Source organism: Psittacula echo (genome assembly GCF_963264785.1).
Source record: "Psittacula echo genome assembly, chromosome: 1".
Lineage (NCBI taxonomy): Eukaryota > Metazoa > Chordata > Aves > Psittaciformes > Psittacidae > Psittacula > Psittacula echo.
In genome coordinates this window covers 56994050-57459586 of record NC_137735.1, presented here as the reverse complement: position 1 = coordinate 57459586, position 465537 = coordinate 56994050, and the positions used below count along the sequence as shown (strand labels likewise).

Genomic DNA, 465537 nt, shown 5'->3' with positions numbered 1-465537 from the left:
AGGGAGAAACACACAACCAACACACTGGAAAAATATGGGCATAGATCTCCAGTATAGGGTTTCCTAATTCTGGAGCCATTCCACGCCCAGCTCCTGCTCAAGGCAGGATAATCTGTCATCAGAGAGCAGTAGCATGATGGAAAAGTTCAGCAATTCCCCCTTGCCTGGATACACCACCTGCATCAGGCAGAGCTTCAGCTGGTTTCAGGCTCTGGCCCCTTTTGCACCAGCCTGCCACAGAGATAGAGCTCAAGTCTTTAGCTTGGCACCTGCAGTACTAAAAAGAACTTAGAAAGTGGTTTTCCTCACTCTGGCACTCCTAATAACCTACACCTCTGAGTAACTCACAGCTTAAAATGTGAGAATGTGTAAATTTAATGTCATCAGGGTGGGAAAGGAAGCAATGACTGTTCAGAGCACAGCACGGCACAATCCTTGTGGTTGGGGTCCTCAGTGGAACCTCTGCGTAAGTACTCCATGCTAGTAACAGAGAGTAATAGCTACGTACAGCTCAACACGCTTCACTCAAATACACAAAAGAGACCATGAAAACAACGTGAAAGAGTTGAACTTAAATATATACTTCATAGTCCAAAACCTGCAGATAGCAAAACCAAATGACTCCTCAAATAGGAACAACCATTAATTATACCAGAGGAAGCCACGCACGTCTAGATACAGAGATTCTTTTGTTTGGTTGGTTTTCTTAAGTCATTTCGCATTCAGACACAAATGAACACCAGAGCTGAGCACAAACTGTGAGTCACAGCCGTATCAGTTCTGAAAGTTCTGACATCCCCTGCTATGCAAATATACAGAGACCTGAGCACCTACTCCCACCCCACTCCCATCCCAGGAAATTATACTCCATTCACCTATTCTGCAGAGCACATTTGTGCAAACATTCTTTGTTTGGGTAACAGTTCTCCCTCCCTTTGAGGCGATACCATGTTGTCCTCCCAGCTACTGTTTTTAAGCTAAGAAACAAAGACTGCCAGGAGCATGGCAGCTTGTAGGAGAAAAGGCTGGCTTCTAAGACATGCTACATTTTATTCATGTAAAATTCTTAAGTTAAAGCTGAAGGACATTCCTAGAAGTCTACTATTTCTCCCAGCACAGGAAGCTACAAAACATTCAGCAATTTCCAGAAAGAAGGAAAAAAAAAAAATCAAAAAAAAAAATCACACTTTTCTTCACAGGTGATTAGATTGAATAACTTCTTCTAATGAAAAGTTCTGCAATCTAAGCTCAACAATACTCAGGTATTCCGATGAGCAAAAATGCCAAACAGGTTTGTCATCTCAAGCTGATCTCTAAACATGTAAAGTAGAGATGCAACTGAGAATAGGACAACCTGCACACTAGGGATTTCTCACATTTCACCCCACATCATCTGATGGGTGACATGGTTTGGTGTGAGGTGTCCCTACCCATGGCAGGGGGGTTGGAACTAGATGATCTTAAGGTCCTTTCCAACCCTAACTATTCTATGATTCTATGATACCAGCTACTGTTAAAGGAGATGGGATGCTGGAGCAGTGGACGGGCAACGCCGTTTGAAGATTTAGCTGCAGATGGACATTGGACAGCAGGGAAGCAGCTGACAGACCCCTCCCGTGCTCCTTTTCTCAGCAGCTGCATTCCTCCTGCAGAGCCAATCCATCCACACTGCTAGGGATGCCAGAGCCATGGTTGTGGAAGCAATTTCCACTCTTTCTAGGAATGTAAGTTTCAAAATATGGTTGTTAGGCTGAGAGATTGTGTGCTTGCTGTCCAAGAATAAATTACACTCTTGTAAATATTTTTGTTAGTTAGAAGTAATCGTTTGGATGGGGGGAAAAAGGGAAGCTTGGACACTCTTAATGGCCTTTTATATTGAATAAACTTTGAAGGCTTTTAGAAATGCAGCCATATTACAAGAAACTGCTAAACTTGAACACATGGATAGACAGTAAAAGCAGCAATGTTTTAGAAGCTATGCACATGCTCAGCAAGCTGGATGAAGACATCCAGCACATGTACCAGTGGTTCCAGTTCTACTTCTACTCCTGGTTTCACATAAGCTCCATTTATGATGGAGGTAATGAAGGCAGCGTATTCAGCCGCCGAAGACACAAAGAAAAGCATGAAGAATTCCTCAGCTACAGGTGAACGCTACACATTTTATTCTTTTTTCTTTGCTTCAGCATTAGGTCACCAGGTAATTTTTAGTAACATTTTGTATTCATAGAAGCTGAGGTTTATAGCCTGTAGGACTTTTTGAAAGTATCATATCTACAGAAGTTATTAGGAAAAGAAGTTATTAGCAAAAGACAGTATTTTCCTAAACAGGATTTCTCTTTCAATTGTCAGTGATGTTCTAACATGAGAATATTTTGTTCATTTTTTAAACTTCTTCTCAATTTATGAGAATAACATTTCCTGTGGCTGGCAGATTATCAAGAAGGTTAATTATCATCAACTTCTTCTCATGCTTGAGGATTCTTGTGCCATTGAACAGTTTCACTCAAGAATCCCCCAAAGCCTCAGTGTCTCGCAAGCAGAGACTGTCTACTCATGTTGATAAACACAAAGAAATACTATACTACTTGCTAGCCAAACAGTACTCCCTTCCAACACTCTTGACCTTCTAAAACTGCCACTTTTAATGGTAACATGATTAAGGGTGTAACTGGAGATCTGTATTCTTTGTTGCCTCCAGGGTGGTGTTCTATTAACATCTAAAAAAACCGCAGATACAACCCACATATGTAGCTTTAAGAAAATATAAACCAGAAAAATCATGAACAGGTACAAGAAAATCAAGATTAAAAAATATTATTCTTTTCAGAATCTTTTTTTAAAACAGATTCTGAAATATCTCCAGGAGATCCGCCATCCCCTCTATTTATTTTCCATAGAACTGTGCAACTGCTAAAATTTTGTGCATGATTGATATTCCCAAGTAGGCAGCTCCACCACTTTTGTTAAGAACCTTCAAAGGAAGGTAAGAGGAAATTCTGTATTTGATACTTTCTAGTTATTGGAATTGTAAAGTAAAGACATGAAAGGCCTTGCAAGTAGAAATCAGTAAGAACCCAAGGACTGGAGCATAAAATGAAGAAATACTTGTAGTGTGGTTATTTGAATTTCCATTGCTCTTGTAATAATCACTTTTACATGCCCCTAATCATGTGAGAATTCTTTCTACACTCAAGTAGGATCCCTTTGAATTTTTCATGAACAGGCATCATCAGTAGCTTGTGAAGAAAAAACAAAACATTCTCAAGAAACACTTAAAATCCCAGATATCTGCAACAGTTATAATCACAGTTTCCAGATTCCTGCATTTGAATATGACATGTCAGTTTAAGTAAAGGCCTGAAAGACTGCTAGAAACCTTTTTTTCTTTAATTCCAGGAACTGCTAAGTAAAGAAATTACACCAATAAAATCATTACAGTCTGCCCTCCCCCCTTTAAAGTTCCCACCACAACTGTATCAAACCCACTGTTGTGCCAAATCTCAATTATCTGAGTCCAACAGGCTATTGCATTCTTCTAGTCAGAACTTAACCTTTGTGATTCTGAAAGAGTGATTGCATTCTACCCCTTGATGAAAATCTAAGAAGCAACTATATTTAGATACCCTTCCACCTTTTTAAAGAGTACCAAAGAGTTATAGGAAAAATTTAATATGTATTAAAATCTGAAGAACTCTTAAAAACCCAAAAAACCCCAAACAACAAAAAACCCTGAATGCTAAAGAAATTTTTGACAGAGTAACTGACACGTATTTGGGGTACTCCATAATATCCATCGCCAATTAAGAGCCTCAGACCTCCCAGAACACTAGGTCTGAATATGGCTGCTAAGCTTACAAGCACTGAGACACAATACCCTCTAAAATTGAAATCGAAACAAGATCTTTCAGGACTCTTACATGATTTAATACTTCTATATAGAGAAATCGGTGATTAAGGTTGTAATTCCCCTCACAAACACACTTCTGTCCTGTATCGTGAAAATTTTGCATAAAATTCTTAAAAATGTATTTGCCTGAAAAAACGTAAGACTCCACATTTAAAATTACTGAAGAGCTCCTGACCCTGAGGTTTACTCACAAGTGATTTTAGCTTTTTAAAAACAACAGTAATGACAAAACCATTTTTTTCCAGTATCTGACAAAATGTACAAAAAACCAAAGCCAAACAAAATCACCTGGTTATATTTTCTCCATTGCTATGAAGCTGAACACTGAGAGTAATAAATAGGCATATTTCTAAGAAGCTTAGGAACAAAATACAGAATCAAGCTTAGTAATAATTCTTTGGGAGCTGCATATTGTGTCCTAACATTTTAAGAACTTTCTGAACTATAATTTCTCCAACAGGAACTCCCAAACCTCTTACTTGGTAAAAGAGCTAGAAGATGTTTTAAAAACTAAGACATGGAATGGGATGCCCACTGTCTGCATTTAAAATGCTGAGAATTTGAACTGATCCCCTGAAGACTTGCTTAGCTGGGGCTGGGAAACATCCTACCCAGCAAATCTTTCATTTCTAATGAAACAGTGTTGAAGGCATTTTGGAAAAAGTTCAATCCCTAAAATGGCTAGAGATGTTCTTTGCAGTTCAGCACTTTCTTTAAACAGATATGGAAGCATGTCTCTCACCTCTCCTCCCAAACCTTAGTAGGCAAAAACCATGTTGAGCTTTGCAGTGCATCCCTCAGTAGGGATTAATCTTTCGCTGTGTATCCTCTGGTACAGTGGTGTGATCCAAACCATCTTAAAGAAACCTGTGTTTTAGATACTTCTACCATGCATACAAATACTCTGTTGTTCAAAACACTACAATCGATACCCCAAATCCTGAGATGTTTCCAATTCAAGATATTTCTATGAGACTGTCTTTTAAAAGTTTAAACCAAAGATCAGTCAGAATGGAGACGTGCTCTATGATTGGTAAAAAAATAACTAGATTCTCTGTGCCGTGTAATAATTTTACTGAACAAACAGCTCTCAAGATGTATTTTTCATAATTTTTATATACAAAAACCATAGAAGAATAAAGCTTTAAGTAACGGTTTTACAGAATACGTTGTAATTAATCATGGCATAGTATGTTCCCAGATATTCAATACCAAGCTCGTAAGTCAGAAGTATCTATCATGGGGCATTTAAAATTGTAATATGCCCTTTTCATCTCTGCAATTACAAATGATTTTTAAGATGCCTCACTTCAGCAGCACTAAGCTTTCACCCAATGCAAATTAATCTATAAACAAGTACTGAAATCAAGGAGGTCTGATTTAGGGACAACATTCAGACATCACCTCAGACATTTATTACATGATAAATTAATTTGCTAAATGGAAAGTTTCTCTTAAGTAATCTTTGGGTAACTTAACACATTTAGTTAAGGACAACACACAAATATAACTTATAAAGGTATCTTCTCCAAACAATGACTTTGTGCTAACATGCAGAATAACACCACTCGCAGAATTTAATTAGTGTAGCTTTTAAAGCATTTGCAAACCAAAGCTAGTACATTTTTTTCTTGATTATTTGATTCAGGGGCTATGGCAGTCAAAAATGCAATATTAGCATTTTCAAGGCTACTTTAAGATAAAATGTAATCATACTAATCATCATTTACTTGTTGCACTTAAACAAAGTTCAGAATAGTAAGTATGAGTGATTGTGCATTATGAATTATTTCTAATGTGCCTCAAAAAAAACCCCAAAAAACACAAAAAAAACCCCATTCCAAATTAACAATCAAATTTAAGAATCTGTGATAAATCTATCAAAAAGCCCAAACCATTGAGTTACCAAAACATTACTAAGACCAAGGTTTCAAAGAGATGCAACAGTGTGATTACATTTTGAATTTTGACGTTTTAAAGCCTTTACTTCCATTGATGTAATTAATTTTTACACCCCCTCTTTTTTTTTTCTTTAAAGCAGAAATCAAATCATCAAGTGTGAGTGATTACCCATGCTTACTCTAAATGGCAGACGACACAAATTACAGAAACCCAGACCAAGACTACAGTAGTTTACAAAACATAAAACGAGGCTAACAGATATGCCTTCTTTAAGATAATACTTAAGAAGGGTTTTAGGAACTTCATATCAATAGCTCATTTCAAACTATGCAGTGCTTTCTCCTCCCTTCCAGAGATCTGTGAAATAAAGCAGTAAACATGTTCTCTTTAATATTCAGTTCAGTAAGAGTTTAGTTGCAAAAAGATTATACTTGCATAAATATAAAAAACACATGATAAAGCAAAATATTTTTAATTAGTAAGCCAATCATAAATAAATTTACCTAAAATTAACAGAAGAAGCAGCTGTGTTCCTTCTACATGGACACTTTTTTTAGCATGTCTTAATAGTCAACTTCATTGTCTAGCCTGGCACAGAACAATTCATCGTTGAGCACTCAACACCTCTGCACACTGAGCTAAGTCTTTTTTTTTTAGTTACATTTTTTACATTTTCTTTACAAATGTAATACTTATGTACATTATATATTTTTTTCTACAATTGATGTACTTTACTGAAACTCTACAACTTTCAGAGGGAATCTGCTGAAGTCTTTAGTAAGTATTAATCATTCCTTTTAAAAAGAAATTCATATAAACAACCAACATACATCACTGCCCTTTGACATCTCTGTTAAGAATCTGGATCTGGAAGGGCTTCTATAATAAACGTAAGAAAAAAGGCTTTACCTAATTGTACATTTCATTGAGAAATATCCCACATAGCTACATAAATTCACCAGCTTGCAATAAACAGAGCACCATACCGCTGCACAACTGGAAACGTGTACAAACCAATTTAAAGTTTACTAGTGAAACAGCTTCATCACTCCTACCACTTTTAGACTGAAGTAAAACCGCAAAATTCTTTTGGAAATGTATACTTCTTTAGCTGTAAAGCTTCCAAAACAGTGCTGGTCACTGTATATTGTTTGAAGAACAAGCATCCACTTTTTGTAACTTCTGATATGCTTCTCTGGGCCCATGCTTCTCTCTGAAGTCAGGATTTTTCTTCTTCTTATTCCTTGTTCACTTACAGATCTGCTGTTGAATATTAAGTAAGAATTCATAATATGAAAAAGCTGCTTCTGTCCGATCCTCAATTAAATGCTGAAAAAAATCTGTTTTGGCAGGGTTCTCATCTCTGAAAGAAGAGAGGAAGGTATTTTAGTCCAACCATTGAGCAAAAATTCCAAGGTAAATTCAAGCAGAGGGCTAGGTTCTAATGAAATGCTTACTGTTCCTTGGAGTCTAGATTCAGTCTAAAGATACTACAGCTGCAAATAATCCAAAGTTTGGAAAAAACACTAAAATTTGAAATACACTATCAAACAGCAGCATCTTTTAAAGAAGTATAAAATGGTAGAAAAACGAGTGAAACAGCACGTAAAATACCTTGTAGAAACATTAAAAAGGAAACAAAAGTAATTTGGTTTACAAGTTAACAAATACGCTGGCAGCAACAAATTCTGAAAGGGTTATATTAAATCCTGATAAAGATTAAAAAAATTCAGAATTTACATCTCTGATTATATGTAATCATAGAATAGTTAGGGTTGGAAAGGACCTTAAGATCATCTAGTTCCAACCTCCCTGCCATGGGCAGAGACACCTCACACCAGACCATGTCACCCAAGGCTCTGTCCAACTCAGCCTTGAACACTGCCAGGGGATGGAGCATTCACAACTTCCTTGGGCAGCCCATTCCAGTGCCTCACTACCCTTACAGTAAAGAATATAATCTTAATTCCCTTCCCAGTTTTTCTTATTTGGCAACAGAAGAGAGAAGGTAAACGTGTCAAAGATCTAGTATTCAAAATTATTGCCTCAATAAAAATTTGCTGGGATGCAGCAAGTATTTGCTGGCACACAGTCCCTTGTACTCTGTAGTACAGCATGCAGTAAAGCTCTGCTATTTACTGTGGTCTCTCAGCACTACTTGCAATTTCAGCAGCAGCTACAATGCCAACAGTAGAACAGCTTCAGTCCTATGCTTAAACATTATTTCAGTAAGAAAGTCATCATGCTCTCTAAAATGTGATCTCACATCTGGCTCAGTACTCTAGAGTACACTCTAAAGACAACAAATGAAAAGTAAACTCAATTATAAATATTTTATAAAATTTAAACTTCCTTAAGTGGGTGCTTTCATGGCTTCAAAAGGCTACAGAACTTGCCTCATCTGTCGTAAATCAGCTGCTGTCCTATGGAGGTCAGTAACAAACACACACAATTATTAAAACCACCCAGAGATTACTAGACTTACTTTTTTTTTTTTTTTTAACACATATGGAAATTATTAAAGCTATACCAGAAATTGACTTGGTTAATTGCACTGATCGTAAGGACATCCACTGCTTTAACGTATTCTTACCAATAACACTATGCAACTAATTAATAAAATAGATAAAACTATCAGTTTAATTTGTACTAGATTCTAACATGACCTTTCTTGCTATGAGGTTTCAGATAACAGCACCATATCAAGTGGAAAGAGGATGTTACTCAGCTTTTTTCAGGCCAGCTATTCCCACTTTTCACCGGTGTCAATTCTAATTACAAGTTGCCAATAATTACACAGTATCTAACAGAAATACTTACTTTATTACTTGAAGAACTGGATTTAAAGGTCTACTGTCTCTAAGCCAAGATATAAAAGATCGTGTCCTTTCTGAAGAAAGTGCATCTACTTCAGGAAGTTGTGTCTGGTTTAAAATAATTGAAGGAAGTCATCATCTTTGTTTAAAAACTTGTTTAAAAAATAGATCCTGATAGTCATAACACGATAAAAGGCATAATTTCTGTTAAGAAATTACCAACCATGGATAATATATACACATTTTTTTCTTCAGCTTAAAGTACAAAAGTTCAGTAGTATCTGACCTGTAGGAAGCTGTACATCTTAAACTGCCTTTTAAGTATGAAAGATTTTAGAAAGCAAGCTCATTAAAAAAAAAAATTAGTAATTTTTCAAAATGCTGCTTTCACAGTTTTCTTGCCTTATATCTTTCTCTGTCAACACTATACGTTGCATTTTGCAGTACTGAAAAGATGAACAAAACATGAAGTGAAATCTGAATTGTAAGCAAATTTCCAGAAATGCAAAGATTAGACTGGACTATTTCATCGGGGAATAAGCTGGAAAAAAAAAATAAATAGAATTTAAAAAACTTGAGCCATGCACCGAGCTAAATATACCAACTCTTGGAACAATATAACCTTTTAAGACAATTAATATGACGAAAGAATTGATGCCAAATTTAAAAGCAGTTCCATTGCTACCTTGGTAGTAAATGAATGGAGGACAAAATTTAAAAGTAAAGATCACTTACTTCTGTTAACTTCTTTCAATCGTTATGTAGCATCTATTTATAATGAAAATGAGAGGAAAAAACCAACTATCGTCCTTCCTTTAACCAAGTTCTTCCTGAAAACTGTCAACTAATATCACCAGCTGATCAGAGGGGATAGATTTAAACTAATTCAAGCAAAATACAAAACTCTGAACAAGCAGTCCAGTCTGATAGTAGTCTTAAAGTTCACAGTTCTTAACCTGTTCTTGTACTTATATCTTGTCGTTTACTTTACCCTTCATATTATGCAAGCTTTATAAGCAGAAATATCTTTCAATGTGCTTCTATAACGACTAATAAGTTTTTGGTACTATCTGAATATAACCATTCAATTATGTACTTTTCTGCAGTATCTTAAAAGGGTCCATCATTACCTGCCACTCACTGACATTTCAGAAGCGCTACCCACAGGAGAGGGGTCTTCTTTTTGACTGCTGCTCTGTTTCATGCACAAGGCTATAGGTACAGGTTATAACATAGAATCATAGAATCATAGAATAGTTAGGGTTGGAAAGGACCTTAAGATCATCTAGTTCCAACCCCCCTGCCATGGGCAGGGACACCCCACACTAAACCATGCCACCCAAGGCCTCATCCAACCTGGCCCTGAACATCGCCAAGGATGGAGCATTCACAACCTCCCTGGACAACCCATTCCAGTGCCTCACCACCCTCTCAGTAAAGAATTTCTTCCTTATATCCAATTTAAACTTCCCCTGTTTAAGTTTGAACCCGTTATCCCTTGTCCTGTCACTACAGTCCCTGATGAAGGGCCCATCCCCAGCATCCCCTCTACCAAAACACACATCCAACTGTCTTTGATATCCTAACAGCTAAAAGAGTTTTGTTTTAACATTGACTGAAGGCTTGGAAGCTGAACAAAACCTAAGTCTTACCCTTTACTTACAGGCCTATCACATCACGCCATAGACCTGGTATCTTACACCAGGTACGGAGAACACAAGGCTTCCAAAAAAATCATGATATCAATAAAATAACTGTAATAATTAACATGCATGGATAGTTTTTGTGTATACTCTACGAAATTTCATCCTATTCTTGTGAACCCACATATATATCCATAAAAATAATAAAAACAGTAATGTCATAGAATAATTTACATTCTTTCCTTGAAAGAATTTCACAACTTCTATCTCCCTCTTAAGAAGCTGGGAAGAGGTTAGAAAGTACCCAATTTAAAAAAAAAAATAAAATCCTAATTCAGAGTTACATAATAAAAACCTGAAAATGCAGAGAAAATAGATTAAATATAGATTCCAAATATAAGCACTCTACAGTTCATTAAAACACCTACCATTTTCTGTGGTACTGATGCATAGTTTGGGTATCCAAGGACATCTTTTATGAAGTTGTTATCACAGTTTTTTCCAATCCAAATGTAAAAAATCTGTAAGATGTTAGAAACAGTTTTAGTAAAGGCCTTGCTTATATTTTAGAGAAAGAGACAAGTGGTGACATAATTGGAAGGTAATACCTTTCACGCAAATGAGTCACTTGAAAGCTCCATTTGCAATTCATATATACATCTCTATATTCATTATTTGTTCATTTACTTATTAATACACTGGTAGCATTTGGAATAAGATCATTAAATGTGAAAAATTATAGGTAGAAGGCAAATACTGAAAGAATGAGGATGCAGGACACATCTATATTGAACAGTTAATGTGGTAACTTCCCATGTAACCTCCTAAAATAAAAACCCTTAGATTTCGTGAAATCACACCACTGTGCCAGTTACTGCACACTGACTTACCAATCTAAAAAAGTCATAGTAAAGCATCAGTTACCAAAAACATTAATTATCTCAGACATCTGGAGACAGAAGCTAAGTTTGACATTCACACTCAGCCTTTGAACTCATACAAGATTTAAAGCACTTTCTAGACTGCAATTAGAATAGCATAATGTTTTATCACATTATTCGTGAAGCATAATGCCTTATCCAATTAAGTGTGGTTTAGTGTAATAACTTATTTGTGGAGGGTGGACAATTTCCTCACTCTTGCAACTCTTACATCACACAACCCACAAATCACTTATACTTGTGCATAACTGAGAAGGCTCCTGCATCAGTAGAGAAGTGCTTTCTTAGAATGCAGTGCACAGAATTTAATAACCATTAAGAGAACTTTTAAAAAATGGAAATCCTCTGCTTCAAAAAAAAAAAAAAAAAAAAAAAAAAAAAAAAAAAAAAAATCAAGCCTGAAAAAATTCCAAACAAACCCCCCAAACCCCAAGTTGAATGTGAACCTCTTGGTATATATTCTAATCAGTCTAGCATGAAAATAAAATTAACCTCTGAAGCCTTAATATGCAGCCTAAAAGATACTGCTCTGATCAAAATATGAAAGCCTTCAACTGGGTCACAGATTACTGCAGGTTACCTGGAATGGTGAATCACTACAGTGTTACTGTTAGGAATTGAATGCTTTTAATAATACAGTATGCATCACCTTGATTTTTTTTTTTTAAAGGAATGTGTGAAACTGGTAACTTACTGAGCCACAATCCATCAGAAAAGCTCCTTCTCTTGTCAGCTTCTCTGCAGACAGCTTCTGAAGAGGTGGCTGTGGAACAACTCTGTCATTTACATGTATTGTACTCTGTAACAAAAAACAATACTCAATAACACCAGAATATAAATAACTCCTGTTTATCTTAACCAGGTAAAATAAACAAGTGGAAAAAAAAAAAAGTTTAGCAAAATTTTGAGGAGTCTCATGTAACAAAATGCCATGTTAGGCCTAAAATGATTGTGTACATCAAACAACTGCAGAATGTACTTAAACTAAGGGCTACTTCATTACTGAAAAAAGAATAATGTGATTTCATTTGTGTGTGTAACGCTTCTCATGCTATAGATGCCAAACTCTCAAAAGACCTCTAGTGTTTACACTTAAATTTTCTTCAAACAACCTCCTCAGACTTTTTCATTGTATTCAACTTCACTAGATGTGTTGCAAGAACAGAAAACCATAAAATCCCACTCCCTATAAAGGTTCACTATTTTACTGTATTCAAGTAACAAAGTTCTTCGATTTAACATCCTGCCTGAAGTAATACAAGGGTTTGTCCATAGAGCACTATGACTGATCTGATTAAACAATCTGGCTGTTAGCAATGACATTATTAAAGAAAAACAACCAAAAACAAAACATAAAAAAGCCACAAAACCAAACAAAAAAATCCAATCCAAAACCCACCCCCTTCCTCTTCAGCAATAAAACCAGACAAAAACAATCAGAAAAATTCCAAATCCCCAGTATTTTCAGATTAAAGCTGCTTCTCCCTCCAATACAAAACTAGGCTGAATTGTTTACTAAGAATCTGTGAAGCATTCTGGAAATAATGTAGAGAAAAAATAGTCTGGGGACTCAGCACATCTCCCTGTGGTAAAAGGTTATTTTAAAAAATATCTATTTAAAAAACTCATACATTACCTCATCAATCAACTTGTCTATCCTGTACAAGTTGGGATGTATCATTTTCATCAAATGAACAAGAGGCTGGCTCTTCATCTGGCACATTGCATATACACGATCATCCAAGCGTGTACTTGTGCCTGTTCTAAATGCTTTCTGTAAAAGAACAGTACATTGTTACTCAAATAAGCCCTGTATTTTATGTCACATCTAAACAGTGCATTTCAGATGTTCTGCAAGTGTCAAGAAAGGTGACAAAGCTTTTGTAAAGTATCTTATTGAGATACATTAAAATCAAACACAACTTGAATATAATACCTTTTAAAAGGTAATCCATTCTCCCTCCTTACTGATGAAGGAGAATACATTTCCCCCCTACTTTGTGTAAAATTTGTATGTGATTTCTCGTTTTTATTCTTGCCAAATGTTACTGGCCTGTGAAACTGATTGCTGCAAGATATGCAAAGATACAGGCCTAGCATAGCTCAAAAAAAATATTTCTGTGGATAAGATTAACTGATATTTTACTAGCAAGAATTAAATGTTAAGGAATAGCTTTGGAAGGGAAACATACTTTCATATTCTATAACAGAAACTAGCCTCTCACAGTATTAAATTTATTTTGTAACTCTTCCCTACTGGATTGCTCTGATATCCTTTATAAGCAATCGGTAAATGATCCCTCTGAGAAGCAACACAATGAAGCAAGCACCATATTCTGATTCAGTGGGGAATATTCACAGAATCAAAGTTAATATTCACTTCTACAACAAAGCTAAGTACATCAGTCATCTTCTCCTTCACTGCCGAAAGAATTTTGATTGTGGTTTCTCTATATCCCAGGCTTTTTTAGTTATTGTTAACAAAGACAATAATAATAAAACCCAATCAAGACCTAAACAAGTTATTTTCCCAGCCACTCTTACTTCTGTCTTTCACATGGATCCTCTTGATAGTAAATGGTCTGTTTTTTCCCCATCATTAAAGGTATTATTTATGGAAGTATATTAGAGACTGAAGTAATCACTATGCCAAAGAAAATAAGTTATGATTGGATTTCTTGCCAAACTTACATAAAGGTTGATTCGTGGTAAGAAAAGAAAATCTTTTTGATGATGTGAAAATCTTTTAAGCTATGAGATTTATTCATAACAAAATCCTGCAGTGAGTTCTTTATTTTTAAGTATGATGTTCGCCAATATAAATAAGGATATTAAAAAACCCAAAAACCACCAAGCAGTAACTACTCTTATTTGAACTTTCAACGATATCACTTCAGCTTCTGTAACAGATTTCTCTGTATCTCCATGGAAACTCATTTTCCTTCTTGATGCTTTAAAGTACTGAGTGTATGTGTTGAAAATATTTGAAATGTTTTTCTTCATAAAATAAAATTGAAAAAGTCCTAATAAGAACTTCCAACAATCTTTATGGGCAACACCAATTAGCTGCCAAAATCAGAGAAATACTAATTGTTACTATGCATATATATTTTTAATTGTAAAACAAAATAAGACAAAATATAAAAGGTCCAAAGTCAAGCAAACCATTAAACTTCTCAGGCACTAATTTAAAATAAGCTAACATAGACTTTTATGTGAAAGTCCTGGAAGCTTGAAGAGAATAACGCAATTTTCATAATTTTAGAAAAGTGCACACATTGCTTGACCTAGAGCTGAAGAATTCCTCAAATGGAACAATGAATTACATATCAAACATTAATCCACTAGATTATACATACCTGTTTGAGAAGGGCCAAAACATACAGTGGAAACAACTTGAGGGAATTTGGTGCTATTAGCATGGACTGCTGCAGATTCGAGACAGTTGACATGTATGCTGCCAAGGAATCTACCACAGCATTAACTAAGGCATCTCTTGCATCTGAAAGACTAGATGAAACTGAGCGATCCACAGCTGTTGGGTCAGAAGGATACAAGAAGTTAATACAGGTGGCCTCATTCATTCCCTTGAATTCTGAAAATCTCAGTTGTGCTTTTCGGTGATATTTTAGGATTAAAAACAAAAAAGAAACAACCTGACCCCACAGCAGTGGCCTTCACTTTTTTAGGAGAAAACAGAATGATTGCCCATACCAAAACTCACATTCACAATGCTTAAAAAATACAGTGTGGGTGATCTCTGTTCCCTAGTCTTGGGAAATTTTTAAATAATTGTTTAAAGCTATGGTATATACCTGAGACTGAATATAAATTCTGTTTTAAACCTTATGCAAATAAGTTAGCTATTGATTAAACTCTCTGCTCTCCTATGTCCAAGATAAGATTTGCAGCAACCTTCCCTTTCCCTCTCCCTCCCCACGCCTTCCCCCCCCCCCCCCAAGAAATTTCTTCCATTATTTCAGTGGCATAATTATGATTAGTGCAAATGAAACTTCATCTCTCTCTACTGAGAAAGGGCTGCAAATCATTTGGCTGGAGGAAGCCACCTGCTGGACTAATTGTGCATTCAAGAAGAGATGCTATTTATTTCTTCTAATTTATTTGATCGTTAATACGCAACATAGCAGCTATTAAAATCCTGCACAGAGCCATGCATATTTAATGGCAGAGATCAGTCTATGAAACAGCTACTTATGATCCAGAAGTAGGGGATAAGTAAGAATCCTCCACCCAGCAATGGCAGGATAGAAACATACAAAAGTAATGCATATCTCAGATACCTTGTTGTCAGAGGTTCCCTTTTCGTCTCCAGCAACTCACTAAACTGTATCACTGTTTAAGTAACACCAGAATGGTAAAGTTTGATATAACAGCAGTGACAATGATACAAAAATGAGAGTTTTGATGCAAGTGTGTTATGATTTTTTGTCCTTTAATAAACTCTGGAGAAAAGGCTCCTTTTAAATAATTAAAGTCAACTAAGTATTCAGATTAAGGAATATTTCAGAGTTAACAGTTTTTGTATAAATTTGATTTTGTTATTTTTGGTATTCTCAGGCTTCCATTCCAACCTTTTGCCACAATACTCAGGCTTCATTCACTACTTCATTTAAACCACTGTCAAAAGTAAGAACAGAAAAAGATACTTGAAGTTTGAATCTTCCTGATCTGTACTCACCCATGTTTGCCAAGAGACATACAACTGCTTGTACATCTGCTCCTGCATATACATCAGCCAGTGAACTTACTACAGGTAAGCAAAGTGTGTGTACTCGAATTCGACGTTCACCTAATAAAAATAAGTAGAGATCATTTTGCAGTATTTCCTGGTAGAGGTGTACTAATTCAGTCATTACAGAATACCTCCTCTCATCTAAGATGCATCCATTTTGTAAAAATGCACCAATCAGGAAATTGCTGTAACACAACCTCCTGTTCCTGTCTCTTCACCTGTTCAAATTATGCAGCTCTCTAAGGTATTCAACTTATTAACGAGCACAAGTTTGTAATGCAAACTAGTTTGTAACATCCACAAAGTGTCTTGATCCTACAAATGAAGTACACTGATTTCCAGCCCAAAATTTTGTGGCATCTTTCACAACAGAAATTAGCAGCTATTCTTTATGCCCCCAAAATGTACTAGCAACTAGCTCTAATCTATCACAGGTCTGTGATTTTGAACAAAGCACATGACAAACATGTTATTGCTTATAACAACAGTGTGCCTTCAAAGTACAGGGATCTTGCTGAATCGGCTTTATACAGGATGGAGATAAATTACATTTCCCATCAAAATAGAGTTTATAAAGATTTATGTTATGTGATTAACTGCCAAGTAGGCTCCCTATCCCTAACAAATTTCTTTTAGGGTATAGAGAACAACAAAAGGCTGTGGAATTAGCTATGTGGAACTAACTAACATTATGTTAGAAGAAACAATAAAAAGCTGGGTGGCCAATCATTTGAATTTGTTTACCTTTGCTGGAAGTATACAAAAGAGCTGTTTGAAAACAAACCAAAGATGTGTCAGTCAAACTTTCCTCAATGGACATTTGTACTGCAAATCCAGCATCAGGATTGACATTGGCAAGGGACAATAAATCAGTAGATCGTACAAAAAAGTTCCCATGAAAAGTGTGTATTGAAAGACCTAGAAGCAGATTAAATAATTCAGAGTGAGGCTACAATAGCATGAAAAATTATCAATAATTCAAATCCACAGTCCTCAAGATAAGTTTAAGAAAATAGTAAAAATGCTTATTCTAACTATCATGCAAAATCAATTATTTGACTCATTAGACATTTTAGCATGATCCTGTACAGTTCATATCAGATTCTGGACACTGAACTGAACGATGCTCTTACACTAGACAATGTCAACTTAGCTGAAGCAAGATGGTGCCATTTTAAGTAAAAATAAAAACAAAACAAAAACAAATGGCAAAAATTAACGTAACTTACATAAAAAACTATTTTATTACCCTTCAGTGAAATAGAAATAACCTGAAATTTCATATTGCTAAACAATAAGTACATCAAAATGACAGCTAACATGCTTTCACCAACTTTTCCATACGTACTAGTATTTCAAACATACCTTTTGTGCATCTTATGCGCATAACTGCTTCAAATCCAATCTTTCTCGTAAGGTATCTTTTAAGGTCTTTTTGCAACTTTTCAGCCTGAGCAGGATTATGGTTACGATGGAAAGATGGATAGTAATAGATGCACCCTGCAGAATACTTGGACATGCAAGCTGTGAAGGAGAAAAAGATATAGTTAAGAAGTAAAACCTAAATGTGAAGTCAGGACACAAAAACTCTGTCCAACCTTCTGCAAGTCCCAGCTATGTTAATCTTTTTCTTGGTATGACCCACATCTGTAAGACAACAAGAACTGGCCCAGACTCAGCAATGAGTCATCCCAATATGCAATGATCTAATTATAAACTTACTGCAATAAGCATGCTACTTTTGATGGCTAAGACAGGAGTGCATGCAGAAATAGTTAACAGTGTAGAGGCAAAATTAAGTGTGCATGCAGAGACAAATCTTGGTTTAATACTGAAAGATGAGAAGTCTTTTCTACCCCCATGATTAAACTTTATTACTTTCTTGGCATCTGTTTCCTCTTCCTGAACAGAAGAGTACCTTCTCTTTTAAAACTGTGAAATCCCAGAATTGTCCGATATAAGCAATTCAGTACTTATTCTTTACTGCTACAAACTTTAAAGTCAATTCCTTTGCAGCATTAGCTGCATTTACAAAGTATAAAGACTGACATGATTTAAGAATTCACAACGTAGCCTGTGCTTCTGAAGACAGACAGTGTGGAAAAGTGAATGCGTATGTGAGGTACTCCTTACCAAGAGAAGCTAGATCAGAATATTGTGAACTTAAGAGAAATAAGTCCACAGCAGTCTGCTGGCCTGAACAGTCCAGTGCCAACTTCTTATAAAAATCCGTTGCTGGACCAAGATGCTGTACCACCTTTGGTGAATAAATTATACAGGAAAGAGTTAAGACAACAATTGTACTCTCTTATGACTTCATGTGGCAAAGACATGCTAGTCAGTAGCAAAATATCATAAGGAAGTTTCCTTTAAGTAATAATTTATAGGCATTTCCACCTGCAGAAATTATTTATCTCAAGCTCCTTACTCTCTTAGTTTGCATTTACAAATAGTTATGACACTTATTTTGCAAGTATGTACCCTAATGTAATTGATACAAAGTATCCTAAAATAACTGCTACAAGGTATCATAATGTAACTGCTACAAACTTTCAAAGACATTTAATTCTCATACAAATAAACATTCATGTGCCTATGTAGCACTTACTGAATGCTGTAAACTACAAGGCCATAAATATAGTAAGCAGTCATGTTTGGGGGCTACAATTAAATATATCCATGCTTTGGTCCAAAACCCAGGTTGATATTAACTGAGTCAGAGATATTTGAAGCTTCTTTTGCTTGCCAAGAAAACCTGTTGACCAAAGGCCCAAAAGACAGCTCATGAACTCTAAAACAATACCATACACACATGTATAAACTAGCGATCTTAAATGTACATAGACATCAAATAATTAAAATTTAGTGCATTGCTATGAAACAAAACCCAAGAGTTGATTTGCAGAACTACGCAAGACAGAAAGACACGGCCACTCCCTAGTCTCATGAGATGAACATTTAAGGAAGGTTTTGTACCTTTATGCTTGACCTTTGATTGGGATCTTCTCTGGAATGCAAAAGCCCTGCTCCCAAAGATGGTAACTGAGTCTGAAACACAGATATCCGACCACCGGTTGGAGACATCAATTTAAATGCAGCCTGAAGAGCAGGGCCCAATGCACTGTGTGTTTCTCTTGTATTGGTGAACATATTTGGTAATGCATTCAGTAGATCTTTTATGAGCTGCAGAACAGATTGAAAGTTGTTTATGAGATTTTGCAAGCTTGAAATTTTCTGCTATTTCTAAAAAGCTGAAGTGGAACAATTGGTAGACAAAAAATTCAGTTTAGCTTCAACACACTAAGGAAAACAAAGTAATAAATTTAAAAACTATGATGCATCAAACAAACAACATAATTAAAAAGTAGCATTGAAATTACATATTATGAAGATAGGCATGAACTCAAAGTTTAAAAGGAACTTCTTTATTTAATGTTTTTCTACATTCAATGACATGTTTTCAGTAATCATACCTCTTTGCTTTCATGGAGATTTACAAGTAAACTATCTGGTGTGGGTAGGAAAATATCTGTAGGGAGAATGGAAAAAAGCATCTCATTAAATAAACCCCCAAACATCAAAATAGAATAAAACATTTCACTGCCCACTGCTATATGTACCATAAAATACAGCCTACTTTTCTGATACTTGTATTAGAGAGAATAAGACAGTATATACAAAGCTTGTTTTATTCAAAGCAAAATTAAATTCAAATTTCACTTTTTAAAATGCCACCTACTCTGTAGTTAGTATAAGATTATTTTTTGAAAATATATTCCCTTTACATTCAATAAAATTGACATAATCCCAGAATATTGGAGAGATTCTAATCTTTCTTCTGGGGGAAAAATAAATAAATAAATAAAAATAGTTCTTTAAAAATCTAGTTTCCATCTTCTTTCAACTTACCATCGATATCTGAGACAATCAGCATCTGAGGCTGCGATAAACCTTCTTGCAAGTTGTAGAACTGAACAGTGCTGTCAAATGTTATGAACCCTATCCTTGTTCTCGAGTCTCCAGGCAGCCTGAAGCATTAAAAAAAAAAACCAAACAACCAATTAAACCCTAAATTTATCTCTCAAGATACATATGTAGATATAGCTCCTGCTGATGTTAGCAGAAAACTCAGTTCATGTATCAAGGGTGAACAAAAGAAAGGAGATCTGAAACATGAATACAAGTAATAATTCTTCAGTATTTTCTAAAAAGCTGGGATAGTGATACAGTTTACAGGACTGTTACAGATAAGCACCCACAAATATATTGATGCTTTGTTCCAAGTCAGAACTTAGTAGGTTTGTTTAATCATTACACTGACATGACAGAAGGTAGCCTTTACAGTTTTTAACAGAAAATAGTTTGTTCTACTTTCTCTTAATTAAAACCCCACATTTACTAACATAGTTAAAGAGTACTTACAGCCCTAAACCAAAATCCAGTCTCTCTACAATGCAACATACTTATTTCTCACGTGGCTCATATTCCTATATATGCCATTAGAAATACAGAAAGAAAAACTGAATGAGATTTCTCAGTTAAAACAGCAAACGCTGGAAACCATGACGGTGAACAAAAGCAATAGCAGCTAACACTGGTTTTACCATCTAGATATACAAATTAACTGGATGCATTCCTGTAGACTTTGTATGGAATTTTATGCATTTTCCTAAAATAATTTATCATGTTTCTGAGACTCACTGTACATTTTGATATCTTTATCGGAAATTAAAATCAAGTTTCCTATGAAACACTTGTAGAAAACAATTTTCAGAGTGAGATCTCAACAGAATGCAAATTAGTTTTCAAAAGACATAAACAGTAAAGTTTATTAACCCATGCTCATAAAGCACCACCACCAATCCCATACATGCTGTTCCAGTACGAAAGTAAGTGAGAACAGATAGAAAGCAGCACAGGTACATCTGTGTAGCTGTGATCTGAAAAAGACCAAACTGAAAACCAGACAATTGGTTGTCAGACATTCCAGACAGTCTCATGAGTGGTTACAATATTTCAGGACACAGCACCTCAGCCATTTCAGAGAAAGAATAGGCCAATTTAGTCTCTGTAATTTAGTTATTTTTGTTGGTCTTGTCAAGGGGAAAGACTGTAGTTTATAGAAGTTTGAACAATCACCATGTTGCTAGAATTTACAGCAACATATATTTTGCATATAAATAAGTAAATTATTTGCAGATCCACCTTTAACCACATGCAGGGAAGAAAGCTGTCATCATGTAAACTGCTTCAACAGCAGTTCAGGTTTATTTAGAGATGCAAGTTGCACATCAGAATCTCGGGCAGCAGAACTTCCGTCCTTTAGGGACAGAATATCAGAACACTATATGCAAGTTTTCTACAAAACTGTATGTTAGTATTGTTCATAATAACACATTAGCTAATTTGAAAAGTTTATTTATATTCTTACTTGTCTAGGTTTTCCAGCAATGACTGGCAGACTATTGTCAAATATCCAGCCTCCACTGCATTATGAGACACATCTAAAACAAATAAATATACCGCAGGCTGAGGAGGACGAAGCTACAAAGTAAAAAAAATAAAAATAAAAAAAAAATGTTCAAAATCATATTTAAAGAAATGTTAAAAATGATTAGTCATTACAAAGGGAAGCGGGAAAAGGGAATACTTAGAAAAAAGCAAGGTATACATTATGCAATAAAACTGATTTACTAACTAGAAGTCATGCGGATAGACTTAACTAAAATTCCCAGTGCTCAATAGTTCCTATATGTAATAAGTATATAATGCTATGCTTCCAAACAGAAATTTGGTATTTTAGTCTCTCCTTCCAACAGTCAGCTCAAACATGACTCTGTCATACCAGATATGGAATTCACTCTTCAAAACACAACTGTTCTTTCAGTATGTGCACAATGCAATCCATTAAATGGAATTAAAATATTCTACCTACATACTCCTCCCAACCATGTAACAAGCTGTATTTATTCATTGCCAAATGTCTTGGTCACAGTACTTAAATTCAAAGACAAGAAATCTATTTCTGCTGTTATAAATGTCATTATGAACAGGGCCTTTTCTCAGGCCTTGTTTATCTTTCTTGGAGACAAGACTACTATCACAGTAATTGTAGATTGACTCCTAGTTAGAATAATTTCTACATAATTATCAACAAAAAATTTGAACCCAACTTAATTCCCTCATTATTCCATTGGTCTTTCAAAATGTCTTCAAAATGAGGGAGAAACTCAAAACCCACATTGCATCAAACTTAAATCAGGCTAATGCTACATTAAACTACACTGGACAACTACATGCATTGCAACTGCATCTAACTATCCAAATTTACTAAAACTCAAAATAAGTATTTTAACTATTATATGGTGTTAAGAGGACCTTCACAGGAAAATTAATACACATCACTGGAGCACTAAGCAGCATTAATTGCAAATGCATTTATATTAACATGCATTATTAATAATCGGTGTTGAAGCTACCATGAAAACATTTTTTACCATATAGTCTGAGGAGGCAATGAATTCCACTGTAGAATTTTGGACCTCTGGCCGTTTGTGAGGCTCTCCATAAGATCGCGTCAGGGGATTATACATAAATTCTTCAGGAACTATAAACAACAAAAAAATTTGGGTTTATTTTTTCAAGAAAGTTTATATATCTGTCAGCAAATAAAAAGTATTACGGCAGCCAAAGGAAAGGGAAACTAATGCAGACATTTCAATTATCACTAACAACAGAAAAAGACTTACATTAAGGATACATAAAACAAAGGAACTTTTCAAGTATCTCAAGCAACAGCAAAGTTAAATAACTGGAAACAAAAGAAGGCCTATTTCAAACAACAGTATCTCCCCAGCTTTAAAACACCAATGCAAATAGAGCATTTCACAATAACAATAAGCTTCAACTTCTACTGTTTCTCATAACCTCTGTCCTAGATCACAGACAGTATCAGCTGTCATCATGTTTCCATTTGTATGTTGCAACAACAATCAATGGAGTAAGTTGATTCTATTATAATCAGGATAATATGACTACAATTTCTCTGTCTCCCAGAAAACTGCAAAACCACCTTTTGCTTCAGAAAATGCACAGAACATTTGACTTACGATCCAGAGCTTTTTTAAAAAAACCCAAACCCCACCTTAGGAACACTGTCATTTTAATGTACATTTTAATCTAAAGAATCCCATGGACTGATATAATGCAAATACTTGAAAGAGATTTTATTAATGCAAGCTTCTCTTGCTACAAAGACTCACCATCATTAACTCTATAGCACAGATTGCATTTCCACCTCCTTTGATCAATGAAAGAAACAAAAGGGTTGATATACGTCCTGCAGGATCTGCATCTCACTATGGTACTTGATGTTATTACTGGCAATTGCTAAAAACAAACAATGGAAAACTGTAACAAAAGTACACAATACATTTTGTAGAAAACATTATGGTGCAGTAGTGTGCATAAAAGCCTCATAAGGCTAGATATTCTATCATTATTTCCTTTTTTCTAGCTAATTTTCTTAGAGTAATTATGATGTCCCTTAAAAATACCCCTCACTTTAAAATCCCGAGAAATAATATTTATTATCTTAATTATTTCTTAATTAAAATCAAAAGTTGTAAGATCTTTACTGAAATTACTTTAAATTATACAGTTACAATGACACAGCTACTATAGTAACAGGAATAACGAAAGACAGGACAACTTTGTGTGATTAAACATGACAGAGAGCAAACTTTACACTAAAAGCACACATCATATGAAAAGAAGTCATACCAGACAGTTATTTACCTTTACACATAAATACAAATAAATTAAATGGAGAGAGGCTGCTTAACACTTATGAACAACCTTGCATTGTGTCTACCTTGTATTGACAGCATTTATCATGCCAGTAACACATTCAACATAAGCACTTGTCACCAAGAGGGCACTGTCAATAACTTTGAGAGATAATTGACAGTTGAGCCCAACACAGAGTAGGAATTCAGAGCTTCAGAGAACTATTGGCAAGCAAGGATTTCCAAGAATAAGGAAAGAATTTTGAAGGACTTGTCCAAAGCTTTTCCCTCATGAATTAAAATGAGGTAGCAAATCAAGGCTTTTCTTCTCCTCCTCCTAAGTCCCAAACAACTTAGGCCTTACAGTTCATTATATTTTATTGTCTGAACAAAAATAATACAAATGTGTATATTAAGTACATCTATTAGAAAAAGTAAGCTACTGTACCGTTAGGTCTCTGAAGGGATGTAGCAACAAACCTAAAGGAAGTTTAGCTTTATTTAACAAAGCCTGTGTCTGCGGAATATTTGTCAATGTACATCGAAATGAACTGAAAAGAAAGAAAAACATTGTTGAAAATAGAATTTTAAAAGATGTTTAAAACATTGTGTTAACACCTGATCTTAAAAAACTCTGAAATCTAAGAAATCCTGTATTACAAAGCTGATTAAATAAACAAAACTAACGCATCAAAGAGATTAAAAAAAAAAGCCTTCTAAAGAAATGAAACAAAAATATACTCCCCTGTTCCCCAGTTTAGTAGTTCAGCAATGCAAGTATATCAAACTTGCAATAAAGAGGTAAAACTGCTTTAGATACAATGCTCAATGCAAAATGCTGTATTTTTTATTAATTATAAAGAGTTTTTTAGGGGGATGAAGGAACTAAAGAAGGAATACAGTATTTGCTAGTTCTCAAAAAATAATATTGATAAAACAGTACAAAAGGATCTCAAGTACTGAGAGAGTAACAATATTTTCTTTTGCTTGAAGTGGAAGGTGAGCTTAAAAGATATAAAAAGTCACTAAAAAATCCCAATGCACAAACAGTGCTGTCCAAAGTGTTCCACACATTAGAATCACTTTGAGACCCCGCATTTTCTGATTTCTGTTTTCTGACGGGACATGCATTGCCACTAGGGTAGTAAGCTGAGTTAGTATGGGGCAATGGATAAAATTTATTTTGTAATTAGAATTAAGATTTTTGAGGGACAGCAGTTTCCATTGTATCTAGCTGCACCTGAGTTGGGACAATAAAGCGTACTGCTTAATGCTAACAGGAGGTGAAAGGATAATTGTAATCATGATTACAATTATCACAGTAAAATGTGTTCGGTTTATTCAGTGTACTTAGACGTGATCATTATAATTTTCGGGAAAAAAGTCCTATGCAATATTATAAAAATATTCTATGAGATGTACTGCATGACAATAAGGAGTTTATGAATAAATTTTTTCTTTACATGGATAAAACAAAGCAAAGATTAAGCAGATTTGATGTTGTAATAAGTGAGCCAAACTCAATGCATTCTGATGGCAGCAAATTTCAACATTTATATAGGGATGAAGAGGATAAACTTATTTTCAAGTGAGTTATATTAGCTCATTGCAAAGAGTTAAAGTCAGGAGTCAGTTTAGACTTTTTTGACACTATACATAATTATCAGTCACTGGAAAATGCTGTTCTAGACAAAGTACACTTACTCTGGACTGCAGTTTAATTTCCTAAGATCAGAATTCAAGTTAGGCACAGGGGCTGGAACTGAAGATACAGGCAAAATATTTCTGTCTTGTGTGAGGTTTACTGGTCTCAAGCTTTCTGGCTGCTGACTATGCTGTAAACTTAACCCTCCTATGGAAGAGGACAGCTGGTTCACACCTGGATATTGCTGAAAAAAAGTGAGAGCATTGCAAATAGGTAAACACACAGTCATGTTTAAATAACAACCTTAAATATTCCTGTAATCCCAATTCTTCCAGACATGTATTAAAAAAAAGAGACAGCAGTAATTAGTAGTATACTCAAACAAGAGAAGAGTTGTATGGTAGAAATAAAAAAATGCTAAGACAAAATTGACATAACACTCAAATACGTATCAATGGACAAAATTCAAATTCATTATACAAATCAAGACTGGAGGTCACACATAAAACTTCAAGCTTCCCAGGCATAAGAAAACAAGTTACTAGAAGGCTTACAATATCCCCCCTCTCCTCCCAAAAGGTTACAATGTAACTTTTCCAAGCTACAAAAACTTAAAAATACATTTATTTTTAAATTAAAACCAAAATACTATAGAAGAAGAGAAAAGGTTAGGTTAAGTTGGAATGCACGCTTGACATCTGGCAGTCCAACGCCCAGCTCAAGCAAGGCTAACTTCAAAGTTAGATCATGTTGTTCATAGTCTTGTCCAGCTGAGTTTCAAAAAACATCTAAAGATTGATGATTTCACAGCATGATCTGTTCCCCACTCTTATTCTGAAGAGTTTTCCTTTATAGGTCCAACCAGAATTTAATTTGCTGCAACCTGTAATTACTGGGTTTTGGTTTTTCACTTCGTACTCCTGAAAAGAGCCTAACTTCTCTGCCCTCCTTCCGCATCTGTATTTTTCTTCAGTATCTGCCTCTTCGTCAGATTTCATTGCTCTAGGTGACTCACATGTGCATCAGGAGCCAGGTGACTGTACTTGAGTGCTTGTTCCTCTCTTTACTAGGAAAAAGAACAGATGGGGGGAACCAGCTGCACCATGCACCCAGCACAGACTCTGCAGAGCTATTTCCTCTGAACTCTGTGTCTCGCTTGTAAGGTGATTTAATGCTTGAGATCATAGCCCACACTAGCACTCTGATCAAACATGGTTTTGCTGATGAAGTACTTCATTATGTTTCTTCATGGTTTCCTATCAATAAACTACAGCTCTTTGAAACCCCAAACATTAAAATTGTGGCTGCTGGTAGTAAGTGGTGAAGCAAAATTGTTAAGCATAACTTTTCGGAGATATACTTAAAATTTCAATTCAAAAGCATTCTAATAAGAAGTTAGGATGCAGAACTATGATATCAATATTACACTTAATATTTATTGTCTCAGAAATTATAAAAAAATAAAATACAGACACATGCAAAAAAAAAAAGAAATTAAAAAAATATATCCTGTAGAAAACACTTTTCCCATGCGGTTATTTCATGAAGTAACTTTGACATTAAAAATACAAACCTGTGTATAGTGCTGAAACCCAGGATGGTGTCCTGGATTACTGGGCTGCACAGGAGTAGGTGCTGCATTTTGGTAGCCAGGCTGCAGTGTTGGATATCCATAACCAAAGGGCTTAGAAGCTTTTGGTGTTTGTGGGGCTGATGAAGCAGGAACTGGGCTGCTGGTCACAGAACGTGTCTCTGGAAGAACAAAAAAAAGCAAAACCCACAGGTATTGAATTCTTTTTGAATTGAGGTATTACTACTTCTTTTTTAATTTAAATGTCAAGTCCTAAATGCTTAATCAACAAAACTTCCATTTTAAGTTTTTGCATTATCTATTAAGATGTGTATCTGCACTGACTAAATAAATTATCAGTTACTGCAATTACGCTGTTAAAGAGGATGTACATGGGAAGATGATCATAGAGCTAGGCAGCTACTAACAAAAAACTATCTTATAAAAAAAAAAAAAAAAAAAAAGAAAAATCAATCAAATCAACAGATTGAACTAATTTAAACTTGATTCTGTTATTCTTTATGCCTTCAGGAGAACCAAAATGGTTAGTTATTACCTGAGAAATTAGAATTCATAACCCCACATCCATGCCTCTGCTCTCCACATGCCTCTAGCTTCAGTGTATGGGCTAGACCCTATGTGGATAGCAGTATCGGCATTTTACTTGACATTTCACTTTACACAGAAACCCATCAAACTAAGCAACCTACTGTGACATTCTCAGAGGCCAGAGCAGTATAAAAGAACCAGAGGGGGAGGCCCCCAAATTCATTCAAATCTTAACTGCATTGAACAGCATCTTTTCCACCTGCTCCCATATGGCAGCTCCGCAAACTTCAGGATTGAGGCAGTCTGCTATCAGGTTCGTTTAGAACAGACCTGACATTCCTGGTATTTTTAGAGATGAAAATAAGCAAAATAGCAGGTTGGTTTTGTTTTTTTTTAATCATTTAAAGGAAGAAGAAAATAACCTGATTCAAGCATGTCTGCAAGCTGATATCCTTGATGTCTCAAAACTTCAATGACATATCAACTATTACCAGTTACTAATGTCAACACAATCAGGCATATAGTATAACCTAGAGAAAGATGCCTGCTTTCACATGGAGGATAATTTCAGCATTACCCTCAATATTGCAATGGAAAGTATGACTTATGACGCAGGGAAGTTTTATCAAATGGTTACTCCAACTTCAGTGTAAAAACTGTGAAGAGTGATTTAAAAAGTCAGGTATATTCTCTCTGCTGATTGCCCTCATGCTGTTCATAAGCACTTCCTTCCACCTACTTGTTAATTAACAATAAGCAGCACTCAGAATAGAAAAAAAAAATCATAAACAGTAAATATGTAAGTCTTTAAACAAAAATTTTCATAATGAGTATGTAATAAACTGCTTACCTGGATAGCCACCTCCTTCCAGAGCATCATAATTGTTCAGAACAGGAGAGGCACTGCTTGTAGTAGAGGAACTATCAATTGCTGGGGGGAACAAAATAATTTAAAGTTAGGTGCTTCAGAAATAGCAGATTTTTGAGAAATAGAGACTGAGATTTTTTTCCTAAAAACTTCGGTAAGAAACTGTCAAGAAAGATTGTGGGAAAAAACAGCACTTCAGCCCTAAGACTTGACAGCTGTTTCTACTGCAAAGAGGAGGGGGAGGAAGAGAAACAACTGACATGATACTAAAACAAGCGAGTAAGCAAGCAAGCATATGCCCAAGAAATAGTAAGAGAGAGATCAATGGGAAAAGGACAAAACCAATAAAAAGAGTTGTTTCTTGAGATAAAAAATATTTTCTATTTAAACTGTCTAGGCTACATCAACTGAAGCCTCGCAAAACATTTTTAAAACAATCTCTATCATGACTTCCTTCATAACTGCAACCAACAGAAGATTCCTGTCGTCTTCAGAGTATGCACCATCCCCACCTTCTAGCAAAACTGGCAAGTATATAATTCTTTCCTCCTTTCTGTCCTGTTGTAATTCAGAGCGTGTTTCAACGTAAAGCTTCTGTTTTCCACAGAACTTGATAAGAGGTCCCAGCAAAAAAAGTAACTATGTAAAAAATAACCATGTAAAAGCAAATAATGGAAGTTAACTAGCCAAAAGTAAAAAAGCACATAGGTACATACATAGTTGTTAATACCAAAGAAACACCTAATGCTTAATTTTTAGTTCACTCTATGCATATAACTTGAATGTCTTACTGTAAAAATACTGCAAACAAAAATATATTTAAAAACATTTCTTCCAGTGTGACTTCACATACATTTCCAAAGAAAAAAGGCCAAAAACATTAAAACACCCCAAGCCATGAAGTGCCACAGAAAAGGAATATATTTAAGATTTAAAAAAAAGACAATTATATATATAACTTCTGTGACAGAACACACTTAGAAGAGATTTACTGATACTGTTCTACTCAGAAGGATCAACTGTGACCACACATCCTACTGCGAAGCTGAAAGTATATTAGGGGAGAAATTCAGTGGGGGAACATGAGAGATTTGATCCCACTTCAACTGAGATTTCCAAGTTAAGAGACTCCTGCATACGGAAATGTAAAGCATCCCTGACATCTGGGACACATTAATACCATAGCAACATTATGACTGTATAGATTATTTTTGAGCATTTTACCTTTAAAGTATTCAGCTAAGAAATAGAAAACTACTCCAAAAAACCCAAAACACTAACAATGCATTTTAAATATATTAGCACTGCAAAACTAACACAGTGTTAGTTTTCAGATTGTTCTTCACTGTAAATTTCCCTTTCTTGACCTTCAAGTTTATAAAAAAACATAACTGCAAGATTTATTTTCCTACCAAATTTAATAATTCCTTCTATTCTAGAAGCTTAAGGAAACAGGATTCGCTATTTTTATCCTTAGCAGAAACACAGCTTGTAAAGGTTCGGGAAGTCCTAGTACACAAAAGCCAAAATATACTTTTCATTCTTTCAAGATCAAGATTTAAGAATTTTCAAGAAGTACTTTTTTTTTGTCTGACCAGAAGCTAGTTCTTCATTTCAAAAGACATACCAAGAGATTATAGGCACAGTTGTGAACATATAAAACACTAGTTCAAGCTTTCTGATTTCACCACTGTCACTCTTTTACAGAGTTTTTCCCACAGTAAATTGCATTCATAAACTTACATCCACCTATAATTTGATATAGAATGAGTTTGCTCTTTTCACTAGGAAAACATTAATGATAGTGATTTGGAAAGAACAAATATTATAGACTTCCCAAGCTCTGCCAGAAAAGTTAAAAGAGACCAATTTGACATATATACGAAAGAATATATTTTTAAAGCATGCTGTAAGTAAAAATAATGCAAATTAGTTATGCTTCTACTACTACTACAAAAAAAATAAATCTATGCATCATTTCTGACATACAGAAAAGTTCCAGTCAGAAAATATAATCTCAGATATTTTGAAACACAAAGAAAGTCTGTCTAATTTAAAATAAGAAAGTGAATCCTATTTCTGAATATCTCGCATACTGACTGAAGACCTGTCACTTCAAGTCTTGGCTTCTAAAGAACTTTCAGATTTTTGTAAGATATTCTTGAAAACTGTCAGACCTATAAGAACTACAATGTGTCCTATTCTACTTTCCGCTGGAAAACAAGTAGTTGACCCAAAACTAGTGAGAGTTGTACAGCTTCCTGCAGACCAAATGTGGCTTCAGACTCTACACTGGTCACATGTGTCATGGAGATCTCACAGATTCTCCAACAATAAAAAACCCAAGATGTTCTACAAAATTAAAGAACAGTTTTCCTATGCTTAAACTAAGCTACAACCGCCGTAAAAGTTTATTTGAGTGTAACAAGGACCAGAAAAGAGAACATATTAGGAAGACAGAAAAAATGTGCTGTAAGAATATTAGGAAACACTGCTTAGACAAAAATAATGCTTAGAACATGCTTTTACAGTTAAGTAGTTATTTTACCAATATAAATTTTGCTTTCAGAGTTTTCAAGAACTCTTTGGCAACACAGTCAAAGATCTAACTGGTAGGAGTGATAAAAAAGTGAGAAGCTATACAAACACAAGCAAACAGATGTCCAACACCTATTCTTCATAAAAACAGTGGCAAAGCCTGAGCTAGAAACCTGTCTACAAAATGTAGTTAGGATTTATATTAACTTCAGTGACAGGGCATAAAACAGGATGCTTATTAATCAGGTAGCCTACATACTGAACTTGTGTGTCCTTTCACCCTTTTGCGTAAGATAAATTTAAATACAATGATAGCTCAAAGGTTACAGGCTTTATCAAAGTACAGGACTTGAGAAAGATGGGAGGGAGTACGAAAACTTTGTCTCTGATAGGTTTAGGAAACAAAGTAAGGAGACAAAGGTTGCAATTGCTAAAAAAAAAAAAAAAAGAAAAAGAAAAAGAAAAAAAGAAGAAAATCTGACATTTCCTTTGATAGAAACCTTTGCATAGGATTAGGCAAAAAATTCAGTAAGTAGTTCTGCAATAGAAAAACCACCAAAAGCCAGAACGCTCTCCTGTCTTTTTTAGACTACTCTTTAGAAAGCAGAATTCAAACAGCAGCTGTATCACAACAGCCAAAGCAAACTTTATATCCCAAAGTAGAATTGTTTTCTAGCTGTTACAGTCTAATTAGACTCATAGCTTTAGGAAAAAAAAATAATTACAAAGTATCCTTAGATTTAAAAAGTGGAGTTATTCTAGAGTTACTATCCATAATTTAGTACTAATACTGAAGCCTGTCAAAAGATCAATTGTGTTACCACACAAAGAAACTGAATCAATTATCTGAAATAGCCAGAATTACACACAGTATCACAGTATGTTAGAGATTGGAAGGGACCTCAAAAGATCATCTAGTCTAATCCCCCTGCCAGAGCAGGAACACCTAGATAAGGTCACACAGGAATGTGTCCAGGCGGGTTTTGAATGTCTCCAGAGAAGGAGACTCCACACCCCCCCTGGGCAGCCTGTTCCAGTGTTCTGTCACCCTCACTGAGAAGAAGTTTCTTCTCAAATTTAAGTGGAACCTCTTGTGTTCCAGTTTGAGCCCACTACCCCTTGTTCTACCATTGGTTGTCACCGAGAAGAGCCTGGCTTGATCCTCATGACACTCGCCCTTTATATATTTATAAACATTAATGAGGTCACCCCTCAGTCTCCTCTTTTCCAAACTAAAGAGACCCAGCTCCCTCCACCTCTCCTCATAAGGGAGATGCTCCACTCCCTTAATCATCTTAGTTGGCCTGTGCTGGACTCTCTCCAGCAGGTCCCTGTCCTTCTTGAACTGAGGGGCCCAGAACTGGACACAATATTCCAGATACGGTCTCACAAGGGCAGAGTAGAGGGGGAGGAGTACCTCTCTCTACCTACTAACCACCCCCCTTCTAATACACCCCAGGATGCCATTGGCCTTCTTGGCCACAAGGGCACATTGCTGGCTCATAGTCATCCTGCCGTCCACTAGGACTCCCAGGTCCCTCTCCCCTACACTACTCTCTAACAGGTCGTTCCCCGACCTATACTGGAACCTGGGGTTGTTCCTGCCCAGATGCAGGACTCTACACTTTCCCTTGTTATATTTCATCAAGTTACTCCCTGCCCAACTCTCCAGCCTGTCCAGGTCCCGCTGGATGGCAGCACAGCCTTCTGGCGTGTCAGCCACTCCTCCCAGCTTAGTGTCACCAGCAAACTTGCTGACAGTACACTCAATTCCCTCATCTAAATCATTGATGCATATATTAAATAATACTGGCCGCAGCACTGACCCTTGAGGCACTCCACTAGATACAGGCCTCCAACTAGACTCCGCCCCATAGACTACAACTCTCTGGCTTCTCTCCTTCAGCCAGTTTGCGGTCCACCTCACCACCTGATCATTCAGACCACACTTCCTCGGTTTAGCTATGAGGATGCTGTGGGAGACTGTGTCAAATGCTTTGCTGAAGTCAAGGTAGACCACATCCACCGCTCTGCCATCATCCATCCATCGTGTTACTTCCTCATAAAAGGCTATGAGGTTGGTCAAGCATGACTTCTCCTTGGTAAAGCCATGTTGACTGCCCCTCATAACCCTCTTATCCTTGACATGCCTTAAGATGGCACCAAGGATAAGGTGTTCCATCACTTTCCCAGGGATGGAGGTGAGGCTGACCGGTCCATAGTTACCCAGGTCCTCCTTCTTGCCCTTTTTGAAGACTGGAGTGACATTTGCTTTCCTCCAGTCCTCAGGCACCTCTCCCGTTTCCCAAGACTTGGTAAAGATGATGGAGAGTGGTCTAGCAATGACTTCCGCCAGTTCCCTCAGCACCCGTGGGTGCATCCCATCTGGACCCATGGATTTATGGATGTCCAGATTGCTCAGCTGGTCTCTAATCCATTCCTCATCGACTAAGGCAAACTGCTCCAGTGACCTGGCTTCATCTGAGGTCTCAGGAGTACAGGGCTCTTCAGGACTGCCTCCGGCAGAGTAGGCAGAGACAAAAAAGGCATTCAATAACTCTGCCATCTCTGTATCTTCTGTCACCAGGGCACCCACCCCCTTCACCAGTGGGCCTACCTTGCCTCTGGTGTTAGTTTTATCAGCTATGTATTTGAAAAAGCTCTTTCTGCTGTCCTTGACCCCTCTTGCCAGATTTAATTCTAAGGAGGCCTTAGCCATCCTAGCTGCCTTCCTACATCTTCTAGCAGCAGCCTTATATTCCTCCCAAGTGGCCAGCCCCTCCTTCCATGACCTGTAAACTCTGCTCTTCCACTTGAGCATACCCAGCAGTTCCTTATTTAGCCACGCAGGTCTCTTGGCCCTCTTCCAGGGAATATGGATATGCAAACTATCCTAATACCTGTGCTCCCCTAGGATGGGGGTAATAATATCCCTTATATTGATACTACTGCACCTCCAAATATTGTCTTTCTCTAGCTAGAACAATGACAAGTGTCTTTGGCTGAAAATGCCTTCCTCCAAGGAAAAACAACAATAGCAACTATTTTCTTCTAATGTTCTAATTATTCAACGTAACAGTTGAATCCATATTATCCAAATTGATAACATGAATCCACCACACTGTTTTTAATTATGACTCGGATGTCATCCCTGTTTTGCTCCATTCTTCATGATATCATGTGCGCTAAGCTATTTTCACAGTACTCTAGATTTATAATTATTTAAATACAACTCAGAATTACATGGCACTTTTTTTTTCTGCCTAGCTACAATATGAATTATAAGCTTAAAGTAAAAGTTACAAAAGTTTGCTATCCCCAAACTGCACACACAAATGGGAATAGTATATCAGCACAAGGTACATGCAACTGCAAATACTTCCATCTGTTAACACAGGTAGATGTCTAATGTTTAATCTCAAGAAGCTTTTTACAGTGTTACCATGCATACACAGATTGCAAAGGCTTTTCTTTAAGTTAGAAGAAAATGTTAGCATCCAAAAAACTAAGGTGGTGAGAAACGTCAAACTCAAAGCCAGGCCATTCTGCCACAATACAGGCAGAATCCTTGCAACCACGAATGCCGCAACCAGGACAAACTGCTTCTTAAAAAACCAAAAAAAATAAAAGTAAGCAAAAGATCTTAAGTTCCCTACAGAGCAAAGAGGTTAAAACTGAACCTACACGCTTGACGATAGAGACATACCGCAAGAGAAAAAAAAAAAAGCAGCACAGATTAATTTACTGTCTTAAAAATCACACTTACTATCCTTCTATATTTACTTTACTATCTTAATTGTAAGAGTTCCCTATGCGTAAGATGAGAAACAGGTAAATACAAACTAGTATCTAGTTGTTTAACATAAGCAATTACCAGTCTAAGTTCTAGAGCTAGTTACTTTAAGAGTTTAAAACCTACTGCAAATCAAAACATTAAAAATAAGGGAGACTTGCAAGTTGTGACTATTACTTTGTTAGCTATATAAACCACCTGATATTAATATGAGAAAAGACAATCACCTGCTGACTACTGTTGAACTCCTTTTTGCTACTATACTAAAAACAGCTGAGAAATTTCTAGTTAACTTGATATATGACACGTCAGAGTGACGTTTTATCTTACAGGAAAAAAAGTTTCAGGGGATGGAAATATGGAACATGACTTGAGTAGGAAGAGAACAAGATACTGGTGTAAAGCTAAAGCCAACCTGCTTCCTCATCCTCCTCATCCTCTTCCTCATCATCTGAACTTGATGACAAGGGAGCTGGTGCAGAGCTAGCTTGGTTATTAACATATCCACCATACTGCATGCCTGTGAAGTGGAAAGCACAAACATAAGAATCAGACAGACAGGAAAGATGAGAAATGAAAGTCACAAATCACTGTATTAAAAGCAAGAGAAATTAGCAGTTCTACAGAAAATCCCAACATGCAAAAAGTTAAATCTACAAGCCTAGACTACAGAGCTATAGTTCATATATGAACTATATTAGCAGTACAACAAAAGCAGTTTTTAGTGGGCTAGTTTAGCGAAGTATTAGTACCAGAGGAAACTTTATATATATATATATATATGTGTGTGTATGTGCATGTATATCAGGAAGTTAACAAACAGACTTTTTATATATGCATTTAATATCAGTTTGTCCACTGGAATACTTTCAGAAGTTAATACCTGGAAATAAATTAACTCCCTCCTAGATAAATTTTTATTGTGCTATGAAAACATTACTATTGAACTCTTGCTTGGCACATCTGTCCCTTTTAAGATAAGAATAATTCATGCTGGAATACTGAACAGTGTCAAAAATTAATGAAATATACTGCTGCTGCAATATGCGAGAGTACAAACATGTACCTCTGCAACAGAATCAGTGAAATTTAAGATGGGTAAATATGAAAACTTGGTTAGTCTTATTTTTAAGTTAATTCCTAAATTCAGGCTCATAGACCCATATTTAAGCACCTAAACACATTATTCACTTTAAAGATCTGGTGACAATACAACAATTGTTAACACTCTTACCTCCAAATAATAATCTATAAGGTTTTTTGATAGTCATGTGGGGCTTTTTTGGTTGCTTGGCTGGGTTTGTTTTTTCTTGGTCTGGTTTATATATTTTACTTTTTTCTTTTTTTAATTTGTATGTGTGTGTTTGTTTCATTTTGTGTTTTTATTTGGTTTTGTTTGGTTTTTTAATAATATCTACCTGAACATGTCAACGATACACAAAAGCAACACATACATATAGTATTTTAAAACAGAGTAAAGCATGCAGCATTATTATTGATGCCATTTCAGCACCTTCAAGAAATCTTTTCTTGTCACAAGGTAGGGCTAGCAAGGATTTTAAATGGTCTGTAGTCATATTTAAATACATGCAAATGACTATTGCTTCTCTTAGCAATCCAATGGATTGCTATAAGAAGAAAATATCCTAATTCTTCAAAGCTCTTCAAAATTGTTCAGACTTTAGAGAACTTGGGATTTTTTTCCCCCTGTGCACTGTGGCACCATGAGTATACTTTATTTTAACATTATAAAGCACTACAGAAGTGTCGTATGTTATGCATAATCTGAAACCATCACAGTAATAATCTCCCATCCACAACTTATATCAACTGTATCAACTTGTATTTTACTTAAAATACAGGCTAAAAATGCTGTTAGTTTAATGGATTTTTAAAAAGGCTTAGCAAATGGACCCAAGAGGACCACTTCAATTTCACTTCTGAAAAAACAACAGAACGTAGGCGAAGAATACCTATTCAAACAGTGTAAAAAAAAAAAAAAGAAAAAAGAAAAAGGAACAAAATCGTATCACAATATTCTTGAGAAGCTGAACTTTCATACAGAAGTTAGTGAGACTGACATGATTACATTTACTCTAGTGCACTAATGCTCATTCGATTCCAATCAAGTTTCTTCACAATTCAAGTAGTCACAACGATAAACACAAAACCAAAATCAAGCCAAGTGCGACCTAGGAGGTACAATGCTTCAGTTTCTTTATGCTGCTAAAACATAGGACTAACTCAAGTGATTCATAATCTCATCTTTTATGGAGGTTATTGGATGCACTTCATAAGAGGTTTTAAAAAAACCCCAAACCCAATATGCTCTGTGCAAAACCAGACAACAGCCAAGGAGGCTGTGTCTTTTCCCAGGCCTGGGAGAGCTACTGAGGGAAAAGACAGAACAACTACATCACTATGAAGGAAAACAAAACAACTTAAAATAATTAACATGCAAGTAAAAGGGAAAAAAAAGTCAGGACGATAAGAAGAAACACACTTTAACACAGAAAGCCAAAGTAAAAGAAGATTGGCACAGTGAGAGAGTGCAAAGACAGACCTCTAACAAATACCATGTACACAAATAGGAGAAGAAAGAAAAATCTATCTGCAAAGGGCATGCCAATGCAAAAATTCCAAGCATGGGCAGATGAGACAAGACTGAACTAGTTATTTTACTAATATTACTTTGGAGTCTTTGGAATGCTTTTTGGAAGAGAAAAAAACCCAAAACAACCAACCCAACTTCTGCTAACACTCCCACTTTTTCAGTCACTGGTCACACATGTAACAGATGCACGTGTTCAGAAAGAATACAGAAGGAGATGAAAAAATATGCTGGTGACACAGAAGTTTAGTAATCATGGACTATGTCACTATGAATCCTCTGACTGGTTTGACTCATAACATCCTCATGAGTTTGCATAGATTATTTATTTTCATTGCCAGCAGTACTACAAATTTCTGGCTTTAGGATACTCCTTGCGCTGTGCTAGCACAACTGCCCAGCCGCAAAAAAACTGAGAACTGATCTGACTGAAAAATAACCCAGTTTAAAAGTCATTCTCAGCTGGAGACACATCCCATTCTGGTTCACTGCCAAGCAATGCCTCCTGGAGGTGATCATGGGGGAGAAAGCAACTGAAGGCCAGAAATGGGTGGCTGAAGACAGCAGTTCCAAGCACCACCACGTGCCTAACCGTGATTTCTGTTGTGACAACTCAGTTCTGCTTAGTACCTTATATAGAGTTACTAATAATGTGAACATCTCCCACCCTTAGAAGTGCGAAAGTTTACTTTGATATCATTATTTGAGTGAATTACTTCACAGGTCTGGCTTAAAATGCAACCATGTATTTAAATTGTCACAGATTTCTTGTACTGGAAACTTACAGATACAGCTACGAAAGTACCTGTAATATAATAATAATGCTTTATCCTACTATATTTTACAGACCCTAGAAATATAGGTGGAAGGACACAAAGGGGTAAACTGGCCTAAGAACTCATTTACCTATGAAATAAACTATTTAGGTATGTTTCATACCATGAAAGACTTATAAAACACACAGTTTATGTGGCTTAAATTTCATAATGGAGCCCAACTGATAATTAAATAAGCACATGCAAAAATAAACTATATTCTGAAGATCTTTAACTGGCTCTCTATCCACAACGCACATATATTCAACGAATTTACCATGGCATTAAGATCTTTAATATTACAAACAGTGGTCCTTAAAAAAATGAATCCTACTCCATTCTTAAACTCTAAAACTCCTGACAGCTTATCTTGATATTCCTCACACAGGTATAGAGCTGGTTTTAAAGTGTGTTCATACACATAGTGCATTATTGTTCACTTATATGGAAGTATTTGAATTCAGTGCATTTGGTAGTGACCGCAGTGATTTTTATTTAATGTACTAAGTATTCACACATTATATAGGAATCACTGTAAGAACATATGTACTGCACATTAAGGCAAGCATAGTTAAACAGCTAAAATAACCATGTTTCTAATGAGAAATGTATGTGATTTCTTTGGAAGATGAAGCAACAGTTTTTCCTAACAAGCACATCTACAGTATAAATTCTACCTCACACCGAAGTCAACTATGAAACTGGGCAAGAGCCAAGCACAGTTTCAAAAACTGATTTATCATTTTCCTTAAAATGTCACACTGTCCATAGGACTTTATAGCAATGAAGAATTATCTTTTTGTCTGTAAGATATGCAGAACTGATTCACAGACAAGCTGTTTTTTCACATTCTCCAATCTACCAGGAAAAGATGGAAATTGAGGAAAAGGGGAAATGTAAATGTGTATGTCAGAGGATTTCGAAATTTAAGGATAAAATCCCATACTGTGACAGTCACACACCACACTTTTGAGAATTATTTTTGAACAGTAAATGTATCCAACTGTTTGTGAAAAAATGCCTACTTCCTCACACACTGAATAAGAATTTAAAATTCTGAAATAACTGAGAGAAAACACAGCTTCCCCACCCCCTAAAAACCCAACCAACCAAACCAGCACAGTACATTAGATATAGAATACTAAATACAGAAATGTGTAACAGTCAAGAGACAAGTTGAACCATAAGGGCAGAATTTGCATGGCTGAAGACTCAACTGATTCTTTTGTTACTTTCAAACTTTCCTCCAAGAAGTTAAAATAGCCAGCAGCTTTTTAGAAGAATGAGGGAACTAAAAGAAGAGGTTTTGAGGAAGAGACATGTAAGACCAACAAGACAAAAAAGCTAAAGGAGACATATGACCAAATGAAATCAAACAGAAAAGCTAAGAGAAACTAGAACCAAGGTGGTATAAAACAAGAACACTAAGAGAGCAAGAAGAGATGCAAAAGGTGTACTCCAGTCACAGAAGCACAGAAAAACAGCAATAAAGGTTCCAAGATATGCAGGTGGAACAGGGTAGAAATCTGTACTGTAACTTCCCATTCCCTTTTAGTACCTTCCTGAAGGCCCGGCTCTGGTGACTGTGTAACAGAGGGTGAAGACTGTGGCCTGGAAGAAAGGCTTGGAAGAGGTGTCCTTACTGGTGAGATCACAGGAGATGAAGCAGATGTTCCAGCCCCAGGCTTGGTGAACAGAATGCTCTGGCGCTCAGAATGCACAGGCTGTGAAGAATCAACGCCACCTGAAGACAACAGCAGAAAGCAGGAATGCTTTGAATTTGCACAATTGCACAATAAAAGCAATCACATTTGATTTCACAGTAACTACAAAAATAATACAGTACTTCAAACAAGTTTATACAAAAAAGTTGAGGGTTTTTTTATTAAATATAATGTTAAAACTCCATTAAAATGAACAAACTGCTCTGACAGCTAACCACAAAAAAGGAAAGCATGATATAGTAAGATCAAGATTAAGCAAAACCTAAACTGATCCATTTTTGACCGATCCCCACAACTCCATGTCCTCACAGGTTCCTCTTCCCAGGTAAGAAGAATGCAGTTCATGTAGGATAACTCCCTTTCAGTATTCCTCCCAGAGATAGGAAACTTGAAAGTCAGCTGTGTAGTAGACTTCCTCACAGGGCTGGTACTTTGCAATTTTGATACTCAATTATGAGACCTATATTCCAAGCAGTCTGTTTCAACCAACCCTGAGTATTCCACAAAACTTCTGATATGTTTCAAACATCTGGACCAGATATAATCTCCTTAAAAAAAATGTCAAGATTAGTGCTTTGAGAGATCTGACACAGTTCAGTTGAAATTCCTATCAGATAAGGACAACATAACTTCAATTAAGTTAGCTTTTAATAGGGTCACTCCTTGCTTATGAACTGAAAAAATTCATCATATTGATTCTTTCCAAAATCCTGACAGACAAGCTGTTAAAAATAATAATGAGGAAATTTGACCAATATCACTTCGTAAACAGAAATTAAGCAAGAACAAAATTCACCATTTGTACACATTGAAGTTACAGAATTCACTGAATGATGCACCTGTAATATTAACTTTGCTTCTTTTGCACATATAGCAGCATAGTTCATATATTCACTGACTTTTCCTTAAGTAATGGGGTTGATATCTGGAAGGACTTTATGGGGAAACTGAGTCTTTTAGAAGGAGCAAAAAGACGAGGTGGCTTAAAATTATTCCTCTGCTTTTCAAATTCACTGCCAAAAATAACAGCATACATTTTCACCACCCTAATGGAACTTTCATTTATTATGCAGTTTTCAAATATAAGGTTGAGTATACACACAGCTTTTTCACAAGTGCTATCAAAATCCAAATTAAAATGTGTATTTCTTTGAAGTTCATGGACACAGCATTTTCTATTGAAATGTACTTGCTATAAGCTCTGCTTCCACACATTATGTCTTGTGGACTCCCCATGAAAGCATCAGCACCTGTCAGCAGATATATTCTTGTCAGGGTAGCAACACAGCTCCCTCAAGCAAGATATGCAAGAAGACAAGGGAAGTTCTTTGCAACATTACTGTGCTTACCCCGGTTTTGTAGCAGAGAGAGTTATTTATGGGGTTATGGTATTTTTTTGTACTTCAAGTCAATACAGTGATGCTGGCAGCATCAAGCAAAGCCGTAAAGCATGCCAAATGCTGTAACGTCAGTGTCACATATTCAAAACCAAAACCAATTTTCACCCAGATTAACTGAAAAAGTACTTCCTGCCAAGTACTAGTACCTATTCTCAAAAGTTATCCAAGATATCCTTCAAAAATGTAACTTTTTCTTTGTAAAAAAAAAAAAAAAATCCAACCTGCAAAATTATACATTAAAATTTATTTGGCAGCTGTGGAAAGCTCTTGAAAGCTGTAAATAACCAAGACCAAAGGAAACACTTCAACAAAGTTAATCTTAAAAAAGAACACATTGTTAGTAGCTATCATCACATGAGACAAATATATGGTTATGGTAATTATGCTATCAATTTTTTCCTTCTCCTCTGGCAAGTAAGTAGCTTGGACTCTGTCATGTAAGTACTGATTAATTTAGGATGGCGTATTTCAGCTCAAGACAAAGCTATACTCTGAACTGGTGTTCAGTCCAAGTTTCCCATCAGCTTATCCAGCCCAATCAGGCCATACAACATTCCCACCAAACAATGCCATGAGACGCCAAGAGCTTTGTCAGGCTGCAATAAACATAAATCCCAATCTCACAGACACAGTATTTTCTAGTTTTCACCTTTCACTCCTCTCACCTTTAATGGGCATTGAAGTCTTCCCTTGTGCCATTCAACCATGAACATCTCTTGTACTAAAAATGACCAAGTATACCACTTGGTTACAAAAGCCATGTACTAACAAAGCTCTACAGCTAAAAGGTAAGTTACAGTAAGGATCTGCATACCTGTGCAAATTAGCAGTTTAATTCACCTTTTTCTCTACACACCGTAACTTAAAGTTTTTACTTAATTTCCGATTTGAGACCTACAGGTAGTAGTTTAAAAAGCATACCACCACAGTATCTTCTGAAGTATTCAGAAGAGATGTAAGAGCTATTCCTTTTGAGCTGCTATAGCCCTCCTGGTCTTCCTCCCCCCACACACAGCGCAACACTCAATTTCTACCTTAAGATTTACCATCTCCCTGCAGTTAGGAAGACAATGCTGTTGAAAAACAAACTCTCTGTATCTCAGCTACAGTCCTTCCTCTTTTTCCAGCTACACCTGTATTAGCAGATTTACAGGGTTATAACCTACATTCCTATGGAACTGGGGCAGCAAGGGCTTTAAATCCTGATCTGACATAAGGGGAAGTATGTGAATGAGATCAAGAAATTTAAGCGTCTCCTGCTCAAACAGACGGCCTATGATTACAGGACAGTGGATTAGGAAGCAAAGAAACCCCAACCTATACCCACAGAAGGAATTCTCTATCTCCCCCTTCTCAGGGAAGAGTCCACTAAAATTTAGGCATCCTGGCAGAAATCCACACTGACTGGAAATCACCAAGAAAAATCAGAGTGCACCAACTTCAGTTGAAATAAGCTGAAAAAAACCCCACCCCAAAACCCACTAAGGAAAGCTACTGAGCTAGAAACACAAAAAGCCTAAATAATACAAAGTGTGTTATTTAGACAGCACACCATCATTTCTGGACATACCTATACCAACACTGTTCTGCTGAAATATAGGATTTAAGACTAGAAGAGGGTGTTTTTGCTAGATGAAACTAGTTTAAACCAGCAAGCAGAAATATATTTCTTTTCTACTTTATTTATACTCTCTAAAGCAAAGAAAATTATCCTCACTGGCTGCTATTTATCAAAACAAGTCAATTTCCAGCAAAAGATTCCTCTTAAAATAAATTTCTTTTCTTCTTAAGAAATCTCAGCAAGCTTCACTGAAAATATCTCAGTGATTTTAAATAGTGGCTGCTGAAGTTTTTGAAAAAGATTTCTGTTGCAGTTCTGCACCCTTAGTACAAGACATACACCAGCTCAGGGCTTTGATCTTAATAGTTTCAGCATTTTGGGGGCTTTCTAAGCCCCTACACAAATTTTTTTCTTTAAAAATCCAATTGCAAGTCCAAGGCTTAGAGCTTCTCTGATTCAAGTAGAAAACAATTCAGAAAACATCATACTTTTGAAAAGTTCATGCCAGTCTATAGATTTCTTAATCTTTAATTTCTTAATCTTTAATCTTCCTGATTAAACATAGATTTTATTAAAAACATGGCATTCGTCTATAGAAAAAACACTTCATTTTCATCACAGAGAGCTTTCAGTGTTCACTGACTGCATAAAACTGCTATTGAAAAATACATTAAGACAGTAGTATCTTGAACAACAGTATTTGTAAGATTTGCTTATTTATAATTAGAGGGTTGTAAGGGGTCTTCTTTCACAGCACAGCAGCAATAGCAGGAAACTATTTTATTGGCACTCTGACTAATAGTAGTACACTGTATCAAAATTTCTTTACAGGGAACACTCACAGAAAGCACTCTTAGGAATTTCAGTAAATTTTCTTTTTTCCCCAAGCAGTTTTGCTAAAAACTATATACAGAAAAGACTGAAACAGTTTTCCGTCATTTTCTTCCTGGAGAACAGTCAGGAGGATTAAATATTCAGAAAAATTACTTCTTACAAAGCACTCCTCATTTCTTTAAATTCCTTGCATGTTGGACTCAGACACTTTCCAAGGACATACAAGAGCAGGCAAACAATTTTCAAGATCCAACTCCTTTTCTGAAAAGCTGCAAACAATTAGAATACTATTTAGGAAATTACTCCATCTGAGAACAAGACAACTGCACTGGAAATTTAAAGAGCATATCAGTGTTGCAATAAGTAAATAAATTATGCCAGGACAAAACTATTGCTATTTTAAAAATTGTATTTATTATATATTCATATTATTTTATTAGAAATTATTATACGACAGGTGTTGCAGCAATTGTATTTTTAACATATTCCACCCAAAGACTCAAAAAAAAAGTCAGACATTATAGGATGCAGTCTGTTTAGCCCCAGACTTCAAAAATGGTGTCTTTAGAATTTAGTAATAAAACAGCCCGGCTCTTCCTTCAGCCTACTACTGGCTGCTATCTTTATTTGCTACTTCCTAGTCAGTAAATACAGAATCATTTATGTGCTGAGGTTATACCAGGATTCAGAGGGAAGAGAAAAAAAAGTTATTCTCCAGATAAATCAGTTCCACAATCCAGTCCAAAGCACAGGGCACGCTTATCTCAGCAGCTTTGCAAGCTCAGAAAGAGTTAAATGCGGTTTAAGTAATTATGCCTGCAGTCTGGCAAACAAACCACGTACTGCAATGTTATTCAAGTGTAACAGAAACAGTGGATCAGTGTTTATTTTTGTAACTGCAAAGTGTGTACCTATTACACACCACTACCACAGCCGGTTAAATCATCAGCACATTGAAATTCAAGCATACTATTACTATGTTTTCTTAAGGCCATATATTAACTCGGTCACTTCCTTAAGAAGGGCACTCACTGAATTCAGAAATAAGACTATCCATTGCTCACATTGCTCTTCATAGTCTGGTCAGCTTCACTTTTTACCTTTAAAACAGCTGTTCTTTATAAAAAAATACTGTTATGAACGAATCATAGAATCATAGAATAGTTAGGGTTGGAAAGGACCTTGAGATCATCTAGTTCCAACCCCCCTGCCATGGGCAGGGACACCCCACACTAAACCATATCACCCAAGGCCTCATCCAACCTGGCCTTGAATACCGCTAAGGATGGAGCATTCACAACCTCCCTGGGCAACCCATTCCAGTGCCTCACCACCCTCTCAGTAAAGAATTTCTTCCTTATATCCAATCTAAACTTCCCCTGTTTAAGTTTGAACCCGTTACCCCTTGTCCTGTCACTACAGTCCCTGATGAAGAGTCCATCCCCAGCATCCTTATAAGCCCCCTTCAGATACTGGAAGGCTGCTATGAGGTCTCCACGCAGCCTTCTCTTCTCCAGGCTGAACAGCCCCAACTTTCTCAGCCTGTCACCATATGGGAGGTGTTCCAGTCCCTTGATCATCCTTGTGGCCCTCCTCTGGACTTGTTCCAACAGTTCCATGTCCTTTTTATGTTGAGGACACCAGAACTGCACACAATACTCCAAGTGAGGTTTCACGAGAGCAGAGTAGAGGGGCAGGATCATCTCCTTCGACCTGCTGGTCATGCTCCTTTTGATGCAGCCCAGGATACGGTTGGCTTTCTGGGCTGCGAGCGCACACTGAAGCCGGCTCATGTTCATTTTTTCATTGACCAAAACCCCCAAGTCCTTCTCTGCAGGACTTATCACTTATCTCAAGATAGCTCCAAAGGAAATAAAATTAACAGTCATTCAAATTATAACTTTCTGTTTTCATTTTCATAAGGGTACTGCAAATCTTTCTATTCTGGAATGATACCTGCATTCTGTCTAGTCCAGCTGTAGATTCTGCACTCAGAAACAATTTTTTTGGCCAGCATTTTAAACCTTTAGTCCTTGAAAGAATTCATTTTTACTCTCAACTGCGAAATGCCATCAACTTCAGAAGCTTTTCAAGAAGCTCCCTATTTTAATTTTTTAAACAGTATTTTGTTTCATGTTTTTGAAATATTACAGAAAATTGCACAGAGCACCTCAGAGACAGAATTCAAATCTACTAATATTCAAAGTACTAAAACTGAGCTGAATGAGGACTCTCTACATCCTAGCCTTGGGGTGGAAAAAAGCAGCACTGAACTAAATGCACCGTTGGCATAGATTGGATAAGCTTGATTTAAGCTTAGCTAGTTTTCCCAAACCTTTATCATCATCAAAAAATTAAAACCATGTTCTTTCATAAGTCCTTGGTCTTAGAAAACCTCAGCTACAAGGACTCCTAAAACAATTCCAATATTAAACTATAATCTGAAATACCAAGCATAAAAAATGAAACCTTCTACAGTTCTCTAATCTGTCTTAGCAGAAAAAGAAAACCATTAGTTTAGTACAACTTTCAACTGCATGGTCAAAAAAATTACCAGTTGAGAAAGAAAAACAGAATTTTCCTGCACATGCTATTGATCTCTCAAAGAGAGCGAGCAAGATGCTTCAAGCACTCTCACACTTCTAATCTCTTCCATTCTTCCTACCAAGTACTGCCTACCCTATGAACTTGTATCAGTTTTCCCATGAAGCAGAAGCTGCAGCTACTACCAAGATCTCAGCATACTTGTTCTCAACTTGCCCTTCATAGCTACACCCATACTAAAAGCATCAAGCTGTTGTTTACAAAAAAATCAACTAAAGCTACCAAAATTACTCATTCAAATACTTATAAAAAATATTAAAACAAACAAATGCTCCAAATCCATGCAGGCTTCCACTTTTTCTGAACTTTCTGAAGAGCATATGCATGCTGTCTTAAGCAAAATTTAAAGAATCAACTTAGATCATGACTTCAAAAAATTCTCTAGCCAGAAAAGGAAAGAAATATCTTTGTGATTAATATACATGTTTCAGAAATTACACATTCCTTCAAAAGTGCATGAAGTAAAATGCCCTTGCAAGGCCACACACTTGGAAAAAAAAAAAAAAAAAAAGCCAATAAACTACAACTATCCCCAAAATAGTATCTTTTCTTGTATGTCTCTATAGAAAGATGTCAGTGATGCAATTAGCTGCTATTGTGAGGACTGTGGTACAAACAAAAAAAGCTTCAAGAATTAGTAAGGACAGAATTCAAAATTATGACACTGAATTTCATGTAGTGAATAAGTACAAACCAATAAAATAATGATTTCTGATGTTTCCCAGATAGGTCTGGAAGTTCTCCACCCTTTAAATAACAGCATACCTGTATTTATTTGGTTGTTTACTTTAGAAACTGATCCAGCGAGATTCCTGCAGAGGTTGTCTTGAACGGACTGAGCAGATGAAGTAGTTGATAATGTTGTATTATATCCCATGGGAACATGCTGTTGAAGGGAACGAGGTACTGATGTACTCTGGCTAGAAAACGTATTTGTCTCTTTGAACTGTCCAGGAACAGGTAGGGTCTGAGAGGTAAATGCCTGCCCGTACACACTGCCAGCAGCCACAGGATAGGAAACATTAGGATACATGGCACTAGGAGCCACGGGCATGGTGTAGTGATCAGAATTGAGGGGAAATCCCTGAGATGTAACTGAAGAGCTGACAGAAGTGCTGTAGTGATTACCAAATGCTGCATATGACTGCTGAGCACTTGTATGCAAGTAGGATGCAGATGATATTGCTCCTTGAATAGGTCCTTCAGCTGAGCCCACTGTATGGGGAGGAATACTGTTGTACAGCTGCTGCGATTCCTGTGTATTCAACACATTGGTACCCACAGAAGGCGTCATAACATTTTGTGCTGGTGCTGAATAGTAAGTAGGGTAGTAATTTGCTCTATACTGATTATCCAAATGTGGAGCAGCAGCTTTATTGGGCACTTGGGAATAGTGTCCTGAAGGCGCACTATAGTTTGGAGGATGCGAGTCATAGCCAGAGGGGAACTGCATGTGACTCTGAACAGGACCTGAAACAAAGAGAAAATGTCACAAGTATTAAAGGTGCATCTGATAATAATGCCAACGGACTCTGTACTTATTCTAACTAATAATAAGTTTCTTCTTGGTTTCCATCACTAGTTTTGAGGCCAATTTCCATCAGCAGAAGGAGAACAAACCAAGTATAATGCACACAAAATACAATATTTGAAGTAATTTGCAAACACACACACAAGTAACAAAAACAGATCCTTTCCATTATCGAATGATGTTTCCATGCCAAGACTGTATGCCTCATGTTTGTACTTTGAGTATTTTAGAGTTTTTAGGAGGTTAATATTCAAACAAATAGTGAGCAACAGTAGGCACCAAACTGACGTTTTTAAGTGCCTGAATACAACAGTATGCCTTAAAAACCCTGACTGAATATGGAAAACAAAAAGCTGAAGTCAAACCAATACACCAATATATAAACAAGGAGGTACACTACATATCCTCAATATGGTGATCAAGATATAATGCTGCAGGGCACTTCTTTTTGTCTTCTGTTCTTTCATACTATGATTTCATGAAAACTGACATTTTTATGAAACTACAGAGTATCTGATAAGGCACTTCATTTCTCTTTACTGCCCAATACTTACATCAGGTATAAAAGATGTGATTTTGAAGTCACTGCAACTGGGTTTGCAACATTAGGGATTAACTACATACTAGTCCAGTAAGGGTCAAAGAAGTACTTGTTTGCTAGAGACACAATGTTAACTATGTCCAAACTAGTTTTCTTTTTAATGCCAACAGATCAATGGTAAATCTGAAGGTTTTTCCTCAAGTTGTTTTCCTGAACCCTGTTTTCCTCTTTTTATTTCCTAGTGAACCACAAACACATTTCCCTGGATAACTACCATTCTTAAAATTACCACACCCTCCTGCTCATGTCATGCTGAACAACTACAGCGTTATTTGCCACCCTTAGTGACTAGAAACACAAGCACACTACTGGGCCACTCACAAATTAAACAGCAGCTGTGATAATAATTAATTGTTTATTTCCCCCTCACATTAACAATGACTACAAAATATAAGTTTCACTTTTCTTGTCTTAAAATTCTGAAAAGTCACTGTTCTCCAAGTAACATGATTACCTTGTAAGGCAATTTTAGTAATGAATTCGTTAATGGAATCCTGTAACCAAGGAACGTAATGTCCAAAATAGCTTTCTGATAAAATTAAAAATACCTTTTCATACCTGACAACCCAGAAAGTTGAGTAGAAGAGAAAAAACCTAAGAAGTGAACAACAGTAACTTGGACTTCTGTGTCAAAAGACAGAAAGGCACTTTGGGAGAAAGCATAAGCAGCTTAAAAAAAAAAATAAATTAAATTAGACCCTAAGTTTTGAAAAGAGTATGTAACTAGCTTCTGGTTCACTCTTTCTTTGAAAAAGTGGGAGCTGCTCCATACAGCTCTGCACTTACTGTCCTTTAAAGGAAAATGATTTGGAGTTAGCAAGTCATTAACAGCTACATGAACTTTAGCAGACTTTCAATCTGGTTTTTTTTGTAGTCTGAAAGAGCAAACTCAAAAATACACCAATAACTTAAGTCTGTCAAGACTTATTGCTTTAAGCAGTTCTGCCACTGAAGATGACAAGGAAAGATGTTTCCTGTGAAAAGTCTGTGCATTTGTGTTACCAAAACATGCGGAATAAACGAACTCAGCAGGTATAATTTAGAAACTGGTTTAGAAGCACCTGACTTCTAAATACACAGCTGCATATCAAATCATCTACTGTAAAGTCCTGCAGTGTCTAGCTTTAGTTTAAAAAACCACACCATAAATAAAGACAGAATAAATTACCAATTCAAGATGTCAGTCTCTACATTATATGTCTAAGTCATCTTTGTTTCCATTTTTAAGTAGAAACATCTATAAGGTTTAAACTTCACATGAGCACACGAGTATAAATCCCATGAAGACCTCATTTAAAGAGACACCTGACATTTGAAAAATTGCTTTTTTTATTTTAAACTTCTGGTCCTTTAAAAGCAAGTTTTACAATTACAGATGAAAGATTATTCCCATTATCTGAAGTGAGGTTTTGTCCATTTAAAAATTAAAAAGAAATTAATTTTTGTACTTGCAATTAGTAGTTGAAGCTACTAAGGATGACGAGATAATTGGTCAGTTTTCAACACTGGAAATCTGCATGCATCTTTTCTGTCATTGTGAAATCTTGTTTATTGCAGTCTGTCCTGATGTCTTAGGTACTCTGCCTTCTTCCCAAAACACCTGACAAGTTTCTCAAAAAACAGCTCTACAAGAGGATATAAAAACCTTAGCTACACAGAGTTGTACTGCTAAAACACCATCTCTATAACAGAAGCAGTGAAGCTCTGCTACAGACAAATTAATATTTTATAATGTCATAATGTATAACTACACAGGCATTAACCGGTGAACCCCAAAAGCCTTATCAGTTTTTAAGGAGGGTGGGGGTGAGACGTCACAAAAAAGAAAAAAACAAACAAACAAACAAAACTCCACAGCACTATGGCTATACTACTATGTGTGGTAAGTAAAGTTTTGCTTACTAGTGTCATGTTTGGTTTTTATGTCTATGCAGTCTCTCACCTGAATAACTTAACCATCTGCCACGAACCCCACCTATATATAGTCTGTGTACCCTACAACACAAACTTGCTAGCCAAGAATACCTGTTAGTTTCCTGCAACTTTTAACATCCCCTTACCCACTTCAGAGAAGACTCATCACAGCTCCCCCAGGTATCCCTTAGGGAATGGACAGGTGGCAGCACCACTGTGCCTTGTTAATTGCTGGCAAACGAGGCTGCAAATCAAGCACCGCTGAGCTCTCAAAATATGGCATTAATGTCTAGCTCCTTCAACGACCCATCTTCCTATTTTTGCAATATATTCAGGGATTTTGTCCTTTTCAGGCCTTTATCCCCCTTACGAAATTTAATGAAATTACTCAAAAGATACAAAGCCTGAGGAGGGATGAAAAACAAGGCTAAATATGTAATATCATAATGAAAGTTATGGTTCCAAAATGCTAGTAGAGATACCAATGGTAATCTTACAAACCAATTGTAGACAACACTAGACAAAAGTCTTCTGCAGAACAATGGGGATTCAACACCATTATCCTCTCAGCCTTACATTTAAATGCATTAAATTGTTAGCGAAGTCCTCCATCACCATTGGAAAAAAACCCATCATCTTTAGTACTGATTTAACAAGCAACATTTTATTATGCTGAAACTAGGAAACAGGTAATTTGCCATTTAGATACAAAGCCACTTGTAAGACTACAGCAATAAAAGCTTCTTGAACTTGCAAGATTTTATTCAGAAGACTTGTATTTTAGAGCCCCAGACTTCTGAACAAGAAGCCAAACAAGGGCTTTTTTTTTTTTTTTTTAAACACTTAATTTCATTATTGGATCAAACCAAAAGCACTTTCAGAGAGAAGGAAAAAAAATACAAACAAGAATTAAAAAAAAAATATCCCCAAGTTATACTAAAACTAAAATCTCCAACGGTCTCAAATGAATTTGTCACTGGACCAGCCAAAACTTTTATAAACAAAGCTGAATATCAGTCTATGTGCAACAGGTTTCTTGCTTTCTGCAAAAAAAAATCCTCTCTTCCATCAGATCCAAGTAACTTCAAAGTTCTACCTGAAAAATCCACATTTTATGAAATTACAGCACAGAGCACTCCAAATATCTAAAAGGATGCACTGGTGTTTTCTTTCAGTTAATGAAGAAATAGCTGTACTCATATATCTAACATTTAAACTCCAGTATACTGATGTAAAATTAAATTTCAAAATCAATGACAACCTTTTTTGTGAAATTTAGTTTCTATTGGACAGCATGGAAATTTCCAGTATGGTCTTCTCTGTTATTCCTCTCTATTCTCCCTCCTGTTCTTCTTTTAAACAAACCAAACCAACAAACAAAAACAAAGTAAGCCTTAAATTGTGTGTTATAACTTCAGAAGATTAGTACTAGAAGAAGACAGACACACTAATCTAAAAATTCTGGAATGCTATTGCTAAATGACACAAAACGACAAATTCAGAGTTCTTGTCTACAAATCGTAAAATACACATCACTGTAAGGTATCTTAAGGCACACAGAAGCCCAAGTTGACTATTTAGCAAGTTATACAATAAAAATCCAAAGCTATTTCTGAACAGTGTATAAATTTCTCTGAATTAAAGAAAAAGTGTTTCACAGAAAATAAATGGTCTACTACAAAGTTTTAAAAAAACTGTTTTTAAGAATACTATCAGCAGCAAGGAGTTGATTAAAATAACAAACAGTAATGACGGTTCTTTAAAAATCAGTTTCAGTCAGTTTAAACACAAGGAGAAAGCATGATGTTAGTTTCTATTTCTTTCTGTGAAATGCACTTTCAGGTTATTGATGCTGTAGTAGCTGTGTAGTGATAATGCCATTTTTGTAGTAAAAGCCATGTAAGTAGGCATTTTCTGAATAATTTTGACAAAGCTTAGCATTAGAATACTAATCAACCATTTAATTACATTACTTTTCAGTCACTTCAATGACTTTTGCGCTATGTGCAAACTGACTCAAAACCTACTTTATAGGCATGTAACTGCTTATCACCTAACTACCCCTTTGACATGAGAAAAATTCAGCAGTAAAAATTTTTCCATGTCATTATCCCGCATACTGACCTGAGCAGAAAAACTGCCTGTGTTCCAAAACAGCCTGATTACAAAATAAAGGGTTTAACAGTAAAAGCTAAACCTCTAGGCAAGCAAGAGGCATAATTTAGACACCATACTATCATTAGGTGGGGACAAAGCTCATACAGGCATCCTGAAAAGCTAACTAGGTTAATAAAGAACTGATTTTATAGCGCACCAATTTAAAAATTAGGCAGTGAGCGCTAATTAATTCATAGTACAAGTAGTATCAGCACCTCTCCCTCTGAAAAGGAAGTCAGTATTCTGGGATTTTGAACTATTTTACCTTTGTTTTTCAGTGACCCATATTTCACTGGCCAATCTTGTTTATTCAACTCAAATCCCAACATCCTGTTGCGTGAATGCCTACCGCCTACTATGTTTAAGTTCATACACAGTTGTGAAGTAAGTAAGCGCTCTCATCTACGGTACATGGTTTCCTGCCCATACTCACGCACGACTGCCAGGACCGAGGCCTGGATGTACCTGGGCCTCCAGAGCATTCAAAAAACACCACAAAGCAGGCGCCGCAACACCGAGCAGATCCAATCTCCAGGAAAGACAGAAAAGCACACCCTCTCGCTCGCTCCTTCAGCGAGGCGGCGCCTTCCAACACCTTAAATCCGCACGTAGCGGCGAGGGCCGAGGCGGGACGCGCGGTTCCTAAGCGGCTTCTGCTGCCTTTCAGAGAAGGGCTTCCTTACGTGCCGGCTCCACTGTAGCCCAGAGGACCCGAGCCCTTGCCTCCCCGCACAGACCCCCGCACCTCCCGCCACTGCAGGAGGAGGGAAAAGAGAGCAGCTCCCCGGCATCCCCGGCCCGGGGGGAGGGAACGGAGCCGCGCAGCTCGCCCCAGGGATTCCGCGGGCGGCCTCTCCCCGCCGCCTCGGCCGCCAGCGCCAGGCCCCGCGCAGGCCTCTGGCCCCTCACCGTTCTGATAGCGGGGCGCACCGCTCTGGGGAGCCGCGGCCTCCCGGGAAGCGCCGGGCCCGCTCGGGTAAACGGCGGCGGCACCGGCACCGGCGGGCCGCGGCGGCAGCCCTGCAGGCGCAGACATGGCTTCTCGCAGCGCTTTCTCACTCCGGCCAGCTCCTGTTCCTCCTCCTCCTCCTTCTTCTTCTTCACCCCAACCGCAGCCGGGCCTCAAGGGTCGCCAAGAGACTGGGCCCAACAGGCGGGAGGCCACGGCCGCTCCTCAGGAGCGCAGAAGGAAAAGCACCCAGCCGGGCCCGACCGCCGCTCCCGCCACCGCGGCCTTGCGGCCGTTAACGCCGCCTCCCACAGCGCCCCCTGGTGGCACCTCCGCGACACCGCCCTGCCCTGTGGGGGGGGACCGGACGCCCCACCTCCCGCTGTCCTCACAGGCCCCGGCTCCTGCTCGGGGCGGGTGCCGCTACGTGGCCAGACCCCGCTCACACGGGAAGGGTGTTAGTCTCACCCGCTCCGTGCGGAAGCGGTCTGTACGGCAGGGAGAAACGCGTCTGGCTTCATTTGTGGGTGATAGGGGCTGTATGTCCCATTTGCGTGCTCTGTGCAATGGGAAGAGGCCTCAAGGTGAGATGAGGTGAAGTGACAACTGTAATTATTCTATATGCAGACAGAAAAGCCTTAGTGAGGCAGAATGAGCTGAGGCAAGGCTTTTCATTCTGTATTAGGAATGCACACTGTGTATTCTATCTCTTTATGGTGTATAGATATTATCTGTGTACACAGAAAGGCCTTGACAAGGAAAATCAAGGCATGATAAGGTAAAGCTTTTCAGTCTTTATGCAGAATATATACCATATATTCTCTAAACAGGAAAGAAAGTGTTGGTGAGCCTCTGTCATGGTTTAACCCCAGCTGGCAACTAAGCCCCACACAGCCCCTTGCTCACTCTCACCCCAGTGAGATGGAGGAGAGAATCAGAAGGGTAAAAGTGAGAAAACTTATGGATTCAGATAAAGGCAGTTTAACAAGTAAAGCTGGGTACCCCAGCAAAGCAACACAAGGAATTAATTCCCCACTTCCTATCAGCAGGCAAGTGCTCAGCTATCTCCAGGAAAGCAGAGCTCCACCACACGTAACAATTACTTGGGAAGACAAAACACTGTAACTCCAAACACTCCCCCCCTACTTCCTTCTTCCACCCTAGCATTATATGCTGAGTATGATGACATAAGATACAGAATGTCACTTTGGTTCTCTGAGGTCAGATGTCCCTCCTGTGTCACCTCCCAGATTCTAGTGCACCCCCGGCCTACTTGCTGGTGAGGTGGTGTGAGAACCAGAAAATGCCTTGACTCTGCGTAAGCGCTGCTCAGCAGTAATGAAAACGTCCCTGAATTATCAACACTGTTTCTAGCACAAATCCAAAACATAGCCTATGCCAGTTACTATGAAGAAAATTAACTTTGTCCGAGCCAAAACCAGGACAGCCTCCCCTGTTGGCTCCTGTTGGCAAACTCTCTCCATTCAATTTAGCACTTTCTGCAATAAACTGCACACTACACCATATTAATTTTGACTGTTTGTATGTCTGTCTTTACCACCAATCATCTCTCATTCACTCAGGTGCTATTCAAGACAATTCATTGCTCAGGTTATTTAATTAATTATGTTGAAAACACAGTAGCATGTACTGCTGATCACATTGTCAAGACCGAGTCCAACAACACCAAGTCACCTTTACTTGTTACGTATGTTTGATCAGTTCCTTCCCTGTTCATATGCTGGTGTTCTACTGGTTATTACGTGTGTCTGTTTTTAAATACTTTTAACACTTTCTAAATTACTTTGCCTGTATGCTAAGCATATGGTCCTGCTCTGAATGTTACTGTTATTATGAAGCATACAGGGTGTCTTTAGATATTTGAGAAACTGACTGTGTTTCAAGGTTTCTCAACTTTCACACCTTGTCAAACTACGTAAAGGTATCTTGCATAGGCCTCCATTAGTCCCTTGACAGGCTGCAGATCTGAAATAAGTATTTTCTTCTCCATGTCCTAATAAGCTAGAGTAAGAAATAATGCACTCAAAATGTAACAAATTCAGCTGAGCTAGTGAAAAAAACCCCATTACCTTAAGATACTAAAGGCCTAGGTGACTTGGGAATGGTGTGACGTTGCCATGATTGAACGACTCTTAGCAAGGCTTACACAATCATGTCAGGAGTCAGATTATCATACAACTTTGGTGTAAATGACTTCTTGAAGTACCTCCCAGGGCTAAATTGTAATAGCGTTAAAAAAAAAATCTGCTGTTAAAATTGTTCTTCCTTCTTTATAACCCATCCTTCATCCCACACAAAGTATTTGTTAGAAATGAATGCATGGCAGCAAAATAATTCAGAAATATGGACAATTAGTTGGTTTGTCTTTTCATTCTCCATGCTGTTTTAGAAGGCATGTAGCTGCTTCCGTGTACCACAACTATATTTTGTCACAGCATGCAACACATGTGAATCTGTGTTTTGACAAAGATTTTCCCTTTCCAAAGTTTTTTTTCTCTGTTTGTACTGTGAGACAACAAATATATCCTATATCACAATCTGTGAAGGTTACACATCAATTTATGATCAATGACATACTGTCATTGTGCTAAAAACAAGAAGAGGCAATGGGGAATTTTCCCATTGTTTCGAATGTATTTACAAAACCTTTTACACAGCTTAATTACTCTCTACAAAAAACAATTACACTGTGGTTAAACCCATTCACTCCTAGGAAATCCAGGCAGCTAGAACAGAAGCCCCTAATGAAAATCCACCATAAACTCAAATCTATTTTGTTTTCCTCATTTATAATTAATCTGAACACATTAGCAAAAAATTAGTATTAACAACTGCTGTTTATGCTGTCTTGCAACAAATAGAACAGGAGCTGGCTCACCTAGGCCATTGCTTCCACTTAGGCTAGTAACAAGCTTACTGGAGTAACAAATCCTTTGGCCAGTTGGTGAGACTTAATTGCTAATAGATTTATTTTGACCTTTGGCACAGGAAGTTTTGCAATGACACAGAGTGGTTCCTCTGTCATTTTCGTTTGGGAGAACAAAATATGAAAGTTTATCTCATTACCTGTAATCTGATAAAAGGTGCAATAAATTTCCAAAAAGCAAAAGTTATTTTTGCAAGAAGGAAAGCCTTATTATAAACTGACTTGGAAATGATTTTGAACTTTAACATAGCTAAGCCAAATATCTTCCAATTTGCCATACATTTCAGAAGGACAATGCCAAAATTAGGTACTTTATAATATCCATCAACAAAATACAGCTGTGGGTCACCCTAGCTCACTAATAAATTTTTAATTATTCTCCGCCTTTTTTTACAGGAAGCAGGCCACTTTAGTGCAAAGCAATAAAGCTTCATGTTTACACAATCAAAAGTCCCAAATTGTGTTAATATCATTGTATTTGGATAAGTTCCTTGTAGTCAATGCAGTGTGGTTGCTTTCCAGAATATGAAAGGCAACTCAAGACTCTTCATGTCACTGAAAAGTGTGCCTCTGCTTGTGTGACTTCTGTATCTAACTGGAGGATAAATCCCTGCATCTGCTGGGTAAGATCCGTGCTATACTTCATTTGTAGCTGGCTAATTAGTAGAAGAGGCCTCAGGGTAGTCATGCTCCACTTCAAATAGAAGTCTTTCGAGACTTAAGGGCTACCAGAGAAAGAGAAATCAGTTGTGATTCAGCACAACTTTCTTACACATGTACACTTTTACTTCCCATGCAGTTTATTTTATTTATTATCCATGTAACTCCAGAGGAGTTCTATGACTCAGCTATGAGCAGGGCTTCTGTTTGTCTGCCTGAAGCACTGGATATGTATCCAGGTTGGGTACACAAGACGAAAGTGTGCTTAATTTTCATGGGGTTTTAATTTTTATTTTTTTTTTTTTTTTTTGCCTGGGGTATTTATATCTGTAATGGAAAAGGCTCAGAAAGCAGCAGGATCTGCTTGGCTGTGGTCTCACCAGCTCTAAGGAAAACTTTGTGTGTGCACATGCTATATGGACATCATCTTTACCAGTCCCTGCGCAGATCATAGGGTAAAGGGGACTGTCACTGCCACTACCAACCTAACGGCGGTGATCCAGCCACCTTTGACTTGATGCCTTGGCAACAGCAACAATCTAATTGTTGTCGTCCTAGGATGGCTGTGAGGGATTTAAGAGAATAATTTACCTCTTCTCTGGACCAAGGCAATGAACTCTGCTAACTGCTACAGCTGATAGTTGCTGGATGCTAATCATCATGGTCTCTGTGCCTGAGACTGAAAGTCAGAGTAATTGTTCTATTCTGTAACCCCTAATGGTGGGTGTCATCCCTGTTCACAGTGTAGTCTGTAATTTTTGTGATACCTTTTCAAATCAAGCAATATGACATAAATTCTCACTTAAATTGATACTTCTGATTGGCAATTATGCCTGGTAAGCTTCTTGAGTATGCAGTGTAGATAAACGTATACATCTTTATTTAGGCTTATAATACTCCTGGGTAGTTTTATCAGATGCAACCTTCATTCTACAGCATTAGTACCTAGAAATCACCAGGCAAGCTATGACTAAGGAAGAACCTCAGCTATATTCAGCGATCTAAATATTTTCATGAAATTGTGTTTAAAGGAAAACTCTAGCCACAAGCTTTTGTGTGACCTTGGTGGATAGCTAAACAAAAGCAACAGAATATGGGGAATTTTTGCAGCTGGTGTGCCACATCCCAGCTGTAGAAGCATAGTGATGCTGTGCTCGAAACAGGCCAAGCTTAAGCTCATGAAATCTTTTCAGTTTTCAGCTATTAAAGTTTTATGTTTTTACAGTAATTTTTATAAGATCTGTAAAAATAATAAACCCTGAAAGACCTGTTGCTCTCTGGCAGTTTGATATTTTATAGGTTTTCCATTAAGATGGAACAATGACTCATCTAAACAACAGGAGCTCCCTTCTTCCTTCTGTGGTTCCAAATGTGCCTCTTGCCCCCAAAGCAAAGCTTGCTGTTACTTCTAAAAGAGAAACGTTCTGCAAACATGGGAACTTGTGTCCTAAAATAGTTTCCCAGCTTTTCTGGATGTCTACGAAACTGTTCTGCACTGTATCTTCCCTCTAAGATACAGGGCACTAAGAAATACACAGACCCAAAACAAAAGACACAGTTCCTTCCCTGCAGTACATGACTGTGCAGGCTCCACTATTTATGTACGCCATAGGTGCTGTGGAGCTCAGGCACATGGTAATACTGTTGGCTTCAAAGAGTTTCACGTATGAATGATGGCAATGAGAGGCCCATGTGAACTGTAGATCAAACCATCCAAAACTAAAATAAAAGATAATTAAACCATTGAAGTACAATTAAAACTTAAAAGTACCATGCTGTGGATTAGCAGCTTAATTCCGTAAACATCAAGGGCTTTGCAGTAATGCTTTAGAAACTCTGTGTTTCTGTGTACATTTGAAACAACATAAGAAGCTGAAATTGACTCTATCCTTATCTGAAGAGACTGCTCTCCTCTGAAAGTAATTGAAAAATTCCTCTCACAAGATGTTTTGGCAATATTTGGAACGCTTGTCACACCAGTTAAATGTTATGGACACTGGCTGACCAGGGCCAGATTCTGCACAGGTTGCCTTGCCTTCTTCAGTGAGACTAACCTAGAGCAGGCACATGAAGCTCCATGCTAGTCAGAAAAACATTACTCAAAGTCATTATATAAAGTGGCATATTCTCCCTTTACAGCCATCTAGTCATAGTACCCCATCAACTGCTACTTATTTAAGGTCAGATTTTTTCATGAGTAGCAGTGTGTTGTTTTCAGCTGAGAGAACCCAGAGAGTGCTCTTCACTGTGCAGAAGAATAAATAAATCTAATTAATAAAAAGCTTACAGATTGTTTCGTATAATATTATATGCATGACAAAAATGAAACAGTAATGCTAAGTTTCATTTCCAAGCACAAGCTAAGTAGTAGTACTGATGGAGAAAGACATGTTTATTTAAAATATTTTTAGACATTTAAAATGCCCATCTAAAAAATTCTTTTGTGGTTATAGTTCTGACGGCCTTACCAGTCTCAATCTTACTTTGAGTTTTTTAACTGTAGCTTTTTACTCATCTGTAGCTTCTTTCCAGTAGCTGCCTTGTAATTCAATTTCAGTCTTCCTAGCAAGTGAATTTCACCTTTTACTCCTATACCACTGACTTCTGTTGAAATAGGAGGTTGTGGGAGGTAAAAGCAGTAGGATCTTCATAAGAAACACTCTGGAACTTGAGGAGGTAAGCCAGGATATTGTTGTAACAAAGAATTTCAGTTGAAGGCCAGAGGACATGAGGGATGTGAGAAGAAGTGAAGCAAGAAGGTGAAACTGTCGTCGCGAGAACAGTGCGTGATCAGCATTGTGATTGGACTGTCTACCTGGGGGATTTTTAAAGAAGCAATGAGATTGAATGCGGCATGCTCGTGCAGGTTGGAAAAGTCCCGACCAAGTGGATAAAAGGGCTTGATTGTAATAAAGTTTTGTCTCAGTATCCTCACTGACCTGAGTTTGTGTAGTGATACGCCACAGGTGGTGACACTATAATTTCAAATTCACCTGAACAGGAAGCAGTGGAGCGAACACCTCAGTTTAGCATGTTTTTTTGCTAAGAAATCAACTTTTACTATCCCACAACATGAAATTATAACAATAGAAGTCAGTGACTTTCAGTAATAAAGTGCCTACATCCAAATATTTTTCTAACATAGAATGAAAAATTTTCATACATGAAGATCAACTTACTTTTGGTGTAATGTTTTTGCTTTAAAAAGTGCGAAAATTGGTCTCTGCCATTTTATCTCTTAAGAGCAGCTTGTGCTGCGTGGTTTCACATTGTACTGGAAATAGTGCAGACAGATCACACCTGCAAGCACAAAGGGGAAGTGTTTTGTTTACAAAAGAACAAGTAGCACAATATGTGGCATTATTTTATGAGGTGAACTATTTTTCTGTAGATGCTTGTTATGACTTGGGACAACCAGACATTGCTGCTTCTTAGATCGTAGTAAGCGACATCTCTCTTCCTTTGACCTCTACTTAATTGCTTTCATTGTAACTGAGATACCAGCCTGAGACTGGTTCTAAAAGTTAGATTAACATTTGCTGACAAATTAGTTACTACCTGTAAAGAAAGCAGCTCTGGCTTGACACTTGACACTATTTGGAAGTATGATTGAATATTTTCAGTTTCAAAAGTACTTTCTTTAGCACTTTTGAGTGCTGTAGAATGTAAAATAAGGAAAGACTATGAAAGGACTGGTAGCACTTGAAAAACCACTAAATGATTCATAACAGGTTCAGCTCCCATCATCCTTCTTTTTCTTCATGATGTCAAAAAGTAATTTGTTTTTGTATCAGGGCGACTTAAAAGGTGTTTATTTATTTTAATTTTAGTCAGAAGATAAAACCAGCCAATTTCTTGTATTCTTTTTAGTATTCAAACAAGTCTTCTGTTTCAGCAACATGTGCCCAAAGTTAATAATGTGTTTAAGTGCCTTCTAGGATAAGGATGTTAAGTATATGTCTGAGTATGTTCCTATGTAGTTTCCAAGGGCAAAATATGACCAGAAATCAACTGGACAGGCCCCGTTCTCCCAGTTTGCTTGTTCCTAAGAGTGGATATTATGTTTATAGAAAATAAGCTAACTTGATGTGATCTGAGGTCTCTGAAACTGGGAGCACTCACATGTTCACCCCTGGCAGTCTGGAACAGTTCAGGAAGTGCAAATGTCACCTTGCAAGTGTTTATTCTTTCCAGCAATTTTCTTTCGAGCTCTAGGCTAGACTTGAAAGGGGAGTTCAGGTTAAACTTACTCTTCCTGTTTAAAATTTCATGCTGTTAGCTTCCTATAGCTGTGATGACTTTTGTTGCTCTTGTTGCACAGTGTTTGCTTTTCATACACCAGGTTGTGTCACAGGTATATGTGGGATGTACACGTGTACATGTACATGCATGGATGTACATGTGTACGTGTACGTACATGAATGCACATTTATGTACTTGTGGGGTGGAGAAAGTAGCAAAATGAGAGACCTCTTATCCAATCTCCTTGGAGACCTGGGAGCAGCTGAGGGGCCTGTGCTCAAAGATTTTATTTTACTGTTCCCCAAGTAAACATGTTCATGAAGAGACATGGTCAAGCACAAGGGGGGACCATAAATAAATAGGCTCTTTAGAATAGTCACAGGCATTCACATTTTCCAGCTGCAGGAGCTGTAACCAAGAAGCATTCTGATAGTTTTGGACATGAATCTATCCCCAGGATTCACATTTAATAAGTTGAGGTCATTAGTTCTTAAGGATTTCAACTAGAAAAAGCACTGATTTTCAACAAGTGGCAGGGAATAATACTAAATAATAATTAAAAAATCATTACTATTTTCAGAATTTAAAAAGTAATGTGGGATTTACTGAATTTAAAATTCTTTTTTCTTTTCTTCCACTAGTGTATAGCATGTCAGAAGCAGTATATAAGGCAGCATTACTGGCAATCAAATAACAGGAGAATCAGTAGGTTGTCCCATATTTGAAATAGCATTTGAATAGAAGCAACATCACTGATACTGCTGCTTAGTGTATAGGTGCTATTACTTACCTGGTTTGACAGGTTGCGCGATAGTTCAGAGAAAGCTGAATATCTGCAGCTGCTTCCTCTCACTTCGTAAAGCCCCCAGAGATAATCCTGCTCCCTTTGTGCTATAGCACCTTCTTTGGACTCTGAGGAAAATGCGGTGAATCAGTTTAGGTTTAGATATGATTTTCCTATGTAGGAGAATACAATACAGGTTAAAAGAGGGGTTTTGGCAGGGAGAGAGGTGGAAAGGATGAAGAGGAGAGTGCTGCAGGTTCTGGACTTCAAGATTGCATCAATGCTTAACACATTTCTAATTCTTATTTCAGACTGAAGAGATACGGAGTTATTTTCAGGATTTTTTTTTTTTTAATCCCACCTATGAAAGAGCCTTCTTGCAGATTTGATCCCCTGGTTCTTTAAGCAAACTTAGTATTTCCAGGTGCAATGAAAACAGCATTTTCTCTGCCTTTTCTACTTTGCAGTGGAAACAGCCTACATTCCCTCCCCCCCCAAAATACTGTTCATCTGCTAAGCCTTTCTATATTAATCTGGCAAAAAAAAAAGCAACATTTAAATGAAAATGGTGAATTGTTTGAGGTTTACATGTTTGGATATGATTGTCTGGCCAATGATGTTAAGCTGTGTTGTTTTTCCAGGCTGTGAGACCCTTGAGACAGGGCCTGTGCCTCCCTCAGGGTGTTGTAAATGTCAGTCACACAGAGAGTGTTCAATAAATAAATAATGCTGGTTTTGTTACTGCTCTGTGATGTTTCCCTTGCCAGAGAAATCATTGTGAAGCAGAGATCAAAACCCATATGAAACAAAAAGAAGTACTCTGATTTATCTACGCAGAGGACAGGAAGCTGTATGAGACTGCACTTACTGCTGGAGACTGAATACTTGGTCTATTTTAATGTTTTTCAGCAGGCTTCAGAAAAAACAATACTGAATTTCCAAACAATTGCAGACTGGGGTAATGCAAGCATGGATATAATGACCAGGATTAGGAATGAATTCAGTAGGCAAGTTCCCTTCCAAATAATAGACTTGACTTGATTCAGGAAAGTCCCAAACATGTGCCTGACATTTAATCTTGACTTCAAGAGGAGCTAAACGAGTGCTTAAGCTGCCTTGAATAGCAACCATCTCTCAAAAATGGGCTTTTTGTGTGACAATGGCCAAAGGGAATGCAGTGGGTGTCCAGTGGCTCAGTGGATTATGCCTGTCCTGTGAATGCTGAAAAAACTATACTTGGCTCTGCGCACACTGATGAACCCAGCTCCAGTCTGCTAGCTACAGATTAGAGCGGAAATGTTAACAGTGTCTCTTAATCTGTCTGCTACATTTAGCATACTAAAACCCTATGCATTCCTCTAACTTTTCTGCAGAAAGTACTGAAGCATTCCCCCAATTCTTTGTAAATTGTTCCCTATCTGGAAACTATCTGCAGTACTTCTATAACTTCCTGCAAGCACTTTTATTTTTCCAGATATAGCAGGGAATAAATTCTTCCTTAGGAACTGCTTTGAAAGTAAGGAGACACCTTTCTCATTTAAACTGATAAAAGTCAGGAATTCAGTACCGTTACACTAGTATAAATTAGCTCAAAATTAGGCCTTCTATCTGATTCGAATCTTAAAGAAACTCTTCCCAGAAAGGACCCTTGGGTTCGGCAAAGCCCACCCTGCGTCTTTTGGCAACTGGGAAGAAAGATTCTGACCCTCACATTGCCGGATCCTTCTGTAACTCAGGAGACAGCTCTCTCTTCAACAAAGACAAATACTGCTGTGCAGCAGCAGTACCAATACCTGATCTTAGCTGGTTCCTTTTATTGCAGAAGCCCATGGAAATGTAGTGTGACGGTGGGAAGCAAAAATTCTCTTGTTCCCCGCATTTCCCACTGAGCAGAGACAGAGCAGCCACTAGGAGATGCTGCTGTACGCGGAATACACCCCTCGCCAGGGAAGGCAAAAAAAGAAATACTTCAAACCTGGCTGAATCATAGCACTTTTTTGTAGGCATCTAGAGGGGAAATTTGAGACAGAAATATGTACAAGACTGTTGTGTTGAGTGAAACAGTAACTCACAGTTTGAAGTAATTGGGGAGGACTACTTTAGCACTTAAAAAAAGGCATTGCCTTTAGTTTGATATAAATTACTAACCCATTCAGTTCTCTGATCTAGAATCTCCTGGGATTTGGGTAACAAAAGGATCTGTGTTGCTACATGTGGAAGGGTTTAGCCCACTCAATAATATGACTTAAACGTATATTGAATAAAAAGTTCCAGGATAAAATGAAATTAAAATTCAGAGATGTAATTAAACAGAGAAATTAGAAATACACCTGGGAATTCAAGGAAGGGATTTTCTATGTCTAGGCAGAAACTAGATAGCTTTAATGGTGATTCCAGTTCAAAATTAAGGTGTTGGAAAAGCTTTTGCTGGGGCTATGTTGAAGGACTTCCAAAAATATGAAGATTAACTGAAAACTCCATTTATGTGTTTATATTTGCTTGTTGCTGAAGCAAAACTCCAGCTGCTGTGTAGCTTTATCACCCTTCCCAGTGATTGGGAATGCTGTGAGTGCTTGTGTTGTTCATTTGCCATTAGATAGTATTGTCTTTCACTGGCTTATGATGATTGCTGCCATAAAAAGAAGAATGTGAAAATTAGTGAAACAATGTCAAATTTGTATTGTCCTTTGGCAACATAAACGTCTATTCATCCACAGGGAGTCCTCTTATCACTAGTGATCTTTTCTCTGTGCCTTTCTTGACATGTTCACTCAACCCTGGGAGTTTTTGTGAAGGCTTTTTTTGTTTTGTTTAGTTTAGTTTTGCTCAGGCCTTTTTGAGAGGTGGGTGAGAGAAAGGATACTGTTTAAAAGTATTTTGGACATATAAGTTGCTACAGTTCTCTTGCCCCCATTTTATAGAATAATGCTAACGTCTTCATACTTGTGTGTTTATTTTTAGATACCCTATTTCCATATTTAGTAAATGCAGTTCTCAGCCTTGCATAAAAAGAGGCCATTTGGGTATCTAAATACATAGAATTAAAAGTCCAGAATAGTGTATAAATAAGCAGTTTGATTCCCAGTCCGACTCAACTGTCTGTGCATCTATGTCCCTCCCTCCCTTCCCTTGCTGTTATACTATATTGTGCACCTTAAGCAAAGACACTTCTTTAGGGTGACATTTTAGGGGAAATACACTCCCCAGCCACTGCCCCCACACAGCTTCCATTGCTGCTGCTGCTGCTGCTGTCATTTTTGCAACCAGATCCCACTTGTTGCTGCTGCTGAAGGCAGGCATGGCAGCTACTTCTTGGTGGGTGCAGCAATGGGAAACAAGGCATGGCAAAGCCAGCAGCACAAGAGGTAGGAGTAAGATGTGAAAACTGAGGGTCTGGGGTCCCAAGGAAGGTGAAAATCAATGTGGTAAAGGGGACACATGCACTGTATGATGCATTTGATATTTTTGTGTGGGTCAGCCCTAATTAGGTGTTATGGCACAATTCCAGGTCAGCCTTGCCAATAAACTAAATAATTCTGTAAGGCTTTGCAAGGGAGAAGACAGGGAGATGAATATACAAATATACACTGAAAGGTTAAAGTAACTGTTTAAACTTAATTGTGTAAGCTGTAAAACTTGATCATGATCAGAAAGCCTATGTTGATAAGCCCTAAGCTTCCAGGAAATGATGTCTTGTAGAATTGGGAGCATAATTAGAAATAGTTTAATTTTTGCTATTTCTATTCTATAGAATATTCAAATAGTCCTTGTGTGAGAAGTATACTTGTGAGTCTTCCAAGCATTCCTATGTGCAATAGAAATATTTCCTTTTTTTCTTTCTTTAAGAAGCTGGTTGGAAGATTGTGCTGTTTTCTTCGGCTGTTCCACTGGCAGAACCCAGCCAGATGGTCTGACATCAAAATTTGATCCCAGGTTATATCAGTTTCTTGTTGCTTTTTTGAAGGAAGGAAGGGGATGATTTTAAGGTAACGTGTGCACTTTGCAAACAGATGGAAGACTAGGCCCTGCTACAAGCAGCACAAAGTCTACTTTAGGCAGAAGTCATTGATATTACTTTACCATAAAGTGGGTGCAGATGTTATTGGTGAGCAGAGGAACATTGGAAGCCTTTCAAAGGAAACACATGTAAGGAGGGATTTGAAGGAGGAAGTTGCAGGAGCTTTGCACGTGAGAAGTTCTGATGAAATGTTTAGACTTGATCCATAAATGACAGGACAACATTCAGAACAGTCTCATCAAGCAAATCATAGGATATTTGATCTTCAAGTGTCAAGCCTGAAAAGTCCCTTGGCTGCTTGTGAGCATTTCACAGTGAATTCTTACAAAAGTTAATCTTAAATGTGTGCCCTACTTTGGAAGGAGGATTAACAGTGCTCATAGGAGTAATCAAAATGGGAGACATACTCAGATGGACAAGAATCTTGATTAACCAACAGTCACAGAGGGTGAGAAAGAAACTAAAGATAGTGGTTGAGGCTAATGCTGCCCTTCTTGCGGGCAGGCCCACTGTTATATGAAGCTTTCTGTATTAAATTAATTTCAAAGCTAGCACTGGGGAAATGGAAACCCCTTTAATGTGCAGATGATGGTGTTTTCAGTGCTCATCAGAGCAATCAGGAGCTTCTTGGAACTGAATCTGGATGCTTTTCCTTTGCCTGTTAGGAGAATGTCAGCACCACTTTAACCTTTCTAAAATGTGCATCTTTCCCTAGTGATTAATTTGCCAAAGAAAAGTACACAGACTGATTGAATGAATAAAGTGAAATGTAAAAGGAAGGAAGGAATTAGAACAGTTAACTCGAGGCTCTGGTCAAATCCATTCTTCCCAGCTCTCCCATTCTCCACTGTTTACTTTAACTGCACACCACCGGAAAGTTCAGCCCAGTGTATATGAATTTATAGGTAGGTTTCTTCTTTATTTTTAATACGCAGATATATCTAAACACATTTTCACAGGAAAAGGGGGAATGTGGTCTTACAAATGCTTTTAACATTAATGAAAGCATTCTGTTCTCTCTGTCCTTTAATTGCCTTGAAACTTTCCAGATGGGGGTCAGATCCTTGTCTCCTATCAGTTTTCTACTGACCACTCACCCAAGTGAGTTACTGCAGGCTCACACAAACAGGAGAACCGCGGAACTGGACCTTTTGGTTTTCTGCATGTACCCTGCTGTGTTGCCAATTAGTCTTCTTAAAATCAAGCAAGATGAGATAAGAGCAGTAAGCTCTGCTAACACAGCCAAGTCGTGTATGGACTTTGGGTGATCCACTCCTCTTAAATCACTGCCGGATTCCTTCAAGTACTCGAAAGCCAAACCCAGAAACTAATCTATCTATGGACAAAGTATTTCTGTTCCTAAAAAAGCCAGACATTTTGAGCTCCATATGCAGATTTGGGGTGATTTTTGCAGTTATTATTTTAAGGTGATGTCTTCTGAGTAACTGCCATTTCTCATTGCTGTCAGAGCAGACTAGTAGTTCAGACTGTTGCTGCTGGCACTGTGCCTTGTTGCAGAAATAGTTTATTTGTATAGGTTTCTGATTCTTCATATGTAGAAGACCTAATGCATTTTATTCATTCTTCTTCTGGCTGAAGGTGTCCAGTTCTCATTCTCCTTTTATAGTCTACATGTAGTTAACAGCTACCAACTGCTCTCACGGAATGAGGATGAGGGTTTGTAGTAATTCTCTCCTTTATTACCACAAACAGCTTCCCGGGTCTGTGCCAGCTTCTTCAGCGCTACCCCACTGTGATCCCACCACTTGTGGGATCTCTTGGTTTCTCCTTCACTATCTAATTCTGTGCACTTGCTTTCTGGCAAGGTCCCTCAATAACACAATACTGCAGAGTAAAACTAACATTCTTCATGCTAGGGTTTTTTAGAAGGGTTGAAAGAAGCTTTCCTGTATTGGGATGCTGGCATCTAAAAGGTGGTAATGTTTGCAGCTTGTTCTTGGATTGACCATTCTGGGGAAACTAGCTTCATCTTGCTCTTCACTTTTATGCTTTTTACAGTCTCACGTATACAGTTTTACTTCTTTTCTTGGTGGAATAGATGAAGAACTGTTGATTAGACAGAGACTGCATTGCAGTTGGTTGAAAATCAAAGGTCAAGATTTTCAAAATGTTTAGGAAGATGAATAAGCAGCATGCTTCCTTCATAATTAAATCAGTGGTTGTGCTGCTAGAGCACAGAATGTGTGTAATTTGGGCCATTTATCGCGTTCTCAAATATGACCTTTTGAGCTAGCTTTAGGTACTTCTGAAAAAAGTCTTGGCCAACCATCAACAGTATAATCAACAAGCAGAGAAATTAGTTCTAAGTAGACCACCCTGAAATAGTTCTGCTTTTGCTAGCAATTTATACCATCCCCCCCTGGATCTCTTCCTTGAGTGGAATATCCTGTTGGATTTTTTGTGGCTTCACCACAAATATGGTAGCAAAGTCCCCTCTAAATTTTCTCATGAGCAAGGACTGAATGAAAAAATAAGGTGTTACAGAGAGCACACAGCTTGTTTATAACCTTCTTCTTGAAAGTAAAGATCTTCTACCATCTTTGAGCCCTACTTCTTGGATTCTCAATCCTGCAAAATAGGCAAAGCTCTGCTAGACAAAGCTATTCATAACGAATATTTATTTTGTCCCTGCACAGAGAAGTGGAAAGGCAGTGTATCGCAATTGCAGTGGAAAGAAAAATATGCTTTTAGAGGATATTTAGACTTCTTTGTTACAGCTGGAAGCTGCTCGCCCTCTTTTATGAAAGACAGGGGAGTGCTGAATTCACCTAGCAAACCCACAGGGTGGCTTTTAGCACAGATATTTCTGATGCTTTAGAGGAGGAGCACTCCAATGGGGCATTCTGGCATGGGTGAGGATTTTAAGCAGTCTGCCCAGACCTCACTGAGCGTCATGTGGGAAATCTGTATTCATTGCCAGACCCTACAGGTCTCCCAAGGGGCAGCTGCAGTTCACTGCCTCAGCCCCCAGCTGTGGAGGTGACGTGTGCTTCTTTTCCAGGAACCAAACCTCAGTAAAACTAACCAGCTGGCCTTGTGCTCCTCTGTTTTGGGACTCTTCATGTGGGTCAGTGTTGGGAATGTACTGATAGTAGTTTCCCAGGGGCCATGAAGAGTTTTACCATTTTGTTAAATGGTGCTAAGTTTTGTAGATTAAATCCTGAAATACAAATGTAACTCTGCCTTTCACCAGGTTTAAACCAGCAGTGGACTATTTGCTTTTTGATGAGTATCATGCAGAGGCATTAGCATTAAGTGTTGGGGGGGCTTATGTGGTCTTTCTTTTATTGCTGGATGGGAAGTCTTAAAGAGATCCTGTGATGGAAAGGTTGAGAGTCATATGGCTGGCATTTGGTGCTGACACTGAAGTCATAACTAATGAGAATAAGCAGGTATACAAAGAAACCTATAATAAGCCCTATGATATTGGAGTTTAGCACCAGCATGGTGCATATTCATACATTATACTCCATGAGACTTCAGTGCTGGCATAACCATTCAAAACCAGAAAAAAAATTCACAAGTAGGATGTGAGGAATTAGTTTCAATACTGATAGAAATGGCACCTCAGGTACAAAATGCTTAAAAAATAGATGTGTGTGGGAAAGCAGTGTCATTTGCACTAAATATTTTTACAGTAATGCATATGAAAAATACCAGCTTTGTGCTGTAAAGATAGGTGAGTTTAACAAGAAAATCAAGTAAGATACTGCCTTCAAATAAGTTAGCCTTCCAGACCCATGTACCACTTCTTTTGTTAGTTGCTTTTTATATTTCTTCTAGTTTCTGATTGAGAATCCATTTTGGTGTCTTTTGCATCCACAAATGTCAAATCTGATTTTACTTCACTATTCGCATCTTTCTTTTTCTACCGATGTACACCTCAGTTATGAGTAGCAAACCTTTTTTTTTTCCACTGTTTATTTCAGTTCAGATATTATGCTGCATGTTCCACATTCCTACTACACTTGTTGCTACACATGCAGAAAACAGACAACAATTTTTGTGAGAGTGCACATCCCAGTGCAGAATATATTTTAATGTGATTCAGGTCCATATGCCCATGAGACAAGGAAGGGAAGGTATTTTAAAGGGTGACCTTTTTTGCTGGCTTGGTGAATTGCTGATGGTCTCTCACTTTATTAAATTGTCAGGTGGTGTTTGAGAGAAGCTCATCATTCCAGAGGTTATGGGAGAATAAAAGGAAGTGGTATTGTCTCTTAATGAAGAGCAGTGCAAGCAGCAAGGTGAACTATCAGGGCACAAACTCATGTCATGGCAGCAGTTATGTTGGGCTGAAGAAGTATTTCGAATTCACAGATACAGCTTATTTGAAAACCTTGACCAAAGTCTGAAAATATCAAAAGGATTCTGATTAAAATGTGTCTAGAGAAGAATATTCATAATACTGGCCACTGCTGGGTTGAAGAACACATTATTAATTCATTTTCTGATACAAGCAGTTGCTCTGTTTGAGGCATTTCTGTTCATATTTCATCTAGGACCCCAGTTCCCCTTAAAGAAGGGTTATTGCCTGCAGAGTTTTAAATTTTAGGAAGAGCAAAATACATTGAAGTTGAGTTGCCTATTTCTTATATTCATGGAGCAAGTTTATTAGGGCAGGTCTACATTTGTTTTGTGAAGCTGGAAAAGAGATGGGTTTACAGGTAACTGTGTTTTGCTTCATTTCTTTGTAAGAGATGACTTACCACCTTTAGATATGAATTTAGATGGAATAAATTTAATTTCTATCAAATTTAATTTAGGTTTCAATTTGTTAGCTCATCCTTGCATTGAGAGTAAGTCAGAGAAACACATTAATCAGTATTCATTTTCTGTTTCCTAACACTTCAGGCAGCTGTAACACAACAGTGAGACAATGACTGGTTATTTCCCTGAACTTTCTTGAAATCCCAGGGCTGCACTGTAATCTTCTCAAGGTTTAACGTGCATTTACTACTAGCATAAGTTCTAGCCACAAAGCATATGATTAAGAAGTGCTGAAAGAAATGTTGATATTTAATTTCCTTTACATTAGCAGTGGCATTTCAAAAAGAAATAAAACTTAAGAGTTCAGAAACTGAACAAGAAAATGGGAGACTTGGGGGAAAGCTTCAGTTTTCTATCATGCATTTGAGTTTACTTAAGGAAATGTGATTTACTTATGCATGTGAGGCAGGGAGGCAGCTGTACTTCTCTCTGCAGGATCCTGGAGTAATTGTGCCCAGTTTCTGGCTATGTCGTTGCCAGACAAGTTAGTGGCAAACTCATTGCTTTGCTTTTCTCTGAATTCTCTCCAGTTGAGGTCTAAAGCAAGCTTGGCTAAGCAATAGGCAATATGATATACACATACGTTAGCCAAAGCAGTAAAAGCTGATAGGAATGAGTTAATACAGCGTGAGTGAATAATGTAGGCAAATTTGAGGGCTCTGGTTTGTGATCCCTGTCAGAATTGGCAGTGGCACCTAAATCCTGGCTGCCCCATCTGGCTCTTCTGTCCTTTTTAAGGTTACTGCTCCTGTAGCAGAAGTGATGGACCAGGAGATGTGCCGACTCCTCAGCAGCAGCACACTGCTCAGTGCTTTAAACTAAAGTGGTGATTTAAGTTGATATATTGGGTTGTGCACTGTGGCATCAGTAGAGCTTACTTGTTACTTGCTATGCCATCTCTGCCATCGGGGCAGCAACTTTTAACAGAGACATGGAGGATCTTAGGGGCAGTAAACCTTTTAAATGGCATTGCTATGCATGCTGGGAATTGTGTACCATATTACTAAACTGGGAAAATGTAAACTGGTACAAAAAGGAGCAGTAATAATTGCATGAATTTCTAATAGTTATGTTTTAGAATATTATAGTAGTCTTACGTTTTCACTAGGTTCCCTGTTATCTTCATGAGTTTTGAACTATAGTTTAGCAGGTCACAATTCTACAGTGTAATTCCACCTGAATTTTCATTTCCAAAGGCAATTGGCTATTAATTTATAACACCATTTGCCATTTGCCTGACTTCATCATGAGTGTTCATAGCATTTTGCAAGAAAACCAAAAGCCTGTCGTGTTTTAAACCCAGCCACGCAGCTCGTTCACTCACTCTCCCCCTTCCTCCCCCCACTCCCGAAGAGTTGGGGAGGAGAACTGAAAGAATGTAACTCCCACAGCTTGAGATAAGAAAAATTTAATAACTAAGGTATAACACAAATCACTACTGCAACCACCAATAGTAATAATGATAAAAGAAATAACAAGCGAAGAGAATAGAACACCTCACTGACTGATACCTAGCCCAACCCCAGCAGTGCCAGCCTTTCTGGGCAATTCCCAGTTATATCCTAAGCGTGACATGCTGTGGTATGGAATACTTCTTTGGTCAGTTTGGGCCAGGTGTCCTGTCTCTGCTTCCTCCCGGCTTCCCCTCCTTCCTGGCAGAGCAGGAGGCTCAGAAAGTCCTTGGTCAGACTCAACATTTGAGCAGTAACTAAAACCATCGGTGTTATCAGCACTGTTCCCAGGCCAAAAGTAAAAAACACAGCACTGCACCAGCTACTAAGAAGGAGAAAAAATGACTGCTACTGCTGAACCCAGGACAAGGTCCTAGCTCTGAAAGGCTTGTAATCCAACAGTCAGACCATGACACAGAATTAAATCAAGGGAAGGATGCAAGTATTTTCAACAGCATGGTACACAGCTTGCCACAACCACATTATCTGACAGAGAAATTCTGTAGCTGCAGAGAAGCTCAGTTGAGCTCTGGAGGGAATGAGTTGGCCCTTCTACACTACAGACATTCAGCAATGGATTAAGCATTTTGAGAAATCCATCTGATTACACATTGTCTGAGAGCTGCAGGAAAAGGAGAGGGCCCTAGAGCCAGAGCGGAGACAAAAGACATCCAAAAATATGGCTTGCATTTCTTGTACCCAGGTTTTGCAAAGCTTTAGGGATCCTGTAAGTGAAGACTTTCTTCCATAACAGCATAGGTACATTTCTTCCTTTCAGCCTCAGTGTCTAGGACAGAAAGTGCCTCCTCCTTGAAATCCTTCCCATGAGAGTGAGCCTATGGTTGGGTAGCAGAGGAAGGATGAAACTCACAACTGTATATAATTATAAAGCTCTGAACTACTGTCTAAGTGTGGAATTTATTTTATATTCCTTGGAGGTGTAGAGAGCTTTAGCAGCACCCTTTTCTGCATTTGAAATTGAGCAAAACTAAACTAAATGCAGAATAAGTGACATCAAGTCCAACATACAGACCAAATGGGGTTAGTGTGGGAAAGCTAAATATAGACAGTGTCTAACCAGAGTTGGAAGGCCAGGAACGGAGCAGCATGGCACACAAGATGCAGAAAGATATTCTATTAACCTTAATGCAAGTTCCAAGTTTCATTCTGTGTTGCTTTGCTGGCTAAGAGTGTGCGTCAAAGTACCCATGATATTTTGGTGAGGGCATTGCGATCTGTCGAGATTTTCACAGCCTACGTCTAAAAACTATTTTTAGATTTCAGCTCTTAAAAAAAAAAAAAAAAAAAAAGGCAGGCTAAGCCAATTTTCTAACAAAGTCTAAGAATAATATTCATTGCTGGGCTGACAACCTTAATGGCCGGTTACAGATGAGCTATAAACCCCGGAAAATGAGGCTTATAATGGAAACTGCAATTCAACCATGTAACGATAGCATTGCAGATGGGATATGGTCACACAGAACCATTCCTTGCCTGAGTGAACTGGCTGCCTCGGAGTTCTGAGGAATTCATCCGCTCTGTACCCATCTTCTCTGGGCTGGAAGGGAATCAGCAGACATCCCTTTAGATGCTAAGCATCAGAAAAGCCAGCGTATTGAGTAGTAGCATGGCTAATTTCAGGCCTGGGAGTAAGAGGACATTTGGGATAGACTGTAAATAGTTGGCAAACTGTAGAATAGGCCACTGGGAGAGAGGGGAAAGGAAAGAGTAAAGAATCAGCACTTCAGTGGCTTAAACCATGCCATAAATAAGGGACAGATGTTTCCTATTGGAGCATCCACTTATAAAACAGCTTCATCCCTGCAAAGCAGCACACTGCAGCTTCTATATATAACCGCAGTGTAACATAACATAGCTGAGTGTTTATTGAAGATTGTTTATTTGTAAAACACTAAGGGTAAAATCAGACAGTCAAGATCAGGAGGGGTGTCTTTTGATAATTGCCCAATATTTCCATGTATAGAAGCTCACTTTTTCACCTGTTTTCACAGAAGATGCAGTCATATTCCTGCAGCCAGTGCTGATTGCCAGTCCTGAATGCTACTTTTTGCATTTATGCAAGACATGAAAGCATCCAGAAGGTTGAGATTTAGGCCATCCAAGGCCAGATAATTGAGGGCTAATGTACTCTCCATATCCTTAATTCTGTTTCCATGCACAAGTGCATTATGGTGTTTCATTACCAGATCATGTAACAGCGTGATGTGACAATGTGACTTACTATTTTGCAAAACAGGAAATATTGAAAAACCTTTCTGTGTTATTCACATCAGCAGCTTTCAATAATAAAAGTGACATGCTCTCTGTGATGGAAAGAGTGAGGATGCATTAGTATTCTTCATCGAGCATCACTCTTGTCATTATGGTAATGACAGACTCTGCATGCTTAACCTATAACTTATAAAAGAGTATGTTTGTTTCTATAGAACCAGATTGTTCTCCCCCCACATGCACTCAAGTAAGCGAGACAATTCCAGGATTAAGGGTCTCAGCGATGTCAGTAGGATTAAAGCAAACATTTTTTCAGAACTGACTGGGATTTGTTAAAAGCCTCTTTCTTTAAAGTGTAATTTTTGATGCATTCCAGCAAACATGGTTTTTACTAAGTTCATCATATGCTGCAGTGCCTTAGCTACAAAATCTGGATCCAGATTCATAGTTGGACCAAAGTCTCAGGCATTTCTGCCCTTCACAGAGACAAAAAGTTGTGGTTTATGACATCCAGACACACTAAGAACAGGACTTAGTATCAGATTAGGAGTCCCTTTCCAGATGTGATCTCAGGTGCATCTTTTGACTTGCATTTCAGTTTCACCATTTCCAACAAAGAGGTAAATAAACTCTTGTATCTGGTGAAAGGGAATCATATCTATAAGACACATAAAACATATCAGAATGCATATATTCAAAGAGTTATTTAATAATGTAAAATAGTTCTGGGAGACCTCAAAGAAAAAAAGTTTTTCCTTGAGGGTACCCTCCCAATCTTATCAAAAAGTCCAGACCTATTTGTTTCACAAGCATCCCTGTTCAATCTATGTTAACAATCTCTGTACATGAGGTTGCATAGGCAGCCTAGCATCAGCATTTGGAAATGCTTTCCCTGACTGTAGTTGGCTTGAAGTGCCCCTTGTTGAAAAAGTGCTCCTGTGTAAGCAGCAGGAGCAGGCAGGATGGTGCTCGTCAGGGTGTGAATTTGCAGTACACTAGCAGTACATCAGCTGCTCTACATTAACTCCTGTAGTAAATGTTGTGCTTACAGAAGCATTCTTAGTACAGATTAAGGCTATCCACATAGTGGATATTCTGCTAGTGCAGAGTAGCTAGGGTGTATAAATTCACACCTTAGTGCTAAATTTCCCCTGTAGACAAACCCACCATCTATCCACCTACTTAGCTTCTGTGGCTTCTAATGCTGCTTTTCCTCAATTGCCAAATTTCTGAACATGCTCATGGATGCATATTCCTTTTCGCCACTGAGAGTAATTTGTTACATACTGCCTACTGGGCAAACCTTTAGTTCTTGCAATGGCTTTTACATGTGGTACCAATGGCCTCTACGCTCTCAGCACTAGGTTTTGCTGCTGGAAAATGTGGATGCTATAGGCTGACACCTCACCTTAACACTCGCTGCCATATTTCAACTGCAGCTGGTATTCCCTCTATGGGAGTTCTCCTCCATCCTCCACAACCAGCTTCATCTTCCTCTGCCTCCTCTGCAGCTCTTTGTAGCTGACTTGGATTAGAGTTGTGTGAGAAAAGCAAAGTCTTAATGCAACCAAAGCATAAACTCACTGACTTACCCATATTCAGAGAGCAGTATGCTCAGGGACCATGTGGAACCATGCCTAAGCAGAGTTGTTATCATTTAATTACTTGTTTTACAATAAGCTCAACACTTTTAAATTGTTTGGACACCTTTAGCTGGGTATAAAGCTATCCACTGTAGCCCAGCAATGCTATAAACTTCTCTTTAGCACCTGCTTTGCCTCTCTGCTTGCTTTTATGTTGCTCAGGCTTGTTGCCTGTTGGTTGGATGGTAAGCTGTTCAGGACAGCATTGATGCCTTTTATATTTCATCAAGGACTAGGAGAATGGGGGATCCCTATCCTGTTACACGGGGCACAGCCGCAGTACAAGTGATGGTGATCATGATTACAGCTGACAAGTGAAATAAATGGTGCTCTGCAAACCTCTTCCACTTCAGCTGCATTAACGTGAAGGGCAGAGAATACAGCCATGATCCCAATGTTGAAAGCTGGGATCAAACTGGTAGTGTTACAGTCATATTTCCCCTCCCCTTTTCACGACTGGATTACACACCTTATTAAGAATATTTTCCTGCATGCTTTGTGTTATGCCTTTGCCCTCAACAGTGAAGGAATGCAAGAGCATGCCTATCTTCTCTACACTTTCTCTTTTTCCTCCTTGCTAAAGTATGTGGGACTTGATGTCTAATCCATACATTTTCTAGGGCAGGCTACTCAAAGAGAATACACCATTATTAGTAGAGGACATCGCTGAGATGCTTGAACAATGCCCCATTGTGAGAATGGAGAGAGGCTGTTGATGGTTCAGCTCCAGGCCTTGAATTCCCTCTGCTAACCCCACAGCTGACCCAAGTGAACCTTTTCTCCTTGTCTGTTACTTCTCTCTTTTCCTGAAGAGTCTTTGTTGCCATTCTGTTAATAAGGGTCCTGGGTGTACTCATTTGCATGGCGATTTGCATTGACAGCTCACAGATAATCCATCTCAAGGATGTTGCTTGAGTTCTAGAAATATACAGAAAAAGTCCAGAGACTTTAAATGTTGTATTCGAGGATGTGTTTCGCAGATGAGAAAGAAGACCATTTGCTCTCAGCTTCTGCACTGTACCTCTTTCAAACACAGGGTTATTAATGCAGTAAGTGGGAAATTCTTTTCAAAATCCTATCTGAAAGCTTGATGAGGTGTATGCCCACTTCCCTGTAGCTCAGGCAGGATGCTAACTTTTTATCACAAGGCCATCATAAATAATGGATTTTAGTGGAAGTTGGAACCATTGCTAGGAAACCTTGCTGCTCCATAAGCACAGATGGAAAGCTTTTTAGGATGGACACCTTGTACTGATTTCCTTGCTGAAAACCTTCGCAAATGCAGATTTTGGCTTCCTACCCAGAGCTTTGAAGAAAACGCTCTAATAAAATCTCTCCTCTCCTCCCCAAGAGATTTTTTCCTTCTCAGAGCTCCCAGTGTCTCGATGCATGTGAGTTTAGCCAGGGTGTTTAGCAGAGCAGGTATTTTGAAGAGAGTTCACCTAATTCTCACTTTTGACCCTGTAGGGCTGCACTCAGGCACTAAAATTACAAGCTGCCTTAGTCAAACATGGCTTTTAAATATCTAAGTGAAAAGTGTGTGTGTGATGATGATTCCTAGTTTCTGGTTAGGTCAAAGTAGGTAAGATTTATGATGGTCTTAACTTTTAATTTCCATGTTCCAAGTAAACACCTGTTACTAGATTTGTAAATGACCTGATAAATAATTAAGCTTCTGAGCTTCAGCAACTTTGAGTTCCTTGATAATCCTGGCTTTTTTTTTTTTTTTCTTTTTTAATAAGTATAAGTAGATTAACTACTGCCAATGTGATTGTTTGGATTTATTGATTTGACAGGTTAATATTGACCTCTTGTCTTGGTCAATATTTGCCCAGGAGGATATTAAATCTTAGTGTCTGTTACAAAAGTCAGTACATATATTGTAACTAGAACAAAAGAAAATTGCAATGCTAGAAGTTTTATTAGCCAATAATGAAGGTTTGGTGGAACTAATTATTTTCAGGTTAGATTCAAATTAATCAAACCACTGGGCTGCTTTTTTAAGAGTGGTCAAGCATCTTGACCTGCAATTTGGAGATGCTTAGTCTCAATTTATCCAAGTTTAATAAAGGAAAGTGGGGGTGAGGGAACAGCCAAGATGTTTGATTTACAGTTAAATAAAACATTTTGTTTTACCTGAGATTAATGTATTTGTTTTCATGTGGAAGAAAAGCCTACTGAAGGAACAAACAGAAAACCACAATCCTTTTCCTCTCACTTCAGCCAACAAATGGAAAAAGCAATGCTTCAAGCAGGGCTTGTTGTTGCATTCGTTATAAGTGCTTTCACTAGATATATCAGGAAATTTGTCTGCATTATGGAAGTCTAATTTAGATTTTATGAAAACAGGGGAAAAAAAAGACAGACAAACATTTAACTCCAGGGAGGAAAAAACTGATTCAGCTGCAGCCAGCTGTTTCTATACATTTACCAGAGTACATTCCTCCAGGGCTCCCACACTGCTGACCTATAAAAGGTGAGAGCTAGGAGCTTCCTGACGTGTTATCTTTCCAGGCTAGATGCTAGATGCAAGACTGTTAACAACATGAAAAAGGGAAATAGTTCCCCTTGTTCTTATTGCTGGAGGAGTCATTTTCCTCCTTCTAACAGGTTTCTCACAGCTCTGCCACTTAATAAAAAAGGAGAAGACACTGATCCCCATCACACATTCTTCCTATTTCTCTGGGCATAGGTATTTAACAAAAGCGAATGTTCTTCTAAAGTTTTGCCTAACTCGTCTGAATCACTGTGGGATGGCTCATGCCATTTCACAGCTGTTGTCTTGTTTACATAGCATGGTTTAAGCGGACATTCCCATCATGGGACATATGGAGCATTGATGTTACATATTGCATTCTAGAGTAAGGCTAGTTAAATCCCGCTTTTATGGCTTGAGTTTTTAAGTCCCAGTGAGACTTATGCTGCAGGAGACTGACAGGAGGGACAGGTGTGTTGTAGCTTCAGCCTGGTGACAAGTTTTCACATTCGGTTGCATTCTTCCAGCAGCAAAGGGCCAAGCAGCTGGCAGCCTCTCAGCCTCCATGCCTCTGTGGGAATGCCTGTGGCAAGGAGAAGAATGTGCTGTGTCCCGCACCCCATCACGCAGCCACATTGCAACACAGGCACGGCTGCCACTCCTGCTCATCAGGTGAAGCCTCCTTTGAACACAGTCTCAGCCACCCTGAGTTACCCTGAATGTGGTCCTGAGGTCCTTGCCCTGAGCGATGCTGAGTGCTTTTGGCAGTGAGCAGATCTTATAACTAAATAGCAAGGCTTGCTGAATTCAGGCCTCTTTGTGTGAACAGAAAAATTTTCCAGTTTTTAAATTGGGTGGAAATTAGACATAGCTCATCATGTTCCCTTGCTTGTTTAAACCCAAATTTTAATAGCAGTAAATTGCATCAGGTTTTGCAGGAAACAGTTTTAAAAGGGTCCTTCTGAAGCCCATTCAGCCTGTGAGCAAGGTGACTCCATTAACGGAGCACTTCTAGATGCAGACATCCTTTGTGTGCCCATTTTATGAGGAATAGGTATATAACAAAACTGAGAAAGCCAGCAAGTAAGAAAAAACTGGGCTTCTTTTGGCTGCATTGCAGCTAAGGGCACCGATAATAAGCAAAGGGACAAACTACCTTTTGTCCTGCATGGATGTGTTAGGGAGGAGAGTACACCCTCCCCATTCCTTTTCTCTCCCTCCTGTCACATCTCTCATGATCGTCAGAAATGCTTCTTTGTAGCTCAAGGGGAGGAGTTAGCACTGCTGGCCAGGACTAGACATTTCTGTAGAAGCATAAAATGGGGGTCAACAGGCTGGGCATATATACTGGCTACACTGGCAGATTTGGCATAGCGAGGGCTCCACACACTGCACTTCCACCAGCTTTCACCTGTGCAGTGTCTCTTCCTTCTCTTGTGAATTATTTGTGGTACTATGGTAGTGAACAGGATGAAGTGCTGCACGAAATTCCTATCCTAACAATTCAGGCTACAAACCCAGCCACAGGAAAAATAGCTAAGAAAAAGCAGAAACCAGTCACCTTTTTTGGCTGTAAAAGAGGAATGGTGTGAGAATCCAGGGTGAAGTCCCAGCCCCCCACCCTCTCACATGCTCTATATAGCCAGCAGGCAAGCACTCTTCAGAGTCTTTTCTTGCAAGATGTGTTATAGGTATTTCTGCATACAAGCTATTTCCTCTTTTTTTTTTTTCCCTTTGAAGGTCACTGTGAGGGTGAGCTGCATCATTACACAACTCAGCAAAGGCAGGTGCTACAATTACCTAGTCTAAAAAATCATGCAAGAGCATTTGCTCTTTTACAAGGAGAGCAAGCATCTGGGATCTTTCCTTTTTCACAGTAATCTCATTTGCTGTGAAATGAACTAATTCAGTTCCTTGAATTTTCCTTGAGGACTATCTCTAAGTACCAGCCATCTGATCTCCAGCAATCTAGAGGGAGGGGGATATATAAATCTCCTTTGGTTATGGACACCTTCCTCTCACCCTCACCCAAAATCATATTGTCTCCCTCCAGATAGGAGCAGCTGTGACTGATGCATCCATCCAGTGGCAGTGAGGACAACGTGGGTCTGAAGCTGCAATGTTGCTTGGTAACCACATGCAGAGAGCACCTAATAGCCAGGCTCTGGAGCCCACAGGGTTGCATCTCTCAGACAAATGGGTGCCTTGCAGTTGGCCTGAGGATCAGCAGTGCTCGGCATGGACCCCTCCTGCGCAGCAACCTCAGCATTATGCTCTGGGCTGTCTGATCATAGCATGTGAGAAATTTGTCTCTTTACCTCATCTCTGCAGTTGACATTGTGAGCTTCACTGGTGTCTTTGAAGCACTCCAAGTCCATAAGCACAATGCAAACCTATTCTGAACAAATGAACAAGGACTTGACCCTGCATCCTCCATGCCATGGCAGAAAACCTTATTTATTTGTGAAAGCATTCCTATTTGGATATATTTATCATATAACTTTTTATGATGTTCTGGGACTCTGTCAAGTGGTATACTTAAAATATATTTTGGGATTCTGACATATTTGGAGCTGGGTCAGATGTGGAGCTTGGCTCCAGATCAGAATTTCACTTACATTAAGTCTAGTTGTGGAATGAAACTCTAGACTAGGGTTTGTATTCAAATTAAACAATACTAGAATCATGCAAGCTGCTCTTGTAAGAGCTCAGCTATATTTGGTGGCTACCTGAGCAGCTGAGGCTTTAAATAACATCAGTAACACTTGCTTGACTTTTACCAGCATGATCAGAAGTCTTGTTAGAAAGGAAAAAAAATAAGGCTTTTTTGGAAACCTAACCGGAATATGGGCTTTTCCCTAGGAAAAAAAAAAATTAGTTTGGCCACAGCTTTGGGTTCATATCAGGGAATTAAATGAATTTTTCTTTCTGAGACTTTCCTTTCTCTGTATTTTCTTAGTAATGAATGAGCCAATAACTTAATGAAGGGAAGAAGAAATATGACCAAAGCAGCATAGCCATGAAGTATCATGTATCTGATGGTGTTGAACACTGATATCAAATTTGTCATTGTACACATTACTGGCACATTACTTTAAACTCAGAAGCAAAATCCAAACCAGAGTCAGAATGTAGCAGAACATTTATTTTGGCACATTAAACATGGAGGCACATATTTAGAACAGTTTGCGGAAGAAGAGTCACACCTTTAAAAACAAAACGAAGCCTGTGTTCGCACCTCACATGTGAAAACTGGACCTAAAAATAACATAATGGTTTCACTGTGTTAAGCATACTACAGCACACGGAGCCATCAGGAATTTCCTCGCTTCCTGGGTCCTCCAACCCATTTAATACTTGCTCCTTGCCATGATCCCTGCCTTGTCATTTTCCCCTTGCATAAATATATACTGTCCTGTTTTAGGCTCACCAAGGGGTGCACAAAGGCCATGGCCTCTTGGCAAACAAATTGGGGGTGCTCCTGACCCAGCTCCAATGCTACACAGGCTTCAGGGGATTCGTCTGCAGCCACATCATCCTGTTTTCTTCTAGCAGGGAAACATCAGGCCTCATGCACCCAGGCTGCCAACCTGAACATGGTAATAAGGCATAATCAGACAATTCACTTGAAAAGCACGCTCCAGGTCTGAGCTAGAGCATTAATGAATGTCCAGCCTGATGTGGCAGCAGCTGCTAAGCAACTCTTATCGTTGCTGTAGTCAGGGGCATTGCCTGAAGGTGCCCCTCTCCCTTTCTGCCTCTCAGCTAGTGATCTGGTAACACAGAAAAACCTTAATTTACTCATGCCTTCCCTCTGTATGCTGTACTTTCAGTGCCACTGTACATACTGTCGGTGTGTTAGTGAAGCTCTGTGCATGGTTGTGAAGCACAGCAGGCAGTACAGAAATGCTCCATGCTATTTTTGACAATTACACCATTTTATTTCATAGTGCACTGACTAAATTCTCTCCTGGAACCTGTAGATAATCCCTCCGTATTCCAGCCTGATAAATGAGGACGAGTCATCTTGTTTCCTTTCCCCTGGTGCTGCTTCCCTGGGAGTGTTGCTGCCTGTGCAGATGCACAGAAGAAATGGTCTGCGTGCTCTCCCCTTAGTGTGGCTGCGAGAGGCCCTGTGCCTGCTGAACTATGGGGGGAGTCTTTCCCCATGCTGAGCTCCTCACGCCAGCCAGCAGGTCGGCTGTGACATGGCTCTGCATGACTTTCAGACAAACCCAATCTCTCTGCCTCCTGATGTGCAAGAGGAGCCTGCCTGCCTTAGTAAATGTGTTTGAGGTATCTGCAGCAGTGAGAATGAACCAGAAGGTAAATCACACATTCCACCAATGAAAAGCGCTCAAAAAGCATGAATCTGGCAGGTCTTCATAAAAAAGTCATGAGACTGGCTGTGAATCTTCAAAGTGCACAAAATCAATTTGTTTTCAAGTTCAATTATGGCCTAAGCCTTTGGTATTCACATTTTCAAACTCTTCTGAGATCTGCAGGGCAAGGATTTGTATCTCTTTCTTTTCTCTGTTTAAACAGGTTCTCACATAATCCTGATCCTTGACACTGGGCTGCAAAGGAGTGGTCCCTTCCTGCCACCCTGCTTCAGGCAGCTTGCTGTGTGCAGGAGCTGCCACCCGTGATGCTGCCTTGCAGAGAAGAACCAGGGAAACATGTTTCATTCTGAGATATTCCCAGATCGCTGGCTACACAGCCCTGCTCAACAGCAGGAGAAAACAATGGTGAAGAAAGTAAAGCCTAAGGAATAAGACTGTGACATTGATGCCTAGGGTAATTTTGACTTCAGGAGGAATAGCAGAGGCCAGGGACTAGCCAGCATACAGGCATGTGGTGATAGATCAGAAAGCTGCTTCCACCATTAGTTTTCTGTGGGCTCCCACGCTGTGCGTGTGAGCTGCTGGAATGCATGGGTGCTGATGTGTCATGTTTGTTGTGAAGGAGCTGCCTCAGGCAGAGCAACCAGCCAGGGGCAGCCCTGCAGCAAACAGCTGTGGTGGTTTCAAAGTGAACACAAGCCAAAGCTCTCACTTTGTGGTGCTCACAAGGCTACTGTTAGCAGGAGTGGGGGGAAAGAGTAAAAAGCAAACAGTAATGTGGTAATTCCCCTTAATACAGGAACTATTAAGAGACTGGAGTTTCTGTGTGTAGCTCACACAGTCCCTTTATTATGCTCACCTTTAAAGAGATACCTTGCATGATAGGGTCCTTGTTCTCTCTCACCCTCTCCCGCTGTAAATTTTCCAGATGGAATGATACTCTCTTTAAGCACTCCTTCATTACAATATCAGCTACCTCTCTCACCTGGGAAATAAAGGTTAATTGGCACTGTGCAATTACAGATTCATATCACAGGCACTTCAGATAAGCAATATTAACTAACAATCATTGCAAAAATGGTAATGACTAAGCTAGAGGCACCTTGAAATCCTCACCCAAAGCTAAAAATTGTGACCTGTGTACTATCCAGCCGACTGTATACTGACATCATACAGACATCTTTGGAGGCTATTTACAGGCAATTAAAGCAGAAGTCACATATGATAAATTGCAACATCCTCAAAATCTCAAGTGTAAAGTACCTTAATTCTAAGTTATGGCTAATATATCTCCAGATCATTTTTTAAAAACTAAATGGCATGCAAGTGACCTTCTATCCTCCTCCGTCTTGATATTCTGTTTCACTTTGTTAGCAGTAAGTACTACTGAAAAGACATCTTTAGCTCAGAACAGATTTTCAACTCATTTAACAGTTCGTTGTTGGATGATGGAAAAACAATTGAATCAAAGACTGGAGCTAAATGGTTCATCTGAGTACAGAAATGCTGTTTATTATTTCAAACGTGTAGCACTGGCACTTTCTATCTCAGGCCATCATTTCAAGAAGGAAACAGCACACAAAGCTGGGTACTAACTCCTAGTTCTGTCTGCCACAATGGTTGCCACAAGTCAGCGTCACTGCCTATAGACTGGGACTGAACTTCATTGTGAAAGTCCTTCCAAACTGGACTCATATTAAGCCATCTACTCCAGCAGGGCTGCTCAGCCTCACGAGCCACAGCACTTCTTGGCCAGTGTTAAAGTTGTAACTTGTGAAGTACTTAAGGATGAAAGACACTATAAAAAAAAAAGTTTTGTATTTTTAGAGCTCAGAGAAGGCTAAAAAATAAATTAATCTTTATGTCAGTCTTAGAACATTGTATGGCTTCAGGCAAATGCATGCCCTTTTTCAGGGCAAAATAGAGAGGAAGTAGTTTTGGTCTCTGAATGGAAATGGGTTTAGAGGGAAAGCAAACTGCGTCTCTTATATGGAAGTGAAAAAGAAAATGATGCAAAGAGCCATGTGTCTGGCTTCCTTGGGGTCCTCAACAGGGGAAGGGACGGAGTCTTGTCAGAAGGGCAAGATGTGGTCTATGCTTGTATAGACAGGGAAATAAGAAAATAGCTTCAAGAGCTGAGAAATGCCAAAGAAATAAAACAGGTATGGTAAAAAGAGGTGTTTAAGAGGCTTATTCTCCCTCAACGTATTCCCTGAAATCCTATTTAATATTAACGGGACTTGAATACACAGCTCATGGGGAAAGAAGAGTGACCTTTGTGGGCTTAACTAAGATCCTACAAAATTCAGAGCAGCACAAGGGGTAGCCAAAAGAAGTTGCTTAAGGTCTAAAAAAATGCAGAGTACAGATGCATGGAATGAGCCACTGAGAAAACAAAGTAAGACCAATAAAACTGAGGAAGTAAAGAGGTAGCTGATGTGAGAGCCATACCCTAAATTCAGGTAGCTTCCTTGCCTCTAGTAGATCTCATTGACGTGTAGTAATGGCATTAGATATAAAGAGTTACTGCTCACTCCAGCTAGCAGGTGACTGCAAAGATATGTACATTTTCAGCAACATAGCGTTCCTTCTCCTTTTTGCTGTCCCATGTGATAAATCCTATGACGAAATACAAATCCCTGCATGGTTTTTTATATAGCCACAAACAAAATAACTCAAGAGACATCATTGCAAACATTTGTATTAAGCTACGATTCTGCTGGAAGCATTTAGGAAGATGTAGCAGGTCAGTTTTCAATGGATGCTTGGCAGCAGAGCTCTGCAAAAGCCTACAGTGCTAGGATTGGGGTGGCAGTGCAGCCACAGCTGGAAAGGGGACAAACCCTGCTGGCAAGAATGATGCCATCTCTGAACTAAGGCAAAGATGAGACAGACCTTTAACTGGGGAGGATCACAGGAGCCACAGGAAGAAACAATGAAGGTGGGATGTAAACAGAGGGTGACTAATTTTGATGGGTCCCATCTCCTGACTGCAATAAATCAAGACATGTTAGCCTCAAATCTAGAACAAGCGACATTCTGGCAGATGCCTCTGAAAAACTGATTGCTCCAGCACATCCTGATTCACAAGGGTATGAATGGCATCAACGGGAGGGCTAGCAGTAAATCTACCCATGGCTTATCTGCATTTCTCTGTCAATGTATCTTTTATAATCAGCACCTACTGAAAAAAAACAAAGCTCAAACAAATCAGCCTCCTGATGAAATCGCTAAGGCAACATGCAGCTCCCCTAAGAAACAGAGCAGAAGTCTGTTATCTGGTTATGATGAGCACTGAGAAGCAACCAGTCTGTAGCACAGTTACCTAACAAAGGGGCTGCAGAGACCCTCAGACTCTCACACAAGTCCAGGAAGCTTTACATCACAGTTGTAGTTCATGAAGTTTTACAGCTGATTTATGGTATTGGTTTCAGAACTCTTCACTCTTTTATAAGTGCATGGGACTTTTCCTATAAACACGGATTGAGGAGAAGGCTTTGGAGTATTTTTTGCACATTGTAATCACCTACAAGCATGCTGTCACTTGAAAAAAGACCCCTATATTCTCTCTCTCTCTGTACCTCTCTCCTCCATTTTATCTTAAGCATATGGGCTGGTATTCCTGTGGGTAAACCACCTAAAAATTAGTTCCAGAACAGACATGTTAATGGCGACTCAAATAACTAAAACATAAAGTACAGCTGATGAAATCTTGGCAGCGAAATATTTGAACACTTCCAGAAAAAAGTAGATTTCCACCTTACATCCAAATTTCATTACCCCTCTGATGACCAATACTATCAGTTTGCTTTGATCTTGGTAGCTTTAAGTATTTCTTAGTTTCTGGAGATTAATATATTGTTGCCTGCAATCATAACACCTAGGCCTGCGATGCTGTCAGATTTTTTTTAAGTTTCTGTCAGCTGAACTCAGTGCCCAGATGGGGCATTTAATGAGCAACCATTGGTGGTTGTGATGAGCCCTCTCCCAAGCAGTGCAGCACCCCAGCCTGGCAGCACTGTTTCCAAGTGCACCACTGGTACCATCCTTTCCCATGTGACAGAAAGCTGACAGGCGCTTGCTCACACCCATTAAAGATTCCAGGAGGCATTTTATCGATGAGTGAGTTATAGATGCCTATTTGCTGGCTTCCTGAGGGGAGCTGCTCAGATGCCGGATTTTATATTCATCACAAAGTTCATTGGAAAAGGTATCTTCACTTCCTTTCAGATTTATTTTGCAAAGCATCTGCTATGTTTCATGCAGGCTACAGCTGATTTCTGTGGAAAAGCTGCGATTCCTACATAGGATTTACACATGACAGCAGCAGGCTAAGCATTGATAGGCAGGCTTAATCCTCAGCTGTGCTCCAGCTGATATCAAAGAGCTTTTATATTTAATAAGTCTCAAACACTTAGAATCACAGAGGACAGAACAGTACATAAAAATACAGTAGACCCAAACTATCCTCCAGGGCAAGATGAAACGGAAAATCAAGAGCATAAGATTTCTTAAATGGGTAGAAGTCCATACTCAATAATAATGAGGAATTACACACAAATCATCCTGCTGTTTCAGGATAGTTTATTTAAATATAATGTCAGGCAGAAACCACTGGAGCACTGATGTTGGGTAGGTATGTGTCAGAAAGCAGACATATGAGTAAGTACCATGGATGAAGACTTCTCCCCAAACCTATTTTCCTCGCTTTGTTTCATGCAGGAGAGTAAAACCCATAACAGAACCCCTCTCCAGAGAGCCTTTCTAAGCTCCACATCTCTGCTCACCCACCTGGCCTTCCACATCAAGCAGAAATTACTTCAGCTTCGGCAATCAAAAACATTCCCTTTCCTGCCTCATGAGGGGAATGCTGCTCCCAAAGCTTGCTGGGATCTGTTTCTGTCCCTCTAACACAAGGACTGTTTTAATCTTAGATCCGAGCTGTCCTTAACCAGAAACATCAGAAAGACATGTTTTTGGAGGTTTTAACCAACCCAGAGCAAAACTGTCAGCTGGAAGACACTTCCTTCAGTCCATTGCCACCTTCTTGATCTTGAGATCTGTCAAGCCCAGATAAGATGGCTTCATCCTATTCCCAGCTAGCTGGCAAAACACAAGCTTGAAAGTGCCTGTATCTCTTACTCGTTCCTGTATATATAAATATCAAGTGTTTTGTATCACCATGATAGATCTTTTCTGCCCTTCTGCTTTATCATCCATAGCGCTATTACTCCCCACCATCAAAGCCTGTCCATTCTGCCTCTCGCTTAGATAGTGAGATAGTCGTACTTCTGCTCTACCAAAAAAGATCCTTCAGGAACATCACCCTCAACTATAAAAGCTCATAATAAATCCAATTTTATCATATTTTCCTCCAAACATTATTGCTTTATGCAGCATTAACACACGCTTACCATTCTCCTCCAACTTCCTTCCTGTCCTCACCATTACTGACAGTTGCTGTCAATCTCATATGGCTGGTTGCCAATATTACACCTGCTCACCTGTAAAGAAAGCGTCTCTCCCAACTCCCTGTGAGACTGAGAGAGCATTAAACTCGTGTAACTTTCAGCTGACTGTTTTTGACAGTGCAGGTTTCAAAAGATAAAGGCACAGGAAAGCTTGTGTTGATGCCTAAGCAGCCACATACAATGCAGCAGTTCAATTTTCTGGGAAGTGTACATATGGAGGGCTCTGGGTGAAGAAGGAGCATAGCAGGCTGGGGAAAATGGAAGCCCTGCAGAAGAGATCCAGGACAAACAAGTGTGACTGATACTGAGGATGGTTAAATTAGGAGCTTACCTAGTGGTCCCTTTCTTCCTTAGGTCAGTACTCACTGGGTTAGACCTCCATAGCCAGCATTATCATCAAAGACTTAAACTTTCTTACAGGCATAGCAAATAGGGAAGATAAAACCACTTGGCTTTACCTTTGATATAAAAATAATACAAGTTGTGTAAAGCATATGACAGCTACAAGGAGTCTATGACAGTAATTTGAGGAATCTGTGCCCCTGAAAGATGCAGTAAAGTCTCTGGCAGCTGGCGGCCTGATGGAGTTGAGATGATGCAGACACAAGGCTGGGACCTGTAATCCCAAACAGCCAGGCTATTTTATTGTGCTTATTCACAATACTTGTGAAATCTACAGGAGATCTATGGATTCCTTAGCTGATAATATCTCCTGACTGACCTCCTTTATCTCTCTACTAGTGGCAAGGAAAAACGTCTCTTTACTCATGGCAAGGAAAAATGTTCATGATAGGGTTTGAGACACTCTTCTGACCACCAGCTTACTTTTTTAGCTCTGTAACTCTTCGAAGGCTCCGCTCAGTGACACCTTAGTTCCATAATTTTCATGATAACAACTTACTTTTGTCCAGATATCACAGGTATGTTACCCCATTCTCCTTCCCTGAGAATTTCATACAGAAGAGGTTATAGTTCTGTTCATAGATAGAGACGTGAAAGAGACCTATAACATCAATTTTTGGAATTAGTATTTCAAAGCTTTTACAATTGTGCAGCCCTCAAGGAATAAGTCTTTTTTTCTTCACTTCCCTCTGCAGAGAGAGAAGGAGAATCCTGGAGTCACAAAGCCAGGAGCTATGGAAAGCCTGTCTTCACATGCTCCTGCTCTGCAGCACATAAAACAGATGCAAGCCCATTGCAAGGAGAAGGAAAGGGGGTGATCTGACAGCGGGTGGTTTGGTGAGGATAAAAGGCCTGGGAAAACCAGGGTATCTTCTCAAAACCTCTGAGGAAGAAGTTGAATCCATAATACACACTTTTGCACCTGATAGTAACCTTGTTGGGTAGGTTTTGTCACATACTTACAGGCAGCTTAAAATTTAATTTGTTCTGATCTGGAGAATTGCTATACACATCTGATCTGAGCACCATCAGGAAGATTTTGTATGAACAAGCAATAGTTTCCCAGAAAACTTGGTTTGTGTCCTTCAAAAGTGGATTAAAATCTTCAGTCGCTAATGGCATAGTGTTTCAAAACTGTACTCGAGTAACTGGGGAAGGGACCAACAGTAACAGTCAAATTAGGGATTAGAACAGAAAAAATGACACAAGTAACTTTCTGTTGAATCCCGGTCTGAGCTGTTCAGATTTTTGTATTTTATCCTGAATCTATCTTGAGCCGTGGCTGGAATTTAGTTGTCTTCAGGAGATTAGGACAAATTTGCGTGGATTGGTCATCCTTTATTTAAAAAACCATACATTTAACTTATAGCAACATCTCACTGAATTCTATAACACAGGAAAACAAATCTGAAATGAATTTAGTTCTTAGACTTTCCTTTCAAGAGACAACAGCTTTGAGTTATGGCAGAGCAGGGGTTCTTGGACTACTGACTTTTATACAATTGGCTAAACTATGTGACACTTTTTTCAGGTGATGTGACTGACTGGGGAGTAGTAGTGGGCACATACACATCTGTGCCCAGACCTCATTGAAGTAATGAGAGATTCAACAACTGATTGAAAAGACACATCTTCAGAGCCCACCACTGCCTTCTTCACACCTAACAGTGTAAAATATGAACCTCAAGAGGACTGAGGAGTTCCTAATAGCATCAAGAAGGGAAACTGAATATAACTGAGGGTACTGGACATTCTGATAAGACTTTTCACGTAATATAATCATATCAATTTGGTTAAACGGAAAGAAGATCATGGCCCTGAGTAGAGTTGTGGAAGCCAGTTTAAAATTAAGCACTGATATTCAAATAGTCAGTGATTGTAAGAAGATATCTTATCCTATAGAAATTACTTGAAGTGTACTCATTCCAAACTGGGGGGGGAGGGAGGGGATTGGAGGTAGGGGAATAAAAGTCACCAGGTTTTTTCTGTCTTTAAGTCACTTGGAGAACTCCACCACTGAACCAAAGGAGGAATTCCTCCTGAAATATACTCCCTTTTAAAATACATATAGAGATTTTTATTTTGCTTGCTTCCTGGCTCCTTCCTTTAAATTTGGTAATCCAATCTTCTTCCTCCCATATCCTGCCTTTTCTGATTCCTAATTGTTTGTCCCACTATAACCTGTTCCATCTTTGAGCCACATCGTCTGCAGGTTTCAGAAGGTTCATCCCGTTCGAAGGGTGTAAATCATTGACAGTTCTTACAGAAATGCTAGTTTTATAATGATTCTATGATTGCCAATGCTCTGCGCTCTTCACTGTTACATTTCTGGCAACTTTTGTCTTTGTGTTGGAGCATAAAAATATACTCAGAGTTACTGTTGCCTTTTTCAGAGGTGGTTTCCACTGTGATCTCTCAGGAGTATACTCTTTATTGCAATAAGAGCCCTGAGAAACAAAATCACTTCTCAAAACTAACTGCTTCTGTGTACAAACATTATTTAGTAATGACCTCAAGTGACAGAAATTTGCAATTAACAAGATATAGAAAATTTCCCTGCTCTGCAATTAGCTTTTTTGTGCTGGATCCTATGTCTTGGCCCTCATCTTGGCATTTTTATGTCTCCAAATACTCCAGTACACGTGAAAGTTTACTTCCATGACTAATCCTATTGATTAGGATCAGACTACTCATGTGAATGAAGTTATGTGTTAATATAGGACTTTGCAGCCCCAGGATCTCTTCATCCAAACCTTATCCTCCCAGCCTTTCACCATGACCCATGAATTCCAGTGGTTTTCATTCACATACAAATAAACAAGCCAGGGAACCAAGGGATATTAATTGGCCTGGAGCCAGGGCAAGGATGTCTTTTTTTCAGTCTAAGGTTCTTAGGTCTGGTTTCCTTGTCCCATTTCTGATAATGGTTCTCCATTCAGTAAAATTCTTGCCAGGGCTTCCTAAGCATCAATTGCCTTTTAAGGCAAGTATTTGAAGCTATGACAGATGTAAGATAGCTGGTTTATTTGTTATGAAGTGTTTAGTAATGCATTCACATGAAAAATGCTTGTGAATTTTAGTAAAGAATGACATACAGAGTCTGAATTTTGTCTTGAATCAGTTAGTTTGTAGGTATAGGAAAGCTGGTTTCATCATGTTGAAAAAGAAAATCCTGTGAAACATATTAAAATCCAGATGCAAGGGGTTTTTCTTTTTCTTTTTTTTTTTTTGGTTGTTTTTTTATTATCAGGTTTGCCAAAATACCAGTAAGGTTATGGAACTAATAAAGTAAATCCTATGCTCATGTGACTCAATTGCATCCTAGTCTGAAGATAAGTCTGACTTAAGGATTCAAATATATGAAGTGCTTGTACAGTGGATGCGAAATAAGTATATCTAAGTATTAAATCACGAGCAAGTGTTATCCATCTGCTAAGTATATTAATGTACTGCATCATGTATATTGTACTTTAATGTGCTTATATTAAATTTAAAGTGCCAGAAGGCAATCAATTTGGATACTTGAAAGTGAAAGGCTTTCCCAGCTTTTTTTCTCAAAACAGTGAATTAAGTTTTTTATTGTGGTGGTGGTTTCTTTGGTGATTCTGTGCTATCTTGGCACGTATTATGAACAGCCCAGTGAGAAATACTGTTCTACCTAACCTGCCAGAGAGCTGAGAAGTGAGCAAGTCACGGAAGTGCTGTATTGCGGTTCTAGCTTGCATTTTGGCCATGTAAGTATACAAAAGTTGAGTAGAATCTCATTTAGGGTGCAAGACGCACTCTAGTTAAAAGGCTGAACTAGGCAGGAGTGAGAGAAATGGTGAAAGCAGTGGAATGGTGAAAGCAGATACAATTCAAGTCCAAGTATAATGAATATTATATAAGCTATGTTTGAAAGTGGGAACATTTGGAATAGAAGGTATCTTGGAGCATTTATGACCATGATTAGCCATTCAAGTTTTCATGTCTGTGTGTGTCACCTTAGCTCCAACAGAGTCCCAGATTTCAATTTCTACTATTTATTCTCTGCCTTTCTTGACCATGTATGCAAAATACTTTACAAACCGAGCAGGTGGGTGCTTATTTTTCACCAATCTGTTTCTGCGTAATTCTAATTATGAATTTATGTTGTATCTGGTAAAGAAATCCAGTAGTGGATTGTGGATTGGTCAGCCAGAATACAGCAAACTGTAGACATAAAAATATGGAAAGAACTCCAGACACTAGTTCTGTCTGGTGGAAAATTGTTATCTGCAAACACCATCCACATCTTCAAACACAGACCCATGAAATGCAAACAGTAGCATCTTGTGTCAATACCTTTGGCCTGGTCATGCACGAGATCTGCTGAAACGTGGCATTTAGAGATTCGAATCTTCAAAGTGAGAGCGCTTCCCTCCTGGTGAGAAGCGTGGCTGCCTCGGGTCTGCATGCACAAGCTCTTCAGCAGACCTTAGTAAAAATTCTTCTTTTTTTGCTGCTGTTTGAGTGGGAGTGCTGCAGATCTGCCATTTCTTATACTCCACCTGCATGTGTTAATGGCCAGTTCAATATATTTGGGGTACAGTTCTTATTTCAAGCGGCTTTATTCTGGCTACCAGATACAAAATAGGCTTTTTAAGTATTTTAAGTGGTTTGTAACCTGACCTTGCATGGTATATCACCTTATGTGTGACCAGCAATTTCTGAGACACAGTTCCTGACTGCAAGCAGTTAAATTGCCGGTTATAGACATCTGGTTTACTCCTGGAGTAGGAGTTTGACTCCTTAGACCAAGTTACTCTAATTCAAAACCTGTAAATCTTCACCAATAAATAATAATTAAAAAAAAGTAAACAATAGTGGCTGCTTTTAAGAGAGGGGAAAAAACCCCAACACCCCAGTTCTTTCTTTGCATGGATAGCATTCTCAAAAGTGCTACAGCAATCTGGTTTCAATCTTAGCTATGATCCTAAGTAGATGCCTTCTTGACTCTGGTACCATCATGGCTGCAAAATAAGAAGCAGGCTCACTGGCACTGAATGTATGCATGTCCTGGATTTGCTCTGCCTCCCGCTTGTGGAAAGCTGGCAAAAGCAGCAAGGCTGAGGCTTACATGTTTTTTCTCCAGTTTATTGTATTTAGATGTGGTAAGCATACTGCAAAGCTGCTGGTTGTCCACTTGATGGTATCAAGTAACTGAACACGGAAGGGTACAGCTGCTTAATGCTTTCTGTTTGGGCAGACGTGACCAGAGAATTTTATACCAGGTAAACCAGCTGCATTATGTTCTTTACCTACACAAATGAATCCAGTGCTAGATTTAATCAGACTGTGCTTCAATGAGCTTGCTGCTCAGATTCTGTAGTCCAGCCTAGTCTATTCTGGACCAGCCTTGCTGGGAGGTGGATAAATACATCAGGAAAATCACCACAGTTTTCTGCAAGAGGAGGACTGCTAATTTGCGTTGTGTCCAACAGAAACATTGTGATCTGGCTCACTTGGCAATCTTTACAACAGCAAATATATATAAATCGAATGCAATAAGGGACTTTCTGCCTCAGGGTAGCTCATTTCTGATATGGAATATACCATATTCAAAAGAAATGGATGGCATGATGCTGGGATGGAAAGGTGCTTGGACAGAAAGACTGCAACTTCTGGCCAAGCAAAACATCGAGCCAAGTCTCAGTGATACATGGGTATGCAGTTGTCTGTGCCCTGTATGGGCACTGAAGCAGCTAGAGGATGTCCATATCCTCTGATAAGAAGATAAATAAGAAGAGCTGATCTCAGAAGGAAATTTCACCCTGTCCTAGATGAGGCAGCACTCACTTGAGCATGGCAGCAGCAGGGCACAGGCAGCTGTCCTGCTTGCAGCAGTGCCTCAGTAACCCCCTGCATAAAATCATAATCATACCCTGAGAGTTTGCAGCTCTGTATTTGCTGGATGTCACCACAAGCAGGGGTGAGTAATGGCGCTGGCTACTAACAGCAGGGGGTAATGTTAAGAGCTGGAGCTGGCGCCGATGGCTCTGAGCGCCTCGCGGGCCGTCAGCCGCTCCAAGGCATCCTGGGACTGCTCATAGCACTCTCAGGGAGCCCAAATAAGAGCATGCTGGTATTATTTGTTGTCTTCTGTCAGATTATTCATTCCAAATACCATTGCATCTTCTTATTGTCAACAGATAGCCTGCGGACAAGGCCATGTTTTGAAAAGAGCAGTTGTTATTCACAAGTCCTGGTCGTAAGGTATGCGGCACTTGGGGGAATTTGTTCGCAAACTGTCCATTGCAACTATTAACTGCTTATCATGAAGAAATTATCACCTGGGGCTATGTAACCATGATTTCTTCTGCCTGACTACAGTCCCCAAAACTTTTTTCTTAGAAAGGAGAAAGACAAATTGCAAAAGATAAATGACTAGCTATGAACTTCTGGTATGCTTTATTCAAAGTCTATGTAATAATACTGAAGCCCACAAAGCTTTTAGGATCCTTGTCTTCATGGCATTTGTGATTGCTTGAATACTTGGGAAACAATAGGTAATAAAACTACACAAATGTGACTGCATAAGGAAACTTGATTCCTTGTACAAACTAGCACTCTCAGTCTTATCTGAGAAATGCCATAGTTGGACAAGTCTCTTTTTCATTCCACTAGTCTTTGTATCTTGCAAGTAGTCAGTATTCACATGAATAAATGCCAGCCAGGGTGAGCTATATGCACCTTCAGATTCTTGTCCTGCTTTGAGAAGCTTCTCTGATTTGAATGCTGGGCACAAGAGATGTCACACGAGGTGCTACAGAAAAGATGCACTGTGGTTATGTCAAGACGAGAACCAAACCACAACAGGTAAATGCAGCATTTGGAAGATAAGACACAGAGGGGAAAGGAACAGAAACCAGCAAACTCTCCACCAGCCCATGTGTGCAGTTGGGCTGAAGAGGTGTCTATGCTTCTTTTCTAGCCATACACCCGAAGCAGTGCAAATGGGTCTGTGCATGAAACAGTGAAGAAACTACTTGGTAAATAAACAAACAGAAACAGCTAAAATTAAACCGACTCTCTGCAATGGGGGGCTAGTTCATTCTGCTCCGTTGGAAGTGAGCCCTCACATCTCGTGCGCGCGCTTCCTGGGAGCCGGCCGCTGAGTTACACTCATTTATCCTCCGTGCTCTAAAAAAAGACCGGGACGACGGAACACTTCCCGTGTTTTATGCCCGCGCCGTGGGCATGACAGCGCGGCTATAAACCGCCGTAAATCAGCGCAGTTTTCCAGCACCTCTCCCGGCGGGACAGGCCGCCCCTTCCGCAGCACCTCCCGGTACCCCCCACCTCTCACCGCTCCATCCTGTGGAGGGGCGCCAACCGCGCACCCTCATTTCTTAGTCTAATGTCCCGAGCATACATTATACAGATTGCTGCCTGCCGCCCCGGCCCGCTCCTCCGTCTAGGTGAATACGTTATGCTAATGAGGGCGGGAGGTGGGCCGGCGGGCGGGGCTGTGGCTCCGCGGCTGGCCACGGGGCAGCGCGGGGTATCGCGGAGGCTGCCGTCGGGGCGACGCGGCTGTCGGCGGGCTTCTCCGCCTGGCGCGGCTGCTGGGCGCCGTCGCGCAGGTGGAGGGGGAGCAACAAGTCCGACGGCGGCGGGGAGGAGAGCGGGAGGAGGAGAAGAAGGAGGGGGGGATACACACACACACACGCTTCCCGCCCCGCGCCTGAAAACCTCTCTGACAAGTGGCAAACCGCTAGCAGAGCACGCTGCTCCCTCCGAAGAGCGGGTGGAAGCCGCGGGGGCTCGCCCCGCGCCCAGCCCTGCTGCCGGCTTTTGCCTCCTCGCCCCCTTCCCATCACCTCCCTCACCGTCGCCTCCGCTGTGGGGCTGAGTGGAGACCCGCTGCCGGGCGGCGTGCGGTACGGACTGCTGTCTCGCCTTGAAAGTGTGCGAGCCGGTTGAGGGCTTTCTTTCTACTTACCGCTATTTTATTATTATTATAATTTTTTTTCGCTATTTATTTTTCTCGTACTTTATTGTTACTGTTTTTTGTTGCCGCTGTTTGTAAACTAATTGCCTCCATGGGGGGCGGAGGAAAGGAAATCAGAGCTGCCGCAGCTGAAGGGTGTAAAGGCGCGCTGGTGAAGAGCCGCGGAGCCGCAGGACGGGATGGCAGCGGGCAGTGCGGCCGGGATTGCTGCCCGAGGTGGGCCGGGCCGTGCGGCTCGGCATTGGCGGCTCTTCTCTCCGCGCTGGCTGCCGCCTCCTGCGTTTACCTGGGGGTGCGGACTAGTGACCTCCAGGCCAGGGTCGCGGCCATCGAGGGCGCCCGAGGGGGCTTCTCTACCGACGCCCCACTCCCGCCGCTGCCCGGCTTTTCCCTGGAGCAGCTGAACGCGATGATGCAGGAGAAAGTGGAGCGGCTTCTCGCCCAGGTGTGCGGGGCGCGGGTGGCCGCTCTCGGCCAGCGAGTGTGCCAGGGGTGGGAGGCCATGCGTGCGGGACTCTAGGAGTGCCGCCTGAAGCGATGAGAGGGGCCACTGGAGCTGCTCCGCAGGCGGGAGGTGCGGGGGGAGAGGGAGATGGAGCCCGCACCCACGGGTGGCGGCTGAGCCTGGGGAGAAGCTGGCTTGAGGTGGAGGTCGGGGGGGGGGGAGGGCTCGGCTGCTGGGGCTGGCGGGTCGGGGGGCTTTGGGTTGGGGGACCCCCAGCGCTCGGCGCTGTTCTCATGTGTGTGTGGGGGGGAGCACTTGCGGCGGAGGCAGGCGAGAGCCAGTGGCGTCGGGCTCTGTTTTGCTGTTGTGGGGGTGCAGAAGACAGCTAGATACCCTCGGGTGGAGGCCAAGTGGCGAAGCCGTGGCAGGGTGCGCAGCCCGTGGGATAGCGCGAACTCCCGGCTCGCGCTCCCGCCGGCCGGGAGTGCTGGCTGCGGCGGATGAGCTCCCAGGGGCCCTCACTTTGCTTCTCTCCCCCTCAGAAATCCTACGAGCACTTGGCAAAAATACGAGTAGCGAGAGAAGCGCCTCCAGAGTGCAACTGCCCACCAGGTAACGGGCACAGCGTGGAGATTGCCCCTCTGAGGCTTGTCACTGGGAGGGGGAGGATGGGGAGGGGCTTGGTATCCCGTGTTTTTCAAATACACCTAAGTCAGATCTGGGGGATGCCTCTTCAATCAACAGCTCTACCTTGGGTGGGAAAGGTGTAAAGCCCAGAATCATCTGTTTCCACTGTGACACTAGGTTGGAATTACTGCTAGTTAAAAGCCTTGCTTAGGCTGGGTGATGCCAAACAATAACACTTACGAAGAAGTTAATGATCTGTCCCAGCAAGAAGGAATATATTCTCCCTCAGATGGGGCAGTACTGAATCAAGGCATTGTGTGCTTAGCTTGGGATGTGGAACAAAAGTTCCTAGCAAAAATATTGGAAAATTTATAACATGGATTGTAACGAGTCTGTTGCAAGTTAGCAGTAATATATACAAGAGCTTTTCAGTCTCATTTTTCTGTATTCTTGGATGAAAGCAGTTCCCCTAGCAAGGGATTGCAGGTTTCATGCAAGAAGATTCAGAACTGCTTATGCAACCAGTGGTGTTGATTGACTTTGGAAACAGGCTTCCTAGTACCAGGATCGATTGTTCATTTGCTAACACTGCAACGTTTCCTATGTTTTTTGTGCTGCTTTTTGACAGTGTGATAACTACTGATATTGTTTTAGCCATTAAACTGTCATTATTGTTTATAAAGTTCTTCTAATATATACCTGAGTTCAAATGGTATCTTAAAAGTTAAGAAAATAATACCAGTATTTCACAGGGTGATGTGGGAATTCCAGCATCCTCTGTGTGATGAAGCACACTAGATGCACTGTGTGCTTGACGTATCCTGCCACTCTGTATGAAAAAACATCCCATTTACAGATGGAATGTCAACTGTCAACAAGAATTGAGCTCATTTTGTATGCCAATAGGATGTGTGATAGTACTGTGTGTATAAGGAAGAAGCTTTTCCAGTTTAGGATGTGATTCCTGCTAAACTCATCAGTCTGAAAGGAGTACCGAGTCTAGGTGTTAAAGCTGACTACAATGGTTGGTTCAGTATTTTGACGATGCTACAACTGGGAGGAGAGTACTGGCTGCTAGAAGAGTTACCATGGCTAACATGAAAAGGACAGTATATGTGACTAGGACTGTTTTAAAAGGGTGCATAGAATTACTCAATTCCCAGATAGTTTTGGTAAGGAACATTGGTTTCCTGTGCTCTCTATGATGTTCTCCTTTATGGCTAACATCAGCATACAGTGTTCATCTTATTTTTTCTGTTGCTTAACTGCAATAAATTACAAGATTCATGTTTTTGTGCTAAAAACGAGGGTTGATGGTCATGTTGTGTGCAAAGATGTGTTCTGTGAGCCTGAAACAGTGTTCAAGTTGATGCCAAGCTCTCTTCCTTTTCTGCCTCCTTATTTAAATTAATCTGCTACAATGTTTCAGTTATTTTTTCATACTAAAGGTCAGTATCAGCTTTTTCATAGCTGGTGTTATGCACTGCTTTACTTCCCCACTACCACTAGAGCTCCACATTATACCAATTTTTATCTGACCTTTCTTCTTAAGAAGTACGTTTTATCAAATAGATAATGAGCAACACAATAGTTCTCACATGCATTGGAAAAAAACCTTGCTAGATGAAAGTAAAAATTAAGTGATCTGGGAAACCTTTTCAAGGGAGCAAGACTCATAAGATCAGGAAAAATTATATAAATTGTTGCGATTAAAAAAAAAGTAAATTGCAGAGAGGACTAGCTGGTATGGGGACTAGAAATGTGATATGGAGCTTTTCACCTCCTGGTAGCTATTTCAGTTTGGAAGCAAGTTTTGTAGTGGCTGAAAGATGCTGCCATGTGATAGCCTCATGTTGGACAGCTTAAAATGAGTTGATGCTCTCATGCTTGTTGCCAGTGGACAGGTGTCTACCTCAAAATGGCATCTTCTCGAGAGCCTTGTCTGAGACAAGATGGGCTGAGTGGCACCACCACCTGAGGAGCATGCCTTCCTAATAGGAGGCATTAGTCAGAACAGGATGGGATAGAGCAAATAAACTGATGTTACTTCATTTGGTTCACTTTGTTAGAATTCCTTTCCGACTGGTCAGGATGGGTGTTTATTTTCATCCTTACTACTCCTATTACAAATTTGGACTACCGTGTTCAGAAAAGCATTTGGTTTAATAGGAAAGGTATCAATGTTTCTTTCTGTTGCCTGCTATTTGTGAAGCCAAAGAGTACGTTGCCTCTTTACTTCTCACGTGGTTCCCTTTTGCTGCTTTATTCTGCTCAGCTTCTTCATTTCTTCCCTGGATTTATGTAATAATAAAATACATGTCTGTTAGAGATGATTTTGGGAGGCCTTCATGGTACAGAGCTGATTTTTGAAACATCCCTATGCTGTGAGAAAAGGTTGCTGCCAAATGGCTACTGAGTCAGTTTCCATCATCCTACTCTTTAAAGAGTAATAAAGATTATTTAAAAGTAGGTTACATTGTTCTCTACCAAAAGAAGAGAGGGAAATTTAATCTGCTGACAGGATGGTGAGAACATGGCCTCTGATTTAGGATTAAAGTTATACAACTGGTGTAGAACCCATTAGCTTGGGATGTTTGTCCCATGGTAGAAACTTGCGCATTCAAAGGAAAGTGGGTTTGCATAGCTTGGGTACCAAAGGCAGACAAATTCACAACTGCTCATAGCTTGCAGAGCTGTCCACCTGTGGCTCCTTTTAATTCAACACTACCCTTGAACTTTGTCTAGAGTGAAGAATAGTTCACATTTCTCTTTAAAACCTTTGTATTCACTAAATGTGGGCTTTGGTGGGGTTTTTTTTGTAATTATTATTTTCTATTTCCTTACAAACACAATGCGAGGAGATACTAGAGTTTTGATTTTAATTCTCCAGGACTAAAGCCAGATACCAAAGATTTTGTAAATATTTAAAAAATAACAATAGCAGGCATTCTTTCTCTTCTTAAAGCAGAGTAATAAAGTTTGAAAAGTAAATGCATGCTGACATTCCTCTTAAATTACCTCAGCTCTAACAAGAGTGCCAGCTTCAATCCCATGCTTGCGACTGGTGCTGCAGTCACTGCTGGCAGTTAGCCTTCTGCACATGCGACCAGGGCGCAAATTGAGTGGCTAAAATTATTTTTAAAGTAATAAATTACCGTTCCTTTGCCAGATTTATTATTTATTGTAAATTAATGTTTCTATACTGTAAAATATGAACCAAAAAAATAGGTGTGTAGGTGAGTATTTCATATGTTCCTTTAAATGGTTGTGGGAGCATAATCAGCTTTTATGAGGAACAGTCAAGCACAGTGCTGGATACTTCTTACCTAGTGCCAAGAATTACACTGTTGTGGAAAGAGTAACATGTACAGAAAGCCCAGGGTTACTCCTAATTCAGTAGAGTTTTAAGAAATACTTAGTTTTTTTCTAGATTCTTCAGACTTTCCTCTTCCAGGAAACATTCATGCCTAGGACCTGTAGACTTCAACAGAAATTAATATATGCCTACATTTCTTAGTGAATCGATCCTTTATGCATTGTGAGGGTCAAGTTTTGACACTTATGGTCATGTGCCACGATGTCTCATTCTGTAAGTGATCCTTGGAGCTGGAGTCAGATGATGTTGGCAGGGGTAGGAGTCAAGTCTGTTAGTACAGGAAGTTCAAACTTGGTCAGTAGGAGGGCTAGCAAGTGATTATCTCTGGTTTTGCATGTCCCTTTAGGCCAGTTTGGGGAAGCCATTAATTTCTTTTTCCCCCTTCTCTTTTGAGGAAGACCTTTATAATGAATTTATTCCTTCAGAAAAAAAAAAAAAAAAAAAAAAGGAATGGGGAGAGGGAAGCAGCAAGCAACATTATATAAGTAGGAAAGCCAATGTGCCATACACTTCTTTAATTTTGCCTTGACAAAGGATATGTTGCATAACAGGAGAGATGTTTTTTATCTCTAACTGCTGTGACACACTGTATATGTCTGTTCGCTGTAGCTTGCATGTAAAATGATGGGGTTTTCTGTTTGTTAGCTTGGTTTTCCTTCTTTTTTTCCTCCAAAATATTAGCTAAACTTCACTGATGGGTACCTAGCAAAGTTGACCAAATAAATTTACTTTCATTTTCTTTGTGTCAAAGGAAGGTTTTTTCCTTTGCTCTCTCTCTCTCTCTCTCTATATATATATTTTTACCATCAAGAACCCCAAATTTTTCTCCTCTTGTGTTTGGATACCTGTGACTTCAAACCCTTTCCAGACATGGATGCTGTCATCATTCTTCTCTCTTAGCCAGCTTTTTGGTGCTGGTTTTGTAATCATGTCATCTTGATTCTCTGTTCTAGTCTTCAAGAGATTTATGGTTTGCCATTTGAAGTACCTCCTATTTCACTGTCAATCTGCTGTGAACAGGTTATACAGCTTGTTTCAGTGTAGTTGTGTGTGTATAAACCCATTCATTCAGGAGACAAAATGCCATAAGCCAAGGTTTATTTTTCTGGGGGGAGGAATAGAGAATACTAGTTGGTTTTGTTCTGGTGGGAAAACTGTGTTCTACAGCTATAGTTCTTCAGGAGGATGATGGATCTGTTATATGTATTTTGGTGGCAGCTTGGATGGTAAAAATCAGTGTAATTTTCTAGAACCCCAGTATTGGTTTTGTCTTTTTAAGCACCTAATGTTTGTTTTGACATGCAGTGGAAGTACAACTTAGGCACTCTTTCTTGTTTCCACATGTTCCATAAGGACTGTTTTCTGGAGCATTTTGATTAGTGAGGCTGAAAGAATGGAGAAGAAATCAATCTCTGGGATTAAAAGAATTCTGAAATAGGTATCAGTAGGGTGTTACTTGTTTGTTTGTTTGTTTCAAGTTATGTTTATAATGAAGTGGTTCTCTAAAGACCGAAGAGTAAAGAGGAGCTGCAGAGACCCAAAAGAAAGTACAGATGTAGAATGTATCCAAAGTGTTTTTTCCTGTTATTTAAAATTCCAGAGTGCACTATCTGAACCTAGCTCCCAGCACTACTTATTTCTGCCATGTCTGTATCATCTATTTGCTGAATGCAGCGCTCAGATCTAATTTTGTAATTTTTCTGACAGGGCTTTGAGTTCCCCTTTCATACCTTCTCTGGTTTGATATGTTTCATTTCAGTTCCTAGATAAAGATGTTTATTGATGTGCAGCAGCATGCAACCTTCTGGGTAGTCTGTTGTCTTGTTTGGATGAGTGATTAGAGATACTTTTCGCCCATGCCCCAGAATAGCTAAATATTGGCTAAGATGTGACCTTTTAATTCCCTTCCCTCTGGGTAGGGAGGTAGGGTGAACAACATGATGAATGAAACATAATGTGGCTCAAAGGAGAACTGATTGACAGCAGACTGCACCATTTCTGTCTTTTGTAATCTTACTGATGTCAGTGGAGTTGATTTGGCCTCGAAAGTGTTATTAATGAAAGGTTTTTCTATGACTTGAATGAAAATTTAACTTGCAGTTTTGTCAAACAAGGCATATTGAAAGGAAGGTTTGATTATCTGCATTAACTTTTCTTATACTATGAGATTAATATTAATATTAATATAAGAATATAATATGTTCTTACATTTCCTTACACGTGGCACCTGTCCATCTCGAACTGCTGAAGTGCCTAAGCAGTTCAAGTACAGTGAGTCTTGCGGCATGAGGAGTGTCCATTAAGCTCACTTCTGGAACAATGTTTTTAGTGTGTGCGGTCTTTCTTTTTTCTTTCTTAAATCATTAATTATATGCATGTATTTATTTAAAGAGTATTTAAAGCTCGGATAACTGAATTCTGTGCTGAAATACTCACCCCTGACCCTTTCCTTAAAGGTTAGTGTGTTCTCAGGAATGTGTTGCCAGAACAACACTGCTGCACCTTCATACAGCAATCATCCTCCATTTCACTCCATTATAGGTTTACCGGCTGCAGCCTTCCTGTCTATTTTTCGTATAGGTAGCACAATAAAAATTTCCTAGCTTTGAAAACAGCATGACTGATAAAAGCTGTCTTTTAGGGCCTTTTAGGTTATCAGATAGAATCACATAATTAATATGTTCAAGTTACCAACCCTGTGAAACCATCCATCTTGCTTTAACACACACGGAACTTGAGTCGTATTGCTAACTACAGCCTCGTCAGGAAGGCTGGTCTACACAGAGCGCTTTTCCCCTTCATTGTTTTAGTTAATTTCCAAGTCAGCCCCAAAAAGGAAACCTGACTGCTCGCTTAGAACTATTAAGAAGATGTAAGAAGGCATAGAATAATACAGGCTTGAAGAAACTCTTTTTGCTCTATACAATTAAAGCTTCAGCTTGTAGTTAGATAATACATACAACAGTGAACATGATGCTGCAGGCTTGCTTGTTGAAAGCTTGTGGACCATCAGGTTTTTAGTGATTAGATTTACAGTAGAGCAATGCCTACTTAAATTCAACTGCTCGGGTCTTTAAATGAGGTTAACTTATGCAGAAGAAGCTGTTTGTGATTGCTTAATAACAATAAATGTCAGGGAAAATCTTCAGAACTGTGTGGCCAATTTAAAAATGCAGGATTTGTACATACCTTTCATGCAAATACAGCCATTTTTTTCTCTATGTAGACTTGAACAACTTTAGAAATACAGGTTGGGCTGATGCCCCAAGAGATCATCTTAGTCGTGTTTCTGGGATCTGGAGCAAATGTGTCTAGGCCATCATTATCAAGTATTTCATTCCATGTGGTTCACAACTGCAGCGTCTAGTCTGTTCTGGCTCAACAAGCAGTTGGATCTGCCTTAATTTTGTGATTAAGTGCAAGAAGCCTCATGTAAATAATCTCCCCAGTTAAAAATGTGCTGGTCTGTAAATATGTAAACGTGTAGTGCAAAAAATTGCTGATGTATATTGTGTGAGCTTAGGCACTATTTAAATATTTCCATAGGTTGCCTAGCTCTTAGTAGGCAAGCTACAGCTTTCTTGTTTGTGAAGTAAAACACTTGTCCCATCCTTTGTGTTCATGAAGAAAACCTGACCATTATGCTCTGTTTAGAACAACTTTTAAAATATGCTGGAAGATGGTCTTGTCTGTGATGCGCACTAGACAAAAGTATTCTTTCTGCCTCTTCCCTGTTCTTCTGACTTTTGGGTTTTGGTTTTTTTTTTATTTTTGTAGTCTGTGTTGTATTAAAATTGATTCTTGTTTATATGTGCAGATATATGTTTTTAGGAGCAGGCTTTTACATGCAGTTGTAAATATTGCATGCCTGTTTGGTGAAAACTGTTTCTTCTTGTGCTTGGAAAGCCTTGAAACAGATGGCGATGCTTGGTGAGATTTTTTTTTTTTAACAAATATGAAGCTGTTACATACCCATGTAAATTGTTTTTACTAGAAACATATATTCTTATAATTGTCAATGATACGATGAAAGTGAAATAATAAATGGAATGAATGAAGTGCAATAATGGAGGTGAAAAACTGGGAAGATTTTTTTTTTTTTGAATGTTTTGAAAATGGGCCTTTGTTCTGCCATTTGCAGTTTGTTCTGTCTTAAGAAAAATCCATTTATTTTTCCTTCCACTTGAATATTTTCAATATCTCTCTCTGAATATAATAACAGAGAGAAAAATCATACCTCAGGATACGTTAAAGTTTTAGCTTATGAATGAGGTTCCTTCCATAAGTATAAATTCATTCTTGACACACTGTGCTTAAGATTATGCTGAAAATCTGCTATTCAAAAGATCTTTTCTAAAGTTGGGGTGGGGGGGAGAGGGATAGGAATGGGGAACGCAGAAGGCATTTTGAAACCAGGAAAATATATTGAAAATTAGAGGCCAAAATCTTTTATCAGAGGTGTGGCTGCCATTGCAGTGACAGATTTGTGAATGCGTATCTGAAAGCAGAATAGAACCCTATAATTTGAAAGGCACTAAATAAACCCCCTAAAAAAGATATTTCTGTGATTAAGATCACGTAGAGCAAAAGCATAGCTGGCCACAGATGAAGGCCTCTCTTGTGCTGGTAGTACTAATTGTGTTGCTGGGGAATGGTGTAAGGTTTGCTATATGTCAGTGCTTCAACTGGATGATAGTAGGGTTTTCATGGAGGGCTAGAGTGCTGAAAGTCTAAGTGTATGCATCTTAAGTTGAGGCAGTATTTCCTTTTGCTGGCACCTCTGATAATCTCTTAAGAATATGAGAACCAGCTGCTTGAAGGCATCCTTCCTCTTCCTCCCCACCCATGCTCATACCCTCTGAGTAAGCTCCTGTTCTGAGTCCCTTGATGTTCTTAGGGGAAGCCTTGGTACCTAAGCACAAGGGTATGGCCACAGATGATTGAAAGGAGGAACTCCATAGTCTGTGTATTAATATTCTCCAGTCACAGAGTTTTCATCTAGATAATGTTAAGGGGCATTACTATGAGAAATACTGTTAAGTGGTCTCCGGAAAGTCTCTATACTTCAACTCTTCTGCTGCTTTTTATCAAATGCTCCTTTAACGTTTGCACCTCCACTGCTGTGTGATTGGGTACTGCCAGTTGAAGGATGACAAATGTTGAAGACTGTCACTTCAGCTTGACGTAGAGGTGGTTAATATACTATTGACTTCATACCCTCCATCTCTCAGGATAGCCGTCTCAAAATTCAGTCAAAATACTTCTTGACTCATAATTTGGCCCTTGTACCAGGACGTGTGCCCTGTACATACATTCTCAAGTGTAAACCAAAGAGGTGTCATTGTTGTGGTGTTACTTCTGGCAGTGCCGAACTTGAGCTCTGCTTTTTTGTATTCTCTGTCATGGTGGATGCTTGATAATTGTTTGTGTCAGTTAGTAATATGTAGCTTGCGGAATGGTTTTAGTTGGCACTTACAAATGCAGTGGTATCACAGAAATGGGCTGTGGTGTTTGCTGCAGCTGTGTGTGTCTGTGAAGAAGTCACAGTTCAGTTAGGATCATCTTGCATATGTTTCCCAAGTGGTTCTTGGAGTAGGTGCACAGAATACTGATGAACCAGAGAGGCTGAAAGACAGAGGCATGGCATCAGTTTAAAATGAACCAGTGCTTGGACAGCCATTGTCAATACTTGCTTAGGGTTGGTGTCTTTGTAATGATGACACTCGTGTTTGTAGAAGGCTGGAAATGTTCCTATATATGAAGGTGAAGTGTTTTTCCAATGCAGCAAGCATGTGCACTGTATTTCTCTACTGTAGGGAGACTAATCTTTGTGAAGAGAGATTAGTATTTAAGTCTGACAGTTATAGATTTCACTTTAAGGCAGCTTTGCATAATTCCTTGGTTTGAATTCCAGGCTAAGCCACATCCTAATGTGCTGTAGGAGGACTTTCTTTTAGCACATTCAATTAAGAGGCAGCACATAAGATGTTAGAGTGGCCAGCTAAGAAGCATGAGCCTTGAAAACTGAAACACCAGCAATGAGGGGAAAATACAGCAAGACTGAAATCTTCACTTTTTTTCACTCTTAAAATTGATTTGCTGCTACAAGGTGGTCTTTTCATGTCTTCCAAAAAATTCCAGTCCATTTCAGGATAATAGGGAGAAATTAATCTGTTTTCAATGTGTATTATAGCAGCTGGAAGACTGGAAACACTCTCAAAAAAACTCTCTCTTAGCAAGTTTAAAGGAATGCACCTTAGAGGAAACACTGTGCACAATGAAATTACAGCAGGGACAACTATTGTGACTGTTTGCCTTTACATGGCTGTAAAACGTCTTCATATTTGAGTTTTTCCGTTTGCAAAATTGAGTCTATGTGAATACATTAAACAAAGTGTGCCAAAGGCTTACAAGTACAAAGTATAAATAATTTTGAAATAAAGTTACTGTCTTGAACAGAAGTCTTTCTTTCAGTGCATTCCTCGCCTCTGTTGATTTGGGTAACCACCTCTTCATGCGCCATTTTGATCAGTAGTACAGGGCATAATCAGATAGAATCTGCTGAACTGTCATTGCTGGCAGTTGCATGTTCATTTTCTGAGGATAGAGAAATGGGACCTTGTATAGTGCTTGCTCTTCTTTCTTTAGGTTGCTGAATCATCACATGTGAAAATAGTTACAAAAGCATTAATGTGCAGCTGAAGTAACATTTTTGGAACTTTTCAAAGGATTTTTTTTTTTTGTTTAAGGATAACCCAACCCTGTAGAATCTTCTCAATTGAAAAGGTGGGCAATGCCCACTTAGGTCACTTATGCTGGGATAGAAGTAGCTTCTTTTGCTACCACAGTTTCTGATATCCAAGCATTATTTTATTTTGAACTTGAAGGTAGGTAAAAGTAGCCTTTAATTGGAATTGTGATTGATAGTAATAAGACTTGGTAAGTGTACATGCATTACTTCAGACACATTAAGAATTCCACAGATTTTAACTGAAATCAGTAGCTGCTCTGGAATCTGAGTATAGGGTATAGCCTTGGTTGTTTGTCATTTAGTTGCGTTTTGTTTTTTGGATCATTGTGCATATCTGTAAGTGCAGCCATTATAATTTACTTTAGCTTTGACATACAGTTTTTATCAAACAAATACTATTTTTTAATTTATTTACCATTCAGTTTATCATTTATTCTTTCCAATACCTGAGCAAGAGCACTATGTCAATATCTACTAGGAATACAGAATTAATTTTGTAATACTGTAAGAGTTCTGGCTGCTCTTGGGGACAGTCTGAACAGTAGAGATTATTACATGTATTTATCTTTATGGGAAAACTACATATTCTTATATCTCAGTATATAGTTTGCAGACCCAGTGAATATTGTTCTGAGGATTGTTGGTTGTTAAGAAGTGATTAGACAAAGCCACTAAAAATCTTACAGAAATGCGCAAAAAATCAGTTCGAAGGGATAAAAAAATAGATCCATATGTACAGCTGGACCTTAATTTCCTTACCAGCATGACCGAGTTCTGCATATGCGTGTGCTTTTCTACTCATATGTTTTAATACGTGCGCAAGAGGTGAAACTTCTGTTCAACTCTGAGTGTTCTTTTAACTCTGTGGATTAGCTCTCCCATTCCCCACTTCCCTGGTGCTATGCTTGAAAAGTCACTATTTGCTTAACCCAGATGTTCCGTTTCTTTATTGGAAGCAATAATTAACATTTTTCATACCTGCTGTACTTTGTTAGTTTCTTTGCTTGCTGTGGTATAAAAAAGTTGAAGATCCCTTTTTGGGCTGTCAAAATCTGAAATAGCCATAGAATCACAGAATATCTCAAGTTGGAAGGGACCCATAAGGGTCATCGCATTCAACTCCCTGCTCCTCGCAGAACTATCTAAAACTAAACTGTATGACCAAGAGTGCTGTCCAGCCACTCCTTGAACTCTGACAGGCTTGGTGTCATGACCACTTCCTTGGGCAGCTTGTTCTAGTGACTGACCACTGACTCTTGGTGAAGAACTTTTTCCTAATGTCCAACCTGAACTTCCCCCGATGTGGCTTCATTCCGTTTCCTCATGTCCTGTCTCTGGTCACTAGAGACAGGAGATCACCACTTCCCTCTCCACTGTCCCCCTTGAGGAAGTTGAAGACTATGATGAGGTCTTCAGCCTTCTTTTCTCCAAGCTGAACAAACCAAGTGACCTCAGCAGCTCCTGGTAAGTCTTGTCCTCAAGACCTTTTGCCATCCTAGCCACCTCCCTCTGGGCACACTTGAATAGTCTGATGTCCTTCTATTGAGTTACCCAAAACTGCACACAGAACTCGAGATGGGGCTGCACCAATGAAATGTAGAGTTGGAGAGTCACCTTCCTTGACTAGCTTACTATGCTGTGCTTGATGCACTCCAGGACAGGGTTAGCCCTTTTGGCTTGTATTCAACTTGCCATCAACCCAAACCCCCAGATTTCTTTCTGCAGGGCTGCTCTCCAGCTTCTTGTCCCTTATTTTCTACATATAACAAGGATTATGCTGTCCCTGGTCTAGAATCTGGCACTTGCTCATGTTAAATTTAATACAGTTGGTGATTGCCCAGCTCTCTAGTTTATTCAGATCTCTCTGTAAGGCCTCTCTACCCTTAAGGAAGCCCACAACTCCTAGTTTAGTATCATAGGCAAACTTAATGTACATTGAATTCCTGCATCCAGATAATTTGTAAAAACATTAAAGGGCTTTGGCCCTAAAATTGAGCCCTGGGGTATCCCAGGTCACTGGCTGCTGATTGATATAACCCCATTTACTATAACTCTTTGAGCCCAAACCATCAGCCAGTTGCTCATGCAATATATTATGGACTTTATTTGTTCCAAAAGCTGTTATTATGATCCCTCCTCGTTTGATCGTGTTGCTGAAAGTCCATCTCTGTTTTCCCGCTTTGTGTAGAGCAGCAAGGACAACAGCTAGGGCCTCTCTTCCAGAGGCATGTCATTTATATGTTTGGCTTAGTAGCCTTGTGAGCACATATTCCCACTGCATATGCGTCTTGCAAGTGTGGGGCTTTACAGAAAGAGATTGGTGAGGCACAACATTATTCTGTTACCATTAATCATACTTTGAGATGAACTAATGATGAGTAGTTGTTTAACTTAGTTACTAAAAATAGCATTTGGATAGGGACTAATGCAGTCAGAATTTTTCTGACTCTTGGACAAAATTCCTGCTGGTTCTAAAGAGCACTTGTTTTCAGATGGAGACAGATATCTCCCCAAATTGTCATCTTTCTTTCAGATGCCCAAGCATTCTCTTTTTGACTGCCTTCAGTGTTCTTTAAACTGTGTTGCTCGAGATGGCAAAGAGGGTTACTCACATCTTTGCATTTGTTCAGACACACTAGACTTTTTGTTAGACTGTGATTGGTCTAATCAATGTAAACCCTGTGAAGCTGCTGAGTAAAAGTGGCTTGAGGAGGACTTTTTGTGACAGGTAGCTATCAGTTTAAAGGCTGGGAGGAATCTATAGTGATCTGCGGAGAGGTTCATGGGTGTCCTTTGGACAGATGGTTTTCTCCACTTTAGATCATACAAAATGTACAGTAACACCAGCACTTGCGTACACACCAAGTGAGATTGCATTGGTGCTTCAGGATGAGAGCATATACTTTTCGTAGACATAGCAAGGGGACATTTGCTTTTTGCTACTTTCCTTTCAGCTGCTCTGTTGAGACTAAGACTGCGCTTTTGTAAGGTGAAATAAGGTTCTTGGCAAAACAACAGATTCTTAAAGGATGTCATTGCATACATATATAACTTCAATGTAACTGACCCCCGTTTTCTTTCTGAAAGGAAGGTTAGAACCAGTAGTTTCAAGTCCCTGTTTGCATTTTTGTAAAATACAATTAATTTTTCTTAATCTTGCTGTCAAATTATAGAACTGAACAGCATGTCAGATTTTTTCCATAAAGTTAATTGCATGCTCTTTGATTACCAAAGAAGGTACATAACAAATTAATTTTCCTAAACATGCTGCAAAATGTAACTACCGATGTGTTTACCAGCAGCAGGCATCTCATGTTCATTTGCATTCGTTACATATGCTGCATTTTTCCATTCAATTAATTTTCTTTTTCAGTGCATACAAAATATGATCTTATGGCATTGGCATTTTTAGATTCTAAAACTGTGTCTTGGTTTAACTATGGGGAGAGAATTAATTTCTAATTCTGCTGTTATCTAAGAACAGTTATAATTAGATGGAATTCAGGAGTCTTTTTATCCCTACATGGTACACTTAAAGTTAGTATGGTTTCTGGTTTTGTATTTCTTAAGTGGAACATCTTTTACTGTAGTAAATGACAATACATTTTAGTGATTATATGTTAATATCACTCTTATTTGCCCATTCACAGTATGCAGCTGGAGTAAAAGTAAATACAGATCTTGCTGGCTTACTTGGTTGCCAGTAGCTGAATACATTTAATGGAAACAATGGTTTAAATATTTTCCCCGAAAAGATGAACTGTATGGTTAAAGTGTACTTAGTAGTAGTGTTAGCAATAAGCTCTCTTTGTAACTTGTTCTCATATTTAGTATGTTTTTCAGTAATTATGGTTTGAAAACAGTAATGGAGTAATTTGAGTTTGAGCTAGGATTTAAGATTGTGTATTGTAGATAAATTAAAATTTTTATTTAAAAAATATCACTGAGTCAGCTATCAGTGGAAATTTTGTTGAACAAAAGGAGAACTGGCAAAAAATCTCTTAACCCTGAAACTTACAGTATACTTGTAAAAATTTGGAACTTGAAAAACCGTGAGGCCTTATTTATTACTAAAGCTGATGGAAAACAGCAGAAAATTTGTCTGTGAACCAATACCTCTATGATTTTTTTCTGAAATGCAAGTTGATAAAAAGCTCAAACAAACAAAAACCAAAAAAGCAACCATTTTTACAGGAAAGATTTTCATTAAAAAATAGATAAATGACTGAGCAAACCAGGAGATAGGCTATAGGCAAAAATGCATGTCTCAGTGCTGCCCTGCATTACTAGATGCTTGTGGTCTTAAAGGCTATAGAGGAAAAGCAGAAATAGAAAGCTAAGGGTTCTATTAGTGTTTTCTTCTAGCCTTTTTAGAGAAATTATTGCCCATTTTATCCAAATGTGTCTCCTTAAGGTAAGAGGAAAAACAGCTCCTTGCAGCTAACTTTGTGAAATGTTATCTTATTGCCATTAATATGGAATCAATTGTGTTTTTCTCTGGAGACTTGAACTTGTATTACTTGATCTGAAAGAAATATATTCATGTGACTTGAATGAGAACTAGATAAAGTTGCAATATTTCACATGATGAAGTCCTTCCCAGGATTCTTGAAATACACAACAGTTATTGCAAAATATTGGCCTTTATTCATTGGTGTTTCTTGCTTTTTGTTGTTGGATGGAAACGAAGTAGATATATAGGAATTATCTTGCTGATGAATCCAGCATTAAGATTTTACATATTTAACAGTTGGCAATGGAGTGCTACTTGTACCAAAATACTTTATTTTCAAGGATTATGAATCTGTTTTGCATAGTAAAGTATGTGTTGTTGCTGGGCTGCATTTCCAGTGCATTGCTCTTATTCTAAACATTAAACAGCATAAAATAGCTCAGTGTATTCTTCCTGACGGACCTGTGATACTGTACACTTCTCAGACTGACCTTGATTTTAATTTAAAAAATGTATTTGTTTAAACCGATTATAGTTAAAATATATGGAAAACAGTGACTTTTTCAAGTGAATTCTGTATTTTCCATACTTATGTTTTGTTAGCAGATGAGAGTATTTTTTGAATTTCTGATTGGCAGCATTGTAACTCACAGTAGTAAGTGGAAAACAAAGCTGTATTCAGTGTAAAGTTCCCTTCTCTCTGCCTCCCACCAGGAATCACTGTCAATAATAAAGCTTTTGAGGAAGCGTCTCTGATGAATCAAGAGGAAGAACATGCCATTTGCACTTGTTTATTTGGTTTCTAGGGAGATTCTTCTTTGCATGTAGAGATATTTGTTGAGATGTAAAGATATGTAGGCTGGAAAGAAAACCTTGGTTAATAAGGTGAGACATTTCTATGTTAACTTTTTTGTTGCCCATTAAAATCACCATTGGACTGCATTTTCTAGAAAGGTGCGAGTTCCCCAAACAGATGTATATTGCTGTTGGCGGCATGTGTTAATAGGATAGGTATTACGTATATATGAGGTGTTAGGTCCTTAGCTACTTATTTGCATGTGCAGCTGTCTTGGTGCAGCCCTGTCCGTGTATATACGCTTACGGCACATGAATTTTTTGGCTTTAAGAATTTAGATTAGCACTCAAATCTCCAGTCATCACATCCAAATTTACGAATTTCACCTGCCTTCCATAAGTCTTGAAGCATTTTAAATAAATAAATAAATGAGTCTTACTCATGTAACAAATGTAGCCTGGATCATATCTCATTTATTGCTGATGTCTATCAAAATTGGCTTTTCCTTTTTTCCACTTAAGTAAATGAAAAATCAGCAGTTTGCATGGATTTGCATGGTCCTTTATTTTCCCACTTGATTCCTGGGCTTGTAACTGTATTAAGATTCAGTTTCTGGAGATCTGAGGGATTCTCATAAGCAAATGATGACAAGTGAGCAACTTACTATTATATGGTAATATTTTAGATATTTACAGTTACTTAGAAATGAATAAAATGAGTTACTTCAGGATAAAATTTGCTCTCTTTAAGTCAATGGTACTTTTAAAACTGCATTTTCTCTGCGTGTTGCTTGTTTTTATGAATTGTTTGCCCACGGTACTATAAGTACCAAAAATAAGAGCACCTCCCACGCCTTATGTATCATATTCTCGCCAGAATAATTTGTCATGATTTGCATGTTTTAGCTCGTCTGCACATTTGTTTTAGCAGTCTAGCACTGCTTTGATTGTTGCTTTGACAGATGAGCTAGTGAGAAGTGTTTTAATTACACATTTAAGGATTGAAATTGAAAGACATTTTGTCTTTCAGTCTTCCACTGTTGCTTTCTGTGTGTCTTAGTTTCTGGAACAATCTGGGAAGATTAGCAAGTATGTTTGAGCACAGAACTTAAATTCAGATGTCTTGCAATTGAAAGCTTTTCAAGAATCCTGAAGTGGAGAAATAGTTGGATAGAAAATAGGATACAGTTGAATAATGCTAGTAAAATATACTTTGGATGTAAATATAAAATATGTAAATAAGACATTGACAAAGTAGCTATTCTGAGGAAATTTCTGGGACTTATAGTCAGTCACAGGCTGAGCATAAGTCAAGTGTTACACTCCTATGAAAAATGAAATAGCTCTTCCACTCTGAATTGGTAAGGTATCATTTGTGAAATTTTGTCTAGTTCTGGGAAACATTCAAATATAAACATTGCTCAGATAAGAGTCCAGAGCAGAGCTACAACAGCCATCAGAAGAATGTTCTTCTGTCTGTAGCTACAGGGGAGTTTGAGAACTGGAGTGGTTTGAATTAGAACAGATCTGAGTAAGTTTTCAAAGACCTAAAAGTTAATTGAAAAAAAAAAAAAAAGAAGATGAAAAGGTAAACTGTGTGCTTATTTCTTGTCTTTGCAGAATAGTGTAAGCAATGGAACTCATTCTATTTGATGGTTATAGCAACTCCATCACAAGATGTTTTAAGAACAGACTTGTAAATGCCCGTCAGGATTGATATCAGTAACTTTTGCCCTTACTTTAGGGAAGTAGTCTAGATGATCTTTGGAAATCAATTCCAGTGTTTCCTGTCAGGTGCTCAGATGTTAAATGCCCTGCAAGTTAAACATTGATTCGTAGCTTTTGCCAGGTAACATTGCTTCATTAACTTCTTTCATAGATACCCTGGGATTTGGAAGCCTAGGGTTTGTTTGCTGCCATCGTTTCACTTGAATTTAACTTGAAAGATAGACCACCTGTAGGTACAGGTGTAACACTGCTAGCAATCAGAAATGTGTAATTATTTTCTCCCAATATCAGAAAGGAGAAGCATAACTCAAAAGATGGGGCTAAGAATTACTGCTTGTGCTTGAAAGATCCTGAGAAGGTAAGAGATTTCTTCAGCTTTGTTGTTGCATAGAACGGTGGTACTGAAATACTGTGCTTGGATGATTTTATTTCAAGAAGTTCATAGCTTTTAAAGTTGAAGAGTAGTTTTTTAAATTGCCAGGATAAAACTTAAAAAATAAACTCTACTGCTAACATGATCTGAGGGACAGGGGCTCACTTTTTTGGATGTATAACTGTTCTAGTGGCTTAGTGACTAAATTTTGTAGACCTGCTCGCCAGTGTTTGGTTTCTTTCTATTTGGCATGGATGTGATTGGGGTTTTGTGTGGGTGCAGGTTATTTTTTTTTTTTTTTTAATTTTTTTTCTTTTATGGGGGCGTTGTGAGAATTTTTATTTTGTTTTCAGTGAGGCTGTGTGTATCTGTGATATTTTTACATGTAAGTCAAGCAAGTATGGCTCTAGTAAGTACTTGGTTGCTAGACTGTCAAGTGAAAAAAAGCAAATATGCCACGGGAGATATGAGAATTTCATAGTACTTTTCCTTGTGTTCTGACTGACTCAATATGTTACAGTAGGGTTTGGAGAAACTGTGCGGTTTGCTTTTTTTTTTCTTGTTACAGTGTAAGCTGAAATTGTGATCATTGATACAGGAGATGCACTTCTGTTTCTGAAATAAACAATAAAACATAGTAATAAGAGTTAGTGTAGAATATACCTCTAAATCCTCAGTACTTCTGAAATTGTTAGGAAATCTGTTCAGGGAAAGCTTGGAAAAACCATCTTCTTACGTATGTACAGAACCTGCAATGGGTCTGCTGTATTTCATTATTCCTCTTTCACCACAAACCTTCTTTACCTGTTTTGTTATTCATAAATTAATTTACTTTAGTGGGAATCTCCTGGAAGATTTAACATAATCTGAGTCTGATTTGTGTTTCCGAATTTCTCCTCATGTCTTCCTTAATGATTTAAGAAGTTGGCATGGCTAGCTAAATGCTGGAGTGGTGGAGGAATGCTCCTTAGGTTCAGAAAGACCAAGGGCCTCACAGTAAGGGGAGCCTGTGTTTGGTTTGAGGCAGTTTGATCAAGCTTGGTGCATTCTGTGCCTTTTATGAAAAAAGGTTGCAGTCAAAAACAGTACTGTTGGCATCGTTTCTGTATATACAAAGTGGCAGCAGTGATTAAACAAGCATGACTTTAAAGCATGGCTGAATTCTGAAAACTGACTTGCAAAATTAACACCTTCATTGACTGTATGTGTATGAAGACAAGATGTATAATTCACTGAAGTGACAAAAAATACGATTATTCCTAGCCCTGTCAACGGCAGGGTAAGCTGGCTACTATTTCTCCTTGGGCATCATCAGAATTGTTACATGAGTTACATGGCTAATCATCCTCACCTATGCTCACCCTCATAAGCTCATGTTGCAGAGGTCTTTGCAAATGAAGTGACTGATTATGTTTTGACCGACACAAGTGTTATGGCAATAGTGTGCATGAAAATAAGAACGATCTTGTTTGGCGTTGGGGCTTTTCTCTTGAAATAGGTTATAAACTGATTTTTATTTTCTTTTCCTTAACCACCTCTGTAGGAAATCTGCATAAAACCAGACTGGATATAAATAAATGTATGTGTAAATCAGAAACAAAACTGTGAATATTACTGTCAGCAGTGAACACACAGTAATTTTTCACCAGAACACACATGCAACCTTCACTAATTTGCTTCTTGGAGTGGTGTTCAGGTAGATATGATCCCTTTAGTGGTGGGTACTTAGAGATTACCATCTAAACTGGTACTCAAAACTGTGCTTCGATATTACTTTCACCCAAAATAAGCTGTTCAGAGGCAGTTGCTGACTGCTAAAACTTGGTATTTGTCAATCAGCCAGCACATGCAATAATATTTTTGAGAAATTGTACTTAACATTGCTGCTGCAAACTCTAGGGATCAGGATATCCCTTTAAACTAAATAGCACTGTTTGTGAACATATAAAATGAAGCACTAAGACAGGTGTCTCAGTCAAATTTCAGACCTGAGAAATATATTTAGGGATTTCACTGACAATATGCAATTCGAAAGCTAGATGCCAATTTCTAGATTAGCAAGTTCTTGATGGAGTTAGAACTTTGTTGCTGCTAATGATTATGCCATTGTTATTTATGCCTGTAAATAAAGGTTTTAAACATGAAAAGAAATGAAGCTTCAGAGGCAGCTTTGGGGACTCCATCCTCAGAGGAGTAAATCCAGGATGGTGGGCGGGCCCTTGCCAGGACCCTGCTGTTTCTCTCATGGGTTTGGTTTGCTTTTCAAAGGAGACAACTGTATATATTACACTAATTAATATATTTTAATAAGAGGAACTGTATTCCCACTAGGTCCTCTGAATTAAAGCCCTTCCTGATAACCTTGGACAAAAGAAATGCTGTAAACGTTTTTATTACAAGTGATTTTGTATACTCGCAGGGCTTTTTTCGGGTTCTCTTTGCCTCTTTTTCTCTCAAGAGTAAGATTAACGTTTCTGAAAGAGAAGGCCTCCGTTTGGCTTCATTAGGTTTGCTTTTTGGCCTTTGCACCCCTGTGGTGATGGGAAACTTGTCTGTAATCTTTAGGGGATTTGTTAATGTGAAGGGGAAAAAGAGGAAATGTCTTTGTAATATAGATTAATTCAAATAGGGGTATGGCTATTTTTCTTTTATGAAAGTGCAAAGGTGCATAAAAATTGTGTGAATATGTCAGTTAGGGGTCTGTTGCTTGTAACCATTGGATTCTAGCCTAGCCTTAAGAGTTAAGCAATTTAACTTTTTAGAAGAGTGATATAAAGACATATCTTAGAACAGCACTTGTTGCCTAATTAGATCTTAGAAATGTGAGTCTAAAATAATAAACATCTTAATTATGTTGTAAATATTGAAAATGTAAGTAATGATTTTCATTAAGTTGATTTTGAGAAGGTTTCATAACTGTTTTGGCATGTTTTTAGGGGTTGTTTTCTTTTTTGTTCTTGTTTATTCCTTTTTATACAGAGCAGAATGTTGATGGTGTTTAGTGAATTTTAAAGAATGCAGCAGCTACTTCATCACTTGAAAGCGAAGCAGTTTCTCACATTGTACCTGTGCAGTGCCAAGGAGAATTTCATGTGTCATCAGTAACTTTTTGGGTTAGGAAATCTTGGTTACTTTAACATCTTTATAATTTCCCAAGGTCTGGACAATTCTGAAACCCTAGAAATGTTGTAGTAATATTGTGTAGCAATTGGCAGCTGTCACCTGGAAAGTTTGCTCATTTCAGTGTACATTATGTCAAAAAAACCCAACAAACCACAAACCCACACCAAGCACCTACACCGTGCAACAGCACCATTACACATCTTAAGCTTTTCTTAATTTGCAGGTATATCATTATAACACTAAATAATCTTCTAATCCTTGTACCTATAATTGGCAATGAGCTGCTGAGAGGAGGAGTTTTGAAAGAACAGTTCTAACTGCTTGCAAATGTAGGAATATTGTCTCAGGAGAGATATGGCATATCCACATACAGTACTGAATTGTGTTGTTATTCCAAATTCAGTTTACATTACTAAAAAGTTCTTAAGGTGATATTTCTTATATGAAGCAGATTGCAATAGTGAACAACAAGTGATATATAGGTATAGTCTTATGCATAATGTGTTTATTCCTTTCAGTACTACCATAGTGCTTAGGAACTCTGCTAGGGCCAAGATTTTGTTGCCCCAAGTATTGTAGAAAGAAAATAGGGAGGTAAGGGAAGTGTGAGGCAGTCTTTACTCCTGACAGATTACAATTTTAAATGTGAGGTAACAGGAAAAGGTAAGTTTAATACAGGCTCATGAGAAGAATATGTAAATGGTGTGGCAATACCGCTTAGTGTAGTGGGCAATCATTTGATCAAGTTATCACAATAAGCGCTATCAAGTTGTTTTATTTGATTATCTTGTCTTGTAGAAGGAAAGTAGACTTTAAGAGATAAAAAGGAAGCTTTGCAGACCTTTGAAACTGCCCTACAAAATGGGAAGGACAGGATTGGGAAAACTATTTTGAAAGGTGTTGCTTTGAAAACTGGAAAAAACAAAAGTGGGCAGACACTGCTATTTGCTGTTGTCGTGGTTTAAGCCCAGGCCATAAATCAGAACCACGCAGTCTACTTCCCCCCCCCCCCCCCACTCCCCAGAGGGATGGGGAGGAGAATCGAAAGAATGTAACTCCCACGGGTTGAGATAAGAACAGTCCAGTAACTAAGGTATAACACAAATCACTACTGCTGCCACCAATAATAATAATGATAAAGGAAATAACAAGGGAAGAAAATATGATACCGCTCGCCGGAAAAGAGCCCGACCGAAAAGAGGACGTGCCCTTCCGGGTAGCTCCCAGTTACATCCCCGGGCATGACGTGCTGTGGTATGGAATACCTCTTTGGCTAGTTTGGGTCAGGCGTCCTGTCCCTGCTTCCTCCCGGCCCCTCCTCCTCCCTGGCAGAGCATGAGACTCACAAAGTCCTTGGTCAGTCTAAACATCGGTGTTATCAGCTTTGTTCCGAGGCTGAAAGTCAAAAACACAGTGCTGCAACAGCTACTAAGAAGGAGAAAAACTGACTGCTACTGCTGAACCCAGGACAGTATCCACCCCTTATTCCATACCATTCACGTCATGCTCAGATCCCACATTTTCCATATACCCTCACTCTCATCTCAGTGCACTGTTATCTTAGTGCACGGACCAATTCCTATAAAGCTACTGAATCCGTTCGGTTCATGATGTTGGGCTCCATCTCTTGTAACAGTCATTCAGAGCAGGAGAAGCTGTGTGCAGTGTTGGATCGTTGTCTGCTGATGCTGATCATTCCTTTACTGTAGAACTCATCCGGTTCTATCAAAGTTCATTCTCTGTTGGGATGATGGTCGGAGGGAAGTCAGGGCCAGTCGCTGGTGCCCTGCAGACTTCTAGTTGATGGCTATAGCAGGCAACAGCGTACAATTGAGTTCATTGTCTGTTTTCCCCTAAAATCAAATCCCCTTGAGGTACGCATCGGACTTCCCCATCTTCCTGCATTACCCACCAAGTATATCCAGGTCCCTGAGCAAAAGCAATCCCACGAGTGGGTTTGCCTTTACCTGAAGCAGGAATAACCCAGACTGTCTTCCCCAGCAAATTCTTCATGTGCACCACAGGAACTTTGTTCCCCTCTACAATATGTAAAAGTTCTGACTGGGCTGGGCCAGCCCTGTTGGCAGATCCTCTGGTGTTGACCAACCAGGTGGCCTTTGGTAAGTGTGTATCCCAATGCTTGAAAGTTCCCCCACCCATTGCTCTCAGTGTAGTTTTTAACAGCCCATTGTACCGTTCGATTTTCCCAGAGGCTGGTGCATGGTAGGGGATGTGATATACCCACTCAATGCCATGCTCTTTGGCCCAAGTGTCTATAAGGTTATTCCGGAAATGAGTCCCATTGTCTGATTCAATTCTTTCTGGGGTGCCATGTCGCCACAAAATCTGGTTCTCAAGGCCCAGGACAGTGTTCCTGGCAGTGGCATGGGGCACAGCGTATGTTTCCAGCCATCCGGTGGTTGCTTCCACCATGGTAAGCACATGGCGCTTGCCTTGGCGGGTTGGTGGGAGTGTGATATAATCAATCTGCCAGGCCTCCCCATATTTGTACTTCAGCCATCGTCCTCCATACCAAAGAGGCTTTAACCGTTTGGCTTGTTTAATTGCAGCACATGTTTCACACTCATGAATAACCTGGGCAATAGTGTCCATTGTTAAGTCCACCCCTCGATCACGGGCCCATCTGTATGTTGTATCTCTGCCCTGATGGCCTGAAGTGTCATGGGCCCACCGAGCCAAAAATAATTCACCTTTATGTTGCCAATCTAAGTCCATCTGAGCCACTTCAATCTTAGCAGCTTTATCCACTTGTTGGTTGTTCTGGTGTTCCTCAGTGGCCCGACTCTTGGGTACATGGGCGTCTACATGGCGTACCTTCACCACCAGGTTCTGCACCCGGGCAGCGATATCTTGCCACAGTGCAGCAGCCCAGATGGGTTTACCTCTGCGTTGCCAGTTGCTCTGCTTCCATTGCTGCAACCACCCCCACAGGGCATTTGCCACCATCCATGAGTCAGTATAGAGATAAAGTACTGGCCACTTTTCTCGTTCAGCAATGTCCAGGGCCAGCTGGATGGCTTTCACCTCGGCAAACTGACTCGATTCACCCTCCCCTTCAGCAGTTTCTGCAACTTGTCGTTGAGGACTCCATACAGCTGCCTTCCATCTTCGGTGCTTTCCCACAATACAGCAGGACCCATCAGTAAACAAGGCATACTGCTTTTCACTTTCTGACAGTTTATTATATGGTGGGGCCTCTTCAGCACGCATCACCTCCTCCTCTGGTGACATTCCAAAATCTTTGCCCTCTGGCCAGTCCATGATGACTTCTAGAATGCCTGGATGACTGGGATTTCCTATTCGAGCTCGTTGTGTAATTAGTGCAGCCCATTTACTCCATGTCGCATCGGTTGCATGATGTGTAGAGGAGACCCTGCCTTTGAACATCCAGCCCAGAACGGGCAACCGGGGTGCCAGGAGGAGCTGTGCTTCAGTGCCAATAACCTCCGAAGCAGCTCGAACCCCTTCATAGGCTGCCAGTATCTCTTTCTCAGTTGGGGTATAGCTGGCCTCAGATCCTTTGTATCCCCGACTCCAAAAGCCGAGGGGTCGACCTCGAGTCTCCCCTGGAGCTTTCTGCCAGAGGCTCCAGGTAGGACCATTCTCCCCAGCTGCGGTGTACAGTACATTTTTTACATCTGGCCCAGTCCGGACTGGTCCAAGGGCTACTGCATGAACTATCTCACGTTTAATTTGCTCAAAGGCTTGTTGTTGCTCAGGGCCCCATTTAAAATCATTCTTCTTCCGGGTCACATGATAGAGAGGGCTTACAATCGAACTGTAATTTGGGATGTGCATTCTCCAGAACCCCACAGCACCCAAGAAAGCTTGTGTTTCTTTCTTATTAGTTGGTGGAGACATTGCTGTTATTTTGTTGATCACATCTGTAGGGATCTGGCGACGTCCATCTTGCCATTTTATTCCCAAAAACTGAATCTCCTGTGCAGGTCCCTTGACCTTACTCCGTTTTATGGCAAAACCAGCTTTCAGCAGGATTTGGATTATTTTCCTCCCTTTCTCAAAGACTTCTTCCGCTGTATCACCCCACACAATAATGTCATCAATGTACTGCAGGTGTTCCGGAGCTTGCCCCTGTTCCAGTGCATTCTGGATCAGTCCATGGCAGATGGTAGGGCTGTGTTTCCACCCCTGGGGCAGTCGGTTCCAAGTGTACTGGACGCCCCTCCAAGTAAAAGCAAACTGTGGCCTACACTCTGCTGCCAAATGAATTGAGAAGAATGCATTGGCAATATCAATCGTGGCATACCACTTGGCTGCCTTTGACTCCAGTTCATACTGAAGGTCTAGCATGTCCGGTACAGCAGCACTCAATGGTGGTGTGACTTCATTCAGGCCACGATAGTCTACTGTTAGTCTCCACTCTCCGTTAGACTTTCGCACTGGCCATATGGGGCTATTAAAGGGTGAGCGGGTCCTGCTGATCACTCCCTGACTCTCCAGACTACGGATCAGCTTATGGATGGGAATCAGGGAGTCTCGGTTGGTGCGATATTGCCGTCGGTGCACTGTTGCGGTCGCGATTGGCACTTGTTGTTCTTCGACCTTCAGCAACCCCACAACAGAAGGATCCTCTGAGAGACCAGGCAAGGTGGACAGCTGCTCATTTTCCTCAGTCTCCAAAGCAGCAATACCAAAAGCCCATAGGTACCCTTTTGGGTCTTTGAAGTACCCTCTCCTGAGGTAATCTATGCCGAGGATGCATGGAGCCTCTGGACCAGTCACAATGGGGTGCTTTTGCCATTTCCTCCCAGTCAGGCTGATCTCAGCCTCCAGTACAGTCAACTCTTGGGATCCTCCTGTCACTCCAGAGATATAGATGGGTTCCACCCCTTGACAGCTTGACGGCATCAGGGTACACTGTGCACCGGTATCTACGAGAGCTTTATACTTCTGTGGGACTGATGTGCCAGGCCATCTGACCCACACAGTCCAGTAAATCCGATTATCCCCTACCTCCACCTGGCTGGAGGCAGGGTCCCTCTAACAGTCATCACAACGTTGGACACTTAAATCGTATTGAAAGGGATTATTCTTCGTTATCATAGGAGCTGGAGTAAAATCAGCTCTTCCACTCCATCTGGGAACCTGCTCACCAGAGACTGAAGCCGCAGCTCTCATGGGATGATTAGTCTTGACCCTTGTTCCTATTTTCAATTCATGCACCCGTTCCTCCAAAGCTGAAGTAGGTTTTCCATCCCACTTCGTCATGTCTTCTCCATGATCCCGCAGGTAAAACCATAGGGTGGCCCGTGGTGTTTGCCTTCTATATCTTCTGTCTCGAACAATAGGACGTCTTTTGTTAACAGCTGAGACGTGTGTTGGTACACGTGAGGAGCTGGATAAATCAGATAGATCGTCCCTCAATTGTTTGACATCCTGGGACAGTTTTTCCATAGCTGAGATGATGGAAGGGGTGAGATTGTCTTCGAACTCTCGGAGTTTATGAATCATTTCATCCACTGTTGGTGTTACTATGTCACCCCAGGTTACTGTTGCCAATGAATGGGCATATGATGACGGTGCATTCCGTGTAAGTTTTCGTCACATGGGTCGTGTACATTCGACTTCATCTGGGTCTATGGGTATATCTCCGTTATTCGGTTTGATGTGATAAATCATTTCTACGATGGCTGATTCCCTCAGAGACTGGATGCCTTTGTCTAAAGTAGTCCACTTGGCCGAACGACTCGTAACATCGTCCTTGTATGGAAATCTTTCTTTCACAGCTGCCAAGAGCCGCCTCCAAAGACTGAGGGACTTTTTCTCTCTTGCAATTGCTTTGTCAATTCCCCCTTCTCTAGCAAGTGATCCCAGCTGCTTGGCTTCCGTACCTCCTAGTTCGTGACCATCGGCCCCATTGTCCCAGCATCGCAGCAACCAGGTGATGATGTGCTCCCCTGGTTGACGGGTAAAATCTTTTCGCATATTTCGTAGCTCGGTTGAGGTCCGAGGTCGAGAAGTCACCTCTTCTTCTTCTTCGTCATGTGATGATGACTCCTGACCAGATGCTGTCCTGAGTGGTGAATACATTGTTTCTTCATCTTGCTTCACCCTTCTTGCCTCTTTTTTGCTTTTTCTCTTGCGTAGAGGGGCAATCGATATTGGTACAAATTGGTCCTCTGGTTTAGCTGCAGTCATCACTGTGGTTTGAGTAGCAACAGTACTTGTCGCTGGGGGTGGTGTAGCTGCTGTGGTTGGAGCTGGGGTAGCTTCGCTGTCTGTTGCAGTTGAAGTTTGAGTAGCGGCTGTACTTGTCGCTGGGGGTGGTGTAGCTGCTGTGTTTGGAGCTGGGGTAGCTGCACTGTCTGTTGCAGTCGAAGTTTGAGTAGTGGCTGTACTTGTCGCTGGGGGTGGTGTAGCTGCTGTGCTCGGAGCTGGAGTAGCTGCGCTGTCTGTTGCTTCGCCCTCAGATCCAGGGACATTTTTTCCCTTTTGAAGGTGCTGGATAGCGTTGAACAAGGCCCGGTAAGCATAGGCCAAGCCCCAGCACGTTGACATGATTTGTCCCTCTCTGGTATGACCAGGATGACAACACACCTCATTTAAGTGTTTCACTAATTCTTCTGGATTTTGCAGTTGTTCGATGGTGAAATTCCAAAACACTGGAGGGGCCCACTGACCTAGGTACTTGCCCATACTATCCCACACACCTTGCCACTCATGGCTGTCCAGCCTCGGGGAAAATCTCTCGGTCCCCCTATTTTGTCGTCTAACCCCAGACAAGACCCAAACCCGACTCTGCTTAACTCTTGAGATCAGACGTAATGGTTGTGAACAAAACACACTCTGTATGCGTGCCAACATGGTGACCCCCATCACAATCAGCAAACAGGTCTCAACAATATTAAAAGGCCACTCAAAAATTTCAAAACTCTCAAACGATGCTGTAAACGGTCTGGAAGGGGCACTGGGAGGGTAAAAGAATGTCTCCTTCATAGGTTGACCACCCAGGAAGGAGAAAAAAGATGTATAGTTGCTAAGCATTTGTATTACATACCTCCCAAAGTATAAAGGTGGTGACCACACTAGGAACATAAGCCAGATCAGTTTCATGATCAATTCTTCTATTGTATTACAAGTCATTGCCACAAAATACAACGAGACAACAACCTTAGCCCAAGCCCCACACTTGAAAAACACCAACACAGCAAATACCGGCTCTAAGTAACCTACGGCATATTGAGACTGTGAGATCAAAAACAACAACTTTGAGAGCCAATAAATCAGCATTGTGACGAGTGACTATTAATCCAAAACACTGAATGCTTATCACAAATACGATTAGACACACTCCGGTCAGATCTGTCGTTATCTCAACCCTTCGCGCCCCACGTTGGGCGCCAAAAAGAACTGTCGTGGTTTAAGCCCAGGCCATAAATCAGAACCACGCAGTCTACTTCCCCCCCCCCCCCCCCACTCCCCAGAGGGATGGGGAGGAGAATCGAAAGAATGTAACTCCCACGGGTTGAGATAAGAACAGTCCAGTAACTAAGGTATAACACAAATCACTACTGCTGCCACCAATAATAATAATGATAAAGGAAATAACAAGGGAAGAAAATATGATACCGCTCACCGGAAAAGAGCCCGACCGAAAAGAGGACGTGCCCTTCCGGGTAGCTCCCAGTTACATCCCCGGGCATGACGTGCTGTGGTATGGAATACCTCTTTGGCTAGTTTGGGTCAGGCGTCCTGTCCCTGCTTCCTCCCGGCCCCTCCTCCTCCCTGGCAGAGCATGAGACTCACAAAGTCCTTGGTCAGTCTAAACATCAGTGTTATCAGCTTTGTTCCGAGGCTGAAAGTCAAAAACACAGTGCTGCAACAGCTACTAAGAAGGAGAAAAACTGACTGCTACTGCTGAACCCAGGACAGCTGTTTATACATCGAGACTGATGCTTTGGAGATGAGATTACTGGAAATGTGGAAGAACCTGAAGGTAAACATTGATCCATTAGAGAAAAAAGTGCCAACAGAGATGGAGAGAGAAGAGGTTTAAGCATAGAATTCCATTGAGATCCTCACATCTGTCTTGAATCCAAAATGATGTGCAAACTATGTTCCCGAATGACCAGGAATTTATTCACTGCTTTTGAGTAGGGAGGCATGGGAAGAAGTCTTGTGATAGAAAGATCGTGATGTCTGTTTTTATGCTGGACATAACACTGAGTTATTAGAGTAACTTACTATTGAATTGAGAAATAAGACATAGCTAGGCAGATGCTAGATATTATCACTGGACTCTGAAATTACTTTAATATGGACTTCTCCATCTCCTGTCGTACTACTGAACTGGGAAAGCTGGAGCCTACTTAGGGAAAATGCATGAAAATAGTAAGGACCAAAGAAAGCAAGCAGGGGCTCCCTCAGCCAGCCTCGCTTAAGGTGATACGAATATTTTAGCATCCTTTGAATTGAACCTTGCTCTTTTAGTGTTGTCTGCTTGTAACAGACTCATCTGTTTAGTGCTTTACTTTATTCAATTATATTTAGTGCTTTATTCAATTTCATGGTTTTGGTTTGTACAAGTTTCATATTTTTGTAATATTCATGTGTTTTAACTGAATATGATAAAGTTACTATTTTCTGTATAGTTCCTATATGGCCAATAATTTTAATGCAAGTAGGAGACTTGGAATTTTAAATAGTAAGAGAAGGTTGGATTTCTGAAGCTGTTCAGGAGCCTGCGCTTAACTGAAAAGGTAGTGGGCACTGAAATCAAAGTGCGAGTCCTTATTATGGTGCTGTGTATCATACATGTTGCCTTACAAACACATACATGCACACACACTTGAATGCTTTGTTAAACTAGGGCCAAGACATAATATGGTAAGAGCCAAGTATCAATTTTTTTGTCAAATATATGAAGAATACACTCAGTTACCCTTAACAGTCTCATGCGTGACTGAAAATTGCTATTCCATTGGCAATGATACTGCAGCTGTAGTGCAGTTCAGTTGTACCACGTTTAATTATAGAAGCATTAAGCCAAGAGCATTTAGTCTAGACTTTGAGCACTTTGGAGTCTCTCACTTATTTCACTTAAAATATTGGAATTGGTCTAACAAAAAATAGCTCAATTTTCTTGGAGATCCATATCTTCATAGAGTATGGTTAGGCCTTAAAAACTCTGGTTATTTAAAGTAGGTACTGGCATGTAACCTGGGTCTGCTGAAACGAGTAAATCTCAGACCTCTCGATCTTACTGATGTTGCTCAAATTGAAAATGTCAAATATGTCACCATGTAAGCATGATGCATGAACATGAAACTTTAATTGTATTTCTGAAAACACGAGTTAACAAATGATCAGATTTTCTTAGAATTACAATGAAGTCCTATTGCTGTTCAAGACCATAATGAATCATCAGTTTGTTTGCTGAATATTCACACATCTTTCATGCAACACAGACAACATGATTTGCCTTGAAACAATAAAAGACATTTATTATTTGAAGATAGAATGCACGTCAGAGGCTGAGACACAGTGATGAATAAGCACATGACTTCAAACCAGTATTTCAAGGTCTAATTCTGTAAAGCAATTGCAGAAGAAGAAAGATTTGGGTTTGTGCATTTTGGGTGGGTTTTTCTGGTTTTGGGTTTTTTTTTGGTGCAGATCTAGCTTAGCTTTGCAGTGGAACTGCAGTACATTTTACTCATTAAACCTGGGCTGTAGAATTCTCAGAGTGGGTGGAATAAGAGGATTTGAGAAAACTATAAAGTGTTATCCACCCCCTGCAGACCTCAGATCCTGTATTTATTGCAAGCAGTATTAAAAGCCTCTGAAAAGCACTTTCTGTAGGAAAATGAAGTTACTATAAAACCTTTTGTGACGATTCATGTAATTTTTTTTTTCCTGACTAGGAAACAGTCTGATGGTTTAAACTCCCCAATTTCACTCCAAACCTTATTTGATAAAGATTGCGATTTGATTTCTGAGATAAGTTTTGTGAGAATCTGAGCAAATGTATATTTTCAGCACAAGGTGGTAGCTGCAGCTGAGACTTTTCATTTGCTTGCTTAAAATGAAATTTAAACCCAAACTCTGGCATTGGACCCTGGTGAATTAACTCACCCCAATCTGAAACAAACTGGCACAATTTTAAGGAACTGACATGATTATAAAAAACCCCAAGCAAGTGCAGAATTTTTAGGAATTGCTACCAGCATTTCATTACACCTAAAGTGAGCGGTAGTTTCTGATATTATGCTGGGAGGATTTTTCCAAAACTGCTTTATGAGAGTATTTTTGTCTACCTAGGCAAAATGTCTCTAAGTTATTTTCATCCTATGGGATGAGAAGTTTACATTAGTGGTAGGGATAGTAAGAGAGACTGTTGTGAAAACAGTCTAACAAAGAAAGAGAAGCTGAAGGGGAAAGATTATGACAAAGGTTTCTTGTCTTGTGATCTGTGCATGTTCTGCTTCATTCTGCTGCTTTTGGTGAAAGGCACTTAGAATCAATCGTGATAGCAAGAAAGTTTAACATGCTGTTTGTTTCTAGATATAATGGCTGTTCCAGTGCTAAGGGTCATCCCAGATTTCCCACAGCTCTTGAAATGTCTCAACATAATCAGATGTGTTGGAACATGTTCCTCCACAACTTGTGTGTTTGCTTTGAAGCAACCAAATGTATTGCAGGAAAGCTGTTTGTCTTTTTAGTTCACTCTGAAGAAACCGATGATAGGTCTTGTAGAAGGTACCCGACTGAAAACAAGGGAAACCTGCCTCAGCCAATACAGTTGTCTTAAACCAGAAGGATGCACTTGGAGTAGTGCTGCAATGAACCGGACGTGTTGTGTGCAGGACTGTTCCATTGAACCCAGTTCCGGAACTATATAAACTTTTTTTCAAAAGTAGGATGTGTTAAAGGTAACTCCCCATGTTTGTTTGTCTGGTATGGTTACTAAATTTGATATTGTTTATAGATAGAAGTGCTACTTCAGAAGATAAAAAGGAAAACTTGTATTACTGGCTTCAATTCCACATAAATCTCAGGGATAGTAAGGCGTATCAACAAGCAGGTGTTCTGCACAACTAAATTGGTGTCGTCAATGTGCTAGCTTATACATCTCCTGGAATATTAATTACAATAATTACTCAGGTGCTGTCGTGGTTTAAGCCCAGGCTGTAAATCAGAACCACGCAGTCTACTACCCCCCTCCCCCCCCCCCCCCCCAAGGGATGGGGAGGAGAATCGAAAGAATGTAACTCCCACGGGTTGAGATAAGAACAGTCCAGTAACTAAGGTATAACACAAATCACTGCTGCTACCACCAATAATAATAATGATAAAGGAAATAACAAGGAAGAGAATACAACCGCTCACCAACCGGTACCTCACCCCCACCCTGCAGCATTCTAGCCCTTCTGGGAACTCTCAGTTCTACATCCTGGGCATGACGTGCTGTGGTATGGAATACCTCTTTGGTCATTTTGGGTCAGGTGTCCTGTCCCTGCTTCCTCCCACCTTCTCCTCCTCCCTGGCAGAGCATGAGACTCACAAAGTCCTTGGTCAGGGTAAACATTCTGACCAGCAACTGAAAACATCGGCTTTATCAGTGTTATTCCCAGGCCGAAAGTCAAAACCACAGCGCTGCACCAGCTACTAAGAAGGAGAAAAACTGACTGCTGCTGCTGAACCCAGGACAGGGGCATGGAATTTACAAGTTTATATTGCTTTTACAAATCTCAGGGTTGTTTTTGTGAAAGTTGTTAAAAAGCAGGTAAGCATGCCCCTTCAGCAGAGTTTATTCTTAGCAGTCTTTTGGCTGGAAAACTGTTAAAATTGAACCTTGTATGTAACAGTGGGTATGATTGGCTGTAAAAAAGGGGGCACTGAAAGTTAAGGGGAGGGGGGGATACAGTCACGGTACCTGCTCAGAGATTAAAAGAAAATTAAAAGCCAAAGTAAAATCGTTTTATCCTCCCTTCTGCATAACTACTCCTGAGCATTGTCCATAGTAGTGCTACTGACTGATGTGATTGCAAAAAGGCACTAAGTGATCTGATTTTGCAAAAAAAGCCCAGTAATCAGGAGATGTTGTATCTTTCTCTCTGTGTGCGTATGTATGTTTCTGTATTGCTGTTAGTGAAGAATAGTTCTGTTGTTCCTCAGAAGTCATATGAACTTTGGAGGGGGAAGTAAGTCCATTACTGGCAGACTTTTTGAAACAGCATGTCTGTTCTGTAAGTGGATTTGCTGTGATTCTTATTGCCCATACTAATACTATAGCTTTTCTACTGGTTCCATATGTGTAAAATGCAATATAGGGTGGGAGAAGGGAAAAGTATAATGAAAAACTTCTGGATTTCCATGTCATAGACTATTGCTGTAATTTTGGGAAGAAAGTTTACAGAAGTGCCTTTGGTATTTAATGGAAATGCAGTTATTTGATTCAAGGAATCTATATTCAAGGAATATAAATTAAAAAAAAGCTAATTCTAGAGTTTCAGTATGAGCCATATAAATACTGCCAGACAGTTTGCCCCTAAAAGTAACTTGCTTCATATATAAAAAAAAAGAAGAGGAAGACTGTAGGTCGAAAATTGTAGTGTAGTTGTAAATGCACCTGAAAGGATTCCTGAACTATATAACCATTAAGAAAGCTGATGACAGTTATCTTCTTCCCTCCACCCCAGTTTTCCTTGTGAAAATGGGGTTCTCTGGATGTGCTATTTGTTTATATCCAAAGGCTTTGATCTTGGATATTGGAGATGTCTTTAAGTTCAGGAGAGGTTGGTAGAATCAGTTTTGTCCTGTCACTAATGAATTTAAAATTCCAAGCAATTTGAAAGATGTATTCATATATCAGATGCTGAATGCATCCACCTAATGTGTTTAAATACATTTTTTTTGGTTTTTTTTTATCATTTTATTAAAAAAAAAAACCAACCCATAAAAAACCCCCAAAACATCCTCCTCCCCCTCTCTCATCTACAAAAAGATAAAAATACTTAATAAATAGAGGTTATCCTCAGAGCACCAGACTCAAAGCATAATGTGTCGGTCGTACTGGTAGAGGAAACTGCTCAGGCTATCATACTGAAGGCATGTTTGATACCTACCAGTCAGTTTATTTTCTTGCTTTTACACTTTATTTTAAGGACAGATGTTGCTCCTTTATACTAAAGTGAATTGAGAATAACCCCCAGAGTTCCATCTGGTCTAATTCAGAGATGATTAGCTTAATTCTTATCTGATTGCAGGTAACTGCTAATTGTCCCTGATGCACAGAAAGGTGCAATCATTTCTGCTGTCATTTCTACATCTGTAACTTTGGAATACTGCCATGTGTGTCGACAACATCAGTCTGCTTGTTTACGAAAGACTAGTTTTGAGCCAAATAAACACACTTCAGGAGCACTGCTGATCAGTAGTTTAAATATTTAGATTAACCTGGGCCTGCTTGTGAAACAAGACAAGCCCATCAGTTTACACACTAGTCAGGCTCAGTATTAAAGCAAATTCAGATGTATATTTACTAAATAAAAGCTAAACTGAATTGTAAAAGCAAGTGTGGCATCGCATCAACTATGTGGAAGCGGGGGCGGAATTTCTTTTAAAAAGCTTATGATCCATAAGAACCACATACTGTATTTCATAGTCTCTGAAGATAGATCTCATTATGAATTAGTTTGTTTTAATAATAGATGTAGTTACACAAAATGTCATGTGTGAACTGCTCAGCATGTTTATTCAAGTAAAATCGTAATTGTATATTTGTGTGGGACACTTCATGGATGTTTTATAACATGGGTTAACATTTCATATTTTTAATAGGGGGAGGGGAAGAAAATGACTTTTTGTGCAACTGCAGTGCACCTTAATGACTTTAAAACACTAAAATAGAACTTGAAAATGTTCTTAATGGTTAGCTGGTTTACTTTTTAATTGAATTTCAGACAGGGAGAAAATTTGCCTTTGAATTCAACTGTGAGACAGCTTTCAAGTTAAGTTAATTTCAAAAATGCTCCTTTTTTTTTTTTTTTCTTCTTTTTTTTTAAGACAAGACTCTGTCTACCATCATTTAGGCAAATGAGGCTGGCTTAGGTGATACAACTCTTATACTGGATTTAAAGGGTATAATGCACAAAAAGCCCAAGTGCTGCTATGAAAAAAAATAGCAAGTTGCTTGCTCAGAAAATGATTTGCCTGTAAATGGGATGCTTTTTTTCTTAAGAAATGTGTCCTGAGATGTTTGAATGATCAAACAGACTTTCAAAACACTTTGTCCCAGCAAATGAAGGAGCTGGATTATAGGCTGTCTTTCAGATCAGTTTGGGTGAGATGTTTTCTACCTTTGGTTTGACAGAAAGAGGGGACTGTAGGAGGTAATGCAAATTCAAATGCAGATTATTATTCTAAGCATCTCAGGTGGTCTGTGTGCTCTTAAAACTGAGTCTTGGAAAAAATACACAGTTTAAATACTTTTTTAATGATGTAGCATACAGTAAAATAACTGTAGTCTGTCTTCATTAGCATTCTGTATATTAAGCATGAAATTCACTCTATTGACTAATGTGACTCCCGGGATTTTCCTTTATACTTGTTGGTTTTACATTTCAAAAGTGGTATGAGTCCCAAAACTATTTCAGAAAGCATACTTATTGTCAGTATTCTCCCTGGAGAGGAGAAATGGATCTCCTTGTTGTAAGAAGTAGCTTGGGGTGCAGGGCGTCGGAGAGACAATAAAAAATAATACAAAAATCCCTTAATATCATTGGTTGCTTTGGGTACTGCCAAGCAGTCACTTCAATACTTAAATTATGATATCCATTATATCAGGTTGAGATGTATGAATTTTTTTCCTGAAAGTGTGTGGTAAAGTATCTCTTATCTTAGTAGAGGGTGCATGAAATGTGGTGCTTGTAATTCAGGAGGAGCTTGTGGCTAATGCTCATGTTTGCAAGGGGGCCAGCAGAGCAGGTAGGACCTTCATTCTGCTGCCGTGGTGCTAAACTGTCAATGATGAATTATTTTTCTGGTGTTTGGCCCAAGTGGGAGGCAGAATAACTGTTTATCAAGCTTCAAGCAGTTTGTGACAGCCGAAGGTCCAGTGAGAATGATCTGATGAAACCACTGGAGTTCTGTCATGTAAGGTTTTGTAGGAAATAGCTCTAGGGATGCTGTTAAAGGTTATTGAGTTATGCTGGTGTGGTCAGGTCATTTACTGTGACTTTGTAAATGCAAAACTTCAACCCTAATAATGAAAAGAATATCCATCTGCAAAAAAGACACCAAATACAACAATTAAGAAACATGTGCTTAGTCATTAACATTTTAAGTTCACTTTTTAACTGTATTTTGTTTTCTTTGTATGTGCTTTGTGTGAGTTTGGAAAGAAGGGTTACTTCTGTAGCTTGTTGCATAACCTTTGCATAAAAAAAGAATTTTCCCAGCAAGTTCCTTGCCCTTATAGAAAAATCTATTAGAAAGAAAAAAAGAGGTTTCAGCTCTTGAAAGGAAATGGGCATTTTGAACCATGAAGGAATGAATGTGTTCAGGCCATCAAAGGGTACTTAAAGACAGTCTCTAACTCACCAGCAAAACAAGTCATTCTTTGGATCTTGGGGGTAGTGGGAGTCTGAATTTCAGGTGCCACTATTCAGGGCCTCAAGTGGGAAAGTTGTATCCTTTTAAGAAAGGAGGAAAAAAATATTAAAGTTTATGCTGTAATTAGGCATCAAAGATTGCACTGAACTCCTTTACTAGAAGACCATGATGTTGTTTCCATGAAAAATCAGTGGCTAGTATAAGTTGTGTATATTTGATGATTGCAGAAACTCAATTATCTTTTATATCTTATTATGAATCAGGTTTTTTCATCAGTTAGAAGTGTAGTGATCGGAGAAATCTAGGCACCACTAAATCATATTTATTCTGACATCAGTTAAAAGCACTCGACTGTACTTTTTCTTTTTCATGGGAAGAATTGGGGAGAAAATAATTAAGCAGGCCAATCGTTCTCCAGGTTATTATCTGATAAATAATGCTGAATTATCAGTCGTGTTAATATCTGAGGTCATGTCTCCACTTTCAATAAATAAAAACATCCAGAAACTCAGTCAGTTTTTGGTAAACAAGGAGAAAGTGTTCATCTTGATTGTTTACTTTAGATTTTTAGTTGGGGCAATTTCTCACCAGAATACCAAAAAAGTTTTAATATTGACTGAAGTAAAGAGGTACTGAAAACTAAGTGATGTTTTCCATGCAAATGCATGTGGGGAAGCAGTTGCTGAGCACTTCAAGAGCATTGTTGGGAAGAGACTGAAGAACTCCCAGGGTATTTGGTATGTTTGCAAGCCGTATGTGTGTTAATTTCCATGCTCCAGAAGTGCCATAAATTTGCTTTGTTTGTAAATTTATGTTGTGTTTAATCTTTTCCTGACTTCTGCAGCAGGAAGGAATTTGAGATTTTTCTTACCTATACATGTACGTGCTCTCGTAGCAGTCTCTCAACTTGCTTTCCCTTATCTTTTTTGCCTTTCACCTTTTGTTTTCTAATCTTTTGCTTGCACACCCATTTTTATGTAATGGAGTTGTCGGAATGATTGCAACAGAGGCATATTACTTCATGTACTTTTTTTTAGTGATGCTAAAATAAAATACTGCTAGAGCACAATTCAGTTTCTGACTAGCTGATGGACATTCCTTTTTATACAAATACAGAATTACACAGCAGGGAAATAAGTTAAGAGAACAAAGTTTAAGAGAGAGTGATGGTACACATATAAATCTGTGTGTAAATGTGGTATTTTCTATTCATGTCCTTCTTGTTGGAGGGGTGGTTTTCTGTTCTTTCCAAGGATCCAGGCAAACCAGCTGTTTTACAGTTGGTATTTAGGACCAGTTGGTATTTAGGATTACAGTTGGTATTTAGAACCAGTCAAGCTGGTTCTTTTTGGTACACATAGGCAGATATCTGCCAAGTCTCATTTGATTGTGTATTATGGAGACCATTTTTAAAAGGGAGCGAGGTCCTTGCCCATCCTGAAGCCATTTGATAGTGTTCGGGGCAATGACGAGGAAACCTGTGGCCATCTTTGGCAAGTATGTGATTTCCCTGGAGATGTATGCAGAACTTCACTTCATAGAATCCTAGAATGGTTTGGGTTGGAAGGGATCTTAAAGATCATCTAGAGCCACACCTCACCACCTTCCACTAGATTAGGCTGCTCAAAGCCCCATCCAAACTGAACACTGCCAGGGATGGGGCATCACAGCTTCACTGGGCAGCTTGTGCCAGTGCCTCACCACCCTCACAGGGAAGAATTTCTTCCTAAATCTAATCTAAATCTACCCTCTTTCAGTTTAAAGCCATTATCCATTGTCCTGTAACGATATGCCCTTTTAAAAAGTCCTTCTCCAGATTTCTTGTGGGTCACCTTTAGGGGCTGGAAGCTGCTCTAAGGTCTCCCATGAGCCTTCTCTTCCACAGGCAGAACAAGCCCAGCTCTCTCAGCCTGTCTTCACAGGAGAGATGCTCCAGCCTTCTGACCATCTTCATGGCCCTCCTCTGGACTTTCTCCAACAGGTCCACATCATTATGTTATTAGTGTATGTGACCTTAATGTTAGTTGGAGCAACCTGTGCATACAGGCATTGGAGAAACCTCCACTGTTAGCTTCAAGATTTGTGATAGAGCATTGTAAATCACTCAAAACCGTATTTCCAAACTCTGGCATGGTGAACGATTTACTTTCTTGCTGTATAATATAGTTTGTGTATGTTTATGTAGCATTTAACAACATTGTGGTTCTCATGATTTTCTAGGTAAATATGTATGTTTTGGTGTAAGGGGGAAATTTCACACATGTCATAAATGTAATCCAGTGGGACTGGATGATATTCCATTTCCAATTCACGCATAATCTTACAAAATATTTACTGTTGTTTTTAGTTTTGGTTGTAAGTTATTAATAAATTTATGCCTGTGTTTGTGCAAAAGTAAAGCACTATCTGTTGTAAAAACTTACCTAGAAACAAGACTGAAAATCCACACTGACTTCTAAAAGGGTTATTGGTTGACTATGCTTCGAGTTACTGAGCTGTACAGATGGGACTCATCTTTGGCTGTTTGTTTACACGAAAAGCAGATTGATGTGTGAGAAATGTGTTGCAAAGATGTATGGTATCCCACTTAGGTGCTTTGAGAAGTGACGTCACTTCTACAAAATGTGGTGTGCTTGAGAGAAAAAGCAAGACTGCTAGTAATACTGCAGGCAGAAAGTGTTTGTTGTCTGCATTTGTTAGCCTCTTTTTGCAGAGATGAAACAGCTCGAAGGAGAGGGATGTAAGAATGGAAAGGAATAAATACTTTATGTGATGACATATTTTTATGTGAAACTTTATTTTTGGGGGGTTAAGGTACAATGGAAATTCAGTAAAATTCTTAAAGTAAAGAAGACTTCTGAGTTCAACAGGAACTTAAGTAGATAAATTAAAGATATTGACGTACCTGTCTGGGGGTGAGATCTGGGTTACTGGGGTTTCACTAACACTGCTTCAGCAATGGTTTCAAAATGTCTCCTGTGCTGTAAATTAGAAACTCCTTTATTTTAATTAAGACCATCTGAGAGCTCGAAGGGGCTGAAGGTTGGGGAAGGCACTGAGGTGCATGGAGTATTTGTAGCTGCTGGTTTTCAAGGAAAGAACCTTTTTCTACAAAACAGCATGCTGAATAGAATGAAATGATGAAATGTTAGTTTGCAGTCAGTGTTTTTTACTGTTCCTGTGGTATTAGAAAAGACAAATAATTGACTATTTGGGGAGAATATTGCATATATGTGCATATTCGCTTTAGATGGTGAGTAATTGAAATTTAGACTTCATTCTAAGCAGTACTAAATAGAGTACAGGAGAGTGCAAAAGGCTGTAGATATTTTCAATACCTGCACTTCAAAAAGTATAAAATTCCAAAATGAAGTCAGTTCATGTTAAACCAAAGGCAGTGTTTGATTTTTGTGTGTTTCAAGATGACAAGGTAAAAGTGATGCTTCTTTTGACATGAAATATTTTATCTGACTAGAGCCAGAATACTTCATTTTGGACACTGTGGCCAAGTGGATAGAGATAGAGATTTAAACTGCTGGGAAGGTATCTCTTTTCCTCTGATAGCTTGAGCTTTGTTTTAGTTGTCCTGGATGTGCTAGGTGGAGCCCAGATTTCCCACGTATCCACAGTGCTCTGACTGAGCTATTGAGTAAAGAGAGAACAATTCCAGCCTCTGAGTGAGGTTTTATGACACTAGCTCTTAGTTTGTTTTTCCCCAGATGAAATTAGTCAGTGAACTTGACCTGGATGCATTAATCCTTTTAAGTTGGCTGAAACCACATGTTTACTGAAGAAAACCCTACTTGCTTGAGCCAAATGCGCTTGTCCTCGTTGCAAATGGAGAAAAAGAGAGAATAGCTCAATAAAATTGTCACAGCTTCATAAGGTCAGGTACAGTATTTTTGCCATCCTGTTAGAAGAAGGAATTGAATTGAACAGCCTCTTATCTGAATTTCTCACACAAATTCTCATAGTGTATCTAATGCTGAAAGCACTGTACTGTTGAGAGCTAATTTTCTTTATTTAGGTTCAGTAGTTTGCTTATCCTGCTACAGCTGATAACCTCACACAGAAACTTGAGCCTTGATAAGTGGAACAGGAAGTATTTTCAGTCCTGTGGATATGAAGGATGATAGTGTTGCTCTGTTTCTTGTTGGTTTAGTAATGGAGAATTTATTCTGTTTTTAAAATAAGTACTAATACCACACTGAGTTTGCAATTGAGGATTGTCTCTGTGTGTGCATGTGCACATGTGTGTCTTAAAGATTATTCTTTTTTTTACAGATATCAAATTCTCAGCTAAAAGGAGTTGAAATACGTTCAACTGTAACGGTCCTATGCTGATTTAAATCAGCTGAACTTTTGCCCTTTAAATCACTGGCTATTTAGCTCATATTCCCCTAATATGTAGCCTAAACTTATTGTTTGATTAATGATGCCACAAAATTTGCAGGTGCACTTGGGTGTTTGCATGTGTCAGTTTGATGGGTAGATACAAGGTTAAAAGAACTGATGTGCAGATGTATGGTCTTTACGAATGCGTACAGCACGCATGTGTGTCCCTGGAGCCATATAGAAAATATGAGTCTGTGATATGTGAAAAAAGAGGTAGAGGCTGACCTCCTCATTACATCACATAACCAAACACATTCATGATGTAATGCCTTGTTCCTTCTAGCACTGTGAAGATCATACATATTTCTGTTCTTCTCCCTTCATTTGAAATTAACTTACAGACTTTTAAAGCCTTTTATTTGTAGTCTAGTGCATATTTTCTTCTGCTAGATGAATGAAAATCAAGTTAACTCTGCAGAAGTCTGTGGCACAGCTAGGAGCAAAGGATGAATCTCAATGAACTCTTTTTCTCTGGGAGTGCATCACCTTCCTTAAGATTAGGGGCAGGCGCAGATGTTGCAATTATCAAGAGAATCCTAGAGGAAGAGAAAAGTGGAGGACCAGAAAAATCCTATAACTGTCACTAGACAGAATTGCCACTGCCTTTCATCAGGAGTGAAATAGCTTTGCTGTTATGGCAGTGCCTTGCTATATTTCTAGATGGAAAACTTTGTAGTGTTTACATCTCACAGAACGCTTCTGCCTTTAGTGGTGTGTGCAGGTCCCATTACAACAGTAAGGATGTAGATAAACTTTTCAGCTTGGGTACCTAACCTGAGGCATGCCATTCTGTATTTGGGCACTTATGTACGCAGTTGATTTAAAAGTGTTCCTATTGACTTCAAAGCAAAAATGTATCTTTTGATGTATGCTTAGATGCCTAACATTTGGCATCCAAAGATTTTAAAGAACTACATTGTCTTTGACATCTATAGCATATATATTTATACATACGTGGGAACAAAGGTCCTATCTCCCAGAACCTGCCTAAACAGATGCAAGGCAGAAGTCGGTGGTTGAGTGTGGAAAGATAAAGCTCCAGATTCTTTTAGCAGCAGTGGTGTAATTTTTATAGGGACATGAGTTTCTTCAGAAGGCCCTTTCTCAGGGAAGGAGTCAAAAAAGAAGGCATGCATTCTTGATGTTGAAAGCCCACTTGTGCTTTTTATGTTGACCTTTTTCAGGAGCAGTCCGTCCATACATAAAAGAATGCAATGCCGACAAGTTTAATAAAGTTTGTCTAAACTGCTCTAAAAGAGGTGATTAGGCAAAGAAAAAAATTGTAGGAACTACCTTTTCCTCACAAATAATTTAGAAAAGCTTTCTCAAGTTTTGATTTGTCTGCCACTGAATGTAACTCAAGGTGATATTCCTCCCCCCTCCCCCCCACTTTATTTCAGTGACCTATATAACATTTGTGCAATAAATTCTTTTCCAGTCGTGCAAATGCTTGTATGATGCATGCTCTGGAAGGTGGTTTGATCAAGTTTAATAAATCAGTTCCTCTGCTGAAACTAAGGTATACAGAAACTGAGATATGTATGGAGAGCTATGGTTGAAACATCCTTTTATTTTTCAGTCCTATTGGATAAGGCAGTACAAAGTTACTGCAGCTTTTCTAATCTGTTACACTGAAGGTATTTTTATCTGATATCTCTTATCTGGTCAGAAAACTGAATTACCATTGCATGGAAAATGTAAGTGTTTAAATAAAAATGTAATTGTAGCATAGGAGTCTATCACAACATGCATGTTTCATAAAATTTAGGTGTAATCGCATAGTTCATGGAGACGCAGTTGAATTCTTTTCTTAAAACTTCTTGAACTGCTTGTAATGGTTAATTATGGTGAAAGCATTCAGGACTACTAATACTTCAAGATTACTACTACACTTTGCAATTTGGAATGAAGTGAAACTATTCTGGAAAAATATTCTGATACATTGCATATCTATGTGCTTCTGCACTTTTCTTCATTCCTGATATAAAATGGGAAAGTTGAGTTCAATTCACACATAATAAATAGCAAGATTAGATATAGCAATGTGTCCATAAAATATTTTTATACTGAATAGATCTGTTGCAAGAGACCTGCAATGATCATCTAGTCCAACTGCCTGACCACTTATACTCATGCCTGACATTACGCCATCCTAGGTGCAGAATCTGGCATTTGCTCTTTTTCAGTTTCATGCCATTAATCATAGTCTAAGTCTCCAATTTATCTAGGTCCTTCTGCAAGGCCTCTCCTCCCTCAAGATAATCAACAGCACCTCCCATTTTATCATCGGCAATCTTGCTCATGGTGCATTCAAGTTCAACTCCTGCATCTAAATCATTGGTAGAAATATTGAACAGAACTGGTCCTAAAATTGAGCCCTGAGAATCACTTCTGGTGGCTGGTTGCCAGCCAGATGTATCTCCACATATCAGATCTTGTTATAAGCACGTTTAATGAGAAACTCTGTGTTAAGGTGGTTTTTTTTATCCATGCAGCTAAATACTTATGCTCATCTGTCCAGTCAGATAGACTCTATTGTTTACTAGAAAAGTTTTGTAACCTTTTTAGTGAACCTTCTCTAATTTGCGCTAATTTGCAAGGGCTAGCATTGGCCAAGCACAACTAAAAAGCAGTACTGCACAAAGGTTGTCAGACCGTTCGTTTTCCCGCTTGTTTTCTTTCCTGTGTCAGAAACAGTCGTATCTTGATGGAGGCTAGCTGTTACAATGAGATGATCCTCCTGAGGTTGGTAGAAAGGGCACTTGCTTTATACTGTGGTTAATGGGGCAAGGGAGAAAGATCAGGAGAGATGAGGCAGAGCAACTGGCTTGAGTCTGCTTTCAGAGAAGAGAGGAAAGTACTTTTCCTGATTTTTAACTAAAAAGTCTGAATGACAATATGTTCCAGAATGCTTTATAAATTACATACACATTTCTTCAGGTAAATGAATAAGCCAGCTTTTTCTGTGCTCTTACTGGTGTAATACAGGCAAGATAGATAGTCTCACATGTACCAGAACTAATTCAAAACTTCTCAGCATTAAAGGTAGTGCATATATATCTCCTGGTAGTGCAGGCTGGGCTGTGGGTGAAGTGCAGTGACTGGCTGGAGGAGTTGTATGAATCCCTGGCAGGTGAGATGGCCTGAGTGATTTTTTTGTCTAAAAGAGCATGGGAATAGGTTCTCTGGAGTTATGGGTATGAGCAGGGCAGCCTTACACAGTGTATCCATCTCTCCTCTTGCATTCACTGGGATATGGATCTCCTTTGCACCTTTCCAGCCATAGAGCCACAGGTTCCCTGCTCTGCCTATACGTACTGGCTTGCCTCCATGCTGTCCGCCTCACAGAAAGCACTACCTACACCACTTGCCCCTTGGGCTTCTGGGGAAGAAAAGGGATAGGAGAAAGGGCTAGAGCCCTAGCTTAGTTCCTTCACACAAATAGGAGGGTATCTGGTAGAAAGGGAAGGTCTGAGACAGGAAGCTAATAAGTGCTATGACCAGAGAGGTGTTTGTCTGTTCTTGAGGTTGCTGAGAGGAGAGTGAAGAAGACAGTTGCTCCTGCAGTGGTTTTTGCCCCCTTGCATGTTGCTTTCTTAGTAGTCTGCCAGTAGGTAGGGTACGACAGCCAACCTTTGTTCCCTTCAGCATAGGCAGAGAAGGCAAAGTGCTGCCTCTTCAGGCTACTCCTATAGGCAGCTGTCTTGTTGTGCTTGTGCCTTAAGTCAGATCTAATATTTGCTGTGGGGAAAAAAAAGAAAGAAAGAAAATAACCTTGGAGCTTTAAAAATGTGTTAAAATTTATAACTGTGCAGAGTTTAAATTGCACCTGAATTTCTACATGCAAATGGCAACCTTATCATCTGCACAGTTTGCCTGCAGGCCAAGCTGCAGAATGGCTTTAGTACGAACCATGAGTCATCAGTGTTAGCACTTGTGGCTCTCTGGATATTCTGAAGAAGTAATAACCCAGACGAATTGTTTGTGAGGTCTGAGGGAGCCATAGCATCCCAGTCTAGCTCTTTCATGTAAGGAATTTTTTTTTTCACTGTTATACTATTAAGATGCATTTTCTTTTCTAAGATAATGGACTACAGTAATCAAGGGATTACCAGAAGCCTTTAAATAAAGAACCCAAGAATAAATTTTCAACAGGTTGTTTTTGTAATGTACTATCAGAAGTGATTCGGTTCATCCTTAATTCAGGAAAGATTTATGACAATGTGTCCCTCCAGTTTTTATGCTGCAGTGGTGTTCATCTGAATAGTCACTTCCAGCAGATCAGAGTTCTTATTCTGTCTAAGAAACACATCACATTTAAAATATTATGTGCAATTACTTGGTTTCCAATTCAAGAAACAGAGGTATTGTTATCATACTCCCAGGACTTTAAGTTGTAAGTAAAACAGAACACAGTGTAAGTGGTTATCTTTTCATGACTGGTTTAGATCATACAAACTCAAGTTTGCTGAGGCAGATGTGTTTTTGCAGAATGACAAGGTATATGTAGGTCATATGGTATGAGGTCATATGGTATATAAGGTATATATAATATATATATGTATGTATAAAATATATATATTATATATATATATAATGGTCATATGGTCATAAGGTATATAGGTCATATGGTAGCTCTTAATACAGTTTAATTTATCTGGACCTCAATTTACAAGGATCTGGAACAACATCATATTACTTTCTGCCTAGTGAAAATGTGTAACTATAATGGTATGTAATGGTCTTAGTATTCGTTCACTTCATTGCTGTCTGATAGTCAAATTGGAAAGACAGAAACAAACTAAGTGGTTTTAATTCTTTCTTAGGGCTGAGGATATTCAACAGGAAGGATATTAAATGTCATGAGTCAGATTATCACATCACAAATTGGAGCAATGTCATTGAAGTCAAAGTGGTGATTTACACCTGCTGAACTGTTTCCATAGCTTTAGTACTATGCATAAGGGCACCAGTTGCTTCAGTGAATCATTTCTGGTTCTTATAATAATTTTTGATTTGCAAATATCAGCAAGGGGAATTTCTGCTTGACAATAAAGTAATTCTCATGAGCAATAACTTATTCTGAACAATCCATTGTTGTTAAAATTGTGATGGTTTAGGACTCTAGAGGCTTTCGGTATTTGAGTTTTGATGTAAACTGGTTAAGTAGGTGAAGATTTTCCTAGTTTACTTATTAGTATCCTCTAACTTTCTGAACTTATGAAATGTACAGGTCCAGTGGGCAGGGATGACTGTTGGCAGAGGCTTTTAAAAACATCTGGGAAGTTACAGCTGTAACTGTACTGGGAGTTTTAAATCTCAGTTGAAAGTGCCCTGCTGACCTCAGTTTTTCAGCAGCCTGGGAACTACAGATCACTTTGTGAAAGAAAATCAGTTTTAGATGTCTCTAATGTAATTTATTCAAGCATTGCACTAAACCATTTCTTGTCAGTAACAAAAAATGTAGCTGGTTATATATAGGCATCAAGTAGCACTCTGACAAGACGAAAAGTGAGTGCCATGCCAAAATTCAGATTCTTTAAAAGACTAATCCCATTCTGAGTGCACGTTCAAAGCAGTTACAGGCAATTTTTAATATTCTACAATGACACCCTTTCTTTTGAAATGTAAACTGTTCATGAACTTAACTGGAGAATAGAGTAACAGTTTTTAGATAACTGAAAAGTACCGAGTTGGTACTTTTACTAACTTGAGGCAAATGGAATACTTTGACTTCTTATTTGGACTTTAAGCTCTGGCTGTGGACTAGAATGTGCTGTTTGCTCTGTGCCTGGGTTGAGAGTGCACAGTGATGTCCCAGAGACACAGTGATGCCCCAGAAGCACAACCTGTCTCTGGTGCCGCTACTGCTCTGAGTCATGTCTGGAAAAGGCGCAGAGTACTTCTGTAAGTTCAGCTTGATGTGGGTGTCTGTGCTGCAGCTGTGCAAAGTAGTGCCCTCTTCCTCTGACCAGGCACACATGCATACATTTTGCTGCAGCAAGGTCTGGAGGGAGGCCCTGCTTAAAGATCCTAGTGTTCTGGTAGCTCAGGGAGGTTGGCAATGCACAGAAAGAAGGGATCCAGCAATATTCTGCTTCGAGAGAATAGCCAGAGAAACAGGTACATTTCATTGCAGGAATATGCCATGCTTTTTAATGGGTTGCTAAACACAAGGCTAATTCAGGTTGTGGTGTATATTGTGCATGAGATGCTTTGTCTTCTGTGTGAGCCTAATGTCTTTGTGCTTATGTAGCACGTAGGCTCAATCCCACGCTCTCACACCAGTGTAGTGAAGGACTGATCTACAACGTACTTTGAAATAGTGATTGCAGTTGGATGGAATACCCTGGCTATCTGGGAGCTAGTAGTGAAGTGAGGAACAATGCTAGGTGATTTGTGTGTATCTTGGGAAGATTTTGGCACTGATGCCTGTAGCTTCTTTTTTTTTTTTTTTTTTTTTTTTTTTTTTAAATCAATCTAGCCTGTTTCAAAATAGATTGCGCGTACCATATCTGTATTGTGAGACTGGAGTTACTGTTGAGTCATTAGTTGTCATGTAACTACTGCAGTTAAATGAGAGTCCAGAGTTGTGAATGTAAGATTCTACTTGAGAGAAATTTATTACCCAAGCTAACAGATCATGTGTCCTGAAGAGTTTACATTAGCAACTCCTCTTTTCTTGTTTTATGGAAAGTCATAAAATTCTCCATGTTTTTAATGAGCATAAAATCTCTAAAACTTGCTTCTAACATTGATGCTGAACAGTCTACCACACACAGTTAATGCATGCATTTGTTCTGTTCAGGCTTCATGCAGTTCTGAGTGTAATGCATGTGAGATGCCTTTCTGCTCTCCTGTGGGATAAAATAGCATGTTAAGCCCTGAGAAACCAATTCCCAAAGGCCATTGCACATTTGGAAAGAGCTGAAAAAGAAGTATGAGTGTCATGAGAGAGGAAAAAGCTGTCATTTGGACAGACTGAAACAACTGATCCCTGCTTCAGTACATCATCTTAATTTGTTACCTGAAGCTAGAAGACTAAACCCAAAGACCTAAACTTCTCCGTGTTGTGTGTCCTGTTTTCCCCCACTTTTATCTTTGTACTGAGCTCTTAAATCCAAACACATATTCTGGAGAATACCCATGAGAGCTGAGGGTAGGGAATTGTTTCTCAGGAGGACACAGGACTGAATGCTTGGTGTGCATATGGAGGTTCCAGCAAAACCTGTAGAGAGCTGTGAACCTTCTGGTTCATTCTCTTTCTCTCTTGCTCTCTTTCTGGACTTCTGTTAACTGTTAGCAAATCTGTGACATTGGCAGTGTCCGGGAAGCAGAAGGCATGTCTGTCTACACTTGTATGGCTCCATATCCTCTCTCATTCCAGCAGTCTGTTACTTCCTCTTTCTCACTTAAGACTGCAATTAGCACTTTTTTATGACTTTGAAATATTAGAAGGGGGAACCATGATTGATAGTAATGTAGATGCTTGAACTTTTGGGGAACATTCTTTTCATATAGTGATGGTGCCAGCTGCTTCTTTGGTCCTGTCTGGTTAATATTTTTTTTCTCCTGATGGCTTTTAAAAATGAATGCACTCTGCAACTAAGACATTGAGTTTGTTTGAAGTCCAACCAGAAGTAGAATAAGTGGCTTAACTGAAGTGCTTTATTCTTCAGTAAGGGGCAGAAGCTTTAAGGCTTGCTTTTCAGTAGTCTTTACCCAGGGTCATAACTAAATACCCCATCAAATATAATATGCTACAATATTTCATATTTTGCGGCAATTAACTGTTGCATCTAAAAACACCTAAATGTTAGAAGTTAAGAGGATGGTATTTTCATGAGGGATGTGATTCCCCCAGGTATGACTTTGTCAACATAGCATTTCTTGATGGTCTCTTTAATTGAAAGTCATTGCTTTTGGCAGATCTAAATATCAGCTATATTATTTGAAGGTGCCTGAGTAGGTAAGTAGTAACAATAATAAATAATTAAGATAAATAATAAAACCCCCACACTGTTTGAAGGTGATAAACGTGTGTGTGGGGGTGTTCCTTTTAGGGAAAGCGGTGTTGATGAGGAATCAGTCTAATTAATGTTGGGGTTTTTGTTTGTTTGGTTTTGGTTTTGTGGTTGTTTTTAAGGAGAAAATGTCCATATTATGTCTTAGCAACACACACGCACACAGAAAAATATGGTCACATTTAAGAATGCTCAAGAAAGTATACCAAATTTTAATTATTCAAGCCCAGTCTGTTTTTTTCCCCACCTTCCACCCACCCCTGCCCCCACCATATGGTAATACAGTGTTTTGCCCACTGCTTCTGTGTCCACAGGTGGTGGACGTTCATTGTAGGCCATTACTTTCCATGTTGAAAAAAATAACCTTTATTTATCAACTTCCATGTTGATGTCATCACATTGAGGAATTGCGTGGAAAGGACCCTCGTAGTATCATAGAATCATAGAATAGTTAGGGTTGGAAAGGACCTTGAGATCACCTAGTTCCAACCCCCCTGCCATGGGCAGGGATACCCCACACTAAACCATGTCACCCAAGGCCTCATCCAACCTGGCCTTGAACACCGCCAAGGATGGAGCATTCACAACATCATAGCATAATACCTTGGTGCAATGTAGTGCTGGTGCCCTGTCTCAAAAGGATGTGATAGAACTAGAAAAGTCGTAGAAACGGTTGCAAGGCTGACCAGCTATGGAGCTTGTTCTGTGAAGGGAATGACTAAGACTCTGTAACGAAAGAGGTGCACATATTGCTATGTATAAAATCTCAGTTGATCCAGAGAAGGTGAGTAGATAATGGCAATTCACTTGCTTCTAATGCAGGGTGAAGTGATCATCACACAGAACTGGCATGCTCACAGCAGAGCTAAATGACTTTTGTGCAATGTACAGTTAGTCTGTGGAAGTCCTTGCCACAGGAGATGGATGTTGATGTTGTACATGGCTTCAAAAAGGATCTTTATGAAAGAGATGTTTATGTCTGTTAAGCATAAACCCTTGATCCACAAAATGCCTGAGCTGCAGTGTTGCTGGGACAGTTTTCTGAGTAAATATCATTATGTGGTACTGCCCTGTAATGACTATCCTGAAACATCTATCTTTGGTCTGATAAATTCTTGTAATGGCTCGAAACTAGTTAAGTAACTGCAGAATTGAGGGGCACATTTAAATTTGCTCTAAAAATTTCAGAGAAGTCATATATACCACTGAAAAAGCTTCACAGTTAAATTGGAAATGGTGTGTTCTACAAATAGTTTACACTTTATGTGGCGCTTTTTTACTTAGTGTTTAAGGAACATTACAGAAACGTGTAAGAAATGTTAACACAGGTTTTGGGTAGGGTTCCTGAAGAGCAAAGGATCAAACTTTCAGTTTCTTTCCTCTTATGTATTGATACAACTTACATAAGATTTACACTATAAATGTGGAGGGTTAGTTGTGTAGGTATCTTTCTCTGCTAGGGGCTGGTTTGGTCAGAAACAATGCATTAGTGATATGAGCTGTTGAATAAAAAGATTGTATCATTCCTGTTTATGCCTCTAACTTTTTACTTATGAAAGTGGTCGTCACTGAAGAATAGGAAGGGAGTCCTGTCTCTCTTCCATGCAGGGAAACTCTTTAGGAACCTGTTTTAGACTTTAAATGTCTAAATCATCACATGAGTTGCATATCTGAATAGTTTTGTATATCTGGAGATAAGTGTTTTGACAGGAGTCACATCCATCAGTCTGGTGAATTAGAGAACTGTTGGATTTGCAGGCTTCATATTTGGACTTAATCTTGGAAATTGTGTGAATGTGTGTTAAACCAAAGGTTTGTCTAAACACTTAAAATGGTTCTAACTCTGAGCATATGAATTGATCTCCATAAAAAGATTTCAATATAATGAATAATTTTCCCAATATAAACGTTTTTGGTACTTAGTGAGCTGCAACAATGAAAAGATCAAAACTTCAGTACTGGGCAATTCTGCTTTAATCAATACAAAATTTTGGTTTAGCTTTCTAGACTAGAGGCTTAGAGCATGTACTGCAAAATTCAGTGTTTGTTCTCTCTCTGTGGGTAAACTAAATATCCAAAGGCTTTTTTTTTTTAATTGATGCCATTTACACCATACAGAACCACAGAATTGGAGAATAAAAATTAGGTGATCTTTTATAGAAAAAAAAAAAAATCTATTGAGCCCTACCAGGCAAATAATGATCTTATCTAATATTTGTCTTCAGGAATACTGCTCTTAAATTGAATAGTATTTATTTTTCTATATTTGGGGATGGAACCTAAAAACCACCCCAAAACCTGTCTCAACCTCTCCTGTACTTCTAGGCTTTTACAAATGATGCTACTAGCTAATTACTTCTCCTTAGTAATATCTTTTCATGAATCAAAGACAAGCCTGTCGTTAAGTAACCTCAGAATATTTTGAAAAATCTTAATCTTTGAGGTCTTAAAACACAATGGAAAGTGAGATAAGATTTTTATGTTTTTAATGAAATAAGAGTCGTCGATCCTCAAAAGCCAGCAAGCAGGAAATCAGGAAATGTTTCTCTTAGTCCTGTATGGCAACATGTACGGTTGAGGAGTCTCATGGCTCTCAAGTTACAACCATCAGAATGTCACTGAGCAAAGTAATTTAGCTTCCTTCCCACCTCTTCTAAAATCTTGGCTGGGTCTCTGTTTTAAGAAGGAAAACACAATTTGAGCTGTTCTATCAACCTGAATCTTTTCTTCTTTAAAAATGACACCATATGTTGAGAATTTTTGTTTGTCTTCACTTCTAAATGTCTCTAAATCATTGGGTTTTCTCCTGTTGAAGGAGAGATTTTAAAGAAAATAATAGTAATTGAACACTGGAATTTATCTTTTGATTCAGTGGATTTTCCAGCACTTGAAGCACTTCAATCAAGAACAAATGACTTTCTGAAAGACATGCTCTATCTGCAGTAGAAATTATGGGGTTGTTAAAAGCTTCAGTTGATGAAACTGAAGATGTCCACAGAGAAGGATAATCATACACTCACTTCTCAGCTTCAGTATCTGAATTTATTGGAAGTACTGGTTTGATTGTCAGCCTGTTCAGATTTCTTGAAAAAGTTCACAGAATAGACAATAAGCCATCATAACAGCCATAGAAACATAGTCCTGGGACAGAATCCTCCCACTGATGCCCTGATTACAGCCTGAATAAGGATTTGCTTTCTGGAATAAGACCTAACAAAGTGTGAATTGTGCTGCATAAATGCATTTCCAGTGTGGGGTTAGGCAGGAGGTCAAAGGACGAGTGCCATTCACATAAATATGAGTGTGAAGTAGAAGAATTAATTTCAGTTAACTGTGCGCAAATGAATCAATGGAATTATTAATCCCAGCAAACCATTTGTTGCTATTTGCTCTTCTAATAGTTATAAACACATTTTATTTTCTTTTAATTAAAAGGAGAAATAATTCCAGCTAATTAAACTCTTGATCTGTATCTCTTGAATATTTTTTCAGTACATTTTTGGATGATATCTTCAGAAATGTTCAACTTTGGTTTGTGTGGTGGGTTGACCCTGGTTGGACACCAAGTGCCCACCAAAACCACTCTACCACTATCTCTCCCTCCTTAGCTGGACAGCGGAGAGAAAATTATATTGAAAGGCTTGTGGGTTGAGATAAGCACAGGGAGATCACTCAGTAATTTCCATCATATGCAAAACAGACTCAACTTGGGGAAATTAATTTATTACCAGTCAAATCAGAGTACAATAATGAGAAAATAAAACCTAAATCTTAAATTGTGCTTCAGTTCTCCCCAGGTTTAACTTTTCTCCCGAATTCTCTACCTCCTCCTACCCCTGATAGTAGAGGGGGATGGCGAATGGGGGTTGCAGTCAGTTCATCACGTTGTCTCTGTCACTTCTTCCTCCTCATGGGGAGGACTCTTCACACTCTTCCCCTACTCCAGTGTGTAGTCCCTCCCACAGAAAAAGTCCTTCACAAACTGCTCCATTGTGGATCCCTTCCATGGGGTGCAGTCCTTCAGGAACAGGCTGCTCCACTGTGGATCTTTGCCACGGTCACAAGTCCTGCAGCAAACCTGATCCAGCGTGGCCTCCTCTTTCCAAGAGCTACAGGTCCTGTCAGGAGCATGCTCCAGCACAGGCTTCCCACAGTGTCACAGGCTCTTTTGGGCATCCTTCTGCTCTGGAGTGGGGTCCTCCATGAGCTGCAGGGGCACAACCTGCCTCACCATAGTCTGCACCGCAGACTGCAGGGGAAACTCTGCTCCAGTGCCTGGAGCACCTTATCTCCTTCCTCATTGACTTGCATGTCTGCAGAGCTGTTTCTCTCACATGTTCTTACTCTTCTCTCTAGCTGCTGTTGCACAGGTTGGTTTTTTTCACCCTTCTTAAATCTGTTGTCCCAGAGGTGCTATCAGTGTTACTGATGGGCTTAATCTTTGCCAGCAGAGGATCCGTCTTGGGCAAAACTTCTCACAGAAGCCATCCTTGTAGTTGCCTGCTACCAAAAGCTTTGCCATACAAGCACGATACAGTTTGATAACAAACTAAGGTTTCTCATGTTGCATGTTCAGAACGTAAATGGGGGAGATCTTGAAAATAGAGTTTACGCACTGGAATAGATGAACAGGTGCTGTTAGGCATAGGGTGTAGGGACTGGCTCACGGAAGATCACGTGATGTGACCGGAAGTTGCCAGGAGGGGCGGGATCCAGCTGACCCTAGGGAGGCGCTTAGGCAACGTATATAAGGAATTCTAACTGCGCAATAAACTGTTGTTGACCCGCATTCTGTGAATGCTCTATGTCTCAACCCTAGTTCGGAGGGAACTAAGGCTTCTGTCCTTCACCACACGAGTAGCGAGAAACTACATAGGGGAGTTCTGTGAGCCTGCTTCACTCAAACCCAGCTGCAAAGTTGATGTACGATTTGAACTTGTATTAGTGATTCTTTTTGTAATTGCCTAGTGTTACAAAATGTAAGCTAAATGAGTCTTGAAAGGCAGCTATATGACATACTTCTACTGCTCTGCCACATTTTAGTTGTTGATCAAATCTCCTATTACAGCTGTCCTCCACACAGTTCTCTGAAGCACAGGTCTGACCTTAAGTAGGCTGTTATGGTGAATTTAAAGCTCATGTTTTTGTCTTTAGAATGGTGCCTGCTTAGGAACGGATCACTTAATTTAACCCAGTCAATTATTAGTACACCTGAATGAGAGAGCATATTATCATTGTGTACCGACGGGTACATGCACATGTTGTCTAGCAGTAATGGACTGCATATACAGTTTGGCATTTCAGCTGATCTGCAGATGAAAAAATTATTTAGAAATGTATAGCAACTTGCTGTATTAGCTGGGAAAGTTCAGTCCACAAGGAACTAAACTGTAGGTGTATAATTTTACCTTGAAGTTACTATTATTTCATTATGCGCAGCTTGCTGGACTTTACTTCTGCAGATCATGATGATGTCTTGTTATAATTGGACATACCGAAACCTGATGCAGTCAGGCCAATAAAGTGTTGAAACAATTCAGGGTTAAAGAATGCTGTGTGCTGCCTCACAAAAAGGAAAATTGGTTCCATCTGCTCAAATTAAATGTTGATTTAGACCTCCTTTTTTTTTTTTTTTTTTTTTAATGTAAACCATGCTTTTGAAAGAACTACTTGGTAAATACTTTTGGTTTTATTATATGGATTTAGAAATAAATGGGAGAGAACTTCAGGTCTGTCTTGTCTTCCTTAGGAAAAGGTTTTATTCAAGTGAGCAATGTATTTCAGCATAAATATATACAGTACAGCCCCTTTTGCCACGCTCAGCACTTTGTATACCTGATTGAGGGCTATTAAACTCAAATTTGATGTACTGGCAGAGTTGGCCGAGTCTTGTTTAACATAATTAGAATTCTGTGGTCAGCTTTTTCTCCCTGCATTCCACAGCCAAAAAAGCCAATGTGTGCTTCATGAATGGCCTTTGTAGACAATCTATTTGTCTCTACTGAACTGCTTTTGTTTTTAATAGATGTCTTCTGTGCGGTCATTTCTGAATGTCTCTTCAGTGTGAGTTAAACTGCTAATACAAGTACCTAGAGTGATCTGGAGGTCTGTTCAATCTCAAGGAGCTTAAAGGTTCAAATAAGGGTCTACTGAAGAGCAAATCAGTTAATGGTTAAGACAAAATGTAGTGAGCCCAATAAAGAACCCACAGTTCACATAGCTGACATCATCCTATAATATCTCCCAGACAACATTGTGCCTTATAATGTGTTTGATGCATGGTTTTTTTTTTTTTTTCCCTTCTGTAGACACAAAGATTTCAATTGACTTGAGTGCTCCAGAGGCTAAATTCTCAAAGGTATCTGAGTACTTAAAGGTATGCACAGAAGTTTCTTGGGATTAAAAACTAATGTCCAAGCACTTCATTCGTGTTTGTGATTTTAGGGACAACTATTTGCATTTCTAGATACTGAAATGCTTCAGAAGTCCAATAGGCAAGATGGTCTTTAATTTTCTGTGGGGTCTGTCAGGCACCCTTCTGCCTGCTACACTAAACATCAGTGTGGAAAGAGGTGAGAAAAGAGTGGAAGCTGAAGAACTGATGTTACTGAGCTTGTTTACCCCAGTGAGCAACGCATTTGACATGTTTGGTACTTGTTTATGGTGATGTGATGTACAGGATGAAAAACTGTGACTGTCTGATGTTTAAAACATGACTTGATCTCTGACATTCTTACTGTTTATGCTGACAGCTAGCGTATAAAATCTCAGACATTCCCTTCTAGCATACCCTGCTCTCAGACACCAGAATCAGTCATGAGGCTTTTACCAGCTTTTTTTCTTGAAAGGCAATGATGACAATTGAATGCCATTTTTGCAGAAGTACCCTATTCCCTCAAAGGGTGGTGAGGTAATTTTCTGTCAGTGTGCTCTCTGCTATTTTTTTAGGGTGGATTGCACTCTTTAAAGAGAAAATGCTCTCAAAAGACAATAAGGAAGGAAAAAAATACGGGAGGGCTTCTTTCCCAGTAGCCTGATTAAAAAAAAAGAGCAACATCTGAGTTAAGTTAAGGTATAAAACCCCCACCTGTTTGTCTAGCTACTTCCTCTGTGTTTCCCAGTCTGGGTGTTAGTGTTTGCACTTGCAATGGCTGGTTTTTAAACAGCCGCTGAAGAAGTTCTGTTACGCAGAATTGTTAGCCTGGGAGAAGCCCACTGTTTGACAGCACTCCTGCCTCTTTGCCTGAAGAGTACTTGTGTGGTCACTGATCACCATCTACATAAGGCAAGAATCTTATTAACTGTAGTGCTGTAGGTAGTCAAAACTTTGATCAGCTTCTACATTAGTTCTCTTGTGATTTATCATGATGTAACCTGTCATTTAACTTCCACCATCATTATAAGCGGAATGTGATTTTTTGGCTGGTTACTTAGGCTAATACTGCATCATTGTGAAGGTAATGATTAACTCCACATCTAGGGATTGCAAAATGAAATCTTACAGCAGTGATGGGTTACACTGCATAGAGCTATCTGGAAAATAGCTTAGCTACCTGCCTTAAATGTTGTAAGGGTATTAATATATTTAGAACTGAATTGATACTGACAGCTATTGTTTAGCAATCCATTTTGTTACAATCTCCTTATGACATGGGTCAGATTTTGCATTGTTACTGCATTTTTGGGGCTCTATAAGCTTTTTTTCCTTAAGGAATTAACTAGGACAGTAATTAGCATATAAGGTTTCCGGTGTAATAGAACCCCTGTCAAAATGTACAGGGTCTTAAGGAAACAGGAAAAAGCATTCAGTGTGAGCCTGTCTTCAGAATTTTCTTGCTTCTCTATAAATGAGGATTTTAATGCTGATTTGAAATTATGCTTAGTGTTGAAGACAAAGTGCATTTAGGGAAATATGGCTTTTATTACAAAGGGCTTTGCATATGGGAAATTGGAAAAAGTTGGTTTTGGTGATTTCTCACAGTAAATCTAAATGCTATGGGGAAAAAAATACTAGGTCAAATCCCTTCAGATTTGCTACAGGAATGACAAACTGAAGGGAAAGCTCAACTATGGAGCTTACCAAACCCAAAAGGTAATTAAGCATTTCAGCCTTATTTTACTCTTAGTCTCATCAGATATGTCTTCCAGCTAGCTATACTGATCACATTCTGCAAGAGGTGAGGGGTAAAATCTAGGGAGAAGCAGAAGAATACATCAGAGTATTCGACTTAGCTGACTTGCTTAGGACTGCTTTAATAATAATAAAGTTAACAAATTCAGTCTTTTTATCCTCCTAATTAGTAATATAATAATAATTTCAAGGACCAGCTCCTGACTTGGTAAATGTAGAAAATTTATGGTTTTGTTTTAAATGCATAAATCAGGATTGAGATTCTGTAATACCACTAAATCCTGTCCAAAAAGATAGAAGTTGCTCCTTCTTTAAAAATATCATTCTCACTGTGAATAAATATGCTGTACATTGCTGCTTTTCTGTTGCCTTGCTGGCCATGCCCACTTTGCTGAACTTGGTCTGTTTCTTACCTTGTAATCACTACAGACAGTGAAGTCTCTCTTCATCTGTGGGTGAAGATTAAAAGTACAAGGTGTATATGGACGTAGAAACCGTCTTCTCTAGATTAGCTCATGTCCATAGCCATTACTATCTCAGATAAAATGCTGTTGTAGAAGCAGCATTCCAATATTATGAAAACAGATATTATGGAGCTCAGTCATTTGGATGTGTATATCTCATTCTTAAAATGAAAATAGGAACTCTTAAAATGGAAATTCTGACAAGTACAGCCTAAACTCAACAGTAGATGTGATTGTGTGTGGACATCAGCATATGTATTAAGATTTCCCACCCTGTGAATGTATTGATGTGTTGAATCTCTGGGACGAAAATGCTCATGGATCTAGTTTTAAATAGTTATAAGTATTTCTTTTATGTTTATTATGTTTATTTTTTGTTTACTTGAGAAGCATAGCGTGGGCAATTCCAAATTTAGACAGATAGAATCTCGAGCTTCATGAAGCTTAGCTTAGCTTAGCTCTTTTGTCTATTCCTTCTATTGCTTCGGAGTATCACAGGGGAAGCTATATGAGAATGTCTGCTCTTTCCTTCACTGTTTTCAAACTATAGCAGCCATGAAATCAGAAGGATAAGTAGGATTCTGGTTAGTTGAATGGCTCTTGATTACTTTCCTTAATAGTGCTGAAAGATTCATGATTCCAGGTCCAGCTCTTAGATAAGGGAAATGTAAAGATGACATTTGGTGATCAGGTACCATCAGCCTTATCACAGAATCACAGAATATTAGGAATTGGAAGGGACCTCAAAAGATCATCTAGTCCAATCCCCCTGCCACAGCAGGAACACCTAGATGAGGTTACACAAGAAGGCATCCAGGCGGGTTTTGAATGTCTCCAGAGAAGGAGACTCCACACCCCCCCTGGGCAGCCTGTTCCAGTGTTCTGTCACCCTCACTGAGAAGAAGTTTCTTCTCAAATTTAAGTGGAACCTCTTGTGTTCCAGTTTGAGCCCACTACCCCTTGTTCTACCATTGGTTGTCACCGAGAAGAGCCTGGCTTGAGCCTCATGACACTCGCCCTTTATATATTTATAAACATTAATGAGGTCACCCCTCAGTCTCCTCTTTTCCAAACTAAAGAGACCCAGCTCCCTCCACCTCTCCTCATAAGGGAGATGCTCCACTCCCTTCATCATCTTAGTTGCCCTGTGCTGGACTCTCTCCAGCAGGTCCCTGTCCTTCTTGAACTGAGGGGCCCAGAACTGGACACAATATTCCAGATGTGGTCTCACCAGGGCAGAGTAGAGGGGAAGGAGAACCTCTCTTGACCTACTGACCACCCCCCTTCTAATACACCCCAGGATGCCATTGGCCTTCCTGGCCACAAGGGCACATTGCTGGCTCATGGTCATCCTGCTGTCCACCAGGATTCCCAGGTCCCTTTCCCCTTCACTGCTTTCTAATAGGTTATTCCCCAACCTGTACTGGAACCTGGGGTTGTTCCTGCCCAGATGCAGGACTCTACACTTTCCCTTGTTATATTTCATCAAGTTTCTCCCTGCCCAACTCTCCAGCCTGTCCAGGTCACGCTGGATGGCAGCACAGCCTTCTGGCATGTCAGCCACTCCTCCCAGCTTAGTGTCATCAGCAAACTTGCTGACAGTACACTCAATTCCCTCATCTAAATCATTGATGCATATATTAAATAATACTGGCCGCAGCACTGACCCTTGAGGCACTCCACTAGATACAGGCCTCCAACTAGACTCCGCCCCATAGACTACAACTCTCTGGCTTCTGTCCTTCAGCCAGTTCACAGTCCACCTCACTACCTGATCATCCAGACCACACTTCCTCAGTTTAGCTATGAGGATGCTGTGGGAGACTGTGTCAAATGCTTTGCTGAAGTCAAGGTAGACCACATCCACTGCTCTGCCATAGTCCAACCACCTTGTTATGTCTTCATAAAAGGCTATGAGGTTGGTCAAGCACAACTTCCCCTTGGTAAAGCCATGTTGACTGCCCCTAATGACCCTCTTATCCTTGATATGCCTTGAGATGGCATCAAGGATAAGGTGTTCCATCAGTTTCCCAGGGATGGAGGTGAGGCTGACCGGTCCATAGTTACCCGGGTCCTCCTTCTTGCCCTTTTTGAAGACTGGAGTGACATTTGCTTTCCTCCAGTCCTCAGGCACCTCTCCCGTTTCCCAAGACTTGGCAAAGATGATGGAGAGTTCAGCAATGACTTCAGCCAGCTCCCTCAGTACCCGGGGGTGCATCCCATCTGGACCCATGGATTTATGGATGTCCAGATTGCTCAATTACTCCCTAACCCAGTCCTCATCAACTAAGGCAAACTGCTCCATTTTCCCGACTTCCTCTGGGTCCTCAGGGGTACGGGGCTCCTCAGGACAGCTTCCAGCAGAGTAGACAGAGACAAAGAAGGCATTCAGCAACTCTGCCTTCTCTGTATCTTCTGTCACCAGGGCACCCATCCCATTCACCAGTGGGCCTACATTACCTCTGGTGTTGGTTTTATCTGCCATATATTTGAAAAAGCTCTTTCTGTTGTCCTTGACCCCTCTTGCCAGGTTTAATTCTAAGGAGGCCTTAGCTTTCCTAGTTGCCTCCCTACATCCTCTGACAACAGCCTTATATTCTTCTCAAGTGGTCAGCCCCTCCTTCCATGATCTGTAAACTCTCCTCTTCCATTTGAGCTTACCCAGCAGTTCCTTTTCTAACCATGCAGGTCTCCTGGCTCCCTTCCTTGACTTCCTATGTGTCGGGATGCTTTGATCTTGAGCTTGGTAGAAGCAGTCCTTGAATGCTAGCCAACTATCTTGGGCCCCTTTACCTTCGAGCAGCCTTGCCCATGGGATTTCCCCCAGCAATTGTTTGAAAAGGTCAAAGTTTGCCCTGCTGAAGTCCAGGGTTGCAATTCTGCTTGCTGTTCTGTTCCTGCCGCACAAGATCCTGAATTCCACCATTTCATGGTCACTACAACCAAGGCAGCCCTCAACCTTTACTGCTTCAACTAGACCTTCCTTGTTAGTGAGGATGAGATCCAGCAGTGCTCCTCTCCTAGTCGGTTCCTCCACCTTTTTATCTGGTTTTATCTGGAAAATAGCAACATCAAACCTATAAGCCTCCTCCTGAGGAGAACATATTAAATATAGGAACTTATCCTATGGTCCACTTTGTAAGGCCTCCATTAGCTGGAAAACTCCAGCAAGTTCTAAACATAACAAGCAGAAACATGAGACTGATATGTAGCCTGTGCATACAGAACTGAGCTTAGGTGAATTCCTGAATAAATGGTTCTGTGTATATCTTCACCAAAGTTATGCCAACATGCTGCTTTTCCAACTTTGTTCCCCTTTGTAACTTTTCCTGATGTTTTCCCAACTATTCAGTGGTCAGAAGCAAAATAGTTATAATGTTTAATTGTGACTAACCATGGAAAATGTCACAAGAATAATAGTGCCACAACTAGAATTAAAATACCCTGAAGGTTAAAGCTTGTCTTGTAGTTATAGTGATGCCCTCATTGTGAAAGGCTGCCTTTTTTCTCGTAGAAAAGGCGTAAGTTTGAGATTTCTGATTTGAGCTTATTTCTCTCTCATGTTTTCTTTCTTTGTGATAGGAGAAGTAATCAGAATCCAGAAATGAACTTTTAAGATGTATTAATTGATAACGTCTGTCTTTGAAAGGAGTTACATGGTATTCTTATGTTAATATAGGAAGGAATGAAAAGATACACAGTTCAATTGGGAAATTGAGAGGGAGACACTGGACTTCTGGTTGATAGGGCCTTAGAAGTTTTTTACGGATGCTGTAATAGAGCTCAAACATGAGCATGTGTATGAAAGGGAGTGGTGACTGTTTGATAGTAAGACCTTGAATGTCCCTTTTGCTATTCATGCAGGCACTGATATTATTTGCATCCCTATAACTGTACTTTAGGGCTGTGCCAAGGTTTTAAAGTCTCCCCCCTCCAGCTAATTGATTATCTGATGTGGGCTGCTTTGACTTGGCAGTATCATATATACACAGAATGAGGTACAGGGGCAGCTGGCATGCTCATTTCTAATTTCAATGTTTGGCAGCTTCCGAAATCAGCACGGGGCATACTGAAACACTTGGCACTTTATCCAAAAGTAATGAAGTCTTTCACTTAACCCAATGTGAGGGTAAGCAGGATGCTAGCCAGAGTTGCTTTGGTGTCTGATATCAGATGAAGGATAAAATGCACAGTAATTTATGGACTCAGCTAAAAGTTCTTCTACCATTCAATTTTTTGTTTACATTATTGAAAATCCATTTACTACATTATTAAAAACTTATTTGTATGTTCTCTTTGTAAATTAAGTTGTAAATTATTATCTTTATAGCACTATAAAACAATACCTGAAGCGTTTCTTTAATATAAGGCCAATTTCTTCTTCCACTTGACAGATCGAAGAAGTGATTAACAGTTTTTCTGGTTGTTCACATGCTGTGGCTTCAGCAGTCTTGTGTTTCTCAACTTTTGCTTCTGTAGACCATTGCCAAAAATATTTTACATTAATTACCAATATGAGAAAAAACTCTGAGAGAAAAAATTGTAGACGTGTGGAATCGTACAGAACAGAATATGGGTTTATCAACTGATGTGGTATTTTCCAGTACTAATAAAGTGATTAATAAAATACTGAGGGCAATGATACTGAAAATTGCTCTGTAATGTAATTCTTGTTGAAGACAGAAGGTATAATTGGTCTAATGTGAACTTCTAAGCATTTGGTAATGACCTGAGATGATATTAACTTAGCTGTAAAAGATGGGGTTAGTTCTGGAAGTATATGTAACTAAGTGCCTAGGGAAACAACTGAATTTTACAAGGAAGTGTTAGTGTAAACAGGATTCTACAATTCTGCCCTCAACAGAATTTTATTGGATATTTTAATGAATAAACTTAGCACAGAAATGTAGGATTCTACCTATACAGAGGAAAAAAATAAATGGACAGCAATCCAAAGACAAGCAGAAAACTGTGTATAGAATATTTGAATGATCTTCAGGATTAGAATAATAAAATATAAATAAACCGATTTACTTAAAAGTGAAAAGTCATGCATTTGAGGAAGAACATTTGTCATAATTTCCACTGTAAGATGGGGATCCAGCATGTACAATCCCTGGAAAATGAAAAAGACTTGAATTTTATTCAGACAGGAAGGACTGAGCCTTCAGTGTGGCTTATCTGCATTTAAAAAAAACCACCCAAGCAACCCTCTCATCCCCAAAGAAAAAATAACAAAAATCAAAAAAGAATACTAATGCTGATGTGCAGGGTATTTCTAAAGCCTTATCTGGGGTACTGCATCACCGTGTTCAGCTAATTCATACTGAAGCAGGGTCATAGAGATCATTGTAGAGAAAAAAGCTTGTCTTAGGAGAGTCTAAAGCTGGCTTCTTTGGCCTTGCAAAGTGAAGATGAAGAAAAATGCTTCCTGCCTATAAATGAATAGGATAGGATTATCATTAGGGAAGAAAAAGAGATTTCGTCTCGAGGATAATGCTTGTACAGGAACATAGAGGTGTAAACTGTCTACAAATGAAACGAAGCCGAAAGCCAGGAATTTATCTGTATGAAAGTATGACTTTCTGCATGTTCCTTCAGTGGAGATAAGAATAGGAAAAATAGACTAGCTGGATGAGGTAGTTAGATCAGCTTCTGACCAAGTTCCTTGGAGCCTTGAGAAAAATTGTAGTTATATGTCAAAAAGGCATACTGAGACAGAGAAGTTCTTTTGAGTCGCAAAGTTTTACACTCAAATCAAGCAAAGCTTGATTTGTCATAAAAATCAAGCAAAGCTTGATTTCCACGATAGATCTAAATGGATAAATCCCAGTCCTTCTGTGTCTAGGATAATCTCTGCTAAACAAAGCAAACAAACAAAGGCCTCTTAGGTTTCCATCTGTTTCCAATGTCAAATGCTTTCCTCGGTTCTGACCTTTGTACAGCGTCTACTTTTATGTGGCCTGCAGCCAGATCTCCTGAAACTGTGATTTCGTAATCTCGCAAAGTTAGCTTGGTCATTATGCAGCTGAGAGGTTTCCAGGAAAAATAAAATAGGTTTTGGTAGGGTGTATTGGCACTTCAGTAGGTGGCACTCTTCACTTTAGGTCTTGCCCTAAATCCTATTTTTTCTCAGGAATAGGGAGGATGCAATTTTGCTGTGGCCTTAGCTAACTTCTGTTTTGGCAAATGTAGTTTGATCTCCCTGAATTCCTCTCCCTGTGTTGTTTCCATGCTGTGAGTTTTACTTCACTGAAATATTTGGAGTAAAATCACCCAAACGCTGGAATTAGATCAGAAAAGGACCCAATAAGTGGGACATAATCTGCTTCCTTTTTTACAAATGTTCATCTAGTAAGAACTCAATGGTTTCCGTTAAATTGGTCCATATGGATTTCAGTAGAGCTGAACTGCAGCCATCATTACTCCTTGATAGTATTTTGTATGCCGTCCAGGCTACTGTGATTGGTGCCACAGTATTCAGCCCATAGTATGCCTAAATCTTCATGCTGGTGGTCTGTAAAGGAGCCAGTCCTGTTTATCTGACATTCCCTTTAGGCACAGGGTTTTTGTGTAATGTAACTTCACAGGAAGGGAAGTTTGCAGTTAAGCTGCATTTAGAGCTCCCTGAACACACTGGGTCAAATACACCACTTCCTAAAGCTCTAATGCTCTGGACCAGGGTTTTTCAGTTCATGTTTTCAGGAAATGTAGTAGCTGAAAAATATTACTTCCAGAAAAACTCAGAGAAACCCAACAGACTTTTGCTTAAATTTGTACAAACCTCATCCTAGAAGAGTGACTTCGTACCTCAGTTTCCTCATTGTGTATTTCTTGGGGTTTGGTCTTAAATGAGTACCTGGTGTCTTTGCTTAATTCTTATTTACCCAAATAAATACAATTATCTGTCTTAATCATTGATGATCTCCTTCTGTAGCTAGTCCTCTATTAAAAGTGCCTTCCCCTAGAAAAGGAGAAGGAAAAAAGGAGAAGGAAAAAAGGAGAAAATGCTGTTTCTTTTTACTGCCTTGTTGCTTTTGACGCTAAAACCCCCCATGAATATTGGAATTGTATTACCCTCTCTAGTTTTGATGATAGTCTAAATCTTGCTGCCTGTCAGTATATATAATAAAACATATATATATATATATATTATAGTTTGGGGCTCTTATTTCTGTTTCTGTCTGTTTTCAGTACAGTATAATCAATAAGGTAACCTATTTCCTCTGTTTGTCTAATCTGTTCTTCTGGTTACGGTTAATGGTATAGGATGTCCTCAAGCCTTGCATTGCATATTCAGCCCTGAGGTGTTGATGAAATAGCTATGTTTTCCAAAATGATCAATTTCTATTTTCTCTTCTGTGCTGCTGCTTAGTGTTTTTTGTGTGCTGTCAAGCAGTTTTCATATAGTTGACAACATGAACTGAGCTGTGCTGTGTGAAAGAGAAGACCCTGTACTGATGATAACTGCTGTTGAAGTAATATTTCCATCACTCTCTAGCCTCTTAAAAGCTGTGTTTAGCTTGTTGAGGTGCTCTTACTTCTGTCCACTGTAAGAGGAGAGTAGAAAGAGAATATGTGACATGAAAATGTTGTACCTGCTGACACGGTTCCAATTAAAGATTTTTTGAGGTCTCTGCGTTGTAAAACATCTGTCATTGAGTGAGACTTTGTAAAGCCTTTGTGTTCTTTCTTATAGAGTTTGCCTTCATCTAACCAGTTGTACTGTAACTTTTTTCATCTCCGTATCGTTCATTATGATAGCGAGGATTAGGCTGCTGACATGAGAGGTCATGATTCTCTAATCTTCCCTCCTCCCCACAAGCTTGACTTTATTTTTGGAAACATTTCTCTGATGTCTCAGCACTCTCAATATTGATAAAAACAACACAAAATGTATTTCTTGGCTGGGGTAACATGGGTACAAATTTTGCTGTGGCAGTGGAATTTTCTCCTTGGTGTGTACCTGTTACTGTAACAGAGTGACAGTGGAATTTAGACTGTATCCGTGTAGCCATCAGCTTCTGTACAGAGATCTTGTATTGCATCTCTCTTGTGGCTGATAGCTTTTGTAGTGTATGCTGAAAGCATGCTGACCTTTAGCAATTCCCCCTCTGTCATAACAAAGAGATGTCTGTTAATTCCAGCCTGCATAAACTCTGCATTTGGTTTTAAACTGTTTCTGTATATAAGTGTAAATTTAAAACCATTAGAACACATTTTTAGAGAACTAAAAAAAGAATTGTGTTTCTAGGATGTCAAGAATATCTACAGAACGGTAGAGAAAACCAACCAAATCATCTTTCATCTGCATTTTTTAACCCTTCTCTGTGGCAGTGTTCATGAAATAATGTGTTTACATAAGCAACTCCTCCTTCACTGCTGTCAAAATGTTTTGACTCTAGTCACTCTGACTTGTGCATTGAAAAGATATGCTTGCTGGAAAATGTACTTACACAGTGTTCCTTGCAAATGTTTGGCCAGATCCTTTTGCAGTAAGCACACAACTCCCCAGAAAGCACAATAACTCTGGCAATCTTAATTTCATCTTTAAATGACAATTTTATAATTCTTGCATTTCAAAATCCCTCTTAGACCTTATAGAAGTTGCTTCTGTCTTTGCTGAAAGTTTTGATCAAGTAGATCTGGATGGGACACTAATCTATTCTGCTTTAAAATTGCAGATAAGGCCTGCTAACAAAGGGAAAAAAACCCAGTGTTTTTTTATCACCCTAACCCTTGGAACACTGTAATATATCTTACATTTCCCACAAACCCTGCAGAATCTCACAGGAATCTCTTTTGTTGGATTGTGCTTTTCAGTAGGTTGATGTGTAATCAGGTAGGTTTGAGGGTTTTGAAACCTGCTTTCTTGCAGAGCTAAAGGTTTCGTCATAACTGCAGTTTACTTGGAAGGAAAGCTAAAATTAAGCAATTTTTTTTTCCCTCATTTGTTTTCTAGGTTGACATTTGTTTGGTTACAGTCCCCTCAGTTTTCTGATTGAATTTTATTTTCATTTATGCTTACGGATTTCTGAAGTAGCTTGAGTTGTTTCTAAATCAGCTTTAACTGCTCACGAATAAATTCTGCCTGCAAATTAGAAAAAAATCCATTATTAAATCAAAGGTCTGGAACAGTCTTCTAATTAAGAATGCTTGGGTCAAAAAGACCAAAGTAATTTTCAAATGGAGTTTGTTAGGTACAGTATGATAACAATACAGCACTGAACTTGACCCAGGAGGGCTCTTGTGTTCCTCAGTGTGTCCTGTTGTAGCTGAAAGCACAACTTGACCTAGTTATTAAACTGTTAACTGGAAAGGGTGGAATAATTCTATTTCCCAAGGTCTGATTGTGTTTCTGAGGTGTGGGGAACTACACTGGCTTGTTTACTTAAGACCCCTGCTGGGTGGTTTGAAAGTGACAAGGAGATCGTGCTTAACTCCACAGCTGGAATAAAATAGCTGCAAGCAAACTTAGACAGGAAGTAGAACTCAGCATATCAAAATATGGAATATTCTTTTGAGAACCCTGAATACTTCAAAGTAGCAGAATGTTCTTGCATTAATCTCATATGGAAACAAAATGTTACTCAAGATAGTAACTAAATATTACTGAATATAGCTTCATGTATGGCAGTATGAAATATGCTGTTACCCTGGAGAATTTTATAGAATCATAGTTTGGGTTGTAAAGGACCAAAAAGAGTATCTTGTTCCAACCCCTGTGCCATGGGAAGGGACACCTCCCTTTAGACAAGGTTGCTCAAAGCCACATCCAGCCCAGCCTTGAACACTGCCGGGGATGGGACATTTATAGCTTCTTTGGGCAACTTGTTCCAGTGCCTCACCACCCTCACAGTAAAGGATTTCTTCCTTTAATCCAGCCTAAATAGCTTCTGTTTAAGTTTGAACCCATTAACCCTTGTTCTATCACTACAGTTCCTGACGAAGAGCTACATTCCCTGTTGAATTTTAAACAGTTGAAGAAGTCGCAATAGTGCTTTACAGTTTTGCAGATCCAGAGATGGCAAACAGTGCAAGTTCTATATGGTGTAATTTGGGTAGAAATAGTGTTTTCCCAGAATTTCATGACAAGACCAGTTATGTTTCGTTACCCAAGTTAGCTGTCTTGAGCTTATGTCCTGGGTTTTCAGTAGATACCAAGTTTCATGTGTTGGTTGCAGCTGTGTTTTCAAGCATAGTTCTGTTCCTGCACAACTGAAGATATTTTAGCTGCATTAGAAATAGTTTCTACAATTAACTTACATGTGCAGATGCATGCACATGTTGTTGGATTTACATATTAATTTAGTCGTCTTTTAGACTCATAAGAACTTTACGTCTAACGTACTTAATCTTTGAACTGTATGTGAATAATGAATATAAATGTGCTAGGCAATAATTGCATGTTGGTGACTGTCAACTATTGGATTTGAGGCAAAAACCATGAATGTTTGCTAAATAAGTCTGTGAATAATCAGGTAGTATTTAACTGAGGAGTTGGATGAATGATTTATCATGCTAACAGCACACAAACAGCCTAACAATTTTAATGGTTTAGTAACTTGTTGATATTTCAATAGCAGTATATGTAGCATCTTCCGCTTTTGTGAAGGTGGAATGCTCTGGGGTAATAAGTAGCAACAGTTGTATAAAGGGATCCCCTTTACCTCACTGAAAGAAGAGTAACTTGCTGGAGTTATCTGTTGTGTTTTCCTAGATGGCACTTCAGTCACTTACATACAATAGGTAAATGTGGGTGTGCATCCTTCCAAAAGGTGTGTACTTACAGTACATATGGTATCTATCCAGCACATAATTTTGGGTAAATCAAATTTCTTTCTTCAGAGTAAACTTTTGGGTGACAGCCAAGCTGTACAGTCATCTTTATGTTGCCATATTAACCTCATTAAGGGGAAAGGGAAAGCTGCTTGGCGCTCTACATGCTGTCAGTTTTCCTCTACTACCACATATGCATACCAGTGTCTCTAAGTCCAGCTTCCTGTCTTGTTGATCCAGCTTAATATTTCTACAATATACATACAACAAGAGTTCTCTTTACGGTGTGCATGAATGTATCTCCCTGTATACTTCACTGCCAGAGTTATACCCTCGTCTAGCTTTGAATAAGGGACTCTTATGTGCCATCTGCTTTGAGTGGGAGTAAGTATATACCAAGAACTAAGAGGAATCAACTGCAAAGATGGGCACTAGCCCTCCTGTCCCCCAAGCTCAATAATAAAAAGAATATGGACAGAAGCCAAGTATATTATGTACCAAATTCACTTCCTCTGCAGAATACAGTTAAATGAAAAACATATGGAGTAACTTGTTGAGTTGATTTTATTCTGTGCTCTGTCCTGGTAATGGATTTGTTTTCAGGACTGAGTATTCTGCATGTTTCTTGGTGGATGCTAGTAGTCTTGGTAATATCACAGCATGTGGGACCCAGTAAAACATGCATTTCATTTGTTTTCCTTGGCTTCTGTGTGTCATGATGTGTTCAAGATGATAAAGTCTGGAAAACTGTAAATTTTAGTTAGGTCTCAAGTATGAATCCTGAGCCTTGTCTTCATGCTGCAGAGGAAGTCTTTTAGTAGGAGGAAGGCTGTTGTTCAGCTGTGTTCCTGAGGGTGCACTGTGCAGCCTATGTTTTGTTTATGTTAAAAGTATGCTGACATAGCTGTTGGCTCTAATATTGGGCTTAATAGTTTTGTTTGGGTTTGCAGCTGTGTCTTGCTGTCCTTTCACTCTGCCTGCCTGCAGTTCTTCACTGAATAATATACTGCGGCAGCAAATCTTGCTCCCGTACTGCTGCTTAGGCCAGCATTCTGGTAGATTTCCGTATTGTCCTCAGAGCTTGCCAGGCAGGTTGAAAAGATGGAGATAAGTGGATGGGCATCTGTGTGCTCTCATTGCCTTGTGACCATTTAAGGAGCTGTGATCTGAAATAAGCCATATGACTTTGTTTTTCCCTTCAGCCTTGTTCTTAAAGTGGGCTTGGTGAGGGTTATGATAGGGTTCCCCTACCCTAGATATACGTGGTTCAGAAAAAAGAAAAAAAATTAGTGATAATCAAAATTAAATTGTAAGAGCCTATAGGGTGAGCTTTTCATAAGGAATGTAAAAAAAACACAACCACCTGAAACACTGTGACTTCACTTCTTAAACAATATATTAAAATTCAAAACCCAGTAGCTTAATATGCATACTTTTAGCAGCGCTGCAAATTGCAAGAGACTGTAGTCCTGTTGTACTAGCTATTGTGGAACCGAAAACATACGCTACCTGGTGCAGAGTGCTGTTCTTTAGGACATTGACTGTACAAGGCACGGAACCTGTGGGGAATTCTTTCTAAAGCAAGGTCTTAAAAAGATAGACTAATGTCAGAGAGAAGATGAAAATTGCTAGAGAGAGGAGAGCTCTGGCTTTCTAGTTACTGAAATATATATTGACTTCCTCCAAACTTTATTTGCACAAATGAAAGTTTATGGGGGAATTCTATGTTGCTTTTCTATTTAGTGGCATTTTATTCAGCAAAATAAGTACTGACTTTTAAGTAGGGAGAAAATGTTGGTCCGTCAGTTTCTCATGTGACACATCTGATCCTAACCAAACATGAATATTTGCTGTGTGAAGATTTTTCTATCTACCTATGTGGATCTTGGTGCGAAGTTGACTGAGGTCACAAGTGAAAGCTAGTTTGCAAGTCCACATCCTTAACTGATGGTTTCAAGTCACTGCTTTTGTTGAAATACCATTCCCTGTTTTGGAGCGTATAGGATTTCCCAACATTTCAAATAGATAGCAGTTTGATATTACAGGGCATGGCAGTGGTGTTGCCAGACAAGCTACACACCAGCAGCTTTCACTTGATCATCTCTTAGTTTCTATCTCTTGCTATAATACCTGGAACTTTGGGTATTTTGGGAATTTTGTCTAGCTTATCCTATTGATTGGCTGTTTTGTGTCTGGGACAGTGTTTTTATGTTGGTTATAAAAGAAAAACAGGTTTAGAGTCTGAGCGCTGCAGGAGCTTTGGAGTCTGCTTGGTACTTGGCTTCTTCAGAACAGCTGCTTAAGTTCATTTCACTTCTCTCTATTTCTTGTGGGTGATGAGTAAAATCTCTCTGGGGGAGACAGGCAGAGAGAGAATTAAGAGACATCGGGGTTCATAGCCTCAGCTGTTGAAGTTCCTCACCCAAATCAGATAACTGGGATTCTCTTCTGAGTTTCCCACAGGGTGTTTTTCCTGCCAGACTACAAGGTCGTAAATATAATTGGGCATTGCAGTGCATCGGTCTAAATCTGCTCTGTTCAAGTGAATAATAATATGAAAAGTGACTTCTGTTTGGCCTGATAACTCTATTGACCTACAGTGAGACTGAGCTCTTCAACACTTCTCCCGTTTTCATTGCCAGGAGTTGCCACTATAAATGCATGTGGTGTAGATGACAATTTGGTTTCCTGTGTAATGACTGCTCTCTCTGTAGATAGTTAAATAAGCCCAATACCATAGACTTGCAGCTGTATGTTGTAGACAAAATGGTTTGACTGATCGGTTATGACAGTGGACGGTAGGACAATGACACGGGTCCTTCTTGTTCCTTGGTACAAGTGACATTGGGTCTGGCCTTGTGTTCCACAAAGAATCTACCTGCCCTCAACATTGTCACGTTTTCCTACACACCTGTATGGGCACAACCTGCATTCTTCATTGCCGAACTTCACTGGTTTTATTAAAGCATACTGAAATACTGGAGTTGGGACATACAAAACCTTATAACGCACAGGGTGTGCAGTCCTGCAATGCCTTCTAGGTTTCATTTTCTATCCTGCTATAACATCTTATCTGAAGTTACTATTTAAAGATTATTGGGATATAAAGATGTCACAACATTTTAGTGCCTCCTCAGCTGGCATTACTTAGAAAAAACCCAGTGGTGAAATCGGATGACGCTAAGCGCTGATTTGGCTGCTATGCTGGTTCTAGCTTTGAGCTGGAAGTTGTATGGAGTACATTCTTTCCAGACGGCAGGGTGTGGCATTTCTCGTTGTCATTAAGTCTAGTAGGTCTATTGGGTAGAGCTCTGTTTACAGTAGCTGGAAATTTATGTGGAGAGGATAGGTTCAAAAGGTCTGCAAACATCAGAGTAGAACTTGAGTAATGGCCCCTTGTGGTTTTCCTGTGTAATGGCACTATGTTTTTACAGGCACTTAAACTATGGGAAAAAGTAGGAGTTAAGCTTGTATTTAGATAACTTTTAAAAATCTCTTTTGAGTAATAAGTTTGAGTTTGTTTGGTAAGGATCAGTTATTTTTTCAGAAGATTAAGGTTTGGAGAAGACATGAATAAGGTGCTGTAAAAATCTAGAAAATGTAATTTCAAAATTTAATAGCAATGAAGTGCCTTATTTCTTAAACTTACTTAAGAATTTATCTACATTTTCTTGAATTTGATACTTCTTTTTTTTTTTTTTTTTCCTACAAGAAGCCTCTCTTAAAGAGCCTGGGGGTTAATATAATCGTGTGTTATCAAACTTGAGTAGTTACCTGCTTTGGCACCTAATTCAGCGGCTTGTTCAGGTGTACATGGGTGCTTAATCGCACTTCTAGCCATAAGCCCATAGTAAATCCCAGTGCTATTGCTGGGTTTTTTTACCACTTGTGAGCATTACCTTGGATTTTTTTGAGTGATGTAGTTCTTACGGATATGTTTTTCAGAAGATATGCCTCTTCAGACTGCAACATCACTGTTTTGGCATGGGGAATTTTGTAAAAGCATAAGTTATCAAGGACAAGATGAATATTCTGAAGGAGGAATATTGTTTTCCTAATAGTACTGCAATGTTTCCTGTAATGAATCTGCTTACCTGGCTGCTAAACAAATGAAATGCGCTGCGACTTATTTTTGGCACAGGCACAGTGTGGTTGGGGTACTTGCCACATTCTGACACAGGAGTTGGAATTCTGGGACCTTTTGGCTGTTTTTGCAGCTGCAATGAGACCCACACTTTATCCCAGAAGTGGCAGTTATACCCACTGGATTTGCAAGAGAGCCCTGTTGTATGTATTCACAGGTAGCTTGCAGTTTCCCTCCTCCATGTAGCTTTAAAGTAGGAGTAGCAGACAGGAGCAAGCCATTACAGCAGCATGTGTTGTACCTGTTTAAGGTTTGTAACAACATGCTGTCCTACCCTAACTCTGGTTTTAGTATCATGAGGGAACTGATGGAACACAACTCTTACAAAAGTTCAGAGCTGTAATTGGCTATTGCAGTCCCCCTATTGCTACTTAGTCAACCTTAGGCTCTCAAAGTACTTGCTCTCAAAGGTATACGAATTTCAGTATTGCAGGATGGCAGAAATATGCCTTTTAGCTTGGGGGGTTAAGGGTGACTAACATCTCATTCTGGTTAAAAAACAGGAAAAAAAAGCACATGTCCAGCACTGACATTGTGTAGTTCGGCTACTCTTCCTATAGAGTTCAATGTCTTTAACAAATGCTTGCTTGCAAAAGGACCAGACAATGTAGAAATCTGCCTCTCATAATTGGAGATAGCACTGTAAGCATGTGCCTAGTTGGAGCCTGTTCTCTTTTCCCATTGCTTTGGGAAGTCATCTTATATTGAATATGCAGTCTACATTTGACATGGTGAAGTATTGCCCTGAAGTTGCTGTAGCTTGATCCCATAGAGATTTCCAAGTAACTTCAGGTTTTTCCCAGAGCCATGACATTGAAGTCTGTTCATTCTGTGCTTTAAGTATTCATGACTGGTTCTAGTTATAAAAATACCAGTATACACTTGTATATTAGATACCCAGGGGCTGTGTGGGAGAATTATTTTCTGCTCAGCCCTGTAACACCTCATTAGAGTGGGGATGTGGTCCTCAGACTACATGCCAGTACACCCATTTTATTCCAGTGCCAAAGAAGAGGAAAAAAAACTAGTCTGTCTTATTGGGAAACTTCTGGAAGCACCACCTGACTTGCACAGAAGAAATATGTCAACAGGAGTTCTGGACCTGTTAGTTCAATTTCCAAATAAAACCAGACATTCCTAAACTAATAAAATGCATTATCTGCTTAATATTTAGTTCACTATGATCTTACAAGCAATATTCCTTGAAGTCTTACATCTGGAACTGAGCCATGTGCTTGATCACAGACCTCAAAAAGCCAAAAAATCCTACGACCTGCCCTTTCTAGGGTGTATTTGAAAAGAGGGGACAGTGAAAACATTGTATCCTGGCTGCTGCAGAGATGAAATGCTTAATCCTCCCAGTTTTGCCATAGTTTGGTTATGGTCTCATCTGGAAGAGGTCATTGCAAGTCACATTTAGAAAATTGTGATTATTTTGCCACGTTTAGTCTTGGAAAGTTAATTTACTATGCCCTTAAACAACTGATGAACCAATTTCAACAGTGTCTGCTTGGTAAAAAAGCATGTGGAGCAATTGCCTCAAGGGAGCCCTGCACCATTTTAAAAGAAGGTATCATTGCTGGAGCCAAATCCAGGTAGCAAACTCAGCACAGTACACTGATGTTGATTCAGAGTTTGTTAGGGTCAAAACCTTCATTTCTCTCTCTTCTTGTTCCTCTGATGGCATAATGGTGAGGGCACAGCAAGGTCTACAGCTGAGAAAATAGAGGTCTTGTATAGAGCCTCCCACTTATCTCTTAGAGATGAGGTCGCTAGCAGGTGAACTCTGAAGTGGGAATAGGATGCAAGAAAGCAAATGAAGATGTTGGAAAACCTGGCCTCACAGAGAAGTTCGGAAATGAGAATTCAGACTTCAGGGGAAGGGCCCATAAATTTTTTGCCAGATATTTTATAGGAATGTAAGAATGCTGGTGGTGTTGGTCTTTCTTGGCAACTTGTTATTGTCAATCTTCTCTTCATCTGTTGTCCCTTAGTACAACAGAAATCTGGCTCAGTATTTAGCCTAAAATGCTTAATTTATGAGCATTTACTAATTAGCCAGAAAGTCTGACAGCTTTTTTATTTGCTTTTAAATAGTTCATGTATTTCCTAATCTCTGCAATACAACTGTCATGCTGAAATAGCCAGACACACAAATTGAGTCAGAAAATGAAGCGGAGCCTAGTTTTTGCCTTTCACAAAAAAGGATGTGCTTTTAATACAGAACGTGGCCAACTTCATGTAAGTATTGAAAGGGCAAGGAGGAGTACAGCTTTTGTAATTGGTTCTGTAATTAGAACTGCTGGTAGACTCCCCAGAGATAGTGAATAGAGCAGAGGCTAACTCCTAATACGCAAGGTAAGATTCTGAATACTTGAAGTAGTGGTAACAGCAGCAATCCAACATTTTGTCTAAACCGCCCTCACCCGCTGGCTATACTTGCACCTTAGCTAAAGAGATGCAGGGAGATGGAAGAAGAGGACAAGAAATATATCTAATCTTTAGAATTTATTTTTTAAGTTGTTTTTAGGTTTTCAGCAGATGAACCACCTAAATATATTGCAGCCCAAGTCTTACATAATAAAGTATCAGAGAGTGATAGTAAAAGGAGAAAAAAGTTCCTAGTATGAAGGTGTTATATGGAAGTTTGAATCGGGATTTAGTTTCTGAAGTCCAAAGGAGATGTAGCAAATGTTTGGGATCGTGACAACATATCAGCAGTCTCGGATGACCATGGTATAACCAGGATGAGACCAGCATGCATAGTTTAACCGTAGAGGGCTTTGAAATCAGTAGCACTGGCTGGAGCTGTCCAAACAGCTGTTGTGTCAGGTGCAGCTGGGACCAGTCACGGCAGGTTGTGTGGAAAGCAGTCTATGACATGGTGGAGGATGTGTTTTTGCCAGTTTGGAGGCATTCCAAAATCAGCTGCCCATCCCATGAAGCTGCTAGGGTACAGATGGTGACTGTCGCCTTTGGTGGTCAGAGCGTAACAAACACTAAGATGCAATGAACGGAAAGTGCTAACAAGGTATGAGGAAATGACAAGAACATGCTTGTAGGAGAGTGGCAGAACATGTTTATGGGTTGTCAAACAAAATTTTTCCCTTGCAAATGAAATAAATCTCTAAAAGAAACAATAAGTAAATCATGCGGTAACGTATTAACACAAACAAAAAAATTCCAAAAAGCTTGTCAAAATGAAGCCAGAAAGATTCCTGAAACAAAGGCCAGTTCATAATTTTTGGAGCTCTGACACAGCCACTTGCCAAAGCATAGCATATAGTGGAAGGAAAAAAAACCCAAACCCTTATTGTGAGTGTTTATTTCAATTGTTTTAATAGGATGTTATGTCAACCACTGTTCTTGCTGCTCCAACTGGACTTTTATTACATTATGTATTCTCTCACTGTGCTAATCTTCTATAGCATGTGGAAAGATTGGAGTAGTTGCAAAACTCCTAACAGTTGGCTGTCTGTGTCTATTAGAATATCTAATAAAATTGCAAAGTTTGCCATCCCTGAGTTACAATAAATCACGGAAATAAGTCAGATTCTATTCCAACAAGTAGTATTGAGATTCTTAGTGTGCCTACATCCCCAACTTAATCTTGAACAGGGATTTGCATCAATTCCAAAGCATCTAAATACAGTGGTCTGCTCTATAGAGTTGCTATTTAAACTGGTTTTGAATTCAGCAATTCTTTTGTTGGTGACACTGTTCTGAAGAATAAAGTTGGTTTTATTCAAGTCACGCAAGGTTTCTTTCATTATAAAGTGCTACAAGTTCAGTATGTTTAACATTTAAAAACAAAACCAAACCCCCAAATTCACCCTTAGTTTAAAAACTCATTTTAAGCTGAAACAAAATATAATTCCATGACTAGATTTTCAGCAGTATTTGGGATCACCAGACTTCGACACCTGCAGCTAAGGATGGATTTGTCAAAAATACTTAAGTATAGGAAGGCAGTTAATGGCAGGATTTTCGAAGTTAGACTAATCTAACTAGTTTGAAGGGCTTGCAGTAACAGCATAGTGTAACATAACATGACCAGTCACAAAAGCCAGTGTCCTAGATATTTTGTAATTTGCTTGTTTTGGAACACATCTTTCATTCACTCCTGCCTTCCTGGGTGGATAGTTTGGTGGTACACTTTCATAAGCAAGCTAAAAGGAAAATAAATATTGGTTTTGAAATATTTCAGGACAAAAAACTATTTTAACCTGCATCAGCAAGGTTGCTGACGCTAGATATAATGTTCTAAGTACATTTCAAGTATTCTTGATTTTGCAGCTTCATGTATTTCAGTGAATGGTTAGCTATCTTTTAAAGGTAAAGGGCACTGCTGACTACATTTGGTTTGTTCAATCTTCTTTTTCATGTTGCATTATTTATAAATTTGGGTCTGATGTTTTTGCAATCAACAATGTTTGTAGTAGATGTATGCAGATATTGCTGGCACCATCATTAAACAGTGAATCGTATTATCTGGCACACCAAGCTCTGAAGTTTCAAATTATTCAGAAATGTTTTTGTTGTGAGCTGGCACATTCTCATTAGCATGGATCCGGTCAGCCAGGCTGAATTGGTCATGCAAGGAAAATTTGGAAACTGCCAGGCTTGTCACCTCCTGTTAACTTGGAGGACAAACTTGGCCTGAAATAAGCCTTGACTGGGGAGCGTGTGGACAGTATTGATAGCAGAAGGTACCCATTCCATTAGCCCTGAAGGAACTTGGCTACACATTGATGGGTTAGGCTGAAAAGCAAGGACATAGAAGAAAGTTTTGTTACCCTCTTGAACGTGAAGCAATAAAAAGGAGAACTTGCTGCCTTGTACTGCTGAAGAATAACAGTCCAAATTTAATGATGCAGGCACCTGTTGCTGATTGACTGAATACAGTGCTACTTTGGATAAAGGTAATGAGCACAACTGTGCTTCATGTGCCTAATTTCTTCTTAAAATTGTTTTCTGGAATTGAAGAGAATATTCAACCTTTTTTAGGAGGAGATTGCTTACCATTTTCATTGCTTTAAATTTGAAATAAATCCCTTTGATTCTCCTAACTTCTGTATACCGTATATAAAGCAAGCATTTTCTTGTTTGTTTTTGGCAAGGAAACAAGAGCTCAGTAGCCAAGTTGAACTTTCATTTACATGAAAATTAGAGACATTGCAACTAGAAATAGACAGCAGAGCTCTTTTGCACTGGTGGTGGCTTTCATGATGCATAGGGATATTGTTACATTGTGGGAAATTTTGGTCATCTTGCAGTCAAGAAGGTTTCAGCAATGATTTAAGGGTAGGGGGAAAATCAGGATTTCATCCCAGAGATTATGGTCTCCAAGACTTTGAGGATTTTCAGCTAAAATGCGTCATAAGGATGATGAGAGAATGGTTTATGTGTAAGATGTGTGATACTATAGGATAGAATTATGCTTTTTTCATGGTAGTTTGGTCTGTTTTGAAGGAAATGGTAATGACCAGAATTTTTTTATACCCCATCCCTTTTTTTCCTGCTTCAAATTTCATTTGGTAAAGCTACACCTGCAAATAACTGAGACTTAATGTAAGTTTGACTCTGACAGAGCTTGATGTTTTATCAGCAAATTAAAGCATGAAATTTAATCTTTATTTTCCTTCAGCAAATAATATTTCTGTGTAGCAGAGCTGTGGCAGCTGCCCACAAAAGAATCTTTGGTCTGTTGTCTAGACCTTGCTTAAGCTTTCTTTCAGGTTATGTAGGGAGCAATTAAATGTTTTTTAATACAGCAGTATCGGAGGCTATAGAAATATTTTTCAGGACCTAGATCAGGATCACAGGAGAGAATGGAAACTACATCAAATAAGCCAAGAAGGTTTTTAAGAGGTAGTCTAAATAGGTAGGATCCAGGTCACCGATTCAAAGGTGATAGAAAACCCATAGAAGGCAAAGGACTAAATTAAGGCAGCAGCTTGGCTATTGTATCTATGAAAAAGGTTGGCTTTGCATTTGCAAAGGTTGGAAGCTAGGCTTGAATTCCTCACCCATGATAGTTTCCTCTGTTGCTTACATTTAATTGGTTATAATACTGTAAATAAACAAACCAGTACCAACAAAACATCTAACTTGGTAGTTACATATTTTTCTTTATATCTGGTATAGCCCAGGTGCTGCTTTTGCTGTATCCGGAATAGAGAATAGTCATCACTTCTCAGACACTGCAAGTGGCTGCTAGAAAGTATTTCAAATGGCAATCTTCCTAAGTTGAAAAGAATAAAATTCTGCAACAGTGATTTGGCAGTCTGAGGTAACCTCAAATCTGAGCTGCCAAACCAAAGTGGGTTTTTAATAGGAAGAGAAAAATTCAAAGCAAAAAAGCTAGCAGAAAACTTGTATTAGGTGTTCACTCTATAAAATGTGGTATTTCTGATCATGACTGGATTTGAAAGTAGTAAACTATTGCTATCCTGAAAGACAATACTCATAAATAGGATAGCATCAATACTGGTTCAGCCAGTCCAGCTTAATATTATGGTTGGTGCACATACTTAAAGCCATAGATTCGTGTTACATGGCACTGTTAAATATCTAACTTATGTCTGCCTGTCTCGTAGTGATTTTTATACAGAACTCCTGAGCAAATGATCACCTATTACAGCTCTGTTGCCATAAAATTAAATGCTGGCAGATGAACAAGAAAAGAACTTCAGAAAAAATCTCATACGGCCTTGGGCTTTTTATCATCTAGCTTTTTGTCCTACTTCTAAGGTCTAGAAGCAGAATCACTAGAAGCAGAATCACTAGGTCAGGGCAGAATACAGCTGTTCAAATAGTGAGTAGTGATCTTGATGTGTTTCAGGAGAGCATTTTTTAGTGTTTTTCTAGAACACCTCAGTAACTTCATGTGCAGTAAACACAGACAGCTGTTCTGCAACTACATAAAATGCTTTCATAGGAGAAAAGCATAACTGCTGAACACTAAATGAATTGTATGCTTTTTTGACATATATGAATATTGAAGAGACCTGATAGCACACGCATAGCTCTAATGATGAGTGACCAGTTCTCTGGCTCCTGAGGGCTAAAAAGCCATGCTCAGGATTGATTCCAGGGAGATTTAAATCAGGTTCTGTAAGATGTTAGCAAGTTCAATGGGTGTATTTGTCTTATTGTACGTATGGTTGCTGCTAATATCTACTGCTGCTGTTTTCAAAGAAGCATGAAATCTATAAAATAGGTATGTGAGAACCTACGCAGAACAAGGATTAGGCGAAAAATCAATATTGTGGTTGAACTAAGTACTTCAAATACATAACAAGAGGTATGCTACCATTATGAAAATATCGTGGATGGCTAAATCTTTAATGGATATGTGAGTACGTAATTCAGAAGGCTCTTCTGACCTTTAGTTTCGTTGTAGGCCCCTTTGTTATATTAAGCATAAATATATTAGGAATACGGAAAGAATAGAGAACGCGTTTTGCTACATAAAATAACATGACTTTTTCATTTATACATCAATCATTCTCAGTGCATTAACTGCATTTTATCAGATTATTTGACCTTTGCTGTCAGGGGAGTAAATGCAATTTTACTTCTCCATAATGAAAATAACATCAGGAAATATATGAAAGAATGCTTACCTAATTTCCTCCTCCCTTCATTTTTTCTCTGGAAAATTATGAACTGTTGTCTCAGTTCTATGACACATATTTTTCTCGGTCTTGACTTTAAAATATAAACACATTTGGTTTTACTTCAGGATAAAACAAGTTGGTATTAAATGAGGTAATCAAATCTGTATCTTTCACTATTCAGCAGTGGAGTTAAACTACTGCTTAGTCTTATATGTTTACCATTTGTGGCTTCAGGTACATGTGTGCCTGTATATGTGTTTTATCTTTAACACATTAATATGAACAAGATTAAATAATAATATGTAGTGGTAAGTTAAATTTAGCGATGATTCTGTGTTCTAAGTTTCTGTTCCTGAATAGGAATATATCCAAGAGAATCACGGAGCAGTCTGAGAGAATATGAGCTCATCCATCTTGACTTGGGGCAATTGAGAGAATCCTAAAATAAAGTTATAGTTAAAGGGAAGAATCCTAAAACATAGGAGTTTCAGGCTGTTTGGAGATGTAAGATGGGAAACTTGTAAGAGGGGGTTCTTTTGGGAGAAGCATGCAAAAAATACTAAGAATAGCTGGTGATAATGAGAAGCAAATGTGCTATGAAGTCCTGATGTTGTATGGTCCATCAAGAGTAGAAACAATTAAAATGACCCAACGCACCCTCCTCCGAAAACACCCTCTTGGAAAGTGGCTCTTGCAGCACCAGGCAGTTTCCAGGGAAGGTGAAGTGTCTATTCACTGAACATGTTACAGATGTATATTGTCAGCTTCTGATGCCAGCAGGTAAATCAAACAAGTGCAAAAACAATTTAGATGTTGAAAATTTTACTCTGAAGTAAAAGGAACATGCTGTAAATGCATGTTCAACATGGTGATTTAGTGTTAGTTGGCAAATATACGATGCAGAGAAGATTAACAGCTGCTTAATGGACAAGTGTAAGATATCCAAAAAGTTTATAACTAAGAACAGCATAAGAAAATGGAAAATGTGGGATGAATAATTAATATTCTGTCAAATGCATTAAGTGATTGAATATCCTCAAGAAATATCATAGATGTTGTATTGTTAACTGTGATGCATTAGTGGAAATGCTGAACATTCCAGTGCTCATTCTTGCTTCTTTGTATCAATAAACTAAGAGGTTACAACATAGTTTGATCTCAGGCAGCTTTCCTGAGCCACATCACACTATAACCCTGCATGTCCTCTGTCTACATCTATACAGTTTTTCTATGTCTCCATGGAAAAAGAGAATGGAAAGAATTGTATGGTGGTAGACTTAAAATCTTTATTAACAAGAGCTTCAGAGATTATTTGATGGTATATAATTTGTGGTGGTTAATTCACAGTGGGTGAATCATATTTGCAGTTTTAGATGAGTGCTCTTTAAGCCTTTATATAATGTTATGGCATTATATGTGCCATAGACGTTACAAAAGCTCCCAGCATTTTGCAGATATTTTGTGGGAACTGTAAAAATTGTAATGAGACTCTTTCTTGTGTCTGGCTATAATTTCTAAATTAATTCAAGAAAGGGCAAAGTAGTCTACACTTATACCTCTGGACTAAAGATTCTTCAGGTCTCAAGAGTCTTGGTCTTTCTGTACTGATTCAAATGCTGAACAATTTATGGTCTGTGAACAGTAGACATCTAAAGAAGCTAAGTTTGTAACCATCCCCTTCTGCGGTGGTGGCAGATATGTCAGGAAGATAAAACATTGCTTTTTGTGTAATCCTGCAGAAGCAGTTAGTTTGGACTTTATCCATGAAATGTGGCTGTGGCTGAAAGCAGTATTCTACTAGGATAGTATCTGTGTGGCTAGGACTTTATGGTCCATGTTTTCAGTATTAATTTAGACTTAAAAGTTTTTCCCACAGAGGTAGAACACGTTCAGTAAATTGAGTCTTTGATGTTTGCCTCTGCCTAGATGGGCTTCCTTGTAGATAGTAGACAGTATGTACTTCGTATTCAACATAAGGTTGGCAATTCCAAGGTCCGAGTGGTGAGCTAACAATAAATCTGTGCAGTCTGTTGTTAAATGTATGGTGAGAAGGGATTGCTTGATGGAAAAGATGACTGTACCAATTTTCCCTCCAATTTCTGCTTTGATTAGATAGCCACTTCTGTCCCTGCTGTGGTACACACAACCCAAATAAATTCAAGAGGACAAACATACTGGTAAAATAGAGCTTAATCATTTGAGAGCCAGGAACAGAAAGGATAAGTATTACTCTGACACTCTAATTTTACTGATTTTAGAGTCAAACTGAAGGCGTGAAGATGTTGATATTCAGTGAGAAAGGTGTATATGTGTGGGAAGGAACTGAAGAAGTGCATTGCAACTAGACTGGCAAAAAGAAGCTAATGAGTTACGAAGGAACTGAAGAAGTGCATTGCAACTAGACCGGCAAAAAGAAGCTAATGAGTTACAGCTGTATTTAAAAGAAAATCTTTCAGGTTTTGAAAATTAGCTAGTGATGGATGGATGGAGGCTGTGGCAATTGATATAGCAGTGGTGCCAAGTGAAACACATTTGTTACCAACAGGGAATAAAATATATGCTACTGAAACCCTTTAGCACAGCTTGGAGCTTAATATAAATAGAGTGTATTTTAAAATTGTGCCAACAGTCATTCCCAAGAAATAATTTCAGTCTCTTTGATTCTTTTTTTCACCTCCCTTCTGCATCAATTTATGAATACATACATGTTTCTGTAGTATGTTTTAATCAAGAATTATGGTCAAATTTAATAACTCTTCTGTCCAGGCTGAGGTGGCACTGCATTCAGGAATATGCATTAGCTATTCTTTGGCATTCAGATACACAGTGTTGTATCTCAAAGTGTTAAAAAGTCACCATCCAGTTGGTTGTGGGTTATCAATAATAATCCTGATAAATTTTATTTTTGTATTTTAGAAGTCCTTAGAAACTCTAGTCATAGGCTAGCAGCACTTTGCCAGGCATGGTGTGAACACAGGACAAGAAGATGGTTGATGTCCTAGAAAGCACATAGTATAAGCTTCAACCCTGTTACGTTCTTTTTGTTAAACTTTGCTTTTTTAATAAAAAGTCATCTTTTGTTGTATTTGCGTAATTTTTCTACCCACACCCCTACAAAATAAGAATAAAGGAGAGTAAATAATCTAGTGCTTTCAGATCTTGTATTTCATCACTGTTTCACCCAGATTTGAATTTAACCGCAGTGCACTGTGATTTGAAAACATGAATATAGCAGGCTGAAACCAATTAAGGAACATAATCTCCAGGGCTTTGAAGAGGAATAGGAAACAGGAAGGAAGCGAAAGTCTTTTTTCTCCTATTCTACTTGCATGTTCTTTTCATAGACAAAATATATCTGTAATAGAAGTAGTAAAATAACTTAAATACGACTTTGGCTCTTCAATAATATATTGAATTCTGAAAGTGCTATGAGACGTATTGTTTATGTCTAGTATTTCTAGTGAAAACGTAAAAATTGGGACTATAACAACAGTTATGGCAAATTCAGAGGCTTTTAAAATCTTGCTCCACAGCTGGATTTTGTGTGCCCAGCCAGTATGACTTCTGTCTGTTTATAAACGTATGCTGAATTTGAATGGAGTGATAAAGCTTATGATTGAGCAGTGCACATCTCTGTCACTGAGCAAGTAAAGTTTCCCACGAAATGCTGTCAACAATGTCTGCCTACTGAAGGATATTGAAATGGTACCAATGTATTTTCTCAAATGAATCCCTTGCCAATGTGAATGAATGGGTGTTACGCACAGCAGACATTTAAAGCATATCACTAGTAGATGGATTGAAACCATTCAAGAAGTATGACTGAGCCTAGTCTGCAATAAAGCTTTATATTACTTAGGCTTTATTTTTAATTTGAAGAGGCTTATTTTCTGATAAGAGCTTTGGATTGCCCATTTACATCATTGAAAGGACTACATTGCATACTGATTGTTATAATAATAGAAGTAGTCTCATGTTTTCTGGAATTTAGCAAGAAAATATTTTTAAATATTTTAAATATTTTTTAATGTAATTTTAAGTGAAAAGAACATGTCAAATGACTGTATGAACATAGAACTAGATATTGTGTTGGCTCCAGATCATGGGAACACTGAAGGCACAACACATTCAGCCTTATTCTGTCTTATGGAAGTGAGTTTGAAAAAATTATATGCAGAATTAAAAATGGGATCTCAGTTATTGGAAGGGAATGATGGTGAGTGTGCATAAGGAGAGAATGATGTTAAGTGGCACTAGTGGCATTAAATGAATGTGTCTTTCTTAAGGTTTATATGGACTTACAGAGCTGTAAAAGCTTAGGTGGACGTGACTGAAAACCCTCTTAAGAGGATGAAAGTAACTAAGAACTTAGAGAGGTTCCATTTGAGATGTTGTTTCTGTTATTGTAAAAGTAAGAATCTGGGAAGCAGGAGGGTGCTTTCAGCCAGATACCAGCTTAGATGGTTGCAAACTCATAACAGTGTCTTCATGTCCACAGTTCTTTGAATGCTTTATACCTAAAACTTGGTGGGGGATGGGATGGAAGGGTGTAATACAGGGAAGTACAGATTTATAGCCATATTCTGCCAGTGTTCACCCCTCACAGTAAGATTTAAATGTATATGTCGCCATATTGATCTAACTTGATACACAAAATGAGCAATAGATGCTTCACCTGGAAATGTCAGAGGGGAAAGAGGAATGAAACATCATATAATTCAATGTTTTAAGAAAAATGAAGACTAGTTTATGGCGCTAGGGAAAGCAGAGTAAGACATGTTTTCTACTACTTCCTAGTCCTCCTGCTGTGGCCTTTTTGTGGAGGAAAGAATTTTAAAAGCTGTCAGCACTTTGGAACAGGGAATAGGAACTCAATCCACCAAAAAAAAGAAACCAGGTGATTGAGAGACTAGTACTCAGTAATGACTCATAGCAGTTAAAACCAATTCTGACATTCTTTTTCACTCTGAAGCCAGTTTTTATAGAGCAGTTTTAATTTAGTATATGAACCAATTCACATAGATGGGTTTAGAACTACAGATGCAGAAAAGAAGTAGAAAATGTCAGAGTTTAAACTTTTATAAAGGTTGACGAGGCAGAGAAGAGAAAGCAGTTGATAAGGGCAGCAATTTTGAAAGGGAGCCTTTTAAGCAAAGATTTTCTGTAGATAGTCCAGAGATAAAAAATTGGTGGGGGGGGGGATCACATAGTGAATAATCTTTCTGAAAATAAAGAAATGGCAATTTTTACATGCATATAAGAGCAAGTAAACATTTGCATTTAATATTTTCATGCTCAGTTTTTGTGATTATGCATAAAACATTACAATTGCATTAGCATTTCAAGGGTTTAGATTTCAAAATGCCATTTTCCAAGTAAGTACATACAAGGACTGCTTTTGTTGTTTATTGCTTTAGTTAGAGGACTGTATATCTTGTTACTGAAAGATATATCTCCTTACATTGCCTGTAACTACAATTCAAGATTAAATAAAACTAAAAAAGACAATGAATAAATTATTTTATGTAGTATTTATAATTTTCAACCTTTGTTCCAACCAGGTCCTAGTGGTCAGTTAAACTTTACTTTTGTAGGCTGCTTAGCTAATTTGCTGCCTAGTACTTCTGGAATCGCAACAGATTTATCATGTCTGATTCTGAAGCCAGTTGCACTGAAATATAGCAGATGTGAAGTACAGCCCCCCATACAAATTTAGTGCCAGAAATTTCTAGTCTCAGAACTGAGTGACCTTCTTTTCACCAACACACAACATGAATTCTGCAGTTAATTTCACAGTTATCTGATGATTATGTGTTAACTTTTGGTGGTTAGGAAAAGTCAGTGCTTTACTAGGATATTCAGGGCTTTACCTCTTAAGTTTGCCATCCCTTTGCAGATTAGAGAGGTTACAAAAGCAAACAGGGTGATCTTGCCAACATTTCACTTAATGGTAATATTAGCAATGCCCTGTCAAGAAGTTACTGATAGCTCCTTTGTGTTGTGAACTTGGGAGCAACAATATATGTAACTTTGCCTGCTTTGTGTTAGAAGTTGGTAATTCATAATGCTGGATTGTTCAATTTTTGGCATGGCAAATGTTTTTGGGCTGACAGAGCAGATTGCTAATATGCTCAAAACAGTAAGAGACAATTGTCTCACTCAAGAAGAACTTGAAAAAGCATGCCTAATCTTCTAAAAATTTCATCTTGTTAATTACCTCTTCTTCTGAAACATCTTCCTTGGAAATCAAGATTTTGCAAGCGATACTGCGATGCTACAAGCAAAGCTCACTAGCTGGGACTGAAGTTCAGTGTATCAGAGAGTTATGAAAGACATCTTTGCTTTGCATGTGGAATGTATTTTAATTAGGTACACTTTTATTCCAAGAAGCTTAATTCGAATTCCTACGATACTAATCAAAAAAGATTCTATGTAATTCCCAGCTAAAGCAAAGAAGATTAGCAGTTGGAAAGATATCCAATACCTGCAGGTAATAAAGCTAACTATTTGGGGCCTGAGGGTTTTTTGTTTGAGCAATTACTCCTTTGGCCTACTCTGGGAAAAACATTAATCATAATGACCATTTTAAAGTGCTCCCTTCCCTTTGCAGGCTGGACCACAAAGGTCATCACATAGTCATTCAGGTCAATGGGAAGGTCACATGTCTCCTCTTGCTTGACTACTGGCCAGTGTGTAAGTTGACATTGGGTTTAACAAACGGCCACTCTCCTGATTATGGGAAACATGGCAAGCTTGTACTGATGAGTAAGGCTCAGACTCATAGGAACATACAGGTGGTGGCTGGGCCTGCAGTTAAAAGCTGAAACAACAGTGTAAGCTAAATGAGTTTCACTGTCATGTGAATGAACCTAGAGTTTTCTAAATGACCTATTGTTTGGCAGTTGCTTTGCATTCGGTACAAATATGGTACAGAGAGAAAATTCCCATAACAATTCGTATTGCATACAGTTTTGGGTTTTAGTTTGTTTTGAGACTCTGACCCCCTAAAAATTTAAATATAATAATTTAAAAACTTTTCTGCATCATGCAATTAACAATAGTTTTACATATGCATACATATCTATGTATAAGTGTATATATATAATCAAATGTGGTGCATTCATCTTAATAGCTTTATTCCAATGTTTGATTTCAATAATAGATATTAAAAGAGGATATTAGTCATACAGTATTGATGTTTTTAAAGAAAAAAATATCAAATACTCTTTGTTTATGAACTTGTATTCGAGGTGCCTAACTTCATGGTTTTTTTGTTTAAGCTCCTGACTGATAGAAACATATGGTGGGAGGAAAAAGAAGCTCAAGATTTTGAGTCATCTTCCCAAGGTTGATTAGATGATCTCTAATTTCCTGTATCATATGCATGCCTATCATCATGTTCTCGGTATGGAACTTTCTAATAAATATTTATAGTTTGTCGGGTCAAATCCTGAGCGAAGTAATGTGGGAGCTCGCAGCAGCAGTGTTAGAAATGTGTTGTAAAACTGTATCTTACTGCCCTGTGTAAAGTAAGCTGTGCTGGCCATGTAGAGGAAGAGAGAATTGTTAAACATATAAGTAGAAGTGCTGTCAACCCATGGTGGACAGCACAAACTCTGCCACCAACTGCCAGTCTCCTATTTGCATGGCCAGTCCCAGACATGGCTCCCTTAAGACCTGGAGTGAGCGATAGCTGCATGTGCTCAGGGCTGGTGCACCATATACTGCTGATTCTGGTTCTGCAACTCCACTGTTGCGTGCAATTTCATTTCTATGTGGCTTGTCCTTTTATTCCCTTTACAGCAGTTGGCTGATAGTTAAGATTGAATTGCAGTTTAACTTATACTCATTGGGCAGCTAATACAGTATCTTGTCACCTGTGGATTGCCTCAGCATGATGCAAGTTGTTATTTCAAATGTGAATTTTCCTTTCGGAAAGGAGCTGCATTTCATTACCTTGAGAAACTTACAAAGCCTTTTTTTTCTGTAGTTTAGTTGCCAGGCTCTGCAAGGAGAAAATCAATTTTGCAGGAACATAGGCTGCAGACAATGTGTAACATTGGGTGCTTTGGAGCATAAAACCAGATTTTCCAAGATGCATGTGCACATTTGTAAATTTGTGTCTATATATGTTTATGTGCTTTTGAATCATTTGGCATATTCTAATGTTTTAAATAACCTTGCAACTTGTTTTTGAATTATTGTCTACCTCTACTTTCTGATACAACCATTTAAAGATACTCATATAAATCAGTGAGTTTATTAGGTGACCTGACTGGCTTTCACTTCACATCTGTTTGCGGCTCTGACAAGAACAAGTTGGTACTATTTTTACTCCAGTGAAGCCTTCGCAAGTCAGAAGGACAGTGTAATGAGTGTGTGAAAGTGATTGGTGCATAGACTTGTGATGAAAGTTTTATGCAGATAGGCTAGATCCAATCTCTAACAATTTTTAATCTGTGCTTTACAGAAAAGCTAATGATTTTGCACAACGAATACACAAGTTTCTTCCATTATATCTGACTCAAGATACAGAGCAGGCTTTGGAGTTCTGTTCAAGTGAGACAGAATACAGATCAATATTGGGAATTTCTTTTTAATCCAAGTATAAATCTTGTGATTAAGGGCAGTTATCAACATTCACGGGATGCTGTAAATGTAAAAGGATGTTTAAAGAATCAAGGGGGAAGAGCTTTCATTTTTTTCACACACTAATTCATTGCTTTGCCATTAACGATGAACTGAAAACTTTCTCCCTGAGCAATCCCAGAATTTCCTTTTGCAGGTGTATCTAAATCAGAATTCTGAATCTGCTTAGATCCAAGTTGCTGATATTTTTGTTTTCCACAAGAAGCCATGAACTCGCTCTGGTAGTACTTTTACATCCCCAAAATATCCTAATTCAATGACTACTACATATTTTTCTGTGCATAATATGTTGTGCATTAAGTAGCATATGAAAGAAACTTTCATAACAACTGAATCTGGCTATTCCTCAAACACTAGGGTGCACGAGCTGATTTCTGAATGTGGAAGGTCCATGTTTGGTTGTTTTCTTTCGTTGGGCTTTATTTTGTGATCTTTAGTTTTATAGCTTTCTCTCATAACGGTCTACTGCTTACAGTTTCTCTTCTGATGCTGTTTCTCTTGTAGACCGTCCTCAGGCCTACCTGACTACATTCTGTCAGTGAGCTTCTGTAGTGCTTTAATGCCCTGTCTGTTCAGAAGTTTCCCACTTGTAACGTCATCATAATACCAATGACACAATGTTGCCACATTGTACATCATGATTTTGAATGCTCTAGTGGTTAAAAAGCACTGCATCAAGTTTTTGTCTTCCCCTAGAATTCAAAGAAGATTGCATTGAATGGTCCTTCCACCCTTGCAAGGTGGAACACTTGAATCTATTCAGAAACATTTTACTTGCGAAGACCCTAAGTTCAGTAAACCTGTAATACTACAGTCTAAGAATTCTGTCTATAGTTTCCCTATTCCTGAAAAAGTTCTGTGTTCACAAAAATGTTTTCACTTCTATGTTCTTAGGGACTCAGACTTGAAGTCTCCTGTATTCACTTTTGTTCTATCCGTGGAATTACCAAAGTTAAAGTGCAACCATAATATTTTGCATAAGGCTTAGGTTATGTCTAGGTTGCACAAAAGATAAATCCAAGATAAATCCAAGTATATCCAAAAGATAGCCAAACTTTTCCTCTTTCCCTCCCTCTCCACTAAACGCAGGCATCTTACACAGTGTTTCTTTTACCACAAAACCAGTAAGAACAGTACTAGCATTCCAGGACTTAAATGTTACCATCCTGCCATCTCTGTTGTGTCTCTCAAGCTGTTTCTCTGCTCTCCAGGTCAACTTATTCCTACCTCTTTAGAGTAGTAGTCTTTTTTGGTTCTGCATATTTAATAGCAGCCATCTGCTAATACTTATTATCAGATACCATGTCCTCTAACTGCTTGGATTTGCTGAACACACCTCAGTTGTGCTTGAATACATTCTTCTGTCATGCAGTTCATATACTGCAAGGAAATTGTAAACCTCATTCTGTTCTAGGCACAGACTTTGTAAGACTTTTATGTTCTTATTACATGTGCACTGAGAGACAGCTAGGAAGTCAAGGTAACAGCTATTTACAAACACCCTCTTACACTATAATGCAATCAAGTGTGTGTAAGATTAAATCCACTATTTAAAAAGAGCAAAGTTCCTAGGTATGCCCACATTTCGTTGAAATGAGAGCCATTTGTTAAAACAGAGATATTTGAGATTAAAATGTAATTAAAAAGTGCAAGTTAATTTCTTTAAAATGTGGATTCGTAATTGGATATACAGTCTTCCACTCTTGGGTCACCAGTTCAAATCTATCCCAGGTCAGTAGTCACTGAATCCTGGTACCATCTAACAGCTGGTGGTTTATGTGAAATGAGTAGCCTGTCTTACTTCAGTTTGTAGTGAACAGGTGTTCATACTGCAAAAAAGCTACTACTACAATGGTTAGCTTAGCTGGCAGTCTTTGTATGGGAGCAAAAACCTGGGTTGCTGTAGAATTAAACTGCCCTGCAGCACTTACAAAGGATTTCTCCAAACTGGCACTGAAGTTTGTTTGTGTACAAAATGAAAAAGTTTATTATTCTTATATTCCCTTATTAAACTGCAAATAAGGGGAGCAAGAACACTTGATATGGTGTCCAAGGTGGCTGACAGAAACTCTGAATTACCTTTGTAAAAAGGAGACAATAAGATGACTAATCTAAGTATCTAAAGCTCATGTTATCAATATATGGATTTTTTTATGCTCTACAACATTGCTATTAAACTTTTAAAATGCCAGTGAACTAAATCAAGGAGTTTCCTGGAAATTGTCTCCTGTGTTGCAGTTATCATCTGATAATTGTTTCCCAGACCACTTTTTGGAACCCCAGTCTTCTATGAGAGCAATGCTACAGTGGTATTTGAATATACTGAAAAGCAATTCTAGAACATTAAACCCCAGTATTTTCAACAGCTATACACCCTGCCTATCAACGAGAGAGGCTTTGACACGTAAGAATCTGAAAAATTAAAAATCAAACCCCTTAGTCATAGACACGGATCATTAAACAGTTTTGTCTTAGCCATCCCCACACCCCATCCTCCATGGCCTGTGAATTTTATGAGAAGCTTCTTTTCCCATAGAGCCACTATTACAGTAAGGAACCTCTTTTCTTTCAGCCCCCATTATTTTGTCCCATTTCAGCAAAACTGAGATTTGGTGCTTCTGGGAGAGCACGTGGTTGTGCTTGGAGTGGTGACAGGACCTGCAGGTTACCAGGGAGTGTGCCCCAGCTGAGCAAGGCAGCGTGCATTTCAAGCCAGGGCCATTGCAGGGTTCCAGCAGGCATTGCCTGACTCTGCCCAGCCCCAAACACTCAGCTATGGTGATTCAAACACCAGGGCTGGTGTGCTGGGGAAGAGGAAAAATGTCATGAGGACATGCAGTAAAAGGTGGCCTCACAAGGGCACAATGTTACACAGTTTTTCTTCAGCCTAACAGGTGGCTTGTCAACATAACTGTAATTTTATATAGAGGTATGCAGAAGCTTTAGAGACATAGACTATGGCATTTCAGTTATGTCCATGCCTTTGATACTGGCGCTGCAGTGATGGGAATGGTATGGCACTATTTAAACTCGGTGTATGTCAGTGTTGGCTATATGGCTGTGTGCCGGGTGCCAGCTCAATACTTTCTTGTGCCAATGACCACTCGTGCTGTGCATGTAAAAGGCAGCTGGAGTAGTAAAGCTTGGGTTTCACAGGTTTGTTGATAATATGGATGAACACCATGTCACAAACATCACAATAAAAAAGCCTCCCATAATGCATGACGTCCTGTCAGCTGAACATATGAGTTTAATATGTAAAGAGATAATTGTACATGTTTTTGAAGTGTCACCTTTGTTAATGGTTCTGGTCCAAGCAGACTATATGAATGTGTGTTCTATTTTTGTTGTCTCTCAAGAGGAGCTATATTACATTCTCTGCAACCTTTAAAAAGAAACAAGGACACCTTTTGGTTTGAGAAGTGGTTTAAGGAGCATTTTAAGCCCCTGGATTAAAACAAACCAACTAGTTTGGAATCTTTAAGATTTCTTCAAATTGCTAAAGAGTATTCTGTCTTTTTAGTTTTGTGTTCTGACAGACGTTTTCTTTCTCACCCCAACTCTACTGACTTTGTGGATTTGTATCAAAATACGTAAGAGCAAGAGCATCATCACAGATACGTACTTTTACTTCTGCCACATTTTCATTCCTATGATTAAACACATCCAGGACCCTTGGTGCAAAGTCTGCTTACATCTCTGTAAAAGGAATTGATTAGCAATGAGCCTGATGTTCCTTCCTTTAAGATGAATAGTTTTTTGCTTCTGATGTCAGAGGCACTTGATGCAGGCTACACTGCTCTGCCTTTTTTACAAAGAAGAAACTGAGATTTATATTCATCCCACTTTCTACCCATCAACCTGAAATAAAATCACATTAATTTCTGACTTCCACCAGTAAGTGAAACTAAAAGAGTAACAGGATCTGACAACTACTCATCAAGATTTATACTGCAAAAATTGTTACTTTTCTGGTTTAGCCTGATAATTTTCACTTAAATTTGAACTGTGAATTGCCTTGTTCGTGTGAAGGTGCCCCAGTGACATTGATTTCACTTACATTTTTGTCTGCCTTCTAGGATATCTTGTATAGCTCTTGTACCCTTAAAATCAAATTGCAGAGGTGACAACCTTCTATAGTAATATCTAACTGTAATAACATTAGATTGTTAATTTATAGTTACTGAAATAATAAGTAATCAATTCTAATGCTTATTCTTTAATTTGCTCTCAGATTTTGCTTATTTGGGTTACTGATGGTCTACTGCATACTCCATAGTTTCTTCTCTCCTTTTCACTTGCAGCTGCTTCTTTTGATTCCTTGGCAACTGTAAGAAAAAGAAGAGTCATTGCTTAGATCTTCCGTAGTGTTGCATGCAGCTCTGCTTTATATCCCACTTAAAAATGGAATAAAACCCAAACGCCTACTTGTTATCAAGACTGGAGCTTCAGAGAGGAGGAAAAGACTCAGCTTTCTTTGGATATACTGAAAGTAGAACATGCGGGAAAGAGACAGTGTGAGGGCACACAAATATAGTCAGAAAAGTCAGTCATCCTCACTGATTAGGGCACCAGGAACAGTATGATGTTTTTCCTGTCTGTTTAAAGCACCCTTTAAATGCCAAAAGGGAAATAAATGAGCACTAAGCCTGTGCAGTAGAGCAGTGCTCAGTGCTGTTGTCTTCCCCTCTTTATTATGAAGCTGCTCAGCAGGGCACAGAGGAGGACGCTGAAGTTGCACCCCTGACAGTGGATATTCTTTTCCTGCTGTGTGGAATGACCCTAGTGCCCAAAGACAAGAACCAGAACTGCTGACCACAAGAACTAAGAGACACAGGCTAACAGATAGTTGTGTTGACCCTTATGGTATCACTCTGGTGATAGGTTCTAGGTAACACATTTCCTTTCACATGGGGTGTTGGAGGACTTGTCTAATGTTTGCAGTACAATAAGTAGGATTGCTCATTGTTATGCCAGTGGAACTTTTTTTTGTCAGCAATCTAGGGCTACTCTTTCCCACCATAGCCACTAGATTCTGTACCTTTAAGTCAGCAGAAATGAATGTTAATATAAGAAGTTGCACAATCATAATTTCATAACTTGGTACATAGAATAACAGCCTGTGAAGTGAAATATATATGATTGTCATAGTTGGTCACATTGGGGATTTACTGGTGATATTCAAGAATAAAAAGCTAGAGAAATACCAGCATTTTAGGTAAGACTGTGGAACGTATGATCTATTGTAATTTATGTTCACTGACTGATTAAACTGATACTTTTCTCCACAAAACAGAAAATTGTGTCTGGATATTCATCTTGTGCCAGCCAGAGGTATAATATTGAAGGGCTGTTTCAGCTTTACTGAAAACAAAAATCTGCCATAGTACAGAGCTTTGAACTTTGGAATAAAACCCCCCCGGATTGTTGACATTCTGGTAGAGCAGCTTCTGGAGAAAAAGATGCTGGTCAACACTTAAGAACACATCTGAGCATTACAGATTCATGATTTATATGGGAATTGACAGAAGGTTTACTTCTTTGAATAATATTGCAGTGTATGCTACTCCTACAGAAAACTATTTCCTATAATTAGATCAGAAAAGGTTGGAAAAAGAAAATAATGTAATCTGTAAGATTCATCAGAGTTCAGCAGAATTTCAATGGTTACCTAAGATTATGATATAATAAATTGTTTTTTTTTAAACCTAGTCTTTTCACTGCACCATTTGAGAATGCTTAAATAATTTGTTTGTCTAACAAGGCCAACGTGTCTTAAAAGAGGCGTTCTGCATATTTTATCGGCAGTTTGTATGTTATTGGTGTAAATACAGGAGGTGGTGTAGGCAGGGTTCTATTGTTCTCTTGAAGTGTTGCTAAACAAGAGCTACTGATGCAGAATTACCTACATATAGTCTCAGACCCCATGGAAAAAAACTTATATTTTAGGGGGATAAAATGTTAAGGCAAGGAATGATTATACTAACTTCTCAAACATACTTCTCACTGTGTCTGCAGTGTAATGTGAATCAGCTCTTGCTTCAAGAGCTATGGATGTAGAGTGTTTTGGTAATATCGTATCAAATTTCTCTCATTTGAACAGTTTTTCCTTGTCAATCAGGACCTGGGTAAAAGAGAGTATAACGAATTTGATACACTTTTTGTCTTTTACTTGTTTACAATATGGAGCCTACAGTTGTATGGAAACTGCAAAATTCTGTCTTGTCTTTTGTAGGCCAACTTAATGCAACTGTATATCATGATAATTGGTGTGGCATTGCTGGCAAAGATGCTATTTCAGAAAATTGCATTTATGCCTAGAGCTATCTGTGAACCTGTGATACTTGACATTAGCATATGAATGTGGTAAAGTACAACTTCAAGGTGCTTGGAGATGGATCGCAGATGCATGAAGATGCCTTGCTGAATAAAATTTGCATTAAATATTTGCAGGTTATGCTTCTGTTTGCTAGAGTTTTTGGTGTTCCCTTGGAGGAAAGAGAGTGGAAGGAGTAGTGTGAGAGGTGAAGAGTCAGTAGAAATGAAGATAAGTTTTATCCATGTTTTAGTCCTAGGAAGCCCACTTGAAAAGCTGGGTCTTTAAAGGTCTTTGCTTTTATCTGGAACAAACAAACCCCTTCAGAAAGTTTCTTTATCTTTCTGTTTCAGTTGACACCTACACACTACACACTAGGTTAACGAGTGAGTTAAACAGCAATGTCTAAATGCTTCCTTTTATGCACTTCTAATTCCTTTTAAATGTAACCCCTGTAAAATTTCTTACTCTGAAAGTGCATCTGCTAGACATGCTTGTGTTTACTTTCCTATGCACTGTTTTCTTACCTTAAATAGAAGGGTGTGTTTGTCCATTTGGTGAGATGATATAAAATATACTTTTTGGGTATTTTTTTGTTTGTTTGTTGTGTTGGTTTTTTTTTTTTTTTATAAAATTGGGGGTGGGTGTGTGTGAAAATGAAACAGAACAGAAGGGGTGGCAAGTGGATAGTTCCTTGAAATTTGCAAATGCTTTAATTTGATCTCATATGGTAGAAGAATACTTGTACTTTTTTTTCTATTTTACCCCTATTACTATTATACTGCCATTCTAAAGCATAATTGCTTCAGGGTAATATGAACAAAACTAATGGTACACTGTAAAGCATTAGACTAATGTATCTTAGGTGAATAGATCTAGAATTAGCACTCTTAATTATTATGAGTTTCAGGATCACTTAAAGTAAAACTGATGGTGTTACTCTTGGTGTGGAAAAGGAGAGCCGAGAGTAGAATTTAAACCTGGAATTTCTACATACAGTCTTTCAGTACTTAAGAATATGTTAATAAAACTAGAGTAACAGCATGAAATAGCTGGGTCCAGAAGAGCAAACAGGGTCAATAAAATGCATTGTTTAGACATATTCTGTTAACCCTTATGGCACTGTTCACATAGGATCAAAATTTGCTACCAAATGCTGCTTTGCTTTTCTCTACAATAAAGCCACCTCACTTACGAATTACAGCTGTTGAAACCAGCTCTTATAATGAGCAGATCTGGAGGAGTGGTAGGGTGTTTAAAATTGATACCTTTGTCTGAATAAACTTTCTGGAGTTCTAATCTTTTACTGGGTTATAACCTGTTGTTTTGTAGTACTGAAAGTAATTTATGACAGCTAAAATAAGTGATAAATGGGGGTATGGAATGTGCTGCTTATCCCAGTAGGCTAAGGGTTAGATGTGGAGGTCAGACATGCTGTACAGGCAGCCTTGCCTTTTTAGAATGCCTCAGTGCTTACATTTTGAAAGAAAACCAAAAGGCAAGCAGGCCAGCAGGCCAGTAGACACAGAACATAAGAAATTGCTTCAAGGGTCTTTTTGTAGTGTAAATTTTGATTAGCTTCCCCCCCGCCGCCTTTTATTTTTGTGGGGGTTTTATTATTTATTTTTTTTTTTTTTACTTTGAGTGAAAAAGTTCGCCACTGAATTTTTCCTGAAAGGTTTTAATTTTACAGGTACTACTGCCTTTTGTTGTGAATTACCCAGCCTGTTGCCTCTGACAGCATCATCAAAAACTGTAAACTGTGGTCTTAGGTTTTTATTAAATGTCATTACACTGTATTAGTTTCTGATTGGAGATTGTAGGAAGGAAAGACCAGAAAAGTCTCAGAAGTTTATCCTGTGTGCTCTCTTTCTCAGGTTGGATCATTCTTTAGGTACATGTCCAATCTTGTTTAAATTGTTCAAGTGCTAGATTTTTTCCGTTTTCATTGGTAATGAAAATCTGTTGAGGCTGTTTCCTTGTTTAGCTGTATCCAGTAGTCTTTGTTAATTCAGTTCTTAATGATAGGTTTTAGATCAGAACCACCTATGAAACAAGCAACTAGAAGAGTTCCTCATATTGATGGAGGATAACTGCATTAGCCTATATCGGAGGGTGGGTAGCCAGACTTGCATCTTGCCTTTTCATAATGGAACTAGTTATCAGGTAGCTGAGACAGGCTATATGCTCTTGGAAGTGAAGGTCTAGACATTGCAGAGTATCGCATCCAGTGGCAGCATTACCAAACTGCTGAAGGAGTACTTCAAGCCTGTTCTTAGCTTGCTCTAGCAGTAGAGGCAGTGTAAATTTTCAGACCCTAATGAGGCATGTTGACTATTCCTTCAAATGCAAACATTTCTGCTTCAAAATAATTCTTTCTGGATGTTGCATTTTTCAGGGTGGCCTTTCATTTTTTTGTAGGCCAAATAAGCATAAATAGAGTTGCACCATCAGTGCATAGATTCTGCAGAAAGAAGCTATTGATAAATAGCTAAATACATTTGTACATGTTAGGGCATTAAAAATAATATTTCAGGTGAAGTAACAGTTACAAATGACCCAGTTTTATTTGTATTGAGTTTTGAAGCAGTCATGTAATTTAGTTTTTTTATTGTGATTACATGTTTCTAATTCCAACAATTGGCTTTCCAGTTCTAGTACTGGGAAGTGCAGCAGGAGATGGAAACACTTCATTTAAGAGTTAAATTATAGACTAAATTATAGAGTTTAAAAGTATTGCTTTAGTATTTTAATAGTAACAGTAGTGGGATGTCAATTATTTCTAAGTGGTACTTGATCTGCTCTCCTATATATTTGCTACAATTACTAATTCCTGTATTACTGAAGCTAGAGGGATTCTTTGTTTTGCTCTTCAGTGCATAATGTGAAGTCTATGAAGTTCAAGGAGTCCCAACTAATTTAACCTTTATCCCAGTGGAACAGCATCTCTAGGATATTGCCAAAATAAACAGTGAGGCTAATGAATTTTCCATTAAGCTCATTATTAAAATGATTTCTTAATTACAAGTCATTATTTTGCAGTCAGTTTTACATATATGGTAATTATGCTTTATAGTGAACATTTTCTATATTATAAAACAAGCATGCTTCAAAGCATGGACCATTATTTTTAAATGCCAAATGGAGAAAGGCATCATATATGGAAGAAAATAGCTTACCTTGTAGAATATTTCCTAATTAAAGGTTGAATAACCTAATTGCTTTAAAAATGAGGGCTGAATATGACTTATTACTAAGTTAAGACTATTCTCCAAATACAGTATTAACCACCTGCAGAGACTGTTCTTGAGTGCTCTAATATAGTACCTGTCAATATTTATATTTGAACGGCTGTGGTAACAGCAAAACATCTGCCTTCCGTGGTTCCTAAAGCAAATATCCCAAAGATCCCATCTCATCAGCTTGCCATTGTCTTTGTATTAAATTGAATTGATGAAGATGTAGGAGCTACATGAACATGAGGAGCCAGTGGCAGTTCTAGTTTTGCTGTGCAAAGTGGGACAGACAGTGGGATTTAACAGGCTGCGGTTTTCTGAGCAGGTATGAATATAACTAAAGTGAGTGCCCTCTGAGAACATCTCCCACCATCTGATCATATAGCATGCCTTTGGCTTTGCTGAAATTGAATTAAAATTAGATAGGATAGGACCTGGACGCATGTGCTGAAGTTTACTGAAGTCAACAGCTGTTTACTTTGTTCATGTGTGATTCCTTGAGCAGAGCTGTATTTCTGTATTTGCTTAATAGTTTTTATTGAATAGGAATATTCATTGGCAGAACAGATTTAATGCAGGCAGCTCCTGCCAATCTGCCTCAGCCTCATTGCAGAGCGATGCTTTCCAGGACTTCGAGGGCAATTCATTCCTCGTGCCAGTCATTGGTATCCGTGCTCAGGCTGCCAATAAACTGCCAATCCTGATGGTGGTTTTTGTGAGACTGATAGGTGTTCTTGAGAAATTGGACCACTAAATCATTTGACACAGTAAAGGACGGAGAAGAGTGAATATTACTCCATATGTAAATGTATTGCTATGTATTTTTAGTGTTTATACACCATATTATGAGTTTTCCAGAGAACATTTTTAATTGATATAATAAAATATTATAGTGGGCTATATATTCTGTGTAAAAACTAAAAGACTGTACTAGTGTGACAGAGCCTTTGTGTTTGTAAGTAATTTTCTCCATGCAACATACTGCAGAAATAGCCTTGATACCAGGAATGCACAATAGTCATGAAGGGCTGTTTTGTAGCAACTTACTTCCTCCCATTTCCTCTCATGAGTTTTCCTGGTGTGCACCATCCCCAGAAGTGAAGACCAGTGCATATGGACCACCCAAACAGATGTTTCTCTGAGGTTCAGCAAAGGGAGGGCAGTGCATTGGTGGCCACATTCTTCTTTGGATTCCTTCTTTTTGCCCAAGCATGGGATGAGGGACAGACTGGCTCAGGGTTTAGGGCAGACTGTGAGAATACATGACCTTGCCCCTTGGCGATGTAAAGCAGTTCACATTTGATAGCATGGTGTTCTAATGTTTGTTTAATTTTATAACTTTATTGCTACGGTATTTTGAATGTGCTCTTAATTGGTCTCACAGCCCTCTTGTGGGCCCAGATTATTACTATGTATTTACATCAGCCAAATGAACTGCAGGCATGAGTCAGAAAAATAGTGCCTTCAGTATTCTTGTCATGCTTGCAATTGGGTAGAGAGAGCTGGAAGAGTACTGACTTGGGCTTCAAATATTTGTATGTTTTTTGTCAAAGTCATGGTTGACCATAAAAAATATGTTGTAGGAATGGAAGATGAAGATGTTAAGAAACTTTCCTGTTTCCGTAGGTAAGAAAAATTTTACAGCCTGACAGAATTCAAAACTGAATTAGTTGATGAGTAAGTTGCTATGAGCAGCTTTGAGTGCTGTCTGATATTCATAATGGCAAAGTATTTTGAAAGATGCAGGATTATGTGACAGTAAAGTGGTTTAGAAGTGAAATTAATGATACCTGTTAAGAAGCTGAACAGCATGCAGCTTAGAAAATAGCTGTTACTGCATTCTTTTTTTGGCATTTCCAAATCTAGTAATGAGGTTTAAGGAAGTTTGTCTGCTGCTGCCCTTGATATGCTGCTTGGCAAACACTTTTTTTTGGAACATGAGACCATATTCAATTACTTTTCTTTAGAAAGGAAACAGAAAAATCAGTATCAGTGTCATCATTTTACCTATCCTTAAAATTGGCGTAGTAATGCCTATGTCATATAGAACTTGGATATTGCCATAGTTGATAATGTGCTTTGAGATCTCCAGATAATAGTAATATAGACCGCATAAAGGCATATTGCTTCAAGTGAATATTAATATAAGCATTTATATATTTGTCTGTGACTTTAACATATTACAGAGATTGCTGCTTGGAGGTTTAGCATAGACTTACAGAAGTTATATATATATATATATTTTTTTTTTAGCATTTAATTTCATTTCTCCTGATCATTCTATTTTTGCACTAAATTATTTCTGATGCATGCTGTAAAAATAAATTAGAAAGTTGCAAAGATGTTTCTTCAAGCACATATATTTTTCTTCTTGCAAAACAAAGTACTGTTTCATAGATTCATTACTGGGTCTTGCCCGTTCTTAAAGACGGGGTCATAATTCCTTGAGTACTAAGAAAATGGGATTTTTAGTTGTCCCAGAAGAACCTTTAAGAGGTATTAGTTGATTACTGAGTTGAGGAGAACTGCCAAGGACTTCTGAAATTCAAGAAGCCTAACAATTTTTATTTTATTATTTTTGGTATTAGAACCACACTGGGGTAAGCTAGTTCTCAAAGTACGCACAGCAAGATTGATCTTGAAGTATATAGTTATATTATCTTGATGGTCTATGAATGAACCTTTGTTTTTCACACTTCTTCGTATTAGTCTCTAGTTTGAGATGACCAGAGGCTATATTTTATCTTTCCCACCAGAATCCATATATAAACAAGATTGCAGCTTATAATATATATAGAATATCATTTAATGGATATGATTTCATGATATTTTATCATCTTGTAGACCAGTTAAATGATCTTGTTCGTATTTGGCTTTTTTTTTTTTTGCTTTTTCTTCCTTTCCTGGTTTGCCTCTTCCCAGCAGACTTGATGTAGAATTTGACTGACAAAGATGCCTTTTTCTTTTTTTTTAAGTGTTGTAGTGCTTTATTGCGAACCCTTTTTCCTAGTGGCTCACAGTATCTCTCTTTCAGATTTCATTATATATAGCAAAGACTTATACATTAAGTATGATTGCTAGGCAGTAGTTTGTTACCCACACGCCTGCCGTACTCTGTGAGGGTTAAAGAGGGAAGAAAGGTGTTGACTGAACTGTGCAGCAAAAGTGCTGAACTTTGTGCTCAGTGTTAAAAACCAGAAAATCTGCTTGGTCAGACAAGATGCAGGTACCTAGAAAACAGCGGTTCCCATGCTGGAGCAGACTAATGCTGAAATGGTCAAGATGTAGGGCTACTAAGGCATGCTAAGTTTAACAGTATATGGAGGTGTTTATTCTCTCTCACTTCTTCCCTTTGTCTTTTCTAATTTGTGTGGACCAAGAAAGCTTCTCAACAGCAGTTTCCTGGTACTTCAGCATAAGAAGCATGTACCTTGCTCAGGTGCATACCTGAGATGAATTTGAAGTGTTTGACTCAAAGAGCTTGGGTTCAAACTTCCCATATAAATATTTTTGCCCACACTGAGCAATCAGTTACTTCATGCTGTCTAATTTAAACTTGCCTTGGATATATCAGTGTAAGTCACAATCTGTGTACTCAGAGCTGCATGGGTGCCTTAGGTTTGCATTTTTGTTATCATTCCTCATAGACCTTTTTAACCAGGAAACATACCACATATGTATGTGTCCTCGTGTATTTTTTCTGCATTGTCTATAAGAAGAAAATACTATATGTGACAGTTTCGAGCTTAAGTTTGTTAAAGCATTTTCCATTTCCATCTATCTCCTTCTGCCTCCTTTGCAATTAGGGCATGTGAGCTCACTGACCACTTGGGTCAGAAAAAAACAAACGGCAAAATCCCAATTTGAAAGGCTTGCAGGAATGCTGAATCCCTCTGTGATAGGACCATAGTGTACTCTTAAGTCCTTGTCTTAGATCTGAGCATCACTGTTATGCTGTACCATTCATCGGTACACCTGTACTTCTCCTTGCATGTATGCATTTCAGATGAGATTCAGAAAAGAAAAAAACATGTAATTATTTTTTGTCAGAATTTGAATTCTCAGGACAGCACATAGCAGAATCCATATAAGGTCTTGGTTTTGAAGCTGTAAATATCTCTGGAGTGATCTGGGCTCTGTGGCTTTCATTGGCTGAATGGAACCTTGTTTTTTCTGAGCACTCTTGTGTTGTTTTTTTTTTTATCATTCTGTGGCTCTTGCTTTCTAAAAGCTTCTCAAACACAAAAGAAAAATTTTGTTTGTGGGACCTTTCCGTATGTCAGAAGTCATTGATGAGAAGTGTTAAATTTTGGAAAAGAGTGTGTCTGTATTTTAAGGGAATCAAAAAGAAGAAAATGAGAAAAAACAAACCTTAGGCAGAGCAAGTACATGGAGATCTCTCTGTGTATTTAAGGGCAACCGTTGTGTCGGGATATGGTATGCATCACTGCTGCCTCTTGACAAGTTCACCATGGAGAGACACAAATTAAATTCTTTCAGTTGCAGTTTTGAAGCTAAAAGTGTTTGACTGGTTCAGCCCCTGAATGGTGTTTAAGGAATAGAGGGGAAAAGAGCAGGAAGTTCTATTTGGCAAATTACTTCTTGTTATTTAGTTTGGCTTCCAAATTGGAAATTACGATAATGAGCAGCTTTGTGGGACTTGCCCTTGAAGAGGGCCAGGCAGCTTTTTGTTCAATTACCATTTAATGTGAAGATATTCAAGGAACATATTGTAGCATTTAAGCCATCACTTTCTATTAAACAAGTATTCTGAGGTAATGATTTTTAAATCCCTCTCTGTGGATGGCTTTTGTGATTTTTAAGATGTCTAAGTGAAGTGTAGATTGCAAACAAGGGCTAAAAGGATTTTCTTGTTATGTAATATTTAACAAAGTGACTTTAAATATATTTCTCAAGATGTAATAAAGAATAGTGTTGTATGCAGTGATATGGAAGCTTCACATTAACATTAATCTCAGTAATTGTCAAGGTGAATATATAAATTTTATATGAACTCATTAATTTTATTGTATATTGCTTTTATAATTTCTTATCTGCAAGTGTATTGTTGACTGAAAGCATCAATAACCATTAAGAAGGACCTGATCCTGGAAATACATATGTAAAAGGTGCTGTTAACTGATAAATTCTATCTTGCAGATGAAGGCCTGAAATTTGAACTCTGGTGTTACATATACTTATAAATGAAAGGAATAAAAATCTGAAAATAACAAAGAGAAGAAGTATTCCTCTGAGAAGAATACAGTGTTAATTCTTAATCTTTTTAAACATGCTAAAAGTAATAGGTTTGTGGATATTTAGAGTGCCAGCAGAAAAATCAGTTTACGGTTCCACAGACAATGGACTGGGATTGCATTGTGACCTGTTTTCATTCTCCCTCTTCTATGCTTTCTTTGTGCAAATGACTCATTCCTTTTTGTTGTCTTTGAAAGATCTGGTTTACCAATCTTCTCAACCTTTTATTCTGTAGAGCAAGCTGCACATAAGCTTGGTAAAAATCTAGAGTTTTTTACCTCCTGAGCAAGGAAATTGTGTGGACAAATCAGTTACCAAGTTTCATCCAAAATATAAAAGCAAAAGATATTCAATGATGTTTCTATGAAGGGACCATTTAATAGTTTTATGTTATTCAAACTTGCACATATTTTCTTGCTTATGGCTCTGTAATTGACCTTTCCCATTAAGTTGCAAGCTCAGAATAAACAATCCTAACTAGCTGACTTTTCACTTTTCAATGTTCACATTAATTAAAATGGTTAAGTAAAATACTGGAAGAGAGTTAATTTGTTCAGCATGTTTCCTCCTGAATTGGTTCCTTTCAGCCCCAAATTTGGCCTAAAGCAAGTGCACTTAATGCCATTTTTTTAAACCTCTTAAAACCGAGGCATGTGATAGGAACACAGTTCCTGAACTCTAGCAATGATGCTGGACGCTGTTCTCAGACTGTCTGCTATTGTTTCAGTATGAGTGGACGACCAGTGGATGATTCATAGTCTCACCCTCCTGTCCAGCACAGAGAGCTGTTTGAGAGCAAACCCACAGGCAATTTACTCCATGTTTTTCCTTTGGCTTAAGCTGGTCCAGTAACAAGAAAACCGATTCATTAAAACAAAAAAAAGTTTGTTGTGTATGCTGTTTAGTTACATTTATATGTTAATGCATGTGAGCGTACAACTGTGTATCAATGTGTATACAGATCCATGTGCACATACATGTATGTGTACATATACATGGTCCTAATAAAGGAAACATCAGCAGATCATAGTAGTTAAGTATTTAATTTTGTGCAATGGTAACCAAAAATATTTTTTCGAATCATCCCCTTCAGAAATATTAAAGTTTCATAGTAAGGCTGGGGGGAGGGGGGCCTCTAGGTAACCTATGCTGGCAACCTCCTGTATATAGAATCATAGAATAGTTAGGGTTGGAAAGGACCTTAAGATCATCCAGTTCCAACTACCCTGCCATGGGCAGGGACACCTCACACTAAACCATGTCACCCAAGGCCTCATCCAACCTGGCCTTGAACACCGCCAAGGATGGAGCATTCACAACTTCCTTGGGCAACCCATTCCTGTTCCTCACAACCTTACAATAAGGAACTTTTTCCTTATATCCAATCTAAACTTCTCCTGTTTAAGTTTGAACCCGTTACCCCTTGTCCTGTCACTACAGTCCCTGATGAAGAGTCCATCCCCAGCATCGTTGTAGGCCCCCTTTAGATACTGGAAGGCTGCTATGAGGTCTCCACGCAGCCTTCTCTTCTCCAGGCTGAACAACCCCAACTTTCTCAACCTGTCTTCATACGGGAGGTGCTCCAGGCCCCTGATCATCCTTGTGGCCCTCCTCTGGACTTGTTCCAACAGTTCCATGTCCTTTTGATGTTGGGGACACCAGAACTGCACACAATACTCCAAGTGAGATCTCACGAGAGCAGAGTAGAGGGGCAGGATCACCTCCTTCGACCTGCTGGTCACGCTCCTTTTGATGCAGCCCAGGAATATCACAAAGAGTGCATTTTCCCAGAGACAGGAATGAAAATATTTTATTCCTAGTGAGACTGCATGCCATAGGTAGTAAGCAACAGAGACAAATGTATTGGTAAACATCTTAGTCTTCTATATTTTCCAGGTTGTATAAAATATATGCCAGTGGCCCTAGGGAAAGCCTGTGTTCTGTACTGGAAGGGAGAATAAGGAAACAAACCAAAGGCCCTTGCTCATCTAACACAGGGAAAGTCTTTTTGTATTTGAACAGTCTGGTGATCGGTAATGCCTTGATCATGTGAACGGGTCACATACCAGTCAGGTATCTCAAAGGCAGATTCCTATTGCAATTTCTGAACAGTGGGTCACTTTATCTCTTCTCTGCTTTGAACCTGTGGCTTGTCTCTGATGATCTGTGGGAAGGCCTGTTCGAATACAATGAACTGCAGAATAGCATTTGTTCCTGACCTCTCTAACATCTGGCTGAAGCCCTGAAGCATGAGACTCAGTCATGCTGAGTGTTGCAAAGTGTTATGAGCATTTGGAGGTCAATACAGGCAATCTTATTCTCCCCTTTTGGCCCTTGCTAGAGAGAGATAAGAAAGGGGTCTCATAGATCATCGAGTATCAAAGCTAAAAAGGACAGCAGTGTCTCTGCAGTAGGACCCTTCACAAATAGGCCATTATTTGGTTTTTTGGTGTGGGATTTTTTGGTGGTTTTTTTCTTAGGGTTTTTTTTTTTTTTTTTCCAGGAAGTAGAGGATAAAAATGTCTTAGATATTTCATCTTCTTTAAAAGATTTCTGGTAGGACCTTACAGAGTTTAGGATGCATGTTGATAAAAATAAGCATGAGTTTAAGTAGACCTTGCCTTAACATTCGTAAGAGACCTAGATAGGCAGTGTGTGGGTAGTTGACAATTCAACTTATCTTGGCAATTGTCTGCCAAATCTTAGTGCAGTCTTGAGTATGAATATGATTTGCTAGTGGAGTACAGTCATGACTAACAGGAATGACTATTTAAGGACAGAGCGTGAAACTACTACTCAATAACATCAGAGATGTTATTGGATCAACTTCCCAATAGTATGGCATTTCTAAATGTTTCCTTTTTTTACCAGTACATCAGTTTCTGATTCAATGGAAAGCAGACTACATAACAGGGGTATGCATGTGCGGTTTTGAGTGATGTTTTACCATGCTTTCTAAGCATAACTGGTTTAGACATCTTGGATGGTGGGCAGAACACCGTACAACCAATGAATGCATTGAAGCAACTTTCCTTTGTTCTCAGATACTCTTGTGACTTTTGCTAAACAAAAAAGATTTAGCTTTTCAGAGAATAAAAAAAAAAAAAAGATTATAACTTAGTAATTCTAAGTATCTTTTTTCAAGAAAACATTTTGTCTACTGGGTGCTTTTTTTTTGCAGACGTGAAAGGGAGAACAAATGCCAATTACAGTTGAAATCACGTAAAACTAAATATAAAGCATAAAAAAGGTGATTAAATAGTGGATTTTCAGAGTTTTAAGAGAAAAAGTACGTCTTGATTTCAGGTGTCATCTTTTTATGACTTCATGCCTGCCAGGAAAATGTGTTATAGTGGAATATGTTTTCCAATACAGAGGTAGATCATACAAAAGGAGTTGTTAAAAAAAAATTGGTAACATGAAATAGTGGTCTAGTTTTAGCACTCTAGAAACACAGTATGCATAACTATTTTTATTACTACTTGTTTTCCATTTTAACTTCCTTTCAACCTAAACCACAATTGTAATGTCTTCACAGTAAAATAAAAAGTAAGAAAGGATAGAAAATAAGTTTTTTAATTCTCTATTTAATGGTCACTTATATCTCATGTAGTTTAGGTTCTCATTTTCTGTTCAGAGCTAATGCCTGAGGGAGATGGGATATTTCACATCTCTGTTGAAGCGAAGGGGAAGCACTTAGATCACTGTCATCCTGATAGAAGATTTCATGGCTTTTTCACATAAATCTGAGATCTTAATGCAAAGCGCAGTCAGCAAGTCATCACCTATCATCGTGATGCTATCTTTGAGAGGTTCGTAAGAAAAATTAAGGACACTTCAGTCATTTTTATGTAATTTTATCCTGTGACTGTTATAAATGAAGGTGGTTAACTGTACTATCAATAATCCTACTGCAACTCCAAAAGCAGCAACAACGCAAACATTATAAAGATAGACTGAATTTCACAGGGGCAGTGAAGCAACAGCACACAGTCTCACACAACAGGCCCATTAGTAAAGTGAAAGACCTGTCACTTGTAATTTATCGAGTAAGGCACAACACAGTTTTGGAGCCAAGAGGACATTTTTTAATACGTCTTTAATGATGCTGTATCATCCTCCATAAAATCCTACCATCTGAGCTGCAATGTGCTACATCACCTTCTGGCAGGCAGAGAATGTGCAAAGGAAAGAGGGAAAGGGCATAGCAGAGCCATGCATGTTTTGTAACTCTTGATCTGAGTAATGCACATGTAGTCACAAGCTGGTAAACAGCTAGATGTGAACAGCAGGGGAACTGAAATCATATAATAATGGGAATGCAGTGAAGCAATTCCTTCTTTAGGGTAAGTAAGGTCAGAGGGTTAAATGTATGCTATGAACTTTGTTGCTGTAACAAGAATTGCGCTTCAGACAGCGTTAGAAGTGCTTACTGTGCACTCAAGAATCAGTTCTTTTTTGTTGTTGTTTTTTTGTTTTTTAAATCTTGCACTACCGAAACTAAAGTAACAGGCATTTAAGGGATTTTAGACTTAATTTCAATTATTGTCGTGAAGTTAGTACCAAACTTAAAATCATGCTGAAACTTTTGTCTCACTTTAGCTTTTGTAGGGGTGATGCTCCCTTGGATGATAACAAATCATATCTCTAGCACATATGGAGACATTAATTGAAACTACCATTTTGAGCTCCCTAATTTCTCCCTTCTCTAGGGATTACTATTCCCACCATAGGACCAGCAAGAGTTTCCTTCTGCTACTCAGTTGTCTGCCTTAAACTGCTGCTGCTGCTGGGTTTGTGCAAAAATTGTGTCGACACCATTAGTTCATTTTGAGTTGTTAGTTTTTTGGTTTTACTTTTTGTATTTATTATTTTTATTTTGTGATGTGTATTTTATTATTACTACTGTTTTATTTGGTTTTATTATTTTTTGTTTTACTATTATATTTTCTTTTTTTTTTCCCCGTTTGATGTGTCACTAAGAGTAAATTCCCTTTATTTATTTATTTAGTCATACCTCTTCACTGAGTTTATATGTCTAGTAACAACACCTGAATACAGCCTATAATATGGAAAAATCAGTTTTCTTAGTAATGAAACGGCTAAAGCTTTGTCTTTCCACCTATGGCAGTTACACTCTGAGTATATATATTATATGGAAAGATATGCTAACTGCATCCCAACAAATCAATATAAAAAAATTTTTTCCATCATAAGTCCTAAGAAGGTTTTGTGGCTTGGTCAGAAAGCTTGGTGAATGGAAGGAGAAAAAAAGAATATTTTCATCTGGTCAAACAGGAAAATACTACTGGACCACCCCCCTAAACCTTTTGAGGAAATTATTGTACATATATGGAAAAGAGGAGGAGAATAGCAGAGAGAACTGCAAGAGCCATAAATCATGTTGGAGCATACTGTCACTGGCTTATCCATATTTCCCAGAGGCATGTGGCAACTGAGACAGTAATGAAGCTGAAGCAAAGATATAGGAGATGCAGGAGCCAAGACCAAAACAAAACCCAAACAAAACATGGTATAGGCCATGGAACGGTTTAATTACGGGTACATTCCACATGTGTAGATAAAAAGCTGTCATAGATGTAGAATACATCCATGTGCTTTCACCACGTAAGTTCTCAACAGCTTCTGGTGACCTCTGTGTTGCTGACATTGCCCAATGCTTCATGAACTCCAAATTCCTGCTGTTCATTGTGTTTTTCTCATGAACTGTAATTAGCTAAGGGATAAATACCATACAGTATGATAGTCCTTTGATTGCTGTCATTACTGAAGGTCCCGAATTAGTTCTGTATTGTATGTATCTGTAAGAATAAAGGCACTGTAAAATTGTGGTTCTCATACACTTTCCTACTATCTTTCAAAATTTTATACTCTTCAAGAGATGTATGTTGTGTTGTAGTTATTCCCTGGATTAAATTATTGTATCCTTGAAGAACATGGCATTTTTATTCCATCATTTTGTTGCCTCTTAAGACTGCCAGTAGATTCTCTTCCTCACTTTCAGGTTTTACAGAGTTCTCAACACAACTCAATTTTAACTTTTCAGCTGCAATCTAATGTGCTCTTGAAGTTTCATTGTCTTGCAATTAAAACAATAATAAATAAAGGGAATACTGAATGCCATACAGAGATATAAAAAGGATATTTTACCAAACATGATTAAGAATACTAGTTCTATGCAGTAAAATATCTATAATTTTCATAGTGTCCTGCATAAGTAACAAAAAAAGCATATATTCTAAGGAGCCAAACAGGACCAAGCACTATCTTTCAGAACATCTTTGTAGCATTTCTTTAGACTTTTCAGTGTATTTTTAGTAGAAGAAAAAGACCAAAAACAATTACATTGGCTTTATTTTTTTTAAATACACTATGCTGTTTATTGCCTTTTGATGCCCTCTTTAGCAGTGGTTCTGAGTAGGCAATGGGAGTTCAATGGAAGACAGAGCTATTTTGTCAAAAAAGATCTTAATGATGCAGAGGAGTTCAATAGTGAAATAGTTTTTCTTGCTGTTACTCTAATGAAGGCATACAGAGAAGCTGTAATGTGCACCATCCTGAAATGTCACACAGCTTTGTGACTTGTGTTAAATTGATATTGCCAAGAGAGAGCAAAGCAAACGTGCCAGGGTCTTTAAATGTTAGGGATCTTGCTGTTCACATTTTATATCTGTTACACTGTTCTTTAGGGCAAGCAGTTTCATGGTGAGCAAAAATTATTGTGAAAATGTTTCAAGACTGAAAACAAATCTTCATTTTGTTGTGGGGTTTTTGTTGTGTGTGTGAACGTGCGTGTACAGGCAGCTTTGTGTATCCACATCTGTGTGTCAGTGCTTCCAAGTGGAATTGATTTTAGACAGAATATAGATGAGATAATGTAGTTGCCTTCTTTCTTTGGCAGCTCCTTACTGGTGTGTAATTGCCCTGTAGCTTGTGTTGATCGATTTGCAGCCTGAAGTGAAAATGCCACCCTAATGTGAAGGCTATGTGTGTCCTTAGGTGGTAAGGACAGTTCTTTTCTTCTGATAACAGGCCATATAATTTCATTTGGTAAGCATCTATTGAGACAATGCTTTATGAGTAAATGTACCACCAAAAAAAAAGCAAATTAAATCCATACATCTTACCTTTTCGTAACTTATCATAATGGTTAATTCATCTCATTTAAAAATTTATACCTTCACCTTATTCCCAGCTCTTGGATCTAGCCATGAATTTCTCTGCTACAGTAAACAGCTGTCTAATCTGAGGAGTCTGTTTGTGTGTAGCCACTTATAAACCATAATCAGGTCACATCTTAACCTTCTCTTTGATAAAATAAATAGATTAAGTGCTTAAGCTAAGCACTCTAAGGCAGATTTCCAAGCTCTGAATAATACTATTTAGCTGTTCTCTGAACTATTTCCAAATTGTCAGATTCACATTTTAAAATTGATACTAGTCCTGGCCACTTCATTTAAATGATGATCTAACTTATATTATCTGAAGAACAGGGGTTACCTCAATATATATATGTTAGAGTTGCTTCAACTGCAGCATTTACAGATGCTCCTCTTTGCTTGGTTAGTAACCACAACCACTGGGGACTTTTCAAACTTATAGCTGTCTATAATAAGGTTCCCTTAGCATAACAGTAGCCCTTGTGCTTTGTTCTTGAAAATGTGACTTTGCATTTGGCAGTGGTCCAGATTTTTCTCAGGAAAAATTTGTCTGTATGCTCTTGTTGATTCAATCCATTTTTACTCAGTAACTGAGAGCTATAACCATGTCTTAACAGCTGAGGTACTCTCCCTGCTGAGTAATATTAACAAAGTGGTTTTGTTAACTCAGAGTGCTGGAAAGAAGGTGAGTTCTGTACGTGATCTAGGCAAGTAGGATCCAAGAGGAACCCTGCTAATGATCTGGCTTGGGAGATAGCTGAAGCTTTTGTTGTATTGCAAACAAAACGAAATATAAGGCTAATCTCCACAATAAGTTCTCATTCCTATTTGAAAAGGCTTTATAGTTGCTAAATAGCAATTCTGCATGAAGTTCAGCAACAGCAGAAGTTTCCAGGTACCTGATACTGGATATTCAAAACCTTTCACACAGATCTGATTCTGTTCACACTGAGTTAGTTTGTGTTCAGCTTTAGAGAAGCTTGTCGTAGTCAATGGAAAAGGTGGTTCAGCAGCTTCAATATGGAGCTCCATGCATTACAATTTACTCTACTGAGAAGTGCAGAGCTCCATGCCAACAGGGCTATATTGAGTCATACACCTGCTAGGGTTCACTTTGAGTTAGCTCCTCTATCCCTACCATGTACATTAGACCTTTATGCTCTTTTGAAAAGCCAACCTGTGCTGTAATTTGAGAATAAGAAGAATCTGCTGACATTTATGCAATGTTAAGTCATTTAAAGTCTGTTTTATAATGTTCAATGATTATTAAAATTAATCTATTTGAAGATTAATATGGACGCAGAGTGGGCAAATACTTATCTATGCACATGTGTGCATGCAAACTTTTACATGTGCAAATACACATATGCGTGCAGAATATATTTCTGTAACACTCACTACTTTTTATTAACCAGTAGCATACTAGGTTTCATGAAGCTGTTATAATACTAGTAGGTCCCACAGGCAGCCTTCTGTGGAACTGTTATTGTCATAGCACTGTGATTATACAGTATTTGATATTCTCAGCGTGGGCAGAAGTGGTAATGACATTTAATCAAGCACTTCTGGTGTTTAGTCAGCTGTGTATTAAATGTTATATATCAGCATAGCTTATTGCTTGAAGATTTACATTCTTGCTGGTACTAACATGCAGTGGCCTGGCTTTAAAGACAGATACATGTAAGCAAACATATCCTTAGACCAAACCTGGAATGTGTATGTGGAATATTTGTGTGCTTTTAATTTGTTGGAGGAGAAGAAAGTTTTACAATTACAGTCTATTCACTTTATTAAGTCACAACCGTGTCCAACATGCAGCTAAAATTTTTGTTGATTTGGTCAAATTTGATTATTATGCAGGGCCTCTGCGTAATTGCATAAAGAGATATTGGACTCTGTCTCCCTGTTTATAGGGCCAAAACCAGAGCCAGCAGAATTTGTCTTGCTATCTTTATTGAAGAATTTGTTTGTGTTGTAATGGAATTTTCATAGTTTTTCCTGAACAACTGAAGTGAATGGTATGTTTTTGGTTATATAGCTAATGGCATGGAAATACCAGTATCAAGAGTATCAAGAAATTTTGGATGTAGATGCAGTGATCTATGCATCTATTTTTTCTATTATTTGCGAGTGTACTAAAACTCTCGTGTGTAAAATTTAATCTGAACTAAAAGCCTTTTCCTAATATCTCTATACTGAAAACTTTAATACTCTCTCAGGGAATGAAGTGAGATGTGGCTATGTGAAACATTAACATTTCAATGGAACAAAACTGGTATGTGTGTTGATTAGCTGGAAGTATAAAATTTCACTAATTTACACCATTTAACATAAAACGAGTTGAAGTGATTGTGCTTTGGATTCTGTGCTTTCCTTTCCTCAAAGTGAGCGGGGGAAACAGGGGTGCCATCAGTATTGTGAATGGTCTGTTATGAAGAGCTTGGGGTGCCCAGGTGTTGGTGGGGATGTGATAGGACTACCTGTAAACAGTATGGTGAGGAGCTGGGGGTGCATCACTGCAACTGGCACCAGGCTGTGACCTTCTTCCCACCTTTAGAAAGTATGGGATGGCTGTTTTTAGAAGCATGTTTTAGACCAGGACAAACTGCATATGGTCAGGGAAAGGCTAGATGAATTGAAAAATAATATTTCCTACAGTCTTTGAAAGAGCACATGTATGTGTTTTGTACACATTTTTGGAGTTATAATAGCTTGTGTATTAATTTTACTAGACCAAGAAATATTTGGATTTAAAAATGTGTATCCTGCATCTGGATGAGTGGATCTGTGTCAGCAGAAGAGCATGACCTTGTTTTTGTGATGCTAACTTCTATCATTTGAGGCTTGTTTCCTTGAAGTGGTAGTAGTGATGGCAGAACTGCTGGGCAGTTCAGCATGTAAGCAGCGGCTGAAGCTGTTGGCTTGGCTTTATCTTAACTTTAATTTGAGTTTTAGCTGATGAACTGAGTCTTTCCTCAAGAAGATTTGGCACCTTGCACTTCTGTGGGGTGCTGACTTAGGTGTCTTGGAGTAAAAGACTAAAATGATCAAAGACTGTCTGTCCCCATCCGCATCCCCTCCCAGATTATGTTGTATGTGAGTGAGAGAGGCAATAACACCTTTCAAACACAGCTAAATTTGCAAGGGGGGGGAGGGAGGTAAGCTTCTACTTGGCAAGCTAAGCTAAGCTGAGCTAATTGCTGTAATAAAGTTGCATATAGTCAGTGATCAGCTTCTGAATAATCAGCAATAAACTTCTGAGCAAAACAGGCTTTCAGAAAAATTTTGAAAGTCCTGCAAACCACCTTTCCCCTAAAAATATTGAGTTTCCTGTGGCAGCATAGGTATATGTTCAGTAAAACTCATACTGGGTATGAACACTTTTTTCTGATCCTCAACTGTGTACCACATTTCTTCTGACAAAGATTTCCATTATAGTGTTACATCCTGAAGCACTGTGTTCTCTTCCACTGAGAATAAGGTACGTGTTAAATAGATTTTTGTCAGTGTGTTTGTTAGTCATTCAGACACATCAAAGTCTTTCCCCTAATGGATAGCTGTCTGGTTTCTCTTCCTTCTTACCACCTAGGAGTAAGCAAGGCAATCTTAAGTTTACAAGTTGCTTGAATATACCTTATGCAAAAGAGAAAAAATTTCCATCAACTGTACTTAAAAATCTTCTCAGAAAGTATGGTCATCTTTTTTTCCCTCTCCTCACTCTTTCTTGTTCACAACAGGATGCCCATTGCTTACTTTATCTTAAATATAGTCTGAACTGTAATCATTGAACAACTTGTTCTGAGTGGTAGTAGTGGAGAGAATAATACAGCTGATTTGCACAAGGATTTCTTACTCTTTTGGTATGGTTCTGACTATTTGCTACATGAACTGTATTTGAAATGCAAACTTTTGTAGGGGTCTTTTATGAACCACCTGAACCTCTGGATTTGCACTAAATCTCAAAAACTACTGCTGTTCCATCGAACAATAGTAAAAAAGTATATATGAAACACTTTAAAATACCCTATTGTGTAAATGCAAAAGGTAAACAAGAATATCTTACATAAATATCTTTTCTAGAAGAAAAGGGGCATTTTGAAATAGAAAATGAGGGAAGAATAATTTACTAACTCTACTAGTTTTTGGTAAGGTTGGCTTGGTTGATGAAGGTTTTTCTGCTAAGAACCTTTCCCTTTTGACAGTCATGCCCATCATATTGATAGCTTTTTATTCTATGGATAAAAGCAATTGGACTACCTTTTTTCTTTTTAATGTGGAACCCAGGGCTGATGTCTTTGATTTACAGCATGCCAAAATAGGAGTAGTGGTAGTTTAAAATAGAATGCTTACTCTAAATAGTGAACAATCTCTTTTCCTTTGTACTTTGATATGTTACTACCAACTTTTAACACACTGTTCCTGAGTATCAATTTAATTGTTCTTATTCAACAGTAAGATCTCTAGAGCCAAATATGTGTGGTAATATTGAATAAGAACATTTCAGATCTTTCATTCAGATTTTAATTGGCAATTGACACAAGGCAAAGTCTGTATGCTTCAGTGTAAAATTTGTCCTTATGTGTTCTTAATAAATATAATATACTTTGCATCACTCAAGGAGCATCAGAACACATAGCTTACAATCATACAAGTCCTACTCCAGAAATTTATTCTCTGTAGAATTACTCAGGGCTTTTCCACATGCTCTCTCCTAGAAATCAGGGGGTGAGGTAGTGTACTGCCATGGGATTAATTCCTTTTCCAAACCACAAATGCTGTTTTACTGCTATCACCAAAGGAAGACAAGGCACTGGACCTGTTGTAGAGAGCTGTAGTTGAGGCTTCCTGTCATGTCTACTTAACGCTGTTGGATGATCACGTAAAGAAATGGAGCCATAGTGCTGCCATGATCTGTCTTTCTGTACCTACTGGCATGCAGGTAAGGTAGGACAACATCATACTAACCTATATTCTTATCATGCTGCAAATAGCCAAGTCATATCCGTTACTAAGCAACTTGAGTTACTGCTCTGGTCTTGTGTCATCCCTTTCACTTTCTCTTCAAGTCTGTTTTTTCTTCTGAGGTAATTTTGAGTGTTCTTACATAAGTCTAACACTGAAGCTGAAGAGCCAAGTTCCAGTGCTTTTATTTGAGGTTATGCCAGCATATCTTCATTAGAATTGAGAGTTAGGTTTTCATACTCTCTGCTGTGTGTATACTGGGAAGGATGATGAAGAACATTTTCCCAGCTACACAATAGTGTTTGTGAGGGGTGCTTATATAACGTAGTGAAAGTTGAATTCTGGGAAACCATTGCTTACTGAAAGATAGATAAAGTATCTGTCGTGGTTTAAACCCAGCCAGTAATTCAGTACCGTGCAGCCACTTGCCCACCCCTTCCTACCCAGCCTGACCCAAGCAGTGTTCAGTCTCTTCTGGGTAACTCTCTCTAATTTATATACTGGACATGATGTGCTGTGGTGTAGAATACCGCTTTGGTTAGTTTGGGTCAGGTGTCTCGGCTCTGCTCCCTCCTGGCTTCTTGTGCCCCCCCTCACTGGCAAAGCATGAGGGACTGAAAAGTCCTTGATTAGGGTAAGCACTGCTCAGCAGTAACTGAAACGTCAGTGTGTTTTCAGCATTATTGCTAGACTAAAGCGAAAACACAGCACTGCACCAGCTACTAGGAAGAAAATTAACTTCATCCCAGCTGAAACCAGAACAGTGCCACTTTATAAATTGACAGCAATGGCTTGATAATAATACATTTCTTCATTAATCAGAAGATCAAAAGTTAGATGAACCCTCTAAAAGCAGGCATAAAAGAGGGTAGGTTCTGAATTTGAATTTTTTGATATCTGGGGATCCACTGTGAGGCTTAATAAAAATTATATTTTCATTGCAATGTACTAGAGCCAAATGCTACTGAATTATGAAAACCACTATTAAAATCTGTTTTGCTGTAGTGCTTCAATGAAATATAAAAATCCATGCAACCTATGAGTATCCTTCCAAGGATAGAATATGGTCTTAAGACTGTACGCATCTTGGGTTTAGATATCACAAACTATTTGAGTTTCTAATTACACTGGGTGTAATCAGACCCTCTTGATGTGTCTGCATGTGGACATATAGTTTACATTTACTGGTGAAGAGATTATGCTCTCCTTGCTGCAGGCATTTGACTGTTTGGTATGTTAATGGAAGCTTTTGTATAAATTGAGTGGAAAATGTGAGTCATAGTTTCCTTTCTTTTTGTCTATATACCCTGTACAATACCAAGGCATATTAATATTTGATATAGACTGCTTTTAAAATGGAGATTCCTTAGCATATAGCTTCTTCCTATCCTTGCTGTGGTATAAATTATTTTATCAGATTATCCCAGAGAATATGGAGGAAGTAAATGAGTAATGAAACAGTTATGTGATGATTTCTGAGGTATGTTATTCTCTTGCCGTGTTTGTAAAATTCAGGCAGTTATATTCCCTGTTCTGTCATTCTGTAACACCATATCCAATGACACTTGTTGGAGCTCTAATTCTGCCTACAAAAGGGTGAAGAAAAGCTCTCTGCTGTTCAGGCTTGTAAATTGCTTTAATATTTAGACTCAGCTGACTTTTATTCCATAGGTTATCTCATAGGTGTCAAGGTATGTTTCAGGCAAATACAGATATTAGCATTTGTACTGGTGACCTCGAGACTCTTCCATCTTCATCAATGATGACCATTTTCTACTCTACCCCCCTTGCATCATGTGGATTCTTCTCTTACTTAACCACCTCCTCAAAAAACATCTCAGTCTGATGCTCTGTCAGGGGAAAGACAAGATTCAGGAAGTGTGGTTTTCCTGTACTCTCTTGTCTATCATTATTTTGTGCCAATTTTCTTCATTTTTGGACCTGTAAGAAGAGGCAATTGTCATTCACATTTCAGAATCAATTAAGAATTGTTACTACATCACATGCAAATCACCATAATTAAAGTACCATAGTGCCCAACGAATATATGAAAGAGCAAAGAAAAAAATTATCCCTGCAAAAAAAATTACCCAAATTACTCCTGTTAAGAATAAAGTAGGTTCTTCTAGCTTTGTGCATCAGGATAACTTGTAATTTGTGTGGAAAACCATATGTAGGAGTTGAGAAGCGCCTGAAGACAGCTGTGGCTCTGATTCATTGTCTTTGATGCACAACTACTGGCAAAACAAATCAGTAAAAAAATACTGCTTTATATGTTAATGAAAAATATGTTACAATGCATGTGAGGATAGTTCTTTTAGAGACTTTTTAAGATATCCTCAGCTTGTTAGAGACGAAATCATCATTAAAATTTTGAGAAGCATATTATAGTTTTCCCCAAGGAAAGTATAACCTAAAGCACCACAAATTCTAGTACTTGGTCTCATCTATCTAGGTGGGTTTTCACATGGAAGAAAGTTAAGGATAGGGCCAAAGCCAAAATAATAATTTCTGCTACAAACTTCCCATGAAAGGTTTCCTGTGTTTCCACGTTTTCATTCATGTTTTAATTTAGAAAGCTAATATATATCAAATCACAAAAGAATGTGACATATCAATACTTTCATATTCCTGTGTGAATCAATTGGCTGGTTTAAGGCAGTAGATACTAGACAAAGATCTCTGTGACAGATCTCTGTCATGAACAGGATCTTTTTGGCTTTTGGCTATGTCAAGGTAAAGGCCATACCCAGAGCAAGAAACATGAGGGACTTGTCTTTCTGTGCATTGCTGGTCACTTGGATAAGTGCAGCTTTCAGGGCTTTCAGCTGTAATTGACATTCTTGTGAACACTAAAGTTGTTCTGATTCCCCCTCTCACTTGCATCTTGAAACATGTTCACTGAAGGGGAAATAAGAACCCAAATAAAAAGAGGAAGCATACAGAACACACCATAAAAAATACATAATGTAAGTAAATGTAAGATGGGATTTGGGGGCTAATGATAAAGCTGCTTATGTATGTAAAATAGAAAAAACCTAATTGTAGCTATAACTGCTACAACTGTAAATGTTTTTAGACTTCAATAATTTAAAGCCAGATTATAGGCTCGTTATTCCTAGCGTTGAGTAGGAAACCCTCAGTTGAGCGATTTCACTGAATGTGTTTCTGAGAAGTAGAGATTTGGAAACAGGCTTGAGAAAATAGTAACAGACATAAAATAAATAATCATCTTCATTGGGTAATAGTAATGGTTTCCAAAGGAGTTTCTTTAACATCAGAACACATTTTTTTTTGTTTGGGATTTGTTTGTTTGTTTGTTTTTTATTTGTATGGCTAAAGAATGAAACTGAAAACCAGAAATCTTTAGAGGCTGGGTGGTGTTGTTTGTGAACAGAAAAGGACAGTTCAATATTTAGATACTTTTTACAAAGTAAAACACCTTCATATCACCAAGGAGCATGCCAAGGAGAATAAAAATCGTGATCACTGAAACTGCAGTGTGTAGCTCTGTATAATATCAACTGGGAGAGATCTGGTTTGCACATTTGTGGCAAATCTCTTCCATAGCTACAAAACAACTTGCTTCTGTCGTCGGGGGTTAAAGAAACAGTTGTCTTTCTGTTCTGTTAAGAGGACTTTTATCCATTCTTAGTTGTTCAGGGAAATACATCATAAGAAAGAGATTATTCACAGTTGTCCAATACTGCTATTACATTTATTTTTTTTTTTGAATTGACAACTTTTTTACCCTTTTCATCCAGTGTTAAGAAAATATGGAACTTCAGATGTCATCTTGTCATCTCATTTGTCTCTCCTCTCTTGCTGAGCAGTCTTTTATTCATAGGTAAGCTTGTGAAATTTTTTGGCTGAAAGAAATAGGGCATTCTGTAGACTAATGCAGTCGTCAACCTAGAGAAAAAATTCTTGTCATGTGTGTCTTGACTAAATGCGTTAGTCTCCAGTTTTTTACTCATTTTAGATGTTTTTAGATTTAGATCTTAATGCGGACCCTGACTAAAGGATGTTTGTGGAGAGTGCTGTCTGTCATTTTGGAAATACCTTCAGTTACAGTAACTGAGATATTCACTGTAGCAGAAACTATACTCCACAACAGTGTTTGACAGTATCATTGCAGAACTTTAGGAGAATAAATTTTTAGTAATTTACAGATATCCTTTACTACATTAATTGCCATTTCCATTTAAAAAATATTTGAAAAAAATTCTTTCAGCTATAGGGCTCCAGATTCTCAGGAGTAATTTCTTACAGGAAGAGAAGATTCAAGGCCAATTATACCTACCTAATAAGTTAGAAAAACAGATTACAATGTTGTAATGAGCTGATAAATGAGCTCATTACAAGTAGATTATTTTTAAGTGTGGGTATTAGTTTGATGCTAGAGCCAACTGAGTCAAGGGATGTGGGGAAGGTGAGAGAGTGGATATTGAACTGAATGAGGCCATCAGCCATTGGACTTGCTCAAATAGAGGTGTGAAGGAATTTTTTGTTTTCCACCAATATTTTGTTTTAGAAAAAAGTTTCTAGCCTAGCTGTTACAATGAGGGCAGTATAGCTTTGTGCATACATAACCTTTGATTGAACTGAGAAAATAAGGACTTAGAACAGATTTTATAATCGTCATGAATAACTCTTATTTAAGAGATTCTCTGTTGTAAGAATTTTTATTACTGTCTGGTTTTTGTCATAAGACCTGAAGTGCATTTTACACTAATAATGCTTCATGAATTTTAGTAGGTAAGATTAGATTTCACTGCCTTTTTAGTATTCATTAGAAATATTAAAGTTGCAACTATATAGCAATCAGAAAAGTAACTGAATTAAAAGCTTGAAATGAAAGCCAATTTGAGAGCATACATAATTCTTCACTCTATTTTGTTTCTTGCACTGACTGAACTGGCCTGTTATGTGGATACAAGTTAATGTTTCTTGTTTTGATAGCTTGAATGTGGTTTTACTGGTGCAAGTCAACAGTGATGCTGGTTCCCGACAAAAACAAACAACAACAAAACACAAACCAAACCCAACCGACAACCACCAGCAAAAAAAGAAAATAAACCCTCTAGTACCCCTCTCTGTTACACTTAGTTTTTCCTGGTGAAAGAGGTGTGATAGTGACAAACAGGGTGTCTTGAGTGCTGAAAGAGTACCAAGGAAAGCTTTCTGGGCTGTTCCAAGCACCAGAGTTCTCTTCAGTTGGACAGGTTTGGTGGGAGTGAGCAGGTTGCCTGGCTTTCTGCTGGCTGCAAGGCTAGTGTGACAAAAGACCCCTTCTTCCTGGGGCTACCTTTGCAGGTGGTAGGAGGGTCTGTCTTTCAAGTCCCCATCCTGTGGTGGTAGTTCTTGTGTCAACAAACGGAAGATGAAAACTACAGTCCGTGCTTTGTGGAAGATGAGTCTAATTTTAATTTCTTCTCTCCTTTTGCCCACTGCTCACCAAGGTGTCTAGACCTAATCCAGAGTTCAATGAGCTGTAATAAGAAGGAGCTTCTTAGTCTGGCTTTGTCCTTTCCCCAGTCCTTTGAAGTGTTTACTTGGGAAATGGTCTCTGGCAAAGTCGTTATATCAGAAAGTGTCAGCAGACAGCTGTTGAGGCCAGCCTGTTCTAGATACTCATGGGGATCCACTCTCTAGCTGACTTCTTATCTTTATCCTTATCTTTCCATTGAAATTAACACCTTGTTTAAAGAAAAACAGCCAGCACATCTCTACTCAATGGCAATTGCATCTGAAGGTCTGTGCTTTGCTGCAATCATTCAGACTTACACAGTGTCAAATAATTTGTATAATGTGACTACTAGCTTTTTGAGGCAACAGATTGATTATTTCCAGAACCTAGATGACAGATGGTCTCATTCGTAGACTTTTTCACTACAGTCCCTTTGCAATGTATAAATGGTACAAAAAGAAATTACAGTAATCATTAAACTACTCTTTCTCTCTGAAAAGAAGGGTTAGAGGAATTGTATCTGGGGAAAGTATAGGGAAGTAAAAAGCAATGGGAGATTAAGACCAAAAAATGTGGAGCAATGTTCTGTTAAAAAGCCTGTCAGGGATTTTTGGTGTGGGTGGAAGGCAGTGAATGCACAGGTACTTCCCTGCAATTTAGCTTGTGACAAAGCTGGTAGAAAATAATCGTGAACCTGCAGTTTTTTCTTTATATTAGTTTTGACAGTATAGTTAACAGTAATACCCAGTGTTGTGACAACTTCAGACGCTGAGGGAGCATATCTGACAAAAGATTAGTGTTGAATGACAGTCCTCAATGATCAGAAATGAATGTAAGGATTGAATAAAAGAAAGTCTGTAGTTTGAGAGATCTGTTCTTGTCAGAGAAATACTCTATGCATCTTTTGAAATTGCATTCATAGCTTATTCACTGCATTTGCTTAATGTATTTAGCCTTCTTAAAATCTTCTTTTTAAATTACTCTCAACCTATTAGTTGATGTTCCAGTTAGTCTTTGACTGGATACATCAAACCTTTGTCTGCCTAGTCATTGTAATATAGAAGAAAATGTAAAAATAAACTGAAATATTAAAGAAGATAACCCTCTGGAAAACAGCAAAAAGTTGTCATGTTCTACATCTGGAATGACCTGTATGTATGTGGAATGTAGTATAAATCAAAGCTATACAGAACTTTCCACCACAACCAAACCAAGCAACCCATAGCAGAAAAGCTATGCGAATTCATTATGAGGTGTTAAAATGATAGAAAGGGTTTATGGAACAAAACTGTGGAAAAACAAGTTAAGGATAAAAAAGTTGCAAAAACTTGAATGTTTGCTTCAGCCTAATTTGCTTTCAGCTTCAGTGATTGAGCTATCATTTCTTGCTTAATGAAATGACATAAGAAAGGAAGAGGATTATGAATACAAGTTGAAAATCTCTTTTTATTAAAGCTATTGCCTTGTGAAGCAGTAACTGTATTTATCATACTTTAGAAATGTTATGTGGGTGCTGAAAGGTACTGAATTCAGCCTTTGCAGGAGCAAACTTGACTAGCATTCCAATTAGGCTGGGTTGTGGCTATTTTTGTGAAAAGGGAAAATTGGCAAAAAACCATTTCCAACTGGCAATTCTTTATTTTTATTTTATTTACTTATTTATTTTTTAACATGCCAGTATTTCCTTGACAGTTGTCGTTATTTTGTAGAGAAGCAACTTGTTGATATAGTCAACATTTGTTGTTTCTTTCGGTTGACTTGATTTGTCAACAACTGTACTATATGAATTTGGCATGGTATTTGTGATTCTTCTTTATTCGTGTTCCTCAAAAAATGAGCAAGTAAAGACATGCAGATCAGTTTTGACTTCTTTGCTCTGTGTCACAGGAGAGAATTTTCATTGGAAACATTTCAAGTATTTTCTCTTTTTTTTTTAATTGTAATTTAGTAAGCATTTAGTGTTCTCATTGCATTAGAAACTGAAAGACAATAATGAAATGTAATGTGACAGCTTAATGAGGCAGTATCCACTTAACTTCACCTGCTAATCATTCCTTTCTCCATAAAACATTGGTAAGTCTCAGACTTCATTTGTTTTTTTGACAACAAGCTTTACCCATGTGTTCATTCAGTTGGTAACAATTGCCTAAAAATATGAGGAAAAAAAAATGAATTAAGTATTATTTATGCTATGTGCTAAGAAAGATTTTTAGCAAAACTGCTTGGCAGAACTCCTTGATCTTTTTTTTTTTTTTTCTCTTTTCTTTCTTGAAGATTGTAACAGGAATTAATGAATTAATTCCTTTTATTGCCTTTGAGGCAGACTCCTATTGATAGTGACCCTGGATTCAGATTTTTTTTTTTTTACTGGGTTATGTAGTCAAAAATCTGTAAAATAAAATTTGTGGTTTCTAAATTATAGAATTAATCTCTGCTCTGCAAAAAAACCCCAATTAATTCTCAAGTGTGTTCAGTAATGTTACCAACCTTGGGACTCTAGCTGTTGATAAAGCATGAGGTTTGTGTTTGGTTCCCAAACAGATACTTAATACTTACTTGGAATATAACACACGCTGTAGGCAGCAAACTAAGCATATGTTGCTATACCTTTCTTGCACAATATGACTTCTGCAATGTCTGGAGGTGATTAAGAATATGGAAAACAAGCTTTCATGAATATGACCACATCTGTCTTTCTAACCAAATTCTCCTATGGGGTTTGAAATTCCAGTGCTCTGAGCTCCTTAGAAACCCTTTCAGTAACTGAAGGATTTTTCAGAACAATATTTAATGGGTTGTGTTAAAAAAAAAAAAAAAAAAAAGAAAAAAAAAAGAAAAGAAGTCATATATTGTGGCAAAACAGAAGGGAAATTGCTTCTCAATCATCAGCTGCAGGAATATTTCATGCTTTCTCCCTCAGTGAAATGACTGGTGATGTAGTTTTCCTTTAAGTATATATACCTGATTGATCTTTATTTATTTATATTATTTTCATTTTCTTTTTCCAAGGTCTATGATTAAATAATTTCTTAAGTTCAAGTTCTCTTTATGTATCCACTGTAATTTAAACTGTGACACTTAGGTCAAGTGGAAGGTTAACTTCTGCCACGGAGTTAACTACACTATGAGACAGTATACAGTGATTAAATAATACTGTGGGTTCCTTCTTCTTCTGTTTTGAAGTATGTGTGCAAATCAAGTTCTGGTTTAGCTTAGGATTTCTGTTTTCTTGTAGTCATAAGAGCTGTAGGGATGTATGTGCTGCAAATAAAAGCAATTTATATCACATTTGATCTGAGTGATCAGATACTCTTTGGTGCAATAGCTGTTCATAGAGAGTAACCCTTGTTTTTCATGAGTCTGTGTGCACTGATGGCTCTGCCATGGAAGGGCAATGTTCTGCAGTGTGACAAAGTTGGCAGCCAAGTTCTAACACGAAGTTCTACTGTTTTCCATCAATTTTCTCTTATTAATATTGTCCAGATTTCTTTTGAGGTTTCAGTGAAAATAAGGTAGCCAAATTAGCTTGTATCAGAAAACACAATAAAAGAATGACCCTATGAAATACTGTGGATTGTCTGTGTGGATCCAGCTGTAGCATTTCTCTAAGTGGAAGAGTGCATTGTCCCTCAGAGAATACCTTACCGGTACAGTGGGCAAGAGATTCATGTATAACTTCTGTGATTCTTCTAAGTGCCAAGGTACTGGGAGAAATTTAAGACTGAACTAATTTTTCTTGGGGTGGAGTTTAATGCTGTTAACATCAAGTGGATTGTTTTGAATTAATTTCCTTGTACTGGTGTATAAAGAAGAGTAATGTAAAACCACATCTGGCAAACTTATTACAAGGGCCAGGATGTGCCCTCTTTACACTCTTCTTCAATATGACTGAGACTTGAGCTTCTGAGATTATATTATTGGTCTTTGATAATAGTGCTTCTAAAGCATTTTTAAAAGAAAATAATACATATTTTATAGTATAAAAGGAATTGGTTTTATGTCATTTATTCAAAAAGAAGTCTTGCAACTTCAGCATAGATTTTTTTTAATAAGGTGAGACAGCGCTGGAGGTTACGAATTTCTCACTGGGGAGACAAAGAAAAAGCCATCAGTAGCTCAGTCAGTTTAGTGTGAATGCATGGAGGGCCCAGGAGGAGCAGAAAGAGACAGCCAGATGTCAGCTCGATGGGGAAAATTTTATCTATCTCTGTTCAGGCTATGGGGTGTTTCATGAGAGGATAATAAACATGTGGAATGAATTACTGCGAGGCTATTTTGAAGCTAAAAGCATAAATGAATTATTTCTAGAGAAATGCAGTATTGAGGGATATTGTGAGAAAACAGGATGGCTGCATTAACACCGTCCTAAAGTAAGGAGGTATTCAGGGCCAGGTGGCCTTTTATTCCTCATGTTTCTGGGTTTTTTTACCCTTTTTCTTGAATGTTTTTGTTCTGAAAAATCCATCTCCAGCCTGGTGCTAGGGGAATGAAATAACAATAAGGGTGTTGCAGCGGTCGTGTTTTGGTAACAACTGTATTGCTATGGACAATAGAATAGAGACCATCTTACTACTAGTAAACATTTTTGATGTCTGTGGGGATGTCGTGAGCTGTGATATTGGGCTGATTCCCAGTCAAAATATGAGTTTCAAAATCAGCAAGTTAATGAGGCTAAGGTTATTGTCCTTAGGCTACTGAAAGGAATTGCCCTTCACAAATAAAGTACTCTTCCAAATTAGTCTGAGTGGTATGGGGAAAGTTGTGCTGTATGGATGGTTAACAAGAATGCTAAATATGGTGATTGATTTATTACTCAAGGAGACATTAGGGGAACATTAAAAAAGCTGTAGTTAGGGGCTCTGTATTATTTTGGTCCATTTCAAAGGTTACCTGTTTACATATTCCAATTTTTCTTTTGACATCTTTACATCTCAAGCTATTTTGGTCTAGCTCTACTCTGTTGAATAGAATTAGAAATAAATTTTGACTTACTCCTGAGATCTTCCGAGACTATATTGTAATTGTACATTCTTATAAATGTCTTGTAGTACAAATGGGACAAAATGAAGTATTCTCTTTTCCTGCCTAGGGACCATCTTTCCATGGCGCTGTGTATTGCCTGACTTTGAATAAAATTGTAGGGGGTTAGTCTGGAATCAAGCCCTCACAGCCCTCTGCTCACTGCAGAATTAAGGAATTGATTTAGCAGTAACTTAAAGAAAAAACTTTTTCACATCAAATGTTATAACTACACAGCAGATGAAATTTAAACATTTTGTACTGTGGTTCTCAGATAAAAATTGTAAAAAAAAAATGCTATTTTGAGCTAGCACAATGGTAATCAAAATCTGAACAGTTCGTTATTGTTCAGTGTCCCCACTTTCTCCTAGAAGTTCCTCTTGCATTGCAGTATTTGCAGTCAGAGCCTTTGCACACAAACGAAGTCAACCCATAGTAGACAATTATATACTTGTCAGACTGTGCTTTTCTCATTAAAAGTGTGAAATAAAAGCCTTACTACAAATAAATACTCTTCCTATGCATTGCAAAATCGGGCAATTTATCTTTGTGCTTAAGAATAAGCATGTAATAAAAGATCTCACTGTGTTTTGAAGAAGAGAGAAAAAAACTTTATGTTCATGTGGACTACTGTATCTGGCCTCTTTGCCTGTCTGTTCCTTCCTTCTGTCCCTTGCCCTCCAAGGGCTTTGCACAGTTGCTTTCCTTGCATGTAATCTGGCCCTTGGGCTTTATTATTTTAAATTATTCTTCACTTACACAAGCCATAATCTGGAATTCCACTTCCATCTGTTTTAGATCAAGAATGAGAGATAGCAATAACTTCCTACAATTCAATGGTGATTGTGCAAGATCTGAAAACAGAGCTTGGTGGTACTGATAAAAAGCCAGCACCTCACTGCTTTGCGAGCTGAAGCATCTAATTGTAACTAGAGGAAGAAAGTAAGTTAGGTATGAGATTGTGTTTAATATTTTTTCTGTTGATGCCAAAGTAGTAATAAAAGATGTTGTCTCACACCATGATAGGAACAGTCTTTGGAGTTTGCTGACAAAAGTAAAGAGGATTTGGGCTAAAAAATGTCCCTAGGAGGAGTCAATAATTTGTGGTTGTTTGGACAAGGGATTCAGAAAAACTTTGTGAATTGTTTGGATGTGGTTCACAGTGGATCTCAATGTATCAGTATTTTAAGCCATTATTACCTTTCCATCATTAATAAAGCACTCCAAACCTCCTGATGAAATCATTTACTATAGATTGCCTGTAGCCTACTGAGATCTATCCAGCCCATGGTGGCTTCATCTTTGGGGATGCTGCAAGGCGCAAGATGTGTTAATGTGCAGCAGAAGGCCAGATTCACTCTCTTTCCACTTGAGGAGATGGCAGATGGGAGGAGGTTACCACAGGTCCAGTTGGTTCACTTCTCAGCTCACTGCAGTGTGAGCCTGAGGTGCCTGTGGAAGGGTGAGTCTGCATGAGAGAGTTAGGTGGAGGACAAGAGCAGCTGGTTGCTGCCATGCCTGCTCAGTGAGTAGGGCTCTGGTCTGCCACTCTGAAGTAGTGTGGTTTCACAGTGTGTGCCTATGAGGCAAATGCTGAGGTGAGTACAGGCATGGCAACCCCTGACAGCTAGCAGTGCTGCATGGCTTTGTCCAGCAGAAAGATTGGATACTGGTCAACTGCAGTGTCTCCAAAATACGAAGACCTTGTGAATCTCAGTGGCATAGTGTACAGATCCACAAATTTCTGTGGATGAAAAAACAACAAATTATCATTGCAGACTTTTATCCTGTGTTATGGCAAATGAGATCAAAGTTGGTGTGTTCTGTTCTAAGGAGATTTCTAAAAGCAATTATGATTCTTCAGTATCTGATTTGTTCATGGGTGGTCTAAACCAAGCAGTTTTATTTAGGTTGTTTTGTTGCCTGTGTTGCTGGATCAGAATCCATGGAATGGGTCAGATTTTACCACAGAACATGTCTGACTTGTCTATGCTGTAGAAGCCTTTTCCCTGACTAGTGATATGGCTTTTTTTGGAGGGTCTGCATCTGTATCTTTATCTAAACTACCACTATATGCTCATCATTACTAGTCACAAGACTAATGCACTTTGAGCATTTTGTGAAGGCTGAATACATAAAATACAGACTTTCAGGAGGCAAAGGTCTAGACACGAGTGTGTCATCATGCTGTGCGTTCAGGAGAGCATCACACTTAATAGCAGGCAAGCAAGTGCAACTCCAAAGGAAGGTGTAGGTCTCTCTTAGCATTTATGGCTCTTGGAGCAAGACACAAGGTAACTGCCCTCCAGGAGAACTTCTTTCCTCATCCTCCCTCTACCTTTGGGGTAGGGTACCTTTAAGTAATTTAAGTACAAAATATCAGCTATATAAAGGCTTGTTCTTGGGAGAAGGCAGAGGTTGAGATTGTGTCTAGTTATTTGTGTTGCTGTGGAAGTGCAGAAGCCTTGTAAGCTTCTATTCTGGTAAGCGCCTGAGCAAGTAACAGTCCCAACCTATCCTTAATCAATTTATGAATTTTATTTTTTTCCCTGGAAAATAAGCCAGGTGGCTTGATTCCCAGTCTTTTGGCTTTGATCATTAAACTGTATGCCTTTTCTGACATATGAGTCTGAGTACCCTGTCTGCGATAGGCCAGCCAAGTGGATCAATGAAGCTGTGTGTTTTCTTAAAGCCTCTGTTAAGTTCTGGAATAAAACACAGCTTAGTTTAAATTGAAGGAAAAAAATACATTTCTCTTTTACGGAGGTGAGTGGAATTGGTTGAGCACTTGTTTTGCTTCCAAAACCACTCCTGCTGTACTTCATACTTTTGCTAGTTTCATATGGAACTTCCTGAATTTCTTTCTCACTATACATAATATAGCATAATTTATCAGCATGGTATTGAAATGTGGCTAGAGTATTATCTTTACTGAAGACTAGCATGACTGCTTCATGAAATTATTGTAATACACTAGCTTTGTATAAAAAGCTTGTTCTTGTTCTGTTATTTAATGGGTTTATATGCAGCACTAAAATATTGCATCCCTCTGTCTAGACATCAAAATATCAAATTTAGACGCCTCATGCTGACACTGACATTTTAGAATGAGCTCAACATTGTCTACCCAATAAGTCTTTCTGTTAGGTTTACGTTTCCCAGCCAGGGCATATGAGTCTTTGAGCTAAAAGTGCAACTGCTTTCTACTGCTAACCTACCTATCTACATACCTACCTACCTGCCTGCCTACCTGTCTTTCCCCCAAAAGGAAAAATATTATCAGCAGAGCAGCGGTTACATAATACCCTGTAGACAAAATACTGGGCGGGGGGGGAGGATGGGACACATGACACGACACATTGTTCAGTAATCTGACTTGTTCATTTGCCAAATAGTGATTTCCATGAAAAAACTTGTTGGCATAAGGAGCCTGATGCATCATGTCATCTTATCTCTGTCTCTCCCTCCCTGCACGTATTAAATTTCTTACAAACAGGTGAAGTGATCTGAGTGAGATTAGCCCTTGTTCCAAGTTTGTTAAACAAAGAAGTGGAAACAACAGGAGTGCTTTCAAGTGATGGTGATGATGGCTGGTGTAAATTTGGGATCAAAGCTAGTCTCATACTAAAAAATGTTTAATTATTATTCTGAAAGAAAGAGAAAAGGAAAAGGATACCTCTTCTGGTATGCCCAAAGGAATTAAATTAGATTCAAGCACATTCTAATGCTTGCACATTAGAAAACATTTCACTAGCTTAGAGCACAGCAGGTGGTTTATCCATGTCTTCTAAGTTATTACCTTTGGATATGTGGGCTTTGACAATATATCTTGTGAGAACAGCACTGACAAAAGCAAATACATTTCAGCAGCTAGGTCTTTTACAGTTGTGGACATCCAAATGCCCCTTTTATTTCCCTGTATTAAACTATCAGCAACCAAGTACCCCTTTCTCTGTGGACAGACATACTCAATTGCTTGTGTCTTGCAATGCAAGTGTCAGCTTTAAGCAATGTGGCAGCAGTGCATCTGCTTAAATAAAAACAGCATGCTGTAAATCCAGGAAGTTTTTCAAGAAGCACGTGGTTTTGATCAAGGACTATAAATTACTGTCTGGAGCAATGAAGGCCTTTGTGTACTCTCTGCCATAGAGTGATGTAGTAGGACTGCATAGAAGAGATCTTTGGAAAATCGATAGACCATCTGTCCCTCTGTGGATATTGTTTCCTTATTATTTCAAATGAACTTCACTTACTGTTTTAAGAATGGCATTTCTTATTTACTTCGGATAATATAATATCGATTTAGGAAGTTCACATGCCAGCAGTATCCCTGTGATCAGGAATAGCTCCATGCTGTGAAATATTACTGCCGTTGTGGTAAATTCCTGTGCAGAACTGTCAATAATAGAATAGTAATAAATAGCTTGTATGAAGCTTAAGAACACTTAGAAAGGAGGTGACACCTCATCAATAAGTTGGTTTTTTTTTCCTTACCTATTTCTTAAAGTAAAATGAAAGTGTTTCTAATAGAAGTCATTAGAACTGGAAAACAAGTGCTTGTCCTCAGGAAATAAACCAGCTGAGAGACTTTTGAAGGGAAATGTAAACCTTGTTTGTACCTTGACCTCTTCCCTTACCACACTGCAGCCCCCGTGTCCATCATATTTACCCATCAGCCACTCTAACCCTCAAGATCTGACACAAATTTTTGTATTTTCCTTCTTGGTGTTAAGATCTTATAGGGCACGAGTTGATCTCTTCTTAGGCAATACTTTAGCTTCTTTCAGTAGAGAATCATCCACTACTAGTTTGCTGGATGGCCTTTCTCAGGAAGCGGCAGCAATGCTTAATTGCACATTTCCTTCCATCTTGATCTTCTCAGAGCTCTATCAAGCTCAAAACCCTCTGTTTCCTGTGGTGTTTACCTTGAGCACAGGCTCTATTCTTAATCAGGTCAAAAGATAACCTTAAAGTAATTAATACTTACAAGAATTCTCTTTCTAGAGATTACTTTGTGTGAATAGCTTTGTTATTTTTGAATACTTGCTGCAATCTGTTTGGTTTTTTTTTTTATGAGCATTTACCTAAAACGAAATTGCTTCAGACGCTCTCACCAAGTTATGAATAGGTAAAGTCTGCAGAACTAAAATATTAGAATTAAATATTCTAGAATTAAAATATCAGATGTTTTACCATTTTACCTGATTCTCTACATATGGCAAATGTAAACCAAACTGAGTAGCATTTATTTCTTTATCCCTTCCTCGAAAGGGCTTGAATTGTAAAAGATCTCTCAATAATTTTAAGTTAGTTCTTGGTTTTGCCTAGTTTGTTCACCTGACCCTATAGGTGGTCCACCAAATTATTCTTGTTTTTGAAGTGAGTACTTCAAAGCTTGTTTTCCCTTGTGGCTTACTGGCAAATGAGATATCACAATATGCATTCTGAGTAAGAAATAATATTTCTGTCTGACTAATCTCTGAGCTCTCAAAGCTTTTCAAACAGATGGCATGAGATATATTGCCAAAGCTCATGCATTAATGCTATGTAATGTAAATTATTTAATTGAACTTTGGCAACCTGCTAACCAAACTGTGAACCTTACATCATGCACTAGGTACATGTATGGATTAAGATAAGCTCTCCTGTAAGGAGTAAGAAATGGAGAAGTATTCTCATACATGTAGAAGGAAAAAATATACTGCTAAAATAGTTTAGAAACCAGGCAATCAATTACTGTTAGCATGCCACATAAAGATCACGGAAATGAGGTATGCTGAATGTAATTGGTCTAACCTCAGGCAAACTGCTTAGTGGACAAGGGAAAGGCTGGGCGTGTTATTTACCTGGACTTTACTAAAGCCTTTGATACGCTTTCCACAGCATTCTCCTGAAGAAACTGGTTGCTCCTGGGTTGGACACATGTACTATTTGGTGAATAAAAAACTGGCTGGATGTCTGGGCCCAAAGAATTTTGGTGAATGGAGTTAAATCCTTTTGGCAGCCAAACACAAGTGGTGTTCCCCAGAGCTCAGTACTAAGACCAGTTCAGTTTAACCCTTTTATCAGTGATCTGGATGAGGGGATCAAGTTTATCCTCAGCAAGTTTGCAGCTGACACCAAGCTGGGTGGGAGTGTTGATCTGCTGAAGGGTAGAAAGGCCCTACAGAGAGATCTAGACAGGCTGGATCGATAGGCTGAGGCAAATTCTATAGGGTTCAACAAGGCAAGGTGCCAGGTCCTGCACTTGGGTCACAACAACCCTACGCAATGTTCCAGGCTTTGGGAAGAGTGGCTGGTAAGCTGCTTGGCAGAAAAAAACCTGGGGATGTTGATCGACAGCCAGCTGAATATGAGCCAGCTTGTGCCCAGGCAGCCAAGCATCCCAATAGCATTGTGGCTTGTATCAGAACTAGGAGCCACCAGGACTAGGGATGCAATTGTCCACCTGTACTCAGCACTGGTGAGACTACATCTCAAATACTGTGTTCCATTTTGGGTCCGTCACTGAGAGATATTGAGATGCTGGAGCAGGTTCAGAAACGGGCAACAATCCTAAAGGTTGGTCTTTTCCAACCTAAATGATTCTAGATTCTAATTTGGCAGAAACTCAATAGGGACCTATTTTTTCTCAGTATCTTTAAATGAGGTGTGGTGCTGTCGTCTGGTTTATATTTATGTATTAAACAGTTATCAGTGCAAGAAGAAGACGTTACTGTAAAGGGGGATAGTGGTGTCGGCTTGTTGCATAACTGAACCTGCAGTAACTGCAATGAACTATTTAGAAAAAGTTGTGAATATAACTTACGGATTGCCTCTGTGTATGGCAAGCTACAGTTTTCATGCACTGAGTGAACAGTTGCTGGACTGAATCTTGACCTTGTTAACTGAACAGTTCGGTTGAAATAGCTGTTTCTTTACTTCTTGACAGGTAAAGTAATAAAATATGAAAACATGAAACATGAATCCCACTATGAACTATAAATAAAAGGAGAATTAGAGCTGGACTTCTTATAACCTTTAGATAATTGCTTGCAAAACTAGAAAAGCTTTTCATTCATATTACTCAGTGAAGACTAATGTCACAAACATCTATCCTTTACAGGAGTATGGTATTGGATGCTGCAGACTGCCTTTGCACAGAGCTGTAATTTGTTCTGAAAATGTTTCTGTTGCTGCAGTGCTTTGATTCTAGATGTACTGTCGTGTCTTCTTTTCTTCCAGCAATGCAACCTAATAACATTTTCAGCTCAATACCAAGCTTCAGCTATCCTAGCTGATAACTAGAAGCCTGGAGTGATAAAAGAAGAGAAAAGTAATAGCAATCATGGTGTTGGCACAAAATAAATAAAGAGCACAGTTTTCTAGAAAATGGAGTCAAGTAATAGCAAGAGGATTAGAAAACAGTGGGACATCCAGCCTGCAGAGATACTCTGAGAGTTTTTCTTCTAAAACTACTTGGAGAGATGAATACTTGTTTTCAGCCATGTTTGTGAGTTTTTTTCATGAATGCCTAAAATGCCATTATAGAAGAAATTAACCTGCAGACATAAATAGTCTGCGAAATAATAATTAAAGAATAAAATGAAGGTTCAAAAAGGAACTTGCCAGAATCACTTGGATACAAGTCAGGCTATATCTAAAGCTATATAAATTTTTCTTTACAGTGAGAAATAACTTATTTTTTCTTCTTCTGTCCTTGACTGAAGGATATTTATATCTTACAAAGTATTTAAAAGATAAACAGATGTTGAATAATGTAAGAAAAGATTTTTTAAAATTCATCTGTAAGGTAATCTTCTGCTGTAGGATGAAAAATGATAAAGTTTAGGTTCTACCAGACTCTTTAACCATGCAGTTTTCTTCTATCAGAATTGTGTTAGATACAGGTATTTAAAAGCATAAAATATCTATATGCTCGTTAGCCTTTTTGTTGAAATTTCTCTTTAGCTAGTGGGTCAACAAACCTGTTACAGAGACTCTAAGAATTGCGTATTAAAATGAAAATCATAGAATCATAGAATAGTTAGGGTTGGAAAGGACCTTGAGATCATCTAGTTCCAACCCCCCTGCCATGGGCAGAGACACCCCACACTAAACCATGCCACCCAAGGCCTCATCCAACCTGGCTTTGAACACCGCGAGGGATGGGGCATTCACAGCCTCCCTGGGCAACCCATTCCAGTGCCTCACCACCCTCACAATAAAGAATTTCTTCCTTAGATCCAATCTAAACTTCCCCTGTTTAAGTTTGAACCCGTTACCCCTTGTCCTGTCACTACAGTCCCTGATGAAGAGTCCATCCCCAGCATCGTTGTAGGCCCCCTTCAGATACTGGAAGGCTGCTATGAGGTCTCCACGCAGCCTTCTCTTCTCCAGGCTGAACAGCCCTAACTTCCTCAGCCTATCTTCATAGGGGAGGTGCTCCAGTCCCCTGATCATCCTCGTGGCCCTCCTCTGGACTTGTTCCAACAGTTCCATGTCCTTTTGATGTTGAGGACACCAGAACTGCACACAATACTCCAAGTGAGGTCTCATGAGAGCGGAGTAGAGGGGCAGGATCACCTCCTTTGACCTGCTGGTCACGCTGCTCTTGATGCAGCCCAGGATACCGTTGGCTTTCTGGGCTGCGAGCGCACACTGAAGGTGGCTCGTGTTCATTTTTTCATCGACCAACACCCCCAAGTCCTTCTCCGCAGGGCTGCTCTGAATCTCTTCTCTGCCCAACCTGTAGCCATGCCTGGGATTGCTCCTACCCAGGTGTAGGACCTTGCACTTGGCATGGTTAAACTTCATAAGGTTGGCATCAGCCCACCTCACAAGCGTGTCGAGGTCCCTCTGGATGGCATCCCTTCCCTCCGGCGTATCAACCGAACCACACAGCTTGGTGTCATCGGCAAACTTGCTGAGGGTGCACTCAATCCCACTGTCCATGTCACCGACAAAGATGTTGAACAAGACCGGTCCCAACACCAATCCCTGAGGGACACCACTCATTATCGGTCTCCAGCCGGACATCGCGCCATTGACCACAACTCTTTGGGTGCAGCCATCCAGCCAGTTCTTTATCCACCGAGTGGTCCACCCATCAAATTGATGTCTCTCCAATTTAGAGACGAGGATGTCATGTAGGACAGTGTCAAAGGCTTTGCACAAATCCAGGTAGATGATGTCAACTGCTCTGCCCCTGTCCATCAGTTTCGTAGCCCCATCATAGAAGGCCACCATAGAAGGCAGGATTTCCCCTTAGTGAAGCCATGCTGGCTGTCACCAACCACCTGCTTGTTTTTCATGTGCCTTAGCATGCCTTCCAGGAGAATCTGCTCCAAGAGTTTGCCAGGCACAGAGGTGAGACTGACTGGTCTGTAATTCCCCAGCTCATCCATTTTCCCCTTCTTGAAAATGGGGGTTATATTTCCCTTTTTCCAGTCGTCGGGAACTTCACCTGACTGCCATGATTTTTCAAATATGATGGCCAGTGGCTTAGCCACATATTTGTTTAAAAAATATTTCTAGTTACTTGGTGTTTCTCTGTAATGTTGCTTTTAAGAAATGGTGAATCCATTTCCAGAATCATAATTGGCAGCTTGGAGAATATGACATATACAGCGCTGAAGTTAAACCGGGTTTCACAGAGGAACGAGTCTGATGCTTTAGTAAGTCTCCAAGAACATATGCATGGCTACAATTGGATGCTGTCACAGAACAGGTAGGAAGGTCTGTTGTCATTGGACCAAAAAGTGACTTGAAATACAGAGTGCATCTTGTTGCTTAGCATACATCGCCTTCTTCCATGTTGGGGTTTGTTTTGTGGGTTGTTTTTATGTGTGTGTATGTTTTCTTTAATTTCGCCACTGCTGCTGTAAATCATTCCTTACAGAGGAAGAGGAGGGAGAAAGTATGTTGACTGAGGTCAGAAACAGTTCCTGTTAAATGAAATATAAAGTAGTGCCTCTGGAGAAATTTCTGATGTTATTGTGAAGCTTCTAGAACTCATCATGGTTCCCAAAATAGCTCTACTGTGAGACTGCAAGGTATCTGTTTGTTTTGTGTGCTAGGTGCCAGGTTATTTCCACACAAAAATACATTTGAAGAATAACTTCATAGGCTTTCTTTGCCCCCACAGGACATTCTGTGTAAGAGTGCAATCTGCTTTCTCTCCATGTTCATTAAAAGCACTTTTGATTGGCAGTCAATTTTTTTGCAGAATTTAGTGAAAATAATTTCCTTTCCATAAAAAGAAATGAACACACGTTATTCATAAAGGACAAGCCCATCCAAGTACAGACTGAGCAATCACTGTCCACAACTTAGATTGCCTTCTTTTTTCTGATAATGACACTTTGGGCATTCTTACCACTCTGTGGTGAGAAGACTTGTTAATATGCTGTTGTACAGCTGCTTGACGCATCTCATTAAAGCTTTTGTTTGGCTTTTTAGCTCAAGTTGTATAAAAACAAAATCATACTTGCTATTTTGGTTGATTGGCAGTGATCTGAGGGACTTTCTGAACTTCAGGAAGGATAGAAGTCTCTCACCAGCAAAGAGCTGGGTGTGTAAGTTTCACTTGAGTGAAAAAGAGAAAAAGGCTAATGTGACCTTGGTCATAGTTTTGAGGAGATACTTCTGAGTAACAAATGGAAAGTTGTGTATTATGCGGTTTTTGAATTAGACTGTAATACAATGCTGATTACAGTTATTTTGAATTTTTCAGTACTAGTCATCTCTGACATGTTTTTTGAGATTGACCCTGTGTAATGACTACATATCTGCGTAATGACTACAGTGCAATTGGGAAACAGCAAAATTGCCTATTCTAAGCACTTTTTGTCTGAATTAATGGTTCCCTGTTCTGGTAGCAGTGCACTTTGTTTTTAATCAGATGGGGAAATCTTGTTAGTACTAAAGAAATGTTTGTAATAAATAGAAAAATCTGAAGAGTGTGGAAATCTGTTTCTCAGGAGGGCATCACCAGGGAACTGCTGTTTGGTGGATCTCTTGCTGACTGTGGAACCATTTCTGAAAGTTTCCCTCCTTCTGGGAACTGACTGTCATCTGTTCGCAAAGCTTTGGAAGGGGAACTGGTGGGATAAGTGCTGTTTAATTGCCCCAAAGCAAATAAGGAGAAGATCAGGCCCTTTATGAGGTCCCTTCACCTTCACATTTGCATCAGAAGTACCTTTTGCGCAGTGGCCTCTGTCCATACTGTACATATAATAGCGACTTGCACTGGGTGTAGATATGGGAAGATTTGTATAGTTATGATTGTCAAAGCTCAAAAAGTTTCACCTGGGGTTCACAGACCCTGTTTCAGCTGTGACACAGCCAGTGAATAATGTGGCAGGAGTTGTCAAGGATGCATCTCCGATATGAATGGGGAGGTTTTTATCATAAATCCACCATGTGCTATTTTCTTGTGCTTCATCTGAAGACTAAGTTTTGTGCCAGTACCTCAGCATCTTGTAGCTTTGCTTTTGTCCACTGAGCAGGCTCCTGCTTTTTGCATATTTCAAATAATTAGTTTCTAGGAGATGTGCCAGCCTGTGTCTGTAATGAGATAGTGAAAGAAAAAAAGTGATGGAATGACATCAAAACAGTTTAAGTAGTGAAAGAAGGTGTGAGCTGTGACAATATGATGAAGGGAATGCAGTGTTTAACACCTAAATTGGGAATGTACAGTCCTGCTTTTTAAAAATCTAGCTACTTGTCGTAGATAACCAAGTTCATGTCTCCATAAATGTTTGTTTGAACAAATGTACAGTTTGTTGAACTGTAATGAAGTATAATTCAACTTATTCCATGCAGTCATCAAATCCCTTCATTTCAGCAAATTCTGTGAACGCCCTACCCTCTGGAAAAATCAGAATATATAGATACCATCAGTATTAAGAGCTTTTGATCACCACATTTGATTTCTGTCTGGAATGGGAAAAGAATTGAGGTCCAGGCTATGTGACTCTGCACTGAAAATTTCCTAATGGAATATTATTAATAACATGAAAATATCTGAAAGCAGTTTGGATAGCTGGATTGTCTTATTGTTAGGGAAAAAAGAAAAAAAATATTCAGGATATAGTAGTATATAAGAAGAGATTTGCATCATAAAATGAAAAATTTGTGTTCATAAAATTTAGTACTCTTTTTTGGTGAGAAAAAACTACCGTCTCCAGGTATGGCAGTTTTGTATTTTGTGGCATTTTAGAATAAGCCACCTTCTTATCAAGATTTGCCAAATATGTTTCTATACTACTCCTAATGTGTGTTTAATTTCTTCACATTTTACTGCTGTTTTTTACAGAGACTGACAAATAAGAGGTGTTTTTTGAAGCACAGGAATGTAACTGATACATAGATTTCTTCTTTATACTCTGTTGACAGCCAGGTGAAGAGTCTGTTTCAGTAAGGAATAATCTGAGACATTAGGTTCTTCAGTCTATATTTGGGCACCTAAATAAATACTATAGCCTTCAATACCATTGGGTGTTCATTAACTTTTAGTGATTCTGTTAGCAGGTGTTCAGATCTGGGGCTCATTTCTGATCTAAGACATTCAACAGCAGAGCGTTGTCCTTGGAAAATCTTTTACTTCACTTGTCCATGCATGCCCAGCAGCACACTATTCAAGATAAGTGTTGAAATATGTCAGCCTGTTTCAGATTGTAACTAATTCAAATGCATTAATTGCTAAAGAAAGAAATCAGTTAAATGGCTGGTTTAGCTAAAGAGTTGCCATTTGTTACAAAAAGTGAATGGAGTACTCTGCTACGTGTTGTACTTTGGCAGTGAAAAGTTGACATAGTTGACCCTAAAATAATTTGTAGACCTTAGAACCAAGAGTAGCTGCTTTTAAAATCTCTTCATGTCTTTCTAAGCCTCTTATAAACGTACACTGTAATTGACTGAATTTTCTTTTTTTTAAGAAATGAGAAAATTATTCCACATACTTGTCAGTGTAGAATAAATTTTCTTTTACTAGTATATTTGTTTATCGTTATAAAGTATTCTTTAAGAAACACTGTTCCAAACATTGTTTTTCAGCTTGGGAAGTTCTGTTCTCTGTCTCCTTCTGCCTTCATCACTCAGTACCTCATACTCAACCCCAAAAAGTCACTCATCGGAGTGCTGTTATTTTTATAAGCTCAGATGATGTTGATTGAGAAAATAAACTTTCAAGTGCAATTTCAATCTAGTATATTCCTCTGGACATTCAAACTGAAGTGTTAGTATTTGAAATGAAAGGGACAAGGAAAGTATTTCTTCTTAACACTTATGAATATATTACCATTACAGTAACACTTGCAGCAAATTAGAAATGAAGGAAAGTGCTTGTTTACATTTCAGTAGCTGAAAGGCCTTTATTTTAGTGGTTGCCTCATATGCCAGAAATGTACCTTTTAATTTACTCTAAGTAAACAACATGAGCGAGTTTTGTTCACCACTACTTTTCACTAATTTCTGGTTAAGTCTGAATGATGGACGTGTTCCTTGCTGGGCTAATCGATACAGAAAATCGCTTGCAAAACTAACAAGTAATTATGCGGGGCAGAATATGGAGGGGAAATAAAGCAAATCTGTTAGTTAGGAAGCCGTTTGAAGATTAAAGTCCTAGATTAAACATTAATGAATAAATTATCAAAGGCTTTATCAAATGGCTAAACCTTGGAAAAAGCTTGACAAAACTCCAATGTCTCTTTCCTTGTCTGTCTAGAATGCTCGCTTTATATAAATGCAAAAAGACTTCCTTGTTCAACAGAAATCATTTAGTTTAAAAACATTTTGACTTTCTCCACAAGTGGATTTCTGTCATTTAAAGGTAATTTTTATTTGCAGAAGCAAACGCCTGGCATGTTTTCAGATGTGAAGCACAGGGCTTTTAGCATTTTTTTTTATTAATTTTTCCAAAAGAGAACGTGACATTTGTGCATTACATCTGCTTGGGGTTTTTTATGAAGTCATTGAAATACTATTTCCTCTTCCTCCCACTCACCCCCTTTTTTTTTTCTTTTTTTTTTTTTTTTTTTTTCCTTATAGTATCTTAATTCTTCTAAGAACTTTTATGAAGCAGTTACGAGTCTCCATGTTAAGTTGCTCCTGAGTTGCTACTAACACTCAGAAGTAGTCATGGGAGATTGGGTGAGGTGGCCACTGGAAGGGAAAGAGAAACACATGTTGACATATAATCTAAAATGTAGTTATTTGTCAAGGTAGTGGTTCAGTAACAATTCCTGTTCTCCAAACATGCGCGTATCACGTGCAAATTGGAACAGTCCTACAGTTCAGACCTGTCCAGTGATGGGGGGATGGGATGCTCAGTCAAACAGGCAAATATGAAAGGTGTGTGGATGACAGCTCGGCTACTACATGTAGCAGTTGCTGTCATCGGGCTGCAGCTTCTACAAGATATCTGACATCCCTGTATTGCATTTCTGCCTCCGGCTCCTCTGCCTGCCCTGGGACTATTGACTTAACTGTTTATTGCTCTCCACATTAGATCACTGGCATAGTCATATAGCCCCAGGCCAATCCTCCTGAATTCCTCCTTCCTTGAGGCTGATTAGTGGTTGCTGCTGTGGTTTCTTTCACCCTCTGGCCTCCTGCCTGTATGTGTTATAGAAATGTTACCTTTATTATCCAGCATATGCTGGATTGATACAGTCAGTTTGAGATGGGCAGATTTAGTTTGGGTCTCAGTTTTCTAGGCAATGCCTTGGGTAGGTTATACTTGGTGCTCTGTATTGTGAAAATGAGAATTCTGTGCAGAATATTAACTAGACAAGCTATTGACAGCCCCACGGTAAGGTGTTTGCGGTCACCTGTTTGGTGATATAGAAGCCCTGTGACTTATGAGTATGGTAATAAACAGAGCACCCTTCACTGCCCACCTGTGGTTCTGATCTCCTCATCCCATCTGTTCCAACCTCTCTGTCTTTACATGGAAGGGAGCCACAGATCTCAAGTAATTGGGTGATTAGAAACTGGATTTGCAGAGGCATTCTCTACAAGTCTTTTTCTTCTCAGAAGTCTTTTCCTGAAATGTAGTAATTCCCCAGTGATTGAATTCTGGCAAGGTGAAGGGTTGCCTAAAAAGATATTCTTTTGCTTTGAGGCTAGCACTGAAACCTGGTTTTGTGTTTTCCAGTGACTTGGATAAATTTGGAGGGTTTTTAAATTATTCTAAGTTTGTTCTTTTTAGGTAGGCAGTAAGTCTAAACTGGCTGAATAACCTACAGAAAGTCAGAGAAGAGCAGTAGCTACTGATTCAATGCCACTTGTCTGAAATCCTTTTGAGAAAAGAAAATATCTTTCAGAGGTGACTACCACTGTGCTGCCAGCCTATAAAGTCAGTTTCTCAGGAAACTTCCTGCTCATAGGCAGAAAGTTCATTAGTCCTAAGTGTATAATGATCGGAACACCACAATATGCATATCTTTTTACTAACCCAATATAAAAATATATAACTCCAGTATAAATATGGAGCTTACATGATTCTATGATAAAAACCCATTTGTATCTATTTCTACTGATTCTCAGGTTTTTGTGATCTATGACAATTTAGGAAATAGGTGTAGAATTGTTTGACTTTTTTTGCTGTGTGTACCACTGCAGTAGGTACCAGAAATCCTGCAGATAAAAATTGGTGTAAGCTTTCCTAGAATAAAGATGACCTTAGAAGAGCCAGAATTGCTGACTCAGATTCAGAGGGAAAATCTCAGTGTAATGACTGGGATTTTTTTCCTTCTGAACAGTGATGTATTAAGGGAAGAGAGAAAATTCAACCCTATTGATTTTAGTGGGGCTCAGGATCCAGTTTGTGTAATCCTTGTCTGCAGGCGTGTGTAAATGTTTCCCTTTACTTCCTTTCAGATGCTGAGGAGGCAAAGTACAGAAGAGAGCCTCTAGGTCTTAACCACACATCCTGTGCATGACAAATGAGCAGCACTTATATTGTTTCCATTTAGTCTGGAGTCCTGTCCTGCACCTGTGCAAATGATCGCCTGCGAGGTAGATCCAGAGTAGTGTTCTGGGTAAGCACGTGGCAGCGGGTCAGGCATTAGTGAGACAGCGTGTCTGGATGCTTTGCAGCACTTTTGTCTACCCTCATGCTTCAATATAGAGATATCAGTTCAAATGCTTTTCAATGCTGAAAAGCTTTAAATGCAAGGAAGGTTTTGAGTAGTCCTGAGGGGCTATATCGACTCCATGTGTGTGACTCTCCTACAGTGAAAGGTTTCATAGAATTTAAGAATAATACCCACAGCATGAATCACTAATGCCATTGCTGAATGGCTGGGACCCAGCCATGATTCCTGCATTTCTTGAATGTCGCTACTACATCAGCTTCTCAGGACATTTTGTCCAAACTCCAGGAGGTTGACAGACAGGTCCATGTTTGACCTGCAGCATTACTCACACTCTGATGCTGTCAGTGATGAAACTGTATAGCATGGATTCAAAGCGGACTATAGGTGACAGCAGGTGTTCCATTACTCACTGTCTGATAACCCTTTTCTTGCCTCCACCCCTGCTGACCAATACAATGCAACATACTTTGCCAGGAGACCTGTTATTGAATCTGTCTGTGGCACTCAGATAATGCTCTGTAGGTGCCTGAGAAATTCTGGTGGGACTTTTAACTAACTCCTTGATAGGTCTGTGAAGATATTCTGATTTTTCTGTACAATCTGTTTGCTAAAACTGGATTCCCAAGCATGGAGCAGCAGATGATGATGGACTGTTAATAGCTTGCTCTTTTACATTATATTGATCAACGATGTCAAGCTGCTTCACACACATCACATTTATCAGCATCATCCAGTGTTTGAGGTGGTTGTGCCTGTTTGATTCAGAGAGATACTGAGGTCTGGATAAGTTTTACAACCTGCCCAGGATGACATAGCACAAATGAATCATGAAACTGGAAATGTTTTCTTCCACAATATTCTGGCCTTAATGTGTGCTAACAGCACATTTCATGGATGGTCCACATGAAGGCAATTTTTAGGACTTCTTGGTGCTGCACACTGCAGGCCTTTGAAAAGGCAAAAGAAGCAACCACTTGTCTCCTCATGAACCTCTTTCAGGGGATTTTAGTGCCTTACAGTGTATCCCTATGTGCAGGGTCTCTATTGTGAAGTTATTCCTTTGCAGCTTTTCAAAATATTGGGGTTAACTTATGTGCTTCTTTTTGGAATAACTGTTTAAAAGCTGCTTTTACCTCTATTTATGATAACCTGTATGTTTATTTCTAAAACATTATTCATATAAAGCAATTTTGGTTGGTTGGTTTTAGGTTTTGTAATATGGCTGCACTTCTATTTTTTTCTTTTTCTTTTTCTTTTTTTTTTTAATTTTTCTACAAGAATTAGTGTTTCTATCTTCATGAGGGCAAATTTGCATGTACAACAGCTGATGTATAATGTATATCATATGGTCTCATAATTTATAAATTGTCCCACAGTGAATCATATTTAAACAATAGATTTTTGGTTTCAGTGGATGTGGGTAGAATGCACAGAATGGATACTTTTTCCCTCTTTATCCAGCATCGATTTCTAGAGAACTCTGTATTGGCGGTTTTTCCTGTTTTGTGAACCACACAAGATGTGGTACATTTCAACCAGATACTTAATATTCACAGGAGGTTTTGTCTGTTGTATGTAATATTACAAACCTTATTTTAATACTGTGAGTTCAAATATGTAAATGGGCAGTTGTATTTTATTCATAGTACCAAAGGTATTGCGCTGTATTCATATTGAATTAACAAGAGTAAGCCTTGGGAGAACATCTTGGATAGCACTGCATTCTGTGGTGGCTGAGTAATAAGAAGATATTCAGAAGCCAAAAGGCTTCTTTTCGGTTGTCAATACAACTGGAAACTATTGCTGAGAATGAATTTTGTCTATTGTTTCAACCTTTAAAGCTCTTTTACCCTCATCAGTGTAGCATGGAATCCTAGATCTAGTAAATGATGTAGGATCCTGTTAAGGGGCCCCTTAAAACTTAATGTGTCAGTCTACTTTCACGCTACTGTTGCTGTTTTGTCAAGAGGGTTGGCTGTTCATACCTTGATTTTCTCAAATACATTGTACTGTAATAGTCTGAAAGTTTGTTGAGCACCTGTTCAGGATAAAATGCTGGCAGGGTACACAACAGAAATTACTGTATAATGTTACCTATGAGAAAGTCTGTAGAAACACATTAGAGTGCTTTGAAATTGGCACGGTCCTATGCTTTTCCAGCTGGCTTCCAAGAAAAAAATACTGTTGGCTCCAGCAAGATAACGTGCCCAGATATGAAATTCATCACCTTAAACAATGACAAGCTGACACTGAATTGCAATTGTACCAGTGTGGGCATTATGCCCAGCTGAAAATGCCTTTAGAGTTCATTGCTTTAGACAGAAATAAAATCCCAGTCTTGCACATGGCTATTGTAGAATTGGCATGAACTCCTGAAGAAGACAGCTTATATTAAGAAAGCATTTAGGCCTCCTGCAGTGATAATGTTAAGTCACTGATGTGAAAACACGCCATAGCTGATACAAACTATTGCTCAGGAGTACGTTATGTTTATACATGGCCTTTTGAAAATCTTTCAGCATTTGGTGAATAATTCCTCTTATTAGTAACAGTGAGTTTTGAGAAGTAAGTCTTGACCTTGAGATAATTGAAAAATATCTTCAAAGAGATTGTCATTTTGAAAAAAGAAAACCAATGATCCTGCACAGACTGCTTTTTTGTTTTGTTGGCTCTGAGGTTTTTTGCTTAGACCCATTCAATATCAGGTATATGAGTATATTCTTTAATCCTGTCATTGTGAGAGTGGGCTTAAAACTCTTAACAGAGACTGCTGTATTGGCTACTGTGATGGAGTAGAAATTGTACATTTTAATTTGCCAAAGTACTCACAATACCAGGAGGAGATAAGTATTTGCAGGTTTGAAACCTGGAGCAGTATGAATGCTATAGATGCGTAAGTGTTGACCTTGCACTGCCAGAAACAATAATAAGCAAAATCTAATATTATTCTCATACATAATAATCTTATTAAATAAATGTTTCAGAGTCACCTTATTATGATCATTTGTATGATGAATACAGAACATTTCTTCTCTTCCCTAATGTAATAATTTGGATATTAAAGGAAGTAGAGCCACTCCACACTGGAAAATAAAGAGTGGATTAGATCTTTTCAATATTACTTGATCGAGATATTACAGTAGATGGCTACTTTAAGAACTGACAGTAAATAAACTATCTTCATGTATGAAGTATAGCAACTGTAAATAGAGTGATTCAAGGTTTAGTCTTTTAGCTTCTATTTTTTTAGAGTTCATGTGGTGATACTGCAATCCTGAGAACCTGAGTTCTCAAGGTGAACCAAAATGAGTGAGTCCTGATGGAAAGAAAACATAAAATTAGTGCAAAGATACTGAAAAATTTCAGAATATTAATGCATACAGCAGAATTCTGAATTAAGTACCATTTTTACTCATGTTCTCTTTAGGCTTTGAAACTTAGTTTGTGTGTTGTCTGACAAAGCACTTAAAACTTCTTTAGGGGTTTTAGTATAGTCCTTAGAACAGTTTCTCACTGTATTCCTGCAAAAATGACAAAATAATAGAAATGTGCTTGTCAGATTTTCATTACTTTATTAAAAAAGAAAAAAATCTACTAATTCTCAATACTACACATTATGTCCTTTCATCAAAAATTCACGTTCTTCAGGCAGGTATAAAATGTAGTTTTCAACATAAGGTGCAACATATAAGGTATGGCAATTAGGAAGGCAATTGACAGCTACTTGTGATGTTCTACAGAAAGTGAGCATGGGTTAAGAAGATTGCAACTCTCAATCTGGTGGTTTTTTTGTTGGTTTTGGGTTTTTTTTTTTTGGTAATTTTCATATCTGACAGCATCCTGAACTTGAAAGGTTAATTATGAAAAAGGAGTTATGCCTACTCATTTTACTGCTATGGATAGGTGTTGAGAATCTCATGACAAGGAAAAAGTATTGAGGTACTTTGGAAAACCAGCTAGCATTTTCATTCCTTGTGAAAGTGTTCTCTGGAAACTGCTAGTATTATATGTCTAGACATATACCCTCAGGTCTCATGGAAAGCAAAGTAATATCTGGAAGATACTTCTTCACTGGGTAGCAAGTAAGAATGAGATAGTTCAGAAAATTGAGACTGATCCTGAGTATCAGGAGTTGGTGCTGGATGCAAGAGGCTGTGGGGACTGTTTTGATGGCAGGAAGAGGGAGGAACAGAAAAAGTAGTTCCACCTTCACTATAACAGATGAGGACTTTGTACTCCAGTCTAGTATTTTCTACCCTGTTCTGTTCATATGGTGCAACATTTCTTAATGGGGCAAAGGTGCTTTTATAATCATGACTGAAGTTTTCAGCTCTCTGATATGTATGAAAACCTCAGCAATCAAGATTTTATATCGTTTACTGAGCAAATGACTTGAGTATCATGTCAGGACAACTCGATTTTCCATATGACAGATTCATTGTCTGGGAGAACTGCAAGACAACATGGAACAAAATCTTAAAGTTGTTCATACAATTTAGAAGACTTTGGAAGGTAATTTCATTAATCGCCTGCTGTTCCTGCTGTGAAAAATTTGTAGTAACCAGAGATTCTAAATACACAACAATTTCCAAAAGCTCCATGGTAGCAAGCACCTGAAATTTGACTAGCCCTAGCAAACTCTTTTCCATATTTAGTCTGCTTCTCAAGTGGACATAATAACCTGATTTCAAATAGCTTCACCACTGTAAGTTGTTCTTCCTCAGGTGTTTAAGTACATCGCATGCACTTTTGTACTTTAACATAAAAACTTGTTACTACAAAAAACACATGGCTGATTCAGCTTTGAAAAAGGAAGAAATGAGTTATTAGCCATAACATCTACAGCAAAACTCTTCAGAGGAATCCGTAAGTTTTTGCTATGCATGACAGTCTGACAAATGAGGCTTATTATGAATAATTATGAACTAATTATTATGAATTTATTGTGACAACACTTCTTATTTGTATTCAACATATTAATTTTTACCTTACATTTCTTTTTTGTATTGGATGGTGAAAGTTACATTATTGTACCCTGAAACACTTGTTCAGTATCAAGATGGACAGTGTACAGTGGGACCGATAGTAACGGTGCTACTAACAGTAGCTGTCTCTTACTTAGGCATTTTTGCCCGTAGATCTAAAGTGCTTTACAGAGGAAATTGTAATAGCCTGCGTACTAAATGTGTAATATTCGTAATACGGTGCTAGGAAGTTTGTGGTTTAGGAGGAGGAGGAAAGAGGGTCTTATACTTCATGAATATCACTGAAAAAAAAGCTTTTGTTGAGTAGACTGGAAGGGACTAAATGTTACAGTAAAGGTCCTAACCAACTCTATTTATTCATTACCTTATCTGTATCTCAAAGCCTGGGGAGTTGAGGGTCCGTGAAGTACATGCTTTGTCTATAGGTCATTTTAGGCAAGTCTAAGTAGTATCAGGCTTATGAATCAGAAAGAAATTTGGTTCAGAGACCTTCTGAACCAGTCAGCAACATCTTTGTTTTCTAGCTTTTGTCTTTGTTGAGTTTTATTTTTAGACAAAAGGTCACTGATACCTTGTTAGAAGAGGGAAAACACTAGCATCTTTGTGGAAGCTGGACTAATCGAAATCAGGATTTGATCAAAAGGTGCTAGTTGCATTTACTGATTGTTCTCTAGGTGAAGGAACAATCTTTTTCTCTGACTGTTGTGATAATGAGAAGAGGGAAATCTGCGGAAAGTATTAACATTAAAGACATTAAAAAACCATGAAGAAGAAGCAGCTGAAATCTGAACATTTTCTGGCAGTAATGACATTTCTGCTGGCAATCAAATGGCAGAGACCTTCTCTCCTTCCTTCCTTTCCCCACTATTTTCTGATTTTTTTTTTAGTGGGTCATAGCTACATGACTCAGTATCTGGCTGTCAGAGTACCCTTTTCATGGTGCATTCAGCAAGAGTTTCAAGAGCATAAAAGTGAATGGGCCACCCCTACTGAACTCCTATTGAGCCTCTAAGTGACCTTGTGTCAGATTTTTGCTTTCACATCTGTCCTCATCCAGAAATGCTTGATCCTGGTACTTCTTTCAACACCATTGATTTTGACACACCTTTAGATTCTTCAAGTGTTCTTCCTTTGTGTCCAATTCTGCTATAAAACAATGGTATATGTCTGACAATGCACCAGTATTTGAGTGGATGTTTTTTTGCACAGGAGTTAATGCAATCTTTCAAAAGGTAGATTGATAGTTAAAGATCTGCCTTTATCTGATGTGTGAATGTTGCCCTAATTTTACACTGTTCGTACATTTGCGTTTCAGTTTTCTCTTTACATGATCTGATTCTGTCTGTCGTCTTGGTCAGTTAAACTTGTTTGGGCCTCTTGTCTCTGGCAGAGGCTAGAGACTCATATTCACTAATAATGAAATTTGTTGGGTTTTTTTTTTCTGATTACTTTTAAGTGTTAACTTGGCAACATGAATTGTTTGCTCTCACAAACAGGTTAAGTACATAAGCGAGGAGCTGCAAGTGATAGAAATGCTTTTGTTATCTGAAATTCATAGTGTTATATTGAAATCACTAAAATTTGTAATAATATGGTTAATGTTTGCTCTATGGTCTGTAATTTGTGTATGACTTATCTGAAAACCTAGTAGACTGAGATTCTGCATTGTGCAGCCTACAGAAAGGGGCTGTCTACCTCTCCTAGGTCTGCTAAAGCTTGCTTCCTTCTGTGCACTTGTTTTTGCGTATGGTTTTATGCATGCATGTGCATTCTAGCACTATCTATGGCTGTATTTGAAAGGCTGCAGTAAGCAGATGGTTTTGCAGCATCTTTTCAGTTTGGATAGGCTTTTGCTGATTGCATTCACTATCCCTTTAATTAGGGTTGATACTGCAGTCATAATACAGAAATGATGTTTGGACTTTGATGTTCACCAGATGATCATGACCTCTGAGAAATATTGCCAGCCCTTAGCATGCTTGTTCTTGACTGACACCGAGCAGTTAGTCTATGCCTTTGTCCAAGAGAAATTATTCCAATACCCTGCTGTCTGGCTTGCCAAGTAGGTTTATATGCAAACTATAATTTGTTCCAAACATTGTTGCCTAGTTAGTATTTTGTTCAGGAACATATGAGTTCATATCACTGATTTGGGGATCTAAGTAAAGCTGTAGACTTATTTTTCTTTTTCTTAACCCCCACCCTCACCACCTCACCCTCCCAGCTCTGCACGTGTTGTTTTCACAAGAATGCTGGACACTTTCAGGAGGTCTGTGGCCCTTGCTAAGACAGTGTTGTAACTGTAAGGGTGTAGGAGGATGTCTCACTTTCTTACTCAGACAGTCCTTGAAGTTCACATTAAACTTTAAAAGAAGATTCTTTTATTAATGCTGTGAACATAACTTCCTGATATATTATGAATACAGCTTTTCCCTGCCTCTAGTAAAATGCAACACTTAGTCATAGCAGAGTGCTAATGTTTAACTTCCTTTAAATTCTGCTTTCAGGATATTTAAGTACAGTACCATATGAATTTATTACGTCTGGACAGTATTTTAGGCATAATACACAGCTTAGTGCTTTTCAACATCATATTGTTTTGAGGCAGTGTTAAGTCATACTGTCCAATTTAACTGAGAAAGATGTTTGTAAAAAGTGGTTTATTCCATTTGTGACACCTTGTATTTGTCACATCTGGGCAGGTTGAGAGTGTAACTTTTGCTCAAACATCTGCTCAAGGAATAGCCTTCAGTTATGGTCAGCTCCTTGAAAGTTATATTGTAATGCTTAGAGACAGATTTCCAATAGCTCTTTACACAGAATGCGCCGTGGCTGCTTGCAGCTTGACTTCCAGGATAAAAAGCCAAGAGCTCACTGTTTCCAAACTTGTTCTCCATTATAGTCATTTCACACCAAATATTATTGTTACTGGTTGTGGAAAGCTACAGTTGTGTTCTGCAGATGGAAGGCCAGTTGACAGAGAGGCATGTTTTTTTCTTTAGCTGGATACGCACATACTCACTCATGCATGGACACAATTAGAAAAGTATGCTGATACCTATGAATCTGATTAACTTGACTGACTTGATTAATTAAACTGACTTAAGTACCAGTCTAATTAGCTTTGACCCTGTGCTTGTAGTATGTGTGTAAAAAAACATTGCTAATGTCTTTATTTCACTTGCTGAAAATGCTGTGAGCAATGTTTGCAGTTAAGCTTCAAGCATAAACAATAACAGGTTATAAGTAAAAGATGTGTAATCTCAGTTTATGAAGATCTTTAACTCTTATTTACACGGTAGCATGCATGAACTACTGCATGTTGAAGGACAGCTAGCTTTATAATATCTTATGGAGAATATCCATTACTTTGTTTTTTAATTTGAGACTGAGTCAAATCTCAAGATGCTTTTTAAAAATTCACTGCTTGCTCAAGTAAAAGCCCCATAGCTTCAGAGAAAGATTTGCCTCAGTCAAAGCTGATAAGGCCCTTTGTAATTGCCTTAAACTAGAAAGCTCTTTTGTGTGTACTTGACTATGAATGTATATTTGTGTGTCTGGCAGTTTAAAATGGTAGATCAACTCCATGTGTTTTGCTTGAGATGGAATGTTTTTATTTACTTGAACTGTTAGTCCATTGTCTTTGTACAGGTAAAGGATGATCTATATCATAGAATCATAGAATAGTTAGGGTTGGAAAGGACCTTAAGATCATCTAGTTCCTACCCCCCTGCCATGGGCAGGGACACCTCACATTAAACCGTGCCACCCAAGGCCTCATCCAACCTGGCTTTGAACACCGCCAGGGATGGGGCATTCACAACCTCCCTGGGCAACACATTCCAGTGCCTCACCACCCTCACAGTAAAGAATTTCTTCCTTATATCCAATCTAAACTTTCCCTGTTTAAGTTTGAACCCGTTACTCCTTGTCCTGTCACTACAGTCCCTGATGAAGAGTCCATCCCCAGCATCGTTGTAGGCCCCCTTCAGATACTGGAAGGCTGCTATGAGGTCTCCACGCAGCCTTCTCTTCTCCAGGCTGAACAGCCCCAACTTTCTCAGCCTCTCTTCATACGGGAGGTGCTCCAGTCCCCTGATCATCCTCGTGGCCCTCCTCTGGACTTGTTCCAACAGTTCCATGTCCTTTTGATGTTGAGGACACCAGAACTGCACACAATACTCCAAGTGAGGTCTCATGAGAGCGGAGTAGAGGGGCAGGATCACCTCCTTTGACCTGCTGGTCACGCTGCTCTTGATGCAGCCCAGGATACGGTTGGCTTTCTGGGCTGCGAGAGCACACTGAAGGTGGCTCATGTTCATTTTCTCATCGACCAACACCCCCAAGTCCTTCTCCACAGGGCTGCTCTGAATCTCTTCTCTGCCCAACCTGTAGCCATGCCTGGGATTGCTCCGACCCAAGTGTAGGACCTTGCACTTGGCATAAATTAATATGAACAGTCATTAGATTTTGGAGTCTCTATTATGTCACGAGTAAGACCTTGATAAAAGAAAAGGGCACAGGTTTCACCTTCAAAAAGGCAATAATAGGATGAATTAAGTTCTTCAAATTCAACATGGGGTTACAGTTGGCTGACAAAATTACAGCATTGGAAGGATTCCAAGCTATCGAAGATACAGCTGATAACAGAGAAGCAGCTGAGAGCATCCACTCTCTTATGTTGCTTTCTGCAAGCTCCCTATATGTGGGACACGTACTAAGCTTTACATTTATGGTAGAAAAATTTTGACACTTTAAAAATAATTGGAAACATATAGTGAAAGAAGTTCCTATAGTAGGATAATAAACTTTCATCCATTAATTCTTTAATCTTACTTTGAGAATGACCTAGTACAACTTTTCTTGCTTGTCCTCTTAAATTATGGAAGAGAATTTATAGCAGAATAATCCAAGTCATGGTTGTTTTGGCATCTGCTGATGTCTTTTTTTTGTCATCATTCAGTTCACTTGCGTCTCAACCTGATGTCCAGCGGATCAGAGACAAACTGCTGTAGTTCATGAATGTAGTCTCACTAGAGTGTTTAAAGCATTGGAGATTGTACTTTTTTGAAGACTTTTTTGGTTTTATTTTTCTTTTGTTTTTCCAGGCAAGTATGCTGTTTGAAATAATCAAGTCTGAGGAGCAGGATGTAGCCCAGCGTAGTAAAAACATTTTGCTGGTGTCCGTAAGGTTGAATATGTGTCTTCTCAGGAACCAGAGCCAGTATCATTGCAAAAGTTCACAGGCAGCTGTAAGATGTAAACCGAAGTGAACAAATTACTTCCTTTTTATTAGTTTTGGTCTTTTGCAGTTGTGTACCTTCTGGGTTAATTCTAACAAAATATTTTGAAGCATTTGTGTTCAGTTTGTTGTTTACCCTTTCTGCAGGTGGATGGTGCATCAATAGAGGAGATGCTTTTATAGATTATCCAGAAGAAATTGACATTTGGAGTTTGGGAGTAAGGCAGTCCCGGCACATTTTTTTTATTTATTTACTTTTGCTTGTAAGCAATAATTGTGCTGCTTTGGTGCTGTTATGCAATAGAGACTTACTGAGCCTTTTAAAGCCGCTTATTATTTTTTGTAATTAGAACTAACTTGTGCAGCTGTCACTAAGCTCCTCGTCAGATGATATATTTATTATGTTAGAAATGAGAGGAGGCACATGAGTAGGACTTTGAAAAGCATATGCTTTGCTCAGGGTAGGGTTTTATGTTTAAATGGGTGATCAGCACGTGTGGGTTAGACCAAGATGATTGCAGTACCAGTGCCTGACTAGTTATGTGCTGCCTTTAATCCTGTGGTATTGTATTTCATTGTCTCCCAGTACACTACTGTCACAACTGAAATAAAACCCCTCTAAATTCAATGAACACTTTAATCTGTCATCATAATCACGAAAGTCTTGTCAATCATGGCTTAAAAGTTAAGCATGTGGATCAAATCTGTAGTAAGAGGAGACACCTGGACTCCACAATGTAAGTGGAGATAGTCTAGGATGTTAAATATTTGTTTCGTGTTGTACAGTTTTAGCTGAATATGGTGTTGATGATATTGCACATCTTTAAAAAACTAGAAAAGCTATTCACTGACTTTGCAGGAGAAAATTGTTAGAATAAAATGAAACTGATATGACAAATTATGTGATGGAAATGTTGTTTGTGTCACTACTTTAGATTTTAGGCTTGAGCTGAGAAGAAAAACCAGAATATGTTGGAAAGCTAAGTAGCTGATTGAGTAGGTTAAGGTAGATCATTGCAGATTTACAAAAGGCATTAAAACTGAAAGAGACTGTAGGCACTTAAAAGTGTATTTGGTTCAGCTACAGCTTGTAAACAGGGGTATATTGGTAAGCCATGTTCTTTTACAAGTTCATTTCAAATGCAGATTAAAAAGTGTCTTGCTCTTTGGCCGCATAGCAGCTATCTCAGTATCATATCCATAATACAGAAAATAATAATTTTATTATAGATCATTTTATACCCTCTCAATAAAGTTTATTTTCAAGAACTGTCTAGTTCTGTAGGTGCTGTAACAGAACAGTGTAAAAATTGAAATTTATCGTACTTTATCTTCAGTGTTTCATGGTGTTATAGTGAAAAATCTATTTGAAAACACTTAAAGTGAAATTTTTAAAAGCATTTGCACTAATCTAAATCAATATGTGTTGAAAATTGTAGCAAACCTTCCAGCCTACAGTGAGCATTCAGACAAATCAGAATCATTGATCCTGAGATAATTTTACTTTTGCTACTGCCAGTGAGAATAACACAACCAACTGCAGTAAGGGTTGAGCAGCTGACATACTGTTATTAGCATTGCCTCTTCTTTGCCATTGTGAGACTCAATTTTCAGCAGCTTATCTTTTTGCCAAAAATTAACCACACTCTGTTGGTGTTTCTTTTTAAACAGGGACAGATGTTTAAGAATTAAAGTTAAAGGAACTATATTTTGGCTTTACTTGTTAATAAAATCTCAAAGCCATAACCTGGAGTGAAAGAAGGTTGGCTGGTGGTTTTATCAGATTTATATGATTTCAGCTATTGTCATGTGATGGGAAAAGATTACACTAATTGCACAAAGTTACAAGCCTTCAAAAAATCATTGTCTTTATACAGTTAACACAGGCTGTGTTTACACTGAGATGGGCTATCTCATCTGCTCCAGAGCAAAATCAACAGCCTGTGCTGCATCTCCCAGGAATACTGAGGGTGTGTCTAATTGGCATATGGGTGCTTGAGCAGGACTTTTCTCCATCTCTTACGCCTAGTTGCTGTTGTACTGGGTCTGGCAGCTGAGAGCCATATGACCAGCAAGGAGAAAGGAAAAGAACATTAGAAACTTCGCGGGAAGCTATAGCAGAAGGGATACATTGATATAGGACTTTACAGGGATATAGAACAGGTTATTTTCATTCTAATGTGCTGGGGAATTTAAGCTCTGGTGTGACCCATACATCTAAGCCTGTGTTCATTCCACCATGACATGGGAGAAGTATCCTTTTTTTCCTTGGAAGGGAAGCATTGGGCACCTTTGGTTTTTTGAGAAAGCTTTGAGGACATGGGGTTCCTGAGGTCAAAAGGAACCCTCAGAGAAAGTAATGTCCAAAGTCTCCCATGCACATGCAAGACTATGTCATTAAGCTAAAAATCACTCAGACTGAGAGTAACTTGACACAAGTAATGTGAAAGCCACAGCCAGGATGGAAGTCTATATAGTGCTGACTGCATGGAACAGTACCTGATGTTTACTGGAGTAGGAGAGTGCACTGACTGACATGGAAGAGTCCCCATTTCTCAACAGCACTACACGAAATGCTGTAGTCCCTGCTCTGTTCTGACCGATAGCCTGTGTTATTGTGCAGATACTTCAGAAAGATTTTCTTGTTCTTGAGAATTATGACAGAATCCTACTTGAGAGTTAATGTGTCCAGAGCACTGCTTTTGAGAAAGATGGTGTTGCGCTTCCTATTGTTGTTATGTTGTTGTCATTTTCTTGGTGGCAGAACTTTGAAGCTGAGATATAATCTGATTTCTTAAAGATGGATGCAGGATTATGTTTTAAGGACTTTTAATTCTGAAACTTTTTTTATACAACTACAGTTGCACTGTGTAGTTATTTAACCATCCGGTATAGCTGCATGTCCTCAAAAAGTGTCTAAATCTGGTCCCAAAAGTAATTTAAATTCTATTGAGGCTGAAGAATGATTTAATTTTTATACCTCATTTCTTGTTTAATCTACATTAGTATCTGAAAAAGTTAAAAGAAGCTTAATTTTTTTTTTTCTAATATGACACATGCATTTTGCATCATAGGGCTAACTATTGATATGGCATGATAATAATACAATGGAATGGCAAGTTGAAATGATGAGAAGACTTTCGTGCCTTGCTAGTATAGAATAGCTATCCCTACATACTTCAGCTGTTCCTCAGCAGTATTATTCAGCCAGGTGATAGCAGCTATTTCTGTGTTTGCAAAGATGGCCATGTGTGCTTGGAGTGTTTTATGTTCTTTAAAATAGTTTTAGCGGCCTCACCACTAAAACTTAGTCTTTAAGAACCAGCAAACTCTTCCAGCCCAGGCTACTGGGATCTATTTCAGATGCTTTAGAAAGACAGATCATAATTCTAGCTGGACACAAAAGCTGTGATCTGAGGTGAATCATTTTGTTGGTTGCCTTATAAATGTGAATCTTCACCTCTAACAGTATTCATATAACAGATATCATCAGTTACACATGTTCTGCCACAGCACTTTGGTGATGCAGTAACCTGTGATAAATGCAAAGTTCAAGAATCTGTCTGTTCTACATTGTTAAGTCTTCCTGAAATGAGGTAACTTAAGCAGCAGTGTTTGCTACCCTAGTCCTTCTACTGAACAGAAAAGAAAGAGAGCAAATGTCAGTATGATTAAGCTTGGGGACTGTAATGCATCCCAAGACTCCTGTGATTTGGTAAAGGTTCATCATACGTGTACAAAAAGGCCTGTGAAAGCATTCCTAAAACTGCAGCTGTAGCAAAGGACATAGTCAAAGTGTTAGCATACATAAAGATGAAAAAAATGCAAAATGTGCTGCAGATCTGATAAGTAAACTGATGGTGCCATTTTTGGTGGAACACTGGCCCCTTATATTAAACATGAAAACAGCAACAAAATAGAGAAAAAATGTAAACTGGTGGGAGGAGGTTTTGTGGACAGAACAACTTGCTCTCACAATGATTACCTGTGTTAATAAAGTCATGTATGGTAACTGCAGAAAGCAGATAACCCACCTTATATTGTGTCATTAAGAGAAGATACATGTACTTGATGTTTTATGAAGTGTTTAATAAGCCCAGTCTTTTGATAGGCTGGGAGCTGGTAGTCAGAAGATCAATGAAAACAGGGCATATCCCTTAAACGCTAGAGTGTCTAGTGACAGGGAACAGCAACAACAGCATTCATAAAGCTCTCAGGCAGCTTCAACCCAATGAACTATCTGTGGGCTGGTCAGGGAAAACCCAACTTCAAACACTCCCAGTGCCTGGGTCTGAATACGTCCAAACAGGTGAAGTACATTTGTGCCAAAAATCTAAGTCTGTGAGGAGTGCAGATGGAGGGCGTAAGAAAGCAGTTACCCGTAGCCAGGAATTGAATTTTGTGTACATTTCACTTGTCAGGGCTTATCTTCTACTTAATAGTTGAAGGCATTAAGTCTTGCTGAAGAAATTTTTGCATTCAATTTAATCTCAAGCCAATGTATTGTTAGGGGGAAAGATGAAGCAGAGTGAAACTTGCAGATTTAAAATGAGCTGTCTTTTGAGAAATTACAAAACCAAGTTTTGAGTACAGATGATCCTTGGAAGGAGGACCTGCTCTTGGAAAAGTCCTTGAGAACCCAAGGGCTGGGAGACGCTTCTTGCCAGGCTCTGCAGGAAAGGCTGTGTCAGGCTGTTAATCACCAGCTGCTGACTCCTGCAGCTCTGCTGGGCATGCATTAGTGCTTCTCCTGTAGGAGTCATGTTAGAGCAGGAGCTCAGGACTGTGGGAAAAAACATGATTTCAGCCTTATCGTGCTGAAAGACTCATTGCAGAATCAAAGAAATCTTAGGAAAAGGCAGTAAAACTATGATTTGTGATATGGAGAATATTCAGATTAAGAGATTGAAAAAATAGAGTATGTTCACCTTACAAAGCAGATAAACAAGAGAGCATCTTAAAAATGTGGCTGCTATTTCGCACAATGGTATCAAGAAGCTGGGTGAGAAATGCAAGTTTCTCAGTCTCAACAATGTAGAAGGAGACATCTGCGATTTTACAAGCCAGTAAATTTACCATTGACAAAAAGAAACAAATACTTCATGAAGTACTTTTTCCACAGTGAGGCTTACTGTCACACATGGTTTCTTAGACCAACAATTTTACAAGGTTAAGGGAAAAACAGACTAGACTTTTATATAGTTATAGAATTAATTCAGAAGAATAATACTGGATGATGTTAGAATTTTCGGAAGGGATATGACCTTTCATGCTTGAAGTATGTTTAACTAGCATAGAAGATGTCCTGGTTTAGCAGTAGCAGTCATTTTTTCTACTGGTGCAGTGCTGTGTTTTGACTTTTGGCCTGGGAATAATACTGATAAAGCCGATGTTTTCAGTTGCTGGTCAGAATGTTTACCCTGACCAAGGACTTTGTGAGTCTCATGCTCTGCCAGGGAGGAGGAGAAGCCAGGAGGAAGCAGGGACGAAACACCTGACCCAAACTAGCCAAAGAGGTATTCCATACCATAGCACGTCATGCCCAGGAGGTAGAACTGGGAGTTCCCCGGAAGGGCTGGATCACGGCAGGGTGGGGGTGAGGTACCGGTTGGTGAGCAGTTGTATTCTCTTCCTTGTTATTTCCTTTATCATTATTACTATTAGTGGTAGCAGTAGTGATTTGTGTTATACCTTAGTTATTAAACTGTTCTTATCTCAACCTGTGGGAGTTGCATTCTTTTGATTCTCCTCCCCGTCCCTCCAGGAGCGGAGGGAAGAAAAGTGGGGGGGCGGGGAGTGGACTTCGTGGTTCTGATTTACAGCCTGGGCTTAAACCACGACAGTTCTTTTTTGGCGCCCAACGTGGGGCACGAAGGGTTGAGATAACAACAGATCTGACCATCACAATGCTGATTTATTGGCTCTCAAAGTTGTTGTTTTTGATCTCACAGTCTCAATATGCCGTAGGTTACTTAGAGCCGGTATTTGCTGTGTTGGTGTTTTTCAAGTGTGGGGCTTGGGCTAAGGTTGTTGTCTCGTTGTATTTTGTAGCAATGACTTGTAATACAATAGAAGGATTGATCATGAAACTGATCTGGCTTGTGTTCCCAGTGTGGTCACCACCTTTATACTTTGGGAGGTATATAATACAAATGCTTAGCAACTATACATCTTTTTTCTCCTTCCTGGGTGGTCAACCTATGAAGGAGACATTCTTTTACCCTCCCAGTGCCCCTCCCAGACCGTTTACAGCATCGTTTGAGAGTTTTGAAATTTTTGAGTGGCCTTTTAATATTGTTGAGACCTGTTTGCTGATTGTGATGGGGGTCACCATGTTGGCACGCATACAGAGTGTGTTTTGTTCACAACCATTACGTCTGATCTCAAGAGTTAAGCAGAGTCGGGTTTGGGTCTTGTCTGGGGTTAGACGACAAAATAGGGGGACCGAGAGATTTTCCCCGAGGCTGGACAGCCATGAGTGGCAAGGTGTGTGGGATAGTATGGGCAAGTACCTAGGTCAGTGGGCCCCTCCAGTGCTTTGGAAGCGTCGGAGATGGAAGGCAGCTGTGTGGAGTCCCCGAGAAGTTGCAGAGACTGCTGCAGGGGAGGGTGAATTATTTTGAGCCTGATGGGCCCATGGCACTTCAGGCCATCAGGGCAGAGATGCAACATAGAGATGGACTCATGATCGAGGGGTGGACTTTGCAATGGGCCTCTCCTGCTCTGAAAGACTGTTACAAGAGATGGAGCCCACCATCATGGACCGAATGGACTCAGCAGCTTTATAGGGATTGGTCTGTGCACTAAGATAAGAGTGCACTGAGATGAGAGTGAGGGTATATTGAAAATGTGGGATCTGAGCATGACGTGAATGGTATGGAATAAGGGGTGGATACTGTCCTGGTTTAGCAGTAGCAGTCATTTTTTCTACTGGTGCAGTGCTGTGTTTTGACTTTTGGCCTGGGAATAATACTGATAAAGCCGATGTTTTCAGTTGCTGGTCAGAATGTTTACCCTGACCAAGGACTTTGTGAGTCTCATGCTCTGCCAGGGAGGAGGAGAAGCCAGGAGGAAGCAGGGACGAAACACCTGACCCAAACTAGCCAAAGAGGTATTCCATACCATAGCACGTCATGCCCAGGAGGTAGAACTGGGAGTTCCCCGGAAGGGCTGGATCATGGCAGGGTGGGGGTGAGGTACCGGTTGGTGAGCAGTTGTATTCTCTTCCTTGTTATTTCCTTTATCATTATTACTATTAGTGGTAGCAGTAGTGATTTGTGTTATACCTTAGTTATTAAACTGTTCTTATCTCAACCTGTGGGAGTTGCATTCTTTTGATTCTCCTCCCCGTCCCTCCAGGAGCGGAGGGAAGAAAAGTGGGGGGGGGGGGAGTGGACTTCGTGGTTCTGATTTACAGCCTGGGCTTAAACCACGACAGAAGAAAAAGGGACAGTTTATGTATGTATATGCAGTTCTGGTTATTTTATAAGTGATGATAATGAGATCCTTTGAGCTCCCTCAGTAGTATCTGATACCAGTGAAATTATGTTATGTTAAGTGTCTTTAGTCAGATGGCATTTAGCATGCACAGAAGTGGCACAAATAATCTGACTTAGTGAGGTCAGATTTCTTTGCTGTGGATCAGACTGGCCAATTTTGGCATTTCCTCAGCCAGGTTGCATAATAACCTCTGACATCTATCCAAGACCTGCAATGCAATGATGTTTCATGGTGAGCCAAAAAGATGATGTACTGTGTGTGAAACAATGAATGTTATTTATCCAGCTGAGGCTCGAAATGAGGTAGATAATTTTATGAGGTAGGAAATTTAGGCAGGCTGTCCCAGGCAGACCAAGGTACAAAGCAGAAGACTAACATGCCAGGTGGGATGATTATGCAGAGTCAGAGGAAAGGAGTCCAAATGTTATGTGAGCTGAAAAAGCTGAGAAAAGAGGGAAGAGGAAAAATGCTGATCAAGTAGGATGGAATAGATCCATGCAGTGTTTCCAAGAACATGCTCAGCTTTGGAGATAGAAATCTTCCCATTTTTCCCTAGTTGGGATGGATTTGATGGTAGTGCTGTGAAAAAGGACCATAGATGTGTCTATTGAATCTCACGGTGCCCAGGTGACCATTCCAGCCAGAGGAGGCTAACAGAGTGGCACAGTGAATCAGTCAGCATTAAGTGGAGTCACTGTGCTGCTTCTGGCATGTGTATTTCACTGGAAGAGGTGTTAGGCTCAGCAGCTGCCACTCTGCTCTGCTATCTACCTGCATTGCTGGCCTGCACTGTCACTTGGTGCTCTGGTGGCTGCGAAGCATAGAGATGTCAGTTTGCTGGAGAAGCATCCTCTTCCTGTGAGGAGCAAATGGTTGACTCTGTTTGGTGCAGCACTGCAAGTCCTTTCTGAGTTAGTTTGATAGGGAGAAGTGTGATTGCGAATAAATGATACATCTGGTTTGAAGTCTGATTTGAAGGTGGAAAGGAGAGAGTTGAAGTCATTGATAAATTGGGTAATGGACTTGAAATGCAACCAGCAGCAATTATTTTGCCAGTGTTATAGTCAAACCAGAAAGGATTGTTTGGGTGGCTTGGTTGGTTTGGTTCTGCTGACTTCTAGATATTTTAATCACATGATTTCTGCAAGGTTGGCTGTTTTATGCCTGATGATACTGAAGTAATTCTATCAACTTTCGCAAAGTTGCTCAGGATTTACTTTAAATATGTAATTGGGTCAATTCATTTTTCCAACTTGACAGGCAAAATTTTATGTTGCTGTAAACTACACGTGAAATGGATGTCCTTCGAAATGACCAGAAAAACCTTGTTTTCATGTACACAAGGAATATTCATTACCTTTAACAGTAGCTATGTGTACGTAGCAAGCAACATGTGAGTTGAAGTCCTGGGAATCAGTAAAACAGGGAAAGGGATTCTGAACTTTTCTAGTATCCTTAGGATGGTGAGCCGGTTTGCTGTAGCAGCTCTTGCAGGGCCAGTTGAGTACCTGTTGAAGTTTGGTGGTACCTGAGATGGGTAAAATAATTTTCCTTTTACTTGGTAATACCACTGTACTTTACAAAATTGGGTGAAACTTGACTTTCTAGATCAGCTGATGACGAAATGGCAAAGCATTTTGACATGCTTGGCAGCTGATGGAGGGACTCTAGGTCTCATCCACCAAATATTGATGTTGGTTGGGGTTTTTTTGTTCAGTTTTGGGTTTTTTTTTCCCCCCCTCCTCTTTATTCTGCTGTTTTGAAAAGTAGAATTTGTTGCAGGTGGTGCTAGTGTAACAATGTACTAGTACCACCCTTAGCTCTAAAGATTAGCGTGTGGATTTATTTGAAAGATCTGACTGTTAAGGCGAAACTTTTTCTCCTAGTTTGGGCCATATAATTATGGCGTCTATCTCCTTAACAACATAGGATTAGTGTTTAGAATATGCTTCATGTAGGCAAACCGCACATTGTCTGACCCTCTGTTTTCAAAGTTCTTAACTGTTGTGAAGCAATGTAATAGTCATAATCACTGATTCATACTAACTAAAAACCTGAGCCAAGTTTTTCCAGTGCTTCATAAATGTGCATTTATACAATGTAAATTATTTCTTCTCTAGCTAAATATATGTCTTAGAAAAGGAAAACACTATTCTTGTTTTAGGGTTGGGGTAAAAGGATATTGGGTCAATCCTTTTTCTCTTTGAGCAAGAACAACCTGTTCATGCTTTTGAACTGTTCTTCTTTAGAAAGTAGATGGAGAAATGAACTGAAGAAATCTGTTCTTTTTGTCTAATGTGTGAACAATATACACCATCTTTACACTTCTGTGTGTTTAATTAATTATGTCACAGTTTAACTCATGATTCAAGCCTAAGCACTGGAACAAATGCAATAATTAATTTTAAAAGACTATATTCTCCTTCAGTTGTATCTGATTTAAAAAAAAGTGTAGATCAAAATTAAGATCTATGGTGGTTTTAACTATCAGATTAAGATAGATTCTCTAGTCTGTTAAATGCACAGATGGGTCTTTCTGTAGTGTGAAGATGGTGTGTTGCCTCCCACACCTTAAGGTGTGTGGCTGATTTATGTGATCTTTTTTGATATGTGGCAAAACATACAGTTTAGTACATACAATAGTAATTGTCTTTCATCTAGTAAAAACTGTCTCAAATATAGCAGTATAAATATAGAAGATCTCCTGTAGACCTCTGGCAGTGCTATGCACATAGAGAACAAATTATTAAATTATTAACAAGAAATAAGGCACACGGAGGCAACCTTCCCAGGATCACAGCAATTTTCTGACCGTAGTCTATCTGTACTAATTATTGCTAATTTGGATCACTGTAATCTAGGATTGCAAAGGTTAGAATACCCATTACTAAAATATTTTTTAAATATTGTTTATATTTTTGAAATATTGTTAATATTTTTGAAAATGTTTTGGAAAAGCTGTTAATATTTAAATTCTTGTCCTAAATGGTCTTTACAATGGTACTACATCAGTAGTTATTTTGACAGCTACTTCTGAAGATTGAGAGGAATTTGGGGGTTTAATTGGAGGAATTTGAGGGATGGGGAGGAGTTACTTTTTTCTTTCATTGCTTATATTTCAGTTAAAGTATCAAGTGTCAAAGTCTAAAGCTGTTATCTGGCTGAAGTTTGTTGTGCGTAGGATGTGAGATATTTTTCTGTTTGTGCTCTTTTTTTGTGTGCTTGACAATTTCTTGGCAGGCAGGGGCAGAGCAGTTGATGTTATCTACCTGGACTTGTGCAAAGTGTTCGACGCTGTCCCACATGACATCCTTGTCTCTAAATTGGAGAGACATCAATTTGATAGATGGACCACTTGGTAGGTGTCCTTGGTTCAGTAGCAGCAGTCATTTTTCTCCTTCTTAGTAACTGGTGCAGTGCTGTGTTTTTGACTTTCAGCCTGGGAACAGCGCTGATAACACCGATGTTTTTAGTTGCTGCTCAGTAATGTTTACTCTGACCAAGGACTTTGTGAGTCTCATGTTCTGCCAGGGAGGAGGGGAAGCCGGGAGAAGCAGAGACAGGACACCTGACCCAAACTAGCCAAAGAGGTGTTCCATACCACAGCACGTCATGGCCAGTATATAAACTGGAGGCAGTTACCTGGAAGGACTAGACTACTGCTCGGGTCAGGCTGGGTGTCTATCAGTGGGTGGTGAGCAGTTGTATTCTCTTCCCTTGTTATTTCCCTTATCATTATTATTATTGGTGGTAGCAGCAGTGGTTTGTGTTATACCTTAGTTACTGGACTGCTCTTATCTCAACCCATGGGAGTTACATTCTTTTGATTCTCCTCCCCATCCCTCCAGGAGCAGAGAGAGGAAAGGAGGCGGGGGAGTAAGCGAACAGCTGTGTGGTTCGGGCTTGCCGGCTCGGCTTAAACCACAACAGCAGATAAAGAAGTGGCTGGATAACTGCACACAAAGAGTTGTGGTCAATGGCTCAATGTCCGGCTGAAGACCGGTAACGAGTGGTGTCCCTCAGAGATCGGTGTTGGGACCGATCTTGTTCAACATCTTTGTCGGTGACATGGACAGTGGGATTGAGCGCGCCCTCAGCAAGTTTGCCGATGACACCAAGCTGTGTGGTTCGGTTGATACGCCGGAAGGAAGGGATGCCATCCAGAGGGACCTCGACACGCTTGTGAGGTGGGCTGATGCCAACCTTATGAAGTTTAACCATGCCAAGTGCAAGGTCCTACACCTGGGTAGGAGCAATCCGAGGCACAGCTACAGGTTGGGCAGAGAAGAGATTCAGAGCAGCCCTGTGGAGAAGGACTTGGGGGGTGTTGGTCGATGAGAAAATGAACATGAGCCACCTTCAGTGTGCGCTCGCAGCCCAGAAAGCCAACGGTATCCTGGGCTGCATCAAAAGGAGCATGACCAGCAGGTCGAAGGAGGTGATCCTGCCCCTCTACTCTGCTCTCGTGAGACCTCACTTGGAGTATTGTGTGCAGTTCTGGTGTCCTCAACATCAAAAGGACATGGAACTGTTGGAACAAGTCCAGAGGAGGGCCACGAGGATGATCAGGGGACTGGAGCACCTCCCGTATGAAGAGAGGCTGAGAAAGTTGGGGCTGTTCAGCCTGGAGAAGAGAAGGCTGCATGGAGACCTCATAGCAGCCTTCCAGTATCTGAAGGGGGCTTATAAGGATGCTGGGGATGGACTCTTCATCAGGGACTGTAGTGACAGGACAAGGGGTAACGGGTTCAAACTTAAACAGGGAAAGTTTAGATTGGATATAAGGAAGAAATTCTTTACTGAGAGGGTGGTGAGGCACTGGAATGGGTTGCCCAAGGAAGTTGTGAATGCTTCCTCCCTGGAGGTGCTCAAGGCCAGGTTGGACATAGCCTTGGGTGGCATGGTTTAGTGTGGGGTGTCCCTGCCCATGGCAGGGGGGTTGGAACTAGATGATCTCAAGGTCCTTTCCAACCCTAACTATTCTATGATTCTATGATTCTTAGTTTTTTGGAAATATAGCACACATAGCCGGTTTCTTTAATTTTCAAAATTCCCTGCATAGATATGCGATAGCAGTGCCATTATTTTTTTTTTTTTTTACATACAGATGAGAAAAAAATCTTTTTTAAACTTTCTGTTCATAAAACTAGATTAAGAAATGTTTTTGGAAGCATAAAATTATTTCAAATATTTTGAAGCTAAACTAAGTTAAAAATGAAAACCAGCTGATCTGGCATTTTACTCTTACTCCCTACCTGTAGGCAAATGTAGTGAGCTTAGGAACACAATATACTGTCAAACTACTATAAAATAGCTTTTGCGTATTGCTCAGTATCATTAATCCTTATTAACCCAGCTCATTCCAGAGTTTCAAACTTTTGTTTTAATTTGTAAGTTTTCTATATTTTACGTATTTTAATATAAAAAAATGTTCAAAGCAAATTACTTTTAAAATATTCTGGATTAAATTAAATTCAGCATGGATGTTTCTGATACTATTCTAGAGAGTTTTTTATCCCAGGCAAGTTGTGTACCTTGTGCAAGTTGTAAAAATCTTTGGATTTGCAAGCTGTCGTTGTCCTTAGTATAACTTTATTCACTGCTCCTTCTGCTGCAGTGAATCTCAACCAAATCCTCCAATTAGTGCAAAGTTATAAAAGCATAGACAGATGGAAAATTAATATTTATAGCAAAATGCCCAGAGTTTTGATAACTGGAAACTCTTAGAGCAACAGATGATGTTAGCAGTTAAGATTTAGAGAAAGCAGCCTTTTCAGGAAAACATGAAAGCTCTTGTACTTTCTGAAGTAATAAGTCATCTAGTGATGACCTTAAATGTCAGCATTAGTGTTTCTGTGAACTGGAACCATCTGTGGTTAACTGTCTAAAATGAATTGGTTTATATTGGTAAATAAATAAATAAATAAACAAATAATTGTTTCCCTAAGTGGTCTCCAAAACCCAGTAGAAGTTTACGGGATTCACCTCTTATGCCGCAGTTTCTACAAGGTTTACAAACGCCACCATCTTGACAGATAGTTGAGTATTGCATATCTGCACATCCATTTTTGTGATCAGCCCAAACTGCTGCACAGTTGTGTTGTGAGCTTGGGAGGAATAGCCCAAGAAATATCCACTGAGGAGTGCTGCAGGGGTAGTGCATGCATAGGGACTCACACTTTTCAGTGTTAGTTAGGTGGAAAAAAAAGTGTGAATAGAAACTTGTTCCATGTTGTAACATGCCATTACCTGTGTAAGAAGTTTCCATAGATATCTCTTGAAGAGGCTGAGGTGTTTCAGGAGAGTTTCAAGATTCTCCACATTGAGTGATGCTTTCACTATATTTCAGCATATAACAACAAAATATATTTGTTAAGTATGCTGTTGGTTATGAATATCCTATACCATTCATACTTTCTGTGGTATTGTTATCTTAACCTTGCATTGCATTATGCCACTATGGTAATTTTTAAAGCAGAATCAGAAAGAAGGATTTCAGTGAGATGTATAATGTTCTCTCTACCTTCAAGGCAAGAGCTGCTCCTCTTTTTCTTTTTCTTTTTTTTTTTTTTCTTTCATGATTTAACATATATATTGAAATAGTATCACTAATGTGATACTATGTTGCTTTTCAGCATCTTAGTCTTTTAAGCCAGATTGTTGCAAATATATATATAATGGAAAGTAAGATTTGTCATTTGCATTTAAAAGCTATGAGATGATACTTCAGATGATTTGTAAAGTCTTGTAGTTGCTGAAAGTAGCAGGCAGTTGCTTAACTATTTGCACAAAACCACCTGTGCACTTAGTATCTATTACAAACGGTGAGATACAGCCACAGCAGAGGTACTTGTTCTCCTGCATGCGTTGCTGCTTTTGGAAATTCCACCCATGCACTTGCCTCTCAGAAGCTTTGAGTCCCACCTGTGGTTCTCTTTTCAGAGCAGCAGCATTTCAGTACTCTGTCACCACCACAGCTGCTGTCTCTCCTAAGCTGTACAAGAAGTGCAAGTGTACTTTCCTTGCTTATTCAGGAACAATATGCCAAGGTCACCAAGAAGAGAGGAAGAATGTTGTACTGATGTCTTCAGTTTAGAAAGGATTTTTAAGGTTGGAGTGCAGAAATGAGGGACAAAAATATTTTCTTTTTCTTTTGAGGTGGCAGCAGACAGTGACTACAGTATGTAAATATTTGTGAAGAAAGGACCATGAGGAGTAAAGTATTCCTTAGCAGAAAGCATACAGGGACTAAGCCATTGGTTTATGGCTAACAGATAAAAACTAGAAGCAAAGCCACCTTAGTGTCTAACAACACATAAAATCTTGTCAGTGTTTGGGGGATGGTGAATCATGTGATGGTTTCCTCATCTCTTGCATGTTTTCAGATAGAGGCTGCAAGCATTTTCCAGAGGATTTGCTGTTATAAATAAAGGCTGATCTTTGGGCTTAATACAGGAACAACTGAATGAAATTTAATGCCCCGTGTTAAGTTTGGTTTAGGAAGATTGAAGGAGTGGTGCAGCAATTCTGAGGAACACAAAGACTTTTTTTGAGAAAATAAAAGGAACAATTTCTTCTCTAGAGTTTGTGGTAGAATGCACAAGGATTGATGGGTTTCAGTGCAGCAAGTTAGACATAAAGAAACATGTTCCACTTGTCAGAACAGTGAAATACGGGGGGAAAAAATGCCTGTGGAAGTTGAAATAATAATTTAGATGTGGTTAACTTTTTCCTTGAGAAAAAGAGATGAACTGAATGACCTCTAAAGTTTCTCCCAGCCTTTTCTCTGAGAGCCTGTAGTGGGTAATGTAGCTGTCAATTTTATCTTCAACTTCCTAAATCTTATTCTGGTTATCTTTTACCCCTGCTCAGCCAAAGTCTTGGGATTTCATGTAATGTTTCTGTTTAATGGCCTTACATCTGAACATGAATGATATTCCACACATAATTTCAAGGAAAAAAGTAACAACCCACCATCTTCTTTTTAGGTCCTCCAGGGAAAAGAGGTAAGCGGGGCAGAAGAGGAGAGACTGGTAAGTTTTCAGTTTCATAAGATCCATTGTTTTTTTGGCGCCTGTGTTTTTGTGAGGATACATAGCCAGCATGCCTTCATTTTTAGTTTTATTACTTGAGTGCTCCAAAAGAGAGTTCTAAAATTTCTCTGAAAAAGATTTGTGACCCTTGGCATATACCTGATGGCTTTCCAGATAGTTTTCTAGTCTTGGGCATCACTAATTTGTAGGCAGACTTCAAAATGCTTGACATGGTATCATTTGTAACATATTCTACTCATCAAAACATTTTGGAGTCTTCGCACACTTGTGCAAGCTAGAGTAACTCCATGTAATTCAGTAGTTGGAGTGCTACATCAGTGTTACATCAAGCCCCCTTGGTCCGAAGTGAACAATTGCATAAGGAAATAAAGAGCAAAATGAATTTTTTTTATGTTAAGAGTATCAGTACTGAGGGAAAAAACATGATAAATAGACTACTCTGTATGAGAGAAATTGTTTTTACTAGAAAATGAGCGCCAAGTAAGTTCTTACAGAAAAAAGAAAAACATTTGTTGGTTCATTACCCTGTACCAGGGGGGTTGCAGTTGAGAGGATCCTGCTGGTGGTGTGGAGCTTGAAATTTCATGTAAGACAATGTTGTGAGATGCTGAGCACCTCTTCCTGCTGGCATTCACAAGAATTGGAATTGTTGATTACCTTGCAAGATTGAGTTCTTCACAGAGGTGAATTTTCTGGAGGCAATGCAGGAGAAAATGAGCATTTCTGTCCTCCTTGGCTGTCTCATCTAATCTGCCCGTTAGGAAAATCTTCCAATCAACTTGATCTCTGTAAATCTCCTGTAGCTTTTCTTATCTCTGTAAATGATCATTTATCTGACTTTTAAATTTTTTTTCCGCATTTTCGCGCATCACAAAACTGAAACCAAGCCCTGCCAAAGGTTAATACAAATCACCTTGGTGTTTCCATTCAATGTTGGCTTAGTATTTGCTTCAAAGAAAAATTCTGTGGTACAGAGCGAAACTCTGTGTTTGAAGATTGTCTTACAAATGATCCTGACAATTTGCAGGATGTTTTTTTATTCATTTTACATTTCAAATAAACACATATTAAACTATTAATAAAGGAAATTGATCTCATTTAAAAACAGACCTGCACCTTAAAATGCTGTTTAAGAATGTTTACCAACATAAAGAAATTACCTTAGTTACTGGACAATAAAATTGCATTGTTAAAACCAAAAGGCTGTCAATATTAAAAGCAATCTCAAAGTACAGCTGCTGTTGTTTTATACTCCTTTTGCACTTCACTTTATTCAGAAATTAGAGAGAGGCATAAAAGCTTAATGAAATGCCATTGATTTGGGAGCTGCAGCTGCTCAACTTAATAAGACTGAAATAGTAGATTTGATTTGTGGCCCTTTGATAATGTTTCCAAGAACAGCTATACAGGTCTTTGAATCTAAATAATTGAAAAAATGTGCAAATATCACTTCACAAAGTGTGACATTTTAATGGGAAGCATTTTATATGTGTTCCTTGAGAAAGGAAGGTGATGAAAAGAAAGTTCAGCCCTGCCGGGTCGCCACTGAAACCTCTTCTCATAGGCAAAGTTGGAATGCTGGAAGGTCCTGGTACCTATATGTCTTGATGAGATGCTCAGGTTAAATGCCAAGGGTACTTTGTGCAATTTTGCAGCCAAACTGTGATCAAATGCCAACTAGTGTGGCTAACTGAAACTGATGATGTGGTTGCATATGCTTGATGCGGAGACTGACAAAATGAATTGTAGTCCATGTCTGGTATTCTTGGACTGGCATGAAATTGCATGGAAACGGATGGAGAAGCAACTTGCATAAGATTGCATGACTGTAATTGAAGAATTGGTAAGGTAAGAGCATGCATTTTAGGCCTTAGTCATATTTACAAGTTACAAAGCACAACCAAAGCTAAAAAGTACTTGAATGGCAAAATGTGTACAGTGTATTAGCAGTGCTGCTCACTTACAATCCTGAGGCCTTGTGCTTGGCTTCATACATATGTCTTTCTTTAATAAATTCATAAGCTTACGTATTCTTTTTTTCTCTTTTTTTACCCTCTTTCCCTCTACCCCATCCCACAGGACCTCCTGTAAGTACAGTGATACATTGTTGGTTCTTCCAGAATCAGGGAGAAATCTGTTAGATCCTGTTAAGTTATCACCGTGATAAAATGATCATGTATCATCAAGAGGGAATTTTGATATTTATACTTACACAGTGTAAATACTCACTAATTATCTTGGAGCTGAATAATTTAATCAGAAAGTTCCTTAAGAAAAAATTCTCTAAAATAATAAAGCTTTATAGTCACCACTCCTGATAACAGTTTGGATCACAATTCCACGTAAGTATGTTATGCTCATTTTGCTTATGCCTTGATAACAGATACTTTAATACAGTATAAAATGTAAGAGTATAGTATCTTAAGTCCAGACTTAGTCACTCTGCCTTTTTCTGGGTAGTAACTCGCGCTGCAGTCATCACAAAATCTTGGGGTACCCGCTCCTTGTTCTGTGGAGGTATACGAGCTATCCAACTTATTGCAGAGTAATCACTGCTGAAGCCAGTACGTGCTAGTGTAAAATGAATATTAAACAATATTGTTCAGTTTAGTAAATTAATTGAATCTTGTGCTAATCATATTTGTAAGAAAACAGTTTCTCTCTTCTGGGGTTTTCTGATGGTTTTGTTTTGCGGCTAGGTTATTGATTTGGTTGGGTTTTGTTTACTTTGTTGTACATTCCTGGAGTAGGTCAGAAGTCAGACTTGAAGAACAGGACTAAACACTCATCTCTTAAACATTTCTATTTGTCATGTCATCCATGTGCACCATATGGTGTAAACGTGTGACCAGTAAAACAGTGTTTCTTTTACAATGTTTGCAGGCTTCTATTATTTTTTTTTCTTTGATTGATATAGCATTTCCACAATATTTTCAGGACCAGATTATCTGTCTATTCTATGCTACATGCATGCTTGAGAAAGGTGAATTAATATGTTGAATTCCTGCTATGACCTAATAATTTTACTGTAAATGATATATACTGAGCAGTGATATTACTTATCTCTGCCTGACAGATTTTGACCACGTGCTTTGTAGCTCATAGTGTCAAATTCATTTAATAAGCCATCAATGAAAAGCCATACTTAATGCATAAAGGTGCTGTTTATTTGAAAGAAACACCATCTTCCCCCATTTCTTTTGCAATCTTCCCATGAAACACAAAGAACAACCGTAAATCATGATACAAACAATTTTCCTGTAGTAAGGCAATGTGGCAAGAGTTCACTGTGTGTCTCATTATGAATGCCTTTGACTTTAGCTCCCTGCTGTTTTAGTACAGGTCCATTTAAAAAAAAAGAAAAAAAAAAAGGTCTCAATTGTGGCTCCCAAAATAGAATAATTTTAGGAAGAATCTGAATTAAGTTCTAGTTTCATATTCAAAACCTACAGGACTTCATCTCGCTGAGAGGCAGTAAGGGTTTAAGTTGCTACAAGGCAAAATGTAATTTCTGTTCCCAGTTAACTTTTTTATTTTCATAGACACAGTCTGCCTAGGGGCAACTGGTGTGAACTTAGTTATTGTTTTCATCTGGGAGACTGTGGTAATAATTTTCATTTAAAATAGCAAATATTTGTTTATCCCACATAGCACTGCATGGGATTAGGTGTGTGTTGTATTTTCAATGGCTACTGTAGTGCTCTGCTTATTTTCCTGGTACATGACTACTGAGTGTCACATGTAATAGCATTCAAAGGCTACAGCTTTCATTTATTTTATTTTTTTTCATGATCTGTTATAGCATTCTCAAATTTCTTCTTTGGCACCTGTGTGCTAGTGGCAGCCTATGTATGTAATACTTTACTGCCTAAGCACTAAACCTGTTTTCCTTTTAACCACATACTGCCCTTCAGTCTACATGGATAATTCTCTTAATAACAAAAGGAATTTCAGTAAACATCAGAAGAGCCATTAGCCTTTTAATTTGAGGGTTTATTTTAGTCAAAACATATAATTTTTGTTGCCAAAGCCTCATTTCTTCACTGTGTAGTACATATTTCATATGTATTGGTTTGTAATCTCATCACATATCAAAAATTAATTGATATGCAAATTATAATCTGCCAGTAATGTACTCTGCATGTTTGTTACGTCATATGTCATGACTGTGTTGTTAATATGTGTCATACCATTTCATCTCATTCAACCAGGGTCTACCAGGGCGAAATGGCTATCCGGTAACTCATCAAATATTTATGACAGTATATATTACTCTGAAATCATGATGTTGTGTTTTGGTTTTCCTTTATTACTGTCAAAAAGACCTGCTTTCTATTTCTCATATGCCTATAAAATGTAGGACTTTCCTCTAGAAACAAAACAAAAAAACATTGAGAAGATTTTTAAAAGAATATGAGTGTTTGCAGTGCCTAAATGCAATGCACTGATTGTTTGATGTACATATTTTGTGTTGAGTTTCTGCATTCTTGCATACAAAGCTAAGTTTTACTCTAATTAAAAAAAAAAAAAAAATCTTTAGCAAGATGCTGCATCTCATTTTACCATGTTAGAAAGCTGTACAGTTGCTTTATAGAACCTCTAAGTCCTTTCTTTGAATTCTGTCCTTTTTCTCTTGACTGCTTCAAGCAATGAGTTTTGAGAAAAGTAAAATGCTATGGCAGAGGTCCTAGCAGTTGGCTGCATTGTCTGTTACAGAGTAATTTTCTAATAAGGAATGCAATTAAGTTTTCTGTCAGTTTCACCCATATCTCTAGGATTTATTGCCTTAAAAATATATGAAATAATGCATCTTTCTAAAATCTACTAATAATATATTTCTTCTATGTAGTCAGGCTAGCTGACTGCAGTGTCCCACTCAAGGAAAGAAGTGTATGCCTACTGTTGCACGCGTATTAGAAACCAAGTGACAAAATGTGTTAGTGTGATACATTTCAGAGACCATATGTGCGCGCAACACAGTGACTGTTAAAGTATGATAATGATATTATTCAAAGCCCATGATATTATATCTTGGAAGGCCCTCCTGTACTGATTTGCCTGTGTATCTCAGGCAAAATATACCTCAATTTTCAGTGAGTTTTAAAAATGTTTCTGTTGGTAAATGTAAATCCCATGCCTTGAACACCTGTAGGTAAAGGGCAATTTCATAGTATCATTGAATCTCAGAAAGGTTTGAGTTGGAATGGAACTTTATAGATCATCTAGTCTAATACATGCCATGGGCTGGGACTTATTTCACTAAACCAGGTTGCTTAAAGCCCCATTCAACCTGACCGTGAATGTCTCCAGGTGTGAGGCATACACAGCATTGGGAAACCTGTTCCAGTGTCTCCCTGCCCACATCTTCTTTATTTTTGACCTAAACCTATCCTCTTTTAAAATCATTGCCCCTTGTCCTGTCACTACAGGCCTTGGTAAAAACAAAACAAAACAAATCCAAACCTAACCAACTAAACAACAACAGCAAAAACTACAAACACAAACAAAAAACCCAAACCAAAAGACAAAAACCAGAGCAAAACAAAATAACCAAAACAAAATAACCAAACCCTAAACCCCTCTATGTTTCTTATAAGCCTCCACTAGATATATTGAAAGTCCTCAGGAAGGTCTCCCCAGAGTCATCCTTTCTCCATTTGGAAGCCCAACTCTCTCAGCCTGTCTTTGTAGGAGAGCTGCTCCAGCCCTCTGATCATCTTTGTGGCCCTCCTCTCAGCTTGCTCTAACAGGTCTATGTCCTCATTATATTGGGGGCCCCAGAGCTGAACGCAGAACTGCAGGCAGAGTCTCACCTGAGCAGAGTAGAGGAGGAAAATCACTTCACTCAACCTGCTGGTCACAATTCTTTTTATGCAGCCTATTACAATGCTTTTCTCCAGGCATCTTCTGTAGTTGCAGAATTTTCTGAGAAATACTACCAATGAAGCATCATCCAGTGTCTATCTTTATTAGCAGAAGTCGTTGAAAGTCAGCTGGGGAGGAACTGATCATCATTATTAAGAAACCTGTTGGATATACTGAAACCATTATCAGGTTTCCAATTTCACTTAGAGTGCTTAATCTGTGTAGGCGAATGCACAAGTGTGCGGAGGAGGAGATACGGTGAAAAACATGCTAAAACCCCTTTTTTGCTCATCATCCAGCTATTAGCTCTGTATACAAAGACTGGAATTTAAAAGAAAAAAGACCCATAGTGACAGTAAACCAGCCATTTGGCTTCTGTGAAAATTAAATCTTTGGTGTTCCTCATTTCAGTTAATGAGCTTAACACACAAGGTGAAGTTTATATTGTGCACAGCACAAAAACCTCATAGATTTAATTTTTGGCCTAAAGTGTAAGTTGAGAAAATGAGTGAATGTATTAGTGATGGATTCATGCATATTTTGAAAGCTTCATGGGGACAGTTTGAAAATATAATTTTCTGTAGAGCCTGAAGGCCAGTCCTTTCTACTGGTCCAGCTGCCTTCTTGAGAAGATTTGCTGTGGAATTTGAAGACAATAAAGTTCTTGGAAGCCACACTGTTGAAATTGCTGGGTCTAACAGTGGCATTGTTATAGGCAAACTTTAGCCTGAAAGCATTTCTGTTCATGAGTGCAGCCATCCGTGTGTGCACTCATTTGCCTTCAGTAGTGCTTAGCATGGGTTGAAAATTACTTCTTCCTGCTTGAAAGTGACTGGGAATAGAATTTGGCTATGGTTCCTGAAAACTGTCACGTGGCTAGCTGTTTCCATCTTTTCAGTTACAGCCATGTCCTCCTGCTTTGAATGGGAAATATGTAACAGCAAGTGCAGTGCACTTTAAAAGTACTTATATAGCCCTATAGAGCTCTATGAAAAGGCTATTAGTGTTTAAAGTTATTTCTCTAGAGTCCTATTTAACTCCTGTAGAAATATTATTGCTTTAATCTTTATTGGATTTTATAGGATATTCCGTGAGGATAGTGAGGTATATCTGTGAAATATAACTTAAAAAAAGCTCTCTGTTCAATAGCCCAAAACATAAGGTTGCAGTCTCACAAAACCTACTGGTTGTTTTCTCCAGGACTTAAGTTTTCATTGTGCATGTTCATTCTAATTTTAAAGGTAACTTTAGAAATAATAATTATAACAGTAAAAGGAATTAAAGTGAGAAATATAAGTTTCTGGGAAGATATGGTATTGAAAGTCAAGAAAATAAGTTGGACTTACTGCTAATGAATACCACAGTTATTAAGGGGTTTATAAGACCATAATTAAGCGGTTATTATGTAAGGCACCATGAACGCTATAAAAAGTTTACACTATACAGCTTCTTTCTTTCCTCATTAAAACCTTTATGTAACAGACAAAGGACCAAATTCGGAGTTGTAACTCTTTCAACTTGAGTTTAAAATTGAAATAGGCTATCACATCTCCTTAAATGAAAGAGAACAAAAGAGTGTACAAACATTAGACAATGTGAACACAGGCATTTGTTGCAGGAGTTTTGCATGACAATGTCACTTAAGAAATAATGTTAGAACTTGGAAAAAATAAAACCCAACAACAAAAAACCCAACCACTAAAAATACCCCTTTTCTCAAGTTGAGGTACAAACCAAGATAAATGTCCAAGTACATCATCATGGAAGTTGTTGCATATATGATGTTAAAGCTGCACTATCTCCAGGATAAAGGGTCAGAATATGAAGATGTCCACATAGCATTGCTTCATAAAAGAGGGGATCAGGGAAATTTCTCCTACATTTTACCATTATGTCAGTCTGCAGAACATCTGACACATTTACAAGACTTTTAGGAATTGTGGAGGGTTATGGTTGGCCCAGGTGATCTTGTATTAAATCATAGAGTCATGGAATAGTTAGGGTTGGAAAAGACCTTAAGATCATCTAGTTCCAACCCTCCTGCCATGGGCAAGGATGCCTCTCCCAACATCCTTGTCTCACCTTCAAGAAATGGAAGCAGATTCTTCTCTTGCAGAAAAGGATATTTCTGAAAGTGGAGGTTGTTCTCCTGTAACTGCAAAATATCATCGCTTGTTCAAACACGAAATGTGCATCTTTGAAATTTCATCTGTCGTTTCATTTAAAATTTTCCTAGCTCTTAAAAGACTTTCTTACCTCTGAATGGTGAGGATAACAAACTGGCCAAGCTTAGGACTGCAGGTAGAAAATTTCAATTATTCTTCAGCCTGTTATAATTCCTTCTAGCTTAGAAAATGTCTTGATCATCACACTTCTGATTTTTGCACGTGTAAAAAAGTGTCCCAATACCCTAAGACAAACTGTTACCCTGATATGTAAAGAATTTCAGGTTGCTATGAGAAGGCTCTGATTCCCCTTCACCTCCCTTTCTATATTACTGAAGGTGAAGAGCATTCTAGGTAGGACAGGAAAGGGCTGTGAGGGTTTTGAATTTGAAGAAATAATTCTGGTGTGGAAGAGCATGAAAACTCCTGTTGTGAGAAACTGGAAAAAGGCATTTTATTGTCCTGCTGTGTTGCTCTATCTTTGAAGGCGTTTCATGTTTCATTTTCTGCTGGGTCTCCAGTTAAAGATTGGGGCTGTGTAGGCAAATGTGTACTAAGTAGCAGTGTCCGTATATGTAGGTATGTATGCAAAATTAATCCTATTCAAATACAAGTTTTTCGACCACATACTATGGCAGCTGATTTGCTGTAAAACAAACATAACTGGAATAATCAAAAGAGAAGAAATAAGCAAAGACTGAAAGTTTTTTATCTGTGATTAAGTATAGCTTATGGCAGTATTAAGCACTTCTGCAACAGCTGTGGCATTTCCAGCAGCAGGTCAGGTCTCCTCTTTTTCACAGTTGTAGTAAAATATAAATGTCTAAGTTCAAGGGGTGGCTGTGTCAGGTCTTAATCTTACATGGAGAGTTTGGCTTGCTGATCCTGTAGAAGTTTCCCAATCTGCAGCATTTCTTTTTCTCAACAGGTGCCTTCGCAGACCATTTTCTATTTCATTTGACCAAAATAACATCTTAAACATATACCAGCAAGACTTTTGCAATAAATTTCAGGTTTGGTAGTGAAACATTGATAACTATTAGGATTTTGTTTGGTTGGTTGGCTTTTTGTGTTTGTTTGTTTGCTTGTTTTAAATGCACAGAAAATTCAAAACATCTGGAATCTCGAAAGTGTCTTTATACTGTGACTTTAGTATACCTTTTCTCAGTTTGGTATACTTTGTCCTTATTTTTAGTCCCGGCAGATGTGATTAGCTTGGAAGACATGAGGTTTTCAGTTGATCCATCTGCCTCAAACTACTTGCTTGTTCTCACGGAGTGGAAGGAATCCTCTGCTTACTTTAAAGAGATACAGTTGATCAGCTGTTGATTTCATAAGGTTACTGAGTTTACAGATTTCCTGATTTGTAACCATGTACTCATTGTCCATTGTTCCAAAAAGTTGTCAACTGATGCCAATGCTTCAGATTCAGCAGAAAATGAGTGTCTGCTTGGGATGAGTATAAATTAAGCCTTTAGACTCTTTATTTCTATTTCAAATAACTAATTTCCAGTAACACATTCACTGCAAAAAATCGGGACTTCAAAATAGTCTTGCCATGATTCACCGAATTCACTGCTTACAAGACATCTATTTGTTAGTGAGTCTTCTAAGAATATACTTCAGCTCGCATGGAGTGTAATACTGTCACAGCCGACCCCTAGACTTTTGTGTTCTGTATGCAAGTGCTACAGCGCTGTCACAGAAACTTATAAAGAGAGCTGGACTTCTCTGTTACAGTCAGGTCAACAAGTAGGGAGATATGGCATTCAGTTCCACTGTCACACGTGGAGTTAAGTCAGTTTCTACAGCTGCAGGCAAAGGATACTTTTAGTGTCTTCCATGAATATATCTGCCAAGTCCGGCACTCATGGTAGCTCTAGCTACTGGAATGGATTGTTCTAAGTGATGGATACCAGTATGACCTCTTTCAAGCCATAAATATGTTATATGATGTATGCTTTGAACAGTGGTCAGCCAGAGGAGGGTCACTTGCTTAAGTATGAATTTTGCCTTGATATCAAACCATAGATATGGCCCTAATGGCAGTTTTATCTGCGGTATGAAAAATTGCATTCTGTCAGTTAATATTCTGATAGGTAAGAGGTAAACTCCACTCTGTAGAAAAGACAGTTATACCTTACTTGCTTGCAGTTGTTGCCATCCTGTAGTATTTGTTAATAGGCCTATAGTGGCAGGTTGTGTTGAATTGTTTATTCCTAGAAAACTTCGGTGGTACCTCAGAAATCTTCCTAACAGTCAGGACACAGTGCATCAGAATTTCTCAATAATGCAATACCAGAATCTCAACAGTTGCACTGTTCCCAAATACATGCTGCAATTTAAACAGGTGCAATACACACTTGCTGCTAAGCAGGTTAACTATGTAGTATTTCTGTGCCATGAGGAACAGGGGAAGGCTGTAAGAATGGGGTAATTTTTTAGAAAAATACTGTATCTGAGGACATATCAGTAATACTCAGCAAATAAACTTTCAGTTTTTCTTGCAAATTCTGAGAGATTCTAAATTTGCACGGTTGTCTGAGTAATAACTGTGGCCTTTGCAAGCTGTCAGTCACATTAATATGATAGGTTTTTTATGACCTTCATATCTATAAAGAATATATAATACAATTAGTTTTAACTTCTTTGTATGCCAGTTTTTTTAAAGTGAGTGAAGATAGTCGTAAAATTGACATGAAAGGAAAAGTTTGAGATTTCTTAAGTTTACAGTTACTATACATTTTGCATTACAGTTGACTGTTGAAGCTACACATCAGAACATATTAATTAACTTCTTAGAAGTCAGTTGCCATTTTGAATGAAATATGTACTGAAACCTTTCATCAGTTATGCACCCAGCATTACATGAGTGTAAATAAGGGAAGGCAGTGTTTACTTCTGCAACTCCCTGGAGGATGCTGAGAGTGCTCTAAGCTATTCCATATCTGTGACTGTGATAGTGAAGTCACAAGTGCCTCATCTGCAACAACCAGTGATATAAAACTGTATTTCTACCCTTTTCCTCACTTGCAATTGTAAAAGAAATTGACATATATAAACTCGAGTACAAACTTTACATGGTGACTTAAGAAAATTACTTATGCTGCAATAAGTGCCTACATAATATGCTTACATAGTATGTTCTGGTTTAAACTCACTAAACTTTCTAAATTATTTAGTCTCTTTTATACATAGTATTGCAAACAAGGATGTAGAAAATAGTAGAATAATAAGCCAACATTATAACAGATAACCTCAATGTATCACTAGTACTACAGACAATTGTTGCCATATGCTGGATCCACCAAGACCATCTTTAAAGCAATTTCCATCTTGGATGCATGGACAGAGAACTTCTCTACTGCAAAATCCACATCTCTTCACAGCACTTCCTAGATGTCAGTGTGTGATGAAAACTGAGCACATAACACTAGGACACAGTGGGCTAGTGGATCAGTGTAGGTTAGATTCACAGTTGATGTCAGTTCAAAATAATACAACCTCATATATCTATCAGATAAATATAGAATGATAGCTGATAGCAGATAGATAGGATAGATGTAATTTAATAATGAAATGTCTTTTATCAGTGTTTTTCTCTTTAAAAATTGCCCTCCTCCATAATAAAGCGTGTTTAGGCAGAGAAAGGAATTAAGCTAGTTAGTCATTTACTTGACAATATATATAAATTTCTGGTCTCTCTGGGCTGCTCCATGGAGTTCAGGTTGGCAGGTGGCATGCAGAAGGATCTAGTTATGATTTTCATATTTATGCTTTGGCAGGTGTAATTAATGCTTGAACCATACTTAAGATGATTCATACTTGCCTTTCATTAGGCACCCCACTTGAAATTTCCCAGTCATTTCCTCAGAAGGCAAGATGTAACTCTCTGGTGTAACACGAATAGCTTTATTTATGAAACAAACTACCTTGGAGTAAAGTCTTGTGTTCCAAAGGAATTGTAATTCTAGGCCTTGTTTTTCAATTTGTGTTTGCCAGTTACACATGAATGCAGAGTGAGTAACCAGTGATAGTTAAAAATGACTCAATAATTTGCCAGAGCTGTCACTTTCTCACAAGAAGTTTTGGGATTCAAAGAAAATGTTAAATCACTTGCAGTAGAAATCCTATATTTAATTACTATTTGTATCTGTTGCAAATAGGAAGGGAAGGCCCAAACCATCCTATAAAAATTCTGAAGTCATCAATTTCTTCACCTTGAAGGAGGGTTGCAAACATGATGTGTCATTTCCACACTGGATTTTTCATTTGAACTTATGATATAGCTGAAAGATATGCAAGAATTTACTACCCATACCGCTCCAAGATGAATATTCCTATGTAGGAGTTTAAGTGTGTTGTTAAACCTAGCTAGGGTCAAGGGGTATAAAATTTCATTGAAGAAACTTGTTCCTAAATCACTAGACTAGGTGGCTGGATTTTGTGATTTCCAGAGAGTGCAGGGTGGAAGTGTTTTCTCCAAGGCTGTTTGCACGCCTCCTTCCCCCTGCACTCAGCCCTCAGTTTCCATTTATGAGAGAGGCAATATGAGGAGGGGAACATCTGGAGCAGATGGGCACCTGAACTGATTCTTCTTATAAAGCTGAATAACAAACTTTTTCCCTACTGGGAATCAAAAAGTTCTTTCATCCACCTGTAGTGGGCCCTACACTGCTTAGCATCATCCCGTGATTACACCAGAAATGATCTGGCTAGTGTTTGTCAAGCTAATAAGGTTGTCAGCTCTACGGTTTTTGAGTTTCTTTTTCAATGCCAGAACTTAGCTGGTGCAACAAAGACTTAAAGTACTTTTTCTCCATTCCTGGGGATCTTTGGGATAGGCACATTGAGTGTGCATCTTGCCTTTTACATCACAAGGAAAATACTAGGGTGGTGTTTGGACTGCCCTTGTTTTTGTTTCCTCAGCTATATGTATGCATATTGAAATCAAGGTTAGTTAAAGCAGTTTCTAAAAGCAAGCATATTTGTCTGGTAGGAAAGATTTATACAAGTATTGTGGAATGTCAATTGGAAGTTTTTTTGTGACTGTGTAGAATACAGATCATAAATCACTCTCACAAAACTTTTTTTTTCCCTCTTTGGCTTACGGTAAAGCAATTAACTGTTTTTCTTTTAATATTGAGGTCTGCACAGAACTGATAATCTAACAGAGGACCATTGAGTTAAGAATTCTTTTTAGATTATTTTGTGCATGTTCATGATAGCTATTTCCAGTATGAGAGGGATTTAACCCTTTGTTGCTTTTCCTCACAAAAGGAGCATGATTCAAACCAGTCATGCACATGAGCACTCATCAGTTGAAAAGAATATTACCTTTTTAATGTAGAAATTGGTTTCATGCTGCCACATGATATTCTTATGAAAATAAACTGTTGTTAGCTCCTGCTTGGAAAGCTGGGAATCTTAGCAAGTGAAGTAAAATAAGTTGAAAATTGGAAATTGTTAATAGTCCCACTGTTCTTTCTGTAACAGTTCTTCATTTTACCGGATCAATTGCAACTAAGATAAGCAACAATAAGGGTAGATTCTTCTACTTTCATTCATGATGAACAGCACTTACTTAGAGAAGCCATCCCCAGAATAATAATTACTTACGATAAGAAGGCAAAGAGGAACTGGGATGCATGCAGAGAAAAAAATAGGAGACAAATTGTGAGTGCTAAGGAAGTTCTTTGTTTCCCAGTACACGGATTTTTGTGAAACAGAAGTTGTGTCGCCGTACTGAAGTTTTGGGCTTACATTGACATCCGTATTTTAGTTCAGTAATATTAGACATGTATATTAGACATGCTGGAGGTTTTGGCCTCCAGCAGTTGGAATGGTCTTAGTTTGCAATTTGCGTTTAGTTTCAGAGGGTGATGTAAACAGTGGCACAGTTTTCCATAGGTGAGAGTGAAGGTTGAAAGAAAGTGCTCCAAAAGCACCAAGAGAAACATACAGCAGTTGAGCAATTTTTGTCATATACATAATGCAGTATTTGTATTTCTAGTCATCGCAAAAGTGCAAAAAGGGCAAGTGTAGGTTCCTTTTTTTTTAATAAGAATACTGTAGAGTGAAGCCTGTGGTTTTTGTTCATGTAGTCTGACTGATTGGCCAGTCTCTGAAGAGAAAATGACCTCAACATTTCCATTTCCAGCTATGTGGATCAATTGTCGTGATTTTTTTTCTTTTAATCCACTCTGCTTATGATAGGAGACCTCTCATTTAAGGTCTCTGCCTTTCGGCTATGTAAATTGTAGTCTGGTATTGCCATCACATACAAATTGTTTCTCCCTAGATGGGAATGCAAAGAAACACATTTTTGCTGTCACCAGCTTCTGCAGAAACCCTTTTATAATCTTGAAAGCCAGTTATGTCAGAAGAAAGAAATGAAAATGTATTATTTGGATGTATTCATGGGTGGATCCACAAAACTTAAAAGAATAGTCTAGAGATTTTAAGATTAAATGAACTAGTGAGATTGGTAAATGCTTTAGGATTTTAAAGCTGTTTCAACAAACTATATTCTGTCTTTTAATTCACCTGCTCAGCTCTAGTGTAGGTTCTAGTGTAGGTTCTACACTTCAATTTATCTTGCATAATCTGACAGAAATTAGAAAGCAACTGAGAGGAGTGTATGGTTTGCTAGAGTATGGCTCCGAAAGCACAGGTATGAAATATTTGGCTTTGCAAGTTTTCTTGGCTAGAGGGGAGGTAGCCCATGTTCTAAACAATCTGATTTCGGTATCTTTCTTTTCCTTAGTTAAATATTTTGTTGGCTGCGTTTGCTTATTTCTGTTTGTGCAGCAGTTGTCAAGGAAGAAGGAAGGGCTTCTTTCTGACTGTGCAGTGAGACACTGGCTCTACTTGGAGTTAAAAGAGACTTTCAGAATCCAGACAGAAAAAACTCTGAATTTGTTTCTTGATTGGCAATCTTCAGAAAGCAGATGTATGAGAATTGAGAAACTTCGTAGCTTTTCCTAAGTAAGTTGAGGCAAAAGAAAGACAACAACTCAATAGGAAGATGAGCTTTTGTTCTCCAATGTAAAAAACCCCCAAACTCACCAAAACAAAAAAAAAACACCTGAACACACACACACACACACCCCAAAAACCTCCCACAACAACAGAACAACCACACATAGAAAAAAACCCCTATAAAACAACTCAAATAACCAAAACCCAAAATGACAACACCTGCCCCTCAAAGAAATTCTGTTTATTTTCACATAAATTTCACTTGTCAGGAGAAGTTTGGAAGTTGGGCCTGTATGTATACTTTCACCTGAAAAAAAAACCCAAACAAACAAAACCTGCAGAAGTTTGAAACAGCATTGCTGTTGAGGCTCTGAATTGAAATTACAAGATTCTTCCAGCATTCTCCCAGTAGCTACTTTCAACCTTCTCATGAACTTCCGAATGTTACACTTTGGATTTAAATTACAGTGTCCAGGGATTTGCTTGAAAGGCAATTTGGACTGATGTCTGAGGTTGGCAGGAGAGGATATTAAGGCAGTAAAGGAGATAGCATTTAACTCACCATCTAGAATAATATAAATAGTAAAAGCACAGACTTGCAAATAAAGATGCTCTATTCCTATCTGAGCGCTTTATGCAATTTATAATCTTTGTTATTACATGCTTAATGATTTTGTTTTCATAGTCATGGTAATAGATGTTCCTTCTGGAAACCAAGTTTTGGCTTCTGAGCATAGCAAGATTTACGTAAAGATTTTTCTTCAGGGACTAGAAATAGTCTTTTCTTAAAAATTTTTCTTTCATTGCTACATCCCTCTTTTCCTGTTAAATTGGGGGAATAGAACAGGTGATGCATCATTAAAAACTGTATAGAGAAACATTTCAGGAAGAAAGAATGAAAAAGGTTGTAAAGCATCCCTGAATTCTGCTTTATTTCCTGGAATGAAATAATCTTTTAAAGTATGCTTCATATATTTTTTTCCATAATGATCTATGCTTTTCAAGATTTTACTGGTTCCAGCTCATTTTGGAGGGGACAGAGTTTATGCAGCACCATCAACTTCTAATGAATGATTTAGGTTATAGCATGTTTAAGACAACAGTAGTGTCTTTAAACTAGTTTCATGTATTTTTGTGCCTTTTAAATCTGGTAGGTGCGTGACAGAAGTATCTGAATGGGCTTGCATGTGCAGAATCTTATTTTCCAGCATCTGAGCACATATGGCAGTGCATAGCTGAAAGCACCTGCTTTGGTGTTTAAGTTCTAATGCAGTTCATCTGTACAAGTTTGTTTTTTGTTTTTCTTATGTTGTATCCCAGATGGAAATACTGCATTTCTGGACTAGGACTAAGTATGACCATTGGCGTTTTGGTTATCCCAGAATTCTTCAAACAAAGCTTTCTTCTATAGTTGAAAGAGATGGGGGGTTTATCTACATGTTTATTTATAAACACTTCAGTACCTTGGGTTTTCGTTTTATTCTCTTTTAAACCTTTTGTAACTGTTCTTCTTTTTAATGGAGATGTATTCAGTCTGACTGATCTCCTTTGTTATAAGTCAAAAGTGACGTGTTTCTGTGGCAGCTGTATTTTTTTCTTAATTCCCTGGGAGCCCCATCCAAAATACTGCCTCTACAGACAAGCAAAAGAGATGTGATGGTCAAGTTCCTCTGTCCTAATGGAGCAAAAATCAATTTACACACCTGCACTTGAGTTTTGCTAATCTTCCAGGGCTGATGGTTCCATTAAGAGAAGGTCAAAAATTGGCAGCTGCAGATTATTTCTCTTTGATCCTGTGTTACTCACCAAAAGATGGTATTTTTCTTTTTCCTCAGTGGACCTTATTCCCCCTGAAAAGAGATGTGTAGGAACCAAAAAGGAGATTGACTGAAAGAAGTGACATGGATTTTCTTTTTTTTTCAATTCTATAAAGCCATCAAAACATATATAACAAAATTGTTGTTCAGTAGGGCTTCAGTGAGCAAATGGATTCACTTCCATAGTAGCATGAGAAGACAGATTATTCCAGGAGAACAAAAAGCTAATTCATCAAAGTCATCATGCCACAGCTGTTACAACAATTTATCTGCTACTGAATGCTAGCCAGCTAATTTTTTAGAAGTGACATTTTTCACAGTTTATTGTTTTCTCATCAACATGGCATCAACCACATCAAATATATTCACACACTAATGTTGGCGTTGATGAATTGGCCATGTGCTTTCTATTTACAGATACAGGAGTTTCAGTTTCTTCAGGAGAAATGAGGACTTTTAGGTAGAATGTAGGAGATTTCTCTCTGGTCTCTGGTGCATGTTCCCCATGTTTAAGTACTTGCTAAGCTATGCTGAAATTCAGTAGCATAATGAAATATTTTTATGGAAACACATCGTTCTGCAATCCTTCAGAAGATTGTTTTTATGGATGGGTGAGGCGTATGGGAGTAAGCGCTTTAAGATTACAATTTCAATACAGTTCATTTTTTAACGGCAGGCAGTTACAATGTGCTGCTTCTCAACTCACTGTACCGTACATGATTTGCCAAGGTTAGGCAGATTCATTTTACAATTTTCTTTTCTTTTTTCTTTCTGCTTTTTTTTTTTTTTTCCCCTGAAGAAGCATCTAAGTATCAGTTAAGTATTTCATACTTGGGGTTGTAGTCTACAGTAAACAGTTAGTGAGTAGTAAATAATCCATTTAAAATAAACCAAACTAAAACAGAGTCCACATGACTCCATTTTTTACTATAATTTGAACTATGTTGCTCTTACTCTTTCTGAGGCTAACAGTAGTTACTCTTTGCATTAATTTGTCGTATAGATGTGACTTTATGAATTTTGCAGGTGTGGATGAGATGTATAGGCTACCAGGAGAAAAAAAGTGTCTGTATGGATATAATCTTTTTGCTAGCCTGATGTATGAAGACACCCAAGGTGCCTCACAGTTTGGGGTTCATATTCATACTTGTCCCTTTTTCCCTATATATTTGCCATGTGTGCAGGGTTGGCCATGATAAATAGAAGGATTTCTGCCCACATCTTCCGTCCAACTCTATATTTGCCCAGTTCTTTCTCATGATTGTTTTCACGCATATTTCAGCAAGAAGAACAGTGACAGTGCTCAGATACTCAAAAAAGCATCTGCACCATAAGAAATTGCCTGTCACATTTCCTGCAGTAACTATAAAAATAAAAAGTAGCTCAGCAATTATTTTTGAGCTGTGAAATATGCTTTTGAAAAGCTGTGACTATAATTTTTCTTGCGTAGAACTCTTTGTACTCCCTTATTGTTACCATATGCAGTGCTTCTTTTGTAGTTTAGCCATCCTCTGAATAGCCAAACTCTGAAAAATTGTTCTTTCTCCAAATTGCTTACTTCTACACATAACCAGTCTATCTTATAAATGCAAAGGAACTGTTTGAGTATTCAGACTCCATGAAGGGCTACTGGCTAGGAGTCTCGTAATCTAGAGTGATGATGCTCCAAGGAAAGTACTGGAAACTGTACCTGATATTTTGGGTTTATTTTGGAATCTTTAAACTGTCACTCATCTTTCATCTTGTGCTGTTATTGATGATTTCCATCATCTGATTTAGGCTAATATGGACACTAAAGCCGTTCATGAAATTCAGAGCTTCAGGTCACCTGTCCTTTTGTTTCTTGAAATTCAAAGAAACTAAAAAGTATGAAAAAATGCAAATATTTTGTTTTCTGTAATAAAATCTGCAAAATATGTGTAAGATTCATGCCAGTTCTGCTTGGCAGCTTAATATTAGCACTGGCTTATTGCTTTACATGTGCCCACTGCGTATTTCTCTGTACTGAAGGCACTACACTTGACAGGTGGTTTAAAATATAAATTGGAATAACTCCTGATTACTTTTTTGCTCATGAACTAAATTCTCAACTGGGAACCTGGTATAGCTTTTCTGGCTAATGGGAGGCATAGTCTGCAGCCTTAATCGTGGTGCTGTTACTCTTCATTCTCCAGGTTTTATCAGAATCTTGCTTCTGAGACTCTTCTGTGCTTCTAGGATATGCTTTGAGATCCTTGTTGGCTTGACAAAGGCAATTCTGTAGGAGTTTTTGATGACAGAGTTAACATGCGGCTTGCAATCAAATGAGAGAGAGCTGGAACTGCAGGGTGAGGGAATTAAAGGCCTAAGAATAAACTTGGTTGATTGGTTTGTTTCTTGTTTTGTTGTTTTGTGTTGGGTTTTTTGTTGTTGTTGTGGTTTTGATTTTTTTGTTTGTTTTGTTTTTTGTTTTAGCTTTTTGGGTTTTGGTTAATGTAGTTTCTCCATTGAAATAAAAAGAGTATTGGGGAAGGGCTTGTAGTTCAAATTTTGAATGATTAATTTTGCATCAGTGCTTTGAAAGATACTAGGATAAGCAAGATGATGTTTCTGGAGGCTGAATGAGGTAAAGTTTTTAGCAGTTCAGACATGATCCAGAGTTGTGGTCAAGAAGATCAAGCAGACTAACAGCGCTGGAAATTTTGGTTTGGGTTTTTTTTGTTGTTGTTGTTGTTTTTAAATTAATTTCAAACTCTATATCCCTATCTTGGAATACATTTATACCTACTTTTTAATATCCAAGTGATGATCCACCTAGTTGAGATTTATGAACTACTTAAGGGAAGAAAGAGCTTTGCAGTATTTCTTTTATTAGTAATCTTGCTTTTTTGTGATAAAGAGGTTTTAGGCAGTAGACGCAGCTTGTCTTGTAGTTAATCTTTTTTTCATAGCAGTTTTCTCCAACGCAAATGATCTTGATAAGTTGGTGGTTTTTTTCAGTAGTGTCCTGATTGCTGGCCAAAGACACTTGTTTCAGGTTGATTTAGTGCACTCTTTTTTTCTCCCAGGCTTGCAGCAAGTGACTTCTGTACCCAGGCTGTTTGTTCATATTGCTCTGAACAGCAATCACTTTCAGTCATTGAAAAAGAACCAATTTCATTAGTAGGAAAAAAATTAGATAGCTGACAAACTTATCATACCCATTTTCCCACATAAGCTCAAACAAAACTTCACTGGAAAGAAATCTCATCAGACTTGCTAGAAGTTATATATCCTTGATAGGAATGCTATATTGCATCTAATTAAAGTCAGCCTTGATAAACCTGCAATTAAACAAAGGAGAGAAAAAGACAGACATAGAGACCTATAATTTTAATGCTATCATGATGAGGAAACCTGAAGGTTGTGGGTTTTTTAACTTCTACCAATCTTGAACTAAAATAGGTGATTTGAAAAGGCAATGGTCTTTCACCTTATCTGAACTTAGTGGAGATGATCTGCAAACCTGCTGTTTGAGAGAGATTTTCTGGTTTTTGTTTGTTTGGTTTTTTTTTAACTCCACGTAGGTATTTTTAAACTCAGCCTGACACAGTTAAGTGGCATGCAGCTCACACAACTGCTCTAAAGCTAGATTGCTGCCTTCTTTTAGATCTCCTTTGTATATGTATTGCCATAAGAGATTTTCAGGCAGCTGCAAGTAACAATTTAACAATCAAGCTTACTGCAGATTGTTTAGAAATGTGGAATAGTTTAGTCTCAGAATTTCATCAGGATAAGAGCTTCTGAATTCTGAAATGCTGCTGTGATAATCTGTATTAGTCTTGTCTTAAAACTGCCAAATGTGTGATGTAAAAGATTAAAAAAAAAAACCAAAAAAATTACTGGGGAATACCTTAAAATGTGTTTTTTCTTATTTATTTATTTATTTTTTACAACCGACTGCAAAATCACACTTTTATTAAAGTCAATACGAAAACTCGCTTTTAATTCAGTGCATTGCAAGCTGAGTCCTGAAAATATTTGTATGCTGGCCAACTTCAGCTATGGCATTTTTATGTGTTAGTAGTTTTATTTGTTGGGCCAACACTGGCTCTCAGAAATGTTAAAACAACCTCAGCCACTTATTTGTGCCGTTAAGTTCCAGGAAATTGAAATACAATGTAGCATGGTGCTACTGGGGCTCTGTTTGGTGTTCATGTCTCTCTTAGAAATGGAGATGTTTCTGTACTGATTTTGTGTGTGCAAAGCATTTCAGACACCTATAGACTAAACTGGGAAAGAATTTTTTTTCTAAAATATTGGTTTTCATACCAAATAATCTGGAAAAACAGTGAGTCAAGCTAGAGAAATTACTATGCTTTTGGAGATGATAATTGGCCTACTTGTTTTATATTTATACACAACTAGAACAGGAGTAATTTATGACCTCAAGAGTTTTCCTCATTCTTTCTGCGCAGATTATGTTTGCCACAGATTTATCTGCGTGCTTTCAATGCATATAAACCTACCAAAATTATGCACTTTCAAATATGCTAATTCATTTTATTTAAAGACAAAACCCCTTCAAGTAGAGGGTAGTCTGCATTTTATAAAGAAGAAGTGATGTCTGTTTTCTGATTATTATGTATCTTTTGGTTCAGAACTCAGTCTTCTGATGAGTATTCCTTAAATAAAAAAGAACCACTGAAGGATGAGTGGAGAAGTTAAGATTAAGAAGATAATCTGCATCATCTTCTCCTTCCCTTGGAAGATTTTTTTATCACATAGTAGATTTCAACATGTGATATTTTTTCATATCTTCACTTTTGACTCAGAATTTTCTGAAGAAATGAATTTTGCATTAAAACTGCCCGAAGTAATAATAATGGCTATCTTTTTGATAGGAACACTGTCAAGTTTTCTGGTGCATTTGCTTACGTAATTAATTTCTAAAAAACAATAACCCCCAAAATCCTTAAAATATTTACCTCCAGAGTAACCCATATGTAAAAAGTGCTTAAATGGAAAACAACTATTTCTGTAACCTTCAAAATCTGACTAAAATTGTGGTTCTTTGAGAAACATTATATTTACAGTATTCTTGAAGCAGGGAAGCTACTTTTCACAAAACCAGACTGAAACTGCATTCATATTCCCCTTCCTCCCATGTTTGATCTCTGTTCATATTAGGATTATTAGATAGGTAGGTAGTGTGTAGTACATAGGTAGTAGTACATAATTGGGTGTTGTTTGAAAAAAGAAATTGAAAAAAAATTACCATACAAGGGTCCTTGCTGTTGAGCATCTTGGAAAAAAGGTGTATATAATACTGTAAGTGAATATCCAGTGCTGAAGTTTAATCCCAGCTGGCAACTAAGCCTCACACAGATGCTCGCTCCTGGAGTAGCCTTATTTTGGCTTCTCTTTCCCACCTATCCTGTATCAGCTGTGGAACTTAATTTTTCATAAAAAAAAAAAATAATGTATTTTCACACTTTTTACAACAGAAGAAGGAAATGACCATGTTTTGTTGTTAAAGATTTAGTATTTTTATAATGAAAGACTTATTAATTGCTGCAGTAATGACCTCTTATCTTCAGAGATTTTTTTTGTCCTGTAAGCCTCAAGCAAATTTCTCTTCTCTTACTCTATAAAGCAAATCCCAGAAGACTTTCCTAGACTTCAAACTAAATAGTCCTGGTACAAATAGAATCATGTGGGAAATTCCTATTATCTTCCATTGTGAGCGGGAGCTTCTCTTCTGTCTACTGGGAATTTCTAATTCTTCTTTACTGAGACACTTCAAGACGCTACATACAGTCCTTTAACTCAGTTGCAGAAATTATGTAGCATAGATTAAAAACAAGCAAAAAAAATTAACAGCAGTTAAAATACCTATCATTTTAAGGGAGCACAAATAGTTTGTGGGGGTTTTTTAACGATGAAACTTTCCCTGAACAGTATTTATATGCAAAATACAATCACTGCTAAAGATGTAAGAGCTGTTGGCTAGTCCCTCTAAACAAACAGTTTGACCCTGTAGTGAATTTTCTTTCTACAATTACTTGCATAATTATTTTGTGTATTTATTCATTTTAAGAATAATTCCATCTTTTGGTCTAAGCTTGCGGCAGGCTGATCAGTTAAACTTAGCTGCTGGCCCACACAGCCCACTGGGGAACTTTATATACGCCCAATGACCTTACTGTCAAGTGTTTTATCTCTTAATATCTGGAGTTTGCTTTCTTAGAAGTAAACGTATTTGTAGCCAGGTTTCAACTCTGCCTTCATTTTTGCATCTGCTGCAGACTGTATGTTAATATTACTAGATAACTTACCTGTAGTACAGTGCTAGAAAAGTCTAGAAAATCTGATAATTTGCAGTCTGAATTTTGAGTTGCATAGTACTATATTAAAAAATTTGCTAAATACCTATAAGAAAATTAGTAAGTGATGCATATGTGCTGCACTTGTGTGACCAAGAGGTACTGAGGAAGCACAATAACAAAAGCTGACGTGTTAATGCACTGGAAAGTGTTGCTTGTTCAATTAGATACCAAGGAAGAACTGTTCAGTGATAACTTTTGAAAGATATTGTAGGTCATTCCAACAGTCACAGACTTTCCCAGGATATCAACACATAGAAAAGTAGTGGTCATGCAGATAATGAAGATGCTGGTGACCCACTTCACACTCTCAGCATGTCATCTACTCATGATGTGACTGTAAGGAAAAAGGAGGTTAAGGGGGTTTACTCCTTCAAGGCTTCCCATAGGCAGCAACTTGTTATTTGATCTGACAAGTTAGTGCACAAGCTTCTTAGAAAGCCAAGAATGTAACCAAAAATTATGAATTGCATAATAAGTGCATCCAAACTGATGTCTTCTTCCATACTAAGTTTATCTGGGATCTTCGGCAAAGCTAGGCTGGGAGAGGACTGATAGGTAGGGAACTCCTAAATTGGTATGGGATCACATTTTCATAGTGTTTAGTACTTTCTCAATGCTGGTTGAACTGATTCATTCATATGGCTATAGTACCTATTAGTGCAAAAGGTAGGAATATGCACTTCTGGGTGAAGGGGTCAGCAGAACCCCTGCAGACCTGATTTAGACTAAACTTTCACTTTGAGTTTTGCTTGCAAGCCAAAGTAGTAGTCAGAAAGGGGGCAAAAAGCAAGAAAGGTAAGATAGATCAACAAAAAATCAGCACATATGTGCTGTCTTCTCAGCAACAGTGATCTAAACCAAGCAGCATGAGCAGTCGGTCCTAAGGGGCCATGTTCTTAGGGAAGGTAGTCTTGAGAGAGTGTCTGTGAAGCTCCAGTGCAAAAGTCTGGCTGCAGTGACAGCGTATAAGAGAAAACTTCTCTCCAGCAAGCATAAACTAATGTCCCTTTTGCATGGGGCAAAGACCTGAGACCTCTCAGTTTCAGCCAAAAAGAGGAATTTAATGGCAAAACCACCTTTTCTGCCTGCTATTATTCCATTGTCAGTGAAAGGCAGCTTTACTGTTCATTTCTTAGAAGATACAGCAATTAAACATTAAATTTAAAATTTATCTAGCTTTCTCTAGCCCACTTCTCTCTCCTCTAACCACCTAAACATGCAGTTGATACAGAACCAGTTACTGACTTACAGCAGTGGTCATACATCCACATTAAATCCATTCTAGAATGTGCATCAATATAACTGAACTCCAAAGGGAAAAAGTAACTTGTAAAGTATCGGCAAGGATATATCCATATTTCCCAAGAGAATGAAAAAAAAAGAAATCAGGATAAGGCATAAGACTTCTTGGCCAAAGCATAGCCAGAAATATTTAGCACTTCAGTGCTATAGGTGAAGTTTCTTATTAATCATAATTATTGTAATGTTAGTTTAATAGAGATTAGTTATGAGATTTTAAGTGTTTGTTCTTATAATCTTGCAACCATGTGATAAAACCGTTCAGTAAATGGGCTACTTATTCTGTTTTCTGTTATTTAAAGAAAAATCCACAAGCCAGATGCATTATTTCATATGATTTATTATGTTGTGCCACTGTGATTTGCCAAACTAACAATTCATTCATTGCATGTTGAACATGTCTTTTGTTAAACACCAGCTATTGCCTGGCCACTTTCCACCATACTGTTTTTGTTAATTCTCTCCTTGGTCTGCTTCTTTTGTTGTTTTCTGTGCCTTCATTCTCAAAATGTCTTTAAGGCACTGCATTTACTTGCTGAAATAGTTATTCATCTTCTAAAGCTTGTAGTATTCCCCAAGTCTGTATATTTTTCGTCATCTTCAGTGTTCCTCTGATTTAACTGTTCCATTTTGTTTTGACTTTTGATTATCCCAGGGTCCGATTGGTATGGATGGAAAGCTGGTAGGTGATTTGTTCAAAACCAGTGTAATTTAGGTCTTGCACATATTTCCTCTTTGCTTTCTTAATTACTCATGCTAGAATGTGTGTTAATCACATATTGGCTTCCTTTGGCATAACTTATTTTCACCTCAGGAGCATAGATTTTTAACAGAGTGCTGAAGAGCCACTTCAGTCTTTTGTGTCTATCCGAGGAAATGGAAGTCAGCCATGCTATTCATGTTTTCTCATCATTTTCTGCCTAGATTAGATTGGAAGACAGATGTTCGTACTTCGGTGTTCTGTCCAGAGAATGCTCTACAAGGATAGTTTCCTGATACCTTTCAAAGAGCAGGATATTATTTCTGACCATATATCTGTGACTCTTGACAGTTTCCTTTTTCTTCATTTTTGTGTCTTAATTTCTCTGTCTTGATTTTGTTGGCGGATTGGATATGAACAGCCTCGTATCTCATTTTAAATGCATTCATATACTATCCTGGATATTGTCTGGGGAGATGCTACTTGAATTAAGGCAAAAATAACCTTTAATTTCATACAGTGTATTTGTGAATGTATTTGTGTATTTATTTGTATGTCTATATATTTGGGTCTATGAGCCTGGAAGTTTATGTTCCCAGCTCTTTAAATATGAAAATAATGCAAAAGATGTGAAAATCCGGTTTCTGTGCTTTCTCATACTATTGGTTTTTTCCCTCCTTTCTCTTTCTCCTTTTCCAGGACAGGTCTTTTCTCTGATACCCTCAAAACACCTTTTCTGTCCTTTCATCTACTACAAGACTCATTTCATTTGCACGCTCAACTTGTTACTTGCAGTGTGAGCTTCCATTTTCTTCTCTTAAGACTTTTTCTTGTGCTCCTTGAGGTATCTTTCCACTGCTAAGTAACTTTTCTGCAATGTTTGCAGCCTTCAGTCAATAAGCTTTTTCTTTAATCTCCTCTTTTAGCAGATTGATAGCTTACCTGTTGACTTCAAGTAGACCTGACTACACCATGCATCTTTTTCTTTTAGTATCATTTACATATCAGCTTCTAATATTAGGTTAAATTGCTAGAAAGGCATTAACTGTCAACCACAGAAGATCTTTGATCATGGTAGTTAGAATAGGCTGCCAACCTTAATCCCTTTCTCTCCTTCAAAATAATGCATTAAGTCAGGAATCAAAAATATAAAAGCAAAAATTGGTCTAAAGATTTTGGTGAAACCATGACATATTATGCAGCTATACCCACTGTAGTAATTTAGATTAAAAATAAATAAATAAATAAATAAACAGCAAACGGTAGTAGGTAATCAAGTGCACGAGCAATGATCCAGAGGTTCAAAGTAGTATACACTAAAGCACACCTGATTAGTTATTGTTGTTGGAACTGATCTGTACATGCATGCAAAGAACAGTAGTCAGTTCTTAGTTACAATCAATGAATCAATTTTACAGTTCATAACATGCGAATAACGAGATATTTATTAGAAAAAAATCAGAGGAATGCTGACTTTTCAGTCTTGAAGAGTATCTTCACCCTCTTTGTTATCTAAAATTTAGAGAATTACTTCCAGCTAAAGCATTTTAATCCACAAGTAACATGCAATGGGAACAATTTGCACAGGAATAAACCAGGGTAATTTCAGCCATCCTGGAGCCCTTTTGGGAGCATGGGCATATTAATTGAGATTGAGCTTGCTCAAATGAGTTGCAATATCAGATTGTATTCATGTTAGAGTGTTTTTTAATGAACACAAAAGTAATTCACAGAGCTTTATTATAAAAAAGATCAGTATCGTGATGCCTTTTTCTACCTGTATCTTTGTAAGTAGAGCAGATGCATTTCATAATATAGTGCCTGCTGCACCTTCTGATTAGTGTCACTTACTGGATCATTTGTGAGAAGGGAAAATTATACTGTAACTGCAGTAGCTAATCAGGCAAGGAGCATCTAAGAGCATACAAAAATATTGAAGGATTAGAAAAAACTGAAAAAAACCAACCAGAAAATAATTACCTTTGCTAATGCAAAGTTCCTTCCATACTCAAGGAGCTCATAGCCAGCAGGATAAAAAATTCCTGCTATGGCTACTTTTGTATTCAAGATCTACATTTACAGTTAAGTGCAGGATGATTGCACTGTTGATAGCGCATGTTAACAAAGAGTAATGCAACTATTACATTCCCCATTATTTTACAGAGTTCTGTGTCACAACGAAAAACAGTTGTCCTATAAAACTTCAGCTTCTAGCTCTCCCCTTCTGTATTGCAGATATGATAAAAAAGTAATTATAAATGCACAATGACAGAAAGGCAAACTGGTAATGATGTTGAGACAGAGTAGAAAACACTTTCATGGGAGCATGATTCCATCTCTGACGTTCAATTTAGGCTGTTTGTGTTAGTATGTACTTCCTTTATATCATACATATGGCATGTACCATATGGACACTTAGTAGCCTATACATCTAAATTAAATCAACTTTTTTTTTTAAGCATTTTGTTAATTTCATACTTCAAGTTGGTTTTTGTTGTTTTTTGAGTTTTTTTAAATCTATGTCTTAGAGACAGTTTTTAATGGTTTGGTCAAAATTGCAACTTTAGATATATTTATGAGATGAATGTATTGTGAGTTTGTCTATAAAAGTTTGTATGCATCGGTCTCAGTTTAGTTCATTTATACAAATTTATTGTACCAGCTTCCCAGTACTGCATAAGTAAGCAATTCCTGAGGATTTTAGGATCAGATATAGCATATAATAGCTTAAAACCTGCTGAGATGGGAAGACTAAGGTAAAGGCTGAGTGCTGAGTGTATACCAATATCCAGTTGTATTCATTAACCCAGTGCGATGTGCAACTTCATAGAATTGACCAATCTAGAAAACAGTAGTTCATATTAGAACTGGCAAACCGCAGCCAGTACTTTTGTCTGCAAACCTCTATAGTGCAATGTTGTTGTAAGGGACTAGTGCAAAACTGCAGCAGCTCAACAAGGAATGCTTTTAGGCTGCCTTCAGTGTAAGGATTAGGTAGCCACAATAAATCAGTATTTTACTATGATTTCTCTGTAAAGAAATTTCTAATATTTTTTATATTAAAAAAAATTTAAAATATTGCATGTGAATTAAAACGTTTTCCTGGTTTTTAGTTAAGTACAAAAAATCTTACAAGTTACTAAAAAAAGCATTTCTCTTCAGATGCCCCCACCCCCTTCTTTAAAATCACACAGAATCACAGAATGGTTGAAGTTGGAAGAGATCTCTGGAGGTCACCTGGTCTACCCTCTCTACTCAAGCAGAGCCATCTATGGCAGGTTGCCCAGGATCATGTCCAGACAGCTTTTGAATATTTCCAAGGTTGCCTCTCTGGGCAATCTGTACTAGTGATGGGTAACCCTCACAGTAAAAAAGTGTTTCCTGCTGTTCAGATGGAAAAGTTTCGACTCTGTGTATCAGTACTTTCTGGCTAAACTGACAAGGTTTTATGAGACTTCTAAGAAGTCTTCATGCTCAGTTTCTTTCAACAAAAGCAAACGTAGTTTCACTTCAGCTGAAATATTATTGGTGTCATAAAACACCAGAAGGCAAGCTAGCCCTAGGAGTTTTAAGAAATTCTCTCTTTATAGGGAGAAATATACAAATAAAAATCTGTTTTATAATGTCCTGTAGAGCTGATTGTCTGGGTGGTTGTTGTCCATAGTCACACCTTCTATATCACTTTGTTACACAGTTGGGTTTTTTTATTTGCTTCACGAAAATAAAGTATAATGAGGGCTAGAATAAGTGTTGACTTTCACTGGCTTTCCTAGGCTAGGGTCCTCAGTCATAGGAAGTCTGCTCTGTAAGGACTTGCAGCAACAAGAGATACGTACAACTGTTTAGTGCTCAAAGGGTGCTTCTCCATTTGTCCAGGATAGTCCAAAGGTGATGTTTGCAAATTAGGGAGAGGAAATGTATCAGTTAACTCTTGGAGTGACTGACAAGGGTTCATCTGCTCCTGACGTGCTGGCTTAAATATTGGTTTAATACTTGGTTAAAACTGTGGTGCTTGCAACAAGAACAAAAAGACTATTGTTTGGCCAGCAACGTGTTCCTTCGCTCTTAGAGTGTGTTCATTTGATAGACAGCAATTAGCATCTCCTTGAAACATGGAGATGTTAAAACATAGAATGGTTAGTGTTGGAAAGGACCTTAAGATCATCTAGTTCCATTCCTCCTGCCATGGGCTGGGGACACCTCCCACTAGACCAGATTGCTTCTAAATCAGTTCAGCATCTGTGGATCCTTTTTTACTTGAGAATGATTAAATTAGGTCTTTCTTAACTGGTCTATAATATAAACAATTAAGTTTCTCAAATGCAAGTTTAATGATGTGTTATTGTAATTTAATTCTGGAATGACTTAATTGCAAGAAAGTTCTTCAGATTGGATTCAAACATTCAAATTCAAATATAGATATAGGAGTCAATATAGATTTAAGAGTCTGACTTCAGTACAGTTATTGGATTATATTGTTATCTCCTTATTAGAGAGTACTGTAACTATTTGCTACTATTTAAGGAATTAATCCTTGTCATAACTTTTCATAACCTTATCTTTTCTTGTTTTTCAGGGTCAACCTGGTCCTCAAGTAAGTGCCATCTTACTTTCCTACAAAGTTAAAGCTAAATACAGAGCCCACTAAACTCAGGCCATCTACAAAGTATTTTAATGGATTTATTTAAAACCTACTGTAGTAAGCTACAAACCATTGCATAATTCAGTAAGCAAATATTTCCCAAGAAAGAAACACAGGCCTCCTCCTAGGGTTGTCTGAGTTCCCTCAGCTGTTTGACCAGATGGTGGGGTTAACAATGTTATACTGTGAATAAAGCAAATCTCTTAACTATGGCTTGAAACTTTGCCACCCAACTTTAAAGCAAGATAAAATAACTTAGCAAATGTGTAACAAATGTAATACTTCAACTGCTTATTAATCACATGCTAATAAAGTTGTTATAATCCAGGCAGCCCTCAGTTATTTTAAATATTGCACTGCTTGCTATTTTGATTAATTATATATACTGCTTTGAATTCGTTCTGCTTTATTTAAGAATAGTAGAACTTTGTTTTGTGAGCTGGAATTGAAGATGTGGTAATCTAGGGATCTAACTTCAGTTTTAAGGTAGAAATAGATCAGCAGAAAGGAAACATTAGGTACAGCAAAAGTTACACATAAAGATTTTGAGCCAAAGAGTGGCATGGGAATGTGAAAGAGCAAGGGGAAAAAGAAATAAAATAAAGCCAATACCAAAGCCAAACTTCGTTAAATCAGTTGAAAAACTCTACCTTTTTACATATTCAAGATGCATTATGTGAAGTAAACTCTGGTAACTGGTCTCTGGTAACAGCACAAGTATGTTGCCTGAAACAGGATTTTTGTTAGTGCCTTTCGTATTTCAAAATCATATTTGCAAGTCAAAGCTTTACAGCCTCATTGGCTGATAATTTTTTTAAGTTAGGATTTTCTTTATGGCAAGCAAACTTGTGTGTGTGTGTGTGGGTGTTTGTTTCTGATTGTAATTTTCTGCCGAATGACAGTTTCTGTTACAAACTCTCATCTCACTCAGTTTGATTGCCTAGTACCTTTGCAGTGCCAGCCTCCATTTAATAGTATTACATAGGTAGGCAGTATGATATTGGAAATGTCCACCCCCCCATAGCGTTTATGTTTCATAGTAGGCTCTCAATATGTGGCCTATACAGAGTTCTTCAGCCTCTGTGCTGCTGGCAGTCAATGAGGAGATTGTAATTCTGTGTGGCACTCTTGCTCTGAACGAGCTCTGCTGAGGACCTGAGGCTGTTACTTGAACCTGTGGGCTGCCCTCTAGTTGATGTTGACTTGTGCTGCCACCCATGTCTTTTCCCTCTGGGTTTAGACCCCCACATTTCAGTTGCTTGGAGTGTCTCTTGTTTAATGCTTGTAAACAGCTTCTCAGTCTTTGGAGTTTTTATCTCTACATAAAATGCCCTTAGGTAGCTGTAGGCAAAGAACCACAATGGAGATGACAGCACTCAGTGCTGTTCCAAGGGCAGAAAGACAGAGAAATCTGGTCATGATTGTAAGAGAAATGTGATGCAAACCATAGGAAAAACTCTCTAACTCATCTCCCTCCATTTTATTAACTTCTCTGTGTCCCGAATGATTATACAGAAAACAGGTAGAAGGTATTAGGACCCACAAGACTTAGGATGAGAATTCTTACACCCTGACTTCAGTACTTTCTCCTAGTGGAAATGTTCATCTCTGTGTCATTGCCATTCTTTTGAGTATCACTTATCATTATTCTTAATACTGGCTTTTCCTTCTTTTCAGCTCAAGATGCTGTTATTGTGGCAGGAAGATACCTATGTACTCAGTCATTTTGACTGGCTGGCTAAGCCCCTAAATAACACTTGCAAGGGCACTGATGGGGAAGTCATAACAGCATGAAACAATGTAGAATTCAGCTTTAGATCAAGATGTCTCAGCCAAGGAGCTTGTGTGTAGGTGTTGACATGTGAGGTGTCTTTGCACTCCTTGCAGCCAGTGAAGGTTGAAGTAATACTCAGTGCACCTAGAGGCCTCTTCAGCTCGTTGTAAACTCCTAGGGCTTCATTACATTGCCTGCAAACTGGTGTTTATTGCTGCATGAGATGATCCAGGGTCTTCAGCCTAGCTTCTGGTTGTTGTATGTACAAGGGAGAGTCTGTGTTGGATCGTTGTTGTACCTGTCAGTAATGGGCAGCTGTTTTGGATACCTAGGGAACCTCTCACATGACATTAGTTGTACACATTTGTGCCTCTTAATTCCAGATTTTGATTATAGGCAGCTACCAAATCAAATAACCATTCTGCTGAGTTGCTTTCTAGCCTGTTGATATCTACATGTCTTAGGCAACTACACGTAGGCTGTACATTTAGATGTGGTTCCTCTTAAACTGAAGCCCAGATCCAGATAACTTTGTGAGATGGCACTTTTAAAATGTTGAAAGCAGTGGTTGAAAAATCTCAGGATTATTAAAAATTATTTTTAAAGTGCCAACAGAAACCAGAGTGTGTTCACATCCAGATAAAATAAGTAAAACCCCCTCAGTTTCTCATAAAAAAAAGAAAAAAAGAAAAAAAAAATCAGCCACCTGGGATTGTCAGTAATTTTCCCAGTCTTAACTGTGTCCATGTGAAATCCAAAATTAAAGGTATTGGTCGGTTTGATTAGTGAGTAAAGGCTTCCCAGTTTCTAAGATCAGAATTGCTGTGCTGACAAAAGCAGCACTTAGAAAGTTTTTGATGTCATAGCTATGTAAGTCCAAAGTGAGATCAAAGATAAATTCTAATGCTTCTTATACTTCGTGTTTTATTAACACCTATTCTTTTTTGCTATGGTTTTCAAAAGGTAATTCACCCAATACATACATAATTACTGGGTTCAAATATAAATTCATAACTGATCAGTAACACCTCCTATCTTTTTATTTTTAATTTTTTAATGCTTTTCTTCAAAAATATACCGCAAAAGATAATTTTGCTTCATATTTTCTTGTTTTAAGTAAAAAGCAGCTTTATTACAACACAGAAGCTTTTTTTCTTTAGAAAAATCCCATGGTTCTGTTGTACCTCTGAAAGGTAAAGACCACAATCAGTAGCTAAATTTCTAGAAAAGCCTTTAAAAAATAAAGTACTTTCTTATGATTTTAGTTGTCTCTTAAAAAGAAAGATATTTCAAATACCATCTAAACTGAGTTCCTTTGTAGAAGAGCAAGTAATAAAAGTCTTAATATTTTTGCTGAAACTTAAATGCTGCATTTTGAGTGACCTCAAAGAGTACCTGCTTTCTTTTGTTTGGAATTTAAATATGTGTTGAGATTAACCTGAACTACAAAGGTTTACTTTGCCAATAAATCTATACAGCCAGATTCTTCCCATACATCTCCTGTTTAAAAAAAATAATGGAAGTATTCATGTTTGTCAAAGAACAGACTTTAGCTTCTAGTCTAAAGTAAATTCCGTATGGAATGTACTATCTGGGTATAGAGAGAAAGCTTGTTATTTTTAACTTTTTTGTTGCTTAGAAGTAGAACTCATATAAACATTAGAAAACAGTGCAGTTAGTATTATGGTGAAGGAAGATAAAATGGTGCTTTACAAAATCCTGTTGAACTAAAACTGCTAACAACTATAAATGTGAGGCTGGGTGGTGTTTTGGTGTGACTTTGTCTCAGCCAACTGTTTTCTTCTTTGTGGCACTATCTTCTCCCTGGTCTGTCTCTGGTGTTACATACTTTGTCTCTTTCATGGCAGCATACATGATCACTCTCTGTGTGGGACTTTGAGATACAGCTCCCCCCCAGATGCTTCTCCCTTCTGTCTGGCAGCCATTCAAATCTGCATTAGAAATTGATAAAACACTAATGATTGATACTTGCTTTAATGAGATTCTTGTTTTCCTGTATGTGATATGTCTGTGGAAGTGATGCTTTTTCAGTCTGAAGTTTTCTAGTAGTGTGTGCATGATAAAGGGTTACCATAGCAATTCTGGTGACAAATGTATGTGTGTGTCTTTTTTACCATTGAGCTTCAGGGTAACTGGAGTATTTTTACTTTTGGATGGCAGAGATTCTGATTCACGGTTATACAGGCTACTACTGGCTCTGGTGCTTTCAACAGAGCTGGTGGGAACCATTTTAAATCTGTTTTCTGGGTTTTGTCAAGGATTGAGAAAAACAGTCAGTAGGACATAGGGCATAGTTTTGAGCTGGTTTAGATGGCAGCGGTGTATGAAAGAGATTTGTTTATCACTTCCTAGAGAAGGGTGTGATGGTAGGGAGAATCCTAGCCCTCAGGAAAGAGCTGAGTATCTGACAGCAGGATGAATGAGAAAGGGTTGTCTAAATAAAATGTATTTCAAGTCCTCATGAGTTTCCCTTTCAGCTTGGGTAGTTTGGATAGGCAGCTGCATTCCAAGATCTGTTTAATATTCCTCTCAGTTAGCACATGCTGTTCAGTACTGGGGCAGTTGATAAGGTCAAGCGATCATGTATGTGTTTTGATGGGTATTTAAGCTATGGGCAAGGTACATAATATGTCCTATTGGCTAACACTGCAAAGTGGTCTCTACCTGTCAGACCGTTGGCATTGGACATGCTTCTTTTGTTCTGATTTCCATATATTGAGGTGTAAGCTCAGTGCTCCTTGTTCCTAGTAGTTTGCCTTTAGGATTGCCTCTCTGCTTATGTGGAGAAGGCAAGAAGCATGCTTATGAAGGACAGAATCAGCATAAGGCTGGAGAAATAGTTTGTCATCTTGAGATACACAGTATAGGCCATCAGCTGTTCACACTTTAAAGAATGATGTTGTGGGGTTGAGGCGTTCTCCTTCTAGCAGCTGATACCTTAAGCTCCTGTATAAGCTTCTGATCTTGCTGAAGGATTGTATGACTCATTTCAATATACACATGCTAGTCTGCTTTTGAGTTGTGAGTTGCAGTTCAAATTTTTCTATCAAACTTTAATAGTTTGTTAACAAAAAACAGGTACAGCAACTCATTTTTTTCTTTTCTAGGCAAATTTGAAGTGATGTTATCCTTAGTTTTTATATTTGTGTGTGTGTACACACTTTTTCAAGATGCCATCAGGCTATTATTTCCTACTGTCATCAAGTCCAAAATAAGTAGTTATACCTGTGTAAATGAAAACAAGATTAGGCTTAGCCTATATATTTCTATATAGCAGTAGGAATAAATGTAGTGTCTTTTACAAACAGTTAGTCTCATCTAATGGCCAGGTAGATATAGGAAGACAGCCAAATACAGTATGTAAAAGTCTGTTTCTTACTTGGATCTGTGCCAATACCAAATACTTGATCTCATTGCTGCTAGTAACAATTTACTTTTAACCATAAGATCAGAAATTAATCTCAACTGAGGGCATCACATAAATAAATAAGCTCATGCTAAGTTTCATATGTATTAACAGCCAGAGCTTTACCATTTGCTTACCATTTTTCATCCTTTCTAAAGCTGTAATAGAAATCCTGAACGCTACTGAAATAGCGCAACCTTTTTAGGAAACACTCAGCCCATACTGACTTGTGAACATGAGGAAACAAATGCCATAATTATGGCTTTTCATTCTGTGTTAGTTACCAAACTGAACCACATCAGAGAATGTAGGAGGAGAAATCACGCTTGAAAATTTTTGTTTACTGTCTGATGAGTACATAAATGTTTATGACACAAAAGATGCAAGAAATGTATCTTTCCAGAAGGAGTTAACATATTTAATGGCTTTAAAGTATGTTGCTTTCTCAGCTTCGTATGCGATAAAGCAGAAGTTAATTTTGTTAAAAGGAACTGACGACAACAACAATAAGCACTTATAAAACATAAAACACTTCAGTTTCTCCTGGTAGACATATGTGCTTGTGTAAACCAGGATAGCTGTGAACATTAAGTGCTGCTATTAAAGGACTCTTTCCTTTGTGAAGAAGAGAACACAGAATTGGAGAATTAAGAGCAAATTGTACCAAGACTAAGGAAGCACCAGACATAATTTAAAAAGGCTGAGGGGAGTAAGTTCCAGGCATCAACAAGCAAGATTCTTGTAGCACGGGATATTGTGCTCTGCTTCCAACACGTTTTTCTACTTGTCTTTTTCTACCCTTTTGCCAGGATTTTCAAAGGAGCCCCTAATGGCAGATTAATGACTTCCCTACAGTACGCTGCTATGTGAACTTAGTTGGGGATAATCAAACTTGTTAGAACTCTGCTCATCTAACCTCAGACACTCAAAGCAAAGGCCAGGCTCCTACTCAAGCTGTGCTACTGTGCTCTTTTACCTACTCTGATAGGCACGTTTTTGAGTTAAAATTTCAGTAGCTATCACTGGGAATCTTGTGCTGATATAGTAAGATGCTTAAATGTTCCTCAGCATTTCCTGAAACTGATAATTTATTTCTGATTTTATTATCTGATTCAGAAAATTATCATGTTTGAAATCTGTTAACAATTGTCAAATCATTGTAGGTTTTGATTTTCTACAAACACAAAAATAAGAATATTTATTGTACGGAATTCTGTGGAAAGGGCTCTTCATGCAAGGTAATGTCAGCTCCAGATGCTCTTGTGAAATAAATTCCATTATGGAGGCAGCTGCTACTAAACCTGAAGATCTCCCTCCAGAATAGCTGTGCGCAATAGATGGAGAAAGCTTGGAAGAGGGGTTCTTGGAACAGTTTTTTTGGCCCAAAACCTTCAGAAGTTGATCCCCTCATTTAATGGTTCACATAGTGACCATTTATGATACTGTTACTCAGAAAACCCAAGTTCTAGGATAAACACCACCCCCCCCAATATATAAAACAACTAATATATAAAACTCTAGAAGAAAACATGAAGGACAGCTTTCTATTTGTAGAGTGTTACCAACTTTTCTTTGTGTTGGTATCATTAATTTCTGAAAAGAATTGGTTTCCTTTTAATAAAATAAACATGAAGGCCTGATTCACTCATTACATATGCTAGCATAAATGTTATGGAGAATCACACATTAGCATTCCATCTTTTCATCTAGAATTTGCAGCTGTCACTGGGGCATAGATCTTCTAACAGCAAGCGAGGAACTGTGAAGCAAAAATTACTTGTAAACCTTAATTTGGCGTAGCATTGCTTAGCTTAACAGAATGCATATGAGTACAAAAATGCAATGGCAAGCCTAGTACTGTGGTTCCATTATGAGATGTACAAAGAGTTGTCAAAATAAAATTAAGAACTCCGAAATACTTCTTGTATTCCTAAACAATTTATCAAATGACCTTTCCATTTTCTTAATACTATTCCACAGATGGCAGAAGTATTCTAGTGTGTTCTGTGTTTTATTAGGAATTATGTCAAAGCAAAGAATTGCACTGTGTTCAGGAATATTATATAGATTTTACTATCCTGCTGCACATGTTTTTAATTTGATATTAAACTCCTACTGGCTTATTGTTTTTACTGATCCTTATGCTTTATTTCAGCTTTGAATTCCAGTTCAATTTGTTGCAGATCCCAGCAGTTTCACTAGTTTTAAAAAAAACAATAATTAAATGAAGTTGAAAAAAATGTGCATTTCATCAAACTTACAGTGACTTAGAGATAATAACGCTATGATATCTAAGACCTGAGTCTTTTACAGGGTTTTCACAAAATCAGTTTCCTTGATCACCCATTATTACTCCAGAGCCCCGGTGACTTTCTGTGTTGGAAGCTTGGAAGTCCTGCTAACTAGAAAAAAACCTGGAGAATTTGGATATCAGGTTGTCAGATAGAAGCTTCAAAATCTGTATTTTCCATTATAATGTGTCACTTTTGTCAGTTGAGATTTGACTTTAAGCAACTTTACAAGTAAGCAATCATGTAAGTAAGCAGAAATGCCTCAGGTTCTTAATATTAAATTGATGCTGGCATGAGGAGCTGTAACGATGTGCTATTCTTTCCTGTAAGTATGAGTCAAGTTTGGCAGAGAGAAAGAAGAAAAAATAGAAAATGCAGAGTGTTTTGTGTACTGCCAGTACTGTTATTAATGAGCATGGCATGGAAGTGTCCATTCTGTTTGTGAGCTTTAATCCGAGAATTCTATGTTTAAAACTTTTTGGCTGTCCCTGTAACAGCGTAAGAGTTCCTAATAATCTTTTATTGCTGAGATCCATCAATAACATACAAGAATTGTGAGCTGCTGAGAAACATGTAAGAGAGTCACGTATTTTCAGAAATACAATCCAGTTATATTGCACAGTATGTCTGTTAGTGATCATTTGCCAAAAAGAATGACTATCCATTTAAGTGTACATATACATATGTGTGTAATTTCTCCTGAAGATGTTCTGAATTTTGTAGACCAAACTATTAGTCTTGAGGAAAAATCTGTTTTGTTTTTAATAAACTTTATTTTATCTTAAATTGCTTCCTGTATAAAGATGTTGCCAGCCTTAAAGGTTACAAAAATATCTTCAGTCATCCCACTTTTATATATGCCTATGTATAAAAAAGTATGTGTATGTTTGTAGTTGGTATAAAAATTCCTTTATGTTTATCCAGTGTTTCAACTCAAACTTTTCAAATCTGAACAGTTCTCAAAAGAGATCTATGAAGTATGTCACTGTAGTTTTCCCCTGTTGTAGACGAAGAAATTGAGGAAGATTAATGAAAGGCTTAGTTCTTCTACTAGCATTTGTTTGTCTTATTGTACACTATTTTTATGTGCTTTTATACTCAAAGACTTTGAATAATTTAATCTGTGATTAAGGGTTGATGCATCCCTATCGAGAGTGGAGTTATGACTTAGAGTGTCAAGTCTTTGCCTCTTTTAGCAATCATTTGTAGCTAGGATAGTTTGGAGACATTTGCAGTAACCTAGTACTTACAAGTTACCTGAGATGGATTTGTGCAATGTAAATTTTACCATTACTTTTGTCAGGCAGTTCTTGTGAAAAGGCTTGTTTGGGTACCAATGGGAGCCTGGAATTCACAGAAACTCTTTAAGGGACTATAGGATGTGAAAGGGGGTGTGAGGGTGAAGGGAAAGAAAAGAAATAAGGATAAGATTGTCAGAGAAATATATGTTCATATTCCACTAAAATATATTTTTCCCAAGCATTGCTATATCCTCAAGTTAATACAGTTACCTAGGTTGTGAAATAATTTCATTGTTCTTTATCCGTGGAGGTTATACTGGAGTCTCAGACGCCTTTCCCTTGGACTATATTTTATATGGCTATGACTTTATACTAATATTTCACTGAAAAATGTTTCATTTTCTTTTAACTATTCATGATTTAAGTAATCTAACACGGTAGCATTTCATAGTAGAATTTGCAGACAACACTAAAAGAATATCTAAATCTTTCTTTGGCATTTTACTGCCTTGAATGAGCAAATGTATCCAGTAGTGAGTAGTAAAGTTTGGAAAATTAGAAACAGTGTATGTACAGGATGCCATGACTTTTAAATACTGAATGCAACTTAGGGCACTGCTGCTGAAACTCGTCTGGATTCAGCTCAGTAATGAACAGTAAATGGAAGAATGGAATCAACCTCCCCTATTTTTTCTTTTTTTCTTTTTTCTTGAATTGACTTACTTTAATTTCACTAGCTGCCATGTTTTGAAACTAGTCCTTATTTCAAGTAGATGAACAGAGTTCAGGTATTGCAATCATTTGGTTTTGTGTGGTTATGATGTTTCTGTAGAGCTGTACCCTACGCAACACCTGTTAATGAGGTACATAAATCTTCTCCTTGACCTAGTTGACTATCAAAGGAGGATCATCCTGGTAGATATTTGTATGTTATTTCTCTGTACATTAGTAATGGAGGCAGCTAAGTTGAAAGATCCAGAAGGCTTAGGGAGCTTGGAAGATGTATTTTGATGACCACGGGTACTTCTCTTGCAGGTAGTGATTGGCAGTGGTGAATCTCCGTTGGTCTGAAATTCTCCCCTTCCCTCACTTTCTTCCTTTGTCTATTTTCTTCACAATGTTTGAAGTTCAGGCTGTCATCCTCGTCAAAAATGTTAAGTCAAACAAAAAAGACCATATAAGTAAAGGATGCTGTAATTTCAGCCGAAATATCTACCAGGCTACTAAGTAATCAGGGAAGCACCAGAGGTGTTTGAATTACAGAAGCCACTATTCAAGCTTTAGGTAAAAAATTACTGAAATGCTAGAATGTGAGCTACTGTTTCTGAAAATAACAGGAAGTTGTTAACTCGCAGTGAGAAGCTGTTTTCTTGCTGAGCTTCTAGGAATAAATGAGAGAGCTGGCCTCTGGATAAAAATCTACCAAAGGAAGTATAAAAAATATTTAATGGTGTATTTTTTATCTCAAAAATGTGGAAAAAAGATTTTATGAGTTTGATTGACAGGAGGTGGAATTTTTTCTTTTCAATTTCTATTGTGTTGGGGAAGAAAGCCAGAATGTACTTCCATGATCCCTGCAGTTTTATAAGCCCTAAATTCTACCAGGCTATGTTGGTCTTCCTTTTAAGTCTTTTTCTTATTTTTTATTATTGTTTTTCCTAAGTTCTCATTTGATTTGGGAGCTTATTAATTACTTCCATAAAGTAGAATGTTTTGATCAGATTCAAGGCATCAATACCTTATGCATCTGTTTAGACAGGGGGCCAGAAGGTTACCAGGCTTTTTGAGCAAAATAGCTGTATATTTGTACAGTTTGCTTATTGGCTGCTTACTGGTACAGTACTCACGGGTGAATGCAGACAAATCCTCTGGAGCAGTACTATGCCATTGTTATTCTAATAAATAGGGATAATTGGAAGTTTTTTTTTCTCTTTTCTTTCATATCCCCTTTAATGTTCAATACAAAATAAAAGGTGTGAAGTCTGTGGCAATAAAAATCTGTTTAGAGCTATAACTTCTTTGCTGCTTCAGTAGTCTGACACAACAATAAATGCAGTTCTTCTGAGGAAAAGGTGAAGCAATCTACCTTGAAAACTCTTTGCACTCTAGTTCTTTTTAATGTAAAATTTGAAAGCAGCTCTTCATTCTTCTTTGTCTTCCAAACATGCTTTTTATAGTTGTTTAATTCATTGCTCCTTGAATTTCTCTGGCATCATTTCTGTTGACTGAATTGAATATTTATTAATGAAAGTAGAACTCTAGTCAACTGCACTTTCTCACCACATCTTATGAAATAATAAATCCTACCAAGAACCCTATGACTTATAAGAAGCATAAGTTTTGTCTATTCCATAGCTACAATGTTATATATTAATTTTTCTGTCACTCGTGACAACTACTGTTGTCAGTGCTAATACAGAAATACAGTCTTGTTTTTAAATTCCGCCAGTTTACACATGTGGCAGATGTGAAGACATACACACATATATATTCCTGTTGGAAAGGATATAAGAGGGATACATAAATATTCTGCTGCATAGTAGTCTAGTATAGAATGGAGTGAGACTCCAAGTATTTATTCTTATATCAGCAAAAGGAAGAAGAAGTAGTAGGGAGGTTTTGTGAATGTAAAAGAGTGCGGAACAGCCTACCTGAGATACTGGAGTATGAGGAGTTAATCTCAGTCATGCTCTACATTTTAGCAGGCCATGTTGTGATAGGACAAGGGATAATTTTTAAAACTAAAAGAGAATAAAGTTAGACAGAATATAAGGAAGAAATTTTTTACAATGAGGGTGATGAAACACCGGAACAGATTGCCCAGAGAGGTGGTGGGCGCGCCATTCCTGGAGACATCTAAGGCCAGGCTGGATATGTTTCTGAGCAACCTGATCAAATTAAAGATGTCCCTGCTTATTGCAAGGAGGGGTTGGACTACATGACCCTTAAAGGTCTCTTCCAACCCAAACTATTCTATAAATCTAAGACAGCATGTGATGATTTTTTGAGTCTCAGGGGGACATGTAATGAAACAAGGATCTGCTGGAAGATTGGCGGAAAAGAAGGAAGCATGAACCAGCCTGTATCAAAAAATTGTCTTATTTTTGGTATGTTTTATAAACCAAGTATTAAACACTGAAACTAGTATTTTGTCACACAGTCCTTAAAAAAATATTTTAAAAATCACGGATTGAACTCTGAAAACTCCTGAGGTTGGTTTGGAAATAGTAAATGTAACAGTAATCGTAAAAAAGCTCACTGTTCTGTCTGTTTTAGGAGTTTTGCTTCTGTAGGGCACACATCAGTTGTGTTTTCAAATAACTTCCTGCAGTTCCGAGCACTGGCCAAAAGTTTGTGTGTTTCTGTCTTTCTGAGGTAACTAAGATTATGTGTTAGTATCTTCCTTGCATCTATGGTGTTACTGTAAACAGAAACTTTTTCTTCTAAAATGAAAGACTTAGCAGTGTTAGATTTTCTCATGTCTGTTTTTATGTGCTGTTTTGCATGTTTAGTAGAGTGAGATTTCCTTTGTGGTGTTTTTCTACAGTATTGTGTCAAAACTCTAACATCATCAATAAATTTCTGCTTACCTAGCAAGTAGGAGAATAGGAAGGTGCGCTATAGACAGGGCAATTAGGGTTTAGATTCAGGAAATACATGTATTACAGTGCGTTGAGCTGTATGTGGTAATCAGGAGGCTTTTGACTTTACCAGGAGCCATTTTCTTATGTTTAGTAATGTGACAAGTTTTCTGTCACCATATCTTTGGTCTTACAAGCACCTACTAGATTCACAAGAAACTTAACAGTTGATTCAGATTATAATTTTTGCTTAAATTTGTTCGTGGCAGTAGTAAAGATGATCCTTGATTTGTGATCGTTTGCTCAGGCAATAGGTACATAGTCATACTCTCCGTACCATGGAGTCTTTATAGGACTATTTGTGTTGAGTTTGTAGGTTTTCAAAGAAAAACATTGTGTTTGTCTGTAGAACGGGGGAAAAGGTGGGAGGATAGCATTATTGATTAATCAAAGAAATCAAGTATATCAGAGAAAGGAAGAGAACTCTTCTTGCAGGTTCTTGCTCAGACACTGAGCCTTATACTTCTTCCTGCATACTGAATTAGTCAGCAGTGACCCCTTTGCAGCTTGTGATGCGATCTGCTGATTTTTGTAAGCAACACTATAAAGTTCAAAAAAGCACCCTATCCCAATCTCAGCAAAAACATTGCATGAGAAATGAATATATAAATTACAGTCTAAATGCTTTATTGATGCATTTTGGGTAGATTGTGTTCTCCTGCATGCAGTTTATTGAACATGTCTGATTTATGTGTTGGCATAAATCACTGATTTCTGAATATGGTTGTATGAATTTATGGCAGGATTCACTTACAATTTACTTGTTGATGTGAACGTTAACTGAGCTGTTTATCTAGATTGTTATATATATCAATTTAATGTTTCTCATTCCTGCCATTTACATAATGTTTATTAAGTCAAGCACAGTATTGTGTCAAATATTCAGACTTCCTTTTCTCTGCCTTGAATATTGTAACAAAAACTTGAGAATATAAGGGGAGCAAAGGAAAGATTATTAAGTCTTCTGCATATTGGGTTGGGGATTTTTTCTTTGTTGAAGTTTTAACAATAAGTCAGTCATATCCCAGGGGAAGAATAAAATATGTAAAATAAAATTTCAGTGGTAGAAGCTGTTCAGACTCACTGGAAATTCTTGTGGGTGCTTTTAAAATTGATGCAAGGTGACATGTTTGCGTTGTAAGCTAGTGCATGCACATACTGGCTGCAAATATGGCCGAGTCCAGCAAATACCAAAAACACATTGCTGAGTAGTTCAGGGCTTGCACAGTGGACGCAAGACTAAAGTAAGGGTGGGAACTTGGAAATAGTATTGTGTTTCATAATACTCCGTGTAACCTCTTATCTTATGATTCAGCATATCTGATTCTAATATTTTGCAGCAACTATAGGTTAGACTTGGGATTGTTGTTCCAGCAGGAAATTGTAATTTGCGAAAGTCATGAGCCAAATTTCAAAGAAATATAAGGTCAGACTTTTGTAACAGAATACTTTGTTATGTGTTAAAACCACCTCTTACCCTCAAAATAAACTGTATGAATTGAATTAACTTTTGCAATGTGTGGCATGTCACTTAGTTGTGAAAACATTATTAAACTAAGTTGGAAAATTAGTTTCCATTTTGAATTTGTTTGAATGACATTGAACTGTTTTGCTTTTCTGCTTGTCTCAATAAGGCTGCTATTCCCTTACACTGCCAGCTACACTCTTATTGTGGATGCTATAGTTGCTAGTATGGATTGAATGCATTTTATGCTGTTTTATCCCAAATGAAAACAAAGGCTGAACCTTGCAGTTATATTCAGTCCTCTAGCTGCTAGGTTGCCTTAACTTTTGGCTCTTGTGGTTGAAATACAGGAAAACAGTGGCTGTGTTTAATGGCTTATTATTAACTGTCTTCTGTGGAAGCTGTCTGATAGGAGTGGGAGAGTTTGACATTTCAGGTTCCTTAGGAACCTTGAAGGTGAATGATGCTACTGGGATCTGGGACTGTCACAGTCCAACTGATTCTGCTTGGTTGTCACGTTATTTTGGGCACTGGCAGGTCCTTTTTGCAGTGGCATTATACAAGCTGCCTCACATGTGACTGAAAATCTGGATTCCTATGTCCTGACTTTGAAGGTTTCTACAGAACCTAGAAATATTGCTGTTTCTTTGAACCTCTTTCTGAGAATCTCTTGCTATTTTCAGTTCTACTCTGAAAGATGCTTGGAGAGTTTTGGTGAAGTCGTGGTAGAACTGCCTGTATTACGGTTAAAGGCAATAGGAGTATGGAAAGAACATATCTATAAGAGAATTCCAATGATTTTGAATGTTTGTAAAACCAATATAAATCAAACTTTGACTTTTTAAGAGGTCCTCTGAACATAACTTTCCCAAAACTGTAAAGGTGGCAATGGCCACAAGGGTAGAATACAAAATCAGCAAATTTCAGGCAATAAATTATAAAATGCCTGCTGCACAGCAAATCGTGCTGATCATAGTTAACCATAAGGGGAATTGTTTTCTGAATGAAGACCACAAGGATTGGTGTAATGTTTTGTAGCACTGCATTCACTTGTTCTTCTATTTCTGGTACCCATATTCATAGTAATGTAAAGACTTCATCAGAGAATGGAAATGGGATTCTGATAGCCAAAAAAAAAGTCACCTGCCAGTAATCTTGAACATGGCTGTTGAGTGGATTTGACCTTGATTTCAGATTTGTTCTTGGCTGGCAGGTGCCTGGAGGCCTTTCGGGCTGCCTTAGAAGAACTTGTTTTAAAACAGTAGTATTTGTCGCCTAATTATGAATGCAGATATTGCATGTGTTTGTGATTTACAAGGCCTTGCTTATGTGAAACAGGCTATAAACTCTCCTTGGAAATGTATAGTAGTCTGGAGTAGATAATTACACTTTGAGAAAAGAGCCTCTGTTTCCAGTGAAAACACTGTAAAGTTATTTCAGAAATGCTCTGACCTCAGACGTTTCATATAACTTACACAAAATGCTTTCACATTTGTGCAGCAGCTAGCGGCTTGATCTCTGCCATCTCATAAACGAAAGCACAGAAGTCTCCCTGGGAAAAAAGCAGGATGTCTATGCTGTGGCCTACAAAGCTAGTGTTATTTTACTCACTCTGTTCTTTGTGTCTAGACCCTTAAACAGAAGAAACCTTGCCCTCCTTTAAACAAATCTTTCTCCCAATCACACCCCACCCCCGCAAACCCAGCTTTCCCTCAGATTTTTCTTCCTCCCTGCCTCCACTCAGTGTACACACACTAATAAATTCTGCAGTAAAAACCTTGAGAGAATTTCTCAGCACAAATGGAAAGAAGATGTCAAAGGCTGAGGATAGGAATTTTCTTTTTAAAGTTGCAAAAACAATAGAGAACAATTGAAACAATGGGGGAAGAGCCAGAGATGGGTGAACAAGCCATGACAGAATTGCATTAATTTTGTTTCACTGAAACCCCACTGGTTCTATTCACTAGCATCCAGAAGAGCTATTTTTGCTTGCAATTCTTTGCTTGTTTTTCAAGACTCTTGGTGGAAAGCAAAAGCATTGCAAATACAAGTGCAGAGAGAATTGTTCACGCTTGTGAGAATGTTCACACTAGAAATGCTCTTGTGGCCTCTTGAAAAGCTGTTTTTAACTTCTGGTACAATAAAGTTGTCAGATATTGATGAAGAATTCGTATGAAAAATTTGTGTGCTGGAAGGATGAGTTCCTAGAGAGAATAGTGTGTCACACTAGGGGAGAGCAAACACCAAGTAGTCATAGTTGCTGGCTTTGCCCAATAGAAAGAAATGAAAAGAAACCCCTGGATTTCTGAATACCATGTGGACAAGCAGTTTTAAGAAAACTCTGCACAGAAAAAGAAGAAAAAATTAATTGAGATATGTGATTCGGTCTTATAATAAACGTGTTTGGGTATGGATTGCTCTTTCAGAGAATTCTTAACAGAAGATATGCGAGGGTGAGGCAGGGACCACTTCTGCAGGTGTAAACAACTGAGCATATTGCCAGCAGTTGTACCAGGAAGATGGCTTTGTAGCCCCTCAGATCTGCTGGCTGAATCTCATGTGAGCAAGTTCTATCTTGTTTCTGCTCCAGTGAGCCAGCTTAGTTCAGGGAGCTGATGCAGTCTCTGCTCTTAGTTTGTACCAGCTGCCAGAGCTGTGGTAGGCATGCCTCAGAAAAGCTGTGAGCCAAAATCCATCAGAAGTAGGGCTACCTTCGGGTGTAAGAATGGCATTGAGCAGCTGGATGAAGGCAGTAGCAACTCCCACAACTGTGGCATGATCCAAAAGCCAACATCTGTCGGCAGTCTTGATCACGTCATGTTATCTGTAATTTCACGCCTAAGACCCAAGAAATACGATTCTGACTGTAGCAGAGAGGGGCCATGTTATTTGCAGTTTACAGCCAGTAAGATATTCAGAGCCAGTAATAGTCTGATAATTCAAGGAGATAGAATACATAAGCACAGCCCTTCACTTGTACTCAGTGTTCACGGTGAAAAAGGCAGAAACAGGCAGTGCTGATTGATTCTACTTCTTCCCATTCTGAAGTTACTGTGTTACTGGTGGTATAAGTTTGCAAATTTGCAAGCTTAAAGACATATGTGTATGTTTTAAAGTGGGCCTACTGAAAATATAGTGTATGTAATGTCACATCCAAGTAAGTATGAGTCTGTAGACAGTGCTGCATGTAGTTTCCAGCGTATGTATATGAACATGTGCATTGGAAAGGGTCAGTAAGAGTTAAAGTATAAAAAAAAAAATAGATGGAGACACCTTAAAGGTGCAGCAAGGTTGTATCCATTCATTAAATTGTTTGATTTACTTTGTTTTTAAAGAGGACAAGTTCTTGCAGAGTAGTGCAAAGTGGATGAGATCATAGTTACTTGAGCAGATGGTTCCCACTCAGCTAGCAGTGAGCACTGTCCTTTGTAAAGGAGATATGGAGAAGTCAGGTAGCAGACTTGTTTCTGTGTGCTCTGCAGCAGACAGAAGACATGGCAGGCTATGGTAGAAGAGGCATATGTTTTAACTCCTTGGAAGATTTAGCAGCAGATGCTCTTCTCTGGCATGCATCAGAAGCCCTTAAAAATAAGCAGAAAATTGGCTACAATGGGGATTCTCAAAAACTTGCATATGGTTGGTCACATCTTTAATACACAGCAGACTGACCTTCCTTCTATTTGCATTTATGTGAACCACATGAATTTTTACTAGTGTAAATTACGAAATGATTCAAACATGCTCAGCTCAACTAGGTTGCACTTGGTTATTTCTAATTGTCTTGCTGGTGGCAACCTTTTCTTGTGCTGCATTCATGCACATACACACACCCTCTCTCTGCTAGCTTGGATGGCTCCTTCTCTGTTTCCAGCTGCTTTCGTACATACCCAGGTCCTTCTTTGTAATGAAACACCTGCATATCTTTCAGAAAAGAGTCTTACTCTTCAGAGAAGAGTCTGCACTGTGTAAGCAGCCAGTTCTCTGCAGACTGCTAGTGCTTTTATTCACAAGATACTAACCTGAAAATGAGTGTTTTAGAAACCTGCTGGTAGCTTGCTGGAAGGTGCTCAATAAAAATGGAATAGGAAAGGACCACGCTGTTATGCGATTCTGTCACCTTACTGTTTGTCTGGTGGTAAGTAACAATAAATATTACTTCTGCAAAATCATGTTATACAAAGAGCAAATTTTGCCTAAAACACTTGAGACTAAACATCAAGTTCAGCATTGCCAAAGATAGGAACGAAAACACTACTTTTAGATTACCAAGTCCATTTTTCTTTGGCAATCTAAGCCAAGGAGGGTGCCAAAATACATGGCAGATTTATATGTCTCTGAATTTATTAGATGCACTTGCAAAGAAGTTTTACAGTCTTAAAGAGTTTATTATCTGATAGGAGATAAACTGTTGTTCCTAACTGGAATCAATAGAAGTTTTTCCATTTCAGGCATAGTTTTGCTTGTTGAAGTAGTCTGATTCAACACACAGGGTGATCAAACTATTCAAGAAATAACTACACAGTGCTATTATTAATACAGTGAAGAATCGGTCTCTGAAATAGCCCTGGCATTTGGAGTGAAAAATTACAAGGACATACATTGTTAGGAAGAACTTGCAGAATGTCACAGACCTGTTTCTTTCTGTGTCCCAGGACTTTGTCAGTATTAGTAATTCTTCTTTGCTTTTGTTTCCTTCAGGGCCCTCCTGGTCCAAAAGGCGAGAAGGTGAGTTGATGTACGGGTGACACAAGATGAATGGAAAGCCCAGCATGAACTAAAGAGATCGTTTGTATTGACGCAGTGTAATGTTAGATTATGTAAGAGAGCTGGGTAGCACACAGATGCTGTGTTAAACCTATCATCTCATCTTTCCACTTTGCAGGGAGATCAAGGTGATCAGGGCCCTCGGGTAAGCATCTTAAAAAACAATGTTACACTTCCCCTTCGCTGAGTAGGCAATTAGTCTTTAGTGCAAAACTAAATTAAATACACTGTCTGAGCTAATCATGCTTATTAGCTGCCTTTACCCTGCATGTTGAAGTAAGTGTCTGCAGGACAGTAATACTGAACATGACCAGATAGTGTCTGGAAAGATCTGAGTAACAGTAATAATGCATTCAAATACATGATTTTCATTATGGGTGGAAGCAGGTTTCACAATGTTTTTGCTCTGCTGTACAAAAGCTGGCTTTCCTAACCAAACCTTTCAGTTTTCCCAGCAATGTTTTCGTGCCTTGCATGGGCTCCCACAATGCAGAGGGCTGGTGGGTTTCTAATAAATATACTTCCGGATTTCATGTAAAATGTGTCTAGTAATTAGTGAATTGTAAACAGATATCATGTATGCATGTATTAGCTCTTTTTCCTGACATGTCTGTATTTGATATTTTAATAATAATATCGCCTTGTAAATACATTCAAACAGTTAGAACATGGTTTAGCTGTGGAAATGTAAAGGTTCTTTTAGTTTTTAAATATATTTATTTTAGCAGAGAAACAGAAGAATACAAGGGTGAAAGTTCAGATAGATTGGCTGTGCCAGTTCATTCTTCTTTACATCTGTGCTTCATTAGAAAATGTTTGGTTAATCGTTCTGATGATATTAGTGACTCTCTTTGGTTACATGTTTATAAATCTCTGTAACAGCATGTTCCATGGATTTTCTTTTTTATTTTTTCTGTCAATTATGTTAAATATTTTGAACTTGCAATTTTATTTTATTCTTCTGTTGTGTTTCATGTGTATTTAATTTGTAGTTAGTAAGATTATCTAAAATCACAACATGCGTTTATAGCTGAATTTGGTGTTGGTGCTGTCAGCTTTAATTATCTACAAAGGTGTTTTGTTATGCTTGGTAATATGACTGCACATTATAAAGGCAGAGGCCTGTTAGTGAACAGCTTTAGATATTATTTCAGTTGAAACACAAAAAGAAGAATTGGAAAACTATTTAAAGATATAAAAAGGAAATAGAGAGTAGCAGTGTGAGTAGCGTGAATACACAGATTGAAGATTCTGAAGAATGTAAAAACTTCCTTTTATCTTCTAAGTAAATTTAGTATCTCTCAGAAACTATGCTAGTCTGTGTATTTTGGCTGGTTCTGTGATACTGAACCTTATGGAGAATGTGAGGGGAGAGAAGGCAGAGAAAGAGAGTAGACCAGTGCCTGTGGCTTAGGAGAGAATGCTCCGTTCGTCCTCTGACTGATGCACAATCAGAAGTCTATGCATAGGTGCTTATGCTAAGTGATCTTCCATTCAGAAGAACTGGTGTTTAGTTAAGAACAGGAGAGCAAATTTGACAAAGCTATAAGGAGATACATTAATAAGTAAATATGGAAGAGCAATACTGTAGGGAGTATTACACAGCTGAGGATAAGAATCTGGAATTAGGAGTGTTGGAGAAGTTTCCAGGGAAAGAGTTAGAGGTCTGAATACCAAAAAAAAACATTATAGATGCAAGGGAAAGATGATGCTGTTTTTTCTTATGGTGACATAAAATGCAGAGCAGAGGGCAGTTTTGGAGGGTAAGCAAAAGTGCCAGAGCCTCTACTGGTCCAGAAATCTTGGCAAAATATTGGACAGATGTAAGAATTAGGAAGTGGTTAAGAGTGTGTGTCTTTCAATTCCTGGGCTGGAAGTGTTGGCAATCATAAATAAGAACACGCAGGTTTGTTCACTGTTATCTTGCAGGCTGAACAAGTGCAAGGACTGCAGTGGAATATCTGCTACACAGAGACTGTTGTGTCCCTCTTTGACAAGACAGCTGTCTATACTGGAGGACAGTAGAATCTGTACTGGGCCATAAAAATGGTTATGGCTACATTGTGATTTTGGTAAATCACTTGCAGCTAAAACGCTAAAAATACCCGACGTAAGGAATTAATGTTTAAGGACAGCACAGAGTTATATCTGCAGCAGCAGCCGGCAGCTGGGACAGAATTCTGTATCTGAATGTAGAAAAAGAATTTAGTAAGGCCAGCAGTAGAGAAGAAGAGGTGGTGAATAACACCTTGTGGGCTAGCTGAACCTTCACTGATTGTTTAGTCAATGAATATTGTAATAATGTCCCTTTTTTTGAAGTATATGGGTGTAGTTTAGGTAATTTGCTCAGTCTTGTTGCTTTTTCCTTTATCTTTTTTATGTGTGTTTGAATGTGTTCTGCAGCAGCTTCTTCTATTTGCCTTGTGGATTTCACAAGTAATAAGTACTACAAAGCCTCTGACCATTTTATGTTTCATGGTACAGCAGTTATCTCTTCTGATGACTGTCTTCAGGGTGAATCTGCTCAACTTGCTATGCCAGAGGATTTAGAATATAATAAATGGAAATTATATGTGCAAGCCAGTCATGCACCAAATGAAAGTAAACCCATTTAACCGTGGCTGGTTACCTTTGCACATAGCTTTCCATCACTGCCTATGTAAAATAAATGGGTTTGGAGGTAATACCATACCATATTGTTTTAGAGAAATATTGTGCCTGAAAGTGACTGTGGGATGGAATCAACATTTATATTTCACAAGTTTGCAGACAGACTGACTATAATATCCAAAAGCAATAGATATTTTTTAACTAATTCAAGTTTTACAGACAAGGAGCCTGAAGTTTCTTTGGTTTTGTATTTTTACATATTGGTTTGAAACTTTTTAAATCCTGCTTAAAAGAAAAATACCCCAATTTAAAAAAGCCTTTAAAGATTTTGTAATGGTAGGATTGCAAAGGATAAATTTTCCAAGTATAGATTGTACCCTGATTACTGCAAATAGATCTTCAGAGGTGAATGTCTGCGAATGGAACAGCTAGTACTGAATGTCTTAATCACTCTGTTCTCATCCTTGTGTATATGACATAGTAAATATCTTCTGTCCTTTCATTCAGATACATGAGAGATTCCTTGCTTATCAGGTCTAGAAATTATCAGCTGGCAGCTGCCTTTAAATTGGTTTTGATCTAGGTACAATGAGAAACCATCCAGAAGCCATACTTATATATTTCCATAAAATTATTTTCTCTCTTTGATATGTTTAAGTAAATTTTCCTAGCATCTGGGTCTTCCCAGAACTGATAACATCTCTAAAATATCTTCAGCAGAAGAGAAAGTTCTAGAAAAGTACTCAGAAGTTTATTTTATTGTGTTAAACTTTATTGACTTGAAGATTAAAAATTTACTTGTGTACTGTTAACGAGGTTCAGAGAGTGATGTTCTTTTTTATTTAACCCTTTCTCCTTACCTGTTTACTTTTAATACATTTGCTACTTAGTTACCTCAAACTAGGGAGAAATCATTGTTTTACAATAGAAATTTTGCAGGTTCTGTTCTGTGCTGGAAAACTATTTAAAAATGATCTAATGTTGACAGAAATGGCTCTGGATGCAGTCTATTTACTGAAATAGCTCAATACAAGTGCATGTGTAAATGTAAGCTATATTTTTAGCTGAAGTATCATTATAGACGCAACTTTTATAAACTGTCCCATGTTAAAAGGAAATTAAAGATATCCAAGTAGTACATTTTGACCTGTTTTTTTATAAAAAAATTTCAAAAATTCTAGTTTTAAAATATGTACTTTTATTAGTTAACAGTTTTCTATGGAATGTGCAATAAATATATTGAGCCTTTTCCTGCTTCTATTGACCATAAATAGAAAACCTATATTGTTGTCATTAGAATCAGTATCTCATTCGTAATCAGATAATACTAGTTACTGAGCGATGATTAAATTGTGATCATTAACTTTTCACCATCTTTTAAAGCCATCTTATTTTGTTATATTTCATTTGAAGGTTAGCACTTTTTTATTTTTTTTAGAAAGGAACAGGTTTGCTTCACAAAATAGGTCTTAGTATAAAAATTAATCTGATTTCTTGCCTTCAGCAAAAGCAGGATTCAGTTTTTTTGGAGGCAATGCTAACTGTAGCAAATGTAGGTAAATTAGTGATGTAATAGGAAGTTTTGTTCCCAAACAGTGCTAATTTTTATCTTCATTCAACATCTCATCAAAGCCAAAATGTATAGGTGTATAGTCAGAGTATTATGTTAATTAAATGCAATTTTACATAATTTAAACATATTCTGTGAATTTCTTACAGGACTGCAATTGATGATGTTTAATTATATCCTCCTAAAGTTTCGCTTAATTTCATCTATAAATACTACTCATGAATTTTATCTTTCTTCATAGAAGGACTGGGTAACTTTCATTAGCATAAATTAGCTAGGGACAGCTTTTTCTTTCTGATTAAATTTTCTTTGGTTTCATTCATATGAATATACTGTCAAAAACTCTGCAGAGGTGATGCTATCACGCTAGTATTCCCTTAAGTGATATTCTTATGTATGTATAAAAGCAAGGGTTTGGCTTATTATGTGTTATTTCAAATACATAGTGCAAACACTGCACCACTTTAAGTTCATACCTGAGCAGTACAATTACCCACATTGTTGTTTCTTCTGTTATTAATTGTCCTGTGTAAAACAAATTATAGTTCGCTTTATAAACTATATCTAACCACTGTTTCAAACTATGCTCTTAGTGCCACAGTAAGAAGGCTAAAAGAAAGTTTGTGCTTCCTTCTGTTAACATAACTTTTACTAAAGCAGCATCATAGAGTAAACTGCTGGACATCTGGTTTAATGCCATTTTTTCTCTGAGCAGTTAGTTTAGCTTCTGAGACTTTGTTTCCTTATCTGCCAGAAGGCAACACGGGTATTTACCTTCTCCATTCCTGGGACTAATTATCTGTTCTGCTTCACTAGTATTAGGTTGTTGTGGTTCCCCTGTTTTCCATTAAGCTGAAACTAGGATAACAAATTGGAGCAAGGTAACTTTGAGCTCTGTAACTATAGGATGTTAGGAAAGAACTCAGACTGCAGTGGTTGCCAACTTCGTCTAAAGCAATGGGACACTCAAACGAAAGGAGGATGTGCCTCCTTTCGGAGTTCACAGGGGTGTCCTTTTGGCTGTGGATGACTCTCTAGGGCCAAACTATGCCTTTGATGTTCGGCTCCCAATTCCCCTAGGGAATGCAGAACAGCTGTGACACCCTCTAGAGTGCGCAAGATGAGGATGTTGTCATTCCTGTCTTAAGAGCTAGTCGGTGGGTGTCTTCACTCACCACCAGTTGGTTTGCATCTTGCCCCTTTTTAGTAGTGCCAAAGGAATGGTGAGGAAGGAAGTCTCTGTACATCCTGTTCCTTTTTCTACGGCCATGTCCTGTGACTGACAAAACATCATGTAGTTGTTTTGTCTCAAGCTGCAGCTGTCATGCTGCAATACTGAACACTTGAGTTAGACCAATTTGATTGAAAACAACTCTTTAAAAATATTTCATCCAGTCTTAATGAATATCATGGAAGTGAACCGCTCACCTGCATTGCACAACTGCAATGGGTATATAATTTGAAAAGAAACATAAGCCAGGACAGAAGACTTTTGCTGTGAGAACTAGCTTGGTTTTGGGGGGGGGGAGGACCAACCCATCTTGAAATTAGCTGGACTTCTACCACCAGTTTCAGTGAGAATAGTAGGTTTGCCTTCAGGAAGGAAGGCGATACATATTTTGCATAGGTCAGATGGTGATCACTCATCAGAACTTGTAACTGAGTTGCGTGGAAAAGACATTTCCCTCACTGAAAATTCATCTAATACTAGGACCAAAATAGAAAAGTTCTGGCTTTTTCCAGTTTTGTTCATTTTGAGTGCAGTTTCATGTAGAGTTTACTGTGAAAATATTATTTTCACATTATATTCACATTATAGAAAATAACACTTTTATAGTGACCTGTTTGTGCTAGTTCTTAAAATTACATTTTTATTATTTTAATACAAAGTCTGAATCATTACATAATGTATTCAAATTAAAGCTCTTTGCTGAATGATCGCCTAAACAAACAGAAATTTCTGGATCCTTGTCCTCTTGGGGTGCACTGTTTTAGTTAGCAGATTTGCTGATGGAGAAAGCAGCAGCTATGATAAAAGGGATTATATAAAAGAGCTCCTGCTGAGAGTGTATGGCACCGTACAGGGTGATACCAAACACTGTACTCCCCAGGGCAGGTACAATAATTAGCTGCAGGACTGGTGCTTGGTCTGAAGGATTAATTAGAACTGGAGGTGGTGTTGGCGGGAGGTAAAGCAGCCATAAAGAGTGTCAGGATCACTCTGGCCAGAAGCCTGTGTGATTTGATGTGAAATAGCAGCAGCTGGCTGTAACCTTAGGAAGTGCAAGTGAACAGCAGGTGGTAATTCCTGTCTCATTTACCATGTCTTCACAGGAACATGTAAGCTTGTGCAGCTTGGGTTTATTGGCAGGTCAGAAGGAAAATCCTAAGGATAACCGTGACATTTACTATGCTAAGTAAATGCAATAGTAAAAATGGAGTGTATGTAGCATAGCGTAAAACCAGAAATGCTGTTGTTAAATTCTGTTATACTTACCATATGACAAGGTTATGATGACCTTATAGTATTGACCTCATGTTGATCAATGCACAAACTGGAATGTACCTGAAAAATCTAGGACTGCTAGTAGGAATCACATCTTTGAAGGCTGTGATAATGTAACAGAAGAATTATTTATACTAAGTGAAAAATCATATGATGTTCTGGCATCTTTCAGTTTTCTCCGTACCTATTGTCTGGGGACAAGTAGGCTTTATCGACATTTCCAGTCAGGTAATCAGGACAGTGCATTATGAGGCCTGTTAGCCTCCTCCAAGCATCATGTTTTGCTTGGCATTTGAGCAAAAATTGCAGTGAGGCATGCAGCAAATGTGCTAATTTGGAAATTGTAACCAGCTAGCATTTCAGAGTGAGCTTGAGTTGCTGTCAGCAGAGGAATTTAGTGGGCCAGTGGTCGCTGTTGATCACTGTAGTGTTTTGTGTTCTGTGAGGGCCTCCTAGGGTGTAGAACAAGAGCCCTTCCTATGTGCAGTTCAAGAATCAAACCAAATAAAGAGAAAATAGGGTAGCTTTGAATCCATCATTGAGAACAGCTTTAGATAGAGAAAAAATAAAGCAGATCTAAGGGATATTTAAGGTTATATTTATAGCAGAGTGACAGGAAAAGAAGAAAACTCATTTTGTGGGGAGGATAGCTCTTTTTATGCCTTTTTCAAAACTCATTGTGTGCCAACATTATCTTTCATGGATGCCAGAAGATGCAGTGCCCTCTAAAGCCTCCCACACATGCAAAAACTATGCACCCATTATAGTTTCTTTGCTGAGTTTGATTTAATATTCCTGTGTTTCTGTCTGTCTCCAAATATGCGTGTTTTACGTATGGGGAGATGATTCAGATCCAAGCCGGCATTGCATGTCTCTGACCATTGAATCTCAGAATGCATGAGATTATGACTGCTTTAGTCAAAGGAAAGAAAGCTTTGTCATTTAGGAACAAGCTGAAAGATGTCACTAAGCTGCTGATGGAAAAATGGAGTTTTCCCATTTTCTCGTATGTTTATGTAGGCAGGAAACTGCAGTACTGATAGCTACTCTTGAACTTGTCTGTGTGGTGTTGGGAAGCACTGAGAATGCTGGGGCTGGACTGAGAAGTGCTCTATGTAAATGCTTTTGTGTGGAGCTACACAAATCTTTCGCATTTTTTTCATTTTTTCTCAAGGAAAAAAAAGAAATCTTTCATGCAAACCACTACATTTTCCAGTTAAACTCCCTTCTTAATTAATTCTTAGCTATACCTTTTTCAAGATGAAAGAAATCAAACCTAATATGAGTTTTGAGTTTCCACTTCTGAGAATGCCAAATTGAATATATACTGCTTTTAGAGGTAACTGAAAATTACTGTGCTGTAATCTTAAAGGCTGAGGAGGAAGAATGAAGTTGATGAAAGATTTTCTGTTTATCTTTTTCTTTTTTTTTATAAATGAGACTTAAAATGTATTGCTTGCTACTCAGATTTTAGTCCTTTTGTAGGTTTCTTGTTTGTACTCATTTCCATTACATGGGTATTGTAGCTTTATCTAGAAAAGGAATGGACCATGTGCACAGCAGGGCTAATGAGTCACAGATGTAAAGATTCTGGCAAGTTGCTATCTTAATAACTTATATCCCATAATAAGAGAATTGCAAATTTGATACATCTGTTTTCTATATTATGTATTTCTCCTGTCTTAGTACTGTCTCAGAGTGTGAGTTTAAATGTTTGGAGTTTTAGCCTTTTTTGGGGTTATCTTTGTATTTGTTTCTAAAGAGGAGATTTCTGGTCACCAAGCAATGCAGTTAGCCACAGTACCATTTGTTAGAACAAAGGAAGAAGGCTTTATGGGCTCCACTGACACGGTCTCGGCTTTCTGGTTGTGGGTATATATCAGGAATGAAGCTAATGAAGGTGTTAGTGAAAGGACGTCCATGCATCAGAAAGTTACTCTTCCTTTTCTGTAAAGACCAATGCGGTCTTTGTGATCCAGATATTCTCTGATACGATGCATGTGGAGATGAATAGAGCTAATATTTACCATGTTGAAAGAACCTGCTGCAGCTGGGAGACCTGGCAGACTGCCGTTGCCTGTGGTGCTCTCCACCAAGCCAGCTGGGCTGCAAAGGGCTCATGCACTGTGGCAACATGGTTTGCCCCAGCAGAGTCTTCATGAAGGATTTCCTGGAAGCCACCTTGTCTGGCAGGCAGAGGGAGACACAGCTTTCCTTTTTGAAGGTGTCAAGCTGCAACCCTACAGCCATACACTTCAGGCCTCATAGAGGGGCTGTGCCACCAGTTCTGTGCACATGCTCTCAGAGGTGGCATGTGTCTGAGCATTCATGTAGGGAGCCCAAAGCTACCAGACTGTATTTTATTCTGTGCTCCTCAGCCTGATGCCTCTTTTCACACAGTGTGCTATGCTAAAGACAAGGAAAGGACTTGGGGATTTCTTTCTTTAGGAGTTCATTGTTCAACTCTATAAGGTTTCAGCTTTATCAGAAGCTCTGATTCACACCCTACAAGGCAACACAAGAAAGGTGTTGAACTGAGAGTAAAATTCACCCCTTGTATTGTCACAACAGGCCATGATTACCATACTTCTCTTTTTTGTACCAGTAAAGTACAGGTTCTGCACATGTTGGTAGACTAACATATAAGAAAACATATGTAGGATAAAAAGCTTGAGGGAAGAAATTTTGCCCAGGATATGAAAATGCTTCTTTTATGTCTTGAAAGTGTTGACCTTAGCCATTCTGGAATACCCAAGACCTAGCACTAGATTGTTGTTCAGTGTTTATAATTGTGTATGTACTACCAGTTTATGTGCTGAATGTCATATGTTAAACACAACGTGAGGAGCAAGATGTTAGTTATACAAAGCCCTTCAAAATCCACCATCACTGCTGTCAAGTTCTGCAGCAATCCAGAGTCCAGGCTTTCTATGTAACTCTCAAATTGCTGTTGCACGTTTTACTTGAAAATGGCTCAGTTGTCTGCTGGCTGATAACTTAAAAACTATCAAATGATCAAAACAATTTGTTGTAATTTTAAGGAAAGTCACATCTGTGGGACTGCTCCTTCTAAAATCTCTTAATATTCTCATTGTAAATTAACAGCCTGCATCTGCAGTGTGGTGCAAACCCAACTCTGTTTCCCATATGACAGAGAGACTGTTTCCTGTCAGTAGGCAATGTGGGGTATACTAAACATAGTGTTCGTTCTGTTTGTCTGTTAGTAAATTGTCTCTGTGATGTTTGTGTTGTGCTGTTTTGGTACCATGTTATGCTGTGTCCCTAGGGTCTGCCAGGCTTCCCCACAGTCGCTGCTCTGCACAGTAATCAGATCCTCACCGTCAAGGTTTGTGGGTGACACGTACCTGTTCAGTCAGGTCTTTCTGTATCAGCATAAAAGTGCACATGAAAAAATTGTTTTTACCATTGAATACCAACGAATCCTCATGGGGGACCTAAGTTAACCCTCACTGCCTTTGCGCTGGTACAAGTACTCCTGATGCAGAGCATGGGATCATGCTGTAACTATGCATAATGTTAGCCCTGGAAACCCCCACATTCCCCATTATCTCAATCAGTATTTTATTTTCAGATGAGATTTTTCTGTAGTTCTGCTTCCCTGAGGCATACAGGAGTGTGGAAAATGTCAGTGAACTGTCTATTGGTTACATGTAGAGTCAGTTATTTGTGTTAGATAGCAGAGGTTTAATCTGTACATACAGATTTTTTAAAAGCTGCATTTGCAAATTAAGCAGGAAGGATTGAAGCAATCTGGTCAAGTTGGAACTCCAGCCCTTATTGAAATGACACCATTCTTCATGGCACAATATGCTGGTTAGAAAATCTGACTGAAAGTTGAACTGGTGCTTTGTCTCTAGAAGCTTTGCTGAAAGAACAACATATAAAAATGCTGAATTTTAGAGCCTGCAATGAAAAAATAATACATGTGAAGAATTCTCACAGGAAATCTGGGAAGAAGAAAGTTACTCAGTTAACTTATTGTATGTGATTAATTCATGAAGTGGTATGTCCTGTATATTAGAGGTAAATTTCTTCAAAGGAAAAGGCACAGTTTCTGTCAGGCAGAAGCACCGGTTTATATTATTTTAGTTATTACAAATCTAATGAATATGTCTTTATTTCTTTCTCGGGCCTTCTGATGTCTATTCTTCAATTCTCTCATCTCTGATCTTCAACCTTTGACCTCACCTGCCTGATCAGATGGTGTTTCCTAAAATCAATCATGGGTTTCTCTCAGCTGATCAGCAGCTCATTAAACGCCGCCTCATTAAGGTAGTGCTTCATCTCACTGGAGTCTGGTTCTTCTTTACATTCAATTTACTCTTTGCTGTACCTTTTTGTCAGATGCCTTCTTATAGCAAGATGTTCATTTGCAAATGTTTTGGAATGAAGCAACAGTTAACGATATTAACAATTAGAAGGCTATGGGTAGCTTTGCTAAATGATCCATATTTAGGATGCAGTCAAATTTTTCCAGATTTTAGCAATGATATGCTGAAAAATAACTTTAGTACCATGTTTTGGTGTCTTTTTTTTAAAGGGAAAGTAATATGTTTTGGCCACTCTCTTGGAAATTGGCTTTTACAAATTAATAAGGTAAATTAGAAGTAAAAGCCATTAAGAGAGTTAGATAATAGTCATTATAAAAGAGCTCCCCAGAACAGATGAAAAATTATGTAGAACTTCATGAAAAAGCGCTTATTTTCCATTCTAATATTTGAAATCTATCCATGCATCGTTGATGGGCTTGGAAAATTGCCATGTAAACTATATATTCTCACATCTGACTCCTCTTTTTTACCTCAGCTTTGTTATGATTATGTGAATCATGAAGCAAACAGCTGCTTATTGAAAACAGTTACCTGTTCTGGAGAACTAGATTAGTAAAATGTTGCAAGGCTACCCCAAATTTTGGCATGTGCTGCGGGAGGACAAGCAGTTTAGAATTTGAATGTTCTGCTCTGTGGCTGATTGCATTGGAAAGATACAACCCTCTGGTCTCCAAGGCAAAGTCCAGCCTCTGCCCTAAGCAGTAAAGAAGCCACTGTTCAGCTCATGGCAGCTTCCTCCAGTCTGTCTTGTGATCTTTCTGGGTAAATCAATGTCTTTGTATGTGGTTGGTGCCTATAAAACAAACGTGATGAGTTTTATGTTGGTTTAGGGGGACCAAGGACAAGCTGGACCCCCTGGACCTCCAGGGCCACCAGGACCCAGAGGGCCGCCAGGAGATACCGGCAAAGATGGTCCTCGCGGGATGCCAGGCTTACCGGTGAGTTAGTCTGTGGCTGTTATGGTGTCCAAATGCCTCTCAAGTACGTCTGCTCAGTTTCAAAGATGTTTTCTGAGGTAAGATTGGCAAGTAAGATATGTGCAAGCTGAACCACAGGCAGAGTTATGGTGTATCTGAAGTCCCACCCACAAAGAGCAAGTTCATTGCTGGGCCAAGAGTAACACCTAGGTTCCTTGTCTTGCTCTCCTGATAGTTTCCCCACACATTCTAAGGTTTCTATGTTGCTCATTGATGTAATGTAAGCATTGATAGATGCGTAAGAAGGGTCTGCCCCTCCTATAAGTAGTAAACATTTGTTCTCAAACTTCAAATTAAGCTGAATTTGAGATATTGTAGCATGTACAGGCCTGAATTCTCATTTCCTAATGATTTAGCCTCAAAAATCATGGAATTAAAGTAATAAATTGCTAAATGCTGCCCAAAGTATGATGAAGTTTGGAGTCAGGTTCTGCCACCTTCACACAAGTATAACAATACCATTTTCTTTGGCTCATTCCCTATGTTTCATTAGAACAACCATCAGAATCCATTATTACTGCTAATTGTTTGGTTTAGGCACAGTGTCTGACCCTCTGCCTTTGGCACTTCATGACCTGATGATTAAACACTTTTTAAACAGATGCATAAATACATGGACTTTTTTTTTCTTTTTTTAAGCAAAATATGAGTATGTTTTTTGTTTTATATTTTATAGGCTCTTTAATTTTCATTCTTTTGAAAGAAGTAACTCTCTTTTTATCATGAATGCCATTGTGTTATCAGTGTGGAAATGGAATCACAGACAGGAAAGACACATGGCAACTGAAGCGCCACATGTACAGCTGCACACACACACCCCCCTCCCCATGATAAGTATAAATTACGGCCGAGAGGACACATAGGGAACTAGCAAGGTGAGGACCAGCACTGGAAGTAGAAACAGGGCTTTCTGAAGGAAAAGCATAGCTATTATGTGGGGCTAAGACAGAAAGGCATAAAATTTCCCTGCAGGGCTTTTTAGGTAAAACCAAGAAAGAAAATACCTACACTCCTGTTCTGGCCCTATTGAGGTTGCCTCATCTGAGACACTATTAACTGTACAAGTCAATATAACATGATGATGATAGGAAGATCCTGCTAAAATTTCCTGTGAAAATCCAGCAAGGCTTGGCAATTAAGACCTCCAGTGCTCTAGGGCTGCTGCTGTTAATGTTGTTGCTTTGTTTGTTTTGGTTTTTACCACTATTGCCCTTCTAAGTTCTAGCTCAAGGTTATGAAATGACATTAAAAGTCTTTTGTTTCCATTGTTGAGCACCTACTCATTTCTCTTTCGTCCTGCAGCACATCAGGCTTTGGACCTCATCTCGGCCTCTGTTTTGCCCTTTTAATATGGTAAAATTGACTGCGGTCAGTAGGGTTGCTTCTGCTTTGATGTAGCGAGGGTGAGACTGAAACCAGAACGCATTTCTGACTGCAGTGGTGCCATTTTTGTAATTCAAGTACAAGAGGCTAGAATCAGCTGGTGTTGCTGATTACAACATGACTGTGTGTTGCTTCGGGTTTTGTGTTTTTTTAGCAGAGGGAACATTAGTGTTTCTCATAACAGGGAAGTAATGCATTTTATGCAATGAAGTCATTCCATTTTATTATAGTTCTGTAGTGATTTTGACTTTAGATGGCAAGAGAGAGTTTCTTTTTATAGTTTTTTAAGCTGTGGCTATCTTAAGCCCTATGGCATTATGGAAAATCAGTTCATAATACTGCTTTAGAATCAGATACAAACAAGCACTCTGACTGCTGTTACCATTCTGCTCCTTGCTATTGTCCTGTACCCTCAGGTTAGTGATCCTGATCCCCAGAAGGTTTTTTTTTCTCCATGGCTGTCTGGTGTGCAGTCCTTTACAGCAGGAGAGCTGTAAAGGGAAAGATTAGCCAAGAGGTGGTGACAGCTTTGTATCTTTAGAAGGCTTGCATGGACCTTTGAGCTAAAGAGCTGAACAACAAAATAGCTGCACTGTATTATGCATAAGGACATTGCAGCACCGCACAGCTGTAAGACGACGTCCTCACAGTGGTCAACCACCATTAGAAGGCAGTCATTTCCTCTTTTGCAGTGTTAGGCAAAGCAGGGACTTCTTTTCCAGCCTGTCTTTCTCAAGCAAGGAGCTTTACAATCACCAGAGATGTAAGATGTTCTTTCGCCCTTTTTTTCCCCCATGCCCATGCACTTGCTGTGTATCCTAAGCAAGTCAGGCACCCAAGATAGCAAGGCACAGGGAGAAACTCCAGCAGCCCCGTTACTTCTCTTCCACAGTGTACCAGGGGAAAGGAGCAGCCCGTGTGCCCACGTCTTCATCTCTGTCATCACCACCTTGTATCACAGAAATGTGCAACCTCTTACAGATACTTAAAGCTTCTAGAGATGAGAAAGTGTTGGTTTCTTGGGCAGGAAATCTTTAGCGCTGAGGAGGTAGAAATGTTAGACACGCTGTTGGACCTATGGCCAGCAGAGAGCACCAAGGGATGTTAGAAAGGGTTGTTCAGCCTTCTGCCTAAGTCTTTCTTTGGATGTTCACAGAAGATTCTGTTGGAACCAGAACATACGTGCCTTCTTACAGAGTAATAACCTTTGCATCCCACAGACACCAGAACAAACTTTGAAACTTTAATGCCTCCAAAAAGAAATAAAAAGAGAACGAGATTTTTTTTTTCTGTTAATAAGACAATAGAATATGATACAAACTCTTGACATTATTTCACCTTTATTTCCCCAAATTTATGGGGATATCTTGATGCTCACTTCAGGCTGTATAATTGCTGTATCCAGAAGTTAGCAATGTTTCAGAAAGAGCTGAAAAGTCCAACAAGCTTGGGTAATTAACTGTCAGAAACCTGTGAATATCTGGTTTCTCTCTCTTGGGTATCTTGGTGTGTTTGCAGATGCTACGTATCTTCTTCTGAATGCAACGCACACATAGAATCATAGAATCAACTAGGTTGGAAAAGACCTTTAAGATCAAGTCCAACCATTACTCCAGGGCTGCCAAGACCACTACTAAACCATGTCACTAAGGGCCTCGTCTACATGGCATTGGAACACTTCCAGGGATAGTAATTCCACCACTTTGCTGGGCAGCCTGTTCCAATGCCTGGCAACCCTTTCTGGGAAGAAATTGTTCTGAATACCCAATATAAATGTCTCCTGGCACTCCTTGAAGCTGTTACCTCTTGTCCTATCGCTTGTTACTTGGGAGAAGAGATTGACGCTCTCCTCACTACAACCTCCTTTCAGCTAGTTGTAGAAAGAGATAAGGTCCCTCCGGGAGCCTTCTCCAGACTAAACAACCCCAGTCCCCTCAGCGATTCCTCATCACACTTGTGCTCCAGACCCTTCACCAGCTTTGTTGCTCTTCAATGCCTGTCTTACAGTGAGGGGCCCAGAACTGAACACAGGATTTGAGGTGCAGCCTCACCAGCACCGAGTATAGGGGAATGATCACTGCCCTGCCCATGCTGGCCACGCTATTGCTGATACAGGCCAGGATGCTGTTGGCCTTCTTGGCTGCCTGGGCACAAGCTGGCTGATGTTCAGCCATCAGTCAGCACCCTCAGGTCCTTTTCTGTTGTGCAGCTTTCCAGCCACTTTTCCCCAAGCCTGTAGCATTGCATGGGGTAACATAGTGTTGCACACGTACCCAGAGAAGCAGTTCGGATTCTTTTTGGTTGTCAAGAGCAATATCATCAGAACAGTTCTCATTGTTTATTTGACAGGTTTTCTTTTATGACAAAGCTGCTAAATAAGATCCTGCAACTGTGCTGATACAGCAACAGCATGTGGACTGCCCTATGCTCTATTGTGTTTACAAGGGACTGATCTAAATGCAGATCACTGAAATGACTATTTTTTGGATAGTTATTTTTAGCCCATATTATACAACTGATATGTTTTACTGTCTCTATAGACAGCTGTATGTGTTCATATGGAAGTAAGGGGAGAAAATAGATTCTTACTTTATGTACAGCTGTGCCCACAGAAAAAGAATACATTGGAAAAATGATGGGTTACAGTTTTGAAAGCCAATCCAGGTATTTAACACCTGAGTAATTATTGCATGGCTTCAAGATACCAATTTTTATGGGTTTATGGAACATGATAACTTGCAACGGTAAGTTATGCCTGCCTACTAAGGTGATGGCACAAAGCACTCTTTTGGAATATGAAAACAGTGGGATTCAACACACGAAAATCAGCTTTCTCTGTGTCCTTTAGCACCACTGACTGAAATGGAATATTGTATTTGGAACTAAGAAACAGTCAGGACATCAATACTTAACTGTTGTGTCAAAAACTATACAATTACTTGATTGTGAAATAATACTTTGCCTTTTAAAATGTCTGAGCTTTGGCCTACCAATTTAAAAATAAAAAAAGTAATATACGTAATGTACAGTCAGCTGCCACACATGTTTAAGAATGGATTTTTAAGATACTTTTATTAGAGTAGAAAATTGAATCCTAGGCATGTTACATGACATGTTACTGAAATTATTCACTCTTTTTTTTTAATTTTTTTTATTTTAAGGGTGAGCCAGGAAAACCAGGAGAACAAGGATTAATAGTAAGTACTCCGCCAGTATGTAACAGATACATGACATGTATACTTTTTAAAATGTGAAATTCCAAAAAGCCTTATAGCTGTGCATTTCCTAACCTCCCTTTGTCACAGACTATTTGAAGCCTCATTTGTGAAGAAAACATGAGAAAGACAACCTGCTCTTTTTACATACAGTTGCGGGTCATATAAGGCCAACTTCTTTAAGCTTGTAGTAGAGGGAAATGAAACAGCTAAGGGCAAACAGCAAAGCAAAAAAGAGTCAAGGCAGGTGTTCCCAGTTCCTGGCCCCCACTTATCACTGTCTCTGAAATTGAGTTGTTTCTACCTTGAGAGCATTGAGCAGCACAAGAACCATCTACTTGTTTTAAGGGCCAAAATCCCAGCTGTCTCTGTGGCCATAGCTCTTGGCGCTTTGCCTGATGGAACAGTGACGACACAGCACAGCACACTAAAACTCTCAAGATGTTCTCCTCTCCTGAGGTTTTGGTTTTTCCCTCTGTGTGTGTGAGAATGTGAAAGACAACTGAATGCATTTTTTACCAATATTCAGATATGGGAATAAATGTTTTCTGTTGCATCAGGAACTAATTAACTCTATTCATTTGGAAGCAAATTTTAGTTCCACTGGTTGTAAATCAGCCTCAGCCACAGGGCAAGGCGTGAGAAGTTTCTGCCTGTCACATATCTCAGAACTCTGAAACATGCAGTGGTTCTTTTCCCTTAAGATCCCCCTAAACACTTATGGTCATTCTTATTTTTATGAGAGATGACAAAACTGTAGCCTGTGGCATGTGGTTTTGATTCCTGAATGCTTCTGAGGAGGAAGATTATATGCTCAGCAATCACTGCAGATATGATTGCTATCTGTTTGTATTCATGAAGTTTTAAACAGGTGTGATGATCTTTAACCTTGACAAATTGCAAAACATTTTGAATTAACAAAATCCAATATCTTCTGGAAGAAAAAAAAAAAAAAAAAAGGATTCTGAGACTCAGAAATACTTGCTGTGATCAGGAATTTCAAGTCCTTTACTTTTTCATTTCAAGATAATGGTTTAACAAAACCATCCTAGGTTAATTCCACAGGAATTCTTTTGTAAGGACTTGCCTTTGTTTCACACAAAGAATCTGAAGTCTGAGTTACTTTCCTGTTTCTTCTTCCTGATGAAATTGAAACTGTGAAGCCGATGGGTCTCATAAAGTACTACCAGTCCTGCTGTCCAGTGGGTCCGCTTGTTGGGGTGTACTGTGGTTTCCTACTTGACCACATGTTCAATGCCCTTTCCAGTAAGAAGCAAGCATTGTGGCATGTATTCTGGTTCTTTGTCCAAGATGGAGGCAGGTTACAGCCAAGGAGAGCACCAGATGCTGTGAAACAATCCCTACAATTTGGATGCACTTGCTAAAGGTTGTGGAAACTGAAGGCTACCTGTAGCCTACAGGATCACACTCTCAACAGCTTTAAGTTCTATGGTGCTGTTCGAGTGAAGAAGAGCTGCAAGTCTGACCTCAAGATTGTAATAATGAGGATGAAAATTTTTATTTTCATGAAATATCTCTAGCTTTTATATTTGGTAATGATTCTTGGTATTTCTAGGTGAATGTACAGGTTATTGATAGAACTTGTGAACCAATAATGTCACAGCTTGAAATTGCTTAGTCTTCTATTTTCTCTTTTTACAAGAAGTGGATAAATTTCTTGAAGAGCACAAGATAGTAGATAATGAGAAAGCTGTGTTTTCCAGCTTGTGTCTCAGAATGTACCACAAGCCTATTACACACGTTGAGTAATTTCTGACCTACTCAAACCATGTGTGCCTTGATCCACAAAAAGCTGAAATCATTTTAATACATTTGGAGTTCTGGGAATGTTCATGTTTTCCATCCAGTGACATAGGAAAACCAGTGGCTCTAGTGAAGACAAAGATGTGACAATTTTCTCCAAAGGAGAATTTGCTGCCATGTTCTCTATTTTTAATGAAGTTCTTTGTCAATAAAGAAAAAGAAAATAGTGTTTCAGATGATGTTGAGAGAACAGTAATAACTTTTCTTACTCTCAAGCAGAAGAAGTTTGCTTGGACCACATACAAAGAATGACAGTGAGTTCTCTGGCATGAATTCTGCTTTGGCACAAGAGAGCTCAAACTGTCTTAGGTGCACTAGGGAAATTTGCCTTGAAGACAGGGAATAGCTTCTCTTCTTCCCCATTTCCAATGTAAGTGTGTGTGGGTTGGGACAGGGTAGTGGGAAGAAAGGTTTAGGAAAGCTAGTTGTTGCTTAGAGGGGTCTCTCGTTCCCAGTTTTAAATCTTTCCAGATTGTTGGAGTGGGCTTCTATTGCTCTTCTGTCCTTGCAGTAGAGACATTTGCAAGGGGGTTTTGGCTGTATACGTGGCTATGTCAGGAAGAATCTGTTTTCTCTTTGAGCCACGAGAGCTCAAGTTCTTTTTAGGTGAGATGGAGGCTTAGGTTTAAGTTTAAAAAGTATTGGCTATATGCATCTTTAATGTTATAAAAGAATGTAAGAATGATGAGTTAGTTGTAATTTGTGTCTGGTTTCCACAGCACTTGAAACCCTGCAGATCTACTTTCTGCAAGAGCTGAAGGTATCGTTCCTCTGTGCAGAAAGGATTAAGAGAATTCAGAGGGAGGCCAAGTAGTGGGGTGACCAAAAGGATTAAGTTTTGAAATGTTATGTGGAACCAGAAAAATGTATTTTATGCAAGAGAGAAGGCCAGCAGTTTCCTTAGCTTTTCAGACTTTTCAGTTAAAGTTGTGTTCTGCCTCTCATAATTCATCCTTCTTTCCTTGCTATTTATCTGCTGTTCCTCACTATATGCTCTTTTAAATGCCATACACATTTTCCTGTTTTATTTTCTCATTTTCAGAGTTAATCATTAATGAATTTGTGACTCTTTTCTACCCAAGAGCTAGGATTTCTGATTGCAGACCATTCATGAGAACATAAAGTGATGGGAAATCTCCAGGGCTGACGCTGATAATCTACATTTTCAGATTCATAAATTGCAATAGTATAGAAGGTGTGCATGAGGTGGTTTTGTTTCTAATTTTCATATGGGAGAGTTTTGGATGCTTTTATATATAAAGTATTTTAAACTAGTGCATAGTAATAAAAATTTGAAAGATCAAAATTTGCAATGTTTTCAGCTTCTTGGAAAATAAGTAAATTTAAACATGTTCAGTGTATGAATCAACTAGTTCTTGTCACTGAAAAAAAGCTGCATATTATTTTATCCCTCAAAATCGGCTGTAAAGACAGGTAAGTAATTTTACAGATGTTTTGCATGAACAGAACACTCCAGAATAACCAAAGAAGTCAGGTAGAGGTGTCTCTTTGCAAAAGATATCTGTAGTGTAATGATCAATCCAAATGCAAAATCCCTCTGCTTTAAGATATGTTGTTTTCCAAACTAGTAGTTCTGTGCTTATACAGTCTTTCCGGGCGTCTGTTCAAGAAAATAGGACCTAAGGTTACTGCTTTTGCTAATTATTCAGAATAATGAGGATGTTCGTCCAAAGTGTTTGCTATTTCTGTGAAAGACAGTGGAAACCTCTCAGTTAAGTCTGCAAAATGTCACATCTTTAAAATTAATTAGGATTAATTTTTCATCTTAGGTTAAAATGAATAAAATGGACACATAGGGATCAGGCAGAGCTGACTGGGAAGTGCTGCTAAGTTCAATTCAACCTTTTAGGCCAGTGGCCAAGACCAGATGCTCAGCTGGTGTGAATCTTCATAGCTCCTCCAAGAACCTATTAATTGTGGTTTTGTTTTCAATGGCCAGAGTTCTGCAGCAGCCTTCTTTGTTTCATTCTGGTAGCATATTCATAGCAAGTTTTATGAGGTAGTGTTCTTACGCTGCTTAGCTGCAAAAGCTTACTAGGAACTAGCAGATGAAACGGAAATTCTCAGCCTGTGCCTCTCACAGAAACTATTCATTTTTTCCCCAATACAATTGCATTGGCCATGACTTGCAGGAAATCTCAGGAGCAGTAGTCTTTGCCTTTTTGTAACTTCTGTACTTCAGTGATGGCTGCCACAACAATGACTAAGACAGTGATAATAAAAAGCTCTGCCTGAGCACTAATTAATACTTATTGCTGCTCTTTTCATCAGTTAAGGTAGATAGCATGGGAGGGGATACTACTTAATCACAAATTATATGAGATTTCCCATTATAGTTAATCTGTCTCTAGCTGGTCATTCTTTTATCTAGGTGATTCATCAACACTAGAGCATTGCACATTTCAATACTAGTACTCTAGACATTGCAATCTATATGAAACACTCCTCAACCATGCAGGAACACATTTCCAGAATTACATCACATGCCTATTACACACAGAAAATCGAATCAGTGGGTAGTACAAGCTCTGCTGAAATGCAGATGAATACTTTGTCTGAAACCTGTGCTTTCCTTTTCATGTACATCTACTAGTTCAGGTTTCCTTCTTAAGTTCTTTATGCCTTTAGACTGGTAAGAAATCAGTCTGTGGGAATAAGGAAGTGATTGTCCTCCTGTACTCAGCACTGGTGAGACTGCATCTCAAATACTGTGTTCATTTTTGGGCCCCTCACTACAAGAAAGACATTGAGGTGCTGGAACATGTTCAAAGGAGAGCAACAAAGCTGGCAAAAGGTCTAGAGAACCAGTTCTGTGAGGAGCAGCTCAGGGAAGTGGGGTTGTTTAGTCTGGAGAAAAGGAGGCTCAAACCTTACTGCTCTCTACAACTACCTGAAAGGAGGATGGAGTGAGATGGGGGTCTGTCTCTTCTCCCAGGTAACAGGTGTTAGGACAAGAGGAAATTGCCTCAAGTTGCACCTGGGAAATTTAGATTAGACATTAGGAAAAATTCCTTCTCAGAATAGGGTTGTCAGGCACTGGAACAGGCTGCCCAGTGAAATGGAGGAGTCACTGTACCTAGAAGTATTTAAAAGATGTGTAGATGCAGTGCTTAGGGACACAATTTAGTAGCTTACTTGGCAGTGTTAAGGTCAGTGGTTGGACTTGATGATCTTACAGGTCTTTTCCAATCTAAATGATTCTATACTAAGAGTTTAAGGATTCTTATCAGCACCAAAGGGGAAATATGTCATCTCAGTGACAGTCTTGAAACTTCTTGTCTCACAGAAATAAAGACACAACACCTCCTAGAGGCCTTCTCATTACAAAGAGCTTTTACTTTACATAGGAAATATGGAAGTTTAAAAGAAAAACAGGATTTTATTTTTTCTTCCACAAAGCTTTGGAATAAGAGGGTTTTTATATGAGTGTATTGCACTATTGTGACATATTTCGCTATATAACTTTTTCAGTTATATAAAAAAAAGAAAGTAATTTTTTCATTTTATTTTTGCTAGACATTTTCGTTTGGTGTTTGTTCTCACTGTCCATGAACTCTGATACCTTGTGAAACAAATACTTACTGCTGCCCCAGACCTGCGAATTGAAAGTACCCAGACATGCATATCTTTAAGTGTTTAGCTACTGAGTCACTGAAGTTAAATACAGAACCTCGAGAGGCTGTTGCTAATGTATCACACCCTGAATTACTGTGCTTTAAAACCGCAGATTTAACCTTTACAGGGCAGAATTATTTCTTGTTTTGCAGCTTGCTAGAGCACAAGGAACAGAATAAGCTTAAGAGGAAAATACAACTGTAACATTAGAAGGGAGAGCTAGGAAGAATTCTGGACTCAGAACATTTGTTCTAACTACATTTAGGTCAGACTTTTCAGTTTGGTTGGTTGTTTTTTGGGTTGGGTTTTTTTTGGTAACAAAAAGGCTCAAGAAGCAATCTCCATTCCTTGGACATAAAAGTAGCAGGTTTGAACTAAGAAGATAGTCTTCAGCTGGTCAGTCTGGCCTACTGATGGGGGGATTTTTCTTAAGATCTGAAATATCCCCAAAATACAACTCGTTAATATATGAAAGTTCATCAGATAACTGATGCCCAGAACATACAGGTTTGGAGCCTATTTTGGTAGCAGTGATGTAGGAAAGCTCTAGTTTGAGCATTAATCCTTTGGGGTTTTTCAAGATGTTAGCTAAACTTGCACTTTTCTCACAGAAGGGGACGATTCCTGTTTCATCACCGCCTAATTGTCAGGCATTGGAAGAAACTTACTTCCTTCTCTTGAAGAAGAGGAAAAAAATGTATTTGTGGAGCATGTCATTTTATCCATGGTTCCTTACTCAGCAGGCCACTCTTACTTACCAGCATCCTCTTGATTTGCGTATCTGATTTTTAATCCATTTCAGTTTTCTTGGAGACTGTTTGCAAGCAATGTTTAAGAAATAGTTTGTTCTTCATTGCAGTACTACTGGTGTCCTCAGCCTCCAGCAAATCTACGGGTTAGAATTGAAGAACTTACTGAAAAGATGACCTGATTTAAGTAGCAGTTTTTCCAAAATGTAGTGAGCTGGGGGCATTTTTCTCCAGTCCAAAGAAGCAGATGTCTACTCTACTTGTTGTTCTGATCACCAGCAGTAAATTTTCAAGAAGCAACACTCATCTATGTTGCTTCAAGATTTGATGCATAACCAATGTAAGAATCCACATTTAAAAAGGCAGGGGTTTTAGCCACATCAGTAGATCCAGGAGCCAGAATTACGACCACTGGAGCTTTTCCATATTAGCAGTTTAAACTTCTATCTGAGCAATGTTCCAACAAGCCATGCATCTACCAACAGGGCAGGATTCCACCTAATATCAAACTACATTAAGAATAAAATTGTCCCTGCATTTTGAAGCAGAAATACTTCTGTTTTTTTTTTTTTTCTTTTTTTTAATAATTGCAGTTCTGATATCAATTGTTCTTTTATTCTTTCATACATCAGAAAGGTTTGGATTCTTCAGGTTTTGGTTTTTGTTTTGCACCTCCATGGACTGCACCTTCATGAATTCACCTTGCTTTATATAGCATCAGCACCCACAGATTGCACCAGCATCCGTAGTAGAAACATGGGGAAGAATGTGTAAGAACTGTGGTGGACATGGTCTGGCTCTTACCAAAAAAGACTGTGAAAATGTCAAAGACATGGCTGGCTGACCTATTTCCCTCCTGCCTCCCCTCTCCACTGTGGCCACAAACAGCCTGGGTACTTCAGAGAAGCCGAATGAGAAATGGGTCCTATTAATATTAATGAGACTTTGATGCCTGTATGACATTAAGCAGTTAAGATTTCCTGAATTGAGATATCTCTTCCTGCCTTCCCAATTCATGGGGACGAAATGGTGATTCTTTACTTCCCAAGTGCATTCTTAATGATTTCTGAAGTTAATTCTTAATTATTTTTCTCTTAACTTGCAAATGATGGCACAGATCACGTGTTGAGTAAAAAACAGTAATGCATGTTGATACCTAGAAAGTGAGGAGATTATGAGGTTTATACTTCTTTCTATCTTCAAAATACTTGTTTGCAGATTATGAGGTTTATGCTTCTTTCTATCTTCAAAATACTTGTTTGCATAAACCTGGTTTTTATGCTGTTGAGCAGATTTATTACTGTGGACACTCAGCTGGCTGTTAGCTGGTATCAGAAAGAGAAAAACCACTGTCACCTTAATGCTGACAGATTTGTCTGTACTAGAAGAAACAGATGGGTTGGAAGAGAAAAGATTAGAACGGGAAAATTTGAGTCTTACAGTTATTAGTTAGATCAGTTGCAAAAGAGAAAAGATCCATTGTGCATTTTGAGCATAAAGTTTTACTTTTCCTTGATGTATAAAACATCAGCCGATTTCAGTCCAGTATCAGAATGCTTACACAATAAGACAGTTTTAATTGGTCATTTCAGTTTAAATTGGCTAGAGTTATGATGTTAATTGAATTGTTTTCCCTTTGCAGGGACCTCAGGGGCCTCCAGGACAAAAGGTATAGTATAAACAATACTGTGAAAGTGATTATTCCTGCTGGTGCCAAATTGCAAGCAGAAAAGGTGAATGGGATTAGCTACTGTACACTGCATTGAATCAGTTAGTTTAGGTTCTGAATTTTGTTTTTGCAAAATGCATCCATATAATGTGAGACATCAGATTTCTCATTTCCCCCATCAGACTGTTTTCAATCTGTCTGCTTAACTTTCAGGTGAAAAGGTTGCTATAATTTTCTTATTTATGCACTGGTACGAGTAGGAAACCAATGTTAAAATGTTGTGAAAGGTGGGGAGATAGAGTTTCTGATTAAATGCATGTCCTTACTCCAGTAGATCAGTGCCATATGACTAAAGAATTGACCACCAGAAACAAAAGACATAGGTGTTGCTGATAAATGAGGCTTGGCTGATGGTGTTCAGGTGGTCTGCCAGTATCTTCCTGTTCCTTCAATAACCCAAGACCTGACTTCCTGGGAATGCTTTCAGCGTTATTTACACTCATTAAAGCTGACTGCCTCAGGTTGATGTAGTGAGTTTAGGATTTATGGAATTACACCATTAAAACAGTCCTAGATATATCAGCAATAACAACTGGTAAGTGACACTTTTCCAGCATCTCACCCACACACCACCAAGGCAAGTAATTTTCTAGTTGATTTCAAAAGATTAAAAAATTGTATGGAAGATATTTAATAAAAAAGGCTTGAGTTGTATAAAGAAAAAAAGAAAGAGGAAATGAATAAGTAGTATTAACATATGTGAGAAGGATTCCACCTCTGTCTTTTTTCTTCTAAGATAATGTTCTTTAAGGTGAAAATTTGTTTGCATCTGTTCAAATGGAACTTTTTGAACAAAAGAAAGAAAACCTCACTGATATGTAAAAAATGTAATCCCAAAGCATATAGATTCGTGGAAAGCATATAAATTTGTGGAAATTTGTCAGTTGTGGGCTGTACAGAACTTGCAGGCTGAAGGAGAGAACTACCCTTCATGTTTCACATGCAGGAATGCAGCATTTTAACGCTGTACTGATGTCTAAGCTGCCATTTAAAATTATGCCCTCAAATTCCAGGAGAAGGGTGTTTTACATGTACAGCATCAGCAAAACTCATGTGCTGATTAGCTTTTGAGTATCTGATAACTTGGCATGGTAGAATCAGCTTTATTTACACTCCCTAACATCCTATGTCTCATAAAAAAAGTCAACAGCTATAAAAGACTGTCACTGAGAGCAAGAACTGTTATAAATATGATAGTTTATTGAGGCTGCTGGTTTAATGCCCTTCTGAGCTTTGTCTTCTAGTTTTCTGGAAAAGTTATAGAAAGATGTGGGAATGTTCACTAGGAACCCTTGGTAGTCATAACCATGCATCCAGCAAAAAGAGGCAACACGAAAGCTAAAATGGAAGCTTTGGCAGTAAGGGGAGAGCATTCTGGGTCATGGAGATGCAGTGGGATGCCATGCTATTATTTCTTACTGATTTATAGCTCTGTTATGAGCTGGAGCCCCTTGGGCATTCAAATGTTGGAGTTTTTTCAAGACCCTCATGAGTTGCTTCTTTTTCTTTTTTCTCAGGATTTCTCAACTCTATTCGTTGGCAAACATGTGCATCCATTCTGGGTACATTCTTCTGGGTGTTGGTACCCTTTGACTAATCCATTTCTAGTGAAACCTCCTACCAATATGAATAGATGGGGAAATGTCACACACTGATTTTTTTTTAATAAAATAAAAAAAGAAAAATAAAGCAGGGCATAAAGGGATTCACAGGGTGCTTATTTGTCTTAAGGGTCCCATGAAACTGCACATTTCACTGTTGACAGAACCTCTGCTTTTCCCTGTCCCCTGGCCTCTTTTTAGGGTGCCAGCCTTTCAAATGTAGCTATCACACTTTTGTATCCTATTAAGTTGTTTATAAATGAAAAATAATGCTCTCAGTTTCCTTGCTGAGCAACACCATTATTATTCAAAAAGAGGATAATGTTCGATAAGCACACATAGTGTTTCTGCTTTCTTCATGCCTCAGGTTTTCACTGAACATCCGTAACAAATCACACAAGTTCCTTCAGAAAAATTGTCCATCATATAGAAACTTATAGTGTGATTGCTTTGTAAAAAGATCCCTCTGATGTTACAAGTCAGTATTAATATCTTGCTTTCCTCTTTGCTCCTTCTGTTTAGCCTGTGTTGGCTTTTAAATTTTTATTGCAATAATACTGATGTAATTTAAAAGGATATCTGTAATTTGCACCGTCAGGCTGAATTGTTGCAGATCATCTCTTAAAAGCCTTAAGATAGATTGGCACTACCAGTTATAGAGCTTGAAGCATCCCTCTTGAAGCGTGAATAATTTTGTTCAGGTGGTATGTTTGTTTGTGTTGGATCAGTTTCAAAATTTATCAAAAGCATTAAATAGAATTTCATTTTAATTCTTACATTTCTTGTGAAGCATCTTCAAGGTTTCAAATCCTGAAGCTTGTTTCTGAGAGAGGCCATATCGTGAGACAGTTGCTAAAATCTGCAGCATGAGAACATGTATAATTGTTATAAGATCTCAAATTAAAAGAGAGCTCAGCTTGGATAAATACTAGTTTTGGAATAATTTATTGCAGTTACAATAAGCAAGCATTCACTATTATTTCTAAGCGCTGTATTAAGAGATGAAAGGTTTCATGACCTGTTTAATTTGCTAAACGCTGGCGTCTGTTTCCCACCAGGGTTCTGTCGGAGTGCCTGGTGTTCCAGGGAGAGACGGACAAGTGGTGAGTTCACTGACTTTGTCAGCGCTGCAGTTATTTATGTAGTTGATTAAAGATACTTAAAGCTTGTTCACATGAGCAATATGCAACCTTGCGTCCAGACCTGTGGTTTCAAATTGGCTTAATAGAAAAGATTCTACAATCTGATTTGTGCTCTGAAGTAATTTTTTCTAGTTATACTTAAACAGACAGCAAATGTAATTAACTGAGCTGAAAGTCTGATGCCCGGATTTGGTGATGACTGATAGGTTCCTGAGAGAAATCTGTATCACTGGTGTGCAACTTTAAACAGTATGTTTACAAATTTAGTTTTTTTCTGCAGATTTTTCTTTTTATTTTGTTTTTTAATTTTTTATCTCAGTCCCATGTTGCAAACACGTTGATATTGGGTATTCATACAGTGCTAATACATTGTTAATACAACCAACAAATAGAGAATAAAGACAGACTGGAAACATGTGGAGAATGATGTAAATTGAAGTTGGGAATGAAAATGCAGAGAAATAAATCAAGCAGAAATATTCTTGAATGCAACTGGGATGAAATGTTAACTCAGGCATGTCCGTGTCATCTTTCAGTGCCAAAACCAAGTTAACTCACAGTTCAAAACAGCCGTCCATAACGAGGGGTCGCAGTAAAGCAGCAGGGCTGTTTCATGGCATTGCTAAGGTTTGTTGGCAAATCTGGACGGTGATGTTTAAATAATATCACTCCCTGAAAGTAAACACTATTATCCATCTGTTGTTCTCACAAGGACTATCATTCCTAGTGAACTTGAAATGCACTAGTAGGGAATGCCAAAAGGAAAATGTATGATATTTTAAACACAGTTGTTTACAGTGTTGAAGCAGCAATAGGTGGTAGTGTATAAGGTTCACATCATACAATCTCTTCTTCTGTCTCCTTCCCCAAAAGCCCTAGGAATAAATGTGCTAAGATGTTTCAAATAATTTTTAATTTCTTTTTCCTAACAAAAAGGATGTATTGTTTCTAATAGCATAATATACACTATTAGACCTGTGTTTTGACAATGGCTGTAAGAAATGATGTAGTAATCATTTTTTTCACTTCAGTGATAGTGACAGTGCTAGGAATCTATTTTTTAAATATTCAGAGTATTATGACTGCGGTGGAATGACAAAACAAAAAAAAATTAGAATTAGCTATATATAGCATACAACTGATTATAAGAAAATATATATAAAAAAGTTGCATTAAGACCGGAGATTATTTTCCTTCATGTTTTATAGCCACATTCAATTGCAACAAAATGGTAGACAGTAGTTGCCAACACAGATGCTGTTGCTCTACATTATTCAAGTTAATTCTGTGACCAAAGTATGTGTGAAAAGCCAGTGAAGACACATTTTGTAGCATAATTTCCTCTGAACCTGCAGGAAAACTGGACAGGGTGAAGCTGCAAACCATATTGAATAGAACAGAACTGATGATTCACATTTTATCCAAGAGCTTTGCTTTTAATAGTGCTGTCACCCAAGCTCTAGCCAGAAATCTTCACTCAGATCGGCACAAAAAAATGATGTTCATGAGTCAAATGTGTCAAATGCACAAAAATTATCTGATTATTAAAGTGTCATTCTTGGGGATGTAGAAATTTTTTAAGCTCTACTAGCAAGGTTGTTGTTTGTCTGTTTTTTAGGACGCCACATAGACTTACCTGGAGTCGTGTCTCATGGGGAAGAAAATAAATATGCAGTTGCCTTTGATTAAGGGAAAATGCAAACATCTTTAAATGCTGTTTATCAAAGCATTCACAAACACACACTTGATTTTAAGCACATGCTTAACACTCACTGCCTTTTAAACTAAGAAAATTGTGCTTTTAAAACAGGTCCTAACATTTTCATTTTGTTATAAAATGTTTATTTGATTTAGTTCAATATTTACAGGATCTAAAAGTTTTAAGACATTCTGAAATTATTACCATGTTAATAAAGATGTCAGTGCATTTTTAATGTAGCTGGACTATTTTACTTTTGACCTGTAAGAAAAAAACATATTAATTTACTAAACTAAAATCTAGATACTAGAAAAAAACATACAGATAAAAATAAAATGTGGTCACATTCTTTCGTTTACTTTCACAGTTGTTGGTTGCTATTGGTTAGCAAGAAGTTCCTTATGTGCAGAAAATGTATTGCTTTCGTGTAATACTAAGCTCATGAAAGTTGAACGTTGCTCTCTTAATAAATAGCTAATAAATTCTGCTAGCTTGGAAATAATGGTAGAAACTGAAGCAGTATGTATCTAAAGTTAGAAAGTACAGTGAAGCCTAGGACTCCCATGCTACCAAAAGGTCTTTTATTCTAATTTATATGAAAAAAACCAGATTCTCAGTGTAGTGTGACACAGAAGATATTGTCAAATGAAGACCAGAACCGTAATTTTAAGATTTGGTCTGTACTAAGAGCTGGCTGCTGGCACTCCTGGCTTTACTCATACAGATTCATGTTGATCTGTGGAATAGTTGAATTTGACTTGAATGCGTGATACAAGTCATCCCCTTTAAGAAGTTATATAGTTAAAAGGCTTTACAAAAGCCTTACTGTCTTGATAGCCTTTTAATCAGTGAGCTCACTCTGTCAAAAAGCAGCATGTGCAGTGCACTAAGTTCCAAGTTAATATTTTTTCTTAGTTTAAAAGGCAGTGAGTGTTAAGCACATGCGTAAAATTGTGTGTGAATGCTTTCCTCATCTGGACAATGAAATATTTTTCTGCTGATGAATGTCAGCAGTGAATTAGATTTGATCTCTCCTTAAGCAGTTGAATAATAGAGTTAGGTCATCTCCATCCCACACGTCTCTCTAATTTTCTTTTTCCTTTCCCTTTACCTTTTCTTTAATTGAAATAGCGGATTATGGGAGACAATTGACAACTCTGACCAATGGGTCTGGGAATGAGATCATAAATTCTGAGTGCATTTAGAAAAATTTTCTAATCCCTTAACATATGAACCACTTATCTTAGACAATCTTTAGATATTAGAGTAAGTGTAAATTTACACAACCCACATGTTTTTGCAGGACTGTGAACTAGCAGATTTTTCTTGTTTTAAGAATAGTAGCAAAATCATTGCCATGAAAGCTTCACACTTTTTTTCTTTTAGGCTAAATCCAATGAAACATTACAGGTAATCCTGCGAGGGCATTACAGTCTGAGTTTGTTCCTACATTTGGGAAACCATAGCCAGACTCTGCTTTTCTTGTTGAGAACAGTAACTGGAAAGGAGCTGCCTAATAATACCTGCAGCTAGAGAGAATGTTGTCCCGGGATGGATAGAAACCTTCTGAGATAGCAAGTAGAGTCCTTTTGAGTGGTCCCTCTCCTTTGCAGACTGTTGTGCAATCCACCTGTGGCAGGTTGCTTCCTAGCAAGATGGTACAGGAAATAACCTTCTCTTTCTCGATCCCTGTCAAGAGGTCCTCAGGCACTCAAATTGTATGAAAAAAGATTATATCTACATAGAGATGCAAGGTTGCAGTGCTCTAGGGATATCAGAACCCTACATTAATCATGTTGAAATGGCCACAAAGGGATTCTTGGAAAGTTAACTGTGCAACTGTAGGACACATACCCTGGTATTTCTTAAGTGATATTGATTTGATAAGGACTTCCAATGACTACTGCAACAACACAAGGAGGAAAGGGGAGGTTCCCTAAGTAAGGATTGCATTTGGCCTGAAGGAACCCAGTTTCTGGAGTCTCTGCATCTAATTTTCTTTGTTTTAAACAGGAGCTTATCTGGAGTGCATAAACACCTCACTCTATGCTTTCGTGAAATGCTTTTTCTTATGTAGTACTTGATATTTGGGGAGGGGAGGGGATGTGTCTATTGAGAAGAGAATGCATGGTGGGGATAGATCCCTTTATTTCAAATTGTTTCAAAAGTTTGACAATATCAATTTGATAATCCTCAGAATTTCACTTCTTATCATTACTGATAAGACTTGCCCAGGAATCTGGGTCTGCACATTTCTTATTGCTTTCCACCATGATTCTTATTACTCTAATTTACGTGTATTTCCTGATTAGTGTGTACTGTACTAAGTAGGGGAGACATTTTGAAAGTAATATTATCATATTTCTTTAGAGAAATGAGGACAGGCATATGCATACTAAGGTTTTTTCAAATAAAGTATCAAGGAGGGAAACATCATTAAATATAGTTCACAAATTCTCAGACAGGTTTGCAGGCCAGCTGAATCTTGTTGAAGAGTCTTTCCACTTAATTTCATCTGGTGAGTGGTCCAGGAGAGATTTCCAGTCCTTAAACAAACAATTTTAAGTTACTTTTGAGGGGACGAAAAGCAAATTGAAGGGAGGTAATTCAACCCTGGTTTGAAATTGAAATCACAGTAACATGTCTGAGAAACTACTTTTTTTCTCTTCTGTCCTCGTTTATGTATTTTAGAGTAAAATTAGACTGGATTAGGTTTGGGGGCCTCATGTATTTCCTTATCCTTAAAATTGATTACATTCTACTGACTGAAAAATACAGCAATACTGACGGCCTTTCTTCTGAGGGTGAGGTGGATATCAAGCAGCTGGTGTAGACAGAGTTATGCATCCCACCAAAACGAAACCTATTTCAGATCAGCAGCCTTCAGGCTGTTTTTCTGTTACAAACAAGAAAAGCTGAGACCTCCAGCCACGTTATTTTTGTCTGTTTAATTCTGGATATGAAGGTGTATGCCTTCAGGGCACAGAGCACTCCAGTAAGGGCAAGCATGCTTTCAACTGCCTTGACTCCTTTGATATGGACTCTAGTGGGTGCTACATTTTCAAACATGTTCTGAAGTAGGTCAGTATTGACAGATTTTTCTCATATTAGCAGCAAAGCCCAAGCAGTGCCCTACACATCTGAGCACTCATCAAATTCAGATTCATTTTAATGAAACATTAATACTGTCACTTCCACTAGAGTATCTGAGGAAATTATAGCTATAAATTGGGCAGAATGCTGAAGGATGTTCTTTGCCCAAATAGAAGAAAGGAAGAGAGAGTACAACAACATTAACACAGTTAAACAGTTATATAGCCTCGAGAGTGCTAGAACTTGAACTAATGTGCTCTGGGGTGCTATAAAAAAGAATATCCTTTTGGTTATTCTTTGAATTATCTGAAACTCCTGAATTGAATGGCTGGGTTGTGTGTATTCTTGGCATGTTGGCATCTGTTTGCCCTTGAAATTGATACTAATTGGAAGAAAAATACAAACATTTCTGAGACTACACAGGCAGGAAAGTTTTGGATCATGTTTTGCTTAGGGATTCCAGTCCCTCTCTCCCTGGGTGATAATTTCTCAGGAGTTCATGACTGCAGAATGGCAAGCTATGACCTAAAAGCAGATGCATTATAAAGTTACTCTTTAAATAGGAAAACAAAAAAAGCCATTCATGAGGTCATTCTTGGAGTTCTGTGTCCAGCTGTGGCCTTCTCAGTACGAGAGAGACATGGATACACTGAGAAAGTCCAACAAAGACCCTTGAAGATGAGTAAGGGACTGAAGCATCTCTCCTATGAGGAAAGGCTGAGATTGATGGAGTTCAGACTTGAGGGGGAATCTCATCATTGTGGACAAACACTTGAATGGAAAGTGCAAAGATGCTGGGCCAAGAGCTTTTCAGTGGTGCCCAGTGGCAGGACCAGAGGCAATGGGCACAAACTAAAACACAGGAGATTCTTGCTGTTTAGTACAGCAAGAAAAACTTTTTTTTACTGTGAGAGTGACTGAGTACTGGCACAGGTTGCCTAGGGTGTCTGTAGAGTCTCTTCCAGGAGCTATTTAAAAGAAACCATCTGGACATGGTCCAGGGCATGCAGGTCTAGATGATCTTGCTTGAGCAGAGAGAGCTGAACCAGATGATCTCCAGGGGTGACTTCCAATCTCAACCATTCTGTCATTCTGTGAAAGAAAAAAAAACCTAAAAAACCAAAACCAAAAAAACCAAAGCTGTCTCGATTTGAAAGGTAGATGATGTGCAGAAGACAATTGTTTCTGCAGCCTAACACCTTTGCTGTCAGTGCTAAAACAGAGAGACTGCAACATGAGTCAGGAAAGACATTACCCATGGCCTGGTGAATGTAAGAAACATATGAGATTAAGATCTAGCTTTATAACTTCTGTCATTTTCCAAGTTGAATAGCAGTCTGATTGAAAGTATTGCATCAGATGACATTGTTGAATGTCTAGTTTTCGTTTGTTTGCATCGCTCCTAGAACAGCAGTGTAACAGTCTTCAGCCTTTTAAGAAGCAGCTATCCAAACAAGTTCATCTCCAAACATGAGAGCATGTGGGGCTGATGCATACTCATACAGCATTTTGCACTCCAGTTTTAACATATGCTTTAATTAATAAATAAATAAAGTAACTAAATGGAAGGAAAGTAATTAGTTATACTTCTTAACAGAAGTATTTTAAATTATTTTCATGCCAAAAATCAAAATAATCTTTTGAGATGAATATTCTTAAAGCAACAGTATTTTAGTGTATATCAGGGGAAGAGCTAACAATCTATTCACCTTCAAAAACCTGCTGTTTTGCTTCGTAAATACTTTGGGAATTTCCTAACCAATGGGAGGTCTGTCAAGGCTTTGCCCTTTTGGGGTTTGTTTTGCGGGTGGTGGTGTTGGGGTTTTGAGGGTTTTGGGGTTTTTTTGGTTGGTTGTATTTTTATGTTAGGCTTTAATGAAATTGTTAGACTATCTATACATACAGCCAGACTGCCATGCCTACAAGACACATGGTGTGAAACAGGGAGACTCCCTGTAATAAAGTTTGTTTTGCTGTGCCCTGCGGATGTTCACCAGGGGTAGAGTATAAAGTAGCTTATGTGCTGTACATTTTTATTTCACCTTATTACTCCTTGATTCCTTGTATGGACAAGAAAATAGGGTTCTAATATAGGGAAAGGAATATTATATGTATGAAAGGAAATTATTTTAGCCCCTGTTCTTCTGTCATTAAAAACAGAATAACTTCAAAAGCATAAAGCCACAAGGTCACTTCTGGTGCTGTACTTCTAGGTTTGTCTTCAATCTTTCCCATTCCCAGAGCTAATTTCTACTGTGCTAATGCCTCTAACTGGTACTTTCAGGGTCAGAAGTAGTGTTGGCTATAGTAAAGTTGCATATATGTCAGCAGTTAAACTGTTGGTGTGAATAGGGATTTACTATGACTAGGTGACAGCTTGAGGTTTTCACTTTTTTCCAAAGAAAACAAGATAATTCTTTTGGTTTTATTGTCACAGTGGTAGCTCTTTGCATTCAAAGCAGCGATGTGTAAACCTGGGAGGAAAGTGCAAGCTTGGGACTTCAACCCTTTGATTAGAGAATTAAGTCCCTGAAAGTGTCAGCTGACAGCAGCTGTTTTAAAATAAGGGGGACAGAAACAAATTTGTTTGGGGTGTGGGGATGAGGAGAAACCAGTGCATATTCATTGGTCCCTCCTGCTTCATTTTGTCAACTGGCAAGCTTTTTCAAGCGCCTTTCTGGTCAATTGTTTAGGACATATACTCCTAATCTCCAACAGCTTTGAATCCTGACCACTCAAGTATCAAATGCCTGTGCTACTCTATCAGCCTTAGAGCTAATGTAGTGGAAAGGAACCTTGAAAAAGGGCTGACTCAAATGTTGTTTAATTCCTTCTGAGCTTAATGGTACTTAACACTTTTTCTCTGGCTTGTAAAACACCTCACTAGAGTTTTGTTAGAACCTTGAAGCTTTTATTTTATAGTTTGAAATTAAAATGTGATTGATGACTCTGTTACCTAAATTAGAGATAGAATGGAACCAGGTTTAATGGAGAATCGGCGTTTATACAACTATGATTAAAGTATGACATGGAAGTAAGAAAACGTCCTTTCTTAATGGAAGGCTTTTACGGAAGTTTGGAAGATCTATGTTGTTGCATTTGGAACAGGCCTTTATCGTAATTCCCCTTTAACTTCTGAGTAGAGGGTAGGTTTATCATGTCTGCTAAGTTTGTATACTGTATGAAAATTGTCCACTGAGTTTCTGATATGAATTGCTGTTTCTAATTTGATTAATGTGTTAGCTATTTTCTTTATTTTTTATGCATTCTTTTTTTACATTTACATAGCAAAGGGCTTATACAAGAACTTTTGCAGGCTTTTTCAAATCTTTTTTTTTTTTTTGGATGTTATTTTAACATGCTTTTCCACCCTAGAAGTGCAATGCAGTTGTGTACATGAGGGTTACCAAAGAAGCTAGATATTTCTTGTGAAACCAAGATGCACTTCTGCAGAAAGCTTACATAATTAGCCATCACCCCTAGTTGTTTTACAATCACGTCTACCTATTGCTTTATCATTTTACCTAAAATCAATGTCTGTGTTCTCTTCCAAAAATCTGAGAAACAGACACTAGAAAAGGGTCTTTAAGGGTAGGGGTATGTTTTGGTTTTTTTTTCTTGTTTATTTGTTTGATTAGGTTTTTTTATTTTTAAATTTGGAAGGGGGGGAAGATTTTTGTAAATAATTGTTAGTTTTTGACTGATTTATGAAAATTATTTATGACTTCTTAAACTGTGGAAAAGTATATGTTCTATCCATTAAACATCACCAAAATCTGGAATATCAATGTAATGCTGAAAATTTTTAAATCTTTTAAATCTACTTTTCAGCCAGTGGTATAAGAATACGAAAAAATTGACAAGTAAGGTATATTTTCAAAAGTAAAAGTTGTCTGTTCTAAACTCTTCCATTTCTGCAATGGGCCCTTCTCATTTTTCTTTATTATCTGCCTTCTGTATGAAACCAGAAGCACAAATGTCAAAGTCATTTCAGATAAGCCTTTCTTGCAGTATTTCTAATTGTAGAGAAGAGGAAAGCGTTGGCAATTTTGCTGGGAAGACTATGCTGTAAAGGTTAATTAGACAAGTTTTCAGAATTAGAAGTCACAGTTCTGTTTTCTGTTTAGTTTGACATCTGTGTATTCACACTGTGTATTTCAGCAGAATTATTTCTTATTATAGAGGAGTTAATTAGAGTTGATTCACCCTATCTGGTGAAATAAGGCATTTTAGTGCCCAACTGTGGATTACATGTTCACTGAATCTTTTTAAACTTTGTCGTTATCTACCCAGTATCACACAGTAGGAGAAATGCTGTTAATATAGTTGATTATGTCTGTCTTAACCCCATCTTTTGTTTTTCGCCTTTAGGGTGAACCTGGTTTGCCTGGCATAGCAGGAGAGAAGGGAGCAGCAGGGCTTAAGGTTGGTATTGAAAATGGATTAAAACAGAATCACATGGGACGTGAGTACATGTATAGATGACAGTCATGCTTTCCAGCTTGGGTTTATATTCTCACTGGCTTTTAATGATCTCTTCCCTCCAGTGATCACTGCTGTAAGAGGCTTTGCACATTCCACCATAAAGAAGCATATTCTTCTGCTGTGCTGTGCATATAGAATTCCAGTCAGTGGCACTGACGCACATGCGTCCTCTGCCAAATGAATGCAATATGCCTGCAAGTGTTTGGGAATTTGGGGACCTTTTTAGGAAGGCTTTGTTTATGCTCCTTACAATGTGTTTCAGGCTTCTTTTCAAGAACTGCTGTGGTCAATTCTTTGATGAATGTCAGGGTTAAGTCTTGAGAGCTGATCCTGCTATTATGGAAATTAGCAACAAGACTTATTAGAAGCATGCCTCGGCCTGTATTGTTACATCAGAATGTCTCTTTGCACTTATTTTATTGTTGCATATTTTTTTCTGCTGTTTTGATATTGAAAAGTGAAATAGAACATGAAGCTTACGATAACTTCATTTAAAAGAAAGCTCAACATGTCTGAGACGGTGTTATCTGTGGGCCTCTTGGAATGGGTAGTGCTACATTCTAATCCCATCACCTGCAAGTGTACGTCTTCGGTGCACATGTGCTCCTCAGCTGATTCTGTGGATCACGCTGCCGCTGACAGACGCACAGGGCAGGCTCTTTGCATTTACTGACTGGCTTGAAAATGAACCATTTAGGAGCATGACCTTTTCCTACTTTGTATACAGAATAGCGAAATTATGGCAGTTGATGCTTAATTCATATTCACAGCTGTAGCCTTTGAGTTGCCTAGCGACTGTCAGCTATCAAAAGGGGCAGAGATGAGCCAGAAATACAGAGATGAGTTGTCAGGGTCATGCTGGTGTGCAAAAGTACATTTACCATTGAGCAAGTTATAATTTTGAAAAATAATGGCTATAATCCACCCTTTTATTACAGAGAATGTGAGGAACACCAAAGGCTCTTTGGTCTGTATAAATTATGAACTAGTTCAAGACATTTAAGGCATTTTGTCTTTTCCAAAGATCTTTCTAAGCCATTAACAGAATCATAAGACTTTCCCCTCATATTTGGCCTTTGGATTTTTCCTTTGTTCATTCCCAAAACAAGGAGAACCAAGCGTAGGAGTCACCTGGGTCCTGGCAGGCCACTTCACAAAGACATATGCTTGTTTGTTGGGGTTTAATCTAGGACAAAATGGGGGGGGGGGGGGGGGAAAGTCTGCATGCAAATCATTAAGCTTTTAACATTATGTTGAAGATATTTGGTCTGTTGAGTTCTATTGAATTACAGTATGTCATTGTTTATTGAAGATTTTCTTGTTGGATTTTGTAATCAGAGACAGTCATCAATAGTGACAGATCGTTAGCAACTGACAATCTGATGATCATAATATCAACACTGATTTTTGCTTATGGTAGTAACTTATGACTTCTTTGCCTCAATTATTTTCATCAGGGTGATCCTGGAGAAAGAGGAGAAAAGGTGAGATATGTTCCACTTCCTTTGTTGTGGTTCTGTTTTGTAGAACTGTTTGGAGAATCACCAGAGCACTGATTCTGAGTTTAAGAAGAAATAAATATAGCTACTACCTAGAACTTGTGCAGCATTGTGCAGCCTTTATGAGTGTCAAATAACACCTGCTAATGAAAGTTACTGCAATGGGATTAGTCGCAGAGAGCAGTGGTCATGTGTTAGAGGCTGCACAGTTGAGTAACTGTGAAAATAATCCTGATTAGTCTCAGAAAAAGATGAGCCTGTCTAATAAATAAGAGATCTACACATTTCTTATAACTTGATGTTAATGCTCTGTCACCTGTGTGGAGTAAAACAATTAGGTAACAGAGTGATAACTACACAGAATGACATACAGGTAACAAGTTCGCCACATACTGAAAGTGAAGTTCTCCATTCTTGCATGTGTCAGTTTAAGTAAAAGCAAGAGAAACTGCACCAACAATCTTAGGCTATAGACTGTTCAGAGAGGTACCAGCAGCACCAGTTGAACACTAACGGTGTTGTGACTTGAAGTGAGTTAGCAAGGAGTTACTGGTCTCACATCCACAGTCATGCTAAGGGAAGAAAAGGGGATGGAACAAGCACCACACTGCAAAGCTTGGGTTTAATTATGCTTTTCCAGGGAAACTGGCCAGTAGGAGCTGCCGTGTGAAAGTACACACTGAGAATCAGGCTTCTGCAGCTGAACAAAGGCAGTTTGAGAAATGGCATAAGCCTTGTTTTGCTTATGAATCTGTACACAGACTCATCTTCTGCAAATAGAGTGAGACATGTTTTTAAAAAGTAAGTTGCTTGTATACAGGTGCAATTTGCTCTTGAGAAATGGAAGTGTTTAAGGTCAGGTTAGACAGGACTTTGTGCAACCTGGTCTAGTGGAAGGTGTTTGCTCGTGGCAGTGGGGCTGGAACGAGATGATCTCTAAGGCCCCTTCCAACCCAAACCATTCTGTGATTCTATGAAATATTTACCCATGTATAGCAGCTGGAAACATGCTTTGAAAAGGCAATTCATTTCACATTTTGAAAAACACATCATAAAAATAATCCAAGGGGACCTTGAAAGTGTGTATCCCACGTGTAGAAGCACGTAACTGGGAATCTCTTTTCATGAAATCATTACTTTAGTTAAAATTATATTTGTTGAAGAACTTCAGTAATTATTTTCCAGCGCAAAAGAAATAACTACTAATTTTAACATATACCGAATTTCTGTTACTGAAAATAATGATATTTTTCCATAATCTACTTTTGTCTTGTTTTAAAAATGTAATTCTAAATGTCCTCAATATACTTTATCATGTTGAATGAACCTGGGATGACATTCCTAACAATTATTGTTTTGTGTTCCCATGTTTTATCAAGCCTTTAATTAAGGTACTACTGGATTGTTAGCTAATTCCCATTGTGGCAGTGACATAGAAAATGGTCTCTGTTATAAGTCCTCTGAATGGAATTTTACATTAAGGTTTTCAGAGCAATATGACAGATATTGAATATTTTTATTTGAATATTATTACTGATTATCTGACCAAGACCTACTACACCTACTTTTGCTTGCTTAGACTCAACATTTATCAATATTTTTGGCATTTTAAATAATTCTCACACTTTATATGTACCTTAAGTCCCACAGAAATTTTTGGCCTATAGTCATTTATAGCAAAGACTTTTTAGTGTAGTCTGGACGTATTGTATGTCTATAAGACTATACATGGAAGTTGTTTCCAAAGGTAAATCATAGAATCATAGAATAGTTAGGATTGGAAAGGACCTTAAGATCATCAAGTTCCAACCCCCTGCCATGGGAAGGGACACCTCACACTAAACCATGCCACCCAAGGCCTCATCCAACCTGGCCTTGAACACTGCCAGGGATGGAGCATTCACAACCTCCCTGGGCAACCCATTCCAGTGCCTCACCACCCTCACAATAAAGAATTTCTTCCTTATATCCAATCTAAACTTCCCCTGTTTAAGTTTGAACCCATTACCCCTTGTCCTGTCACTACAGTCCCTGATGAAGAGTCCATCCCCAGCATCGTTGTAGGCCCCCTTCAGATACTGGAAGGCTGCTATGAGGTCTCCACGCAGCCTTCTCTTCTCCAGGCTGAACAGCCCCAACTTTCTCAGCCTGTCTTCATACAGGAGGTGCTCCCGTCCCCTGATCATCCTTGTGGCCCTCCTCTGGACTTGTTCCAACAGTTCCATGTCCTTTTTATGTTGAGGACACCAAAACTGCACACAATGGTCCAAGTGAGGTCTCATGAGAGCAGAGTAGAGGGGCAGGATCACCTCCTTCGACCTGCTGGTCATGCTCCTCTTGATGCAGCCCAGGATACGGTTGGCTTTCTGGGCTGCGAGCGCACACTGAAGCCGGCTCATGTTCAGTTTCTCATCGACCAACACCCCCAAGTCCTTCCCCGCAGGGCTGCTCTGAATCTCTTCTCTGCCCAACCTGTAGCTGTGCCTGGGATTACTCCGACCCAAGTGTAGGACCTTGCACTTGGCATCGTTAAACTTCATAAGGTTGGTGTCAGTCCACCTCACAAGCGTGTCGAGGTCCCTCTGGATGGCATCCCTTCCCTCCGGCGTATCAACCAAACCACACAGCTTGGTGTCATTGGCAAACTTGCTGAGGGCGCACTCAATCCCACTGTCCATGTCACCAACAAAAATGTTGAACAAGACCGGTCCCAACACCGATCTCTGAGGGACACCACTCGTTACTGGTCTCCAGCCAGACATCGAGCCATTGACCACAACTCTTTGCGTGCAGCCATCCAGCCAATTCTCTATCCACCGAGTGGTCCACCCAAATGTTCCTTTACAAATTTGTTTTTAAAGTCGAAAATGTCCACCCAGCCATTAAAGAAACTTTATCTGGACATCGCCTTTTTTTTAACAATAAACAATGCTTAGTATTTATGCAGAGATAACTATAATTTTTCTTTCTCTTTGGAGTGGCATTCAGTGAAGTTTTTTCAGTCTGTGAATCGTTCATGAAGGACCTGTTGGAACAAGTCGAGAGGAGGGCCATGAAGGTGATCAGAGGGCTGGAACACCTCCCTTATGAAGAGGGACTGAGAGAGTTGGGATTGTTCAGCCTGGAGAAGAGAAGGCTCTGGCGAGATCATACAGCAGCCTTCCAGCAACTAAAGGGAACATACAGGAAACCTGTAGAGGGACCTTTTGAAAAACCATGTAGTGACAGGAAAAGGAGAAATAGCTTTAAGACAAAGGAGGGTGGATTTAGATTAGACATTAGGAAGGAATTCTTCACTGTGAGTCTGGTGAGACACTGGAACAGGCTGCCCAAGGAAGTTATGCGTTCCCTATCCCTGGCAGTGTTCAGCTGGGATAGTGGAAGGTGTCCCTGCCTATGGCAGGGGGGTTAGGACTAGATGATCTTTAAGGTCCTTTCCAACTCAGACCATTCTGTCATTTTACAGCTTCAGACTCGAAGAGTATATGCCATAAATTACTTGAGAGTCCTAATAAACGGTGTTGGAATCATGGAACTGTCGCCTGAATTTGATTAGATGCATTTAGGTGAATGTCTCTCTTGAAAAAAACGAATGTACTGGTAATTTAAAATGCTGAATCACCATGAAATCATTCCTTAAGTGCTAAATCACAGTGAACTGGGGAAGTCTGTAGACTATACTGACAATATATGTAGTTATTTGATAGTTTGTGGGTTTTTTTGAGGACCTGTTAAAGGGATTACAGCTATAGTGAAGACTGTATAAGACACAGCATCTATATAAACCATGCTTCCTGACCAAGTCATAGACAGATTGATTACCTCATTAACAAAATTAGGTTGCTAATCATATTGCAGTGCTGAGCCTCCTCTGCATGCTGTGTGCTTACATAAAATCACTAAAATGTAGTATATATTGTAATTACAGGGTGATGCTGGAGAAAATGGACAAAAGGGTGACACAGGAGAAAAGGTATGCTACTTATTAGTAGAGAAGAAAATGTGTTCTTTAAGCATGCTTACAGAACAAGCAGCTAATGAAAGCAATAATTTGATCAAAAGAAAAACACATTTTAAAGGGTTTTTTAAAAGATTCTGAGTGATGTAACTGTGCATTTTTATGCAGAGCAGGAAAAATGTCACTGTTCTGTCCAATTAAGAATAAAATTCTTGACTTTATACAGCAGCAGGTAACTTCCCTCCAAATTGCCAGCTGGACAATTCAGAGTTGAAGATAAAAATGGCATTCTAAATCTTTTTGCCAGATGACATCAGCAATAACCTCACCTAATACTTCGTTAGTTCCTTGTTGCAAAGTATCAATATGCGGTAGTCACTAAAGACATTGTCCAATTTATTTTACTTGATTTTATGTGTGACTTATGCTATATCATTGAAAGAAAAAAAAACACTTGACTTTTCATATGTGCTTTCTTTAACACAAGTGACAGTCTTTAGCAGAGCAAAGCCTGTGTTGCACAGGAAGAAGGGTGAGTCATAATGATCTCTTCCCACCATCACTTTGGAGGTCATATGCTTTTAAAAGCATCCAGTTTAGTGACTACATTTGAGCGGAAGAATAAAGATTTCTTCTTGTATCCCTGTGTATGCAATTGCTTAACCAACTCACATCAGTTCAGTGCAAGGAGAAATTTATGATGGATTTATCAAGCTGGCAAGGAATGCATGCAAATCTCTCAGGTTCTATGGTTTGGGTAAAGCTATGCTTTCAAGAATGTAAGGATTTTATGGGGCATATTCTAAAATCGGCAATTAAAAATAGACATTAGATTTAAGAATAGTCAAGTTATTTGATTCCCAAAGTTCATTTAAATAATACTTTATCTGCAGTCATGCTTATTAGCCAAGATGAAAGTCTTAAGAACCTTATTAGTTACCTACACAATGTATGCTGGTAACATCATCTTGATCCACTTTTGTATCATTCAAGAATATAATTTTTAGCAAGTGTGAAATTGTTGTTCAGAGAGATAGTCCTGCAACAAGTAAATGGGAAGTTTATAATCTCTCTTGGAAGCCTAGTGCAGCTTCACTTGTTCCTTTTCTACTGTATCAACTATGAGAGCAAGCTTGCATCCACTAGAATGCTAATACTGTGCTTTAGTTCGCAGTGCACACATGTCCTTGCTTGGGATTTTGTTTAAGGAAAGAAAAAGTTCTCTCCTTTCAGTGGGAAATCTTTTCTCCCATGTATAATGTTTTAAATATTTCTGTGTGAGCTTTCAACAGTTTGGCAGTGAATTTATGGAAAGTATAGGTCATCAGGAGACTTCTTATATTGCTGCATCTAAAGAAATTTCAAAAACTTGTTGAACTTCATAATGCAGAAGTCTCCCGTCTCTTCCAGGTTTCATATAAGTTTCCGAGGAGACATGGGAAACAATGCTGGTTGTGTGGAGTACATTGTCTTAACCGGAACAGGCTAGAATTCACTGCATGAATTTTTGCAAGACAGCAGAACTGTGAATTAGCTGCCGTTCATTATTTCTCCTCCATCTTCCTGATCGCAAGAAAATCTGCCACCCAGAAAGAAAGGCCCAGATCTTATAGCAGAGTTACAGCTTAAAGCTGCTGATAGAGAGTTCTGCAGACAGCATTTGTAAGTGAGCTTAGGAGGGTGTCTTTTGACAGATAATTTAAGAGTGAGCATTAAACTTGGTGTTATTACGTTTGTATTAGTTAACAAGGAGTATATTATTTCCTGAGTAGGGGAAAGATTTTGCTGTATGATCATTATGTACAATTCCAGCATGAATTTGCCCAGCAATCACTAGTCATGTAAGTGTTAAAGGAAATCAGAATGACTATTGCAGGCATATTTGACATGTTCACAAAGTAGCCTTGATTTTTTTTCTATATATTTTTTTAATTTGTATCTTTAACTGTATTGTGTCTGTACTTTCTCTACTGATGTCACAATCATCTTGAGGAGGCAGTTAAACTTATCTTGAGTATAAACCCTACTATAATAAGGGGTTTAAAGTAGCTTAATAGCATTCCTTCTATGTTTTCCACTGGGTGCTTTCTATTGAGCAGGAGCGTAACATAAAAAACTGTCTGTTTTCTTAAAAGCAGCAGACAAAATTGAGTTCCAGCAAATTTCACAGACAGCATTATTGATGCATTATGCTTATACATACCTTCAGTTATACTTTTTCCCTGCTACAAAACCTGTGTCTTTATTTGGGTAGGTCTAAAATGTTTGGGGCATGTGTTACATGATGGAATTTCACTACCAGATGTAGTTTTTCCCAGCTGAATACTTCCGGAGAGAAATGTAAGACTTATTAAGGCTTAGTTTTTAAAGACTGTTTTTAAGAGAGCTGCTGCATGTATTCAGAGATGAGATAAGGCTAGTATCCATTCAGTTCTCAGGTGTTCAACCACATACATGTACAAACCTTTCCTGCTCAGTAAAGAAGTCATCAATTTTATGTAAATAAATGAAAAGACCATTGCACTAGATCATAATACTACACATATGCTTAGGGAATTTAATTGATACTTCAGAAAAGTTAAAAATATTTATTTAAAAGCTTAAATAACGTTTCTGTGTGATAAATAGTAAATTTTCACTTATAAGGTGAGAGAGAGGTACAAGGTGACAAGTGTCAGATTTGGCTTAGGAATGGGTTCCTCTTTGTGCAATTAATGTAGCTTTGTTTTCTGAACTGTTGTACCTAGTAGCTTTCAGAAACACAAACTTGGGTGCCTACAGCTTGACCTGTGGCTTAATAAAGAAACCATTTCAGCTGAATTGTCCTACTTCTAGTGCCAGACGAGTTCTTGCTTTCACTCTTGTACTGCAGCCTTGATCCCTAGAAACTATCAAGCATCTTCCTTCTGTGTGCATGTTCCCTTGTTAAAGTTTCTTTATTTCCAAACTGTCTGACTCATCAGAGAATTGAAAACATGCTGTACGATAATTTTTTCTTTAATTCCATATTAATTTTGATTCTTGCAGGTAGGTAGATACTTTTTGTCCTGCCTTCCCCAGATCCACCATTACCCCTCAAAATGTTAAACTCGTGAATGTTTCTTACCAGTTGCTTTGCCACTTTACAGTTATAAAAAGTCCTTGAGGTTTTCTACACACTTGTAAGTGATATCAGCAGTATCAGTCATGTATGTCTATGAAAATGAGACAGCTCAGGTTTCCAGACATGAAAACTGTGTCATTCACAGAATATTTTCCTGCAGGTTCGTTGTTACTTTCAGTGAAAAATCTAAATTTATTTTGCATAACAAATAATGAGACAGTTCTTCAAATAGAAGCACTGCAGCCATCTTCAACAGATTGTAGTTTGACTAGCAAATTATTTTATTTTTTTTTTTCATTTCTGTTTGGTGCGCCATTTAAGAAAACAATGCAGACAAGTATGAATATACAAGAATTGTAAGGATCTTGCGACAATTGTACAAAACTCGGAGCTAAAAGCATCCTTGGCCAGGTCACTCTCTGATCCTCTGCCCTTGCTCATGTCAATGCCTATCAAATCCAGTCAGCCCAGCAAAACACAGGCGAATCCTTCTGAATATTGGATGTCTCCTCATAAGAGAGACCTTTCCTGAATACATAAATTACTATAGCTCTCTCATCTGTAAAGTATAAAACTTTACTGCATTAAACTATCAGTTTAAATATGTTGAATTGTTGAGGAAATAGAGCTATGACTTGTCCTGATGGGGACAAGCACATAGGTCACTGAGGTTTTTGTCCAAGGCGAACCTTCAATAGCACAAAAAGCTTTGTCAGTTGAGACCTGACACTTCCGATCTGTAGAATTAGGTCAAAAAGGTTGCTCTTATTCTTTGTAAATGGCAGTAAGTGATTTTTAATGCATGTCAGCAATTTAAAGATGTCAAAGTATGTCCCATCTTCTGTCTTTATGAAGCACATTTATACAAAATCTGCAATTATCTAATCTACATTAGCAGTTGTGAAATTTGAGGATAACTGTTATGCTGTTTGGATGAGTGAAACAAAATCTCTCTACATATTCTCAAAAAAAAATACTGTTCCTTTTCTGAGCCACACTGATTTAATTCATTGGGTAAATTCCTGTGTAGCAGCACAGAGAACAGGTAATCTTGCTATATAGTTATTTTGCTATATAATCTTCCTATACTCTTGCATGTTTTCTTCATCTTTTTCTTGACAAACTGTATATATAATTATTCCTTGTGAATTTTCTATCAGGGTGACCCTGGTTCTTCTGCTGCAGGAATTAAGGTAATTTGGTTTTAAAGCAGTTGTACAGGGACAAGAGGGGTGGTTGGTCTGTGTTACTCTGTAGTGTCACAGACATTTCAAGTACCATTAATGTTATGCTTTTCCCTAGCTCTATTTTTAATTCATCTTGTCAGATCTCATGTCTTTCATATCTTTTAGGGTGAACCCGGGGAATCTGGACGGCCTGGACAAAAGGTATTAGCTGGAAATGTTCAGTTTTCCTTTTCTTCTCTTGGATTTGTAAATAAATGATGTTACACAGGTGTTACCACTGGTACTTACCTGCACTAGGATGAGACCAAGGCAGTACAATTTAACAGCACAAGGCCTGTAAGCATTTGGTGTGAGATTATTTTGTATTTTTTAAAAAGTACAGGAATGATTATACTAATAAAGATGAAAAGCAACATTAGACTAACCCACCTCCCCTTCTAGCGGCAGCACACTTGCCTTGAAAGCTTACCCAATTGCAGCTGGGAAGACTAACAAAGAACATGGGCGATCACAAGTTAACCCTGCATGTTTGACTGAATATTAACCTTCAGACTGTGGTGCACTATTAAATCTCACTAGGAAGAAAATAAATATTGACTAGAATCCCCTTCACATATACCTGTAAGGGGAATCAAAGTGTCAGAGGCACGCAGTGTGTTTGAAAGGATATAGAACAGGTAACGCCATTCTGTGCTTCCTTCCAGGGGCAGAAATTCCCCTGGGAGCTGTGTAGCTGAGGCTGCTTTTGCAAGTAGAGGTCCAGAAGGAGCTATAATGACTCCGCATGAGGCCCTCTGAAGCTGGGGAATTTCCTCTTTGAATCTATAGTACATCAAAAACAGTGAATGCTGTTCCTTCACCTGCCATTCATGAGAGTAGGAGGCAGGTCCTGCTGGGAGAGCAGGTGAAAGGGCAAAGAGAAGAGACAATGGGGGAGCCAGATTTTTGTTTTGCAGTACTTGGTTTTCGTCAGAAGCCTTCAACACCGTTCTTGCCTCTTATAACATTGAAAATTATCTACTGCTGCCAAAGTGGAGCAGAGTTCATCTGCCAGTTGAGCTAGCAGGTATTCCAGATAGATAGCCAAGAGCTAAAATTCTGTATAATGAGTGGTGGTACAACTGTTTTCTAATACTTGAGGTCTTTTGGTGACTAAGCAAAACCCCAAAATATATATAAAAATAAAACAAATATAAAATGAAATTAAAATAAAATGTTAAGTCTTTTTGTTTGAGAAATTACAACTGTCACTAATTATAAGACTAAACAAAGGTTATTATGGTTGCAAATTAAATGTTTTAGTAAAATGCAGTTTTAGTTAGGAAAGGTAATCAAAGTAGTTTAAAGCTATTGAATCCACAAAATCATTCTGTGTGTGCATTCTGCAGTGTATGCTTTTCTTGGGTAATAAACTAGAAAACGCGCTTAGGAGCCTGTTAAGATTCATATCCTCATTAGCTGGCTGCTGTGGAGACAAAACTAGCAGTGATTTATCAGCAGGCACCTGGATCTCAGTCCCCAGGTACTCAGGTTTGATCTCATTTAGGTAACAGATAAGTGAGAGGTACGCAGTTCAGATGTCCTATGGTCTCAGCTTGTTACTTGCACCAAAGGGGGTTTGATGTATTCTTTCCCTTTCACCTCACAAGCTTCCAGTGTGGCACACTCAGGTCCCAGCCCAAACAGCAGCCACAGTAATGCACTCATTCAGAGTGCCTCCTCCAGCCGGGTGCCCCTTGTCTGCTGTTCTGCCCCCTGCTTAGCAGGTACTCATTCACCCACCAAAGGTTTTGGGGAACCCTTTTTCCAACTGGAGACATGCCTCTACCCTCTAAGCCTCCACAATAGTTTTCACCCTACTGTGTCCCATTCTGATTTCCTGCCGGTATCTTCCTTCCTTATATTTAACTTTTTCCTCTTCTTCCTGTTATTCCTTACCCATCTCCTAAGGACAGATAAATATTGAGCTGCCCACCCGAATAGTATTTACATGAAATGTGACAGTTTTTCAGTGGTCTGACAAGCCTGTTGTGTGCCATACGTATTGCAGAGGTGACAGAACAACCTGCCCTGCCAACCTGAGCATTATGAGATGGAGATAGTATACAGCCTTGGTTTCTTTAAAAATCATTTTCTCATAAGTCAAACTTAAATTTTTTGTATCAAGAAAGGTCCAGAAAAGAAAATATTATGCATTCTTCTGCAAGAAGAATTTAGCATTAGCAATTTCAACATGTTTCACATTTTTTAAAGTTATCTTTGAGGGGCGTTTTAATTGTTTTAGATTACTGTGACTCTGAACTGGCTTTGGTGATTCCTTTCTGCTTGTTACTTGTGAGTCTATGAGAGTTATGTCTGTCCCAAGACTAAACAGTGACCTAATGCAGCAATACCGATAGATTATTAGTTATAATTATTCAAATGCTGTTCTTAGAAGTGAAATTTAGTACTTCCACACTTAGATGAGAAAAGGTCCCAGTAGTAGTGTGGTATGTATGGCTACTCAAGTAAGAAACTGCAAGATGTGGAAGTAACGTTTTGGAACTAGTGTTTTGTCAGGAATGAATGCAATGGAGGCTTTGTAAAGGATTATGCTTTTGTAAGAGTGACAACACATATTCTGCTTTAGAAAGTTAGGCAACATACCCAAAAATACTAGTATCTGTTGAAATGGTATCCTAGCCTCTTTTCTTTCATCTGATGTTATAGTTAATATTTTGAGACTGGAATATTTCCTGTGCTTTTAGGCAATGTGAACAGTTAAAATTCTGGAGTAACTAAAATGGGCAAAGAAACTGTTATTAGATCCTTTTATAACATTTAAAAATCACTCCATTTGGTAAAGCAATTTGCAGGCCCCTTATTGTGTTCTTCAGTTTGTGGCAGAATATAATTTTGTTATTAGCACTACAAGTCTATTTAATATTAATGCCTCGAAGAAGTGTCTCTGGGTATTGATAAATACCTATGTTGTGCATATATGTGTTCGTATTTGTGTATGTATACATGTGTATATGTGAGTGTATGAATGTATGTATGTGCCTATACATACACGTAAAATATTTAAATAGCACAATCTGGATGAATCAGCCCAAACCACAGAGTTGAAATCTGGATTTCTATAATGATCAGCAGTGTACAAAATCTGGAATACAGTTCAACTCATTCTAAAGGTAAAAGCTGGTTTCAGAGTTCAGACCTGAGCTTCCAGAAAGTTCAGGGAATATTCAGATCCAAGCTGCTGGTGAGAATCCATCTCTGTATTAAAGTAAAATCTCCAGACTTTAAAATAATGTTTTCTTCACATGTTACTGCCTCTTTTTTTTTTTTTTCTGTTCATCGTCTTTATTTCCCTGGACAAAGTCTTTCCATTTAGCTGATATCTCAAAATGACCATTTGTGCGAATGTTGTCATTCTTTTTTTGGACTGATATCCGCTTCATTTCAAAATTAATACATTCAGTTTTCAATTCCTGTTACAAAATAACCCTTGCAAATGCAGTACTATAAGTCTTTTCATTGCAGTTCTAAACAAGCAAGGTTCTTCTGAGTAAAGTAATAGAATTACATTCCCGTTATCCTTCATGACACCATGATTATTCACAGATTAATAGCAAGCATTGAAATGGTGCTACAGATAGCTCTATAAAAATGGTGGCCCAGTTATAACTAGGTAGTCCTGCTTGAGCTGCACAATTTAAACCAAGCTCTTCTTAATTGCTCTGTAGCTAAACCAGACAGTTACACAGCACAATATCTAGCTCAGAGTTGAAAAGTGAACAGAATTAAACAACTGTTGTTAAGTATGGAACTGAAATGGCAGCATGTAAAATGAACCATTGCTGCTTTTTAATTCTCTTTTGGTGAAGGCTAATGTGAATTCATTTTTGACTCTTTAGACGTGGATTTTCAACCTGGGTGTCATCTTCAGATCCAAGGTTCCCAGAAGACATTTAAGTTCTTAACATGACTTTTACTAATTGTAAATTTAAGTCACTCATTTTGAAAATGTCAGTCCTGCTTGAACTGACTAGCAGCCATCTATGCTTTTTTATCTTGTTGCAGAATATATACGGGTGTTCACTGCATAGTGATTATAACTGAATAATATCTGTAATATTATGTAATTTTCCTGTATAGGGTGAACCAGGTCTTCCTGGGCTTCCTGGACTCCCTGGGATAAAGGTAAATAAATCGTAGTCTCTTGTACTGGGGAGGGCATACCACAAAGGGGGAGACTACAAGAATGTGGCTAAAATGGACTTGCTGTACCTGTACTGTATCTTCTTCCGTCTCTGGTATTGAACTGGGGATTGTCACAAAACGGTTTCACATGGAAAATCAGCCAAGTGCCTGTAGACAAGCAGTATATCATACATTAAATTGTGGAGTGTTTCATTCCAGTGCTTTAAAAAATAATCTAATATGGTACTGTTTTTTATACTTTAATGGAGGAGGTTTGTTATTAAAGCTTTACTTGGTTTCCACTTTGGTGTGTGCTTTCCAGTAGCAGTAGTCTACTGAATTTGCTGAGCCTTCAGACAGAGAACTGAGTTAATTATACACAGGCTGTGGAGAACTGGCTCTGTCGACAAACATACTCTGTGCTCCATTACGCAAAAGTGATTTCCACTGACAAGTCAAAATGTTGTAATAAGATTCTACTCAGTATTAGTTACAATCCCTGACCTAATACCTGGTTTAGTCCCTGCCTTCCGGTTTGTCTAGGATCTTTACGTTAGTTAATGCAAAATACATGTGGTTGGTCTAGTTCTAGCATAAGTGGTTGCACTGGGAATTGTAGATGCTTGCACAGTTTGAGCTAGTAACTGTATAATGCTGCACAAACTGAGTGGAATCACATATCCTGAGTGAATGCAGATTATAGTGGTTGCTTCTCTTTTGTAGCAAAGACTGCTCTTTCAGAAAACAAAATCTCTTTGAAACTTTTTCTTTGCATTTCGTCATGGGCCTGTGGATACCTCGTTTCTCCAGTGACAAGGGGCCAAACTCTTGTCCATTTTGATAACACTCAGGATTTATCTCATGGCATGTAACATTTGCAGTGTTTTTCTCAAGAGACCTGTGAATTGCCACAGCACTGAAGCATGAAGTCCCTTCTGTGTTACTGGTGAATTGTGGGAAGAATTGAATGTGCATATGAAAGTTTGTGTGTTGTAATACCTGAAAATATAGTTCCCAGGGAGTTTGTTCATTTTCCATGAGAATGAACCATATATTGACTAGTGAAGATCATGTAGGAGCTGTCCTTTGTGCGATGAAACTTTTTTTATAAGGACCTCTGACAGCAATCCCTATTCTGTTTACTTTAACAATGATCTAAGAGGTAGCTCAGTAGGAGGTCAGTGTCAGCATCTTGGGGGCACTTGCCAAAACCAGCTGGAGTTACAGCTGGTCTTTGGGGATTCCATGTTCATGCAGGTCGTGCATGTCCATGCATATCATCAGCAAGTAAATAAAAAAGCCTAAATCTGTGTCTCTGCTCTGGGAAACTTACTGCTGTTAAGCTTTACTTGTTAATGGTAAGAATGGCTCAGAAGGGCAGTTTTCAGGTTCACCTGAAAGGCAAGTGAAGAAGGGATGAAATGTGGGAGTTTTGCCCAGTGAAAATTTGTTTCAGAATTCAGTGGAAACAGTGGAAAAACAGTACAGTTGCCTGCAGAATAAAATGGAATAATATGGTCAAATATTAATTCTTTCAGGAGAATGCTAACTTCTATTCAAAATCTAGGCCAGAGGGAGACTAGTTTCGGTGCAGTGAAGAAATTCCATCTAGTGCAGTTCTGCATTGAATTGGCTAGGTACACCCTAGATGGTGACAAGCAAGCTAGCAGAATGTGCATAGGAGAGCGAAACCAGATCTGATTACATCAGACTTGCAGAATGGGTGCTGTTTTGATTCAAGGCATCTGTAAACTCTTTTTAATTAATGAATCTATTGAAAAAAGCCTAGATTTTTCTGTCTCAGAGACTACATCTATGGCCTGAGAAGTCATAGCAGAAACCAGTGAATAGCTGGAATTAGGAATATGGGCAGTTATTGGGAAAGAAAAAGCAGTAGTTTTGCACCTTTTCTCACCCTCTGTTTTAGCGAAGAATGATGTATCACCAGGGTAAAATCATCTATCAATTTCCAAGAACAACCTCAGTGATATCTTATAGCAAGACAAATTTCCAGTGAACTGATGTTGATTGAAAGCTACTTTGAGAACAGTGTCTGAATGAGAAATTTAAGCGTGGAGGAAATCAAGTTGTCTGGACTTGCTATCTCTTGGTGTTATCATGGTGTTACCACACAAAGCTGAAAGCAATAACTCTTTATTTTCCTGATTATTCCTTGTTTGTTACATTCTTCTCAGGGCTTCTGGGGTCTGTTTACTTCAGGACTTCATAAAACTCCTTAAAATATGTCTTTGCTATTCTATCTTAACAGTGATATGCAGTGATGGCATAATGCAGCAGATACAGTACAAACCCTGCACAGTGTCATCACAACATCTAGGAACTTGTTGCATCATGTAAGAAGTTTCCATAAGTGAAGTTTTTTCTAAGACTTTAATGGATTTCAGAGTTCTCATGAATTTGCGTGCCAGCACAGTAGCTGTCAGCAGGGATTTTGCAGGCTATTTCCAAACTTTGTGAGATGGACATCTGGCAACTCAGGCAAAGTACTAGCAGGGACATGTAGGAGAAAGTGATGGGGTTCAATACAAGGCAGTGGCCATTAATCTCTTTCCCAGTATGAAAAACTAAATATTTTTGTATTTCTGGTATGATTTGGATACTATTCTTGTTTTCTGCAGTAGTGTTTTCTTCAGTTTCTGTTACATTACGCAGGCACGCACAGGCACACTCAAAAGTCTTCTGCAAAATTTTCCATTGAGGTTTCTTGCAGCTAAAACACTTTAGGGTTCTCAGCACACTTTTGATCTTTCTTCTATCTTATATAATTGGAATCACAGAATGTTCACTAAATTTGTGCCTATGATGATCTAGAAATTAACACATTCTATTTGTTTTCTGCCTTTTGCCATGAGTTATTGGTAAAACACATTTCCTAAGCAGGTTTGAAAGGTTATCCCAAGATGGCTGAAATGCATCAATTCCTATAGATGAATAGATATAGATTAAACCTGTGTTAACCGGCCAAGTATTCAAGGAATTAGGACAATATATGTTCTAGGAATTAGATAGATAAATAGCAAAAGTTCATATCCATTTGATATAGAGTAACTCAAATCACACATGTGATTTTGGATGAACATTGTCTGAGGATCATGTTTACAGAGCTTTTATGTTCTAAATAGCTTTGGAATTGTTGGATGTTGATGGACTGATATGTTCAGGTGTCTTCTAAACAGATGAGAAGAAAGAGGCAAGAGAAGACTCTGTGTTATCTGATTTTGAAAGAATTTTGTTTAATATCTTCTAGTACTTCCATGTAAAGAAATGTAAGATACAGGGATATTCTACACATAGGAAACTCTTCAATGTAGTTCTAGTCTTCAATATTTACTCTTTTATTACTTTGTAAGGAACTGTAAGTCTCCTTTTCTTTAAATCTGCTAGTTGAACTACAAATTTGCTTGCTTATGAATTAATCTCTCTGTGGTGTCAGGCTGTATTATTAAATGTTTTAGGTAACTGTGCACATACATAGCACTCTTTAAAAATGCTAAAACAGCCTGTGAAAACATAAATGCCATGCCAGGCAGTGAACCATATCTTTCCAGCTACATCTCATCTTCCTTCTCATGGTTGGAGAAGCTTTCTAAGACTTCCAGGCCAGTATGCTTGAACATGTAGACAAACTACTTAAGGGATTAATAAATACTAATCACTGGAAAAGTTTTAGCTCCTTATAATGCCATTTCAATTAATTAATCACTGTTCCCAGGAACCTGTTAGAGGTTGGTTGAATGTGATACTGGAGTCTGAATGAACAGCAACATTAGATAGACATGCAAATATCAAATCTGAATTCAGAGTATGCAGCAGAGTCTTTCGTTACTTACTTTTCTAGACCTATTCACCGTGCACGTGTGGATGTTTTGGGAGTTCTTCCTGTTCTTTTTCATTCTCTCCTCATTGTCAGTTGGTGCCATGGAGGAAACACAAGTGCAGTCAGTTATTTCTAAGACAGTGATGAAGCTGTCTGTGACATACTGGAGAAATGTTTCTCAAGCACCTGTTGCTGTTCAGGAATGGCTGGAAACTTAATGATCCCCTGAATGTTCCACCGTGTCACTTGGGAAGTGAGCAAGGCATCTAAACACAGACTATTAACTCATCACTCTGGTATCTCCCAACTGACACCAAGCAGACACAGAATACTTTCTATGAAACACTAACTTCATCTATCTGTTTTATCTCTTAACTTTCATAGGATGATATGTACAAAGCAGCACTCGCTTACTGTGATAGAAGTCATGCATACTCTTACTCATTGTAATGTCAGACATCTCTCAAATCCATTGTGTGTTGCATATTCTGTCATTTGGGCAGTACAGTCCTCAGTTTCATCAATGTAGTGGGAAGCCTTCACAGAAGCTCGTTTCCCCTCAGTAGCAGCACTTTATACAGGATCTTGCTTTTCTTTAGCATTTCCGGCATTTCTCCTTCTGTTTTTAAAACAAATACTGAAACAAAGCATGTGTTTTATTCCATTGTGTCCGTGAAAACTGCTGTTGAATGATTTGGCATGAGAAAAGTAAGGCTGCTCATCCCTTCTACTTTCAGTAGGGAAATTATTCTGTTTTCAAATCCAGTGGAACTGGCTGCTTCAATAGATTTGCCAGTATGCAGCATCTTGTATCTTTTTATATAATTGCTTTGGATTGACTTCCCTGGGACTGTGCCTGAGCAAGGTTTTAGAAGAACCTGGATAAAGAGATAGGAATTTGAATTTTTTTTGTGTTTTTTTTTTTTTTTTTTTTTAAAGCAAAAGCAATTCTGATTTTCATGTTCTTTTTTTTTTTTTTTTCCTGTTCATATTCAAAGATCCGATCCAGTGACTTTCCTAATTCTGTGTAAAGACTGAAAAACTTGCTGCTCCACAGAACTTATATTTTTAGCTCTAGAAGACTCGATACACCTTTCATCTAGTGAGTTCTGCTAGAAAAGAAAACTCGCAGAGAAAATGTAACAGAGTTTTCAAGCTGGATGCTTAGAAGTTAGTATCCTATTTAAACTCTCTTTGAAAAGCAAGGGATTGCTGTTTAAGCTCATGTGTTTAGATGTTGCTCTTCTCATCTGGTAGTAAAACGAAAGGAAATCTGAAAGAAATGGTAGTTCCAAACATTTCATTTTGGAGTCAATGCAGTTCACCGCCTATAGGAAAGCTCTTTAAACTCCCTTTTTTCTCCAGGATTTCTTAGGAAGGCTGAGTGCATTTTCCTAAAGCATTTTTCCTTTTCCATATTTCCATTCTTCTTGTTTTCCTTCCTTATTAGTGACTGTTTTCAGATAACCTGCAGAGCCTATGTCTCTTTCAATTTATTCAAGGACTCATATATTCTGGTCCAGGCTTCACTTCATCTTTATCCTATAGGTCATCATACTCAGAACTCTTTTTAGCCTGAACTAGGAGCTGGAAGGGATGAGATGACCTTGTGTCAGGCATCTCCAAATCCTGGATACAGAAATGGGCTAAGCATGTCAACTGCAGCAACTAACACGTGTAGGAATTCAGATTCAAACCCTGCTTCATATAACTTAGGTTTCTCCCTGATATGCATTTGCCTTAGCTGATATATTTTGAAATATACAAGGGTGAACTAATTTCTAACCTTTCACTGCTCACATACAGTGTTCTTAAGAGTGGGTCATCTGCCTGAGCAGAGGAAAATGTGCAGTGTTTTATAGGTCAAATACTGAAAGGTAGACTATAAGGATGTGTTCTGTGTGAAAAAGGGAACTGGTCTAAAAAGTAGGACTTAGTACCTACATTTGAAGAGCTAGTTTTCAGAAGTAGCTCAACGCATGGGTAGGTAAAACATAAAATTAAAAAAATTACACAACTGTGCCATTAATTTTCATTATTCACTTCCTAGGGTTAAAGTACATATACAAATGTATATCTCTGTATGTATATAGCTACATATCTTGCTTTGTTCATCCACCCCTAGCTGTCTGGTTTCCATATGTTATGGAAGTAATCACTTGCATAGGATAGACATGTAATTTCCGAGAACTAATTTAGAGAATCAAGGCCAGAAAATTAAATCATCATTAACATTGGATGGTATGCATGTGTCAGGAGTGTTTACTGGGGCATTCTTTGAGATATATGCAGTTCTTATTAACCCTTCAGAAACTATCATGAAAGCTCTCATTTACTTTCCTGGAAAGGCTAAAACATAAGTAACTGGAAAACAGGATGTTGTTTCCTCTAAAGATATTACTAGTTAGAAGACTGAGCTTATAAGGATTTATTTCACAGCATCTGTTCTATGGCATAGTTTAATTTTTCTTTGGTAAAAAAAACCCAAATTTTTAAAACAGCTGAATGAGAGTTCAATATTCTGCTGTATTCAGAAATCAAGAAAATCTGTAATCTGAATTTCAGTAATCTGAAAGTATTTCTTTACCTTTCAGAGCAGCAACAAAAATTCCTTAGATTCGTCATCTGTTTCCTATAGAAAACAATTTGGGGCCAGGCTCTTCATAATTTAGCAGTTATTTGCAATTATTTGCAGCCATTGCAAATAATTGAAAATGAGGTGCTTATTACAACAAGTGTTTTTATTCTAATCCTCAAAGCTACAGTGACTTGAGTTATAATTAACCTGTAAGTAAGATGTCATTGATATGACTAATCTATGCACAATTAATCAGAATAATAACTGGTTCTGTTAACACCCTTCCAAAGAAACTTATTTTCTAAGCAAGCAGAACTTAAAAGTGATGAGAAAATTAGGATCACTAACAAGCAATAAATGTACAAAGTGGGGCTCATTGTGAAGCTCCAGGGTGTTAGCAAGGTTTTACTTCTCTAACTCTAAATGAATCATAAAGGCTAAACATACATTTGGAAATTCTAAACCTGAATTGTTTTTCTAAGTTTAGGGACTGATTAGGGATTAAAGATATTGTTTCAAATGTGATGAGTGAGCCAGACAACCTGTTTTAACTGGTCATTTCTGGAGCCAATTCTGAAGTGGTATGAAAAGCCTTAACAAAGCCTTTATAATACAGGGTTAGGCTTGGTTTTTTTAATCAGATTTCATTTTACTCTGCTAATTTCCTTCTTATGAGCTGAATATCGTAGTCCTCCCAAGAACAAAATTCCCATGGACATCATGCTATATATAAAGTCCTTCTAATGCCCTTCACAGTGAGAGTGTATAATGGGCAGTCCTCTCTGACTTGCGTAGTCTAAAGCTAGCTCAGTTTCCTAGAAATTGCTTCACTGAAACTGAGTGCCACAGATGCAGGCAGGGCATGAGCAAGTGTGGCTTCATCAATTTGCCATGGACTGACAAATTCATCAATTTGCCATGTTCCAGACTCCTGAGAATTTGGCTCTCACTCTGCAGAATGGAAAAGTCACAGTATTTTGCTTAGATAGTAATCTCAGAAACAAATTCTGAGGGCAGCAGATGACAAATTCTGGAGAATCAACACAGACACCAGTAAACAAAATCAAAATTATTATAACTTCGTAGTTCTCCAAATTGCCTTGCATCTGGGTTTTAGGGATTTTTTTCCTAGCTCTTCTGTATGCCTTCCTTCGCAGGATTCTTGCAGTGGAGTTAGGCAAGGAAAGGGCACTGTACTTGCCGATGAGTGAATCAGAGTAACATGTAAGACAAGCATACCATAGTCACTTCATGTGATTAAAATTAGGACCCTTCCATGTCAGAAGGGACAGTTTGGGCTTTCCCAAGGTCTGTGGCTCTTGAGCAGTTTGCAGCTAGACTCATGCCAGATGCAGGAATTTTTGGAGGACCTCCAGGCCACCAGGCAGGAGTTTTGAAGCTCCAAGCCTGCCTCGAAGTTGTGTGTAGGAGCGTGTCAGGGTTTTCCCCAAGCCCACAAAGCTAGGTTTCCTGTGTATGGAAACTGTGGGGTGGACCTACACTAGCAGAATCCTCCACAGAAATTCTGATGCTTTGGCATGGTTTGCCAACCCAGAAGTGTGCCTGCAGGAATCCTGGCCTTGGCATGACTGGACTTATAAGTGAATAGCAGGGAAAGGTGTGCATGTCCTGGTTCCATGGCAGATCTGCCAGTCAGCCCTGAGAGAAAAAACTGCCATGGTCCCAGCACTGGAGCAGATATTAAATAAAGTGTTTTGGGACCAATGAACCAATAAAAGTGAGAGTTTCTTATCTAAAGCACTAGATAAGGATAAGGATTGAAATGGCATTGTTCCTTGCAAATTCATGTTCAGAAGATTGGTGTAGTCTCATTTCTATAGCATAAAAGAAAATAATGAAGTAATCTGATGCAGAAGGAAAACACTAAGATGGCAGTGAGTCAAAAAAAAAAAAAGTTAAGAATGTTAAGAGCTTTTGCACAGTTTATATTGATAAGGGGAATAACTGGGTCACATGGTTTTGGGTTTTAGCAACAATAAAATGTTTTATCAGTGACTTCAAACATTTTTATTTATAAAAGTAGGATAGTGATTTCAGGAATGGAAGCAACTTTATTTCATTGTTATAGAGAAGTCACTGGTTTGGGCACTTTTCTGCAGCACAGGTTTTCTTTTGGGGCAAACATTGATATGGACGGGAAAATGTGTTATATTAATTAGAAGAATAAGTATAGAAAGAAGAGCCTTCTGTGGGAAAACAGTGTATCCAACAACTGCTGTTCTCTATGATTGCTCAAACAAGCATAGAGCTGTGTGTTTCAGGCACTGGAAGTGGATTGGGCCTGTATAAGAACAAAGTTTCAAATAATTTCATTGTTGTGTATCTCAGCTATGCGATGAAGGCAAATTCCAACTGAATACTTCATTAGAACTCCATTGTTAATAACCACTTGCCAAATTAGTGATGTTAAAAACAGCTATTAGCATTACAAAGGGGATTTCAACTGTTTCACATTTTTTAAGCAAAAGTCCAAGTTTTAGCCAATTACAGATTCTGTAAAAGCCAAAAGAAGACATTCAGCAGTGTCTAAGGTTAACTTCTAATAGCAAGTTAGCCTCTGTCTCAGCCCATAAAAGCTTTAATCACCATGAAAGCCAGTTGTGAATACGTCTAGATAATAATCCTTATAAAAAATAGACTATCGGCTGATGTAAATTACAAGGTGCCATTTTTAGTATTAAATTCTGATGGAGCTTACATTACACTAGGTGTAGAGCATGCCATTATACAGTCCTTTTCTGTTTCAGACATTTTATGATAAGAGGGGGAAATGAACATTAACAAGGTTTGTTAATAATAGTATATCATTTGCTGTCTCACCCATTAATATTTCTACAATTGACAAACATTTGAGGGTGAAAATGAGCACACATAGAGGTAGTCTGTTAGTGTTTTAAATTATTAATGTATCAAGCCATTAGAGGTTACTCTTAAAAAGGTAACAAATCATTCCTGTAAAGTGGATGCAATTTACAAGCTTGTTGATTTTTTTAATACCAAGTTGCCTGTATTGTATGATTGATACAGATTGCTCCAAGCCCTAACAGCAGATAAAGTCTGAATGCTGAAATTCATCTTGTATAATGTGGTGGTTCCTAAGTAGTGATTTCACAACTGTGCCAAAGGGTAAACTAATATGCACAGAGAGTCATCACTTGCTGATGGCTTTCTATACAGCTGCCAAACAGTATTTCAAACAGGGGAGTTCCTTATTTTTCTTTCAAACCCTGCCTCTTTAACTCCTTTTTCCAAATTTTGTTTCCAAATTTTTTTGTTTTCCTTGCCTTAGAAGGCAAGGAAGCTCCTGGCATATTCTTGCTAGATAAAACTTTGGGTTTATTGTAAAAAGTTGAGGTGAGATGTTTAGCAAAGTGTTATAAGTCTTGATTACTCTGATTCCTTTCATGGTAGTTTGGAACAAATTCTGAGCTCATTTAATGTAAGAAACTTAGAACCAGGGGATGTTTCTTTGAATCACAGAGCTACGATGTCAAATCAGAGTAGAGCCCAAAGCAAGCATTTACTCTTGCTTTTCTGCAGCTATGTGCCATCTAAATCACAAATGTCACATGTTTAAACAAAAATGAAAATTTGATTTCCTAACTGCATTACTCTATGGCTCTGGCATCGTGTTTCTGTGATGGACTAATCAGAATTGTCTCTCTCTTGCCTTTGCATAACAGGGACACCAGCATGCCTTATTGAGAGGAAGCTGTTTTCTTTACATTTCACACATCGCTGGCAGAGTTAATTTTGATAGGTTCTCATTTCTTTTTTTGCTGAGTGTCTCGTTATTTTCAGCAGAGCTGTTACTCAGCCAGTCAGATCCTAGTCTCTACCAGCACACGACTTCTTCCACTCCACACTTGATATTGTTTTAAAGCTCTGTGTCATATAATATTCTACTTATGATAATAAGTTGCCAGCTTCTTCCATTATCAATTCCACTAATCTTGATATTGGACCTTAATCTTAGCTCCTTATAGATTTTTGGGAAAGGTGGGACTTCTTTTTGGACATTAGCCAGAAGTTTTCTTGCAGTATGCAACTGGTATAGTCCTAAGCAAAGTGCAACAGTTTGACTCAAAAGATGTGCATCGAACTCTGAATGACACTTTTAAGACTTACCAGTGAAAAGATTAAATAATGTAATAATCTGGGGCTATTGAGTGCATCCTCATTCTAAAATAAGTGATTGAAGCTGCATTGTTCTTCATTTACTGACATTACAGTGCTTCCATCTTGCAATGACAACCCTAAGTTACTCTTGTTCAGTACGACCCACCTAAAGAGTCTTACTTATGCTTATATAGAGACTTATCTAGACTCTAAGGTTATTTTCCTATAACAGCAAAAAAAAAAAAAAAAAAAAAAACACCCAAAAAACAAAAACAAAAACAAACAAACAAACAAAAAAAAAACCCAAAAAAACCACCCAAGCTTCTCTGTGATGTGTTTGTCTTAGTTTATTCTTTTGTTATCATATTTTGAACCATGACCAGCTGGGACTTCATATGAGAAAACTCATTATTTAGTTATATTTTTTGATAATCTAAATTGAGGTCATTGAGAGCTTGCTATGGCTCTCAGGATAGCTAGATTTGCTGGAGTCTTTCCTTGCTTTGGACTGTTAATGATGGATTGCTGATGAGAATGTGCAAGAATACTTCCTTATCTGCTCACCCCGTGCAACATGCCTGTATTTCTACTTAGGCAAAGAGGCCAGGAGAAATATTATCCAATTGCTTATATCCACTGTCTCTGTATGTTCTCAGTAATTATATCAACATAGGTTTATGATACATATGTCTTTTAGCTATTTGAAGAAGCATTTGATGGGTAATTTTTAGTCATTTAAGTTCAGTGATATTGTTAGAAGGTTAATAAATAGATCTTTATTAATTGGGTTACGCTACTGACTTTTAAAGTCACAATAGCTTGTGAGTATATCTTCTTGATTCAAATTTATGAGAAAAAAATGCAAGATTAAATAGCAGGAAACCTTGTTCAGGAGAGTTTGGAAAGGAAACCATATGGCTTATTAATCTTCCATTATCCCCCTTCAGACATGGAGATAGGTAATAAAATATGTCCTCACTCTTCTGTTTAATGCTGCTTCCGCTGCAACTCAGCTTGATTCCTGCTATTTGTCTGTTATGTTTGTACAAATGAATGGGCAGAAAGGGGGCAGAATAGGGGAAATGAAGAGAGCTGGGACTCTTTCCCAGCTGTTCACAGCCAGAGAAGTTGTTGGGTGCAGAGAACTGAAGTATTTTACTGTCAGAATGAGGAGGGAGAGTACCATGATGCTGGGGGTCTCTGACTTGAAAGGAGATCGCTTTTGACCCCCTTTTTGGCCATGATGCAGCTAAGTACCTCCCTTGAACACATATTGCAACAGTACCACCTGGCCTGTCAATTTGTCATTGCTTTGTCTCACCCTTACCCTATCTGCCCATCTGTTCACATTTGTGATAGAAAACTACTTCATAACACGACTGAAATGAACTGTCCCTTTTAAAATTTAGAAATCACTCAGAACTCCCCTCTTGCCTTCATACTTGTTGGGGTATAATTTTGGTATATTATGTTGTAGTACAGATTGCATATTAACAGTCCTTAACCTCTTAAAACTATGTTTGACACCTTCTGCTTCTTTTGCTTTTCATGTGCTGTGTGATGGCTTGCTACAAGAATTTATGCTGATGAAAGTTACTCATGTTTAAAAGTATGTCTAGATAACTGTTGCATTGGAGCTGGAGAGCTCTAAGTAAAACAGGGAAAATACTATCCAAAAGAAACCTGAGTTACTGCTAAATAAATAATCTAACATTCTTCTCATATGGTATTTTTTAAGGGTGAACCAGGTTTCATTGGTCCACAAGGAGAACCTGGGTTGCCAGGGCTACCAGGAACAAAGGTAAGGGTAACTGGCAGCCGTTACAGCTAATGCCAACTTCAGCTTCCTCATTATATAGCAGAGGCTAAGACTGTACTAATGGCAGAAATGTGAAAACCTTAGTTCATGAATCAGTGCTATGATATATGTCTTTGTACTGATCCCCTCAAACAATAGGAAGGCAGATATCACATCCACTCATAACTTAAATTCATCTATTGCCTATATTGCCTGAATATGCACGACTGAAGAAAATATGTATATTTTTTAATTATTATTTTTTTAAAGAAAAAGCTTGAAAGTATGTGCATGTGTTAGAACTTAGATACTACACTCCAGACTCTGAAAATACAGATCCACTAAACCTATATTATTTAATTTCTTCCTGTGGGTTTTTTTTTTGTTTTTTTTTTTTAGTGACTGTATGACAGTTAGAATATTATGAATCTTATGAATGGTCTCACCATTTGGAAATCTTTATTCCAGTCCTTTCAGAATAGGGAAAAAAACCCCAAGCATTTAGATTTTGAAGCTGCCTTCTTTTACCTTCAAGAAGACTGTATTTACTCAGCAGAGAGTTCCCCAACCCACTACAAGTCACAGATTACCTTGAAAATGTTTTCTTCTGATGGTTTGGTTTCCTTGGTTTGTGCTGAGTTGGTGGTGTGCTGAAGACTGCCCAATATCCTGTGATATATGTATATCTATTGCAATAGGGTGACAGAGGGGAACCTGGTCCTGTTGGGAAGGGTGAGCGAGGTGAACCTGGAGTTCCTGGACCAAAGGTCAGTCTGATTTCACTTTGGAAATGTTTTGTTAGTTTAACACCTACAAACACATCTTTTCCTGCTGAAAAACAGAGCAAAAGCTTGGTGAGTGAGCTTTTAAATGAAAATGCTGTCAAATGAACCAGTCCCGAAGACAATGGCAGTTTTGTGTTCACAGCTGTGGAGCTGCAGTCTGAATAAACTCTTATCTGGTCTACAAATTAAAGACACTACCTACATACACTATCAAGGAGTTGGTCTAATTCATTCCAACTAAAGCCCTGACGTCCAGGTCCCTAACTTTCAGGACTGAAGTTTGAACTCTTTGACCAGTGTAGCTATTGTGTAGCTACTGAATGCAGAGAAAATCCATTTTGCATGCTGTCTTCTAACTCTGTAAGGAAGATATAATTCTAACGACATTTTAGTATTGTCTTAATATTTTCCACTGTGTCAGTACCATCCCTTTCCTAACACATCTTGAAAATAATAAGGCAGATTCTGTGCTCCTTGGCACAGTTCAGTTATTTTGTATTCACCTGAACTGTTGGGAAAAGAAGCTGTGGTAACACTTTTTTTCCTTATTTTAGGATATTTATCTTCACTATCTTTTAGCTATAATTTTTCAGGAGTTATGGAATAACATCGGTAATTCCTGCAAGCCACTCTTAATGATGCCTACTCTACTAATGCCAATACTGCTTTTCCGTTGGGAGAATGGAATCTGTGACTTTTGAATGCTGGTGTTAAAGAATATGTTAGCTCTGGGTGCTATTAAATTCAGTGCCTTTACAGATTCATTATCTTGGTCATATAAAATGAAGTATTTCTGCTTGTTCATACTGTAGTTAGTTATTACTAATTTCTTTTTCTCTTCATTTCCATTTCTGTATCAACTTTTATCCTTGTCTATCTTCCTACAAACAGGGAAAAACAGGTGAACCTGGATCTAGAGGCCCAAAAGGGTCAAAGGTTAGTAGTAAAGAAACTGTATTTAGTCGAGCAATTAACATAATGATTTTCAGGATAAATTTGTAATATTTCACATAAACTTCACTTATCTCTCTAAAAGAACCCATAACAGTCTACAATGTTCTTTATAAGTCAAACCTTCTGACTTTCAGCTTTAGCTATTAGTGTTAAAACCTGTGTATTTTAAACACTCTAATTCTAGTTCTTTTTCTGTTATAACATCTGTTCCACTGGGTTTTATCATGCTCTGGGTTTTATCATGCAACTTGGTTTCTCTCTGTATAACTAACATGGGTTAGTCCTCCCACATGCCAGGGGCCAACACCTGACTATGCCAGTGGGGATTTAATTGTTTTTCATAATAATTTTGTGGATCCACCCTTTGATGAGTTAGGAATCAGTGGTATTCCATGTACTGAGATATAATGGCCAGAAGTCTACAAAGGCAAGACTTGTAGGCTACATTACTGGTTTATCTACTTTAAAGAAAAACCTGTCCATGCATCCATCTCTATATAGATATAGTTGTTTCACGTATATGTAGAGAAATAAGATATATGCTTTTCTATTACTTCATCCACTGTGCAAATACTGTGCTCAATAGTCTCTTTCATGTTATAATACGGAACCAAAGCAAAATGAAAGTAGATTTGATTAGGCAGTTGTTGAGTCTATGTCATAATAAAGATGACAAGATAACGTAGGCTGATAGGATACTGTTTGCAGTACTTGTAAGGTCCTTGAAGAGCAGTCCATTCACAGTGCTTAAGGATATGATTAAATAAGTGCCACTTAACCTCATTCATTCTTATCAGAAATAAACACTGGAAAATGATGGAGCTGATGAGGGGATTAAACCATCAGAGTGAGAGTAGAAGAGTAAATCAGCCTCTTATTTGCCTACGGTACCTGGGTACTTCTCAAATACACCAAAAAGATAAATATATCCTCTTTAATCCCTTTTATACCAAAAAAGGAAATACAATTTTCATTTTACGTGCATGTCTTGAAAATCTGACCCACAGAAGTCAAGCTAGTGGTTGGGAACCCTTTTTTTTAACAATTCTAATGGTACATTCCCTAGCTGCTGCCAAGGCAACACTGAAAGGAAAGGCAGATGGCACAACCTTGATCATGTCCTGCTAGCAGCCTGCTCTCCATATTCTTTCGTTAGCCCCATGAAAGTTTTCTGTTTTCTGTGTTTTCTGTTGCCACTGGTGAATTAATCATTCTTCCTTGACTTGTACTAAAATTTTATAGATTTCAACAGGAGCAAAAGTTGCAGTTCTTATCTATATTAATTTTGAGTAATATAAAAATGTAAGACCTTGCTATGAAAGTGACTGTGAAATGAAATTAATCATAGTCACTGGATGCTGGGTTATGAATGCATACGTGTCTGAAATTCCCTCTATTGCTTGAAACATTACTAATAGCTAGGGAAAAAAAAAAAGCTGTGTGCAAGATGGTAAAGATCTTAAGCCTGTCACAGTAAGGGAGTAAAGGAACTCTAATTCTGACAGTAATGTACTTGTAGGGGAGGCAATGACTCACAGAAGCGAAGTTCAGAAAGTTAGTGGAGTCATGATTGCAGAAAGAAAAGTTTATACACTTTGAAACACACCTTTGAAGAAGTCATTGAGTGTTTTCAGATTGAGTGATTTCATTTCTCTACCTTTATTTTAAAGCTTTTGATAACAACCCTATTAAGAATAGGGAAGTTATACAAATTATTTAATTGGTAATCTGTGTTTTATTGGTTCGCTAGGATTTCTTATTCCAAATCAATACAGCACTCTCCAATTCACAGAGAAACAAATGCCACTACACAGATTTTGAAGTATTTATTCCTTTAATAAATTAAGATCCACATTTTATTTCTGTTGAGAGGCCTTTTAACCTGTCTTATTTAAGATAACTATATTTAAAAGGGGAGAACTACATAATATGTTGTCAAATGGCATTTCTGTTTTCAAATATAATTTTTACATAGGGTGATACAGGTGACAGAGGTGATACAGGATCTACAGGTCCACGGGTAAGTCTACTTCTCATTTCAGATGTCTGTTTTGTACTCTTAGATTCAGTCCACATTGTGAATTGAAACTGTAGCACTGACTCCAGCTAAACCAGCGAAATTGGGCATTTGACTCTGGTGGAACGTGTGTTGCTAACTGGCCTTTAATATGAATAACAGTCCTTGCTACTATTTGAAGCAGTCTCCTGTTCATAGTTCACGGCCAGGATGTTACATGCCAGATGTTCTGACTTTGTTCACAGCCAGTACAGAACTAGAGTATTGGAACGGCTTAAATATTTGACCTCAGAGGTTTCATATATTTGCTTTCTCAACAGAACAAGTCACTGAGTACTGACCTGTTTGTTTATATTTATATTTATCTTTCTTTTATTTTTTAGTAATTGTTTTCTTTGAGAACATTCTTCAGGTTAATGCTTACTTTTGTGGTTAGTAGTAATATATTTTAAGTACAACAAGATTCCGACATTGCACAATCAAGTCAAAGCATGTGTCAGTAGTTAAGTGTCTAGAATAGTCTTTGGTAGGTGTCTCAAAACTTTCATGGAAAATGTATTACAGGGACCACCTGGACAGAAGGGCGATCAAGGTGCAACAGAGATAATTGATTATAATGGCAATATCCATGAAGCACTGCAGGTATGCAAACATAACAAGGCTGGAGTGGTTTAGTCTGATCTGAGAAAAAGCAGTTTGACAGTGTTATATTTCTCTTTCGTGTAGACCTTGAAAACATTTTGTGTGCAAAGATTTGCTGGGTTTATTAACCAGGAATCTCTTTCTATATTTGGACACCGGGTTTTCTGTTTGGTGTTAGACAAACTATTTCCTTGATACAAATTAGCTGAATGGATTAGTTTCATTTCCCCTGGAGAGTATTGACATCATCTAATGAGGATAAAGCTGATTCATTGGTGGCTGTGGTACTTAGTGCTGAATTTATGCAATAAACCACATACATAGGTTCAACAGAAGTGTCTGCTTTTCAGTTCATGTAGTATAATATTGACATTTCTTTTTTTCCCTCCTTTTCTTCCTCCTCTTCTTATAAAATGCAAAAAGCAGAATATTTGAGATTTGGAAACCATGTAACACGGTTCTATTAGCAAGCTGTGGATTCAATCAGCAACTTGAGTATGTTAAATAGGCCAAGGACCAGTCTTCCCACTTATTCATTTCCAGAAAACTTATTTTGACTGGTGTGCAAAAAAGTGGTGGAGGATTAAAGCAGGGTTACAAAAAGAATGATTGAGTGTTTGTGTAAAAGCAAAGTTCCAAGGTGACGTATGTCATTGCAGTCAAAGTGATTTACATTGCAGTACACTCAGATGCAAATCCTGTGCAGTACAACTCCACCAAAGTGAATGGTTTGCTTATGTGCAACTCAAGACTGAATTTGGCTCATTGTGCATCTGATCATTTTCTCACTGAACTTTTCTCCTTGCAGTTACTCAGTGGGAGTGGATAGATGTCTAGCCAGTCATTTGGCTTTCAAGACTCTTTTGAAATATAAAAAAATCCCTCACTGCCTTTGCTAAAATCTAAAAGCCTGTACGTAGTTAAGGCTAAGTCAGATCTTTCATTGTGAGTGGTGTCTATAGGGAAGTCTACGTAGGCATGCTGTGAGGTTCTGCATTATATTTGTCTCATTTGGTTTACTTTTAGGAGAATTCAAACACACAACTAACTTGTAGTCTTTTGAATGACTCTCTGAGTTAGATGTAGGCATCTAACTAATCTAACTAATCAAAGCAGCCTGAAATTAATGTTGCACGTTACCAGACACAGATTTACCAGTGGCTTTAACCCCTGTATGTCCTTTATTCTGCCTTTGTATCTTAACTCTGGCATCAATGTTACTTTCAAGCTGCCTGAGAAAACCTGCAGCACATAAGGAAGTCTTAAAAAAGGACTAAGGCCTATTGCAGTGGTTGAAATATATTAGGAGGCCCTTATCCCATTGTAAATCATTTCAAGTGTCATCACCTTCTGATCCAGGGCAACAAATAATTGATATTAATGGGAATGGCTATGCAAGGGTGGTGTAAGTAAGATTATATAGGATCAGTTGAAAATATCCTTGCCAAATCCAGCTCAGTCCTTTCAGATGGCAAGCACCCATTCCTGAGTCTCCTGGTGCCAAATTCTTAGGGGGTCTGAGATTTGCAGCTCTCTCCCATAGGAGCAAATGAGAACTTTCAGTGCTGAGCACTGAGCTGTGAACTTGCACAGAATTTGGCCTGCTGATTTAAAAAGTTTGCAAGATCTGGGCTACCTGTCTGGGTTTTTTTAGAATTTAGTAATAAATCATCAAGTAGCCTAGAAGCTTCAGAACAATTTAGTTGCTTTTCCCTGTGCCTCCTACTAAATCTCATGAGTCCATCAGCAGTGAAAATTGCAATCTTAATATTATCATCATAGTTCAAACAAGACCCCTGCTGAGTATACATGGCTTTCACTTGCAGACGGCCAGATACAAAATTTGTGTCTCTCCACACCTATTCTGCAGAACTTCCTAAAGCAAAAGGCAGTAGCTACAAAAGTTACATTTTGTAGGAATTACAGGCTCAGATATTCAGAGCTGAATAAGCTGCTGAAAATGAACCCACTGGTGTGAAATGCAAACATTCATTTGGAATTGTTATTTTAGGTTTTCATGTCTAGATAAACTGAATTTCTCAGTATTTTTAAAGTTATTGATTTATTTCTATTAATCTGTTAAAGTATAAAGGTATAATAAGTATATAAGTATATGTATTAAAGCATGTGTTAGAGATTTCATTTTTTTTCAAGTACTTTTTATTGAGCAGGTTCTGGATTCTTGACTATAGTATGTATTGCTGCACTGGCAAATGAAGATTGTTTTAAAACTTAAAATGGCAGATTTACAAACGTTTGTTTGCACATAGGAAAACAATTAGTAAAGCTGAATATTTCCTCTTCCATGTAGGCCAGTAGGTTCTTCACAGGCAATAGGAAAGCATGTGCAAGCAGCAGTATCTGGGGGCTTTACTCTGTTTAAAAATATAGACAAGCATTTTAATGACTTTTAAACACTTCTTCACTTGCTTTTAGAATATTCTTTGGCAAAAAAACCAAACAACAGTACAAGTCTGAGATATTTTACCTCCTTCCATGATGAAAATATATTTTGTCTTTCCAAGCATTTTAAGCAGAATTGTAGTACATATAGCTGGGTTTGTAGGCCAGCAGTTTAGGATTCAGAAATTAATATTTTTGTATATCTGCATTTCTATATTAAAATCAATTTTATGTCGCCTCTAGGAATTGTATTTATTAATTAAACATTGCTGCAAAGACCGCGAAACACAGGGCTAGTCCTTTAATCAACTTAAGGCACCAACTCATCATGTTTTCCTAAAATGTTTTAAAAAAACCTTTTGAAAGACTTTTGCTATGATTTTGTTATTTAGTCATCATTTATTTAATCTCTTAAATTGTGCGAGAACATGCAGTCTTGACTTGTGTAATATCCTGATTCCCATAGAAGCCAAGCAGCTAGTGAAACAGTGAGAGTTAAAAATATTACCGTTTTTACTCTTAATTTTTTTGGGGCATGGTGTCTCTTAGATGCAGCATAGGTTTTGTGGAGATGATAATTGTAGCAAGCAGAATAATTTATATAATTGTTCAGTTCTGGTAATGGTGTCTTTTATTTTAATACATTTTGCCAACAGAGGATCGCCACCCTGACTGTCACGGTAATTCCTATTGCATTGCTTACTGTGTGTTGTAGAACTTCTCCTTTGTGTAACAGCATGTTCAGGACATGCCTTCATTGGATGTCAGTCTGGTTCATCATCACATTTATTTATTTGTTTATTTTCTTGGTGTGTCCATAACAGGGAACTCATTGTTGAAAGCCATTCAACAATGGAACCAGTTCTGCTCCTGCTGAATTAATGGCAAAGCTTCAGTTCATTTAAGTAAGAGATTAGGAAAATACAGAACTCCATTATTTTTTAGGTTGTCATCTAGGCATATAGCTGCTTGAGAATTTTTGGTGTATGTTCCCATCTCTGTGTCTCTAAATGGGCGCCGAGTGAAAACATGTAGCAGGATTTGAGTACTAAACAATTTTCTATTATCAACCTTATTTTCAGGGTAGAAAATCAGTTCTTTCAAATTACCTTCAAAGAAACTTTGGCACTTTTCATATTAGATGCAAATCAATTATTTTCTGGGAAAAAAAAAAAAAAAAAAAATTATGCCCAAGTATGAGGAGTTCCCTTGTCCCGTCTTGTCAGATCTCTATTTCTAAGATAAATTTTCCAGCACGTGTCCCCAAAATGTGGGCATTTCTGAACACCTCAGTGTTTTTACCCCAGTCAATTTCTGCCACTGTCTACAGCCGGAGGTAGAAATGAAAAAAGTAGTGATAACTTATTCCATGGTGATTTCACAAAGCACTGGTTATCTCTTAATGCGCTTAGCATCTTTTAGCAGAATCCTCTTTGCAATCAGTTGGAGGTTTCTCCTGACCTGTGATTGCTTTGGATCAGGCTGTGAGGGCTGGCAAATACGGTCTTTTGATCTCCCTGCCATTAAAACGAGCTTTGCCATTTTATCAATGGGAGCTGCAGAACTTTATTATAAAATATGAGCTGTACTGTTATTTTAACATTGTTTTTGTGGTACCCTTCTAATTGTTGAGAGTCATCATAGATTAACAACTTGTCCATAACTGGTCTTGGTTACCCTTGTATTGAAAATCTAACCCATTTTGTTATGGTACCTATATTAACATTCAGCCAGTGTTTACATGGCAAGTCCTGCAGGAATTTATTTAGAAACTAAGACATTTGTATCTTTCTGCTTAGGGACCACCAGGACCACCAGGACCCCAAGGGCTACAAGGGCCAAAGGTGATCTTCCTTATTTTACCCACTGTACCTTAAAGATGGAGGTATTGGGGGGGGAAGGGATGTGTGGGGGTGGGTTAATTGATGTGGGCACACAAGTACACAGAGCTTTCCTGTACAAAATACTTAACCGTAATTTTACTGAATATGGCATATTTTGCGCTTTGCTTCCTAGCCTTTTGAAACGTCGCTTTCAGAGTAGGTGCTTTGTTCAGTTTCCACACATAGATGCTCAGCTGAGAACTAGGAAAATTAATGAGTATTAAACAGGGCAGAAGCATCTCCCCGATGGCTGCGTACTGAGGCTGTTACCTAGGACTTTGCAAAGTAGCTGCCCAGTCAGACAGTGGCTTATGCGTTGCTTCTGGCTGGGTGAGAAAGAGGTAGGCAAAACTGTGTGGCAGGCACCACTGGCCACAGTATGACTGCATGTGAATGCAGCTTTTATATTACAGTGGTGCCCACCCAAATAAGCATGGTATTTTCTAATGTCAGGAAAAATTAAAACATGCACATGTGGGCAGGAGCCTGGCTGCAAACCCAGGCTTGCTAATCCTACCTGGCTGGTGCTATGTGTAGTACCAGAAGTGTTACTGGGCAGCCCACACAGAGACAATGAATACCATATGCCTCACTGTTCTATAAAATTTAAATAATAAATTTGCCTATAATAATAATAATAAAGTCTTGCAGTTAGTGGACCCTCCTTAAACTAGATGAGATATTTCTCCTACTTCTTAAGTACTAAATGTAGCATATCTTCTGTCAGTGACTCTAAACTTTTCCACGAGTAAATACATGTTTCTTCGATAACAATACCAGACATTTCAATTTTAAGCTTCATCCATGTTATCATGTGGAAATACATCACATTATACATGCTAATTGTTTTGAGAAATTTTGACAAACTAGGTTTATTCTTCTACATGAAAATCAGTAATGGAATACACAGTTACGTATGCAGAAATGGCTTTCTGCATTAGGATCTACCCCAGCATTTCGCAGCCTGTAGTACGTTGTAAAACACAGAAGAGTTGAAGTGTGGAACCGGTTGTGTTCCTTCATATGTGTGAGCGTTCTCAGTCAAAATTAATGAAGGAGAATTCAACCTTTCCAGGAGTTTGTTTCCACTATCATAGTCTCTAGCCATCACTGTAACTTGTTCCCTTGGAGAATTCTCTCCAGGAACCTGTCACAGGGCAATGTTGTGAACGTGAATTCCTTCACCGAATGGTCTATATTAGCCCAGGAAAGAGAACATGAAGTCTCCGTCTATCCTACATATTTCAAGAGGCATGATTCTGTATTTATTCCAGTAACTAACAAAGTTTCCATTGGAATGAGGGTTTTTTCACCAAGCTTCCAGGGTTTCTTCTTTTTCCTTTCTTTTTATGCACGTGTCTGACCTCTGTACAACCCAAAGTTTGCATAATGGCCTAATCATCAGGGCTATTTATTCAATAAGTTGCATTATATATATATATATAAAACATATATATTATATATATATTTTATATATATATTATATACTATATATATTTTTAATATATATATAATATATATATATTCTGTTCTTTTTTGACAGAATATTCTCTGGGGTTGTTGTTATTCTTAATTAAGCAATTTCCCTGCCTCTTTCCTCTAGTGTGTGAGACCAATTGGTATAATCCAATTCCATCTTGTCTTTTGCAGGGTGAACCAGGATCCCCAGGAACTCCAGGAATTGATGGCGAGCAAGTACGTTATGTGTAAATCATGTATTGAAGATCATGTGAGCAACATAGGTTATTTCAGGATCTTCTTTCTGTGATCCCAAATTGTATCTTAGATTTCATAATCTAAATAATAATATAATTATAGTAATTACTAAAGGTCATTATTTTGTTGCTGCATACTCTGCAGTCTAATAATGGCTGCATTACTACATATTGATAACAAAGGTCAATCCACAGAATGACTTATTCTTTTTATTAGGATCAAAGCTAGAATTCTATTGGTGTCTCAGGTTTTTCACATATTACTTGCTGAATAAATACATATTTTAGGGTCCTAAAGGCTCAAAAGGCGATACAGGTGATCCTGGAATATCTGGAGAAAAGGGAGGAATTGGACTTCCTGGCCTGCCAGTGAGTATGAAAAATTAATTAATTTAACTTAAAATACTTGTATTTTTTTCTCTCTTCCATTATCAGGAATTTCCAACAGTGCTGATAAATTGCATATGGCACAGAAAGAACTGCAGAGGAAAATTCTGAGGTTGCTCTGCAGCTAATCTAGGAGAACATGTAAATTGCTGGAACTTTCCATTCCACTTAGAGTCAAACAAAATATTGCTCTGGGAAAAGAGAGATTAGTTGGCATGCTGATCAGATCTGTACCTCTCTTACAGCGTATAGCACAATTTGGGCAAGCATAGCTTGCATGAGAAAGAAGCTATGTTTTGAACGCTTGTCAGAAATTTCAAATTATTCAGATTGAAAAGGGAGAGAAAAAGCATCAGTATGTATGGGATGCATTCCTCCTATTCCTATACACATATTTATGTACAAATTAAGTTTCTCAGTAAAAAATAGTAACAATTACAAAAATGTATCCATAGTAAAATATATCATAAATGGAGTGCCAACTTAACGACTTATCATAAACATAATGCCTCAACTGACAGTATAAAAGCATGCTTTTACATTTATTAACTTATTAATAAAGTAACACCAAAATTTTTTAAAAAAGTAATTTCATTATGTGTGCTGTATTATTCTTCTCAAAAATTATAATTATTTGCAAATAAATATTATAATTTCTAGTTTGATTGCTAATAAGATTAAAACTGTTTATAAATGCTGTTTTGTAATGATTTTGTAGGGAGCCAACGGTATGAAGGGTGAAAAAGGAGATGTTGGTTTGCCTGGTGCCCAGGGTCCTTCAGTAAGTCTTAGTGTGGTGTTCAGTGAACATAATAATCCAGCAATGGTTCTCCAGCTTTTGATTCTGAACAATACTTCATATTCATGACTGATCTTTCCTGACATCCTTATGGTACCTACACTTAAAATTTAAAAATATTTTTCTTCTTTGAATAATTATTTGCTCTTTTGAAAATTAACAGACTTCTGGTCATACAGCTAAATACCATTTAAGAAATTCTAAAGACATAATCCTGTTCTGTTCTATTCTCCCATTATGAACAGTAGTCCTGCTCACTTCCTTCTGGCTCTGTAATGAATCAAAAGATAAATGCTTTGCAAGGTAAAATAGAGAGATAAAACTGATGAAAGAACCCCAAACCACCAAACTTCTCTCAACACCTTGTATTCTGGGGTCCTCATAAAGTCCACTGAGAACCAGACTAGACCAATTTCAATGATGTCAGTAATAGTGGCAGAGACTGGTTTTATAAGACCAGACATTCTCCTGATTTTAAAAAGCACTGTAAAAGCGTTTAAAAAAGCAAGCAAACAAACACCTTAAAAACCTCCCTAGACAATACCTTTATGATATGGGTGATTAATATTATGAAAGCACAGCAAGCTAGGAAACCTCAGAGCAGAAGTTAGCTACCACTGCCTTGTCAGTGGTGCCATGCTCTGGGTATTTGGAGCCATAGCTCTGAGGAGGTTAAGCTTTGCCATCGCAGGACATATTAGGCACCCTGTATCTCTGAGTCTCTTTCTCTGAAACTAAAATTAATTTCTTCCACATTTTTGCAGTTTTTAGTTGAAACAAGGTTTTCAGTTTTCAGGAGATTTCACAGATGGTGAAATATCTGTCTTAGGTTTCAAAGATCACTTTTTTGCCTCTATGGCCATCACCAACAGCTAGCGTAGCAGAGGGGTTGCGCATAAGTCTAGAGATGTCAGCATCCCTGCTGCACGTTGCAGGTTACAATAACAGCCGTTCAGGATTAAACCCAGGAAGAGAGGTAATATTAAACTATATATCACACCATGGAATTGTCTTCCATGGATTTGTTACAAACACAGAAAGCCAGCACAGAATATGCATGCACTAAATGCTGAGCAACCTGACTACCTATTTTAATGACTTCAGGGAATTCTTGGTACAAGTGGACCAAATGAAATAAAATGAGAGACAAAGGGAAATTTTTTAAAAATATGCGAAACCCTGGCTTGAATTTAGTATCTTTTCCATTCATCAGTACTGGGGAGGAATAAAATCACACATCATCTTCTGTTTCTGTACAGAGACAACTAAATAGCATATACTATAAAATATTAAAAGTTCAAGCATCCCTGCTCATTACTGTTTGTTTTAGTGAGGGTTTTTTAACCCATTGTGTCTTAAAGTGTATCTTAGACCCTAGGAGTAAGAATCAGGGGACAGGCATGCTGCCATATGCCACAGGTAAACCTGCACTTCAGATATCCTATCTTCTGAATCAAAATAATTCTCATTTCTAACCCCCTTTCTAGATATGCTGTCAATGTGCACCATTGCATTGTTATGTTTGTAAGAGCGTGCCGACAGAGGAAGTGTCAGTCTGACGTTTGGTATTTGTGAGGGAGGTCTTTACTCTGCATGATCTAATGCCATTGTTTTTTATCTGTAGATGATAGGACCACCGGGACCACCAGGGCCACATGGTCCTCCAGGCCCTATGGTAAGCTTGGGAGGAAAAGTTCTCTTGTCATTTTAATACTTGATTAGTAGAAGTGCTATGAGAGTATGTGACCACTACATAGGGACCTAACTTTGGACCTTTTCTGCATGTCTTAAAATTCATAGTAACTAGAGAAACAAACTGCGGCTGCCTATGTTAGTGTTAACATACTAGTGGTCTGGTTCATTCTATGAACCACATTTGCAGTTGCTTTATTGACATCTGCATTTCATTTGTGAGGACAAAAATACAGGTGCAACTTGCACCCCTGTAAAGCAACAAACTCTTAAAAGTTTGTGACATATTTTCTAATGAAATAAATATCTTTATTTCCAGGGACCTCATGGACTGCCTGGCCCAAAGGTAAATCAATGGCTGCCTTGAATAGCCATGTTCTTAATGTCTACGAAGTGTCATGTTTTGTTCTTTAACTCATGCAGCTATGTTTTGTCTTATGTCTCATTTAATAAATGTTCCTGATATTCTTAAACCTTAAAGCAGATTTTAATATTAAGATAGCTTAAAAGCTTTTAAAATTTTACATGATTGTTTCTGTGTAGTAATTCTCCTAGGGAGTGGCCATTTTTTGTATTAGCATTTGAAATGTGGCACCAAGTTAATGTAATCCTATTTATGGGCAAGTTGCCATTGCATTTGCAACTGGAATTGCTTTTGAACATAGAAGCATGTTGCACACTCAGGAAATGGAGTCAGATAAGCTCTTCATTATTTATATTCTTTTGCATCTCCTGCTTCTTTCAGTATGAATGGCCTTTCACCTTCCTAGGGGCCATGTACTTTGCTGACCAGTTCCTTCACACATTATGCAAGTTCCCCATCACAAGCTCATGTGTATTTTTTGTGTTTTCCAACCTGGAATCCCTGATCAGGCAGGTCTGCAATATGATCTGAACATTTTCCACAGTACAGCACCTGAAGCTAAGCCCATGAAAACAGATCAGAAGGAGGGAAGCAGGTTTTGGCAAAGTTGGAATATTTTAATTTGTGCTGTAATTCAGTAAGCACAAGTAAACTAAAATCCAATGTGACACTATAGCCTAGCATTCATTAGGGGCAGTGGTGTTCTCAGGCATGATCATTTTAATTCACTGTGGCTCCTTTATCAAATGCACCTTTCTCAAAAAAGTAAGAGGAGGAGGGTGTTTTTGGGTTAGGATTTAGATTTTGTTTGGGTTTTTTAAAGTGCAGGACAGAAACTCACAGGTTTGACTCCATATGAGACTGTTTGTGTTACCTTGGCGTAAGAAGCCTGAGTCATGAATCATTTTTTGATGTCAAGTCTGTTCCATCTTAGCACCAGCCCTGCCTTACCTCAGACTTTTGGCCTAAGACTCAGGCTTTTGAGAGATTTCCAGGTCTGTTTCCAAAACTTCAGCATTTTCAGTGCTACTGCTCTAAAAGTCACATTGTGTTGAATAGAAGAAAGCAGAAATGGCTACTTATGCAGGGTGCAAAGCAGGCAGGCAATATCTGGAGTTACTTAAAGCAGCAGACTTGATTCTACTGAGATTTTTTTTTTCTTTTTAAATATGAATATGATATAAGGTAACATAATACATCAAAGGGAAATGTAGGAACAAGGCCATGGGGAACAGTCTGGATGAAATACCCACATATTTCTGTTCCCCAAAAGAAGCACGTGTGGTCAGTATTCTTTTTGACCGGGCAGCTCTCATGCTAGAGTAGTGTTTCATGATATGAGAATGATTAACTGGCAGCTCCAAGCCCACCATTATCCTCTTAGTGATGTTTAATGTAATAGGCTATGCAAAGTCTAACAATCACAACAAGTGCCGTATTTTATGGTTTTTTAAACTTCTCTGTATGAACACAGAAACTATGGACCTCCCGAATAGCTTGGCATTGTATAACCTATACTGATTCTTTAAACTTGTTACTGTTTAATTATTTGTGCTTAAAGGTTTAAAATATCTTTATGTAAGATTTTGTTGCAAATTCCAGTTTGCTGTAGGAAAAAATATTGCTTCCTTACAAAATCTAGTTTTCAGGAGATCCCACTGTAGAAACCTGCGGGTTTGAGACTTATTTTTCTGAAAGGTTTCTTTCAGTCTGATTTGTCTGCATTGGAATTTGAGGAAATTCCAAAAACCCCTAAAACTCACACTTAATTCAAACCATCTAACTGTAGTGATAATTATTAGGGAAAAAAAAATCAAAATAATCTGTTACTCATAAATTTCCTGTAGCTTTTTTCATGCAGATTTTTAATCTCCAGCAGACACCTCCCAAGTGCTTTTGCTCAGTACTGTATCAGTATGTAAATTGACAGTAAGCTGAGAAGGCTGAATTTGTGTCCTTGTTTCAAACTGGAATATGCAACCATTTCTGAGACTGGCTTCTTCTATCCAAGCTTAAGCACCCATTATAGCACCAAAAATATGGCATTTATACTTTTACATTTAGGGTGAACCAGGGTTAAATGGTCTTAAAGGATTGAAGGGTGAACCAGGTCAAAAGGGTGACAGAGGGCCCCTTGGTCTTCCAGTAAGTAAAAAACCCCAACTACTCAATCTCAGTGCAAATAACAAACTTCTCGTTCTACTCCTGATGAACAACTCTGATTTACTCAACAGTATACATAGAATATAGTGTGTTTGAGCAGAGCATGTCTTGTTTTGTTTTAGCCTAGATGTGTGCTATCGTCCGTAGTAATGTCCTGTAACACCCAGTGATGTCAGGGTTTTTTTGTTATGTGTCAGTTGAATGTGTTCAGTGTCACGGGGATGCTATCACCACCATTACATCAGCCATGTTGTTATTTGAGTGTTGTATGGTGTTTGTGTTAAAAAAGGAATCTTCCCTTTTACCCCATCTCTTCAGTTATTCATCCACTGATTGTACTTCTGCAGTTAAAATGGAGAAGTCTAACTGAGGAAAGTTAAAAATTGGTTCAGGGATTTTCTGTTTATTTACTTTCTTCATTCACTAGAGATGGTCGATTGTCACTTTTGCATTGTTCTTTAGAAAATTGCATTCTGAGTGTTTGGCATAAATTTTATGTTACAAAGAAATGAAGGACTGTAAAAATAAATTTTCATGTTTAAACATTATGATTCTTAAAATTTAGGTTGACAAAAGAGAAAAGAGTTTGTGTGCTTGAAAGCACTCTGAAAAGTTAGTTTTATTTTTTTTCCCCACAGAAAGAGTTCAGTTTTCCTTTTAGGATTATTCTGTGTGATTCCATTCTTAATAACAAAATGGAGGGAAAAGACTTAGTTGACCCAAAGGAACCCAAACCCCTCTGATTAATATTTTCAAGAATTATGTATGGGGTTCCTGGTCAATTTAATTTAATTATTATTAGGAATTTAATTATTTTTTGGGGAAAAAAGAAAAAGAGAAAATCATTTGCTAGTTACCAGTTACTGTTATGTAGAGAGGGAGCTGTGCAGGTCTGAGACAACCCCCTGAAAATAACTAAAAGGAAGAAGGAAGTTTCAGTTCTGCCAGAAATATATTTTCTAACCCAGAACAAAATATTCCATTATTTTTTCAAATTTTTATAGTTCTTGTCTTACTCCTGCTTACCACGTTTTCTAATCATCATTTTAGAGAGCAAAGTGTTTGACTTCCTAAAAATGGCTGATTTTAACTGGTAATGAGTTGGGGTGGCGGTTGTTTTTTTTAATTTTGGAGGTTTTGGGGGGCTTAGGGATTGGAGGTTTTTGGGCCCAGATTATTTCTAATGTCCCAAATGGTTTTGATCCCTCTAGTCCCAGCATTACTGCCAGCAGGCTGGGATGATCGAGCAGATCCTTCGCTGCTCTTCTGTTATTCACATAAAGTCCAGCAGAGGTCACCCCGTCCCCAAGGATGCTGAAGCAAATAGCCCGAAGTGCCGGGTGCTGGCCACTTGCAGCCCTTGCGTGTGCTCTGAACTGGGAGCACATTGGGAAAACAGGAAATGTGATTGTCTCCCGGGATCTTGGAAATGAATGAGGCCATTGTAATCAGGATCCAGATATTTCTGGCTACATAATGCAGTATTCTTGCACTTAAATATTTCCTATCACGGTTAACATATATTTTTCTTTCTTTGTGTAGTATAGTATTCAATGTTGTCATTTACAAATTAGAAAGCATGCAAGTAAAGTACAAGGTAAATATTTGCATGTTAAGGCTCAGAAACACCCTAGCATCTGGTGTTTGTAGCACTCCTATAGCTTGACATTATTCTGGTCTAATGTACTGTGACGTGAAGGCAAGGGTGGGTCAGAGATGTTACGCTGATGTGAGAACAGAATCAGGCTCTTGATGTCTTATGTGAATTTTTAACTAACATGATGTAGTAATGTGATACCCATTTCAAAACCCTGTCACAACTTGTACTGTACGTTTGAATTATGTTTATTCATCAGCACCACTTACTAATCTCACGTTCTTGTCATTCGTGTTGTACCCATCATCCATGCTTCCACCTAACCACACAGGGAGCATCTGGCTTAGACGGAAAGCCAGGACCCCGGGTGAGTCCCTTGTCTTTCTGTGTCGCTCTTCATTACAGAGCCTACGTTCTGTCCAGCGCCTCACGCACTGCATAGAGGAAGGGAGGCCAAATGCCGCAGGCATTTTTCATGGTGCATAAGAGGGGACTTTGAGCAAATTCTTAGGGTGATACAAGTGGGAAGGAGAATGCAACCCTCTGTAGAAGGAACTCTGAATCTTAAAAAGGCAGTTTGGTTTTGATTTCTGGTTGGACAGCTGCCTTGGTTGGGGTGCTTATTTTCCTGAGTAAGGTTACGGATTAGTTTACACAGGAAAACATACTTGTTCAATGCTAATATGGAATCAGCAAAACAGATGCAGACATTCTGTGGCTGGGGTTCTGCCACAGGCACTTTCACATTAAACATAAACATTAAATCATTTGCTTTTAATAATGATAAAGAGATGAATAAAGTGAAAGAGGGATGGAGTTATGCATTTGAAGGCTTCTATAAGATTCCTATTGATGAGTGCAACAGGTAAGTCCACCTTATAGGTGGATGTCTCCATTTAAAAAATAATCAATATAAAAATAAAACAGACCAAAGCAAACCTGTAACTTTGGCCCTTCCATTTTTCCTGGGAAAATTTTTCAATAAATTTAAAAACTTTGTAAATCTGATGACTTCCATGAAAAAAGGAAAATCCAACTAGAAAAAAGATGGGTTACCTCATAGCCAGAGAGCTTATAGATGGAGTTTTGGAAGCCAAATGGATTTGTTTGCCCATGGCCCATCACAGTTAAGTCTGAATTTTCTACTGGTGAAGACTGATTCCATGTTAGTTCTTGGCTAGAAGACAGTTATTAAAATTATGGACTTGTAAGAACAAGGCCTCTCTTTTAATCTCTGTTTCCTTTTGTAGGGTGTAGATGGCCCAGTTGGTCCCCACGGCCCTGCAGGTCCTAAAGGAGAGAGAGTACGTATACGTTCTGTGTGCTTCCCTTTACAAAGCATTCTCTGCCATGGCAAAATGTCATATGGCTGCTTACAGTGTGCCAGGATGTTGTCAAATATAACTGTGTCTCCTCTGTTTAAGGATCAGCCCAGAACTGTATGTGCATTCTAGTTACACACATTTATCTGTTTAAAGGTTGATTTTGTAACTCATGAACTTCAGAGAAGCTGCTATTTTGTAATGATTAATCCATAAGAAACTTACAGGACTTTCAAGTTCACAGTGCTACACAGAACATCATTTTGGTTGGTTTCATTGTTCAGTGTAAGTGGATTGAGAGGACAAACTGGGACAAAAGAAGATAGCATGATCTGATTATATACGTATGCAACGGCAAAAAAAAAAATAAATATTTTTTCCAATTTGTACTTAAATATTTTTATCTTAAAAAAATTATTTAAACTTTTCTCCCTCTCCCCTCCCCTTTCTTTTAGGCTTAGAAGATAGAAGCCCTCTTATTTCACTTGAAATATTCATAGTAATTTTTCTCCAGTGGAAATACAATAAGGACCTTAATCTTTAACCGTGAGCCTGTCATCTTTAACAATACAACCATCAACTTGTACAACAAAACGAAAGATGATACCTTATACTAACTAAATCCTCCAAGGAGTTGACAGCCTAGAATTATGTCTCTGAATTTCTCGCTTTAACAAAGCAGCTGTGATAAAACAACTTCAGATTGATATATTAAGGACGCAGCCATATGGCACAGGTCCAGTTAGCTTTAATAGCAGTACACCTGAGAAAGGTATGCATGACTTGATGATTCATTTTTACAGAGATGTGTGTTGAGAAATAAATACAAGACATGCAACATAGTCCAAAATAGGAACAGCAGCCTGTAGTTACTGCTCAGGCTAGTCTTTGGTCTTGGGTAAGTCTTTTTTTCAACTAGGACATAATTTTTTTCTATCAACTCTGTGAAGATATAGTTGGACATCATCTTCTGAACTTTGGGAAATAATTTTGATGGAGAAACATATATAAATACTGTACATTTTATCCTTCCATCATAAGCTTTTGTCTTGAAGGATATGCATACGTACTACCAGTGGAAATTTATTTCGAAAACAATGTGCTGTAATATAAACTATTCTTCTAATATATGGAAGAGAACTATAGTTGTGTTTTCCTTATGAAAGTACCCAAGGTCATAATAAGTCATACACTTGGATCTCAAACCAGCCCTACCATGGCTGTTGACAAGTAGCAATTACAAAGGGGACAGGAACTGCAGCAATGTAAATTGGTTCAATAATTGCACAGAGCACAGAGGGTCAGACCTGCAAAACTATGGAAACTGAAGTGTGCAAAAAATTCCTGCTCACCCAGCATTTTCTGTGTAGCTAAATGAATGGGAGGAAGTTAACAAGAAAGATGGAAAGGTTTTTTAACAAGCAACCAACTAGCAAGTTTATTGCTGTAATTGTTCATTTAATTATTCAATACTGTTTGGGAAGAGAAGTTGTTTGTAGAATAATTATCTAGCAGGTGTCTGGCATTGATATATGTCTCATTATCTAAATAACAAATCATGTGGGTTTAATGCAGTTTTACACCTTGCATTTGCAACTTTTGAATTTATGTGAAAGCAGAAGGAAAACATTTTTGCCTGCAGATTTCAGACACTGCCTTTTAATTATAAATGGTACATGGTGCCACCGCTTACTGTCACTGGACAGGAACACGTTTTGTCCATGCTGGTAAGAAAAACCTTGGGCCAATATTAACCTAGAATGGCACTAGGGATTTCTAATATGAAACATAACCACATTCTTAAATCCACATTATTTAACATTTGGAAAGGCAATCTCACTTTAAGAGAATACATGTAAAATGCTGGTCGCTGTATATTTTTGCCTCCTTAAAAGTGAAGCAAAGCAGATATAATCAAACCGAAGCCTAATGATTTCTTTTACAGAAATCATTGTTGCATAGGCTTCAGCTGAGGCAATGCTGAATTACTCGTCTTAGGTAGAACAGACTGTTGTGCAAATTAGGGTTGGTTGTTTTGTTTCCAATTTAGCTATTTAATTAAAATAGAAAACATTACCGAGTCTTTGAACAAAACTTCTTTAGATGGTGAAAAAGGAGACTAGAAAAATAGTGCATGTCACTTGAAAATAGAAAACCATGAATTTTAGAACAGATGTGTGATTAATGATTAAGCTCAGTCTGAGCTTAACCATGTAATTTTCTCTCTCACCTTTAAACTATTCATTGATTATTAAAAGCTGACACAGGATTTAACACCTCCTTAAGCATGATATTGGTGAACGTTCTAACACTGTGTTTTTGAGTTTCTTTTGGTAGAAATAGAAATGGTGATTAACCATTTGAATTAATATCATTTATTAGGCTGATGTCTTACAGTCCTTAAATTCTTTGGATCTTCAGGTTTTACTGAGACCATCTTCATTAAATGGAGGAGTTGATCATAATAGGCCTCTGAATATGGCTGTGTACCTATTAATCTCATTTGTATATTTTCTTGAGAGAAAATTGAGAACATTAGTAAACAGATGAGCATCTTAAACTACTACTAGGGAAAGGGGACATGTAAACCTGAAGGTTAATGACAGATGTAATGTATATCCAAATTCTTGTCTATCTAAAAGAAGCTGAATGACAAAATTAAGTAAATGTTAATCTTCTGAAACCCTGGCCTTGATTGCAAGGAACTGGTTTTGAGCTTTGTTTTTGGCTCTCAGATGGAACACTGCCATTGCTCTGCACATTCTCTACTGGTAGGGAAAGTGCATTCTCTTTAGTTTGGTTAAAATGTTTGTCACCATGACAGTGCTATAAAATCTCTGTATCAGTCTTAATGGAGACACAAATTATGCAGCTTTATTCATGCAAATGGTAGTTCGTATTCACCCATGATTCAAGAGATAGGAGGCAAAACTGAAGGCTATGGTTTCTGTTCCTTGCGCAGTGATGAATTGTCATACAAAAAGATATTAAAAAACCTTGCTGAAGTTTGCGAATGTCTGTTTCCCTAAAGGAAATGCTTTATCGTGATGGCTGAGGGCAGTATGCTTATGACGGTTCATCAATCTTATATAACCCATAAACATTCAGGACCTCATCTGATATTCCAAACATGTTTCAGCATGTGCTTTGTATTGGACGCAAAAAAACCTGGGAGATGCATTTCCCAAAATATATTCTTACACAACAGATGAGATTATTTCCTAGACTGGTACATTCAGCATCTTTATGTCTACCATATGTTTAGCAATGTTATAGGCCTATCTTGAGAGAACTCTGTACAGTCATCTTTGCTGTTGGAGATTTTAAAAAAAGATACTTAACTAGTCTTGACATATCTCAAGTAGTGATCAAACATTTTTGTAGCCATTACATATGTGGGTCAGCAAATCAGTTTTTTCTCAAAAGAAAGATTTAAAGCTGCAAGGGATTTACTGTTCTGAAAATCAGCTGTTACTTCCCAATACCTCCTCTTGTTCTGCAAGGGCATCCTACCTAAGTGCTGCTCAGAAATGGCTGGAGATTATCAGAATCCAGAAAGATCAGACATTACACATGTAGTCACCACTATAGTAAAGTGAGCACAGACAGTGTTCACCATATAAAAATGTCAAGTATCTAAAATAGATCAAATGTCAGTTACTTTGTCAAACTCCTTCCTGCTGTGGTTATTCAAAAACAGGTTCAGACTCAGTTTATTCCAGTGCCTGCTTTTTTATATCATCCAGTCAATAAAGACTTAGCAGCCCGTTTTCAGAGCTGTGCTAAGGGACTTGGCTGTGCCAATGATCACTGCTATTAATTAGGCACACATCTACATCTCTGTCTTATATCTAATAATAGAGTAATGAATTAATAATGACGAGTAAATAATCTAGATTTTTGGAAGATCTTGTAAACAACATTATCTCAAGAACTTAAGTGCAGCAATTACTAGGATGAAAAACAGCACTTCTGTAGGCTAGGAGCCTTGAACAAAGCCTTGCATTAGGTCATGTTAACGAAAGGAGGTGAAGAAAGGATCCGAATAACCCTGTATAGCAAATTGAAGGTAGGAGCTTTGAAAATTGGAGGTGGTCAAGACTTTTTTTTTTAATCTCTTCAACACTCAAGAGAGTAGGGCTTTTTTGCTGGACTTTATTCAGAAGGTGGCACCACAGTCTGAAACACATACTTACCAACACTGCCTCCCTAAGAAGCTCACAGAAGGCTGTGCTCACAGTTACTTGGGCTAATGGTGGCTGACTCAGGAAGTTTAACTCCATATCAATCTTTATGAAGAACAATTGGAAAGCACAGATGATTACAACAGTCAGCCTGAAATTTGTTGCCTTGAAATTTTATTTCATTTGGAAAAGTTTGCTCTGTATTAAACTTGCAAAATTATTTCGGCAGCATCCCTCTGGAAACTGGCAATTTTTCCATGGGTTTTTGAGCAAAATGAAATCAAACTTCAAGTAGAGAATGATCTCTGTACTTGCTTGTCTTGCACATTAATACAGTTTTGATTTCACAAACCAGGGTATTAACATCACTAATTCAGAATCCAACAGAACAGTTAGCAGCACAATACAGTGCATGGGATAATCTTCACAATATCACCGTTGATAACACTGCCTGCTTAAACACATTTGATTGGCACATTTTTGCCTGTCACTGTGTTGCATCTCAGCTGCTGTGGTGAAGCCTGATGCTGTATGTCCTCAGTATTCATTACAACATTGGCTTTTTATGGAGTTATAAGCTTAAAATTGAAATCAGTGCAAGTTCAGTTTAAAAAATATTTTCAGTTACAAATGTATTTAAAACCAAATGTAATATCATTTGCCCAAAAAGTCATTTTGCCTCAAAAGTAATACACATCTCTTTGCCCCCTTATTCATTTAATAAAAGTAAATTATCTTGGCTATTTTTCACTCAAAAGACTTAGGAATGCATAAACTTTAACCTAAAGCATTTGGTAGAGATCATTTCTATCTCATTCAGCCAATGTTTTTGTTTGCTTGTTCTGTAATCTTTTCTTAGGGTGAAAAGGGAACCATAGGTGACCCTGGACCAAGAGGACCATACGGCTTGCCTGTAAGTTTCACATAGTTTGTACACGTTGTGCTTTTCGTCACTCCTTGATTAAACTTTGTGTGCTTTATGACTGCTTTTCACCTAGCAATACAGTTATTTGGAAAAAGCGAAGATAGATAATAATAATCCCTGACAGTGCAAGCTCACTGGTCTGTATCACAGGCTTAGATTCCTGATCATCCACGTGGTCATGCAAAAGTAATGAAACAAATCTGACATGAACCAGCAAGAGAGAGGAAATCCAGAACGCAAGTGCTCCTCTTTCTACAGCCTGTGGCAGTCAGCTGCCTGGGGACCATGTGACAGTGGCAGGAGTTCAGGATGAACTGTGGAAAGCTGTAGCTTTCTTTATGTCAATAAACTGCTTTGATTTCTGTGCTGCAAAGCTACTTCACCATTGTATTTTCGTTTTGCTTGACACTCCAGAGACCAGTTTTGTTTTCATTTCTGTGCCATGTGCTGAGAAGCAATTTGGGAAGTTCATTGTTGATCATTTATAGGTGGAGATGGTATGCTTTAAATCAACCATTTAAAGATTATGATCCATTTCTAAAATATGTGTGAGAGCTTCCTTTGGCCTAACAAGGGCATCCCAAATAAAACAGCTGAGTTACTCTGTTTGCTTTGCTGATGACTGGGTCAGTTGTGTACATATACACATGCCTTTTCTGTACTTTGACACAAGAAAAGCCATATAAATGTGCTTAGCCAGGCACAACCAGCCTTTGCAAGAGATCTGCAGTGCTTCCATACCCTCTCCAGTCTGATCTGTTTAATTAATTAAAGATGGAATACAGACTTGTGGTTTAATTGGATTAATTTAATTGTATCAGGAGTCAATGACTAAGGATAGTTTTCAGGCTGCATGGAGTGTTAAATTAGCTTGAGAGCATGTTCATCTGAGGGTCACTTTTGTGAGTTAAATAAAAAAAAATACCGTTTCTGTGTCCCTTTCCTGTGAACTAAAAATTAAACATAGTATTTCATAATAGGCTTTTCTGTATTTTTAGCTTGCTCCTGGAATCGGCATACAAAAAACTTTTACAGTCAAGCAGAATTTTACAGTCAAGTTATCAGTTCCTCAAAATGTTAAACACTGGCAGAAATGTCCTTCACTAACAGCCTTAGCATCATGGGGTACTGCTGTACAGAGAGAGCACAGAAGCTGGGCATCAAGGCAGCCATTGCTATGATAGTTTAGGGACACTAATGTAGTTTGTATGGTTCTTTGGCAGGGTAAAGATGGAGAGCCTGGCATTGATGTAAGTAATATGTATGATCAATACACTCACAATGGTGGGTAAGCATCTTTCAAGGAATAGCTTACTGAGTGTAACAACTTTGTTTCCACCTAGTGTGCATGCAGTACATAGAGTGTGCTAAATCAGCATTTGCTCTTTCTCTATGATAGAGAGAACAAAGATTATGCAATATACAGCCCTAATTGACAGACACCACCAGATACAGTGCTTAATAATACATGTAGGTGGTCCTTTGGAAGTCAGTAGGCTGAAAAACTGCACTTGGTAAGAAAATATTCAGAATATTTGATTAAGTAAATTTATCCTAATTAAGAGAATAATTCCATAACCTGTAAGGGATGTATTTCAAAACATAGGTTCTTTCGTTGGCATGCTAAAAAGACTTACTGAAAGCCTTTTCCTCTAGTCCTACACTGAAAGCCCTAGCCTGGAAGAGTCTTTTCCAGAATGTAGATATGCTATGTTGCATGGACTATTGCCATTTTGAGTTACATTTCTTTCCATTGCTGACAAAATTACTCTACCAAATACTATGACTTGTCTCACATACTCTTGTGTGCATGCATGTGTGCACACGTAACACATATACATGTATACAGCATGTAGTGAAATCATCTTTGTTTTATATTTTCCAAGAGTATTTGAAAGCTTAACCTGCATGTGAATAAAAGTAGACCTGTCTTTGTCCATTTTGTTTTTATAGGGTTTCCCTGGTCCTCGAGGAGAAAAGGGTGATATAGGAGAAAAGGGAGAAAAGGTGACCAGTGTTAACTGTTTCTCGATTCCCCAGCCTAGTCAGCTCTGCTGTCTTTATGCTATAAATTGTCCCATTAAAACTTATCTTTGTTTTTACTGTGTGCCAAAAGGCAGGTCACAGGTAGATGCTGAGCAAAATCATGAAAAAGCACAAAAATTTATGCACAGAACTAGTAATATCAACAAGCTGATCCTGGGAGATTCAGACTGGCTATTAGGAAAACCTTGTTCATTAGGAGGGCACTGAGACAGTTTATCCAGAGAGGTGGCTGAGCCCATTGCAGGACCTGATCTGGTCTGACCTAATGTAGGGTCAGGGATCATCCTGCTCAGGGTGGGAGGTTAGACCAGGCAACCCACAAAAGTCCCTTCCAATCAGACCTTCTGATTCTGTGTTTCCGTGTGCAGCTAGAGATAGGTAGACAAAATACAGCCATCAGATCCCTAGAAGATCTCTGGAAGAAAAGCTGGAAAGCTGGTAAAACAGTTGGCTTATATAAATACATCATGTGAAAATGGACAGCTCAGATTCTTGCACTCAGGATGTAAAAACATTTTAATGTCCTAGAGTCCAGCATGCTGCTTTTGGGTATTAGCTCATTATTCCCAGAGACTGACTGAATACTTCAAACATGGAACCTCCAGCTGCAAAAGGGCAAGGGAATCACGTGGAGAGCTGCGAGTGGCCACAGACACAGACTCTTTTTGGAGTCTTGCAATTCAGGCTGCCAGGGTAGCCCTGTTCTCTTGGGCTGCAAGACAGCTAGGAAATTGAGTGCTCCAACCCCCTAAAAATTAATGAAAAGGCAAAACCTGTTTCTTGAGGAGAATGTATGGGATAAAGTACTTAACAAGTCTGACAGGTATGTCAGAACCCATGTTATCTTATGGGATTTTAGATTAAAAGGATTGCCAGGAAGTCTGTAGATTGACAGCAGAGATGTAATTTCTGTCTTAAAAATTCTCAGACTATTTGAAGAAAATTAGAAGGCAAAGGAAGATTTTTCTCAGCGAAAAATCAGGGAAGGTATAGCTGAGACCTCTGTCAAAGAAGCTTCTGTTGCACAGGTTTGACAGTTTTCCAGAAATGAGGGAATACTTGTATCTTGCTGCATCAATAGTTCCTTTTCCAAATGGAAGGCTGACTCTCAAAAGACAAAGTAATGCAATTAATGGAAGGTTTCATTATAACAAATTTTCTCAGTTCTGATGTTTTTCTTTATGTAAGTTACTAACTATCTGTTACCAAATTGGTGTAGCAGCACCCATTTCATTAGAGATAAACCAGTTTACAAGTTGAGGGTCTAGCTCATGTTTTCTTAGTTTTTAAATATTCCTTACAGTATTGTCTTAGACTGACATTGTACACACTGAGATTAGCAAATTTCTACTTAAGAAATTTAAATTGCATTGCAAAAATATACATCATTACTGACATTCTATTGAGGATCAGACACTTGTTTTGTTCACAGACATGCTATGATAGGCAGTGAGTAAAACTTTACTTCTTCCGTTTGAGATGACTCCTAGACTGATGATTTTTATTTTAGCCTGTCAGTAGTTGTGCTACAGTGAAAGTCAGTCAGTGTTTGCATTATAATGTCTGCTTAACTTGGCTGTAAAAATATTTTGTAAAAGTGTTCTAACTCTAATCAGTCATTTAAAAATATAGTTCAGGAGCACTAAGCACGAAAAAGGTTTGTACGATTGATTTTGTATTTTCAAGCTATATGAAAAAAAAAAACCCACCCAACTCTTAGAAATGAAAAACTTTTAAGAAATGGTAGAGATTGTGTTATGGGGAGAGGGAGGGAAGGGGGCCCTGCTCCTAAATGTGCAGTTGTGTCTCTTGTTGACAGAAGAGTATGATGCGTCACAACAGGGGCTGGAAAGGCATCTTCTTTTCCCCCCCTACACTCTGCATTGATAAAAATCTGTGCATGTGATGATTGGAGGTGTTCCAACCTGTTGTGGTTTAAGCCCAGCCAGAAACTCAGAACCACGCAGCCGCTCGCTCAATGCCTCCTCACACAGCGCTGCACCAGCTACTAAGAAGGAGAAAAATAACTATTACAGCTGAACCCAGGACACAACCATAGCAGTATTACAGAAGTGCCACAAATTTGTGTTCATTTAGGCACTGAAGAAGAGCAAGAAGGAATTTATTTTTTTTTTAACCTTCATCACATGTAAACTCTGCATAACTCCTGTGCACCTCGGTAGTTCAGTGTAATGAGGTGAAGATTAAGAGACAAGAACTCAGTGCATGGTAAAAAGTAGTAAAGTACTCAGGAAATCCAGACTGTTCTCTACACAGATGACTGCTGCATTGGTTTGAATAAGATCATAGATTTGCCTTTCAAAACTGGATGTTTAAATAGTTATCTGATGGCTTGCAACACAACGACGTAGAGAAATACAAGTCCTAAGAATATAAAAAAGAGTAGAAACCAAACTGTACTGTCCATTTTCAGAATCATTTGGGAGTGTGTTCATGCTCTGTGCTTGCATGTACTCACAGCAAATATATTGGTGTTACATCGAGCACATAAATAACATGAGATTTGACCCTGAAACTGTTGGGCTTCTGTGCTACACTGTCATGTTTCTAGGTTTAAGATGAAAACTTAGCTAACACACAGTTCCTAGGGCGTTTTTTACATCACAATCTTATAATTTGGTAAAGAAGGGTAGTGTTTGAGTTGCTGTTTCCCTAAATATTACTCTGTGACTTTTTGGCACACAGAAAAGATAGACAAGAAACTTTGCTGCTATAGTGTCATGAATGCAGTATGTTTTGTTCATGGAAAAGATTTTTTCATTTGAACATGTTGAGTATGCTATGAAATTAAATGAATAATGTGCTTTCTTTCCTTTTTTAAATATAACTAATTATTTTTTAATTGTGTAAAATGGTTTTTGTCTCTTGTTAATGGATTAGTTTTTGTACTGGTGTGGAACTAGTTAAATGTCTATTTACTATGCTTTACCAAAATCTGTCTCTCCTTCCAAAGGGGCATTCCTTCCTTCTCCTTCTACCTCCATTCCTTACAATTCCTCTGTCTTTTTTACCCTTTTCCTCACAAAATAAATCCACCCAATAGCCACAACCTCGCTTGCTGGTTCTCCAATGTCATACTAATTTTCCTATGACTATTTTTCCCATTTCCTTGTGATATTCCCGATTTACTCATCCTTCCTATCCCATTTTTTACAATCTTAGTCCAATTTGTTTCATTTTTTTTTTAACAGAACCTTTTTTGGTTTTTATGAAATTGAGAGCAATCCTGAAACTCATTTACCATTGTGATAACTGGTGTGAAATCAATTATAAAATGAACTCTGTGAACATCTTATACTGCTTGAAGGTGAGGTCATCTTTGCAGGTCTTTGTTGAGGAGAGTCTAGTCATTTCTATGAGTAATTAAAGCACTGGAAGTTTTACATTTAAAAGGAAAAAATGTGAAATCAAAGGACTGGATTTCAGTAAAATAAGTAGATAGAATGTTGCCTGCAGTAGAGAGAACATTTAAAACTTGGAATGTTTAAAAAAGAATCTATTACTTATTACTTTGATACCAATGCATTATAAAATCATTGAAAGTGTCATAGCACATCTCTCCATCAAGCAGTTCAAATGTTTTGATTCCTGTAACAGGGTTTGAAATGGTCGTGTTGTATTTGGAATGACAGGAGTGCACCCTCAGTGATGTCTGTGTGTTTCCGTGGACACCACTGAGAACAGGATTTGTCTCGAACTCATACCAGAGTGAAAAGGGTCAGTTCTGCAAAAAATGCTTCTGGCTAAGTTTACCCTTAACATGACACTATGGAAGTGGATAGAATTTAGCCAGAGACCAGCCATGCCTGCGAAGTATCCATGCCACAGGCCTTTTTTAGAGAGACTATGCTAATGTACTCTGCTCTCACAAAGTTACTCCCAAACAGTGACAAATTTTGTAGGGAAGCTGACAAATTCAGCTTAGTGTCCATGTGCACTTCAGTACTACCAATTAGAACAAACAGGAGAGCTCTTGTTTTGGACTGTGGATTGGGAAGATTTGCAGATTTGCCTCTGTCTCAAGAAATTGATGACAATTGATAACAAAGAATTGATTCAAGCCCTGTTCTAAGATTCAAAACATTCATAATGCTGATATACCAACACAAACTAATACCTACCGATTGCAGTTCTTGCTTGTGATTATATAATTTATTTTTCCACATAATGCACCATCCAAACCAGAACACAGTGGTAAGTGTCCTTTCAGCTCTCCATTGGCTTATAAAGAAAAACCAAACCTTTTAAACCAATCTTTCTTTAATTTTTTTCCCAAAAGAATGAAACTTGTTTTATCCAAACCGTTGTATTCACAGGGGGAAAAGGGAAAGAAAGGCAAAAAGGGGCCTAAAGGGGAGAAAGGAGAACAGGGTGCTCCTGGATTAGATGCACCTTGCCCATTGGTACGTCTCACTTGTGTATTGGACAATCAATTGTCCTGCTGTAGACTGATGGAATAAAAATGAGGGGAGAGGAGCAAGCAGCAGTTACTGTGTCACCTGCTGCCCTTTGTTAACGCAGCCTTATCTCAAGTTCTGGCAAATTCTGGAGCAGACTTTGTTTGTCAACCTCCTAACTAAAAGTTTAAAGCACTAGACTTCAGACCTTCAGGCCAAATTTGTGGGTTTTACTGGTGTTTATTTTCTGCCAAACATGTTAGAATGGAACCAAGCATAGGATGTGCCAAATTCAGTGCCCCACAGGTTGAAATCACGCCATGATGGTCAGCTTGCTCCTCTTGCCTCTCTGCTTTTATTTGTTCACTCCAGATAAGTCAATACTGAAGGTATTTCCTTGACAGTAACATTGCAAGTTAATCTTTACAAACAGGGATTCCGTGGAATTAAGGGGGAAAAAGGGGAGCCAGGCCAGCCTGGGCTGGATGGGCTGGATGCCCCTTGCCAATTGGTACAGTATTTCTCTTTCCTACCAACCCTGCATGCAGTTCCTTTGTTTGTAGTCAGCCGTTCTCAATGTAATGTTTTTCTGAGCTGACCTTACATTATTCACCTAACACATGCATGTGCATGGACAAACCAGCTGCTTCAGTGATCATAACTGCAATCAAAGAACACACATTTTTTTTGTTGACACCTCAAACCTAACTCTCAACAGTTTGCTCTCACATCACACAGCAATTTATAAGTTTGTGTCCTTCCTACATTTTCCCTGAGATTCACTGGTTTGTTATTTTCCCTCACAAAGTACCTGTTGCCTTACTCACCCTAAATGTGAGTCTTTGTAGAAACCCAGCACAATCCCCACTTCTAATCAAGTCTGATGACTTCTGTCTGCACTGGCTCAGTTCTTCACCCTAGCCTGGTCCCATAGCTACTCTGCACCCCGGACTTCCTTTCAGATCCATGCAGTCTTAGGTGCATGTTTTCATGATTTGGTCAAAATGAGAGTACAAAATGATGTAAACATTCTTTCTAAAAATCAAGTCACAGGTTTCCAGTAAGCCAAGCTGGAGCCTGATCTCCCAGACCTTACGCGAGTAATATTTTTTGTGTCTGGCCTGTTCATCACATAGTTTTCAAACAGACCTGGAAATAAAAAACTTACCTGAAGTTCACAAGAAGATAACAGTCTGCAGCCCACACCCTCACTGTCTTTGTTACTTAACGTCTTCAATTTAATGGTCTTATCCTTGAAACTTACCTTCCTGGAATACACACGACACTCCCTACCCTATGTTAGCATGAATTCAAATTCCCACCTATACTAAAATGTTACCCGTTGACCCTTTCCCTTGTACCAATATGGCAACAGTGATTTTTATTTAATGGCAAAGTAAGCTTCAATTATTTTCCTTTTTTTTTTTAAAAAAAAAGAAAAGAAAGAACAGAACATACACATTTCCTAAAGATACAAGGAAGATTTTCTTTTGAATTGTTCGCAGTAAAATTTGATCTGCATGTTCTGATACTGTTTGGTGGTTAAGCACGGTTCTCTAAGATGAATGTTAAAGTTAAGTAGATTTATTTTCAACTACAGCACTTCTAATTTGATGTTAATGAATTTTAATCTTATATACATAGTCCATTAAGATTATTCCATAGCCCATTTTGTTTGCTTCCAATTAATGGTAACCATATTTCATATTTTGTTGGGGATAATCAAGCATGCTTTTGTAATTTAAAATGTTTCTCTGTCTCTGTATTATCATTTATATCTGGAGACTCACTAACAATCACTGATAGATGAAAAATATTCCGCTCATAGGTAATGACTAGAATAAGCTGCTAAGAAAATCTCACTGTTCCTTGCTTTAGGCAGCAAGCTGTTTCCATCAGATTGCATAGAATCTTAGAATGATAGAATAGCAGGCGCATTCAAAGATTCTCATGAACCACTATCTTCACATGTAAATTCACATAATAAGTACTGTATTCTATAGTCTAAAAAAATGTAAAGGCCAGATATTTTTTTTTATGCTCATGTACAGTCTAGTTACATCATACGTGCTCCTAATTCTGAGCATATAAGTCTCTGGATAAACCCTGTATAGCCACGTAAATTGGAATTAGTTCCATGAAAACAAGTATGACTGTGGTCAAAAGTTGGCTCTGATCTTACTGGATGCATGGAGATATGTGAAAGTAGGGTGGTGACAGAAAAACGGAGTAACTCTCACTAACATAAGAAGAAATTAGATGGCTATATTGTCCAAGTGATAAAATAATCAGTGCTGCTGTACTGCCCTCAGCCCACCACTGTTTTCTTCCACTTTGTCACTTGAGGTATGTTCAGGCTTTAAGATTTTGCTGCTTCATTTAAAAGCTAAGCATGAAAGTGAACAGAAAATATTCTACTCAAATATGAGTCTTCTTGTCTTATCGTTGGGTTTACTTTGTACTAGGGGCCCATTAAATACAGATATTTAAAACACAAATAGCCTCCAGATAAAAGTGATAATGTTTTGTTGCTCATTGATTTTTACAGTCAGCTACAGATTGTTGTGAATACCAAATTATATTTATTATATTTTATTATATATTTTAAATAATATGCAGTCTGAGCTCTAACAGCAATAAGAAACCAATGAAGACGTTCTAATGATTTAGGAAAAACAAATCATTATGCAGAGGGGTGCATGTATGTATTTACAGTGTTAATTGGCTTTTCTTTCACCTTGAGAACAAGAAAGTAAGTTAGAAACTGGTAGCTACTTATCAGCTAGAAAGTCAGAGCTGCTTTAGCTGTTCTAATAGATATTGAAGAAATATCTATCCTATCAAACTTAACTATGCTCTCTCTATTTTTCATTTGTTTTTTTTTTACTTGCTCCCCTTGAAACAGGGTCCCGATGGATTACCAATGCCTGGCTGTTGGCAAAAGGTAGGGTGAGCAGAGCTTTTATTTTTCAGGGGCAGTACCTCTTTGGCACACAGAAAAGCCTGTCACAGTTATACTGAACAGAGTCAGGATATACCTCAAAGCTTCTTAGACAGATATATGCAGCAATGCAAAATAAGACCTCCCACGACAGTAGCTGGCATGATGAGGTAGTAATATACATGTAGAAGTAATAACTTATTGATGCAGTATTGTAGAAATAGTTGGCTTTAGATTTCTGGAAAGTCCAAGACTTTTCTGCTTCATATGAAGACTCACACATCCTTTGATTTCTGCACATGATCACGGCTTACCATTCTTTATAAAGCTCATGGGCACTTTTATCAAATATTTATCTTGACATATTACGATATTAGCTTTCTGAGATACCTAGAAGAGCAGTGCATCCTGACCTTCTGTTTTCCCTTTCTATTCTTCTGTAAATACTCCTGGCTGTCATGTTCTATGCTAATGTTAACTGGCAACATTATTTTAGTAAAGACTTAACCTAGACAGTGCTAGATTTAAAACCATAGCATTCAAAATAGTGTAGGTGGAGGGATACTGTCAGGTAATACATTAGAAAACAAAAAGCATATGTGAAATTTCGGTGCATTTATCTCTGAAGAATAGCTGATGCTGAGGAAACAACTATCCACATTATTTGTAACTCTGCGTATCTATGTATTTGGAATAGATACCTGAAATATCAATTTACTAATTTGATTAATCTGTATCTTTTTTTGTCTCTGCAGTGATGAATCTAACCATACAAGCATGAAGTTGTGTATATAGTGCTCCACTTTTTGTATTTATAGTTGAAAATTGAAAATTTGATTTTACAAGTCTGAGATATGTTTACATGTAGCTGCTTTTACTTGTTTGCAATAGTCCGTGTGTACATCTGGTTTTCACTTACATCTGCAGTTAGATGATATATAACTGCAGGGTAAACCTGCAAAGATTCTCTCTTTCATTAGAGAGAGATCTCAGTACAGTGATCAATAATAGGAATCTGATTATTTCTGTAAATTCTTATATTTTGGCTTGTGGACCTGCATGGACAATGAGTGCCATGAACTAGTTTACAAGAAATTGTGACCAAATAAGAGCAAAATGCTACAAAATGTACTGTACCAGCTGCCATTGAAGTTTACTGACTTGGCTTCCGTGTCCATCTTAAATACTTCACTGATTCATGCCACATCTGCTTGTACAGACTAAAAGCATGAGTTTGTGTGCCAAACCTGCTTGTTGTGTGATCACGTTATGTACTAAATGGCTGCTCATGGTGACCTTTGATTCCAGTTTCTGAATTGTTTCCTTTTGTCATCCCAAGGGAGTCACACCATGGCTTATTGCTAAAAAGAGATAAACCAGAGGAGGATAGAAAGAGGCCTTGAATTTTCGGAGAATAGAGTTCCAGCTGCAGGTGGATGGCTTCCAGTCTTGCGGGTTACTTGGCCCCTTTGATCAAAGAGGGTCCCGCCTGTTAATCAGCATCAGTTTGCCTTGCACTGCTCACGGTCGTGAAGACATTCACGACAGGCCCTGTCGAGTCCTTAATCAAGAAGGAAAGAAGTTTGAAGAAGAAACCAGACTTCTCTGTGGGTTGTTTGAAAAGGTTACAGTGGTGCTGCAGGGATCGTTTCTCCATGACAGACACCGCCTGAGACCAGAAGCTTCTCAACCTTACCCAAGGATGGACAGAGAATGTGCTCTGCATATTGTATTTTGGGACTGCTGGAGGAAACAGCATTCTTGAGGCGAGGATGAATCGAAACATCCTCCAGTGAAGGAGCATAATGGAACTGACCAGAGATATATGTACCATGGTGTGATTTTCAGGTGATTCAGTTTAAATTACACAAAACTAGCAGAACTTCTCTGCAGAATTTTGGAAGCTATGGTTAATTTTGTTTCCTTTTCCCGTAACTGTTTCCATAAAGGATGCATTTCAATAATCTGTTCAACATTTGTGATGTTGGCATTGAAGAAAAGCCAGACATGCATCTTGTTTCAGTATTAAGTTTTTATTTTAGAGTCTTTGAAGCCTTTAAGTCTAAAAAAAAAATAGTTTATTTTTGTGTTTCACAAATTGTATTCATGATTGATCTTGTTCTTTTTCTGCTGTTACAGTGACCTTACTGGACATTATTATTCAAAAAACATTGGAGAAACAAGTCTGTGTGATTACCACTGCACGCTTGTTACCACACTACACTGTTAAAGGTGTCGGTATTTCTCCATTTCTGTTCAGATGACTAGCTTTCTAGGGAAACATGGGCAAAGTTTTGCTTCTCCACTTTTTTATTGTTAGAAATACTGAATTTGTGCACATTTGTAGCTTTTGCCATGAAATATTTCTTCCAGTTTTGAGTCTTCATATGGTGCGCTGTAGTTAGGTTGAGAGGCTAGGCTATGAGAAATGGTGCCATATTTGGCACATGGAAGTTCTTTTTATAGCACTCCCATTCCTAGTGTATATAGCAGGATGATCACAAACTTTTTTAGTTACGTTTCTGAGAGTTGTCTTTCATACATAGACCAAAATTAAAGTTGAAGAAGACAACCTGTGTCCATCCATGTGTGGGCACCTTACCCTTCTTGGAATGCACGTATTTGCTTACTCCATCATTTCTAAATCATGTGAAGATGGAGACCTGGTGTGGTTGCACTTTTCATATTGATCCACAATCTCAGATCAATGGAAATGCCACTATAATGCGATCTTTCACTTTGCTAAATCTTTATTGTCATTTTGCTGTATCAGAGACAAAAAGAGCTTTGCAAGAGGGGAAATCTTCCACAGATTTTTTTAAAACTAAAAATTAATTTTGTGGCCTCCATCTGGTAGTACCTTACTAATAAAAACAAAGTTCCAACACTATATAGATGTATATATACTAAATATATATATATTCACTGCTTATATACATCTTTCCAATACTAAGAAATAAGCAAGTGTTCACAGATATAGGGGAAAATGGTTTTATTTGCTTACATTTTCAGACATGCAAGTATTGGCCTGTTTGAATCATCATTGCTGCAATAGTGAAGGCCTTCACATGGCATAGACTGAATATAAGGTGTTAATAATCAGAGTGTTACAGCAGTAATGTGAATGAGGAACTTTCCAGAAAGGGCACAAGAGGAGAACCACATCATAAGCCCTTCAACTTGCCAGTTTTAGTATGCTTGTTTAAGAAGCACTATCCCAAAATCCAACAGGCTGAGGAGCAAGCTGCCCGCCTAACAAAAAAAGAGTTTCTTATGCCTATATTCTGACTTGGTACATTTGGCTGGGTGTATTACAGATGTGAATACTAGAAGTTGAATGTTTTTATGAAATAGCAAGTACTGGCAATCATACAGTAAGATGAAATATTTTTTAAATGTCCCTCAGAGTATTCAAATGCTAAATCAAGTAGGATGTTTCTTATCTGGCTAGATGTTTTAGCAGTTCTGTATCATGACTGTCCAAAAATACAGGTTGTTTAAGAAAGAGCAACAAGATAAAGAGCCATTAAATGCACACTGCCATTAGCACTCTCATTTTTTAGATTTGTATATCCATATTTTTAAACTGTCCTCATTGCATCTATTTCTGTATGCATCAATAAAGCTGGCAGAATCTTGATTCATTTCCTTGTTCAGAAAATATTTATAGATATTGCTGCTAAGCATTAGTCAAAACTCAATTCTCCTTTAACTCCCTGACACTGAGGCCCTGCTGAAGAAACACTTCAGCACCTTTACTCACTTTCTTTTCAGTCTTGCAATTTCTTTATTTAATTCCCACCAGGAAAGAATACTTTTTTTCCCCCAAATCTAACTTATATTTTTAAGCTTCTGTATCTTTCAATATCATCAAAGAGTCATTCCATTTAGATGACCATGGGTGAACAGCAAGTAAAGAATTTGACATAAAACAATTAATTTGACATTAAACTACATACATAGATTTGACATTAATATTTGCATCTCAAAGATTGACTTGAAACCTAACAGTATGTAGGTAAGTTGCATGTTCAGGACAAGGGGAAAAATAATGCATTGTGTTTAATATTTAATCAAGAAGAGCACCCTGTGAAGACTTGCAACATGTTTATTTTGTTTAAAAAGTACTATTTTTGGTGCTAGTATACCTTTTTTCTTTTGATGGCAAAGCTATAGTTTGAACCGCCTGTGTGTTGTATCTTTTAGTAGCATTCCTCCACATAGATATGATTTGTTTTGTTTAGTTTGTGACAGGAACAGTAGTTCCTCTACCAGTCCTTTCAGTTGTAGAAATCTGTAGTGGTATTGGTCTACACAGTTTCTGTATCCCTGACCTTTTCAGGTATGATTAATTCTTGTTCTTTTGAGAGTTTTCAGTATTTGTTTCACACCAGGTTTTGTAATCATCTGTTAATCCAGTGTATTATAACCACATTGTGCAGAAGTCCTGTTACAGAAGCAGCAAGTCTTTGAAGCACTGTATGGAATATGTCTGACATACATGGTCCTTGTCTTCATATTCATAGATTAGCTGTGGGGAAGCTTTCTTTCAGGATGCTTTGGACACCTTTGTATTTTTTCCTGAGGTAAAGCATGAAACGTTAATTCATGGAACAATGTCTTTTTTTGATTTATATTTTTATTTATTACTGAATTTGATGTCACATTCTGATAGTGTAGCAAGACAGAATGACACTCTTCATCCAGCTGTTTATATATATATTTTTAGTCTACCATGTAAGTTGTATGAATGAGTTTCAGAATGATCAAATCCACAGACCTGCACATGTGTAAAGTATAGAGTTTTAAAAGGGATAATTCTTAAGATTACTGTACAGTGTGGAAAGTTAGCATTGGCTCCACTGAGCATTACACTCATGGAAGAATGCATGTGAGCATCAGTTACTCTCTTAAGCCAGCAGAAGAGACAATGCAACCCCAAATGAGATGAGCAGACCTTTGGTCCTTGTGGCCAGGTGGTGCTGCATAGGGCTGGGGGCCACGTCAGGAGATGTGGTTTGGATCCTGGAACCCTGGGCTCTTCACTTGGCTGCACCTCCCTTTCCCCAGCAGGGAAACGGGATGAGTGACGCATTCTTCCTTTGCAAAGCAATTTGATACATGCAGAAGGAAGGACCTAGGTATTGATGCTTAGTAACCAGGGGAATATCATCAACTTTAACAGTGGGGTTTGATTGAATCAAGACCACTTCAGTGAGTAAAAACTGCAGAGATACTCCCAGTCTATTGAATGTGATGAAGATGTTCAAGGCATGCAGCAGTTGACCTTTCCTTTCAAATTTCCTCATCACTGCTGCTTGACCATTGTAAATTACATTTTTAAAACTCTGTATTTTACCTAATGAGACACAGAAATTTTCACACTGGAGAGTTACACAAACCACTAATATCTGCAAAGGTAGTGGTCAAAAGGAAGCCTAATTTTTAGTCATTTTTAAAAAAATTATTTGATTTCAGTGACCAGAATTAAAACTAACACCTGATTTTTTAATTTTTTTTTTCTTTCTGCAACTTCCTTTTATGGATCTGAATGTTGCTGTGATGGACAAACGAAGATTTTCTTGCACCCTCTGTACTGAAGTATTTTACATGGTGGTTGGATTCACTAAATGCTGTTAGATACAAGTGCCTGCCACCATCATTTCTGACAGAAGTTCAAAAAGATGCTACACAAAGCAAGTGGAGTTTGTATTTAAAAAAAGAAAGGATTTGAAGTGTTGTTTTTGTTTAATTTTGTTTTTAAATGCATCCAATTATCAATGCTGCTTGGAAATCTAATTTTCTTTGGAAAACAGGGGGCCTTAACTTAACCTGGGACCGTTAGCGTTTTACTTGTTTCTATTTAAAAAAAGAAATTGTATGAATTTCCCAGATACCATTGGTACTTGCACACTTCTTTGAAGTATTATGAAGAGTTGAGTTGGTGGGAGAATGTTTTACATATTGTTAACATAATGTGGATATTCTTATAATATTGTACATGTTTGGGAAAATATCACACAACTTTAAAAATGTTACTAAGATGTATTTATCTGACTTTTTCCTTTGGAAAATATTATATATTTTTATTTGTATTTTTTACTTTTTTAAGTTCATCTATATGTGCTGTTATTTTTGTATTGCAAATGGTCTCATAAGTGCAGTAGAAGAGATAAAAATACAAAGAAAAGTAATTTGGTAAGGATTACAATGCTTGGGGGGAAAAACACATGGGTCACTATCATCATATCAATACTAGAAATATTTTGAGTGTCTTAGCGCTGTAAATATGTCACAAGACCTCGTGACAAGTAGTGTAAACAATTACAAGGTTTTAATCACCCATTTTAATTTGTTATTAATTACCACTTTCCTGTGGCCTCTGGTCTTGACTTAATTGAACCCGATCAAACGGCATGCTTTTTTGGTTTTATTATTAAAATTTCTCCTTGTTTTTTGATTGAATACTGTTTTGTTTTCTTTCAGTTTTGTACTTCAGGTTTTGTTTCTTGCTTGTGAGAAGTTGATCTTCAGAATTATTTTTACACTATTTATGATTTATTTTCATAATGTAAAAAGTGTGTAATTATTAAAATATTAATCCAACCACTGGTGCTGACTTTGCATAGTTATAAAATTCTTAGTGTTGGTGCAAAACATTGCTCTAGTCTGTCTGGATCGGAAGAAATTTATGCCGCATTGTGCCAATCTGTAGTTTGAAATCTCATACAGGTCGTTTTAGTCAGTATTCTCATTCACACAAAAATCAGGGCCTTTGCAACATGTTCCATTTTCCGATAGTGTGCAATAAAAAAATCCCCATGTTGTTTAACCCTTTAAAGTTGAGTCCATTCAGTCATCTTTTTTCTAAACACACAGAACAGCCTATGGACATCCACAAAAGGATGTAAGGAAAACATTTTGCTGCAAATATTAGAGCTTTTCCTTGCTCTGGAAAAGCTGCAGGATTTATGTACTAACCAGAAATAGAAACTATTGCTTAGACAAGTCCACAGGTACTAGGATCCAAATAAATAAGCTGAAAATCACCAATCTCCCCTTTCTGTAATACCGAAGGTGAAAAATAAACCTGAACTGCTGAGAAGTAAACATGTGCCCAGACAATGTCAAGTACCAGTGCAAGCTAGAAAATGTGACAGTCTATTTTACCACAAATCCAGTTTGTTCATAAAAGGTGGAGTATAATGATTATTGCAAAATGGCATAGTCAAGCACCCTGGTCTAAGAGCACACATTTTTGCAGGAGTCTCCTTGAACAAAGGAGGTTTTTTGGAAAAAAAAAAAAAGGAAGATTGGACAGCAGCTGTAATCACTTCAAACCATTATTTAAATGTTTGGGTTTTCTAGGTCCCAAAATATTTCAGACAAACACAACACTCCCCATTGTTTCCCCTTCCTTCACCTCAAAGAAATGTAGTCACCCTAGGCTAAGAAAGAGAATAAACACTGGGAGGGTTTGACCTCTACTCTTAACTCTTAATTACTCTGAATTACTCTTAATCTCCATAGATGTCCGTTAATCTTATCTAGCTTTGTTTTAGACTCTTGGGGGGACTAAAAATAGCTTTGCTCCCTTTCCTAGATGAGATACTTACAGCTTAACTTGCCCAGCATCCCCAAGGAAGCACCCAGCAATGCCAAGTACAGCTGCTCTGTGCCATGCTGCATGTGCAGTTAGCTAGAGCTAACTGTCCATGGGTTTCCCATTACTGCCTGTAAAGTCAAACCTCAGATAACCAACACCATATAGCCTTCACATCCTATTGCACTCATGGGACATGACTTCCCTCTGCCATTCCTTCACATAAGGAGCTGACAAAGCATTCATGCTCCAGCAAGTAGTAACAATCAGACCCAAACAAGTATTAAAAGCAAACAAGCAAGAACATGCCAAAGCAAGTCATGCTCCTGCAGCCACAGTCCTTCTGTCTTCCCAGGGTCACTAACTTGTCTTCTCTTCTGTTAGCTTCTGCTAATTTCCAGCCAGAGTACTCACAGGGCATTCTCCTGTCCCTTCCCCTGGCTGCAGTACAAAAATATAGTGGTTTGGGATTCTTGCTCAAAACTTGGAGCTTGAATGTATGTATGTGTCTATATACATGTATATATAAATATTTGCATGCATACACATATATCCACATGACCTGTAGTGTTCAAGAAAATACTGTACACAAACCTCAGAGATTACAGCCTGCTAGTATAGTTGTACTAAAGCTACTTTAGTTTGCATCTGAGATCAAAGGCAGACAGAGTTCCTGTCACATCAACTAAGATGCAGGTTTTTCATGTGTTTACACCAAGGCAGAATGTTCAATAACTAATAAACAACCTGATTATCTTTGTATGTGCAGGTTACTGCTTGACTGAGTTTTCAAAGTACACACACCTACGCGGAGCAGTCATGAGCTCTCACTGGCATACCTTTGTCTGGCTGCTCCCTCCTGGAGCCAACAAATAACTTGGAACTTTTTGCAAGTTTTTAGAATCTCTCTTCTCTTTGGCATATTAAGATTGTTGTGACTTAATTGATGCTGGTTGAGATAAAACCGATAAAAGCAAATACAGCCAAAAAAATACATAAAATGTCAACTCTTACTCCATTACATCAATTAGCTTGTATCAGAAAGAGGTGTATATGATACATTTTGCATTTAAAGATATGGAATATTCAGCACTGAAATGATCCTCAACAAAAATAATTCAGGACCCAGCAAGTAAGCAAATGGCTCTGGAAAGGGATGTGGCCATGAAGCTCAGTAAATAACTTAACCTCACTCTTCCCTGTCTTCCCCTGTGCCTATCTGTATGCAATTAACACACTCTGTGTTCAACTGACTCAGGGCTGATCACCACATCAACTTGCAGGCAAGTCCATTCCTCATTCAGCATAAATATCAAGCAGCTGGCTATCCCTGGGAAGGTGCAGGTAAGTACTGTTCATCAGTCTTTACCTTTCTGTATTGAAATGAATCTTCATTGCAGATCATTTCCCACTGATGATTTATAATGGGTTTGTTTCTCAGGATGAACCAGCAACAGATTGTTTTTCAGAGGTACAGTAACTCCTTAAACAGTTAAATAGGCAGACAAAAGCACCTTACTTGGATACTTCACATAGCTCTTAGAAACAGTTACTCCTTTTCATCATTCATGCAGGGAACCGGGCTGCTGGTTGCTGGTACCCTGCCAGCAAAAAAAACCCATACCCAAGTGTGGGAAAAAAATCAATTAAAATGTTCAGAAATCAGACAGAGAAAAAGCCATGTTTCTTAAAAAAAAATAAAAAAAAAAAATAAATAAAAAAGTCTAAAAAACAAAGTACAAAACCCCCCCACACCTATTTTAATAATTCTTTACATCATGGAGAAATAGCTGCTAGTATTTACCCCACAGCAGTACAAGGCCAAGTGGGAGAGGTCTAAACCAGCCAAGTGACAAGATGCTGGAAAGCCTTGTCTCAAGCAGGATCACACTGCTAAATGGAGGGGAAAGACCTCCTCTGCTCTACACATGAGACTTGGCAGGCTTGATCCTGCTGATAATATCAAAAGCGTGTGCAAGAACCATGAGCCAAGAGGGCGGGCTATCTGCTTGGTTATTATGCCTCTTTGCATGGCTGTGAAGGAACAGAGAAGCAACCATGGCTGTGAAGGAACAGAGAAGCAACCCTCCCCCCACAACAAGCTACTTCACCTACCACTCTGATCATTTCTTATGAAGTTTAATATTGACTCAAGCAATTACTAATCCAGCTGTGAACAAACTTGCTTTTGTTAAACCTGGAACAAAACCTCCTGATACAAGCAGGGCTGGCTGCTGATGCATGCCTGTAAAGGAGCAGAAGCACAGTAGCATGCATATCCCTTAAATCTGTTTGTGGTCCAGGGTTTCTGTGCAAGCAAGACCAGGCAGCTCAGCACAAACAACTGAAATTCTTCCATGTAACTGCTCCCAGCAGCCCCAGAGGAGGAACAAGGCTGTGCTGGGCACCAGCACATGGCAGGCACTGGCGGGTGCAGGGAAATCATCTCTCCTGAGATGCCTTTTGACTCACAGACTCATGTGCTGCCCTTCAGTACCAGCCTTCCTTTACATTACTGTCACAAAGGGACTGCAATTAGGTCCAATGTGTACAACTGAACCACATCTACCCTATTCTAAGTATTATTCCCCACCTTTCAGAGATATGGGTAAAATGGCAAAACACTGCAGAAAGCATTCCTGGCAGGTTCTAGCCTAGGCTTGATTTGGATGTCAGCAGATCTAAATGCCTGTTATCTTCTTGAGACTCACCAGTGAATCTCATTACTGGCTGTACAATACTGCCCTAGCTGACAGTGTTGACAGCTCCTTCCTACTTTTTAAGTCCATGCTTTCTTCTGCCTGGGCAAGGCACTGAAGATCGGCAGCTGCTGTCTCTGCTGGGATGTAGAGGTGTCGCTACTGGTGCCTCCTACCACTTCTGTGACAGGGCTCTTCTGTTGGTTGGGTGAGGCAAGGTTTCCAGTGGAGCAGGAATGTGAAAGCTGCGGAGCTTCAAAATTAACACTGTCTGAAGAAGCTCAAGAAAACGCCTGTAGGAAAAGAAATGCTTGACTGCAGAAGCAGAAAGGTGTTTTACTGGCAGAGACACAAAATATGGAAAAATCAGGAAGTGTTTCTTCCATCTGCAAAATTTGGGATGACTGACTGGATACTGATCTAGAAAAGACAAGCATCATCAGCACAGGAAGTCGGTGGCTTTACATACGCTCTCTGAAATCTCTTCCAAACATAGCTCTGCAGGTGGCATAGACGAGCTACAGATGGGGCAGTGGGGATGTGGGCGCGGGTTTTGCTGCTCTCTGCCCATGCAGCTCAAGGAGCAGCCTCCAGGGGAGGAGAGAGTGCATCTTGGCAGGGAGAAGGTAAAGCTATGGGGCTCCACCAGGAGCTTCGCTGTTCTGAAAGGCAACGCCTCTTGACGTGAATTCTGCCCTTCTTCATTGTGAAATCATCCTCTCTTTTTCTTACAGGCTTTGATGTCCAGTGAGAGGGTTATCAAGGGTAACCATGAAGCAATGCCACATTCAAGCAAATTGCTTCTATATTGACAGTGTGGTTAGAAGGAGATCATAGGACTAGTTATATTTAGGTCTTGCCTAGACTAAAAAAGGGTGTACCAATACATCAGAGCACCAGGGATAAGAGCCCCTTCCTACTTATGTGTATAAAAACATAGAAATCCATAGCTCTTCCTAGTTTGCCCCACTTTACAAGAAATACGGATACTGGCTTTGATGGATGTATACAAGTATCCCTCAGCCTACACTTATGGACAGGTTCCGAGAGATAAGGACGTGTAAAAGTCCCCGGATTATGACACTAATTTGGACTGAATCAGCTGCTTGGTGCCCCCCCTCAGGGACGTGTGCCGCACAAGTGCGCTGCCCGCCCGGTGACCGGGGAAAGGCGAGCAGCCGCCGGTCCGTCGCGTGTCGCCTGTGGGAGAGGGGTGGCCGCCCGTTCTTCCTCCGCAGCAAGTCGGCTGTGTTGCCAGTTTGTGCCGCTCTGCACCGCTGGAAAAGCTCCAAGGCGCGGGGGGCGTAGCTAGACAGCAAGCATGAGTTGCCCCCCCCCAAGAAAAGAACCCCCGCGGAGAGCAGTGAGCGGCTGGGACGTTCTGTCCTTTCCCGTCCCGTCCCGTCCCGTCCCGTCCCGTCCCGCCGGGGAAGGCAGCAGGGGGCAGGCAAGGAGGAGGAGTTTGGCGGGGGGCAGCGCCGGTTTAAGAGGCGGCGAGCCCCCGGCCGTGCCGTTCCGTGCCGTGCAGTACTGTGCCGTGCCGTGCCGGCGGGATGGAGGAGCGATACAGCAAGGCTGAGACCCTCGCCCTACGGAGGAAGCACATCGGGTAGGGGCTGGGAGCGCGGCCGGGGCCGGGAGGATGAGGTGGAGGAAGGTCTGCGGTGGCTGCCGTATCATCCCCGGCGGTGCCACTGCCCGGACGGCCCCGCTGAGCACTGCTGGGGGTTGGCAGCGCTGGGCATTCCCTCCGGGAGAGCTGGGAGGGGGCACGGTTCGTCAGCCCTTCATCTTGCCAGATCTTCCGTCCGCCTCTAATTCCCACGGCGGTGGGAGGGTGCGGTCATTAACCACAGTACATCAAACCCTACGTCAGTTTTTTAGAGATCAGAGCAAGCAACCTGAGTGTGGTACCCAGGTGTATGTCTAAACCGCAGCTGTGCAGGGTTTGGGGGTTTGGTTTTGTTTTGGTTATTTTGGGGTTTTTTTGTGAATAAACTGCATGCTCCTGGAAAACAGACGTCTGTGTTAAATGAAGCTGAGGAGTTTTCTTAAGCTGAGTCTAAGTGGGAGAAATGCAGGAAGGCTGCTAGCAGCTGTGACCTGAGCAATATTCCTGGCTGTGCATTTATCTGATCCCACTGTGTTGCAATATAATATTAGTTACACCAGAATGTGCAGCTATAATTCTTTTATTTGGTAGGTATTACCAAGTGAAAATCCAGATTGCTAAAACCAGTACTGGCTATTTGCTGATTGCATCTTAAATGTGTGGCATATATAGAAAGTTCACTAAAGATTCAAAAAAGTCGTCATCATGAAGCTGACACATCAGCCTCTCTTTGAGGCCAGCTCAATATTACAAGACTTGCCTGTGCAAGGATCAGAGGATCAGATTGTGCTGGGCAGCCAAAAAGAAACTTTCACAAATCAGACTGACCTGCTGTAGAAGAAAAATCTGTGGTCAAGGTGTGGCAGATGATGATGATGGTGTGCATCCCTTTCTTTTGAAGTGTACCGGGGCAGTAGCTAAGGATGTCAGAAAAGATCTGTGCAAGGGTGCTGGAAATTGTGAGAAAGAAAGTAAACAACTTCACTTTCTTGGGGTCACATTTAGGCTTTGCAATTTCGGAATCTCAAAATACCCAACAATAACTCTTGAGTTACCTGGAAACAACTGTGCTTATCCAAGGTCACATAAACATTACCAAAAGTTCAGAGAGCTTTCCTTCTGCTCAGTAATATCATTCAACATAATTACATTGGCATGTTCCCATTGGGGGTTGGGAGGGGGAGAGAGTACTTTGGATAATTTTACAAGGAGTCTAAATTTTGCTGGAAGTGATGTAGGTTCTTATAAAAAGCTGGTTTTAAAGATTTTATCCAAAGCAGTCAGGAAGAAGTGAGTGAGGGTTTTAAGACGTGCTCAGTACCTCTGAAAATAAAGCCTGCAAAGCATTACTGTTTTGTTCTTGAATGTGACCTCTATATGGTAGTCATCCATTGCGTAATGAGTTTTTGGCTATTGTATAAAGCAATGTTTAACAACATAAATTTATTCCCAGTGAGTTAATTGCCAATACATGTTTGTAAGCCATGTCAACAAACCCAGCTACAGCCTAGAAACACAGCAGGACATGTAAGGACCTGGAATGACCTGCAGTCACTATGCTCCTGTGAAACCACTTGCAGACAGAATCCTGCTTTGAATACACCCTTATTAAAGACCTACTTCTGTTCCCACTGTGCCTGAGGAGGGGCACAGGGGCTGTTTTTAATTTCAGCAAGAGCCCCACTTGCCCACTGTCGTGATTTAAGCCAGGACACCCACCATCTGAACCTCTCACAAGCTCATTGCAGAGGGAGGCAGTTGTCTCCAGAGCTGAGAAAAAAGCATCCCTCCCCAACACTCAGAGGAAGGGAAGCAACTAAGAAATCTAAAATGATGTTATTTTATAATTTTTAATTTTGTTTTTAGACCTTCCTGCAAGGTTTTCTTTGCCAAGGACCCTCTGAAGATAGTGCGTGCTCAGGGCCAATATATGTTTGATGAGAAAGGAGAAAAATACTTAGACTGTATCAACAATGTTGCACATGGTAAGCAGATTAACCTGTAAGAATGTTCCTATTCCTTAATTTCTAATAGGGATCAGAACATGCTTCTTCCAAGTGATGATGTTCACAGTGCTTCTCTGAATCTCCTTGTGGTTCAATAACTGACTGCTTGCTAGTAACAACTAATTATTTTCCTCTCTAGTTGGCCACAGTCATCCGTATGTGATAAAGGCCGCAACAAAACAGATGGAACTGCTCAATACAAATTCCCGGTTCCTGCATGACAACCTTGTTCAGTACGCACAGCGTCTCACAGCCACCCTGCCCGAGAAACTCTCTGTTTGCTATTTTGTTAATTCTGGGTACGTCTGACTGTTTGTTTTTTTCCATTATAACTACTTGGCAGCTGTCGAGATGGGCACGGAACAGCTTGGTCTAAATCTTACTGACTAGGACTTAGTAATAAGCAACAAAAATATTTCCAGTAGTGTACTGTCATGTTTAATATGCTTAATGCAAGACAGCTAAAACATAAAACTGGTTTGCTGAAAGCTATGCACACAAGGGGGAAAAAGGCAAGAAAAGCAAATTAGACTGCAAATTGGTGAATGTTAGGTACAGAGTAGTGAATGCAGTCTGTAAATAGACATATGACCTGGAAAGGAGTAGTCTTTTTTTAGGCGGTCCGTTCACTCTGTGATTGCTTACTTTGCCAGAACAGACAACCTGCAGGGACTTGTGAGCAGAGGGACTGTTGCAGGTCAGACTAGAAGTTTGAGTCTTCATCTGGGGAGCAGATTTACATTCTCTGATGCCTGATGGTGTAAGCACTGGGGAGGACGGAGACGTCATGGAGGGTGGGAGATGGGGTTGGCATACTATTGCTTTCTGAGGGTTTGTGGCTGCATTGCACTCTCAGCTGCAAAGCAGTCTCACTTGTACCAAGAGGAGATAAATGTCTACAAGCAAACTAGGGGAAGGAAAGAAAGCATCTCTTTGTTTGCTGTTTATACAAAGAACCATTTTTTCTTCGCCCTCTTACATGGCATTTAGTCTCAACCTTAGCATTGTAATCTGTATGGTAACAGAGCCTGCTGTGTTATTATATCCATTAATCCCGTGTTTCATCTTCTATATGAGAATCCCATTTTAATTGGAAGCCCTTCCTCACTATTTTGTGGCTGTATCTGTTATTATGCAGGTCTGAAGCAAATGATCTTGCTTTACGACTGGCTCGGCAGTACCATGGGCACCACGATGTGATCACCCTTGAAAAGTAAGTACGTAGAGCAGCTTATATGAATGCAGCCAGCAACTCCTGCCATTACTTCAGAAGTGGCTTTGCAGTAACCCCCTGCTGTTTGTACTTCACTGCCTGCTGAAAGAAAAGCTTTGTTGCTTTCATATTAAAACAGGTCAGGAAATCCCTTTTCCACATTTGGATAAACACAAGTCTTGAAGATCTCTGGAAAATAAGCTTGTCAGTACCTCAAAAGGCCAATCACCTGTTACAGGGCATTTCCCACAGAGACTCCTGAAGCAATTCAGGCCAAAGCCTTGAATGTGGGTTTCCAACATCAATGATTGGTCTGACCACAGGGCTGCTCTGGAAAAGGGCTTTCTGTCCATCACACTCTATGGAACATGTTTCTTTTTGTACAAGTAAATATTCAGTGGGCAAGAAGAAAGATCCTGTAACTCCGCAGCAGTGCTGCACTGGTGCTAAGCTGTCTTTCAATGAATACAAGTATGTGCACAAAACCAAGCAGCTCCAAAATCAGGAGGCACTGAGCAGCCTGTGGGGAAAGTGTCCAACCATGTCTCTGGGTTTCCCTTGCTGAGATGCAGCTGTAGGCCTGGGTGTTTTTCTCAGGTTATGATTAGAAAGTTCAGCCAGAGCAACTGCAAGAGCACATGTCTCTATTTGAACGGCACAAAACTTGTTTGACTCAGCCATTCTCAGATCCCTGTTAGCTCTCCTTGACTCGTGGCCAAGATTTGGAGACATTGAGAGTAGCTTCCACCAGGAGAGGCTGAGGATGGAGCTGGCTCTGTCACTGTTTTACTGCAACATCTTCCTGAACACCACAAGATATTTCTTTGCCCTGCTTCCCGCGCTCTGCAGGCTTTTATACCATAGCTACCATCCCAGTCAAGGAAGGCTTTCTGTCCTTTTTTAGTGTTCATTAGCAGATTTTGATAGCTAGTAGAAAGTTGTAAAGAACACAAAGGAGTTCAACCACATCCTCTCTACCCTATTTGTGTGGCATGTCTTTGATTTGGTTTGAGGTTCCCTTCACTTCAAGTTTATGGCTGAAATAGAGTGTTTGTTCCCTGAATGAAGCTGATACATGCTTTAGGCTCAAAAGACTGTTTCCTTGTTTCTAAATCAAATTGGCCTTGGTAGTAACCAGCTTTAGAATACTGTGTGATATAAGGCTTTTACATTCAAACAATATTCATACTTACCCTGAAAGTGGCTTCAGCCAAACATTCTAGCCTGTAGAGTCTTCAGGGCAGATAGCAATGTGCTGCTGCTGCAGAAGATCCTCACCTTCAAATGCACTGCACGTTCTTGAGAGTCTCTGCAACGGTGTTGGGGTCTAGTCTGCAAAGCTTGGGTTGGCCAGAGTGGTCCCCACATGTAGGAAATGAGGGAGCTGGACACATCTTTCCACTGCTAAGTAAGGTTGCTAGGACAGCCGCCTTAGAGGTAGTGTGGTCCAGGGAATGTCGTCTTGGTCTGTCCCCATGCTGGCACTTGATTTTATGCAAGAAAAAAGCCTCCTGGTTCCAATCTTGCTAGTGAATTAAAGTCAATGGCAATTTTGCGTTGTCTTTGAGAAAAAGACTGAATAAATAAATCAAGATCACTTAACAAACAGTGCTACTGTGTTGCAGATACAGTTGTTTGTTCTGGATTATTTATGGGCACAGCTGTAAATTTAGCTCTTCTATACATTTGGTGAAAAATGACTTCGATATTTAACACTTATACAGTGCTTACCATGGCCATGTTACATCTCTGATTGACATCAGTCCCTATAAATTTAATCAGCTGGGAAAGGACAGCAAGAAGGAGTTTGTACATGTGGTAAGTGTGGTTTTTTGCTTTTTGTCATTTTTATGCTCATTATGCAGCATACTGAATTACCCACTGCTGGTGTAAATACACTTTCATTCTGTTTTGCTGATGCTAGAGTACATACACTTGGCTGTTTATTAAATACAGTAAAATTGTTTGCTTTTGGATTTCTAAGAGGGCATGCAGCTGTGAGTCTGATTTCCTTCACAATGCTACAAGTTTCTTGAGTCACTGCACTATATGTTACAAAGTTTGAAGAAATTAGCCACTATCTGTTGTGTTGGTTTGGATGAAGATACGCAGGACATTTGAGTCTACTTCCAAAAATGGGAAAGGCAGATCCCACAGATTCACACAGGTCTGGGTATAGTGCTCATGGGTGTCCAAATGAGTGCAGTACAGTTCGATTTTCTGCATGATCTTGTGTATCTTACAAAGGCAAAAATCATTTTCAGACCAGAGATGTACACCAAGCAGGTCTTTCCTAGCTAGACTTCCTTGCATTAAGCACACCGTTGAAGTAGTAGCCACCTTTTTATACCACTTCCTTTCTCTTATTTACTGAACTGTTTGTAGAAGCTGGAAAGTCATACAGATTTGTACTGTGACTAGGACACTGGAAGGGAAGTCACAGACTGGAAAACCCCATTTTCCAGTTGTAGAAATGGATCTTCCTGCAGGAATCTGAAATAAGATGATGGATAAGGACTCAGTATTGTGTCTTGGGGGAGAGGAGGGACAGTCTTGAAAGGTGGACAATGTAGATGATGGCTCTTTCAGCAGTTGTTGAACACATCACAGGCCTGGATTGAGTTTAAGCTCTTGTAAGCATTTTTGGAATTCCATGCAGAAATTCAGGCTGTACGGTTATTATTTTTCTGTGTGGAAAGACCAAAAATGCAGAGCAATAGAAAAGAAAGTAAATGTTTCATGGAAGGATGGGCTTAAAAAAAAAAATAATTCAAAAATTGGTCTTTTCAGGCTCCTTCTCCAGATATCTACAGAGGGAAATACAGAGAAGACCACCCAGATCCAGCAAGTGCTTATGCTGAAGAGGTGAAAAAGATTATTGAAGAAACACAGAAGAATGGACGTAAGGTGTGTGTTTTGTGCTCTGTAAATGCTGAGGTTTCATCTGTTAAGTGTGGCATGGGGGCTTGAAACAGGCAACTGAGGACATGTTTCTTTACTCAGTTTTGCTTGCCTCCCCCCATCCTTCATCTTCTGTGCTGGGTTCTGTGTTCAAAATAATAGCCCGTTTTTCTACCTGATGCTCTTTATCACAGTATTTCTAGGCAACAATGAAGGGATCAATAATACAGATGTAAATAAGCACATACAACCAAAGCAGTTTGATTTATCATTTCATGCATTGAATCAGTAAATTGCGAATATCTTAGGGCAAACTTTGAAGTAAGATGAGAAACTGTACAAATTCTAGCAAGGCTATATCAAAGTCTCCAGGACATACGGAGGTATAAATATGCTGGATAAAATCTTGATACATTTCCAGGTCTAGTAGCTTAAGTAACTCTGTAGTCATCTAAAAATGTATACCTTCCTATCATTTACAATATGACCTTGACGAAAACAGACTATTTCTGAACAAGTTTACCTAAAATGCATGTTAATGTTTTGTATGATGGCTTTAGAGTTTTGAGACATGTAGGGCTTGATCCAAAGCCCACTGAAGTCCCAGAAGACTTCAGTGGGGGTTGGAACAACATGTTCTCATCTAGTCCAGTGCACTTACATCACTCTTTTAGTTTCTTCATCAACTTTTTTTTATTCTCTACTAACGGATAGTTTTGTTTTTTCTTCCCTTGTTTCCTTTCTTTTGCATATTTCTTAGGTTTTGATGACATAGACCTGTGGCAGGACAAGTTGTGCTAAAGTCTAAGCCTCACATGCTATGGGAAGCTTCGTACTCTTTGGCCGTAGCATGCCTCTTCAAATATAGTGTATGGTTCTTTACACGTTACTGCTCGGCCTTGTTTCCAGGAAGACTGCACCAGCCCAGAGAGACCTCTTGATGCTCAGGGAGGGGTTCACAAGTGGTGTGGGGATGCAATCCCTTAAATAGCAGACTTATGCCGAGACTTTGGGGTAATATTGTATCTCTGCTGCATAGACCTCTGCTGTTGACAAGAAACGAATTTTGATGTTCCAGTGTATCTGATCCACTGCTCTTACCCTTACTGACTTGAAATAACTTTCTTTTTCATTCCTAGCAACTGGAATTATTTCATCTATAGAATTGTTCTCCTCTTTTGTCAAGTGCCTCATGCTGACATTTTACTTGTGTAGTTACTTGCATTAAGCAGGGGTGCCCAAAGCGTAGCCTCAGGTCATTTTACAGTTCAGCTTCTGCCCACCTCTAGCTGGTGTTCAGGATTGAAAAAAAAGCTGATCACCACATACATGCATTACGGGACAGCCTTGGCATTAAGCAAAGTTCATTAACCTTTTGGGGAAACAAGAGTTTCACACACAACATGGTTGTGTGTCTCCTGTAAATTGAAATCTGTAAATAAGTTTGCGGAGCTCCCAGGAGCCTAATCTTAACATCCACTGACATCAGTAAGTGTCTTCCACTTCAAGAGCTGTAGGACTAGGGCTTAATATAGGTCCTTGTCTTCCTATCAGGTTGCAAAAGTGGCCCTGGCTACTGCAAATTTGGGCACCCCAGATTACAAAATGAATAAATTCTTTAGCCATAGCTGTTCTCAAGAGGCCTCAGTTGTCCAACCCATTGCGTGGTTAAATTAAAGCACACATTGAAACATGTATTTCTAGGTTGTTAGATATTTGTGTAAAGGCCAAGTAGATGAGCACAGTTCTCACCTGAGTTTGTTTCTCGTAGATTGCTGCCTTCATAGCTGAATCCATGCAGAGCTGTGGAGGCCAAGTAATTCCACCTGTGGGCTACTTCCAGAAAGTGGCAGAGTACGTACATCACTTCAAAAGGGCGTAACTGGAAAATGAATTAAAGAAACAGGTTTCTCACTGTAGGCTCAATTAAGCTCTCTCTCTTGGTTGGGTTTGGCTATCTGTGGTTCCTTTCTACTTTTTGAAGAGTATGATTCCACTATTTTTTTTTTTTTAATGGAACATTAGCTGACCAGTTGTTTTTAGCTGGATAATTGTCTTTCCTTTTCTATCTTTAATACTTAGGCCACAAGTTTGATGGATGATGAAGTTGAACCTTCATAGATAGAATCCTGCAGTACCATTTTGCATCAACGTATCAGATTTTTTTCTTAACGCTTAGCAAACTGAAAATTTTATCAATTGAAATAGCTATAGCTGCGTTTCAGCAGCCACATCCTTTCTTTTTTCCTAACCTGGTCTCTCACCGAAGAATTTCTGTAGTAGAAGCTCCCCTGTCACAGATTGCCTGCTTGAGACATGTACTGCAGCACTAGTCATTGCAGCTATTCTATTTGTTTTCAGGTATGTGCGTGCGGTGGGTGGAGTGTTCATAGCTGATGAGGTCCAGGTTGGCTTTGGCAGAGTTGGGAAGCATTTTTGGGCATTCCAGCTGCAAGGCGAAGACTTTGTGCCTGACATTGTCACCATGGGAAAACCCATTGGCAATGGCCACCCTATGTCTTGTGTGGTCACAACAAGGGAAATCGCTGAAAGTTTTGGTGCTTCTGGAATGGAGTATTTCAATACAGTAAGTTTTTGTGTGAAAGATTACCTTCTTTTATTTTGGTCTGCATTTAGCAGTTAGAAGTTGTTCAGGTGATATAGCTAACATCTGCATCCATCACCGCATCACATTACTTGAGAGTCAACCACAGTTTAACATCTAAAAGCAAGTGGAGAGGCTTTTAAATATGTTCTGTATCAAGTGATATATCTTAATGTGAACCAGCACTAGCTCTGTGGCAAGCCATGCATTTCAGCGCACATCCGTACAGATAAATTCTGTTTTCCCTCTCTCTCTCTCTCCCTGCTCTGGAATGTTGGCCATGTAAAATCTCATTTTCTAGGACAGGCTCTGTGTTGGTGGCACGTGTACCCTGGCAGACCTTGCTCTGCAGTTGTCACCTAACAAAACGCTAACAATAACAAAGGTGACTGTTTACCACCAAACATCTGAGCTGCATGCATGCCACAGAGAAGTAGCTTTCTTCTCATTTACCAAGTCCTCTTTCTGCTCCTATGACTGAGCCTTCTTCCCAGCTACCTTGAATCCCCAGCTTTTAATGGAGTTTATACCCTCTAGTTCAAGAAATAGCAGATCTATCACCCACCCACTGCTCTTGACAGGAGTATTTTGCCTGCACATGTAATAGTCAAACCATGAGAGCAGCTTGAACACTTCAGCAGTGAAATCTTCGAATTACTGAAACTCAAAGCAGGGGAAATGGTAGCCCCTCCCTTGGGCCTCTTAACACTGCCCAGAGTGTAGGGGATGGTGCTCCACAGCCTGAATGGCATAAAATCTCTGCCTCTTCAAGCATTCCTCACAACATGCCAATCCGGAGAGGGGAAGTGAAGGATAGGCATAGTTGAATGTTTCTTGATGGGTTTTGTTTTCCTATTTGTCTTTACTATCAGTTTGGAGGCAATCCAGTGTCTTGTGCTATTGGTTTGGCTGTGCTGGAGGTAATAGAACAAGAAGATCTCCAAGGAAATGCTACACATGTAGGAAATTATCTCCTGGAGTTGCTGGCTGAGCAAAAGGAGAAACATCCCTTAGTGGGAGATATCAGGTGAGTGCCTTACAGCAGCGTCAGAGAAGAATAATAACTGCTAGAAAAATAAATAAGTTGGGGGTGCTGGGATCACAGAAACATTATGTCATGGTTATGCTACACCTTGTTTTAATTGGACGACACAAAACTGATACTGTGAGGCAGTATATTTTTCAAAGTTGTCCATCCATCTACTTAGAATTCAGCTTCAGAATTCAGCTCTGAAGTGTAGTCACTAGAAAAGCTCTCGGAGAGAGCAGGAGGAAGAACCATCCGCATGTGATAGCCTAATTGTCAGTGCACTGTTGGGATGTTGGATCTTGTTCAAATGTCTGGTTCATTTCACTTGGAGATGTTAGTGTGGCTTCTCCTCATCTCATGTTACTACCATGAAAACTGCCTTCAGGTTGGGGGAGGAAGAGAGGGTATTGAGTTGTGAGGGTTTTTTTTAGTTCTTAGGTTTGGTTATTTGTCTTCCAGAGCTCCCTGGCTTGAGGCTTGCAGGGTAAGAGAGAAAGAATATTATTCTGTCTGTCTTAACTGGCCACGTATCCTTAATAAGCCAGCTAAATTTATTTATCCAGAAATACCTGTTATCCTGCTTGATCATCTGAAGTAGCCGGTGCCAAAAGATGGCCAAAGAGAACACCCTCCTTTCTTTCCTGCTCTTTCTCCCTTGTGCCCCAGGGAAGGGAACTGTAGTTTTTAGAAACAGGTTTTGCATTTTCTTGCAGCAGGAGGCTGGGGTTACTGACACTGGGTTTTACTGGTTTGTATTTTTTCTCTGCTCCAGGGGTGTTGGATTGTTTGTTGGAGTGGATCTGGTAAAAGATCAACAAAAAAGAACACCAGCCACAGCTGAAGCCCTTCACCTTATTTACAAGTAAGTGGCTTTTAAAAACTGTGTGCAGTGATCAAACCCTCCTAATATTCCCCAGCAGTTAGTCATTAATTTCAGTTTAACTTTGTGTAGCTTTTGCTAACATAGCACAAGGAAAAAAAAACAGTTTCAAAGTCTAACTCGGTCACAATATAGTTTTGTACCTGTGCCTAACACAGAAGTTTCCTCTTTCCACAGGCTGAAGGAGCATCAAATCCTTCTTAGTGCAGATGGACCCCACAGAAATATACTGAAATTTAAACCACCAATGTGTTTCACAATGCAAGATGCAAAACACGTAGTGGAGACAATCGATGCGCTTCTCACAGGTATGTATGCTTTGGTGCTCAAAGGAACGCTCTTCTTTGTTTCTAGATGACCCATTAGAAACACCTGCCACCATAATCTAGGCCATTATATGCAAGAGAAAGTAATCAATTACATTTCTCACCGCTTGTCCAAACTGCTGTTCTTAATCCCAATTGTTATAGATAAATAAAAAACTCCATATGTACTTCATCCAGACTTCCAGGCAAAATCCTGCTCTTGATCCTTTCGCTTACAAACATAGTGTTACTACTCATTTCTGGTCACATATGCTATATGTTAAGGAGCATATATATTCATTCAGACAGGCCTTGAAAGACACTGCTGAAACTTTCCATAAGGTGCTCTACCCTTTTTGTTTTATTTTAACTGGCGTACTGGAACATGATTGCCTCACTCAAATTTAGCCTGAAGGTTTTCAGGCTCCATTTATCTTCTTCCTGGGGACCTATCTAGGGGAAAATAATGTACACTAGGTATACTATTAGCATAAGGACTCTTCAAGCCCATTTGACATTGAATGCTCCCATCTCCTGAGATTGTAACAACTGGAGTTAGACTAGCATGAACCAGCTGGACAAAGGGAGAATTCAGCTCTGAAAGGTCTGTCTGAACCCCCATGCTACAGTCAAGCCTCTGATTTAATTCTTTTTCTTAAACACCCCCAAGCTACACAGTCTGGATACGTTAATCACGTTGCCTCAGAGAATTGTTTTAGGAAATATTCATCATTCTTCAGTTACTCTTCTGTGTGATAAATGCTCAGAGGAATAGCTGATTAGGTATTCTTTACTTCAGCCAGCTGTTAAATTGACTGTATGCTTACTTACCCCAGTTTATACTTTATTATTTTATTGGTTTTTTAGAAATTGAAGAGGCCACTGGAATGAAGACAGAGAATAATGCATCTGCAAATGCACAGTATAAAAGAAAAGTATGTTTTGAATTTTTTTTAACTCTTATTCAGATAGGTGTTGGGCAAAGCAAGTATAAATCACTTTGGTAGAGCACACCTTCATTTTTGGTGGTGTGAGTAGTTCCGTGCCTTGAAACTGAGCTCAGAACATAACCCGTTACTAGAAACCTGAGAGGATTGTGTTACTAGGGCAAATTTAAAAAGAGCTGAGTAATACAGACCTACAACAAGAATCGTGTTATAGACAAGCCCCTCACCTTGTCTGCCTTGTGTGCAAACAAGACCAACCAGACTTTGGACTGCACAAAACTGTGAAGTCAGCAGTCAACAATTTTACTAGTTCTGGGTATTGCATGCCACTGATGGATATTTGGCTTTCTAAGCAAGCCTTCAGCCTGGAAGGTGTCCAAGTTTTCGGAGAATGCCAAGTATTTTGTTTCCACCATAGCATTCTGAGTATGAATGGCTGACATGCATCCAAATTAGAACTTGCTAGGTTGCAGCCCCAGCTTTGGATAAATCATCTATAACTTCTCGCAGCCTTAAAAACCTGGCACCCACCATGTTTATAGGAAAGCTCATTGAGCTGTCCCTTGGTGAGTTTTTCAGTGATACTGTGAATAGTGTGAAGGCAATATCTGAGCTGCCGAGGGATGTAGTAATTCAGGCAGAGACCCTATGGATTATTGGTTGTCTAAGTTATACTGGATTTGGGGTGCCAGACTCCTCTTACAGACTTTTGTATACATTCAGTTCAATTCCTTTCAAAGCTAAGAAGTTGTGCCACTGAAAAAGGAGAGTCAGAGCTACCTAATGGGAACCAAGTCCAGTGGCTGCTGGTTGGAAGACATGCATGTGCCTTCATTGCATTTCATTTCTGTTTCAGACAATTGAAGGGAGTTCTCAATCAGAAAGTGCAAATGAAAGCATCAGCCACATGAATGGAGCTGTCTGCAGACAAGAAAATGGGCTTTATTCTAGAAAATGCTCACTGCCAAGTGAAACAATAAGAACCTGAAGAAGGAAAGTTTCCTCATTCAGTTTGAATTTGTGTCCGGAGTTTAAAATACTTTTTCAAAGAAAGACATGAATGGCAACTGCACCATGTGGCTTGAAATCTAGATGTGACAGAATGGACAAGTGATACACGAATACCTTGGTGCTGATGGCAGGTTTGACATAGGTACACAAACTCTGTGAAATCTGTGCGTTTACCAGTGTTACACAGAATCTGAATTGCTTAACTGTACAAGCAAATGCCAATCCTATTAAAGTTTAAAATTATATGCTTAACATGCTATTTTAACAATATTTTAAATTTCAATATTTAATATTGAGATGTTAATTACTTCCCATGTTTTAATGGCTGAATTCACAAAACAATACCTGAGAGAGAAATCACTATTATCTTCCAGTGTAGCTTAGGTCCTATGGACCATAGTCCCAGCTAATGTATATTGGTGTAGCTTTGTTAATGTCAACGATGTTCTATCAGGAGTCTACCACTGTGTGTGTAGAGACATGATGTTTATGCAGGGCGTTCTCACTTTATGTGCAAAGAAAATTATGAATCTGGATCCTAATTTTCTATGGATAAAGCAACTTTTATAAAGGTAACTATTTATATACAGTAGGAATTTATCTTTTTTTCTTTTTTTTACCCAAAAGTTCATATATTGAACCCTCTCAGTCCAAAAAATATGCAAGTAGAATATATGTCATCTCAGACACACTGATTGATTGAACTTAACCTGAGGGTCTCTCAAAATGAGTTTCCTGGGGATAGCCCAGCTTGCATTCCCATGGATCTTAGTTGGTTTGATCCTGTTGTAGCAGTGCTGTTACTTTTTGTCACTGGTGATGAAGTCACATGCCAGTTGCATGGGATCCTGACACGTAAATAGCTATGCTGACATTTGACAGATCACAAAAGTGAGAGGACCACTGCATAAAACATGCATGCAAACATTGACCAACTGTGCTGCAGATATTTTAGACTGACTTGTCAGTGTTAAATTTCAACAAGAGCACACAAGACCTGCTTCTGTTTAATACATGTACAACTCCATGCTATAGAAGATACTAGGGGCTTTACAAATGGTTTGTACTTCAGAAAAAAAGGACAAAGTATATTTATTTCCACTTCAGTTTTAATACCCTGAGTTCTGCTGTTTTGTAATTGCTGCTAATGACCCTACTGATACGTCTGACAATTGAGCACCTTATCTAATTTCATGTTTTCCACAGTTTGCTATATTAATATTGATGTTTCTGGTGTAATGTCTTCCAGCATCTTCAAGCTGGCTTATTTTCTGTTTCATGATTCTTAATAATCCTTCCATAAAATAAATATCTTTTTATTTGTAATTATGATTTCCCCCACAACGAGGTTTTTTGGTTTAATTTTATTCTTCAGTAACACCTATTTCATGAGAGAAGTAACTTCAGTTTTGGCTGGTGGGTTGTCTACATGCCAAAGCAGAACTGTGTTTCTCCAAGACCTTACATGGCCCTCAGCTGCTGGCAGGTCTTAACTTCCAAGCCAGATGCTACCTCAGCTGCCACAATTCAGCTCCTGCTAGCCCTGCACCAGGAAGAAAGGCGTAAGTCTTTCCCAACATGAAAATACACAAAGACCTTAAGTCAAAATAATTTGGTATGTGTCCAAAGGCACGGTTTAGATCAGTCCCTGTATGGAGTGCGGCTGCTTACTTATTACACCTCATCCGCTGCACATAGCGGCAGCAGCACTTCCCAGCAAACAAAAGCTTGTACAATTGATTGGAAGGGTTAAGCTCAAAGACACACAGACCACCAGTTGTCTACATGGGCTATGGCACTGGCTGTTGTGGCAGGTCATTAACATTTAAGTTTCAAAAACATGTCAAAGAACGAAAAAAAAAATCCGATTAGCCTAAATCTGGGGGGAGGTGAAGATTAAAACTTCATAAACACAAGGGGCCTGTTCCTCTACCTCTATCGTATCTGTGTCTTGCTTCTGCACAATGGAACAATGATTGCTCCAATTTTCTAGTGGTTTTCACCCAGTTTCTACTTCACAAGTTGGTATGCAAGATGCAAGTTACCTAGAACAACGGTCTTCTATTTTCTTTAAACAAGAGAGGCTATCGATTCTATGATGCACGCTAAAAAAACCCCAAACATTGTTACTTAATTAAAGGAGTCAGTCCAACAGTTACCAGGAGTAGAGCTGGATGTACTAGATTTACTATATCACTGTTAATGTTCCTGCAGTATCTCAGAGTCCATCTGCAAGATACTGTGAAGGGCTTACTAATTAAAAGAGACTGACTGAAGAATGGGAGAGTGGAAGCAGAAATAATTAAGGCTAAACACAGAGAGAGTAGTTCCAGTCAGCTGAATTGATCAAATATATTCCCTCCACTGAACAGGCAAGGCTTTTTGCCCCTTTCCAACTGTTTCCCTTGTTGTTCATTCTACCTCTTCTCTCCTGCCTGTGTAATTCCTGGTTTAGCCAAATGGTTCAACCTCCACCCTAGCCCTTCCATTCATCAGATGTCTCTGTAAACCAGTTCAACTCACTGATGTTGCAGAAAAAAATCCTTTTTTTCCCCATCAGTTTTCTGCAAGGCTAATGAACAAACTCATGGAGGAGGCCTGAGCCTGCACAGGCCATGCAGCAGAAGGAAGAGATGGTGGGGTGAGGGAAAGGCAGGACTCAATCCCAAGTAGGCATCACACGCTAGAGTTAGTTACTTTTATCTTCACTTTAGCTCATAATCCTATTGGAAGCTGAGTCAAGGTAATTTTATTGCATTCTCATAGTTTACCACTGTTTTGATCACTTTTATATGTTATGTTTAAGACTTTCAAGCGAATAGACTGGTTAAATCAAGGGGTAAAGAGAGTGCTTGCTGTGAAGGCTAATGAAAGAGTGACTCTGAGAGTCTCAACCCACTGCCAGTTAGGTCCCCTGCACAAAAGCAAGCAGGACTGAACCCGTATGGAATCAGAAAGCTGTGTTTTAGACAGCAGTGTTCTGGGAAGAAGAATCAGGATCAAAAGTTGCACATCAACACACCACCACCACTGAACTGCCAGGGAAACAAAGCATGCCACATGCCCACATTGGGTAAATAAGCCACAGCCTTAGCTCCATGAAACATTGCAATGGGAATACATTGAGTAGAAGAATTATGCGGGAATATTATATTTTGTCTGTGACGTTTTAGATAAATGGTTTCTTAGACAAACAACACAGTCTTACCAGAAAATACATTTATAATCTTCATAGCTGCTAAGATCAGTGTCTCTGAACTGACAGACAGCACAGACGCAGCAAAGTCCAGAAGAGTAAAGTCCCCTGAAGAAGCAAGCTGCAATGATATAGGATAAAAAAAGGGAGATGAATGAAGGGGACCAAGGGACAGGGCTGAAACATTTTATATTTGCCAACGCAATCTTCAGTGCATTTCTGTTTAAAAAAATTAATCATTTGCAAGTAGAGCAAATTAGCTCATAGCAGCAGAAAGGTTAGTTTAAATTTCCAGGTTTCTCAGTAATGACTTGAGCAGGTGTTCTAGTAGTATCCCTTTTCAACCTGGACTTGGCCTGTGCTGCTGCCATCCAAGCTCTGACAGAAGGATTATGCAAGGGAAGGTAATGCCAAATGACTGTGACAGGATTTCACTATCTCTGCTACCCATACGTGTTTGCATTTTCCCACCTGGACCATTTGATTTTGTTGTGCCTGTGGTTCAGCAGAAAAGCTGAATTAGAAAAGACAAGTTATGTTTTTTGCATTTCCCACTGACTTTTGTTGTCACTGGACTGTGTCACGTCATCTCTGAAGGCTTCAATTTCCAGAGATGCAGGGTATCTTACAAAGGCTGTAGGGGAGACGTCTATGCAGCAGGACTCTTCAAGGTGATATTTCATAAGGAAACATATTTGGGCCTAAGACCCTTGATACAAAGCCCTAAAAGTTTAAAGCCTTCACTTAGCTTCACAACTCAGGATCAATCTGCATTAAGCAAAACAACCTCCAGTCTCTCCCACCTCTGCTCACAGCCATTCATGTGTGTTAGGATAAACACTGCTCAAATATCACAATAACATACATTTAAAACAATGTGGACTTAAAAAAAAGAAAAAAGTAGAAGAAGTGGAAGGGGAAAAACATGAAGAAATGTGTTTCAGTACAGCACTAAAGGTTGCTAAAACTCTTTAATAATAGTCCAGGCAGAAAGTCTTGTAATATGACATTCTGACATCTTTCTGTCTCTGTTTATTTCCATGTATAAAAGCAGCTGTAATAACCTTCATTATGTTTTTTAAAGGTTTATCACTGTATCAGGCACAATCATAATTATATAGGACTGCAAATCACAGAGTAAGTTATCTTAATTTACTTATTTGCAGTTACCTCTTCTTATTCCCTACTTGCTTGTGGCTTTGTCAGAAACTAAAGCCCTATGATGTGCAGTACAAAGAGACTGTTTATATGAAATGCAATGAAGCAATGGAGAGATACAAACACAGAACAACAGGGAAGTAAGCAGTCTGGCTAGCATCACCCAGGAAGCGTAAGGACCTGTAAATACGTTTTCAGTTGGCACAGGGCACTTTTTTTTTAAGGAAAAAGAAAGCTTTTGGTCTCCATGACTTAGTTTCTTCATTCTAGTCACAAAATAAGACATGGAAGGAGTTCATCTGGAAAATGTGCTACTAACACGCTCCAGTGGCTTGCTCTGGAGAACAAAGATTTCTGTTCACAGTACTTAGAATTAGTTCTCAACTAAGTTAGATTTATTCCTTCTACTAGGCAAGACACAGACCGTACAAATCATAAATAAATTGAACTATAAGAACAGACTATATTTTGCACATTCACCTTTGAAGAGCACCATTATGGTACATGAGACCCACAAGTCTCTGTTAGACAGGACCAGAGTCCCTTCCAACTTATCTATGTACCTATGCAAAAATAATCACTGCATTTAATGCTGCTTTCTGCACTCACAGCCAAATGAGAACATGATTACAGGTGTGAAACTCCAGTGAAAAAATCACTTCAAGTGTAAGCTAGATTTGATTGAAGAAATGTTTATTTCTGACATAGATGTGTAAACATCACAAATATCTACCAGTAAAGATGGCATCTTCACTCTTTTCTCTCACAAGAGAAATTGCAGAGTTACATACCCGTGAGCATCATATGAAAATATTATCCCACAAATGCACATGGCTTCATATGAAGTCCGTAAGACTTTTCCTTCATGCCCTATTTATTTGTTCCCTACAACCTGATGAGAACCCTGTTCTCTTTTTACTACACTTAACCTACACTATAAATCTTTGCCCACTTTGGATTTGAGAGTGGGAGGATGGTGCACACTGGAAAACATGCTAAAAAACCACTTTGTATTGCATGCCTCCCATGGGACAGCCAAAGCAGCAAAAACCTTCATGTGCTGCCGGGTACCCACCTCCAGATAAATTTACTGTTCTATTTTCTCTTCCAAAATTCATGAAGTTATCAAACATCATCTTCTTCCTCCTTGTCCCTCAAAAAGTTTGGCAGCTACTGACAATACTGCCTTCTGTATAAACTTGCTATTTCACATTCCAGAAGAACAGTCGAGAAGAACAAATAGCAGCTGTTTATACAGGAATTTCTTCTATAAATAATATGTGTGCATTTAAATTATGTATATAGGGGTGTGTCTGTGTATTTATCTTTTTATATATTTGCAAACACTTATTAATGCATGTATACAGACCCATTTCAAGCAATTTATCTGTTATACAATCTCTTTATGTTCAATAAATGTAATGTGAAACAGAGGGAATCACTGTTTGGCATGTTTTTGAGATTAAAGAAATAAATTTATGAAGGGGGTGGGTCTTAGTAATTGCAGGTGAAACCTTTTAAGAATAACTGCCAGGATGAAAGTTGTCTCTCTTCTTGCTTTTCTTCTCACACCCTCCTCCCGCCAGAAAGAAAGTAGCTGGAGAGAAAGAGGCACAACTAGCTTCCCTCATCTCCTTTCTCTCAGCCCATCCACAGACTGCCCTCCTCTAAGCAGGTTCCTAGAACAATTGCTAGGGGGTTGGAAGTCAAAGGTGGCAGCTCTGGCTCCGGGAACAATCCCTCTGTGCTGCTGAATGGTGAATTACCTCAAGTTTATTCTTTCTTTCCTGTTTTTCCAGACTGCCTTCTATTCAACTAAGCGCTTTATACTTACACAATAAACCCCAAGGCTTGCCCAAACACAGCATTAATTATTGCAGAGTGGCCTGCCAGTCACACCTGCATTTTCTATCACTGTATTTTTTGCCTTATCTAAACTAATGCCACTTCATTTGCAATGTCTCCTTGCAAAGCAGACACTGCTTTTGTCTCCTGCCAAACATGGCTCGCAGCAAGCTGCTCGAGGAGGACGGCTCATGACAACCGAACCATAGGCATGAAGAGCGGATTGTGTAGGGAGAAAGTGGTGACACATTCCAGCCTTTGGGCAGCAGGTTGTCGTAAGCAAGAGGCAAACAGGAAATAACAACAGGGAGGCAGAAGAATCATATGACTCCAAGCACCTTCTAAGTGCACAACACAAGGACAGACAGGGGAAATCTCTGCTGGCCAACAGAGCACACAGCAGTGCCAGTGTATTTCCCTATGTTTCTCTTGCTAATGCCTATGTAGAGGGTATTATAATCCAGTCTGTAGGATGTACTTGCTGAGATCCTTAGAGCAGCAGTTTTGCCTCATCTCAGACCCATGAGTCTGTCTCAGTGTGTATGCAATGATGGCTTTCTTTAATCAGTTGAAGTTTTTTGGCAGCACACAAGTGTTTTCTCTTGGTTAGGCTCCATAAAAGCCTATGCAGCTTCTAATGGCGCACCACATCTGCTTTGCCCTACCTGTTACTGAACCAAACAACGTACATCAATTCTTCATTATCTGGGTTTTCCAAAAGATGATCGCCTCATGTGGGAAAAGACAGACTAGGACATCAAATTCCACTGGTTTGGAAACAGCTCACAGCAGAATTTAATTTTGCACTGCCTAGCTTTCAAAATCTTTCAAGTCTCATCATTTGTACAATACCAGTGGAAAAAAAGAGTCTCATGACTCTGTTATGAGTCCATTTTATGTAACATGTTTGCAGTGAATGATTAAACAAAAAGATTATTGCTTAGTAAGTTTTGAGTAGCTGCCCAGAAATCATGCATGCAGAGCCAAATACTACCACTGATGTTTAAGCACTTTTAAAAGGATTAACTAAAGGAGACCATGCCGGAATTCATCTTTTGAACAGGGAGGTGTGCTTGCCATTGAAATGTCAATGACAAACTCAACATTGATTTGAAATGACGCAAAATGCATGGGAAACTTCATTCTCCTGTTGCTTTAGATATCAGCACTAACGTACACTGAAGGACGAATACATAGTAATGAAGTTAGTGATGGCCACGATCCAGGAGAATGGGGATGTGTAGTCTTATGTCTTTGGCAGTTCTCTTTGTGTTCCCTTTATGAAAGTCACAAACATTCATGTGACCCAGTGGGCTGTTCAGGAATAATTTACATCTGTAATGCTATGATTACTGTTTGCAAAGATTTCATTATTCCTTAACAATCTTCATATCAGGCACATCGAAAGTTCTGGTGTAAATGCTTGGGCAAACACAATCATAGAAGAATTCACAAGGTTCCCTATTGCTTGGAAAATACAGGGGTTTAGTGCCAGCTCACAAATTGTTTGTGAAAAGCAAAACCAAAATAAACTACAAATGCCACTGCAGATTTTATAACTAATTACCCCTCATTAAATGTTTTTGCAATTAACTGAAGTCTAATGGAAGGTCTTGCCTGTACTTGCGAGTTAATTCTGAGCAGAACAGAGTACATGTACATTGCAATAACTACTGTAAAATAACTTCTGTGTGAAAACCTGTTCTGGAATCAGTCTGCCTCATTCCACTTTATATTAATCCACTCTGAAAAAAGAATTTAGGATCTGACACGTATCAGAGTTGAGAGGCCTTTTCTGAGAAGTACTTGAATTTGATATTGTCTTTCCCTGTTCCCTCCTTCCCTTCTCAGTAGGCTTTTTGGCATACATTGCATTCAGCTCTGCAGTAAGGATAAAGGGAATAGTAAAAAAGAAGGGAGCCCTTCTGGACTATCTTGATTAATTCCTGCTGACATCCTTGAATTCCACAGCAAATGTTGTAACTAATGATCTCCAGGTAACTGAGGCCTCTGCTTGTACCTCTAGGTTCGGAACTTCATGACCACGGTGCCCAAGATCCCTATGTAACTTGCAGAGCCAGCTCTGTCTCAATAACTCTGCAGGGAGTAGGGAGAGGATCAGCTTGGGCACTAAAGCTGCACAATGAATAGCTACAGTAGCCAATAAAAGTACTTTTAGAGAGGTACATAGTCTTGCACAAGATTTTAGTTGCCATACTCTTTTAGAGCCTCTGAACATAGCAATGACACTAGCAATCAGTGGCTCTTTAGACAGCTTTTTGCTCCTTTTGCCTACGAGATAAACAACCAGTATGTTCATTTCCAGTACCACATAGCAGGCCAGAAGTGCTTACATAATGACTTTTAACCCTTGTGGAATGGGATGATCAACCTCCTCCAAGGAGTCTCATAAAGTAAAAAAGGAAATGCTCACCAGATACTCTTTCTATTGGGAAAGCATGGCACAACTGTTGCACAGAAGATAGATACATAACATTAAAATAATAAAAAGTCAAAGCAGTGGCAATAGAAGACTCCAGATCATTCAAGGCACTCTGTATTTCTTTTCCTTGGCTGTGGTTCTGACTGTCCTAAAAGCTGGTGCTCTGAACAAAGCTGCATCTTAGCCTTCAGCTAGCTGGGCAGGAAACCTAGTTTTCAGTACTGTGCTTTTGACCACAGAGTATACACCTGGGGCCAGGAATTTGATGTGACAGTTTTAGGCTGGCTACTACTAGATCAAAACCTCTGTGGCCACAAGCTACATAGAGAGGATTCAGTACAGATTCAGCTTATTAAATAGAGGGAGGGAGGGGGAAGAGAAGCAGAGAAAAGGAAAGTTTGTTTTGATGGATGTTATGCCACATGAGGCATAAACTGTCCTGCTGCACGCAGCATAGAGTCTATAAACTATAAATGAGTTAGTATGTCAAATTTGATAGAAATTCTATCAAGTGTATTCATCTCATCTCTGTCAAATCATGGCTCTAGGATGCTTCACAGATGAACAGAGCCAGTATCTGGTACTGGATGGTGTACCCTGGGGCTGGTGAATTAAATACCAGACTCATACAGATACCCACCAGAGGCACTGACCACTCTGGCAAAACTGCAACTATAAACCACCACACCAGGACTTAGACAATCCTTGGATTCTGCAAGTGAAGAGTGCTGCTGAAGATGAGACCCAAAGAGCTACTGAGCATGTCAATGATGATGATTTTCAGTTTGCGAAAACAAAATGAGAAAAAGAAGAGATGCAGTGTCTCCAGCAGGAGTGTCTCTAGGCTTCAGCAGCAGTATGAACTGAATGTAAGATGGCTGGCAGCAAACAATACATTTTAAGATACGTAAAATCTCAGTGTGTTGCAACAGTTGCAGTACTTAATTAGGCACGTTAACACTTGAAACCCTCTGTGGCTTGGATAGGAAGCCACTGTTATGAATTTAAAGTAACCTATATATGCTACCTTTTATTTCACATGAAAGTATCCAGCCAGAGCATGATACAGACTGAGCTCAGGAACTACCACTAATTTGTAACAGCAGGATCAATCTAAAAAAGACAAGGTGTTTCAGATTAGCAGACACTATCATCTACATTTCTTATGACCACGGCAGGGAAATGTCTTGATACCTATCCTACATTAGTTCCTTGCCTCCACAGACTGTTCTTCTTTTAAAATGCCAGGGAAGCACATTTCCTCAGGAATCTGAGCATTTCAAAGGTCTGGAGAAACCTTGCAGAGTAAGAGAGACAGAGAAGAGTGTGCATGTCCATCCTGAAACAGGCATGTATATATTTGAGCAGCACGAAGCTTTACACATGAAAGGTGTGTCAAGCTTCTGCTTGCTCATTAGCTCCATTAAGCTAGACATCTCTTAAATTTGTTAGAATGGACCATATTCCCAGTTGGTATAAATTATTGTGGCACTTCTGGCTTCAGTGCAAGTCACAAGAGCCTTGGATCAGTATCTTTATTCATACACCTGCATCCCCAGTGTCATGCATTCAAGCTACTGTATGAAACGCAAAATGTGAATTTACTGCTTTTACCATCAAAGTGCATAGACAGCCTAATCTGAGAGTATGTGAGCTGGTGGATACCGATGGGGTGTAGGTTTGCACTTCAGGCTATCTTACACTAATATACCATAAAAAGAAAATATTAACACAAATTAAACAAGCTGATTGAAAGAGTCAGCAGGTTGGCTTGTAAACAAGAATCATGCTGGCTCCACATGATTCCTAGCATTGATTTCTAGTGAAATAATCAATTATAAGTGTCTGAGAAATTATGTTGACCATTCATCTGGAAAAAAGAATTCCCCTTTGCCCCCCACATCCTATCAGAGACTTCCACTGTGCTCACATTGCCCTACTCAACCATCACAACTCCTCCTCTCTCGGCAGCAGTGACTGAGGGATATATATAGTAGCTTGTTCACTAGATAAATGCAACTTTTTATAAACAGAGAAAAAAAGGAGAGAAAAGCCTCTCTGCTGCTACCTCTCCTCCTTGCTATCCCCCCAATACCTTCTGAGCCCCTACCACATATACTTCACCTCTGCTTGCTATGTGGGCTTTCTCCTCCTCCCCATCCTGTTTTCCTGCACTAGTTCAGAAGCCCAGGGGATTGTGCTTTGCTAAATGTCATGCTTCACCTTTGTGTTCATACACACAAAAGTGGAATAAGCAGCCACAACTGGCAAGCAGTGCCCAAAGCACTTTCCTGACCTGCAGTGAAGCAGTCATTCACAAAGCTTTTGGGCAGTGAAGCTCCAGGAACTGATTCGCAGAGTCCACCTTCTACCTTCTCCTGCCCACAACAGATTCTCTGTTTCTCCACTGTGCACAGTTACACTCCCAGAAGGAAGAATTCAGGGCAGAATTCGCAATGGCACTGAAGGAAATACCTGGTTTTTATGTCAAATACCAGCTGTACTATCATGTGAAAAATGTCTATTTTTAATAGATACTTTGAAACACTTCTCCATTCAGAGAGCTCACAGAAACCCAAAACCTTTGGTAGTCAAAACCTTTCACGCACTCATGTTTTACCATGTTTTCCTGATGCTGAATGTAATGAGCAACATCTACTTTTTCCAGAAATCATATATTTGTGTCCTGGGTTCAGCAGCAGCAGTCAGTTTTTCTCCTTCTTAGTAGCTGGTGCAGCGCTGTGGTTTTGACTTTCGGCCTGGGAATAATACTGATAAAGCCGATGTTTTCAGTTGCTGGTCAGAATGTTTACCCTGACCAAGGACTTTGTGAGTCTCATGCTCTGCCAGGGAGGAGGAGAAGCCGGGAGGAAGCAGGGACGGGACACCTGACCCAAACTAGCCAAAGAGGTATTCCATACCACAGCACGTCATGCCGGGGGATGTAACTGGGAGCTACCCGAAAGGGCACGTCCTCTTCTCTGTCGGGCTCTTTTTCCGGCGGGCGGTATCGTATTCTCTTCCCTGTTATTTCCTTTATCATTATTATTACTGGTGGTAGCAGTAGTGATTTGTGTTATACCTTAGTTACTGGACTGTTTTTATCTCAACCCGTGGGAGTTACATTCTTTCGATTCTCCTCCCCATCCCTCTGGGGGGGTGGGGGGGGAAGTAGACTGCGTGGTTCTAATTTACAGCCGGGGCTTAAACCACGACAATTTGATACTAAAGTTTAAGAACCTCTAGTTCCCTTTTACCTTCAAACCCTTATATGCTGATTTTGAGCATCCTTAAATACCTGGGTACAAGGCAGTTAACCTGAATTGAAAATTGAGTTTCAGCAGATTGTTTAAATTACACAAAATCCCTGTGTTAGATGCTGCACAAACATAATCCCCTTTCCAAATTCATCATGAGTAAAGTAAGAAAAAGTAAGGTTATAGCTAATCTTCAAGAGGTACCATGTGTTTTGGCTGAGGAAGTCTTCACTGTAGAATTAGTTGGTTTGTAAGCATTATTTTTGTTATGCATGGCCATTCTGTAAAATGGATTTGGTTCATTCTTTGCCAAACACAAATGATCAAAAATTATGAGTTAAGACCTCCACCGATCATCAGCTTTTCTAGAAACTTAGTAACATATTAGAATATTTATCTGTCTTTTATTTTCAGGGTATGTGCAATGGCTTTCAATGAAACCACTTAAGAAATCATCTTTCAGAAAAAATTAATCCTTCTTCATGTATATGGTCAAAGTAACAGTTTCTGGTGGAACACACTTTCAAGGAACACATCCAAAAATGTAGATTTTAAAATAACCTTCTGGGTGAAGAACTTCTCCAATATGCATTGCTTCATCTGTTAAACTTAGAACCACTATTGCATAGATGTACTAACTTGGGAGAGATAAAAATACCCTTAATGGGCCATAGCATTAGGCTAAGCCTTACTTCCTAAACCCCAAACATCTCTTGCCAAGCCCACGTAGAGAATGCTGTAGTTAGGTGTCTTCTGCATCACATGGCTATACCACGTCCCAGCGCTGTTCACCATGATCAAATACTACTCTTCCCTTGATTCACCCCACTGACAAAGTGTCACACCACCTCAAGTGCTGTGGAGCACATGGCTTGTCAGGCAAACTCACACCTGCTCGCTGCTGAAAGCTCTTCACAGACATGCTCACGGAGACAAAAAAGCCAACAGGAGAGACCCTTACCTCCCTATGAAGCCCTCAGGACAAAGAGGCTGTCAGAGGGACAGGGGCTACTTGTAAAAACACGGTTGGCTCTGCTTTACAAAGCCCAGGAATTGTTCTACCAAAGCAAATGTTCCCTCCAAAACACCACAGTCTTGTATGTAGCTATGGAGCCACCAGGCCTGGTAGTGCTCAGGGTACACCTTCCAAGCTTTTCTGGATGTGGTTAGGAGGTTAGTGCAACTAGCAGACCATTCCCAATAGGCAGGTTGGATGCAGACATCTGTTCTGGAGGCTAACACTGATGTGGGCCATTCTGGGTCACAGGAGTGGGTGACTAATGATTAGGACTTTGTATATTTTAGTACAAATGGATTAGGCTCTTTGCCCTTTACATCTTTTGCTACTGTTATTCCTGTTTCTTCTAAGATTGAAAATAGAAGCCTTAAATACTTCACCAGCTGGCAATCTAACTTGGCATAGAAATTAAGAAGTTAGTCTCCATACAATTTTTCTTTAAATCCAAGTGTCAGAAAAATGTGGATCTCAACTCAGATTTTGTGGTTGAGTCCGTGTCTAATTTTACTATAAAGCAAATTATGCAACAGGATAACCTGCTTACTGTGTTTGTTGAGTCACCTTCATCAAAGGCTTTCATAGGAGGTGATATAACATCCTAGTAGGCTTATAGAATTAGTGACTCCACACTGACTGTGTGACAGAAACGATGTTGGACTGGAAGATGGAGGATATTTTCTAAGCTTTGGGTAAGTACATCACTTCTGTGTTTTTACACTGCAAAGGCCCCAAGCATAGGGAAAACAAACGTAACAGGATGTGCAAGAAACACTACGCATCGTTTGGAGTCTCCAAAATAATGCAGGAATTAACTTTAATTTTTTTCAAGCTAGAAACAACTGAAACAAGCCCTTTAAAATGACAGACTCTTTGCTTTTCCCTTCCCTGACTCAGATTTTTTTGAACCATCTTGCGACTGCAAGGGCTCAGTGACTTGCCCGTACCCTTCATTAGCAACGAGCTTTTGACCCTGCTCATCAGTTTACAAGAATTTAATGGACTCTATAATGGCAAAAACTGGCTCTTTTCCCAGGTTGTGTATGATTCAGGCTAACAAAAGGGCAGAGGGAGCACTGGCCAGCACATATACCCTTTAGAAGTGGTGAGACCACAAGTTAAACAGAATCCTCATAAACTGTCATTTAGTTGTTTACTGCATTTAATGCACTTTTTTTTTTTGTTTGATATTTAATTTCTTACTGAACCTTGAGCAACCTGCTACAACACATGACATCAACCATGAGTAATCATTTGCCTGTGGTTGGTTACTATTAACACTACCAGGTAGCTAAGTCAATAATAATAAAAAAGCAGAAGTGCCAAATAAATACTCTTTATCTGTATTTAAAGGGTCTCCCTCTTTGTGTCTCTGATGACTGAGGAAATTAATAAGCAGCGTGGAAAAGGTTGATATTATTGCGGAGCAGAGCTATAAGTGTAGAACTAAATCACTAGATATGATTTTCTATCAGGGCATGTTTTGTATTGACTACTCCTCTTGCTGCTAAATTTCCCCTGTTTTGTCAGGCTTACTCCAGAACTGCCCTGCTGCAATTTTTGACTCTGATCTCTCCCTCTTTCTCTGTCCTTTTAAAAAACAAATATCTGAATGCAGTCTTTGTTATGGTGGGTCCTGAGGTACAGAATTATCTTCTGCTGACATCCAGCTCATCTTTCCAATCCCAGTTTCCAAAATCACTGACATTATCTATCTATGTACTCAAAGCTATATTTACTGTGACCAGTGTTAAGTCCAGTTCCTTTCTCAGTTGTATCCCCAGCCTAACTCCTTCCATTTTTCAGCCCTTTCAAATAAACACTCCAGTTTCGTTGGAAGTTACAAGCATGATTTTTCCCGAATGTACTAATAAATCAAACCAGGTAAACCTAACTGTCCTTTTTGGTCCTTTGCTCTGTGAATTTCCTTAAATGGCTGCAAGTCACTATTGAATTGTTTTATTTACTTTCATTGAAAGGTTTTGGCATATAGTTGTATAGCAACTGGAACATGAAAAGCCTGGTCCAGGCTTATGGCTCCCACAACAACTGACTGTTACTAAAATATAGAGTATAATAATTGATAAATATCAATCTCTGTATTACACTGGCAAAGCATAATCACTGCTTTGGTCATGAATACCAAAATAAAAAGAAGAGATAATAGTGTTTTTAGAGACCAGCATTGCATTTACATACAAATATCGTGGTTTATGAAATTTTATCACTTGCACAGTATGTCTGCATGTTCCCTAAAAGCCCAATTCAGTACTGCTTGCACTGCATTAGGTTGGATGTACATTACAAGATAATAAAGCTTTAAAACACTTAAAGGAGAATTGCTGTAATTTGTTTAAGGTTATCTAAACCAGCTAGAAAGCCTGGTTCTAAGACAGGGAAGCTCCATTCGCTCTATTCAGAATCACAGCAGGTCTCCGACAAAAATATCCAGCAATCTTCCCAGATACATGAGAACATATTGGTAGCAGCAGGACACTACACTGTTTCCAGGCACTAAGAATGTACCTATGAGGAGAGTCCATGGCTTGCCTGAAAAGAGTCAAATAGTTCCACACAGCACAGGACAGAGATGCATCAGCAGTCCTTATGCAAGAACAAACAGCCGATAAAGTTCTTGATCAAAACAGTTCCAAAACCATACAACTATTTCCAGGGCCATGGAGAGGCATGTAAGATTGGAATGTAGTGAGAAGGAGTGACCTCAGAAATGCTATTCTGTGCAGGAGGCTTTGAGTAAGAGACCCATCCCTCTAGCTGCCTTATTCTGAATTACTAGGCTGGAACTACACTGGGTCTGTTTAATTAATAGATTTTGCTTCAGAAATTGTTTTGCCAAACCAAAGCCATTTGTTTGAACTATCAGTTTCAACGTTTTTTACTAGATTTTGCAAGTCCAGTGTACATAAGAAAGAAAAAACTTAAACACAAAGACTGACCTTTTCACTCTGCAAGCAGACATTTCAACAAAGTCATGTCTGATTAGAGATTTCAGGAGATTTCAAAAGTTTTGAAAGCCTTGGAGGTATTTGTGAAACAGAACATGGTTTTTCATGGCTTGTTCCAATGTTGACATGCAGTGAGAGGCAGAGCAGGACCTGGCACTCTAGCACACTGTGCTCTCAGAAACATAACTGGAGACAAATATGCCTCTGCCTTACACAGACTGACAGTTGATAGTCTATTTGCTATCCTCCTTGCTTTGATGTCTTCTATTTTCTTATCAAACAAATTGAGACTTCTTAGCCAACATTATTAACACTGCATTACTATTTATGCCTGCATTTTTTCTTTTCAATACAATTTACAATAGCAGTGTAAATCTCATATCTAGAACCTTTCCCCTATGCTTGTATCAGACAACAGTACATAAACTGTTGTCTTATACAAAACTTTGCAAATGATGTAGCAGTAGAGGAGATACCCATGAATCAAAGGTGGCATAAAGTGGGTTTCACTCGCAGTGAACCGTGTTCCACTTAGAGGTTTCCTAAGGATGTACAAATATAGATTGAAGACAGTCCTTCAAAGACCTGCTTTCTGTCATACACCAAATGAAAAGAAAACATGCATTAATTTAACCAAAAGGATGTTCAAATGCATAAAGACTGTATTAGAAAGAAAGCTTTATCATTTCTATACTCAATTTCACCCAAGTGTAAAATGCTGGAACACTGATTGAACCCAAGAGACCATGAAATATTGTTATCTAAAGCTAAGCATTTCCAAAATGTTCATACAGTTTCAGAGTCTCTCCTGCTGCCAAATTTAAATTTAGTACATTAACTTTAAAAACATCTCTCTGCTTTGGAGAGGAGTTTGGAGCCAGCTGCCCTCCCTCTCTCTCAGCATATGTAAGTGATAATGGCAGGTGAATATGTACTATACTGTAGCTTCACGTTTCTCCCATTAGGATCCATGTCACTTTCTATTTTTGAGAGCTGACTGTTTACTAGGCTACGCTTCATCCTCCTCCTTCCCCTGTACAATAACCTTGTAATCCAAGCTGCTGGAAGCAGTATTGGGTTTGCAGTGCTCTGACCTTTTGTCCCTCTACGTGAAATTGGCTGGTTTTATCCTGCGATGGCTGCTGGTTGGGTTACACAGATAACCTTTCATGACATGCCTGATGAACTTCCCAGCAGAAACAGGAAAAGACCGTGGCTTACCTCAGTTCAAACAGAAGCAATTAAAACTTGGGTCCCTGTTAGGCTGGGGTGGTGTTAGATCTTTCTGAAACTCCCCTATATACACACAGGGCCATGAAGGGACTTACCGTATAAGCCTTTGGGTGACTGATCCACAGGTGACCCAGGGACCGAATTCATATTCTGGGCCCCTTTCCTCCAGTCCTTATTTAGGCAAAATACTTACTGAACTTCTCAGATGTTTTGCCTGGTGAAGACAGAATGATCAAACCACTTGTGGAATCCATCACATTTACTTACTCACTTACTCACAGTGCCACAGTACATCACCCCACACACAAACTCAATCCCAAAAAGATAGCCAGAGAAGGAATGATGTGACAAATGGGAAGATGTTTGAATTATTTTATCGTTCCCATCTGGAAGGTCTCCACCTAAACTCCCTGGAAGTTTAAGCTGTGTGCCAACTGTGAAATCAAAATGGAACCAAAGAATTGACTGCCAGGGTTTGGTGACCTGGTTTGCAGAATAAGAAATACTGGGTGGAAGCTGGACAATTGCTGCCACTTGTTAGCAGTGCTGTGGGTTTGGGTTTGGTTTTTCATTTGATCTTTTAGCCTATCTCCTGATTTCTGATGTGTGAGTGAATCTGTGTTTCCATACCCCACTCGCTTCATTTCCAAAAGGTTTTATTTTCTATTTCAATTTTCTGTGACTATTCCAATCAGGAATGTTAAACTTTGTGTTCCTTTTTTTTTGTAACAACTCAGAAGGGTGAACACAGTTCTCAGAAAAAGATCAACAGAATATTCTTATCACCTAGCTAAAAAAAGTGTAATTTTAAATCTCCTCTTTGCATAGCATTTGAGTTAATTTTGGCTTCAGCATACTGTAAAGCTGTGCCCTACTGAATAGCTAGTTACTGCTCAAAAGGACAGTTCCACCTCCTCTGACCCCTGGCTGTGTCTTCCCAACCCTCCCCTTGGCCAACATGGGCACTCATCTGATGTTATGAAGAACCAGGTCAGGAAGCATAGCTGGCAGAAAATTAATCACTCTTTTCGTGGTTTAGTTTTTTGCTGGTTTGATTTGAACAAACTCACTGAAAGTTCAGAAAAAATCGGAATTAAACAAACAAACAAACAAAAAAGCAGCACACTGTTACATTGGCTCAAACATTTTCTGAAACTTTGCTTTTACCGTTTGCCAAAAGCAGAACTTCATCCGGTATAACTAGAAACCCTTCTATCTTGCCACTTTTCCAGACTGTGATCTCTCATATTACCTCCAGATTTTGACAGTTCTGGAAAGCTCAGCGGACAAGACTTGGATTCCCTTTAGCACATATCTCCACATCTTACTTTCTCTCATCTCCAAATCACATTCAATTATACTCAAAGCAACACAAATTTTGAAAGCTTTTACATACAATTTACTAAGAAGCAAACCAGACTTGTTTGGCCTTTCAGGTATTTTAATGAGTTGCTGATACTTTTCCCAAGCAGCATTCTTTACTTTTAATCATTAGCCTTCTTTTTTATTCAGTCCTTCTTTGGGGAAATAAAGTTCTTTTTCATAAAGCCACAGCCTACCAGTAGATACTTGAAATGCAATCAACTGCTATTTTCCCTGCATGTTACAGTCATATTTTATAGCACACATTGTTTTTTTTAATGTGGATGCACAGACAGAGAGTTTATACTTATTCATAGAGAAGACTTATTTGCTTTGATTAAGTATTCATGAGAGTAACTGCTGGCCATTCAGGATTTCCAGAGACCAAAATACGCTCTTTCCCAAATCACTAGAAAATAGACAGCAGCAGGCGAAGCACACTGACAAGACCTTGCTGATCTATGCTAGCTTCCCAGTTGAGCTGTCATACCTAGGGTTGCTGTAAGAGGTAGTAGACCTTTACATTCAATCCTTGGTTTGTCTGCCTGACCTGCCAGTTAACTGGTGGTTAACAGTTAATGTATTTCCCAACAGTGTTCCGTGATAAAGGAATATCCTCATGTTTTCATAATGCATAATTCATTGCAGGTGCTGTCTCCATCAGTTAAAAGTCTGCCTTTCCCTATTTGCAAGCGTTATAAAGTTCAACCGATTTTCATGCTTTGGAAAACAGTAGCTAATATATTGGACAAATTGCAAGCCTTTAATGCACGTATGTGACTACTTTAGAGCTCAAAGTATCATCCTTGATAACGATGAGAAACGCTGGCCTGTCTCTTGTATGTCTGATAAGTGTGCACAAAACAGCTGAGTGAATTTACAAACTAAGGGCAAAGATCATGCATGAATTTACAAACTAAAGGCAAAGATCATGCATGGGCTTAAGGCGGACAGCGATCCTCCCTGAAACATGCTATTTGATAATTTCATTTTGAAAAAGCAATATGTCTTTGAAGCCCTAGCAGTATTTTCCATAGAGCTGAAAAGTAAAGATGACAGATGTACAAGCTCACTATTGACTGCCACAGCAAATATAGTTTTTCTTGTCACCACCTACAAATCCCAGGGTACGACTGCCTTTCCTCTCTCTCTTCTATTTATCCCTCCATGTCTAACTCCACATTTCCTCACCCCACCTGCTCTGCCAAAGCTCCTGTCAGCTTCCCTCACAATCACTGCCGCTGAGTCCCTGATGAGCAGAAAGTTTCCTGAGCTCATTTGCAAAGTCCCTATCCTTCTTTTAATGGCTCATTACCATCATGCTACTAACTGCGGGCAACTGAAAGTAACTCATCTTTTTATAAAATAAAAGAAGGAAAGAGTGAGCTTCTCAGGAAATCCTGAGATGGATGAAGCTGCAGGGAAAACTCACATTTGCTCAGGATTTCACTGACACACACTGCTGATTTTTATAGGTACCAGTGGGAATCTGCATAAGGATCTAACTTCTCTTGCAAAGCTCAAAACATGGCAAGGATATAACAACAAAATGAAGCTCATAAAAATCTAGAAAAAAATTATTACAACACTGACAGAGGTCATTCTGTGAACAGTCATCATATTTTGGCATTGGACCTCAGTTCTGCTTCCTACTGCTCTGGCTGTGAGGACTTTTCATACAGGAGCACTACATCTGGCTTGAAAACATTCTCCAGACTCTAGCAATGATGTTCTTTGTTTCCTCCTGTCAGGGTCTTCAAGATCTGAAGGCACAACTTTCCAAGACTCCCCCACAGTCCATACCTGCTATTTCCAGAACTCCACTTTCCTATTTCCTTACACCCAATTTGTCAAAAGGAAATTCTCAACCTAAAGTGCTTTACTCACAAATGAAATGAAAGATACAGACTATGTCTACACTGCATAGTGAAGACCTAAGTATCACCATGTGACTTATTTTCAGGCCCTGAAGCAGCACAGTACAGTGAACATATAATACCAAACAAGTTTTTATATCTCTATGGCATCAGACTAATGCACATGTGCTGTTTGTGGCACTCCAGCTAACATCTCTGCATGTCCCTGTCTTGTGGCATGTGGATAACTTAACTCATGTCAGCATCCACCTGGTAGCTCTGCACCATGTGAGACATACCTATCATTGCTGCTCCATGCATCTGAAACACAAGTGCGGGACTCCATCTCAGTTGTCTGAACCTCCTGAGAGTTTTTTTTGCCTTCCACAGCAATACAGAGTGCACACCTCTTTAAGTATCACCTCTAGTTATTGGCGCCCCTTGCTGAAAAGAACTTTCTTTTTAAGGAGCAGAAGGTAAATATCTTGATTTCCACCTGCCCTTCCCCTGGGGTTTTATCATTCTCGTGTCTTGTTAGTTACAACAGATAAGGCTGATTCAGCCAGTGAGCAGACTTTTTTGCTCATGAAGCTATAGTTCTGCTTCTGTCCTACACTGGATGTTCTCTTTTGCGCTCAAGAGAAAAGTATGTTTTAGTGCCTGAACTGACTACATATTTCAGTAATTAGATAAATAATGTCTGCCTTTCCGCAGATGTGTAATTTTTTTAGGACTGGATTAACCCTTTGCATGCGCAATATCAACAGTCACATATACAAATGATACATACAGAAGCTATTCAAAATAACCCACATCCTCTGCTAGCCTGGTGGCCACTCTTGGGCTTTACTACAGCTCTATTGTAATCATATGAAAGATCTTGGACCAAGATAGTGCACTTCCCATGTCTTTCCTTTCATCAGCAAAAAAAGTACTGCATTAATAAGAAAGCCAAAACCACGAGTTCTTATAGTCATCAAGTAAGTGTAGTGCGAAACCAAAGACTGCCAGCTTTGAAAGAAGTCTGTGTTCACAAGGTACAAAACAACCACGGTCACAGACATAAAGACCAACAGTTCACCCAGAAGCAATTCCCACCAGGGAATCTATTCACAGGTCCCTAGAGGTCAATGTAGCTAAGTAAATGCAGAGCAATGAGGTTCCTGGAGAAAACAAGCAACGAGAGATCCTCCCAGACTGCAAAACCAGGTAAGAATTAACCTTGGGAGATATTCCACAAGGTAATAAGAAAATATGCCAAATGTACAGGGCAAGCAACTCCCTGAAATGTGTCAAACAACCTTCTGGCACCAACCAAAAAGTCTCATTCCACTGTGTATGCAAGTCCACCTGAGACTTCAGGTTGTAGGGGTGGAGCAGGCAGTATCTCTGGAAGAAGAGCTCTCTAATCACCAGACTCCTCTCCCTATCCAAAATACTGTCAGCTCAGCAGCAATGCCATCCGTGGGTTTGTATAGCCAATGCAGCAAAAGCCAGTGTGAGTTTACTCCTCTAAGCATTTCCACAGAACAAAGAATAACCATATATTTTGAATAATAACTTCAAAAAGTATCCTCTGTAATCAATAAGAAAATACAAATCTGAAATAGGAATCACCAAAGGCCACTAGTGTCAGAAGTTATGTGAAGGACAATTAGCATGGAGCTGCTTAAAGCTCATGTGTGAAACCTCAGTGTGTTCCTTAGGACCAAAGGATGTTTCCTTCAGTGCAGATATAGCACAAACCTGCCTATAAAAAGTCTCTTCTGAGCCCTCCCATGGGACAGGTAAACACGTACAGGGCAAGGGAGTCTCAGGTTCGATAAGACTTTAATAAAATATTTGACGAGCATATTACATTATGGCTAAGCAGGCAAGAGTTACAGCAACCTCGTTTCACCCACTAATACTTAATCTATGTGCAATTCCATTTCATAAATGAACACAGTAGAATACAGGAGACTTTTCGGGCAGATATAATTTGGTCTGAATTTACTAGAGCAATGCAGCATCTCATAGATCACCACCTGAATTTCAAAGCACAAACATGGTTCCATTATGTGCACTGGGGACATACAAAGACTCTACAAACGCTCCCTATACAACAGCAAAACCTTAAGCAACATGTCCAAACCTTGTGCAAATGTGCCGAAATGTTTCTGGATGCCAGTCACAGCTGGGCCATGGTTATCTGTACTGTGGGCTAAAGCAAAACCCTGGGCTCATGTGCATTCGCGCCATAAAGAAGCTTGTATCTCAATCAGGAGCAAAACTTTGGACTGCACTCCAAATTAATCCTAATGAATGACTGGTCTTTCTAACCCTCTGGGGCAGTTTTTCTTCAGGGTATTTTGTTCAGCCTAGGAAGTGAACAATAACTGGAAATCCTGCCTTCCCTCCAATTAAGTACTAAATCATTACATTCCTGCAATTTTTCCTTGTCTTCACCATTTCTGATGGAACAGGGAATCAGAAAAGATGAGCACATGTGTCCCACTGCACTGGAGCTGTTGTAACTTCATTGCCATAGGGCCATTTGCATTGCTCTGCGCAGAATTTACCTCTGCTTGTGGTGTCAGCACAAAGCACAGTAAAAAGTAACGTGCTTTGTCTCCCAGATTATCTACCCATACTCAGCATGCTGCTATGGTAGTCTGCCAAATCAAGTCCGTCCAGATGAGGAGAAAACTCTCTTCCTAAGTGAGAGGATGTGACTGTGCGAGAACAGTGAGTGAGGTTATCTCAGGACAAGCAGCAGACCAAAAAACAGATTGAGTCAGCATGGGAAAGGATTGGGCAGAAATGGAGGGTGTGTTGGGGCATGCTGCCAGGCTGAAAAAAGCTCAGAATAAACAGGGAGAGAGCTGCTGGCTGGGGGGTTTGAATAAAGGCCTCAGAAATGCAAAGAAATGGGCCACACTAATGAGGGCACCAGCACTTCCCTGCAAGCAGAAAGCTGGGGAGGAGGGTGGAGGGAAAGGAAAGCTGGGCATGGAAAACTGGAAGATTTGCAAAGTGAGCTTTAGAAAGAAAGTAATCTGAAACCTCAATCTGAAGGAGATAAACAGTACAGTTGGTTGGGAATTTGGTGGTAGGGTTCCTCGTGATAAAGTTTAATTAATGCAAAATCTACTATGGGTGTAATTGAAGCACCAAGGAGTCCTTTACATGGACAAAGTGTGGTAGAAACAGAGGATGCCCTTGCCCCAAGGAGCTGACAAATTACACTTGGGCAGACAGCTGCAAGCAGATGGGCAGCAAGAGGAGATGAGTCACCACTGGGCTTGTCTCAGCACCAGACCTGAAAACTCTGGTCCTCTGATTTTGGAGGCCCCAAAGAAACGGAGGCAATTTTTAATGAGAATGTACTTAGTAAAGAATAATGGCGTATTTCAGCAGATGTTTATGGGGCACAAGCGAAGGACTAATGGAAGTGGAAATATGACAGGGGTCCTTTGGAAATTTATCAAGGGAGAAAATTTAGCACAGTGGACTAATTGGAGAGAGCTGGGAGTAACCGTTTCAATAATATATGAAATGTAAAGGAGGGTGAAGCAGACACCAGGAATGATCCTGCAGTGAAACAGTCTACACTCAGGAAATGGAAGAGAGTGCTTGCCAACAGACTAGTGAGTAAGAGAGGAAGTACTGTGCTTAAAGTTTCAGTAAAATGCTGCTGTTAAAAAAAAAAAAAGCTTTTCTATAGAAAGGGCCCTTTGACAAAAACATTTAAAAGGTCATTGTTACCCTGAAAATATCAAGAATAAAAAAATTGCTGTAAAAACTCTAGTGAATGCTTGCTGCTGAACTGACAGTGCTTAATGCTGGGGGTAGCATGCAGAACTGACAATCAGAGCTAAATTTTATCCTAGCTCTGCTATTAAACTGCTACATAACTTTAAGCTAGTCACATTACTGTCTCAACAGCCCACCTGTAAAAGAGGCATAAACCCAGCCATCTGTGTGACAGACATTCATGCTTTGAAATGATTAGATGCGGGCAACTGTAAAGGGTGTTGAAAGGGGACTTTTCTACAGGCACTAATGCACACATTCTTCCTCCTATTTTCACTTATCTCCCTTTCGCTGTTGAAGAGACATCTACAGGACTTATTTGTAATGAACTGCCATTAAAATTTCTATCCAAGCAAAAAAAGAGACTCTCATTGCCTTAAGATACACTCAGGTGAAATCCCTCCTAACTTAGGTAAATGCATCTTATAGATTGCAGTATTTTATGTGGGCTGTATCAACACTTTGTCACATTAATGCTTCAACACAGGTGCCAGCAAGGAGAGCTCCAGGTTTTGGGGAAAACTTTTTTAAAACCTTGTAGTAAGAAACTCACCCCACTTTATAACCATACACACAGGAATTCTGGTGTATGGTTATATGTAACCATACACATACATTTCCCTATCTCTGTAATCTATGTCTGACTTTTAATTTATAGACATCAGTCATAATTTCAATACTACATAGTTCTTATCTGTACATTTGTTGTATTTCATCCATTTAAATAGTCAGCTCCTTTTAGCCATTTAATTCCTTCCCACCATCAGACATACAGTGGATGTTCAATCAGAAGACTGAGGCTTTACTTTTTACCTCTCTATGTAAATGCTACAATTCTGAGCAATCCATACAACTGTGCAATAATACAGATTCCCATTTCTGAGATATGTACAAAGTCAGCATGTAAAGATATATTTATATATATAAACACACACTGACTTCTTAATTGACCTAGTCTGTATAAAATTCTTCGATTTTTTTGGCAGGATGGTGCCATAGAAGTGCAATTTCTCATCCTCTTGTATGGCTTTTAAGCCCTGAAGTTTCAATTAGAAAATAAATTTAAGTGAAAGAAATCTACAGAACAGTCTTTCACATACTTTAGCAGCAGAAAAATGGATCCGAATATACTCACCACTGTGATATATCATGTACATATTCATCTACAAAGCAGCACGAGATTTCAGTATGCTACTTTTAAAACCAGACTTTCCTTCCCAAAATGAATAGCGTTGCAGGGACTGCCATCCAGTGGTGAACCAAGGGCTTAAAGGAAGATTGAAACTGCAGATAGCGTAAAATTAAAAGGTGTCAAGGCTGAAAAAGATTAAGGGTAATGAATAATAACGATGCTGGAAATACTAAAGCTAGAAAAAAAATGTTTACTTACCTTCAGGTATTACTTACAGCGTTTAAGGAAAAGACGTTTATTTTCCAATGTAACTGTGCAAAGACAGCGCTTTACTTTATATCGCCCATACAAAGTAGGTAAAATGAGGCTTGTTCAGTCACAGCCTAGTAAACAAGCTGCAGTTAAACACAACTCTTAGACTCATCCAAAATATTACCAGCCTGATTTCTCTCTTTGCACCAGTCTGTCTCCATTGATTTCATCAAAGTATAGGCTGGTTTTATCCAGGTCTTAGATGAGACAAGAGAATATTTAAGGTCACTATATGTTTCTACTGCTTTCTGAAACATTAGAAGGAAAAAGCTTCCTCATAGACCTAAAATTATTCCTGCTTAGGCTATGATGACTTAAATCTAGTTTGTTAATCATTTTGTTAAGTGGCAGTGGTTTTAAGCATCGTGTGCCTTGTGTACCTTTAAAAAAGGTCTGACAAAATATTCCATTTCCCTGGCTTTATGAGCTTTCATATTTATTGCCTTGTCTACTGTGTATATGAATCTTGGTATTTGTGACAGACTTTTCTTAGTCTGTTCTATTGTGTACAGACCATATGTTGTCTATGCTCATAAAACACTCAGTAATCGTGTGTGCAGGAAAAAAAATAGTTATTCACTAGGAAACTTAAGAACTTTCCGGTTATCCCTGCAGAGGTGTTTTTAAATCCAGCCCCAGGAAACAATTGCCTCCTTTTCTTAGAGTTGTGGTGAAACTTTGGCAGGATTCTCAGATGTATTTGGCAGTTAACTTCCATTGATTTAAACAAAAATTATGTACCTGAATTCCAGGAGGATCTTTGCTTGACTGCTGCTGAGGTAGATTTTGGATACAGGAGTGCCTTTGTTGGCTCCCCAGTGTAATGCTTGGGGATGCAGTAGGATTTTGATTGTTTTCAGGATGACTCATGCAGGCAGCAGCACAACAGATGGTGTGGAGTGTAGAACAATAAAGACAGAAAGATATGAGACAGCTAAGAGAAAAGTGGAACAGTCAAAGGAACAACCAGAGGATAAGAGCAGCTGAAAGGATGAGAGAAGCCAGGAGGCTGAGCTTTGCCACAGATAGCAGGAGCTAATGAAGTGTGGAGTCAGTGCAGGGTGAAGTAGCTCAGACAGTGGTCAGCAGGGAAAATGAAAGGACCTGTAGTCAGAGTAGAAGGAACAAAGGCAGGTAAGCCAAGAGGAGCAAGGCTGATGGATAGGAAGTGCCTGGTGGGGCTAAGTGATGGATTTCGATGTGATAAAAGAGAAAATACCATTGGAGGAATAAGGAAGTGGAAGAGCTGAGGAGACTGATAAATAATACCCTTTGAAGACAGAAACACCACAGCAGTTAGAAAGAGAGCAATCAAAACCAGCAGTGGTATCCTGAAACTCAGAAGTCTAGAATGACAGCAAAGAAACAAGGGATGGGAGCTGCTGAAAGACAACAGTATAAAACCCTCAAAAAGAGAGCAGGCCAGCAGTAGTACAGCAAAAAGGAGATGAAACACAGTAGTTCAGAGTTGGTTTAACAACTGACTGTAGCAGAGGGAGGCAGACATGTTTGGGTAAAACATGAAAGAAGTTAAATTCTATGGGCCACTGAAGTTCAGCTCCTGAAAGGAGGGGTCTGGAGAAGCACGTGTAATTGAAAAGTGCATTAGTGTCTTACTGCTGCTCCAGCTCAGAGAAGGGAGAAACAGAGAGAAAGCTCCACGAGCAAAAGTCTTCCTAAAAATATCACAAGCTCCTTCCTGTTCTAATTGTTCTTTTTCTAATACAGCAGCTATACTGACATCCATCTAATTGTAATATGTTTTAGGTGAAAGACTAACATGGAAATCAGGAAAGGAAAAGGCCTTAAGCATTCACCCATACATTTCTATTTTCCTTACCCCCAACAGCTAATTCATTTTCTGTTCTGGCAGTAGGGAGTTAATGGAGCTACTTCCTGCTCTCATGTCTAGGTCATATAACTACTTGGCTTTTTCAGACTGAACCAAGGCCAGCAAGACTGTTCTACAGCTACACTGCAGGGATAATTTTAAAGGACAGATTCAGCTACTTATAAAGATCTTTCCATAACTGTTTTTAAAGACAGAGTTTGGAATGTCCAAAGTTTTGTTCTTATCCATGGAATAATAAAGATGGGCAGCTGCTGGAAGATGCCTCAAGAAGCTCATCACTCACCCCAAAACAAGGCCAGACATATCTGCAGATTTTAACAGGCATTTGCCTAGCCTGTTCTTCAAGCTGCACACAGCAGAAATTCCATCACCACCACAGACCACCTTTCCAGCAATCAACAATTTTACCCTCAAAAATATTTTTCTAGTATTATTCCAACTCTTCCCTGCTGCTACTTAAGCTCTATCTAGTACTGACACAGAAACAAAATTACTCCTTTCCTTTCCATGCTTACTTTTATGCCTCATATACTTTGTAGTTAAAAGTTTTGTAAACATGTCAGTGTAATGTTGTATCGATGCACAAAGGGCAAACTCTCCAGCTTGCGGTGCAGCAGAACCCAAGGACTTACTCTGAGGAATCCTGCTTTCCATCAGTTATTTTGCTTGAGTAGCACTGGTATTTTGTACACATTCCTAGGAAGAATAAACCAGTCTACTTTTTGGGGGGATATTCTTTTTGATTTCTAAAGACCACTAGATATCCTAATTTTGCCCTCCGAACAGTCTCTCATTTTTATGATTTCTGCTAATTTAGTAAGTACTCCCTACTCAATCCAGGTCACTGGGTGTTGAACAAAACTACCCACAGGAAAGATGCCAAAGTTAAAATATACTTCCACTTTTATGAAAGGACATCCACTAATCAGCAAGCACTTTCTGAAAATGGTTTTCAAAGTAGTTCAGCATCCATCTTATAGTTGTTTCAATTAAAATGAGTTCCATAACATTCAAAAGAGTATCAAAAGCTACAGCCCGAACTTAAGCTTTTCTTCTGTCCATGGGGCCCATAACTCTCATGTATGGCTTTTTCTCCATATGACTTGTTCTTTAAAAATCCAAGTTGGCTACTCATCTTTTTGCCATTTTCTTCCAGGTGATTAAAATTCTTACCCTGCTTCCAACCGCCAGCTTTTTCTTTAGGTTGAAGTCAAGCTTATTTTTTATCATCCCCCATCCCTCACACTCTCCATACACATTTAAAGACAGATGAGGTACTGGAAGGCTCACTATAGTGAACATATTACCTATCATCCAGGAGCTGTCAGGAATAGCTAAAAGTTTGAAATTGTTTCAGCCTGTTCTAAGGAACATACAGAATGTTTAACTTTCATGGTTTCCCCCAGAATAACACAACCAGTCTGAGTCTTTTCCAAATTTTTCTCTTTTTTTTTCCTGTTTCCAGCTAAGAGTGTACAATTTCCAACAACAGAGGGATACCAGTCCCCACCTCAACATTGATCGTTGCAGTGAAAACTGATACAAAATAATGAAATTACAAATGTCAGTCTTTTGTATGCATAAGGCAGCAGATGATACCATATTGATCTGATTTACTCACAGCTAAATACTATTTCTTGCAGCCTGCAGGTAGAATAAGAGCTTTGACATTTATAGAACCCATATGGGTTAGTTACATGGTGAAGTGAAACTCCATCTTATACCCAAAGAACATCAGTAACTAAGCTGATATCATTAAACAGGAGCTCAGCAGATTCAAGATACTAGACAACAGAATGAAGAGCTTCACATCCCTATCACCAATTAAAACGTCGTGCAAGTCAACATGCTTGACTCCCATTATAGTGCCACAGCTGTTGCTCTAGAATGAGCTCATGGTCTCAGTCCAGTCCTTAGCTGACAGGTTTCCATGTCAAACAAAAAGGATATTATTTCTTACCAAAGAAACCAAATCACCTAGAAACTCCCATATTCCTAGTAGCTGCTTCCCATGAAACAGTACCCTTTCAGAACAGTTCGATACATTAGTTGCATTTTTTGCTGTCACTGAAAAGCAGATTTCTCCAATCATCACTATAGCTGAAAGGCCTCAATGCGACTGCAGAACATTAGAGAATGTTCTCCTGAGATTCTTACAGTTGTTCAATTCCATTCTTGTAATGGCTTCAACCAGGTTTAACCATGCTCTGGAAGAAGAATATTCTAAGGTAACTGCAAAGTTGAGAAGAGGCAATTAGAAATTCTAAAAATAGACCAGAGCTGCAACGCTTTTGTGAGGAAAACTGAAGGAAAAACAAAGTCATCACATTCACAAACGTGCAACACCAATTACATTCTTATAGACAATTCTATGCTGTAGGAAGTTTCCATTGTATCAGCATTTCCATCCATGTCAGGGAAATAAATGAGCATTTCTGTCTTCCCCATACCCGCCTTGGCTCCCTGTATTGGGAGCAGCAGAAGAATCATAGAATCATAGAACAGTTAGGGTTGGAAAGGACCTTGAGATCATCTAGTTCCAGCCCCCCTGCCATGGGAAGGGACACCCCACACTAAACCATGCCACCCAAGGCCTCATCCAACCTGGCCTTGAACACTGCCAGAGATGGAGCATTCACAACCTCCCTGGGCAACCCATTCCAGTGCCTCACCACCCTCACAGTAAAGAATTTCTTCCTTAGATCCAATCTAAACTTCCCCTGTTTAAGTTTGAACCCGTTACCCCTTGTCCTGTCACTACAGTCCCTGATGAAGAGTCCATCCCCAGCATCCTTGCAGGCCCCCTTCAGATACTGGAAGGCTGCTATGAGGTCTCCACGCAGCCTTCTCTTCTCCAGGCTGAACAGCCCCAACTTTCTCAGCCTCTCTTCATACGGGAGGTGCTCCAGTCTCCTGATCATCCTCGTGGCCCTCCTCTGGACTTGTTCCAACAGTTCTTGTCCTTTTGATGTTGAGGACACCAGAACTGCACACAATACTCCAAGTGAGGTCTCACAAGAGCAGAGTAGAGGGGCAGGATCACCTCCTTCGACCTGCTGGTCACGCTCCTTTTGATGCAGCCCAGGATACAGTTGGCTTTCTGGGCTGCGAGCGCACACTGAAGCCGGCTCATGTTCATTTTCTCATCGACCAACACCCCCAA

The 465537-nt window shown here is 38.6% G+C and overlaps 3 protein-coding genes across 10 annotated transcripts; 2 read left to right on the top strand and 1 right to left on the bottom strand.

Annotated features, from left to right (window-relative positions):
• Positions 1 to 4912: 4912 nt before the first annotated feature.
• Positions 4913 to 53696, bottom strand: SEC24B (SEC24 homolog B, COPII coat complex component). Of its 8 annotated transcripts, none has more exons than XM_080639072.1 (25): positions 50457 to 50657; positions 49845 to 50021; positions 47030 to 47734; positions 39700 to 39885; positions 35131 to 35235; positions 28367 to 28447; positions 26971 to 27149; positions 25457 to 25641; positions 24201 to 24303; positions 23228 to 23354; positions 22463 to 22572; positions 21397 to 21509; positions 19875 to 19993; positions 19439 to 19494; positions 18942 to 19148; positions 18099 to 18222; positions 17331 to 17489; positions 16710 to 16883; positions 15912 to 16022; positions 14572 to 14747; positions 12849 to 12986; positions 11907 to 12011; positions 10700 to 10792; positions 8633 to 8736; positions 4914 to 7175 (listed from the first exon to the last, which is right to left on the bottom strand). In XM_080639072.1, the coding sequence occupies exons 3-25, from the start codon at positions 47715 to 47717 to the stop codon at positions 7061 to 7063; spliced, it is 3558 nt and encodes a 1185-aa protein (XP_080495198.1). In that variant the 5' UTR covers positions 47718 to 47734; positions 49845 to 50021; positions 50457 to 50657; the 3' UTR covers positions 4914 to 7060. The 8 variants fall into 8 exon arrangements, 7 of the variants coding, with proteins under 7 accessions (XP_080495196.1, XP_080495195.1, XP_080495198.1 ...); XR_013958883.1 differs by lacking the exons at positions 49845 to 50021; positions 50457 to 50657 and adding exons at positions 9759 to 9823; positions 53377 to 53696 and having other exon boundaries at positions 7037 to 7175; XM_080639070.1 differs by lacking the exons at positions 49845 to 50021; positions 50457 to 50657 and adding an exon at positions 52901 to 53338 and having other exon boundaries at positions 4913 to 7175.
• Positions 53697 to 96939: 43243 nt separating this feature from the next.
• Positions 96940 to 411515, top strand: COL25A1 (collagen type XXV alpha 1 chain; the record flags this gene model as incomplete). The annotated part of the gene is made up of 41 exons (XM_080623175.1): positions 96940 to 97293; positions 97836 to 97905; positions 265562 to 265606; positions 267707 to 267714; positions 269839 to 269865; positions 290757 to 290783; positions 295378 to 295395; positions 313981 to 314007; positions 314165 to 314191; positions 324954 to 325025; positions 325915 to 326022; positions 330606 to 330641; positions 338511 to 338537; positions 341257 to 341301; positions 350504 to 350557; positions 352075 to 352101; positions 356045 to 356089; positions 360338 to 360370; positions 360530 to 360565; positions 364505 to 364549; positions 376844 to 376906; positions 377602 to 377670; positions 378580 to 378624; positions 380618 to 380662; positions 381224 to 381301; positions 384361 to 384384; positions 385504 to 385548; positions 387238 to 387282; positions 387591 to 387671; positions 388408 to 388470; positions 390113 to 390163; positions 390500 to 390526; positions 392609 to 392689; positions 394636 to 394671; positions 395555 to 395608; positions 400670 to 400723; positions 401959 to 401985; positions 402689 to 402742; positions 407119 to 407205; positions 410105 to 410143; positions 411480 to 411515. 41 exons carry the CDS (start codon positions 96940 to 96942, stop codon positions 411513 to 411515), a joined length of 2235 nt encoding a protein of 744 aa, XP_080479301.1.
• A 10480-nt stretch (positions 411516 to 421995) lies between these two features.
• Positions 421996 to 434929, top strand: ETNPPL (ethanolamine-phosphate phospho-lyase; the record flags this gene model as incomplete). The annotated part of the gene is made up of 13 exons (XM_080636093.1): positions 421996 to 422051; positions 423921 to 424039; positions 424200 to 424359; positions 425199 to 425273; positions 426998 to 427091; positions 428064 to 428180; positions 429946 to 430028; positions 430536 to 430761; positions 431652 to 431806; positions 432582 to 432671; positions 432867 to 432997; positions 433862 to 433929; positions 434798 to 434929. 13 exons carry the CDS (start codon positions 421996 to 421998, stop codon positions 434927 to 434929), a joined length of 1506 nt encoding a protein of 501 aa, XP_080492219.1.
• Positions 434930 to 465537: the final 30608 nt, after the last annotated feature.

What these genes read in the sequence shown, in the direction of transcription:
- SEC24B (XM_080639068.1), bottom strand. Translation starts at nt 53,503, where the DNA reads ATGTCTGCGCCTGCAGGGCTGCCGCCGCGGCCCGCCGGTGCCGGTGCC. An exon ending in GGTTTCAGCACTATACACAG is followed by an intron (nt 25,642 to 26,970) that starts GTTTGTATTTTT and finishes ACTTTTTTTCAG; the next exon opens with CAATATCCAGGTGTGAACCA. An exon ending in ATCCCTTCAGAGACCTAACG is followed by an intron (nt 23,355 to 24,200) that starts GTACAGTAGCTT and finishes GTTTGTTTTTAG; the next exon opens with CAATTGCCAGTAATAACATC.